This window comes from Trematomus bernacchii, unplaced genomic scaffold (genome assembly GCF_902827165.1).
Source record: "Trematomus bernacchii unplaced genomic scaffold, fTreBer1.1, whole genome shotgun sequence".
NCBI lineage: Eukaryota > Metazoa > Chordata > Actinopteri > Perciformes > Nototheniidae > Trematomus > Trematomus bernacchii.
Window position 1 is genome coordinate 1,502,233 of NW_022987851.1, and position 488,670 is coordinate 1,990,902.

At 40.1% G+C, this 488,670-nt stretch overlaps 5 protein-coding genes and 1 long non-coding RNA gene across 9 annotated transcripts in view; 3 read left to right on the top strand and 3 right to left on the bottom strand.

Annotated features, from left to right (window-relative positions):
* Positions 1 to 42,449: 42,449 nt before the first annotated feature.
* Positions 42,450 to 367,838, top strand: bcas3 (BCAS3 microtubule associated cell migration factor). 2 transcript variants are annotated; one of them, XM_034113221.1, is made up of 24 exons: positions 42,450 to 42,529; positions 43,525 to 43,617; positions 43,962 to 44,016; positions 45,468 to 45,543; positions 47,956 to 48,062; positions 54,703 to 54,784; positions 60,110 to 60,182; positions 74,451 to 74,558; positions 74,648 to 74,724; positions 76,598 to 76,674; positions 77,327 to 77,410; positions 80,790 to 80,960; positions 84,579 to 84,672; positions 104,936 to 105,069; positions 109,462 to 109,801; positions 129,010 to 129,160; positions 143,873 to 143,997; positions 144,614 to 144,779; positions 144,859 to 144,956; positions 153,191 to 153,291; positions 156,582 to 156,778; positions 157,259 to 157,356; positions 336,552 to 336,728; positions 366,461 to 367,838. In XM_034113221.1, the coding sequence occupies exons 2-24, from the start codon at positions 43,547 to 43,549 to the stop codon at positions 366,607 to 366,609; spliced, it is 2,811 nt and encodes a 936-aa protein (XP_033969112.1). In that variant the 5' UTR covers positions 42,450 to 42,529; positions 43,525 to 43,546; the 3' UTR covers positions 366,610 to 367,838. The 2 variants fall into 2 exon arrangements, with proteins under 2 accessions (XP_033969112.1, XP_033969113.1); XM_034113222.1 differs by lacking the exons at positions 336,552 to 336,728; positions 366,461 to 367,838 and adding an exon at positions 289,277 to 289,326.
* A 643-nt stretch (positions 367,839 to 368,481) lies between these two features.
* LOC117468821 lies at positions 368,482 to 376,010 on the bottom strand. The gene is made up of 3 exons (XR_004554521.1): positions 375,928 to 376,010; positions 371,376 to 371,469; positions 368,482 to 370,696 (listed from the first exon to the last, which is right to left on the bottom strand). It is a non-coding gene; the product is annotated as an uncharacterized LOC117468821 (long non-coding RNA).
* Positions 376,011 to 376,251: 241 nt separating this feature from the next.
* Positions 376,252 to 384,803, top strand: tbx2b (T-box transcription factor 2b). Of its 3 annotated transcripts, XM_034113128.1 has the most exons (8): positions 376,252 to 376,339; positions 376,578 to 377,407; positions 378,203 to 378,470; positions 380,065 to 380,217; positions 381,297 to 381,373; positions 381,492 to 381,631; positions 382,579 to 383,150; positions 383,501 to 383,935. In XM_034113128.1, the coding sequence occupies exons 2-8, from the start codon at positions 377,049 to 377,051 to the stop codon at positions 383,933 to 383,935; spliced, it is 2,004 nt and encodes a 667-aa protein (XP_033969019.1). In that variant the 5' UTR covers positions 376,252 to 376,339; positions 376,578 to 377,048. The 3 variants fall into 3 exon arrangements, with proteins under 3 accessions (XP_033969019.1, XP_033969017.1, XP_033969018.1); XM_034113126.1 differs by lacking the exon at positions 376,252 to 376,339 and having other exon boundaries at positions 377,049 to 377,407; positions 381,465 to 381,631; positions 383,501 to 384,803; XM_034113127.1 differs by lacking the exon at positions 376,252 to 376,339 and having other exon boundaries at positions 377,049 to 377,407; positions 380,071 to 380,217; positions 381,465 to 381,631.
* Positions 384,804 to 404,302: 19,499 nt separating this feature from the next.
* Positions 404,303 to 428,981, top strand: tbx4 (T-box transcription factor 4). Its single transcript, XM_034113318.1, has 9 exons — positions 404,303 to 404,385; positions 412,162 to 412,304; positions 412,827 to 412,921; positions 421,261 to 421,380; positions 423,488 to 423,635; positions 427,234 to 427,386; positions 427,686 to 427,774; positions 427,983 to 428,218; positions 428,326 to 428,981. Exons 2-9 carry the CDS (start codon positions 412,164 to 412,166, stop codon positions 428,979 to 428,981), a joined length of 1,638 nt encoding a protein of 545 aa, XP_033969209.1. The 5' UTR covers positions 404,303 to 404,385; positions 412,162 to 412,163.
* Positions 428,982 to 433,518: 4,537 nt separating this feature from the next.
* LOC117468984 lies at positions 433,519 to 466,419 on the bottom strand. Its single transcript, XM_034113373.1, has 7 exons — positions 466,404 to 466,419; positions 464,433 to 464,876; positions 464,003 to 464,070; positions 463,610 to 463,688; positions 463,281 to 463,487; positions 462,614 to 462,756; positions 433,519 to 433,754 (listed from the first exon to the last, which is right to left on the bottom strand). Exons 1-7 carry the CDS (start codon positions 466,417 to 466,419, stop codon positions 433,698 to 433,700), a joined length of 1,014 nt encoding a protein of 337 aa, XP_033969264.1. The 3' UTR covers positions 433,519 to 433,697.
* A 2,003-nt stretch (positions 466,420 to 468,422) lies between these two features.
* Positions 468,423 to 488,670, bottom strand: part of brip1 (BRCA1 interacting protein C-terminal helicase 1) — a 47,549-nt gene continuing 27,301 nt past the window's right edge. Inside the window, exons 15-20 of the mRNA XM_034113366.1 lie at positions 481,296 to 481,455; positions 481,002 to 481,123; positions 472,141 to 472,253; positions 471,966 to 472,048; positions 471,509 to 471,826; positions 468,423 to 469,797 (exon numbers count right to left, since the gene is read on the bottom strand). Of these exons, the coding sequence (XP_033969257.1) occupies positions 469,088 to 469,797; positions 471,509 to 471,826; positions 471,966 to 472,048; positions 472,141 to 472,253; positions 481,002 to 481,123; positions 481,296 to 481,455 (1,506 nt within the window). The 3' untranslated portion in view covers positions 468,423 to 469,087. The remainder of the gene's footprint in view (positions 469,798 to 471,508; positions 471,827 to 471,965; positions 472,049 to 472,140; positions 472,254 to 481,001; positions 481,124 to 481,295; positions 481,456 to 488,670) is intronic.

The window sequence follows — 488,670 nt, forward strand, 5'->3', positions numbered from 1 at the left end:
TTACAGGTTCATTGTTGAGAACTTCTAGGCTGGTTCTGTTGGGGAACATTGAGAAGTCCATTAGAGCCTTACACCTCCATACAAGCCATTCAATACGTTGTCTCTTTTTCCCAGGTATGGTGACACTAATACTGTTCACAATCACATACATTATCTTTGGTGATGTCCATTGGTGGAACATAATCATTTACTCAAATATCATACTCACATAATGGGTAATGTATGTGGATGTTTGAACTGTATGTATAAACCATCTCTGACAGCCAATTAGTTAAATCTGTTTTTTTATTTAGAGTAAATGTTAAAGTTATGTGTCTATCAATGAAGTCCATGAGACTCCCTAACATGATTCGAGATAGTAAATTATCATGGACAAAACTTAAAAATTAGGTAATTTCCAAGATGGGACATGGTATTTATTTAATTTAAAGATAATACATTTATTATTTACCTTTAGTTACTTTGCAGATTTTGTTTAATGATGTGAAATATAAACAACACTTAAATAAGACTTTAGTTACACCTGGAGAACAATTCCAAAGCTACCCTGCAGTGTCAATGTAACATTTTGATTGCAGGTCTATTACTTGTAATAAAGTATTCACTCTGGTACTTCTACTTTTACTGAAGTACAAGATCTGAGTACTTCTTCCACCTCTGACGGTTGGATTGCAATGCGAACTCAATGCATCTTGCGTGCATTCACACCTGAGCTGTCCACTTGTGATCGTATCATCCGAGATGCATATTAAGTCCAAGTTTGAACATGAAAACGCTTTGACCCCCATCACTCAAAGTGCTGTCAACAGCTTGAAGGATGTGGGAGTTTATTGAGATGGAAAATGGCTGCTGGTTACAGCAGCTAAGTACATGATATAAAAGCCAATCCCAGTTTCTTAATGGCCTCCATTGTTCTCTGAGGGGGTGGAGGTAATTATAAAGTTCATTACTGTAATGAGATAGGCAGCAGTTGAGAGAGAGCCATCAGTAACCGGGCCGAGAAACAGCGATACAACTGTTGATCAAGTCACTGGAACCGGACGCCAATGATGTGAGGACAAGTTCTGATAATGTAATTAGTTCCTAAGATGGGGTTCTTTCTGACACGATGGGTGAACCTTTGATCTGACAAGTGGCTTTGTTTGAAAATGTTTTGTGGAATTGTTTGCTTTCTATGCTGGTTTATGATACTTGCTAATTTGGAGAGTATCTTCATTATTACTGTTTGAAACATGCCTTATGTGTTGTATATATTCCACAAAAACACAGCTGTCTGCATTATAAACAGTAACAAATGTGCCTTGTGTGTAGAGTGAGAAGGCTTACGTCCCACCTTAAGGCGTTAAATAATTTATTCATTGCGCATATTCCAAGACAGGTGGATGTTGTTTTTTTGTTATCTTCTCCATTTTTAATGCCAATATTTGCTGCTGTAACAGATTAAAATATGGCGTCCTCACACATTAAAGGCGTGTTCACACATGACTTTTCACAACATCTTTTTGTAACATGATTTTCTAGTGTGACTTTATGTGTACTATTATTATTATAAAAGGCAATTTCAGCACTGTATTACTGGGTCAGGTTTTATGATGTGGGTTGAATAGTTCAGTAGTGAATAAAAACATGAATCAAAGAAGTGCATAATGTTATATTGAAGTTTTCAGCCTACAGGGATGCTTGAAGAAGTTGCAATAACAAATCCCTTAACTTGAAAGATCTGTTGATACAATGTAGTTTCACATGTCAATAAAACAATTGCATCAGCGTTGAAATGCACTTCATAGCATTCATCAGGAACCTCGTAGCGCTACAATAGTTCAGTAGAACGTTCTATCTGCTGCTTTAAGCTGTTACCCTCAGTCCAGAAAAAAAACCAGGCTATACAAGCAGTGTTTGAAACTGTAATCACTTAGCAACCAACTATTTGGGATTGTCGCATCATCACAGCCACACACAGTATTTTAAAGATAAGATCAAATCAGAATCAAAATCAGATTAAATGAGATAAGATAAGAGATGAAAAAAGTAGATAAAATAAAATAACAATATCCTCCTTTTTTGATCCCCTGAGGGGTAATGGCAGAAAGTGACATAGTATGATAGTTATCAGTGAATCCATTTAAGTAATGTAAACCAGAATAATTCCTAATGCAATTATACTTTAAGATTCCGGTAGACTTTCTAAAGATAAGGAGAAAGAGGTTCTTCTCACCCTAGTGTTTATCGACAGCGAGATTCTGGAAAGACTCTCAGGCTTTAAATATACATTCATCTGAAATGTTAGTGATGCACAGTGAAACGTATCCTGATGTACTGCATCTCGGTGTGGACTCCATCTGCACCAAAAAGAGGCAAATAGCCCGGCAGAGGCCAACATGAACACACCTAAACATATTTAACATATCATTGTTCTAGTTTCCCATAGTTATCGATAAGATGAATTGCATGTGTTTATTCTCAGCCGTTGAAGTAAGTCTGTCATGATCCTTGTTTTGGTTGATGTGTTTCCTGTTTCATTTTGAAAAGTATTTACACTTGTGTCCTGTCTGTTTTTACTTACTGCCATTATTTTTGTTCTGTTTTCAGTCTCATTGGTCTTCGAAGCCAATCAACTACTTTACCTGTTCCTCGCGTTTTCCCGCCTTATTGCCCTGCAGCCAGCTGACCTTCTGACCACCTGGACTCTATCCCCTCATCAGATCAGTTTGTATTTAATCCTGCTTTTATGTTCAATCATTTTCGGATCCTTGTTTTGTAATGTGAAGATCTGTAGTAGCTTAGCCTGAATTAAGCCTGGAATTGAAGTATTTTCTTTTGAATGTTCCTGTTGCCTGTAGTCTCTTGCATTTGGGTTAAAAGTTAAAGTTCCACTTCCATTTCTTGTGATGATGAAATTATGAAGTATCAATACATGCCTACAGTATATGCAGATGCTCAGAAACCCGGACTGTTTATTATAAATTATGTTGGACAGGAGTATGTTAACAGACCATTTTCACAGTTGTCAATTAGGTTTAACATCACTATTTCTTTACACGCAATGTGTCTGAATTCTCCACTGGTATTTCCGACTGGATTGGCCTTACAAGGACAACTTCCTGCTGAGAGCTCCAACTTTGAGAAATGAATTGAGAATGCTGAGATGCATCATTACTTTTCAAACTCATTGCATGTAATGAGATCTATTCAGCTTTTACCTAAACCACATTTACTCGCAGGATAAATATATAAAAAGGGTTTTCCTTTGACAAGTTAGAACTTGTGAAATGTGAATTATGTATTACCTTTAAAACTAACAATTTACTCAAGATCATGCAGTTAAAGTCCCATTGTTGTGCTTTGAGGCACTTACCACCAGTGTCCTTCAAAATCCTTACCTTTTTATTATTTTAATAGCCATAAATGGGTTCTAATCTGCTTCCTGTGTGAACTATGTCAAAGCTTTCAGCAAAGTTTCTTTTTAAAGTTAAATAGAAAAAAGAACACTGCAGTACGAGGACAGACTCAAGTGGCTCTCTCTACACAGAAAGAACATAAAGCTGAAATAATGGTTCATTATCAGTGTGACTCAGACAGTATAAAATATGCCTGATTTCCACTGTGAATTATACCAGCTTCTGGCGGCTGATTTATCGACTAGGTAGGCTACATTCGTAATAAAGCAGAAGGAATTATTGCTTGGTGTTAATATTGGAGATTTGATTGAAACGGAAACAGGGGCCGTTGTAAATTAGACAGTATATCACTGTGTTCCAGCCAGGCTGCTGTTCTGAGAGGCTTGCACTGATATTAACAGATAATGAGGTTTACTCCTTTTAGCATTGATTGGTCATTAGAGAAACCTTATTTTCATTAGCATTCCTTTAACCATGATGTTGAACCAGTCTACCTTATTTTGACTTGTATTAGGCATGGCCTGATGTGAAAAACCCAATTCACATTGACAAAATAGTTATTGTTAATAATAATTCCTTATATTTATTATAGCGCTTTTTCCATGACCCAAAGCGCTTTACAAATACACATTACACAGACATATCAGACATACATGTAATGGTCATGTACTGTGGACAATACCCACAGGAGCAAAATCAGGTGAAGTGTCTTGCCCAAGGACACAATGGCTTTACAGACGCAGCGGCGGGTTTCGCCCTGTTGATCAATGCACAGCCCACTGCGCCACACCGCCCATCTTCACACCTCAAAGTCATCGAGGCGCTTTACAAGTACACATTAATATCATACATGTACTGTGGACAATACCCACGGGAGCAAATTCGGGTGAAGGACACAACGGCCTGACGCAGTGGCGGCGGAAGCGGGTTTCGAACTGGAGATCCCCAACACCCCCTTGATCTGTTGATCAAACGCACAGCCCACTGCACCACTCCGCCCCATATTGTTAGAGCCGTTCTGCTATGAGTTTAGGTGAAAAGGAATACACTATTTCTGTATCTCAATCTGAATACTTAGCTAGCAACAATTATTTCAGGTAGCTAAGTGTCTGGACTAAAAAACGGTTAGAAAGAGCTAGCTTAGGGCAAAATGGCAAGCAACTAAAGCAGACTAATAAATACTGTATGTCGTAATTTGTTTAATCAGAGCAAAAACCAAAGAGCAAAATAAAAGGTTGTAGTTATATTGCTATCATATTGGTCACAGTGAGGCCAAGAAACAGTCCAACGTTGCAAGTTCCACCGATGAACCAATGGGTGTTACCTTAGGACAGAGCCAGGACCTGTTAACCACTCATCTAAGTCTTGGCGAAAAATCCAGGTTCTTGAAGTATTAGAAAGCAGTTGCTTCCTGAAAGTGAGAAAACCCCAAGTAAATAGATTATATTTTATCTAAATTCAACAACCCTGCAAAATGTAAACAAAAATGCTAGCTTGACAATCAAGCATTTTAAAGGTCCCCTATTATACTGTTTTTCATCAATATATGAATGGTCTCAGATATATACAAAACATGTCTCTGAAGTGTTTGGCTCCAGATACCAAACAGATCATTGCAGCATCCCATAATCCCCTCTGTTTCAGCCCTGTTTCAAAAGTGCTGATTCTCTGTCTGTTACTTTAGATGAAAATAAGGAGCCCCTCCCCACGCCCCTCTGAGAGATATTTGGTTAAAAAGAACACAATGGTGCTCTAGGAGGAGATTCAGGTGATAAGGGGGGGGGTTACCTTGGTTGGTTATTGGCTAATGGTTAAACAAGCCAAACAATTGTTATGACATAAAGTGGCCAAAATCTGATCAGCTCATTTTCAGACAGGTTTTTATATAAATGGATCAGGACGAAAAGAGAGCAAATCTTTGTTCCTGAAACTTTCAGAATCTCTTTCCACAGAGGGGACACATGTTGATGTATAAAAGACATGAAGAAGTGGATTTTGCATAATAGGTGACCTTTAACTTTCTAAAGGGGAAAAACCTTAAAATGTTTCAATTTCTTATATTTTTTTAAGCTTGATGGATAACACTAACTCAGGTTAGAGTCTACAAAAATTCTACAATATATATGCATTGTGTTTGCACATTTGCTACTGTAATATATCGCTCATTTATAGTGACAGTTTTAACAGTCTAACTTATCTAAAACATTTAATGTTGAGTATTATTTGTGGTTCATGTCCTTTCTACTGTAAATATGTATACTTATATGTATATATATATTTTTTCTTTTCAAAGATTTTAAGATTTTAAGATTTTTTTGGATCAATAAAGTATCTATCTATCTATCTATCTATCTATCTATCTATCTATCTATCTATCTGCCATCTTAGGGCTGTAACAAAAAGCTGGGAGTCGAGACGAGGGGTATGAAAATATAACAATAATTTATTTAGTGGACACAAACATAAACAGCTGCGGCGCGAGGCTCACACAGGGAGTGTGCGAGAGGAATGAGAGAGAGCCTCCCGAAACGCGATGGGTTGTATTATAGCAGCTGCCCAGGTGCAGCTCGTCAGTCCATGAACACCCACAGCACTGGAACCTGCAAACAAGAGAGAGAGACCACGAAACACCTAGTGGTGTGGAGGGGTCGTCACAGTGTCTTTAGAAAAATCCCCTTCTGCAATGTGAATTTGCTAATATGACTGCCTCCTTCAAGTATTCAGATGCATATTTATCGTGTCAATAAACCCATTTCAATAAATTGTAATTGCCTGACGGAGAGAGAGTGGAAGGCTAGGAGGGGAGAGAGGACTTGTCACTGTGGCATGGAGAACATTAATTGCCCATGACTCTGACTGTGTCCTCCCTTTAGGCGACTCGCTTGACACTGGCCAATCAATACACAGTGTTGGCTGATTATAGCGGGAACACCTCTCGTTTTACAGAGGGCTGTGCCTTATCCTGATCAATAGCTTCAGTGAGGAGCAGCTGTCTTTGTGTCTGGCTTTATAGAACTCAAAGGGATCATAACAAGTCCTTATGATCACGATTACAAGAAAAATAGAGCGTCCAAGTAGAAATCTAGTCAAATACATTAATTCGACAATTAAATGCATTTACATTTCTGACTTTTATGAGTGGTGCTGTACTGAATGCATCAGTAAGTATGATGTATTCACAGATAAATGGTGCAAGATAATCAATCAGCACCATAGCATTCATAGGAGAAATGTAAGGTTTAATAAGGAATGTGTTAGGATGTCAATATGGGTTGAAACATTACAAATAAAACCTTGAGGTGCTTTTCTGAATGACCCAAGATTCTTCACTTCCTGCTTTTAAATAATGAAGGCACTTTGGGTAAGAAAAAAGCAACTTTAGAAGTATATATCCTCTATTTTTACACTTCACCAAAAGAGATGCAGTCCAATTTCCCCCCATTTTCAAATTAAGTCTGTTTTGTGAGTTTGAATGCGTTCACTGTTTTTAGAAGGCGATGTTCTTTGGGCTCAATTCAACAACAAGCATTGATGGAAAGATGATGACGACATGGGGCAGACCAAGAGTCATCAACATTTGTCAAATTAACCAAAAATATAAAAGAGGAGGAAAATAAGTTTGACCATTTGAGAATTCGGACAGCAAGCAATTTCAGGTTCTCAAATCATCAAAGTAAAAGCAAAGTAAATCAAAGACAATAAAGTGTGTTCTCTCTATACCAGGGGTATTCAACTAAAATTCAACGAGGTCCAGTAAGAGAAAATGTCCCCATGCAAAGGTCCGGAACATCAAAATGTCTAACTTGCTTTATGAATTAGTGTGATATATATTGAAGTAGCCTGTAGCTTTATCAACGTCTGCATGTCATCAACAACTGACTGCCAATCAAATAAAGAAAGTGCAATTAAAAAACAACAATATTTATTGTCAATTAACATTGAACTATACAGATATACAGTAAATACTGTGGATATGTGTAATGTTCCTCTCGGGCAGCATTTAAAAATAAAATAGAGAAAATAAATAAAATAGCTTTTGAAAATATGTGCATCTTAAAAGTGCTTAATTTTAGATAAATAAAATAAAGTGTAGCAGCAGCTTGAGTTTCCCTTTTTCTTTGTTAACCGTTTCACATCATGACTTAACTGTTACGGTTTTGTATTTATGTTTTCATTTTCCACCTTTGTTTTGAAATGTTTTCCTCCTTGTGTCTTCTCTGTTCCTTCTTCCTGTGTTTGCCTTCCTGTCGTTAGTTTCCCTGGTGTGTCTGATTGTGTTCACCTGTTGCCCTTGTGTTTCTGCCTCCCTTACCCCAGCTGTGTCTTGTCTTGTGATTACCCCTCTCTGTATTTAGTCTTGTCTTCCCCTGTGTGCCTTGTCGGTTCATTGTTGGTTTTTCCTGTCTCCCTCCATGTCAGTCACGGTCAGTCTTTCGGTAAATGTTTTTTCCTTGTGCTTTCGTTTTGTTTCAAGTCATGTTTTTTGTCATAAGCTTTTGTAATAAAGCTCGTTTTTGTTTATAGACCTTTTTCCTTTTTGTAGTCTGCATTTGGGTCCTACCTTTTTCCACGCTACCTAACAGAATGAACCGACCAGAATTGGACTCGGCAGACTCTGATTTTTTGTTGCTACAGGCGGAACGTCTTGGGTACTCTCTAGAGCAGTGGTTCTCAACTGGTTAGGCCTCGGGACCCACTTTTTACTTGGTCAATACATCGCGACCCAACATTTTGAAGCACTCAAATCTATTCAACAAAAAATCGTGCTGTAATATATATACGCTTTTGAGAATACAATATTAATAAAAGTGAAGTACAGTGCATATATCCCTTATATCCCTTCACAGAACTAAAGTATGCTTTTAAACAAGGTTTAATGAGATGATGGAATCAAAGCTGAACTATATAAAAAGGCACACATGCTGAAAACCCAACCCCAGCAGGGGGGTCTGGGGGGATTCTCCCCCAGGAGATTTTTAGAAATACTAACATAAACTACGCATTCTGGTACACTCTGAGAAGAAAATAAATAAATCTATTACTACCCGACATATTAATAATATTTTATGCCATTGTTTGTTTTTCACTGAGTTCTGACATCTTGCTGCGAGAAGAGGAGATAGTCTGTGTGATTTACTTTATTTCCTCCCATTGTTCTGTGACCTGTCAATCATCAAACCGGGGGTCATATTTCATTATGTGTTCATTTTTATCTGAAGTTGTACCCATGGATGTATAAAGAAGAGTTCTACCGCAGTTATTCTCCGTGGGGACTTCTGGCAACAATCTTGAATCTGATTGGCCAGAAGACTCGAAAAAACATCAGCAGAGATGTTTTATTGAGAAGATGATCACTACGTGACAGACGTTTTCAAAACCATTTATGGTCTCCGGTACTTCCAGTCCAACGCCTACTGCATGCACAGCGTTAGAAAATCGGTCCTTCAAAATAAAAGTTTGCATTTTTTCCCCCCCAAAAAAAAAAAAAAATTGCAATTTTTTTTTTCAACTTTTTTTTCTTCACTCACACATCCGCGACCCACTTGAAACGGGTCCGCGACCCACTTTTGGGTCGCGACCCACCAGTTGAGAACCACTGCTCTAGAGTACCTTTTTTATACCTGGTATGACGCCACATCTATACGGGGTAGAGTGGCTGCTTTGAAGGAGGCACGCCAGGAGGTTGCTCGCAAGCCCTGGCTCAGGGGTTTGTTGCCTGAGTGGCTACAACATTTTACATGTAGTCCTGGAAGCTTTTCTCAAGCCTCTAACCCTTTCCTGGGATCCGACTACTGTCCTGTTGGAGGTCCACGGCGTCTCCAAAAGGCCTCTAAGAGACGCAGGGCCAGCATTCCAGCCCGTGCCCCAGCAGCCATGGTTTCAGCCCCAGTTCTGGTCCCAGAAGCCATGGTTCCAGCCCCAGTTCTGGCCCCAGCAGCCATGGTTCCAGCTCCAGATCTGACCCCAGCAGCCATTGTTCCAGCCCCAGCAGCCATGGTTCCGGCCCCAGTTCTGGCCCCAGCAGCCATGGTTCCGGCCCCAGTTCCGGCCCCAGCAGCCATGGTTCCGGCTTCAGTTTCTGCTCCAGTACTGGCTCCCCGGCCGACGCCAGCCCCCCGTGTTTTGTCAGTGGTTCGGCCCACTCCAGCCCCTCGTGTCCTGTCGGTGGTCCGGCCGACTCCAGCCCCCCGTGTCCTGTTGGCTCTACGGCCGACTCCTACCCCATGTCCTGTACCGTTGGAGGTCCCGCCGACTACTCTTCTGCCGGGGGTCCTGCCAACCCTATGTCCTGTGCCGTTGGAGGTCCCGCCGACTACTCTCCTGCCGGGGGTCTTGCCAACTCCATGTCCTGTCCCATTGGGGGTCCCGCCGACTACTCTTCTGCCGGGGGTCCTGCCAACCCTATGTCCTGTGCCGTTGGAGGTGCCGCCGACTACTCTTCTGCCGGGGGTCTTGCCAATCCTATGTCCTGTCCCGTTGGGGGTCCCGCCGACTACTCTTCTGCCGGGGGTCCTGCCAATCCTATGTCCTGTGCTGTTGGAGGTCCCGCCCACTACTCTCCTGCCGGGGGTCTTGCCAACTCCATGTCCTGTCCCATTGGGGGTCCCGCCAACTACTCTTCTGCCGGGGGTCCTGCCAACCCTATGTCCTGTGCTGTTGGAGGTTCCGCCGACTACTCTCCTGCCGGGGGTCTTGCCAACTCCATGTCCTGTCCCATTGGGGGTCCCGCCGACTACTCTTCTGCCGGGGGTCTTGCCAACCCTTTGTCCTGTGCCGTTGGGGGTTCCGCTGAGGGTCCTGCCAACTCCACGTCCAGTATCGTTGGGGGTCCTGCCAACCCCATGTCCTGTCCCGTTGGGGGTCCCGCCGACTACTGCTCCGCCGGGTTTCCTGCCAACACCAGATCCTGTCCTGTTGGGGGTCCCGCCGACACCTGCTCCGCCAGATTTCCTGCCTACACCATATCCTGTCCTGTTGGGGGTCCCGCCGACACCTGTCCCGCCGGGGTTCCTGCCAACTCTGTGTCCTGTCCTGTTGGAGGTCCCGCCGACACCTGTTCCACCGGGGGTCCTGCCAACTCTGTGTCCTGTTCGGTTGGGGGTCCAGTCGACACCAGCCCTTGCTCCATCCGGGGTCCCATTGACACCAGCCCATGTCATGTTCAGGATCCCGTCTACGCCTGTCCCGGCGGCTCCGGTTCCTGTCCGGCCGATACTGGGTCCTGCCCATCCTCCGGAGTTGTCCCGTCAGCACCTTCGAGCCCGGCCTCCGGAGCTGTCCCGTCAGCGCCTTCGAGCCCGGCCTCCGGAGCTGTCCCATCAGCGCCTTCCTGCCTGGCCTCCGGTGCTGTCCCGTCGGCGCCTTCCTGCCCGTCCTCCGGAGCTGTCCCGTCATGGCCTTCCTGCCCGTCCTCCGGAGTTGTCCCGTCAGCACCTTCCTGCCCGGCCTCCGGAGCTGTCCCGTCAGCGCCTTCCTGCCCGTCCTCCGGAGCTGTCCCGTCGCCGCCTTCTTGTTCGCCCTCGAGCCCGGCCCCCTGAGTGCCGCGGTCTTCGCCCTCGAGCCCGGCCTCCTGAGTTCCCCGGCCGCGGTCTTCGCCCTCGAGCCCGGCCCCTTGAATTCCCCAGCCGTGGTCTTCGCCCTGGAGCCCGGCCTCCTGACTCTTCCAGCCACTGCCTTCGCTCTCATGCCCGGGCCCCTGAGTTCGCCCGCTGTGGCCTTCGCCCCTTTTTGGACTCTGCCTTGCCCCCGGGCCGTCCGCCTGGGACCCCTTCCGGGCCCGTCCTCCGGACCCCCTCCACCCACCCTTTTGGTCCTGGTTGTGCGTCCCTCCTCCGGGCCCCCTCCGCCCACCCTACTAGAGGTTTTGGACTTTTTGGGGTTTTCTTGGGACGTCTGGAATCCGTCCCTTGAGGGGGGGGGTTCTGTTACGGTTTTGTATTTATGTTTTCATTTTCCACCTTTGTTTTGAAATGTTTTCCTCCTTGTGTCTTCTCTGTTCCTTCTTCCTGTGTTTGCCTTCCTGTCGTTAGTTTCCCTGGTGTGTCTGATTGTGTTCACCTGTTGCCCTTGTGTTTCTGCCTCCCTTACCCCAGCTGTGTCTTGTCTTGTGATTACCCCTCTCTGTATTTAGTCTTGTCTTCCCCTGTGTGCCTTGTCGGTTCATTGTTGGTTTTTCCTGTCTCCCTCCATGTCAGTCACGGTCAGTCTTTCGGTAAATGTTTTTTCCTTGTGCTTTCGTTTTGTTTCAAGTCATGTTTTTTGTCATAAGCTTTTGTAATAAAGCTCGTTTTTGTTTATAGACCTTTTTCCTTTTTGTAGTCTGCATTTGGGTCCTACCTTTTTCCACGCTACCTAACATTAACAGTTTCAGACGATTATAGAACAATATCAGTCTTTACACATCATGACAATTGAACAGTTTTAAAGTTTCTCTTTCTTTCCCTCTTATATTGCAGTCCCTCACTCACTTTTTTTTTAATTCAGTGCGAGAATTGAGCTTGAGCTTGTCCTGCCAGGAGTTTGTAAATCTGGGCTGAAATGGTGTCAGGGCCATTCTCATACATACATGCAGGTGCTCATTGGTTAGCCTCGGTTAGCCTGCCCTGGAACGATATTTAGTTTTAATTTTGATCCTGGTGGACTGATCATATTGGGCTCTGAGACTGCTTATTTTTTGTGACCTCAGTTCTGACTTGAGAGGGAATGTTTGGTCAAACACTTTGTGTTTTGTCTCATAGTGGCGTTTTGGCACTTTTAATGAGCGCCACGGTCTCTGAACACATGAGACACACTGGCTCTGTGCTCCCAGTGGGCAGGATGAACATGAATGAGTCCGTCCACTCAGGGTTAAAAGCTCTGTTCTCACTGTCCACTTTCCTCTTCTTGGAGAGCGCCATGTGTCATTATTTGTCTCTCCGTGTCTGCCGCTAACACGCCTGTTCACTCTCCTCTCCGCTTCTCTCCCTGTATCGCTAATTATTCTCTGCCGGGCCGGCTAAAATAATTGGTCGTGCTTTTAACAGCGCTACGGCTTCCACAGATGAAAATTGTTTATGTATTTATTGTCAAAGCATTTCATGTATTCATTGCTAACGGGATGTTAAGAGCATTCCATGGAATATAACAAAAAGTGTTTCTGAAGTGAATTACCTACCCCACCTTTAAAAGGTCCTTGACACATAATTTTAAGGTTAAGGTCTCCCACTCCCTTTGTGTGCTTGCGGTTTTCTCCTACCGGTGTGATTTAAGTGCTTGTCCTGTGTAGTCTGTCCTCCTAGGGCTCCATGGAGGAGAGGAGGTTGTGTGGCTTAGGTCCTAGCGGTTTGGCAACAATTGAAAATGTCTCTATGTATTGTATTTGCATTTACAATCTACATATAATGTTGTTATCCTGAAGGTCTTTACAACAATTTGACATTGGCCTATTCCTGACATAAATTATTAATTGGATTCCATTCGGTATCGTGACATACAGTAATAGAATGCATTTTTAAATAAAAGAACTGGAAACTAGAGTGTAAGAAACACCTGGCTCACGTGTACTTCACGTGCGCACAAAGTGCCCTACTGTACGCTCAAGTAACATTTGAGAGTAGATTAAGAAAACAACTTTATGCAAAATGCAGTGCCCAAACTTTGATGCTAGCAGTACTGCTGCATGAACATAGCCAAGGTCAGGTTTGTACTGTATATGTTGACTGTATCCAATGTTCTGTCACTCACACAGAGTGTGCACCTCCTTTTGGACTCAATTTCCCATGATCCATCACTCCTGGTCAGCTTAACACCGAATTGTGAAAGTCAAGTCAGTAAAAGTTGACAGCTCCCTTTGTTTGACTCTTTCCTCTCCCTAAGACCTTTTCGTCTCTGGCCTTCGCTTCAACGGATCCCAACCATAAGACGGCATAGTTGGAAAAGATGGCTGCCGCATGGGATGGCTCTTTAAAGCTGATATCTCTTTGTCTTCCAAAAATGTTTGTGTAGGCCTGCGCACACACAGAGCTTGTGGAGACACAGGACTGCACACTTTTTATTTTCGCCCCGCTTTGTTTCGTATTGGAATATTGTATGTTTTCCATCGCTTTTCGGACAAATTGAGGCTTAAAAATATGAGATAATCCATAATCTTCAGTGTGGTTAGCTATGAATCTTCCAAAACTTCCAAATACCTTGTCCTGGACATAGTTTTCTACAGTATAAACTGTGCAACAGTACAGTAGGCCCACACAAACTGCAGAACGCCGGTGCTTTGGGAACACTCAAATGATTTAATTCCCATTTAAAATCAGGAGACTAAATACTGTGTGTGTGTGTGTGTGTGTGTGTGTGTGTGTGTGTGTGTGTGTGTGTGTGTGTGTGTGTGTGTGTGTGTGTGTGTGTGTGTGTGTGTGTGTGTGTGTGTGTGTGTGTGTGTGTGTGTGTGTGTGTGTGTGTGTGTGCGTGCGTGCCATACTTGCCAACCCTCCCGATTTCATTGCCCTCTCCCGGTTTCCTCCCGGGGTCATATTTCTCCCGATTTCTGACAAAATCAGATTTACTCACGACTGTTTCCACTCGGACTTTAATACACCATTGTTTGGTTTCCATGGTAGCATGGTCTCTTTAGCAGCGCGTGCAACTCAAAGTCTGACGGTACGTCCACACAGCAGCGTTAAAAAAATCTTGGAGGTGGGCGTATCTGAAGCTTGGGGATTTTTTGCGAGCAACGCGACCAACAACCAATCACATGAATCTCCCGCCCCCGACATACAAAGCAAAAAAGCCTGAAGTAAACTGGATATAAACTCCCCAAACAGGCGAAAACATACCACTGTCTCTGCCACCTCCCTCCATGCCTGGCTCCTCCGGTTTGTATCCCGGTAGGTAAATAGGGACTGGTCATAAAGCACCGGGTGATTCCCTACCGCTATAATTAATTTCTCCTCCATTTTTTGGAATATGAGGAAATGATCTGCGGTATGTCTCTCCCAGCATACACGCGGTTTGATTGGCTAGCGCTTGTACTGGCAGATTGGCATAAACGGGATTTGATTGGCTGATGCTTCTGCCGAGGCTTCAAAAGTTGAACATTGCTCAATTTTGAATCCTGAGATGCCTGGAAATCTCCGCTTTGCTTCCCACAATGCAGTTAGGCGAAAAGTGAGGCAAAGTGACGTCACCCCATTCAAAGTGAATGGGCAGAAGCGTTGGAAGATTTTTTTTAACGCTGCTGTGTGGACGGGCCGTGAGAGGGTGAGGAAGATAGTCACAGAAAACTGAACAAGAATCGACAACTCGACCCTCTGGTCACTCCTTTCCTGTAAAATACAGGTCCAGCCCACACATATGCTCCATGGTGCTACAGGCATTGCCCTTACAACTACAATAAGCATGTAAATGTTAATCTACAGCTCCGGCAATCCACTAGCACCCGGAGTCTCCACCTGCAGACGCAGCCATCCTCGACAACTACTGTAGCGTCACCTTGGATACGAGTCCAAACAACTCACAGACACACAGGGCGCTGACAGGGCGCCCTATGACCATCAGATCTGACGACGCTGATTGGCTGAAATTATGTTTCGGCGGCATAGTTTACAGATAGCAACAGTCAGCAATGTGTTGGCTGCTGCTGCACTGGCTGAGGGCTCCTTTCTTAGCGCCCAGACGAGAGAGGGTAATGATACACGCTGCGGCCAGGCAGGAAACATGTGACTTATCAGTAACTTTAGACATCGTAACACCATTTTAAACGAGATTTTATTGTAGATTATACATTTTACTGATACCAACTATATAATATTTACCTTGTTCATTAAAAAAAAATATTAAAAAGAAATATTTCTTTTTTATATTTCTTTTTATTTTTTTAAAATTTTTAATGACAATCAAACATGTGGGAAGAGGCAACCCTGTCTCCTAGAAATTACGTTCCCACAAAACTAAACTGCATTCTCAATTTATTAATATCATTTTAGAGCACACATTTGAAATTGACGATCGGGCTTGATATCCTATGGTTAAATTAAAATCAGTAGGCGAGGCTGTAATTTCGCCAGCTGGAGGCAGAAAATAATAGTTTTAACATGCCAAAAAGCTGCTGTGTCGTTTATTGCACCTCAAACATTAAAACAAATCCAGAGTTACGTGTTTCTGTACTTCCTCTAAGAAGAAAGGACAGTATACAACAGAAGAGCTCTGTGGCTTCAGGCTTGCTCGCCGTTCAAATGACAGCTGGTTTCCCCAAAAGTGGGCAGGGCTGTAAAGTGACGTAGGAAAGATCATCAGCTCGCTGATTGGATGTTTTAGCCGCAATGCACGTCGGGATATGGTGTTAATGCGATATGAAATCCGAAAAAAAAAATCAGAGTTTAGGATGGCCGAAGACACTACACTACCCATAATCCCCAGCTATCGTTTGGGACTACAGTCCCGTTGACAAACCCCGTGATTAATCTTCAAGCTCTGGGATTGGATGTTGGAGTGGCAGTGCGCCAAGGTTACGCCGAGCGCCAAACAGCTCTTTGAAATGGAACGAAACCACGGCAGACTTTCCAAAACTGGACTCGAACGCCCCCCCCAGAACTACACATGCTGGCTATTGTGTTTCGCAACATGTTCTATGGCACGTCTCTACTGGGAATTGTAGTTTTAAAAGACGTTTTCGTTTTTCCCAAAATTAGAAGTTGACAGTATTAAACTGTGTACAGCCCTGGAGGTTTAGGGGATAGGAAACAAATTGGTGTGTACAAATGTAAAACATGTAATTAATAAATGGGTGAAAATCGCTTGTGTCCATAATGGGAAGCATTAATATATACCCACATGCCAGCTCATTGTTACTTTGTAATTCTACTCCACTACAATTCAGAGGTTAACCTGGTATTTTTACTCCACTACATTTATTTTAGTTACTTTGCAGATTCTGATTAATGATGTGAAATATAAACAACCCTTAAAGCAGACTTTAGTTACACCTGAGTAAAATTCAGGGAAAGGTGATTGTCAAGTGCCAACAATCAGGAGAGATATTAGTTGGTGCTTGAGAAGACTAAACATTTATCTGCAGATCTCTATAAAGTATATTCATTACTCGTTATTCTCTACTAATAGTTAATTAAAAACTGTATATAATAGCTATTTTGCACATCCCTTTCAAGATTTTCTAAGGTTTATTGACATATCATATACACCACTATGTTGAAGTTATGCAATTAATGAAAAACTTGGTTCACAGGTTCCTCAACAGTGCATTACAAGACATCTATCAATATGTGTGTATTCCTCCACCATTAAACTCAAATTCTGCACATGTCTTATACTATCTACATACATAAGAGTATAATTAATATATATATAATATCAGTTAAAATAAGTGCTTCAACACAGTTAACATGGCAGGAAAGCAATATATTAGACGTTAAGTACTTTGTCAGGCTTAATATTTATCTGTAGATAGATACCCCCAAAGCTTTTTTCTTATTTGAAAGAAAACCTAAAGTATTCTTTAATGTGTTAATAAAGGTTAATTAGTTTGTCTGTTTTGCACATCCTCATATTAATATCTTTGTACATCAGGCACTAAACTGTTTTATTGTAGAGATCACTTACAGTATCTTCTTGATTTTTTATATTCTATATTTCTATCATTGACCTTCTACTTTCCCCCTATGAAAGTATGTACTCTTAATATTTTATTCATCAAATAACATTATTGAACAAAAATAACATTATTCAACAAAAATAATTAAATAACGTGCTTTAACCACTAGGCGGTGCACACAAGGTACACACAGTATACTAATAATAACTTTGTATTATTAGTGTAGGACACTTATGTATGTATAACATCTGAAGATGTGTAGTTGTATTCATGTTTTTACATAATTGTACAGGATATTGCTATATTATTTCTCATGTTTACTTCTACACATTAATATCTGATTTGTAAAACATCACAGACAGAAAGGTATATCCGTCATTTAATGGTAAGCTATTGAAATTGTGATTCCATAGATGTGTCTCCCATCACCCAAATCCCCTGACTATTCTCTCAACTCAGTATTTACATTCTTATATTCAAAGAAAATCAGTAATATCTTTAAAAACTACAAGTCCTTTTCTATCAGCTGTGCACCGTTATGGTGTAAATATAACCTATCTACCAATTGGATCAAATATAAAAGTCAGCCGAATTAGTATTGATACTGCAAGGAGACGTATTTTGTGAAAAGAAATGTAAGATGTTGTTTAATTGTTGATATATTTATGATCCACGTCACGTATTCAGTTTCGGCGGCAGTTCTTCCTGTTTGTCCAGAAGTCTTCTCATCAGGGCTCTATAAATAAAGAACTACGGCAGATGTGTAATATTTAATGCAGCCGAACCGTGTATTACAATGCCGTTATGTGATGACTTTCAAGAAAAGCAAGAACACTCGGAATAAAGTATTATTATTATTTTTTTTAATGTTTTCGGATTTCACATCGCATAAACACCATATCCCAACGTGCATTGCGGCTAAAACATCCAATCAGCGAGCTGAGGATCTTTCCTACGTCTGTTTCCGGTATTGTTCCTGTAATGAGAGTTCACATTTATGCTACATTGAAGGGTGGAATTGACTACACATCTTCAGAAACATAATTTGCTTCAGATATACTGTAACTCATAGCAATATTGTAACCATTAAGAAAAGCCAACTGCATTAAAAACCCAGTTAACAAACACTAGGTAAAGTATTTTTCCTTCAGTAATGAAGATGTAATTCCAATGTAGACACACCTGGGGTCGCTGTTCAGTCTGTTACGCTGAGCCATGCATTGTCTGGAACGTAAAAGGGACGAAGAAGACAAAGTGAAGTGACGTACTACCGGTTCAATGTGAAAACATTCCCAGTTAAACCATAGATATATATAAAAACATATGTTTATATATATCTATGAGTTAAACAACAGAAACAAATCGCTTAATAAAAAGATAAAACACTGGCATGTAATTTACGTTAGAATAAATAGAATGGTTTTGAATAATAGATGAGAGTAAAATCTACGTCACTTTACAGCCCCACCCACTTTTGGGGAAACCAACGCTGTCATTTGAACGGCGATCAAGCCTTAAGCCACAGAGCTCTTCTGCTGTCCTTAGAGGAAGTTTGAGGTGTTTGAGGTGCAATAAACGACACAGCAGCTTTTTGGGATGTTAAAACTCTGCCTCCAGCTGGCGAAATTACAGCCTCGCCTACTGATTTTAATTTAACCATAGGATATCAAGCCCGATCGTCGATTTCAAATGTGTGCTCTAAAATGATATTAATAAATTACTATTATCATTATTATAAGCTAGAAAAGAAATGTCAAAGATAGGTAGAAAGCAAACCTATTTAAGATATGTTCAGAACAAACGTAACGTGGGACAAAATACGTTTCTTGTTAAACGTAATTGAGAATGCTGTATGAAACGACTACAAACAATATTGTGATTATTAACCATTAACCAGCATAATAACGGATTTGGTAAACTGAACAGTGAGCCGCCAGCCAGCGCGAAAATAAGTTTGCTCTAAAATGATATTAATAAATTACTATTATCATTATTATAAGCTAGAAAAGAAATGGCAAATATAGGTAGAAAGCAAACGTATTTGAGATACGTTCATAACAAACGTCATGTGGGAGAAAATAGGTTTCTAGAAGATATGTAGAAAATAAACGTATTTAAGATATGTTCATAACAAACGTAACGTGGAAGGAAATACGTTTCTTGCGAAACGTATTTGAGAATGCAGTTTAGTTTTGTGGGAACGTAATTTCTAGGAGACAGGGTTGGAAGAGGGGGGGCGGCGCCCCTAGCGCCCCTATGGGCCGGCCGCCACTGCTAACTCCCACTAATGATTGTATGAATATGAACAGTTTTATTACTATTTCTGCATGTTTAACTCTAAAGATGGCTACACGCATTATATATATTGTCTCGACCTTCATGTTTATGTATGATATACGTTCCAGCTTGCCACATACGCTTATTTCCTTCATGCAGACTTTACCTCCAGGCTCAGTTTGTGACATGAACAGCCTCTTTTGTCAACTTCAGAAGGCAGGAGGACTGCAAGACAGGCAGCAGGAGGGTAAGACACACACACACACACACACACCATGCCTGAGCATGTGTGTGTATTTTCCGCATGGCAAAGGGTTAGGGTTCCAAACTGTAAGAGGATTAGTGACTTGAAAAAGGTAGCCGTCATTTAATTGAAGGCTTACCAGCATCCGTAAAAAGGCTAGCAGTCAAAGTGAAGGTATAACCCGGCCCAGAACATCCTGTTGAGACCACATTTGCCAAAGTCTATGTGTTTCCTTCCGTCTGCCTTCCCCGCCTTCTTCTCAACCTCAGAGGCACGCATCACGTTTTATCACTGAGCCTCAGCTTCTTAAAGACGTTTACACGTTTTGCAATTTTTAATCTCTTCAGCTTGCTAAGAAAGGTGCCTTCAACTCATATTATTGAAATGCTGTGATCTTTGGGAAACTGCTCGGGCCCCGAATCCCTCTTCCTTTTTCCTGGGAGGAAGCTGGGGCCATGTCAAGAGTTTATGATACATGAGGAGCTGAACACTTTAGCTTGGATTGTCACTATTCAGCCATACAAGCACAGGCTGCTCGTAGGGTCAGTCGCTATTGTTTGGACATTCATTCTTACAGTATGTATGTTGGGTAGTTGACAACATTATTAGAATGACCTTAATCAGGATTACTTCCTTTGATAGGAAATATAAAGTTAATTGAAGACTGTCATTACTATGATTCCTACTGTGTGAGGCTAAGGTATGTTTTATTGAGGGTGCTCTGATTAATACATGATATGAATATTCTTTGATTATGATCAGTAACCTTTTTTTTATACAGGATGCAATGTGAAGTGGCTGGACATTTCATTCCTCTATTAATTAATTAATTAATTAATTGTTGAATGTAAACTGTAGCATCTACCAAGTCTACAAATATGTGGTGCACAATAATATAGAAAACAATCATTTAAGGAAGGATTAAGTTTACGTAGCATACATTACCCACCAGCCTCTGTTTACTACCACAACAAACTGCTACAATACTACTACTGCCACTGTTTTGGATCCAATACAGTTGGCATAATTACTTATTGGGAATCTTCTATGCAAGTCTTTGAGTATATAAAAACAGGCAAATCTGTTCTTAGCGGATTGACATCATCATCAGTACACTTTGTTACAGTCCCCTTTCTAAAGAGGACATATTATGCTCATTTTTGGCATGTCTCCATGCTTTAATGTTCAAAAATCTCTTTATTGTTCTCATACTGCCTGTGCTGCAGCACCTCTTTTCACCCTCTGTCTGAAACCAGAGCCAAGTCTGCTCTGATTGGTTAGCTGGCCAGCTCTGTTGAGATTGTTCAACCGCTTATACATGTCCCGCCACTTAGCCTATCACGACGCACAATGTGTTGGAGCGCTAGCTAATATAAGCGCAAGTTTTACAAAGTGGTGTCACTATGTTACGGAAGTAAACAAAGGAGTCCAAATGGAGGTGTTTCAGGCAGGGGGGAGGGAGTGTGTGGGAGAGAAACTCCCTCTGAAGGGTATACAGGGATTTTAGCCTTTGTAGACCATTTATTTTCACATAATGTTAGCTATGTATTCATGCATAAACTTTGTAAATCATAAACAAAGTGTTTTACGTTTGTCTTCACAAGTACTTTGTGAGAAACAATAAAAGATACAACAATTGTGCAAAATGTGTTCACACAGTTTCTGTTTGACCCAAACCTATACCCATCAGCACATACACACATAGAATCACAGAAGCATTTGGCTAAATCCTACGGACAAATAGCTGGCTGCAGTACAACCCACAGCCAGGCTCTTCAGTTATGAAAATTGCAGTGTAGCTGTCTTTATTTATGGCTTGACCAAATCACACAGCTCGAGATGCTCTGCCAAATGCTCATTGACAGCCTATTGAATGCAAGGCTGCGCAATCTCCAAACCTGTAATTGTCACCATGATACCAGCGCTGCTTGCTATTGGTATTGATCACACACCGATTGCTTGTGAGAGTACATTCAGCCAATAGGAGTGGACGTTAGCCTGTGACCTTTAACATCTGATCTGACCTACCATCACTTGTGTCTTGTACGATTAGAGACAATGTTTTATTCATACACATTGTAAAGGAGTGATTGAGTTGGGCAGATGAATGCCATGATTTACTGTTATTAACTCTTAAACACAGACAATCTTGTGTGGGTTTGTAGAGTGCCGTGTTTATAGCCGAGCAGATGGTGTGATTGCAGATAGTTTCATGGTAAAAATCAGGCACAAGTGTCTTGTTTCGAAACAAGAGGTGCATCAAGTTGTGATACTGAAATGATACTGAAATGATAGAGTAATACAACCACCTGTCTCAGTGATTAAGACATGTATTTTGGGATTATGATGAATATAATATATTGCATGGGAGTTTACTCCGATATTAAAAAGGAGCAAATAATCAGCTTACTGTTAAGTATTTCAGCAACTACATAAATGGCATTAATTTGAAGAACAACCACATTACTTAAAATATGTTACACATTGTCTCGCAGCATTAGTGATGTGAAGTTCGCGAACGATCCGATTATTTTGAGGGGCTCTTTGGTACGAACGAAAGGAACCGAGTCCTACTTGGTGAGAGCCGTTCTTTTTATCGTTGGTTTACTGCCTGCCATAAATCCACTTGCCTAGGAACTTGCTTTCCTGAATGCAAATTTGCTATAGATGATGGCATAACGCATGCTGCTTGAGTAGTAGTTTGGCTGGCTGAGAGATGCCCCGCCCCCTTAAAAAAAAACGGCTCTTTTGAACGGCTCTTTTGAACAGCTCTTTTGAACGGCTCTCGGAAAGGAACGGAGCCACAAGATCCGGCTCCCTTCAAAGAGCCGTAATTCCCATCACTACGCAGCATAGCTTAGTGTACTGCTAATGTCAATTTTCAGGATAAATAGCCAGTTAGCATGTGAAAGTACCCGCAAATATCACATAAATAAGTAATAAAGTAAGTAAGTTAGTCAGGTATTTAGAACTTTGAAATGTTAATGAAGACCAGCTCCCTAAGTTTCAGCTCATATTGCAGCTTGTTCCAAGCAAATGGAGCACCATAACTAGACACCTTTTCCCCAGCTCATTATGGAACAGACCTCGGAGCAAAGCCTACAGTATGAGGTCCTGTATTTTTCCAGATGATAGAAATCCATAGATAAGGTGGAAGAACACCAAGAATAGCTTTATAATTCAGTATAGATAAGGATAAGTAAAATGTACAGTCTTTTACTGTAGATAATTAGTTCACAATACCTTCAATATTAAGAAAATGAAGAAGATTATGAACCTTTATTGATCCCATTAGGGGGACATTTGTTCCACTCTGTTTACACACACACAGTACAAATACATTCAGGTATAGGTGCACACATGCACATGTATTGGGAGAGGTGCCAGAGGAAAGAGGCTGCCTGCCGGTCGGGGTACGGTGCCTTGCTCAAAGGCACCTCGGCAGTGGACGTGAACTGGCACCTCTCCAGCTACCAGTCCACGCACTTTTTTTTCTGGTCCAATCAGGAAGTGAACCGGCGACCAATTAGTTCCAAGGCCCAGTCCATACAGACTGAGCTACTGCCGCCCAAGCAGAGTTAATTTTCCAGCTGATTTCAGTTGGAGCCATGCCTGTGTGCCACCTTGTCTTAATTCTGCAGCATTATCAGAATTGTTTTCAAAACACTGATCAGATCATAGCTCAGTGATGCCCCTTACAGCATGGTACAAACAACTTAGTCATCTGGGTGGATTTCATATTTACTTGTTGAGTTTGGACTGCACGCTTCCACCATTTTTCCCTCAAAAAGTCCATTCATTGCTCCACTGCTGGCAAATTCTCTTTTGTCAAAACTCCCTAAAATCACACAAATTTACCAAAGTGCAGCCTGCAGCGCTACATTTTAAATTACAATGCAGGTAGCGGTTGGTCGTGACAACCACATGATAAAATAGAGTGTATTGTTTGGGGTCCATTGTATTGTTGCGTTCCCATAATAAAGACAGTATTATAATTTAATGTATTTGTGAAATGAGGATTAAGATTGGAGAGATTATATGCCTTCATAGCTATAGCTACTAACCTACTGCCACCTGAAAATGGCAGAGAAAAGGGCAAAAAACATGGAAGAGATGGAAACAGCTGTAAAGGTATAGGAACATTTATTAAAGTAGCAGCTTCTAGAAACTTTTTCCACAGAAAATAATATTATAATGAGTACATAATTAACCACAAGAAACAAAACAGTATAATAGCATAAGCATATTATATGAAGATAATGATTTTCAGACAATATGAGTTGAATTAAGAGAGTGGGTTATTTGCTTTTTGATTGCGTACACATTGAGGTCATAGTGTATTTACTATATTTCTCATTTAAGGAACATTAAATAAAATGTGACCTCTATTGACTTGACAGCAGTGGGAGAGTTTTCCTTCCAAAAAGGAAAATGGCCAAGAAAGCCTGGGTTCTCGGCACCTGGCCAAGTAATCATTAGGTCATCAGTATTGATCAACAAACCTGTCAAGCCCCTGCAGATATATTAGGGTCATCGTGTGCTATGGGGCAGCAAAAATCATATTCATTGCACTTTTAGGCTTCAGCTCTGACAGCAGGAGTCTGGATCGAGCCCACTGCCTTCACCTGGTCCCACACATCTCTGATAGTTTCTCCACATTTGTTATCATACTTTATTACTTGACAGAGCATAAAGGCGTTATCATGGCATATAATGTCTTGTGATGTCATATAACAATGTCATCTTTTTTTTTTGTAATACAACTGTTATATATGGGATAAAGATGGGAAAACTTTTCTGGTGTATATTTAATGTGTGGTCACATGATGTAGAGGTTTTTGCCAACATAACTGGGTGTTATTTTCATCGTTCATCAGTAAAAATATACTTTACAATAAAAGCTATACACACTGGTGTAGTTTTATCAGCATTGTCCCACTGTGTTATATCAATAAATTGTCTTTTTCGAACATTTTGTTGAATGATGAAACTGTATTTTGGTTAGGATTAGGGTTAGGTTTTTTTTTTCTTTTTTTTTTTTTCTTTTTGTCAATTTATTGAACATGTCAGAAACAAAACATACAACAATAATAATAATATATATATATATTCTTTTTTTTTTTTTTTTCTCACAAAAAAATAATAATACAAAATAATTAATAATAATAATTCTCAAATAGTCTCTTTCATGTTCAACAGGGGCAAGAAGAAGCTTAAAAAAAACTTTTCTGGTCCTAGCATACATTTTCCTTATAAATAAAATATTAGGTCATCGTCATCAGCGACATGTTTGTCTTGTTAATTTGTTTGTTTTTTGTTTTTTACAAAACAATCAGAAAGAAATTACTTTTACAATTACAAGAAATAACAACCCTCCACCACCCCGGATCATCGACGGGGGCCCGGTATACACGGTCAGGAAGCTACTAGCGATCCGCAAACGGGGCCAAGGACATCAATACCTGGTCGAATGGGAGGGATACGGTCCTGAGAAGCGCTTATGGGTAGCTCCCGCACATATCATTGATAAAACTCTGATCAGGGACTTCCACGATTGTCGTCCTGATCAGCCTGGGCCGTCAGGAGTCGTCCCTAGAGGGGGGGGGTACTGTTGTGTCTCGTCAAATGTGTTAGTTATGTTTATGTATTTTGTCTGTCATTTCCTGTTTTATTTTGTACTAACCTCTTGCCTTTCATTTCAGGCCCTGTTTCTTCCTCCCCTTGTGTGTTTTTCCCGCCATCATCAGTGTCTGTCCCGCCCCTGATTGTTTCCACCTGTTCCCACTCATCTCATGTTTAAATAGTCCTGTCTCTCCCCTGTCCTGTGTCAGTTCGTCTTGTTTGTTTCCCCGAATGGTCGTGCTGTGCCTCAGCTCAGAAAGGATCGCTTTCACTTAAGTGGACCTATCATGCTATATTTGAATAATATATTGTAGGGCCATACCTATATAAGGTATATTTATACGTTTTCTTTTTCAAAATACCAAACAGATCATGCATTTTAGCCATGCCTCATTTCGCTCTATTTTGCTCTCCTCCACCCTGTCTTTGCATGCGCTGCAGCTGACCACGCCCCCCTGCAAAGGAGGGGGCCGAGTTACGAGCGTCGTGTTACCATGCTGTTACCATGCCACGGCAACCTCTCATTCCCCTGATAGGTCAGCTCCTCCGTCCTGACGTCAGAGAAATGTTCAAATCTGGATCAGTTTTTATCAGATCCGTTGCAGCCCCGTTTTTAGAGATTTGGGTATGGTGGAAAATAGAGAGGGTTGTGTTTTCTGACACTTGGTGAGTTCCCTGGAACACCGGGGACACATATTCATGTATAAAAGACGTACAAAAGTGCATTTTGCATGATAGGTCCCCTTGAAGTTTTGAAGGCTTAAGTTTTTCTTAAGTTCTCTTTTTGTTATGCCTAGTTTTTTCCTCCTTGTGAGCACCTTTTGTTATTTCCAGTACCTACTCTGTTAAGAGGGATTACCTGATCTGTGAAATTAAAATTACATTTTCTTTTACATTCAAGACTTTGTCTCTGGGTCGTGCATTTGGGTTCATCAGTTTGTGTCGAGATCCTGACAGCCTGTAATGCTTGGCAAAAAAACGTAGACTCAAAGATGAAAAACCACTGTCATCGCTATACCTGCCTATGTAGAATGCATACAGATAAGATCAATTACAGTTTAGTATTACAGTACCTTTAGTTGAATAATTCCACTCACTATCAAGACTTACATTTCAGCATGTAACAAATTGTATTAAAAGACAGTGACAAAAATATATCGAGCTTTGAAAAGGAGCTAAAAACCTGAATCAATGCCTTCTGATAATAACAATCACATTAAATTATCTGTAATAACATTAAAGTATTATTTCATTATCTTTAAAAGGGTTTGCATTATATGTTGAATCTTATTTTGATACTTACCTTTTCATCCAAGGTAATTTTTACTCACTCCCAGTAACAGCTTTTAAGGCCTTCTTTGTCAGAATATTACTTATTATAGTGATCTAAAGGAAAGATTTGTGACCTAAACACAGAGAATCTTAATTAAATGTGTAGCACCAGATTGGGATTGTGTGACATAATTCTGTGGATGCTACTGTAGATATTTTGGCGAGCCAGCCATGAGTGTAATCAAAAGACAAACCTAGATCAGACATCAGGAAAGTAGGAACATTTTTTACAGTTACAGGGCAAAGTAAGCAGAACGCTGCTGATGTTTGAGAAGTCAGAGCTCATCTTTGTGTGCGTTCACCTAGAGTGTAGTGATGACCTCATGAATTGGACCCTGATTCGTTTCAGTTGTTTTTTAACAACTGAAACAGCAGCATACAGCAGCATACGACTCAAGCTTCAGTGGCATAAGCCCTTTTTTTTAAACCAATAATCAGGTGTTATTAATAAATACACAAGTTTTCATTTCAGAGTGTCAGAGAATAGATCATAGTGAAAAATATCCCTTCATTCAATATGCCGCAAAACATGGCTTATGCCACAATGAATTGTCATTCATTAGTCAGAATAGCTAGGTGGCTGTGCTAACATCATCTATTTAATAAGAAAGTAAGATCACAATATACCGCATCCTTTATATTGTCAATTAAAACTGAAATGCAACAACCAATTACAACTTCAACATGTATATGGCATGACTATGAGCCTTAATCGTTTAATTTAGATGTTTCCTATATTATGCAGGTTCATCACAGTGGATCAGTGGTGCAGACCTTCAAGACTAAATCAGGATTTCTACCTCAAAATCTTTTCAATTGCTGACTGAACTCCTTTCTTTACAAGTCAGTATTCTCCACCACACTTCTCAAACCTCCCCACCTTTCTTGCTCTTGCTTTATATGAGCTTCTCTCGCCTCCACGAGCTGCCTGTCTTTCTAGTGTCTCCTTCAGACTGCTGCTTTGCATTCTCAGCGACAGCCGATCGATATGCCGCCCTCTGTGTCTGGTGAGCCGGGCGTCACCACTGAAATAACAACCACTCAGCCTGTTTGTATAGAGCAGTCTCTCAATTCGTCCATGGTACTCAGGAAACTCAATGCAAAACAATCATTTACAACAACATGGCCGGCCGAGAGCACTGAGGTGGTGGAACTCATTCATGTAAGAGCAGAGGAATAGAGAATAGATGTTTGACTGATGTGTAGGTGGCCTTTAAAGCAAGCGAGGTATGTTAAATGATTTGAATTGATGGGTTTGGCATGACATTTTTTATGATACAAGAAAACACTTCAGCTGGAAAAGAGACACACTGAGACCCTCCTGGGACAGACAATAGCCCAGCGGGATGGCGTCAGTGTTTCAGCACTTATTATGATAATACAACAACATACTTCTGATAATGCAACCCAGATGCCAGAGCTCCAAACGCAGGTGCTCAGTGGGCTGGTGTTAATTGCTGCTAATTGATGTAGCAACACGTCAAGTCATATGTGGTCTCTGTGTTACCGTGAGAACAGAGGGGATTGAACGCTAGGACTGTGTACGATTATTCAGGAGTTCTGTTGTTATGTTTTATTATTTATTTAGTTCACAGACAATTAGGATGTTTGTTAAAATAGACAAAAATGGACAGATTTGGTTTTCTATGTCATAGACAATTGTTATTTGGTAACTGTTCAGTATATAACTGAATCAACAAAGCATTAAAACTGTAAGACGGTCAGAGTGAACTGCTTGCATGAACATTGGGATCTGCATAAATAACTGGCCTTTCAGCATGTGTAAGCTATTTGTGTACAATTCAGAAAAGGTCTTCATATGATGTATATATTAATTGCTTGTCATATTATTGAGATAGTAATTCTGGCATTGTTTTCTTTCCTTGACGTTGTCTACCCGTGCTTGTATGGCAAAGTGACAGAACAGCTGCATCAAATAATTTTTTTGCAATTAATCAACGATAAAAAGCTATATAAATTCACAGGTTGATATGAAAAGAATCCTAGGCTGAAAATAAGAATGAGTAGGGCAGTGCTTGGAAAAATGCACCCATCTTTAAAAGCACGGTTTTGTTTGATCTCAATGACAGCCATTGTATCGGCAACTTTCACATTTATTTCCTCTTCCTGCAACATGCTCCAGCTCACCTGGCTGCTGGCCTGGGTGCCTTGCTGCAACTTCTTTAAAGAGCTTTAAGGGGTCTTGGAGATGGAGCAGAGCAACAGATGAATAGACTAGCAGAGAGTAGAGGAAGGGATAGACGAGTGGGAGGAGGAGGAGTGGAGCTGGACAAGATGAAAGAAACAGCTGTATACAAATGACAGGCTTCCGTACCCCACCACTACCGCCATGCACCAGTCTCCCCCCCACCTGCGGTGATGTTGCCCTGTGCGGTCATCGAACAGCTTCAAAGAGCCAGGCAGGCGAGACGAGGCGAGCGGGCAGAATCCTCAAAGCGGCAGCCTCCCTCTCCTCCTCCGCTAACACCACGGCCTTACACACACAAGCACAATCTGCCTCGTCCATGACGCGCACCCTCCGCACCCCCCGCCGTGTAAAGAGTAGGGGGAAGAAATATAGAAGGAGGAGGGGAATGGAGTGACTTTATCACAGCCATATACTCGGTAGGATTGAAAAGCTTGGCTCTGATGTAAGACCAACAAGTGTGTACTGTGTATGCTATTTCTCCATGTATTTCTTATATTTCATGAAAATCCAACATACACTAGACAGATAAAATCAATATGATGCCATTTGGCAGCCATTGACTTCCATTGATATTGCTACTCTTAGATCTTTTCTTTTTGTTGCAATTTTGGGTAGCATAACAAACTGAAAAGTAAAAAGGGCTACATGCTAGCAAACAGGAAATTGTGTTTGTGAGCACCTGATGGAAGAAAATTCAATGTTCTTTTTGTTTTGGTCGCCCGAGAAAGATATCTTGATGTATAGCTTCTAAATGCTCCACTTTTTTTATTAGCTTTTGGCGTTAGCTTTATTGCTGACAGTGTCTTTCTGCTGTTGGCTTCTCGGCAGGAAGCTTAGCATTGGTTTTGTAGAGCTTGGATGCCGCCTTGCTGCTGCACCCGGAAACAAGGTTGGTAACATGACGTTTTCTGGTTGAAAAATACACACCAATAGGCAAAGATAGACTATGCTAAAAGCTCTGTTGTTTTAACACCACACTGTAGGCCTAGTCAGTTGATCAACTGCTCAAATGAAAACATTTTTAATTAGTTCAGTTTTACGTTAGGTAATCTCACATCGATCAACATATTTTGTTACTTTCAGAACACATACAATATTACATCATGAAACACATACATGATGTTTCATGATGTTACTGTATACTGTACATAAATTAATGGAAACAAATACCTGCCTGAAAGACAAGGAAACACCATGTTTCCAAATGTCAAGAAGTAACGTTCAAAGCCAATATGGATGGTAAGTGGAGATTTAAACATCTACAGGAGGATATTAGGACTGCTCAGATGGACTTAAAATGTGATTTGAGCTACAAGACAGCTAAAAAACGTGGATGTTGTGAGATGAATTTAGCAAATTGGAAAGGTACACTCATTATAAACTTGAAATGGTATGATTTTGATGATTTCAAATACAGATGCATAAAATATACCAGTGTCAGCTACGAATATTAAACAGTGTCTCAGGGGATCCTAAATAAAACCTTTTAGCTAAAAACCTCAATCTTAAAAAAATTCCAACTATAAATATCTGTGTTGAATAATATGGCAGTTTCAGTCAAAAACTCAATATTTGGATCCCTTTTGTCTAGAATGCCTGGCGTTGGTATTTGTGACAGAAAATAGAGAGACTAACGAGGAACAAATGGCAATTTTGCTGTGAAACACCCCCCCCCCCACCCTTCTCCTCCACCATACCTAACTATCATGATCAAGAATGACAGTTCTTGGGTGAAGGCCAGGGCGTTTTTACCACAGACATGTGATGGATATGGACACACACATACAAAGAAAAACAGCAAGGCAACCAATAAAAGCCATGTTGTTGTTTCTTTATTTGATTGTAATTATTAATTACAGGACGTCAAGATCCCATCCTCTTCTCTGCTATACATTTTCTCAGACTGGATGATGAAGGAGCAGAAGAAGGTGTTTTGATTTGCGGCTGTCAAACACACAAACTCTGCACACATGCATGAACACGCGTGAACACCAACCTCTCACTCGCTCAGTCCCGCCCTTCATTGGCCTGGGCTGGTAAAAAAGAGCGGGTGTGTGAGAATCTCATTACTGCAACACAAAGCAGAATTTCCTTTGAGGATTGGTGTGTGTTTGAGGGAGAGAGAAAGAGTGAGACAGTTATTGTGTATGCAAAAGTGAAATAGAGCAAAAGTCTGCTAGTGCGGGCATGGCTATCTCAGTGTGTGTGTTTGTGTATATATATGTGTGTGTGTAAGGCAAGCTCAATCAGCAGCAGACTGATGGGGAGGGAGACTGAGGCAGCTGGGGCCTCCTGCCCAGGCCTTCAATTTCCCTCCCAGTCCAGCCACTGGAGTGTGTAATTACTATGGGGCCGGCCTGGGGGCTGGCATGGAAGTGCAAAAGCACACACACACAAACATACACACACATCATCCCTCAGTATCCACCCTACCGCATCCACTACTACCCCCCAAGTCACACACCTCCCACTAATAGCCCCGACACACGCATGATCTCCACTCTCTCTCTCTCTCTCTCTCTCTCTCTCTCTCTCTCTCTCTCTCTCTCTCTCTCTCTCTCACACACACACACACACACACACACACACACACACACACACACACACACACACACACACACACACACACACACACGCACACACACATACACACACACACACTCACACACACACACACACACACACACCACACACACACACACACACACACAGACACACACACAGTTAAGAAACATGTCAGCCTCCCTCCCCTGGACTGTAGTTCATCCTGATACCCTGTGTTGCCCTGGGGTGGCTGAGCATCTATGATCCACGACTGAGAGCACACTATGAAATCCCTCTCAGCTCTCACTTCACAGGAAGTATCCACTCTGCCACCATGACACAAAGTATAGATTTCTAAAAGTTATAATCTTAAAAAAAAGTTATGTTTTAATATTTTGTATTTTATTGTATATTTTATTGTAAATGTTTTCTTTGTTTCTTATGTTATTACATACATATTATAATATCTTATTTTATCTTTTTATTATACATTTTACTTCTTGTGTATACACAAATATTTAGTTTTTATTTTATTCTAAAACTGTCACAAAACCCTTTGACAAACTGTTCCCCCGGGATAAATAAAGTGTTCTGATTCTGATCAAATAATATAATGCTTTACCCAAATTATTATTAATATATTATTAAGTTAATACTAATGAAAAATCATCATTCAAACATTTAACGGGCAAATCACAGGTTTACTTTTATCATGACTGCTATTGTTCATCAAAAGGTCTACAAGACATTTTTAAATATTGCAGGGCGTGCTGGAAGAGTCAGGAACCTGTACAGTGAGCTGTTAGATGAAGCCACACCTCCAACTTCTCAGTGAGGTAACCGACCAATTTCAATTATTTATCTCAAAATTAAAGCACAATTATTCACAGAAAGGTAAAAAAAAGGCCACATTATTGACCCGAAAGTACATAAAAAGCAGACTCAGACGCTCATCAGGGTCCTGAGACGCTTCACGCGTTGACATTTCACCGATATCTGCTACGGTTCTTCAACAAAACGTTCACATTCAGATCAATGGAAAGGCTCTCCTCTCACTGATTACTGCACATCACCATGGAAACCTTTGATCTCTGGGCTCAAGCACAGGTGTTTGATAACAACGTTACCTCAAACACAAACACCTGTGTCATGGAACACGATCATGTCATAACTCCAACTGACATGCTCAGAACGCCACCAAACATCACATGATGGTTAACACTGTGGCCCTGAACAGCTCTACGTCAAATCTGATGTTACATAATGTGGTGTTACCATGGCAACGCATCCCTTGCCATAAAACACGATGTCGCTGTAACTCCAATGGACACGATCCGATCGTTCCCCAATCTTCACCTGTATATCACCTCTCCATGCCTCAACAGCTCTACGTCAAATCTGACATCTCACCCTAAGCCATTTCCATGGAAACGCATCGCTCGCCAAAAAACACGATGTTGTCGCAACGCCTATGAAATGGGCCAAAACAGCACCAGACTTCAGATAATGGTTAATGGTCCAGCCTTCAACATGTCTATGTGCCAATAGTGAGTTTTCCTCAAAAGCTGTTGCCATGGCAACGCATCCCTCGCCATAAAACACGATATTGCTATAACTCCTATGAAAATGGTCAAAAAGTGCTCAAACTTCACATGTGTGCTAACAGTCCAGCCGTGAAGACATCTACATGACAGTTTTGAGATTTCTTCAAATGCCGTTGCCATGGCAACACAATGCTCACCATGAAACACGGTTTTCTAATAACTTCAGTGAAAATGCTCCAAACGGCCCAAAAGTTCACAGGTTTGGTAACGATGCAGCCATCAACACATCTAAGCATATTATGGGTTTCATCAAATGCCGTTGCCATGGTGACAGATCACTCACCATCAAGTTAGTTCAAAAGTTTGCAGTTAAAATATTCTGCTGCTTTTCAAAGCCTTTTTACTTTCTTTTCTCTTCTTAATACACATCCATTCACTACTACTTACATTTAATATCTAACTCCTTCAGCCTACTTTCAGCTACAGAAACCATTCAACTATTACATTATTCAGCTATTTCAGGACATTGAGACTATATATTTTGTTGTTTATACCTTTTTTAAACCTTTTCTTTTAAATATTAAAGGGCCCATGACATGCTTTTCCGGTTATTACCCGTCCCCTTGTGTGTTATGAAGGTTTTTATGCATGTAAACGGTCTGCAGAGTCAAAAACCCTCAAAGTACACCCTGTAGCGAGTAAAACTCTAACACAGAAAAGACCTGTCTATGCTGCCCCAAAACGCCTCGTTGGAGATTTCTCATTTTCCATTGTTTACTTCCTGGGTACTGTGACGTGTGAACACCCAGAGGCCACACCCTCTGCCAGCAAAACATACTGTTGGAAGCTCAGGTTCAGTTCAAAACTGTATCCAGTCATGCCAACGAGGGTCTGTGTCCTGTATTGTGAGGGGAAATCTTCAATGCATGCCTTACAGAACGTGGCAGAACCACGACGAAGTCAGTGGTTGAAATGTATTTTGAACACTGTTCCTTCAGATGTTCGAGCCGGTATTGTACTGTGTGCGCGGCATTTCACGAAACAAAGCTTCACAAACCTTTCAGCGATTCATGCCGGATATGTACAGCGATGGGCACTGAAGAACGATGCTGTTCCTACTTTGTTTGGACCAGCGGGAGATTCGGGTACACAACCTGTAAGTATTCATTGTTGTTTGTGTATTTATGATGTTTAAAACAAACAAGGTATCTACCACGACTGGTCAATGTTTTTCGGGCTGCTAAGCCATTGACACAGTGCAAACTGGGCTAATTAAGTTGCTAGCGTTTCCATATATCAACTCCAATGTCAGCAGATGGCATTACATGTATCTCATAGCAGAAGAATGTCTGCATTCACACACGAAATACTCATAGACAGTATACTCCGGGTGATTTACCGTACGGTCAGTCGCGAAACTTAATTACATTATAGTTGGCGTTCCTAGCGTGTATGCTACCGAGCTAAAAAAGAAGGCTACCAAGTGCTAGACATGAGTTTGCTAGGGAAAACATTGTTTTTATGCCAGCTACAATGAATGACCGAACGTAGCAGACTACCCGTATAAGATTGCAATTGTAAACATGTTCTTGCTAGCCTAATATGAACCACTAGCTGTTGTTCATAGTAGGTTGGCATATTACACTGAACAACTAGCAAACGTAGGTTAGCATATTAATCTAGCTGGCAAGCTAACGAACATAAAACAACTAAGTTTCTCTAATATTTTGTGATTTGCATTTGATTTCGTCCAGCCAGATCAGGAAACTCCTGGCGTATCCGGCGGACAACACATGACAGGATGACCACTCTGATGCCTCGTCCTAAAAAGCCCCAGCACCAGCTTACATAGCTGCGATAGGCAAGATGCCGAAAACGCCTATAAGGGGAGGATGATATACAGTGTATATATGTATATTTACACATGTTCATTTTGTACATTTCTAAAAATAAAGTTTGATGGAAATACTTAGTAGCCTTTCTTCCCTGAATTATTTGCTCCTATAACATATCATTCATATATAGCAAACCATGATTTGATTTTTCATCAAACACAGTAGTAGTTTATTACAGGTAAGAATAACTTACTCTTCTTCCGTTCTACGCCTCAAAGGTCCATAATCGAATCTGTACATGTTATGGAGGTTCTGCAGGGTGTATGGGTTGAGACAGTTTGGCTCTAGTCCTGGGTGGTGTACCATGCACATAATAGGTGCTGGGACTTGGTTAATTCATGTTACAACCTATAGGAAGGTAAGATATTTGTAACATAACACGTTTAGCAATTAAACCAACTATGGCAAGGTTTACAAAATAAACATTCAAATACTAAGGAAGAAATAAAAGGGCATATAATAGTCTATTGACTTGACAAATATGTATGGTGTATATCTTGGCATATAATGTTGTGTGCTACTGTTAGTGTTTTCAGCTAGCTGGCTACATAATGTTGTAACTGTCAGCTAGGCTACCTTTCTAATTTCTTTGCAACAGACGTTTTCCACTTCGGTAGGCATCATGGCACAGTTTCCAAAAGTGCACCTAAATAACAACAGTTGTAGGTACAGTTTGGTTAGTTAGCGGACAAACTTGTTACTGTGATGTAGATAAATTATGCAGTTCTAACATCTGAAATGTAAGAGCGATACCAAATAAAAACTGTCCACTGTGAAACCGTCTGCTCTAGTCTAGTTTGGGATGGTGGATCAGGTCTATCACGTTGGTCTGTCTCACTTTCAGGATCGGACTCTGGTTCAAACATATACGGCTGTACCGACGCCATTGTCAAACTGATATTCCGCTCAGAGCCGAAAAATGCACTGTGTTAGACATGGGCGGAGCCTCTCTGGTGGTTGACTAATCAGAACAGAGTGGCCGAGCTGACCAATCGGAGCAAACTGGGCTCACAGGGAGGGGGGAGCAGGAGCTCCAACAAGCCATTTAGGACAGAGAGTGAATACCGGTGAATACACATACTTGCTGTATGAGAAACCAATGTGAGTTTGGAAAATTGCACAGTATAAATCTATTTTAGTATACCTCAACAATGGAATTATAATCAGTAGAAATGGCCATGACATGGGCCCTTTAAGCTTCTTCACTATTTGTCCTACTCTTCCAGTTTAACATTTCACTTTCAAGTTTTCAACAAAGTCATTGCAATGCATTTGAGCTGTAACAATTTTGATTCAAATCATTTCACTTTTCTGCATTTCTCCGCTAAGTTCAGCAACACAATTACTTGGTTTTTGTAGCTAAAAGCAGCTACAGAGACCATTCAACTAATAAAATATTCAGCTTTTTCTGCATTTTCAGCTAAATTCAGCAACAAATGTACACAGTTTACAGCATTCACACGCATTTTCAGCAGGAAATGTCTTTAATTCCTGTCCGTCTTCTTCATTTTGCCACTTATGTCATCTTGCTTTTTGTGTCTTTTAACCTCTTTTACTTTTTATGCACTGTTTTCTTCTTCTTCTTCTTCTCCTTTTGTTTTTATGAAAGTTCATAATGAATTTCCAAAGTGGTATGCTCTCCTAATATATAAAAATCAATATTCAAAAAATATTCCAAGGCATTTTGAGTAATAGGAAGCAAACATGGCCTTGTTGATTATCTACCAAACTACTTTTTGTGGATTGAATGTGGTCCTATGATCAGAACATCCTTAGCAACGGTCTGTTATACCTAGCAGCGGTCTCCTATACAGAAATGGACTGTAGAATGTTGAAAATTGACCAATCAGAATCAAGTATTCAACTGTGCTGTGAAATGGGTCCTTGCAATGTCTGAGAATTTACAGCAAGCAGTGGAGTTTGACTCATTTTAAATGTTGCAGATTTTTCCTATTTCGAAACGGGATTTGGAAATTCAGTGTATCTGTATAATTAAATGTTCCTTTGATGTTAATAATCCAGATACAGAGAAAAAAATGGTTCCTATCATTAGGATACCATATTGAGAGCATTGTGCTGTCTTGGCTCTCTGAGTTGTTTCTCTAGCTGCTTGTGTGAAGCTACAGTTTCTAAACCTGTGGGTGGGATGTGTGCACTTGTTTTAGCTGCTCTAGCAACAGGCAGACTTGAGAGAAGCTCCTTGATTTAAGCACGTTTTAATGGGACACACACTTCTGCCTGACAGCATCTAACAGAGGCCCTGCGAGGTTTGGTTCATCTTTCTATGCTCTTACCCCTTGTGTGCGTGCGTGTGTCGTCCATGTCCTCCTCAGCGCAGCGGCAACACACGCACACACACTCATCGGTGGGCCCTAGGACAGGCAGACAATTAAACAGGTCAGCATGGGGTAACCTCTGCCAGCCTGTGGGGGGCGTTAGACAAGCAGCTGGAGGTAGCAGGACAGGCGAGAACAGCAACACCTCAGACCGACTTGCTCTCTGTTTCACATGCACTGAGGGACACACACACTCACACATACCACACACCCATACAACCCCATGCATTTACCCAGCAGGAGAGAAAGATGATAAAGAAGTTACAGAGTGGAGGATAAGGACCAATTTCTGGACACTGACCTCAACTCTGAACCTCTGAAATTACACAAAGACATTATGAAATGACAGGAAAGTTAAGAAATGTCCTCTCATTTTGCCATTTTTTCCCCACAAGGTTAAAACTCCATTTCTTAATAAGGCAATAGGGACATGAAATATAAATCTAATTATATGTCACGGTACTCTTCTGTTCTCTTGCAGAATATTACATATTCATTCTCTTAATTTCTTCAACTGAGTGTATTATTCCTCTGCAGAGATGTTACAACAATTCAAAAAAACAGGTGCCTCAGTGTCTGAACAAACTTCATTCTTGGATCTTGTGTGATAGAAGCAGATTAAAGCCTTTCTGTTTGTGTGGTAACTGATTGCTGAGGCAATGCTATTTTTGTTTGTTATTGCAGCTGAGGCGGAATTACCTCGATTTTGTACATAATAGTCAATTAAATTAACTGTGAAAGGCTATTTATTTTAACCCGGGGATACTTTTTTCTTCTCCTTTTCTCTCCTCTCATAGATGTTGTAAGGAAAAAAAAGGCATCAGGAGAAGAGAAATTGGCAGGAGAACAAAGAGGGAGGATTTAGTGGAAGCTTCATAGCTAGAGTCATACTGCCATCAGGTGGACGAAGAAAACCATGCAGGGTCTGAATACATGTGTTAAAGCTGGACCATGCACAGTCTCACTGTAACATTTTATCCCAAAATATTATCAATGTATTGATCAGAGCCATCACATGTTGAGTTAACTAGCTTTAATTTGTTAACTTCCGCATTTCAATAGTCTGATTCTGCTTTTGCAGCACTGTCTTTTCTCTGACACATGTAAGACAACATGTCTATTTTGTTTAACCCTTGTGTTGTGTGCGAAAGCTGTCACCGTTCATGGTGTTCACGGGTACATTTTTACCCATGATTTATCTCAGTCCAAAACACTCGGGTTGATGATAGACCAGGTGCGTGTTGCGAAAAAAATTATTGTTACAGTGGATGAAGGGGGTGGGGGTGGGAGTGGGGTGTCTTTTGTCAAAGATGAATCTTAATTGGGCCCGAATACCATTATAACAATTTTTTAGAGACCTTCAGACTTGGCTAAAATTTACAAAATCAGTTTTGCAGTGTTTATATAGCTGTTGTGGAGGATATCATGAAGCTTTGTTCCGATAACAAAAAACTAGAGCGTAGTTATTATATTATTTTAACTTGAAACGGGTCACGGGAGAGCCGAACACAACACAAGGGTTAAAGGGGCCCTATTATGCTCAATTTAAGGTTCATATTAGTATGTTTTGCCTCTAACCTGACATGTTTAAATGCTTTAATGTTCAAAAAGGTATTTTCTCATACTGCCTGTGCTGCAGCACCTCTTTTCACCCTCTGTCTGTGACCAGAGCCTGCAGTTTGCTCTGATTAGTTAGCTAGCCGGCTCTGTTTCGATTGGCTCTAAGCCAATCACGTACAATGTGTATAGAAGCGCAAGTGTTACATAGTGATGTCACTATGAAAGTCCCTGTGGCACGTACTTTGTTATTTAAGCCTTTGCAGACCATTTACATGCACAAAAATCTATATAACACACTATGGGAAAGGGAAAAATAGGCCCATTTAAAGCTGATAGCCGAACAGTTCCAGATAAAGATTAGGCATGACTAATTAATACTAATTGGCCTAATTATACTATTAGTAAATTCCAGTGGTGGGATTAGTTTTGATCATTAACATTTCCAATAACTCAAGAGCAATGAAAAGTCAACACCAAAGTCATATTTGGTATTCGAATACAACATTTATTTAATTCTCAACAACATTAAGGTTAACCTTAAATGTATATCTGCATGCTGCGATTTAAACGCTTAAATGTGTTTTTATTCCTATCACATGGTAGTAAGGTGTAAATGGGGTATAAAATAATACACAACACAATAATGTTTGTTGATACGGCTCAGTACAAAGGAGATTCATCATATTACAGATGCATTTGAACACCGACTGGCATCCAAATGGAAACAAATAGACAGAAAACACAATGTAGAACAAGAAATGGATTGCACGCACACACACATGCACACAATGCAGTCAGTTGAAATGTGTATGACGGTAAGACAGAGTATCATTGTAAATGCGAGTTAGAGCAAATGATGTGTTGGGGGAAGTAAACAAAGCCAGTTCTTGTGATCGACTGCAGAACACTTTCCGTCTCATTGACTCTGAATAATTTTTCACATCAAGTGAAAAGTAATTACATCACAAGAACTCATGTTGAATGGTTTGATGTGTATAAGTGTGTAGAGCAAGATGAGCGTTCATATTGGTCAGTGATTTCATCCCCAACTGTGAGGAGTGGTGTCATGGAATTAAGTGTATTTGATTGTCTTCTGTTGCCTCTAGCGTTTTTCATTCATGTACTGTAGCTTTCATTGACTCCAAATATAAAATGTAATTAAAATGTCTCAAAGTGTGGCTATTTTTTACATCTTTAACCTTAGCCCTTACCCTTGGGTTGGGGTTGGGGTTGGGGTTAAGGCACCGTAGCGTGTCTGTGGGTTTGCCGTGCATGCTCTCCACTTCAAGTAAAATGCCCATTCTGGTCCCTGCGTAAAATACAATTAAATTGTTGTGTGGGATTACCTATACGATATAGAAGTGTGTCCTGGTAGGCCTTAAGGAACCCGTTCAATTGGTATTTTGTGTGTGGTTGATGAATTGCTAATTACTAAGGATACCATTTGATGGGCCTATTTCTTTATTATATGGACTGTTGATATAAATTGTGAAGCGGTAGGAGTGAGTCGAAACAGTATGGGTCTGATTAGGTCCAAATAGTGGCATATTTGATGAAGCATGCTTGGTGGATAGTTGGCCATAATAACATTTGCAGTCTGATACTCTAGGTCTAATGTGAAGAATCACATGGTGGGGCAAGGGTTATCTGGTATCGGTGTAGATGCCTACGAAGTTACTCCCAGTCATACTCAGAAGGGCATGGAACAAAGGTCAGGCCCCTCTGCAATAGCCGCTGCTGTACTGCAGAGAGGAAACATAATCTAGACTGATAACTGTGGATGATGAACTCCACCCCAGGTCAGGTTCGGGGTTGGGTTTAGAGGGGATGTGGGTCCCGTCAGATTGTAGGTTACGTGTAGGTGTATATGTACTGTATGCTGGATTGCGTTTATAAGCGTTATACATTTATCTGTAACTGTTGGAGTCATTTTTCCAGTATGAGTTGAGCTGTGGGTGTCATCCAATGGATCTTGACTGGTCTGGTTGTGATCATGTTGTGTAGGATACCAGTCAGGGGTTTGGCGTTTAGAACCTAGATTCATTGATCGGTTATAGATTTGTTTTTGTGTGGGTGAGGTTGTTTTGGCAAGTTTGTGAAGAGCCCTGAGCCGTGCTATAGTTTGTCTGGCGTTCTGGTTCATTGATACCACTATACAGGATAAGAGTTTAGACCCTAGGGGGTGGGTTGGGTTTAAGTAGTTCTAATAAGTTGTAGGCTTTGGCCCTGGGAAGCTGTCAATTTGGATGTTTTGGTTCCTGGGATGGGTGGGATTCTGGAAAGGTTGGAGTCTCCCAATATCCGGATTGGTTTAGTACCTGTCATGCACCAGTCCTGTAAATTGGATTTGACCAGATGGCACTTGGCTCTATATGTAGCTGGAGGGAAGGAGATGTTAAGGTTTGGGGAAGGGAAGTGTAAGGATTAGGGTTTATATGATGGTTTTGTAATGTTGTTGTATAATCATGTATATGTATGCAGTTGATGGTGTTGCTATGTATTTTGGTGAGTGTATGTTCTGTTGGTGTGGATGCTATAATGAATTATGTATGTCTGTTGACTTGCCAGGTCATGCCTGGTGAATATGTGTTAGCTGCAAGGGCCTTTCTATTTTGTGTTGGTGGTGTATTGCTTGAATTAGCTGAAAGTATTGCTTACTGAGGTGTCTAGTTTATTGATCTAGTGGGTGAGTCAATGGACCATAAAGATGTGTACAGTATCAGTGGATGTAGTTCCATTCGTGGTGTGTCTATGCTGTATTGTAGTGGATGAGTGTGTTAAGTGACAAGAGAGACTGTGTAGTGTTTTTGAGCTTGGTGGTGTCCCTATGTGTGAGTTGTGCCTGTTTCCCTCCTTCACTCGATTTCACAGTCAGATTTTTATATAAATACAGTATTCATAGTTTAGGGGCCCTAACCTGTCTCACATGGACGTTGTTCCCTCCTTGTTTGGTCTGTGGATGGTGGTTCTGGTGTCTCTCAGGTGACTGTTGTTTCAGGTTAGGGTGTTCTTATGTGTCGCAATGAGCCTGTGTGAGAAACTCAAGCAGAGGTCCAGATGGTAAAACGTAGGCCCTTCAGGTAGAGAGAAAGGCTTTGTTAAAGTTACAAATACATTGGTAAAAAAGTGAAAGAAGGCATTGGTTAAAAACAAAAATAGTTCCAAGAAATACAAATATAATAATTTGTATAAACTGAAAATCCCTGACGTTTCGTAAAATGTGCTGTTTTTTCAGAAAGAGAGGTGTGATGGTACCGGGTTTTTTCTATCTTGTTTTTTGTATACACTGGGGTAAAGGTTTTGGGGTTAGTTTTAGGGTTAGATACCGTATTGGAATGAATATAAGTTGGGAAACTCCTCATGAGAAAATTCATTACCATATCACCTTGCTATTAGTCAAGAATAATGGTTATGGTTACCCATTAATAAATGAAGTTATTATTTTTGAGAGCTATGAGATGGATTTTGTGAGAGCTTTTTCTTTCTTCTTTTACAAAAAAAGCACTACAGTACAGTCGCATTTCTGTTTGCTGGTTTAGGAAAAAAGGAATTGCAAATGTAATAAAGTAAAAAAATCTAATTCAATTAAGAAAAAAGTTTAAAAGAAAAATACAACTAGTAATATTATTAAAATAGTTATTATAATAAAGTAAAATAATCAAAAAATATAAAATAAGAATGATTTTGGAGACCGACTTTTTCAGACAAGTAGTTGTAGTAGTTGTAATTATTGTATTGCCTATTTGTAAGACATGTAAGAGACTTGTGATGTTTCATTTGTCAAATGATAAGACAATGTGACGAAGGCACTAGTCCCGCCCTAACTGTCTGCTGATTGGGTAGACAAAAACGTTTCTGCGATCGGATTGGCTTCCCATAACAACACAGTTCCGCAAATCCAGTCTGTTTTTGTTTTGACACCGTTATTGTGAAGAGCTCTTCACACAAGTCCATAAGAAAGGACACAGTCGTCATTCTACACTACGGTTCGTAACTATATCTACTTGACAATACAGTCTTACATTACTCGACACATGCATGTCCTCTTGTAAGGCTCCGGTTGTGTCGTTTTATCACTACACGAGAGTTTCTTAAGCTAATGCTAATGCTAGCTAAGTTAGCTTCAGGGTCCTTATCAGACGACATCACTCTACCGTTGGTTAGACAATAGCCATAATGAGTCGATTTGACAGTTGGCAAGCTTTGCAGGTATTAGCCTTTTCTTTGCACGTGTGTGAGGCATACATTCAATGAAAACATGCTTACGATAATATAGGTTAAAATAGCTAAGCTTAACAGTATGGCAGGCTATACAAGAGAAGCCATATGTCGTATATCTTAGCTCTTTATTTTAAAGTATGCTCTCTCAAGTAAAGACACAGTATAGGATGAGACAACAACATAACATATGCTTCTTATTCTGGCTGCACTTGATGTTGAAATCCTCAATATGATAATGATGGGACTAATTTTTCTGTAACATTAATGGTGTTAAAGCATCCCTATCAACATGTATTTTTCTTAAAGTCAGTACAGTGCGCTTCTGAAACTATTAATGGATTAGATGGTCAACAGTACATTGCTTGACAAGTTTAATTCATTAAGTGTTAGTCATTTATCAGCAAACATGTGAACATCCTCTGGTTCCAGCTGTTGAATCGTTTGCTTTTCTTAGATCACTAACATGGAACATCTTTTGACTAAAGCAAAGACTTTGAAGATATTTCATTGAAATGTATGACATTTTGCTGGGGATTTTTTTTGTCTAAACAAATATTTTAAACATTTCAAATTAAGAAGCTGAATCTGAGATGTAAAGAGTCAGGCAAAAATTACTTCTACCTGTCTTTCACATGTTCTTCTATTTGCATGCTACAGGGAAACATTCGGTGCTCTACAAGTTAGTTCCAGGGCAAATAAATGATTAGTTTTATTTCTATGCTGCTGTCATAATAATATGTGATTTTTGTACCTTTTTCAGGTTAAAAAATACAGGTGACGAAATGGCATCGGACTCCCCATGCCGACCTAGTCGCTGTGCTGGAGGGGTTCTGGTGCGGGCACAAGCTGCTACGTAAGGACAGACATCAGCAATATTTATTTTATTAGAAATCACTATTATGATTCTGTCTTTCCATCCGTCTGTCTGTTTCCCCTTTAAAAAATCATGTTCCTGGGCACCAAGGACAAGTCACACTCTGCTTGAAGAAGATTGATGTTGCATATTTTCATGTCATCTTTAGAATATGTTTTTAAATTGCACCACTTTAAATGTTTCCCCAAATGATATTTACTTTTTTCAATATCATTTAAATCCACTACATTAAGTATCTACATGCAGATAAATACATCTATACAGCTTTAGAAAATTGACATTTTGCTGGGCTGTCAATCTAAACAGGCTGTTTTTTGTCACAGGGAGCAGTCTTACATGGAAAGTGTGGTGACCTTCCTGCAGGATGTGGTACCCCAGGTAACTTTTTGTCGGCTGTTTCAAGTTTCTTTTATCCCAATTTATTTATTCTCAACAAAGTCAGTATGCATACTGAGAAACACTTCTAGTCTGCTGTTTGTGAACACTTTTGTCCCAAATTTCGAGCAATGGTGCTAGAAAACTCACTCTTAAAACGTATGCATTATTACAAAAATGATAGACAATAAAAAAACGCACTCTAGAGTAAAGAGTTTAAACATATAAATTAATTTGTAAGTATAGTTCAGTAAAGTTTAAGTTAAGATCATCACAACAATGTTTTTTTATGAACAACAGAGGCCTGTACTACGAAGCTGGATTTTGGCTTAGCGAGCTAACTTCAGGGAAATCTCTGGCTTTCCGGTCCTACGACGCTGGTTCTCTTTTTAGCAGGCTAGATTTCCATGGTAACTTATGCTGAGCGGCAAACCTGCTCCGGAGCAGGTTAGGTGGCAGGCTAAGAGATCAACTCAGTGAAAGCACCGCCTGCTGACCAATCAGAGCTCCGTGTGCGGAGTTTAAAGCGATCAATTCATATTACAGGATAGAGGAAATACAGAAAAACTGCCGTTGCAGGAAAGACGGCCGGCAAAAATCAACTGACTGTGTGAACGTGAAAATTAATAGAATATCCCCTCCCATCTTCAGAGCAATCTGACTATTATAACATTAGCGTTAAGAAAGCTTACTTAAATATCTGCCACAACATAAGTAACCGGATCAGAGTAACATTAAGTACAGTCCGCGGCACTGTGAGTGCAGACGTCGATGTGTGCCATTATCATTCATATCATATCACATCATAATGTATCATATATTTCCTTATTTGAGTCAGCTTCTTGAGCCGTATCTGGCCGTGCAACACTCAGTGTCACATACTGTATGCAGAAGTATTATTTTAAGCAACACATTAAGTTGATGAAACACTCGAGTCAAATTCTCCTAATTAAAGTCAGATCCACTCGTGTCTTGGACGGGGCAGTGATATCATAAACCTGTTAATGTACGCATTCAAACACTTTTTCTTTTACCAGCTGTATTCACCTTGCAGGTGCAGCTATGTGGCTTTTATCCTGGATAAAGTGTTTAAGTCATGGATGTTTAAAGTTCAACTTCTTCATATTTGACTAATATTAAAGTTCACTTTTCATTCAGGAAGTATGACGCTGCGCTGTCAGTACGCTTCTCCGTGTTTGAGATTGGTCGAATGCTCCAAATACCACCCCTTTCATGTGAACGCGCACCTAACTAGATAGGACACTGCTGGCTTGAGCGATCCACTTGATAACCAGCGTCGTAGTACAGCTTAGCGAGAGCGCGTATGTTTTGGATTGGGCCAACCGGCTAACTCAAACATATCCAGGTTAGGTTGAACCAGCTTCGTAGTACAGGCCTCTGGTTATGGGAATTGAGTTTGTTTGTTTGTATCTTATCTGTCTTCCGAACAACAGGCATACACTGGAGCTCCGCCCACTGATGAAAAAGAGAAAATCATTTGGGTTCGATTTGAGAAAGCTGACATCAACGGTAAGTTTGTAACTCTCTGACAACATCAAGTTAGTTTAGTTTAGTATTTAAAAAAAAAGAGAGTTCTAACGGCATGGTGTTCTTTATTTAAAGTTACTGCAGGGAATCTTAAACTGGTTAGGAAACAGTTGCAATGTCATTTCTTTATTTTGTTCTACTGTAGTATTTGCTTTTGCTTTTGCAAACATAACATGGTCCAAAACACCCCAAACCCTTTTTGGTTTGAAAGAGTTTGGTGCTGACAGCAACTCAAAGCGAACCGTCCATGTTTCCTGGGAACTAAAAGGGATGCACTAAATCTATAAACCATATTATTTTCATGTCGACGCCACTTGCTCATCAGAAGAGAAAAACATTAACAGGCCCTCACACACACATCAGGAGCAATTTGGGGTTCACTATCTTGCCCAAGACATTGAGGTAGCATCTGGGGAGATGACTCCTTATCATGTCTACACACCAAATCATACATCAAAACATTACATTTTATGGGTAAACAAGGCATTAACTGTCATACCCTCTGCTGCTCTTAATCATCAAAACTCATCATATAGAAAAGGAAAAGAAAGGACGTAGAAAAGAAAAAGGGAAAGGACAGGGCTGTAAAGGTCAGTGTTGGGTGTAACGCGTTACAAAAGTAACGGAGTTACAGTAATGTATTACTTTTTGCTGTAACGAAGTAATGTAACGCATTACTAATGCAATTTGGGTAATATATTACCCGTTACAATTCTCATTAACGCAGTTACAACTAATTTTAACCCGAAATGAAATGGTGTTTTGTTTTTTAAGAATTTACCAACATCGCGAGACATTCCGACACCAGAGAAATTGTGCGGGTAGATTAGTAAGCCTGGTGTTTACCCTTCAGGCTCATCAAGATCCCTCCGCTTCGCGTCGGGTTCCCTGATCAGCCTCTCGGGGGTTCTTTTCCCCATAATGACCGCCTCGCTGCACATTATCCCGCTTATTACACGACCATATACTAAACAAACTGCAGAGCCCATTCCGTGTTCCTGTGATTGTTTACTTCCTCTCTGCCTTCTTCTGGTGATTTATCTGACGTCCAGCGCTCCGTCTTTTAATCTCTTTTCCTTTCTCTTTCTTGATCCTCCTTAGCAACCTTCATTATAGTCCTTGACAGTGGTCTGTACTACTGTATTAACAACGTGTCACATGTTAAGAATTTACAATCAGAATCGAGTATTCAACTAAGCCGTGTAATAAAAGTTGTTAGTAGCCTTAATGGCCTACACAGTTGTTACACCACATTGCCCTTCACTGGATGTATAATGAGCTGCACTAAACTACATTTTAGCATTTAAAAGACCTAGCCATTCTTTTGCGGTTATTTTGGTAAAGTAACTCAAAAGTAATATAAAAGTAGTGTAACTCATTACATTTCAGAGACAGTAATATTGTAATGTAACTTATTACTTAAAGGTCCCATGTCATGGCCATTTCTACTGATCATAATTCCATTGTTGAGGTATACTAAAATAGATTTACATTGTGCAATTTTCCAAACTCACATTGGTTTCTCATACAGCATCTCTGTAAACTATGTGTATTCACTCTCTGTCCTACACAGCTTGTTGGATGCATTCCATTTCTAAGTTCTTATGATATACAGAAATTAGGATTTTACTGCCACAGATATACTGTATTAGGTGCTGCTCAACAAGGTTCAGACTCAGACTGTTACTTCTCTGCTTTGTTCTCTTATATGGTCCTGCTTTAATTCTCTATGTGTAGTCTTCTAATAAGAAGTGTGAGGGTCAGGTACTACGTTTCTTTCAAACCTCTACTCTACTGCTCCAGTAGTGCTGTATGTCCTTTGAGAGGGACTTGATCTGAAGAGTTATGCAGGTATCGTGGTGGAACTTGGTCATCAGACTCAAGTGAAACTCCATAGTCACTCAGGTTTCCATAAAGATGAAGGCTGCTTCTTTCCCTTCGCGGTGATGATGGAGTTTTATCACAGTGTGGAAGCGAGCTGCTCCATGTGTGCCACCCGTGTTCAGGCGCCGGTGCTTGGAGCTCACCCATCTACGATCTCAGCCTTTTTTTTCCTTTCCCGACTGCACAACTATGATGTTTTCTGACAGCATCTTGCACAGTCGGGATCCAATTGTTATATCCAAATCTGCCATCAGTCAAAAAATACACGCCTGTCAGAGAACTCAAAATGGCATCTGGGTTAATTGCTTTTACAGTAGGTTGCTCAAGGAACACATTTTGCCATGATAACACACAATAAGACTTACAGTGTGCAAACAATACGAACGTCACTCGTACACTGGTAATGAAGATAATTAAAACATAACTTTTTAAAATATTAAACCATTTGTTTGTTTATTATAGTACTGGATGATTCAAGCATCTGCTAATTACACCTTTCTTTCTGCACAGACACCGCCCGCAATCCAGAATTCATGGAGATGCACAGTGGAACTACTGACCCTCCTCTTTGCCTCATGATTGGCTACACTGACGGGATGCAGCTCTGGAGCGTATCTGTAAGTCACTCACCTCATTTGCCTGTAATGCTTCAACCTTTTTACATTTTCAAACAGGAGTCTTTGTGCCATAACGTTTCATGTCAAGCACAAATTCAGATGGATATGTGTAACAGTCAGTCATTTGGCTTTCTATATAACGATATTTGGCCATAGCTATATTGTACCCTACTAAAAAGTTGATAAAGATTTTAAAAGTGAATGCAAAATCACTATGACAAAAACAGTAGATATAGTTCCAGAAATAGTTTTCATTGTGCCATCAATAAAATATGTCAAAAACAGGCCTGTTTAGGACTGGTGAAGCTTAACTCTACTCCTCTTCAATGTTACCAAACTGAAAAACTAACCTCAATGAAGACTTTACTTTATGTCTCGAGAGACAGTCTTTAAAATGGATTTGGTAATGGAACATTGTGTATACATAATGTCCATACTGAGGTCAGTCAAACCCAAGTCAAATAATATCCACTGTCCGGACACGTAGCTTAAGAAAAAAGCAAACAGGAAAATATGTACTTCTTTGTGTAGTGGAATGAATCAGTCAGAACAACCCTACTGACTGATCTACAAATTGGGCTACTCTGATTTACTGGATGTCACCTGCCATTGATCAAGTTTATTATTATTTTGATCCCACATATCTAGGATGTGTGCTACTGTATAAGTTAACCATGTCACTAGTTTTACACATGACAAATATTAACTTTCCATGCTGTAGTCAAAGCATTTTCTTGAGATGCTCTCAAATGAAACACAAACCCAAATGCTAAAGCTAAACAATGAAATATGCTGATAAGGGGTATCTAGAACAAATTAAATAGTTGTTTTTATCATTTCATATTAACCAGTTATCAATGCTTGATCTCTGCTTGGTTTGGCTCTTTTCCCCGTTTAAATTCAACACTGTGTTGTAGTACATACCTTGTCCACTAGGTAGCGACGTTGACCATGTAACAGACAGTATTTGGTTCCAACAGTAGCACTAGCTTCGACTCAGAGCTGCAAAATGTTCCAAGATCTAAAGGTTGTAGAGAAAACAAACGATGAGTAAAGATGCACATAAAGAAGATTTGGTGTGTAGTGGGCAGCGATTGATAGGTCATACATCTATCATTGGCAGCCAGATGCAGCCAATCAAAACGTTTATTTTTAGTTAAGCTTAATGGGAATTAAAAATAAATAAGTGAGTCTGACGTTTTAGCAACTCTCTCTCTCTCTTTATATATATATATATATATATACTGTACATATATAGTGTAACCAAATCAACGCATTAAATGAACGCAAATCAAGGCATAGAAAAGTATTTAATGTTTATGTTATTCATCAATGTACCAATGTTACTAAGTTGCTGCATGTTAAATAATACTATGTAGACAAAAAGAAAACATTTCTGTGATACAGTTAAATGAGTATATCAGGAAAATTGTCATGAAGCATTGTTGTAAAGATGAATAATAACTGCTCATTCAAGTGATGCTTGTTACAGAGAAGGACTCAGGTCAGAGATAATCAGGACAAATTGGGGGATGACCTCGCCATTGTGTATCTGAGCGCCCCATGGGTTGGAATATAGATAGTTCTCATCCTTTCAGAGGAAAAATATAAACTACCTCTGAAGTGTATATCAAAAATGCTACCCAATAAACACAACACAAAAGGAGAAAAGTAGTCATAAGGCCAGAGAAGGGTCGAGTGTGTCAATTTATCAACGGGGAATAATTGCTCAGGGAAATGTCCGTCCCCTGCCTTGAGCAATACAGCTGAATAGTCCTGGTCTTTGTGAAACTCAAGAAGCAGTGCCATGAGCACACCACGCTGCACTGTAGTACTTCCTAACACACTGTAAGTGTTCTGTTTGGTTACTATTTATTTTTGGGAGTTGCATTTTAATATATATATTTGTTATTCAAGAAGGGTATCGCGACTGGGTGATTGTAAAACCTCAAAACTCTTCCCAAGCTAAATATTTCATTCAGAAAATGAACTTCTTTGAAGTCAGTCTTGGAAAATCATCAGAAGATTCTCTGCTCTGTGACTTAATAAAGTTACGCACACACCGAGTTTTGCCTGGCATATAGAAATGCAAACTCTACATATATCCTTTCAACAACATAGTCCCTTATCAGTGTAACCTTAACCGCGTGATCATCCACAGTCTGTGTGTAAAAGGACACACTCTTACTTTACCTTTGAACATACACTTTGACGTGAGCTCCTGTGTTACTCACTCTCACTGTGTTGTTAGAGTGGTGCATGAATGAGTCCTAAACCCGGGAATGAGTTGGCATTTTAGATCTTCTCATTTCCCAAGTCAAGAAGTCAATGGTTTTTTGAACAGGTTTTTTCTTAGAAGCCTGAAATAAATTCTATTGTTAGCACCAGCTTATGACATTTTTACGTTTAGTTTCAGGTGAATTTCTGAAGCTTTTACGTGTCTTTGAAACTGCGGTTGATAACAAGTGGCTGAATGAAACTATTAAATGTCATCGAGCCGAACGCAAGTCCGCCTTTAGCTTAGCGGTGTTGACGTGTAGTTTGTTTATAGAAATACGCTAGCTTTTTTCACTTTTGCATTTACGCTTTTATAAAAGTGGTGTTCATTTTTGGAGATTATCCCGCTGAACAAAAGCTTTGAGTGTCAGAAGTTGCCACAGATTTTAATTTCTGCAATTTTCTCAAATCCAATGAAACAAACGTATTGCTTTTTGTCGAGGAATCCCCTGCAAAGCTAACTTTCAGGTCGGCCTTCAAAATGACGTCATCCTTGCACAGCTCTATATTGGTCGAGCAAAGGATTACAGCTGTTTTAGCCACACTACTCACACCCAGTGAAAATATAAGCTTGGTAAGGCTCTTCTGCCTTTCACTTTAATTAGAATACCAATTCTGATTCACACAGTGCAGAAAAGCATGTTATCACACGCTGTCTTCCGTCATTGTTTTTCTTTCAGTTTTGAAAGTTTATGGGATGTTCCTGGGTTGTGTTTTTTTGCAGGGTTTTAAGTAAGCACTGAAGGTGCCTCGGTCTCTAGCTCTTGAGTGGTTGTGAAGTGTTTGTGACATCTGCTAAACCAACACCCTCTGTAATGGCCTGGCAGGCTATGAACATACACGTGTACACACACTTTCACACACTTGTGAGAGAGCGACTTCAGACTAGTTGTATGGATGTTGACAGAGCTGTTAAGGCGATGAAGATTACTGCCGCCTAACACTAAAGAGGTGTCATCCAGATACTGATAAAAGGCAGACTGTGGTGGACTAGTTGTCTGTCTGCATACGTGTTGAGATAATATACCTGCTTGGAAGAAAAAGTGTCCGCAGTTTTTGTAATACAGCTACCAAACTGCAAGTTTTTTTGCTAGCAATGCATTAATGGGATCACCTGCTACCTCCCAAACAAAGTTCTTCACTCTTTTCTTCAGGAATTTCAACACAACTATTTAAAAAAATGGACAGAACCTCATAACAAAATGGGTAACTTCAGGGAACTTTACGCCAACAGATTGCTATCTTTATTTTCTTGAAGGATTGTAAAAATGCTGGGATTCTGATGTTATAATGGGAAGTAACTCACGGCTAAGACTTTCTCACAGTGATGATATCAACATTTTAATATTTTCCTAAATTATACCTTCCATTTGTTTGTTGCTCATACTTGCCTTACATCTTTTCTTTAGTTACACACATGTTGGCTTTTTCAGAATGTTGTGGTGATAACAGTTGGACAGAAAAGAAGGAATAATTGACGTTGGTTATGAAATTCTGAAAAGTATTTCAAATCTGCATCTTGCCCTCATCAGCGGGACAGTATTTTTAAATGTTGCAACAGTTACAGTGTTACATTAAAACCCAATTTAAATGTAATGATAAATAATACTGGTTGGACCTGTAACCCGCTTTCCTTTAATTCAATTTATTTCCAGATTTTAGTTAAGTTCTGTGAACATTTAATTATAACAATAGACCAATCCAACATACCTAATTCAAAATCACATGGAGGATACAACATTACATGACATGTAATTGAGCTGACCTTTTAATCCGAAGCGACGTCCATATACTTTTAGAACCATGCCTACAGTAGCAATTTGTTGGTGCCCAAGAAAACGTTAACATTTTGACTGCAGGGGATTGAACCATCAAGCCTCTGATTGGTAGACGCTTATTCACCCCTATATGTAACTATTGCCTCAAATATGCAAACATGGCCACATTCGCTATATTTAGACAACTAGCAAATCATTTGACAATATATAAAGAGACAAGTTGCAACATCCTCACGTCGCTTCAGCTGTACCTTTTATCAGGTCAGCTGACAGTGAGTGCGATCCTGAGATGCGTCACATAAAAAGTAAAATATAGTTATTTTTTGGAGCAACATTATAAGTGGTGTTGCATTGTTCTAGCTTCATGTACTCTTAACGTTTTAGTGCAGCGTTTTATTAAAGCCCATAAACGAGCACCTGTTACCGTCCGATCCCCGAAGCACCTGCTGCCTCCAGACCTCCAATATGTTCAGCACTGTGTCAGTGAGCACACTCACTTGTGAATATGCCCTAGATATCTGTTCACAGCTTATGGTATTACATTTGAGAGATTAAAACAGAAGAGCAGACACTGTGTTTCCACAAAAAACATCCAAGCCACAAATGAAATGAATATAATGAATAACCGTGGGCAGGGAAAACAACTTTGAAAAAGCAATTTGGCATATTGCATACGCCGTGCCACTAATGTAATGGTGGGAATGTTGTTGATGGCAGTGGATGTCACACAGAGCCATGTAAGGCGAGGATGAGCAGTGGGGTAATGCACAATAACCCGGCGCATTAACCTCTGGCCCTCCCCTCTTCCTTTTTAATCCAGCAAATTCCATTATTCTCCCTCCCAGATCCATTTGCCTTCACAGGAATCCTCCCCTTCTGCCAACCGCCTTGTATTCCTGCTATCCGTGCTGGTAAAACCTGCCCGTGTCTCCAGTGTTAATCTACCACTACTGGGTTTCAAGCACTTTGAATAAAACACAGCTGCAAATCCGCCACTTTGGAAAGGCTACTAATTGCACAAAAAGAGCGATCATCCCCTCGGATGGGCTAAAAGACTTCAAACAACTAGATTAAAGCACAAGTAAAGTGATAATGCATGTTTCGCTGTAATTTAACGCATAAAAGAATAACAGTAAGTGGGACATTCTGCGCTCAAACAATGTGCCAGTACACACGCTAGACACAGGCCACTGACCTCATATATCTGCGTCATCGCATATGAACACATGAAGCTTAAACCAGATTGGGCAGACACAAGCAGATATCAATTTAAATGCACATCCATTTAAATGATTTAAACAGAAATGCTTTCAAATCCTCTTTAATATGACAACCTTTAGTGTTTATCCTTAAATGTCTATACTAAGCTTGTGCACATGTGCTGGAATGCACTTGTTACACTTGATCTGTAAAGTGGGTTGATGAAGAGAAGTTATAGGGAAAAAAACACTCAAAGCACTTGCGATGATCATTAACTGTAAAAGCATTAACACTTGAACAAACAGCTTTTGTGTTTTATTTCTTTCCTTGTGTAATTGAGTCATTTTGGAGTAGTGCAGTGATGATGTATCTTTGTAGGCAGACCCAGAATTGAACTATTAGATTTCAGTATTTTGCAATAAAGTAAACTTTTTCGCCAATACAAGTTAATGTTACTTGTCACGTTTAGCAGGATAATCTCGACACATTAACACTACTTCGTGATTTTTGAAGCCTAATGCAATCATCATCAGAAATGAAAAGCTAACGTAATACTATAAACAAACTACATCATGTTCACATGGCTGTACATCACCGCCGCTATGCTAAAGGTAGACTTGTGTCGGCTAATAATGTTAATTAGTTTCATTTTTTCACTTGTTAGCAACCATCGTTTTGATGACACATAGAAGTTTGGACATTCACAAGTGGGATATTTTTGCTGACACATTTTATGTCATTTAACACAACGGGAAAATCTCGTAAGCTTGTGTTAACTAACAGACCATATGTCATGCTTCTAACAACAAACGCGTTCAAAGAAACCATTGACTCAAAGACAACGGAACGGGAAGTGATAAAATGTCATTTCCGAATTTTAGGACTCATTACTGAACCAATATTGAGTAGCTGTTGATACATTCGGATATTAAGAATTGTACTTATGGGTACCAACCACATTTTGTTGTTAGTAATAGTAGACGAAGAACAGTAATAGGTAGCTGCTATAGTTAGCATCCTATCTGACCAAAATGAGTAAACACCGAGACGTCAACTGCCGGGCTCTGCTGCCCAGTTTGTCTTGCAACGTTATATATCATTTTACTTTACTGTCTGTTTTTAACACACAGTTACAGGGACATTCCAATTTTCGGCTGTCAGTGTTGTCTTTGGAAATGCACAAGTAGGTCTAAGAATTAAAAAGTACTCTTTTAGAATCGTAAAACTATCCTGTATATATTTTTTGGTTTGTTATTTCTTTCATTAGTGAAAGACTTCTTTTGACTTGTACTGTTGAACTGTAATATCAGTCTGTACTTTTATATGTCAAATGTATAATTTATCTGTATATGTTTAATATATTTTCTTTATTTCATTTCTTTCAGTTGGCAGGCGAGGCCCAGGAGCTGTTCTCAGTACGCCACGGTCCTGTTCGAGCGGCGCGCATCTTGCCAGCTCCTCATATCAGTGAGTATCTTCAGTATTATACCCTTGCTGTAATATGAAACAACAAACTTTAAAGCACACACTGTTTATTTAAACTCTGATCAGCTTATCTAAATTGATTTGAGTTTGTACAATGCTCGACCTAATATTATTTAGATGTAATGTACCATGAGGCTACACATGCTGCTACCTCAATGCATTTACAACATGGTACACATGGTGTTTTAGTTTGTTTTGGTATTTTAACTAATTTAATGCAATATGTTTATCATAATAACACCCTTTTCAATTGATATACCAAATATTTTTTCAGATAGGAAGATTGACTGTACTGTAAAGACAGATAGAAACATAAAGACACATAAAGAAACATAAAGAAACCACTAGCAGGTTTCTCTCCAACAAATAATCAGTCTCTGTGCAGCCTAACCCTAACACTAAACCAAAAGGGAACATCACAGGATTTGGTTTGCATAACTTGCAGGTAAAACACAAAATAACACAAAGTCTATCTTTTCAAATCTTCAAAAACGAAATTTTCAGAAGTACCTGTCTGTATTTTCAATATGTTTTCTTAAGTCCTTGGAAGAGTATTTTCAAAATACATTTCAAATATCTGTCCCGTATTGGTTAACTTGAATTTCAAGGTCTATTATTAAATGCATTTTTTATGGCACAATCTAATACAGTTTTGGTTTTTGGGCTTTTAACTGGTGCTATATCATTACAATTAAACGGTGCTCCACCCTGCTACATCCTAAAGTCAATCAACGCTTAGTGTTGGTCTGTGGCAGCAAGCCTCTGCAGTCAGCTGCAGCTCTCCTGCTGCCAAAGCTGCTGTGGCTTCACTGTATACAGAAGTGCCCCCTTGCTGAAACTGCTATAAAATACATTATATTTGATGCGTGGGTGTGTGTCTGTGAAGACGTGTGTGTGTATGTGAAGACATTTATTTTTGTGTACCTGTTTTTTCAATATAAGGGCATGTAGAGAAGAAAAGATTAATTGTATACATCCATGTCTCTCGTCTCCACACACACACACACACACACACACACACACACACACACACATTACATTACATAGTACATAATTATTGATCTTGTTGTATTTCTTGGATATAAATACATATTTGATTTAACAGGTGGTGTAGAAAAAGTCATGCTAATAGAATGGGTAAAAAAACCTGGTCCGGAAAGTAATATTGTTTAAATGTACACAAATACTTACATTTATTGCCATCATGAGAAGCCATTGTTGCTTCCCATCAGAAGCAGTAATGTTTTGCCATCTTAACCACATGTTCAGTAATAATGACCAAATACAAGAAACGATGCACATCAAGTTGTGTGAAGTTATACATTCAAATCAATTTATATTTTACAACTGCTATATTCAATGTGCTTTTTTCCTATAATTTTAATTAGTGTTTTTGACACAAAAATACTTAATTGATATTGCATAAATGTTCATATGCTGATAAACAATTGCACGTTTTACTCTTTTTCATTGTTGAACTCTTAAAGGCTAGCAGGCAAATTGTTTAGTGGATCCACTGATTAGATACATTCCAGACATGAAGTTTACATTTTATCTCTGCAGGTGTCAATCAGTGCCTAGAATGCTGCCTAGAAAGCAGCTCTTTGGTTTGTGCCATTGTTTGTGAGAAAATCGCCTTTCTGTTCTACGTCCTGGTTCCGGTCTTTTGGCAGATTTCAACAACACACAATGGCGGCATTTGAAGAGCACTGGAAGTGGATGAAAGAAAACCACAGTAATCAGAAGCAGCAGATAGCCCCAATACATGAGGGGAGCAATTCTCTCCGCAGAAAATAAATATGAATTGTACGACTGGAGGGAAGGACACTGATTGCAATCTGCTAGGGCGAGAACAGTGGTGCACTGTGGTGAGACATTAAAAGGCCGATTGTCTGCCATGCAAGGCCGTGGGCGGGCGGACTTAGAAATACCCGAAAATAGGTGTTGATTATAATAAGACAAGGTTACCCTTTCCTAGAATAGAGAGGGAAGGAATGGTTTTCCAAAGGGAGTAAATGCGTTTATCCACATCCGCTCCGGAGTTTACGACCTGTGATCTTCTGTTCCCTTGTGAAATGAGGCACAGAACGGTTGTATGTCTTCAAAATAGAGCTACAGTTGGGATGCTCCAACACTATAAAGTAGGGCTGTCAACGTTAATGCGTAAACGCTCGAGGTTAATCTTATTGCGTTAATAAGCAAAACTTGCTCTCACAATTCCAGCGTGGATATTCACCATGGCAATGAAAAGGGAAAAAAAAAACAGAGGAATTGGCACAAGCTACATGTATTGCACTGACTGGAGACCACTGGACTTCAGTTAGCAACATAACTACCTCGGTGTACGGCACATCTAATCCGTGACAAATGTTGTGCACTTGTTCACTTGAGGTTTGGTTTCTTGCTGAAACAAGAGCTAGCCAGTTTATTGAAGTTGAACATGAGTGCGAGATAGCGAGCAAGATCCCCACTGTAGGAACAGATAGTGCTCGCAATAACGTATCGGCAGCAACAATACAAGAATAGGCTCTGTGCACATTATACAGAGGGCGATCACATAGTATTGGCAAAAGTAAGCTAAGATGTTATAATATAGTTTTAAAAAATGGTTCCCTTACCAGCTTTTTTATAGCACCACACATGTATTTGTTTGATCTCCTCCCAAAATACATTAATGCTATTTTTAAAAAAAAAAAAAAAAAAAAAAAAAAATGTTAATCGATTGACAGCAGTTCTAAAAATACTTAAACGTTTAACAATAACCAAGTTGTCTGAAAGGTTTTAATCCATGTTACGGTATTATCTCAACATACAGCACGTCCCTCTGTTACATTGAAACATGCAAACGTCTGCATGGAAGTCAGTAGTGCTTGCTTCAATCAAATAAAAGTATCTTTTATCATCAAATGTTGTGACTTTTTCACTAATCCTCTTAAAGGGATATTTATGTTATGGCTCAAAATGTTGACTCTGATGACAGACACATGAAAGAAGGAAGGACCCTGTGTGGAGTGTTAAAGGCTGCTAGGGAAGTCACATTTGCTCTCATGCTACGATACAGGAACTGGGCCTGATTACTGTCAAGCCTGAAATTACAGAACCCCAAAGGCTAACGTCTTCCTCGAACTAAGCGTCCCCATGCCCACAATCCCCTGATCCTCTGTCCGTCTTCATGAATGAGACAATCAGGGAAAATACAGGATCAGCCTGCTTAACGCAACATATTTTCTCTAAATGTCTTTGTTGTGTGCCTGCTGGGTTTTACAGTGCTGTAATTCCACCCTGAATCCCCAAAACAAACAAGGACATAGACAAAACATTTGTAATTCCTATTTTTTTTTACCATTCAGCGCATTTATCTTCAATTTTTTTAATAGTTTTTCCGTCCTTAGCTCTTTTTTGGGTAAAGTTTCCTTAAAAACCTCACACAGTGAAGGATCAGAAAAATGTCAGCAATCCAAAGTCGATACCAACTGTGCTTTCCACTTTTCTTTAAAGGTCACCTATTATGCAAAATCCACTTTTTCATATCTTTTATACATAAACATGTAAAGAGATTCTGAAAGTTTCAGGTGAAAACAATTCGCTCCCTTGTGTAACTATTAGCCAATAACCAACCAAGGTAACCTTATCACCTGAATCTCCTCCTAGAGCACCATTGTGTTCTTTTTAACCTGTTATGCACCGCCCCCCCGGTACCGGGCAGATAAACGCGTCATTTGCAGGAAACAACGTCTAAGGAATCTTAATATTTAATAAACTATGAATGTTTTATATCCATGTAACGGGAAGAAACTCAGCTAACTGATATTTTAAAAAAAAAAATCAAAAAAAAAACCACAATGCTAACACTCAGCCTCTGAATTAGCCACGAGCGAAAAGATGTAACCTATCTCTGCACCTAAACTCACTCCTAACTCCCTTATTACTTATCCTAGATGCACAGCCAACCCATCGATTAGCATCAGCTGGAGACACAGAATCTGGGGGTGCCCACCTCAACACTCAGTGATAAACATTTACGACGCTATAAACGAAAGCGTACATCATAACATGTGGAGCTAGGTAGCTAGAAACGCTAACATGGCTTACCTTGGTCAAAACTGGTCTTCAATGGCATTCAAACGATAAAAAAACGATGCTGCAGTTAATCCATAGGTTCATCCAATGTGTCTGTGTCCTCTTTGAAATGATTTCTGATAATCCATAAGCAATAAAACTGCTTTTTCGTTTCCAAATGTCAGAGCGAGAGATCGGTCCACTCTGATGCAAAATTACATGCGCGAAGCCTCCACCTCTTCTCTTCACAACGTGTGTGTGTGGGGGACTCCCCCTTCGATTCTATTGGCTCTAACGGTCAGAAAGAGGTGTCAACCATCCAAATCGACCAAGGGGGGCCAGAGATATGAAAAAAAAAACATTTTCACCCAAATCACCTCAGAGGTGGGGTGGTTTTGGCTAAACCTCTCTAAAAAGGTCAAATGTCACTTGTTTTGCATCAATCTTGATACAGGGTACTTATTATATGTTGTACTTTGGATTCCTATAGCTTTTAGTCTACTAACCCATCATCCAAGAGTAGTTTTCACTATCTGTAAAAAATAATATTTGGACGGACACTATAATTTACAGTTTTTTACTATGTAAAATCTGAATTTTCTTTAAAATAAAAAACATCTATATTGATTCTGACACTTCTACATCCAACTCACAGATGTAACCTTGCTTTGATAAAAGAAATTATTCATATAACCCTTTTAGAAGTTAAGTTGTAGTCATTTGTTTTGGGCATGTCATTTTCGAGCCTGAAACATGAAAAACAGGCTTGGTGCTTAACAGGTTAACCAAATATCTCTCAGAGGGGCGTGGGGATTGGCTCCTTATTTTCATCTCAAGTAACAGACAGAGAATCAGCACTTTGGAAACAGGGCTAAAACAGAGGGGTTTATGGGATGCTGCAATGATCTGTTTGGTGTTTGGAGCCAAACACTTCAGAGACATGTTTTGTATATATCTGAGACCTATAATATATCGATGAAAAACAGTATAATAAGGGACCTTTAAAGGATAGTGGTCGGCTGACTTGGCCCAATCTTGGGAAAAATGTCTTCTTTTCTTGAAAATGTTTTGTGACCGTAATTGAATTACAGTGCAACAGTAATGATTTACATATTTCCTGTCATTGCAAGGCTTCCGGCATTGGTAACACTAGAGGCCTCACTTGTTAGATTAAAGAATGTCCCTCTTTGTTGTTGAGATTATTCAGTTTTTCTCAACCATCTTCCTTTGACTTCTCTTCCTCTTCAGGTCCTCTGAAGATGGACAGTTTTGCTGACAAGAGACCTCTGCTGGGGGTGTGCAAGAGCACGGGTTCCTCTGGGTAAGTTCCAGCATCATAGTAAAAGATGACATCACTACCTTACCCAACAGGGTGTTTTAACTTTACACTTACAATACAACCATTGTAGTCACTGTTGCAGACTCCATCAGCCAAATATGAGTTACTATTCATTCAATTATATTCAGCTGGGATAAATATCTCAATTATCTTCATACCACTGCTATACGTTATTTTCGCCTTTTATACCCCTGGAAATAATTACTGCACTTATTCTTCTTTTAAAAGGGAGAAGCTTTTCTTTCTTTCATTGTACATGTATAATGACATTAAATTATTCTATTCTATTCTATTCTAATAATTGCCTTACGTAATATGTGATGGATAACAATAGTTTCCTATGTTGATAGAATTAGTAGTTTTTAAGTTAACTTTCTAGTAGCTTCATACGTCAGGCACTAGTAACTGGTTAGGCCAAAATCAAGTTCTCCCCCCACAAAGAAAAACTGTCCAGACAGCTAAATGTGCCTTGTTTTTGGGCAGTGGGTTTATCAGAGTCTATTTTTCTTAAAACAGTTGAGTTTCTAAACCAAACCTCTAGAGCTGAACTAAGTTAGGGATAAATCACTTTCCCATTGTTCTAATTTATTTATTAGTGCAGTTTTAATTATATTGTGTTTTGTTTTTTTAAATACATGCTTACCATATGTTACCATATGTTACCATATGTTACCCAGGACATGTTTTCTAATGTGATGTGAACATCATTTGACAAATGTTAAACATATATCATGGCCAAGATTTAATATTCTTTACAATCCTCTCCATTTATCACCCATCCAACTTCTTGTTATAAACACTTCATACGCAGCCAACTGGAGCTTAGCCAGTGACGTGGGCTGCTAAGTGATTCATGGATTTGTAATACCCCTATGGTTGGCATGCAAGCAGTACCTGGACACCCCATTGGCAGACAGAAAGGAGATCTAAAGAGGACATATTATTCTTATTATCAGGTTCATATTTGTATTTTGTGCCTCTACAGTGACATGTCTCCATGCTTTAATGTTCAAAAAGCTCTTTATTTTTCTCATACTGCCTGTGCTGCAGCACCTCTTTTCACCCTCTGTCTGAAACCAGAGCCCAGTCTGCTCTGATTGGTTGGATGGCCGCCTCTGTTGTGATTTGTCAAACGCTTAGAGCTGTGTCGGAAAAGTCCCGCCCCTTAGCCTATCATGTTCAATGTGTAGAAGTGTTGGCCAATAGAAGCTTGAGTGTTACATATTGATGTCACTGTGTAACAGAAGTAAACGAAGTCCAATGGAAGCGATTCAGGTAGAGGGGGAGTGTGTGGGAGAGAAACGCCCTCTGGAGGGAATACAGGGGTTATTTTGCCTTTGTTGACCATTTAAATGCACAAAAACCTATATAATTCACTACAGTCCCCTAACTCCAGTTGGGACTGGTATTGTCATTTAATTGTTTAATAAAAGAAAGTTAATTTAAAAAGCGACAAACTCAAGGTATCTTGTACTCTCTTCTCCAGTTTATTCACTGCTCTTCCCCATTTCCAAACGCCTATTTCAGAGAATCAAAACATCTAACTCAATCTACCCTTCAATGGAAATGAAATGAGGAAGGCTGTCTTAAGCTGTGCCTTGATGGAGACCACCTTCTCGATGTTTTCCAGGGACTACCGCCCCTGTCTGTGTGACCCTGTTGCCATTGCTTCTGCTTTTCCTATGTCCTCAGTGACACCGAGACAGGCAGCGTTTTAACGGTTTGGCGAATCACCCAGGCGTCGCTTGACACTAATGTTGAAAACATGCACTGTGTTGAAAAGCAGAAACCCTGACCTCCGGCTAAATGGCACATCGTGGTTCTTCTCCCTACAGAAGTGCTTGGTAAATAACACTCTGGTCGAAGACGAAAAGGAAAAAGGCTTCCGGGTGCGGCGCAGTACTTTCCATTGGGCCTGTTCATAAACTTCCTCACACAATTTTTAGCATATAATCATTTTCAAATAACAGCTTTTGTTAACCACTAAAAAGGATGCCGTCTTGACACTTAAATGAAAAACAGATTGAAGCCTTGGCCGCTATAGCCGTGATGGTTAAGAAGTTGGTTCAGTCAGCTCTAGGCTTAGATTACAAGATTTGCAAATTAAAGGAAAACCAGAAAAGGGAAAAAGCATGTGTGTGATGAAGCCCTGAACTTGTGGATTTCCAGCCAGGCACACTCAACATAATTTTATCAATGGAAAGGATTATGCGTTAGGTCCAAACAATGTATGGATCTAGTAATTTTCTTGACAGTAAAGCTACATATGCTTCCCTTTCAGTCCATGCAACAGTGCCAGTGGGCTTTAGGAATTAGTAAAGAATGCTGGTGCCATTGCAAACCTTGGTATGTCTGCTCACATGTCTGGAAAGGATTTGTGTTTCCTTTCCCTGTTTGATGCTGTTATTATTTGAGTTCTAAAATGAATAAACATCCACAGGTATAAAACTTCTTGGAGACCTACAGTATGGTTGCTCAATGAATATACATGTTATGGGCAAGACAAAGGCTACTCAACTGATTGTGGGTGTTTTGAGAGCACACACTTCTGGGGCAAAAGTTCAGGGATGAATAAGTATGCTTTGTTCCTACAGAGTTTGGGTACTGTCAGTGACATTTCCAACCTCCAGCTACTCCTTCACAACTTCTCCAGATGCTTAGAGGATGTGGTCCATTATTTTGACCAATATAGTCCTCTTTCACTGCAGTAGTAGTACTGTAAGTGCAATTTCTTTGGTTCTGGTTATACAGACGGATATTCTGAGCCGATCTCATGGTCACTGTTGATTTCGTAGATACTCTTTTTGTTTTTTCTTCGAAGATTGGGACATTCACTGTGATTTGTATTTGTTCCATCACCACCGCCATCCCTGTCTCGTACTCTTTGGCAGGAGTCACGCACTCCACCACATGTAAGGGATCATTTGCAGTCATGATTGAAAAAAGAACACCAACAGGGTGTCTCTTGCGCTGTTCTTGTTCTTGTTTTCTTTTCCTTTCCTTTACTTGGATCAGTCTAGCCATGATGAATCCAATGTTTTGTGCTCTCTCAACCAATATACAAATAAATATTCAAAAAGTATTCCATTGTGCTTTCTGATGGAGGTTTGTCAACAACTGAAGTTAAATTGACCAGACTTTCCTGTGGATTGCTATGACTGCACATAGTCCTTTGATCAGAGCGTCCTGAGCAACGGTCTGCTATTCTTAGCAGCATTCTGCTAGCAAAAAATAGCAGACTGCTTGATGTTCAAATTGACCAATAAGTATCCAGCATTCAGCTAAACCACATACTAATCTTTTTTAAGGTGCAAGGCTTTAAATTAAGAAACCACCAATAGTATTCATATGGCCTGTATTGGATACGTATGCACTATAAATCAGTGGGTTACAACCTGCAACCCAAAACATCTTATGGACAGACAGAGACACTTTTCCTAAGAAATTGACACTGGACATGTCAACACAATGCAATCAAAAAGGATGACCTACCCCAAAGGAAAAATGCCACCTAATAGGGGAACTCCAGACTAGCTTTGCCCAATAGCCTTTCTTCAGAAATTGGCAACTTTACTCCAAACAGTTACGGAAAAGCTCTGATCATCAGGTCATGTGTACCTTCATGATCCAGTACTCCAGGCAGATATATTTCTACATTATTTCTGTTCACTATAATTGTTTATAGTGTAAATGACATGTAAATCAAATATACATGTGCGAAAAAACATCACTTTATCTTTTTGAACACCTAAATTCCCGCTTAGTCCTGATATGAAATACACAGACTATTAATTACATGGTTGCAAGCAGAAAATGACTCGTATACACAGACACACAAACACACAGACACACACACACACACACACACACACACACACACACACACACACACACACACACACACACACACACACACACACACACACACACACAAACACTTTTGATGGCTAAAGCCCATTATGGCACTAAGCTCTTTTGTTTCAGTGCATTTTCATGACAGGATGTGTCCGTCTTCTGTTTATTAAATGGAAATCATGAAGCCTTTGTAAAAAAACGAGCCACCAGATTAAGGGGATCTGGGGAAGTGATGCTTTTTATCCTCTTCATCCTTTTATCCACTCTGATTTTATGATGTTCTTCGCTGTCACATTATGACCACACAATGCACGCAGACACACACACTCATACACACACAAACACACACACACAGTCATGTTATCCAAGCCAACTGTGTTTGTAGGGTAGATGCTACCATTTATTTATTGCACACCAACACTTTTTTTAGACCTGCAAAATATGTTTTACTGCACTATTTTGTATTAATTTGAAATAAAAAGTAATGTTCTTTGATTTTAGTGAGAAAATGAATATATGAATGAACAGACAAAACGTTTTTAATGAATTTGTTCCTGGACTATTAAGTCATGCTCCTGCATGGAAGTGAGAGTGACTGTAATCTGGCCTTCCACTTCCCCCTTTTTTCATTGCCCCACACATGCACACATGCATACACACTTGTTCAGGGCATAGGCAGAACTTAAAGTCTCAGGCTTCACTCCGGAGCGTTTATTTTCACTTCCATGTCTGTTTAATGTCTGTCGAAAATACGTTCCGCCCTGCCAGTTTTCCCTCTTCAAATCGGAAGTCAGATTAAACTCCGTATTGCTGGAAGCAGTTTATGTAAACACACCTTTCAAGCTGAATGATTAGTAGCGACTTTTCAAACCTTTACCAAAACCCTGTTCCCTAAACTAGGCCTCTGCGGTCAAAGCAATTAATATGTAATTTTAGTTTAAACTTTCCCTTTAAATATATAGAAGTACCCGGGTAGTTTCTTTGAATGATGAAAGATGAAGGAGCATTGGCTTGGTGAAGAAACACTGGTGGTTCTTTGAACGGCTAATATTTATCTAGCGTCCAAGAGTAGAAATCCGTCCTAAAATGCCAAAGATCGTTTTAGGTCCTTCTTTTGGGTGCTGGGGTAAAAATTAGGAAATCACTTCGAGGAGAGTTCCAGAGTTGACCAAACAGTTTGGAGTTGCCACAAAATGATGTTCAGGCAGATGTATTTTTTGGGAGGAGCAATACTTTGATGGCTATGAGCTTATAACTGGTTGCATTTCTTTGGCCCATTGACTGTGGAGAGACCGCACCCTTTTCTCTTCAGCCTCCAGCAAACATTGTTGGTTTGGAATTAAATGTTTTAAGAACTATAGGATGAATTACACATGTAATTGCAGATGTTAATGGGGCATAGACTTACTGACTTGGCCTCACACTGCGGCTAGCATGGCTGCACAATCAGTTTTTTACTAATCATTTTAGTATGCAAATGAAAACCCATGCCCTCACTGCAAAAATCAAGCACCTTGCTGCCTAATACGTTCCAGGGAAGCAACCATTTTTTGGGTCAGTCAAAGATGCCCGAGAAAATGCTCATATTCATTCATTTCCCCAACACTCAATGTGAAATCATGGAAAACAACCTCCATTAATGGGGAAACTACAAAAAGTCATCCTAAATTGTACTTTAATCGGTGAAAGTAAAGCAATATGAATCAATCGTCCGCTGGTAGAAGTCAATTGAGGAAGTCTTCCTCTGAGGCACGAGGGTTTCCAATCCCCATGTTAAGTAAGATGATTCATTGAAGGTATTCTGAGGCTTTCCATAGATATGTTCCCTGATTCGGCTTAGTTTTTACCTTGCTCCCTGCCAATCATCTGAGCCAGTAAACTATGATAGTGTGTACATTTAAATGGTTTTATCAAAGCAAACAGCCTCCGCCTTAATAATGTAAAGGTAATTTGCATTATTACACATACATATTGTATCGGGGCTTAAAGCTGTCATCAAGCCTTTATCCTCATGCACAAACTTTTATAGATACAGTTTAAAGATATCAAAGCAGAATAAATAAATCAATTTTGAGCAGATGTTTCTTCAGCCAAGTGCTTCCACTTACTGTCATTTAAACAGCAATTGGCACACAAGGCAAAACTTGATAACATTGGTTCCGATACAAGCTATGGTTTGGGTTATGAATATTAATATCCACTTCTCTGCTGACACAGAAAGAAGGACTAAGATGGATTTAATGACTGAATATACATCAATCCTAATGTTGAATTTGTTCTTTGGTTATACTATTTATTGTTGGGTAGTCACTAAAGTTGTACTTTTTTGTACTTCTTGTCTTTCCTGTTTTTCAGCCAGTACAGTCAGATTTAATGGTTTTGTTTGCATTTTCTTTACTTTTATATAGAGTGTAATGCTTTTATTCATAAACACAAACGCAAGGCATTCACACAAGCAAAATCACACATAAACACTCCCAAATTCACACATGCAGGATGCCGTGTAGTGGCCATTAGACTGTGTGTTCAGTAATAAACGGCAGGGAAATGTCTTTCTTCCAGCGCTGCAGACTTGGAGCTGAACTTTTTACCCCTAATTACTTTCGTATTAATGCCTGCAGCTTGCCAAAATTACTATGGCTTCCTCCAGGCTCCATCAGGCTCAGGCTCTGAAGTGGCCAGTGTTTGTTTTGTAATGGGGGGGCTGCGTTTGAAGTGAGAAGAAAACAAAATAAATACCAAGAAGAAGCAAATTAATATTACAATACCGTTTTTCTTTCCCAGTTGCCATGGAATTATAGATGCAGAAGTACTAAATGGCAGGTCCTTAAAACGCAAAGGAAACATCCAAATGGGAAGATAATACATGATGCCATGACAACGGAGACAACTCCATGTTCTGATAAAGTTAATGGTATAAAATAGAACATTTAAAGAATTAAAAGAACGGGTTCAGATTCTACAAAGTTTGATGGCCCTGCAGGCTTAATTTGTTAATACAGTGTTTTTTATTTCTCCCATGAATACGATTTCTAGGGAGAACTGAGAAGAAGAACTGCAGGCCTATAAAATGTAAATTTGAGTAGTCTTAAATGTCTGGCTTCAGTATTTAAAAGCTCCCATCAGTTGAACCTAAGTTGAAATACCATTCCTCAGCAGTGTCCAGAGCTAGCGTATATCTTCCAAACCAACTTGTATCTTTTAAGCATTTTCACAGCGTGTAATTGTCATTCATATTAGGGAAGATTGTAAAACTTTGCAGTCGGAAATGTGATGACGTCCATAACTTGTAAATTAATTTATTTGCTTGCTTTTTAGTTCCTCCTCAGGCTTCCATCTACCCTTTCCTCAGCCACATGAAATATTGTGGTTTTGATCCCTTGGTTAAGTTCACATTCATAAAATGATGTTTGCAGGTTCTCCAGAGGGAAAGTACTCCGGAATAAGTACAGCATTGATGTGGAAATTAAAATAACAGATGTCAACATGTTGTATCTAGGAAGAAATACACAGACTAGATTCATGATAATGGCATAATAATAAGACATTTGCCCTCCATAATGGTCCTTAATGGACATTTTAAACAGCTGCATATCTAAAATTAAGACTTACACATGGTTGTAAAACTCACATTAAACTTTGTGTTGTTTGGAGTTTGTCCAAATCTGGTACAGGGCCAAAAGACCGGGTTTACTGTAAGGCCAATCCAAATGTAAATGGATTCAGCAGTTGTTCCTTCTGGTAGCTTTATACTGAGGAATTTAAAATCCCTTTTTGACGCCATACTACATACTATGGCATATCGGTTGGTCAGTCCACCACTTTTGTTCATACTGAATATCTCTACAAACATTAGATTGCCACATATTTTTATCTAATCCATGTCTAATCGATATTTACATTTTTGGGACAAAATCACTTATTATCTGTTGGATGGATTGGCTTAAATTAAGTATTGATCTTCATGGTCTCCCGAAGATGCATTTAAAAAAAAATGTTTTACTTGCTCAGAAGAATGATGCTGAAATGGTGGTGAAAATGGTAATCATTGTTTGACAGAAAAACAGATACAAAAGACATACCCAATACTAGAGTTGCAAGTGATAACATATAGGGATGCGCAGTATTGTGTAGTTTAGTAGTAGCCGATATCGATATCTATATATTATATATTATACTATATACTAAATTGATATAGTTTGATGTTGTTTCTCATAACCAATTTCTCCTGTAAAGCAATGGTGGTTTCTGTATTGCCCACACTCACCATTGCATGCAACCTTGGCCCTACTCGCTAATTTTCCCTGGAGGGCAGAAGAGTGGGGGCCAGCCCTATAAATGTAAAAGTCTGTCACTGAGTGATGAAGTTATGTTACATCATCGGCTGTTGCTCTTTTAAAAAAGAATAGGCACAACTGTGTTTTTGCTGTCAACATCGCCTCCGCAATCTATCAGCTGATCCTGTTCCTCAAAACATACCCAGTTTTTGTTTCTGTTTCTAGGCATACAAAATGTTAAGTTTCTTGTTTAGGTGGTTTGAATTAAAAAAAAAAGGAGCTCAGTCTGTGGGGACTTAACTTGGGAATTGAAAGGTTGCCGGTTCAAGTACCAATCGGACAGAAAGTACGGTGTGGACTTGTTCCCTAGTGAAGTGCCAGTTCAAATAGTGGGCCCTGCTGAGGTGTCTTAAAGCCGTTAAACAAGGCAACCTCTTCTGACTCCATGTGTTTGTGCATTTGTGTATTCAGACGTAATGTGTATAGGTCCTGTGCATGGACAGATGGAGCAATCTATAGACTCTACCTCCCTTGGTGGGTCCTCAGCAGGTCCTTAAGGGATCCCTTCTAGGTTTAGGTACCACTGATCATTGCTAATGAGTCAAAGCCAATACCCCTCAAAGTGTTAAGTCAGTTCTGACCCGGCGTTCTACCATCAGCCTAAATCCCATCTGTGTTTAACAGCCGTTTATATTTCAAAAAGACATATCACAACAAAGAGCCAGGTGTTCGAATTGTTACACAGTATTTAAAACATTCTAATAGGAGTATTAAACACTATCATTATGAGGACATTACTATGTCTTCTGTCCATTTAACAAAAGCACAGCTGAACCTGAAGAATCTTTTTTTTTTCTCTGGGACAATGTTCTTCTATCATTTTAGCTTTTTGTGTATCTGGCGGGGACAATCCATTACTTCCTTAATTTCTAGAGTAGCTGCTTGTCCTATCAGAGGAAGTAAATGAGCCAAGCCTCCTTTCCACCAACTCCCTAATTTTGTATCCTTTCAGATCCAAGGGCCAATTTGAGCAATAGTAATTGACACATTGATCTAATAGGGCCATCATAATAGGGCTGTTACTGAGCTGGGAAATGGTGCTCGGCGTCACCTTAACATGTGCAAGGACTGACATCCCTCCATGATCCATAATGATAATTGTGATTTAGCCTTGCTTTCAACCTACGCCCCAACGTCTCCGGCATCAGGAAATCCTATTACATCTGACCTTGTATTGCCTCCATTAGAACTGGGTCATTTTTTAAAATACTGCAAAAGCAAAACAATTGAACCCTGTGCCATTTTGATTCTATAATAGTGCGTTATCATGGTCGCTTTGAATCAATTCCGGAGGCCCATTTTTCGGGATAGAGCTTAGAATTAGATTGATCGGACACTGATAATGCGGAAATCGATGATACAGCCTCCTGAAAGTAAATTATCGTCGGCTGAAATGTTTGTATTAATCTTAATGTCTGTACTCCTGATTGATAATGGTAGCTGTGCTCGCAGCTCGGGGACCTCTGCAATGTTGACAGAGACGTTAAGCATGAGGACGAAAAATTCATCAAAACTTTTTTCTGTGGAACCTATTTTATATTATCCAGTTAACATTCGAAGAAATAAAGGGAGACACACACACACACACACACACAAAAACATACACATTCACATTCCTAGCGTTTTGAGGGCTCACTCAGTTATGCTGCTGTCCAATATGACTTTTGTTGGTAAAGTCGATGCCAACAACAGAACAAGAGGCGTACTTTGCTTGGGATGTGTTAATGGTGAGGAACAACATGGTGGGCAGGAGTGATCCAGCAGCTTCTCTCAGGGACATCATCTAGCTGGAGGTGTTTCTACTGATATCTGGAACCTGAATATGACATACAAATAATTTGTTCAGGTCAGAAGGGGAGACAAATCTGGTTCCCTCTTTTCTGATACTCCGGGGACTCATATTTATGTTTAAAAGCCATGAAAAAGAGCATTTTTGATAATATGGGGCTTTAGTAAATTAGTAAACTCTCATTAAAAAAAGACTGGAAGACAGTGGATGATAAATTACAGACCACGTAGAAACATCATGGAAACGTTTGGAAGAATTTAGGGGTGGAAGGAAGAGGAAAAAAACGTTGGAAAGGCTGGTTAATCTATCACATGGGTCCTCAACAGGGGTCCCGTGACCCCTAGGGGTCTTCAGAGTTACTGCACAAAGGCTGCAAAAATACTGTTTGTGAACGTTAGGAAAATGTTAGCTTTTTGCAAGACAAATTTATGATGGAGCTACTCTTAAAACATTTCTATTTTAGCTAAAGAGTCATTATTCAGAGCTTTTCCCATTGGAACACTTCCGTCTGACAAAGGCATTATGTCAAACAAAAATGCAACCTCCCTGTTCTATTCAATACGATTATTGCATTGGTGCCGTGGGTTGGGGGTGTTGCACTTTAGGCATCTGGTGAAAAAATGAAGAAGCTGCTGTCATAATGAGTTGTAAGACACGAGAAATGTGAAATGAGAAAAAGTGTTTTATTGGTCCGTATAGATCAGGGGTCTCCAACCTTTCTTCATCTGAGAGCTACTTTGAAAAAATGAAAGTGGCCAAGAGCTACTTGCATCACATCGCTTACATTTATTCACATAGCGCTCATCAGTTGAATTAAGCTATACTTTTGTACACGTGTGAAATTGCAATACCTAAAGCTTATCAAAAATCTTAACTTCACATCAAGTTCCAAGAAAACGAACATTTCTCACATATTATTATGGCCCACGTAAGTACATCACTGAACATTCACATAAGTGTCCTTAATCACCACCTTACAAGCATTTTATGGCACATGTGTAAAATAAGTGCATTCACTCTTTTTCACAGTTAGTGAGATGAATGGCGCTGCATGGAGTCCACCATAGAGGTGTATGCTGGAGTGTACCCACTTAGGTTCACTCTAATAGAGTCATTTATATGTTCTTCAGTCATTCTTGTTCTGTATTTAGATTTCATGACATTCATGTCAGAAAAAGCTGCTTCACAAAGTAGAGCCAAATAAAGCAGACATTTTCAGTGCTGCTTGGTAAATGTTCTATAGTTTTCGGGGTCTACAAGGCTCCATAAATGTTGTGAGTTTTGCTGAGACTTAAGCTGAACATTATTTTGGAGATCTCCACAGGATTGACACTGAACAGTTGTTCAGCCATCTTTTTCTTCTTCTTCTTCGTCTTGACATTAAATTATAAACCATAATAAATTAATTGTATAGGTCTAGCCTCCCTATATCTGTGTGTGAAAATGGTTCCATCCTCAAAAACAAAAAACTAATACTTCTGCAGTCTAGCTGCAGCTTCTAGCTACGGTCTTCTGTTAAAAAAAAGACACTGAATGTCCTGAATGTGGCATCACACACAGGACTTGAGTCTGAACACAGCAGACAACAGGAGTATTTACAACATCATTATAAAAACTAAAATAGTGCATGTGGGTGCACACTTACATTCTCTGTCTTACGGGTCGTCTCCACGGCAGCGTTAAAAAATCTTGAAACGCTTCTGCCCATTCACTTTGAATGGGGTGACGTCACTTTTTTTCGCTTTCGCCAAAATGCATTGTGGGCAGGCGAGCGGAGATTCTCAGGATTTTCAAGATCCAAAGTTGAACAATGTTCAACTTTTGAAGCTGAGGAGGAAGCGTCAGCCAATCAAATCCCGTGTACGCAAATCTGACAGTTCAAGCTCTAGCCAATCAAACGGCGTGTATGCTGGGAGAGCCAGACCGCAGGTCATTTCCTCATATTCCAAAAAATGGAGGAGAAATTAGCGGTAGCGAATCAATCACTCGGTGCTTTATGACCAGACCTACCGGGATATAAACCGGAGGAGCCAGGCATGGAGGGAGGTGGCAGAGACAGTGGTATGTTTTCGCCTGTTTTGGGGAGTTTATATCCAGTTTACTTCGGGCTTTTTGGCTTCGTATGTCGCGGGCGGGAGATTCATGTGATTGGTTGATCGCAAAAAAATCCCCAAGCTTCAGATACGCCCACCTCCAAGATTTTTTTAACGCTGCCGTGGAGACGGCCCGTTACTGTTACATAAATCCCATGAATGTATGAGATTAAGTTAGCTTCATTATATCTCAATCAGTGATTAAGTGAATAATAAAGTTTCTATCGGGTCACTATCAGCTTGTCACTCATTATTTTCAGGGAGGGGGCCTGACATGACGATAACGAGTGTTTTTCAAAAAACACAAATCCCTCGTGTGTCTCTGAGCCGCAGCGACAGTGCCTGATTCAGAGCGGAGCGGGTCATTCTGCTGTTAGTTCTGGACTGGTGTTGGTGGAGAAAGCAGACTGCTCCGTGTGTGGTGTCGCTGTGCCGCTGTCACGTCTGTTCCTTGATCTCTTCGTCACCGACCAATTTGATATTCGTGTGACAGAACAAATTCTAAAATAAAAAAACGTTATTGTCCAGCCACGGCCGAAAAATGCTATAATCGATAATCGAGCGGCGAGCAACTGAAAAGCTGCCCGCGAGCTACTGGTAGCTCGCGTGATCGACGTGTTGGAGAGCCCTGGTATAGATCTACTTTGGAGGCTTTCATTGTCTTGAACTTGGTTTTTGTGTAAAAAATGATTAAAGTGAGCTTAAGAGCGCCGTTTTAATAGAATTTACTTTCACACTTCTTCCACCTGGCCAATCCTGTTGCAAACATTTTTGTTAATATAACACTTTCTCATGAACTTAAAGGTAACCTATTATGCAAAATCCACTTTTTCCTGTCTTTTCTACGTCCCCTCTGTGTAAAGAGATTCTGAAAGTTTCAGGAAAAAAAATTAGCTCACTTTTTGTCCTGATCCATTTATATAAAAACCTGTCTGAGCTGATCAGATTTTGGCCACTTTATGATGTCATAACGATTTTCTGGCTTGTGTAACCATTAGCCAATCACCAATCAAGGTAACCCCCCCCACCTTATCACCTGAATCTCCTCCTCGAGCACCATTGTGTTCTTTTTAACCAAATATCTCTCAGAGGGGCGTGGGGAGGGGCTCCTTATTTACTTATGTATTTTTTCTTTTAATGTTTCTTTTATTATCTTTTCTTTTTAATGACTGAATTTAAATGCCATTTTCTTAATGTCTTTCATTTTTTTGTAAAGCACTTTGAATTGCCTTGTGTTGAAAGGTGCTATATAAATAAACTTGCCTTGCCTTGCCTTGCCTTGCCTTGCCTTGCTTTGCCTTGCCTTATTTTCATCTAAAGTAACAGACAGAGAATCAGCACTTTTGTAACAGGGCTGAAACAGAGGGGATTATGGGATGCTGCAATGATATGTTGGGTATTTGGAGCCAAACACTTCAGAGACATGTTTTGTATATATCTAAGACCTATTATATATTGATGAAAAACAGTATAATAGGGGACCTTTAAATTAAAATGCAAAAGCAGCTCTGTTATACTCTGATATTTATTCTCAAACTGCCCTTTCGCGCCACTTTTTTCCTTTGGTTTTAACCATTGTTTGAAGGTGTTGACATTTTTGAATGGTAGAGGCAGATCTCTGTCTCACCATAAAGAGGAAAGGCTTTAAATCATATTTTAACAATACATTTCTATTGTTTTTTCATTTCATTTGTAGATCAACATTCTCTTATTTACACAATACAATTATTGTTGTCCCAGAGATTACACAGTATTGCCTTTGTATCTAACAATATAGTAGTATTCTATGCAAACAACAATTCAAATGTCAATTTCCAGAATCGAAAATAGGTGATTTTTTCTCCTTAAACTACAAGGCTCTGATCTGAGCATATATAACCCTATATGAAAACAAACAGACATTTATATAAAAATTCAAGTCAAGCTTGCAGTGATGGGGGTTCTATTTGAATCTGATGTGTCGCCAGATATGGTAGAAATGTATTATTAATAGAAAGATTGTCACATATGTCATTTTTGTTTGGAAGTGTATGGTACGATGAAAAGAAAATGAGGGTCATTGTGTGCCGGTTATCTTTCATCACTAGTGTATTTATCCTGCCTTGTAACCCTTTATTAACGAGACAAAGTTAATTATTCCGAGACCGACTTAAGCATTTATTTATTTTTTTTTCAGGACAAGCCCTCCCTACTGTTGCGTTGACCTGTATTCTCTACGGACGGGGGAAATGGTCAAATCAATTCAGTTCAAGACGCCCATCTATGATCTCAACTGCAACAAACAGTACGTCTGATTGTTAAATCAATACCATGACATTTTAAATCAGCTTGTTTTTTTCTTTGTACTAATTGAATATTTTCTTCTATTTTAAGTATTCTTGTTGTGAGCCTACAAGAGAAGATTGCTGCCTTTGACAGCTGCACCTTCACGAAGAAGTTCTTTGTAACAAGTAAGACATTCTTTTTAACTTCAAGTGTGTTTATATCCAACTATATAGAAGTGTTCTATGCTAACCAAAGTTTAGAAGCATCATTTAAAAAATTTGTTTTAGTTTTTGAGGAACGTTTTTGTGTCTGCGGATGTTCAACTACACCCCAATGGTGAATTATAAACCCAGGAACCATCACAATGTCATCACATGTAAAATATTATTGTAGTGCCAAAATAAATGTATGTTTGTCGAATGTTGGTCCACATTGAACCCCAGTGTCCTGTACTGTATGAAGTAGCGAAAAGCAAACAACGCCAATCAATACCAGCATTACTCAACATGATCTGTGATTTGGCTTGAACTTGCTTATAATGTAACCAGCCCACTGCAGTGTGGTTCTTTTAAACTTTTCCTGGTGACTCAACTGCTTTTATCAAAACAAGATGTGAGGTCCTCCATTGAAACTAGAAACAGCTTACAACACAGCTCTTGCATCTTCCTGGCTGTTCCTGCCATGTCCGCTCGAGGAGGCTGCGAAGGAAAGGCCAGACTGTATTACAAGGCCATTGCCGTCCACTTAAGTCATTGACTGTAGTAAACTGACCTTACTGGCTGCCTTTAATGTGTCTCCTCTTTGTCTGCCTGCCTTCCTTATCAGTGTCTGAGCCACAGGAAACCAAACATGCTCAATAGTTATTAATCGCTTCTGAATGCAGGGGCCTCCTCTCCATAACGTTGTTTGGTCTGTTTGACCCGTAAAAGCAGTACACAAAAGGTACTTTGATCAGCCATTCCTGTCTGTTTTTTCTCCAGGGATTTGATGGTGGACAAGTTATGTTGTTCCGAGCACACAAGGCTTATCCTGTGGTGTGTGTGAGCTGTCCCTTTCTTTTTCTTTTGAGTCCACCCATCATGTCTGTTTCTTCTTCCCGCTTTCCCCCCTGCTCTCCTTCCAGGATGTGAAACACGTTATCTCACCGCCTGTGCTCCCCTCGGCCTTGGAGAGGCACAAAAGGCTTCTTTAGCGTTAGCAGCAGTCCTTGTGGCTAACCTCAACACACTTTTCCCCAACCGAACCCTTTCCCAACACAGCGCGCTAAATTGCTGACTCTACCTCATCTGCTCCCAGAGCACAGTAATTACCAGCAAACCATTTTCCCCACACCTCCACGCACTCACATTAGATATTCATGTCTGTGTGCTTTCGTCACAGTGGGAGCAATCAACATTTTTGGCCCTGTCTGTATCTGCTTGCATTGAAATAAGATATTTTATTTTAAACAATAATGTTTTCAGTTGTTAAGAAGCAGATGTTTGCCTTCTTTTGGTTGATTCTATAATGCAGCAGAAGTGATAGATATCTTGATAGTTTGAGCTCAGCAATCCACACTATTGCGCTTTTTCAAAATTGTTTGAGTGGTAAAAAAAACAAGAAAGAAATATAAAGTTCTTATAACGTCCAATACATTTAAATGTTAGGATTATTTGTTGCTATTTATTATTATGTTGGCACACACACACGCACACACACACCCGTGTTATCTGTGTGTGTGTGTCCACAGGGATTATTGTGTTAGTCTTTTAGCAGAGGAGCCATCCTCAATTTATTGGGTACCACAGTCTCCATTAGGTCATGCTGTTCAAAGACACAAGCCCACTGACACGTCACCCCTCCACACACACACACACACACACACACACACACACACACACACACACACACACACACACACACACACACACACACACACACACACACACACACACACACACAACATTAATGTGTTCTTCCAAACTTCATGCGTTTATTTACTAAAATGTAATTTTTTATGATGTATTAAGCATTGGTACCCCTTGCAGTATGACAATGTCAATATTTGTGTCTTTTCAGGCTGCTACCCCTGTCCAGGCCCCAGCATAAATCCAATAGCTTTGGGAAGCCGCTGGCTAGCCTACGCTGAGAATAAGGTAATCCACACACACACACACACACACACACACACACACACACACACACACACACACACACACACACACACACAGGCACACAGGCACACAGGCACACATGCACTGTGGAAGTGCCTTATCAGAAAAGCGACATATTTACAATCCAAAAAATGCATTTTATCTGCCTCTCTAATCTGTGTGGATAAACAACTCATTCCAAAAAGAGTCCATGAGAGATGATAACATTTTGAAAATCAACAGATGCAAAGGAGTCCTGATCTCTTCCTCGTAATGGGATTGTTAAGTACTTACAAAAACTAGAATGCCTTAGTGCACAGTCTGTAATACAGAGAATGTATAATAGTGTTTTGGTGCTGGCCCACTCAAGTAATTGACAGCAGGGGCCACTGTTTGTGTGACTGCCTAAGGATTTCCAGAAATGACAAATCTAGTTTTTGGAGCAGTCAGAGTAATACTGGTATGGAGCCACTTCAGTGATATTGTATTTTAAATTAAATCAGTTCAGATTGGGTTTTTTGGTTGGGTAATGTTTCTTTTAAAGCAAAACCAATTTCCTTAGTTAATTTCCCCACATTTTTTATTTTCCTACATTTTTGGTAGACTTATTCTATTTATCTTGTATTAGTCTGTAAATTGTTCGATTCTTTTGCAGTTGATCCGGTGTCACCAGTCCCGTGGAGGAGCGTGCGGTGACAATGCACAGTCCTATACAGCTACAGTTATCAATGCTGCTAAAGTGAGTAACAATACCTACAGAGACCTGTTTCATTTCAGCACACAGGTACACAAGTCTTACAAAATAAATAAAATATTTTATATTATTTTGTAATGGATTCTTATTCAATTAATGTATTCTAATTAAATTACATATTTTAAAATGTATTCTTATATTTTAACTTCAGGGCAGTTTCATGTTTATGTCTTGGATTTTCTTTTCTTTTTTATTAGCATTTTAGTATTTGGTAACAGTGTATACATAACACAATGAGATACAGTAAAAACTAAAATACATGAAATAACTAATTAACAATCCATGAATCAGAAAAAGAGAATAAAAGACAGAAACAGAAAAAAAAGAAAACTGATTAAAAATATATTTAATGTTATACCTTACAAATAACGGATTTAATTAACGGTCATTAATAACGTTTTGTGTTTTATATCTCACTAATTGTTCCCATCTTTCTTAAAAGATATGAACTTGATTTCTTTTTCTCTCTCATTTTTGCCATTCCCTACATTTGATCTACTAGATTCTCATTTTACTACGTTTTTTGATAATTTTTTAAAGAGCATTATTGGAAACAAGGATTTCACTTCCAACGCATGCTTCAATATAATTGTTCTGCATATGGAAATAAAAAAAACTGAAGGAACCGCAACATGTTCCCAACCCTTGTCATCGCCATTTACATTAAAAATGTTGGCATTTTCCCTGGATATCGTATACAATTTCAGGGCAAACATGGAGTTGGAAGCAAAACAGTCTGACACACACTTGTTATACTAAAATTCGACACTAAAAGAAACCTACAATATTTTTTACTGCTAATCCATCTTCATTGAATTGTATCCTTAAGAAAGTCAGAACAACTGTCTTCTAACTGGTTTGCTTTCATCTTAAAAGTTTGAAAATAAGTGTATATGTTCAGACTTTGGCTATAATCTGTCTACAGGTCCTTTGGTCCGTCTTAAAAGCCTTTGAGCAGATAAAACAGCACATAATACAGTATTTCTAGCTCCGCCTACGCCATCTGTAAATGTGCTGAGATTGGATCCACCTGGCCCGCCTGGCTGACTAGTGCCGAGCTTATGAGACACTTCATCAACCTGCCTATCTGTGTTTCCCAGTGGAATCTGTTTCCCTCCAATGGTCTTGTTTCACTCATCTCAACACGAGAGTGACTCTTATGCCGCATTCCCATTGCATGGTTTCGGCTCGAATCAACTCACTTTTAGTACCGGGCCCTGTTCTCAGTTTCATTTTCCACAATGGATATAGGCATGATTCTCAGCTAATGGCCCTAGTGACGCCTGGGTATAACTTTGGTTACAGCATTTTCAACGCTACATTGGCTGAATATTGGCAACCAATCTGGGAACAGTCTGGACTTTGTTAATTGTATGGCTAAGCATACAACTTAGTTTTACAGATTGACATTTTCAAAAGTGTGTGGTTAGTGAATAGTCGGCTATGGCTATTGACAGTAGCTTGGCTATTGAAACATGGTGGGTTTGAGCAAGATATGTTACGCTGATGTTGATTCTCTCTAGCCAATCAGCGGTCTACAGTTAGTCAACTTCACCTTCTAATATCAGCTTGGAACTGCTACCAAAAGAGCAAGTCATGCAGTGAAAATGTGGCGCAATGGGGCTCCCTTACTTCCAACAACACCCTTTAAAACCAGGTGAAAATAATTCCTTGTAGATATTCGCTGCTTGCAAAGACATGCTAAGTAGCTAGCTTTATCATTTACCCTTAGCTAAATGAGTGCTAGTAGCTAATGTGAGTGAAATTTGATAATTAGCTAATACTAGTATACATCGAAAAGCAGTCCAACTATGGCACAGTGGGTATATATACGTCTACCAATTAGAGTACTAATTAGAGGGTCAGCGGTTTGATCCCTAGCCCCTGAAGTCAACATGTCGTAGTGTCCTTCGGCAAGATATTTAACCCCAAATAACTCCCGTACGCAAACTACAGTATTAAAGTGTATGTAAATTGCTTGGATAAAGACGTCAGCTGAATACCGTGATATAATAATGTAATAAAGAAGACCACTGTGTTGCTAACAGGTTAGTCTAATTGTTAGCGGTAGACAATGGTTGGGGGGTATTTATATTCAGACAGTAAGTCTGCTTGCCCACCCTCTCCTCATTTAGGACCATATATCTCAATAAGGATGACAAGGTATCTCCTTCTGGCTTGTGGCGCGACACGCTGGCTCTGAGTGCTGACGTACAGAGACAGGAAAACACGGGGGGTGGGTAGCATTAAAGAGTAATGGCTTTTGTTTATAGGAAAGATACAATTGAGAGTGCGGCCAGTTGGACTGCTTGTTCTAAATTTGCTCTCTTTAATTTGTGTATCACATCAATGCTGTTGCCTGGCTCTCCTGGGTGTATGAGAGAGAAAGACCTTTCACATAAATTGGATTGTAATTTGTTTAGATGGCGACTTCAGGCCGTAGCTGTGTGTGTGATTGTTCATGTGTTTTTGTCAGCCATCAAATAAGAAATGCCTCCAGACCCTTCCCCCCCTCCACTGGAAGATCAATAGCCCCTGTTTGGACTACCACTAAGAACTCCTCAACTGCAGTGATTAGAAAACACATTAGTGTTGATCAATTAGGAGCCAAACGTCTCACTTAATAATTGATGGCTCCTCTTGCATTTTACACACACACACACACACACACACACACACACACACACACACACACACACACACACACACACACACACACACACACACACACACACACACACACACACACACACACACACACACACACACACACACACACACACACACACACACACACACACACACACACACACACAGAGAGAAAAGGCCCGGCCAAGTGGCAAAGACAGACAGTGGGTGATCCTCAGACCCAACAAAAGCAAGGCGCCATGCTGTATTGACAGGGCCGCCTGGTCTGAATGCCTGATTAGGCTCTCCGGGGCCCCTTTGGCGCTTACACACACACAGACACACGGTCACACACATTGGACTCCATTAGACAAGACAGTGTAGTAGGTGAGATAGACTCCACTTAAGCAGCACTATCCATTTCCCTCAATCGAGCCACAGAGGTGTGTTTGAGCCAGACACCCTGGCTGGGCCTTAAGCGGACACAGAGGAGCCTTACTAACACACGCACACGCACACACACACGAACACGCACACGCACACACACACACACACACACACACACACACACACACACGGGATTGCACATTCACTTGGCAGCTCATTTTTTATTGCACCCAAAGCTTTCAAACTAAGTGACCTCAAAATGCAATTTATAACATGTGTTCCGAATATTTAATATTTGACATTAGGTGTTAGATTTTTAAGCCTCTATACTTTCTTTTTTTTCTTTCAGACTTTAAAGACAGGCCTGACAATGGTGGGTAAAGTTGTCACGCAGTTGGCAGGCACCATTCCAGCAGGTACTCCGGATGAGGAGGGCACACCTCACAGTGTGATCCGCCGCAGCCCCCACAACCCAGGGGTGGTCACCATCATCGACACACATAGTGTTGGCGAAGGACAGGTCAGTCAAGTGTTTCTGCTTTCCTTTGGTATTGTATAATTTAATAATACTGGTACTGTTCACCGTGATTTTGTTGGTTGAATTGTCATTGACACTTTATAATTTCGTACTGTCAAAAATACAACATTTTTATCACGATATTGATATGAACAATATCAAAGGTCTCTTCCACATCAGGTAAAACTGCCAGATTTGGTATTTCATCTTGTCTCTGTGATGTCAACAGTGATGTCCAGAGGCCTAATGTAATCAGGTTTTCCGTCAGTCTGTCCCATTCTCTTGAATACGATATTTCAGGAACGCCTTCAGGGAATTTGTCAATATTCCGCACAGACATCAACTTAGAATCATGGACCAGGTGTTTAGATTTTGGTGTTCAAAGGTCCAGGACTGTGACCTGACATCTGTCCCAGTCTTATGAACCATATTTTAGAAACACCTTAAGAGAACATATTCAAACAAAATCTGTGTTAAGAAGACAGATTAGCCAGTATTGATGATTCATATACATATACATATAGATAAAGATACACCAAAACACACATAACATAAACAAAAGCTATGATTGTAATATATTGATTTCTAAACCAATCCTGAGTAACAAATTACTGTTGTTTAAAAAATGAAAATTATCTTGGGTTCTGTGCATTATTCAATGTTATTTTGACCATATTCCAAAAAGAAAAATGCAAAACAAATCTTTAAATTACAATCTTTTCATTCAAAATGTGTGAAGAATTGTAACAGAGGTTTAGAGTATAAAACACAAATGTTTATATTATATTAAACTGACATTTTTTTTGTTGGTTTCCGTTTTTTTCCGGAACTAACACACACATAACCAAAACTAAATTGGCACCAATTTCGTATTGGCTATTTGCCTCTTGGATGTTGTAATGTGTGACCCAGGTAAACATGACTTTGGCCGCTGCGGGTTTATTTGAAACAGGAAATCCAAGGTTTGGCTTTTTTTTGTGGCTTGGACCCTTAGGTTTAGGTGAATGGGTCCATTCACCTAAACCCGCACAACTTGATGAAAGGCGTGACTTATATTTGCTGCATGTAAACACTCTGTTGGTCTGTATATATACTTTTCACCTCAAAATTGCAAGTAGTGAATAGAGGAGGGTTAAATTACCTAAAAGGATGTTATATACAGGGTCCAGTCTTTTAATTTGTTCTTTGAAATCAAAATGTTCAACTCTTTGGATTAACATTATATATTAATGCCATTGACATTTGACCAATTTGGCAAAAAGCTACCAACATTTTAAGAACATAATAGTTATAATATAAACTTAATACTATTTTTTTTTTTTATTAAAAAAGTATTTTCTCTCGGCATAATGTTTGATAAAAGTATCAAATATTTAATGACACATTTTTCTCAGATTGGTTGATGCTGGTTATTTCTCAATTTTTTTTGCAAAGTGGTAAGCTGCATTAGCTCCATTTGGATGTATGGCCCTTAAACATCCTTCTGCACAGACCCAACGAGGTACATATACCAGGATACAGAAAGTTTACACACTAAAATATAGATCCAACCCATGTTATGGTTAGAACCAGTCCAGTTACCTTTAACAGGATCTCGTTTTGACATCTAAAGACATGCTAAAAGCTTGTATCCACTTTACCGTGATTAATCACACTGCAGTAGCTGTCATGTTTTAATGAGGTGTGTAAGCATACACAGTACAGTTTGTCAGTGATGTGGTCACCACACACACATTTACTGCTTATTCCTTCTCTCTTACACATCGACTGTGGCCCCGCTGTAGTCATGGAGTGTGTTGTCTTATAAGCTGAACCTAAGCCTTCAGAAGCAGGCCTGCACTTTGTCAGCAGCCGACACACTGTAACCGTACACTGGCCATAAACACTGACTGGGCCTGGCTAGCACGGAGGGAAAAGCTTCAAGCGGAAGAGAAATGTACAGTAGAGGGAGAGGAATCAGAGGGTGGGCTGGCAATGGAGAGTGAATGAAGATTGGGGTTGGGGTGTGATAGTTGGAGAAATGGTAAAAGGCAGGAATATAATAGAGATTGTTTGCTGTCAGTGTGGCAGTCCAGGCTATTCTCATGTCTTTCAGGCTTTAAAATGCCACTTTTGTAACAGCAGAATCATAACCCGTTTTCAATGAAGGTGGTTCCAGGGCCGGTTCTGATTTTTTTTTTGTGCTTCCACTTGAGTAGCCCTGGTTATCAGCCCCACAAATTAGATCAACTCCGGCCTAAACTATCTTCTTGGCCAACACCAAGAACCAAGAGCAGCGTATGTCGGAAGCTCACGTCCAAGGCTTGGGCAAGGTTAGCCTAACAGATCAAATGTCATGGCGAGTACTGCAAAGAGTAGAAAGTTGTTACAGTAGCCAATTGCGAGAAAAAAAATGTGCATTTCCACTTCAGTAGCCCTGGTTCACCGTCCCCTGAAATTGGTTCAACTCGGGGCCCCAACTATCTTTTATGCCAACACCAAGAACCAAGAGTATGTCGGAGGCTCACGTACGAGGCTAGGGCAAGATTAGACTGACAAATAATAGTTCATGGAGAGTACCTCAAAGAGTAGAAAGTGTTACAGTAGCAGTAGCACAGAGAACGCAAAGAGGTCAAAACGCATCCACACACACATATATAGAAACATCATGAGACATTAACCAGGCATATGTACGACATAATCATTATTTTTCACCATACTTTTAATCACCACCTGTTTTCTGTCATTGGCCTTTTTGAACAGCAACATACCACCCTGCTTATATATAATATAATATAATATATAATCTGTATATATAAGCCATTTTTCAGTTTTTTTAATATACCAGCTGTCGGCTGTAATCAATTCATACACAGGTTGTTTTGTGGAAAATCAAACTGGTTTGCAGTTGGTTCAACCAAATTAGCACCAGCACAGAACAAGAACAAAACTCAGTTCAGTGAGAAATTGCTGAAACAGGCACAAACACTCTCCGATTCGTAATGTTTCTCTGGTGGACCCTCTTGTTTCAAAGATCTCCAGCAGGACTCCCTCACAGAACACTATTGTCTACCTGAATTGTTATAAAAGTGTCCTGTTCTTTCTTCCTTTCTTTCTTACTTCCTTTTTTATCTTGCTTGCTTGTCTGAGATCAAGCCCTAAAGAGGCTCATTCTTGTTTGGTCCAGTTTCCTATTTAAACACATGAGAAAATCGAATTTGTACAAACTCTTGTCTCTGTTTTACCCGGTTCACACTGGTTTTAGTACAGCCTCTTAATGAAGCATTAATAATCAAAAAAATAGCTCAGCTTTTGATGATTCCTAATTCCTTTCATGCAGCACAAAGAAAAATATTTGGAAAAAGTGCGTATTTGTCTTGCCTTTGTTTCTTACAAAGGTAATATGCTAATTATTTTCTATCCACAAGAGGGCAATGACTCATTCAGAAAGGAGTTTAACTTTCCGCTATTTCACCAAAGGGTGATGTCAAAGAACACTGCTGAGTGTGGTGGTGATATCAGAATAAACTAAAATGTGAAGATAAATCCTTGGGTAGGGGAAAGTCCCATTTTGGGTTGAATGTTCTTATTGTTTGAAAAAGAGTTTCAGTGTGTTTTTGCGTGTGTGTGTATTTACTTCAGGTCTTGGTGAGTGAGGAGTCGGACGGAGAGGGAGTGGTGGCTCACTTCCCAGCTCATGACAAACCCATATCCTGCATGCAATTCAACCCCAGCGGTAAGACACACTCACACACGCGCACACATTTATTTCTGAGTAAGGACTCTTTACAAGTTTAGAGGAGGCAGGAGAGGAATTACGCTTCCATTCAAGTGTAAAATGATGTGTGCTTGATTCACATGAGTCTTTATCTAGTCTCCTAAGTGGTCCTGAACTAGCCAACTCACACACATGTATTCATCTGGGTGTATTCATACTCTATTATTCACAATGAACATGCATTTAGCCTGAGTTTCCCAAACGTATCCCTTTGCACAAACCTTAAAGGGGCCCTTTGATCATGTTCAGGTTCCTATTTGTACTTAGTGCATCTACTGTGACATGTTTACATGTTTTACAGTGCTTAATTTTTGTTCACCCTCCGTCTGAAACCAGAGCCCAGTCTGCTCTGATTGGTTAGCTGGCCGGCTCTGTTGTGATTGGTCAACCGCTTAGAGATGTCCGCTCTCTTAGCATATCACATACAATGTGTTGGAGCGCTAGCCAATAGAAGTGGCACTTTTACATAGTTATGTCACTATGTTACGGAAGTAAACAAAGGAGTCTAATGGAGGCGTTTCAGGAACGGGGGGAGAGTGTGGAAGAGGAACTTTTAGATTTTTTGCCTTTGTAGACCATTTACATGCACACAAAAACATATATAACACACCACAGGAAAGGGTAAACCCCAAAAAGCCTAATAGGGACTCTTTAAGGTTAGGTTTCTTAATTCAGCACAACACACAAGTAAGATGACTTTTTTTTTTTTTACTTTATGCCTTTGGAATCTACAAGTTCATGAATCAGTGTCTGAAGGCAGCTTTAATGTTTACATTTTAGACTCACCTCTCATAGTATTTTACTCTGACATTTCCCTTAATAAAAGCTATCTTGTAAAACTATAAATGAGCTTGTGAATGTTCCTGTTACTCCTTTGGTGTGTATGCTTTTGTGCGTGTGTGTGCGTGTGCGTGCGTGTTTGTGTGTTCATGTATTTTATGCTCTGTGCTCTGTGTGTGTATGTGCTGTTAATAATGGAGCTGATGAGAGATGGCTCTCACTCCTTGACCTCCAAGCCCCAAAAATCCTTCGAGACTTATGGCTAAACTCTGCAGCTCTTTATGAAAAGGAACAGGATGATACTGCAGACAAATGAAGACAGGACATGGTAGTCCTTTCAGCAGGAAGTAAACATGATATCTACAAAAAAGCCAAACATTGCTTAATAAAAAAGAAAAAACCTAGTGCTAAACATTTAAAAAACTGGTTGTGATATGAACAGCTGTGGAATGTGCCACTCAACCTTTCATAGCTGTCACTAAAATAAAGGCACTTAAAACATATATATATAAAAAAAGAAGAAACGTGCAAAAAAAATTTAAACCAAAAAGTCGTAGGAAACATTTAAAAAGAAAACAGTGCCAGTAGAAACCATCAAAACAGCATACAATTATTAAACATTTTAAGTAAATCATTCTTGATTCCAATCTTTTATCAGTGAGTTAGTGTATTTACACATGTTCTCTATATCAGTGGTTCTCAACTGGTCAGGCCTCGGGACCCACTTTTTACTTGGTCAATACATCGCGACCCAACATTTTGAAGCACTCAAATCTATTCAACAAAAAATCATGCTGTAATATATACGCTTTTCAGCATACAATATTAATTAAAGTTTAGTACAGTGAATATATCCCTTATATCCCTTCACAGAACTAAAGTATGATTTAAAAAAAGGTTTAATGAGATTTTGGAATCAAAGCTGAACTATATAAAAAGGCACACATGCTGAACACCCAACCCCAGAAGGGGGGTCTGGGGGGTTTCTCCCCCCAGGAGATTTTTAGAAATACTAACATAAACTACGCATTCTGGTACACTCTGAGAAGAAAATAACTAAATCTATTACTACCCGACATGTTAATAATATTGTATGCCATTGTTTGTTTTTCACTTTGTTCCGACAGCTGAACTTGCTGCTCCACACAGAGAGAAGAGCAAAGAGGAGATAGTCTGTGTGAATTACTTTAAATTGTGGGTAAGGGTAGATAGCTCCCATTGTTCTGTGACCTGTCAGTCATCAAACCGGGGGTCATATTTCATCATGTGTTCATTTCTATCTGAAGTTGTACCCATGGATGTATAAAGAAGAGTTCTACCGCAAAGTTATTCTCCGTGGGGACTTCCGGCAACAATCTTGATTCTGATTGGCCAGAAGACTCGAAAAAACATCAGCAAAGATGTTTTATTGAGAAGATGATCACTACGTGACAGAAGTTTTCAAAACCGTTTATGGTCTCCGGTACTTCCAGTCCAACGCCTACTGCATGCACAGCGTTAGAGAATCGGGCCTTCAAAATAAAAGTTTGACTTTTTTCCCAAAAAAAAAAAAAAGAAAATTCCAAATTTTTATTTCAACTTTTTTTTCTTCACTCACACATCCGGGACCCACTCGAAACGGGTTCGCGACCCACTTTTGGGTCGCGACCCACCAGTTGAGAACCACTGCTCTATATGGTATTACAAGCTCTACTGAACATGACTCTGTCTTTTCTGGTTGCAAGGCCAGCATCAATAGCAACTGCAATTTTGTCCACAATATGAATATGTAACCACAAAACTAGGGTTAGGTTTAGTCCATTTAAAAAGGCTGTTTAATTGTCGGTGAAAGTATTTAGGGAGTGTGCCGTCGAAGATGATGTCATGGCAGTTTCATGCAGCATCGTTACACTGATCAGCTGAGAATCCGGCAAAAAAAAAAAAGCACCTATTACCAAAAGTGTTGAGTTAAGCAGAGGCGTAACATGCATTAGTAACTTGCTTAATGTGTGTGTTTGGAATCAGCAATATTTGAATCTGTAGGTCCTTGTCCTTTCTTTATGTGGTTGCCATTGGGGTCCAGTGTGTCCCCTTTTAGTTTCTAACTTTTGCTGTAGTTGAGGTTTTTAATGAGAGATATGAGCTTCCAATTCATCAATTTTTCTAGTCACTATGCTATGCCAGGTTTTGGAAGTGTCTTAAGTCAGCTTTCATTAAATGTTCCCAGAAATATTGCTGTCTTTTCTTCAACTTTTTTTCCTTTATGTCCAAGCTAGTTGTCAACAGAAGTGTACTTTTAAGATCGCACATGTGGCAGTTAGTTTCCATGTACTTGTTAAAGCTGACAGTTCCCCCATGACCCTTTCTACAAGGCAACTTAAACTTAAAACTCTATACACTTATCATCTTTCTGACTCATTGTACTGAGCTAAATCTAAACGGCTACATAACTACTGAAAACAGAACCAAAAATGAAGCCAAAAAACACAACATTTCCCCTGAATTTATATGTATTTTTGGCGTGTAATAAGATTAGGAAAGGCTACTCTTTTCACTCTTCAAATGGCAGGACTTCTTCAATCAGTATTTATTCTTCTATTCATTTTCATCTCTGAGCTGCCAGCTTGCGATTGTCCCATAATTAGAGGCCTCTTGATTTGATCCGAGCCCAAATCCTGAGCGACGGGTTCATTGGTCTGGCTCCTAGTGAAATCTTTCCAAGAAGTTTGGGGAAGTTGCTTTTACAGTGGTCAAGCAAAACATGGCAGAAACAAGAAAGATAGACTTAGCAGGAAACAATGATATGACTCAAACTGCGCCTGGAAAGCCCTGGAGCTCTGGCCGGGAAGAGTTATGTATAAAACCCCAGTGGCTTCTGTGTGTTGGAAGCTCTACAGAGGGCGGACTGGAGGCCGCCAGCTCTTGGTGTGGCGGCTGGCGCTATGCGGCACTTCGGTGGATCTGTGGATCTATTCCTAGTGGTTTAATTAGAGGGAAGCAGATGAAGTGCAGTGGCGAAGCGCTCTCTTTAACGGCTGCAATATGTGTGCGCTTGTTTTCTTTCACATCTCGTCCTCTTCACCCGTCTTTAACGATCCTTGACTTGATTATTAGGTACGATGCCAAGGTCAAAATACACTCATGTTTTGATGGCAGAGTTATTGTCCAACAACGTGTGCATTACTTTTGAGTAGGACTGGCACTAGATGGAGTGATTGATCCAGCAACCGTGCAAGTCACCTACCCCTTTATTCTCTCTTTGTTTGTAGTCATACTCAGTTGGATCAAGTGCAGTTTCAAAATTAAAAATATTTATTATTGAGTCACAATTTTCAATTATCTTATTTAAGAGGGTTGAAATATTTTTACAAGAAGAAGACCCTTGTAAATTCAGTTGACTCAGTTGTTATTACACACAGTACTATACACACACAAAGGACCTATACACAGTAGGTCTGAATACATATACATAAATAAGTACATGTTATATTCTGTTATATTGAGAGAAGTCGGAGCAAACAGGCTGCCAGTTTGTCCGCCTCTCCCGTTGCCAGTCCACACTCCATATTATTTTGGTCCGATCAGGACTTGAACCAGCGACCCTTTGGGTTCCTAAGCCAAGTCCCTACAGCCTGAGCTACGTCTGCCCAAATAAAATTACATACAATTCTATATAATGGTCATTGTACATAGTACAGAGACAACAAAATGCATCAAATCAGATGTGCAAAAAGCAGTAAAGTTTATATAAAAGCCATTTTAAGTCAGAATAAGAGCGACAGTTCAATTGTCACATTTACGTAAACATATGCATATTTGAGAAGGATTTAACAGGCAAAGTAACTTGGAGTTCTCTGGTAAACTCCAATAGATTTTGAATAAGTGAATTGAAGTAAATAGTACAATGTAGAAGTATAAAATATTACATTTTCCCAAATAATGAGAGCTCTATTTTGTGTAGCCTTGCAAATATTATGAATATGGAAGTTTTCTGAATACCAATCAAATTGATGGCAGATGTATCAAGACCGAATGTCTCCCCACACAGAACTGTCCCCTTAACCATATCCCTGGTTTAGTAACAGGACGGTCTAATGAATAGCCTGGCCTGCAGAGGCTGACCATTGAGGCAGCTGTGCCGTGAAGCCAGCTCTCCACGGTGTAATAACTCTCTCTCTCCATTCTACTGATGTGTGAAAGAAACCAGGCCGTTGCCGAAAAACCCCGTACCCACACGCACATGTTGAACACAAGGGGAATTCCCGCACACAAGCAGCTCCCCTCGGCCACACGTTTATAGCCACACGTTGAGCATGGATTGAGTTGTGTCTCCAAACCAATGTAGTAATTAGCAATCACAGCCTGCTCTGATGTGATTTACAACAGCCACTCTGCACGGCTCTGTGTCGTGCGTCTTTCACTATTTGAAGTTGGAGTAAGTGTAAACATTGTAATGTTTGTGAATATTTTTAAGAGTGATCCTAATGTCTACCCTTGTGTGTCAAAGCTAGGTTTGTTGGGACCTCAGTTATGTTTTCAGATTTCAAATTTAGTCAGAACTATTCTGTCCTGTTTATGCTAGCAGAGGCAGAAGGTCCAAGAATTTACTTAAAAAACATGTATTGAAACCATCACCACATGCACCCTAACATAAGACGTAATTAACGTACGCAGATCATCGTTTGCTCTATGGCTGTCAGACTGAGCGCTTTTAACTAACTAACATGTTTATACAAAGTATGAGAGGAAGAATCTTTAGGCTGGTGTTCATGGTGAAAAAACAATGTCAAACAAATATGAAGTAGCCCAAATAGATCGCTGTAAGAAGGTGATCCAGTGCCTTTCTGCCACAAAAAGACGCTATGTGGACACAGGGCTTTACACGGTCAAAACTAAATATGTACGCCAATGACCGTGACTCCTGTGGAAAGCTTGGCCGAAAAAGATTCACCCCAGCCACCCCCTTGCCAGACACCCACTAACACCCCAGACACCTCAGCAGTGTGGAGTCATCGGCAGCCCACGCGATGTGGTAACACACAAGTCATGTAGTTATGTAGGTGGGTGGCTTGGAGATGGGGTGAGTTTTTTTCCTCAAGAATTGAGTCCTTGTTTGTCTGTTCTGACAACAGTGTCCAAGGAATTACAGTGATGAGTGACCCGGATGGAAAATCAGTAAATGTAACTTTATTTTTTTTATTTCATGTATTAGCTCATTAAGAAAGCAACTTGTAAAGACCGATCTTGCAATGTTTATTACGCCCCACAACAAAACTATTTGATGGAATGAATAACTTGATGCCATGCCATTCTTTAACAGAAGTAGTTACTGGCAGCACCTTTGTCTACATTTGAAGGGCTGCATTTATTTGTCCGTCCCAACCAAAGCCCTGACTTTTATTAGAAAATCAACTTTTCTTTGATTTCTTTTTACACTTTATTTTAGCTGACACTTTTATCCAAAGCAACTTTGCTTCAATCCATCAATACCTTAGATTAGTTTACGGGAGTGATTTAGGGTTACGTGTCCGGACACTTAAACGCGTAGTGCGGTCGTTTTTCAATCGAAGGTTCTGGGTTCTATCCCATCCCTTTTTTTATATATGATTTATTTTTGAGATTTTCAATACACAAAGACAGCAGCAATACAATGCATTACATTTACCCTGCGATTGCTAACAAAACAACCACAAGAAACAATAAATCAGTTACAATTAGACAATAATGTAATAATGAAAAAAAAAAAAAACATTTAAAAAACAAAAAAAACTAAAAAACCTGCAAGTAATTTTGTGAGCATTCCTGTGAACTGTTGCGGTACAGGGGGGCGACTCAGCCAATGGGGACAGGCTCCAACTGGAGGGACTTAACATGTTCTAAGAAGGGTAGCCACATTTTTGTGAAGTCTGAGCCCCTAATATAGTGTTTAATTTTTTCCAATTTCACATCCAATGTGTATGAGAGGGGGGACGAGGACACTTCCAATGCATCAAAATAACGCGCCTAGCCAGCAATGTGAGGAAAGCTACAAGTTCAGCGAAATAGGATGGCAGTAAATGATCAACGGGCAAGACACCAAACAGGCCAATTAGGGGTGAGGGATGGATGGTAACAGACGTGATAGCTGAGAGTGAGTCAAAGACAGACTTCCAAAACTGAGATAGGGTGGGGCAAGTCCAAAACATGTGGGCAAGATTAGCTGGTCCTAGGTGACATTTATCACAGTTAGGATCAGTGCCAGGCTAGATGTGAGCTAGTTTAGTTTTGGACCAGTGCACTCTGTGGACCACTTTACATTGTAAAACCCCGTGGCGGGCACAAATGGATGATGTGTGGACACGTTTCAAAATAGACTGCCAAACCTCAGTCCCTATCTCTATATTGAGGTCCTCTGACCAATTAGTGCGAAAGTTATCAGAGGGCAGAGGGTGGCATGTGAAAAGAGTATTGTATAGCTTTGAAATTGTACCCTTGAGGTTAGGGTTAATACTTAACCCAGAGAGTGTCAACCCAGGTAGAAGGAGGAATAGCGGGGAAACTTGGAAAACGATTACGAATAAAATCTCGGACTTGTGAATATCTAAAGAAGTGGGACTTAGGTAGATTGAATTTACGGGCTAGCTGATCAAAAGATGCAAATGTTCCATCAATGTAAAGTTGTTTTACAGACACAATCCCATTGATCTCCCATATTGAAAAGGCAGCATCAGTGATAGAGGGAGTGAACAGCGGATTGGAATGCACAGGGGACAGTAGAGGTATTCCCTGGAACCCAAAGTGCCGTTTAAGTTGAGTTCAGATCTTGAGACAGTTTTTAACCTGTTAAGCCCGAGAAACCCCGGTACCGACGCCCTCCCGCAACATCTTGCAGGAAACAGTGTCTGAGGGCATGTTCATTTAATAAACTATGAATGTTTTATATCCATGTAACGGGAAGAAACTCATCTAACTGATCGTTTTAATTTTTTTTTCAAAATAAAACCCACAATGCTAACGCTGAGCCTCTGAATTAGCAACGAGCGAAAAATGCTAACAGATTACTGCACCGAAATTCACTCACAAAACGTTATTATTTATCTTTTCTGCACATCCATGACATCGTTTCACATCGTGAGGTGACACAGAATCGAAGGGTACCCTCATTATCACTGAATTATACGAAATCGCGACTTTATAAACAAAAACAGACATCAAAACATGTGGCGCTCGGTAGCTAAAAATGCTAACATGATTACCTTGTCTCTGTAGTCTCTCCAAAGTGGTCTTCAATGGCATTAAAACGATAAAAACGCTGCTGAAGTTCATCCATAGGTTAATCCAATGTGTCTCTGTCCCTTTGAAATGATTTCTGATCATCCATGAGCATTGAGACTGCTTTTCCGTTTCTAGATGTCAGAGCGAGAGATAGCTTCACTCTCATGCAAAACTACATGCGCAAAGCCCCCACCTTTTTGTTTTACAACGTGTGTGTGTGAGGGAATCCCACTTCTATTCTATTGGCTCTAACGGTCAGAAAGAGGTGTCAACCATCAAAATCGACAAAGGGGGGCCAGAGATATGGAAAAAAAAACATTTCCACCCAAATCAACTCAGAGGTGGAGTTTTTTTGGCTAAACCTCTCTAAAAAGGTCAAATGTCACTTGTTTTGCATCAATCTTGATACAGGGTACTTATTATATGTTGTACTTTGGATTCCTAAAGCTTTTAGTCTACCTTACCATCATCCAAGGGTATTTTTCACTATAAGTAAAAAATAATTTTTGGACGGACACTATAATTTACAGTTTTTTACTATGTAAAATCTGAATTTTTTTTAAAATAAAAAACATCTATATTGTTCTGACTTTTCTACATCCAACTCACAGGTTTATCATTACTTTGAGAAAAAAGATTATTAATGTAACCCTTTTAGAAGGGAAGATATGGTCATTTGTTCTGGGAATGTCATTTTTGAGCCTGAGACCTGAAAAACAGGCTCAGGGCTAAACAGGTTAACTACAATATTTTTGGAGTATGTTGAGGATGGTAACGCCAGAGGGAGGCACAAGAGGGACAACAGAGAAGAAGAGCCACATGAGGCATCCTCAATCTGCAGCCACGGTGGAGGTTGTTTGTTAATACAACGACAGGACAATAAAGTTTGAATGTTCGAGGCCCAATAGTAAAATAAAAAGTTAGGCAATGCTAAGCCACCCATTTCCTTGGTTTTTTGAAGAATGTTTTTTCGAATTCTGGGTGTTTTCTTGTTCCATATAAACTGAGAAATTGAGCGATCAAGTGAATGGAAGAAATGTCTCGGAATGAAAACTGGTATACACTGAAAAAGATATAGAAATGTGGGGAGCACATTCATTTTAATGTAATTTATTCTGCCAGCCAGAGATAGAGGTAGGAGAGACCGACGTTGGAGGTCTTGAGTCAGTCGAACCAACAGAGTGGAGAAATTGCACCTAAACACATCTGAGAAGCTCTTGGTCACGCAAACGCCCAGATATTTAAAACTTGCCAGAGATGTCTTAAACGGTAACTTTTAAAGGGGGTAGGCTGTAGCTGAAGCGTTAATGGGGAAGCAGTTCACTTTTGTTAAAATCTTTACTTATAACCCGAAATCTGCCCAAACTCCCTCAGCACAGCCGATACTGGAGGAATAGATTTGTCTGTGTCCGAGATGAATAGCAGAAGGTCGTCAGCATACAAGGAAAGTTTATGCTCAACTCCCCCCCTTGAGATGCCCTGCATCTGACTGGACTTGAGGGACACCGCCAGCGGCTCAATGGCAATGGCAAACAAAAGAGGAGAAAGTGGACAACCCTGCCGAGTTCCACGTTTGAGGGGAAAATAATCAGAATAATCATTATTTGTGCGGACGCAAGCTAGGGGGGATGTATAGAGAAGCCTAATCCATGAAATAAATGTGTCGCCAAATCCAAATCTTCTCAATGTGTGAAATAAATAAGGCCATTCTACCCGGTCAAAAGCTTTCTCAGCGTCCATTGAAATAATAATTTCCGGGGAATCAGGAGAAGAGGGTGAATATAATATGTCAAATAACCGTCTGACATTGTGAAAAGAGTGTCTGTCTTTAACAAACCCTGTTTGATCTGTGGAGATAATAGTAGTCGGAACAGATTCTAAACGTTTTGCTAGCACCTTAGCTAAAAGCTTGACGTCAGCACAAAGCAAAGATATAGGGGTGGAAATTACCACAAAGAAGAGGATCCTTGTCCTTTTTCAGTATAAGAGAAACAGTAGCCTGACGTAGCGTAGGGGGAAGTGTGCCAGATTGAAACGATTCATTAAACATGTTTAGCAATAGAGGGGTTCATTTATTTTTAAAAATTCAGCAGGGAAGCCATCAGGGCCCGGACACTTCCCACTCTGCATCAACATTAGAGCAGCTTTTAATTCATTAACTGTGAAGGGTTCATCTAACCCAGATGATATTTCAGGATCAATGGAGGGGATGTTTAGGGACCTAAAGAAGTTGTCATATTGTGTCTCATCAGATGAGCCCTCAGAAGTATATAATGAACTATAAAAGTCCTTGAATTGGTCATTAATGGTTTGAGGATTAATAGATATTCCATCAGCAGTATTAATTTGAGTGATGTGCTGAGAGGAAGAGGATTGTCGAATTTGGTGGGCGAGTATTTTGCTCAGTTTATCTCCGAATTCATAGTAATTATGGCGTGTTTTTAAAAGTGATTGTGTTGCCTCTTCTGAGGCCAAAATGTCAAATTCAGCCTTTTTTGTCAGTAATTCTTTGAGAAGATTCTATCCCATCCCTAACATGTCGATGTCTCCTTAGGCAACCCCAAGTTGTATGTGTGAGAATGTTAGTTACCTTGAGCCAGTGGCATGTTACGGAATGGATAATGTAAAGCGCTTTGAGGGGTTCAACATATTGACTGGGGATGGAAGCACTGACCCTCTCATTGGGTGGTGTTGCCCATTTTACCCCCTGAGCAACAGCTACCCTATAAACATATTTCTGCAACAAAAAATATTGCATGCTTTTGAGGATTCCAATTTATTTCAAAACAAACCAAAAAAAAGGGTGTTTTGCACAACTCTAAATTAGTCCAACTTAACATCCATGTTGTCCCACACTTGTTGTATTGCTGTCACACACACAGCTCTCCAGTAAATCAATGGACAATCCAAGCATTGTGACATCTTACCTAAGAGTAGTGGTTGTACATTTTTAAAGGGATTTGATTCGTTAACAGAGCAGAACAGAACCCTGAAAATGTTTAAAAAGAGACTGTGTTAATGCAAGGGGCTTACCTCTCAAGCCTCACTGTCTGCCTGTTTGCTCAGAAGAGGGATTAAGGGCTGATCACAGGCCCTAATTCTTTATCAGTAGATTGTGGACAGGAGCAATTTGTTTTGGGGCTTTTTAAACATGACATCAAAAGAGCCCTGGTTTCAAAGGTCTGTATAAGCTCCTGTGAGAACATGTTTGTTCCATGGTGAAAAACTACAGGAATAAAAAACAAAGAAAAGGTAGTAGGATTTACTGGGAATTTAGATTAGATGCAGTAAATTGGGTTTGTGGCTTTGTCGGATGAACTTTGTCAGGTGAGGTAGAAACAGAGGCTTCCTGAACACAGAGGTGTCCCTTTTATGTATGATTAACTTTAAAGCCATAGAAGTATTGCCCTGTCAAAAAAAAACGGCATTCTGGTCTATTCCAGTGACATCAAACTCTTTTCCTAGAAAGAATGGATGAGGTTTGGGTAAAGGAGAGTTTAGAGAAACCTGTAAAACCAAGACAGTTGGGAGTTTGCAATTTTCGGGGCATAATGACGGACACCTACCCTCTTCTCTGAGTGGAGTGTGCCAGTGTTCATTTTTTTTATACATGAATAGATTTAAAGGCCAGGTAGAAAAAGCCTCAGGGTGGTTCAGCAGGTTTTTAAGTTGCTCTTTAAGGGGCACAGGTTTGACTTTTCTGTTGTCCAGAACTCTTGCCTCCCACTTTGCTTGGCCCGCCGCTCGGCCTCTTCTAGTCAGCTATTTCTCTGCAGCTCGCCGGACCCATGCGACCACTCCACATAGCCTAGCCAGACTGCTGAACCTCTCTGGTTTCACCAGGTTCACAACAGCAATGCTCCGAAACTTTCCTTCCGGTCTTCTCTCTGTCAAGACTGAAGCTTCTTCCCTTTCGGAGGTTTCTGGGGATCCGCCAACCTTAACTAGGGACTCCTCAGCCTCTGCGTCCTTTCCACTGGTGTCGTCATGGATAGGGGTTTTGTTTGACTGGGCTCTGGTGAGTATTGCCGAGAATGCCTTTCTTTGAAGCTTGCCCACACTCTCTCTGGCACCAGTTGCCACCTCCGCGGCCGACTTCATTTGCCATTCTTCTAGCGGCCTCACCAGGAACTCTGGTCCCCTCTGCCACTCTGAGCCCTCTCCCAGGTCTTCAGGAGTTGCTCCTCTTGTTACGATGTCGGCAATGTTAAATGGCCCTGGGATCCACCACCAGTCAGTTACTGGTCCGGCCTTCTGGATCTCGCCGACCCTGTTTGCGAAGAAAGTCTGATACCCGTAGCTCTCTCGCTGGATGGCTCCCAGGACCGTTTGACTGTCAACAAAGTGGAACCAGCGCTCCACCTCCAACCGTACATGCTTCTGCAAATACCCTTTTAATCGAGCTGCAAAGACCGCACCGCACATCTCAGCTTTGACTACGTCTCCCTTTTGGTCGAGAGGTGTTAGGCCTTTGACTCCACCAACCTGACCCCTGGCTCTGCTACTGCTCCAGCTTGGACCTGCTCCGCAGTCCTCTGCAGTCCTCTGCCTCCCACTTTGGCCTGACCTGACCCATGGTTTGAGGGAGGAGCCTCCGGCGCTCAGGATCTCTTCTACCCCCTCTGTGATTTCCTCCAGTCTCTTTTGGTCATTGTGGGACGTTAAGATATCGTCCACATAACTGTCCTCCTCCAGGACCCTGCGATCTTCCACCATGTGCGCAAAACTGGGAAGCCGAGCAGTCTCCCTTATCGCCAACTGTGCAATGCACCCAGCGGGTCGGTCACCAATATTTACCCTGGTGATGGCGTACTCACCGATGTCCTCTTCTGGGGTGTCTATCCAGAGGAACCTGTGCAGGTGGACTTCACACTCTTTTAGCCAGACTGAGTAGTACATCTTTCGGATGTCTCCTAGGACTGCATGCTCTCCGGCCCTGTATCGGAGTAAGACCGATCTGATAGGGTTCAGCACATCTGGCCCCTTAAGTAGAAGGTCGTTCATGCTGACCCTCCTGAACTGTTGACTGCTGTTCCAGACCAGTCTCACTGGTGTCGTCACTGAGTGGGGCTTCGGCGTGACCATGTGGCTCACGTACCACACTGGTCCTCTCCAGCCGTCTATCATCTCTGTGGTGAGTTTTACTGCCGCGCCTCTCTCCACCATCTCGTGAATCGGACCTTTGTAGGCGGACTGCCACTCAGTTTCCTTCCTGAGCTGCTTCTCTGTTTTCAGGAAGGTGGCCTCCACTCCTCTTCTGTTGTTTGGAAGTGAGGCTGGGTCCTCGGTCCATGGGTAAGATGCGTCCCAGTGCGGAGTCAGGCAGTGTTCATCTTTGGCCATGTAGGACAGCCCCTCTTTAATCACTTCCAGCTCCCTTTCTTCTGCCAGGGTAATTTCCTTTCCTCCTGGCTGGCATGTCCCGCAGCGACACCCACCACACCTGGGTTCACAGGCTGCACCGATGCTGTCCCACTTCCACCACTCGAGAACTTCTCTCCTTGTTGCAGTTGTATCCCTGGTCTCCGCCTTTACTTCCCGAGTCAGACTCTTGGTCTCTTCTTCCCTCAGGATCTCAGGACTCTCGACTACTTCTCTGTACTCCACAGCAGCTGTCCTCATCGAGCGAGCGAAGTGCGTCTCGGACTGGTGCATAGTCACTTTTACATTCTCGAACAGACTGGGATGTGCTCCGCCCACGGTTTTACCCAGTGGGCCCTCCCATAAGACGAGGTCTCCAACTATCCTCAGTCTTTGTGGAGCGAGTCTCCCCTCTCTGTGACTGATGAGAAGTTCGACATGGTCTGGTCTCTTAAGTTCGTCCGTTGCAACCTCTGGAAAGAACCTCTTTAGCTGTTCAGGTCTGACGCTCCGATGCACTTTAGCGATCTCCTCTAGGCCATAACAAACCAGCTTGTGAGCCCTCACAGTACCTTTGGGGGTCTTGACTCTTACTCGCAGGAGGTACCTCTTCGTCTTGACTGTTGCGGTCATTCCTCCAACTCCATGCACGACCAGAGTGACTTCTTCTCTGCTCAGACCGAGCCTGTCAGCCGCTACATGAGTGATGTAGTTGGTGTCTGATGCGAGGTCAATCAGAGCTCCGATCTTCTGCCCCGCGTTGGCAGTGACTTCCAACAGCATCATGATGACAGGGTGCTCCGTCAGTCTATTCTTCTCCAGAAGTCCACCTTCATCCTTCCTAGCGCTCCTTGTCACTGAAGTCTTGTTGCTGTTACTGAAAGCTTTCTTGATCTCCACCGCCGCCTCTGGGGAACATTTGGACAAGGCTAGCTTTTGTTGTTCTGTTAGCTCCCTTACCCTCTCGCTGCCTGGTCCAGGTTTCCCCTTTGGTAGCTGTTCTCATTTTGGACAGAGGAGGTAGTGGTGGTCCGAGGAGGTCCCCTCTTGGCAGTCTTCCCTGTTGCAGAGGAACCTGTCTGTGCACTCTTCTACCACATCGTGACATCCAAGACAAACACGGCATGCTCCTACCTTCTTCACAGCAGTCTTTCTCTCAGCCAAGCCAAACCCCTTGAACTTCTTGCAGAAGAATAACTTGTTATTGTGTTTCTCCTCTCCACACACGACGCACTCACCTTCTGGAGTGTCCCTTCTGGTGGCTTTTGTTTAGGCATACTTTCACTCGAACCTGTTTTGCGGCTTTTCCATTTTTTCAGATGTCTCTGTTATTTTCAGTTGTTCCAAGCTCTCTAGAATTTCTTCTTGCTCCTTCAGGAACTTCAGAAGCGCATTGAAATGGTTGACTGGGGTTACACCGTTTTCGGGCTTAGCCTTGAAGATGACCCACTCTCGCTTCACCTGGTCGGGCAGCTTGTTTTCTATAGACCTAATCATCAGCGGGTGGTTGATGGCTCCAGGGTTCCCGTGGTCTGTGAGGTCTGCCAAAGCCTTTTCCACAGCTTGGATGAGGTCTATCACCTTCCTCAGAATCCAGGCTGAAGACTTTTCTTTTTGTCGCCGCTTTTAATTGAACTATTCACATCTTAAACTGCACTGTAACTTTTATCCATGTATTTTTTCTTTTAATGTTTATTTTATTATCTTTTCTTTTTAATGACTGATTTTAAATGCCATTTTCTTAATGTCTTTCATTTTTTTGTAAAGCACTTTGAATTGCCTTGTGTTGAAAGGTGCTATATAAATAAACTTGCCTTGCCTTGCCTTGCCTTGCCTTCCTCGGCTGGTCTCCTTTCACAGCTGGTATCTTCTCCAGTTCTGCAAAGATCTGCAGTGCAATCGTGGACCTGTTTCCGTAACGGTTCTCCAGTACTCCGAACATGTCTTCGACTGTACTGTAGCTGGCCAACTTGACATAATTTTTTACCTTCTCTTCCATGCTGTCTAGAAGCTGGCTCTCCTCCACTACTGTTAGCTCCGTTAGCAGCTAGCTCTCCTCCACTTCTGTAAGCTCCGTTAGCAAATGGCTTGCTCTATAATGATCCAATACAAATGCAATACCAACAACAACTCAACAGCAACAACACAAACTACGACAACAACCCACACATTGCGCATTGTTTAGAGCGGTTATAAAGTGTTGAAGCGCTCAAATTCAAAACCGTTTCAACCTGTCACCTGTCAGAATCGAGACGAGGCAGTGCATTGAATCACCTGATTGGACGGCGAACCAGTGAGTTGATTCATTCAGGAAATGAAGCAGTTGCTGCTTCGGACGTCATATGTCACGTGATTTGAAGCAAGCTTCGAAGCACTGCTTCTATGGAATAGGAAAACCAGGGTTTGAAGCACGTATCGAAGCTTCAGTGTCAAACTGCCATCACTAGTTGTCTGGGTTTGCTTCCCCTGCCGCAAGTTTTGATCGCACAGTGATGATACTTATACCTATAGAATCTGTGGAATCTAGCTGATATCTTGTTTGTGCAGATCCGATAAGTAATAAAGTATTTCTACGGTGAGTTCTGTGCTAAGTGCGTTAGCCTTTTTTCGCTCAGGGCTAATTCAGAGGCTTGTTATTCCCTTGTGTTTCGTTTAGTTAAAAATTGTTAATATTCTCTGATAGCTGAGTTTCTTCCCATTAAGTGGGTATGACACATTCATAGTTTGTTAAATGTTAAGAAGCCCTCAGACGCTGTTTCTTGCAAGATGTTGCGTTTTGCCCCCGGCATGGGAGCAAACTGCATGGGGCTTAACTGGATAACAAATACATTGGTATCAGCATTTATGCCTGCAGAAAAGTTACAAACATATACATTTGAGTTAAATAAGTAACATTAATAGAGGTACATACTATAATGACCATAGAGCACAAACAAGTTTTTTCAAGCGTCAGATAGCTCAATCTTTGCCAACATTGTATAACAACCATATCAATAATAGTTCTGGTTTATATTTGCTATTTGTTGTTTCTTCAACAACAAATACATTGCTTTTGACTAGGAAATTTGGCAATTATTTAAAAAAGAACTAATTTAGGTTCAGCAATAGTAACTTACATATACAGAGCTATTCCAGAGGCGAGGGCCTGGAAACTTCCTCCTTATACGTCTTTGTCCTCACCTTTGAAATCAATGAAAGAATCAGTGTCAGAGGACCTGAGTGATCTATAGTGAGCATAAATCTGAAAATAATTCAGGTGCTGGTATGTGAAGTGATTTAAAGACGAATAAAAGGATGCTAATATCAAATAAAAAAAATGAACAGGCATCCCATGATGGGAATTTAGGACAGGCATGATGTTTGCTGTCTTTCTGATCTTTGTCACTACAGATGCTGCTTCATTCTACAGGATCTTTTTTTTTTGTATAGTGATCAAAGAAAATTAGAAAGTAAAGCATTGTAGTAGAGAGTTGTTGGTAAGTGGATGGACGTCGGGAGAAACATTGTATAATGACTGATTGTTAACTGTTAGTTGATCGAAGTAAAACTTTGGTTATTTGTGTTCTTAGAATATAACATTATTCTGTATTGTATATGCCCAGCATATGTGTAAATACATACAGCCACAAAAAGTCCTGTCTTTCCCCCAAACCTGGCAGCTCTGAAGACAAAGCTTCGTCTTACGATGGATACTCTTTCATTTGTGCATTGGGCTCATTTGCTCTGAAGTTTATTCCTCCCGGTAACAGTAAGTCCCACAAGTACTTCATCGTTTGAGCTTCATGCCTTCCACATGGTTATAGTTTTTGATTTTTTTCAGATTTTCAAAGGTTTTTTTGGGCCTAGTGTTGTTAATTAAAAAGTGGACTAGTTTTGTTGTGGCCTTTTGTGTTGCCAAGTAGGGAAATCATGGCCCTCTTTGTTGCTCTCTCCACTTATTCCTCTGCTTTGCTCGCACTCTCTCTCTCTCTCTCTTTCTCTCTCCCACTCCCACTCCCTGGTCCCATCTGCCTTTGTCGAGAATAAAGCTATCCCAACCACTTTGTAAATGAAACATCCTCCCACTATTAATGGGATTGAGCAGATGTTTTCTGTTTGGATGGTCAGAGATGGGACAGCAAAGCCTGCAGCAAAAGAAAATATTTTTTGGGGGAAAAAAAAACAGAAAGCAGATATTTATGGAAATGATTATATCACTTCCCTCATGTCCCATTCAAATGCATGTCTCGCACACATGGCAAATTAGAGGTCATCCCTTCCAGTTTAGCGCATGTCTAAGTGCTTGTGCCAGCAATTTTTGTACTAAAACATCGTAAATAACACTGTAACCCCTGGGACAAGGTGTTATAAATAGGACGTGTCAAACCCTGCTCCAGCCAGCCTCTGGTTTTCCTGAAACCCTCTCTTTTCACCCGCCGGGCGGCTCAGCTACTTTTTAATTTGGCCATCCTGCGGGCTAACCGACTGACGCCTCTCGGCGAGGGCCTCTGTATTTCAACAAGGCCACAAAAGCCCCAGTCCTCAGGCAATCGCACACACAAAGCTCTCCAGCTTTTCTGAGCTGTTACTTTTTTGGAGCCGAGACTCCACCACCATCAGCAGAAGAAGAGAAAAGCCGGCCCCTGCCAGGACACAGCGGCCATGTCTCATCCGTCAGAAACCAAGGGGCCAGACTCTCCAGCCACTGGGTGGGCAGGGCCCGACCAAAACACAGAAAGAAGGAAGAAAGAGAAAGAAAGAGTGGAGTGTGGGGGATAGAGGGTTCGAGAGATAAACAGACCACAGCGCCTCAACTCCTAATCACCCTGCGCTTCCGTTTCCAGACTCTATAATTAGAAGGGCCCCGTCCCTTTTTTCTCTGTATTCCCAGTTGACGCAAATGCTTCTTGTGGCTTGGCACCTCGTTTGGGGCGTGGGTTTTCAAGAGTTTACAGGCCCTGGGCCATAGCTCTCTGGCTTTCTGGTCGCTCTGATACAGCATGAATAGCTAACCACTGTCTTAATGCACACTTCACTTGGCTTCTCTTCTTCTCTCCTCCTTCAACCTACCGTACGACAATCTGCATGACCCCATCGCTCAGCCACCTCCCTCATTCCACCTCTTCATCATCTTTAAATATAACTCTTCCTCAGTACAAAACTTTGAAAACTCTTAATTCTGAATGAATGTGCAAAACTTTTAGGCTTTTTCTTTCCAGAGAGGGAGTGTTTCCATCTCCCTCGCATGTGTTGCTAAATCTTTTAATCTCATGCCATGTCAGCCTCCTCTTTTCACATTTGACATGCCACCCAATAAAGCCCGGCCACTAATTAAAACCTACTGTAGCCTTCGCATAAAAAATTCCATGGGGGAAAAACTTGGAGGAAAAGTACTAATTACTTTAATATCATTTATGTCAGGGAGTTGTCAAAAAGACTTATGTTTGCATATTTTTTCTTACAAGTCTTACACTCTATAAGTGATGTATTTCCAACGGTTTGAGTTACTGCCCCAATCTAAGGTTGTTACATCTCAAAGCTTCTGCTAAAGGTTTCGGGATGCGCTTGAAAAGCTGTACTGTGTTTTTCCTAACTGAGCTAGTTTGGATCTGGGTTTGTTGTGGTGTGGTTTGTTGAGCATGTTGTTTATGGTGGAGGCCTATAATTTCTGCAGTTTGATGACCTTAAATAAAATTAGACCAAATGAATGGGCCTGTCAGTGGGGGTTACACTGTGGGGGTGAATCTAAGTGTGTACACACACACCCATGACCATACGCGGATGTCTGAATACATGGATGTTCTCTTTTACTGACAATCATCGTCGTGTCCGTCCTCGAGGAAGCACACGACTCAAACCCTCCTTTTAACCACACCAAGCTATCATGCAATGAAGGCTGCATTTTATGACATCGACAAATGATGGCTGGCTTTGTTTTAATGGGTTGGTTTGTTTGTTTTAAATGCACAGTATTTCTGTCATGCTGTCTAGCCTTTGCTCTGCGCAGTTGGTAGTGTTTGCTCTCTTTGTGAGAGCCGCTGGAGCTAAATACAGTTTAAATATTTTGGTTGGCCTGACTGTGTATCGGTTTACTAGTGTCAACACCCTGGCATGATTTAGAGTATTTTGGTCAACTTTGCCAGGAAAAAAAGTAGATGTTTTAGTTTTCTCTAAATTTTAGATTATAAAAAAAACCTAATTATTATTCTATAAATGTTTGGATTAGTTATGTTAACTATTTATCAATTACAATGTACTTGGGAATTAAAGTGTGTAAGTGTGTGTTAGTCACCCTAACCGTTCAATTTTCAAATGATTGTATTACACTGTATCACCTTTGTAAGATGAAACTAGTTAAAGACTTGGCAAGGATATTGATATTTAAAGGGGCCCTATTATGGTATTTTTCAGGTTCATATTTGTATTTTGTACCTCTACTGTGACATGTTTAAAAAAGTGATTTATTTTTCTCACACTGCACCTCTTTTCACCCTCTGTCTGAAACCAGAGCCCGGTCTGCTCTGATTGGTTAGCGGCCCGGTTCTGTTTAGATTGGTCAACCTCTTAGAGATGTCCCGCCATTAGCCTATCACGTAGAATGTGTTGAAGCGCTAGCCAATTGAAGCGTGAGTGTTACATAGTGATGTCACTATGTTACCGAAGTAAACACATATTCCAATGGAGGCGTTTCAGGCGTGGGGGGGAGTGTGTGGAAGAGAAACTCCCTCCTGAGGGGAGTTTGGGGTTTTAGCCTTTACAGACTATTTGCATGCAAAAAAACTGTAAAAGTGACGATATAACAATTAATGTTGAAGCCAGCTGTCGGAGTGATTCCTAATGTTGATGACTGTTTGCTTGTTTATTGTAGGAATGCTGCTGGTGACTGCAGATACTCTGGGCCATGATTTTCACGTCTTTCACATTCTGACCCACCCATGGGCGTCATCACAGAGCGCTGTGCACCATCTTTACACCTTGCATCGAGGGGAAACTGAAGCCAAGGTATGGGATACACACACATCTGCACATCATCGTGTTGAAACAGCCCTGAAAATCATAATCGTTTACATTGTTAAACTATTTAAACTCTCTCCTTTATTTTCATTTCCAAATAAGTTGTTTGTGTCAAATGTTGCATCCACAAACACTTCCACATTGAAATAAAAATTCAACAAGATCTATGTAAAAAAAACCTGAAGAAATACTAGCTTGGGAGGCGGTCAAACGGTTTTTGATGTTGGTCCCTTGTCATAAAACGAAAAAGTCTCAAGAGACAAGAGAAATTATAAATATATTAAAGAGTTATGAAACCTAGCAACATTTTTAGAATCTAGCTGAAAATAAGGAGGATTCAGGCCAGCACTGGAGACACATTGAGACACAATTTTGTAGAGCAAATATGAAGCAGTAATCAAGTTCCAGTTCCAGAAGTGTTTTTTTTTTAAAAAAGAAACGCAGAGGAAGTATGCAGAATAACCTATTTACGTTTCCTGTATGCAATGTACCCACAGTAAACTATCACTAGACTATTTGTGTACTATAGAAGGCTGTAATACTGTACTACTGCTGCAACTATAGACCATGACGATGAACGGTTGAAACTACAATCCTATTGTTAGTAGTAAATGATATGCACCTGTGCCAGTAGAAGCTGTCAGGGGCACACATATACTTCACACTACATCCACATTGTGTTTATTAGGGGACTAGCAGGAACATAATGAGTTAACAGAAATCACAAATTAAACATATTATTAATATCTCCTATTTTGAATATTCCTCACCCGTGACACACTTGCATTGCAAGTGCTTACTCAACAAAACTACTTCAGGCCTTGTTCGGTTCAGGGTTATTGACTGGTAAAACATACTATCACACACACACACACACACACACACACACACACATTCTCACAGCCTGGTTAATGTATGACCAAACGGCAGGTCCGCTGACCGGCTGCACACTGAGCCTGCTTTGATCCTGCCTGTTGTAAACACTGAAAGCTGGCCTAGCCTAACGCTTTGGCCAGGGGTTATCACCTTCACAGGCACACACACACAGGCACACACACACAGAGTGATAAAGTCTTCAGTTAGGTGGGTTGAGAGACGCCTTATCTGTCTTTAGCGGCCAAACATGCGGCTGGCTGTCAGTGACCCGAGGCCAGGTAAACAGACCTTAGCTGATAACACATGTAAGGGACTGAAGGAGGACCAGAATGTAGATCAGAGCGGAGCCACGGGGCAAACTGGAAAGTGCTAGTCACTGAGGTTACAGGGGTGAAACTCCAGCACTGCTTTACTCTGCAGCCCTGCACGATCAGCTGTGATTGCAGTGATTTGTGTTTTGAAGGCTGATGTGTTTACATGCACATTGGTTTTGAAAGCTGAACATAAGAAACTCTGGATAATGCATCAAATGAGCTTTAGTTTAAAATAAATTCTTCAAGGAAAGTTAGACATCTGCATATTAGATTATAAGATTTTATATTAACCCGGTTACTCAATCCAAACACATTGCAAATACGCTCTTTCTCTATATGTATCAATTCCAATATGTTTAACTAAACCACACAGGCCACAGATAGCACTTGAATCTGTGAAAACTGATATTAGGAAAACGTTTTTTAATGGTTTTTAAACATATACGTCGGGAGTAATTGAGTAGCAATGTTAGGGATTTTTGTATTAGTTCAACTATTAATATGTTAATAGTAATAAATATGGTTGATAATAATAAGCTTATTGAAAATATTAGGAAATTACATGTTTTTGAGCTTTTGGCAGTCAGGCTCTTCACTCGGATGATGTGTTCTACTTTCGGCTTTAGTGAGAATGTGGGCAGAAGTGTTCTGAAAAGGTAGATTTAGAATACAGCAGGACCAAGTAGAGACCCTTGGTGGACTCCACGTGTCATGGCTGTTTGTTCAGATTGATATATCAACCAACAGACCCAAAAAGATGAGGGATATTCCAATCACAACCCCCCTGTTTGCTTATTTTTCTGATATTTACAGCTTCCTTGTATTCACTTTCTAATGCTCTCACACTTGAGTTCTATCCAAGCGCATTCTTGTTGTGTCTATTCCATTTTATCTGTCGGTCCATCTTTGTCACATGCTTTTCATTTCTTCCGAGTTTCACTCAGGTGAACATAGCTGCCTAATCTACTTCACTGATTAAGAAAATAAGAATCACAAGCATTAACCATGTCTTGTTGGTATCTCTCTGGCTGCCTAGGATGTCAATATTCCTTGAATGAAAACATGACGTAGCTGCTTTGGAATGTGAAACCTCCACACCAGCACATGCATGAGACTTTATTAAGATACCAATTGGCAAATGTTTGGTATATGCATGTTTGGCACGCTATGACTGTACAATAACAGCCACCCTCAAGGTTACCCGCTGTCTGATAAAATAGATTTGACAGTACGGTCCAGTCGCCAATATACAGTTGAAGCTCTGACAGGTCTATTATGACCAATTACAGTGTGCACAAAGTAGCCCTTTCTCATCGCCAAGCTTTCCATAATCAGCCTAAGAAGAGGTCATGCCTCTTCTTTCACTCATCTTTGTGAAGTAAAGTAACTGTCTGGTATTCGGAGGATGCCCCATTAACTGTCATTGCTTGGTGCAATTACCTAGTTCGACTTGGCGAAAGATAAGAGAGGCCTACAGGTACACAAATGTCTTTCTGATTGGCTGGCTAGCTTGCTGGCTAAAGGGTTAGACATTCTTCACAGCAACTTTCCTTTTTTTTCTACCGCAGTCAAGTCTACTGGGTCTAATTTTTTTATGGAATGTGGAATAATAGATGAGCACACTTTCACCTTATTACATGTCATTTGTTCGACGCTTTTATCCAAAGCGACTTACATACATTCAGTACTGTGGACAATCCCCACAGGAACAATTTGGGGTGAAGTGTCTTGCCCAGGGACACAAAGACATGCTGACTGCAGTGGGACTCGAACTTGCTACCCCCAGATTTGAAGTCCAGCACTCTATCCACTGAGCCACAGCCGCCCAACCTTATCAGTTGGTCACATCACTCCTTTGCTTGTTTTGTCATCTGGCTGGTTTCCTGCATGGCTGATGCTCAGGGAGATCCTTCTTCTGAAGGGTCTTCTGCCTGAGATTAGGTCTATGTTTGAGGAATAAAACTAACAAAGATCGCCATCAAACTATTTATTTGTAATGCTAACAAGCATGTATCTAAGGAAGAGGATTAGGGCCACATGTGATTTTTTTGGGGAGATCTGACCACAAGAGTTCTGAGGTTATCAAAATTCTGAGATTACAGACAGAATTCTGCCTTTTTATTCACAATTCTGACTTTTTCTATATTTCCATATCTCCTCATTTATTGTCTAATCTTCTCATCCTGGTCGAATTTTGTCAAGCACTCCAAAAAGGTAGAATTATCTGTGTTGACAATGTTTTGGCTGACGTTTATCCCCGTTTTGAAGAAAATAATACAGAACAGAGGATTTAGCCTTTGTTCAAAATATCCATCCATCCGGGTTAATGGCAGTCTAGAGAAGTAGCTTGGAGCTGCTGAAACCAAATATCTGGGAGTTAGTGAGCCGACTGTATGTAAATGTTTGTTCAAGGATGGTTACAAGTTCACCGCCAGTTAAAACAGTAATCATATATATTAAAATCCAAAGATGAAACATAACCAACAAGTTGTCATTCATTCAATTGTTGTTGTTTCATACTGACAATTTACATATTTTACTTTAAATCACATGTCATTTGCTAAGGCACTTACAATGTCTTTAAATAATCACTGTTTCTCTATTTCTTACACTCTGTCACCCGAGTTCAGAACAACGTCACGTTTTACAGACATTTAAAACATGTCTACGTTTTCTACATGTAAATTCAGTCAACAAGGCACATAATGAAAACATCAACACAGTAAAAGCATAACAAAAACATCAAGTTTTTGGGAGTATGTCAGAGTGTTTTTGGTAGCCTTGCTAATAGGGAACACTTTTCTTTTTTTTTAAAGGTTTCTAAGCAGCCGTAGCTCTTTTTTAGTCTTTTGTTTTTACTGGGGCACATATGGCGTTAGAAAAGGAAGTATGGGGATTTTATAAAGTGCAGCAGACCTTGAAATGATGGCTTCCCGAGACTCATAAGGCAGACCAGCTGGACCAAGGTACCAATGGTGGACTGACCGCTCAGATACAGAATACGCTAACATAGCTAGGACCTAAGGCTAGCCCACCAGCTTGAGTGAAAATTATGTGTAGTTCGAGGAATTTAAAACGTAATCATGTGCATAGTGAGTGGAACTACAGTGACTTTATTTCATCATTTTGCTGTCCCAAGACCCCCCTCTAACATCTGTCCTCTCTCTGTTCCTGCCCTGTCTCTGTCCAGGTCCAAGACATGTGTTTTAGTCAGGACAGTCGCTGGGTTACCATCAGCACCCTTCGAGGCACAACCCATGTATTTCCCATCAACCCCTATGGCGGTGCACCCTGTGCCCGCACCCACATGTCACCTCGGGTGGTAAATCGGATGTCTCGCTTCCAAAAGAGTGCCGGCTTGGAGGACATTGAACAGGAGCTGAACAGGGTAGCTGCGTTTGGAGGAGGAGCAGGAGTTGGAGGCATCGGAGGAGGTGGCTGCATCCTGGGAGGAGGAGGAGGAGGCATCGGGGGCCGCTGTAGCCCCATACCTGGCATGTCCAGCAGCCCCTCGGGGTCTCCACTGCATGGTAAGGAGCTTTGGAGGGAGGAGAACTGAAAGGTTTGCTGTTTTTGTTACCTATGCGTGTTGAGGTTGGCATCTAATGCGCATTTGGTGCAAGGCAGCATGGAGGAGGTTATCTAGATTTCTCAGATTCATATCATTGAAGGTTAAAAATATGATAGAAAGCTTGATTAACTACATTCACATATTTTTGCAATAGGGAATAAGAATGTGACATTATCAACAAGTCGACCATCTTTGAAGGATACCTGTTTACCGACAAACTAGCGTTAGCCTCTTAAACTTCTAAAACATGATTGGTAGCCAATCCCAAGACCATCAAACAAAACAAAAAAGGAACAATTGATAATGTTTCATTTGTATCGGTAGATTAATAGTGCATGATAATCAATGATGATTGCAAAGTTGTCATTGTCCCTGTAGATTTAAAGGTGCTGTACCCACCAGTTTGTGAATTAGACATGGGCCTCAAAAGATACAACTGTTCTAATCTAACGACAGGTCCAGGCACTGACTCCAGTTGTGTGTGTGTTTCCAGTGAGTGGTCACCGAGTAGCTCTATTCCTGGGATTCTGATCTGTCTGCCAAAACCTTGTTCACCTTGTTTGTCAAACAACACCGATGGCTGCTCCCACTGGCTGTGTCCCTATTTGACATTGATAAACTCTGAAAAACACACACTTTGTGTAAGCAGCACTGCTTGACCCCATAGGTGTTACTTAGTATGACATAAAACAGTTCTCATAAGTCATTTCTTTCCAAGAACACCCCTGAGCTTTAACTAATGTGTCAGGGTGATGTCAAGACCTTGATAAACACTTCAGCGAACCAGATGACTGGGAATTGACAGTTTGGTCATTGGAAATCATGTAACAAGGTTTAAGGTTCATTTATTGTCATTGTAAAAAGCATGGCTTTGAAGAAACAACATGAGTCGAACAACCTACAGTAAGTAGTCTAGTGGTATGGAAGCATTTTCTTCTTAGTAAACTGCCAAGGATGTTGTATTATACATATTTTATACACCCATTGCACCACATGCTTTTTAGCTTAAAGGGGTGGAAAACGTTAGCCTTCAAAAAACTGTAACATTTTAAGAGGGAATGGCATTTTTCGATAATCGGTGACATAGAGTGGTGCAATGGTGACATATTTTTGTAGGCAGACCCAGAAGTTAGCATCACAAGGGCTCCTGCAACTAAAAGCAAATAGATTTCTGCATTGGATTAAGGAGTATAGCAGAAAATAAAGATCTTTGGCAGACACGTGTATGATAATAACACATTTAGTTTGGCAGGATAATCTCATATTATCATATTGACATACTAAAACAACTTCATGATAGTTAAAGTGTGAATACAACCACCAGGAGTAAAAAGCTAACCATTAACAAACTACATGAAACATCTTCAGCACGTCTAAGCTAAAGGTAGACTTGTGATTGGCCTGATGACGTTTAGTAGTCTCATTGTGTTTCATGTTGTTAACATGAAACACAATTCAGGACGGGGAAACTGTAAGTGATAAAAAGCTGACCCATCTACACGTTATAGTACTCATTCCTGCACCACTACTACTATCTGTAGTTGTAGCAGGAAAATGTGCTGTTGCAAACTCAACAGGTCTAATTTAGGATAATATTGTTTACAATACATTTGCATTAATGTGCTGAAACATCCAGAGGGATTATCCTCTGTTTTCTTTTATATTAACATTTACCAATATGACAAAATATATAAATATTGCAATTTTTGTACTCTTGGTTGAAAAATGACGCCCTTGCCTTCTTTCTCCGTCCTGTCTTCCTTGTCTGGACCCAGACTCCTTTGTAACCTCTAGACTCAAATATAGACACACACTCATACACATACACACATACACACACACACACATACACATACACACAGACACACAGACACACAGACACACACATTCCTTCACTCTGTGAAAAATAGGCCATCAAACATTAAAAGGATGTCTTACTTTGGAGAGTCACCGCTCTGCTGCGATGAGAGACAGAAACATCAAAGTGGGGTATGAGGTGAAAGTGAGGGAGCAAAGTAATGAGGTACGATTGAGAAAAGTGAAGGAGAGATGGTACAGGGGGAACGAAGGAGGAAGAGCGACAGACAGAGGGGGAGAAAGATAGGGTTTGTAGTAGAAGCAGCACTGAAAGCCGGGGTCTCGGGGAGCATGCTCGTAAATCACACTTGTGTTTCAAAGAAAAGCATTAGGGCCACCTGTCAACAATTAGTCCTCCAAGTGATACCTTACTGAGTGTGTGCACAAGCGTGTGTGTGTGTGTACATTTGAAGAAGATAAACTATGTACACAACTAATCTTTATTTAAATAGAAAAAATGAAAGAATACTAATATTTGCTTGACTCAGAACATTTAAACATAACTTTTATATCTAAGTGTATTAGACAGTCCACAGGAAGTTTTAACACCCCTTTTGTCAAGGTTGTAATCTGTACCATATAGACAGTAGCTAACCGAATAAAAAAGACTACTTTCAACAATTCCAAACTAGCCCCTACACCCGCCTCCTTTGTCATTTAATTTGTGCACGTTTGCTCGGCGGGTCCGCAAATTCCGTGCCGTTCCAAGCCAGCAGGGAATACAAATAACACCAAATCTACATCGATTCTGACCATCTGCCTTACCTGACCAGGTGCAACGCTGTTAGTACCCGTCATGACTGATGACACTGTAGACATGTAGTTGCCTGCTCTTCCTTAGATTTCCTTTCTTTTTCTCAAATGAGACCAGATATTCCATTATCTATCCACAAGTTGGCAGGTAGGCCTAGATTAGCTCTCCAGAAAATCAATGACCTGAGAAGAGGAGAGACTCTTTGGGTTGATTCCAATCGAACCCTAACACCCTTTCCCTACCATCTACACTTCGCTATGAGGGTCCGCCACATTTAGTTTCAAACCAACTAGTGGGGATTGGGAGGTATTAAACCCTCCAACAGCGAGTCTGCATGGGTCCAGAACTAACAAATAGTTCCTTGCAAAAATGTACTAGTAAAGTATAACATTTTATTTTGTTATACAGATTGTAACAACTTGAATTGTTGTATTGTATTTTAATGTACACCCATGTCTAGTCTAAAAAATGGTAGACATGTGCATTTCATTTTAAAGTTGTATATATATACAGGTACGGTTGCTAAAGCAGCTAATAATCCTCAGATTTAAAGCAAGAAAAGGTTTGCAAAAAAAGCCACTAAAGATTTTTGGTTATGACAGTTTATGCCGGAGAGAGAGTTTGTCTCGAAGCTTGCTGCTGTATTTACATCCTACACCTTAAAGAAGGACCCTCATTCAGCTCAGAGTGTGACCACAGATGGAGTTCCCTATGTCACAGAGTGGTAGGGTGTAGGGGTCGGTTTGGAATGGAATGAGTGAGATACAATTTAGTGGACTTCATGAAGTATCACTTTTTAAATTGTATATGTGACATTTACCTTCCATTATTTCGTAACTTAGAATTGTCTGCGTGTGGAGACTGTGACTTATTTTGGGGGGGGTTTCGCAGAGAATTGAGTCAATGTTTAATTACACTTTTCACCCAAGCTGTTGCACCAATACAAGTTGATCCTCACTCTCAGAAGCACATGGTGCAAACCAAGATCACAAATCACAGATCACAAATCACAGGTCATTATCAGTTCACCAGTCACATATGTCTGGTGCAAGGTCGTGTAGGTCTCTGTGTGTCTGTCATTTTAAACAAATTGGCTCCGAAACATCCTGCCTTATGTACATTTAGAAACCAGCCCCCTCTCAATCACTACCGCTGCCACCAGCGTTGATAAAACCTCCATAATTTGCGGAAATTTCACCGGATGAAAACACATTAGGTCACACACGCTTTTCTGTCTGTTTTTGTGGCCCGGGTGTGAGTTTTGGGCATTGAATGCACTTTTCAAAAGCTGGCAGAGAGCAACAGGGTGAGGCACGCCGGGGCCAGGCCACCTAGCCACAACAGCTGCTCTGTGATTGTCGCCAGTGAGGACAGCGTTGATTTTTGGAAAGGAACTGAAGAAAAGTACACATCCTCCCCAAAGCTGCCAGCCCAGGCCACCGGCGAGCCTAAAAATAGAGGCTGCAATTGCCGTCTTCTTGTCACTGTTAAAATCTAGGATGGCTATTTACGTCCCTGTGTACAGTTCAATTTCCACCCCCATCCCTTCTTTTTCAAAGGTTATTTTTATCTTTTGTGATCAGTGTTTTGTGATTCAAAGTGATGACTTGTATTGTGACAGTTCCACGTTGTAAAGCGCGGCTGGTCTGTGGCCCGGCACACACAAGTCTTGATTAGTAAGTGCAGTTCCTCTACAAAGGGCAGAGGTTATTGAGGCCGAGCCCGGCATATGGTAGCCACTGTACAGTTGTATTATTAAAATGTTTTCGGATCCAGCCACAGAGTTCTGCTGTATACAGAGGTGGAAGAAGTACTCAGATCCTTTACTTAATCAAAAGGAGAAATATTACAAGTCAAATCCCTGAATTCAAAATGCTACTTAAAGAAACCCTGTTATGCTTTTTGGGGTTTTCCCTTCCCTGAAGTGAGTTATAGTTTAAAGTTATAGCTTTGTTTGCATGTAAATGGTTTGCAAAGCCAAAATTCCCAACGTTTCCTCCAGAGGGATTTGGTCTCCCACACACTCCCCCCTGCTTGAAACACCTCTATTGGAATCTTTTTTTTTCTTCGGGAACATAGTGACATCACTATGAGACACTCACGCTAATATTGGATAGCGCTCCAAAACCTTCTATGTGATAGGCTAAGAGGCGGGACATCTATAAGTAGGGATGTCCCGATCACCTTTTTTTGCTCCCGATCCGATTCCGATCATTTGATTTTGACAATCTGCCGATACCGATTTTTCCCGATCCGATCTTTATGCAATGCATTAAGAGGAAAAAAAGGAGAAAAGCATTCAAGTTGTCCCTTAAACCCCACGTTCTCCACCACAGATAACGGCTGGTCATCCAACGCGATGAATTCAGCTATCTTGGCTATTATTTCTTTGGCCTTTTCACTGTTCTGGGGCAGTTTCTCTTTCCTTTTAAAAGTCTCTGAAAGTGTCGGTTGTTTCAGTGCCGTTACCTGAGTGGCCGCTGTGTACTCGTTGTGTTGTTGTTGGTGTTTGTTTCTCAGGTGGTGTATTAGATTAGTCGTGTTGAACGTAGCTCTGTTCTTTCCACCACGCGGAACCTCCGCCTTGCAAACATTGCATCTGGCTGTTACACTGCCTTCGCTTTCAATTTTATAGTACTTCCAAACTCCTGACATTTTCTCTGTCCCGACTCCCGAGTCACCAGCTGAACGTAGCCTCTCGTTAGCTTACTGCTACTATTAGACACTGCGCCCACTCTGTTGCCAGATTTGAGAGAAATAAGCAACCAGGTCTATGAAAACAAGCCCAAAAGAAGCAACACATACATGACGTTGTGTAATTTTAAACCAAAACTTAGGCCTCAGGATGACTTTAAGACGTGAACATGGTCATTTTTGTTTTGTAACATTAAATAAAATAATACAAATATTTTATAAAAAAAAAAAAAAAAAAATCCCGATCCCCGATTTTTTTCTCCCGATTCCGATCTTTTGAAAATCACGTGATCGGCTCCGATCCCCGATCACGTGATCGGATCGGGACATCTCTATCTATAAGCAGACTGGGCCCTGGTTTCAGACAGAGGGTGAAATGAGGTGCTGCAGAACAGGCCGTATCAGAATAATGAAGACCTTTTTTTAACTTAAAAGGCATTTAAACATGTCAGAGAAGAAACACAAAATACCAATATGAACCTGAACATTTGCATAATATGTCATCTTTAATAAAACACTGGTATTATCAGCAAAATGGACTGTAGCTAAATTATGCAGATTAGCTTTTCACAGCATTATATTTTCATAGAATATTGTATTATGTTGTTTTTATCACAAAAAGTGATAGTGCAGTAGTACTGCATCATATCAGCATTTTCTATATAACTATGAGTGTCAAATAAATAAAGCGGAGGGAAAAAAAGTTAAATATTTATTTCGGAAATCTAATAGAGAAGTACAATATCACTTTAAATAATTATGTTCTAGTGGAGTAGAAAAGTATGGCAAAATAGTGCTTTAATACAGTACTTGAGTACATTTCACCACTTACTGTGAAAAGCACTGTGCTCTACTGTGCAATGGCTGGAAGACTCACATTGTCTCTCTTTTTTCCCTTAAAGCAGTACCAAACATACTTTATATTATTTAAAAAAAGATACTTAACATTTATTAGGATTTTAGACTTATTGCTGACCCAATCGTTAGGCTGTATTAATCAAGCAATGCTTTAAAAATGTTTGAATCAGAGTCTCTGAGGTTAGGATTTTTTTAAATATGTAATTAATCTGTTCTTAATTCAAAATTCAAACAAACCCCTTTCACTGTGGAGGAGGATCGTGAAAAGTAAAATCTCCAAACACTGCATATTAATCTATTATCATATGAGCCATTGGGTGAGTTTGAGAGATGCTTTTTATCAGTATAATGCATTATTTTTCAATTTAAGAACTTATTTTTGGGCTAGCTGTATATATTGATAGAACTGGCAGCCCATCTACTTGTCTTGGTCCCCATGAGGAGGACCCGGGTTTGATATCCACCATCGGACCATTTGCCGCTTGTTATCCCCTCTGTCTCCCTCTTTCAACACTGTCGCTTCAATAAAGGTTATGGTCCCAAAATAAATATTCTCAGCTATAATCCTTTCATGGTTCTTTGTCTAATAATGTCTGTTCATAATTCTTTATGAAAGACCTCTCTCTATTGTAAAGTAGATTGAGATGAGGCTTTCATCTGCCACTTAGAGGTCTACATCCAGGATGAAATACATGTTTTTTTAACGTGTTTACGCACAACTCCGGTCCAACACATCAGTGCGAGGCTATTAGTCAGAGCAACAGATTTGTTTCCTCACCCCGCAGAAGCCCTGGTGGTCCGATCACTGAGCCATCTGGGCTTTGGCGCTGGTTCAGAGAGAACAGGGGCGGCAAAAAACAAGGTGTGACGGGAAACAGTTAATTCACTTGTTGATAAAGGGACACTTCCTTTCTGCTATTAGAGGCTGACGGCTTGCTTATTTGGGTTTGGACTTTGGTGTTATCTCGCCTCCCTCCTCCCCCCCGTCAGTCATCGGCCCTTGGTGAAAAACACCAACTCTTCACCGAGGTCGATGCCAAGGAAACATGACCTAATAACTGCCGGTGTGTGACACTTTAGTACATGACCCTGGTGCGACCCTGTTTTTACAGTATACTCTAGTAAGTTGAAGACAGTACAGTTGAGTATGTTGAAATCTCGGTCTCACACAGATAGGAGATGGGTTTAACAGAGCAAGTTAGCATGCTCATTTCAAAAACGTGTAGCAGTATGAAACAGTGAGATAGATGACTTGTCCAGATTTCATCATGTCATCATGATGAGCTGTCTTGGATCAGCGTCCAGACTGAGCTAACCGGCGTTCGTAAAGTCACCACAGGCCCACATGTTCATCATATTTATTGTATTTAATTTTCCGCACTTTCTTTTAAACACCCTATTCTGCCTTCTACATCCCCATTGTATTGTTATAGCATCCCCAGCCTTGCCTAGATAGCCACAACATGGTGAGCACTTACCATGCCTGCAGTGGTGTTCTGTATCAAAGTACATTTTCTGTGCTTAAGTACGGATTTGGGGTACTTGTACTTTCCTTAAGTATTTTCATTTTGTGCTACTTCATACTTACTATACTTTTTGGAAGCCAATATTGTACTTTTTACTCCCCTACATATATTTACGAAAATTCGTTTCTAGTTACTTTACATATTCATATTATAATCTAATACAAAATATACACAAACTCATACATAAACTATGATATATTATTATAGGTTAAGATATCGAGCAGCAGTATATACATTTATTTAATTAGCTCCATCTTTACCAGCAGCGATGAACACCTTAATGCATTAATAACAATAATCCAGTACATTAAAATAGATTATTCTAAATTAGGACATTATGCACAATAAGTACTTTTTTGATACTTTAAGTATATTTGTATGCCAATAATTTAGTATTTTTACACTGTAGTATTTCTACTTTTACCTAAGTCAAGTATCCTTAACCTGTGCATGCCTATAACTGACGCAACCCCTAACCAAAAATAGGAGTAGGCACAAAAGCAAAATATCTAATTTAGGGATTGAGTAATAAAGTTGTAATCTATACATTTAAATGAGTGAAAATACAGAAGACATTATCATTAATCCAATATGATTCTAGCAAAGATAAATCTGCTTGTTTAACAGACTTTTTTTTTAAATAACACAACATGTAAATCCTCATGCAATCAACTGCCGAGCTAGTTTACCAATCACCGCGTGTAACCATGACAGCAACATTGTGTTGAGTATCATTACTAAGTTCTTAGGGTGACCATGACACAGGGGGTAAATAGGCATCAACCAATCAGAGGGTCATTGGTTCGATTCCCACCCCCAGCAGTCAAATTTCAAATTGTCCTGGGCAAGATACTTAACCCCCAAATTGCTTCCATAGTCATAAGTATGTCGCTTTAGATCAATTTATCAGATACATAACATGTAATGTTTTGTACGCGCCATAACAAAAGTATGTTATAATCTAATGGAATTTATTAGTAAAAATAAGGATGTAGGAATACTCGTTAATGGTTCACTTTGGTATAATTACCCCAAATGGTAGACATTAAAGCTTGGTGGTATCCCTGTGTTTTAGTACCGGAGTTGTCCTCCGAGTGGCGCTGTGAGGTCAGGATTCAGCGGTTTGCAGAGGGAGGAGCAGAGCAGAACAGACAGGAAAAGACTTGAAAAGCTTGAGTTGTGCTGCAAGGGTTTTGCTTTGATACAAATCTAACAGCAGTAGAGGAGCGGAGACATTTCTCTGGCTTTTTTAATGAATGGTCCCTTCCTTCAACCAAAACAACTTGCAGCCGTTCTTTAAAACGTTTTTTTTCTCTTTTAAAGAGGCAGTCGAAACATAGTACTGTTGCATATAAAATAAACCTTACCTGAATTTGTCATTTTTGCATTTACTTGCCTCTCTTGGTTGTTTTCTTAAGAAGGCCATAGATAGGAATGATTTTAATTAGATCTTTATAATTTCTTAAACCTATGAAAAAATAGTTCTTTTTTCTGAGTAGAGTTTATTACCCTTGTATTATAAATATTTTTGATGCATAAAATCCAGAATCACATTTGGACCACACTTTATATATCTTAATAATCTACCCTACAAATGGTTGCAGAGGAAACACACAATTAGGAATAGCTTTTCTAAAAGGAGCAGATGTTCTTTTAAAAGCATTTTTCCCCTCAACCTGCCATATCGTCAAGAGGATTAGGGCTTTGTACATTACTCAGTACATTTGATTCAACCGTGTTTGTTACAGTGTGTGTGCCATCAAAGGTAAGAGACTTGTGTTTGTTGCAGGCTCCACCGGCAGGCTTCTTCTCCCCTGCGGTCGGCCAGAGCCCCGCTCGGCTTGAGTCAATAAACGGAGAGCTCAGCGCAAAACCACACTGCAATCGAACAAGCTGTTTACTCTGAAAATTAGCCTTCCCCTGTACTTTTAGGGCTTTTAAAGCCACCACAAATACACAGTGCGAGGAATATGTATCTTGGCCCGCTTTCGGGGCCCCGCCAAAGACCATCCTTTTTGTACAAACCCTAATAACTCAATCTCCACAACCACTAAGCTCTCTTATCACTGGGTGCCCGCCACTGCACTCATCATTATTTAATTTGCAAAATTGCGATAAAAGAAATAATAAAGCAGGCTTGCAATTACACACAGAAGGCACTTGTGGCTTCCAGCTTATTGCCATGTGAATAGTTCACGCTCTGAGAAAGACAAAGCCTTTCAATGTCGCAGGATCAATAGATTTGACATCCCACCTTTGTTCCGCTGCAGTGTGAGGATAATGGGTTTGTTTTCTCTCTTATTTGAGTTTATCTGTGTTTCTGAAGCTTAAAGCCAATACAAGTGTTGGTTTTACACCAATGCATAACAGGTTGTTAATAACACCATCCTTTGTAAGTGTACAATATATCATTCACTTGGGTCAAAAAAAACAACATATTGTTGATAGAAATTCAAGATTTCCTCAACTATAACGGAAATCATTTTTGTTAATTAATGGATTGATTACAAATTCAAATGCTTTATTTGTCATATCCACAATAGGTTCAGCATAGTTTTGGCAATACAAATGTTAAGTTCCTCCAGCAATGCAATATAGAAAGAGGAAATTAAAATGAAAATTGCAAGGGAATGGTTAATGATATATGTTATATTATAAAAGTAAATATAGTAATCCATATACACAACTCACTAGTAATATTCCAGCTTGATAGGCAAAGTAAACCTATTATATTCACATTACACGCCATTCATTTAGACTGCCAAAACCCTCAATTGATATCATATCTTGTTTTTTACCCGCTATTCAAACAGAGCTACTGTCACAGCTGCAGTGCCAATCACTATTCATTACAACAACAGTGAGCTCTGCATCGGCTGCAGTATAATCACCTATAACATAGAATGTTTATGTAGGAAATGTTGAATTATTTTGCCCATATGTGTTTGTTATCATATACTGTTTAATACCAAAGGTCATTTTGATTGAGTTCAAACAAATAGAAATACCAAAATTGTCTGATTTGAAGAAAATATTTTATACAAGCAATATGCAATAAATTCCTTGTGCTGAAGATGTAAATTATGATTTTCTTTTTGTTTAACCTTGTCTGGTTGATGATTGTCACTGGACTCCTTTATCTCCTTTTTAAGTCCTGCCAAATCCAATCAAAATAAACGTAAGCAACATTCTAGAAAGTTCTGATACCTAAACGGCAAAATTAAGTTTAGCATCTAACCAGAGATTCATAAAAGTGCAGTTTATACAACACAATGTAGAATACTGGCGCAATGAATATACCATATTTATGCAGTATGGACAGCAAGCAGTGTGTATTGATTAAGTTAATGCTGTTTGTAGAATATTGAAATACTTTAAAAAATAGTATTCAAACATATATGTAAACTAAACAGCTTGAAACAAGTTATTTTCACTTTTTATAAAATCAAGAAGATGTTTCAATCGATAACATATATATTGGGAGTTTCAACATTATCACTTACATTAGGAGAAAAAACGAAAAACACATTTCATTTAGCCTTTTCTCACAATTACTGTAAGTTAAACGAGTTAGAAGGGAGAACAAATAGTATCGTTTTTGATAGTATTAACTCATTAAAAAACGCATTCATCTCTTAATGATCAGAGATGATCTTCTTTTATCACAAATCTAAATATCTTTAAAATATGAAAGTGTCCCATGTCTCACCTTGTAGTTTTTGTTTTGTTTTTTAGTTTTTGTTACATTGCCATTTTGAAAAAAAGAGCAAAACAGGAACCATGTAATGAACTCTTTCGTTCTCAAACTGTCTCTGCCTCTCCTATTTACTCTCCTCTGGTTTGTAAGTATGTATGATGTGTGTGTGTGTGTGTGTGTGTGTGTGGTTGTGTGTCTGTGTATTTGCACCCCCTCTTGCCAAAATGCACACATACACCTCCTGCTTTCCCAACAACCCTCTTTACTGTGAGCTGCTAGCTCCTTGACACAAATCAGATGATACACACACACACACACACACACACACACACACACACACACACACACACACACACACACACACACACACACACACACACACACACACACACACACACACACACACACACACACACACACACACACACACACACACACACACACACACACACACACACATACATACATAATGTTGGGTTGTGGATGTCATCTGATCCAGTGGAGATGTCTGACCCCCCTCCAGCTCCTCTTGCTGGTTACTCAGTCATGTCTGATGAAGCCGGATAAATACAGACATGCTGTAAACTTAGATATCTGATTTCAGGGTGCTGTTTGTGTGTGTTTTGAAGTTAGCGCGTGTTCCATTCACTGAATTGTTTTCTTATGATTATGATGGGCTGTGAATCAGGAAGTGTGAATCAGTGTTTTTGGATGTAGTGTATATGAGTTTTCCCTCACTGCTAGTGTATCTTCCTCCTTATTACAACACAAACTGCTCTCATAGCCCCTTCTTCCCTTTTTCACATTTCAGATATTATGAAGGAATACCAAAAAAGATCACGTCTTGACATTTTTTTCATTTTGTCCGCTGAGTGTTTGGTTTTTTATTAGCTCCCTGACATGAGAAATGTCAATGAAATATAAAACAAAAACGTTAGCTTGCCGTTTGGGAGCGGAGGACTGGGCAGGAAGCCATTTTCACACAGGCCAGCCTGACCCTAGCTTCGACTGCAAATAGTAAACAAGCAATGTCGTCGTCCGTGCAGAGAGAAAAGACAGGCGGGAAAGTGAAAACTGAGAAGATAGATCCCTCTGCCGCGAGGTTACCTGAGAGACAAGGGAAAAGAAGATGACATGATGGCTTTTCCACCCGTGTTCCGATTCCTTTGCAAAACAGTAAATCCTGTGAAGTTTATTTTCTTTGCAGCATCTGTGTTTTATAAGGGCTCTTTTAATTTGTTTTTACTCTGTCCAGTGGGGATCCCAGCTCCTTCTTCTTCTTTTTTTCCTTCCCCCTTTATGTTCGACCTTTTTTTAGCCCTCCCTGCATTCATCTCTGTCTCCCTCTTTCCTCCCCCTGTGGAAGTTAGTGTTTTAATAATAATACTTTGGGGAACTGGGATAGTAGAACCGCTTTCTTCTTCGGCACACAAAGAGTCCAACCCCTCTTTTTTCAATCCCCTGCTTTAATCCCTCCCTCCTTTAGGACTATCAAGGTATGAATGGTGGAATGTGGGTATAGACCAGGGGTGTCAAAACTAGGGCCCGGGGGCCAACTGAGGCCCATTGTCTATTTTGAATTGGCCCTCAGCAATTTCAAAAAGTATAATGGACAATGGCCCACTCCTGAAACTTGTGCTATTCCTTTATTGTACTTCTTAAATATATATGTAAACATATATTACACAGTAGTATTCATGTGTTAAAAAGCCCACTCTTCAAATGGATTCAGTCAATTCAAGTTTAAAAATGTTTTCTTACAAATCCTAGTTGATAAAAAAAAGCCAAATAACTGATTTGCATAACCAGCTTGAAATATACCCTTCCTATTTCCCCTTTGTTATAAGCGATCTCAGGCTTCTGTTTTAAGGAATGAGCAGCAAACCGTTTTTGTAACAAGAATAAATGAAACCCTATAGAAGCTGTTATGGCTGTTATTTTTCTTAAAGCATATTCAAGTGTCAAGCATAATTGACCTACATTTGATTGATTTTGCTAACTTATAACTGAACTTATGAGGCAATATACCTCACCTGTAGTGAGTGTCCCAGCCCTTCGTATGATTCTCGGTATGTGGCCCTCAGTGAACAAAGACTGACACATTTTTGCTGATATAGGCCAATTTGAATTGAACTGCACTTAGAAGGGGTGGTAACAACTTAAAATGTTGGTGCATATATAGTACTTGTGTTTTATTACCAATGTAAAAACAATATATTTTATCCTATTAAAACAATATGTTAAATGGTAAGTGGACTGCATTTATATAGCACTTCTTGGCGACCTCTCAAAGTGCTTTTACATATACAGTACAAGCCGGCATTCACACACATTCATACAGAGGCAGCGTCTGCCATACAAGGTCATCTGCTCTGGAGCCTAACATTCACACACCATTGGCCACTCCATTGGGAGCCATTGTGTTTAGGGTTAGTAAGTAGTATCTTGCCCTGATTCAAATCAAGGAATTGTTGGAAATACCTGATCAAAGAATAATCACTTTTCTGACTTCTTTTATCTTTTTAAATGAAAATGTATTTTGGAATTCAAACATAAGTGTCCATTGCGATTTTTCCAATGAACACTGATTGGGAGCACGCTTGTGAACTGTCAACGGGGGGGTGGGGGGGGGTGGACGCCTCGTGAACTGTAGCGCCGTGTTATGCATGCCCACTGCACCTCGCGGGAGCGCGCACAGCGTAAAGCAAATACTCCCAGACATTTCAATGATTTGTTCGGCAAAGTTAGGTTTGGAAACGGTATCATTTCCTTTTGGGCGGGCATGCATAACACGGCATAACACCGGAGCCCCGCTGCGGGGAAACTTTGGCGCTGTTCTGAGTTTGTTCTAATCTGTCAAAATGACGGACAACTTGCAGATTTTTCCATCATTGTTAAAAAAAATCCGTCATAGACGAAAAATATTCGGTTAACGCAAACTCTGCCACAGACATATATTGGTCAGTATATCCTAAGTATTGAGGAAAGAGAGCCAACCCTTATTTTAGGTAGGCAGTATTAGAGGTTGCACCAAACAGCCCATATTTTAATATAACATAATTGCTATACATGAAATAATTGCTATACTTGTAATGACGGTCTGGCTAAGATTCATGATCTAAAAGCTGTAGCAGAGATATTATTCTCTGACAAGAGTCCAATTCTGTTGAACAAATTAACCAACTGGTGTAAAGTTGTTATTACACACTACAACTGTTGCCTTTTGCATGCAAAGAGCGGTTTCATCTTGTTGGCCAGGAAGTAAGCGAAATATATCAACTGTCCAAAAGCATAAAGTCTAGTGAAAACCATAAAAAGTATTCCCTTGCTGAGACTTCATAGTTTGTTTGTTCTCTTCCTTACTCTGCCTCTTAACCCAAATCCTCTTCTGACCTGCTAGAGTTTTCTTTTCCCTTGACTGAAATATTCTCTTCTGGCAGAACAATTCAAATAAGACAAAGTGTCCGTGGATACACACAGTCTTCAGAGCTTGTCCTTTTGCACGTTGGCTCCTCGTCGGCAGCTTGTATTGGATGCAAATTGGGTATTAAAAGAGGGGAGAGAAACATGAGATAGCGTGTGACGGACTGGCTGAGAAGAGGGAAAGAGTGCGAAGGTTAGAGTGAGAGGCTTAATGCGAGGAGAGAATGCAAATGCTGTTGAGACAGGGATGGATGGATGGAGGGGAGCTGGATGGATGGTTGGATTAAAAGGAGAAAAGGAGACGAGGGTCAGGTGACAGTGTGACTTTTTGGCAGGGTCAGAGTTTTTCTCCGGACGACACGACGGAGCTGGATTTGCATTGATGGATCTTTTTTCCATGGGAATGTCATGTATCAGTGCTTGGGCACATCACGCCCCGGTCATTAATCAAATCATGGCCTCCGTCGAGGGCTATCTGTCTGTCTGACGGACTCTTTTCATCTGTCTACCTCTCTCTCTTTGTAGTATCCTTGGTCAGCCCTTTTCCTTTCTGACTTACTTTTTACTTTTTTTATTTATTGAAACTAATGCCTTTGCACTGGCTTAGAACAAATCTGTACAGTTACATTTCAACAGGCATTTGAAAAAGAGGATTTCTGTACCATAAACACTTGTTGTAGAACTAGGAAAAGTAGTTTCTGCAGTAATGTAGTATCATTGATGGGCACAGGTAGTAATTATGGTACAGGCCAAATATAGACTGGTGATACACTTGGCAGAAATGTCTTACATTTCAGAATGATTTTAAATCACAACTTAATTAAAAAATCCTTAAACTATTTCTAAGTGTAAAAGTATGTAAGGCAAGGCACATTCATTCATATAGCACAAACTAAAACAATCTAAACAAGAAAGGTCAACATACAAGAATGAAACAGCATTTTCGAATAATTTCTTTTTTTGATTTAATAAAAAGCAATAATGTAAACACACATTTACAAAAAGCATATGTAGTCTTTATTCTGATATTTGTTTTAATCTTTCTAAAATGATGGACATGATTTCCACTCCCAATCTTTGACATTAGTAGAGGTAAACACTCCCTTTATCATTTGTTAGCATACCTTTACTCATTTTGTCTACAAGCCACCACATCCACAGACACACACACTTCACTGCTGCCTGTCGCTCAGACATCCAAGCTGTCTTCCCATGTATCATCGTCTGGCCGTCCGTGATCTCCAACACGTTCCACATTAAGTCGTCTTCCCCGTCTTCACTGGGGGGGTTATGACAGTTGAGGAGCACTTGGCCTTGAGTGACAGCACGCCATGATCATCAACTCCCGCATCTGTTCTAGGACCCACAGTGAGGCTTATTTTTTAAGGGTGGGGGATTACCGTGTATAAAGCATTGAAGCTCCTTTTTTGAATGACGATGTTTGATTCGTCAACACCCCCACCCCCAAATCTCAACCCTCCACCCCCTTCTTTGCTGAAGCACCATTATGGCTATTCAGGCTGCTTCCTGTACTGATTTCCCCCCCCTCCCCTCCCCTCAACACAAAAGGTGGCTGCCCAAGCTCTCGGGGTGTAGCTTTTTGAAATCTGGAGGACTTTCAGGATCGGCCCCCGGTACAGACCTCTGTTGGTCTTACCAATAGAGGAGCAGAAGGAAATGAAGGACAAGTTTGTGTAATGGTCTCCTCTCCAACTCTGAAGGTCATGCGGCATTGTGGGCCAGCGGAGGTCTGAAGGACGGCCCTTTAGAGGCCCACAACGCGGAGGTTTGGCAGGACTAATGAATCTCAGAGCTACACGTTAATGATCTAAAAGACTGGTCCAAAACACTCAGCAGTCCCTTTCCGCTCGCATTCAGCCTCCTCTTGATCGCTCCTTTCCAAATAATGACAAGGCACTCTCCTCCTCTACCTTTATTGTAACCTTTGATGTCCGCCTTGTTTTCTTTGTCTTCGCGTCCCCCCCCCCCCTTCCTCCTTTTCATTCCTTTATATTGCGTGGCTGTCACTCATCTATTAAGGCAACAAATGGAACAAGGAAAACATTCAGAGAGCGTATTGTGGTTTGCTCTTTATTTCTTTTGAAAGCTCTTGAATTTGGATTTATTTTTGTACCCGGGCCGCACATTGGATCAGCAGGGTCTCTTGTATTTGTCGTGGCTTTGTCACAGGATTACAGGGGCATATTTGTTTTATTATCCACATTTATTTTCCCCCTATAGTGTAATGTTCCTTTCTTACTGTTTCTATGTGACTGTTTCTTTTCCCATTGTACCAACGTGACAATACAAACCCATAGTGTTGTACTTGGCCCTGGTGGTATGTTGCCATGCAGTTTGTTTTTTCTCAAGGTTTAGAAATAAGCTTTAGAGATTTGTGCCTGTGTCCCTTTACAATGGAGGTAAATGGAACTGAGCTTATAGAAATGATGTATATAAATAACAGCAACATGAGAAACTGAGTCCGATCAAAACATTTTTAAAGGGATTGTTTTCAGAAAGAAGTTCCATTCAAAAATATGAACCATATTTCAACTTAATAATTTGCATTTTCCAGACAAAATGTATCATAAAGCGGAATTCATTTGTCATAAAACCTGGCTACAATTCAGATGTGACCAGGATTTTGCCCACAGTAATATATTTCTTAATTCGACTGCTTTAGAACTCTTTTAATGGATTTATAAAATAATATTGGTTATTGTACAATAGAAAAATGTCTTGCCACATGTTATCTTACGCAATGAGATATATGCTTTGGCTTTTTTGTTTGAAATAAAAAACAAATCATGTGTTTATTTTACATGCACAAAATTGCATGACATACTTTTCGTACCAGAGATGATCTCAGCCTGCCTTACTAACAAATGTGAAAAGAGTGTTACCCAGTAAGATGGAGGCTAACAGTATGTGTTTGGTTACATAGTGAGTGTCACAAGCTAGCAGCCTCTCTCTCCTGGTATACCTGGTTACATTCATTAGACCTTCGACATGGTCTGATTATGTTTAGCTTGAGCTGCATTTGATTTGAGATGTGTTTCTTTGTATCCTACGTGCGTGTGTGCGTGTGCGTGTGTGTGTGTGTGTGTGTGCGGTGTGTGTGTGTGTGCGGTGTGTGCGGTGTGTGTGTGTGTGTGTGTGTGTGTGTGTTGATTGGCCTTGATTAACAGACTGCCAGGCACTAAAAGCCGAGCTACAGCCTTTGTAATGTAGCATCTTGAGCTGGTTATTTCCAATCATTCCACAGGAGGCCTTGAACCTGGGGTTGTGTGTGTGTGTGTGTGTGTGTGTGTGTGTGTGTGTGTGTGTGTGTGTGTGTGTGTGTGTGTGTGTGTGTGTGTGTGTGTGTGTGTGTGTGTGTGTGTGTGTGTGTGTGTGTGTGTGTGTGTGTGTGTGTGTGTGTGTGTGTGTGTGTGTGTGTGTGTGTGTGTGTGTGTGTGTGTGTGTGTGTGTGTGTGTGTGTGTGTGTGTGTGTGTGTGTGTGTGTGTGTTAGAGAGAAAGAGAGTTTAAGCAAAAAGCTTTAATATAAGAGTGCTCAGTATATTCAAACAAGATTTTTTTATGTAACAGTAGGTGTTTCAGTTTTGTAAACAACGTGATTGCGAGTATTTTGACTGCAATTGCAATATCATTCGATATATTCAAGGTAACTATATATATATATATTTATTTTTTTGAGATAGAGGGGATGATATCCGTGGGTTCATCTTGGCAACAGACACCGCATTGGGGCCACTAACTCTAACCACTGAGCTGTCACCTGGCCCGAATTATCATTTTGAAAACATACTAACACTACAGTATCTTTGAAAAACATATTTTAAATTACATTTGTGTAATCTTTTTTTTAAAGGGTTGTACCAAAAAATAAGCTATTATTAAGTATTTTTAAAAAGTTTTACAAAGTATCGTTTGTAGACCGAGACTTTTCTGCTTCATTCAGAATTATATTTTCACACATTTTGCCTTAACCAAGAAATGTGGATATTGCGATTTTGATAAAATGTTGAAAATGTGTGCAGCCCTATAAACAAGGTCACCTGGTTATCTGCAATTCAAAGTGAGCGATGGATAAAAGTGAATGAGGGAATTTTTAATACAACTCAAACTTAGAACTTAGGATTCATCTGTAACGATAAACAAGGAACCACTTTTCACCAAAACATATTATCACGTGTGAAAGGTTTGACCAGATACCACACAGTATGATTCTCAGTACAACTACTTGGAAGGCTCTCGATTGAAATATTTCCCTTCAAATCTATTAAAAAGCTTTCCCGACCTGGAGAAAATCCAATGTTTTTCACACTTTTAATACTGTATATCTGTGTGTTTCCAGCCAAGCTGAGCAGCCAGGATTCATACAACAACTTCACCAACAACAACATGGGGAACCCGCGGCTGGCCCCGCTGCCGAGCCTCACCGTGGTGCTGCCTCTGGCTCAGATCAAACAGCCCATGACCCTGGGCACCATCACCAAGCGCTCCGGGTAGGAAGCACACTCATGCACATCTTAACCCTTCACTTTAACCCCATATTGTGCATTTATAAGCCATCCAAACACACTTAAAGGATTGTAACCCACTGTAATATAGCTGTAAGCAAGGATTCATCGTATCAGTGTTGGTTTCATAGCAATCATCGGATCGCTACACATTATCCCTTACTTGTCAATCATTCGTAATCTCTTTATACGCTAGTTACATGAGTTATGACATGACTGGTTGCTTCCAGATCATTGGTGGATCATAGTCTGTATAACTAAAGAGCCACAGACATTATTCATCCGTCAAGAATAAATAAGACAAATGTTTGAGTTCAAGACAATCAAATAATATACAAACATCTTGCCTCGGAATGCAGGAAATTATTTACACTATTTTTATTTGGATGTGTTGTAGTTTTATTTTGTTGTTGTTGGGTTGTTGATTGCATGTAACAGCAGGAGTTGTTGAAGAAACGTCAATACATCTACATACAACATCATTCAGGGTTATAGACTGTTGAATGACTTCTAGTACATTGAAGGATTCTTTATATATTTTGTTTGAAAATACATTTAGACTTAACAAAATCGAACAAATCAAAGTTAAGGAGTTGCCTCATGTTGAACTATTATTGCCAAATCATGGCACTTTCTTTTTTTAATAACTTAGTTTAATTTCACTTTTTCATAGTTTATACATCGAAAGAAATAAACTATATAATAACAATTTAAAAGTAAACAAACATATTCACACTTTGGCCTACTTTTATTTCCATTTTCATTCAGCTGTATCCACAAAGTACATCGGATGGATATTACATTGATATTGCACATCCACATTATACATAGAAAGGACATTTGGATGAAAACAAATTGTAACAATAACAATGTCAAAGAATACAAGAGAAAATAAATAAATAGTAAAATGTAAATGTGAAGAATAAAAAAAAGGGAAAATTAATAAATAAAATGTTTAAATATATAGGTATAAATTAGACTTATCTTTTTGTCATTGTAGTTGTTTTAAATAAAAACTCTCTTTTGTAAAAGTCTCCCAGGTGCAATGCACTGAGTATACAAATGAATCCTTTAAATGGTGACGTCTCCAGAGTGTAAAGGTGTTATTGGCAGCCTATCAAACTCATTTACAGTTTGGCTGCCGTTGAAGAAAATGTAAATCACACTGTATTTCATCCTTAACTTCAGTCCTTTGATTTGCTGTCTTTTTCTATCAATCACACTGTAAAAACACTGTATTGTGTCAACAAAGGCCGGAGCTTTTTCTCTCGCATCCATCCGATGCTCATGGATTTCTTGTCTCAGGCCACCACTTTTTTGCATAGGCTAATGAAGCAGAACAGACATGCGAACTTAGTCTGAGGGCTGTTTGGAAAGCAGATAAAACACATAATTCAACGAGAATAGAAATAAAAACCCTTACAATAATTTAAAATAATATTCAAGATACGCCAGATGCAGTTTAACCCTGCTAGCTTCCAGTATTATAAGAAAAAATGAAAAGTACCTTCGTCCTCGGTTATTTTTTCTTCTTCTTTTAGAGCTGGATCGTCGCCATGCATTGAAATCATGTAGTTTTAAGACCATGAGCAACAACAGGCCTTTTCTAAGTGCATTTACATACAGTACAGGTGGCTCCACAAATATGGGCGGATTTCAATATTTTTATTTAAATGTAATTTTCATGCCGTGTTTGAATATGAAATGCTATAATGATGTGAACGGACAGTGATGGATTTATTTCTCGTGTGATATTTGATAAGTGAGCTTAAGAGACGTGATCCTGCGGTGGAAGTGACCGACATTAAGCCTTTCTTTCAAAGCATTAAGATGACTTGCAAAGTGCGTTCGGTTTGCAACACGTATTATTGCTTTCGGTGTCCCGCTTTGGAGTATTTATTATGATGTCCTGACACTGGTGGTTTGCATTTGGTTTTGGCATTGTAATGTTTAACGTCATGCAATGCAGGGTTCTCTGAGTCGAATCAAATTCCCTTTCAATGAGAGCTTTTGTGTTGTTTGTGTTCATTTTAAAGTTATTTGTTGCTATTCTAAGTACAACTTTTTTTTTAGATGTTTATTTTCATCTTTATGTCATCTGTAATAATGTTTATATTCTATTTGTATTATGCCTGTACTTGCTGTAGTCCTATTTCTATTTTTACATTCACTTGACACTAATTTCTCTTATTTATGTTTGCCTCTATCCTAATCACTCATTATTATTGCTATTATTTTTTATTCATTTTTCACTGGCCGATGGATGTTTAAATGAGTTATTTGTCCATTATTATGCCTCCAACTTTCTGTGTAAGCAGTAATAACTACATTTATTTATGTATTTATTTTTATTTATTTCCCTGCTGCAAAGTGCTTCTTTGTCTGGTGTTGCTCTTTCCAAATTCCACAAGTTTGTCATGGTCATACCTTTGAAATATACCGCAGTATATTATTTTAAACCTTCCGATACTAGGCGCAATATGTGTGTTTAGATATAAGTCTTTATTTTTGTTCTTAATTTTATTAAAATATATAACCAAATCCTTTGCCTAAATAAAATGTAATCAGGAACGTTTCAAATCAAAAACAATCTCATCAAACCTTAAGAATCTGACCAGATATTTAATACTGACTTTCATTTATTTATACTTTTCAATACTTTGTGTTACAAATACATGTTCGCTCGGTGGCAGGAAATAGTGCAATTGTAGGGGGAAATGTTCAACACACATTTTAAAACACATTTTTTACTCTAGTGAATATTTCAGGCAGTAGGACTTTGAATATGGGACTTGGTAGTAATAGATTACAGTGTGGGAATGAATGTTAATGAGGAAGCATGTCACTGTGTGCAATAGGGCGGCTCTTCAACTAACTTTTCACGCATACAGAACATTTTACAGGTACAATCAAAAGACATAATGGCAATATTTGAAATGGGACCCCCATTATCTACCCAAAGCTATAGAATAAGGGCCCAGACACTTTACAGAAAGTATTTAAAACATATATTACTAACACTTTTAATATTTGAGAAAGTTGATGTAATATAAAGCCTCATTGACAAGCTAAAAAATGCCTTAACACCATCAAAATACCCTAAAAATAAACGAATCTAACCATATACTAAATGGTCACTAAACGTATATGTCATCAGTATAAACATTGGTCTAAAATAGGTCAAATATAATAAACACTGACATTAAAGTAAGCTCAATGGCTCAGGGGAATGAGTTAGTATAAGCATAACATGTATCATCACACACACACACTTTTTAAAAACAATAAATGAATAGCCACAATTATCTTTAACCCTAAAACCATCTAATTATGTACACATTTGACTAATATTTCACATTTAAGACCCATTTCACTTATTTAAAAATGTGAAATATTGGCTGTGTAGGACAGTACCAGACTGCCTCCTTCTTACCTCCATCCAGGCCGGAGGAGGTGTCAGTATTAATGCATCAGGACATGCAGCTGTGCGGCCTGCTCCTGCATGCACACGGCTGCACCAGTACCCCTAACACACACACACACACACACGCACACACACACACACACACACACACACACACACACACACACACACACACACACACACACACACACACACACACATACACACATACACACATACACACATACACACATACACACATACACACACACACACACACACACACACACACACACTCTCTGAGTGGAGCAACATGTTTGGCCCCTAGAGTGGGGGCTGATATCATATGCTTTCACGCTATACTTGCACAGGAGTGCCCAGGCACCATCTGTCTGTGCAGCCAGTCCCCTCTATCTTTGTGTGTGTGTGTGTGTGTGTGTGTGTGTGTGTGTGTGTGTGTGTGTGTGTGTGTGTGTGTGTGTGTGTGTGTGTGTGTGTGTGTGTGTGTGTGTGTGTGTGTGTGTGTGTGTGTGTGTGTGTGTGTGTGTGTGTGTGTGTGTGTGTGTGTGTGTGTGTGTGTGTGTGTGTGTGTGTGTGTGTGTCAGCTGTATTTACACCTGTATGGGCAGATCACTGTTGGCAGGGCTGCAGAGGAACACACCAGCTGCTTAACCTACATTCCCTACTAGGCTGTCTTTGTGTGCACTCTGCCGTGACACAGACACATGCACAAATAGACACTTTGATGAAGCTTTTTCACCCTTTGTGTGACCAGGCTCATTTAATGGATACCTTCATGGACTCTAGAATGTGTACCAATATGCACATTCTGTAGTTGCCTCGCATTTTGTTTTAGTTTTTTGGGCAATTTTTTGCCTTTATTAGAGATATAGATTTGAAATGGGACGATAGAAGGGATGACATGACAGCAGCCATGATTCGAACCGGTTTCCTCCTCAGCGTTGACACAACCCCAGTACCGGCCAACAGCTCTACCAAAAAGGCAATGCAACAGCCAGTCTGTTTTAAAGGAAGCTTTCAAGCCTCCTTCCCTCTTATTTTACATTTTGGTGTTGTCCTCCTGTCAAAGGGAGGTACACTCGGATGTAGCTTAGCATCCGCCTGATAACCCCCCTCCAAAAGGGCAGGTCATGGAGTGGAGGAGCACAGCCAAGCTTCTGCTAGTCCTCAAACTCTTCTAAGTCCCGAACAAGGAGAGGGTTGTCAGTGTCTGGTTTCCTGACATTTGGTAGAAAGTTGGCCCGAAATGAATGAAATCTCTATAAAGAACAAGTCAAAAGACTCTTTTGGGCGAACTGTCACTGTAGACTCTGTCAAAAGATTAAGAGAAAAAAAAGACCAGAGTTGTGTGAGGGTTTAACCCAGAAAATCTGAGAGTGACACATTTTAAATTTACAAGCAGACAAACGATTGCACACTTATCCCATCTACACACTTTAATACCAACGAATGAAAATCCAAATAGAAAGATTGTCGCGCGCAAAACAAAACACCACCCTCGACCAAATCCCGCTGATGACAAATGCAAATGCAAATAGAGTGCAGGCAACGTAACAATAAAGACAACAGAGAAGAGAGAATTAATGAGACCCTGTGACCTGGTGCAGATGTGCCTTCAGATTACTCTAATACGTCCAGCCCAGTGCTAGAGCCATTGTTGTACAGAGCCTCGCTCAGGCCGGATGGGCTTTAAAGATGCAGTGTGCGACATCACATGGCAGCAAGACTAAACCATTTGCACAAATCACCTTACCTCCCTCCCGTTTTAATGACCCAGGCGGAGCTGCTATTAAAGCCAAAAGGTTAAGAGATGAATGTGAAAACTATTATTCTCCGGGAGTGGGGCCGTCACCCTCGTAGGTCGATAATGCTCAGCTCTTTTCCACTCCTGCCTCATCTCTGTAACACTCCCACTTGCTTCCCTGCTCCGCTTTTACTCAACTGACCCATGTTTTACTTGTGTTTCCAAACATGCCACTGACCTGGGACTTTTCTTCACCAAAACGGCTGGCTTGGGCATTGCGTCACAAAACATGCCATCCTTTATCTTTGCTAAGGTCATAACTGCAAGCTCCAACATTCTTTTCTCAAAATTACCTTTTTTTTAAGCAGTGTGCACATTTTTTTTATAAATACTAAAGCTATATTACATTACACAAACCAACATTTACACTTTAACACAACCACATTCATACACATTCACACATTTAATCCAGCTCATAAGGTGTGACAAACATTCACTCCCACGCTCAATAATGGATGACCTGAGCGTCAGCCACACGGAATGCAATCCAAAGTAGTCAATTCAGAATGTGCACCAAACATTATTGCACGTCTACAGTATAGCCTCAGTCGTCACATACATCTGTGACACATATTTTTCGTTTTGTAAATATTTTTGGGACATGTTTGCCTTTTAATGGACAGTAGAGACAGACAGGAAATGTAGGTAGAGAACAAAAAAGATAACATGCAACGAAGGTCGCCAGCTGAAGTCAAATGAGGGGTTTGACTACTGTAAAGTTTTATCTTTGAGGATACTGTACTTTATTATACGTACTAAGTCTTACAAGACTATTTTTTTTAGCTTTTCTTTCCCAAATTGTCTCCAAATGATAGTATACAAGTTACTCAAATATGTTCAATTACTGGTAAGCAACTATGGTTATAAACCTTTTATTAATAGCCTTTACGTATGCGTGTATATGTGGCCACAGTGAACCCTTACTTAAAAGGATCAACGTGAAGGGACTTTGTAAGAATGTTCTCAGTATTGTTTTTAACTGGACAGTTGTTCTTTAACTTCTACTGCCATTAACTCCCATCAATGTGTAAGCCACCAACAGTGTATTTCACAAACAATAACTTCCAAGAGAGTAATGGGGAGAAATGTAAGTGCCATCTTGTAAACCCCAAAGCCTACTTAGCCTTTGCTACCCCCAATGAGATTTCACCCCATTCGTCCATCACTCTCCCATTGGAGTCCATCCATTTACCCAGCTGGAGGCTGAGTGGGGGGCTCAGCAGGTTCGATAGGCTCAGCAGAGGGTAGACGCTAACTTTGTGATAAGTGGCAGTTCACCAGGGGCCTCCATTACATCAACCAGCATGGTCATTTCTCAAATTGCATCCAAGGAATAAGAAATTCCAAGGCAAATCGTTGCTTCCTTTCTCCCACCGGAACATTTTTCTACACATCCATGTACCAAGACTAATTGAAGACTGTGTGCTATCATTGGGAGGGCCCGGACGGATGCAGCGATAAAATAAAGAAGTGCTGCAGAGTGCTTTGGTTGGCCAGGGATTCTTGTTTTTTTTCCTGACTTGGGTACGTTGGCTGGCGGGGACATAGTTCAGTCTCATCAGACCTTTATTGCTGTAGGGAAAAAGCTTATTTACTGTAAACTGTTTACGAAGCTCTGTCACTATCTCTGGAAATGCAGAGTAAACACAGGAACACACTCCCACTCCTAATGTCTTGTAAACATCAGAAACATGCACTGTTGCAAAGACACTACACTCTGGATGACACAAACACACACAGACTGTGTTAACATAACACATTTGCCCACACGCACATTCAAAAGACAATACACAACTATGAAAATACGAAAAAAAGTTGCATGCAAACAACGAGTGCGGTTGGTTTTATCCGTGTCTCCAGTTTGTATACACATCGGGAAAACACCTCTTAATCTCAAACACAGTTTCCCATCGTTAGATTCAGACCTACATGTTTCCACACATGTACGGAACCCCTTTTGAAGTAAAGGGAGAAATGAAACATGACAGATGTCTGAAGAGAAAGAAAAAAACAAAGTATGTGGACATGCTGCATCTGCCAAATATATGGTATCACACTTTACGGAGCAGCTTGAGCAGATGAATCATCAAGTCATCCCCGCAGGTTTTCAAATCCATCTTAGCGCACAGACATTCTGTTTCCTGCCTCATATGTGTTGTGCACTTAAACAGACATGTCAAAAAGTATGTAATGTGAAAAGTATGTTTGCTCAAGTGTGCTAGTTTAATAATGGTTTTTCCGTCTATGTCTATATCCACCCGCCCCCTTCACCCTCCCCCCACCCCCCTCACATGAAGACCCTACCTCTTTGGGGCGGGATGTTTTTCCATTAAAACTCCATGGTGAGTTTTCCTTATTCCCTCCTTGGCTCTTTTGGAATAATGCAACTGTTTACTACGCTGCAGCACACCGCCTCCTCTCATTTGTCTCCTGTTATATTTTCAACACATTCCTCAAAGGGGGGGGAATCCCAAAGAGGATTGTTGTTTTGTTCCCATATTGTTTTTATTTATTTTTCAAACCCTTACATTTACTTTTTGTGATTTTGAAGTGGGAGGTTGTGTTAAAGCCACTTTGTGTGTTTAAAATGTGCACATGGTTAGCATATATTGTGTTTATATTCATTTGACCAGCTATGGTTTCATATTTAATTATTGCTTGATCTTTGAATAAAAAAAAGGTTTATGCATCAGAAAAACGGATTGTATAGGGAATGGGAACGTGACATCATTAACAGAAAGTCGGCCATATTTGGAAGATACCAGCAAACCTGTTGATTGAACCTGTACAGCAAGGGAACTAGCGTATCGTTTTCACTTAAAACCTCTGAAACATGGTCAGGCACTGCTGTAACAGCCAATCCCATTACTGACAAACAAAACATACAAAATGACTGTGGCATTAGATTTTATTATTTTCCAACAGAGTTATGATGGTGAACATCATCAGGGGACAACAAATGGGTTGGTTGGAAGCCATCTGCTGACTGTTAAGTATCAAAAAGGATTACTGAACTACAGTAACACAAACCACTACACAAGGATTTGGATTTAAAACATGAAATATTGCAGTAAACATAAATATACAGGTTTATTAATTATCCATAATAATCCAACATTTTGTTCGTATTCAGTTAGCATAACATTAGCTACTTTATCTTACTTCTGTCCGCATGATTGCATCGTTGTCATTGGGCCTATAGATCTGTTGATTCTGCACCCCAAGTTTTCTAGATTTGACATGGTATGGTGCCGTCAGGTTTAGGCACTAACTCAAAACAACAGATAGGTGCTGACATCAGTAAAAGAGATTGGTGCATTCTCTTAATTAATAAGTACAAATGTTTTTAATTAACTTACATTTAGTAAAATAACATTGGGGAATTTACCTTTCGCGCAATATTCATTTTGGATGCAAAACAGCTGAAAGATACATCATATTGATTACTCCTGCCTTTGCTTGGACGCTATCCTCCAAGACGGCCACCCCGAAATGCAATGCAGTTCCCATTCTTTATAAATTGAATGTCCAGGGGACATATTGTATGGACAAATGCACTTCTTGTCTGGTTGATTTATGGTTTCTTTGAAACTAGATAATGAAATCTCCATCGTCTTGTCTTTAGTTTTTTTCTGTTTAGACACTTGACCCTTTCAAGAATAACGCCTTTTTGTTGTCAATAGTTTTTTAATCTGGCTGTTAGTTTGTTTGCACACAGTTATTGTGCCGTTTCATTTCCCAATAATATTTTGATTGTCTTTTGTGGGTATTGAAATGTGAGTCATGTGTCCTTCTTTTCACAATGTATTTAGTAAAGGACTAGAGCTGAACCAAATAATGTAAAGCGTTCTGTTTACTAATTTATAACCAAATAACTTTGTTTAAAGTGTATAGTTTATGGGCGCTTATGGCTCTCATCCATAGGGTTTCATGCCATGTTTGGCATTAGATTAAATATGTTTGAGCCTACTGAGGGGTCATCCAGAAAAGTCAATACAGGCCTATCTGAAAAGTTTGTGTATTCTCCATTCAGATCCTATTTGAAATTGTAACAGCAACCAGTTTTAACTCATTAGGTTGAACCCTTTCCCTAACCCTGAAGACTATATTATAAATGTAATCCCTACATAAGTTTATGCCATTCTTAACCCATTAAAACAACGTTTGAACACCTTTCGCTAGTAAGGGAAGGAAATAAAATGTACATAAAGTAGAATAATACATAATATTCAATAAAGAGGAGACAAGGAAATATTACATTAAAAAGCAAAAAAATGAAATAAAAGTAAAAGTTAACTTAAACAACCTGCAATAAAGAAGACAGCCTGAATAATGAAGTACACGTTAAAGCGTGGGACTTCATTCTGATTTGAAAGATGTTATTCTAATGATAAAATATACTAACTTTAGATTTTGTGATGCTCTATCTGAGTTTCAAATGTTAAAAGGGCAAATCATACAAGGAACTTTTTATTGAAGGGTATGAAGCAGCATTGGATGTCTTTTCCATGCCTGATTTTTGTTAAAGGTCCCATGACATGGCCATTTCTACCGATCATAATTCCATGGTTGAGGTATACGAGAATATATTTACATTGTGCAATTTTCCAAACTCACATTGGTTTTCTCATACAGCATCTCTGTATAGTATGTGTATTCACTGAATTTCACTCTCCTAAAACTGTCCTAAACGCCTTGTTGGAGCTCCTGCCCCCCCCTCCCTGTGAGCCCAGTGTGCTCTGATTGGTCAGCTCGCCCACTGGCTCGCTGCTGTGAGCTGGCTTACTGGTGTGGTTTCCTGACATCGCGAATGGACGTGGGAAGGGTGCTGAGGGTGAGCTGCGAGGCTCCACTGGCACCCGCATCCCCCCCCCCCGCACCCCCAAACGCGGCGCACCTACAGTGTAAGCGCGCCACAGTTTCCGCCACGCTGCGAGGCTCCACTATCATGTCTTCATGAGAGAGTCACTTATGGAGAGACGATTGAGTGGCTCAGTGGAGTGAACTTTTCCCTTCACTGCTCCCTAACTCCTCCCTGTTGACTCCATTCACTTTGGGAAAATGAATAGCATGTGGTGCCTTTTCTAAGTCTTGGGTTTCGTCTTTTGTTGTGGTCAGTCACTCGTACTTTTTAATTGAAGCTTTTTTTCTTTCCGTCTTCATCCATCTCCTGCTTAATCCAGGCCCTTAGTGATTTCAGAGCGTATACTTTTCAAAGGTACACATCATTAGCATGGGAATCTTGACCCTCAAAATAACTGCCTCACATTTGAGCTACTTAAATCTATATTGTTTCTCTAATAGTGTATGTCCTGAGACATGAGCAAATTTATGCTCGGCCTTAATTTAGCCCCCATTTGTAAAACATTTAGTATAACAGGAACTCCATTGTGGCCTCCCACATTTCCATTACAATTTGCACAAATTCTGTCGTGTGAGACTCAATCTTCTTCGCAAATAAATGGTTTTACACCAATATATATGACAGTATTTGCTAAATCAGACTGTGTAGACTATTAAACTTCCATGTCTAGTGAAGCACTTGTGGAGCAAACGGAATAGGAAAAGGTAAAAACAGGCCTAGTTTCCACGGTGATGGCCACTCTCAAATGTTCACTGAGTTCCCCAAGTGGTTGTCATTAGTGATGTGGGTTCGACAGAGCCCCAAGGCTGCCTCTTTTCCAAGGGCTGTTGTAAAATAATAAATGTGACGTTGAAGGATGTGTCCTCCACATGATTGCCCTTCCTCTCTTCCTCTCTCTGCCTTTCTTTTTTCCCCTTCCTGGTTTCAGTCTTAATAGAGGCTGCTTTTCTGATTTGAATTAACCATATGGCCCAGAATCAGTTCAGCGACAGTCGTACAGCTCTTTGTCACTGGATGGCCAGCTCAAGTGAGCTTTATCATATTTGTTTACTTCGAGGGCCCTGAAAATAAATGGAAGCTGCCACCAGACTTCCTTCCCCCCCCTTGGAGGCGCCTCGCGTTAGCCCCGGGCAAAGTCATGCAAAGCGACTTTGATGGTTGATGTTACAGATTGAATTATGCCCTTGAAGAAAAGCTATTAGCTCAGTCAAGAGTCCTTATTTGTTAAATTAAAAGTGGAAATGACAAGAGTAGTCTTTAGTGAATTAAAGTTGCCAAGAAAATGGAATCAAAGGCAATCGTACAAAACAAAATCATGTGAAGGGAGAATTAATTTAGCTGTTTCTGTAGTGACCCCCTTTCAATTCTCTGTAGTACGTTTTTATGCTTCATAATGTATCTAACTATTTCATGTTTGTGGAACTTGGTCTTTATTCCAAGAACTGGTTGCTGTCCTCCATATGGAGAGCAGAATTAGCCCACTTTCAGCTGGAGCTTTGCCTCTCTGGTGTAAGGGTAGAAACCTCAACACTTTTAAGCCCACTGAAGTGAGATCAAAAGAAAAAGGATGATTTAAAACACAGATGAATACAATTTCAATGCATCCTTAGGAGGAGCTGTGATCTTTTGGACTGTTGGCAGGCTCTTCATTGGCTGAATCCTCTTCAGAGAAAACATGCAGTCATAGAAATCCCTCATAGAGGAAAGCTAACTGTACACTTTTGTTAAATGACTTATCTTCTGGACGCGCTGTAAAACACATAAGCCAAGATGAGTTCATTGGTGTTAGCAATATCCTTAGCACGACTTTATCTTGCCCTCCATCTCTCTTTCAAAGACTGGGCTTTCTGTGAATATTTGGCTATTCAGCTTTCTCTCCTTGACCCATTATACACTTGTATAGAGGCCTTTCTTATAGCTACCTTCACCACTTCCTATTTCCTGATCACTCTCTTGAATAGTGTTGGCCAAACAAGACATCAACATCTCCTTGCATCCAGGGAGTAATTTATGAGGTGCTGACAGGCTGAAGGGAGGCAACAGAAAGAGAGTTTTATTTTTTTTTGATCAGGCTATGAGAGCCAAGAACTCATACTCCACACTTTACCACACAAAAATATCTTTGAGAGTTTTTTTATACAAAACAGTTCCTTGTATCATTGAGAGTTTAAACCTGCAACATCTTTCAGCACCTAGTATTGTCAAAGTGAATTACTGGACACCCTCCCCCTACAAGATGTACTGGTAAACTACAGTATTCACTTTCTTAACCCTACCCTGCATTGGGTTTTTTATTCAGCGTCCTTTGAGAAGGACATATCAGTAAGATACAGCTATTTTGTTCAGTTGCAACCAACTTCAACAGGTTGCACACCATTCATATTGGAGCGATGTTGATGGATGTGTCCATCCTAGAACCAAAAATGAACAGTGTAGTATTATTTTTACTTTTCTTTATGATAGGGGCCAATAAAGTGATGATGAAAAATGTGATGTTGTTGGATGGGCAACTGTGAAATCTCTTGCATTTCATGCATTAACAGTGTGTAGAAAAATGTATTAATTGATAACAAAAGCCTAGTACCCTCAATTTGTGTGATGACTATCGGCTAATCAGTGCTTATTTAAGCGATTTCGTAAACAACCAGTTCCAATGTAATTGGATGATAAGATTATTCGCTATCAATGGCGACTGTTTTCTAATGTAAGACTTTTTAGTCAACAAATGTATTGCCCATTAATTGAGAATTGAACCATTTTACCAGTGCCAACAATGATTGGTTAAAGTCAACTGGCTGTCAAGTTAAACCAAGTGTGTACTGTACTGGCAGGTAAAATAAACTCATGTTCTTAATGTTCCCAACCCTAGTCCAGATGCTGTTCACATTGTATTTATATTCTCACTTGTTACTGTGCCTAAGATGTATAATGGCAGGGAAAATGCTCCACCAAATGGAAATGAGTTTTTCATCAATTTTCTTTTTTAAGTAAGGAAAGACAGTGTGTAGCGTTCTCACCAGTGTGGTTTCCAAAGGTTAAGGTTAAGCATCCCTCTGGGAGTGTGTGACACTACCATGAGTTTGTGACCCCTACGACAACCTCATGCCTGATCTGCTGTGACCGTGTTTTACTGTCCTGGTCAGTTATAAGGCCGGACAATAATACCAGACCTAGCTACTGTTCTTTGATCATTACCACATGAGCAGCCCTACAGCAGCTGAAAACCCTTTTTGTGTCCGTTTCCTCTCAAACGGTCCTGACATGCTCAATAATCCAATAAATACCATACGTTTTTCTCCTGTTGCCAATACAAGGGAAGCAGCTGGGACACTGCTGTTGTGCGATGCATGTTCCTTTGAGTGATACATATTGTAATTCTCTATAAAAAGTATCCTTTACACCTTGTATATTCAGTCTAATTTAAAGAAGTTTACATGACTTGCAAATTCATCCTAATAAGCAATACACTTGGTGTTATACTGAATATCAGGAACACTTTATATACAGTACTATATATGTAATATCAAGCCCATTACCTATCACATTTTGTCAAATTGTTCATTAAGTGGCAGTCTGTCAACCAATTGTGACTTCTGTATCTCTCACAAACGCTTACGATGGAAGCTAAATCTTGAAAAAATTATATTGAATTGAGTATAGGGTTAAATTGAGAATGTGGACATTCTTTATTGCATACATAAGCTTTTAAGTTTGCCTGATTTTTGTTATTATATTCATACGAATTACGTAAGCACTTATTTTAGAGCTTAAAGGTGGGGTATGTAATTTATTTCAGAAACACTTTTTGTTATATTCCATGGAATGCTCTTAACATCCCGAGAGCAATGAATATATTAAATGCTTTGACAATAAATACATAAAAAAATGTCATCTGTGGAAGCCGTAGTACTGTAAAAAGCACGACCAATCATTTTAGCCGGCCTGGCTAAAATAACTGGATGGCCTACCTGCCTGTCAGCCTTCCATCTGTGCACAAACTTATCTCGTGCCCTCATTGGTCATGTGCGCGTTCGTGTGTGTTGGAGGAGGGGCTCTGTAAGGAAGTGGCAGATTTTTTACCTACCCCACCTTTAATTCATTTTTTCCTTGACTGCTAATAAGGTGGATGCTTAATGTATTTAAAATCTCCCTTGCTTGCCTTCTTGCATGCAAAACACTTTTATAAGTTAATGTTATTCATTGAGCAATGTCACTGTGTAACTTTCATATACTTGCCTCCAATGTGTTACATTGTTGTTTTGTAATGTTGAAAATCATCATGTGTTCTGAATCAGATTCTGATTATATAATTCATTAAACAAACGCATATTTAAATAGTGTCTCAAATATGCCACATATTTATTGTACTTCACCATATGTGCCTCAAAGTCAGTTTAAGAGGGAACATTCTTGTTTGCTGCTCTTTAACAACAATATGTATGGGGCAAATCAAGTTTCTAATTATCGTTTTTGCTCCATGGTCTGTTGGTTACAAACATCATTTAATTTTGACATGTTCAAACACCACACAGAGCAACTTTGAGACCAGTCTCTGCATTCTTCTTCATACGTTGTCTAATCTTCGTACACTTTCCCCTCCTTTAGCAAAGCCAAGCCGCCCCCTCAGATGTCCCCGAGCAAGTCCAGTGGAGGAGAGTTCTGCGTGGCCGCCATCTTCGCCTCATCTCGCTCCTGGTTCATCACCAACCCCAACATGAAAAGAGAGAAAGGTAAGACCATAGCCACAGGTGCTTTTTGAATTAAGATCCTGGCAATGTTCCAACAAGTCTTCCAAAAATGCATTACCAAAATAGACTGTTGCAGGAATGAGTCCTAAAACCCGGAAGTGACGTAGCATTTTACAACTTCCGGTTCCCTCTTCTCAAACAAAAGGGTTTTGTAAGGTATGTGGTTAACATAAGTTTGAGAGATTTTCACGTTTTGTTTACGACATAAAATATGTGCATCACAACTTAACTTAAGTTTCTTTATAGCCTTATTTTAGCTTTTTACTTCTGGCGACTGCATTTTGCAATTCAAAAATCTTAAATCAAGTGTGTTTGCTATAGATGTTTTATTAATCCAAAATCCAATGGACAAATCTATTGTCTCATTGTTTTATCAAATCGTTTTCTTATCCAGGGAGCCCTTGAGATACTTACTTCCTGGTCGGCCACCAAAAATACATCTTCACTGCACCACTCTATTGAAAAAAAAAATATATATATCTGGACAAATGACAACATGCTGGCAGTTCCTCCCTCATTATTGTTATCGCACCTTTTAATTACCATTTTAAGTAGCAGATATAACAGTATTCTTATCACTGCCTTTTCCCCTTCATAGATCCATCCAAGCAGTCAGTCATTGAGTCGTTGTACATCATCAGCTGCTACGGAACAATGGTGGAACATGTCTTGGAGCCTCGGCCAATCAGCACTGCTCAAAAGATTAGTGATGACACACCACTGGAGCTCAACACCTGCCCAAGGGCCTGCTGGAATCTAGCCAGGTAAAACTATGCTGACCACTTTATCCTAGAAAGAGTGCCTCTAATACAGTCAGTGATACAGTTATTTCTTTTGGAGCAGGACTCCACAATGGAATGAGTTGCAGCCACCCTTCAACTCCAACCATCCCTTGGTGTTGGCCTCAGATCTGGTGCAGTACTATCAGTATCTTCTGGCTGGTGAGTGCTGATAAAATCTTTCTATGTTCATTGGTTTGATTGTGTTCAACCATATTCACATATATTATAGCATTTCAGCAACGTTTAATGCATATGAAGTCAATGTAAACAATATATTCCATTACAAGTCAATGCATGCTTGCCTCAGGCAAATTGAAGTGAATATGTGTTCCAGGCGTCAACTTATTAATATACTTTTAAAGAAGGAAACATTGACAGTGCTTTATATATACATTAATGTTTTGTTTTTTTAAGAACCATGCTCGCTGTACTTTATCAGTTCCCAAATATATTGTCTGTAAAAAATTGCTGTTCAAATAATTACTCTAAACCTCATACTGTATGTTCATATGGCATGTCTTTTTCATGTTTTTGTGACAAAAATAATGTACGGTCCGGATAGAAAAGAAATACAAGCTCTGGGCGCTGAACACATTTAAAGCCTTTTATGTGCTGAACTTTGTGGTAATATAATAAATGACAGTGTGGCAGACAGCAACGTGCACTGTACATGCAGTGTACTGTACCAGATGAATCTGCAGCTCATGTTTAATATGCTCCGGCAAATGCGTCTGGTTCCCCTCCGCTCAGCAGCCTGTGATGTGACAAGCCAATCACAACCGTTTATCCAATATGGGAAGTATGCAGAGCCCAGTTGAGGCATTTTTGAACACTACCAAGATGGCTGCAGCTGATCTGGAAACTTCTGTCGTTGGCCCGCTATTGGGAAGCCTGACAACAAATTGCAAAGTCATCTGCCAAATCCAATAAAACAGAATCTTGCTAATTTAGAGAGTAAAAACACCTTTATTCTTTCATTTCTAATGGCAAAAATGGCAACATTCATTTACAAATATGAATCATGCTACTCACTCATAGCGCATGTAGAATATACTGATATAAAATAAAAAAGGTATGTTTTTGGAAATGAATCAACTATTTCAGCTGAAATGTAGTTTAGGTAAATATTTATTTCCTCTTTGCTTTTCCCTTTGTGGTCAATTTTTGACACCATTATTTACCAAAATATTGATTTGCTATAAAAGTGAGTTTAAATTCAAAGTGCCATTATACCATTGCGTATCTGCCTGTACTGTATGTACTATTTAATGTTATACATGTAGGTATTGACATATAGGAAAATGTATATTTTGGTTGAACTTGGTTGAAAATACATGCTGTGTAGGCATGTATTTTCTCTGTATTTACGATACGCATCATTAGTCAAGGTGGTGACCCCTATTCCCTGGTTTTCCATGTTGACTGTGTTGAAAGCCAGTCCTTTGCGTCGTATTGGTGCCACATGCTGAGATGAGACCTCTCCAGTCAACAGCCATAACATGTCCTTTCTCAAAGAGTTCCGTGAAAGATACTTCAGCCAGTTATACTATTTCACATCTCATGAGCGATATCGGAAAGTATCTCCATTCCTTTGTTCGGTACTCAAGTCCGTTCTTTGGCGGCCACGCTAAATGCCAGCTCCGGGACACGCTAGCATAATGCTATAAGATGCCGCTCTCAAACCAATTAGCTGACACCCTAAACTCTCTAATTCAATAACAAGTACAGAGCAGTGAGCACTTTAGGTTGCCCTCTGAAAGGCCAATTCGCAAAAAGCACCGAGTGCACTCGGATGGCCACACACGGTATCAATCCACCCCCTGGAATCGGCTGGCGTTTTGAGCTCACTCCATAATTATAAACACACGGAATCTGTAATTAGCTCTCGCGGCTGCTCCGGGGCAAGTGGTAGCTGTTTTACCCTAATTTCTCCACTCGTCTCTGTTGACTTCTGCACTGCTCCAGGTCTAACTGGTAGGATATTTTTCTCAAATTAGTGCTAATGGTCTCTCCTAGTGTCACAGCAATGAGGACACGTTGGAGTGACGGACATGCGCGTCAACTTATTCTACCATTCTCTCTGCCAACATGGGCAGATGAACTGGCTGCATAATGAGAGGGATTCATTGCATTAACATTTACATCCAATTAACAATAGCCAGATAACACCGCCCTGTCTCTTTATTCCCCCAACCATCCAAGTGTGAACAATGCGGGGTCACAACGCTATAAACATAATTGTTCAGCCCTCTACCCATTTCGTGTGCTCCTGCCATTTTCCCTCAGGGTCGGTGTCCCAGACACTGCCACCACCGGTCCAGTGTCTTGCACGGCAACCTCCAATTTTTGTGTGCATTGCAACCGAGCTCAAGCTTTCGACATCCCTTTTCTCAGCATGCTTCCCCTTGCCAGCCCTCTCCTCTGCCGTTCCCTCCAGGGCTTGGCAGCGCAAAGGAGTAGTGATCCAGGAGAAAGAGTCGATTTGACCCTAGGATGAATTACAGCACAGCCATACGCCTCTTGTCCAGTTGCCTCCTGCTGAACATAACGATCCTGCCACTGCAGATGAAACTGAAAAAGGCACACAAATCTTACTTGCAGAACAAACTGTGCTATTTAGGTCTTATTTGTGTGGCGAGGCGGACAGGGAAGATAGTGGCTGACCCACTCCCACCCTGGACACAAACTGTTCACCCCCCTCCCCTCTGGCAGGAGGCTCGCTCCATCAGGACCAAAACCTCTCGCCACTTCAACCGTTTCTTCCCTTAACGGCCTAATTAAACAGTATGCATACAATTAATGCACACTTTGCGTACAATATTTTGTTTTTTTTTATTTTATTTAAGTAATGTCAGTCAGTAATGTCCGAAAATGTTGCACGTTTGTTCCATCTGTATCTGCACAGCTTTCAACTTTTCGTAACAATACTACAGATATTTTTATTTTATTATTCAGACTATTTTGTTATACAGTATTGTACTGTATGTAGTACTTTGGTATATCTATATATCATGTTAGAATTGCGCTATATTCCGTAGGTATCAGGTTTTAAAGATTTTTATGTATGCACCATATACAACAAGACAAATTCCTTTTATGTGTACATTTCCTTGGCAATAAACGTGTTTCTGATTCTGATACAACCATTACAAGAGAGAGGAAGACCAAAAGAGGAAACAAGACAGAAAGGATTTTACCATTAAAAAACTATAACAAACAGAAGTACTGGACGAACCATACTAAGAAATCTATGGACATTCCCTTCTTCTAATCATCTAACAAAACAGGCTGTGTCTCGAAAAAGGTGACACGACAGCACAAAGCTGGCAGTGCTTGAGTGACAGGCCGTGTTCTCTGGTCTCGTGGCTCAATATTGGATGACCAAGGCTGATTAAAAATGCAGTATGCAGGGAAAGGAGTAGGAAGGGGAGAGGAAGGGCCGGGGTCATGCAAGACCGGAGCCTCCAGGACGGGATGATAAAAGGCAGCAGTGGCGCCACTTCATGGTCACTATCTCCACCTGTCCATCTGTAGCAGCTACTCGCAGCACTCAGCCTCGCAGAGGACAGCAACGTGCTGCACTGCCTCGGAGAGATAAGGAAGAAAGAGACACACATTATACAGTACACTCACAAATAGAGGAGATGCTGTAGAGCGATACAGCTTAATAAAAGCAGTCTTGAGCCAATTGTTTAGTGTTTGGAGATCCCCTATTTGTAGATAATGTGGAATCACAGGATTGTTGTCTCCAAAAGTATTAGGCAAGTGTGTGAATGGATCAATTCTCTCTTGGCCAGAGGTGTTTGAGCTGGGTAATAAGGTGACTCCTATAATCCCTATCAAAACACCCTAATTTATTATAATTCGATTTTGTATTCCGATTTTCTTCTCACTGATTGTTTTCCTGGGGTGATATTTACTTAGCTGTCCACACCATGCTTTCCAACATCTTCTCCCCTCGCCGCAAAGTTGTTTGAAGTAAACAACCTGGTGAATAATTTACCACCTATATCTGGCTGGCTCCTTTGAGCCTGGCGATGAAGGCGGCAACAGAGGCTATGCTTTTTGGCCGCGGCCCTCCCCTCCCTACCTGTCATATAATGTGCTAATTGTGGAGACTGACTGACTGGCTCGCTCGGCTGCTCTCTTGGGACTTTGAGGCCCATGACAGGCCAGCCTCAGTTGCCTTGTCAATAGATCTAATTGCTCCGAGAGAGGGGCTGGAGTGATGGCCTTGGAGCATCATCAGGCATTTGGTAAAGAGAAACCATGGCGCCATGACTGGGTCAGTAATCAAAGAGAGGGAGAGAAAGGAAGGGGTAAGTGTAGCACTGGCTGAATGAAGGTACTGTCAGTCAAATCCGCCTTGAATGATATATAATGACTAAGCTATCCCAATCTGTCAGTATGCCAGCACCTATCTGCCAGAGTACTACTCCAAAGAGGAAAGCGAGAAGAGAGGAACGTGAGAAGAGAGATAGGCGGAGGGAACCTAGCAGGTGAAATGTCTGGCAGCCAAGTGTGGCAGGTCAAAGCAGAGATAGGAAGAATACAAAAAGACTAAATTAATCTTTAAAAAAATGAATAAGATAAAGGTGAACAGAGGGGCCAGACTAGACAAGACGGCTATCCTCTGTCCACCGAGCAGCCAGATCTATCAGATTGTTGTCCCTTATCTGGCCCTGGAGATCGGCCTGTCCGACCGCTGGCCCAAGGCCTCGGGAGGTCGGGCTACATCAATACCTGGGCAGCCTTTGTTCTTGTTCTGACTCCCTGCTTCACTGCTTTGGCCAACAGGCCACTGGCTTCCAGCCTTCAGCACAGAAAAAAAAAAACACTCTCTCTGCATTCAAGACAAATCTGTTCCTCTGCGATGTAGATTGTTTTTCTTTCCTATGTCGATATGCAAGCACATACAGTGTGGTTGCTGAAGAAACTGACCAAAGCAAAGTATTACACTATTAAACCAACCTTTATATTTAGGAAAATACGTTGTCTAACACCGGACAACAGGATAAGTATATTAGCCACATAATAAAACCCCAGACTTTTCATGCATTTCTTCACAAGTTAGCGATGGTACAGAATGTTTGGCTGACAGATGGTTAAGAGGGACTAATGTGCCAAAAATGTTCAGGGTCATTGTCAATTTACTTATGCAGCAACACAATGTGGCAAACTGTGCAAGCATACATTTATTGTAGTACCAAGTATGATTCCAATGAAAGTTCCTCAAATTCAGCACATATTATACATTGATGAGATGTGTTTTGGCATTAATTGAAAAAAAATTATTTACTCAAATGGCTCGAGTCACCTTTTGACCTCTTTGTCATAAGCATGAGTTCTTTGGGAAATTGTTCAACAATGCTTGATTGATGCGACAAAGGCATTATTATTGCACAAAAAAACCATTACAAAAATGTTTTCTAAAAGGTCTGAATTTACATTTATTTTAAAATACGACTGAATATGAGTATGCTATATAAAATAAAGCAGTCACTTAAGCAGTTAAACATTAACAAGGAGAACAATTGAAGAAATCTCAAGTAGACTGATGAGAAGGAATTCCTCTGAAGTGTATTATCCCTATTTAATTATCCTGTTTTTAAAATGAGTTTTAGTAATTACATTATGCTATGCCGACTCGGATGTTTCTATAAATATGTCAATGAAAAAACAAGATCATTTCACACACACTTAAACTCCTTTCTTCAGTACAGTGCAATAAGTTTAAACTTAAAAATGTCCCGTCTGTGAAATTGCATTGACGTTCTGTCTCTTAAAAGCCAGTAATGAGCGTTGTAAAAGCAGAAGGCCAAGTGGCGGGCTAGCCGGACGCTAAGATGGGTAGATATGACTGTAACAGCCGGGTTCAGTCTGGCTCCTGACGTGCACGCACACACACACACACACACACACACACACACACACACACACACACACACACACACACACACACACACACACACACACACACACACACACACACACCACACACACACACACACACACACACACACACACACTAACACACACGAACACACACACACACACACACACACACACACACACACACACACACACACACACACACCCACACACACACACACCCACACACTAACACACACACACACACACACACACACACACACACACACACACACACACACACACACACACACACACACACACACACCCACACACACACACTAACACACACTAACACACACACACACACACATAAGGAGGGTTGTGTATTGGCCTGACCCATGGGTATGACCACTAGCTCCCCACGCCGGAGCCTGGCTGTGACTCTGGCCATTGAAAGCCCCCTCCCCACTGGAAACATGATCCAGCCAGTCCACCAACTGCTTCAGAACATCAATAATTAATTAGGGAACAGTTATTGGCCCCTATGGTCAGGGGAAGAGAGAAAGAGGGCAGGGGTAAGATACATATATGCTCAGGCTGGGGGGAGTGGGGATTACATGTAACAAGATTACTAACCAGCATACAAAAAAAGGTAACTGTATTCCCTTACAGTCTACAGATTACTGTTACAGGTCTTATAATTATGGATTACTAGCAGGATTGCAATGTTAGTAAAAGAACTAAAAACAGCATATTGTGTAATGTAAGCTGTTCTGTTCTGTAGGCTAATACTTTAAGTGTGACTTTATACGCTGCCTGAATCTGCTTTATGGTTTTTTAAATCAGTAGGTCAACCTTTATGTTCATACAATAGTGTGTGTGAGGTATGTATTAACTGTATGTATGTATGTATTGAACTAAACGGAGCATTTGACGTCAGCTTAGATTGTATGTCTGCTTTTTTAAGATGTAGTATGTGCTAATGTGTTTCAGTGTTGGTGTATAGGCTACAGCCTGAATATGCTTTAAATAAAAACACTTTTCTAAGGTCACATTGTGTTGACTAACATAATATACATTTGTTAATTATTTTCTTTATTTATCTGCATTGCATAGTGAGGTAATCCAAAAGTAACAGAAAGTAATCAGATAACATTACTTTTATATTTTGATACTCAGATTAGGTTACTGATTATAGATTTGTTTTACAGGCAACTAGTAATTGTAACGGAATACATTTTTAAAGTAACCCTCCCAACCCTGGATATACTGTATATACAGTATATACATATATATAAAGGCCTAGGAAATACATGTAACGGCATAATTAGGATAGAACAAAAATAACCGCATTCCATTACAGTTGCATACAAAAATACGTAATCAGATTACTGAAACGTTTAAACAATTTGAAATATATATTAAAAAAGATAAAAATGGGGATCTGTTACTAGCAGGATAACAGGGGGCGTGTGGGAGAGAAACTCCCTCTGGAAGGCACTTTGAGATTTTGATGTAAAATATACATATAACACACAAGAAAGGAACAACTCCAGAAAGCATAATAATAAGACCTGTTTAGATTAAGTCACTGATTACATTTCTATAGGTAATTGTAATGGAATACATTCTTAAAGTTACCCTCCCAACCCTGTTTAAATATAAATGATTACAAAACATTTCAACAAATTGTGCGTGTGTGTGTGTCAGTGTTTTATAAAGAGTCAGTGAGAGAGAGGAGAACATGACAGAGACCAAGAGACAGATGGAGTTCTCATGGCTTGAGTTAGCAGGCATGCGGAATAAGTCCTAATGTACAGAATCAGTCCGCTCTCTGTCTCCCACCTCAGGTATGGGGTTTGTTTAACACAGGAATAGCTAATAAACTTGTCAAGTCCACATCTGGAGAACAGGAGGCGCTGCTGTATTTAACCACACACACACTCACACTCTTCATACACACATGATGAAGGTTTTGCTTTTTGAAACCTCTGTAACACCATGTCACACACTTCACCACTCCACCTTCAAATGCATTCCCCTTCCCCAGTCCTCATTTTTTTTACATATTTATTTTTCTTTTACATATTGGTTTTTGATCTTACAAAAAAACATGATGTCTGCACAGAATTAAACATTTGAACCATTAAGTCATAACTGCCTACATATTAGTATTGGTATAGAAAAAGACCATATCAGACTCTAAACACACTTTAATAAACTAGTTCTCAATTATCATTTTCCTTTACAGGCTCATTCATTACTCCCCTAGTCAGCTTTGACCTGCTGTTCCTCTCTTTAAGCACTATCAGTGTCATGTTTTATGAAGCTGAAGCCCTTTACACTTTTTAATACAATCATTCTGTATAAACCATTGAAAACTTAAATATTACAGATCATCTCTGCTTAAAAAACGTAATGAAATTGGATATTGGCACGCAATATAGGCAGCTAAAAATATATAACATTTCATCGATGGGTAAAACATTATAGAATGGTGTGTTTGTGTGTTTTCCTAGCGATGCCCCCAGGAAGCCCCGGCCCGATCACCCGCCACGAGTCGTCGGACAGCCTGGCGTCAGACCACAGCGTTCCTGAGGACGAGGAGTGGCTCTCTCAGGTCAGAACCTTATCTCTACCAACATTACAGTTACCTGACTACAACATTTTGGTTGCTGTGTTTTAACATTTACACTGTTGCTTTGGACAAAAAGAACAGTTTGATTGTGACTGATTGGCTTAATGTGATTCTTAAATATCCCGCTTCAAGATTGACTTTACTGCAACACAGGGTGTGTCCAAAGAGAAATTATCACATTTGAATGTTTGACTTAATTTTGCATGATTCTCTCAAATTCAAAACTTAAGTTCAGGAAAACAAAATATGATTGCGGTTGCAAAAAGGCTTTTTCCTATACTAAATGAAAAGACCATCTGGATCTTAATTTTTTGGATCCACATTTACTGACCTTGAACATTAAAATAGGATAACTTCCTAATCACTAAAGTCATCCTACAATACACTGAAATGTTCACAGTATTTGTCAAGGCATGTTAGAAATATCCAGTACACAAACCCTTGTCTTTTCAGCTTAACCCTCAAAGCACTCATCCTACGTGTCGGCAGGTAACCCACTACATTTTCACCATCAATTATTCCACTGCATGTATAATTGATCGGTTAAAATGCACCCCACTTAGCTTGCTGAGGCACTGGTCCATATCTGCCATGATAGTTTGCCAGGAGCAAAACTATCCATTGCACTAACCTAGATTTTTAGGAAAGTCCTGTTAAAGCATTGGTAGGGATGTATTCTTCAGTGGTTGGATATGTAACGGTACAGCTCTACATACCTTAGCATGTACCTACGATGGAACTCTTTTGGATCGTTCCAGACTATTAAGGAATTTAGGCTAAAAGGACCAAAATGAAATAAACACAGGGATGTGGATAAGACATAAAGGGCAGAATTCCAGTACCTCCGATTTATCACGCAGTATCTTGGTGGATTGAGAAATGCTTTTTGAATTACAGTCTAAGTAATTGCCCGGTGGATTCCATCATATCATATCAGTTGCCTTCATTAGATTATAAGCAGGCGTTTTGGCTTTGCGTTGGGATTTAGGATTGATCGGCTCTCCACTAATGAAATGTGAGGTTTGTGACCCTCCATGTCAGTGCTCCAGCCGCTGTAACATCAGGCCGTTTGCTGCTTATCAGCCAGAGTAACTCTTCAGCTGGCTGTCCGTCGACAACAAATGCTCCTGTCCTTACACCTCCGCTCCACCGCAGGTCTCTACATCTCATCTGTCAAGCTTGATGTGATGGGAAATAATGACATAGCTCATAGCAGTTGATAGATGGTTAAACTGATCTAGTCATTCCTAGTACATGAATAAATATGTTCTAAGACATTGTGCGTTACAACATCTCACCACAAGTCAGCAAATGTTGGGCCTAGATGAGCCTTTGTTGCTTTAATTCTTGCCTCACATATGGCACTTTTTGGCCCTGGCATTGGTGAAAGACATACATTTAATTTATTGTTCAGCTAAAGAAGAAGAGAAAACAAACCGGTGTAACGAAAAACAAGCAAATGGCTCTTTCAATTTGCATCTTCATCTCATCTGATCTTTCCAATACTCGGAAACGTTGACATGACCATTTGGAATAAAGCTAACTGGTGATCAAGAGTCGTTTGAAATTCATCAGCAAATTCTGCTTTGTTTAATGTATGTATCATGACAACAACTTGCATATCTGTTTGAAGAGTTGTTTTCCTCTTGCAAAGGACCAGAAGGCGTGCTAGTTGGTCGTTAGCTTTAGTCTTTTGGTGTGTTCACTTCACATGCACGTTTTTGTCAAGAAACGGACGATGTAAGCTAATCAACATTGACCCCATTGCCATTAGTTATTTGATGTCTGTTTGGTGTGTCTGGGCCTTTAGTGTTTACAGTATATGCATACATATGTGTATGAACACTGATACACAGAGGACCCTAGAAAGTGTAAGCTCCCACTCTTGTCTTAGATGTTGGCCCCTAGCAGCCAGAGTGGAGTTCTACCACGAGCTGAGAGCTGGGCTGAGGTGAGAGATGAACATGTAGGAAGTAAAGATAATTACATGTGAACAGTGAGACACCAAGATCCATGTTAAGTGTTGCAGGGAGTTGAAAAGTCAGAGTTAGCGTGGGAGAGCATTGAAAAAGTGGGAGTTGCAGCCAGAAGATTGTTACATTAAAGTCGAAGAGGAGATGGAGAACGGAGGAGGCATTAATAGTCTGATGTTTGTGAGTCATCCACTCCTATCCTACATTCAGCAGGCATTAGTGCCACTCCGCTCAGGTGCCCATGGACCGCCTGCCATTCCAGTGCCATCTTTTTTCTCCCAGGAGGCCACACTTCAGCCTCGATGCCATGATGTTGCTCGAGTCACACTTCCATTAACCCTCTGGGAATGCTTCCCATCGTACCACCGGCTCTCCCAACACACAAGACCTAGATGAGTTCTGACAACATTCTCAGACTTTTAGTAGTGCAGGGGTACAGCAAGCTTTTTGTTGGATGTCATGTATTCATTCATATGAGTAGTCTATGGGGTGAGTATTGGCATATAGCCAACCCCCTGTCAAATCCACTGATGACGACTCTTAAGGAAAATTGCCAGGACTCTGTCATTGACTAACTGGCGATAGAGGAGAACCACACAGATGTTTTTTCTAATAGAATGGAATGACAGAAAAGTCATCGTTTCATTTGGTTGGTGTTTCCACTTTGGTTGAAATAGGAATATCTGGAGAACAATGGGATGCTTTTCTGTTTTTCTGTGTTATTGTGTTGCACTGTTGGAGGAGCCTGTGACCTAAGATTTTCATCGTCATAACTACACTGTAGCTATGTTCGTATGACCAATACAAGCCTTGAAACCTTGAAACCTTGATGCTGTGCATTTTCTTACACATATTAATTTAATCCGCAGAACAAAGTGGAAACAATTATGTTATTCTAAGGAAAAAATGTAATTCCCACACAGTTTTATCACCATGTTTTTGTGCTTTACCAGAAAGACAGATGAAATAGATGTTAGCTCAAATTAATTTGAGTTACAGAAGCCGGCCCGTAAAAGACTGTTTGACTTTTTCTCTCTTTAGCATTCTCATTAATGACCAAATACCTACAAATCTAACTGAAAATATACAAATTCCCAACAGTCTTAAATGTACTCCCTGTTAAGTGCTATTTGGCATTTGTTAACGAGCCTAATTGTACATGCCACAAGCTGAACTGGAACAGTAAACAAGTTCAACGTTAGCTGCTAAACTTAAGATAGTTGATGTGTGAGCATCTGAACATTATGAGCGTTACTCAATCATATTCTTGCCTCACTAATCTTTTCTCTTAAATCTCAGGTGGAAATTGTGACCCACACAGGGCCCCACCGACGCCTTTGGATGGGCCCACAGTTTCAGTTCAAGACCATTCACCCTTCAGGCCAGACCACCGTCATTTCCTCCTCATCCTCCGTCCTTCAGTCCCAGGGTCCCTCTGATGTCCAACAGCCCCTGTTGGATTTTGACACAGATGACCTGGACCTTCACAGTTTGAGGTACAAGTTGTTCAAATAAATGAAGTCTATATGCCAATATATGGCATTTTCGCCCAATATCGACAAGAACAAACTGCCTGCCCCGGCTGTAATCACTCGTTTAAAAAAAAGAAGCAAAGCATCTGAGGCCCGTGGATAATACTGCATGTGTGTAGTAATAAGGGGCTGCTGAATTAATCAAACTGTTATTGAAATTGCAGTATTGGCTGGTGCAATATTCAAATCGTAGGAAGTACAATATGTCTTGCAGCCAAAACATGTGTAAATGCAATCTCAAATGAAGGATTGCGGTACTGCATACATGTCCAGGCCTACTCCTTCTATCCTACTGACCTAATACAATCTTTTTGCTTGGTACAGAAATCAATCCTTCCAATATCCTGATTCATAGTGCAGTTCCAATATCAGTCGGATTAATCACAATAAGTTTTGTTTTACACATTCTTCAGTAAGTAATGTCCAGATATGTTATGTGTGCAGGATCCAACCGGTACGTTCAGAGCCAGTCAGCATGCCCGGCTCCTCCAGGCTGCTAGCTGATCGCAGAGGGCAGGCCAACATCATGGACTCAGGATCAGGTAGGAAACTTTCTTTGTTTACCTCTTCTTTATTGTAATACCTCGTCTTTTGCACTTCTGATACCATCTTGGTTCTTTATATTGGCTTGTCCTCCTAATGGTTTCATTCATATGATGTTCTTTTCCATCAACCTTACTGCAGTCTCTCATTATTTCATATTGGTCAATCCCATCAACCTCATCATTTGAACAGTCAGACTATGTTTTGGTGCTGTCTGTGTGGTCCATGCTTGTCTTGTGTTTTGGTATACTTACAATAACACTCAACCAACATGATACATTTCCACAAAAAAATATATTGCAATAGAATGATCCAATAGTAAAATAATGGATATTATTATTATTATTGTATTATTATCTGCCATTATTTTCCTACTTGAAATACAATTCCCAACCAATTGAAAATTGAGGTATTTTGCAGTAATTATTATTGTGGCAAGGTTATAGAAAACTGAATCATCTTCAATTGTCTAAATTGTCCATCTTACCTGATCCATATTCTACATCCTTCCCTGATTGGATGTATTGAAGTTATGGTGGGAAAGGGTGAAAGTTTAGACTCAGGTGTCCATTTTTAAATGAATACTTGAAGATTTTGTGTGGTTTTACCAACTAAGCCTTACATATAAAAACATATAGAGGCCAAAGTCATTCATATAATGACTTCTTTATAATTTTAGGTGTGTTTTCATGTAATCATTTGGTTTTCCATACCGTACATTATCAAAGATATAATTACCTGAAAACAAAATGTTTTAGCTGATCTAAAGTTATAGATCAACAGCAGTTTAATAGCATAATGCCAATATTTTCTCAAACTGTAAAAGCTCTTGTCTGTTTTGGAAAATACCCCAAAAATAATCTTAAAAGAACATCATAAAAAGATGACCTAATTGTACCTGCAAATGCTTTCCATGTTGAGAAGCCATTAACCTGTTAAGCCCTGAGCCTGTTTTTCAGGTCTCAGGCTCGAAAATGACATTCCCAGAACAATTGACTATAACTTTACTTCTAAAAGGGGTAAATTAATAATATTTTTTCTCAAAGCAATGACAAACCTGTGAGTTGGATGTTGAAAAGTCAGAATCAATAAATATTTTTTTTATTTTAAAGTCAATTCAGATTGAACATAGTAAAACAAATTAAATGATAGTGTCCGTCCAAAGAAAAAACATTACTTATAGTGAAAACCACCCTTGAATGATGGGTTAGTAGACTAAAAGCTTTAGGAATCCAAACTATAACATATAATAAGTACCCTGTATCAAGATTGATGCAAAACAAGTGAAATGTTACCTTTTTAGAGAGGTTTAGCAAAATGGTGGTGTATTTGCCATATCTCTGGCCCCCCTCGGTCAATTTTGATGATTGACACCTCTTTTGAACCGTTAGAGCCAATAGAATCGAGAGGGAAGTTCCTAAATCGATCCAAACATTACCATTGGTGAATGAGTGATGCGCAGCCAGAATGCCCAAAACCGGAAGCTGGGTTGTAGCTCTCACACACTCTATATGAAATCTCCGTTTTTTGACAAAAATTTTATGATGGATTATCAGTAATAATTTCAAAGTGGCACAGACACATTGGATTAACCTTCAGCAGCATTTTGATGCGTTTTAATGCCATTGAACACAACTTTTGATCAGAAAACAGCAAAGGTAAGACTTATTTGCCGTGTTGGCTCCGTAAAGCTACGTTGTGTGTTGTCTGGTTTTGCCTTCGCTGCCCTGAGAGTAGAATCTGTGGAATCTCAGCTTTCATTTGATATCTTGTTTTTGCAGATCCGATAAGTAATACAATATTTCTACCGTGAGTTCTGTGCTAAGTGCGTTAGCATTATTTCGCTTAGTGCTAATTCAGAGGCTTGGTATTACCCTTGTGTTTCGTTTAGCAAAAAATTGTTCATATCGTCAGTTAGCTGAGTTTCTTCCCGTTAAGTGGGTATGACACATTAATAGGTTGTTAAATGTTAAGAAGCCCTGAGACATTGTTTTGTGAAAAAAAACAGGTTAATACACTAAGCATATTGCTGGTTGTATCTTAAGGGAGACTGCTGAAATCGGTTTGAATGAGTTTAATGTTAAAGAGATTTCCGTTGACGTTGTGTAACACAAGTACAATCGCATCCAAGTGGATTAGAAGTAGTCCGACATTTACACCAGCCATTCTTCAGCTTTCCTACGCGAGTTGCTGCTCCTGTTGTTCTCCCTTCCTATTGTTATGTGCACTTTGCCCTTTTTTCTGTAATTAAATAGACTGCAATTGTTTGAAAAGGCCTGTAAAGTCTATCAGCCATTGAACAGGATTGATTTATTTTCAAGTGGTTTTGATGTCCCTCTACATGTCTCCTTTAATCTGGTTACGATGTTAGCCTAATCCAATCACACAGAGATGAGAGGATTTCCCCTTTAAAATATGTCTTTTACTCTCAAATGATAATGCTGTTACATGGGTCTTGTGAATGTGTGTGTGTGGATTATGCCTGGTATTTACTGCCAGTGTGGCTATGGGAACCATCACTTATTGTGTGAAATTATATCCTGTTGCCTTTTGTCTGATAAAGGAGATAAAGGAGCGACACAATGTCTGTGACATCGGCTGTGTCTTGTGACAGAGACTTCAGCCAGATCCGCCCACACACTGACATACTGTAGAGCCACTGCTGGGCTTTTCATACAGGTGCCAAGAAACATTTACGTCATGTGTCTCAAAAAGGTGTTTCAAATATTTAGGAATATCTGATTTGATCTTTGTCTTCTCTGCCTGTTGCTGCAACACATACCGGGTAATAAGCACCACACCACACACAATTATGATAAGCAGATCAACAAAATGTTGGAATGTAACTAAGTATATTTACTGTACTTAAGTATAATTATACGGTACTTTACTTGAGTATTACCATCCACTAGATGAGGGAAATGTGGTGCGTTTCTAATGCACTACATTTGTTTGACATTTAACATTCACTCAGTAGTACACAAAATATCCAAAATGTGCTTCACATTGACAAATTAAAACATAAAAACAACTCCTATATGCATTTCCTGGATATACATGTAAAAATTGAATAATATTAACTTATATTATAACGATTAAAAAAAACATTCTGCACAATGAGTGAGAGATGATTCATATTAGATGTTAAATTCAGAAATGTTACTTAAAATGGAGTATTGTAAACCTTACTATTAGTACTTTTACTTAAGTAAAGTATCAGAGTACTTCGTAGATATGGTTTTTGACCAATAATCAACTTTTTTTTTTAGTGTAACCCAGCTTCCGGTTTGGGGGATGCTGGCTGCGCATCACTCTCATTCCTCAATGGGTAATGTTTAGATGGATTTAGGAACTCCCCCTCAATTCTATTGGCTCTAACAGTTCAAAAGAGATGTCAATCACCAATGGGTTCCAGAGATATGGCAAATACACCCAAATGGGTTTTCTTCTAAACCTCTCAAATGTCACTTGTTTTGCATCAATCTTGATACAGGGTACTTATTATATGTTATAGTTTGGATTCCTAAAGCTTTTAGTCTACTATCCCATCATTCAAGGGTGGTTTTCACTATAAGTAATGGGTTTTTTTTGGACCGGAACTATAATTTACACTGTTCTACTATGTTCAATCTGAATTTACTTTAAAATAAATACATCTATATTGATTCTGACTTTTCTACATCCAACTCACAGGTTTATCATTGCTTTGAGAAAAAAGATTATTAATTGACCCCTTTTAGAAGTGAAGTTATAGTCATTTGTTCTGGGCATGTCATTTTCGAGCCTGAGACCTGAAAAACAGGCTTGGGGTTTAACAGGTTAAGAGTTTTCCAAATTCTAATTTCTGTTTTAAAAGTGTGTCACTCAAATAACTATATACTCATTTAGATCAGTCGATGAAGTCTTATTCAAATGTGCCTTTATGACTCATTCATAATAACATAAAAGGGAGGAAGATGAAGAACAGTCGCTGGTTAAACCACAGACCTACGCTTTATATTTCCTCCATCCCTGTCTGTATCGTTCTGTCTGCCAAATTGGTATCTGTGGTTGTTCTGACTCCAGCCGGAGCTCTCTTTTTTTCAGTTATCAACTTTTGGTTTCAGAGCAGAGAGGCAGGAGGAAAAAGCCAGACGGAGGGATGGAGGTGATGCTTATCAGTGTGCGTGTGTGTTCGTAAGGAGGGTTCATTGTTGTGTCCTGCCACTGCCATGGCGCCGTTCCTTATCACACACACACACATCACTTTTGTCTCACCCTCTGAGGAACATGCCTGTGTGTGGCAGAACTTACCAATATCAGTTTGAGGGCCTTTAGCATCTCTCGTTTGATTAAAGGTGCAGACATGTCATACAGCTTTACATTTGAACAGGCTAAGAAAATATAATACAAATCAAGTATTTTCATTTCATTCTTGTTGTGATAAAAATAATAAAGAATTTGATAAATGACACCAAGTTGTTGAATTGAACACTGTCCCGGATCAATCCAAGCAAAAAAATGATGCTAATTTTGAAGGATCTTAAAAGCATAATTTATTTAGTTTAAAGGGATCCTAGGCGGTGATCAATTTATGAATTTAATATTTAATGCTAACAAATGTGTCAAAATTTATTCCAAAACTTGGTGTCATTTAGCTAACCCTGTATTCTTTTTAGCACAACAAAAACACTTAACTTTCATTATGTTTCACTATATTTCACTATATTTTCTCTTGTTTGACCTTCTCGTCACTTCAACTTCAAGTCAAAGCATCTTATGATGATATTAACATGTCATCACTGAATCTGCAGTTGTATATTTATTATTAAATCATATACATATAATATATCAATCCCCAACATGCCCTTGGGCAAGATACTGAATCCCAAATTGCTCCCATAGACACGGCCAATGGTGGGTCGTGATTTGCTTCTATAGTATGTAACTCTGAATAAAAGCGTCAGCTAAAACAAAATGTTATTTAATGTAAATACACCATTTATCGTCTCACTAAGTCTAATGTATTTTTGGTCAACCCTTATTACAAATTGCTCATGAATGAACTATCCGAAACCACATAAACTTTACTTACTGGATTTTTTTCACATGAAGCAGTTCCAGTCCCAAAATCCTTCATCCCTCTCAGCCGTCTTCCAGCCGTTTTCATCAAAAAACAAAAGTGTTTCCCTCAGAGTCCTCAGGCTCAGAGAGGCCATAAAGCTGCAGTTTCCCCTACAGTGAGTCACTTACAGTCAGTCAGTCTCCCCAGTGTCTCCGATCTTATCTCAGCCTATAGACTCTGCTTATCTGTGCCTTCCCCGAGGTGATGGGAGACCATGTGCATTGGAGACACGCTCTCACACACAGACACAATGTATGTTTTACAGTGGTTCCAGTCATGGCTCCTTGACTCAGCATATCTGTCTGTATGGAGGGGCAGAGGAACACCAATCCTTCAGTCTCACTTTCCACCTGCTGCAATATACAGGATCAATGCATAGCTGTTCTCAATACCCCCATCTGCACCCCCAGGTGTGTGTGTGTTCGTGTAGAGGTGGCTCTAATCTAGACTACACAGTGGTCCAGGAGGTCATATCAAGAAAGAAAGAAAAGGAGACAGACCTGAAAAGAGATAACACTGCATGATTGGAAAGAAGTATTTAATCGTGTGTGTGTGTGTGTGTGTGTGTGTGTGTGTGTGTGTGTGTGCGCGTGTGTGTGTGTGTGTGTGTGTGTGTGTGTGTGTGTGTGTGTGTGTGTGTGTGTGTGTGTGTGTGTGTGTGTGTGTGTGTGTGTGTGTGTGTGTGTGTGTGTGTGTGTGTGTGTGTGTGTGTGTGTGTGTGTGTGTGTGTGTGTGTGTGTGTGTGTGTGTGTGTGTGTTGATAAGTCTCCCAGCCGCCCTCCACACCACTGTAAGTTGTGTTATGACTCTGCAAAGAAAGCCACCCTGCTCCAAAACAGGAAATAACAACAAACCTCCTCCATCTGTAGCATCAGCCATCTTGTTGTTTATGTTTTTGTCATCCTCAGTGTGTGCGTACCTCCGTCCCCGTCTTTGTCGCCACGTCTGACTGTTTGCATGTGTGTGAGTGATTTATCTGCGACTTTGAATCAGTGATAGTGTGTGTTAGCTGGCGGCAGAGCAGACAGAAAGAGAAGGAGCAGGCTTATCACAAAAAGGAGAAGAAGACACTTTAGAGAGCTACTCAGCTTTGGCACAGGTCTTTGGGTGTTGAGTGTGTGTGTGTGTGTGTGTTCGATAGACTGGTTGACATGTATGACCATGAAAGGGCTGGGCAGTATACCAACTTTTTATTGTTGGTATATTGATTTATTTTACGATGACAACAATGCACAATCCCAGCCTTGATTGTATACAGAAAATAATACCTAGGTCTACCCTAGATGTCCCCTTTATATTCCCTAGACCTTCCTTAGATCTGTTTGGTGATCTTCTGGCAAACTTCCGAATCCATTGCGCAATTGCATCTTCCTCAAGCCCCGCTTCTAATCTGTTGCATCATTTCCGGTCTCGTTTCAGTCAAATGAATGGAAAAGGAAAATAACACTGGATTTGGCTTTTAGAGTTTTTTTAAAACTCTTAGGCCCTAATAGGATCTATATTTAAGTGTTCGTCCTGGAAAGTTCATTTATATAAAACATATATACTGATTTAAAGATGGCTCTTTCGCAATTTTAGACGATGGGAAACAGTATTTTTGGCCCAAATCACAGGCTGACATGAAGGTTGTAGTACCAGCATTTGGCCTTAACAAAAATGTGATTGACCAACCGGCTCATGTTCAGGACGTGACCCAGCCCCACTCATTCAGAAATGGGGCCAGCAGTTTAATATACTTTCACACACCAGCCTGGATAATGACGTTAAACCATGAGCCTTTGCTCCCTCTAAATAGTGATTTCAAAACATTGGGAAAGTTCATGATTGTCAAAGCAGACCCGGTCTTTTTTGATCAATCTACTATTATTTACACAATAACACTTTAGGAGGAGATATCCAGAACAACTAACTGTTGCTAATAGTATGATTGAATTGTCAAATGTATTGAATTAAAGCACTCAATTATGTGTTTCAAAAATGGTTTCACCATGTCATATGATATATCTGTTGTCTGTAATATCTGTAATGAAAGAGCTTTAGAAATATCCCATGTGGCTTTGACTTACAACTAAACATTTAGCCAGATCCATCCCCTAGCTGACTTACCCTTCACTCACTCTGTGTTTGAGAATGTGTGTGTTAATACAAAGTAATTATCCTTATTTGGTTTGATCGTTTTTCGTGAAAAACACTGAATGTACGAATGTGAAAGAAATGGGTTCGGTTGGGTTAAGATGAGATCTGGTAACAATCAACTTTACACTTTTATTAAGACCAATTAGTCATTAAGGTGTCTTTAAGATGCAATTTCCCTCTTTGTGTGTGTATGAAGTGAATGTTGTACTGTGTACAGTATGGTGAGTGTTATGTTATGGTATTGTGCCAAGTCTCATCATGTGTGAATGTAATGGACAATACAGTATTCTGAATGCTGATTCTAGTCTATGAAACATAAATGACATTATTTTCATCAAACCATTCAGTTCCCAGATGTGATTCATGGTGTAAACGAGTGTCAGTATCAGAGAGACAGTGGTTTGATTCCCAGTACCTGCATTCAACTTTGTGATGTGTCCTTGGGCAAGATATGAACCCTAACCCCAAATGTCCACAGGGTGTCATTATGTGAAAAGCATCTGCACTTGGTATTTTCCTACACACTGTTATTTAAGTCTTTCCTGTGTATCATTTGGAAAAGTAGAAGTTTCCTCATTACGTGTGTTTTTTTCTTCATGCTATGAGGTGTCTGCTAAGAGCAAAAGTGGGTACTTATAATTCATTGATCATCGCTACACATCGCAGAATACATGCAAGATATTGGGTCTGGGATCAAATAATTTTAACAAGAATAAACTGAAACATTATTTGGATTAACCCCCCCTATTTAAGTGGGCATGAAGTCTCTCCATATAAGTTTTACCACCATTGTTAAATGAAAGGAAAACCAATAGCTGCTCTATAACACTACAACACACACTAGTCATATATTGGTGGAATTGCATACATAAAAGATAGGTTGAAACATTCAAGTGTTGGTGCATGATTAAGTTATTGACTACCTGTATGCATGCATGCACCTGTTAGCATCACCAACACAATGTCCCCTTGTCTCGGTGACCCACCACCTGTCTACCACCATCAGCACCGTGAGGCGAGAAGGGGTTTTCCCTGCATTATTGTCCCTACAAAGGCTAGAAAATAATCTAAGAGAGGGCTTTGAATGACTGAATAGGAAGACAAGGATGGATAGCCCCAACGCACACCCACACACATCTACACACACTCATTTACTCACTCAGACACGCACTTTGCCTACCATCTTGCCCTCCCTATTCGCTCTTCCCCTTTATACTTGAGCTGCCATTTAAAAGACTAGGCACCTGTGCTGTGGTATTCTGTCTCCCATTCTTTTTTTAATACACACATACCCCCAGTAACCTATACCCCACAATTACCTGCCAGGCTCATAAAGGGCCCTTGTATTTTTGCGCTATAGTGGACACACTGACAACAGTGATCGCGCCGGGCAGAAAGATGCCTGGCCATATGATCTCTTCCTTTTAAGACAAATACCCCAAATTTCCCGTGACCCCCTCTCCCCACCTTTCCATTCCACCTCTCCTGATTTTATTTTCATCAATAGGCACCTTTGTCACCTCGCCGCCACTTTGCCCCCCCACCCATCCTGTCCATTGCCTCAGGTTGCGTTCGTTGACCCATTGGTTGGTGACAGGACATAACAACAGATCTCTACCGTCATCACTGCTCCTTTTTGTTTTCTTATCACCAGCAATCAGGCCAGGGTGGTTATCAGTAGGAGTACAACGATCTGCTAGAGAATCTGAAAGAAACGGAAGCAAAGTGTCAACACAAATGGCACATTTAAATATGGTTTTCCTGGAATTCCTGGAATAGCTCCCGTTGGTTTGGTTTCTGTTTTTCAGACAGATACATTTCTCTATAGAATGCACAGGGTGCTAAATGTCAGGTGCCCTTATAGTTGATACACTTAGATTCCTCTGGAACTAATTGAATTCTGAGGCAAATGCATGAATAAATTGTAACTTTTCAAAGCTGAAAATTGTTATAAAGTATCATTACTCCTGCCTGAACACAACACAACCAATACCAACACACAGCCCCTCCCCCCTACACACACTCCAGTACACACACACAAAAGCAAGTTGTTAATTAACCGTTTGAATATCAGCTAATAGAAGCTGTTTGGTAAGCTAGGGATTTACTTTAAGTCACAGTATCATCTACCTGATCTACAACACATCTGAGCTGACACATTGTGTAAAAAGAGGTGTTTCATTCCACCTGTAGCGTTACAATCCTTTGAATCCAATGAGCAGCATCCTTATTAATAGTATAGGTAAGTGTTGATTTGACAAATTATGCATAATAAAAATACAGACCCTGAAATGTGCTTAAATGAAGCCAAATAATATGAAAGTGACTTTTACCAAAATGTAAATTATATAATTTAAAGGAATGAGAAACATTAAGATCCTGATCCTTAGTTTTACATAAAAGCATAGAAAAAGTTTACATGCTTGGGTAATTAGAAATGGATGGACTATCTAACATAGGAAGATTGTCCAGGTACTGCTGGATAAACAAACACACACACATACACACACACACACACACACACACACACACACACACACACACACACACACACACACACACACACACACACATCCACACACACATCCACACACACATCCACACACATCCACACACACACACACACACACACACACACACACACACACACACACACACACACACACACACACACACACACACACACACACACAGACTACCAATTAAAACACTGAAATCTGGATTCTTAGTTCATGAATATTGTTGGTAGCAGAGCACTTTTTTGTTAGTTCATCGTTTATACAAACTTCCTGTCATCGGTCAGGTTCGAGCAAAGCAGGGTGGACCCCAATGCACCAAAAGAAAACCAGAACTTAAACAAATCTGAACAAATCTCAAGGTCAAGACACAGCTGGGCAGGGCAGGAAAAACACAAGGGCACCAGGTGAACAGAATCAAACAGGCGGAACAACACAGGGGCCATTTCTCAATGTCGAGTATACCTGCTGCAGAGCCACTCTTTCAAGTATACTACGCCATTGAGAAACGGCCAGAGACAGGAAGTGAAAACAGACCTAACACAGGGGTGAACACTTTTTCTAAATTAAATAGGAAACACTCACGGATTTTAACATCATCATGCGCGCACTGTTAATTCAGGTCGCAACAATGTCATTTTAGGTTGCAACTACAGACTCACTAATACAACTAATGAATAAATGGTCACCACAAGTTCCGAGAACCCTTCCACATCACTAAGCTTTAGAGTTGGTATTCATTCCACACAGTCTGACACTACTATATACTGTGTGTTGTGCTTGTTCCATCTCTTTATTGAAGTTATTTAATGTTTGCATTGAGCAACAATCCTTGACTCCTTGATGTTAATGGCTGCATCATTCAATCATATAGAAATATTTAGCATGGCAGATTTGGCACCATTGCTTAAGATAAGATAAGATAATATGTACTTTATTGATCCCAATTTGGGATTTATTTGCATTGCAGCAGAATAAAAAGACAAAAACAAGTACTGGAATTGATTGTATTGTGTGGACAATCCCGAAACCGAGACCAAACCAAAACAGGTGGGAGATTGACTCCTGAGCTTGATAAATGACTGTTATTTGATTTACAAGTAACTATCTGCACTACTGGTAACACACTCATAAAGGAGACAGGGTTATATCTTGTGAAACTCATCTTAAATGTCGACATATTTTTCATTTTTTTCCATTTTCTGTCCACACTCCTTTTGACATCTCGCTCACTTTTAGACCCGAGGGTGTTGGCTGGCATGTGTGTATGCGAGCGTGTGAGGGTCGGTTTAGCCACATGTAGGGATTTATGTCAAGTGTGTGCGTGACAGAGAGATCAGGGAGTGACATGGATTGATATGGGTGAGTGCTGATCAGGTTTTAGTGCTGTTGTTATCTCTCGCTGGCTCTTTTTGTCGACGTGTGTGTATATTTTTGTGTCGAGCACTTATAATCTGTGAGAGATGGAATGCCCTCCAGCATGTTATACTGTGTGTGTGTGTGTGTGTGTGTGTGTGTGTGTGTGTGTGTGTGTGTGTGTGTGTGTGTGTGTGTGTGTGTGTGTGTGTGTGTGTGTGTGTGTGTGTGTGTGTGTGTGTGTGTGTGTGTGTGTGTGTGTGTGTGTGTGTGTGTGTGTGTGTGTGTGTGTGTGTGTGTGTGTGTGTGTGTGTGTGTGTGTGTGTGTGTGTGTGTGTGTGTGTGTGTGTACAATGCCAAAGGGGCAGTGTAGACTGAGCAGCTGCTCTTTATAGTGACTGAGCGGACACCAATGTGTCGGGCATCTGCCATGCGTTCACTCTACCGCCTACCCACTGGAGTGTGTGTGTATGAGTGTGTGGCCTAAGAGTGAGAGAAGCTGTGTTTGTGATTGTCATAATTTATTTTCCAGTAGTTTATTCATTTTGTAGCAATTGTAATTTGTATAGAAATATACATGTTGGTATTTTTAATAACAATTTAAAGGACAATGTGGTTGTAAATTCATTTTAAGTGTGTGTGTGTGTGCGCTTGTGTTTGTGTGTCTCCACCAGCTGCTTAGACAGTGGACCATGTTGATTTTTCATGTTCAAGTCCAGTGTGAAAACTGTTTAATTCACACATGAACACATGCACACATGTGCACACAAAACATGTGCGTGTTACAGAACAGCGGTGTGTCCCAGTGTGAGGGGGGGGGGTTGCTGTTGGTGCCACCTTTTCATTCCCATGACCTCAATCTGTGGCGGGCGCCCTGCCAGGCTGGCCGTCCCTCTGTCTGCTGGGCCTGCCACAACTTCCAGAATGTGAAGAGGAAGCAATGGAACAGCAGTAACCTAACCTCACACACACTCTGACACACACATGTGCTAAACTCATCGTTATGCACTCATCTGAGGAAGAGTTATACTTTGTATCATGGATGTAATAAGAGAATTTGATCAAGCTTTGGAATGGGGCCCAGTATATTCCTATGAAAGTTGCTCAATGGCGCATGAAACCACAATGGGCCCAAAGAGCATGCGCACTTGCATTTGACTTAAGCCCCACCTCCAATCCACTATGTCAGCATAATATCCAGTTTGGCTCCGTCAAATTATTTGAGAGGAAAATAATGCAACGGCTATTTGTACATCATACACATTTGAATTTGAATTAAAGTGTTTTTACTTGGTAGTTGATTTAGCTAAAGATAAATGATATGCTGTGTAGACGTCTCTTTCCCAATGTAAGTCAATAGGAAAAAGTATTTTTGGGCCCAATGACGTCACACACTAACAAATAAGTTGTAGTACCACAGTTTGGCCACTAAGAACGTTTGCTGTCACCCTATCTCTGGGGGCTTTCTTAGAATACACCCAGGGAGCCATATATAAAACATACAAAGCAGACTCTTGAAAAATAATTCCAAAACTAGTTCTTTGTTTTCTTGTTTGATATTTTAATTGTTGATTAAATATAATTAGATATTCGACTGACAAAACAAAACGTTGTGATCTTAGTATTTGGGAATCTGTAATGGTAATTTTCACTTTTATTTCTCACATAAATAAACATTTATTATATTAACAAAAAAGATAAATAACAATTCAAAACAATGTTACACATCACATGACGTCAACCATGGTGATGAGCAGACAGCAGAATTGGATCCTTCAAGTCGATATATACAATTATGAATAGTCTATTTTTTTTGTTGCAAAAAACTTTATTTCCTCCATGATAGAAACATGTTTGACAGCCGGGGTCCCTTTAAAAAAAAAGTTATCCAAAGCATTACCAGTCATAATGCAGTTTACATTATCAAATGTAAAATATGCATTAGTTTGAATTGATCCAGGTTCCCACTGGAATGCAGGTAGACTATGTAAGCTTAATGCAATGTTAACGACATATCACTGACCAACAATCTAAAGGGCATTTGTGATGCATTCATGGATAGTTGAAATAATAAGAAAAAGTTGTAACCTTTAATACTTCATGGCTCACCTGTTCTGTTTACTTTGTTGCCACCAGGACATTGATTACCCTTTTTAATGTGTTTGAACACGGATCAATATAAAGCTTATGATCCAACCTAACGCTCATGCACACAGAGAAGATGGATTACTAACTTACCATTTCCCAACTCTTAAACCTCCCATTAACCTGCCGTGATGCCTTTCTTGTCTCGGGACAGTCTTTGTACGTTTTTAAAAGTTAGGTTTTTTTGCACATCTCTATACAAGGAGCAATATCAGATAGGAGCCAAAAAAGCATCTAAATTGTGCTTCTCTGTCTTCATAATACAATTATGAACAGCTGACTCAGTCCCCAAGTACATAAATGAAAGACCTTTCACATCATTTACACGCACACACACACACACACACACACACACACACACACACACACACACACACACACACACACACACACACACACACACACACACACACACACACACTCAGGTGATTTGAAGTATTTCACCTGTTCAGATCAGGACTTTGGGGGCGTGTACCCTCTTACAGCTTTTTTCCCCTCCATCTCCTCCTCTTTACTTCTCTCCAGCTCTCTCTACACTTTCCCTCTCCCTCTGACACTAACCCTCTCTGACAGTGTCTCCAAGCTGTCGCACCCTAATCCACCTCTGAGAGGTGTTAAAGCACTTACACACACACACACAGGCACACACACATACACACACACAGCGTTTCTCTGGATCCCGTAAGGTATCGATCTGCCGTCCCGCTCACTCTAATGGGATTCTTTACACCTAGGCATCAGCAACGCCTAATGCATCACATAACATCTGATGCAGCAGACACACACACACAAACACTTACATAAACAAAAATGAATAGATGCTAGAAGAGGAGAACAGCACTAAACAGCTTATGATGCATATGCTGTTCAGTGCATTCTCTTCTAGACTACACTCCATATCTCTAAATCTAACAGTGATTAATGACTCTATTCAGCCTTCTAAAGTAAGATGAGCCCTGTTTCTCTAAACTTAAGATTCTTTAATGTATTCAAAAACGATTGACTAAAGTTATTATGTTACAAACTTTTACTTGGTATGGTCTTATTATTTTTCTGTTCGGTAATGTTTATCCCACAGAGCAGTGGGTTTCTCAAAATGCAATATGCCATTTTGCTCAAGTAAGCTAACATTCACACACTGTTGGCCATGCCATCTGGAGCAACTCGGGGTTAAATATCTTGCCCAAGTATGCTTCGACATGTCGACTGCTGGGATCGAACCCACAAGGCAGCCACATTAGCACACGAAAACGGTTTGTACCGTAATGGTTGTATTACTTCTGGTCAATTAAATGGCCTGTCATTAGACATACAAACCTAAAGCAAAGTCCCTACTGTTAAATGGACTATACATATAGTACTACCTTCTCCACCTATTTAATATGAGCTCCTTCAGCTGGACAACACATTCCCTGTTACCCTTCAAACAACTTTTCCGTAACCTTTCTTTATCTTCATTGCCTCCTTCCTTCCCTTTGTTTTTCTCGGTGTCACCTCGGGGCTGACCAGGTGGTGGGCTACTGCAGGCCCATTTCCTCAGCAGGTGTGTGTGTGTGTGCCTCTTTGTCGTTGTCTGTGTGTGCATGCATGCGTGTATAGAGAAATGTGTGTATGTGTGCACATTTACGTAGATATTATCTGTTCACCTGCTCCTTGTGAGCCACATAAGCAGTCATTGTGTGTCGAAGCTAGGACCAACCCCCTCCAGGTGACAACAGGTGTGTGTGTGTGTGTGTGTGTGTGTGTGTGTGTGTGTGTGTGTGTGTGTGTGTGTGTGTGTGTGTGTGTGTGTGTGTGTGTGTGTGTGTGTGTGTGTGTGTGTGTGTGTGTGTGTGTGTGTGTGTGTGTGTGTGTGTGTGTGTGTGTGTGTGTGTGTGTGTGTGTGTGTGTGTGTGTGTGTGTGTGTGTGTGTGTGTGTGTGTGTGTGTGCGTGCGCAAGGATAATATCAAGGAGGATATTGTTTGTGCCGGGGTGGGGGGAGATAAAGGCAGAGGGGAAGAGGTTACAGCCTCAATCTTTCCTCACCTGGAAATTATGTCCGCCGCCATTTTAGTGGAGTGTGTTTTCAATCACTGCAGGAACGTGAGAAATGTCCGCTTGGGAATTCCTCCCCAACTTCCTGTCTGTCTTCCAGTGTGTGTGTGTGTGTGTGTGTGCAAAATGTGTTTGTGCTGCTACAGGCAACATCTCTTTCACAGAAAGTGTCCTTTTTACGCCAAAAAATCCTCAGACCTTTGTGTGAGCAGTTTCAACTCTTAATAATTGTTATATCTCTCACAGGCTCCGCCCTCTACTGGACTCTATGGGTACTACCTTATCATGCAAGCATTCACCTACTGAGACTTCTATAGACGTAGCCGGCCCTGGGGCGGGCCTACCTGAATGCGCGCGCATCTCACCGTATAAAAGGAGGCCTCGCCTCCTGACTGTCATCCCTTTCTCTTCAGCGAGCGGAAGTGATACACTGAGAATAGACGCGAATAAGAGAAAGAGAAAGAAAAGCATGGACTCACCACTCCTTGAGCACCGGACCTGCCCGACATGCCCTGGCCTGATCGCGGGGGCTGATCCGCATCGCCTGTGTGAGAAGTCTCAGTAGGTGAATGCTTGCATGATAAGGTAGTACCCATAGAGTCCAGTAGAGGGCTCCGTCTGTGCTTATATAACAAGGGTTACCATATGTAACCCCTCGTTTTATCTAACGTAAGAAAAATACTCATGTAATTTGTTTCATACAGTGAGTGTGTTAACTGCTCTTAGAAAACACATTTTCCCTTAAACAAAAACTGACTATGTTACACAAATACATTTTAAAGGTGTTTAAAGTCAAAATAATTTTAAATGTGTTTCATTCATGTATTTAAGGGACAGGTCACCAAATGTACGTCACCCTTAATTCACCTATTAGAGGGATTGCTACAGATCCTGCGAAAATAGCTGTCTTTTGGCTCAAATGACATAGTGATCATGATTTAGGCTTGGAATCTACAGATCAAAGCCTGCAACGAAATGGGGAATGGACTTTCAAAAACATAGGCATATCTTCCTCAAATCCATAACATTTATGAAGTGCAAGGTTTTATTGATTGTTTGTGTATTACTTTAGCTTCAGTCTGATATTTCAAAGCTGAACTAGAGCTATATATTTGCTAAATATGCAACTATATACAGTATTAATTATTTCAAGCCATGTTTGCCTTGTACTTTCATTATGATATGTTCACCTTTCAAAATGGTCATTTTCGGGGTGTGGCTTAAACGGGCAGCCTGTCAGTTTTTCCACCTCTATGACTTTTTTCTAGTGCTGCTAGCGCACCCACATTTGGGCTAATTTGGGCCAGAACATCTGTGAAATATACTCTAGTTCGACTTTGCTTTCACCAAGCTATCTGCTCGTGATGACTCCAGGGTAGTGAAAACGATTTTGGTTTTAACATTAGTTATCCAGCATTTGGCAGCAAAACTGAAGGCCAGTCAATAAGCCATGGTTAGCCTGCTTAAGACAAGAGCCCTGAAGCCCTATCCCACTTCTATAAAGAGCCAGCTGGCTAGTTCATTTAAAGTTAATGAATATTGAATGGGTCCAAATTGCACCAAATGTATTACCACACGCTGTTGGGGCCCCAGCAATACAGCAGCCAAGTATACTGTAGATTTGGTAAATGGTTCTCGAGGATTGCGGAGGATATACATACCAACATACACACAGGATTGCTTTATACTGTAGATGCTTCTTTATTCATTTGCGAGTACTGTCCAAAGATATTGCAGATGTGTATTCTGACTCACCAGTTTTTAATAGAGACAGAAACTAAAAAACTAAAACAGGAAGGAGGAGAAACGGTACATCAGCAAAAGAACCATCATCTGCAAAGAATGACACTTTCAGAAACAGATAGATTCAGTTGCTTGGACAGAAAAAGCACACCTTTGTCTTTCTGAAACAAACACACACATTTTGTCTCAGGCTTGGACTCACTGATGGATAGCAGTTGTGGCAGCACTAGCACACGTTAGCATGTTGCGGCTGCAGAGCCTTGTATCTTTTGCTGAAGATCATAGCAGAGGCAAAGTGACAGCTTTCTTAGACAGATCTGCTTCCCTTTGTCCTTTTCTTGCCATTCCTCTAGTTTGTTGTGCATGTTGAGACAGTAGTGGTGTGCGTCTGGAGGTTTTGCGTTGTTGCCAGACTGAGCAGGTACATTCAATAGACTGTTGGACATTTTGTCGGTGCTGCAACTTTTAAGTGCTTTAGCTGATACCTTCCAAACTTTCCGTCACATCCAATTATTCTCTCCCACTTTTTTTTCCAATTTTTAAAAGATCCCTGTTGTCGTCAGCAGTCCTGTGTTCCTGTTCCACAACATATACTCCCTTTTATTATTTGAAAACTAAGAATGTCCTCTTTCAAAAAAGCGTACAACTGAAATGTGTTTTTGGTCAATGTGACTGATTTTGATAGAGCACGTCAAATATTGCACAACAGCAACAGTAATTATTCTAATTGAAGTTTCTCAGGTACGTTTTGTAAGGGTGCTGCCTTTAAGGGCTCAAATAGCATGTGGGTTGGATTTCCTCTTTGGCAGAACCAGCTTACATTGGGCCAAATTCCAACCAAACAACTAGCATAAAAATATTTGATTCTTCTTTATTGTTGTTAGACGTAATAGGTTGAATTATTTTGCTCACTAGACATACTGAGATGATGGCCAAAGCTGTGAAGATAAGAACCAGCTCTTTTTTTGGCATTATCCTGTGTGAGTGAGTGTTTTTTTTTTTTTAAAGGGTCCCTACCTATTTGTGTGCATGTAAATGGTCTGCAAAGGCTAAAATCCCCCCCCCCCCCTGCCTGAAAAGCATCCATTGGACTTCTTTGTTTACTTTGACGACATAATGGGATCACTATAGGCGCTTTCACACCGGAGTACTTTTCCCAGGAATAGTTCCGATAGTTCTTGGGATTTTGCTTTCACACCAAAAAGATCTGGAACTAAAACCTAGTTCATGCGAACCTTTTCACCCCTTTTCAGTCCCTGCTAGAGAGGTGGTACTTTCCTGGGGAGGAAAAGGTTCCAATTTCTGATTGGCTGGGCGAATTGCAAACCACGCCCCGTAAAACTCCGAAAGGTTTTGTGAAGCCGCCATTTTATTTGCTCGCATTAGCATTATTAGCATTAGCATTAGCCCAGCGCACCAACGGAGAGAGACTAACTTATGGCAACACAAAATAAAACGTGGGAGCGGTGGAGTGATGAGGAGGTGTCGGCGCTTCTGGCGATTTACCCGGGACTTCGGGTGGAGATGACTCCGGGACTTCGGGTTGCAGTATACGCCATGAAGTTGTTTGCGGCCTGCCAGTAAACCCAAAGCAGAAGAAGAAGAAGTGACGTCAGCGGCTTCATTTGCGTAATCCTCCCTCAGGGACTTATTCTGGTGTGAACGCGATCTACTAGGACAGTTCCGGGACTAAAGAGTTCGGCGGGACTAAGTACTGGGAACTAAGTACGGCAAAGTACTTGGTGTGAAAGCGGCTTATGTAACACTTGCGCTGCTAAGGTGTAAGACATTTTTAAGCTATTGACCAATCACAACAGATCTGGCCAGCTAACCAATCAGAGCAGACTGGGCTCTGGTTTCAGACAGAGGGTAAAAAGAGGTGCTGCAGACCCTTTAAACATAAAAGCATTTAAACATGTCCCAGTAGGGGCACAAAATACAAATATGAACCTTCAAATGAACATAATATTTCCTCTTTAACTTGACATTTGAAAATAATTATATTGATTTGCACTGCCTGTGTGTATTTGGTAAGGGGTTGGTGTAGCCCCATGTGGATGTAATAAGTACAGCATTATAGATACATCTTAGATATCTTTAGACCTTGATCTTACTTCACCAGGCTGCATAACTGTACCTGTCGTCACAATGATGAGTTAGAATCTAAAAGGCATGCTGGAGACCTGATTTCTGTGTGTATATGTGTGCGAGTGTGCACGGATGCAGTTCCTAGGATTGAGTTAGTGCGGTACTTGGTGGAGACCGGAAATGTATTCAGAAGCATGACACGTACTTGAAGAGCCTCCTGCACACTAAATACACATGCACACACCAAACATGTGTTTCTAATGAAACTGGTGTATCGGAGTGCTGGTCAGCCATACTGTATGAGATCATCCTGTGTGTGTGTGTGTGTGTGTGTGTGTGTGTGTGTGTGTGTGTGTGTGTGTGTGTGTGTGTGTGTGTGTGTGTGTGTGTGTGTGTGTGTGTGTGTGTGTGTGTGTGTGTGTGTGTGTGTGTGTGTGTGTGTGTGTGTGTGTGTGTGTGTGTGTGTGTGTGTGTGTGTGTGTGTGTGTGTGTGTGTGTGTGTGTGTGTGTGTGTGGTAAACGCATGCTTTTGTGAGTAGTTCTCTGAACAAACAAAGCACTCACACTTATAGGCTGCATTTAAAGCCTTCAGATGGTGTGTTTGTGTTCAAGTGTGTGTATGTGCATGTTTCTGGTTCTTACCATCGACAGCAGCTTTACCCCATTTTGCTAAGACTCTATTAAAGCTCCAGTAGCCTTTCATCTAACGGCTATGCTTATATATGCTCCACCTGGCTTTATGTTTGTATATTTGACTCTGTGGCTGTGTGTGTGTGTATGCCGTCAGCCACTGGGCTAACAAACACACTTAATACAATTATCCCTCTGGAAAGACGAGAATGGGTGACAGGCGGCACCTCAGAAGGTACGCTGTCTGGTGTGTGTATTTCTGTGTGTGTGTGTGTGTTTGATGGGGATATTGTCACTGGCTGCTAGTCATGGCATTTCCATCCTTCCCTCCAGTACCCCTCCAATCCCTGTCTTCCTCCTCTTGTAATCGGGGGTTTTCCCTTATAATTAGTCCAAGCACCCTCTCCCCTCCAGGAGACGCCTGCTCGCATGGCACCTTGGCCCCAGTAACAAGCACCCTTTCCCCCCTATGGCAGTGGCGCTTCCCCCCTAAAGCGTCAGGAGTGGGAGTTTAGCTTAGCATAAGAGCTAACTAGGCTGCGAAGCCTCAGAGCGGGCCCTGGCGCCGGCCAGCCACATCCCCACTGGTCAGTCTCGCTCTAATCCAATAAATGAGCTGTGCGGGAGGGCAAGTGTCACACACTCTGCACACACATACACACACACACACACTCTACATACACAGTTGTAGGAACAAAGTTGTGACAAGTTGCTACTAATTGTGTTCTGTCTGTCTCCGTCTCCTCCTCCTTAGGGCTCAGAGAAATTCCTCAATCATTGTGCTGAACTCAAGTGTGTGTGTTTGTGTATTGGGTTGTGTAGAGTGTGTATGTTTTCTCATTTGCTTCTACTGAGCTCTCTATTCTTTTGTCTTCCAACATATCTTTAGGTTTTTTACTTAATTTTGTAATTGCATGAAACAAAGGGGGAAAACATAGAATAATTTGTAAATGAACAATTTCCTAGGCAAATATTAATTTCCCACAGCTTTTTTTTTACCCAGTCCTGATGTTGTGTCTGCTTAGAATAAATGGTCTCTTTTTGGCCCTCTTTTGGGCTTCAGTGGTCTGTCAAAATGTAGTTATTTGCAGGAATACATCCTTCAGTCTATGATAATGGACAGGTCTTCTTTAACCCTAACCTGAACCCTAAGCTTCCTAAAACATTAAACCATCCAGGCTATCAAACCTCATTTAGAAATGACTAAATCAACTTAGGTTTAATGCAGTTTTATCTGGTCCATCACATTTACTGCACTAATGCCTCACCCCTACAGGATGCATGTCAATGTTTTAGACACTTACAGATGTTGTTAAGAGCTTGAACTACCTGTTCTCTGTTGTTTATCCAGGTCAAATGTATCAACATGCTAAAAAACTGGTGATTACAAAAAAAAATGCAACATATTTAAACCCTTAAAGAGGAAACCTTTGACCGAAGAATCAACATCCTCTTTACCGCAGGAAGCAGCAGGCTTTATGGGAAATGTGGACTTAATTTAGTGAAATACAGGGAGTAACAATATCACTGGCTCGAGCTAGAAGTTGCCAGTCTTTGCAAACACACCATATTTGTTTACTGAAATTAAGGAGCACACAATGAACTGGTCAGTAACGTATTCATGTTTTATGTGGCACATACCACCTTTTAAAAGAGCCATTGAACACACACAAAATAACATCACTCCTATTAACTTAGATGTGTTTGAAGACAGTCTAGAACAGAATCTGAACCAGAGCTGCACAATTATTGAGAAAAACAATTGATACAAATATCAGGCATTTTAAATGCTGTTTGGGTTGCTGCATTAACGTGTATGTTAAAGGAGCCCAAGGAAAACTACGGAATACTAAGGTCCCCAGCACCAACATTAGCAATTTTACATAAATCCTCAGTCCTAATTTTATTAATGCTCAGTAAATCAAGCATTTTTGTCGAACATCAGCTGCCTTGTACACTGTCTGATAAACAAATATGACCTAATGAAGCAGCAAGCAGTTCCAGTCTTTTTCTGCAAATCAGGAACACATGGTAGACACACAAACACATGCGCTCACAAACACACACCCATGTAAGAACGCAGCAATGGCACACAAGCTAGCAAGAACACATATTCTCAGGCATTTTATCATGTGTACGGATACAGCTGAGTGAACACAGAGGCGCCTGAGGAAGTGGGAACTTCTCACTTAAGTTTCACGCTCATTTTGTTTTATTTCATTTTCTCGTGTGTCCATTTCTTTTGTCTTCATCTTCCCTTTCCAATGCTTGCTTCACTGACTAAGGTATTGTCATCTTAGGCCAACTGCCTTTTAAGTTTTGAAAGCCACAATTCATAACACACTTAAATCCGTACCAGTATCCACACACGCAAAACACATGACACAATCCCACCACAGGAAAAGCCCTGAGCCAGAACAGGCAGGAAAACTCTGGAAAACCAGGATACAATTTGGCACTTATGGAGCCTAAACGATTTCCTCCTGGGCGTTGGGCACCGTCCTACTGGGAAAAGCCAAAAGACCGGCAGAGAAAATTACATCCGGGAAAATGTTTATGCAGCACACTCAGCTCCCTCGCTTTTTGCCTCGCAAATGAGTGATTATTCATCTACTCTTAACCTCTGAGAAAGAGGGGGGCCGATGCAGAGAGGGAGATTATTTCCATCATTAGCTTTTGGAAATGGCAGCTGCTGGCATAGTTTAGCTTTTTTGTCACAATGTGAGCTTCCTATTTGGCAGAGCTGAAGGTAGTTGGAGAGCTCACACACATTGTTTAGCTCATTGTAGTGAATACCAATGGTTTATTTGGGCAAGGTGGGTAATTGGAGAAAGTGTCCGCACAAATAGTAACACACCTCATGCAATGTTCATTGTAAAAACATTATGTTCTTTGCCATAATTGCCAAAACAGTACATAATGTATCCATGTATAACCCTAACCCTAAACATTATAACAATACTATATCATGAATGGACATATACATGGATATCTTAAAATGTGTTGATTACAAAAAGATATTGGCTTGTACATCATGACAAAAATATCATAAATAAAAAATGATCACCATCATGATTCACTATGTTTTGAAGTGGAATTCCACTAACTGTACACATACAAGTTGGTACACGTGGTTATTCCCATTCTTATGCAACAGTTCTATTGGTCTTTTGAAGCTCTGGAGGAGCATTGTCTAATCTGGAGAAACAACCTTGATGATGTCATCTAGAGATGGTGTTATTGTAGCACAGCTGCAGTCACATTAAAAAGCTTACAGGCTTAAAGATGCACCTCCTCTTTTTGTTTTCCCAATGACTAGCACCCTCACATTAACTTCAAGTCAGCTGTTGGCAAACTGGTGTTCTGAAACGTCCGATCTGCTTCACAATTTTGTTTGCATTGCCCAAGATCACGCTGCTATTGAATTTGGTGCAATTACACAGTACCCTATTGTTGGGACTCACATCCTGGAAACTGAGCCATGGATTCCCATTTCCCATGATAAGGGTGTGAAAACCCAAAACCACTTCCTGTGTGTTCTGTAATGTATTACAACATAATTCTACCAATCTCGTCCTCCTTCTACATACCTCAGCTATCCAAGAATTCCAAAATCCGTCAACCTTTACTAGATTTTGTTATGGAATTTATTTGTAGGTAATGATTCAACTATTAATGTCCTCATTCAAAGTTTAGCATATTTGATGAGACTGATCAACTGGTCAACATTTGAAGCCCTAAGTGTAATACTCCCACACCATTAAATCTCTTCCTACCCCACTGCCTTTATCTACACTCTACATGTCATCCATACTTCCTTTTTCCCACCATGTTAGCCTTTTGAACCTCGAAGAAAGTTACATAATCCATCCTAGTAGTTACAAAATACAATATTTTACAAAATCGGACATATGGGATATTTTGAAATAACATTAAACATTAGAACTTAGTGAATGATGTTGCTTTATGCTTCAGCTTTTCTTGAATCAAGACACATGGTCTGGTAGAATTCCCCGGGCATTACAAAAGCAGTTACCATCGAAGTTGTCAGTCAGCCAGCTTCACTATTAGTTTTACTCTTAGTACGCAGTGTGAACACAGCATAAACCAGCACCTTCCCTCTTCCTCCCTGTCCACTCATCCACACTGTAATTAATCCCAGGAGTCCCTAGGTGTTGGGTCACTTACTGTTAGGAGGGGGAAGAGAATGAATGATGGATGGACGCAGCGGCCGATGAAGGGATGGAGCGGTGGGCTGGAGTCGTGGGAACTGGCAGGCGTAACTTTGCTTTTGTTTTCTTTTAACAGCTCGTTCGCACATCACGTCTTCAAATGCAGGCAAAAGCAATTTGTCCTCTCCGTCCTCCCCTCTCCGTCCTCCCCTCTTCCTCCCTCAGCCTTTGAATCATTCTCCAGCTGGGCCCAGTTTAGCCCATGCCGTGTCAGGGTGTCTGTTTGCATGGTTATGTCTACGTCGATTCTGTGTGTACCACCAACACACATGCAGCAGCCCCAGGACCTTGACCAATTCCCAGTGGAAAAGCGTGGCGTCTCTCTCCGTCAGAACATCTGGAAGTGGGCATTCTGCAGTCGGCAGTCACTGCACTCTGACTTGATTATATTATCTTGTTGGGGCATGTGTGTTTGTGCTTTCCTGGGGTGTGTGCATGCAAACACACAAATCACACATTTTGGATTCATATAAACACCTACTAGATGATAAACTAATAACCTGTGTGTGACAAGCTTTATGAGTGTAGGTGAGTAATGCCTCTTTGAACGTGTACGTGTGGGTCAGTGTGTGTATGTATGTGTGTGTGTGTGTGTGTGTGTGTGTGTGTACGTGTGTGTGAAGGGGTCAAGTGGTGATGGCTGATGTTGTCTACTTTAAACATATGTTTAGCCAGGGCCCACTCAAACGTTTGGCAACCATTAGACAACTTCCTCTCCATCTTCCGGAGTCAGCTCTGTGTGTGTGTGTGAGACTGTGTGTGTGTGTGTGAGACTGTGTGTGAGACTGTGTGTGTGTGTGACTGTGTGTGTGAGAGACTGTGTGTGTGAGAGACTGTGTGTGTGTGAGACTGTGTGACTGTGTGAATGATTTTTAACATGCTATGAAAATAAAGTTTAATTTATATGATCTCTTCCACACACACACACACACACACACACACACACACACACACACACACAAATACACTTATGAAGCTCAGCTCCAGACATCTTTCTCAGAGCTTTGTTTTGCTACAGGATCAGCACAACTGTGAACTGTAGATGCAACCGTGGCCTCAGAGCTGCTCACACATTCCCGAACACACACACACAAACACATACCCATGCACAGACACCTAAGGGCCTTGGTCGGTCATCAGGAAATGAAAGGATCATTTAGCTTAGAGGGAGATGAGAGGATTGAGGTGGAGAAAGACATTGAGTGTCTGTAGTTTCATGCAGATTCCTGCAACAGAGACAGTGTGATTCACCAAAAACAAAACGCAACAGATGAGAAAACCTTCGCTCCGATCCTTGTTTTTTTCTCAGGCTTAACACTTAGCATATGCAGACGCATCATCCAACACCTTGCAGATGGTTACTGCTGGTCATGGAATTTCCAGAACAGTATGACTTTTAGATACCATTTTCCAGTAAAGGAACATCAGGAAATGTAATAATTTCACCGGGAAATTAGAACATTTTGGGGAATTTAGCAAATTGGAATTTAGCACACTGACCGAGAGGTCGCGTTAACCGAATATTTTCCGTCTATGACGGATTTTTTTTAACAATGACGGAAAAATCTGAAAGCAGTCCGTCATTTTGAGGGATTAGAACAAACTCGGAACAGCGCCAAAGTTTCCCCGCAGCGAGGCTCCGGTGTTATGCTGTGTTATGCATGCCCGCCAAAAAGGAAATGATATCATTTCCAAACCTAACTTTGCCGAACAAATCATTGAAATGTCTGGGGGTTTTGGCTTTATGCTGTGCGCGCTCCTGCGAGGTGCAGTGGGCATGCATAACACGGCGCTAACAGTTCACGAGCGTGCTCTTCCCCCCCTTGTCAGAGTTGTGTAAAGGCCGACGGGTAATATTGGATTTTGACGGAAATGTTACAATCCTCTCCGTCAAAATGACGAACAGCGAAAAAGTCTAGCGCAACCTCTGCACTGACCTGTAGTATATTTAATGTAAGTCATTCAGAAGGCATTTCATTCAAAATTGTATACCATACCTGATGCAAACTAAGTGTAGGTTACTTTAAAGAGGAAGTTGAAAAGAGGTTATTTTTGGATTAAGAATTATACCTTTTGGAAGTTGAGGGATTTGCGACAAAGAAATGTGGGTAAAATGTGCAGAAACATGTGATTGCCAACTATAATAATAATAATAATAATAATAACAACAATTCATTACATTTTTATTAGAGCACTTTATCAAAGCGCTCAAACTATGGGACCAATGACAGATTATTCCTGTCTGGTTAATGCCAATGTTTTTCAAAAGCAACATTTGTCATGTTTGTCCCTATAAATGTTATACATGTATAGCCAGTAAGCGCACTTCTCTTCAGATCTATTTTTTGGGCACATGTCTTCCTTAACCTGTTAAGCCCCGACCCTGTTTTTCAGGTTTCAGGCTCGAAAATGACATGCCCAAAACAAATGACTACAACTTCACTTCTAAAAGGGTTATATGAATAATTTCTTTTATCAAAGCAAGGTTACATCTGTGAGTTGGATGTAGAAGTGTCAGAATCAATATAGATTTTTCTCAGTCAGAGTAAATTCAGATGGAACATAGCAAAAAAAGGTAAATTCTTACCTCCGCCTAAAGAAAAAACATTACTTATAGGACAAACCACCCTTGGATGATGGTAAGGTAAACTAAAAGCTTTAGGAATCCAAATTATAACATATAATAAGTACCCTGTATCAAGATTGAGGCAAAACAAGTGAAATTTGACCTTTTTAGAGAGGTTTAGCAAAACAAAGTCCAGGGCGGAATAAGCTTTGGGCACATTTGGGTACATCTGGTTCCATCAGTGCCATTTGACCTTTTTCAGGTACCAGACTATACAAATGGTGTATTACATTGAATTATCACCATAGGTATTCATTCCATCCAAAGAAAAACATTTTAAATTAAAAGATTAAATAAAAAAAAGAATTATTAAAAAAAGGACCCGCCGACGGGGTCTTTGGGGCTTAACAGGTTAAGTAACACTCTTTTTTATTGCCAAAAGAGTGAGGGTAGCATCATGTTTAGAGATGAATATCCTTATTAAGTTTTGTAAAACCATGATTTATACATATATATATATACACTGTATACAGTATACAGTGTGTGTATATATATATATATATATATATATATATATATATATATATATATATTATCATAGTAATAATAGAATTGCATGAATGAGTCGTAAATCCTGGAATGGAGTTTTTACCACTTCCGGGTTCCCTCATCTCAAAGTCCACCTTTATTTGAACCTGATTTTGGATAGATGCCTGACATTTTGTTCTATGACATTACGTCAGTAAACACCCCACTGGTTAACATCTGAAGCTTTTATGTCCGAAAAATGGCACTTGCTAACAAGGATACTGCTAAATGTCAAAGCGCTGTTGGTTTAGCGATGGTGATGAAGCTTGTTTAAAGTGGAACGTTAGCTTGAATAATTCTGGCGATTGCATTTATGCTTCAGCTATTATAAAAGTAGTATTGTATGTGGAGATAATCCTGCCAAACAAAACGTAGTTAGTATCATAAACATGCCAAAAATCTTATTATCTGCAAGGTTCAGAATTCCAATGGATAACTCCCATTGATTCTGTTGAGGGAGCCCTTGTGGTGCAATATTGCGGGTTAACCTACAAAAAAACAAAACAATTCCTTAACCAATTTAATCGATCACCACAAAAACACAAAACAATTATGTTATATATATTTGACCAAATGTTACCCTTGCAAAATGCTAATATCAGCTCTAAATATAATTGCAGTTGTAGTGTCATTCTGTTATTGAGTGTGTGAGCGCAGTCACAGTCAGGCAGCACTTTGCTGTGCCTTGGCAGAGGGCACAGAGAGGACATGGACAGATCCCTACAGGCATCAGAGCCACATGTGTCTCTGCTAACATTCACCTCACACACCTGGTGTTGAGCTTGCCTGCCTGTGTGTGCGTGTGTGTGTTTGTATCTTTTCATGCCCTATTTAGCCAAACACTGTGTGAAGCAGCGCCAAGTGTAAGCAAGTTTATTTGTCACACTAGCAGTGGCCTGGTATGAAGCAGAGGAAGGCTGCACACATTATTTACGTGTGTGACTGCGGAAACAGGGCTGGAGGTGTGTGTGTGTTCATGTACGTCCATCTATTAACATGAAGTACATACTTGAGTGTTTGCTCTTCCATGATTATGTTTCTCTATGTGTGTGTTTACACATCGACCTACATGTTTGCACTTCACACATGTGCGGAAGAAGTGTGTGTGCATATTTAGCTATGTGTGATTGCGTGTTTGCAGCCACAGACGTGCATCTATCGGACATTTTTATGTCTACATGACATGTTTATGCATGCGTGTGATTACACTTCTCCTGATGTATGAATATGTGTGTATCTTTGCACAAGATATGAGTATAAATGTGTGTGTGTGTGAGACGCAGGTGCGCCAGTCTAGCAGCTCCATATTAGCTCTATAACCAAGCTAGTTTGACACCTTCATATCCAGACTAGCGTTCAGCTGCTGGCTCTGGCACATCCAGGACCAGCTCGACCCCGTGTGAACGCTCTGTCGCCTCCACTCATGCTCACTTAGGTAGGTGGGTGTGTGTGTGTGTGTGTGTGTGTGTGTGTGTGTGTGTGTGTGTGTGTGTGTGTGTGTGTGTGTGTGTGTGTGTGTGTGTGTGTGTGTGTGTGTGTGTGTGTGTGTGTGTGTGTGTGTGTGTGTGTGTGTGTGTGTGTGTGTGTGTGTGTGTGTGTGTGTGTGTGTGTGTGTGTGTGTGTGTGTGTGTGTGTGTGTGTGTGTGTGTGTGTGTTGGGGACCCACCTTTTTTCATGCAATTTTTATGCAATTTATTTGAATCCTGCCGTCCCTGTGCATCCATTCGCGTTGTTTTTCAAATGTGTTAGGTTCTTTGCGCCCTGTTCATCTGTGTCTGTGTGGGAGAGAAAAAGCATGTGCAAATATACTTGTTTGTAAATTTGTGTTGTTTTATGTGTGTGTGTGTGCGCAACAACTCGCCATGCAGTGTACACTGTGTTGGCATGTTGATGTGATGGCGTGTCACCTCCATAGACATCTAGTTAGCAGTGCCTGCTAATCCGCCTCTACAGCACTGTGTGAGTGTGTGTCAGCATGTCTGTGAAAAACACTGCTTAAGTGCTAGCATAAAGATTTCTGAAGTGTGTGTGCACTTTTGTGTCAATAGCACATTTGACAGCAAAGATTAAATCACACACAGACTGAACACACACTCACGTAAAAAGCATACACAAGAGCTAACAGCGCTCCTTCTCTTTACACTTTGATTAAAGGTTATTTGTCAAGACTCAGACATACACATACAAACACACACATGCTGATGGCGATCATTAGAGTGTATGGAGTGCCTCCAGGCTGCAGGGGCCTTTTAGCTGGAACCATCTTTTTTTCTCCCTCTCTCTTTCTCATTGTTTTCCAAATTTCCTTTTTTTTCCATTCCATCTTCCCCACAGGCCCGGCCAGAGGCTGTCGGAGTGCCATTTAGCCAACGCCGCCAAACATATAGCACAGGATAGCCATGTGTGTTCTAATTCAACTGAAATGATCCCCTTATTGAGGTGATATTAAACAAAGAGATGTGATAAACACATTTGTCTTAGATCCAGTGAATTTTGTATGTATTAGAAATATGATATAGACAAGGTATACATTGTGTTATTGAGAACATTATTTCTTTATGTTGCATCTTTGATATCAGATGTGTTAATGCCCTAAATGTGTATGCACACATACAGGTCTAATTGTATTTAATTATTTTTGACACTTTTCTTTTAAACATATCATTTTGTATTCTCTGCCAACACTGTAATCGTTTTAGTTTATGGAGACGACACAAGTTGGAAAAATGCAAACATCTTAGATGACCTAATATAATCCACAGTATTTACAGAATGAACTTTAAATGTATCTAATTATATAAAAACAGTTACAGTTTGGTAAATAGAGTTGTGTGGGTATAGGGTACAGCCATGCGACCGCAATGAGGTTCAGTTAAAGCATTATGTAAGCTTTTTACTTCAGCTAAGTGCATTCACAAAAATCAGTATATATATATGCGGACATGATCCTACTGAACAAAACTTGTAAGTATCATAAATGCGTTTTGCCTACAATTTTCCAAAATCCAATGGAAAAATCACGCTGCTTTTTGTCGAGTGAGTCCTTGCGACGCTTACTTCAGGTCGGCCTATACAAAAAGTATTCGTCACTGCACTACTGTATACACAATCAAACTTGTAAAAAACATGGGAACTATCCTCTTAAACAAAGTGAGTAAGGTAGTCTCAGGTAAGAGGTGGACAAAGACACACAGGCTGATCTCAGTTTTAGATAGCGCCAATACACCAATGCTGTTCAGTCTATCTGTCCAACTCCAGGTGTGTTGTGTGTGTGTGTGTGTGTATGTGTGTGTGTGTGTGTATGTGTGTGTGTGTGTATGTGTGTGTGTGTGTGTGTGTGTGTGTGTGTGTGTGTGTGTGTGTGTGTGTGTGTGTGTGTGTGTGTGTGTGTGTGTGTGTGTGTGTGTGTGTGTGTGTGTGTGTGTGTGTGTGTGTGTGTGTGTGTGTGTGTGTGTGTGTGTGTGTGTGTGTGTGTGTGTGTGTGTGTGGCTCTCAACAGCTCATTGGACGCTCGCCTGCCTTGTTAACACCTTTTAACACGCAACACCAATTAACCCTTACCCCCCTGGCTACCAACACACACTCACATATACAGCACATTTTCAGTCACACCTCTCACCCCTATATTTATAACAAGAACCGAATGGAGTCCAGCAAGTCATAGGCCTGCCAGTACACTCATAGTCATGCTGCCTGCTGCACACTGTGGCTAACTTTTACCTCAGTTCATATCACGATTCAAAAAGTACATTTGAGTCTGAATAATATTAAAGTTCGAGAGAAGATGGGACACTGCCTTTCTAGACAGTACTCGGGATTTGTTTTGAATACCATAAATAGTGGCTGCCTTCAGGTTTTTGATCCAGTTCCTTCAGGATCAAGATATGTTACTGTTCATTTTGTGTCCAAATAGGGACATGCATTTCCGTTTCGTTTTGCAACCGGTCATGGTAATTTAAAAAACAAAAAATGACAAGGCCAAAGGGAAAACTTTTTTCGTCCAAGTTTGTTGGAGTTGTGTCTGAACATCCTTGGAGTAAACACTACCTCCAATGAGCACTTTAAGGGTAATGAATCTCCAGTGTTGATGTTATTTCACAATATTGATCTGGATTTTATGATTTCATCTGGTAAAAAGGCATCATTTGAAAATGTGTTCTTAAAAGAATGTGTGTAGTGAGCAATTTTAGGTTCTTGTGAAGGTTTTTTGAAATGGTTATTATTATCGTTACAATTTCTGATTAGAGTTCATTTGATGAGCTTTATTTAGGATAATATAATTCTCTAAATATTTTTGTTCCTCTGCCTCTATGGTATGTGGACAGTAATGTATGTCAGTGGGTCTTATAAACAGAAAAGGCTATACAAATATGGTTAACATATTCATGATCCTCAGAAGATAAGTCCTGATGAGTTTTGTTAAACGTACCTCTCGTGCTAACATCAGGTCACAATTTCCGATTTTTATAAGATACCTAAATATAACAGATAGCAATGACATTCACACTTCCAGAGGATGAACCCTACACAAACACAGTGGTCTCATTGAAATGAATGATTGGGCTGTGTCAATCAAAACACAGCTTTAGATAGATAAATAGATTTATTTTGCACATTGATGAAACACTTAAACAATTATTGTACCGATATTTAGTACCTGAAAATTATTATTTTCCTGGTGGAATTGGTCTTTTCCGGGTCTTTAGTGAACCGGCCATGAGGCAAACTGACCTTTTGGTAGCCAAACGGTATTGTTCATGTGACCCTGCTTTTGTGAATAGACTGCTCACTCTCTTGGCTGCGTCTGGTCTTTGTCGATCCACAATCATATCTGCCATTATTCTGTGTGTTTGTGTGTGTGCATGTCAGTCACATTTTAGAGGCATTAAAAGCCAGTCGGTGGGGTCAGTCGGTCGCTCCACCTCACACCCTAAGTAGACATTGGTTCTGACACATCGTACACATCATACACACAGACACACACACACCACCCTTTCACTGTCCCTCACTAGAAGACATATGGAGCATGACTAATGGCTTCATAAAGACACACATAGAAACACTGTGGATACATTTTTGTCCAGCAGCCACCATTGTGTTAATGGTGTTAGCCCAAAAAGCCAACAGATGTGTCTCCATGTTACCATCCTTTGACCCACATACAGGTCAAATCACACCCAACGCATACACACTGTCTCATGTCTGTGGCAATGCACTGCTCTCAAACGAACCCAGGTCAAATTAAAAGATATTTATTCGATATTTATCAGATTTGATATGTTTGTATTGATTCCTTTTTGGTATCTAATGTCTATTATTTTATATTGCACATTTTGTGCGTTTGTATGCAACATGCGTGTGTGTGTGCGTGTGTGAATGCCCCATCAGGGCACCAGTCCAGGAGCCAGGCGTCTGGGCTCTCGTCAGCCCACATCACTGTCAGAGAGACATTAATGAGGGGCACATTTACTGCTACATTAGGGAAATGTCACTACGCACACACACAAAAACACACACACACACACACACACAGACACACACTCCTTTTGGCTGAATTGTCAATGCAGACCTAACAATGGATTAAAATGTAATGACATTTCCAATTTAAGGACTAATTTCTCCAGAAGTTTGATGTAACAACTAATAACAATGTTAACCCTTTTTTTTCATTGGTGATCATATCATGTTCATTTAGGGTGGGCCGATTGTACAATGTTCTAATTACACATATCAACCTAAAAGCTACCACAATCTGATTGGCTGGCGATTGAGCAGTTTGGGTTCAGGGTGTTGCTCAAGAGCTCCCCAGTGGTGGTAATTATGCAGAATCAGAATACCTTTTTTCCTCCCACAGAGGGGAGATTTACAAATGTTGCTTTTCACTTTCCAAACGCCAATATGCATTGGTGACAATGTTTGTTTCTTCTTACCAACTCTCTGGAGCCCACAGGTAATCAATTTACTATCAGAAAACACTCATGGTGAGTTCACGTATAAAGTCAATGCAATCGACACAAATTTGTGCCACGCAGACAAGTTATGCAAATCCTGGCGAGTAAATGAAACAAGGGACATGAAATCCGTACTTTTGTAAAACGGTTTTGAAATGGTCAATATTTTCATAAATCTTCAATCGAAGAAGAACACAACACTCATCAGGCATCCAATGCTTTTTGGTTGTATTGTAAAGACAACAATGCACATACTAATCCTTCATACATGTTCTGCATTACGCCTTATTTTGTTTTAAACACCTTCAGTTGATAGACAGGATGAGCCTCCGAGTGCTGGACACTCCCGCAGTTTTCATATCTCTTTTTTTTAGTATGGCTCTTTGTGTTTGAAAGCGAGAAAGAGAGCTGATGTGAAAGGATTGGCTGAAAAGAGACAAGGGTCAGTGCTGAGGTCCCAGACTTAAGTCCACTCCACTCATCTAATTGTTCGTGTGTGTGTGTGTGTACGCACTTGACAGATTACTAACCCAAACGCTGTCAAAGCGCTGTGTTACTCTCACGCCTCTGTCACTGTGACTCATGCTGTGTGTGAGGACGTGTCTGTGTGAGGATATGTCTGTTTGTGTGGTTTACTCATTGACTGGTGAGAGCCCTGGGTACATTGACATGACATTAGTCTCTGCCTCTCTCTCCAGTGTGATTTTCTTCACTGCCATCTAAACACTTGCTCCATTTTTCGGTTCTTTTATATTTTCCTAGAAAAAGATAATTAAACCTGGAATCAGAGTTAATAGATGATACATTCTAAGTAAAGCTTTTACTGCTTTTTTAACCCCTTTTACCCACCAGAATCAGCGGTGAGTCTATTAAAGAGGGCATATTATGTCATTTCCAGGTTCATATTTGTATTTTGTGTCATTGTGACATATTTACATTCTTTAATGTTTAAAAAAGGTTTTATTTTTCTCATACTGCCTGTTCTGCAGCACCGCTTTTCACCCTCTGTCTGAAACCAGAGCCCATCTGTTCTGATTGATTAGCTGCCCTGCTCTGTTGTGATTGGTCAACCACTTAGATATTTTTCCAAAATATCCCAGCACTAGCCAATAGAAGCACGAGTGTGACATACTGATGTTATTTTGTTACGGAAGTAAACAAAGGAGTCCAGTGGAGGCGTTTCGGGGGGGAGTGTGTGAGGGTGTGTGGGAGAGAAGTTTTGTGATGTTTGCTTTCATCATGTGGCTGAGACATGTTTTTCTCCATGATATAGATTGAATGCAACACAGATTAGAAAACCAATGCTAATATTCATTTTTGGTTAGCATTACCTTAGGACAGTGCCTCGTAGCGAAATGCTAATCAGGAAGTGGCTAACTGCCCAAGTGGGTAGTGTTACCGAAGCATAGTATAATCTGCACTCCTCACTTTGTGTAGTAAGTGGGTTGTGGTGGCAATTATTTCATGCTTATGAGTAAATTCATTGTGATGAGTGAGTCAATGTAGCATGTGGTAGCCAGCTAGCATGGTGGGCTAACGCTGGATCACTGGCACAGTCATTAGTATTCTACTCATGTTAGCCCTTTTATACTGTACTTACCAGTGTTGTCCTTACTCTCACACACACACACACACACACACACACACACACACACACACACACACACACACACACACACACACACACACACAGGCAAGATAGAAAAGCATTGGCTCAGCCTGCTGTGTCTGCTCACTTGGCCAAATTGAAAATCTGTGTTGCATGCAAAGGCCTTTTGAAATCTGCCTCATGCACTGTAGCATTAAATAAGTAGTAGCAGCACTGGAGATTGGTCGGAATATGTGTATGTAAACAAACAAGCATTCACAAATACGGACATGCATGAAAACACAGCTCCCAGGTAACTATTCTGAAAATAAAGGGTTTTTTTCCCAGCCTCCGTCAGTCATGTAACCCAGTGCTGACATGAGTTCCTGTTGTACGCTCCCCTCTCTCCCCTCCATCTTGAGGATAGTGAGTAATTAGAAGCAGATGGAGCTGAAACTAGTGTAGCTAGACTGTTATTTTAGCCCTCTGCACAGCCACTTGTATGCCCTCTCTTTTCCTCTCAGGCCTGTATTCCATATTCAGACACTAATTCCTGACCTTAACACAACACGGCAGCCTCAATATTTTAATATGTTCCAGTGATCGCTACAAGTTGAGGCACTTTGTGTTGTCTAAACACGCTGAAAGAGATATTACGGGGCTGCAGTATGTAGTGATCATCATAAGAAAGAGAATTACATCATGGGAAATATTAATAGCTGCAATAATTAGGTCAAGCCTTGTGTTCAGACATACATCCACTTGACTTCAAAGGATAGGCAAGGCAAGTTTATTTATATAGCACCTTTCAACACAAGGCAATTCAAAGTGCTTTACAAAAATGAAAGACATTAAGAGCATTAAGAAACATATTATAAAATGATATCTAGAAACACTCATCTAAAAGCAATGATATAAAATGACATTTAAAAACTGAACCTGGAGATTTGTTTTTCGCCACCTGCGTTCAGCTTTACGACACTCTCTTTTTTCAGTTTTCACGGTTATGGCCTTTCTCCATGGAGATATTTTCTTGCCAGTCTCTTCCTTTACCTTAGTTGGAGCAATGGCATCTATAACATTTGTAATCTTTGAATTAAAATGATCTACTAGCTCATTTACTGAGATGTTAGCAGGGGGAAGTGTAGAAGAAAAATGATGAGTAAACATTTCCCTAGTGTTTTCAGTTAAATATCACTTTGTGGTTACCTCTTTTTGAACATTTTTGTGAACAGAAATAGAGCTCTCAAAGAAAACAGGTGAAAGCCACGTGTTCAGTGCAAACAGTCTGCTGAATCTCTCCACTCCTCTTCTGACTGGCGGTAGAGGGCCACTGATGAACACCTCCGCATTTAGAGAGCTGACAGTTGTTTCACAACATCATTTGTTCCAATGTGCAGTACCACATTTTTCTCAGCCAAGTCAGAGACCATATCCTTGGGAAAACAGAGTACTTTGGTGTTGTTCTTACTACACAGACTTTTTACATCTCTTACAGCAGAGTCACCCACAATCAGAGTTTCAGGCCCAGTCGTTAGCTTTCCCTCTAGCCTTTTACTTTTGGAGTAGCTATTGGTCCTTACCCTGCTCTTTGAAGAGGAGGTTATCAAGGTCATCAGAAAGAGATCTCCGGTTCATCAAAAAGTAAGCAGAGGCAAGAGCAAGCAGAAAAGCGTCTGCACTGTAAGAAAGCAGGAACAATTTTACCCCAAAACTCTCCGACACTGGATCAGGTTTAACAAATTTCCTTTAGTATAAAGAATGAGATCAAAAGGTTTTTCTAATCTGATTCAACGTCAGCACTTAATAGCAACGTGTTCTTTATCTTCCTCAGTCTCACAGTAACATTCGGCTCTTCTGCAGCAGTAGATTTGGTCATCCTGTGTCCTCCAAGATGAATTAGAAAGCTAGCAAACGTTAGCAACTTCCACATCAACCTTAGGGGCGGAAATATTGATGTTCTAGATTGGGATCACACATAGCTGCTAAATGTTTAAATGAAGTACAATGCAATATAATGTCACTTCTTAGCAACCCCTAAAAGAAGCCATTTCGAAATTAGAAAATAGATAGCATACATTAATACAGACAGAGAATGGAATAATATTAAAAAGTATCTATTCATCTCATGAAATGTGATCTTGTTATTTCAACCAAACCTTGAATATAGCCAGTTTAATACCGTAGATCCACTTAGCTGACTAAGCAGATTAATAAAGCAACTCTGCACTGAATCTTATTTTTCATGAATGTTTTAATGTTCAATTTTTGTTCAAACTTTTAAAAGGTGTCCATTTTTTTTTACTAGCAATGTGTTGTGTTATGCAACACATTTTATCTTCCCAAATTATACAAATGTATGTCAAAATTGCTCCATTGCATGGCTGATGTATAAGGCTGCACCTGTGATAGTTAGGGGACCCTAGTTGTTTTATAATTAAATATTGAGCACTATTGCTATTGAGATTGTCTTACTTTAAACACCGCATATGCAGTTGAGACAAATGTAAAAATGTCTGCCCAATGGGAATAAATACCATTGTACTGGTCAGCAACACCTACTGTCAAAGTGTTAAATTGCATTTCACTTTTTCAGATGAATTCCTCTATGGCTAATACGTTAAAAGGTTGCTAGGAGCAACTTTGTTTCTAGCAACTACATTTTGGATGTGTACTCATCCAATCACAGTCCTCCACTGGCACGCAATGCCTCCTTGCCCCGTGCACAGCGTGAACAGTGAACAGCACCTTAGTCATGTTTCTTTTTCCAATAAGCTGGATGTGAAAGAAGTGCCCAGTCCCAAGATAATCACATGTATTGTGGTGGTTTAAATGCTGGATGAAAGGGCCAGCTGCTTCACGACATTTCAGTTGGTGATAAAAAAAATAAACAGACTGGCTTATTACCCAGTGAGCAAAGCGAGGGATGACTACCTCCACCACCCTCTCGACACCCAGTATCCAACCCCACATTGTAGGGTAAAAGGGCAACGGCAGGAAAACAAACCAGCCTCGTTTAGTGTGTGAGTGTGCACGGTGCTCCTTGCGTTTCCACTCTAGGTTATAGTACTTCCAGCTCATCTCCTTTTACAAGGCGAGGCCATTACCCACTGTCAATTAGATCACATCCTGTGCGGCACTGCCGGCTGAAGCCATGTTAATTAATCATTGGTCCCCAGAGGTAACTTGCTCTTGCTGATGTCATGGCTTCAGCAACCATGATTGGCTGGAACCATGGAAAACGCGTGTCTGTCACCACAGGAAACGGAGGGAATTCCTCACACTGTCTTGGATATAAGAGGAGTTTGAATAGTGTGTGTGAAAGTGCTTCTATGTTTAATTGTTCTCAGTTTTAATAGGCTTATTGTCTCGTTATGTGACGTCAAGGCAAAATGTGGTCCTTGAGACACTTACTGTGCTGTATCCGGAACTACCACAGAGTTTTAGAGTACTTGGCCAGGTGATTTAATGTAAGCAGATATTGTCACTATGATAGATCCCAAGTAAAAATGCCAAACTTCATACCAGATAAAAATATGTTTACAGCCTGGTCGGTGCCTTCCCACGCCCCCGGCCGAATTTGGCATTGCAAGTGGTATAATCCAATCGCTAGATGGTCTCTAGCTAATTTGAAAGCAGTCGTTGAATTTTTCTTCTCTGATTTATGTATCTTTGGGAATCCAATTCCTTGGTGTCCCAATTATGAACTAATTCATTGATAAAATCAGTTATCTACCTAAAGGGGATCTCCAATGTTACAGTCCTTATTATAAGTGTTTGGGTGTTATATATTCTGCCGTCTTTATATATACTTCTGTAGTCTATATAGATGGATGGGTAGGTAGCTAGATAGATGGATGGATGGATGGATGGATGGATGGATGGATGGATGGATGGATGGATAGATGGATAGATAGATAGATAGATAGATAGATAGATAGATACTTCATTTATCCCAAGTTGGTAAATTATTTTGTTCCAGCAGCAGTGTCAAGCATTACACAAGTTACAAATGTTTAAAAGATACAAAAATAATAATAAATTAAATTGACACGAGCAGCAAGTTTATACATATGAGTGTATAAAGTTGTATACATATCAGATAAATATCAGATAAATTCCCTCACTTGATGTCACTTGAGTCAGTGTTGGTTTCTGCTGAATAATGAGCCTACAGTCTTTGAAGCGTAACGGAGTCGGAATCAGGCAAAGAAACAACTACTGTGCTACTTCCAAAATCTTACAGCATGCTCTTATTGCGGGTACATTTTCCACCAGTTTTTGACATATTCAAGAATACAATAAATAATAATCTCAGGTTATACTGTATCGACTCAGGTCCTTTTTTCAAACTGTCCATCGTGAGTCTTACAATGTAAGATGTGTTGTTTGTTAATAGGGTTAGGCTTAGCTCCCTAGGTGATGTTTTCACAAGACTCTTAAACTTTGTTCAACAGTTAACACGTTTATTATTAAGCTATTAAATCCACAATGGGTCAAACACTTGCCCCTCCTAGTGGAAATGAATTAAATATCATTCAAATGTAAGTGAATACAATTACAATACCACAATGATCTGTCAGTCTTATCTCAGTGTGCATGTGTCCAAACAGTCATTGCACGGATGCAGACATGGTGCTGCACATAGCTTTGATAAATCTCTAGTGTGTATGTGTGTGTTTGTGTGTGTGTAGTCTTGATCTCCCAGTGCCATGATCAAAGCAGGTAGGCCTGTGGTCACACACTCACTCATACACACACGACAGACAAACATTCCTCCAAACGGTTGTTACATGCCAGAGTCAAATTAGTCCATGGGCTTTTTAAGTGGCACAAAAGGTTCAAATTAGAGACAGGACTTTGAAGCCGTACAGTTTGCAGGGATAGTCTATAGCCCCTCGCGGTTTTGGCCTCCATATCATTCCCTCAGAAAAGAACATGTTCACATCAAAGGTTAACTTGGGCATGTGTACTGTAACTTGTCACCAACATAGCCCTGATTTCCAAACAGCAGGGAATTGGGACAGAGCGGTATGTGGAATGGGAAGAAGCATAGTGTGTAATTTCATCGGGATCTGCGGGTTGCTCTCAAGCCCCCTGACTGCATATTATAGATGGATGTTGGTAATTTGATGAAAACACATAGATTATTGTAGATTATGTTCATATAGTAAGAGCTCACCTACAGAATATCCATATAATGGTGCATGATAAGAGCCCGGACCACTGCATTAGTAGTCGCTCTGTGGTATTAGTTAAGGAGTTTATCCCACAGTCGGGTTATACGTACAGTCTTTATTCTGCATTCCCATGTTATGTTGTAGCATGAAGCCAGCCGTCACAATAAATTGATTAGGAACTGAATCCAACTGCGCTTTTCACTTTTTATTTGTCTGCTTATTATTGTAATGAAACATGTCAGAAAGTATTGAACAATTACAATTTCACAGATCATAAGTTGACGTCTTAAATTTGATTGTTTTGCCAGACCAACAGTCCCAAGAGAAATGAAGATGAGAATAAATCGACAAACTGTTTGAGAACTCAAATAATTATCATAATTAGATTTAATGAATGTACTCATTTCCCAGGGTTCCCCTCTTCAGACAACTCTGATTAAGAAACAAAGGTATTTGTATATACATGCACAATATATGGTCACCAGTAACACAAAAAGTATCTTTTCAAAAGTGTTTTTCACCAAAATCAAACTAAGAAAATCCATTGGTCATATGTATGTCTTTACCAACATGTGTCCTCTGGGGGGGTGTTTGTTTTCCCGGTGGTGTCCTTGCTATATGGGGTTGCTCGGCAGCATATGGAGCCTTTGGGTGCTGCAGGGAGCTAAAGGGCACTACCACTGCATCGGCCAATCGTATGGCAAATAGTGGTTGTTCATTGGAATAAGAGAAGACAGAATAATAGAGAGGGATCACTATAACTGATTGTGAATGTTAGATTGTATTTGTTGTTTATCTGCTTAGGAATGCAAAAAAAAGGAAAATATTTGTATAACATTGTGGTTGAGTGTAAATGAGATGCTACTTCCCCTGTTGCAAATTATGTCTGGTTTTGTAATGATATTGAATGAAATAATTCAGGAATCGATGATAGACATTTGTGCCTCCTGTCTTTTGACTCCACCCGCTATAGAGTAATGCAGGGATCATGTGTTTTTGTAGGCCGACCCAAAAGGAATTGGATTTTTCTGTTGGATTTTGAAGATTCCAGAAAATAAAATCTTTCGCAAACACATTATTTTACTTACACGTTTTGTTTGGCATATGATCTCCACATATAAACACCACTTTTATGATTTTTGAAGAATAAATGCAATATGACTGGAGCCATACCTAGATTGATGATATCCAAACATCTAAGAAATTCTTTCCTTTTTTTCCCCTTTCTCAGCTGAGTCATATTTCTGTTCGATATGCGGTGCAATTTCCCAAACCCTTTTCATGAGAATTACTACATGCAGGCAGCACAGTCCAGCTACTGTGTGTGTGTGTGTGTGTGTGTGTGTGTGTGTGTGTGTGTGTGTGTGTGTGTGTGTGTGTGTGTGTGTGTGTGTGTGTGTGTGTGTGTGTGTGTGTGTGTGTGTGTGTGTGTGTGTGTGTGTGTGTGTGTGTGTGTGTGTGTGTGTGTGTGTGTGTGTGTGTGTGTGTGTGTGTGTGTGTGTGTGTATTTGATAGTGTTATCTCCATCTTCACCTTTCCTGACACTTGTGTGGCTCATCAGCGGCTATGTGAAGTGACAGGCCACATCCTGGGGCAGCTGGCAGGAGCTGGCGCGCCGCAAAAGAGCAGCACAACTCCATAAAGAAACACACACAGACACACAGACACACACACCTCGGGCCATTCCCCAGTCTTAATTCCTAAACGCATTTGCTCCAGTTCCTGCTGAGGCGCTGCAGGGGAGACTGTCGGGGAAAGAGGAGGGGTAGGATGCTCTTCACACACTATTACTCCTATCATACAGACACACAGAGAGTAATCTACCGCCACTGACATACATACAGTTAACGTTGACATATCTGTGGAGATTTGGCTGGAACAGGCTGGTAGAGTCCAGTACAGTCAACATGCACCCACTGGCGAGGAGGTGGGTAAGGTGGCAGAGCCCACTTACAGCGTATGGGACATAGGAAGTGTCAAAAGACTGACTTGGAGACTAATAGAGACGGATTGTCTAGTATAAACCCAAAGATCCTCCTGCTTCTAAAGTATGTGTGTTAATTGAACAATTATGTTTTTTGGTTCTTTAATGAAAATATACCAGTATGCGCACAGAATCAAGTGAGTTGTGTTAACAACAAAAATCTACATTATTGTTTTTTTCCCTTTAATAATCCAATCAGAGTTTAAAATTAAGATTATGTTGTAGTCAATTTAATGTAGTTTTAAATGTAGGATTTATGTTTTTTTTTTTTTTTATGAATTTAGCGACTGTGGCACCACATTTTGTCCAACTCTTCCAATGACTTAACCCTTGCCTCTTCTTTGATATGGCAACAAAGCAGAGGCTTGTCATCATTGTAGTTTTAAGGTCTACCCACTTTACAAAATAATGGAAAAAATATAACAGATTTGTTTTGTTGAGGAGCATTGGCTGTACAGTATCATTAAAAGAGAAACAGTGAATTGCAGTGGTGGCATTATCCAGAATGTGTCCATATAACTATCAGTACGGAAAATGTACCTTAAAGTCCAATTTATTTTCAAATGATCTTCTATAGTTTGACCCTCTCTTATTGAAGTTCCTGAATAAAAATAATATGTATTTTCTGAATTGTTAAGCTGTAATTATAGGCAGAGTTGTTGTAAAGCTCCTTACATTTTGAATTTGAAAGCTTTTGGTTATTTTGGGATTTGCCACTGCTTCTTGAGTTTCGTATAGACCAGGGCTTTTCAAAGTTGATCAGGAGGCCACCTTTTCAGAAAGCTAAGGGCCCGGTGATGGACATTTCCCTGAGCTGCTTTTCTGGGGGGGGGGGTAAATGGACCCACTGAACACATCTCTCTGGCCTCATAAGCACCTTTCCCTTTGCTAATTTGTGTTTATTGCATAGCATTTTTCATACACATTCAAGATACAGCACATATTTTCCATATTTGAACTCCCAACTATGGGGTCCCTGGTTAAGTTTTAGGAGACTTGGAAGAACAAAATAAATGTTTGTCAAGGTCCAAAGATTTCATATGAAAATGGATTGAAATGGCACGGCAATGTATTCCCCGGGTGAGATATCGAAACTCAGCAATATATGCATTTACACAAACACACAAGCGTTTGTTATTTTAGCATGATTTGTATCGTATTTTGAAGAAAACATGCTCATGTTTCTTTAAGTTATGTGTTTGTGTTGGTACCGAGGATCAGGTATTCTAGCCTATTTTCTCCAGTGTCTGAAAAACCAGCCTTATCATTGCTGCATGTTTTGAATACAGGTCAGTAATAAGGAAAAACAGTTTGCAAACTCTTCACAGACTTACATGTGTTACCTTGATTTAGTTTAGATCAGATTGGCTCTAAAACCCGCGCTAACATGCACCTTTTGTTTTAAAACTCCAGACTAGCAATATCAGCTCGTTGCCTTCATGTTTAAACTATGAGAAACATGTGTTAACCACTTCACACTCAGATTTCCTCTCATAATATTTTCAACCTTTTAATGTTTGCTCTGTGACGCCATATATCTGATGACATTTACACTTATGTTTGTATTGATAACCTTGTGGGAACTAAAAAATTAGCTTTCAAATATCACACTGAATTTGCCAAAATTAGCTGCACCTCCCTCTGCCCGCCGGCTAGACCCTTTGGGATTTAGTGAGGAAGAAGGAGTAAGGGCCAAAGATGAAAGTGTCTGGGGATCTCAGCAAACTAAAAACAAATCTCTGGGAGCGTCGGGGTTAACCCCTTTGGCCGTCGAGGGCTTTGAAGTGCTCGGCCATACAGTTAATTGTTAGAGTCGGGATTAGAGAAAGGTGGTAACAATTTAACCCGGGCAACGAGAGGTTCGAAGGCCACTGCTCGAGCCTATCAGGTGTTTGCAGATGATGTGTGCGCCTCAGGAAAGCGACAGCACACTCCTGGAGATGAGAGGAAGGCTTAACCGACCGATAATGCTTTGTTTGCTCAAGCCCCATCAAATTGTAATTGGCTGGGAGGGGGAACAGAAGCCAGCTGATTGGACAGCTGGTGCTCTTAACTGTTGCTACTTTGGATAGTAGGCTGCCCCGTGCTGATAATGACCTAAATATTTCCTGTTCAAGATTTAAAAAGAAGGATGTTATTTTTCCAGATCTGAAGACACTATATAACATAAGAAAGTAATATACAGCCTTCATCAATCAATGTCACTGCCATCTAATTGTATTTATTTATTTTGTATTAGGAAGTGTTTGGGGTCATTGTAGCACGTTTGCACCTGTCGGCCACCGTCATTTTCTAAGACAACCGAACAATGTAACCTTAGAAAAGAAGAAACCAAGATATTTATTATCAAAAATGTATCAGTAATTTTATTGTTGTATTATTGTATCCTGATTACGTAATCCTGTGTAAGCCTGGTTTACATAATACCTGCAACAATAAAAAACTGACACCTCAGTAAATGTCAATGTCGCTATCAGTAGCATATCACACAAAAAAGAAGAAATTAAGCACACGCTATTCAACCATCAATATAAAATAATTTCAATTAAATACTTTATTTTATATTTGTATCAATCTGCACTTGGAAAAACTACACTACAAATGTCACTGTCTTTAGAATCAGAAAAACTGAAAATATCAGAAATGTAACAGACATAAATGCTTTTCAGTCAGATCCATGGAGGAGCAGAAATACAACTGCATACCTTCACTAGCAGTGTGATTCTGTCTTCTGTTGTTGCATCTCTCTTGTGAAGAATCTTACTTTGGTAACGTTATCGAGTATTTTCATTACCTGCTCGATGCTGCCTCTGAACATCACCATCGAACTTGCAAACACACTCATTACTGTCAAGTCGTTGTACCTTCCTTGTCTCTTTCCTTGATCTTTATTCCGATGGTCGTGACATTTGATGTCTTTTTTCTGCTGGTACTGATCCCAGCTGCCACCTTTGCTTTCTGTTGGCCCTCTTCAGCTAAAGCAGACCATATTTGACCCAGAGCTGAGTTTACATTCAAATACACTTGAAAATGTTTGCTCAGTATTTTCTTTATTCTACCTGGCTTGTGGTTTTCTGATAAATCCTTGTCATTTGTTATGCATCACAATCTGTCTTATCGTCTTGGCTCCAGATTGCTGGCAACAGTCAATGTGTTTGCCATAGCTGGGTGACCAGGAATAAATGGCCACATTATTGAAATGTAAAAATATATTTACACACTTGTGAACTGAGAAAAGTTGAAATCCATCCATTCTGTGTCTATAACGAGTGTGTTTCATTTCCAGTGTCTCTAAGAGTTTACTTAGTTTTTTGCATTTTAGCTTTAAAAAAATAAATATTATTGAAAAATTACACTTATTGCTGCAATAAAATGTTTATCCCAATGACTTTACCATCAGATATTACATTTGACCAACTGGTACCAAATAATGGTTGAACTTGAACGTTTGTTTGAAAGAAACAACTGAACAGAAATAGTAATCAAAAGTCTTGTCAAACCTTTTTCTAGTGATTGACTAATCTTTTAATAGAGTGGTGCAGTGATGACATATTTTTGTAGGCCTACCAGGAAGTTAGCATCGCATGAGTTTTGGATAAAAAAATATGATCTTTGGCAACCATGCATCTTTGATGCTTCCATGTTTTGTTCAGCAGGATAATCCCCACATATTAACATCACTTCTATAAGCATAATGCAATGGCCAGAAGTTAATAACTAACATATTACTATCAACAAACTACATCACGGTCACAGTAAGTTGAAGCGGGACTGATGTTCGACGTGATGTTCAGTAGTCTTATTTAGCCACTTTTTAGCAACCTCCGTAATAAAGACATTAAAGCCGTATCTTGTGTCATTAAAAAAAACTTGAAAATCACGTAAGCTTGTGTTAACCACAGACCTTATTCGGGCATAATACCAAAACTCATTCATACAATCATTGACTTTGAGACGAGGGAACCCGGGCGTGTTGAAAAGTCATTTATTGGTTGAGGAATTATTCCTCCACCAATCTACTCATATTTGAAGGAATATATAATATAATATAATATATATAATACCATGAAACATAGATATCAGCATTTAGACACACTTACGCTTTTAGTGATCTTAGGAGTAATGACACCCACGATCATTGACTTCTCATACCTTGCCCATTGCTCTTGAGATGCCTGGCTGGCACCATGTTAAGTAAGGGATCATTTGCAGCAAGGTGGTCATCAATCATCTCTCCATGGATGTAAAGATATATTATATATATTCAAAGAGTATTCAATGGTGTTTTGTGATGGAGAAAACTGATGCTTGTTGTCGACAGCTGACGTTAAGTGGAACCGGACTCCTTTATGCGTATTGATATGACTGCACAGAGTCCCTTGATCCTCCTTAGCAACGGTCTTGTTCTCGTTAGCAGCAGTCCGTTAGCAAGTATTAACAATCTTTGAAAATCAGAATGGAGAATTCGGCACAGTCGTATAATAACAAGGTTATATCTATACACTTTAGAACAACTATATCTGCTCTCCGTCTCACAGCTCTCCCTGGTTATATGGTGCCAGTCACCACAAGGTCCATTTAGCGGTGGCTTTCATTACCCCCTCACCCACCCAACAGAGTCAGACTCTTATTTACTTTTTATCTTCTCCACACACATCCCTTCAATATCTGTCTCTCATCCTGTTTATTTAATTGGCTTTTTATTTTCCTTCTTCTTTATTAGCATATTTTTAAAGTTTGTTATATAAATGTAAGGCTGGTTAATTGAGTGATTAACAAAGTCTTGGGTTTAAGTGAATTTCTGTGTATTTCCTAACCGTTCTATTTTATTGTTTAGCTGTGTTTAATAGCATTAAAAGCCACACTTGCCAGCTGCGTTTTATTACACTTAGGTCTTAAATATTCAATTTTGTAAACATTAAAAAGCCATTGTTTTTTTTCTTCTTCATTTTTTTCCCCCCTTGTTTTATTTGCACATGTTTTTTTACTCCTTCCACTTCCAATGCCTCTTTCCCTAACACCATTCTCTCTCCTTACAGTCTACCCCCGCGTTGTTTGTAAAGCATTATAATTTATAACGGAGTAGAGTGGATTTAATTTCAGTGCACGGGGGCTCGCCAGCAGGGCGCCAGCCTGCAATCAGGGGAATCAGCAGCTCACACAAGGCCTTCAAACACACACACACACACACACACACACACACACACACCCACACACACACACACACACACACACACACACACACACACACACACACACACACACACACACACACACACAGACCCCACATAGAGCCCACATAGAGCCAGCTAGAATGGAAAGTATTATCAGTGGCCACAAACGGACAGTGTTTCTCGTCACCCAACTCCCTGGATGCTCCCTCTGCAGCCCGGCACCTTCTCAGCTTCACTTTAAGCCCCGCTGCAGCTGCTCCCTCTCTCTCTGTCTCCCCCTCTCCCCCCTTTAACCACCCCCCCCTCTCTCTCTCTCTCTCTCTCTGTTCCTCTGTAATTTCTCTGTTTGCGTCTGGCTTACATTATCTGCGTCTTCCTCCCCTTCCCCTCCCCTTTCTCTCCCTCTCTTACTCATTGTCTCTCATTACCACTCATTACCTATTTGTTCGGGGGGGGGGGGGGTAAGAAGCGTTCTCATCATAGACTCCGCTGCCTTCCAAAGACAATAAAGGTTCACCAGAAGGTCAAATCCAACTATTATTCCTCCGCTGTCCTTGTCAAATATTTGCCTCCCCTCCCTCCCTGCATCCCTCCGTTTCTGCCCCAGGGAGCCTTTTTTTTTTCACCCTACCCATTTGCCAGTTGCAATTTCCCCTTGATAAATCCCGCTTCTGTGGCAAACTGTGCCAGACGGTGGGATGATCCTGCCTTGGAGAAGGTCAGAGACCGAACAAGAGGAGGAGGAGGAAAAGATAATGTTTCTCTTCAGCCATAGTGATTTTGTTTTGCGTTCGACACTAATGTCAATTGGGCATCAAGCTTTGAAGCTAACATGGCAGATTATCTGACGTTACGCACAGAAGAACTGGAGTTCGATTAACAGTACTTTTGGTTTCAAACTGTCCCGTGAAATGATATCAAAATCAAAAATGTCCCTAGTTAATACAAACTTTAGTATGATATATAACCAATCAGTGTCAAACAGTTGTAATGTGGCGCTACAGGGCAGTTGGGTAGACCAGTGTTTGTGAAGATACAAATATATATGTGTTCAGAGAATACCCTTACAACCCCCTGATTAATCAAAAGCATGTTTTAGACTGGAATGGTTCCAGCTTCATTCATAACAGTGTAGTCTAATGTTATTATTTCTAGGTTTAAAATGAACAATGTACATGTTCAGTACAATAGTAAAAGATAAAAGTGAGTTAATATATTCTGAAAAACCTCAACATCCAACATATAATACATTGAGCAAAAAGGCACTTAAATATGTCTATTTAAGTGTTCAAAACAATGCATGTGAAGATTGCTCAGGGGCATACTTGGTCGTTCTGGGACTTGAAATACACGATACATTTGGCAACCAAATTTGTGTCCACACTTGAATACATTTTATTTCTACCTTTACCATATTTTTTTGTTGCCAGAGTAGTTGATTAATATTCTCAGAATCAAAACGTGTTGTTTTGAAAGGACACTCTGATTCGTCCTCGGTTGGCCTAAAAAATCTAGTGGTAAATAAATCAATAGTACAAATTGGGTGCTTTTACCAATACTATCACATGCTTCTTGTTGTAAGGACCAGCTGTACAAGTTGATTTCGCCTCATCTTGCTCATATTAGTTTGTTTTGTTGCTGCTGTGTTTTATCCTCTGGGATGCAAATAGTTTTAATCTGAAGCCACTGTGTTGTTATGTTCCTGCTGTTATATTAGAATGATTGGACATCTGTTGTGGGAGTGCTAAGCTGGGAAGACTGTTCCAATCTCTAATAAGTTCCTGTTTTATATTGAAGCATTATTCTATGTGTGTATGCTGCAGTTGGTGTGATAGTTATACACACAGGGTTGGTTTATGATCAGAAAGTTGGAATAGTAATATGCAATCAAATACTTTTTTTGTTTGATTGAGCATTTCATGTATGGTGCATGTGTATTGTTTCTGTTCCCTTTTTAGGGGGAAAAGCACATCTTTCTCCATTTATTATAATTAATACCCTGCCTTTCCACTCTTCCTGGATTAGCTCACCTTTATCTAACCCCAACTAACGACTACAAGAAATGCTTTATGAGCTCAGAAGAATAACATACAAGCAAAACACACGCACACTTGCAAAAGGCTCGGCATCAAAAAGCCACAATTAGCTCATTTATATGTGCTGGACATTTCTGAACCACATGAATTGGACAGGAAGCAGGTCATTTCTCTCCCTGTTACATGCGCCAGCAGCAAAAGTTCAGAGGAAGGCCTCATCTCATAAAGGCTCCAACACGAGCTGTTTTATTTGTAGACACCCGACCCCCAACCCCACTCCACCCTGTTACAAAAATGAAATGGTGTGCCGTGGATTAGTCATTTGATGTCAGCTAGGTAGACATGTAGGGGGAATTCTGGGATTATTAACAGTGTTTTGTGTTAGAGCTGATGTATAACGGGTACAGACTGAAATATTTAGAATAAGAATCAGATTGCACAAACCTCCACCAAAGTGCAGTCACATGCTCCTCTAATGGCGCATTTCCACTACAGCGCGGAGCTCGCTTTAAGCGTGCCGTGCCCGGCCAGTTTTTGGTTGCGTTTCCACTTGGCGTAGTTGCGGCTAGCGGGTACTATTTCACAGTCTTTCTGGCCCCATAAAATTGAGGTTCTTTCCGGGCCAACAACCAGGCTGAGTCGGGCTGAGTATGCTAAACTAGAGAGAGAATCGCTGGCAAGGGGGCTACAACTACAACAAAATGAACATATTTGACCGTGATTTAATTGTAATACACGTTTCAAAATGATGCCGAAGTAACAACATACTGATACTGGTTAGTAAAAACCATGAATTAATGCTTTGACAAGTCTGCAGACAGACGGCAGGCGAAAAACCTTTTAAAATGCGTGTTTTCTGAATGGAGATTGGCTAAGCTAACGCAATATATGCTCCGACCGTCCACACTCACAACAACGGCCTATACAGACATAAATAAACCAGCGACTGTATTCGCCATGACACAGGCAGTCTGTGGTTTGTACTTTTGTCTAGTTTCTGAACAGATATGAGGAGCTGTGAGCTTGAGTGCTAACAGCTAACGGCTTGATGTTGTTTTTCTGTGGTTCTCATTGAAGATGACGTCACAGCTCCGCCTACACTGCGTTACCATAGTTACTGCCCCAGCTACTAAACTGTAATGGAAACGCAGCATAAAGTGAGCCAGTCCTAACAAGGCCTAACGAGGCCTAGCCATACCGAGCGAGGCCGAGCGAGGCCCTGTAGTGGAAACGCGCCATAATATTCCCATTTGCCAAGTTAGGTATTTGTTCGACCAACTTGGGTGTGTTTTTTAGCTTTGGGTCTTAACTTGGAGACAACATAGACGTTTCAAAGAATATTTGTTGAGATTGTTTAAGCGACACATTGATAGCTGTTTTCCAGGATGTCATACCGACTCGAGTGGGCATTCATGCTCATTTTCCTAGTGTGCGTTTTCCAATTATTTTGACAACACATGAATGCAGAACAATTGCGCTATCTAGCTATGTTAACAGAGGTGCAAGATCATTTCTGCGATAGTCCCATCAAGGATCTGCAAGTGAATGGATTTGTTCTTGGCCTATGCTACACCTTTTCTAAAAGATGGACAAACCAACAAACAAATTGAAATGCATGACCTCCTTGGTGAAGGTAATACATATTTTAAAAGATAAAATATCACATAGTGGAGATTACAAACATTTCAGGAGTACGTTTTTTGAAGGGCTAGTTCTCCCGATTACAAAATAAAACTAAAACACACATTATTTGGTGTCCTGGTGAAAAAGGACCTTTGTGGCTAGTCATAAAGCAATTAATTTGTTACCAAAATAATGGCGAATAATGTTCTGTTGACTGTTGACCAATTGTTTAAGAAATCCAAGTCATCTCTTATTGTTTTGTCTGGAAATCCCAGTAAGAAGAACTTTCCAATACTCCATTTCCTGGTAAATAAACCAAAAGGATATCTTAAAAACAATACATTCGTGGAATGATTGTTTTCTCTATACATCTTGATCAACTAGGCTTTACATCTCCAATCCCAAAACCCACCTCGTAGTACGACATAATATTCTTTATGTTTTGTGCATCACATATGCGTTGCTTATATTGAGTTGACCCTATGTATTAAGAGATCAGGGATCTCACTATGGATAATCCTAGTGATTATGGCTATACAGTGATTACATCTAGTGTAGAACAAGTGATGATTGTTTTTTTAAGAATTAAACAGTAGTCCTTTTCAAAAAAAATTAAACATGACATAGTGGGAGTTCCCCAGGTGTAATTCATTTCATAAATAAGGGCTTAGTTTCAGTTAGTGTATTATGCATGCAGCCTCACTGGCATACATACCTAAATGGAATTAAATAAACACTGATCATATCATCCTGTGCTTCTCCTGCCACGACAAGTCAAAATGTCTGCACTGTGTTTTTACTTTACACTTATGTCGTTACATAGTTGATGTTGTTTTACAGAACAATTACATATGTTTTGGTTTTAGTTGCTTCATCTATCTCTGTCTCTGTCTCCTTTGATTACTGGAGTGATTCGTTAATATGGGAGAACTTCTCCTCCAATCATATTTGTTTACTCCGCCAGAGTGTCGGCGGGCAGATTGTGGCTGCCGATGGAAATAAACCTAATGACCTTGGTTGCCTTGCCAACTTCTAAAGACTGTGTGTGTGTGTGTGTGTGTGTGTGTGTGTGTGTGTGTGTGTGTGTGTGTGTGTGTGTGTGTGTGTGTGTGTGTGTGTGTGTGTGTGTGTGTGTGTGTGTGTGTGTGTGTGTGTGTGTGTGTGTGTGTGTGTGTGTGTGTGTGTGTGTGTGTGTGTGTCATTAATGGCTATAGAGTTGAAGTTGTTTCATTTAAGTCAGAGTTATGAAGTGTTATGGAGCCCTTTTAGTTTTTAACCTTGCTTGGCAGCAGTTAGGATCTATATCACAAAGGTTAGGAGGCTTTACAGTCATTTTTTTCTTTATTTGCACACACACACACATGTGATCGTGCACACACACACACAAGCACACACTTGAATGAAGCTGCACTAGCCATGGCCTTTATACATGAGCTATACTCAAATTTAATCAAAAGTCCTAATGGGTTGTGTGTGTGTGTGTGTGTGTGTGTGTGTGTGTGTGTGTGTGTGTGTGTGTGTGTGTGTGTGTGTGTGTGTGTGTGTGTGTGTGTGTGTGTGTGTGTGTGTGTGTGTGTGTGTGTGTGTGTGTGTGTGTGTGTGTGTGTGTGTGTGTGTGTGTGTGTGTGTGTGTGTGTGTGTGTGTGTGTGTGTGTGTGTGTGTGTGTGTGTGTGTGTGTAGGCCGGCCAAAGGGGGCCTTAGAGGCAGCAGCGGTTGATTGGAGGGCACATGTGTGATGTGGCTGAGAGATCAAACACACACTCTTGATGAATGTGTGGGGGGGGGCATGTCCTTTTCTCCGCTTCTGATCAAGGTTGGGGTGTTCTCGGTTCACTACACACACACAAGCACACACAATCTCACACACACAGACACACATTCCTTTTTATAGAGTGACTCATTCACAGTAAATATACTGGTCAACCCTATCTATATTTTTCCATTTACATCTGTGCTGAGTTTGTGAGTGTGCATGTGTGTGTCTGTCTGTTGAGCTTGTTGCCAGTAATGAGGTCAATCTCCTGTGTGGAGCTAAAACCTCTGTGTGTCTTTATCTCTGTTACATGGCTGAGGATTATTCTCATCACTCTCAACACCACTTTCACTTTCACTCTCAATCCTCCATTACTCTACACATTCACACACTGCCTCTTCTGTTCCTATTCACTTACATCTGACAGTTAATGAACTCTGTCTGATTCCACGTATGTGGTATAATATCCGAGTGTATCAGCCATTGTAATGTATTGCATTTTATGACCAATTATGTTATTACTGAGAAGCTTTAACATTTTCTCAAAAATAAACTTGCTTAGAAAATAAACAAAACCATTTGTTTTTCCACATTGAAATGAATGGTCAATTCAATTGTAATACAACGTTGGCTCAAATATCTTTAAGGTGTGTCCAATACATGGGACCCTTGATTTAAACAAGGAAACAATTGTGTTTACTTTATTGTATATTGACTTGTAATCAGACAGCTGTTACTTTTTGTAAATTAGTTATACTTTGATTATGCTCTCAAACCTAGCCTCATAAACAACATCTTTATTTTGGAGGGTTTTACCAGCTGATTATTTCTCTTTTAAAATGGCTTTAAATGTTACAATAATGGGTATTTTTGTAATCTTTTCAATACTTTTGCTGCAATGGTACACATTTTATTAACAGTCGTTCTTAACACATCTGGGTGGATATCTATTAACGTTTTGGAAGATTAGTACCCAGCCATAAACATATTTGTACCACTAAATCTGTCCATGATGTGAATGGTGATGTTTTAAGAACTCATTAATTTATAAATGAATAGTCACATTTCTGAACTTTCTTATAAATAAGTTTTGGAAAACTTCATAAAAATACTTTTGTCAACGCCACGGTCATGCCACGCACTCAAACGACAATACCGCGGTGTGAGACTTCCGATTCTGCGGAAGCTGTACATGTGCCTGCTTCTGAACTACTTCAAATCATCTAAAACAAGTAAGCAATACCACCTGAGTTATTAATTACTGTGTTATTTACTTTTCTTGTATTCACTGTTTCCAACAGAACATCGACATTTTAATGCATGCCAGCGCCAATACTGCTGTTAAAGTTAGACTCAGCCCTTTCATGCTCATGTATTCTATTTTTTCGCACAAATGGTGTTAGGCAAAGTTTGCATCAAGTGCTTACCGACACAATTCTGTTAAAAGTGGTTAAGTTAAGAGTACGTATTAAGAATCAACTCCGCAAACTGTTCCCCTGTGCCGCTCTAAGCGTTGGCCGGGCACCGTCATGGAGAAGCCCCTCAATGCAGTGCGCAATGCCTCAATGAGCTCAATGTGGGCGGGAGCTCAACGTGGGCGGAGCTTCACAGATGACGCGTTGCATCCTGTTCCCGGTAGCAGTTCTCTTCCCTCCCTTCAATCTAACCCTTCCCTTCCCCCCATCCTAACCCTAACCACTCCCTACCTTTTACCTAATCCTAATCTTCCTTCCTCCCTCCCAAACCTAAACCCCAAAACCTCTCCTACTGTAAGAAATTAAAGTCAATGTTGATATGATGTAATTTAAATTAAATACAGGGTTTTAATTTAAAGCAGTTTTATTCTGAAAAAGCCGGAAGTTCACACTAACTATTAACTTAACACGTTTATTCTGAAAGGTCTTCATTTCCGGTTAGCATTAGCATGTGGCTAACGTTGTGAAAACCGTGAATTGAAGGTGAAATGACATGTGATGTTGTACACTAAACACACTGGGATTAACACTCATTTATTGACGCTGAAATAATGTTTATCAAGGAATGTTTAAATAACCACAGACATCAGAATTATATATATATTAATAATATAAGATATAATATGTTACTTTTGTGACTGGGTAAGTACACAACACGGGAGTCGGGACGTCACGTGCCTCAAAGGTTGAGAAAGGTTGAGCTCCGCCCACGTTGAGCTCCCGCCCACGTTGAGGCATTGTACACTGCATTGAGGGGTACTTCCCGTCATGCGGCCGCGGGGCTCAAAGGCTCTGGTGCCGAGCATGTTGTGCAGTAAAATACCTCCGCTAAAACTATTCCCTACTACTTTATAACCCAGCGGTTAAGTAAAAGTAAGCTACTAATGCGCCTATTTGATATTAATTCCTCTGTATGTATTTCACCGTTTGTTTTACTGTGAGCAATTTATTATATTTCTACAATCTAGATGTGTACCCAATTTAAACTCATAGTCTGCAGTTAGAGCATCGAGTTGTTATTATACAATATGAAGTGCAAAATATATTTTTCATGGTTATGCAACGCTATAGATGCAAATCCATGTTTGAATCTGCAGGAGAGTTAGCTCTCAGTAGCCAGTGACGGAGAGGTGACGTCAGTTAAGGTGCATTCAAGTGCAATTCAGTAAAAGTGTGTATTGGGCAAAGATGCATTTATAACGTCAGCAAGATGTGTTCAATGTAGTCCAGTAAAATGCATTCTTTAGCGAGAAATATCAATAAATACAGTTGTATTAAGGAGATGTTTTACTACAACATAAAGTAAATATTAGACGGTATGCAAACGAGATAAAGGAGTGTATATTGAAGTAATTAGGATCTGCTGTGTAGAGAATCATGGAATTGTACTGGTATCTACCAATACCATCCTTAATAAATGCCATCCTTATAAATTTATATAAATATAATACTGTTTTAAATGATACTTATGTTTTAATTATGTTTGATTCCATTAAAGGTGGGGTAGGTAAGTTTGAGAAACCGGCTCGAGATACACTTTTTGTTATATTCCATGGAATGCTCTTAACATCCCGATAGCAATGAATATCTTAAGTGCTTTGACCTAAAATCCATAAAAAAATGTCTTCTGTGGAAGCCGTAATACTGTAAAAAGCACGACCAATCATTTTAGCCGGCCTGGCTAAAATAACTGGATGGCCTACCTGCCTGTCAGCTTTCCATCTGTGCACAAACTTATCTCGTGCCCTCATTGGTCATGTGCGCGTTCGTGTGTGTTGGAGGAGGGGCTCTGTAAGGAAGTGGTAGATTTTTTCCGGCTGTGTATTTTCAAATTCTAGCGATCTCGAGCTGGTTTCTCCAAAATTACCTACCCCACCTTTAATTGAATTAAAGATGTTTTAATTAATTCTACTGAAATGATTGTTACATTTTCATCATGTAACTTAATTTTGTTCTTTTATTTGCCTCACCAGAAAACAGTCACACCTCCTCTTGAAGACATTTTGCCTCCTGCTATCGACTTCAGGTTCACATCAGGTAAGCCCTTGAGTGTGTCAGACTAAAGTTGTTGTTTCAGAGGTTCATTCAAGACGTGTTATGTTTACATTCTAATATAATGAGCATCAAACGTACCCATTTCTAATTTTTTAATCACAGATGGGATGGAGATTTAAACTATGCAGCACTAGTGTCACCACTCAAAGTGATATTTTAAAACATTATCGACTCCATCATGGAACCTTTGGACAGAAACGTGCCTTGCCCTGCATTCATGTAGACTGGCCTGCGCTCTCACTTATCAAGATAAAAGTTGAAATAATCGTCTGTTCTTATTTATTCTAGGACCCATGTGCCACTTTATATAAATCTCTGAGCATGAGGTGGGGTTAAAAATAAGTAGTTGGACATTTTATGAACTATATCAATATCATGACTATGTGGTTCATTTTCTTGCAAACCAGCCTTTTTTTTGATGGCTTAAACCCCTTGTAATGCATGTGAATAGCACCTCTGTTGCCGTCTGTTAACAGCTAATGTAAACTGGCTCGTTATGATTTCAAGACGGATTTGATTTTTGTTGTTGTGGAAAACACATGGTTTGTCCTGATTTGTACTCAATTTAGTGTTTCGTTTGTATATACAGGAAACAGCAGAGGTCGAAGTGCAACAGAGGCTCGTGATGCAGAGCATGAAGTGATACGTTGCCCACGAGCCAGATGCAGTTGGAATAACCATCAAGTAATAACCATGTGTCTCCATGTATGTTAATGTGTTGTGCTTTTAAACAAACTTGTTACTGTTTTATGGAAAGTAATCACATTTTAATCAAATGTATTAACATGCAGGGCTCAACGCTAACTTTTAAAAGTGGTTGCCAGGCTGGCAACCAGGCATCAGCTTTTGGTTGCAAAAACTGAAAATACGGTTGCCATTTTTAGTTACGTTATATTTTAAATAATTAAGATACTATACAGTTATACATCAACTTAATAATGAAAATGTGACACAAAAGAATGTTCAAATGCTTTACAATAAGTAATTAACACAATGATTTGAAACTTAAGTGGTAGTAAACTTGTCCACCCTCAATTGCTGGTATAAAAAATACCAGTAGTGCAGCTGTTGTCATGTTCTTCACAGATCCCTCACAAATGAATTGAGCAAGTCACTAGTTTCTTGGTCATCCATTGTCTCCCTTTAAAATGTGGGTTTTCTTGACCTTTGTGCTGACCCCCACCATAGATCCATTGGCTCTTCAGCATTGAAGTCTTGGATTGGCCAGACTAATACATTTCTAATGTTAAATAAATGAAAACCATTCACAGTTAAGAATTAGATAATAATTATTAATGCTGTAAATTACCTTTAATATGTCTAACTATATTTAAAATGTGTTACCTTTTTATAGAAGTGATTATATTTGTATGCCAATATTTTCCTATGGTAAAGTTTCGTTTTGCACTTTTATTTTGGTAGTAATAAGATCGGGACTCTTATTTTGAAGGAACTTTTACCGGAAGTCAATGGACAACGGAGCAGAATGTACATATATATTTCGCCTCCCAAGACTTTACACATTTCCTCTTTGCTTTTCGTTCGGGTTCATCTTGCGCTTTATCAGTTAAATCACTTTGAACATTTGTTTGAGATGTTGACGGGTTGGCCAAACTTTTTACCCCACAGTCAAACAACTTAATTTGCTTCGCCATTTTTTGTAAAACAAACACACGGCACACCGCGCACGCGAGTAAACGTGCATCGCTTTCTGGCTCCTTAATCACACCAATGCACGTGCAACTTAAGTATCAGGTTCCGACTGGTCACAACAATAATTAAATATCACTCTTAATACAACAAATAATTAACATTTATCTATTTTGGGGTGCACATTTTGCTGTTTGCTGTCCTTATTTCTTTACGTTAAAAACTGGTTGCCACTGATGGCAACCAAAGGCCAAGAAGTGGTTGACATTTTTTCTGAATGGTTGCCAATGGCAACCTGGCAACCGTTACTGTCGAGCCCTGACATGTCTATAACGTTCCCTTTTTTAAATCTGTTTAATCTGCAATGTTTCAATGCTATCAAATATTTAAAGGTTTGGATTGGAATCAGGAAGAGTTTGTTGTATATAGGTTCCGGCAACTCAATTGTGTTTTATAATTTACTTTATTTATTCTTGTCTTATGTGGTTCTTAGCAGATTGTTATTTGCATTGGTTACACTTAATATCTTGGCTTTTAATTGTAGGCTCAACTCATCTTTTCACTTGCAGAAATCACATTAGTAAGTTTACCCAACTCCTAAAATTGCTTGGAAACTGTTGACACATTGTTTTTAAGTTTTAGCAAAGTAACACGTTCTTGAGTAAAGGAAAACTAAAAAAGTAAGTTTCACCAACTCAAAAAATGCAAAGGTTGACTAAACTCTTAAAATTGCCTGGAAACTGTTGACACATTCATAGATAGAGGCTGCCGTACAAGGTTGGCCAAAGCATTGGGAGAAAGCTGGGGTCAGTATCTTGCCCAAGAACACATCATCATGTTGACTGTGGAGGCTGGGAATCAGACCACTTTCCTTCTGATTGGTGGACACACTGCTTAATAACCTGATGAGGGACCCTACATTTTCAAACTCTGTTAATTTTGTATCAAGAAAGTTTTAACAAAAAACAAATATTATATGTATAACATATTGACAGACACCAATGGTTACTGGCAATAATACCCACCTCAAAAGCACGTCGTTGGTTGTCCCCTTCTTGAATTAAAGCAACTCTCTCTCTATCTTTGCGTCATACGTTATACATAATGTTCATGCTCTAGAAACTACTCAGAATAATTGTCAACCTGTGGGGGAAACTTCTGTGTAGCAATGCAGGAGGAGTCACCGACTCAAATGAGCTGGAGCTTTGATGTCAAACACTGATGGGTTTATTTGGAGCTTCGGCCGGAGAATTCACAAAACAAGTCAAAGAGTCAGAGGTTCTGACTTCACGGTAGAGTTGCCACGTCAATTCAGAAGAACTCTACCCCAGACCCATGTATTTAGCTAGTTCAGAGAGAATAATCAACATTGTGCATAACAACATAGAATCATAACACCTTTATCAGCTGACGCCAACAGGCAGGAACAGGGAGACAAAACACCGAGAGCACAGCAGCCAAGGTTACAGGTGCGTGTGCTCAGTCAGGACAGTATGAACTGATAAACTGGGTCAAAGTTATGGGCCTTGGAAAATATTTCCCCAACACAACCAATGTATTTTTTTTTTGTATGTTTGGTTGAGACATATTTATCAGTTCTAACAAATATAAAGGTGTTTTTCTACCCTTTTGCCACTTTACCAAAACACAGTAGAAGGGGAATGCAACAGCCTATCAAGTCAACATTTGTATCTTACACATATGTTGCGTGTCTATTAGAAAATATATAGAAAGATTATAAGGCACGGATCCATACACACTTATGGTTACTCCATTAAAGCTGCCTTTAATATCGGCTGGTTGTCTAAATGGCTCTTCAATCCTGAGTGCAGGGTTGCTTTGGAAGTATTCCTGTCCAAGCCCATGTGCACCTTTTTTGTTGTACGGACACACACAAACACACACACACACACACACACACACACACACACACACACACACACGTGTCTGTCTCTCTTTTCAGTCTGTTTCACCATAATTGCTAACACCCCCATGCCCTCTGTTCACTTAACACATGACATGGCCCACCTTTTCACCCATCTGTCGGAACTACTGTGTTGAGTGTGTGTGTATACGTACGCGTTGTGAGCTGTCATGCGAGACTGGAGCGGTGTTAATCAACGGGCCAAGCCAATGGCATATGGCCATGTCCTGGGGTGCTGTGGCATGTAGGAATGCAGGATAGCGAACTGAACGGACAGGAGCTTGTGCACATGGCTGTGCGGATACTGATGTGCCAACATGGCATATGCAACTCATCAAGTGGGCTTTTGAGCATCCATTTCTCTTTTATTCTGCCTCCTGTTTCTCCCCCTACCAACTTCCATCATCAGTTCCAACACCAAGATTAAATCTTCAAACAAAGTGTGGGAGGAACTGTCAATAAACAGGATTTCTTTGTCTGCCCATATTCTGAGCTCCCAAACACAACTTGTTCCATCAGGCAGGCTTGTGCAGACACAAAAGCCGCCATATTATGCTTTTGGGGGTTCTCCCTTTCCAGTAGTGTGTTATATAGGTTGTTGTGCATGTAAATGGTCTGCAAAGGGTAAAATCCCCAAATTCCCTCCAGAGGGAGTTTCTTTTCCACACACTCTACCTGACTACCTGAATTGCCTCCATTGGAATCCTTTCAATGGTTGAGATGTGTTGGACATTTCCAACACATCTCTAAGCAGTTGACCAATCACAAGAGAGCTGGCCAGCTAACCAATCAGAGCAGACTGGGCTCTGGTTTCAGACAGAGGGTGAAAAGAGGTGCTGCAGCACAGGCAGTACGAGAAAAATAAAGAGCTTTTGAACATCAAAGCAATATGTCACAGTAGAGGCAAAAAAAACACTTTTTTTAACACTCTCTTGAGTAAGTATACAATATAACAATAAAGTAAAATAAAGTTCTTATAACAGAAGAAAAATTTCATATTTTTTTCAGATCTCTCCTGATCAAACACCTAAGAGTTTCAGCATGCTTAAATTAAGAGCTTTTGGGGTAACAATAACCATAATTTAAAACCCACCACCCAAGCCACATTTTCAGGTTTGAATCTGACAATCTTTGCACCCTTCCAAGACAGCCAATCCAATAAGCAAAGCCACTACAGCATGGGTACTCAAATACAAATCTTAAAGGTCCAAAGAAAATGTTCAATAAGACAAAGGTCCGTTTATTACGGTCATTCAAACTGTTAAACAATTGCAACAAGATTCTTAACACGAGGTTGCAAAAACAAAAATAATCTGTATGCAGCAGTTTTCATTGTTATTGTGTCTGTGCTTGATCCCTCAGAGTCGTAGTAAGAGCTGCACAGTTATGAATAAAGGCAGCTGCACCCTCTTTCATTCAGCATTCCCATTATTGCTTTATAAATGTCTTGCCCCCTTGTGTGTCCACTGAGGTTCGTCAGGCCCAACACATCTTCAACAAACTCCCCCTTTGCCTCATCATACAAACTCACAAACACCAGCAACTGAGCATTGTCAGTGGTGTCAGTGGACTCATCCACAGCTAAGGAAATGCACTGTGCATTTTTTATTCCATCACAAAGCTGATTAATCAAATCACCAGCCAGTATTTATGTTCTTCTGGTTGCTGTGGAATCTGAGTGGGGGATTTGCTTGATTTGACCTGTTATTTCCTCTTTTTGTTTGCCTTCAAACATGGTCTCCATCCCTTCAGTCATGCATTCTTTTATTATTTCTGCATCAGAGAATTGCTTAAACACCCATGCCACTCTGAGTGAGAACTCAGTTGCCTTTTCTCGTTGTGACATAGATGTAACAAGGATCCTGCTTGCAGCTTGATAGGATGATTTCATCCCATTTATTTGTATGGTTCTTACCGCTGAATTTTGAGGAAAGGTCGCTTCAAAATAATTGTGTTTTGTTTCATAGTTCCGTTTCAAATTGCCACTCTTCACAAGAGCTACCGTTTCTTGGCATATTAGGCACATTGGTTTGGTGCTCGCTGGAGGGAGGATGAACGCATATTTTTCAGTCCATTCATCTTTGAATTGCCGATTTTCACTGTCGACTTTTCTTTTACTGGTCATCTTTGAACATGCTTCTACTAGCTGCCTGCTGGTGAAACTAGGCTACTAGCTACAGTACAGGTGAAACTAGGCTACTAGCTACAGTACAGGTGAAACTAGGCTACTAGCTACAGTACAGATGCAACTAGATGAGCTGTCAACTCTCGCTCTGACCTTTTTGTTTTTAAACTCTTGCTCTGACTCAGACAGGTTTAAAGAGACGACACAGGCATTTTTCCCACCCACATTCCGCGAAGACCCGCCCTACTGTGCCTCTGATTCGCAGACTGTTGGTGGGGGGCAAAAACGCTGACGGGATGCTGAATGTGATTGGACCAAAGCGTTGACAGACACACACAGACAGTGAAACAGTCTGACATGCAGAGCGCTGTATGCAGCGGACATAGCGGAGAATTTTGACTCGTTGCGTTGTGGCGATGTCTCGCAGATAACACAGATAACACAGATAATACAGATAATACATATGAAAAGTATAATTTGCTCAGAGTCCAGAGACAGTTGTGGTTCGGTCCGAATCCGGACCGGAGTCCGGACTTTGAGGATGCCTGCCCTACAGCATTGATTGGTCAGCTGTGTGGAGGTGTAAAAGTGGGCAGGGCCTTTTGCCGACATTCTCTCTCAAGCTCATCTCACCTTTTTGTGTGTACAACAATAAGTGACTTTGAAGAGTGATTAAATAAAAACGGGTGCCCGTTTTCCTTTTTGTACAATTAATCTTGTTGAGTCTACAAAGTGACACAACTCTTGGAAAAAGATCCGGGAAGCAGCGGTACGCCGCCAGCAGGAAACAGAAAGCTATGACAGACTTAAAGTACACAAGTGGAAACACTTTTGTCTGTATGGATAGCAGGAGATACTACTGCATACTGCCAATTCCCATTGGTATCTATTAAGTGCTCCTTATATATATATATATATATATATATATATATATATATATATATAAGTCTGCATAGCAACTTTGAAGTGGTTTGATGCAGACACTTTATCTCAGACTATAGTGTGTAGGTTTATTCAAATCTCCTTGTGTGTTCTATCTATGTGATGAACATTTGCCGTAGAATCCAAAGACTTACATTGTGGGAACAAACAGGTCATAGTGCAACCGAAGGTCTAAGGCCTTTTCAAATTGTAAGGCTAAAACAAAGCTATAAATACAATCTGTGAAATGAATGATGTTTCATGAAGATTCAATAGGTAACACCAAGTTTGAGTTATCTTACTGCTGATCCAACAAGCCCAAAAGGGTGAATGGGAATGTTTCTACAATGCTTTTGCCAGCAGTGGTAAAACCTATGGGCAATGGTCCGCCACTGACTGTTAATTACATAAAAGCAGACAAACCTTCACAGTTTGTCACTATTAGGTAATTGAGATTTCAAAAGAGATATATATGACCATGAAGTCATAAACCATTACGGCTGTTAAGGCCGCTACACACCCACCTGAGACCAAAGAACGCGTACTGAAGGCGTCCCGACTTTTACGTCAGCTTCGTCGCCTGCGTCGGCTACGCCGCCCGCTACGCCGCCCACCTACGAACACACCGCAAATACTTCAGTCGACAAGTGGCAATAACTGTCCTTACCAGCAGGCAGCGGTAGTGTGAACAGCCAATCAGAGTGATTGCTTGGGCCGACTTTCTCTGACCTCCCGCGGCCGATTCAACATGTTGAATCGGCCACGGGAGGCATCGGGAGGTGTGAAAAGGTGCCGTAAAGACACGACGGTGCGGGACACACCAACCTGAGTAGGGCGCCGCAAATGCCCGACTGCCTCTGACGGCCTCTGACTCCCAAAATCGGGTTGGTGTGTAGCCAGCTTTAGTTTCTAAACAGTTTAACTCTAGGCTTGTTTTATGGGGGCTGGGACCTGCTTTAAATGAGTATTCTGTTATTTCCTGACATCTTTACCTGCTTCTGTTGACTGTTTGAAAGTTAGAAATGAAAATAAATCAATTTTTCCATTGGAAGAAGTGAAGTTTTTTTCCTGCTTTCCAGGCTATTGGACAGAGACTCAGAAAAAAATCTGTAAAATCTCCATAGCATTTACATGCATTTTTTATTTATTTTTAAATAAATAACATGAACACCTTTTCTCCATTGCATGCTAGACATATTTGATTTTGCATCTGTTTAATAGTTTTCTGGTATGGTATCGTCTGCCATAGCAGCGGCAGTGATTCATTTCCACTAACCTAATGCAGATTGCTGGTCCAGATTTTAATCCAGTGATTTTACAATAGCAGTATTATAATAACGCTTAAAAAGGGATAGAATGTGAGCGTGAGTAAAAGGGAGAACATTGGCATGGCAAGCGATAAAGTCTTAACCCTTACTCCACTGTGTTGTGGATTAAATGTAGCCTGTTTATTATGAGCTGGGTTTGGGATGGAGGATTAAGTGTTCCCTCACCTCTACAAGAACAGCTCTGGGATTGTCATGGGATAGAGCCGATGCATTAGGACTTGGTACTTATCATGCTTCACAGTGGGAGCGAGAGAGTGTGATCGCTGGACATGACTTGATTTAAGGAAGGTTAATATTAGTCAATGGCCTGACAAAGAAGTCCTCTTATGATGAAAAGATATCCTGTGTCACGGCGTGTCTAGCCACTAGCTTCTACAGATTTGTGACAGCAGGTGGTTTGTGACTCATAAAGTCTTAGGGCAGACTTGGACAAGACATTTCTTCAGTGCCTCGGGTGACATCCAAGTCGCTTTATTTTGGAAGATCTGGTGTAAAATATAACTTTTTCTTGTGTCATTCTTATGACATTTCTTTATTGTTTTTATTTGATGTTAAAAGGCAATTTTCTATAAATAAAAACAAATCACTAACCCTTACCCTAATCCCAATAATGTAATACTGAGTCAAGATTAACATTTATCTTTATTTAAGGTGTATTTTGAATGAACTGTAGATATATCAATAGTTTTCATCCCCTAAATAAATATTGTACTTTACATTTGTGCTGTATTTGTCTTTTTGGTGCATAACTAAATTATCAGAGAATACATCAAAACAAATTATGACCTGGATTCAAACCATGTGATATTATAGTGTCAAAAGTATGATTCTAAATAAAGAATATATAGAATAGCAGAATAATTATTTGACGTATTATATATTTTTATTTACATACAATTGTCAGTTAAATTAGAGATGCTGGGTCAAAATCATTATGTATTAAACTCAAAAGAAAAGACCCTATATGTTTTATTTTATTTTATAGTTTACTAAGTACATTTTCATTGTATGTATTGTTTTTTTCCATAGAAAAGCTAACTTTGAAATGCGAACTATTTCTAATTAAAAGTTGGTTTTCATTATTTTTTCCAATGTTTTTTTATTTTTATTTTATTTTTTTGAAAGACATCTACAATAATACAGGTTCACAATTGAAACAAATATGTTGTAATATAACTAACCAACAGTAAAAGGTAATGAAAAATAAATAAAATGTAGTCATTTTCTGCAGCAGTTTGTATTAAGGTAAAATAGTTCCATTACGGTGTATTATATACAGCAGACATGTGACTGGTGGTGTTGTGTCTGTAGGAAAAACATTTGATTTAGCTTTCCTCTCCAGAAACAAAAGTAATGTGTACATGTGTGCCTGGTGTTGTATTTAACAGTTCCCTTCTGAAGATTTTTCAGACATGCCATACTAAACACAACCCCCCACACACACACACGCACACATATACACACACACACACTCTTACGGAACCTCAGAGCCATTGTTTCTCACACAGCAGGGCACAGGGTCGATTGCCGGTTGTGAAGCATTATCAGCCTGTGTGTGTGTGTGTGTGTGTGTGTGTGTGTGTGTGTGTGTGTGTGTGTGTGTGTGTGTGTGTGTGTGTGTGTGTGTGTGTGTGTGTGTGTGTGTGTGTGTGTGTGTGTGTGTGTGTGTGTGTGTGTGTGTGTGTGTGTGTGTGTGTGGTGTGTGTGTGTGTGTGTGTGTGTGTGTGTGTGTGTGTGTGTGTGTGTGTGTGTGTGTGTGTGTGTGTGTGTGTGTGTGTGTGTTGTGCAGACATGCTCTCAGCTGAGGGAGCTGGTTCACGGGCCGGTCAGAGCCGCCTTATTTCCTTTTAATTGACTTAAGATGGGCAAACAAGACCTCAGCAAGCACACGGTAGCCATTACACTCACACACAAGGAACACACAACAGCGAGATGCACACTTATAAAGCACACCTCCCGACACACACACAGCCACAATTGCTCCTGCGTGTGTTAGCTGCTTTTACAGTTGCATCAGACCAAACGGGGGGGTTGTGTTTTCCCAGTCTACAGCTGGATGCAGCTCTGCCAGCACTCATGCATGATTACTAATATTTTAGTCACCTGATGGTATAAACGCCTCCTGGATATAGTTACTTGTATTCCAAATGAGGGTTATGATCAGAGAGGAGACTGTCAATCTTGTTTACAAAACTGATATTGAATGGCAGCTTTTCAACATTTCTGAAGACCTTTTTTACAGGGATGATGAAATGTTGCCTCTTGATGTCAATAATGATAATAACACTTTACCTGTTGCTGAATATCTCCATGTGAAATCCTTTTTACACATTACTGTCAGCAAAACACCAAGTTGGAAAATAATGACACTTTGAAAGAAAACAATTTATTGGTTTTCAAAGGTGCTTCAATAGTGAATTAAAAACACTTTTGATTAACTTGTATCTCCTTTTATTTCCATGGCCTGACAGAAAATCATTCCTAAATTACTTTTACAGAAGAACATGATGCCAACATGTTAAATTGACTGAATATGCACTTGTGATTTAAAAAAAAAATGCCAGACAAGGGACCACCTATCCTTTTTTTTTTTGTAATCACGTTTACATAATTTGTATCTGTATTTGTATATTACTAGAAAACAATAAAAGTTGGTCAGTCTTTTAGTGGTCTGCTACCAGCAAGTTCAGTTTTTGAACAAAATTGGTCAAATAAAGATATTTTAATGGTGGGAAATGTTGATCTAATTATGTTTCAGGTGAAGGGGACTTTCCTCAGCTTAACAATGGTTTCATTCACACCCCAGGCTAACTTTGTAATTTTGTATTTATCGATGTGAGCAGTACATGAACAGAAAATCACTTTTTTAAACCACTAGCATCTTCATGGCTTCCTTTGCCTCTTGCACAGCCAAACCGCTCTGATAAACGGCATGCCTCACTCGCTCATCTGCCCTCTCCAAATATGGATGTGCATGCTGAGGAAAAACAATTTTTCTAAGAAAAGAACACAGTCATGAATTACCGGCACAGATTTGAAATCAAACTTTTTCTTTTTTATTTGTCTCCTGCAGGTTATTCCTAAAAAGGAAGCTCCTCGCTCTCCAAATTACCATTTCAATTGATTTGAATTTTTTCCTAACCAGCATGTCTATCATTTTTATTGCCCCTTCATCCATCCATCCATCCATCCTTCTCTTCTCCCTCACTACCCAATCATTGTTTTGTCATTGGTGTGTGAGAGAGAAGAGGACAGGCGAGAGGAGGAGGAGGAAGAGAAGGCGGAAGAGAGGAAGATGGCCAGCTTTCTACTTGTCTGTCTTTCTGTCTTGTGTTTGTCCAGGTATGGCCTTATGAAAAATGACTGACCTGAGTCATATCCATTTGATGTAAATACTTCTATCTTACTCAATTCCTAAAAAGATATTGTCAAGAAGCTGGATGTCATAACAGTAACTGTGACAGAAGTCGCAATTGGTCAATGGTAAAACCGATCAGAACGAAACAGATTTGATTATCACGTTCTAAGGCTCATCCTCTTACTGTTAGTGTACCTACAGTAGGATTGATCAAAGTGTTTTAGCTGCTTTTCAGCTTATTTCACTCTAATAAGAATTAAACCAAAAAGTACATAAACACTTTAAGTGGGCCAGGATGGGTATTTTGTTTCTCTGTTTATGTTATTTTTGTGCATCATTATAGGTGCACAATAGACAATAGAGTGGTGCAGTTATGACGTATTTCTGTAGGACGACCAGGACGTTAGCATCGCAAGGACTCCCTCGACAAATTCAGTGGTATTTTTCCATTGGATTTCGGAAATAAGATCTTTGGCAAACACAGATTAATGATAATCACATGTTTTGTATATACATATTAAGACCATTAGGTTTTATTTTTAATGTGTAAATACAATGGCCAGAAGTAAAAAGTTAAAGGCAGTTTGTGTTTGGACTAATCTTTATTGGTCTCATTTAGTCGCTCGTTAGCAACCGCTCTTTTTATGACACAACATTTGAAATGCTAACTCATTTCTGGGTTTTAGGACTCATTCCAGCACCACTCTATACCGGTGTTTCACTCAAGCTGGATGGTATCATCTGGACTAACATTAACAAAGACAGAAACTACCACTGTTCCACAGGCACTGCCAACTTTCTAGTGTTGGTGTTTCCTTCCTCTTCTGTTTGGCATCTGTCTCCGACAATTATCATTATGTGACTGAGACAACTGAGATATATGTATTTGAAATGTATTAGGGTTATTGCGGTTAGTCTTGTTATTCTAATGCTGTCGTCAAAAAATGTTTTAAAGAGAGGACAATCATTATTTGTGTAATTATGTTAAATCACTATATAACACACAAAAGACTTAGAGATGACAAAACAGAGGTTAAATCTGCTTACACCAAGTGGGATATCATGCCTGATACATGATACAATAAAACATTTAGTAATGCTAGTAATGTACTTGTCTTTTTTGTTTGCCTTAAAATAGCGGCATGAAAAAAAAGAGATCTAGCCATTTTAATTGTTTTGAAATTTCAGTGTGAAGGTGAATAAAAATACTTCTGGATTACTAAGGCTGCAATATTACTCTTATTTACATTTGCTTTTTTTGCTTATAACAAAAAACACCTTTTTTGATTCATTTTATTTTGAGCTTACTCGGACAATGTTTTCTGGTAGTTGGATACATTTTTTTTGTGATTTTACAAGAGACAGGTTTCAAAGGATGACACAAGAGCAATCTATTCACATAACTCACCATAACCTTAAAGAAATTGTAGTAAGATACCTAATAACCTGTTGGAATGAGGTTTCTCTTTGTAACAGCAAGCAGGTGCAGTTAACTGTACTGGTGGAATGTAGTGGCCACTGAATAAGGTAATTGATAATCCATTTATGTGATTAAAATGACGCTCAACATATGTTATGCTACCAAAAAGTAACATTGAAGAACAAGAGAAAGATGTTGAAACATTTTAAATGCAAAACTTAGCGTGTCGAAATATGTATCTTAAAGAAGCACAATATGTTGTTATGAGCCAAAATGGATGCTTCATAAAAAGCAGTTACATGGTCCTTTCAACCTTCAGTTGAAAAGAGAGATTGAAGTCCTGGGCTCAGCTGTCTCTTGTATCATGGTTCAGTTTTTCTATGGAGCAACTTGCACTAACATGAACACAATACACACTCAGCTGCATTTGCCCTTAGGTACAGAATACCTAAAGGATGAGATAGCAAGAAGGTTAACATTATGAGGGAGCACTTGTGTATGTAGAGGACAAGGCTATGCGTTTGTATGGGGCTCTTACAGTGTTCCGTTGTTGTTTTCTTCAAACTGCTCATATCAATATGCATACAGTGGTACCACTATGCATAAATGCCCGAGTAAATATACAAGTTATAGTTCAGTTTTCCTGCTGTTAAGTTAGTCTAAAGTTGCTAGGACTGTAAACTATGACCAGCACACCAAAGAGGAGTGCTTACTCTTTGCGTTATTTGTATGCTTACATGACATGTTGTTTATGTAGTGCTAGTGTTGTAGTCAAGACCACCTTAACTGAGACCAAGTCATGAAAAAAAGGTCGGAGTGTACCAGTACCAAGACAAGACCAAGACTTTAAGAGGTTGAGACCAAGTGAAGACCAAGACCAGGGCTGGGCAAGACTGAGTCAAGATCGTAACCAGACTAGTATGAATGCACCACTACATAATACACTTACAATAAAATGTAGAAGATACCATAGTCAATTTGATCTGAAAGATCCACATTATCATAAAAAGACCCACGCACAAACAGTAAGATATCAATTCACCTGCATCATATTTATTCAAAAAGTGATTATTTTCATTTAAAACAGTACATTTGTAAATTTGTGAAATCAACCCAGCAGAAGTTTTGGCCTAAAAATGAACTTGCACTGTAACTCCAGAAATGTTTATATTGCCCCAAGAGGCTGAATTGTCTTCAGATAGCTGCTTTGTTCTGAGATCTACTGTAACTCACCTAATCATTTTCTGTAAGTCCTTTGTATAGTTCTCACTCAAAATGTTTCCTTGTTTTACTAAACGGTCAATCAGAATCAGAAACAGGTTTATTGCCAGGTAGGTTCACACATACGAGGAATTTGACTTGATGTCATGGTGCAGACATCAAATATAAAACAAGAAATCTTTAAGCACACCGTAATAAAATATAGTTAAATAGCAATAAAATAAAGCAGTAATTTACATGGAAATAGGATGCTATGAATGAATTATAGGATATAAAATATGTCTTATCTTGAGAGTTTTTAAGTATCCGCCTGGGTTCACACGCATACAGCCACCCACGCTACACCATCTTTTCTCAATTCCAGCTCATTTCAGCATAACACCATAATTGTGTGTTTTGTGTGAGGACAAAGGACAACCTCACATCATGTAGGCCCCCACGGCAGTGTGTTTGTGTGACAGCGTCCACACGATGACTGCCAAGAATGGTGTTTGTGTGCATGTGTGTTTTGTATTATTTATACATATGGACGAAGGAGGGTTTGAAGGCGGTCTTTGTTTAAACTAAATAAATAACTGGTTGTTGGATGTATAGACACGTACACACCTGGCAAACTCTGGGGCAGAGCCGGGAGGCCAATAAGGAAGTGCCTCAAACTGCAGTTCATCTAGTGGCCAGTAGGAGCAGTCTGCAGAAGGGAGCAATTTCCATAGACCCCCATGTTAAAATGCCCAACTTTACAGCAGAAATAAACATGTTTACATCGTGGTTGAAAAAACCATATTCTCTGTATAGTTAGATTCCCCCTTCATGACTACTGTGTGGGGGGTGAATTGTTTTATAACGCAACCCTTTTAGTTATATTAGGTCTTAACCTGTTAAGACCTGAGCCTATTTTTCAGGTCTCAGGCTCGAAAATGACATTCCCAGAACAAATGACCATATCTTCCCTTCTAAAAGGGTTAAATTAATAATCTTTATTCTCAAAGTAATAATAAACCTGTGAGTTGGATGTAGAAAAGTCAGAATCAATATAGATGTTTTTTATTTTAAAGAAAATTCAGATTGAACATATTAGTAAAATTCTTTTTTACTTATAGTGAAAACTACCCTTGGATGATGGGTTAGTAGAGTAAAAGCTTTAGGAATCCAAAGTACAACATATAATAAGTACCCTGTATCAAGATTGATACAAATCAAGTGAAATTTGACCTTTTTAGAGAGATTTAGCCAAAAAAAAACACTTCTGGGGTCATTTGAGTGGATTTTCCATATCTCTGGCCCCCCTTGGTCGATTTTGATGAATGAAATCTCTTTATAACCGCTAGAGCCAATGGAATCGAGGGGAAGTTCTACACACATCAACACGTTAACAAATAAGGAGTGAGAGTGACGCGTGGCCAAAACCGGAAGCTGCATACACTCTGGTGGCTACCATTAGCAGCTAACTTATTTGCTCCGAATTTTACATAAAAATGGAAATTATGGATTATAAATAATTTTTTCAAACCGACAGTCACATTATCAACCCATGGATCAACCTATACAGCCTCGTTTTTTCTCGTTTTAATGCCATTGAACACGTCTTTTGATCTAATTGTCAGCTACGGTGAGACGATCTGACGTAAAAGCTCCGTAAAGGTACGTGTTGTGATGTCTGTGTTTGCTTCCCCTGTCGCGAGTTCGGATCGCTCAGTGATGATAGTATACCTAAATAACCTGTGGAGTCTCAGCTTTAATCAGATATATTGTATGTGCAGTTACGATAAGTAATAAGGGTATCTTTATCTTGAGTTCTGTGCCGCAGTGCGTTAGAATCTTTTCGCTCAGGGGTCATTTAGACGCTTCTTATGAGACTTCTGTTTTGTTTTGGTAAAAATGGTTCGTATCTTCAGTTAGCTGAGATTCTTCCCATTAATCTGGTGCTACACATTAATAGTTTCATAAATGTTAAGAAGCCCTAAGACACAGTCTCGAAAAAAAAACGTTGGGGGGCCCTTCCTGTGGGAAGAGGTTAAAGTGTTTGCATAAATTAGGGCGTGGTCACCTTGAGTGACAAGTCTCTGCAGTTAGTGCTGCTTCTAGCTTTCTGTCTCTCTGCTAGCAGCTCCGTTAGCTCAGTAAGCTCCAGGATGCTACAGGGGCTCAACTGCTTGGCTGATCCCGGGAACACAACTTGAACCTGGACGTGTTTGTTGTGTTGGTGCCTGGTGGAGTAAGTGAAATTCAAGCACTTTATTTCTTACTGGTCTTTTTATTCAGCTAACGAGCGAGAGGAAGCTACATCTGTGCTAACGATGCTATCCGTAGCATACAAGTTAAAACATAATAGAGAAGTGTAAAACATTGAGAAGGATTATACTGTAGAACAAACGGCTTCTGTGTGAGGTTGGTAAAATAAGGTCATCCTCGTACATTAGTTAGTTTGCTAGTTAGATAACTGTTTGCATTGTTATGATTTAAATTCGCTATGCTCGACGATGCAGACGGCTAACGTCACATTAGTGTTGAAGAGCAGCGTACTGTACTCTACTGTACTCATTCCTTCAGTACTTGGGGCCGAATGCTTCTCGTTTTGCGCCGTCCCGTTCAAATGAAATCGCCGCCAATCATATTTCCACGCTCGCACCAGGGCCGGGGGAGGGGTTACAAGACGTGCGTCTTGTGCTGCATTCACTTGCACTCGGACATTAGAGACTTTCTCTCATAAATGTCCGATGAGCTACAACTTTTCTTTCAAAACAAAGCTGCCAACTGGGGTGGCAGCTGGGGTGGCAGTTGCCACCCCGGTAGGTTAAACTAGGCTACTACTAGTCTACAGTACAGATGCAACTAGATGAGCTGTTAACTCTCGCTCTGACTTTTTTTTTTTTAAACACACACGCATTTTTTTTATTGGACCAATGCGTTGACAGACACACACACAGACAGTGGAACAGTCGCACATGCAGAGCGCTGTTTGCAGTGGACATAGCGGAGAATTTGTACTCGTTGCGTTAACACAGATAATACAGATAATACATATGAAAAGTATCATTTGCTCAGAGTCCAGAGACAGTTGTGGTTCGGTCCGGATCCGGACCGGAGTCCTGACTTTGAGGATGCCTGCCCTAGAGTATATATCCCTTTATTTCAGTGTTTTGTATTTTAATAATATATTAGTTTTAACACTCAAGTGAGCTTGGAAAAATGAGGACGCTAAAAATGTCTTAATTTTTCAGCGCGCCCTGACAGCGTTGGTGTGTTATCGTTACATGGTCCTTGTTTGTCATGTTAACAAGTGCACACACACACTTCTTGCTTATTTTTTGTTACTATTTTACTTTCCTGTTACATCATTTGCAAGTGTCACTCTGACATAACCTTACTGATAACGAAGAACAATTAGACTTAGCTCCAGCTGATAGCACAAGCTATGAAACTAAAACTATATGAAATGCATTTACTTATTTGTTTTAAGTTAGTATCCTAGATGCCTTAAAACATGAACCATGTGACTCTGGGTTCATATTTGTTGGCTTGCACTCCTCTCCCAATTTGAACCATTACTCTCTACTTTGTTCTCCAACAATTATAACCTCACAGTGTGCCTCTGATTACTGTCCTGGTGTATTTTAGACTGTTCTGGGAATCCAGAAAAAAAACTGATACTGGTCCCAGCAGAACTCTTGGTTACACACATTTACAGTAACCCTGTCTGTGTGTGTTTGTGTGTGGGTTGCTGTTTCGTTTGAAGTGCTCATTCCCCCTAAATTACAGTGCTGCCATAATGAAGTATTACCATGCGATTCCAAGGCAGACCAATACAAAGAGTGTGTGTGTGTGTGTGTGTGTGTGTGTGTGTGTGTGTGTGTGTGTGTGTGTGTGTGTGTGTGTGTGTGTGTGTGTGTGTGTGTGTGTGTGTGTGTGTGTGTGTGTGTGTGTGTGTGTGTGTGTGTGTGTGTGTGTGTGTGTGTGTGTGTGTGTGTGTGTGTGTGTGTGTGTGTGTGTGTGTGTGTGTGTGTGTGTGTGTGTGTGTGTGTGTGTGTGTGTGTGTGTGTTGGACAATTGAGGCGAAAGTTCAAATGGGACGCCGGGGCACAAAGTATCTGCTCGTCCAAAGTGTGTGTTTATATGAGTGCATTTGTTTTAGAATGCAAGTACAGAAATAGCTGTGTGTGTGATGCAGTCCCACTGTGCCGAGGCGAGTGTTTGTGCGTGTAACAATGCGTATGACTCTATCTTTAACAAAGGCATTTGCATGAGTGTCCTCCCAGTTGTGTTTCTAAATGTGTGGATATACCAGCCAGCTGTGACAAAGCAGTGTGAGCCCTCTCTCTCACACACACACACACACACACACATGGAGGTTCAGGCATTTTTGGCTGCAGGCTGTGCTGGCCTCACCTACGGCCTCTCCGGCCTGCTGAATGTTGCATGAGGCCCAGCCGCCTCATACATAGTGCATCAGCACAAACATGCCACCAGATGATATACATACTGCATTGGCACCTGCACCCGCCTTCCCTAACAAGCATTCAATCCATTTTTAATCAACACACATGCATTGGGAACACCGTTTGAGGACAGGAAAGTGAAAGGCGCTTGGTAAACACAGGTGTGCGTTGTTGTTTTTTTGCAACTGCTGTGTTTGTTGTTCTTTTTTATCTCCCTTTTGGCGCTCTACACTTTGGAGTTTGATGGATTTCTTTGTTATGTTACTACTAGGGATAACTTATTTTTAGGGACTGAGCTTGTATTTACTAAGTAATATTTGTTTTTATATTTAGAATAGATCAAATGATTCAAAGATTTGAAGTCTGTATTGTCATATGCACAACAGCTAGTTTTTGGCAATGAAGTCCCAGGCTCCTCAACCAGTGCAACATACAATATACATAAGACATAAAAAGGAAAAATACATAAATGAGTAATATGAGAGTTGGTTATGGTGACCAACCTAGAGATAGCACGAGAGAGTAACGCCAATTTTCGCTGCTTTACACAGCTTTTTTGCTTCTTTTTGCTACAATTTTCGTTTTTTTAGTATCCTACTCTATACTAACCATTCAGCACCAAACCGCAGACAGCAACTTGAATCAAACATCATAGACGCTTTGCTACATGCAGAACAGGAGTTAAGTGTTTGCCTCGACTAAGTTGTGCAGTGACAACTAAATTAGCCTTCGCTTGCAGAAGGGTTCCCACTGCATGCCCTTCTCAACCAGAACCATGTTGAGCTTGTCTAAGGTACCACGGCTTCCTCCCCAGTGGCTATCTTGTTTGGATTTGTATGTAGGCTTCACCACAGGTTTGTTTACATTGTGTCTCGTTCCCTACGGTGTAACACCGGCGCTCAGCCTGCCAGCTGCTGTCAATCAAACACAGTCACGCCCGTCCAGGCAGCTGAAACAAAAAGTAGCATTTCTGATATTCCTCTAAAATACCTTTTTTCTTCATTTAATAAGAACCAAAAACAATAAATATATACAGAATATTTAAAAGGTTTGTGTGGTCAACATTATTGACCACAAAAGACTAATACATTTGATTTTAGGACTTTAAGATATAACTTAAATGTTACTCTGTATACATTGAGTTCTGCCAGAAGGTTATAGTTATTGACAGATTTTACCCCTTTGACATTTACAATGACACTGACAAGCATGTTCTGTGTTGTTCTTTTAGTTTTTACAAGTTGATTGTTGAGTAATAATTCCACTTTTAAATAATGAGATGATTTTTGACTGACAGAATTTTGATCATGATAAACAAAGCTAAGTGGTGTAATAAGTTACACATTTTGTTTGAAAATGATGTTCTTTTAACTTTAAGCAGTTAATGTTGGCTTTTCACTCAAACTAAGGATGTACCGTTTTTGCAGCTAGGAAACCAGTGTCCCTGATATCTATTTGTCTCCCTCAGATTTCTGATTGCTCCCAGCCTCCAGCTCCATCCCATAGTGCACAGGGTGCTGATGTCAACCAGCCGTGCTGACACTATTGCTGCTATCAGCTAACATCTCTTGCTCTCAGACAGTGACCTATCTAGCTTCCGCTTCATAGCCAGCCTGCTAACGGCAGTGGGGCCTTGCAAGTCTCCCCTGAACACAGAATCTCCTAAATGAAAACCATTCCCCTCCGCCTGTTTCCTGAGCTTTGCTCGGGGACAGGAGCCGTGGGGTCAGCAGCTGGTGGAGGATATGGCAATTGTTTATGAAAAAAAAATGCTTTCTCAAGCCCACCAAAAACACACACTTGGGGGGAAAAAAGCCTCTGCCCCTGAACAGCCAACAGCTGGGAAGGGTTGGGAGTAGCCTGGAGGCTGGCAAGTCACCCCCTCCCCAGTCCAGATGGGGGAGGTTAGGCTGAGGCTAGTTGCGGCCCACGCCACCCCTTCCCTCTCTCCCCTCCACTTCCCAAACTTCCCATTCCCATTAAGGGGAGGCTGAAGATTGCGGAGGAAGGGAGAGAGGAAGAAAAGCAAAAGAGCATGACTGCTCTGTTTTTCACCCCCAACCCTCCCTCCGTCTTTAGCCTAATCAAATAAAGCAGGAAGCTTCCGAGACGGAAGAGGAGTGTTTATTGATATTTGCGTGAGCTCCTTCACCCCCTGTCCTGTCCCTGCTGTTTATTTTCTGTCCACCACTTCTGAAATGTATGATATTGTAAAGGTTTTCGCCTCATAAATCTTACCTAACTTAATGTTTGAAAACTACTGACGCAAAAAGGTTATGTTTCTTCCATCTTCTACAAGTATATCTTAAATCGAGCCACTGGGAAATTACACCCCAACTCAGCATCCGTTTCCAAAAAGTTATGACCGGTCAATTTAATGTACTGAGAGGGTGTCATATGAAATGAAATGGCCCTCAATATGAATTGATGACCCTCTCCATCTAAACACACTGGAGCCAAGAAAGCCTGTTGAGAGTATTGGGTTACCTTTCTATTGCATCTTTAAGACCCAATCCAAAAGTTGCATTTAAATGGAAAACTGTTTTGAGAACCATGAAGATACCTTAATGCAGACCTGCTATGGAAACTTGTAGATTGTAAAGGTGAGACAAATCTGGGGTTTAAAATCTGGTTAAAACTTGTTTTTAAAGTTTTGTCAGGCTAAGGCAGTATACTGAGCTGAATGGCAGTAAGTGTCCCCAATTGGACTTGAACATTTCTCAAGGATGTGACCCTGTTTCTTTGACCAATATTGAAATAATAAACATTGTGGTAAGGGTATCAAGCCAAGCCCCTGTCACTTCCTATGTAAGAACATAAGCACAGAATCTAGAAAGTCTTAAACTTTTATAAGATCATAAAAAACCCAAGAATAACCACTGGGTATTTTTACTGATGTATAAATCAGTCGTCTAGTCATATTTAAAGGAAACCATTTCCATTTCAAAGCATCATATTCTTTTACGAACTTTATTGTCGTAAAATGTAGTGTCAAAACAGATTGTAGGTTATGATGCCAAAGTGGGATGTCAGTTTTCCAACACCAGTACCCTGTAGTGGTCTCTTCAGAGTGCAGTGAACCCTTGCAAGGCACTGCTGAGAGGATTCCGTGTTTGAATGGCGTGGTGCTGAGAAGTTGCCTTGAGTAACAAAGGGAAGCTTTTTTCTTGAACTGCCACTGTGAGAGCATGTCTTGTTATTTTCAATGGTCCTTTTGTTAGAGGTCATCGAGAGGCGACAGCTTGATTTCCCCTCGAGCCGTCCATGTGTGCGCGAGTGTGTGCGCACATGCTGCCGCTTTTCTGACATATCACTCGTTATACCATTGTGCGTCTGTGTGCGTAGACAGAGTGCAGTAATCCAAGCCTACCTGCAACCCTAAGGCTCACTGCTGACTGCTCACTAAAGGTCACAACTGATGACCTGCGGGGTCCGGGCCACATCAGGGTCCTGGGGTGCTGTTGTCTCTGAAGCATCCCTACAAACACACACCAGACAACTTCCTATTTACACCAGTCATGTAGTACAGGCCATTAGGGAAGGAAACCATGTGTAAACACACCCTATAAGCACATACAGACACTCAAAGAGTTGGATTTGTGTATATGGATGAACACATTTAGATTTCTTGAAATATTTTAGATAGTGGTGTCGGAAGAAACACCCAGATCTAAACTCACTTTTTATTTAAAATGGCATCTGGTGATTTATGTTTGCTATGTAAAAGCGTACATTTTCATTGTTAAAGTGACAAATAATACACGTGAACTAATGGCGTGTCACCCCATCTACATTTTTAAAAATGTGGATTACATTGGTGTTACAGTAGGAGTGAGGTATGGAAAATGCAGAAAGAGCAGATGGGTTATTACAAAAAAGAAAACAAGAAAGATAGGAATAAGGAAAAAGAAAAGAAGAGAAACAAATAAAATAAAGTTTGAATCAAAGAGGGGGTGAAAGACATGAAAGAGGGCTGAATGAAAGAAAGGAAGGAAGGTAGGATGGAGGGAGGGAGGACAAAATAAAGGGAAGTAAAGAGGGATTATAAAAGTAAAAATGAAAGGAGGGACGGGTAATAGAACAAATTAAAAGAAGGAAATAGTGATCTAAGAAAGACTAAATAATAGGTGGTGAATAAGGACAGAAATAAAGAATGAAAGGAATTATGGAAGATTACAACTTATTTAGAGAAAGAAAGAAAGAACGAAGCAAATGATAGAATCAAGCATTACGTTAAAAGTTGGGGAATAAAATATGACGGGGAAATCATGGGAAAAAGGAAATTCAGAAATAAAAACTGAGGAAAAAGGTATGGAAGCTTAAATGTCATTATACATAAATGCATATGACACACGTGCACACACACATTATAGTGAAAGACGTTTTCTAGGATGTAATTGAAGGGAGGGTGCGCTGAAAGGTCAGGAGTGTGTTGTTGGAGAGGCCTCAGCCAGCAGTCATCCAGCAGGGTCATCTGTGTGTTTATACCAGTGTGTGTCCAAAATAATCATGCCAATGCCATTCAGACCTTCGTTAAAAACACAAGCGTCAAAGTTTGATTAGATAACAAATATTGTATTGATTCCGAATCGGGGAATTGTTACAGCAGCCTGTATCTAAGGCAAATAATTGAATAATTTTTTTTTTTTAAACAACATTAAATATATACATATTAACAGGGATAAATACCCATAAACAATTGTAGTATTATTAAAACCATAATAGCAAAAATATAGTTTAAAACATAACCAGTAAATACTGTATACAAACATAACCAGTAAATACTGTATATATATATATACAACAATATGAACTGTTTTACACTTTTATGAAAATGTTGATAGCAATGCTATTAAATCATTTGTTAAATCAAATTGTCAATATTTGATAAGATTAAATATAATTTGCTGATGATCCCATTTTGATTAACAAATGTTTAGAAAAATGAACAGTAAATATATACAGTGGAAAGAATCTGTAAAAAATACGATATAAAATGTTGTTTATTATTAAAATGATAATAGCAATGGCATTCAGCCCTTTGTTGTGTCAATGTTTGATTAGAGTAGATTAAATATACTTTATTGATCCTAAATTGGGAAATAGTTTTAGTAACTAAAAAGGCATTACACATTAAAAATGAAATATATACAAATGATCTATAAAATAAACAAGTGTCAATGTTCGTCCTAGAAATATATTGAGTGAAACCATACACAAAATCTGCTTTAACAAACACACAACACACACACACACACACACACACACACACACACACACACACACACACACACACACACGCAGGTGTAACTCTAGCCCTCCAGGTCCCCCTCTAAGCTGTGCTACCATCCCCTCAGCTATTAACATATGTCAGAGCGACAAGGTCTCACCTTTAATGAGAAAAGCCAGGCAGCCATGCGAGTTAATTATCCTGCAGACATACACAGCCCTGCGCTGTCTCACACACTGCCATCCAACACACTGCACACCGCTCACTAACCTGCAGAGATGGCTGCTACTGTCTTAACCAGTGATACCGTCCTTTTTATACTGTAGTTTGACAGAAAATTATATTGAATTTAGCATCAAACTGAAAAAAAATCATCAATGAGACCCGAGATACTAATTAAATATAAAGGGAGTAATAAAGTGTTCCAGGGCTGGCAATAAGAGACTGGTAACACAAATCCTAAGTAATGCCCATCATCACCTCAGGTCAGAAAAGAAGCAATGATCACGAACTGCCCCTAACTCCGGTAAAGAGCTATATCATCATTATCAGTTTGAACGTTAGGGCATACAGCTTGTTACCTGTATTTAGGCTGCATTCAAAGAAAACAATGTAGAAAAGCTTGAAACTTGATATGCATGTTAAGCAACCTATTTTATGTCACTTGAATTTGAAAAATTATATTTATAATCATGCAGAAAGGCCCTTTAAAATGTGTTATATAATACAATATGTGTCTAGGAAATAATTTAAGAAATATTGCTGATTATACTAATAGTTTTTATTTAAGTAGGATTTTTAAATAGTACCTTTACACTGCAGAATGTGTACTTTTACTGAAGTTGAAGGGTCTGTGTACTTCTCCCACCTCTAGTGCTGAGAAGATTTTCTTGCCGGTCAGAGTTGTTCACAATGACACGTTATTCTGAGTAATTGAACAAACCATTTAAATACTTACCCAGTCCTAATTGGTCAAGCAGGTAACTCCTGAAATCACTATAATCCAGCCAGTCTACGTCGGTAATTGTTTCAGGTGATATAATTATGTTGTTAAAAACCAAATGTTCCTAGTGTGCTAACAAACGAAGCAAATTAAATTACTTCACAAGCTGTTAAGGCGAACCTTACACGATGCTTGTTTAGTGGGAATTCTTGTGGAGTGATGCAAGGCGTGTGTGTGTTTGTGTGTGTGAATCAGCCTGTAAACAGACACCTATGAGCAGCTGGACACTTGGCTCCAGCACAACTCCCTTGCAGAGCGGAGAGGAACTGTAGACCCACACACACACACACACAGACACACACACATGCATACCGTGTGTGCATGCACCGACAAGCAGTACATCACCGCACACAAACATTCGTAAACACACAGATCCACACGACAACACACACACTCTCACACAAACACATTTCCCTGGGCTCCCACAGGAGACAGACACTGCCGTGTTTACTGCCTCGCCGGAAACCTTCACAGGAAGAAGCGAGAGACATATCATTCTCCCTCTTTTTATAAACTTTTTTTTCTCTGTGTCTTCGGGACATCTCTACATCAACACTTGGGTCAGTTTATTTGTCCAAGGCAACGACTCAGCAGGCTTTATTGCTCTCCGAATCTAAATCAGGAGGGGGCGCAGGGGACACATTTCCGGAAGAACACGCCAGTGGACACACTCAGGAGAATGTAAACCGGGCCTGGAGCATAAGTGATAACAAATAAGAGATGTGCGCTAGCTGTGAGCCCTTGCACTCCAAATGTTTTTGTTTTTTAACTCTGAAGGACACCGAGGAGTCTGGCTCGAGCTTCGGCCAGAAAAACACTCCAGAAGCTTCCGTCGTCCACTCTGTCTCTCCCTCAAGTGCCGACTTGTCCCGGCCTTCACACACTCTCGAGTTCTTTATATTTTCGAGGAGAAGTTGCATCAGTGGATTTGATTATTCTCTTGGAACGGAGGAAGGATTGGGTTTTACCCTGGGGCCAAGAAACAATAACTTTAACTTTTGCCAATTGCACAAATAAAATCAAGTGTAGTTTTATGAATTAGGTCATTTAAACATTTATAATTGAAATATTACAAGAAAAATAATAAATAGTTTTGACATAAAAAAAAGAATGTGGCAAGATAAGCCCCACTACATATAATATTCACAGTCTGTCAGTTATGGAATTTAATAATGCTTAATGGCTCATATTAGGCCAATGTGTGTCACTTTATTCTAAGTATTTAATAAAAAACAAATATTTTGAGTTACACGTTTCTTTTGGAGGATGGCTCAGGATTTTAAAAAAATACGCATTTTATTTTTAAACTGATAATTAATTGCTTTGATCAGTCTTACCAACTGCATGCATACATGTTTTTGTCAAAAATCAATGTTTATCCATTGATAAATGTTTCCAATAAAGTGTCCTTACGATCACATCTGAATATTTTATATCCAGTGTCAAATTTATATGTATTACAGTAGTTATTTCATAATATTCCTAAAATGTAATTTTTTCAAAGTTGCATTTGATATTCTTCTGACAATAAACAAAAAAAAGAACAAAAATGCAAATATTTTACTTTTTCACTTTTGTTCGATCCTAAAAGGTTAGCACTTTATACAGAAATCACACTGGCATCATGTAACCAAAACATATATTTTAAACTAACCCTAACCCTTATGATGTCCAACAGTCATCAATGGAAACTACATTCCAAACATTAAGAGGATCTGAACATTATTGTGAACACATAAATGAATTCTAATAAATAAATCAAACTTCTTCCAAACTCCTCCCCTACAGTTTTTAACAGAGATAATATCACTAGTTTTCACATGTTTACCTTGTGTTTAATGGGTGGAATACCTCTTTAAACACTATACACTATGTTCAACTCTTGTATTGTGTTAAAGTCAAAGCTTTACCTTTAAACAGTTCTGGGTTAATTATACAATGTCGCACTTACAGTTATCATTCAATCTTAATATTTTCACATTCCTCTTTTAATTTCTCATAATGCATGTTATCTGTCACATTTCACAATGCCAATGGCCTTAGCCAATATTTAATAGACAGACAACAGCTCTTCTCGGTAGTCTCCAGTCTGGACTAGCAGGACAGTAAATGTATCGTCAAATTTATTTTCTATTTTGCAAAAACACTTTTTCTTGTAATAACATGTTTATTAATAGCAACATTTCAACAATAAAGGAATACACAGTCCTATCAGGTTAAGTAGTGCAGGAATAAGTCCAAAACCCAGAAATGAGTTTGCAACAGTCAATGGTTTTTCTATGAGTTTTTGGTTAGATTCCTGAAATAAGGTCGGTGGTTAACACAAGCTTATGAAATGTGTAAGTTTCATTCTAAGAGATAAAATACTTCAGTAAATACCTCACAGGTGAGTGTCTGAATCTTTAATGTCTAAATACTACTAAAGTTCTTCACACTGAACATTAGCCACTTTTAGCTTAGCAGCGGTGATGGGAAGTCATGTGACAATAGGCGCTTTCACACCGGAGTACTTTTCCCAGGAGTAGTTCCGATAGTTCCTGGGATTTTACGTTCACACCAAAAGGATCTGGAACTAGAACTTTTATTTGCGGACCTTTTCACCCCTTTTTTGTCCCTGCTAGAGAGCAGGGACTTTCCTGGGAAGAAAAAGGTTCCAATTTCTGATTGGCTGGGCGAATTGCAAACCACGCCCCGTAAAACTCTAAAACGGATGTTTTCCCTGGCAGGCAACACTGTCACCCGACAGCGGTCAAGCCTCCTTCCCTCACATGTTGATGCTTTGGTCTTCCTTAACGCAAACCAAAAAACCTGGAAGGGTGGACATCGTTATCGAGGAGGACAGTGACAGCGAGTAAAGTGTTGCGCATTGCGCACTGGATTTACGTTGCATTTATGTTCTTAAGAGAGTTTTTGCAGTAGATTTGGTGAGTCCAGTTACTGTTTTTTATTTAATCAGCCATGTAACAGCATGTAACCCAAATTAAAATGCTGCTTTGTTACAGTGTTTAACGTAACTGTATGCATTGCAATACAAAATACAGTTTTACACCTCTCTTTGTGTGTCTTTATTATAACAACTAGTCGACTAGTCGACTACTATTTTGAAAAACTTGTCGACTAGTAAATATTGGTAGTTGTGAAACCCCTAGCGTATACTGCCACCCGAAGTCCCGGAGTCCCCCGAAGTCCCGGGTAAATCGCCAGAAGCGCCGACACCTCCTCATCACTCCACCGCTCCCACGTTTTATTTTGTGTTGCCATAAGTTATTCTCTCTCCGTTGGTGCGCTGGGCTAATGCTAATGCTAATAATGCTAATGCGAGCAAATAAAATGGCGGCTTTACAACACTTTTCAGAGTTTTACGGGGCGTGGTTGGCAATTCGCCCAGCCAATCAGAAATTGGAACCTTTTCCTCCCCAGGAAAGTACCACCTCTCTAGCAGGGACTGAAAAGGGGTGAAACGGTTCCCCAAAAACATCTAGTTCCAGATCTTTTTGGTGTGAACGCAAAATCCCAGGAACTATCGGAACTATTCCTGGGAAAAGTACTCCGGTGTGAAAGCGCCTTATGATGTCATTTGTTTATAGCATTACATTAGATATTACATTCAGTTTTATTTATGTTTTGGGTGTGAAAAACCTTTAAAACTATTATATGTACATATAGAGACAAACAGTAAATAATACCAAGAATATCAATAAACGTGTGTAAAATATAGTGAAGATGCTGCATTCACGTGAATATCTCTCGATTGACAGACATTGTGTACTAACCAGAGTTCTGAAAAGGGACCACATTACTCCAGTTTTGGCTGCCTTACACTGGCTCCCTATAGAACACAGGATAGAATTTAAAATTCTTCGAGAAGAAGAAGAAGAAAATAATTATTCTCGCCTACAAAGCCCTTAATGGGCAGGCGCCATCTTACCTTAAATAACTCATTATACCCTACTGTCCAACTAGGGCATTGCGTTCCAAGAATGCACGTTTGTTGGTTGTTCCTAGAGTCTCTAAAAGTACAATGGGAGCCAGAGCCTTTTCTTATCAAGCTCCACTTTTGTGGAATCAGCTTCCAGTTTGTGTTCGGGCGGCAGACAGCCTATCCGTTTTTTAAGAGTACGCTTAAGACCTTCCTTTTTGATAAAGCTTATAGTTGATGAAAGAATATAATAAGAGTGCATTGACGTAGACACGTTGTGCCTCTTCACCTATACATCTTAGTTCTTACTCTTTTTCCTTACTGATGGTATGTAATTTGGTTGTGTGTGTGGACGGTGGAAGCAGGGAGAGGCATATACGTGCCTTGATCCCTGCCGAGTCGACGCACAACTGTTGATTGGTGTCAGTGCCAAAAAAACTTTTTAGGAGCAATGCGCTCATGGTATAGATGTAGTGCATACATCATACATACTTTCCTACTCTTTTCCCTCACCCTATCCTAAGGGAGTGCATGTACGTAGACACGTTGTGCCTCTCCACCTCTGTTCCTTACTTCTTACTTGCTACCCCTTTCCCTCAACCTATCCTAAGGGAGTGCATGTACGTAGACACGTTGTGCCTCTCCACCTCTGTTCCTTACTTCTTACTTGCTACCCCTTTCCCTCAACCTATCCTAAGGGAGTGCATGTACGTAGACACGCTGTGCCTCTCCACCTCTGTTCCTTACTTCTTACTTGCTACCCCTTTCCCTCAACCTATCCTAAGGGAGTCCATGTACGTAGACACGTTGTGCCTCTCCACCTCTGTTCCTTACTTCTTACTTGCTACCCCTTTCCCTCAACCTATCCTAAGGGAGTCCATGTACGTAGACACGTTAGTTTAGCTGCTATAGGCTTAGACTGTCGGGGGACACCTTACTTCTTCCTTCTGTCTCTCTGTACCTGTGTACTCTCATGTTCCGAATAACCCAGCTTCCCCCAAATGTCTTTTTGGTGTCTATCTACGCCGGGATCCTGAGTCGTGGCTGATCCTGTTGCTGCGGTCCTGTGTCCTGGATCCTTAATCATGTGTCCTGGATCCTGCATCCTGAGGCCTGGATCCGGACGGCCCGTCCACACGGCGGCGTGTGTTGAAGCTTCAACGCTTCTGCCCATTCACTTTGAATGGGGTGACGTCACACTTTGCTGAACTGCATTGTGAGAGCGTCGCTTCGCTTTGCTCGCGTTGCTCGCTTCAAAGGTTGAGCAATGTTCAACTTTTGAAGCTTCGACGGAAGCGTCAGCCAATCAAATCATATGCCAGTACAAGCTCTAGCCAATCAAACCGCGTGCTTGTGTGTCCTGCGCGGGAGATTCATGTGATTGGTTGTTGGTCGAGCTTCAGACACGCCCGCCGGCAAGCTTCAACACACGCCACCGTGTGGACGCTGCGTTAGTCCTGAGTCCTGGATCCTGAGTCCTGAGTCCTGGATCCTGTGTCCTGGATCCTCTATCCTGAGTTCTGGATTTGAGTCCTGGACTTCGAGTCGTGGCTGAACCTATCACTGTGGTCCTGCCTGACTCTCATCATACTACTTCCCTGGTGGCTCCCACAGGATTGTTGACATCCTCGTGGATTCATCTTCTTATTATAGACACATGCATTTCCAAACATTTGGTCTGCCTATGCTGTAAAATGTATTATCTCTTCGATTTACACACGGCATCTATTGCACTGTCCTGGGAGACGTACTGATATTCTGTACAAACTGTGAAGTTCACTGAGACAAATGTAACATTTGTGATATTGGGCTATATAAATAAACATTGATTGATCGATTGACATCATGATTGAATAACCAGTTATTATATATTATGTACATCATATCAGCATTTCGGCCCTTCACCCTTGCTCTCCATTTAGTAATAAAATGACCTTACGATATCTGAACAGCAGTGTTTTTCTATAAAACACGGACAACATGACCTCGTAGGCTCATTGACATCTCTGTGACCCTTAATGCACAACACGCTTACTGCCTCTCCTTTTGTGTGAACGGGGGGGGGGGGGGGGGTCATGCTCCAGGGCCTGGCTGAACTTCCTGTGAAGGTGTAACGGATGAACGAAGAGAGGGATGCTGGGAAAGGGCGAGGCCATGTGAGGAGATGAGAGTCTGAGCCTGGCTTAGACATCCTCCTTTCAGAATCTCCTGACATCCCTACCGGCTATCATATTGCTGTGGCCTTAACATATACACACACTCTCACAAAACACACTTTTCCTTGCTCTTTTCTTCTCCGTGTCTCTGTTTCGACCCTGAGCGTTCCTTTCTCTGAGAGCAGAGACACTTAGTGCTGTCAGACCACTTGCAAAAGCTAGGGTCCTTTTCATTCTTTTTGGCTCTGGCGCGCATCAAAAGGAGAGGTTAACACATCGCCGCTGGCCTCTGTGGGTTATGGCAAAGGACAGAATGGCCTGTATTTGAGTTCACTGGCTGAGAACAGTTTGAGGTTTGAAATAGAGAGATGAAAACATTGGTTGGTCAAACAGAACATAAGGCAATTGATGATTCAGACAGCAATTTAGCATGGAATTGTACCATTCCAAATGGCAGAGGAACGAGGTCAGGATGGATTACCAGGTAACTATGTGGCTTTGACGCCCAATCCCCCAGGAGATAAACTGCGTCTTGAAGCACATTTTCACAGTGGCAAATGGTGGTACAACAACTTTCCTTCAACTTTTCTCCAAAATACTTTTTTGCTTTTTACTTACATTGGGAAAGAGACGTCTGTACATCAGCAGATCGTTTTTTGTGGTAAACTAACTACCCAGTCTGAAGACTTGAGTAGCCCTTATTCAAAATATGAAGTCCTAAGAGTTGAAAAATGTGCCTCGAGTCGAGAGTTATTGTCCCTCTCAATTCATTTAACTGAGCCAAGACCGGCCTTGACGGAGCAAATTGGAGGCAGGGCTTAAGGAAAACAAAAGTGCGCATGGGTCGGGTCAAAAGTGTGCATGGGTCGGGTCTGCTCTCTGTTCCGAGAATAACCACTAAACATGGAAAAGCAGCTTTTACTTATTATGCCCCAACAATTTGGAACAAACTGCCTTAATCGTGCACGTCCGCCGAAACACTTCCTATTTTTAAATCCCGACTAAAAACGCACCTATTTGCCGCTGCTTTTAATTGAGCTGCCCATACTCACACTACAGTATGCCTTTTTAGTCATGTATTCTGTACCAGCTGTGTTTATTTATTTATTTTATTTTCATTATCTTTGCTTTTTATGCCTGTTTTTAAATGCCTTTTTAATAATGTATTTTTGCTGTATTTGTTCTTAAATGTCTTTTGCTTTTAATGTGTAAAGCACTTTGAATCGCCACGTGCTGAAAAGTGCTATATAAATAAAATTGCCTTGCCTTGCATGCTCTTCGGGCCGTGCGTCCCCAAAAATCTGAGTATTTTTGGCCTCATGCGCCGCTGAGCAGCTTTCATAAGAACGATTGGGGCCCTCCAACGCAGTTTAAAGTTTACAGCAAGTCTCAAACCAACATGTATTGTATAGCAACCCAATAGTTTTGTTTTTTTAAACTCAATCAAACCTAAACCATAGACATAATGGTCTTTTTTCCTACCCATTTCGGGAATGTGTAACAGGATTGTCATCTTTCATTTCTCACTGGTCGATAATTATTGATCACTGTAACCATGTAATCTGCACAAGCCTCAATAATATCTTAACAAGAGAAAGCAACAGGTTAAGCGGAAATGTTGTTATGAGATACACACAATGAAACTATTTAAAACGTATTCGCCAGTCTGTTTCTCTTAACCTCTGATGACATTCATAGCTTTAAAGTTACAATCTCTAAGAAATGTCAACATTTATGTTGTCAGCGACCCTTGACCAGAGCCAATAAAAAAAACGATGAATATGTGGTGAAATGCCAGTTTGAGGAACTTCTTGCACCCTTTCAGGAATACAATATTGCTCAAAATGTCTTCTCCATGGCAATTGTTTGCATATATATACCAAATATCAAAACTGGTTTGGTCCTCAAAGGTCAAAACTGAATCAGAACTTGGTTAATGCTATTTTACTACTGCAAAAAAGAAAAAAATACATATGATGGAGCACTATATATCAAACTTTTAAGGTTTTCAAAATAGTGACTGCTATTCTTTCATCTTTATTTTCAATAATTTTCCTTTACTGATGCCTGGGATTGAATCCTGCTCATGCATATTTGGCACGGGTCATCCCCTCTGTAAAAATATATATAAAAAGGGAACTGTTCATAACTAACTATTTCATGTTTTTATTCCTTTTTTCCATGTGGTGCTGACCTCCTGCCCTGATCTCATGATAACAGGTGAGTGCTACACTTTAGGCTTTTTGACAATGAACCACACTGTGCTCTCCCTCTGTCACACGCTCTCTCTCGGCCCCCTCCTCAGTTTCGGTGTCAGGCCCTCAACACTCCCACCAAGGGGCCCTCCATTCTCTCCCGACACCCTGTCATTATTTTAATCAAATGCAATTACCACCACTCTGAGGACAATTGAGTTTTGTTGACTGTCCTTTTTCTGTTGCCCCTTGTCCCTGCCTTGAGCCTGCCCCCTTCCAGCCCACCACAACAACACACAAACACACACATAGACAAGGACTGTCCCGAACAAGAGTTTAAAGTCTAAAAGTCAGGCAGGCGTGAGAGCAAGAGAGGGAGGGGGGGTCGGGGATTGAAAACACACATTGTACTGTCCCGAATTCACCAACTTCATTTCAATATTAAGGAGGGAGGGGTGTATCGCTGCAGGAGGTGGAGAATCTGATTGAAGTGTTAAAGGAGACTTGTGTTAGAAGTGTGTTTCAGAGTGTGTGGTTTTGGCGTATCATCTAGGCGTTCTTTTGGTCGGGAGGTGGGCGAAGCTTGGGGGGGGTTGGGGGTTAAAAGACCGTGTGACGCTGTTGTGGGACGAGGCGTTGAACTGACCGCTTTTGTGTCGGGCAGAAAACAGATGCTCGTGCCAAAGGCATGCCTGCCTTTGTCTCTCCCGTCCCATTATGTTTGCACCACTGCAAAATATGATTTCGGATCACCCCAGAAGAAAGGGGAAGATGCATTGAGCGGTTGATGGTTGTATCTGTGTGTGCGTGTGAAGGGAGGGAGGTGAGGAGGAGGGACAGCTGCTGAATAGCCTCCTGTGTAGTAATCAGCAGGCTGAGCCCCCCAGGATGGGGGAAGAAGAGCGGGATAAAGACTGTAAGTGTTCTGAAGATGTGACCGCCACACCACCGCTTCTTTTGCCTTGTGGGCACTAGGAAAGAATTCACAGATCTGTCATCTGCCAGACATTACCCCAACTTCCCCTACCCCCACCTCCAACCTTATTCTTTCACACACACACACACACACACACACACACACACACACACACACACACACACACACACACACACACACACACACACACACACACACATATATCCCCGTTCCCTAGCCATCCTCAAGCTTCCTTCCTGTAACTTTGGGTGACCTCCACCCCAGACCAGACACACAATAACCTAGCGGATCCTTCAGTGGCCCCCCTCATGGTGTGAGAGGACTTAGCCTGTATCTCTTAAACTTATGACTCGCCTCAGGTGGACTGCACGTTTGTGTAAAAGAGAACAAGGTCAGGTTAGAAGCAACTGAGGATGCTCACCCCGCACAATGCACTCCAACAAGAACGCAATATAAACATGACACACCAACTGGGTGGGGGAATTTCTCATGCATGGTTACTAACCAAACATGAAATGTTTATGTTGTCTGTGGATGGGAGGGTGTGTGGATATGGGCGCTCACGAAACACAAGGAACAAGGTTGACTCTGATCTGCATGTCGGTCCCCCGAAAATGTCATTTATTCTAGCATCACAGCAGGGCATCTTTAAAAATTAAGCAAACTAAAAATGTTCAGCATTTATTTGGTAGAAGAGACAAGAGTAGTTTGCTTACACCCCTAGAACACTTGCCTCTCTGACAGCTTTTAAATGGGCCCTATTGTGCTAATTTTCAGGTTTCATATTGTGTGTCTCTACTTTGACATGTTTACATACTTTAATGTTCAAAAAGGTCTTTATTTTTTCTCATACTGCCTGTGCTGCAGCACCTCTTTTCACCCTCTGTCTGAAACCAGAGCCCAGTCTGCTTTGATTGGCTAGCTGGCCGACTTTGTTGTGATTGGTCAACCGCTTAGAGATGTCCTGCCCATTCATGTACAATTTGATATTTGTACTTAGTTGTGTAGGGCTTATCAATGTTGAGGTAAGTATGGATATTTACACAACGTTTGGCTCCAACTATCTGTATTGTTGGTTTTGGGTTCATTTACACGTGATGATGAAAGGAAAAAAAGCGTAGGTGGAATTTGAATGAATGTCAGACCCCAAACATCTCTTTTTGGGATATTTTCCTTTCTCAGAGACCGAGTTTTAGCATTGCTCCATTGGCCGATAAATGACAAGATCTAGGGAGCCTTTGTTGGTCTTACTTCATTTAATTTGGTTTCTTAATAAAAGACTAGAGGTAGTTCAGGCCAGAAATAGAGTGCGCACTGCCCAGCCCAGACCATCCCACTGTTTACTTTGAGCCTGACATTAACACCCAGCATACATATGTTAAGAGCCCTCTCAGAAAGTACAGTGTGTGGTCGAGGCAGGGGATTTGTTCAAATTAGGATCTTAAAGATCATGTAACATAAGTGGAAACAAATGTGGAAGCCTCTGCCATGTTATTCTTCCGTTGCTCCGCCAAAGCCCTGGGCTTCGTGACAGCTTGTGTCTCAACTACCGAGGAAAACTGGGGCAGAAAAAGTCAGAACTTTTTTTTGTCCAAAGCTCTGAGTTACACTCCAAGCTTGTTTTATAGGACACCTAGGAGAAGTCTGGCTCTCAGGCCTCCACATTACAGCATCTGAGAGTGTGTAGGAGGGCCAAGTTATGCCTAATGCGCAATGTCCATTGAGTCGTCTGTTATGCATGGTAATGAATGGTGGTCAGAGAAACAGTGTCCTGTATCAAAGAGCTGAACTAACATGCCTTTCTCACGGAGCCGGAGAAGTGGCCTTTTGTCACGGCAGACGCCTGCTATCGACTCCCAGCATCTTGCAAAATATGCCCCATTGTTGGAGAAGGCCAACTCCGTTTACAACTCTGAACAGACAGCATTCCTGAAGTCAGCAACACAAACCCCTCCTCCTATGACTGTCAACAGTGACGACAATGAATTACATTTACCATTGTCAATGAGTAACCTTTTTGTGTAACTGTACTCATTTAAAAAATAGATTTTAAGGTAATTTCTTTTGAATGTTTAACTCATTTTTAGAGAAGATATTAAACATATATGCCAACTCTCCAAAAGCATTTCTGAAGAGAAATGAAATGAAATTGATGGTGCCTTAGACTGAGACTAGGAGAACAATGGGAGATAAAATCATCATCATCAGATCCAAATAATGTTAGTGTACCAAGCAAGCAGCAACCACCAACCATTTCTAAATGGCCACCCTTACTCACAGTCGAAAAACATTAGCTAGGTTGATCAGAACTACTTCTTGAGAAAAACTGTTGTTTTCATCAGAGTTCTCAGTAAACCTTTTCAGACCCAGCATCCATTAGTCACAGGAGAGACTAAATCCTAAAGGTCCTCCTAATTGGCTAATGTTTTAGCCATAGTCGTTGCTATTAGGTAACAGACTTTGAGTTAGTTACTTCATCTTAATTAGCTAAAACTTTAGCTTGTGTCCTAAAGGTTGCTGTATTTGGTATCTCATCCATTGAAGTCCTCTCTTATGAATACAAATATAGTCTTGTAGATTATCTCCCTTTGCCAGTACCATCCAGCAGAGAAAACAAGGGGTTGGGGGGGTTCAATTTCAATCCTCTTCCCAGTCTGGAACATGCAGTGCTCAAGAAAAGACTTAGCTCATATCTGTCCACAACCAAGATCCATAAACCCTTAGAGAACCGAGAGCTTCTTTCGCCGCGAAAATGGTGGCAGTGAGAACAGGGCTTGGGGAAAACCGTTAGTTGAATCCATTTTAAAAGCCCTACCACCACCAACCCATCTACCATCCACTCCACTTTCACAGCGTTGGTAGTGTTGGAATGTTTTTCATCAGAAGGCTCCAGCCCATGCATGAGGGTGTGTCTGTGAGTGTAAGAGACAGAAGTAAAGCTCAGGAAAGCATTTATTTATAGGTATCTGAAAGCTGTGGGGGCTTTAACACTCTGGGATGTATTATGACGTGACTTTTTTTCTAAAAACAAAACCCTTTACAGCCAGATCCAGTTATTTCTGTCACTTAGGTTATCTCCCAATTGCACTCCATAAAATATGCGCTCTGACCATACCCATTGACTACATTGTTAGTCACAATACTTTGTTTTTAAGGTGTCCAAAACGTATGCAGATGTCCAGTGAAAGTATATGCCAAGAATCTCTGCCCTACTGGCAACTGTTAAAACACTAACTGTATTAGGGTTAGGGTTAAGGTTACATTGCTGCTTGTCTTGTCATCAGAAATGTGCGGCACTTGTTTAGTGACTATGCTTTAGTGCAGAAGCACGCAGTTGTTAGGTCCATTTCTGTCGTAGAATATTTTCTGAATCGGATCACTACCCCTGGCGCTAACAACTCCGATGATGAAGTCAGCACCTCTCAACATCTCGCCCCTTAATGGAGTCTTCACTGCCTTTGTCCTTAACCATCCATTTTCATTAATAATTCAGGGAGAGAAAGGAAAACCGTTTGAGTGGGTAACACTGATCCAGTGTACTCAACCAATCTATGCAGTGTAAGTAATAAAATACCACGCACTCAGACGACACAATAAAAGAGATGGAGACAGAGGAGACGCTTGTTAAAAATGTAAGTAGACGGAAGCTAGCCGAAGACAACAAAGGGAGGAGGAGGCGGCGGCGGCTCAGGAGTCAAAAGACACAGCGACGACATCTTAGTGTCTGGGTTAATCAGCTAAACAGGCCAATAGCAGCTGGTGTTTCACTGTATCCTCCTGGTCCACGGAGGGCGCCTGTCTGAGCAGAGGCTGAGTCGATGTGATGCGTCCTCAGTGCAGCTGAGTGATGTTAATTGGGATTAGCGCCCGTTGCACTAAAGTGACACAAGACATTCCAGGGCCAGCCTTTCCAGACTCCACTGGCTGCACTGTCAAACTCTGCCGTATGTTTTCTTCCTACCCTCAGGGCTCTGGTAAGATGCAAGGCACATAAAATCAAAAAGCCAAGTAAAAGTACAACCAAGAAGGAGAAGAGTAAGAGTGTTGTTGTTTTTTTCTGAAAGAAAAATGGAGGACAAGAAGACATTAGACATTAAAAGAGTTATGTCACCAGCACCGAGGCTGAAAAGGTCATGATGCACTTTTGAACTTTCACTCTGAATAGGGCTTCTGCCAGAAATAGCAAAAAGGTGGTGTCATCATGCAAGTGCATTCCACCTCTGCCACTAGACTCTTCATTGACGAGAGGCTTTGTCACCCTTTGATAAACCCTCCCAGCTGGCTGGTGTGAAGAGAAGAGCTTGGAGAGAAGAGCATTTTTCTCCCTTTGGATTTTGGAAGGGGGGACTTTTCAGAGGTATTAGATCCATGAACTGGGAGTGCTATATTGAATATTTTATCGACTGTCTGCTTGCCCCGTGCTGACCTGCCTGACATGCTAAGTTCCTGGCTCGCTGGAGACGCCACGTCTCTTTGCATCAGCCCAGCCACCCGTGAGGCTCTCCTGCATTTCCTGTGAATAAACTCGCACACAGTGGGGGAGGAAGAGAGGCCAGGGCACAGGGGCACTGGGGCTGAGATGAGGAGCAAACATGCACACACACTCACATTCTTTCTCTGAAGAACAACACACACAACCTTGGCTACAGTATGAACTCCCTTGGTCAGAGCCCGATGAATCCTCTGAAAGCACCCAGTGAATTGAAACGACCTGAAACCTCTATTTTAATTACGGCTTCACTCTCCATAAAGTTTGCTGCACCAAGGCCGGTCGGAGCCTTGTTCAGTGTGCAATTAGGTATTAACATTATGAATACAGTAATCCAACAAGTCCTTGTAACTACAGTAAATTACAAAATATGATTTATATATATTTTGTCCATAGCTTTCCAAAATGCGTAGTACATTCATTTTCTGATCAAATACGCAATTGGCAGTACTTCGTACCCAACAAGTACTCATCTCTATTTACAATTATCATCATTATTTGCATGACCACAAGAGGTCACTTGTCTAGAAAACTTTGACATATGTCATTTTTATTTAATTAATTAATTAATTAATTTCAACACCTTACTTGAAGTGCTCCATTTTTGGTATTAGATGGCCCCATAACTTACTTCTGTATTGAAAACATCCAATGTAACTGAGCAAGCATTGATATTGGTGTTAATTGATTGACTGCTTATAAGCTAGGTATAAGTTACAAGCTATAAACTAGTTATATCTGCATGTAAGGGCGTAGCGACCAAATCATTACAACAGATATGGTAATATGCATAAAAGCACTCTTTAGTATGTCATTTATGAATGCTTGTGTGGGGATAATATTGCAATCAAAGTGTTTTTATTCTGGCCTTGCTCTAGTCATGATGCATACTCTACCAGTGCACTTTAAGTAAAAGGTTACCAATCAGGAGAGCCATCCTTTTCACATGCAATGTGACTAACATTTGCACAACAATAACAGGTTGAGGCTAACATAGCCTAGTGTGCTTTGGGAGTTATGCTCTGAGGATGTGAGTACACACTCTCTCACCCCTCAACACCCCCCCATCCGCATCCCTCTGTCTCTTGCTCATTACTGGCAGTGGGGCTTCCTAATGTGTTAAAACTCAGTGGGGTGGAAACGTCAGCCAACGGACTTTGGTCCCCCAACGGTCTTTACTTATTCATGCAAGCGCTGGCCTCTCCCCAGGACAGCGTAGCCCTGACCCAGGAGGACAGTAGGGCCTAGAAAAAAATGACCCTGCATCAGGTCACTCAGCATTTTAGGCCAATGATTCAAAAAACAGCAGCGTCAGAGGAGCATTATGCTCACTTCTGTTGATGAGGAAAAATGGGCCACGCTCCAGTCCCGCGTGTTATTTGGCTCCCTCTCCAACCTACTTTTAATTTACCCTTTAGCATGTACTGTATGATGCCCTAATTACCACACCACTCTATGGGGCGACACGTATTGAAGCATATAGTTTCAAATGAGAATTACCCGGTGGCATAGGGCAGCTAGAAGAAGTAACTGATATATTATCCTAAACTTTTTGGGTTTTTAAATTCCCATAGTACATGCTTTTAAATTATTATGTATATTTTTGGCTGAAATTGTATCAGGAACATTTGTGGCTAATGACTCATGATTATTAGGCTGCACATATTGCACAATCAATTCAATGCTATTACACCATGTTGAACCACGATATCATAATCAGATTATAGAATGAGAAAGAATGTGAACATTACGCTCAGATGTTTTCCGGGTCTTTTTTAGATTAGGAACTTTCTTTATTGTTTTCCGTGTTTGGAACTACAATCTGTACTGTTTTTTTTATTATATTTAAATATTATAATGGTATTTTTGGGAATGTGGTTATTGAGGATCTTAGGTAAGCTTTTATTAGAGATGTATAAAAAAAAGGCAAATTAGTTTTACTGCCAACAATTGTACATTACTTGGCCTTCCAGTGGAATAAGACTTGACGCTGTGTTATGCTTGAAATAAGATAGTTTGTATTAAGAATTGCCTAACCACCATTACGTCATAGGAACAGGATAGGGTGAATCATCAGATTGGGAATAATTGTTCACACTTTTGGACAGGATTTCCCTGAAAGCATTCTGATGGTTTATTTTGCTGTGTGAAGAAGAGGCATGCATGGCAGAGTGTTGGTTTTCATGAATTTACAGAACTCTTGATGTAGTGTCCCTGATTCCAACATTGGCAATGTATTGGGGACCGGTTTTCCAAAGCTGTTCAATAAACTAAATTAAAAGGATAACAATTGTAAAGGACTAATGGACAGTAGGAGACTTAAGTTCTAAAGTATTTTGAGCCAGTATCATAATGTAGATAGAAGTGAGAAATAACAGCAAATGAGAAAAACAGAAGCAATTTCGAAGTTCGCTGTTGGGTTTCATGATTTGCGTCTTAACCATTAAGCCACAGATGCACCCCAAATTGTTAAATCAAATAGCCTGACTATCTTGATAAGAAAATACTGTTGAAAAGTTACTAAATAAGACTAATGTTATCACGCCAAACATGAGTCCACCTTTAGCTAAGCGGTGCTGGCGTGAAGTTATGCAATGATAAAGTAGTTTGTATATAGGATAGCATTAGCTATTTACTTTTTGCGATTACATACTTATTATACAACTAGTGTGATTATTTGGAGATTATCTTGCTGAACAAAACATGTAAATGTCATAAACTTTTGTTTACCACAGAGCTTATTTTTTGGATATTTTTTAAAAGCTTCTGGATAAACCCCATTGCAAGGGAGCCATTGCAATGTAGCATCTGGGTGGGCCTAAAAAAATATGCCATCACTGCACCACTCTATTACATGACCCACCTCAGAGTTTACCAACATTAGCCACTAACTGCTAGAGATACCAGACACAGTGACAATGAAGCTGCAAAATGTCAGAGTGCATTAAATTAAGTCAATTGCTAATGAATTTTACTTTTCATTTGTAGGAAGAATATTTTGTGGTTTCCTTCTTCCAAGTACTCCTTAGTTTGGCATTCAAAAATACCTTATATTGTAATTTTGGCATTAAAATGTATGTGTATAACACTAGCAGAGGATATCAGCTGTCAACTGCCTCTGTCCAAAAATAGTCCTGGTGTTGCCCTACAAAATCCATCACTGGTCAAACCTAGCCCTGACACTTCCCCTCCTATTTACTCTTTAAGCTGTGTCCTCTTTTCATCCTTTCATCTTTCTACCTCACACTTTCTAAGCCATCCATCTCTTCTTTCAACACTCCCAGGCTTTCCTCCTATGTTGTTCCTCCCTGTCCTCCTCAATCCTTCTCCCTCTTCTCTGCTCTCCCACCCTGCCCATTACACAGCTGGGAGAGAACATTCGGAGAAACCCTCGAAACTTGTTTGTTTTCCTTGCCGTCATCGTCATTTGCCAAAAACCTCAACCGCCGAGCCTTGACGAGATATTTTACTGTTGGCCCTTCAAAGTAAAGTGCAACATTTAAGATGGAGTTGGCTGTCAGCTCTTTCCCGCACATTTGCAACCACAGCGAAAGTGATTTACCAACCAGGGTGTGATCCTCTCTTTTGAAATGTGACGCTTTTGACAGTGTTGTTGCAGCTGAGTTGTCTGCGCATGGTTATGTGGAAGTGGGAAGAGCTTGACTTCCATAAATCAGAATTAAGCATCACTCAACTTCACACATGTAAAAGGTTTAGAGCAATCCAAAAGTTTTTAGAGGCCAAGTGGGTAGTTGTGGGATGGAGTGACCAGCAACTTGTTTTTTATTTGCACAAATATGCAATATATAATGGTTTCCCTCAGAAATGTATATTTTTCTAAAATAAACAAAGCGTAAAACAGCATTCAATCCATTATAAATCCAGACTAATACCATTTCAATTTGCCATTCTACTGTAGTCAGGTTTAGTTTCATTATTTTCTTATCTGTTTTCAACCCTAACCCTAATCCATCTCTTCAGTTTGTTCAAATCTTGCACCATACTACAATGGTCAGACATGTTGAATGATCATAACTACAATAACAAACATTCAATAGCTAGTTTCAAGAACCTCCATTACATAAATAGTGAATGAGACTGCCTGGCACTGACTGACACTGACTCAATGTAATCCTGTTTCAGACCAGCAACAATGAAATGGGGCTCGAAGATATTTTTACGTGATCATAAATAATTGAAGTCCCTACTTAACCTCAGCTCTTTTTCTTTGTATTATCACACTTCTGCATGTACATATACAGTAGTATGTGTGGGGTGTGATTAATGTACCTCATTGGTTATTTAGAATTTTGTATTTTTTATGCAGTTTCTCCCTTCATTTCTGAAAAGAGAGCAGCGTTGTCAAAAAAATAGATCCAAACGAAAGTTACAAGTTAAATGTAACATTGTCAGAAAAGCACATTTTGTATTAAAAAGGTGTGCTTTTGATAACCATGCATTTTTACAATAGTAATATAAGCTTTGATTAATGAGTGTACACAGTATGTTGATGATTAATGAGTATATACAGTATTGAGAAATAATTATACAAATCTTACACAAGGGCGTAATGCCCATTGACCAGCAGAAATCATTCCATCTGTCAGTCAAGTGCACCACTGAACATCATCATATTTATCATTACACATATTAATACATCTTTTAATTCACTTAAGGTAGAATTATTCATCAACCCAAATGGTGTTACTTGTGAGGTTTTAAAGAGGCCCTATTCTAATTTGTGTGGTTTTCCATTTCCTGTAGTGTGTTTTATAGGTTTTTGTGCATGTAAATGTTCTGCAAAGGCTTAAAGTTCCCTCCAGAGGGAGTTTCTCTTCCACACACTCCCCCCCTGCCTGAAACTCCTCCATTTGACTCCATTTGTTTACTTCTGTAACATAGTGACATGACTATGCAGCACTTACTCTTATATTGGCTAATTCTCAAACACATTGAATGTGATTAAGGCCACGTTTACACTGAGACGAAACGGGTTGTATCCGCTACAGTTCTCTATCGTATGGACGGTTCGTCCACACAAGGCCGTAACGGAACCGCGGAAACGGAGCCCTCAAACGATAATGGCTCCCAAGGTGGGTAGATCTGCGGACGAACGGGGGGCCACACGGCTCCGTGTGTACTTCCTAAACGATCATTTCCTGATGACGTCATAGCCCTGCCTCTCCCCACCTCTGCTGCTCACCCCCGCGTCACCCGCGTCATTGCTGATGTGTTTCGCCAACAACAACAACAATGGCGGATCGCTGGGTTGCTTTCGTGCTCCACTACTGACCATGCTACAGATGTAGCACACGGACACGTTTCTTGAGCCGATTCCGTGTGGACGGAATACTTTTTTGATATCGACTAAGGTTCGTTTTCGTTTTCGTAAACGTGTAAACGTGGCCTAAGTCTAAGCTGTTGACCAATCACAACAGAGACGGCCAGCTAACCAATCAGAGCAGACTTGGCTCTGGTTTCAGACAGAGGGTGAAAAGAGGAGCTGCAGCACAGGCAGTATGAGAAAAATAAAGACCTTTTTGAACATTAAAGCATGGAAACATTTAACAGTAGAGACACACAATACAAATATGAACCTGAAAATGAGCGTAGGCTTTGTCTCTAGTGTCACATGGCTTGGATACATTTTACAAGTTATTCCTAATTATTGTTCAAAATATCAGACTGGCGCTTCCACATGTGTGTCACTTCCTTCTTTCTGCCCACTGGCATCTCTTTATGTCTGTATTATTTTGTATCTCTCACAAGTCTTCTCCCTAACCATGCTTATGGCAATCTTGGCAGGTCAGTCTGTCTGTCTATTTACTTATCACTGTCCAGCCTCACCCTTCGCCCTTCCATGCCACATATGAAGCCCTCTCACAATTGCAACCCCCAGAGCCCCCAGTGCACAGACCTGTCACCAGCAGCAGCACCCCTAGGGCTTGAGCCACATTAGAATGACAATGCTGCCCTGATGTTTGTGTCAGTGAGAGATGCCATCACAGTTTACTGTCTTCAACTCTAGATATCTGTATGTCCTAGACAGAGACATACAGTAAAATCATATTCATACTGTAAGCATTTATTTAAACATTTGTATTTAGGATCAATTTAATAAATTATTGGAACATTTATTTCCACCAGTGGTAAAGTATAATATTTGTGTTTTGATGTGTTAACTCAGGGGTTCCCAAACTTTTCAGCCCGCGACCCCCAAAATAACGGTGCCAGAGACTGGCGACCCCCGTCAACGGGGGGGGGCTGCTAGTGAATTACTTTTAAGTTTTCCGCACTCTCGCGGGAATATCTCCGCAATGGAGCGCGCTTAAGTTTCACCTTCGTCAAACATGTTGCCACTTTCGCCATTTTCAGGCGATTTGTAATCTGTTCTAGAAAAACTATGTGTTTTTTAGGATTAGGATTTCAAGTAGCGTATAAAACAAACAATGGATGTATTTCATGAACATTTATCCATGCTGAAAGTAGATTTAGATGTGTTAGGAGTGAGATAGAGATTATTATCTAATATATGCATCCGATGAAGCATTGCATGAAGTCTGTTGATGATCAGAGGCTGTTGTTGGGGCTGCATAAACGTTTTTTTATTTTTGTTTTGTAGGCAGACCATGCAGGCCTCAGAGAGTTAAACTTGGGCCTGCGACCATAGTTTTACTGTATTTTGTTTTGAAAACAGCGGAGGTTTGTGTCATACTACATGCGGTGTGTTTTGCATATCTCTCAGTAGTCTGTTGTCTCTGACATAAACTCCGTAATAAATGTAGTCTACATTTCATAAGAGGTGTAAAACCTGAGAGCATTTTAAATCGCATTTGAACAAAATGCTTATGATCTGTAGTTGTATTTGTATTGTTGATTTATTGTGTGAACGAGGCGATACAGAGAAGGTTAAGCTGTCATTATTAGGCTGCTATGTACTGTTGGAGTGGTAAGCAGGCCTATTGTTTTGGGATATTTGTGGAGTTAGGTGGTCCGTGAGTGTTTTTTTATTGGTTAAGTGTCCTTGGTATGAAAAAGTTTGAGAAACACTGCGCTAGTGGATTGTCACCGGGTGGAGCCTCGCTGCGGGGACATTATACAGATGGCCAGTCCGCCCCTGAAAAATGTCTATGTACATGTTATTATTAATAATAATCTTTCAAAAGATTGATTAAAAAAATATATATATTTTTTTTTTATTTACAATTTTTATTTTGTAATCATCTCGCGACCCCCACTCGGGGTCTCGCGACTCCTACTTTGGGAACCCCTGTGTTAACTGATCTGATGTCACTATGAGCAGAGCAAACTAATTTGTCTCTGTCTCTCTCAAAAAATGTTGACTGACCATTCAAAAATAAATTAGTTTTACGGTAACCATACTGGTAAAACTTTGGTTATACTTGTAGCCTTAAAACCGGCTTAGTAATGTTAAGAGAAATTTTTTTATTTGATCAATGCGGTTTGCATAATTTTTGAAAGTGCAATGCTTGATACCAGCCGAATATTTACTAATAATTTGTATTTTATATTTATTTTTTTATGTAACAAACAAAAAACTCAACTTCCTTAGATTAACCACCTTTGCAATTTATGAGTAGCATAAAAGGTTTTTTTGGGCAGGTATTTATGCTGTTAAATGCTGTGAATAATAGGTTTCTCAGTTCCTTCCTGACATAACATTGAAAAAAGAAGTATAATCCAACTAGAGTTACAATATTAGCGTAGGTTTTCTAGTTTTCCTTTTTGCTAATTGCATTGACAGACACTGCATAACTTGGTTGTTTACTTTATGATCCCATCCTTCCCATGACCGCAACACATTTCTACACACTTTTGGAAAACAACCATGAGCAAACACCACTGGGCACTCAAGATGTGTCCCCCTTTGAGTCGCCTCGGAACCACTACCATCCCAGCGTGTCAAAAAAACATTAAAAGGCAGTCTCTTAAAACGGTTTCTCAGCTTGCCCATGTAGCTTCTTCTCTCAGGCCATATTTAATAAATAAAGCCGTCGGCACTCTGCGTCTGGGCTAGAGAGCTTCTGCAAAGTGTGGGGGGGCAGCCAGAGAGAGTGAGAGGGTCACTATAATATCTTGCTAAAATGCTCCAAATGTAATTCAACCGCAGGTCAGAACTTTAAAAGTGCAACCGTGTGTGTGTTCCTGGTGGCGCTGCGTGTGTTAGAGGGGTTTTTAAAGGGTTTTTAAAAGGCTGGAAGGAGGGAAGGTCAGGTGATGGAGAAAGCGTTAACAGCAAACCTCTCTCGCCACATCTCTCCATCCTGCTCTTCCCCTCTGCTGCCCATGAAAGTTTGATGTTGGAATTAGGTTGTTGACTCATCTAGCACCTCTGTGCTCATAGTATTGACAGGCTGCCAGCGGACTGCTGGGGGGGGGCCGAGATAGCCACTGAGTGTGTACTCACTGTCTCACTTCCTCTCTTTTTTTTTCACTCTCCTTTTGCTTCAGCATCAGCCAACAGCATCAGAAGTGTTTTAACAGAGCTTTAATGGCCTCTGCCCCAAACCTCACCTCCAGCACACACACACTCAAACACACACATGTACGCGCACGTTGGAAATAGCTTGCTGGTGGTGGAAAAAACTGTTGAACAGAAAAAAAAGTGAGAGAGCTCGGTCTGATAGAGGGTGATATGCCCTCCTTTTCTCACCCCCTGCTCCCCCATCTCTAATCTTCCTTCCTTATGCCTACTTCTTCATACAACCAGCCTCCTTGGATGTTATCCTTTTTGTTGTCTTTCTTTTCCTTTCGCTTTTTAAATTGGTCCACTTTGTTTCTATGTTCTACTGTCTTTTTCTACGGCACTGAACAGCATCGCCATGTAATTAAAGTAACATAAAGTGTGTTTGATTACTTATAGATTCCTGTAGCATTTGGTGACAATATGTTCTATTATATATATATATTTATTACACAGCTTGATTGAATACTCGATTCGGTTTAGTCAATTTGGACATTCAGATGTCTGCTGTTTCTCGATAGCATTTTAAGTCACGTTGCTATCACCGCAGTTAAACTTTTTCAAGGCAGATGAATACATTTTCTTTTGTGAAAGCAGAACGATCAATTTCAAATGATTTTTTAGTCAAATCATGGCTTTATTTGGTAAGTAGCCGCAGGATAATGTGTAGTCATTGATAGAAAAATAACCTCCACAGAGTGAGCAGGATCCTGTTCCGAAGAAATGTTATCCGCTGGTCGTGTCCTGCTGGAAACCTTAACTAACCTATCATCACACAACATTAACCTTGAGGGATTGTGCGTTTCTGCAAGCGTGATATGAGGCAGGGCTCTTTTAATTTTCATGGTCTTGCCATCTAATCCATTACCTATTTATTTAGTTCCTTTTTAAACACTTTTTATTCCCCCTCATTTCTCTGAGCTCTCTGTTGATTTTCCATTATTGATTAGTGCTAAATTATCATTCAGCCAATTTCATGTGCTGCAGCTACGCGTTTTATTGTATTCAGATATGTATATCCTTCCCTCTTTGTTCTTAATTAGATGGTACCCAATAGGCGCTTTCACAACGGAGTACTTTTCCCAGGAATAGTCCCGATAGTTCCTGGGATTTTGCGTTCACACCCAAAAGATCTGGAACTAGAACTTTTTTTCGGTAACCTTTTCACCCCTTTTCAGTCCCTGCTAGAGAGGTGGTACTTTCCTGGGGAGGAAAAGGTTCCAATTTCTGATGTGAATTGCAAACCACGCCCCGTAAAACAAAACAAAAAATGTGTGAAGCTCCCATTTTATTTGATCGCATTAGCATTATTAGCATTAGCATTAGCCCAGCGCACCAACGGAGAGAGACTAATTTATGGCAACACAAAATAAAATGTGGGAGCGATGGAGTGATGAGGAGGTGTTGGCGCTTCTGGCGATTTACCCGGGACTTCGGGTGGCAGTATACGAAGTGAAGTTGTTTGCGGCCTGCCAGTAAACCCAAAGCAGAAGAAGAAGAAGTGGCGTCAGCGGCTTCATTTGCGTAATCCTCCCTCAGCTCAGGGACTTATTCCGGTGTGAACGCGATCCACTAGATCAGTGGTTCTCAACTGGTCAGGCCTCGGGACCCACTTTTTACTTGGTCAATACATCGCGACCCAACATTTTGAAGCACTCAAATCTATTCAACAAAAAATCGTGCTGTAATATATACGCTTTTGAGCATACAATATTAATAAAAGTGAAGTACAGTGCATATATCCCTTATATCCCTTCACAGAACTAAAGTATGCTTTTAAAAAAGGTTTAAGATGATGGAATCAAAGCTGAACTATATAAAAAGGCACACATGCTGAAACCCAACCCAAGCAGGGGGGTCTGGGGGGATTCTCCCCCAGGAGATTTTTAGAAATACTAACATAAACTACGCATTCTGGTACACTCTGAGAAGAAAATCGGGCCTTCAAAATAAAAGTTTGACTTTTTCCCCCCAAAAAAAAAAAAAAAAATTCCAATTTTTTTTTTTCAACTTTTTTTTCTTCACTCACACATCCGCGACCCACTCGAAACGGGTCCGCGACCCACTTTTGGGTCGCGACCCACCAGTTGAGAACCACTGCACTAGATAGTTCCGGGGAATTATGTTCCGGGAACTATTCCTGGGAAAAGTACTTGGTGTGAAAGCGCCTTATGTTATATAAGATGATGTTACAGCTTGTTAACGGTAAAAACATTTTTTTTTCTGAATTACGTACCCCAGAAACGTTGAAAATGGAAATTATTGAATATTGTTTGCTTGGTTAGTTCTTGCTCCGCACTTTACAATAATGAGAACTGTCTGGTAGCCTTTGATAGGATTTTTAGGAAGAGCCCTAGTTTTCGAGCCATGTTTGGGATTTTTTTAAATGCTTTGTGCCAATCTTCTTCCAAAATTGGTCAGCTATTTGTTTTTTTCCACTCTGATATGAGCAGCATACCAACTTGAACTCCAGAAGTCTTGTGTTTTTTTACGTTTGGCCGTGAAAATGTACCGTAGCTACAATTTGTCATCTTCTGATGAGGTTGCACCCTGACTCATTCTTTCCTTTTCTTTCTGCTTTTCTCTCTACACCCTTCCACCTTCCTGTCTTTACAATGACCCCCACCAACACCCACCCAGTCCTTTGGTTCAGGGTTAGAGTGTATGTTTGTGTGTGTGTGTTGAAGTGTTTAGCTGTGATGAGCGCTGTGTTAGCTAGGCCCAGCCAGAGGCAACGCTCATTAGCAGAGTTTAGCCACACAGGCGCTGAATGGGACGGCTTGTTGACACACACAATGGGATCAACCCCCTCACACACACGCAACACACACACACACACACACACACCGCCGAGCCATGGCTCCAGCTTGACGCGTCGTGCCCCCCTCTCTTACCCTCTTCAAACTGGGCTTGTGTGTGCGCCAGAACAACCCACCCCGATGGATGCCCCCTTTCCCTCACCTAACACTGTCACAAAGACACACAGTCACACACTTCCTCTGTCATGCCCCATGACCAAATGATGTAGATTCTGAATGTAGACACATTATACACTTTATCACCTATCGCAGATTACACACACATATTTCTGGGAACCTAACACATACATACACAAACACACACTTTTACGAGAACAATACATCTATTGTCTCTACTTAGTGGCAACAACCACAACTGTCACAGATTTTAGTATCTACAGTGCCGATGTCTCCTCAGGGGCTATATCATCCTCAAACCCCCCCATTCCAACCGCACACACACACACACACACACACACACACACACACACACACACACACACACACACACACACACACATACACACACAGACACACACACGTGCTTGGTAATGGAATTAGCCACCCTAATACACAGTAAACTGACCAGTTAGTACTAATAGGTTTTTTCACTTTGGCCTGGTTTTGCTGTCACATGGCGGTAGGACAAGGCTCTGTCTTATGGCCCATCCACCCCGCCGGATGGGACATATCAGCTCCAATTTGGCCCATCACCGCCTTTAAGAAAATTCATCAGGCCCTCGTTAGGAATGAAAGCAGTCTGTGTACCAGGAGCCGGGGCAGATGGGAGATTAGTTCAGGCTTCCCACGGACAGGGAATATAAGGAGGAGTGATGTGTTTGTGTGAGCTGAGTTGGAGAAAATGAGGACACATAAGGAAACGTACGTTCTGTGTGTATGTGTGTTTGTGTACTGTATGTGTTGTATTTTCAAGGTACATTCTTTTGTAAAGGATGTCAACTTTATAAAAATAATAATAAAGCATTGAGGGAACAAAATGCTTTTCAGGCCAGGGGTGTAAAGTGAGAAATAAAATCATTACACATTGCTGATTAAATCCAATCAATTTACAAACTCAGTACATCAGATCTATATTTTGGTAAGTGAAAGAGGAATCATATTTTCTTTTTCTTTTCTCGTGAACATGTTTAACATAAACAGACTTAAGGCACTGTCAATTCTCAGAACATGGACATTCACACATTTAATTGTCATGTTTCTGACAATAAAGTGTATATTGCCAAAAAAAAGAACCACAAGAGTTATTCATGAGTTTGCTAGTCAAGGATAAACAGAAAACCTCTCATCACTTGACACATCAAAGTGACTAACTTTCCAAATTCTGACATGTTACTTCTCAGAATTTCGGGTTTAATCTCGGAATATTGTTTTTCCACTTGGCCGTTACGATCGTCTTTGTGAAATACAACACCAAAGCAGCAAAGAAAAACACAATCTGCTGGTTAAAACTATGTGCGCAAGACCACTATGTAATCAGGGCCTCTGGCATCCCACAGTCGCCTTTTTCACTTCGACCACAGATGTTATTTTTGCTTTTCTGAGTTTTTGATCACCATGGTTTCTCATCAGATTTGTCTAGGTTCAGTTACCTCTGTAACCTTTCTATGCACTCGCTAGACGGGAGTGTCAGTAAAAGAATATAGAGCAACGCTTCAGTAGATTTAAACACTGATTCCATATCAAGCTTTAATTAAGGGTGAGCAGATGCGGTCAAGGTACTCAAACATCTCAAATCCTGCCTACCACCCTCACTGGACCCATTTCAATGTGCCTACCGCCAGAACAGGAGCACAGAGGATACAATCTCCATAGTGCTCCACTCTGCTCTCTCCCACCTGGACAATAACAACACCTATGTGAGAATGCTGTTTGTTGACTTCAGTTCAGCATTTAAAGCCTCTTACACACCAAACTGACACCAAAGAACACCAAAGAACACGTCCCGACGGAACGTCGCCTCACGTCTCCTGCGTCTTGGCCATGTTTCGCACTGGAACACACCGCAAAGACTTCAGCCGACGGCTAAGTTGCACGTACGAACTGCGCATGCGTGAGTGTAAATAACTCTCCATACCAGCAGGCGGCGGTAATGTGTATTCATCATTCAAAAGAGGCAACAACCGGAAGACAGACTGCGTGATACACCGAGAGAAGAAGAACAGACTGCGTGATATAAACAAACAACAAATAGCGTGCGCGTTCCATTTTCACTCTACAGCGAGAAGCTCATGGGGCTTTCCCGAACCTGTGTCGAGAGCTGGAGTTAAATGAAATCAAAAAATTGTTTGGGTCCCTCACTTCCGTTTCGCTTCTCATGCACTGATTCGCTAAACTGAACAGCCAATCAGAGTGATTTCTTTCAACATGTCGAATCGGGGGCGGAAGGTGTCGGCACGGCCGAAAAGACACAACGTTGCAGTACACACCAATCTGAGTAGGGCGACACGACGCTCATCGACGGCCCGACATCTATCGACATCTATCGAAGCCGAAAATTGGCTCGGTGTGTAAGGACCTTAAGACCAACATCCCCTCCAAACTGATCAACAGACTCTGTGACCTCGGCATCAACCCGTCCCTCTGTAACTGCATACTGGACTTCCTAACCAACAGACCCCAGTATGTTAGAGAACCTCACCTCCTCAACTCTCATCCTGAACACCGGTGTTCCACAAGGCTGTGTGCTGAGTCCTCTTCTATACTCCCTCTTCACCCACGACTGCACTCCTTTACATGGCTCTAACACCATTGTAAAGTTTGCAGATGACACAACGGTGGTCAGCCTTATCTCCAACAACGATGAGACGAACTACAGGGAGGAGGTCCAGCACTTGGTGGCGTGGTGTGCTGACAATAACCTGGACCTCAACACCAAGAAGACCAAGGAGCTGATTGTGGACTTCAGAAGGTCCAAGGGCATCAAACACACACAGCAGCATCAACGGGATAGAGGTTGAACGTGAAGGAAATTATGGGCTGAATTTATCACACCATTTTTAAAAAGCACAATTAAAACTACACATTACAAGACTTTTTAATTACAAACACAATAGTTGATTTCACAATAATTTGTGTTTTATGCAAATAACCACTATAGATGACAATAACAAAGTAAAAGGATTACATCTTACTTTGGGACAGTTAAAAGAAATTGCAGGACGGTTCCAGGAAGGTGGAGAGCTATTCTAATTGATTTTGAGTTTAATTGAATTTCAGTCCTAATTTTCATTCAAATGTTGACATGACATATACCAGCCTCATTGTTTAAGAGCATGATATATTCCATAATGTACATAGACATTGGATGCACACTGGATTTTGTATTTGAACAAAAATGCATCAATTGCTTGGGACTCTAAAAATCCCTTCTAATTTCGATACACGCTAAAAGAAAACAACAGGTACAGCTGTCCAGAAATAGGAATATGTGTAGGGTTGTGATTATGTTTAGTGTACCTCGATTAATACCCACTCTTCAAGGACTACATGATGACGTTATAATTGCGTAAACTGGAACAGTGTCACAGTCTTATCTTTGCTTTTTGCACACAGCAGCCTGACTACTGAAGTCAACAACCACCTATTCTCTCACTCTTCCTGTCTCTCTCCCACTCTCTCTTTCTTATCTCCCCTCTATCTATCACATTCCTCCCTTTGATCAATGCCAGGGGCATGTGTGGTCGGAGCCAGTGTGTTTGGATGTGTGTTTGGGAGTGTGCGAATGAGATTATGGAAGCGTTATCATGTGTACTGTGTGTTTGTGCAGTGAGCGCGTGTGTTTGTGTGTGTGCATACCAGATTGGCCGTACTTTGATCTCCCATGCAGTGCTGTCTTTGAACTGAAGAGCTGTGTATGACAGGGGCTGGTGTTAAAGCAGTGAGGGCCTTCGGTTGATAAGGCGGGAGTTCTTAGGGCCACATGTCGCTCAGTAAAGTTATACAGCTCTACAGTAACAGTTATGGGCCTATTACCTTACATCCAGACCAAACTATTTAACTAGCCCCTTCAACCAGCGTGCTCAAGGTGGGACTGTTAAGCCATTTTCAGTACCATAAAGGAGTGTGAAAATTAGATGTGATGTCACTGGGTTTAATAAATCATATATGCACATTTTGTGGGAATGAGAGTGTATCCCCTCTTGAAACAATTGTGAACCTAGCATTGGCAAATTTCTTGTAGGATGTCTCATTGAATAGTTTCTCAGGGCTTTTTAGAAAAACATGTTTGGATAATTGTTTTTAGCATGGACATGTGTATAAAATACAAATCCGCAAAGCCTTCCCTTGAATGAAGAAAAGGGTTGCCATCTCTCTATATAAAGTGTATAATGTATCACAGGACTCCATTACTCTTTGCTGAATTAAGACAAAATGAAATGGGGTTGAACAGCATTGGTACTCAAACATTGTATTCATATACCAAAAAGTATACCCAGCCTTAGCCAACTTGGAATTCAGTGATTGCCCATATGTTTCTTTTTAAAACACTGATTAGGTTTTGACACACTGGCAAACTTTTCTAAACAAATTGACCAATGTGTAAAAAAGGCAAATTGGCAATACTGGAAACACTGTAGTTGTAGTAGTGAAATTGATCAAATAACAACAATCTGCACCCCCCATTGGAAGTGTTGGATATGCATGGGAGCACCCCCACCCCACATTTTTCTCATTTAGGGCATCAGGCATCTAGGCTACAGCCCTGACCTTTTTCCTCAGAGTTTTATGAGGCAACCATTAACTCCCTGCTGGCCCTCCATGGCCTGCTGACCAGATTTACAGCACCAATGAAGTGTGTGTGTGTGTGTGTGTGTGTGTGTGTGTGTGTGTGTGTGTGTGTGTGTGTGTGTGTGTGTGTGTGTGTGTGTGTGTGTGTGTGTGTGTGTGTGTGTGTGTGTGTGTGTGTGTGTGTGTGTGTGTGTGTGTGTGTGTGTGTGTGTGTGTGTGTGTGTGTGTGTGTGTGTGTGTGTGTGTGTGTGTGTGTGTGTGTGTGTGTGTGTGTGTGTGTGTGTGTGTGTGTGTGTGTGTGTGTGTGTGTGTGTGTCACGAGGGGTGGGTGCTAGCGGGAGAAGGTGTTTGTAGGTTGCCTGGCTCTCGGTTACCCTGTGACTCTGATCCTCCATTAATCTGCAGCATTAATGCTAGTGGGCTAATGGATCCAGCCACAGCATTAGCGGTGGGGGAGAAAGAAGTCTAGGATTGTGGGGCGGAAGAATGCCGCATTAACATGGGTGGCTGTAAGCTATGTAGGTGTTTGGATAAATTGATAAGCTATTGGGCAAGAAATCTCAGAACTCTACAATGCAGTTCCTTTCCTTTCAACCCCCTGTTTGGACTTTAAGGCTGCAATAAAGAGGGGAATGGTGCCCGTCATTGTTAATTGAACCTCATGATTCCATAATCTGGCCAGCGGGGCTCAAAAACTCAAAAGGCGCTCCATTGGGTTGTTGAGAAACTTTGCAAATGCATATTGATGCACAGCAATGGCAACCAATATGGCTGTGTTGTATTCCCTCAGGGAATAGAACCACATGAACCAGAAACATATGCACAACACCATCTATTTTACCTTGTGAATTAAATTGCAATTCTACCAATCGACACTATTTTCGGCCAACAAAATCCTAATTTGGTCTAAGGTGGTAGAGCTAAAGTAAGATAAGCAATTCTCAATGAACATAACTAAGCACGACGATTTATAAAACACAGCACGAAGAATAACAAATATATAAACTGTAAAGCTAGATTTATTTTTGTGAAAGGAAACAACGATGGCTGAGCTTTTTCACTCTAAAAGTGTAGTGGCATTCTGAGACTATGGTGTCCATTTTGTGTCAGATACACTTGGGAGTAGGAGTCCCAGAATCCCAGAGTGCTACTTGATGTCTTCGGGCAGATAGCTAACATGTTAGACTCTTAGCTCTATGGCATCTTTCCCACCTTCTTTCGCACTCTTTACCCAAGTGGCAACACACTAGAAGAAGAGGCGGGATCACAGTCTCAGAGGTGTTGCTGGACCTGTCCACAGACTCAGAATGTGTGTGTGTGTGTAAGTGTGTGTGCTTCCACTGTGCATGTGTCTCTTGTTTTCTGTAGTGCCTTTAAAAAATGCACTGGCCTAATATGTTATGGTAATGATTTTTGCCTGTATTTGGTATCATAAAATCGACAATTAATCATGCAAATCATTTCCAGAGAAAATCGATTAACCGTGCCACAGGATAGCCCAGTTAAAAAACAAATATATATATATATACTTTACTTGACACTCAACATTGAGACTCCTATTCATGAAGTAAAGGGTAACAATTTCATACTCTGACTACTTGTCTTCCCGGCAGAAGTTTGTGTTTCCTTGAAAGGTTTGTTTCCTTTAACCGATCTTGAATGAGTTCAGAAGTTCAAGTTCAGATGTTGGTTGTGTCAAAAAGGCTCCACTCTTTTTTATGGCAAACACAGGCATACAGCTGAGCTGGTTCACTGGTAAGCAGGGGCTGTAAAAGCACTTTTAAACAGACTCTAGCAAACACACACACGAGTTTGCACGCGAAGCTGAGAATGAGCTAATGGCTTTCACAGGATGAGCCGCACTCAGGTGGCATGTCTTCTCCATTATGCCTTGCTCCCTGCTTAAGTTCCAAATCTGCATTTATGTATTTGTTCTTCTCTTTGGATAGCCAACTTGGCTACACATACTGTATACATGTATTTTATAACATTAGATTATTTTTTTCTTATTTCCCATGACCAGAAAAAGAGACATAATCTTAGACGGTGTATAAAGATGGATGGCATGTCTCCACTTTCTCTAACAAAAAATGAAGAGAACATTTACCAAACACAGTTGCTGCCATCTAGAAATGTTGACATCAATGTGAAGTCTGTAAAATTGTTATCGGAATGAAGCCATGGAATTGAGGTCTTACCCTTCAACCTCTTTTATGTTTGAAACGGAAAGTAACAGTTATAGAAAGTTGAAGTAAAATCTCAATGTTCTGTTTATACAACTCTAAAGCCTCTGCATCCAATCTGTAACTTCACTGCTGTCAATCAGGACATCAGATGCACTTTGTTCGCATCAAATACTTAGTTAAAACCAATTAATCTGAAAATGAACACTTGAACATCCAAGTAACTAAGAAATACTTAAACAACAGAAACCATTTTTGTACATCTTAGATGTATTTATTGTGGCCCATGTCTATATCCCTAACATAAAAAAGCTTTGGGTTTAGATGCTGCAGCCACCAGGGGGCAATTAAACACTTTTGGTAAACCTTAAATAATAACAAACCTGCTATGATGATATATGATCTGCGTGTATAGGTCCTATAGGAAAGTGTGTGGTTAATATGCTCATGTTGCTGACATTTCAGACTCATGTGACTACTTTGTACTGTAATACATCAACAAACCTCTCACTATAGATTGTTTCTGGAAAGGTTAGAGTTTAAAATGTATTTGTTTGTGCTCTGGGGTGAGAATTGTTTCACTTGTCTTATACCTTTTTGACCTAAAACTCAAGCAAATGTTATATTTACAACTACACTTACCATCAAGTGTGCTTCTGTTGACAAATTGATTAGGTAAATGACCTTTATCTTCTATATCTCATCCACCAAGAAATGTTTTGCAAATAACTGGCACAAGAGACCTTCGGAATTGTGCTTTGCTCAGAAAACTAGGCAATTCTTTTTGCTTTTATTTCAGAGTAACACCAAAGCACCTGGGACAAAGACACTAATCCTAACCAAAGTATGTTCCCTTAGTGCAGCGGTTTTTTTTTAAATACATTTTTCGGACCTCGGGCCGGAATCGAACCTGGGTCCTTGCGGGCGGTAGTGGACTGTTACAGTTGTTGGAGACTCGCAACGGCGGGTGTTTGCGGCGGCGGATGCGGTACCGGCGCTGTGAAAGTCCACGGCCCACCTATGCCAGAGGCAACGGACCCGATGGCAGCAGCCCACCAACGGCAGCAGCCCACCAACGGCAGCAGCCCACCAACGGCAGCAGCCCACCAACGGCAGCAGCCCACCGGGAAAAGTCCCGAATCTCCCGATGGCCAATCCGAGCCTGCTCACACACACACAACTGGAACCAAAATCATTTACAGACATGTGTAAAAATCTCTCATACTGTACACACATGTGAAACGCTCTCACACACACACACAACAGCATTGCAGTCGGGAAGAAAAGCAATGTGGAGCGGCACCTCACCATTTCATAAGGAGTTTAACCGTGACACTTTTCGAAATCCCGTTTGTGTCCCCCCACTTTACAAATAGGCCTATGTTTATTATTATTTTTTATTTGGGGGGGCTCTTGGGAAAAAAGGTTGGGAACCCCTGCCCTAGAGGATGTGAGGTCCACCCCCAAATAAAGCAGGTTAAAATAATTAAATTGCATACATTTTATTTGAGTAAACACTGAAAACGGGTCCCACAGACCCAAATAGCACACAAAGGTTAAAGGTAAGCATATAATAATGTTAAAATGTGCTAATTATATACACTGCAAAAAACAAAAAAAAGAGGAGTAAAAGTAGCTCACGACTTGTTTTATTTTTTGAAAGTAGCTCTCATCCTAACAAAGGTTGGAGACCCCTGTTATAGAACGATACATTTGACAATTTTAAGCTTTGCCTACCATTTTATTGGAGCGATGAGGAACAGGTGGGGCTTGAAAAGGCCCACCTGTTCAAAGTGGGGAATGACAGAAAAAGGTTGAGAACCACTGCCTTAGTGGCAATCAGGTGGAAAGCTTGTTGCCTTTAGTGCCTATTAGCAGGGCCTAGTTTTGCCAGGAAAGGGCTGTGTGATGTGGAAGCACTCCTGGACCACCAGCTCTAGACAGACTGATGATGGTTAAAAACACAGAGCCTTCTCTGAGTCAAAGCAGCATCTGTCTCCGTGTGTGAGTGTGCCTGGGTCTATGTGTCTGTATGTACGAGGGCTGATGCCTAGACGGCTTTGATCCCAAGGCCTTGTCATGTTTATGGCAGTGTTGAGAAGGGTAAGCCAGGCCAAAGAAACAGGTCACAGACTATCAAGGCAATATGTCCGTGTTAGGTTAATAGTATGCGTATGTGCATGCATCCTCCGTCGTCTTTATTGCCTCTTGTACATGCTTGTGCTCACGAACGCAATCATTTATCAAAATAGTTTCAGAATACTTCAAAAGGCTTTCAAAGCTTTTGAATCTCACGCAAATTATTTTAGGTTATCTTCAGAACCAACCGAAGACATAACAAATTAGCACTAGGTTATCGTTCTTTATCATATTGTAAAGGCAGATTTTGATAAAAAAAAAACACAATTAAAAGTCCTTTAGTATATACTTCAAAAATATAATTAAGTAATAAAATGTAGAGTTTTGTGACTTTCTTAGAACTCAGGAGAACTTTTGTTCGAATTTCTTTGGTGGGTGTCAGTAAAACTATAGTAAAATGTGGCCATGGCCTTGGTTGCAAACTTCCTGAAAAAATTAAAATATAAACAAATACTTTCATCAATATGGCATGTATTTTACATGTAGATGAATGTTTCAATGGCCTTTTAAAATATCTCACCACAGCCGCATTACAATAACTTACAATCTAAAGATCAGGCCTCGACACAGCCACCCAAAGCCCTTTTAATTTTCAACTGGATTTGCCCTGTTCAGTGTGTCACCTTCAACACCTTCAGTGAGCAATGTCAGTAATGAAAGCTGTACTGTACACACACGGCTGAAGGCTATAGGAGGTAATAAGCTTACATGTCAGGCTGTCAGCATTTACTACTTGGACTGGTTTCAAATGGTTAATCTGGTATCGGTTATGCAACACAAATTGCACTACATTTGAACCATTGTACACCTTGTTTATCAGTGTTAATGAAACAACATTTAAACCTCTTGCTTGATGTTCCAAAGAAGAACCATCTGAAAGACAGAAAGGATAACATATGCTTTTGCAGTTTAGTCAGTAAACTCAGAAATGACATAATTCACTTCAAACCCTAGTAGAGGTACAGTATATGTAATATCACTAACATATCCCCATTTATTTATTTTAAGTACTTAAATTAGGACATTTACTCATATGATTATTTAAAAAGCTTGTGTGTATGTGTCTCTGAAGGCAGAGTTCAACAATGCTGTCATGTGATGACTTCATGTCATCAGGCCAGAGGGTCTAATGTCCAGCCTGTCTCCATCTGCTACTCACACACACACACACACACACACACACACACACACACACACACACACACACACACACATGAATGAACACTCACATTTTCCTCTGATGTGTCACTGTCAACTATGACTGTTAACTTTATATTGTGTGAGTGTCCTTTTGCTTCATAAACTAGCTGTATAGCATGTAATATGAAGAGCAAATACATGAATATGTGTATCTATCAATATACTTATATTGAGTATTACGTACGTTTACGCTACATTCACACTGTGGTGAACACGCACAGGTTGTGATGTTCTTGACAATATCTGGTCGGTGGCGCTACAGAAAAGGGTAAAAAGAGGAAGAAGAGCCTCCCTCTGTCTCTTTCTTTCTGTCTCTCTCCTATTGGCTTAAGAGTCTGGAAATGAAATGTGATCCTCAGAGTGAAACATCAAACAGCTAGCAGCTGCTGGGTTGTCAGGTCAACGACCGGTCAGAGGATGGACCACGGCCGTGTGTGTGTGTGTGTGTGTGTGTGTGTGTGTGTGTGTGTGTGTGTGTGTGTGTGTGTGTGTGTGTGTGTGTGTGTGTGTGTGTGTGTGTGTGTGTGTGTGTGTGTGTGTGTGTGTGTGTGTGTGTGTGTGTGTGTGTGTGTGTGTGTGTGTGTGTGTGTGTGTGTGTGTGTGTGTGTGTGTGTGTGTCTTTCCTTCTTTCTGCGGCTGTACGCACGAGTGGGCATGGGTTTATGTCTATGTTTAAGGGTTTTTTGTAATGATTTGCTTGTGTGTGTAATGTTATATAAATTTAGCATTTTATGTTTTTTTTCATAGAGACTATATACTGGCATTTATGTGTGTGTTTGTCTGTGTGTGCAAAAGCACATGCTTACATACAGTATGCACAACACCTGTCTGTGGCACAATGATATATCCCTGCCGTCATCACGTAGCATATGTCTCCTCGCGGGCTAACTGCTAGCCTAGCCGCTGTGGAAGATGTGAGAGGTCAGGGCGTCTGGTCTGGACGACAGGGATAGGCGCTGAAATGCTGTCAGGAGTTGGGGGGCAGGGTGAATGGGGTATCAGGGGCATCTGTCTTGTTTTTGGCATGTGGAATGGGTCTATAGCCGTGTAGACAGGCGAGCTGAGTGGCTTGCGTAGCCCGGCTAAAGCAGATGGTAAGAGGGGTCACTGCGGGGTCATTCCTGTGTTATCCATGCCACATGTACGTGACATTCTGACAGCGAAAACACATCTATACGTGTTCATCTCCCACAGACGCGGGACTGAACACGTCTTTTTTTCCTTTTTGACATTTGTCTCGATCTTTGGTGCTTACCATTGAAGTTAATTTATTGGTTTTACGCTTCTGTAGTGATTTTCAAGTAAAGAGATAGGTGTGTGATGGTGTTGTCAATGTTTTCGAAACCGTTGCAAAAGCATATTGGCAACCGTACATAGCAACCTTATTGCCAGACACAATATTGATATTGGATAGTTTTGCAAAAACCCTATATTACCGTCAATCAGTTCCCCAATAATATCTACAATCTGCAATTATGCACTTACTGTATAGACAGACTTATTTTTCTCATGAGCATTTAACATTCAACTTTATTCCAAGATACTTCCTGGAGATACAGGAAGTACAGTAGGAATATATCAAACCCGATGACAAAACCTTAAAGCATAAGGCCAGTCGATGTCTTTTACTCTATAGTTTGATCAAAGTGAGATAATTTCAAAGAGGAAGAAAAATGACCAATGAAGGACTTTCTGTCCACAGCCTTGTGTTAGGGATATGTTCATTTCAAACATCTATGCAGAGTTTGGCTACTTGGTACTAATCTCAAGTGTAAAATGAAATGTGTTTTGACAGCTTTATTACTCTTATTAGCATAATCTGTGTGGAAAATATGGAAACACAAGTTGCATGCTGGGATCAAATAGCAGCCATAAACGTGGCATTGACGCTGTGTGACTGTGGCAGGAGGCCCTTCCGGTGTGGCCAATAAGCTTTCCTCTGGGCTTTCCTGTAGGGTTTCCTGTTAGCGCCTCCTGCTAAGCTAACACCACTCCTCATTAACCCTGCTGTTAGTGCTACAGGCTATAACCTCCAGGGTGGAGGGAAAGCTGATCAACCCCCCGGACTGGCTCTGAAACTTGCTTTCCAGGTTACATATCCACCCTCTGCCTTCCCAACACCTCTAACCCTAATCCTACATAGCATCAGCGGTTTTTATTTTATTATATCAGTTTGCAGATAACTGTTGAGAGGCTTGTATGGTTGTACATTCACATTCATTATTGCCTACCTCCCCCGTTCTAATCAGGATTAAAATCTTGGCAGCCTCTCATTTGTTTTGTCTTTTTTGTTGTCTTTTTCTGCGGGTAATCTGTTGCCCCCCGGTAATAATCTGCTCTACAGTCACAGATAGAAAAAGAATCACACAGGGGGGAGAGAAACAAGGCCGAAACTGAATGTGAAAACAGCTGGACAGGCAGCCACATGGCGACCTTGGAAAGTGGGTCTGTATAAAGCATTACAAAAGCCCTGGGAGACACTCAGCCTATACATAAAGGACACTGTCTGCTCATCTTCTCTCCTCCTCTTCCTCCTTCCTTCCTCTCAGTGCCTTTCTCCAGACTACTCTCTTTTTATATTCCTCCCGAGGTTATTTTCTTCCTCTGCTACACGTCTGCTGTCTGTTTCTTCATTCATTCTTTTGTTCAGGTTACTTTTCCTTTTTTCTCTCGAACCTTTCAAGTAACCCAAGCTAGTTCTTTTTGCTAAAACCCACAGTGTTTACGCTAAAGGCTAAAAGTGCCATCAAATGTTGGTGAACAGGTGAATATATCATTTATTCTGTAACAAAGGTTCTTTTGTCCACATTTACTTTGTATTGGACTTATATGCATAACTGAACTTGAAAGCACATCATTTAATACAACAAAACTTGTATTCACTGTTATGTTACAATCCGCTATCTTTGACCATCATTTTTTATTTATTTTTGATATTATTTTATATTTTTACATTCCAACTGGCGCATGCATTTTGTGTTTTCCTAAATTAAATAAATGCTGTGTTTGATACTCATCATTTCTTGGGCAACCACCCCAAGAACTCCCCACTTAATATTTTTTGGGGGGAATTTGTAGGTATAGCTCAAACAAAAAATGTTTTATCAATAATAATAATGCACATAATTAGAGTTTTTTTGTTATATAAAATGTCATTAATAATTAATAATGTTCATTATAATATTCCTCAGACTTTGAGATGTTTTCAAATGTCTCTTAATTGAATTAACATGGGAAAACCTTTAGATATTAAGTCAACTATCATATATGACAAAGGAAATCTCGCAATTTGAGACGGAAGGAAAGCGTTTGGAAAAATTACTTTTCCACCCATTATGAATCAATTGTCCAAATAGCAGCCCATTCATTTTCATGTCAATCGACCAACGGACTTCTTTTGACTTCCTTTTACATTAGCAGTTATTGTTCAGCTGTTCTAAAGTGGAAAGTGATTGTCACTCACAGAAAATGCTAATACTTTGGTACTCTTTGTACTTAAATACGTACAACTAAATTACATAATGCCACCCCATGCAGAGTATCAGAGTTTCATTTATGTTTTAAGATATCTGCTACAGTCCTATCCTTACAATTGCTTTCTGAAAACAACCCGGGCGGCAGTCAGCCAACTTTGAAGTCGACGGCATTCCTTTCTCAGGCGAGCACTCAGACGCTAGCGGCCTCCTCGAGACACACTCTCATCCCCTTAGACAAACTTTAATTAACTTGTGTGTGCAAGACTGAATCTCCCAGCTTAACCTTTGACACACTGCCTTACCTGAGCACTGCCTCTACAAGTGCCCCCGCATCCTAGACAAAGACTGCATAAAGACAAGATTAGCCGCTTGCCATTGTCTTCCCTGCTCGTCTTATTGGAAGGGTCTTCAAGGCTCCAAGCCCAAAAGGCCATTCAGCGTGGCCAGAATCAAGCACTTTCAGACAGGAGGCCAAGGGCCAGCTGGTAGTCCGCTTGTTGTTAGCAGTGTCTTCAAAATGTTGGACCTAAACTTGTAAAACCTCTCATGGTGAATAGAAGTGGAATTATCCTGGGCAAATCCCTAGGTTGAAGTTGGTTTCTGTGTGTGTGTGTGTGTGTGTGTGTGCAAGTGTGTGCGTGTTGGCTCTGTCTGGCTCCACCGTGGCTGCCTGAAAGAGGTTTGGACACTTGGATAATTGCTTGGACCTGACGCCGACCGTACACCCTTCTCCCCCTCACAAAACCATATCCGCTATATCAGCTTTGTGTGAGTTTTTTTTATGTCTGCCTATGTGTAAAGGTCTGTGTGTGTGTGTGAGTGTGTGTGTGTGTTTGTGGTCAGGGAAACTATAGAGAAGACTTCTAAACCCTAGAAGGAAAGTCTCTCTGTGAGCTGTGCGTGTGTTTTCAAACTACTCCTGACCTCACTTAGGATCCGCTCAGCTGACCACAGTTTTGTGTGTGTGTGTGTGTGTGTGTGTGTGTGTGTGTGTGTGTGTGTGTGTGTGTGTGTGTGTGTGTGTGTGTGTGTGTGTGTGTGTGTGTGTGTGTGTGTGTGTGTGTGTGTGTGTGTGTGTGTGTGTGTGTGTGTGAGGAAGTGGCTTTAGGGGGAGGCAGCTTTACAACTGACACTGACAAGTCGTTTGGCACTCCGAACCTCTCAGTCTCGCCACTGTCCTTGAAACTGGATCAACACGACAGGATATGTCTGACTCCTCGGATGCGTGTGCGCGAGCGTCTCCTTTATGGTTTTTCATGTCTCCTGGATGACTTGTGCTTTTTAAAACCAGTATTTCACTCTGCAGTCTGCTCTATTTTCTACCGTTTCCTTACTCTACAAATACCCTAAAACTTGAATTATTCATCTGAGGTCAGTTTTGTATTTCCTCTGAGAGGAACTCTTTGTTTTTGTGTGTGTTACATGAGTGTGTGTAACACAGACCCCATAAAACCAGGCCGCTCTTTTTCAAGCACTTACAGATAATCCCCACAATTAGCCACAAAGGCTGCAGAGCACTTTGATCAGCACGGTGCAATGTGGAACTCCTCAAAGATACGCTCGTCCTCCGCCGCTATCTGTCTCTCCTCCCAGTCGCACTTTAGCAAACTGATAGTACACACCACATCTGTTAAGAGGAGGAGGCTCATACATACGAGCTCTCTTGCTTTTCTTTTTTCACCCTGCTCTGTCTCTTTTTGTAGCAGGATGAAACGTGGCCCTTTTAATGTCTGGCAGTTTGGGGTTTGTGATTACAGCATGTAAGGCAGTTTGTTTATGGGTTGAGTTACTGTTGAGAGGCGAAGCCAGGCCACACAGATATTTAGGAAGACGGGAGAGGAGGAGAAGGCGAAGAGATGAAAGGAAACAAGGCTGAGAAAGAGAGGACCGGGATGTGATGGGGACGATAGCGAGTAGAGCAATCTAGGAAAGGCAGTAAAAGAGGGATGTTTTTAACCGCACAGCCACTTGGGTATAGCATACCTTATCTCTCCGACTTCATATACAACTCATTTGGATTTGTATGGGTATCGTGGATTGTATTTAATTTACCAAAAAAACGAAATAAAATGTTGTTTTTTCAAAGGGAATGTTCCGTCTCTATATGTTATATTCAACGTTGACTTGTTTTCATTTTTTTTGGTCACCTCGGAACTAATGTAGGGTCCACATATTAAAAAGTAAATCCCAATTCGGAAATGTTTTATCGGATGCGTTGACTGTTTGTAACATTTACCAAAATGTACCAACATTTTCCAAAGCCTAAAGTGTCTCAGTAGCTTAAACCATGACCACATTTGGAACCCAGGATATAAACCCCAGTTAAAGGTTTGCTTTTTTTATGTCCAACCTCGAGCCTCAACATGTCTCTATGACATCTGAGCAGCATAAACCTGCCAATCATCCTTCGTGGATTGGATAAAACATTGCTTGTGAACATAATCCAGGCAGAAAATGTGTTGTATTTGAACATAAAGTAGAATGACGAGTTAGAGTAAGATTCAAGCAGGAGTTAAGTAAATAGAAGACATTTTTTGTTATGTTGTAGACATTGGAGAAAAGTGTTTAGGATGTACTAATTACACACTTGAAAGCACACCAACCCCCCCCCACACACACACACACATGGACAGTGCAGCCAGTTATACCAGGGAATATGATGACTCAGCGATGACCCCCAACAACATCTCTCTCGTCTTTCACACTCCTCTGGATTTTTTTCTCAGCCCTCCTCCCTGGCCCTTCACATAACCCCCCCAGACTCCAGAGAGGAAAGGAAAGGGGGAATGAGAGAGGGTGGGAGAGGCGGGATGAGAAATTACAAGCAGCGGGTACGATAGGGCAAACTGTGTGTATGTGTGAGTGTGCAGAAATAGCCTAGGGTAAACACAAGCTAGCATGGGAACTAATTCCTCGCACCGTGCCACTGTCAGAAAGCCCCGCCACCTCTCGACTCCACGTCCCTCCTCAGCTCTCTCATTGGACCGTGTAAATGGTTCCAAAAGTATCATAACGTTTTTTTTCTCCAGATGTTGCATGGTTTTCACCTTGGTATAAATATGGTCAAACACATGTACAATGGTCAAGGGAACATTTTTGGTATAAAGGCAAAAAAGCATGACATTTTTATATTTGAGGTGTTCTGGTTTACATTTTTAGTCACAGTAGAATTGAACACACTGATCACATTTCAGCAGGCTTTGGGTGAATAAAGGTAAATGTTCCATGCAAAAGAGTAAAAGAGGCACATAACAACACATTGGCTGAAATGCAATATAGAGAACCAATTAGCTATCGTTTGACAAATATTTAGGTTTTTTAATAGCTTAGAATTTGCTTGGCTACTTTCAAATGATCGATCCGTAGGTCTTGTCTCTGAACTCCAACTCCATTATTGCGTCAAATTCCACCAATGTAAACAAAGTTATTTCGGTCAGTGATCCACTAGTATTGGTTATTGCTGGTTAAAATATAACTAAGAAATGCAGCAGTTGTATATCAGGGAATGAAGTGACACAACTGCATAGCTTCTCAAATTGAACATGGTAGCTTCAACACAGGACACTCAACAGAGCCAAACCCACACTGTTTATGATTCCAAATGTGTTTGTGTTTGCCATGATTTCTTTTAACTTTACTAGTCATTTCATATAATACACTCACTGACACATTTCTGACATCTTTCAGAGCTCATTTGGTACAGTCATAACAATAAAGGCTATAGTTAACAAGCGTATTAACCCAAACACTAAAAACACACAAATAAATATACATCTCGTCTTCTTATTTATACAAAATGAAGTACAGTGCGGTATAAAGACCAATCCTGCTATCATTTAGATATGATTTTCTGGTTCATTATTAAAAAGCAAATACAACCCTTAGATTTGCTCTCTCAGGCTATAGTGTGTGAACATGTTTACATTAATAGTGATGTCTAACATAAACACTGTGTCCTAAAATGCAGAAGCATGTACTGTTGCTAATTTCAGTGAGGCAGGTCATCATTATTCTGATCCCTAAGATGTAGAGACCACTGTATATCGGACGACAGTGACGGGGGACAGTGATAGAGTACCACAGCCCTGGGAAAGGACAGATAAGGGAAACAAGTGGCCGAATTTTGGGTCATTTGGCAAAGAGAGAGAGTCGGGGCTAGCTGGGCACAGCCTTGGGAAAAAGTGAGAATCCCCCGGAGAAAGGCAGCATTGACCCAGCAGGGAGACTTATGGAGCCTGAGCAGGAGAGCACTGCTGGGAACCGATTCCCTAATGTCCTGCCAGGATGCTGCCTTCTCCCCTGACCCCCTCTGGACACACTATCACACAAACTGGAGCCCTCATTCTGCTTCAGGTCAGGGGCTTCTGGGCAGCTTCCCACCGATTAGGTTCCCTTGCTTCCCTCCTTCCATCAGAGGGCAAATAAAAGAGAATGATAGAGATGGACAGATTTTAAAATGAGTCTGGGGTTAAACTCTGGCTTTCACTTTCCATCCCACATCTCTTCATTCTTGTTCCATCCATCTTTATCTTGTTGAGAAAAACCATGACACTAAACACAAGGCTATAATCACAATCGCTGGTGTGAGGCATCCTTTTAGCACTTTTCAGTCACCAAAATTGGAAATTTGGTTCCATGCATTTGGTTCCATGCATATTATGTTGTTCTGTCAATAGATGAATGATATGGATGATAGTGATGGTGGGACATAGACTATATTCTTCCAAAAAATATTGCCCATTTGATGTTTTTTTGTGTTTGAAGTTGGTTGAGAGCACTCTCCAACACATTTCTCTAAAATGTTAGTTTGTTTGAGATCTGGTGACTGAGGTCAAAGCATTTGATCCAATGTTTCATGCTCATCAAATCATCCAGTCATCTACAGTATGTGGTCATGTTTATGGGCATGGTGAGGTTTGACAATATAATTGTTATTACATTTACATTACATATCATTTATCCAAAGTGACTTACTTAATATCTGTATTTTGTATTTCTTTAATCTTCCGTTATATTTGATGCTACACTTGTACATTTTCTCCACTGGGATTCTAGCAGTTTTAGGCCGTCTAATCTTATCTTGCGTGTTTGCACTTTTGAATGGTACAGCCTGTTATATCTGTGTGTTTACTGTCCTTGGGCCTGAACTGTGGATGAACCTGGTCCAATCTGCTTTTATGATGTGGCCCGTTTTCATTAAAAAGTCTCCCCCCACCTCCACTCGTACTTAAAAGGCAGTGGGAGACTGGTGGTACCACCTTATATACCAGACTAGACAGTACCTGGCCTGAGGGTTACCACAATGTTTACACACCCACACACTTCGCACACAGGCGGGGGTTCAAAGAATATGACTTTGAGAAGATTGAAATTAATATTCTTGGACATAAAGTGTCCATGGACAAAACTTTAATGCAATTTTTGATTGTTAAAGATGTCTTTGCCAAATGATTTCATTTTTGAGACAATGGATCAATGCCACAGTTAGTTGATGTCAGCTTGTTTGTATTTGAAAGTAGAACTTCATCAGGATATCTAATTGGTGTTAATGCATGATTCCAGACTCCAGTGCAGACCATGTTTACACTACCAGCCCAACTGGGGCAATTGCACATTGGCAATATGGACAATGTGGGACTTTGCAACAATGGTGGTTTGGAAATCTTGCAGCTCAGCAATAGAAAACTCTTTAAATTGTAAAAAAGCAGTGATTGATGATATTTGCATATCTGGCAACATTGCGATTTTTGGGCCGTAACTTTTTCTTATTTTTCTGGACTACTGTCTAAGTGAGTGAAACATAGTGAGATAAACATTAAATCTCCAATAGATATGTGAGAAGTCAACCACTTGTTGGGTTATTAAGCTGCCCAAACTGGGAAAAGATTAGACACACCAAGTAGTCTGAAAGTTCAAAGAACAAGAGCAGCCTGAAGTGCTTCTTTGGTAACATCCACCCACCATGAATAATCAAAAGAGGAGACATCACATTATCTTTATTCATGGTTGAACTTAAGATGCCAATTTAGACCGATTTCTCAGAACTGATTAAACAAGACTTGACAGCGGGACCACCAAGAATCATTAAATATCTTATCTTTGAAAAGTTTGAATGAAGACCCAATTCCTTTTTGTTTTGCCAACATTGCTTTTGCATCACTCCAAATGCAAAACCAATATATAATTCTGCACCTAATTGAGACGGTTAGTTGTGTGCTTGTAACGGTAGTGGACTGAGGGTTTTGAATGAATGCACTGTAAAAGCAAGGTTTTCAGAAAGCTTTGTGTCAACTGAAGGGCATATATTCAATGAGTAAAGCAGAGGCATATAACACAGGTGGAAGAAATGTGAAAAAACTGCAATCCTCTTTCAAGACTAAAGTAATGGAATCAATTGATGATCTCAATGAGATCATATCTCGAAGTGTTGAAGTATCTGTGGGTGGGTTTCCTGTGCTGCAATCAGGAAGGGGTTCCATGACTAGTTCCTAATGGTTCATATGCAAACAAACAGTAACTGCTTGTGAACTGGATCATACATCTAGCATAAGCACACATGTATACTATCTGATCTTACTCAGAGCCCGTGTCACAAAGGATTAACCAGATTTCAGCAGAACATTGTTTGCAAAAACTGATAAGGAACTAGTTCACTGTGCTTCATCGCAACATCTGACCGTCGCAAGAGGATGTTAAATTAACCTTAGGTCAGATTGTGGCTGTGTTCAAAACAATGGCCACAACAGCAGTCAATATTAGCTAGAACAAAGTGAATCTGTATGTTATGATGAACATCTAGATCAGAATGTGTGTTAAAGTTAGCACCCATTAAAGAAAGGCATTCGTTTAAAGGATTGGTGCTCTTTGTGGGTCTTCTCTGTTTGGGTTTTGGATTGCGTCAAGAGCCCACAGACTCCAGTGTGGCCCATTATGGGCTCACACCATGGCCTTTGTGTAAAGGGTCTTGCCTTCAGCATGTGGGGTTTCCTGTCTCTGGGTGTGTGTGTTTAGGCAGGTCTGAGTAGATAATGGTCCTGGGAGGCTGAGCTGTGGTGGTGTAATGGAGACAGATAACCCAACTTCACTGTAAACACCTGTCTGTACACTTTGATTCATAGTATACACACATGTAGACACACACACACATATGAAGGTGTTGGAGTCTGCTTGCCTAATGCATGTGAATATTGTGTCTCAGTCATGTCTCTCTTTTATCATTTATTGTATGGCTCCAATATGTTTTCTGTCCTGCCGGGGTTTTGGCCTGTGGCTCAGACAACATGGTATAAACAATTTGAATGATTTCTTTTCCACCAATCAAGGCACTCTAAATACTGTTGAGTGAGTGCAGAGTAACAAAAACCCAATAAATGAATGCCAAAGTACAGTACTACAAAACTAGTGTGTTCAAACTGTTGAATGGGATATCTGTGTTGCTATTTAATGTAATACCTGTACTGGTGTTGGGTATACCATTAACATGTTCAGTTGCATAAGTATTATAACGTTTCTTAACCAATACACGTACAGCGTAGAGCAGGGCTATTCAATTAGTTTGGAATGGGGGCCGGTTGATGAAAATGATCCAAAGCAAGGGGCCGGGAAAAAGATGGCTTGAAATATGAGCAATCATATTTAAGAGCTTCAGATACAGTAAATACTACAACAGCATAGTGGAGTGCATATATTGTGTTTAATTCAATCAAACAACATAGCCCCAAGGCCTTTATAGATCTAAATGGCAAGTTCAGAACTCAGTAGGCCTACATGTTTCATTTGATTTCATTTAGGTGAAATGATCTAATCATTCACGCAGAGATGCAATCAATGACAGGAGTTGTCACTACAGTATAGTAGGTGGGTTCGAAACCCGAGCCCGTCGAAGTTTTCAGGCATTGTCTACCCCTCTATCTCTCAATGTAACACCCTCTCTGGAATAAAGGCACTATGGCACAAAAAAAAAAAATTGATTACTTTTTAACATTATACTCAAAGGGCCAGTAAATATCACCCCGGGGCCGGATTTTTTTTTTTTAAATCTCCAAACTGAAAGTCTGGTATACTTCATTGGCCATTTTTCATCAAGAAAACACGTACTGTGTAAAAAAAGACTTGGACAACTCCACAACTCAAAGTTGACATCTACTGCCAACGAGTAGAACCAATGCAGGAATATGTTCCTTTATGGAGCAAGGCAGAAAGTCAGAAAGTAAAGCTGTAGATGGGCATGTAGAAAAGACTTTAATGCAGTTGACCAGAGTTTGAATCCTGTCAAAGACAAACAAACACATTTTTGCATTTTATTAAAAGAAACATTGATGTGTCCCTAACCATAACGAAGTGTTAAAGTTGTCTGCCCAAAATCAAGCTTTTACCATAGTTTATTCATCAAAATGGCCGTTTTTTGTCTAATCTAGGGCATGCTATAGTTGCTATAATGTGCAGGTATTGTACAAATTAGATTTTTTTTTTTTAAATGTTGTCAATAATAAACAACATGTCAGAGGGAGTCAGCAGAATCATCCATTATTACTTTATAATTTATGTTTTTAGATAATTTACATGAAACATAGTCTTATTATAAATGATTGATTATTGGTGTAAGTCTTTTCTCTTCTACTCTTCTCTAAAAGCATGTAGACATTTAAGTGCCTACATGGTTTCTGGGCATGGTGTTCATTTGGTTAAGCAACAGGCCCTTGTGGTTTGGTTGCGTGCACTACTGTGCAACTGAGACGACCCTGCCTGGATCTGTTCATGTGTCTATACGCATGGCTGTTTCTGTGTTTATTGTGTGTGTGCGTGCATGTGTGTGTGTGTGTGTGTGTGGACGCCAGGCTGTCTCCAGCGGAGGAGGCCCAGTGTGTCAGTGTGGAGGTGGAAGGGGAGAGCAGGGCTAGCCTCTATAAATCAGGCCAGATTACAGAGAGGCCTGCAACTCCCTTCCAATACCCAGCCTCCTCTGCTTTATGTCACCCGACACACACACCATTAACACTGTATGGTTTGGTAGACACGATCTTAGGCCTTCAATATGGAGTACAGTAGGCACTTTCCTATTGCAGCCGACAACTTCTAAAACGTTCTTAGCAAGCCCTACTTATATCAGGTTAATATGTACGTGCCAGGGTTACATTTCAGTTTGATAGAAGACTATCTGGATTGATTTTACATTGAAAAAGGGAGGGAGAAACTCAGCGCATAAGAGACTTACCAATATAATTCCTTCACTGATAATCACTAGCAGAGCAGAAGACATGTAGCCAGGTTAAGTTTTGATTTAGAACAAAAGCCACAATCACATGCAGTTTTCCAAGTAACTGTATACGGCATATTTGTATGCCCATACTTCCAGCTTTGATCATAGAAACACGTTTCTAATAGCAACTTTAGGTAGTATTTGTAATCACTAAGAGACAAATATATACATATGAAGGGATTGGGTACTAAAAAAAAGTATTATAACACATCATATTATAAAATACTCTATATAATGAAATACATTTTGCAGAACATATCAGATAGCTTAACTGTGACTGTATTTAAAGGTAAAGCAAACAAACACAAAATAACTCCTAGGGTTGGGCTCAAACGGGTTTTGACACTCAGTATGAATTGTATGTATTCATGCACTAATCATGACCTATCTTAACTAATGGCTAAAGCTTCAGACTACAGCATGTTGACCAGGTTTTGTTATTCCATACACCAGATGTATTTATTTATGACATCAGAGGAACAACTTGTATGAAGTTTTTTTTTCTAGAAATGGTTTGTCTTGCCATAAGTATATTATAATTTTTTAGCCATATTATACTGTAGCTTGAGATGTTCTGGTAATGTTACTGATAATGTAAAATGATTGCCTTCTGTGGCTAATATATTGAAGACAGTAGTAGTTCATGATGTAGCTGGTAACCAGAAAGCCTTTTCAGTTTTCAAAACTGAGTGTAGGACCAATTTGTTATAAGAAACAGACTTTAAAATGAGGAAATCTTGTTGATTTCAGCAGTACGCCTTAGAATTATGGTTGGCTGTCTCAAAGCCATTTGAGTTTGTTCCACATGTAAATAATTTCACCTTGATTTTGAATCGCATTGGTTGATGAAAGCAATGTTATGCATTTTTACGCATGAAAATTGATAGAATTTGAAATACAAATGGAAAAACTGAATGTATTTTAACTAAATAGTCTTACCTAAGGCTATTTTACTCTCAGGCACATATAACATAGCAAGTAGGCCTTGAGTAATGTGAAGTGGCAGCATACCACATATCCATTGCCAAAACTTTAACAATAACATATTGGTGATGGTTCAAAATGTCAAACTCTGTCAAACTCATTCCATCAGCTCATGCAAGATCCTAAACAGTTTATTCATCATAGATATCTTTATTGTATCTGTATCTTTGTAGAAATGTTACGGTCATAACCGTTTTAGATTTGTTTCTTTCAAAATCAAGGCTCTCTCAACATCTTGGCTTTTGATCTGTGGATAGGGCTTTTAATGTGTCCATTTTTCATCTCTGACACTGAGAGTGATTATTTGTTGTGTTTTCAGTAGCCCTATCGTTTGTGCAGCTCACATCACCCGTCTATATAATCCTTCCAATATAAAATAACGGTGTTCGTGTTTTTCTTTCCTATTTTTGGGCAATGAAAGCCGGCAATAGGATGTTAGGTCCATCCAGCACTTTCTCTCTGTTCTCTCTCACCATGGTTTGGAATTTAATTGTGTTTTGACAACTCTTTTCCATGGCGGGCCCAATTATAGCCTCCAGTTGGGCTGGTAATGATAGTTGTTAATGGGGTGAAAAATGGACGTGCATCTCTGACAGAAACCATAAGCAGATCCTTTGAAAGGAGAGGTGGAAGCCAAGGAAAGCACCGACAGGAATGACCTCGCTGTGCTCCCGTCCTCTAAAGGCCTTTATATAGCAGACATCGCTCCCAGCGTGTCCTCCAAGGCATTTACTGTCCTATTATGTGTATATGTCCACCATGTTGTCACTGTTAAACTGCAGTTGGTAGCAGCGCCAGGGCGACTGTATGAGGCCATGGGAATGACTCTGAGCGACCCATCACACACACAGACACATTTCTATATGTCGTCAAATTTCTCACGCTTTTTTGTCTCCTTTCCGCTTGCTTCTCTTCCTCCTCCACAACCGCCTTTTTCCCCCTTGTTTTTCTAGTTGCAGGGAAAGTATTGATCGGCCTCTTCCCAAAGTTATTTTTAATCAAACATAAACAAGGACTCCACATTTCCTTGGGAGATGTGGGGTTGCCCGAAGTGTCTTGCTCTTTCTTACAGTTTTTTTAAGCTCGAGGGAGGCGTTGAATGAAGAAAGAGATGTGAGCGCGAGGGCTGAATTGCATAAGGGGGGTGGGGGGGTGGGGTGCGGCGGGTGTTTAGAGAATAACACAAGTGCCACCAGTGAGTGGGAGACGTGGGAAGTCCGGCTTTAGTCTCAGTCAGTAGTAGCACATCCTATTATTATCCCAAACTGTGCGACAACGCTGACCAGAAGAGACCCTAAACACACACACACACAGTCAGAGTTCTCCCCTCTCTCACACAGGCTCAGGCCAAGCCATTCCCAAGTCTTATTTCTTCTGGACTTTATGGGAACACTTAAATTTAGCCCTGGCAGGGAGTGCAGGCATAATAATCAAAGCTCTTGTCACCAGGCTCCCAGTGCTAGGTGGTCTGGCTGCTCCGGAGGGAAACTCTCACCCAGTGAAAGACGTTTCCTTTTTTGCACGTTGGCACATTAAGGACCTATCATCCTTTTTTCCTAATGTCTTCAGCCCATGCCCATACTAGTATAATTGACACCTCTGAAACACACTAATAAAAACACAGAAATGGAAATGGCTTAACTAGTGCTGGGTTGAGTTGGGATAGTTTTAGAATGCGGCCACATTTCTCCATTTGTAGTGTGAAGAACTTCAAGGGAATTAGTTATTTATTTTATTTAATGTTTGAACTAATCAACTGTAGTAAGATCAAGCTTTTGATTTCCAAACAATACCAATGTCTTTCTATTCAGTGACAGCTTCTTCAACATAAAGCTAAAACTAAAATGAACACAACATGAAAAGTGGTTGGGGTTAAGGCCTATATTAATTACACCTGATATTGGTATTGAGGACTCTTCATTTGTTAAATCAAAAACAATCCTATTTGATGGATTAATGATCCAATCAGTGTGAAAATCTCACTGCCAAATTCTACTCAAATGACACCAACTTTTAAAATCTCCACCAAGAGATACCCTAAACTGGTGCATGTGTGAGTTTATATGAGTTCATCCAATGCAATTTCAATGTTATTCACAGCATGAAAGCCCCCATGAGGTCAAAGGTGATTAGGCGCTAAGGAGGTCTTTGACACTTGACACACACGGGGGCTCCCCACAGAGAGAAACTGTCACCACCTGGAGTGGACGACTAATGTGCCTATGATTTGTGTAATACACTCATCTTGTGTTTTGCTAGTGTGTTCATGAGTATTCTATGTGATGCAATTTGTTTGGCAAGCCCATCTCTAATGTCTGCTCTCTCTTTCTCTTTTCCATGCTCTTCATTTGGTGCCATCCAATGGATCCTAACAGGTCAGTTTTTTGTTATGTCTTCCTGTGCTAAGTAGCTTTTTATGTGTTACCAATGTTTGATCTAGCCCATTTTAATAGAGTGCAATTTAGGCTTAAAAAGTACATAAAAGGCTTGATCAGCCAAACTACAAAACACAGAATAATTTGCAGAATTACGAATTCTGCTGCCACTTAACCTCAATGAACAATTGTATTGTGCTCAAACCACTGAAAACAGTTTTGGAACCATCTCTTTGTTCCTAAGGATGATCCGCCAAAATCCTTGGTGTCAGTTTTCACTCTTTTTCTTCTTTTATTTTACAACTCTTCTAAATAAAAATCACTGGCAAAGAGGTCTGGTTAAAATCCCCATGAAATGGAGAGGTGAAGAGGTTGCCATTTAAGTGTATCTTTATAAGTGACCTCCTTCTTCACGAGTGTAAATAAAAATGTACAGCCAATAAAACATCACACACATTTGCGATCAGTCCTGTCCCTGCACCACTATTTTCAGATCAAACTTAAAGCATTTCTCACCATAACTCATTAGCTGACATTCTAGAATGGCCCTTAACTGTGCTTTGCCATGCCCCGACATCACGTTTAGGAAGAAAATACTCCAATATTATTTTATATTTGATCTCCATTCCATTTAACTTCAACATGCCGGAAAGTATATATTGTGGAAATAAGATAGCGTTGGAACTTTTGGAAAGCTAGGCTAGTTTTCGAAGAAACTAAATTCCAAGAAAAAAATACAGTGGACTTGACCTCACCAACCTTAACACTTTATTGAAAAGCCATGTTCTTTATGAGGATCGCCATTAGCAATATCATTGGCTATTCTTCCTGGGGTCCAAACACAAACGAGTTAACACACATTACATACTATATTCACATAAACACAACAAACACCATATTTTGTTTGCAACTTTATTGGAGAGACAAACTGTAGTTGAAAGGGGGAGGGAGTGGGGAAGACATGGCAAATGGTCCCGAGGTCGGATTCGAACCCGGTTTTCTCCGCAGTTCTAGCTCTACCAAGTGAGCTATACGGCATACCAGACATCCAGATATGTAATTGTTGCCACAGACAGCTTTGGTCAAACACAGAGTTGTATAAATCATGTTAGTAAGTCACCACGTCCCTGTGCTGGTGATGTCATTCCTGAATAACTTCCCACAACATGAGCAGGGTTGCGTGTTCTTGGCCAAGCTTTATTGCTCTATCTGTCACTGCCAGCATTTCAGGTTTCACACTCCCAAGGTGAAGAGGAATGAATGATGGCCGACAGACTCAGCTTTCCTTATTCCCTCTATTTGGTCAGAAAGTCGGGAGGATAAGGGGAAGTTAGGCTGCTCATCAATCCTTCCACAGAGAGAGAGAATTCTGAGGAAGTGAAGGTGTAGGAGGCTTGGTCTAGCCAAGGGGAGTCCCAGCAGGAATACACACACACACACACACATATATGCACAGAGGAAGAATAACACTCATATATCTGGCATGTCAACAATTGGCCTCTGTTTGCTCAGCGCTGACACCAGCACAGCGGAACTGCTACTGGAGTTTCTCATCACGCTTGTTTTTCCATTTGTGTGTCTGTCAGTAGTTGCAGAAATGATTGCTTGAATAGTATGTGTGTTGGCCTTCTTTTACAATTGGTATTTGTTTTGCATGAGTGCACCCTTTTAATGTATGTTTGAATGTGTGTTGTTTGCTATTAGCCAGACTGACCAACACAACTGCAACAAAACTCCTGAGATACTGTTAAATGTTAGAGTCGTGATGACGTATTTTTGTAGTACAAATTCAAATTAGCATTGCATGGGCTCCTTGCATGGGCTCCTTGCATGGGCTCCTTGCATGGGCTCCTTGCATGGGCGCGATGGGATCTTTCCATTGGATTTTTGAATATTGCAGAAAATAAGCTTGTTGGCCAAAAAACCCTTGGGAATGATTCCCCCTTTGTTCAGCAGGATAATCTCCAGATGTTAACCTTACTTTTAGGATCTTGGAAGCATGAATGCAACAGAAGTAAAAAGCTAAGGTTAGGCTAAAGACAAAATGACACATGACTGCCATGTCAACGCAAAGCCAAATGTGGACTGTTTGATTAACACTTAGAAACTTCGGACATTCACCAGTGGGGTATTTACTGACATGTTTTATGTTGTAGAACAAAACTTGAAAATCTTTTCATTTTAAAAATATATATATATTTTTGTACTTTTAGTTTGAGGCAAGGGAACCAGAAGTGAACTTATTTCTGGGGAAGGGACTCGAGCTCTCTGTGTAGGTTGTTTTGTCTAACGTTTAAATACACTTCAATATTCAACAACTTTTTCAAGAATTGTATTTTAATGATTAGCTACAGTTTTACGTTTGAGAATTGGAAATCAATATTGTTATGTTATGAACTACCACACTAAAAAAATATGATTTAGTCCTGTTATAATACTTAAGATATGTATGCAATAAGAGTAAGAATAGCAGGGGGAAATAACGTAAAACCTTTATTTGCAAAGGTGCTTTTTATGTGCAATAGGGAGTCCAATGTACTTTCAAAGTCAATTGAAGAACATTTGCACTAAAGTTCCTTTAGTTAGAAACCCTTTTAACTCTAGAGTCTGCTGAAAAATATACTCGAAATAAATCGTATCTGAACCTTTAGGATGGATTGTTTTTTAATTTGATACAGAAATGTGTGTTGTCACCAAGATGAATTTGAACTTGTTATCCTTTGTTGAATCTTACTTACTGTCAGGTCAAAAAATGTAAATCCAATAATAGTTCATGACTTAATTTCCATCAATTCATCAGCATTTGTCAGATAGTAAGCAGGGTAAAAAAACGACTTGTTTAACATCGGCAAGTTACCACTACCTTTTTTACATTTACCTCACCACAACTGTAAATGATTCAAGTTCAACTTTTAGCCTTAACTTTTATCCATCTTTCAATTTGGTTTCCTTTCATAAAGATCATAACAACCTTACAGAACTGTCTAGGCTTTAGACTGTAGTCGTCTCTCCTCTGTGTGGAGAGATCACCTCCGTGAGTAATGCTCCTCTTCTGGCTCTTTTTTTCTGACTGGACTTTTGCCCACTTCTCCTCTGTAGGGATTTCCTAAACTAAAGATCCAAAGATTGGATTTAAATGTACTTAAGGGAGTCGAGATCGCCTTTTTTGACGGATGAGGTGGAAAAGGCCTGCATATTTTTTTATTCCTGAGAAGTATCAAGTATTTTACACTATCACGTTTTTTGCATGAAAAATCTGTGTCTGTAGTTTGTGGAGGGCCTTTTTTCTGCGCAGTGCAATGAATACTTTAGTTTGAAGTCTTGCAACGTCATCCCCACAAAGGCTGTGAAGAGGGGCTCCACTAAAAGTTATTGCCCTCAGAAAAAGAAATCACTTAGCTTCATGTTTGATCTTCCTTATGAAATATGCCGTCGGACAGCGTTTCATATAATCCCTTACTGTTCGTGGCCGACGGCGGGCCTTTTGACAGCCGTAAATTACAAAATGGCCGACCGAAGCAGAGGAGCCATAAAAAAAAGGAAGAAAAAGGAAAGGAAAGGATGGCAAAAACACACTTTGGTAACCTAGCATCGCCCCCACTCCTGCTCCAGCTCCCCATGGGATCAAACAAGAGGGAGGATCTGGACGTAAATCATTTCCTTCAAGTGGTGAACTCTCAGGGCCGGCAGAATGAGTCAGACGTGTGTGTGTTCATATCAAGTGGAGGCATCGCAGCAACACTTTGCCAGAAAGCCTGGCTGCTTTTCTCTCACACTCTTCCTCAAACGCTGGAAAATGTTGGACTTTGAAGTCCTGATAAGGCAAATTCATCACATTCTCCCTGCTGCTGCTGAGGCTGAATGAAGTTAAGTCTGCTGATATTTATTGAGAGGTACCACAAGTCCAAAGGGGGCGAAAACCCTTTCATCCTATCAAAGAAAAAGTTAGTTACACTTTTACCACATTTCATCAAATGCTTCTATTGGTTTACATTAATAGATTATCTAATGTTGTATATAACATAAATCTACTTCTGTAACAATAGATTTTTTTCTCACTTTTACTCAAATGACAGCTCATGGTTTGAGAGACATTTTTAATAATGTAATTATTTAATGTAATTACTGTTGCAACTTTTTAAACTAATTATATATAATAAATAATTAATACAAAACTCAACTTTGTTTAAATGATTAATTACAAACCATTTTACTAATATTTCACCATAACTAACTGAAACGAAGGACCTCAGCTTAAACTCCAAATTTCATACAATATTTAACATGCAACATTTTCTTTTTTTTAAGCTTGCAACAGTAATATTCAGAGTAAATCAGCACAGTTTATTTGTCTTTAAAAAAACGTTTCTAAGACCTTGAGTCAAGATATTCATTTCTTTATAAAGATACCCTTTCGAGGTAAAGAGAATAAGATTATTCAAGAGGCAATTCCCACTCCTAAAACCCCCATGTCACCTGTGGCTTTAAAACTCTGTCAGTGAAACATCTTGATCAAAGAGTTGATTTATAAATCCGCTTCAGGATGTTACAGAGATCCCCCCCCATGTCTGCGTTTCACTACACCTAATATCACCGCCTGCCACCATGTTCTTTTCTCAGGGTGAGAATTGAACTTGTGACAGTTATAGCCATGCTCTGATATTATTTATTTAGTGTGTTCACCCTCCTTTGACAAAGCCCCTGTTTTCCTTTGACATATTCTCCCAGCTCTCCTGCCGGTCTTATGAAATTCCTTTGTGTGGGTGTGTGTATATGTGTGTTTAGCGTGAGTAAGACTATAGCCTGTCCTTGCATGTGATTGAACCGATGTGTGTGTGTGTGTGTGTGTTTGTGTGTGTGTGTGTGTGTGTGTGTGTGTGTGTGTGTGTGTGTGTGTGTGTGTGTGTGTGTGTGTGTGTGTGTGTGTGTGTGTGTGTGTGTGTGTGTGTGTGTGTGTGTGTGTGTGTGTGTGTGTGTGTGTGTGTGTGTGTGTGTGTGAATTGCATTGTGTTTTCTTGCTTACTTGCATGTGTGTACGTGTTTCTGGTTTGAGGATGTTGTGAGCACTGGGTGAGAAGAAGCAGAGCCTTGATCTGCTTTGCATCACACTGAGCTGCCCAGACCTGACTTCACACACACACACACACACACACACACACACAGGCACCTATCCACACGGTGGATTAAAGCAGCCAATAGCTAAACAGCAGCACTCTTCACAAAAAGGCCGAAACATGACTAAACCTCACGTGGTGCACATGTAGAACACAGACACGGCACCTCACTACAAATAGACTTCATATAATGATGTTTTGTAATCTGTGATAATCCTAAAAACAAATTCATATCTGCAACATTGTCACGCTGCAGGGTTTTGCATTTACTGTCCTGTACACATAGCAGCTTTGAAGTTTCCCAGTTCCATACACAGTGTTCCAAGAAATAAGTTACTTATTTACTGTAAGTAGGAGTAGCCATTCTTAAGTGTAAAAAATGCTCTGTTACCATAAAGGTCCTGATTTTAAAAACAAGTGAAATTAAAAGAATATTAATCAGTAAAATATACTCAAAGTAGGAAAAGTACTAAGTATGCTCTGTAGACCATTTCAGAATCATATATTACTGGATTATTGATGCATTAATGCGTCCATCACGGCTGGTAAAGGTAATTACTTTGTAAACTGCTGCTTGATATCTTAACCTATGATTAAATGTCAATGCTAATAATTAGTTGATTTATATTTTGTATTAGCTATAATCTGAGTCTGTTGTCAGATAAATGTAGTGGAGTAAAAAGTACAATATTGACTTCTAAAATGTAGTTGAGTAGAAGTATAAAGAAGCATACAATGAAAATACTCAAGTAAAGTCTTGTACAAATCTTGTAATTGAATGTAGGTACAATCATTAGAAAATGTAGTGGAGCATAAAAGATAAAGGAGCTACTTACAGCTATGTAAAACAAGGACGAAGTAGCAGATGTTACAAGAGAAGTTTGATAGGCAGTGGTATTTCAAAGCCATAGTTTTATTCACATTATTAACTTTACAAATGACAAACGTTTACATAATGAGAAAGTAGGTATATCTATTTGATTAATTTCATCATGTCATATGGCACTGCTAGCGTTTTAGTGGTTCATCCTATGGGAACTCTCCAGGTACACAGGAACTGATGCTCGCTTTCTTACAACTTGCACTCCGTTTTGATCTCGAACACAGAATTACAGTCGATGGAAATAAAACCGAATTGTCTCTGAAAATCACCCTAAAACATTTTCTCAAGAACAAACCACAAACGCATAGAACACATCAACTATTTTGCATTTGTTGTTGAAAGAAGAAGTAGAAGATGACCCTTTGATGAAATTCAGTTTTTCACTCTGTAGAATTACACAGTACAGTACAAACACACACCTGCATAGGAATACAGAAATGCACAAACACATGCATTTTCTTATATAGGGTTGCAAGAGGCTGCCAGGTTTATCCGGTATCCTTTAAAACAAATACAAATAATAATTTGAACAGTCTCTTTTTAACTGTTGATTACCCTGAATGTATAATTCAACTGAAAAACCAATACAAAAATGAATAAAATAAATGATACATTTATATTTACATTTAAATAAATAATGTAAAAATAATAAATACCAATAAACAAGATCAACAAATATTTTGGAGCGCACTTCAACAAGCTACTAAACATATATAAATATGATAAATACAAATAAATTAGACTAAAATAAATTAGACCTAGCAAAGCAAAATAATCATTTTTTTAGATTATGTTGTTTTCGTAAATGTGGCAGGCCAAAATCGTAATTGGGATTAAAATACGATGAATTGCACAGCCCTAGTTTAGTGCCTTACTCAATGACTCCTTGGCCCTGTAGGTGAATTGGACTGAACACCTCTCCAGCTACTAGTCCACACTCACTCGTATGTGTTCTGGTCCGATCAAGACTTGAACCAGCAACCCTTCAGTTCCTAAGCCAAGCCCCTACTGCCGCCCCTGGATTCCGCATCTGACCCATCCTCGTACAAGGACCAGTGGGCCGCTATTATGTTCAGAGGCTGGGGAGCGGTTTAGGGGTCGGTGCCTTGCTGCCTGGCACCTGGGCAGTACTTGTCGTTGCATTACTTGAACCAAAGACCCTCCAGTTCCAAAGCCAAATCCCTTTGAACTGAGTCACTTCAGCCCTGAAAGAGAGATATACCCTCCACAAACAGGTTGCTATAGTGGGAGATTCCATACCTATTATAAAAACAGTTTCATAGTAAGAAAGTATGTAAAATTAAGATTAAGTTACATCCAAATTGTGTTGAATGAAAGAGGTTTCAAATAATTAAGGACTTAAATACGGTACTGTATGTTTGATTGGATTTTCAACACTGTCATACTCTTTTTGTGTTCAGAACATCTCATTAAATACATATTTTAACACTTTTTGTATACATTAGCAAACAGTAGAAACTACATAATAAGGGTTGTAAGGACTTTATGTCTGTGGTCGAAAGCTTAATGAAGTCACATGTGATACAGCGCCGCTCAACACTACACATCAATGTCATTACAACAGCCAGGGTGACATCCTGTAATAAACATGTCATTGCAAGCGTTATATACTGCTCCACATGCCACTGACTGTATTTGGAGTAGTAAGACTAGCTGTAATACTCAAACACTTGTTAAATCTTAAAGCCATGATCACATAATGAGCAGTTTTCTTTTGCTCCAATTTACATGTGAGCAAGACATATAAATGCCACTTGCATACGACTGTTTGTTCATCCTAAATAAAAGTGTGTAGCTACACAGTAGGGCAAACAACTCATATAAAAAGGGTCCTTATCGGTGGTGTCAGAGCAAGTATTCTTCATTTAATCCAATACGGTTTTAGTGACGTCAACAATTACGGTTTGAACGATTTTACCAATAGAAAGCAGCAATACTTAGTTTCTATTTTTGTTTTTTTAACACTCTAAATCAGCAATAATGAAATACTCATAAGTCCTCATAAATATCTTTATGCAACTCACCAAGAGGCACACTTACTATTAACCTTGTTTATATTTTGTGCATTATGTGGATTTTGTATACATGGTAAATACGTTTTTCAATATTTTATGTTGGCACTTTTATATTTGCTACCTTATACTGCAACTGCTGCACAACAAGTTCCCTCTGGTTATATAAAGTTCTAGCTTATCTTACCTTAAAAGTGAAAAATCTTTTAAAATAACATTTATATTAAAACAATCTTAACCTATAACTTTTTGAATCATGAAATATTATTATATTATGGTCTAGACCTTTTTGATATGAAGTGCCATTCTAAAAAAAAAAATGTATCAGCGTGCCGACGATCGTGAATTATCAACGGGGGGGGGGGGGGAGGGTGTTGAAGAGCTCGACGAAAACACTCGTGAAAAGTGATGTTTAAAACTCAGTTAATGGGGCTCATTCACTGGCGCTTCCACAAACAACAACCAACATAATTGTTACATTAAAATGAAGTAGCCTATATTATTCAAGTTTACATTAACTTTGGATAATAACACGGGAGAAATGAGCGGAAGCGCTCTCTTTTCCTCTCTCCCCCTCTCTCTCTCTGACAGCCTGTCAGTATCTCATGCAGCTCACTGATCCAGTAATGAGTGACAGTGAAGAATAAATATATTTATAACTAGTTCCAAAGGTAGATCAAATAGCTAAGTGTGTTAGGTCTAACTCTTAATGTGTGTTCTGCTCCGCTCACCGGTCCGTCACAGCGGGTGGAGCTGCAGGATTTCTGCTTCACACACGTTGCATACCGCTATTTTATTGTCTTTTTCGGACACCTTAAAATACTGCCAGACTGGTGAAGCGATTTTGGCGAGCTTGTTTTGCCGCACACAGAGAAAAGTGTCATGTATGTTACGTCTCGCGATCGGCCTTTTTGAGTGGGGCTGCGTTGCGCGCATGGCTTCCTTCTGCAGGTAACGGGGAGACGCGCTCTGGCGGCGGTCTCGTTCAGGATCCGAAAATAAAATAAATATTTTGTACACTTATTCCACTTATTCCTAGTGTGCCACTGGTTACGGTGCCGCGTGCCATTGGTGGCACGCGTGCCAGGGGTTGCCGACCCCTGGTCTAGACTTATCAAATTCTTCCACTTCTGTTGAGTTTCGCCTGAAAAATAACGTGGCGATGATGGTCAAATACATGCATGAACATGGTTCCGGTGTCAACTCGGTCTATAGAAGCTGATGAAGATGCATGGAGTGTGTGTGGGAAATAGAGTCATCAAACTATAGAAAGGCAGGGTGCTGAGAGCTGAGGCCCGCCCTCTCTCAGCAGAATGAGACTGATGTGTGTTCCCGTGCCAGTATTTCAGTATATGTGCTCACGCTTGTTTGCAGATGAGGGGCGTTAAATTGTCAGACCCTTTTCACCCTCACGTGTCATAAGTCCCGTTTATAGCGCACTGATCCACTCAAGCTGTTTCGCCTCACCCTGTTCTTCACAAAAGGGTGCTAGCGGCAGTGGTGGAAAGTTACTAAGTACATTTACTCAATACTGTACTTTAGTACACATTTGAGGTTCTTTTAATTCAATATTTAAATGTGTTGTACTTCTACTACAATTAAAAAATAAATTGTGTGCTCATACTCCACTAGATGTATTTAATACCTTTAGTTACTTTGCAGATTTGGATTAATGGTTTGAAATATAATCAAGTGTTAAATCAGACTTTAGTTCCACCTGGAGTAAATTCACAAGCTACCCTGCAGTATACAAAGTCATTCAAACTCACTGCACCTTTACCAACTTTGAGAACACTTTAATGATCAATCATTATAATCAAAACATATGATGTATTTTATTCTGAAATTGACCAATCTACAGAATGAGCACTTTTACTTTTGGTACTTTAAATACATTTTGATGCTAACACTTTTGTACTTTTACTTGAGTAACATTTTGAATACAGGACTTTTACTTGTAACAGAGTATTCCTACACTCTGGTACTTCAACTTTTACTGAAGTACAAGATCTGAGTACTTCTCCCACCTCTGGCTAGCGATGTCACTAGCATAGCAGTCCCGCATTTGTTTTAGCTTTATTTAGTCTATTGTTAGCTTGTTACGCCTTTTTAGTGTGTTTACAGAGCGTGGATATCCCCACATCTGTTTGCACCCCCCCCTCCCATCCACCCCGACACTCTTATTCCCACCGCTAGTTGCCCCCAGCATGCCCCCAGCATGCCCCCCGCTTCACCGCTGAACTCATCAGCCTGGCGAGCCCAGGAGTGCAGGGTCCCAGAGGAGGTGCGGGCTCTGCTCATCCAACCAGCTTAGGAGGGTAAGGATTGGGTTCAGGCGACAGGTGCCAGAGGGACCGGCCAGTCCCCTCGCAACACACAGACACACAGACACACACATTCACACAGAAATACATACACACTGAATCTGGCCGTGCCTTAATCCCCAGCCAGCTGTTGCAGTTGCTGGCCCAATCAGTCTAAAGTGTCGAGTGCTGGGGAAGCTCGTGTGTGTGTGTGTGTGTGTGTGTGTGTGTGTGTGTGTGTGTGTGTGTGTGTGTGTGTGTGTGTGTGTGTGTGTGTGTGTTGTGTGTGTGTGTGTGTGTGTGTGTGTGTGTGTGTGTGTGTGTGTGTGTGTGTGTGTGTGTGTGTGTGTGTGTGTGTGTGTGTGTGTGTGTGTGTGTGTGTGTGTGTGACAGACATAGGGAGGTGTCGGGGGGTGGGGGGGGATGGTGGGTCAGGTAGCCGCCACGCATGCCAGTCATCCTCACAGTCCGGGAACCAGACCCCCGTCCCCCCCGATGATGGCCCGGGCGCCCCGGCCTGATATATTTGTAACACATGTTCCCCAGGCACTGTCAGCATGCACTCACACACACACACACCAATAATACACTCTCATTCATTATCTTCATGGTCTCAGATAGGCCCAATCCTATCACAGTCCACCCCAAAGGCCAGAAGAGGTGAGATGGGGCAGACACTCGCTGTCCTCACCCGCCCCCCTCCCCTCTTGCAGTTTCAGCCGGCCCATCCCTGTGTGTGACCCTATGGACACGGGCTAATCCATCAGGAGCAGGGGCGGGGGTGTTTTGGTAAGGGTTATGGAGGGCGCTGCGTCTGCTGTCAGGGTGTATCGCTGCCAGTTCATGGCTCATGTCATCGCTGGGCTTTTTCAACATCCAGCAGATTATTGCTGGACGGTGCTGAGGTTATCCCCAAACACTCACAAAGCCAGAAGCAAAAAATGCCCGGGCATGTGTGTGACACGCAGGCTAATATTGCTGAAATATAATAAAATCCTTTAAATGGTTATCATATGAGTTTTAATTCCTAATTGCCCTTCTTTAATTGTAGTTGTACCAAAGAAGTTGAAGAAGTCAACAAGTAAAAGTTGAATTACTTTGTTTGTTAGTTTCCAAGGGCGACATAAGAGACAGCTTCAGGCCATGTCAGCTGATTTGTCTTTATTAGATTAATAGAAAATGTGTTTCGAATTTGTATTAATTGCCACAAACCAATTGCCAGGGAGTGTTTCCGAACAGAAGCACAATTCATACCGAAGTCTGAGCACAAGAATATCATTAAAATGACACTCAACTTTGTCCATTAGGGAATAAAAGTCACACTGACATTGTTCATCCCAAAAGTTGTGATTAATATATATTTTGGGATATATATTTATATCTTGATATAAGTTGGGAGTCACAGTCTACTGTACATCACATTAGCTGAACAATTGAATCATGAGATGCCTAATAACTAATTTACCAAATGTAAGGATTGGAAATTAATTAAATGAGGATTATTGTGTCAAAATACAGGCTTTTTTTTCATATATCTTTTCAATTTCCAAATAAGGATAACGGTTTGGCAAAAGTTTCACAGCTTTCACAGTATTTCTCCAATTATTCCAAGTATGTCTATGTTGGCAAGTTGCTTAACATATAACCCGCACGCACACTCATTGGAACAAAAAATAATTATATATCATGGTATCAGACACTCCATTTGACTGACAGAATGAGTTTAACGTGCAGTTTAAAACACCACATTAATGAGCTCTTAACAGAACAGATGGAGACAAACACCGCAGCCCCAAAGATGGAGATGATAAACACAAAATCAAGGATCTAGCAGATTACCAGAAGAAGCTGATAACCCACCCAAACTAATTTCATCAGCCTGGCTCTCAGGGGAGTGTAATTAAAGTGTTGTTTTGGAGGCTTTACTTCCTTCCTTCGTGACAGAAATACAGCCTCTTTCCTTTAGCGTACACTACCGCTGTAATATATATAATGTGTGTGTCAGGAAGGCAAATGCAAGTCTTATGATGAATCATACAGTATAACGCGTATACATGTCATGTCAAACATGATCACAAGATGAAAAGCTGTGACACTCGAAAACATTTACACGGACCATATCGAAACCATTTTTCCAATAAGTGCAGTTCAGTGTATAAAGTGTAGAAAAAGTGAGTAGTTAGAGGTAAATCCCTTTGATTTGTTTTATTTCCCAGGAAAAGCAGAGTGCCAGTTGAATGGTCCTTTCTGTACGGGTGTCAGTGAAAAGCAAATGCAAGTCTTATGAGGATGATTCACATAATTTGATGATTCCATAATGTCGTTAGTCTATTATGTGATCACAAGATGAAACTCCGCGCTACATCACCAGTTCATATGGACCATTTCCACACATCATGCTGCGTATGAATATGCTGTTAAAAGCCACATCAATAAGATGTGTTAATATGATCCGGTCTGCAGTCACAGTCTATGCATTACCCACAGACTCCTTTCTCCCCTGATAGTGTTTACTATAAAAGAAGTATGCAAAGTAAGCTCATATCAATATTGGAAGTTGTTCAAATTTCACATTGACTTTTTTCTGGATGTAGCCAGGGGAATGGTGATGACTTAACTAGCCCCCTTACAGAAGCAGGAGTAGATCCAGTATCATTGCTTTTAGCCCATATGGCCAGTTTCCATATAATCAATGCAGCTTGACAATCAGAAGCAATTAGCCAAAGAAAATGTTGAAAGATGAGTACAATATGTTTCTCCCAGGAGTGAATTATTGTCTTGGTGGAAAAGCCTCTGGAACAATGATGTTGACCATCATAAAGCAAGAACAGCTTATTAAAGGGGCCCTTTTATGCTCATTTTCTGCTTCCATATTTGTTTTTTTGCTACTGTCACATGTCTCCATGCTTTAATGTTCATAAAGCTCTGTATTTTTCTCATACTGCCTGTGCTGCAGCCCCTCTTTTCACCCTCTGTCTGAAACCAGAGCCCATTCTGCTCTGATTGGTTAGCTGGCCGGCTCTGATGTGATTGGTCAACCGCTTAGAGATGTTCCGCACCTTAGCCTATCACGTACAATGTGTTGGAGAGCTAGCCAATAGAAGCACAAGTGTTAAATAGTCATGTCACTATTTTGCGGAAGCAAACAAAGGAGTCCAGTTGAGGCGATACAGGCAGGGGAGGGTGGGTGGTGTGGGAGAAAACCCCCCCCTGGAGGGAACTTACAGACTTTAGCCTTTGCAGACCATTTACAGGCACAAAAACCCATATAATACTCTTCAGGGAAGGGAAAACCCCAAAAGCATATTCGGACCCCTTTAAGTTAAACCCCACGGCCCCACGGGCGGGGGCAAAACGCAACATCTTGCAAGAAACAGCGTCTGAGAGCTTCTTAACATTTAATAAATTATGAATGTGTCATACTCACTTAACAGGAAGCTTTCAGACAATATTAACCATGTTTAGCTAAACGAAACACAAGGGTCATAACAAAGGCTCTGAATTAGCCCTGAGCGAAAAAATGCTAACGCAATTAGCACAGAACTCAAGTTAAAATACCCGTTTTACTTATCGTATCTGCACAACAAGATATCGATTAGCAAGCTGAGATTCCACAGACATATAAGTATCATCACTGAGCGATCAGAACTCGCGACAGTGGAAGCGAAAACAGACATCACAACACGTAGCTTCACGGAGGAAACACGGGAGAAATTCTTACCTTAGCTGTTGTTCTGATAAAAAGTTGTGTTCAATGGCATTAAAACGATAAAAACGCTGCTGAAGGTTAATCCATAGGTTAATCCAATGTGTCTGTGTCACTTTGAAACGATTACTGATAATCCATCTTCATATTTATGTCAATAACGGAGATTTCATATTAGCTGCTACGAGACAGCTTCCGGTTTTTGGGCATTCTGGCTACGCATCACTCATTCACCAATGGGTAATGTTTAGATGGATTTTAGGAACTTCCCCTCGATTCTATTGGCTCTAACGGTTCAAAAGAGGTGTCAATCATCAAAATCGACCAAGGGGGGCCATAGATATGGAAAATGCACCCAAATGACCCCAGAAGTGGGTTTTTTTTCCTAAATCTCTCTACAAAGGTCAAATGTCACTTTTTTGCATCAATCTTGATACAGGGTACTTGTTATATGTTATAGTTTGGATTCCTAAAGCTTTAATCTACTATCCTATCATTCAAGGGTGGTTTTCACTATAAGTAATGTTTTTTTTTTTGGACGGGCACTATCATTTACATTATCTTAGTATGTTCAATCTGAATATACTTTAAAATAAAAAAAATCTGTATTGATTCTGACTTTTCTACATCCAACTCACAGGTTTATCATTGCTTTGAGAAAAAAGATTATTAATTTACCCCTTTTAGAAGGGAAGATATAGTCAATTGTTCTGGGAATGTCATTTTCGAGCCTGAGGCCTGAAAAACAGGCTCAGGGCTCAACTGGTTTTAAGGCTGGTTTAATTTTTGTAACAATATTACATTTTTTATATATTTCTGAAACATCAATATTGGCCGGTTATCATTTTAAATGAATATATTGGTTCAAACCCAAGGTTGTGTCCTTTGTATTATGTTAAAGGCAAAGAAAATTAACACAAGGACAATTTCAAGTGGTTCAAAAGATCCATGAAATGTGGTGCTAAATCACGTTAGGGTTAGGGTAAATTACTCAATAACTGGATCCTTTTCACTCATTAAAGAAATGTTGACGTCCTTTGATATGGCTGGCAGCAAGCTAGCTGCCTGTTTACAGTTTAGGATTAGAGCCCTTTGGCCCTGTATCCACATACTGGTTTTTTTTGGCAAAAAGGTGCCGGTCAGGCACTGGGGTGAACCTCGTCCTAGTGTTTTTTTTTATCCTTATCTTATGTTGACAACTTATCACCGCTGTTGTTTTTGTCAGGCAATCCCCTATATTGGCGTTATGAGTCTACGATGTTACGGTTGAAGACCCTTGGTCACTCTTTATACGTTAAAGTATATCCATTCATTTTTGTTTTTGATCACTTGTGGCTTAAGTCTTTAATGTTCAGTGTATACTGTTAATAATATAATCATCTTGTAAAAAAAGACAAAAAGTTGACTATGCCATGACCAAACCCAATCCCAATTGCTTACAAACCAATCCCTTGGTGACAATAATTTGACATGATTTACATAATCTGAAATATCAAAATGGACACACTTCACTATAGTCATTTTTTTATTTAATACTTATATAGTATAAGAAAATACACTCAAGTTAACTATATGGAGTGGAAGAAGATATTAAGTTGACCTTGAACAAAGATAATTTTGGCAAACTACCACTTGCACCAATAATTACTTTGTATTTGCAATACTTCTTAGCTTTTATATTCAGCTGTACATCATCAGCTGAATATCCCAAGAAGGGGTCTAGTTGCAGAGCTCTAGGCGCGGGCTCACTTCCTCTGTAGGTCCCTTTCCAGTCCTAGCTTGGAACTCCGCAGCTTATCCTTGCATTTCACATTAGTTGTTGTAAAACAGTGATAGTTACACTGCACCTATAGCCTTCAATCCACTCTAAGTTCAATATCTGCCACTTTCAGTGTTCTTGCCATTCAGAATAAGTGTTTTGATTCAACTGTGGGAGGAAGTTTGAAAGTATAAAATCAGGAAATTGATCCCCAATAGACTTTGATTGATACCAAATGGCGGCACTGCCTGATTGTGATCTCCAAATGAAAGCTGTTGCTTGTATTTTACAGTACATCACACTCTCTATATGCATTTGTAGTCTATAAAGCCTGCTGTGGTTATTGGACTGTACACACAAGGGCATGTGTATATGTGTGTATGTGTGTGTGTGTGCGAACTGGAGAGCCCCTGAGTGCTCTTTGTGCTAATAAAACAGCAGCTCTGTGGGACACTGGACACCGTGGATCAAACTCCATCACATTACTGAAATATTACACTTCCCCGAGCCGCGGCCTGCACCCAGTTGATGCGTCTGTATGTCAAAGATGTGTGTGAGTGCATGCATTAATGTGCGCCCTCATATGAACACGTAGGTGTGTGATGATGCCGTGAATAGTCCTATGTGTGTTTACCCACGGTGTTGTCCGTGGCTTGACAGTCCCTTCACAATACTCTGTCTGAGTCTGCTCTCTAAGTGCCAGCGTTCCCATCGATCCGCGTCCTGTAGGGAGGATATTGGAATATGTGAAGGCTTGATGTCTCTGTACCACCACAGAGCACACCCAGACACTACCAAATCACATAGTTCATCTCCTTCCAAGGTAAAGGAAGGAACATTAGGACCAGTTTCTTGTGAATTATTTCATACCTAAGAAGGTTGTCTCCTGATATCATCGACTGTAATGGGTTTGACAAATCCCAAGGTTTATTTCAAGGTTTTCTAAAAAGTGTTTGATAAATACATCTAAATTGAATGTAGACATGCCTAAAAATATTATCAAATAATAACCTGGAACAATTTTAAAAGGCCATACTTAATGTACACGATGGTAAATGCTTCTTCTTTTTTTTTTAAAGTGTTCCAAAAATATGCCCACCTTACGGCCCGTCCACACGGCGGCGTGCGTTGAAGCTTCAACGCTTCTGCCCATTCACTTTGAATGGGGTGATGTCACACTTTGCCGAACTGCGTTGTGGTTCCGTCGCTTCGCTTTGCTCGCGTTGCTCGCTTCAAAAGTTGAGCAATGTTCAACTTTTGAAGCTACGACGGAAGCATCAGCCAATCAAATCATATGCCAGTACAAGCTCTAGCCAATCAAACCGCGTGCTTGTGTGTCCGGGGCGGTGGATTCATGCGATTGGTTGTTGGTCGAGTTTCAGACACGCCTACCGGCAAGCTTCAACGCACGCCGCCGTGTGGATGCTGCGTTACACAAACTTATGACTACAAAAACGAATAATAAAAAAAAAAAAACGCTTACATAGCAACACATATAAATGAATATGCAACAAAAATGTAATATGTACATTTGTATGCATCTTGCCTCTGGTTATTTATCAGCACTGTAATGACTTAGCTTTCCACAAAATATAATTCACATCTTATGTATCATGTAATATCTTTAAGATATTATGTATGAGATAAACAGGCAAAACATGAAAAAGGGATCAAAAACATGATTTTCCAATTAAAAAGTATTGGATTCTTATCATCACAATAACTCAATGTTATCTTACGAAATGTAGCTTAATTTTGCCACCAGCTGACATTTGATTGCACCAATGAAAGTACACAGAGGCCAACATAAGCAGCAGAAATGTTATAACATGGTCTTTGATCTATTTTCACAACTAACTTTTTTACTACATTACATACTTTATTTTTGTTAGCTGGCATCACTTTCAACCCATTCTAATCAGTGCCAAGAGACATTCATTCTGAAAGAGTTTCTAAAGTGTACCTGTGTGTGGGTCTGTGTGTATCATCAGAGAGCAGGGAGTGGGAGCAAGGGTTTATGGGAAGCAGGAGATTTAAGGCTCGTCTCCCAGCACCTCCTTTCAGGGTCAGGACCTCAGCGCTTTGATCTCTTATTAGGGGGCAACCAAAACACATAAGCCACATCAACCACTACTATATCACCCACATAAAGAGAGGGAATGGCATGCTTAAAGCTTGAATGAACTTCTGTAATTAATCAGCATCAAAATAGAGGGGGTCAGTAGGAAAAAACAACAATGACTGTTTCCATGAGAGATACGGAAAAGTTGCCGGAAAGTTGGAATGGACAAAGAAAGAGATAAATGTTATTCAACATTGCAAGCATGTACTCTATGTCTGTTATTTGTGTACATCATTGAGTTTGATTCCATAGTTGTTAGATTATAAAGTAAGATTTGTCTTTAGAAATATATTTTGAATATATATTTGACTTGCCACCACTATATCCACAGCAATAAAGTTTGCAAGTAGTAATTCTAGAAAAACTATTATTCATTTATGTATTGCTTAAGAAGTCATGAATTTACTTTTGTTTGTTTATTCATAAATGTCAGAGTAAATGTTTAATATCAGGTCACATTTATTAGTCATCGCTTTCACACTCTTACTGTATTGCCTCGTATTAACGTGTACCGCAAAACAAAATAGAGTATATTTGATATATCGCACAACCCTAAGGACAGGTAAATATTGCCTTTGATTCTATACTCCATTGAGTCTTAAGCAGAGGGCAGGTTCAGACTTCAGAATAAAATAAATCCTCCGTGAGAAGTTGTCTTTTCTAAGCAAAGAATCAAATACAACATTTTATAAATCACATTGCTCATATTAGGCACCAAAGCAACAGTTCTCCTTTGGCCCCTTTGGCCTGTTCTGTATAATAACTAAGAAATAAGGATAAAAATGGCAAAATATATTTTGACAAACCAATCCATCAAAAATGAAGTGCAAATAATAACCTTTAAATGGTCCATGTGATTACCTTAGTTGGTCATGACTTTCATATGAATGGTTTGTCAATGACTGAACACAAGATCTAAGTCTTTAATATTTAGTGAAATCATTATGAGCCAAGGGTACAAAAAACATCCGCTAGTGTATCAGCTAGCAATTGTAACAAGTTCTAATCTGGTTAGTGGTTTTGGGCTATTTTCGGAAAATAATGACTTTCTTTGTTTAAAAATGGCAAAACGTTACTATATATGCAGACAACAGCATCATCAGCATTAATATTAACTAGTTTGAGCTGCAGTCAGAAACTTTGCTGTGGCAAACAAGATCTGATTACATCCAGGCAACTAGAGCATGAATGACTTGTTTTGTTAAAGCTTGTGGTCAAGGTGAAAATAAACCAATGGTGAGTGTTGGTAGGAGATTCTGGTGTAGTTAAAATGTCATGCTACCTCTGCCTTTGATTCTTCGAAAATGCATTCTGTAAATCTCACAAACACAGGAAGTCACTTGCTTTCTCTTCTCCTGAGATGTGTCTACTCTTAAAGGCTTTTTAAGGTTTATCTTTATTGAACATTTCAGAGACACCAGAAAAAGGCACTTCACATCAATGTTCATATACTGAAATCAAAGGCATTATGCACAGAAAAAAGAAACAAGAATAAATAACGTAAAAAACATACAAAAAGAACAAAACTCGTTACATTGCTTTAGTTTTGCTACATTTCATAGATTTTTTTAAATAGTTTTGTCATTAAGAAAAGCTATACATTTTCCAGAAAATGTCGACGAAGGGACGGTTTTCCAAATTCTGCTTTTTTGTTATCCAATTGAAAGTGGAGAAAACAATGGTAATGTATTGTCACACTACGGAAACATGGAGTTTACAACATATATGCAAAAAACCTCCAACTCTGTTTACAATCCAAAATGGGCGTGAACAACTATATCCCATTTGAAAAAGAATTTGTGGTAATAATATATGTTTTGGGAAATGTGTAAACTGTATGCAGTAGATTGTGTACATCTTTACAAAATATACTGCATACAATTTGTTTTGTTTGACTGAACTGCATTTTAAGTTGTGTTTTTTCAAGCACTACTACCCAAACTCAAAAGTAAAACAAATCCACACGGTCTGATTGATTCTGCACTGGAAAATTAAACTTGTGAGAGTGTTTTTGTGTTGACATTCAGGGACATTTTGGATTCCGGGTGGCGCCAGGGGAGGTTAGGCGGGTTAAGAATCTTAGCGGTTCCAGCTAAAGCCTTTTGGAGCTTGTCCTTATTAATCTTTCCCACACCCCCACCAAGACATTAGCTCCAGGTTTAGGCCGATTTACCTCGCCTGATAACGGCCCCGCCAGAACTGTCAAATCACTCACACACATGCAACATACTCACAGAAAAGCAGGCGTTTCTCCCCTCTTCTTTGCTTCCCTTTACTCTTTGTATGAATGTATATTCCTCATTCATTCCATCCCTAGAATGAAACCACCTTTTTCCTCTCCCATATTCCTTCTTCCATAACCACAGATTTTTTTCAGTCAAACATTCCTATCTTTCATTGTCCTCTTACATGCTTCCTCTTTTTTTCCCTTTCTTATGACTTCCTAATTCCTTCATTTGATGATTAACCATTATTCAAATGTTTTTCCTTGATATTATAATACTGGGAATCAACTGCAAAACAAATTAGCTTGTTTTACGTGCTTGGATAGTTACAACTTGTGTGTAACTTACTTTATTACCTGTACCACAGCTATATATCAACACAACTACAACACAATTACAAATAGTCCCCACCCGTCTCTATTTTGACACCACTAATCTGTTAAAGAATGGTGCAATGATGAAGTATTTTTGTCGGCCAAAACGGAAGTGAGCCGCTAAAGGGCTTCCCTTTCAAAAACAATGGTAATTTTTCCATTGGATTTTGTATTTATTCCGAAATAAGCTCTGTGGCTCGCAAACATGTATGGTACATTCTACCGTAATGCTATGAACTAAAGAACATGATGGTCGCACAACTTCATGTCACTATCGCTAAGGTAAAGGCGGTTCATTTTGGCGTGATGCATTTATTAATCTCATTTAGCCACTTGATAACTGCTGTTTTTAAGACAAGTAAAAGCTTCAGCCATTCACTTGTCGGGTTTTTAACTTTATTATTTTATGTCAGAACAAAAAAAGGGTAATCTTCTCCAAAAGCTCATACAAAAAAACATTGACATTAAGATGAGGGAACCGAGCTAAAATGCTAGCTTGTTTCCAGCTCTAGGACTCTTTCCTGCAGCAGTACTCTATTGACACTGATATATCTTTGTTGAGTCCTGCAGGGTTATGTGGGAACATCGGTGAGTAAAGATAGGATCAAGATAGGCTGACAGAGAGAGAGAGAGAGAGAGATTTTAGACTCCCTTTCACACCTCCGTCTGCCCCCCCCCCCCCCTCTCCCTCCAACCCACTGACACCCTATGTGTTAGAGGGGTGAGTTAAACCCCCCCTGGCTATCCTGGATTATCCTCCATATAAGAGCCTTATCCCTGGCCAGCACTACAGGACTACTGTATGCATCCAGATCAACACACATATACTCTCACACACACACACACACACACACATACAGAATGCAATCATATGCTGACCTCAGAGGAAGGGGCAGGGTCTCAAGCACAAGCTCATGGTAAGAAACAGAAAATAAAAAGCATACTTGTGTGTGGCTTCTGATCATACAAGAAGTGTTAAACATGTGAGAATCTACTGATAATCACTGATTGGAGTAATTTAAAGGTGTTGGTTTGATTCAACATTGTACTTTGTGTTTAATACTACACGTGAGATCATTTAGAGTTGGTTACAACACTTAAAACCAATTAAAGAGAGCAAAAGGGAACTTTATTTACTGTTCCAATAGTAAGACCTACGGTGGTCGACAGATACAAATGCATTACAACTGCCCTAAAAAAATTCATGAGGAGTAACGCGCTGCAAATTTGGAAACAATGCAAATATAACAACACAAATGTGCCAAAACACATGCAAATGAAAAAAAGGCTTCACTTACTTGACAACACATGTTCAGCATTTAGAAAACATTCACCAACTTGACAATATTACATAAACCTAATGCTGCAAATAAAATCACTGCAAATAAAAAATGCTGCTAGAAGCTCAAAACACAATGGAAACACTTTCCAGGGGACACCAACAAGTCATGCACACAGCTCGGGCTGGAGCGCTTGCTGATGTTCGGGGATTCAAAAGTTGGCCAACTGTCACTGCTGTTGGAAAGTTACCTAAAATATTTTACTGGCTTATTTTAACAATGAGATCCTATGATTCTTTCCAATATTACTAGGTTAGCTAGCTAGCTTATTGCAGATCCGCAATAATATTTAGGTAACCACAGTGACAGTCGGCCACTGTAAAGAACGACTCATAATCGAAGCTTGAAACTATAATACAACAAAGTTCTCAGCATCGTGTGTGTGTGTGGCTCTCTTCAGGGTGGTACTTATATATTTTAATTTTAAATAACAAGAAACTATGTATGCTAAAAGATTTAGGACTTTAATTCCTTATCTAAGTGTTATAATGAAGGTTTATGTTTCAGAATATTGAGTTTGTTATCAACTGTTGGTGTGTTAGCAACTGGCCCTGATAATCTGCTGGCAGAGGAAAGTATACAATTTAATTTGGGAAAACATCTTGGTCAATCCAGAGTCGCAGGGAAGGCCGTTGATTGATTCAAGCTTTCTCTCTCTCAGTGTGTGGATTGATGGTGTGTGTGTGTGTGTGTGTGTGCGTGCTCTACTGTGCTTGAGTAGAGAAGGCAGAGATTAAGGGGCGGGTTGAATGCAGTGTTTTGGCCTGAGCTCTATGGAGGCCGGGCCTATTAAGCACTGCGGCCGTGAAATGCATTTTATTGTCGTATAATCCTCACACTGTGGCAGAGCCCCATTTCACACTGGATTCTGGGGACGTGTGTGTGTGTGTGTGTGTGTGTGTGTGTGTGTGTGTGTGTGTGTGTGTGTGTGTGTGTGTGTGTGTGTGTGTGTGTGTGTGTGTGTGTGTGTGTTGTGTGTGTGTGTGTGTGTGTGTGTGTGTGTGTGTGTGTGTGTGTGTGTGTGTGTGTGTGTGTGTGTGTGTGTGTGTGTTTGCGTGCGTGCGCTAACACTCCTCGGGGGCCGTGGCTAATTGAACAAATTTGCACAGCAGGGGAGGAGGCACATGCACGGCAGGAGATTTGATTTATGGGCAAATGCTGTAGACACACACATACACTGACAAAGATGGCACCAGATAGATAGAAATATCCGGTACGTTTTGTCATCATTTCTTATGGAAGAATATTATATATAATAATTGTAACTTTGAATACATTCTTAAACATTATTTGTTATGTACCGGGTATAATTAGGGTAGTAAATTAGTACTAGCCTGACGTTTTAATCAGTGTCTTTGTCAGTGTGGCAGAGTCAGATGCCAGATGAATCCGGAACCAAATACTCAATCATTCTTATTAAAAGTTATTTCCCTGTGTTTACTACACTTTTATCCAGTCACAATTTTTTAACAGAATCAGATATCCTTCTTTCGTTCTAGTTAAAAAAAGAGGCAAGCAACGGTTGATAAAATAAGGAACATTATTAAAAATGTGTAAACATATATAAGTATTGAAGTAGCGGATAGAATAACATTAATTCATTGTGAAAGTGTTTTGTTGGACATCATTTATGGCACAGAAGTTTTTCATAGTCATGAGCAGTGTTATTGTACAACAGTGTTACAGTGTGTATTGGTGTCGTTTGGTGGTCTACCACTACTATTAGTAGCAGTGTTTAAGATTTTAAGAGGTGCTTTCCCACCTGACCAAAGAGACCGCCTGAACTTCTCCAAAGAGACGTCTGGCACTGAAAAATATGGTGTGAAAGTCCACTAACCTCAAGAATCTGTGATAGTAGACATTTTCCACATGGTTATTTAAGATAGGGGCCCCATCCCAAGGTAAACACTCACAGACTCACAGACTTTGAAACATTTTATTCAAGTTCTTGAAGAAATAACCTGCAGACCTGTAGAGCTCTTCATGCACAATTACCATAAGTCTTATAATAATAATAATAATGATTCATGGCATTTATTTTAGCGCTTTTCCAAGTGTTCAAAGTGCTTTACATTACATATTACATATGTTAGACATGTAATACATCAATACTGTGGACAATACCCACTTGAATGGGAATAGTAAGGGAATAACCCACCAGTCATTGCATTGGTTACCAGGGAAGGTCTGGAAGGGTTAAAAAAGGGTTTGGGTTAAACAAGGACGCCGGAGAGGGGTTGTTCAGACTGCTATATTTTACTATTCATACAGAAACACAAAATGAATATAAACATATTAACAAACATAGGCTATATTAAACATCCAGTTTATGTATCAATCACTTCTTTCATTGATTCTCTGAATCCCTAGTATTATCTTTCATAGCACGGCGGGCCTTTTGACACTTTGCACACGGACAGAAGGGATTTTAATTAACAAAACTTGGGATCCTATTACCATTTTGCTATTCAACAAAACATTTCAATAGGTGTTTCCCTTTGGCCCTGCTCAAACATTTAGATGAAGTTAATGGTTTCCAAGGGAAATAGTTTGGGGACCCAGAATTTGATTCTTCATCAAATAAGAAGGGATTATCAGAATTATTGAGGTAAAAAAAGTTTTTTTCTTAAAATGTCTTGGCTTTTAAACTGAAGTTAGAAGTGATGATCTAATAGTTGTAATTCCTAATTAGTAGTTGGTAGCCAACCGGGGGCAGCTGTGGCTCAGAAGGGACATGTATATGTCGTCTTTTGGCAAGATGCCTGACCCAAATTTCTCCTGTTGTCATGGCTAACGGTGTGTGTATGTTAGTCTCTAGAGTGGGTTCACCTTGTCTGGCAGCCGCTGCCTCTGTATGAATGTGTGTGAATGGGTGAACGATGACTTGTATATAAAAAAGTGCTTCGAGGGGTCACAGAGGCTGGTATCTAAATTCATTCCATTTACCATTTTGGTCTGAAAAAAGGGATTCTCCAATACAAACTTGATGGGAAGACACAACACAATCATCTAATGTCTTCACCTCATCTTTCCCACCTAAACGCACACATATGATGCCGTACACTCCCACCCATTGACCCCCCAGTGCAGTTTACTGCTAGTGGAGTGTATTTCTGTGTTTTGGACTGGTGTGAGCTGCCTTGTTGACTGGTTTATCTCTGCTCTCTCATTACGCTGCTTTGATGCTTCCACTGACACGTTGGTCAGAGTTTCCAACACCACAGCCATGTTGTTTAAGGACAATACTCATGCACGTATCTGTGTGTCTGATCTGAGTGTGTGTGTGTGTGGACGCCAATGGTAGGTCAGGACGGTGAACCAAACAACAGCCACACCAGCATCTGGGGCCCCAGCCTGTAGAGTCATGATGTCAGGGCGGTAAACACACACAACACACACTCGTACACACATGCACACTACAGAAAATCAGTGTCACATTTAGATTGGCTCTCCCCCAGTCCTTCCCTGTCATTTACTGTATTAGCTGTGGTCTGGGTGCTGAAATGGCCCATTATGTGGGCTGTGTGAGTGTGTATGTAAATGTGTGTGTGAGAATGTGTATTTTTGTATGTATGAATGTGACTGATTATACTGTATATGTGTGTTAGCGTGTTGGTCTGCGAGAGTGAGTCAGAAGATCGTGTGTGTATGTCTGAGTGTGTGTTAGTATGTGTGTGTGGCGCTGTTGTTTGTTTCCCCACACTGCCATAGTGCTGGAACAGTACTGGCCACACACTCTTTGATGTGTATGCGCGCGTGAGTGTGTCTTGATGTTGTGGCCACAGTGGATGACAAGACGTCCTGCTCTTTCTCAGCGGGATCCTTCCTGCAGCTGCCTGCACACACACACAAATGCGCGCACACACACACACACACACACACACACACACACACACACACACACACACACAGGGTCCATCTGCACATAGTTACCTCACCCTGTTGGCCTTTTTTATCGTCTCGTGTCTCCATTCTCTCTTTCTGTCCAGAGCTTCCTGTGAAGAAGTCACATCACTCTAAATGGTTTATTTTTGTAAACCTGACAGTGCAAGTGTCAACTAAATCATTTTATATTAGACATACACAAACGAGTACCACAAGTAAACTGATATGTATGATAAAGTTAAATGGAATTAAAATGTACATGGAGTATAATTGATATTTAAATGCATGTAAAACAGAAGGAAAAACAGAGGACATAACAATCATGCATCATGCATCATTCAGATGTTATTGCTTAATTTTATTTATTGTAATACTTTTTGTTCCTGCTGGTTACCATGTTGGATAGAGGTTTTTTTAGAAAAGGTATTTTAGTTTTAAAATAATCAGACATCATCTAAACTGTCAAAATGCATTTTTGTTAAACCAGGCTTAAATCTTTGGTCTGAACCCAATAGTTTTACAAATTAGCATAATTTATATCTCAAAATAGCTCATTTTAGTCAAGCACTTTTCATGGACAAACAATCTACTACAATATGTATTACTTATATATTACTAAACTTAATTATTTAAGATGCAAGGTCCATGATATCATGATGATATATGTCAACACTTTTTATCAGTTTGATTTTGTATTTGTCTTTATTTTTTTTTAAATGAATAAAGTTAAGCCCCGGTATAATTTTTGCATGATACTGTATACTGAGGCTTGATCTAATTTTCCCCCCAAAATAAGGGGGTTTCTTTGGGGAGATTTTCCTTGTGTGCTGCAATGGTCCAAGGAGAAACACACACACACACACACACACACACACGCAGTACGTTTCCACTCTATGAAGTGTCTATGAAGGGAAGTGAATATCATGAATGTGCGTTAACTGATGGTGTTTGCAGGCAGCTCTGTCACAGCCACTGGCTTTCACTTTGATGCTGCCAGTGATAGCATTGGTGTGTGTCTTTTTGTTATAGTGTGCATGTGTGTGTGCTTCAGTCTCAGGAGAGGCACAGCTCGTTGGTTTTCTCAATGGAGGCTGTCTCCTGCACTTGGCAGGCGTGTGTGTGTGTGTGTGTGTGTGTGTGTGTGTGTGTGTGTGTGTGTGTGTGTGTGTGGGTGTGGGTGGGTGGGTGGGTGGGTGGGTGTGTGTGTGTGTGTGCACTGTGAAAACAACCTGTTTTTGGGTTGCATTATGTCTTGGCTTTCCACTATATGCAATTTCCTATCAGTTCAATCTATCTAGTTTCCTTTTCCAGATCACTAAACATGCACATGAACAAACACACTTACTTTGGTGTGTGTGTGTGTGTGTGTGTGTGTGTGTGTGTGCGTGTGCGTGTGCGTGTGCATGTGCATGCTGCCCTTCCAGGATGTATTGTTGTTCTGGGTCCCAAAGTAAATGGATGACGTATCAGTCTTGTTTCTCTCCTTCCATTGTCTGAGGATCATCTGGAAGTGTTTTAGGCGCCGATGGCTCCTCGGTGCGGGACACTCTGAATCATTCAGAGACTCACCATAACAATATTTCCATTGTTTATTTGTTTGTATCTCTGTGTTTTCCCCCTGTCTGCTCGGGGAAATAAAGGGAAATCTAGACAAGCAGAGGATACACTCGCACAAAAAAGAAAGAGTTGGAAAAACTCTTCTGATCATTGGAATATATTGACAGATCTGGTTTTTCGTTTTTGAAAAAGAAATCTGTGAACGTTTATATTTTTTCATATAAAAAACTATCATCACATTTGGTTATTTTTCTGTTAATTCTTTTGTTGATTTTAATTTGGCCCTGACAGCTGAACATGCGCCATATGAACGTTTGTGCGTGCGTGTGTGTGAGGGAATGAAACCAGGAGCACCTCTCTGCACACACTGGTTCTACTTCTAGAACATATCAACCTAGCCATCTAGCCATTCTTCTTGTAATTTGTGTCTGTGTGTGCATACGACCGGTCCTCCCACTGTGTGTGTGTGTGTGTTTGTGTTTGTGTTGGCTGTGGCCAGCGGAGATCGATGGTCTGTAAAGTGGATTCCTTATTTGCCTGTTTGCTTTGGCAGCTCTTAAAAGAAGCCCACTGATTACACTCCCAGATGTGTCACACACACACACACACACACACACACACACACACACACACACACACACACACACACACACACACCAAGTTGAAATGCTGCTTGCTTTCATGTCTGTGTATGTGTATGTTGAGAAGGAGGAGGGGGCATACATAGTAGTTACCGTCCTTTAACCTTTTGTGCTTTGGCAGGTTACATTTTTACAAAGACAAAAACTCTCTCTGTCTCCCTCACACACACACGCACATACACACACACACATACACACACAAAGCAAGTAACTTTATAACTTACTGGTATATATTGTGACACTTTTTGGTTCATCTTAGTTTTTTATATTTTTGTTCGGGTGAAAATCGGATTTCTAAAAGAGAATGTATATTTCGTTTTTCTCTCTTTATCTTTTCACTCTCTACAGTCAGTTTGATTGAATGATGCATCATTGGCAGGATAAACGGTCTAAAGATACAAAAAATGGGAAGGATACTGCCATTTCTTAATCTTAATGAATAGTGCACACTGTGTGGAAAACCCTGGGAAATAGTGTGGTTTTAGCACAAGCTGTCATAAACACACAAAATATTCCTACTTTTATTTAACCAAATCTATTCCTAACCGAAATAAGCAATCATTTCAGGAAGAGGGCGTTCTACAAATAATGAAGAGCGTGCACATACAGTACTTTTAGATGGTGAAAGACAAATGTATTAGTTTAGCCGTATGCAAACTGTAAACAAATGCTAATTGATAAGTTTAGCAGAAAGCTAACTAAATATATTGTCAGGAAATATCCCTCTGAGAAAGCAATTTTTTGAGACATTAAATTAGTAATTTTGTTTCCAATTATGTCATTTCATTTCAGAATGTCTGTATGTCAGAGGGTGGGGGTTGTATGGCAGGTGACAAAGTGGCTGTGACAGGATCTATTTGGCTAATGTCATTAGCATGGAGTCCCTGCGTACCACCAGCCTGTCAATATCAATGTAAAGCTACTAGACAACTATGGGACATGGCTAGATAGACAGGCAGTAAAAGGCTTTGGTGTGTGTGTTTAGGAGAGTGAGGGTGGGTGTATTCAGTGACTTCTAAGCGGGATCAGCGTGTGTGTGTGTGTGTGTGTGTGTGTGTGTGTGTGTGTGTGTGTGTGTGTGTGTGTGTGTGTGTGTGTGTGTGTGTGTGTGTGTGTGTGTGTGTGTGTGTGTGTGGTGTGTGTGTGTGTGTGTGTGTGTGTGTGTGTGTGTGTGTGTGGCCCAATAAAAGCCTTCATCCTGACATTTTTACTGCAGGTAAGTGGAGGGTGAATTTATGGTGCTTGTTTAGAGGTCTGAGGAGGCTTGGCCGGCCACAAGTTGGACACATGCACACTTATTCACACACATTTATTTGTCCTTAGTTTACTTTTCCAGCTCGATTCGCATTCATCTTAATTCAGTCTGACAAGTTCTTACACATAGCTGAAACCACACACTCCTACTAGGGGACTCACTTCATTTCTGCTCATCAGTGTCCAAGCTAGGCCACTGGTTCCATCTGATGACTCACCAACCACACACAGACTGAGCTTGTGGATCCAAGCAACTTGTAAACAATATGGTAACACGTTTAGTCAGAACCTTGTCTCACATAAAGAAAGACCTTGGATGTGTGTCGATGAAACACAACAAAGAGATGTCTGAACAGACAGAAGAGGAGACAGGCCTGTCTTGCGGCGTAACAGACAGACAAATGGTTTTGGAGAGGCACAAACAAGGAGATGAGAGCAAAGAGGAGAGGAGGCCATTCCCAGGTGGCTGTTTGGCTTCCAATACAATTCTCCCCAAACTTGACGAGGAAATGAAATGGGCTCTCCCCTCCCCTCGCTACAATACAATTAATTCCCTGTAAGTTGCTTGCTTTTAGACCCAAGAGGGATTCACGATAATGGAGGATTTATTTGCTTAGAATGAACAGACTAGTGGAGTAGGGTTGGCTCGTAATGCTTTTCTTTCCACCTCAGCTGGTTGCTTGTTTCTCTCTCTCTCTGTCTCCATCTCTGTCCTCCCTGGATTTCCTACCACTTGGTCATTATGTTCTTCTTACCTGTGGATGTCATGCAGGATTTAGCATGTGAAACATCTGACGTCTATCGTACAACTTGTTTTGTGAAGGTGTCTGATGCAAAAGCATACCCAAACCTTCCACCAATGCAACTGTAAATATCTGTAGTCTATCCCCTCTCTGTGGTGTGATAAGGGCAGCTTAGGGACACATTAGGCGAGGCAGAGCGTTAAGATCAAATGGGATTGTGGAGGATTTTCAGCAACACAAGGCTTTGGCTTTTGGAATCCTCTTCATCTGCCCCCCTGAGGAGAGGACAGGCACGGTACAATATTCATTACCAGTGTTCGCACAGCACCATGCATGTTTTCAGCCTGGCAGTCGGGAAATGAGTAAGTTAGGGTTAGCGTTATAGAAGTTATAGATCAAGGCATCAGTATACTTCAGTTTCAGATCTGCTTGACCAATGGCCGATTAGCTAGGTGAAACCCCTCTCCTCAAAACACCTTTCCAATGTTGTAATGGGGCAATTCAACTTTTAAACCCACCTTGCCAGCTACAAGGACGGACTGTAAAAATGTGTTTTGTTGTCCCCATACTCAAATGATGTATGTATTTAATGATGTTGTGTTTTGCCCCTCTACTTGATTACTAGCTTTTCATTCCATCTTCGAGTGTGGCCGTTTGGAACAGTTATACTTTTGGTTTCTGACATGGTAGGATAACACTTCGTACGAAGCAGTTATTCTCTAGTGTAACCTGAATGTCAGTTTTAAAGATACTGTGTTGACTTGACCTATCCTTCTACTCCGACCCTTACCAAAAAAAAAATGTAACAGTCACAGTATTTTTACATTTGCTCCATTGACAAAATGAATATGGCCACAAGAGGTCCTAGTCAGGTAAGGCCATGTTCAGACAGAAAACAGCTCTGCTTGATTAAACGCAGCCTTCTCATTTATATGAATAGGACAGCTTTGTTGGCTCAGGGAGGAACACAAAGGACTTAAAACTCAGGTTTGTCTTGCAAAAATGTAACCTGGCTAAAATGTACCTGAGCATAATTCTGCCTCATCTAGCAAGGAACTGCATTGGCCTATCAAATATGCACAAGTACAATTTCCAGAGTTTGTTAAGGTCTCCAGTCTTTTAGTGACAAAAACTGCTGTGCAGTATTTGGCTGTCTGATAACGCTTCAAGTTCTTCGATTTTCGTCTAAATCTTGCTTTCCTGGATCCTCTATTATTGTTTTGCATGTACCTTAAACAATTTTCCACCAACACCGTCCTTGATATTGTTATAATGCTGGGCCATTTCCTGTCTAAGTGCCTGCTAAACGTCATCATAATTTATTTAAGGCATTTAGATGAAATACTATTGCTCTGTTTGCTTTTTGGGATAAGTTATGTGACATCACAGGATGCAATGCCACATCTTGCCACAAGTTGTTTAGTAGCACCAACTGTACTGATACCGCAACATCCCTCCACCACCCAGACTGGCTTTTACAGGGGATGGGGTTTCTGGGGCAGCATTGTATATGAATAAGTCTGTTTGGTAGAAAGCATTTAGGTATTTATTTGTGCTGTGTCAGAACTCCAGTAAACAGTGGACAGCCCCAGTTTAGATTTGGACTGGACTACTTCCCAGAGAAAATAAGAAGTTAAGTAGTGTGGGGGTTAGATTGTGGCGAGAGACTGAGAGGAAGGAAGGAAGCAAATTCTGTGTGATTGATAAAGGCCTGTGACCCTTTCAAACACAGCCTGTAATGCACGTATGACTAGGTATGCACACACTCCGTCTTTCTCACACACGCGTTTATTCATAGGCGGTGACACACACACCCTGTAATTGAATATCGTGCAGAAAGCAAACATTCTCCTGTAAACATATCATCTGTCACCTCTATAGCTTAATCCATATCCTTTATGCCAAATGGGAGAAACACACGTGCACACACACACCCCTGCAGTCTGTCAAACAAACAAATGAGGTTGGAGTCCTGTGAAAGTCATCACCATGACCATCCCAGCTTCATCATCACGTTAGCCTGCTCCATTACACAGCAACACGATCTGGCCTGAAATCAATTAGCTGGTCATGCTAGCACCATGAAGTGTACACTCCCCAATCTTTGTTTTGGTTTGATGAAAAACAATGTCTAGCGGCCCGAAGGGAGTTTTAGTTGTGTGGGCGCCACATCTCTGACCTGATGAGAGATGCTTTGTATCAGCACTGTAGGGAAATTATTCAGGATTCAAGAATGTATTGTCATGATACAATACAGGATTGCACAGAAGTAAAGCAGCAGATTCTTCTAGATTCCTTGCTTTATAAAATACTTTTTTCTTGGTGCAAAGACAGCACCTCACCTATCCAGCTGACTCCTCGTGGATGGGTACCAACGATGTTCTGGGTTCTGGTTTGAATCCCCCAATGTAGAGCCCTCCTGTCCTGGACTGAGCACATCTCATGCCCCGAACGGTTCCAGTTTCAGGATGCTTTCTAATGCTTCTCTGTAAAAGTTGATGCAAACCTGGCTGGTGAATTTCCCCTTCTAACGTTTTTTTAAAGAAATACAGACATTTCTCAGTTCCGTTCTCTGTGATGACGATTCCCAGGAACCTAACAGTGTTCAACCAATGATCATCTACTTATGACACTGACTTCCTCTCTTGTTTTATCTGATTTATAGTTTTAGAAATTGAATTCATTCAAACCATTGTTTAACTAATTACTTTTGTAGTTTGATGTAATTTCATCCACAGTTTTACATTTCGAACCTTGTAGATGTTGGTTTCTGCATTACCTTTCTTTGTGTGTTTCAATAGTGTAGTAATGTTGTAAAACTGTTAGTCATAAGTTAGAGAAGATACAGGCAGATAAGTGGGACAACTCTCTAGTTATCCAGTAATTATCAGTAACCAGCATGCAACAAGTTAGGAGGCTGAATGTCTTTGAGGACATAGTTGGTTTAGGTTTGGTTCAGCCATAACATATTGGGGTTCAGGAGCAGATTTTTTTCGGGAATCAATATACTACAAGTATTATGTAAATGCAAGTCCATCCAACTAATTGTGATTGGTTCACAATTATTTAGCAAGAAAATGATACCTCCTGGACGATTCAAAGAATGAAACCTTTTCACTTTTAAATGCCCGTATTTTTACGGTGAAATCTGACTTTTCATTTGCACCAAAACCCACCACTTTCATAAGAACCATACATACGCTACACTTGTACAAATGTAGGTTATACTTATAGGCTGTCAAAGCATGCCTCCTCATTTGTCAGTAAACACACCCTTTAACAGGTCTGCTTAGTGTTAAATATATGGCCGCCTTCTAATCAGTGTCCCCTTCAGGCCATTATTAATGGTCTCTGGAAAACCAACAACAGGACCAGGGAGAGATCTTTTTCAAAGCAACTTTTACTCCTTTTTTTTCAACTCCACACCCTTTTTTTCCTACGACACTCATTACTGAGGCAAAAGCATCAAAAGTCAACCAGAGCTGGGGTCAAACCATGCCAGAATGACTGGATTCCTGTTGATTTGGGTGCAAACGATTTTAGACTAAATGGTTAAGGAGAACCAGTGCTTGGTTTACTCAACAGTATATGTTCCATTGTCAAAACAAGCTTGTCCATACAGTAACTTCCCTAATTACTCTCAGCTGTTTTCTATCAGCATATTGAATTACTATCCCCGTCTGCAACTGTGTCAATTTGCAGCCAGCCTGAATAAGTGATAGTCTGACCCTTACATAGTGTACACTTGACATTTATCCAGATACAAAAAGCATGTTGTTTGCTTCAAATGTACTCCCTGTCTTTTAATCTCTTTATTTTTCACAAGTTGGACATAGCAAACTGACCATTGCTGCCATTTGTTTCTATCTTAAAACCCATAATACACCCTTATGTGTTTCTCAGTTATTACTGTCTTGTAGTACGCCTAGGATTCCTTTTTCTAGATGAAGACCATCTAGATGCAACTTTCTGAATACATGTCTTAAACAATCTGTAGCCTATTCATTGCTGACGATGATACTTTATGATTGATCTGTTTGACCAAACTTTTGCTGCTGTCCATATTTTGGACGCTGTCTGTCTTACTTATTGCCTTTCTATTGACTTTCCAGAATAACAGAACCATTTACTGAAGTGATATTGCTGCATACAGTCCCTTGTTGAGTAAGACTTCGAGAAAGGACGATATGTTGCCTTACTCATTCTCTCATAAAGTCATATGTTGCTATTTTGCGCACTGTTTTTGACGAATTTTTGTTACTCATACAGAAATGCTACAAAATACATTGTAATCCTTAATATAGTTTATCATTTTTGCTACCATTACCCGCTTTGCACACAATGCTGAGGCCGCCAATAGGTGTTGAAAATGTGCCTGGTAAACTGTTGTATTAGAGGATATGTAAAGCAAACTTCTAAAGAATGCATTGTTTCTTTAAAATGTCTCAAAAAGCTATATTTAATCCCTCTGGAATATGTTTATTAGGAATAAAATAATTTGTGACTGGGGTTTGAGGTAAATGACTGTCCCTCTCTACTTTGACACACCTTAGTTTGTCTTAAGGTGAGGTGTTTGTGTCTCTCACCCTGCAATTTACAAATGGCTGGTATGGGTTTATTTGTTATTGCATAATCGTTAAAGCCCTCTCAGCGGTTGTCTTCTCTTAGGTGCCCACATCACTGTGTTTGCACACCACTTGATCTAACAAACCAACATAATCAGCCCCCAAGGAAACACATGCACTCACACAGTCCATGTGTGTTTACCTGATCTCTGTGCAAACATGAGCATGTATGTGCCGTTCCATCAACACTCAAGTCTGTGGCACGCAAGCATATGGCACAAGTATCACTACATGACAGTAAACTGCAATGAGTGTGTATGCATGTATGTATGTGCCACTCATCGTCTTCCACACCAAGCTGGGAAAACCATTTGTTTATGGATCTGTTCGAAGCAGATTATTATAATTATCACTGTTTGCTGTAGGATTGAGATTTCCCTTACTTGGAATTAACTAACCCATGGAATATAACTATTTTAGAATAATAATAATAATAAAAAAACATTGCATAAGAGACAGATACAAAAAATAGAAAGGTCAAAATTGATGCAGCATGGTCCAAGACCGACTTTTCAGCGACACTTGATCATTCCTCTCCAAAAGTACAACTTTTCCAGAGGTCCTGGTAAAGGTCCAATGAGTATAGAGCTACATTAATAATAGATTATGACAGAGTTTTTGTCAAAATTACCCCAAGAAGCAAGTCTATAGCAACCCCTGATCTTAAATGCACCATTTGTTAGACACTCTCTGCCAGGTTAATGACCACGGCTTTCAAACTTGACACTTCCACTTTGTACCATTCACTTTTTGATACATGTATAAGTCCATGATGAGATAACCCTGATGATATCTTTACACATCATCAATTATTATCTCTGAATTACAGAGAGCTACATTTCACTGTCTAAGTCAATATGATGAGTAATCTGAAGTTGTGTGTAAGCGGCCCCTTTAATAGACACACAGAACAAGGTAAAGCTATCTTCATGTTTTAGTGAAATAGTAACTATTTCTTTCCATGTTTTTTTTAAAAAGTCCTCATATCAGTTTGTGAGACCATCGCCATTATTCCATAAATGGTCCAACACTTACTACATTTAAAAGAAATACAGATTCTGGTCTCCAGCTTAGGGTTTGAACATAAATATTAACATTAGGCTTAGGCTTCAAGGAAATCTCTGTTTGTATATGTGTCTGTGAGAGTGTATGTGTGTGTGAATGTGAAAATACATGGTAGTGAGGCAGACACATACAAGCCGTAGCTTGCCGTTAGAGCGTTAAGCCTAATAGTTAGCAAAGCACTGCTGATGTGTCATTTGACATGCCTCGAATTAGCTTAGTGGGTGGTAAGTGTGTGTGTGCTGGGTTAGTCTGTGGACATGACTGCAATTAACTGCGTTAAGGTTAATGCGTCGTAATATCTGAACGCCATGTGTTTTGGTGTGTGAGTATGTGTTCACGTGTTAGTGTGTGAGTGGTAGTGAGTAAAGTGCCTTGAGGCAGACCCCGGTATTGATGGGGATTACTAACACTTTACCGACACCACTGAGACTGCAAAGGGAGTAAATGATTTAGAGGCATTGCCCTTAATGTAATGAAAGAAAGGCTGTGCCTGTCAAGAATACACACACACTTGCACACACACGCGCGCACACATACCTACCTATGGGTGCTAATCCTGTGAGCTTACATCTCCATTAACACGGCACCACAAACCTACTCCGCCAGCTAGCTAGCACTCTCAGTGTTTCCCTGAGGATATCAGAGACACTCTCTCCCGCTCACTGTCTCCCTGACACACACACACACAGACACACGCAGCCTGAGGGGATGTCAGTGAGGGTTCACGGCACAGTCAAGGAAGTATGTGTGAAAGAGAAAGTCTATTAAAGTGTGTTTCTGTGAAGAAATCTATATCACATGTGAATGGTGTCATTTTACTTGAGTATGAAAACATGAATGTACTCTGCATTTACACCATGCTAGGTGCAATACAGAATGTTGCTGATGTACTGATATACGCTGACCTCTCAGTGCCATCTCACTCTCATATGATCAATGTCTTCACCTTTCCACTAAAAACAGACTGATTGAAAAATTAGATTTTTTCAGATCAAGTTTTAAGATACATGTATCTTAGGGTTGTTAATGATTGGGCTTGCAATCAATCTGGATAACTTGACACATTAAAATAAATGTACGCAAATCACATTACCTAGTTTGACTTAACATTCCAAAAGAAATGCATTGAATTGACTTGAGACGACTTAATATGAGTAATAACAATAACTACCTCGATTTAATGGCGCATTCGTTCACTAGCATTTTTGTAGGCATATTGTCGAACCATGCTCAAGTTTCTTGAAGGTGCACAGTAGTGTGAGATAGTGGAAACAGTCACCACTGTAGGAACAGATAGTGCTCGCCATATGTTACTGGCAGAGATGATATGCATTGTACAGTATAGCACACATTATACAGAGGGTGATCACAGCAGCTCTAAGTGACACAAGTCATGTTATAATAGTATTATTATTATTGTGGTTAACCAGATTGACATAATAATTAATCTAAAACGTATTTACCACAGCAAATCCACAAGGTAACAATGCAACACAGTCTCACGGCATTTCGTGTTATAGTCACGAAATTAATCTATTGATTCGTGTTCACCAACACGATTTCGCCATTTTTTTCGTGTCACACAGAACGATTTTAAAAGCAATGTAAACAATAACAAATTAGAAGGAAAAACAGATTTAAAAAAAATCTGATTTCAGTATTCTGACTCAGAACGATTTTAGAAGCAATGTATTTCTATTGGTAGTATGTTTCGTGCCTGCACCAAATAATAACAAATTAGAAGGAAAAAAAGATGACAAAAAATACAGATTTCAGTATTCTGAGGCTCTGAGCCCCCATTTCTTTTCCGACGACAAAAAAACTCCGACATTATACAATTTTAAATAAAAGGGATAGGGTTAGGCTTAGGGTAAGATATTGAGTAAGAACATGTTTTTATGAACCACACAGCTTCTGGTATTCCAAGACCCGACCGGATAAAAAGACGTGTTGCAGACACGAAACATACTACCAATAGAAGTACATTGCTTTTAAAATCGTTGTGTGTGACACGAAAGAAATGCAAAAATCGTGTTGGTGAACACGAATCAATAGATTAAATTAATTTCGTGACTATAACACGAAATGTCGTGAGACTGTGTTGAACAATGTAATGGCAAAGCTGTTGTATTGGATCACATTCGATTTTAGAGGTGTGCCTAATAAACTCCCATCTGAACCCCCACCTGATTTACGATCTGTTTGTCAGTAACAGACTGTTCCTGTTTTCCCATTGCCTTACTTTCCAGTAACACCACTCAAGTACACTCTCTTTCCTTCTCACACACATAGGCACTAACACATACGTACACGCACCATTACATATTATAAAACACCCATAATAAAGGTATTAGTTCGATCAGGCCCCTCGCACTTAAGCCTAATTGAATTAGCATTAACCGGGCATTAGCATTTTAACTGCTCTGGTAACCCAGAAACAGCGGCATGAGGCCCCAGAACATTATACCTTCACCTGTGTGTGTGTGTAGTGTGTATGCTAGGGTCAGGTTAAGACTTACTCTTAGACTACTCTGGAAATTAGTTGAATATGTGATTTTCCTGAAGTGACATTTTTTGTAGAGTGGAACTAAAGTGGCGCTCTTCTGTAAGGTAGTCACTATGGGTGTAGCATTTCTTTAAGACATTTAACAGTCTCTGCACTGTAAACCCGCAGCCACCAGCTGAGATGTGATGGAAATATTTGAGGGTCAATTCAACTAAAAGAAAAAAACATTTTCCAACATCTGAGATACAGGTGGCTGATAATTTTAAGGAACGAAATCAAGCCTTGCTTAAAGTGTTTGTCCACCAGGAGCCTTAAGAAATACCTTGAGGGCTCAGGTCTCTCATAAAAGAGTACCTTGTAGTGCCGAGAGATAGGAGTCGGAGGCGGTGCATCGAAGGTGCAAATGGGTACTTTAATGAGCGACAGAAATAGACATGTTGTTGGGTCGCAGCCCAGGAAGAGAAGAGAAAGCGAAAGGGAGGGCACGCAGTAAGTACCAACCAAGTATGTCCGTGTGGAAACAGTACCCCCAACAGTGTATGAATCAGTGATCACTACACAAGCGAGGGCATCCCCACCGGGGGGTGGGGGGCGGGCCGGAACGGGCCGTCGTCAGGGGGCCGCGGTAGGCGTCGTGGCGAATGAAGAAAACCTCCGCCAGCCATAGAAAACAGGGCCGCTGTGCTGCGACGTGGGGACGGGCGTGAATATCCCGGTGGTCCCCAGCAGGGAGGAGCGCTGCGCGGCCGCAGGCGAAGGCACAGCGGCGGCTGGTACGAAGTCCTCGGGAGGAAGGAGCCGTGTCCCCGGGAGGAGGGAGCCGTGGACAGGGGAGAGGCCAGACGGGGCGCCATCCGAAGCCGCCGTCGAGGCGAACCGTGAGCCGCGGTTAGAGGTGAGGCCAGGCAGGGTCCCGAAGCGCGCCACCCACGGGCCGATGAAGGCATGGGCGACGTCCGAAACCACCGAGGCGAGGGAAGAGGCCAGACAGGGTCCCGAAGCGCGCCACCCACAGGCCGATGAAGGCATGGGCGACGTCCGAAACCGTAGAGTTGAGGCGAGACGGGGTCCAGAAGCGCGCCACCCACGGGCCGAAGAAGGCATGGGCGACGTCCGAAGCCGCCGTCGAGGTGGTGAAAAAGCGAGAGGGTCCACACGAGGCCGACCAGACATGGTCGAACCTCCTCTCAGGCACCAGAAAAAACTCAAAAGGGTCGTCCTGTCCACGATCAAAAACAGATGGGCGAAGTTGCGAGAGGATCCACACGAGGCTGACCAGACTTGATCGAACCTCCTCTCCGGCACCACAAAAAAAAACAGTCGGATGTCGATAGCCGCTAGCTGCTAGTCGTTAGCTGTCGTCGTCAGCCGTTGCTAGCTGTCGACGTTAGCCGTTGGTAACTGCTAGCCGTCAGCTGTCGTGGCTAGCTGTCGTTAGCCGTTGGTAGCTGCTAGCTGTTAGCAGTCGTGGCTAGCCGTTCTCGACGGCCGTTAGTCGCTGTCGGCGGCGGCGGCGGCCCCGGAGCCTCTGCTAGGCGGCGTGCCCCCACCAGGGAAGGTGCCGCAGCGTATAGTGGCCAGCACCTCAGGGGTAAATCGCCGGGCGGCCAGGAAGAACCGGCTAGCTTCTTCGGCTAAAGAGCGGGGCTCAACACTAGCCGCGTGAGCTAGCGCAGCCTGGACATGCAGCCGCATGTCCCGAAGAAACAGCTCCAAGAGGTAGAAGTCGGGTTCCTCCATACCTAGCAGGTCGCAGGAATGGCGAGCGACGTCCTCAGCCATACCGTGGGGCGCACCGAGCCTCAGTCTGTGTGCACGTGGCAGCCACGGACGTCTCCAAAAATCTCCGGCATTCCGAGAAAAACAGCGTTTGTTTTTTGCCGTGTTCGGTTCAGTCTCGGATACTTCGCGAGACTTATGTCGGGGTCACCAATGTAGTGCCGAGAGATAGGAGTCGGAGGCGGTGCATCGAAGGTGCAAATGGGTACTTTAATGAGCGACAGAAATAGACATGTTGTCGGGTCGCAGCCCAGGAAGAGAAGAGAAAGCGAAAGGGAGGGCACGCAGTAAGTACCAACCAAGTATGTCCGTGTGGAAACAGTACCCCCAACCTGTAGTTCCATGATTGGATTATGTAACCCCAGTTTATGAATCAGTGACCACTACAACCTCAACGATTTCCTATTCGACTTTCATTACCTTGTTGGATTCACAATGGACTTAAAAATAAATGGTATAGATATCAATGCAGCAGAACCAGAGATAATGTTTTTTTCCCTTCTTAAAAACTTCAAGTATGTGGTGCTAGTGGCGGCTAATGTAGCCTTGAGCAGAAATTAATTTGTCAGATCCAGTGGTCGCGTTAACCGAATATTTTCCGTCTAGAATGATTTTTCCATCATTAACAATGATGGAAAAATCTGAAACCAGTCAGCATTTTGACAGATTAGAACAAACTCGGAACAGTGCCAAAGTTTCCCCGCAGCGAGGCTCCGGTGTTATGCCGTGTTATGCATGCCCGTCAAAAAGGAAATGATATAGTTTCCAAACCGTACTTTGCCATACAGATCATTGAAATGTCTGGGAGTTTTTGTGCGCTCCCGCGAGGTGCATGCATGTCTCGGTGGGCATGCATAACACGGCATAACACCGGCGCTAATAGTTCACGAGCGTGCTCTCTCCGACACGTTAGTGACGAGTTGTGTTCAGACCCGACGGGTAATAATGGATTATGATGGAAATGTTACGATCCTGTCCGTCAAAATGACGGGCAACGAAAAACTCTAACGCCACCTCTGGTCAGATCTTACATAGCTCACTTTAGAGTACATGCTTGAGTACTGGGACACACCTGGAAATACACTTTGATGTATAGTACCCCTGTTACTACATAACATAGTTAATTGCTTGATTCAACTTGCCAATTCAGGAATATAATTTATGAACTGCATATAATGTTTTAAAAAGAAAATAAATCCCGCTTAAAGGCCTGTCAATGATGGGTTATAACGACAGTGATCAGCCTAGATACAAAAACACATCTTGCTGGAGTGAAGTGGTGACTTGGAGGGATGATGGAAAAATCGAGATGGAAAAAATAATATCAAATAGTAGTTGATATATTACTTTCTTTTCCGAAAATGATAACCTGGCAAACTTATTTTAAGGCCCCAAGGTAGCTCTTTGATTGAGACAATATTCTCAACCGGTATTGAACTGTATAAATGTATATACGCCACGGCCTAAAATCTAAAGAATAAATGCTGTTGAACTTAGTTAATTGACAAGTTATGATATGGTAAACAGAATTTGAAGAGAGCAATAAGTTAAATGTTTGTTTTTTTGTTTTGTATTTGTTTGCTGTTTTTTTGTATTTAAAACGTAATAATGTAAGCCCACTGAATCAGCATGCTGAATGGCCACAGTATTACACAGGGTGTCCGCGGGGTCTTAAAAAGTATTAAAAGTTGATAAATCAATTTAGCGAAAATTAAGGCTATTAAAAAGTATTAAACTGCATTTTCCAAGGTATTGCATGTTGTAGCTTGTTTTCAATAAGTATATGAATTGTCCAAAGAGGGTGTATTCTAAAGTGTGCCTGAATGTAATCATTGCGTAGGTGTGTGATTCTGTGTAATTTATTTATGGCATCCCGTTGGATTTGACGTCATCTGAACGGACATCGCGCGCTCACTGCTTGATAGCGCGCAAAGGTCCGTTTACGCCGGTTGTTAAACAACATCGTTATGGGGAAACGCAAGTTTGCGTCCAAATGGTTGGAAGATAAGGAGGAAGGACAATCAACACTGTATATAGTCAATGTGAGGTAAAGTGTGTCGCCAATGTAACCGGTTAAAACTCAAAGTGGCGATGAGGTCTTAAAATGTATGGACAGGGTCTTAAAGAAGGTCTTAGAAGGTATTACATTTGACTTCAGGATTCCTGCATACCCTGTTACAGTAAAGCACTCATTCCTGCTTGGCCATTGTGAGGTGCACATGTGATGTGTGTTCATATCCAACTGTGCCATCCTTTGCCCCAGTTGTAAAGGTACAAACAAACTCACACACACAGACACACAGAGACACACAGAGACACACACACACACACACACACACACACACACACACACACACACACACACACACACACAAACATCCGGCCGCAGTGTGATTAAATCTTTAAGGAAAGTAGCACTGGCTGAAGGGATAAGTAGGGCCAGTATGTGGGGGCTAACAGCTGGGCGGAGAGTGGCTTTTAATCCTGCCGGGTTTTAACATGATGGAGGGAAAAACAGCAATCCAGGGCGTGGGTTCTGAATCCTCCTCCTGCTAACATTGCATCCCTGCATTTCCAAAGATTTAAAGGGGAAAATTAAATACAAATAAATTCCGCATCACATGTGGATGTTTATATTAAGTACATGCCCCTTTGTATCAATTGTAACATTTCCAAAATGTTCATAAATTAAGCATGCTTGTTACTTTTTGTTTTTGTCAATGGTTGCAGGTAACTAAGTACGTATATTAAAGTACCTAAGTAGAATACTGAAGTACTTGTACTTGGCTCCACTAAATTAAAAAAGGCAATGTATTATTTGTACTCCATTCAATGTATCTGACAGCTTAAAGGCGCCCTATTATGCTCGTTTTCAGGTCATATTCGTATTTTCTTTCTCTACTGTGACATGTTTACATGCTTTAATGTTCAAAAAGTGATCATTGTTGTGATTGTTCAACCGCTTAGATATGTCCCGCCCCTTAGTCTATCACCTGTAATGTGTTGAAGCGCTAGCCAATAGGAGTGTGAGTGTTAAATAGTGATGTCACTATCATACAGAAATGAATGGAGGAGTCCAATGGAGGCGTTTCAGGCAGGGTTGTTTGGTAGAGAAACTCCCTCTGGGGGAACTTTTGGATTTGAGCATTTGCAAACCATTACATGCACAAAACCCTATATTATACACTACAGGAAAGGGAAAACCCCAAAAAAACATAAAAGGGCTTGTTTACAATTACTTTTCAGATTAAAAATGTTGCATTAAAGTATCACTATCTATAATATTACGAATCATTTATGAAAGAAAGTCCTATAAATGATTAATTTCTGTATCAGAACTTTGTTTGTTTTCAACATTAAAATGCTGCTTTATGCAAGGTAGCCAAGTTTCACGACTGAGCTACTACCGCCCCATTTGTTGTCCAAAGTACAGTTCGTTTTGCAAAATCTAGAAGTAAGAAGGGATTAGAGTACGTTATTAAAAGGATATTTATTTTTAGCCTAACAATAATTATGGGGGTAATTTAGGTCTCACTATCACTCAGCAAACAGCACAACAATCATCCTCACACCTCTCTAAAACTGTTTTTAGTCAGGTCAGGATTTCTCTTTCGAAAGGTGATCCTGGATGGGAAGGAGAAATGTTTTCAGACTAATAACGCAATGTAAATGAGTGCATGTGTAAGTAAGTAACATCTGAACAGTGATGGGTATTTTCAGTGTGAAGCTATCAGTAACGGCCTTCAGATACCCGTATTGGTCAAAGCCTGGTCTGATAAACCTAAAGCTCTTCCTAACCTTCTTCCAAGCTCTTATCATCCACAAAAGCCACCACTGTCAAAACCTTTGATCTGACTGCAGACTACTGTGTGTGTGTGTGTGTGTGTGTGTGTGTGTGTGTGTGTGTGTGTGTGTGTGTGTGTGTGTGTGTGTGTGTGTGTGTGTGTGTGTGTGTGTGTGTGTGTGTGTGTGTGTGTGTGTGTGTGTGTGTGTGTGTGTGTGTGTGTGTGTGTGTGTGTGTGTGTGTGTGTGTGTGTGTGTGTGTGTGTGTGTGTGTGTGTGTGTGTGTGTGTGCACCCGCACCCGCACCCGCACCCGGAGGCCTGGCCAATCTCAGCTGTGATGCAGGCCGGTGACAGGTTCTAATGCTGGGGCGAGAGGCTGCACGGGCCTCCATGCTCACTCCTGCGATAATACTGACCGACCTCCAGAAGCATACAAACACACGCACTCACTCTCACACACACACTGGCTTAGCCTCCTGATAACTTTTCTGCACTTCAGAAGCAGCCTGTGTGTGTGTTGGATTGATTTTTCAAAGGATTCCCCTTTAGTGCCAGCAGCAGGCCCTCCATCAAAGCCGGCCACGAGAGCCTGTTAGATGTGTGTGTCTGTGTGTGTATGTGTGTCAACCAGCCCTGTGTTTTGCCATAGAGGTGATATGATGTTATTATGTCCCGCAAGGTTGATTTAGTGCTGAATAACTGGGATGTGTGTGTATATGTGTGTAAAGGCTGAATTTAATTTTGTAGCTCATCTGGACCACACAGCTTAGTGTGGATCATTGCTTATAAACACGCTTAAACCTCTAGCTAACCATTTGGCGGAGGTTTTACATGCCTAGGTATTTTAAAACATTATTAAATCATCCATTCAAAGCACCCCAGTCTTAGTGTGCAGGTAGACTTGTAGAATGGTGGGATGTAAGCGCATTCACCTCTGCCCCTCATGGCATTCAACGCAATAATGCTTTTTCAATCATTGTTCTGCTGTATCTTAAAGCTCACCTATTATGCTATATTTAAACAATATATTATGGGGCCATATCTATACAAAACATGTCTCAAGTGTTTTGCTCAAAATACCAAACAGATCACCAGTGTAGCATGCCTCATACCCCTCTATTTCAGCCCTTTTCCAAAAGTGCTGATTCTGGGTCTGGACCTTTAAATGTAACCGAGCTGCTGCTGGCCACGCCCCTTTGGAGTCTGCATGCAGAGAAGAGAAGGCTGTCTAACGGCAGAAACTCAGCTAAACGCTGTCGTGATTAAAGGCCATATTATGTTCCAAAACACATCAAGCATTATTTCTGAAACAGTATGGAGTACAAACGCTTTCTCTCTCACGGGTTTACCACAAGGTGAGTAACATACACACATACTCTCTCCAGTACAGCGTTAGCTCTGAGTGTTAGCGATGCTTGCCAATGTAAACACAGACCATATTACTTCCAAAATACGTTGCGCATTGTTTCTGAAACAGCGACGTTTCTGATAGGGAATGATAGGGCCTTGGGCGGGACGTTTCCAGGAGTACAACGTAAAGCCAGCCCACATTTTAGTAATGTCGTCATGACCGCAGCAAATCTGGATCAGCTCCGTTGTACCCCCGCTTTTAGAGATGTGGTTAAGGAGGAAAAGAGAGAGGGTTGGAATATTGGAACTTTGCAGGATTAGAGGATCTCTTCTGTCCTTGTCTTCACTTTAGTCTTTTTCCACTTTCCTTGTCTTCTTTGTACTGTTCTGTGTTTTGTCATGAGAAAAAAAAAGGGACTTCTTAATTTCCTATGAAAAACATGTGTATTGCACATTATGAGGGTATTGATAATACTTGTATCACTAATAACACAGATAATGATTTTGTATAAAATATATTATATATGTGACTTGAATGAATCATAATGGTCTCATGGATTCTCTTCACTAGTTGACTGAGTTGGACTAATGGACTAATAAAACATTTTAGCAGTCAACATTTCAAATGCATGGTTGAAAATGCCGTTTTGTTGTATAGATAGAAACACCTTTTTTTAGCAGACCTGGTCTGTTTCACCTTTATACTGGTGTCACTGAATGGTCTGTGTTTGACTCTTCCTCTTGGATTTGATTTGCCACTTGGGCAGGTTTTCCCACCAGATAACAGTTTAAATCAAGTTGATATTGAGAAGCGTGTGTGCTTGTTGGAGTCGTTTCCTGTGCCTCACCGTCTGTCACATAGAGATATAATTGACCTGATGATGATAATCATGATGATAAAGATAAAGCAGAAAAGGAAGCCTAGAGGTCACGTGTTTGTATCGTTGCTTTTTAGCATGCTGAGTCACGGGAGCATTTTATTGACATCACCTCTAAATCGTCCCTTTCAGCCTTTATCACCTCTCAGTGCTGGCAGCCACAGTGACCAATTCAAATGAACACACTGATAGAATAATCCAGTTGTTTTAGTGTCTGCATGGCGGCGTGCCTGGCTGCCTTATCACACACACAAACACACACACACACACACACACACACACACACACACACACACACAGAGAAACAGGTTGCAGACTCTCTGGCTCCAAAGCACAAGATCTCTCTGATTGCAGAAATTACGGCAGACAGAAAGGAGAAAAGATTAAGGTGCAGTGTAGGTCTGTGTGGATTTGGTTTGACAGGCATGAAGATTGTGGTGTGCTCACAAGTTGTTTGTAATGTGTGTGTTTGTGACTTTAAACCAGCTGAACCGGTGGACCTCAGTGGAGCTGGTGTGTAGTTCATTTACGTTCAAGCAGAAATGTTTGGCTTTTGTATTTAATACTGAAACAAAGAGTCATACTTTGAAATGTAAATTCAATTTGTTTTTGTTAAGAAAAGAGATCTGGTGTCAAAACATGTGGCATTAAATTCAGTGTGGGAAAGTGTTTACTTTCCAAAAAAAGGTTACAGTTAACACACACTACTGAGGTAGTCAGATAAATCCATTCATTAAGCAAAAACAAGATGCTGTATCAGTCAGATGTTTAGCAATGGCCCAATAAATATTTTCGCCATACGTTGCAAGTGTACCTAATCTTTTTTCAGCTCTGTTTTCCAGCCTGAGTCTATTTACTTTATTGTTTTGGTTGTGTGTGATTTAATACATTTTTTATAATTTAATGAATTTGTTTTATTTATTATATATAATTTATGTATTTGAATATTATTTCACATTTCATTTGCAATCTTGAATGTTCAATAAAAAGTTCTGTTTGAAAGGATCTACTTGAATTATTATTATATATTATCATTATGTCAGTGGTCTAAAATGGTCTTACAACGGTGCCGACAATATTATCGTTTATCGCAATAATTTTCCGGGAAAATGTATCGTCCAACAAAATTAATTATCGTGACAGGCCTAGGTTTGATCCCCATGCTCTGCAGTCAACATGTCCAAATGTCATGGGCAAGATATTGTAATCAAGTAATAAATTGCCTCGATCCTGATCCTGCAATTCAGCTCATTATTGGATAGTTGGTAGAGCTGCAAATATTGCTGCATTCCTCAATCTATCTGGTCATCAAAAGAGTCCTAACCAGGTGTTTGTTTTTTACATGCAGGTCAGTTTGAGGGGCGCGGCGTGACCCTGCTGGAGGTGTGTGGCAGCTGGCCGGAGAGCTTCGGCGTGCCGCGTCACAACTATGGCTCCGTGGACGCCAGCGACGAAGGCCTCCGGGAGAGACTGGCCGACGCCATGTCCGAGTCCCCCTCCAGGGATATAGTGGGATCTGCTACGGGTAATTAGAGATTGTTCAACACACAAATGCATGCACATACAAACATGTTGAATGTCCTCTTCCGTTGCTATTTCTAGGTCTGTCACTCAGGGATTACTTGAGATGCAAATGGAATACAGGGAAGTTAATCCTGCTACATTTATTCTGATCCCTTTTTGGTACCACTTTACAATAAGACTACCCTTATAAAGGATTCATAAAGGGTTTATAATTAGGTTATTAATTAGGTTGTAAACACTTTATTAATCATTAAGAACCATTTATAAACCAGCTCTAACATAGAAGGCATCGACACAGGCTCACTATTTGGCAAGATGACTAAGCCTTATATTGGATACCTAGCTTACTTCGTCTTCTTCATCAGCCACCATCCTTGGTATCTGTTGTTCACTGAGGTGATTCCCCCCTTCCATCTTGATGTTTCTTGGCACCTCTTTATGACCATTTATTTATGAGTTTACTAACATTTATAACTGCCAAAAGGGAGCCTTGTAAAGTGTAAAACACATTCCCATTTATTAATGAGTTACTACCATTTATAATTAGTTTAAGTTATATTAAGCCTCAAAGTTATGCATAAATTAGGGCGTGATCACATTGAGTGACAGATCTGTCCAGTGACTGCTGCTGTTAGCTTTCTGTTCTGCTAGCAGCTCCGTGATGCTACAGGGGCTCTGCCTGCTCAGATCATCCGGGGAACATAACTTGAACTCTGCCGTGTTTGTTGTGCTGGTGCCTTGTGGACTATTCTTCATGCTTAGATCGGACTATTGTGACTCGCTCCGCGTTTAAAACAGACGGTGCATGAATGCAGTTTTACGGTGAGTGAAATTCGAGTACTTTATTTATGTGTTGCTTATGTTTTGAGTCAGCTAACGTTAATGAATGTTAAGGCTTGGGTTAGATCTGTTACATCTGTGCTAACGATGCTAATCGTAGCCTCCAAGTTCAAACGTAATAGAGAAGCGTTAAGCATTAAGTGGGATAATACTGTAGAACAAACGGCTTCTGTTTGAGGTTGGTAAAATAAGGTCATCCTTGTAAGTTAGAGAGATATTTTATTAGGTAGGTAACTTTATGCATTGATAAGGTTCATTTAAATGTGCTATGATCGATTATGTAGACAAGCTAACGTCAAAGCAGTGTTGAAGAGCGGCGTAGTGTATGTGCAATCAACCTCACAATAAGATGTGTGTATATTACAAATATTAATGTCATATTTCAAGATGATTACTTAGATATTACAATATGGTTGGTTGAGCTGGAGTTCATTATTGAGCTTACACGTTAACGTCACAGTCATCTGAAGAACGAACCCAAACCTTGTTCTTTTTATTAATTGTATTACCAAATTGGTATCAAATAAATAGTAAGCATTGGTAACACCAATGCTGATAAAGAAAACTATTTTATTTGAGTATTCTAGGGATGCTCCGATCGCCAATTTTGGGGCCGATCGCCGGAATCAGTATCGGCCAATACCGATCGCCGATCCGATCGAGTGGGCGGGGCCTATGGGGATCTTCCATTTAAAGTGATGTTTAAAACTCAGTTAATGGGGCTCAGTTAATGGGGCTCATTCACTGGCGCTTCCACAAACAACAACCAACATAATTATTACATTCAAATGAAGTACATTATTCAAGTGTACATTAAAGGGGACCTATCATGCAAAATGCACTTTTGTACGTCTTTTATACATGAATATGTGTCCCCGGTGTTCCAGGGAACTCACCAAGTGTCAGAAAACACAACCCTCTCTATTTTCCTCCATACCCAAATCTCTAAAAAAGGGGCTGCAACAGATCTGATACAGACTGATCCAGATTTGAACACTTCTATGTCGTCACAGAAGTGGCGCTACGGCTATTGGGCCAACTCTCCACCTATCAGGGGAATGTGGGGTTGGGCCACGGCCGGCCATTGCCGCTCGACAGCACTGGAGACGCTGTAGTACATATGCCAGGCCTGTAAGTGGCGCTGTAGTCTGCCACAAAAGCAGCGAAGAAGACTTCCCGCCCATAGTTACCATGGTTACCCTTCTGTTTATTCTCTGCTGTGGCTTTTTTTCTCCCTCCCCGAGGCAAGCGTTTGCTCCCGCTGCTTTAATTCAATGCAATCCCTCCCCATCGAGGCAAGCACTGTAATTCTCTCCGGTTAGTCCACCAGCAGATGACAAACACCCACCTCTCCGCCTCTTCCAAGGAACGAGGGGACCGTGCGACAGAGTTTCAGTTTCTTTCGCCGGTCAAGATGTCCGTTAAAGTTTAAATCTTCCGGACAAAATTAGAAAAGTGCCGGTCAAAGGTCTTCTTTGTTATTTATTGAGCTTTAAAACAAATGAATAACGACTCTATATAATAAAACACGGAGGACGGAGATCTCTTTTTCTCCCCCTCTTCTGACAGCCCAGCAGCTGATCAGAGCACGGCTCACCTCTCCTGCAGGGGGGCGTGGTCAGCAGAATCAGACCCGTAGACAGCAAACAGCACAGAGAGCGAAATGAGGCATGGCTAAAATGCATGATCTGTTTGGTATTTTGAAAACAGAAACGTATAAATATACCTTGTATAGGTATGGCCCTACAATATATCATTTAAATATAGTATGATAGGTCCACTTTAACTTTGGATAATAGCACGGGAGCCTCTCTCTTTCCCTCACCCTCTCTCTCTCTCTCTCTCTCTCTCTCTCCTGACAGCCGGTCCCTATCCGTCTCATTCAGCTCACTGATCCAGTAATGAGTGATCCGACAGTGAAGAATAAACATATTTATAACTAGTTTAGCTTATTCCAGAGGTAGATAAAAGTGTGTTAGGTCTAACTCTTAGTGTGTGTTCTGCTCCGCTCACCGGTCCGTCACAGCGGGTGGAGCTGCAGGATTTCTGCTTCACACACGTTGCATATCGCTATTTTATTGTCTTTTTTGGACACCTTAAAATACTGCCAGACTGGTGAAGCCATTTTGGCGAGCTTGTTTTGCCGCGCACAGAGAAAAGTGTCATGTATTTTACGTCATCATTTTACGTCATGCGATCGGCTCTCGCGATCGGCATTTATAGAGAGCACCGATCGATCGGCCGAGAGTGAATATCGTCCGATATCGATCGACGGCCGATCGATCGGAACATCCCTAGAGTATTCCTATGTTCGGCAGTTAGAGATGGGTTTTCTTGTACAAGAGAAAAAAGAAAAAAAGCGGAGACTAGTGTTGAAACTAGTGGAGAAAGGATCAAGATGCCACCTTGTCCCTCTGATTAGGCGGCATATTAAGTCAGGAATTAGCATTATTAGTGATGAGTGGAGGGCATACAGGAAAGTGCTGAGTAACATGGGGTACAACCACTGCACCATAAACCACAGCAGGTGGTTTGTGAACCCCCAGACGGCAGTCATACCCAACATATAGAAAGAGCTTGGTCGACCGTCAAAGGAGATGTCCGTAGACTGAGAGGAAACCCTACAGAGAGTTTGTTGGAGGAACACCTCAAGGTTCTTGAATGGTCATCTTGGCTTGGCTCTGCTCACCCTGATGGACTGCTTGGATGCTTGTTCAAGAATATACACAAAGCCTTTCCAGTCTGAGTACCAGTATGTCTTACCAAGTCTTTCATTTATGTCTGAGAAAAGCTTTTATGTTTAAATATGTGTATCAGTCATACTAAACAGTCATTACTTTGAGTCCTAATTTTCTTCATGTGTGAATAAAATGTTTTGCTTGGCTCTTTTGCATCTTACTTTGCATTTCATGTGAAAAATGTGTATGAGGTCAGCGTGAATGTTATAACTCATTCATAAATGGACATGTGTATTAAACTTAAAAACAACGCACCCTTTCAGTAGTTATAAATGTTAGTGACTCATCAATAGATGGTGATGTCTTTCACACTTTACAATAAGGCTCCCTTTTACCAATTATAAATGGTAGTAACTCATTCATACATGGTCATAAGAGATGCCAAGAAACATCAAGATGGAAGGGGGGAATCAACTCAGTGAACAACAGATACCAAGGATGCTGGCTGATGAAGAAGATGAAGTAAGCTAAGTAGCCAATATAAGACTTAGCAGTACAGATAAATGTGGGCTCACTATTTGGCAAGCAACCGGTCACAGTTGCCCTGTTTATCTCATGTCTTATAAAAGCTTATTAAGGATTTATAAAGTGTTTACAACCTAATTAATTAATTAATTACAAACTATTCGTAAACCCTTTATAAGGGTAGTCTTATTGTAAAGTGGTACCCAATTTTTTTATATAAACTTTTTAGGGTGTGGTTACTGATAAAGGGAGCTTAAAGACAATGATTTGGTAATGAAAAGAAGATATACTTATTGATACATAAGTGACAAATATACCGCAGAGTAAATCCGTTTTTTAGATATAGAATCTACAGTTTCAAATGTCTTCTAATACTTTTCGACCTCATCTCTTGTCAAAATAATGACTCAGATGAGTGCCTCTCCCTTTTTATCATATTTCTTTTTAAATAACTTTTTTACCTTGTAAATTTAAAGAATATCTTTAACATTTGGCTTACAGTGATACAATAATTCTACCTCAAACCAAAATATGTTCTTAAAGTGCATAAATGCCCTTGAGCAAAGTGATTTAACATCTTTTAGCAGTATAAGTATTTTCACACACGAAAAAACTATTTGTTGTGGTCCAGTGCAGCTAAATTACTTTTTAGGTAGCCTGACTTCCTCACTGTAGCATTACCCAGAATACAGTGCTGCCAGGTCAAGGTCCAGTGATGGATACATGTGTGTGTGCATATGTTTGCTTGCTAGGTTTTGGTATATCTGCACATGCCTTGCTTTACTTTGACACTTCCTGCCTGTGTGTGTGTGTGTGTGTGTGTGTGTGTGTGTGTGTGTGTGTGTGTGTGTGTGTGTGTGTGTGTGTGTGTGTGTGTGTGTGTGTGTGTGTGTGTGTGTGTGTGTGTGTGTGTGTGTGTGTGTGTGTGTGTGTGTGTGTGTGTGTGTGTGTGTGTGTGTGTGTGTGTGTGTGTGCAGCAGACATGCCGTTGGCCCTGACAGTCCAAATGGTTAACTCGTTTAGGAAGTGGCAGTGCTCTCTCTTTCTCTTTCCCCCCTCCTTAAGTGAACAAGAGTTCCTTTGATTTGAATATGTGTGTGTGGGGGGGGGTTCGTGTAACTCCATAGCGGCAGCAGCCACAGGGGTGGGGTGTGTTGGGGAGGGGATAGGGGAGTGGGTAGGGTCACAAGGCCCTAATGGATTTAGCATCGACTATCACCCCCCCCCAAAAAACCATCCTTAGCCATATCCAGTCCCCTTCTCTCAACTTCCCTCTGTTAGGACTTAACCTCATTTGTAGCCTCTCTCTCTCGCCCTCTCTCTCTCTCACTTCTCATCGCTCTTTTTTACAGCCGACCCCACCCCCCCTGTCCCCCCACTCCGTGTTTCTTCATTAGATTAGACTTTAGAGACTCCCGGACACTACTAGTCAGTCGCCTCTCGGTCTTGTCCCCCCCATCGCATTGCATCCTGACCCCACAAAATTCATTACTGATCAAATTACATCAAAATTCTGCCTTCTACACACACACACACACACTTTTTCGGGCGCCTTGAGCTGTGCTGAAGACATCATCCACAGGGAATGTGATGGACTTGTTGGTCGCTCATTCGCATTCATGCTGGCGGAGAGGCTTTAGTCTCTGCAGCTAATCTAATAGCACAGCACTTCTGCGCTGTGACATAGGAAATGTCCCCGTGTCTGCTGTAAGGAGGAGAGTGCCGTAGATGGTCAAGAGTTGGGATTTTATGGAAGAGGATCTGGTGGGATCGGTGCCATTTAGCTTAAAGTAGGCAAATCGATACAGATTACCTGTTTGAAGTTATCAATATTACAAACAAAACATTTCCAGCTATGCAGAATCAGTAGTTCTTATTTAGTTTTTCCCTATACAAAGAAATGGTCCCTGTAAAATTGTTGTTGTCAGATTTTTCTACAAATTATTAAATACGTCATAGGCTAAGGGACGGGACATCTCTTAGTGGTTGACCAATCACAACAGAGCCAGCCAGCTAACCAATCAGAGCAGACTGGGCTCTGGTTTCAGACAGAGTGTGAAAAGAGGCAGTATGAGAAAAATAAAAAGCTTTTTGAACATTAAAGCATGTAAAGATGTCACAGTAGAGGCACAAAATACAATTAAGAATCTTAAAAATGAGTTTTATAGGGTCCCTTTTAGCAGAACTTTAGTTATCGTCTTGTTGGACTTCAGTCTGAAGATTTGGTTGAATGTAACATTTTATTGGAATAAGGCGATGGTCAACATGTAATTACGTACTGTGATCCACATATGAGTAATTTTGTCACAGTTGTGGCATCCAAAGAGTTATTTATAGTTGCTGTACTTGCAATTAAAATGTTACTATTGTATAAGATGCCCATTAATATGTGTATTTGATAGTAGTTGAATGAAATGTGTGTTTTAAAATGAGTCTGAATCAGCTGTTATGGATTATATTAATGTGAAATAATAGTTTGTTGCCTTGAAATGCTATTCTTTTATCAGTGAAAGTACATCTAAGGTTCCAATATGCACGTGTTTGAAAAAATGTGTGTGTGAGAGACATAGATTTAGATGGGTAAAGGCAGATGGTATCTCTTCACTCCTTTTGGTGTTAGCTGTGGCCCCCGCGCTTAGACACACACAGCAAAGTGGCGCTTACCCTTACAGACCTTGAACATGATTACAAAAACGCTCATGCACACACACACACACACACACACACACACACACACACACACACACACACACACACACACACACACACACACACTCTTACCTCACCTATACACACATTTCCCTCATCTATTTCTCTGTCATGTGTTGCCATGCAACTGTTGAGTGACTTCTCTGCAAACCTTTCAAACTTTTATAAACAATCAGTCTCAACTGACTCTATGTCATTATTTATTCAATTCCACGGCGATTTATCATCCCAAAAACAATTTGCATTATAATAATTCACAGAAAATAGATTTGGACGGAAACATAGAATGTAAACAAGAGATTTTTTTCACTCTTTATTTGTCTACTGTTGAGTATCTCGGAGCTGGAATGCTCACTGATGTAACAAATCACCGTCTCTCTGACATTCTCTTCCAACACACAGACACACACAGACACACACACACACACACACACACACACACACACACACACACACACAGACACACTCTCTCGCAGATTCACAGGGAAAACAAAGCCTCCAGTCAGGGTAATGGGGCTCTCACGCTAAGGCCGAGACCCAGCGTCGCCAGCTCGGAGGGCAGGTGACACTCACATAGAGAGATGGACGGATGGACGGAGGGAGAGAAGAGAACTGAACATGTTGCAGGGGAGGAAGGGGAGAGTGAGGGAGCCACTGACGACTAAAACACACTGGGGCTGAAATTAGATTTGGCTCCGATGATATAATGTTGCTAACTAGATTTGTCTTATTGGTGCCTGTCCAACATAAATTCCATTGAAGCCATATGGAGAGCGGACTACTGCTCAACACGACCCGGTGTCCCATCTGAGAGCCTGTCCAGCTGAGGAACAAAGGCGCTGTCTATATCTCTATATCATCTGTTTACTCATTGGTGGAGGAAGTACTCAGATTTTATACTTAGAGTGGCCATATTATGCTAATTTTCAGGTTCATATTTGTATTTTGTTCCTCTACTGTGACATGTTTCCATGCTTTAATGTTCAAAAAGCTCTTTATTTTTTCTTTATTTTTGCCTGTGCCGCAGCACCTCTTTTCACCCTCTGTCTGAAACCAGAGCCCAGTCTGCTCTGATTGGTTAGCTGGCTGGCTCTGTTGTGATTGGTCAGCCACTTAGAGATGTCCCAACCCTTAGCATATCACGTACAATATGTTGGAGCGCTAGCCATTAGAATCTTGATTGTTTCACACTTAATTACCAAAACTAAAACTACTATATAATAAATTATGATTAATGATGCATTAATGTGTCCACATCAACTGGTTAAGGTGGAGCTGATTTGAATACTTACTAATAATTACTTTGTAAACTGCTGCGATGTTTATTTATTAGTTGATTAAGATTTTGTATAAGATAAAGTAACACACACCGCATTTATTACTGAGACTTATTTGAATGCGGGATCTTGAAACAGTTCCCTTGACGAAATCGCACCCCGGGTCCTCCACTGAGGGTCTAAGACAGGGGTGCCCAATACGTCGATCGCGAAGGTAGTGTGGGTAGATCGCATGGCATTGAAAAAAAAAAATAATAATAATAATTTTTTATTACTTAACTTTTTTTTTTATCTTGATTGACGTACAGGTAAGCCAGTCTGAGATCTCATCTTTTCTAACACGCAGTTCACCACGCATGGGCTGCAAATCACAGACGAGCTGCTACCTAGTTAGCCAATTTATACAATTCTACTAAAGAAAGGGTATAAAATGTACTGAGTTGTATTGTGCCAAACGGGTTCATGCAGTTATGAGAGGGCCTCACCTCCTCATCTGAGACGTATATGCGGCGCAATTGGTGTAAGCGCACAGTTTATCTGCTGTTTAGTTTTTTGAGCAAACCTATACTTTTTCCGGTATTAAAATGTCTCAGAAATGTAATAGCATGACTTAGAGTTTTGTCAGGATTCTCTTGATACGAGCCGACATTCTATGAGTCACAGTATCATCACAACTCATGTAACTGTATAATGGTTTGGGTTAAATATCCGGTACTCAGGGTGCCAACAGTGCTCCGTTTGTTTTTCGTGTTGCTGTACTGAGCACTGTATGTGTCGGGATAAATTTGGTTGATTGATGAGTTAAGGGTGCTGGGGACCACCCAAACCCTCTGGGTCATAACCAGCTTTGTTTGTCCGAATCCGGCACAAAGAAACTGGGAGTAATAATAATAGTAATAATAGTAAGACTGTCTGAACAGCACAGGACTCAGCTGGCTCTCTCAACGCTCGACTCAAGACAAATATTTAGGGGAGCCTTATCAGCACCCAAAGGTTGAGAGCATTTATATGAGTGTGTGTGTGTGTGTGTGTGTGTGTGTGTGTGTGTGTGTGTGTGTGTGTGTGTGTGTGTGTGTGTGTGTGTGTGTGTGTGTGTGTGTGTGTGTGTGTGTGTGTGTGTGTGTGTGTGTGTGTGTGTGTGTGTGTGTGTGTGTGTGTGTTGGTGCCTTCAACATGTGTGAGAGTGTGTGTTTGCAAGACTGTTGATGTGTGTTTTGATTCCAGCTAATTATTTTATATTTTTGTACAGTATGTGTGTGTGTATGAATCTTGAAGCTTTCAGAGAATGTGAGTATGTTTTTTTGTGTGTTCATGTGTGTGTCTGTCTGTCTGTCTGTCTGTCTGTCTGTGTGTGTATGTTTATGTGTGTTTGTGTGTCCCGCACTCACTCTTAAAATAGTCGTATTATTTATGAGCTAGCAGGCGGTGGTCCAAACATGCGCACTGACTTAATAATTGGTCATTTGATGTTGAAACATTGACTGTGGGCTTTTGGCTCGGTGACCTACTGTATGTCGACTTTGGGAGAGTTCCACTGCACTTCTGATGTTATCACATCAGAGAAAATATTAGCTCAGTTGTCCATATGCTGCTCTGTGGGCGTATGTATTTGGGGGAATGCATAAAGGTTCAAGGGAATTCGTCCATTGATGGAGTTTCTTGAGTGTTTCCTCTAAAGGTTATAGAGATGGCAAATTGTTGCTTATTTCTCTCACCCCATTTACTAATCAATATTACACTAGACGGCCTTGTGCTTTAGTAGCATGCTGCTTTTCCATTTGGACCAAGAGTTCTTTTTGCCATTTGATGAATGTGCTCTGTATATTACAATGACCTATCAAATATAGTGCTCCAATGTTTCAATGCCAGTGGACTGCTAAGAGCCTGTAATCTATCGTATGCATCTAACCAGTGTTTAGCACTTGACTGGAAAAATGAAATACATTACTCATTACTGTTACTCATTTCTAAAACACCATAACTGCTTAAGTTATTAATCCCTCTGGGCAGTAATTGCTTCATCTACTAATTTTTGTCTTTATGTTGATCGTCTAGTTTGGGGATTCCCTTTAAAACAACATGGACTTATTTAAACCTGCTACGTTCATATTTTTCACTTAATATGCTGAGCTTTCCCATGCTAGGGAGTACAAATGTTTTAATCAATATCAGTAAAACACCCATTTTTGGAAGTTGTCTTTCTACCCATACACAAAAGGTTTGCTTTGGAGAGTTATGGAAAAAGCATCTTTTGGCATATGACCAAGACTTTGAATTTTAGATGATACCCAAAGCTTGTTTTTGGTGTGTAAAAAGGTATAGCCAAACAGTTCCTCATACCACAAAGGGCCCGCACCATCCATTTACATCCATCATAAATGAATGTAATGCTGTTTAGGCTGTGCGTCATACTCTAATCGGCTGTTGATATGCCATTTTATTTCTCACACAAACATATGATTTGAGGGTTCAACTGTATTTGTATCAAATAGTGCTTTACAATCTTTGCTAGAATAGCTATTCCCAGAATACTAAGATTCAAGCCAATGCATAACAGGGCCTCAGACCTACCAAGACTCAAGTCCGGCTTTGGAAAAGATATGTATCACAAAGTTTATTCATACCCTAAAGTTATAATACGTATAACTGTCAGACTGAAATATCCCAGTTGTACAGTACCACTGCCACTAACTAGCCAAAATCTGAACATTCTGTATTTTTTGGGGAATAAATATTTTAAATATAGACTTTATGTTGGCCACATCTCTCTTTGAAATGACCATTAGTACTGCTTAGTGGAAAACCAAAGTCCAATTGTCTTCCAGCAATGATTATTGATGTAGATTGTTGGAGCTACATGAACCATATGGAAAATAATGCACACCCTTTAGCCAATCCAAATGACATACATTCAGCTACATACATATACAGTGCATTTTTATCACAGTTAAAAGCATCCAGTTTCCTACATTCAAAAATGTGGCAATCACTAACAGAGGTTGGTTGGACTTGGAGTCCATAGTCCTTAGATCAAAATCAATCCATTTGTGATTAACAATGCTTGGTTACTGAAAGCCACTGTTCAAATTAACATGGCTAAACTTTGGCCGGTAGATAATGTCCTTTTTTATATGAAATATTTTATATTGAGGTGAGCAGATGTAGACAGATCGTAGATAACACAACCATCCAGACAATCTTTTAATAGCTTGAAGTATGCTTTGATCATACCATCAATATGCGTCTCTTGTCACTTTACAATAAAGTATATAATTTGTGTCTTCCAATGAAGCATGAAGCAGTGCAAACGAGCTGCACAGAAACGTAATTTGTTATGATTATATAAAAATGAATCGCCTCTTTAAGTTTTGCTATTATATCAATCTTTCCATAGAAAACCTCATTAATTGGTCTATTAAGGAAACATGGAAACTAGACTGCACGCCTGTTCCGACAGCTGTGTAATTTAATGGTTGTACAATACATCCTGTATTTGAATTGGCCGCGTACTCCATTCACACAAAGCCAAGCTATTATCCATCCTGCCGACTGACTGGTTTCTCTGCTATTCAGACTTGTTTTTAATACGCTGATACCCATCATAAGAGCAACAACGCACAGGGATGGGTTGGGGGGTTGGGGGGGGGGGGGGGGGGTGCGCAGGCTTGGAGGTCCTTCTCTTTCTTTAAATCAGTGCAGACGTCCGCTGGCTTAATTTGTACACATGGACAAATAATCATACAGTCACATACACCAACAAGAGTAACATGCATGCAAGCTTTATACACTTCTTCCAGTGTAATGCTGGCTGGCTAGCATACTCTCTTGCTGGAGTTCATGACATGCTGTAAGCAAATCACTGACAGTTTACGTGATAAAAGTCACTGAGAAAAAGCACATTTGGTAAAACTTTTTTTTGGGAAGGGTGTTGTTGAAGTTTAGTTTCCAATCAAGTGTCTTTAATGTGGCAGTAAATAGTCTTGGAATTCAAGTATAGCTAAAAATGAAGTATGTAAACTTTTTTTGTGTAGTCGAATGTTACCTCAGTTTTGGTACGGATAGAGAACAGAACATGGTTAAGCAAAGTTCAGTTCTAGCGTAAAATACTCTTGTAAATGTCTACTATGTTCCCCAACAACAGAATATTAACTTTATGGTCCAATCACATAAGAACTTTTAACGGCTAATATTATTTTGTTACAGCGGCCCTACAAAGTGTGAATCTTTCGCATTGAGTTCAGCTTGGGTGACACATGAGACACATGAGTTGTTCATTGTTAACATTAGCAAGTTTCTTGACTGGCTTGTGTTTTAGAGATAAACTATCTAGAAAAACTACAGTACCCACTAGCCCCGGGAATATTCACTTCATCATCAAGCATCCAGTGCAGATGAACATTGCTGTGACACTGGAGCTAATAAGCCTATTGCCAAAAGCAAATATTATAAGAAAGTAAATGACTATGAATGTGTCACAGATACAGTCAAAATCAACTAATAGGTTCTCCAAGTGTGTGGAACTCAACTGTAGGGATGAATAGTTCTTATGTCCTTATATTTCCTCATTTGGTGTTTGGATGTTTTAACATGTTGGTGCTTTGTGTAGTAGAAATGAATTGTGCCTGCCCCACACATACACATGATTGTTATGAAACTGGCTCCATTCTAAGCTCACTGACCTGCTGTGGTCTAGCGGTGACAGGTAGAGATTCATTTACAGGACATCAGTGAAAAAAAATGTTGGCCAGTGGAAGACAAGGAAAAGAGATTGGAGAGTCAATGTGTCTGCTTTTGGTTTCCTCTTGCAAAATGAACTTAGTTTAGGTTTTCAACATACCAGTCTGATTTGTCATGAACTCCAAGTCCTTTCAATCTGTCCACAGAAAGCTGAATGGATAAATAATGAATCAAACATGCCTTCTCAAAATTCAACTTCAACCATCCATTGAAGTCTTTCAGCGTCTGACGTTGGCGTAAATATGGCCCGTCTTTAGCTACCGGCTCTCTCGCGGCTTCCATGTATGTACCGCTGCATGTATATTGTACATAGCATAATTGTGACTATGATCTCAATAGCAGGCCTAATGTACAGACTGAAGAACTCACGCAATGGACCACACACGCGCACACCATTTGGATACTTGACTAACTCAAAACTATTAGTTAATCATTTTGTGACATGCCCAGAGGGCCATGTTGTCCCCTTTGCTTTAACCAAAGAGAGGGAAGAAAGCGCGAGAGAGAGCAAATGAGTACACTCTCTCCCTGAAAGCTACTCAGCGCTGGCGTGACAGACAGAAAGAACAAACGCAGGGAGGAAGAGAAGGGAGGGGGGGAAGACGTCAGGGACTGAGTGAAAGAACAGAAAAGGGAATGCGGGGCTGGCTGAGGCCGGAGAGTATGGTGCTGAGAGAGGAGACAACGAGTGTGAAAGCAGAGTGTGGTCATTATATCTGCCCTTCAGTGCCCCCCCTCCATCATTCCTCCCAACCTCTTTCTCTCTTCTCCTCTTCCTCCCCTCTCTCTCTCCATCTTGCCAGGAGAGAGTTTGAGGGTAATCCGCGGTGACAGTGTGAGACGATGAAGAATAATTCCTGTATTCAGAGCCGCCACTGCTGGCCCCTCCCCCTCTCTTCATCCTCCTCATCCTCATCCTCTCTCTTAGCTCCACTGACAAGTCAGGCCTGGATATCATTGTATCATTTATCCCAGCCTCGCCTCTGTCGCTCGGCCTCATTTGCCCAGAGGGAAGTGTGAAAAGTGTGCGTGTGCGTGTCTACATGTGTGAGGCTCTCAGTGTGAATGTACTTGTGTGTATGTGTGTCCCTGCGTGTTACTGTCACGGCGCACTTGTGTCGGCGTTGTGTGTGCGGCGCTCGAGCTGACTGCAAATGGGCTTTTGTGGACTTTTTTGGAGACTGCACTTAACAGCTCGCTCAAGGGAAACACACACACAGACGAGGGGCTGTAAGGGTTCACAGAAAAGGAGGGCAAGTGAGAGCAGAGTGAGGGGAAGAATTATAGCAGGAAAGAAAAAGAGGGAGATGGTGAGAGTGGTGGGAAGCGCTTTTTAAAACCATGTTCATGCATCTGTTTTGGCTCGGTCAGACAACAAGAGAGCCGGGGATACACTTTGTACAGAGCATCAGAAATGCAGTTGTGGCTGAGGGCGATCCACTTCACCCAATCTGCTCCACCACCGGCAGCACGCAGTGAAAACACTTGTCGCTGCCGTCTCTGTTGCTCTGCTGACCGGAGCAAATAACTCGCTGTGATCTGTGACCTGTCACTCAAACTGCACCCAGGCCATTCTCTGCAAACTGCCACTCCAGCTGACACTTCCTCTGTGTGAGACTGGAGTGGTTTGGGGTTCAGACTGCAAGGTGTAAAGTTACAGAACACACACGATGATCTTGTCGTATGTTGTTAATTAACAATTGAAATAAAATTCTTAGATCACGTTACAATTATGATCTTTTTACAATTAAGTACAAGTCCTTTGTCTTTTTTTTTTCTCAAATGACATTCTGTGCACTAGTGTGATGCTAACTTACGGATATTAATCGTGAATAGCAAGCATGATATTTGACCCCAGAGTAGTTGGTGAACATGAGTAAGTTATAATACATCTATCGCTCGGCCGTTATGGACACACTAAGTTGGATAACCGACATTGAATACTCTTTACTTCTGAATGATCCTGTGGTTTCACTTTTGACATAGACTAGTGTTTTTTGGTGTACATTTCATGTAAATGAAAGGTAATATTGTATCTTGGTCCAGGAAATTGTCAGAAATTGGAGTGCAATATAGTCCACTTCTGCTGGTACTCTCTGCAATTAGACAGGGTGTAAACATATGTTGAGGTCCATCCTTTAATATAACTCAGAAGAATCTACTTCATGTAAATCATTTATAAATCTTACTAGCTCTTGCAAAAAAGAACCCACATTTAAAATGGATGAAACAGTATTTTTACTATTATTGGGCATTAAGCCTCCTCCTCCATGATTATTGGCTGACCAATCATGGCAGAGCTGGCCAGCTAACCAATCAGAGCAGATTGGACTCTGGTTTCTGACGGAGGGTGAAAAGAGGTGCTGCAGCACAGGCAGTATGAGAAAAATAAATACATTTTTGCACATTAAAGCATGTAAATGTCACAAGTAGAGGGACAAAATACTATTAGAGCTGCTTTAACTTTTTAATCCAGCAATCTGTATCAAATTCATCATTATCAGAGACTGAATGCATTTGATTTGAAACCAGCAAACTAAGGCAACACCTACAGTGGAGGCAGAGTGTTTATATGCACACGCAAAGTCACACTTTGAACAGATAATGTGTTCTGGAGAGTGCGTTCACTCAGCCCACATGTATACACACATTCTGCTCACACCCTGTCATATTGACTCATGTATACACATAAAGTACACACACACAATCTCTCCTAACATGACCCTGCATGTGGGTGTGTGTGTATCAATAAAATATGGTTACATGAATAAGTGATAAGATACATAATGGAGAGGCAGCTGAGCTGAGCTGAGCCAGGCCAGCTTTCCAAAACACTGGAACTTCCTGTCAATACAATGTCCAACCAAAGACACACAGACAAACCTGAAACCTTCCAATTACCCAATGACCGCTCTACCTCCGGAGCCCAGCCCCTATATACACAGTCTGGTTTGATCCCTGGACCCTTCAGAGAGAGTGTCGAAGTGTCCTTGATCTAGACAGTGCCCCAATTCCAAAACCCAACCATACACCCTTCCAACACCCTGACAGAGTAAAATATTTGTGTAGTGACCTCTCAGCTGCATGAGGCTCCTTCTCTAAGGTGTAGCTTGTTAAGAACCATTAGGCGCTTTCACACACCAAATACTTAGCCGATACTTGTCCCCGGTAACTGTCCTAGTAGATCGTGTTCTCACCGGAATAAGTCCCTGAGGGAGGATTTGGCAAATTAGAGCCGCTGACGTCACTTTCTTCTTCTTCTTCTTCTTCTTCTTCTTCTTCTTCTTTTCTTCTTCTTCTTCTTCTTCTTCTTTCTTCTCTTTCTTCTTCTTCTTTCTTCGACGTCTGGTCGAGGTCGCGTATGAGTAAATCGCCAGAAGCGCCGACACCTCCTCATCACTCCACCGCTCCCATGTTTTCTTTTGTGTTGCCATAAGTTATGCCCCTTTCACACCAACACGGTTCCAGAGCCGGTTCGGAGCTAGAGCCTGATAAGCACCGGTTCTTCCTGTTCACACTGCAGCGGAAACCGAAAAAATAGTCGGTCTAGAAGCAAGAACCGCATACGTCACGTTTACGTCGGAGGGGGGCGAGATTAACCTGAGCTAACAGTTCATGGCGATTACGGCAAATACAAGTTGTAACAAGCCGTATGAATGCGAACAAAAAAAATGGTGGCCTCACAAAACTTTTCTGAGTTTTTTTTGCAATTCGCCCAGCCAATCAGAAATTGTTAGTGTGGCCGACACACCCACAAACCATTTCCTCATCAGGAAAGTACCACCTCGCTAGCAGGGACTATCTGGGGGTGAAAAGGTTCCCGCGAACTAGGGACTAGTTCCAGATCCTTTTTGGTGGGAAACCAAATCTCCCCCCCCCCCTATCGGCCTAGTTCGGGGGGAAAAGTACTCCAGTGTGAAAGCGCCTATTGAAAAGCTTTGGGACAAACTCCCCTCTCCGGCAGAAACAGGAACTGGAACTTTTCACAACAAAGTTTATTTGCTGCTTCCCTGTAAATATACAAAACTGTACACTAATATGCAAACTACTACCATTTATTATATTAGATGCAGTTACAGTAGGATCTTAAGGAAAAGAATAATATACAATGTAACTTTTAAGTTGTTAACATCTGTATGTCATTATAACATTTCCATTTTATCATCTTAGTTTAGATGTTTTCACAGAAGTATTTGTACACAGAATGTTCCATGAGGGACACTTAAACCATAAACCAGAGTTTTATAACTCCCACTTCTCTCTAGTTGGTTTGAAATGGCACTTAATTTGGCAGACCCTCCACACAAACACACAGACAGAGTGGAGGTAGGTAGGGAGAGGGTATTGATTGGAATTGGCGCCAAAGAACCTTAACTGCCCCTGATCAGCAGGTTGGCACCTTACTTCGCAGCCACTGTCATCAGTTTATAAGTGTTTGTGTGAATCATGGGCGTAGTCTCTATAACGTCATGGACAATATGTAAAGTTTGGCATTTCAAAATGCATGAGAGCTAACTCGCCTTTAAGAAAAGCCTTAAATGCCCAATCAAGGAACGGACATTTTGAGCTCTTCCGCATTGGCACTGGAGGTTGCAGCTTGGTGTGAAGGGGTGGATATTGTCATGTGTTGTTAAGGGCCTTGAGTGGATGATATATTTCATCTTATCCGGCTGCACACCACATGTTCACTGTACAAAGCATGATAGACAGAAAAGATTCCTTGCTGGAGTCGACTGGAAATGTCAGGGTCACATGTTGCGTCTTAATTACTAGACCATTAGGAAACCCATGTTGATAAACCCCATCCTAGAGTAGTGTTTGGCTTTGATATCATGGTTTGGTATTGGTTTTGCCTTCCAGAGTGAAGCAAGATGAGACATACATTAGCACGTTTTACAGGCTGCTACCTCTCTGAGGCTTTTGAATAGGATAATATCCTCTCCCTCATATCCTCTACTTTATGAAAGGAAGGTGGAGAGCATTGATTTCAAGTTAAAGCCCAACACTGGCAATCAAAGTGTATCAATCAAGTCAGACCTAGACTGAGTGAACCACAGGCAGATAATACAAATGAAGCAATGTTATTATTTTCTGTGTTTTTACACAGATATGATAATAAGACATCATTGAGAATCTTTGAAGCCACATGTCCAAGATGAAAGCCGAGCCATGATTATAACACATTAAAACACTTAGAGCTGACATATGAAAAGCTTCATGTTGATGCTATACAGATAATGGTATCTCTCTTTTCCACTCCAGGTCACTTAAATGCAAACAAAAGCAATACAAGGATGTGTAATTTGGTAATTAGGAAATGAGCTGAAATCATCCCTAATGATGAGCACTATAATCTTCTGCCGCAGACTGACAGTAATTTGAGAGGAAGGTCCAGATAGCAAGAGCTTTCTACACGTACATTGGCGCTATTTCAAGACTCTAATTGGTTTGTGTATGTTGTGTTTTCCTATTAAGAGGTAATACAAGTTTTGAAAAACAGAAATTACAGAAATTAGCATTTGGATTGGTCTATGAAGTGGATTATATTTGGAAATGTAAAAGGATTATTTTCATTAGGTCATTAACCCAATTATGGATACACGTCAAAGCCTTCTAGTTTTAAGCTATCAAGGCATACATATCTGCTATAGATATAATAAATTAATAATAATATATTGCCATTTCACAGTACAGGTACTATGTAACGAAATTGTTCCTCTGCATTTGACCCATCCTAGTGTTAGGAGCAGTGTGCTGCCGTGGACGGCAGTGTAGGGAACGGTGCCTTGCTCAGGGACACCTCGGTAGCACTTGGTCTTGTCGGGACTCGAACTGGTGACCTTCCAGTTGCCAAGCCAAGTCCCTATCGACTTCGCCACCACCACCCATATAATCATTTATCTAAGCTCTCATTGTAGTGTGAGCGGAAATACATCTCATATATATCAGTAAAAGTAAAGGAATATATGTATCAAATGTAATTTCAATGATATAGTGAAATTGCCCTTCATAGCCTTCATTATCCTAACTATGCATAATATCTAATTACAATTTGGACATCTTGCATTTATGCAGGTTGAATTATTGTGCACCTAAATGTAGATATACTCATATCTAAGTAACTATAAGACAACATCACACAATTACAAATGATATATGCTCGAAAAATAAGTATATAACATTTGAACATCCGTTTCGAATTAGGTTTACAGAGGGTCCTGGCTGTTAATTAGGAATGGGACCCCTTCCTCCCACTGCTTGACTTTCTTCTATCGCTGAAAACAAACATCGCCCTTATGCAGGAAATGTCCTTCATTTTGTTTGTGTCACTAATCCAGAATCTGTAATGGCACAGATCAGAATTGGTCTTTTAATATCTCTATGGAACCACTCACAGCAATTCAAACTTAGAAGCATTTGGTGGGTTGGTCAGTTTTGAAATCAATCGGTGTTTCTTTGGCTGATTGGCTGTGCATCAGGTTATTCTCATCTTCTGTTGTTTTCTAATGTAAACATTCGGACCTCTGCTATCTTGAACCGAATCTAAACTATTCAAAGAAATGATGTGTGCTTCACATGACAGCAGTTAAAGGAAATCAACGATCAAACCCCCTTTATACATGCCATGAACTTTGTCCCTTTGACCCTCTGCTGACTGCTTCCCTGATAGTGTGTCTGTGTGTGTGCAGTATGTGTTGGTGTGTCTCTCAGGGTTAACCTGTACACAAGTACCTATGGTACATTGGTGTTGTGCCTAATGGAGCCTTGTTTTTCCTCTTACCAGCTCTGTAGTTTTACACAAGTTTGCTTTCATTTACCGTTGTTCCAATTTCACACATGCTCTGAGAAAAGCATCGCAGAGAACCTGATATGTGGGTGTTTGTGAGTATATGTGCGGGTTTGATTTCAGTATGACTACTTTGCGTGAAAAGAATCATGCAATATTAGGTAGGTACATCAACATCATGGTTAGGGTCAGAAAGCCTCCTGGCCTTCAGTTTAACACACACCATTGAAATTGTACCATTTGAGGTTTTTAGCAGATAAAGTCCAGTTCAGAAGCTGGGATGTGAAATTGGGGAAGAAACACTAAAGTGTATTGCCTCAGGAAAATAGGACAGTAGCGTTACCTGCATTAAGACAATTGCTGTCTCAAAAATAGCATACTTCTGTACATTTGCTGGAAGCCCCGATTATGGCTGCTCAGCACTACAAATACAGTTACACATTTGGGGTTTTTGTAAATTTGTAGGAATGTACAACTTGACCGGTGTCAATAATAGGCCACAAATAGGGTTAATTGAAAAGCCTACAATGATTTGGTACGGCGAACGATCGTTGGCTAACATCAGCAACATCACTCTTGGTTAGGGCACAGCCATGTGCGATTAGAGACAACACTACCCAGTCAAAACGCATGCACTTCATTCACAGCGCACAATATGTTGTAACATTTGATGGTATTCCAAGGCTTCATGTATCAATTCATTCAGGTGACACAACATCATACATTCACACAGATTACCGCTGCTTATTTCCTGTTTAATACTTTACTCCTTTCCTTATTGGTCCAACATCACAATGAATCTTTAACATAAAGAGAGATCATTGTTCCAACAGTTTTGGACAATAACTTTTACAAAAAGCATGAATATATGGCATATAACTGGATAAGGATCATAAGTTTGGTAGCCAAGACAGAAACAAAAAAATATATACACAAGGAGGGAAGAAATAGGCAAAGTGTCTTACATTAAGAATAACGCTTTATTTTCAGTCAAAGCACATCTAAAGGTAGGTTTCCATATTTATCTCTAAACCATGTGTTCAAAGTGTGACGCACTTTCCCCCTCTCTTTCTCACACACACACACACACACACACACACACACACACACACACACACACACACACACACACACACACACACACACACACACACACACACACACACACACACACACACACACACACACACACACTGTTAAGCAGCAGCTTTATCTTGCCCCCACCTTGGCGTAGTTGTAGGGTGGGTCAGCTACATGATGTGATGATGAGCGACAGTTTCCTGACACTGTACTGTCCATCAGTTTCCTCAGCGGACACTTACACCAGCAGCCTCTTTCAGCTGAGACCAGCCCTCCTGTCCAAAACCATTGACAGGGGTCTCCTAAGATGCTTGTCAAAGGACATCAAACCTTATGTGTGGGAGTGTGCATATGTATTTGTGTGCTTGTGTGTTCAATAGTCTTCAGTGTGATTTGTTTTCTACCATAGGCAGTTTGCTCGTAAAGTGCATACACATGTAAAACTTCTTGAATGTGCTTACAGTCTTTTTTGAAGTGTGTGTGTGAGCCTCAAGCACTTTTTTGATACATAAAGAAAAGAGATTGAGTTTCCGCTAACCCCGCCTTGCATCAACTGAGATACGGAGGTAGCTTCTTCTTGGAAATCCAACATAGAAAGTCTTACTAAGGGTCTTCATTGTTTCTTGGCATTCTCTTTCCAAGTCTCTTTGCTCTACTGGAGGGATAAATACCAAAAGATATTCCGTCATTTGGTATTTCAGTTATGATGATTACAATCCAGAATCTCCCATTTTTGTGCGACACAGTTTGGTTGAGATTTGGTGACTGTAAAAGCCATAGCATGTGATTCATATCATTATTTTAAAAGCATTCACTGGGCCCAGTGACCTGTATGGAAGCATCCTCATGTAGTTAGTCAAATGTTTCGTTTTGATTAGCTACCAGTATGTACATAATGTTTCATCCAGAACAGGTGGACCTTGAGTCTCAGATGTATTGACATGCATCATTGTAAAAGTTTGATCTGAACACTACTTTTTATTTCTGTCAATTTCATTTATGCTTAAACTATTATAAAAGTTGCCTTAATATCCTGCTGAAAAAAAAGTGTAAGTATCATAAACATGTCTTTAACGGTAGGCCTTATAATTAATAAATAAATCTCAAGTTTAATTTAACTGTTCAGAACATCCTTATATGATCAAATCTGACTTGTTTCTATTTAATGGTACAGTATGTGTTTTTTTGCTGACAAATACAAATTTGAAAAGAGTCAATACATTATTTTCCATATTTTCTGTTTTTGTTACTCATTCGATCGCCCAGTCTCAGACTGCTGTTGCTCTCTTTTGGCTCAGGACCAGCAGCCTGCCTATAAAAGCACTTCCATACAGTGTCCAGTGGTGAGGCGGCCGTCAGTCTGCTTTGGGTAAATAGCCAGTCAAATCCTGGGTCAGCACTAGGTTTTCATTAGAGGCCTAATTCAAAGCGGCCCACATAGAGTGTCAGGAGTGTCCCGGCCTGATGTTGGCACCCCTTATAGCACACTCTAATGAGCAGCCGCTGGGAAAGTTGTGGTCAGCTGTGTATTCAGAGCGGGTGTTGCTCAGAATATACGGTCAGAGAAGACGCAGAGAAAGTCCCTGCTCAAGGGCCTGAATTAGCTCCATGAATCACTTTCTTCTTTTTCATTTGTTTCTTAATCACGCAACCTGTTGAGTGTCATGATGAATGGGGCTCGCTGCTCGCTGTGGTTTGCCCCGTGGAGTTCAAGCAAGAGGCCGGCATTCTCTGTGGATTTGACAGAATGTGAGCTGGCTGTGTTTTTGAAGATGTGTAAAACTTTTATTATGAAAAAACATTTATTTAAGTACTGGACTTAAATATTATTTTGAGCTACTACTACTTTACTTGAGTATTTCCATTTGATGCTACTTTATACTTCTATTCTGCTATATTTCAGAGGCAAATGTCATATTTTTGACTCCACTACAATTATTTTAACACTCATACTTAATTTTGATACTTGAAGTACATTTAGCTTTTAATTCTTCTATACTTATTATTATGCATAGTATTATGAAATGGGCCATTGTGCAGAATAAGTATTTTTACCATTTGTACTTTGAATTCAGTTTGAAGCCAAAACTTGTATACTTTTACTTGAGTAAAACTTTGAAATCAGGACTTGTACTTGTAGTGGAGTATTTTAAGACCGTAGTACTTGTACTTTCACTTAAGTAAAGGATCTGAGGACTACTTCAAACACTTGAATGAATGTGAGGTTTTGTTTTTTCTAGGTGTGCACATTTCCTTACTGTGAGTCTTAGAAAGGATGTCTTGTTCTGATAATCCAAACTTAACACCAGTGCATTTCGTCGTGATGTTTGCTGTTGGCTTGCAAAACAAATTCAAATGAGTTTTTTATTGAGCTTGATCCCAGCAAGTCCAGAGTGTTTGAGCAGTGCATTAAAAGGAAAGCGCTTTCACCATCCAGCTAGGGCTCCATTTAAACTCTTGTATCTCTCCTGATGTAATGTATGTGGTGTGTGTGTCTCCAGCCGCATTATAGTGTGCTGTCCTTTACACAGGAGGGTGTGTTAAGCCAGGCTTTTCACAGTCCATCAGGATGATCTCCGGTAGATGTTAATGAGCTTTCCCACTAATGTGGACTCATTCGTTCAACTGGCCGGCTTTCTAAGGATTGTGCAGAGCAAGGGCTCACGTAGCATGCCGACATGCTTTCATGTGTAACACATCGACAGTATTAATGGAATTTTACATAAATGATTGGTGCAGTATCTTTGAGTAAGTTATAGTAGGCATGTGCTATTGCTTTATGGACATTGGTGAAAACCAGTTAAGTGACATTGTTGGTGGTGGTGAATGCTCTAGCCTTTTAGAAAAGACATTTGAGAATTGGTTCTTGCAGTTTATTCCCAGAATACCAATTCAGTTTATCATTAGCTCCCGCTGAGGTAGAACTCTGTCGTGATTTCCTCGTGTTCTGCCTCCCTGGGAGCTAAGATTGGCAACATCCGGGGAAAAGGCAGCAGTTGAAAAGCACATGTAAATACAGAAGGTACTATTTGTTTATGATAATAAGTGTCCACAAACATAGTCAAATCATCCGTAGAGACACTTAAGTCATGACATTGGACATATCATTTCGGAAATGTGTAATTCTCCTGGATGAGAGGAATAGAAGTTAGTCAATGGGAAAGTGCAAACATCATCTCTCAAGTTTGAACATTATTTCAACAGGTATGTCATAGCTGAGTGAAAACCATCACCACTTAAGGAAACAAACCCATGTCACTCTGCACTTTCAATATCATTCATAAAAAAGATGCCTAAGATTGAAATGTTATAAGATATGTGATCAAAAAGTATTATGGTAGAAGGTCAGAGAGGGGGCCAATCCAGGGCAGGATAAAGGGAAGTTCCTGCTGTTCACACACAACACCGGGAACTCTCCCAATAAATGTCTGGTAAAAAAAATGACAATTGAATGTCATAATCTTCAACATGATAGCATTGACTTAACCTACCTCAGTGTCTTGGGTGACCTAAGAACTACTGTTACCTGCCAGAAGGAACCCACACTTTCACATTGGCAAGTGAGTGTATGCACTTCTGTGTAAGTGTAAGAGTGTGTATGAGACTGTTGGGGGTTGGAATGTGACGTGAGAGCACTAATCAGAGCCAGCTGGGGCCAACGGTGAGATTAAAGTTAAAACACAAAAACAATCAGCTGGGATAAGTATCGCTATGGGTTACTGCCCCCATCCCAGCCTCTCAGGGGAAGAGAGGGACAGAGAGATGGACGGATGGATGGAACTGGACTGGCAGACCCTCCCCTGATTAAGAGCTCCTTTTATTCTCTTTGATCCTGTGTGTGTGTGTGTGTGTGTGTGTGTGTGTGTGTGTGTGTGTGTGTGTGTGTGTGTGTGTGTGTGTGTGTGTGTGTGTGTGTGTGTGTGTGTGTGTGTGTGTGTGTGTGTGTGTGTGTGTGTGTGTGTGTGTGTGTGTGTGTGTGTGTGTGTGTGTGAATCTGCCCTTATAGGAGGCAAATTTCCTCACAGATTTTTTTCAAATGTGATGGTGTTGGTTGAGGGTTAGGTTAAAGCATATTAACCTAAGTTGAAGTTTACGGCATACATACAATACATGGTCATCCCCAGTGGACTGACTCAGCTTAGTTTGTATGGAAAGAACTCATTTGTCACATAAATGATGGAACTTTAGTCAAAATGTCAGGTGAAGATAACAGGTGGTAAAGTGTGGGGGTTTTTAAACCTGTGATTTCAAGGTAATAATGAAACAAAAATTATATTAAAAAAAAGAAAAGATTTACAAAACATGAAGGACACATAAAAACATTAAACAATTATACAAAGGCAATCCAAATGACGATAAACGATGTGAACGTATGTAAAATTAGAATCTTGGAGAATGTTCATGGCCAGCCTGATCCGGCCCTAACTATAACCTTTATCAAAACGAAAGCCCGCCTCCCAAACAAACTGCTAGCTGAAATGTAAAGATTATTATATTCTTTCTTAATTGGATAGTTTGTCAATTATTAGACCATATTGGACTAGGTTGGGCTTAGGATTGGGTGGGATCGTAAGAATTCCAAAGGCAAAAAAAAACATTTTGAATTAATAATTTGCCCAAAAATATTATTTATAGTTATCATGTTACAGGATCTTTCTTTAGTATGTTAGTTATTAAACAATCTCATAGGAATAATCCATTTAAGCAACTAAATGTTGTAAAAGGGAATTGTGAAAGTGATAGAAATTGAATTTCCCTTCAATATTAGGAGTATGTTTGGAAATCAAATCATAATGTGACAGTGTGTTCCATGTTGCAAGTTTTTTTTTACAACTATTTCTTGTACTTTGCATTTCATGCTAGATTTAGCCTTCGTGTTTGTATGAAATTGAAAGTGTGTATGCTGGTGTGTGTTTGTGTGAGAGTATAAGAGGATTAAGGCCTGTTCACAGCCGAGGGTGCAGACTACCCCGTTCCTGATCATTTCCTCTGTATGTCCGATTGGCTGATGAGGTATTAACTTGCCTCTGGGTTGTTATTTGTGTCTCTGTCGGATTGTGCAAAGACGTGTCTCCAAAAACAGCTTAAATGTCCTCCTTGTCCAACACTGCCAAGAACCAGCCCCCCTTCCTCCAGTCGACTCGAGTCTGAAAAACCTCCGCTGTTATCTCCAGCTGTGGCATCCGGTGCTGTTTTACTGATAGCTTTTTCAACTCTGTATCTAAGGTTGACTTGCACTTTCTTTTGAAGTCTGGCCACTGGTGTTTCCCCAGAACACAGCTCTCGTCCCAGCGAGCGTACAGAGTCAAAACCAACAACAGAATGACTTCCAAGATTAGGCCATTGTTGTTTTCCTTGACAAAAAGCAAAAAACTCAGAAATAGCATTGTCTCAAAAGCATACGTTATCTGAATAGTCACATTTGGAAGCTGCTATCAACTTTCAATTTTCAAAAACACTAAATTGTCAACATTTAAAAAGGTCAACCACTACATATTAGCTCAAAATATTTATCATTCAGCTCAGATCCGCCATCCATTAAAAGCCCACATGTGACAAACCCAACAGTAGTTTCCATTTCTTCATTGGCTTCCCTCCAGAGCAGCATTATCTACATATCACGTCGGACAAAACCACCTTGTAAATAACCATATTACTTTACCCAGTGACATCAGCCCCAGAGATCCCCAACATTAGAGTGCTGGGGGATTGTGTCGGGGGCGTGAGAGGTTAAGACTTGTTGAATAGCTGGTGGGCGTCACACAATGAGGAGGATTAGGCAGCACTAGAAAAGGCCTTTAGGGCTTTACTGGGGTGTTCAGCAGCTTATAGCGCCTACAATAACACAGCAACAGTGCAGATCTATGGGGTTGGCAAAAGGGCTAGCTGGGAGGGCAAGTGTCTGGCAGTTACAGTCAGTGTGGTAGGAAGCGAGGAAGCTGTAATGTAAGAATGGGAAGAATAAAACAAAGTTACTTGTGGGTAAAACGAAGCATTGAAGCATTTTCCCTTGAGGTCCCGTGGGTCCTTCTGAAGGACCCTTAGGTGTCACATTGGCATTTAGACAAGGAGTTAGCGGTGCAGGGCTGAGAGGTGAGGCTCCGTCTCAGTGGCTCCAGCACTTGTCTCTGCTCGCAAGGAGCCGTGGCTGGAAAAGTGATATCACTACAGATGACCCATATTCTGACGAGTAGACCATGGCACTGCGGGAATGCTGTTATACTCAGGAATCTTGTACAATAACTGTGTTTTAAAGTGCATGTTTTTCGTTCAGTAGATTCTAGTTATATGTCAGGACATATGAAGATGATATATGATTTCAGACACTATTATAATAGTTGCTCTTTTGTTGTTTGTTGTAACAAAAGGATGATCCTGGGTTTCACTTGAGACATATGAGTCGTAGAGAGATTTGAATCGTGACGCATTAAACAATTTATTTTCTGATTATTATTATTGTTACATGTTATTTAGCTGACCTTTTTCCCTAGTGACTACATACATTTAAGTACTGTAGAAAGGCCTTTGGGAGCAAGTATTTTGCCCAAGGACACTTCGACATGTTGTCTGCCGGTATGGGAATCGAACCATGACCCTGCTATTGGTCGACACCTTTTTGCCCCATGTGCCCGAGTCACCCCTCACATATGATAGCAGTAGAGTCAAAGTGTAAATGCTCTCTTATCTTGTTATAAAAGGATTTTCTGGTCAAAAGATTAGCTAGCAACCTGTTAGCAATCTCATCAAATAAAGTACCAGTGCAAGTGGCCTTGTAAATAAACACATTATCTGAGCCCAGAGCAGTGTGAAGCAGCAGTCCTCACCCCTGCCTGGGATTACTGCAGCATATCTGCCCTGTGTAGTGCTGGGAAATTAAAGTGGGAGGGGACGGGACGGGGGGGGGGGGGGGTGGGTAGTTTGGCAGCGGGCTGGGATAACACCGCAGCGTGGCACATTGCGTGTTAGCTGGATAATAACTGTGTGGTTTGTATTAGGGTTTCCTGGGCTAAAGTAAGAAGCTCCCACTTCCTGCATGCCCCGCTCCACGGAGACAGTATCCGAGTTGGCTCGTCATCTGAACATCTGCAGGACGTATCAAAACACACGCTGTGGTTTTATGTCGGTACACTTTGTGAATTTGAAAAGACTCTTAAGCTAATTAGAGCTCCTGTTCATCTCAAGGTCACTGATTTGTTCTGCCGTTAGTTTTTGACAGACAGCAGTGTGCAGTTCACCGTCACATAAAACAGCAGAAAGAATTCATAGCATGATTCTCTGGCACAGTAAAAACTCCAGCAGTGGAAACCGTTTTGAACTGATACAAGAAAGATACTTACTTACAGTGAGCACGTCTGCTTTCATGATTTTAGATTTCTGTTCAGTATTCACACTGGTTTTAATTGTATTGCAGTTTTTTGTCATTTGTATCAGCCAAAAAGCATTTATATGTTATTTAAACTCACTATCTTAAATATACGAGCAAAGATCTTGAAACGTGACAAGATCCCCACTCCCAATTCTTTTGCTAAATGCTAATTGGAATTTCTCAGTGGCATTAAACTCTAGAAATGTGTGAGTGTGTGATGCACATTCAGCTGGAAGTATGTCTCTATGTGATGTGTAACCATAAGACACATTCTCTTAGAGGAGCTGACATCACTCAGCTTTCAGAAGTCAACACATGTAGACGTCTAACAAGCCGACAGGAGACATGTTCAAAACAGGAAGAATCCAAAACCCTTTATTCAACCCACAGCGCAGTAATTCACATTGTCGCAGCAAAGGTATAGCTCGGATAAAAGGCAAATCAAATGAGTAGACTATCATATGAATATAGCACAAGATAGTAAAACAAGGTATAAAAGCATTTCAAGTTAATGAACATTCATAAATTAGTTGCCTAGCAGCCAGTAATAACATTTATAAATTGTAAAAGTAGACATTGCGAAATATTATTTCACAAGCAAATAAAAAAATGGGTTTGTACACAATACATGCGTTACAGTCCTAATACTGTTGCTCAGGGGGTAATTGGGTCTACCAATCAGAGTGTCGGTGGTTTGATCCCCGTCCCCTGCAGTCAACATGTGAAAGGGTTCCAGGCCAGGCATGTTTACATTCATTGTATGTAAATCACTTTGGGTTAAAGCGTCAGATAAATGGCATGCACGTCATCTTGTGAATATACAGTATATCAATAAGATGGTTTACAGCATGTTATAAAAGTAATAGGTACCTAATGGGTCGGTCCACCGGTGATGAAGAGTACCAGGAAGAAGAGTTAAGGGGATGTTGAGCAGAGAATGTTGGAATAACAGAATAACGCTTAATGTCCACTATGACATGTGTTAATCCCACATTATGCCAAAGATATCCCTCATTGAAAGTGCCATTAGAAATAAGCTCATTCTCACATAGTATTCACAGGTCAACAAAACATTTGTATTATCCAGACCAACACCATCTCCAATCTGTTGATTGCACACAGAATATGAATACAAAAGGAAACATCATTAATGATCTAACATCTTTAGGATAGTGCGATTAAAAGTAACTTCTTGCTGAGTCAGCAGTTATTAATGCAACTCATAGTGGCAACAGATTGGATAGATTTTACAGAGTAAACAGATGTTCTCATTTTCAAGACAACTTAGAAATGTTCTTATTCCATCCAACACCATTTCATATCTGCTAAGTGTACATGGAATATTCAAATAAGGCCCGCCAATGTTCATGGTTTTAAATATTGGAAGTAATATTTAGGTTTGCTACCCTGCCCTTATACTGAGAACATACAGAATGTCAGTACTTGTAGTAGCAACCGATCAGATCGGTTTCATGGCACAGAATAAACTAATATTATCATCTGGTTTTTTTATATTTGATGCTACTGACACATTACATTTTTTCCTGAAATATGATGTATATATAATAGGATATTATGTTTGTTACCCAGCCCTTACACTGAGGGCATATGTCAGGAGACAAATTGTGCATTTGGACTTTGACCATCATGTTTTCAGATTAGTTCATCTCACCTGATGTCTCCGACTCCACCCTCTCTCTCTCTCCTCTCTCCTCGCTCTCTCTCCCCCTGCAGAGCTGCAGAGAGAGGGCAGCATCGAGACCCTCAGTAACAGCTCGGGCTCCACCAGCGGCAGCATCCCCCGCAACTTCGAGGGCTACCGTTCCCCTCTGCCGACCAACGAGGGCCAGCCGCTCAGCCTCTTCCCCACCAACTTCCCCTAAGAGTCCCACCTCTCCCTCGGGAAGAAGCACCACCGTCCCCCCCACCTGCCTGCCTCCCCCCCCTGTCCCTCCACACAGCATCACACTGAGTGCAGAAACCAAAACGACGTGTGTTTCTCAGTAAAGTGTGTTCTTCTCATACAGTTCGCCACACATTAGTTAAATGCAGTTCTTTAATGATTGGGTTGGCTGCCATTGCTTCTGTAGTTTGTACATACTTCCATTCATCTTACATTTGAAGATGTATTCAAAATGTTCATGTCTTGGCGAAAACACTGACATTAATGTATTATACACACTTGAAAACTTATTTGAAGCTTAACGGCCATCGTTCGGGAGCTAATCTAAAGTGCAGGAAAATTGAAAGTGCCAATTTACAATGTGCTTTCATCTCAGAGTATTAAGTGGCATCTGTGTTCAGGGAGGATTTTCCTTTATTTTTAACTGAGCAGTTTAATCTAACCATCAGGAGCCGTCCTGTGTTTGTGCAGCTGATGTTTCCTCGTCATTCTTCGTGTGTTTGAAGTTTTACGGTGTGCCTATTGTCTGAAGGAGCCATGAGAAAGGCTGCGCCGCCGGCAGAGGAGGAGTGTTTATTCCAGGCAGTGACGTGTAGCAGCTCCTCTCCTCTCTGCTGCCGCTCCTCTCATGGCCACTCACTACATGTTGCTGATTACATTTGTTTTCCTCTCAGGCCTTTGATTATCATGAAATCACATTTGACAAAAGATGCAGTAATTAGATGACACTGTTACTACATTTCTGAAGTCATTTAGATATTTACAGTGTTGAGATATCTTTTTGACATCATTCAGCCTTTCCACATTTTAATTGAGCAGTTTAAACGTCATGCTGTATTTTGTACATTAGCAACTTTTGACCAAAATATTTTCTTGCTTATAGATAAAGATCGCTAAGAAAGTGTATTTTCATTAAATGTTTTAGCTTCGCCCATAGATTTGATAATCAGAAATGACTTTATAAAAATGAGTTTGTCCTGAGCAGATATGAAAAGTATTTACAGTCCAATTTTAAAATATATTAAATAATAGTTTACAATCACATGTCAGTGAGTGTTGTGAGGCGGCTGCATGTCATGTTGGCATGCATCTACTTGTTTTAATTCATGCTTGTTGTTGACGATATGTCAAATACTTACTTTGTTTCCCAGCATTCATGCAAGAAAAAGCATAATAAAACTCAAGGAAATGGAACTGTCTGTCTTTTTTTTTTTCTCCGTCTGATTGCTTCTAATTGTGCCGTTCAGATTTCTACCTCGGCGGTGACCATCAGCACATAGTAACCCTGTAATTAGTACCATATTTCTTTACAGGCAGTAAAGTGCTGTTAAAGGATCTTTTTATGGGCGACTGGCTCTTTGTTCTGAGAGAAGAAACAAGAGGCCATGTTAGTATCTTTGCTAATCAGGAAAGAACAGCCCAAACTCAGGGATAAAAGAACAAGTCATTTCAAATGGAATTAAATTAGCGGTGAATTCTTCCTTGTATGCTTTATTTCCTCCCATCGATGTGTTCATAGGCTACTAACCATAAAATGAAAAAGGGTCCTTGCCAAGCGACAGTAGATAAATGCCAAACTTAAAAAGAAACAGAAAAACTAAATGAAACAACTTAAATGCCTAAAACATTTAATAACTAAACACATGATATCTTTAACCTGTTTACAAATACAAGTAATAGTTGCACAGAACCTAAAACAACTGATTTAATGAAGATCTGAACCCATTTCATGTTTGTACGCAAACTCCCTTATGAATAATGTCGAAATAAGTTCCAGCTGGCAGGATGTGCTCCGCCACTTGGTCCAGAGGGAAGCTCAGCGTTATGCAACAAGAACAAGAGAAAACCACAGTTTCACCTTGAAGCTTTTTATTTGTTTCCAACAAAACATTTTACAAGGTTTAAATACTCACAATATATTACACATTATAAATGCTGGGGATATCCTATTGGTGATAAATAACAATATCGCATTTAAAAACGCACTAAAAGCCTGAAAACGTACATATGGAAGTTTAAAATGAATGTTTATATTTGGATATTTTGAACAAGCAGACATAGGCAAAGACATACAGTATTGATTTTGAGAAGAAATGCTCAAATAGTGAACCTTATAGTGAAGTCTAGCAGTAACTCAGAAAGCCATGTCCTGCCAGAGTCATGGAGCGTTACATTAAATCCTTACTCACTGATTCAAGACCATTTGGATAAGAGAGTCCATTTTCTGAAGAGTTAATGGAGCGAATTTTAAAGTCTCCAATCCAACATCCTGCGTCCAAACCTATGTTGAGTCCAAACTTGGTAACTTTCAGTAACATGGCAGAAAACTGTAGGCTTGCCAGCAGTCACAACTCTTCTGCTGAATGAACCCTAACCCTAACCCTACAAACATTAGCATTAGCTTGGTAAGCAAGAACTGATCCACAGGTAAGACTTTTTAACTGGAACAAACTCTCATATCTGACTGGGACAAAGCATGCTAACACTTATTGCTTACTCTGGGATGTGTTTGGTGGAACCCCATTAGCATTAGCATTAGTTTTGGCCATTCTTCCTGGGGTCCACACACAAGCAGTCAAACACATTATGCACACTCCAAGTGCATGAACACAACAAAAGTATCTCATGTAATTAAAAATCAAGGATGCAAGTGAAACTAAAATAATAATCTTTTCAACCATCATTCCCTAAATAAATAATAGTAATTCATTTCAAATATACTGTAGCACCTGTCTTGAAATAACTTTAAATGTTATATATGCTTCCAAGCATATTAAATACCCGTTTAAAAAAAGGGTTCAAATAATGAATGATGTGATGCCAATGTTAATGGATTATGTTTGTATAGGGAAGTCTCTATTCACATGCATCTACTGAGCGTTAGGGCTCTGTTTACAGTTTAGCTTTAGCTATGTCATGTCTGTCTGGTACTTGTATTATAATAAACATTGGGTTTTAAGTTTTTATCATTAACTTAATATAATATTACCGCAAACTTTTGTTTATAATCTTTAGTTTCAAATTGTTATAGCCTTGCTATATTGTTTCTAATTTAGAGGCTTTACTAGGTAGAAAACCCTTTACACTTGCTTCGTTTATCAAAAGCAACGAGCAGAAATATCTCCCAGTGCTTTGGGACCTAAGGGAAAACACTCACTTGTTGTTTTTCAAGCAAGCGCCAACATTTGAAGCTGATGCATAAAATTGTGCCGCTTGCTAATCTTATCCAAACTTTTAGATCTCATGGCCCTCGTTCACAATGTGACCGCTCCTGTTTCCACTCTCACTAAAGTAAATACAAATGCAGATCAGCAGGAACATCACTTGTAGCAATTAGTTTTTTACAGATAAAAATTGGGTTGAGACAGGTGACACTGGGCTGTGGTCCTTTATGTCAAAAACGTAAGTTAATAAAAAGAATTCTACCATATATGCCAAAGTCGACCCTGTGACTATTGATTTGTTTGCTATTTAGATGTGAACATTAAAATCCTGTTAGAGGCGAGCTATCAGAAATCATGTTATCATCTTAGTTTGATCCAATTTTAAGAATAGTTGGCAATTTGACCATATAGGCAATGTATCATTGTATCATTTACAAAAGGGTTTTCATCTCATAGACCTCAGATACAGTTCATCAAAATGAGTCTCTTTAAATGATCAGAATGCTGTATGCTGACTTGTAAGAGAGGAAGGCGTTATTACGCGTTTTTCTAAGTTTATTCTGAGTTAAAGAAATACATTTCAGGTCCATGTCATTGAATAACATGCAGATAAATACATGTATAAGAAGAGTTAACTATTTTAATGATTTGTACATTTTGTAAACATTTAAAATCTAAAAGTATGAAATCCCTTTCCAGTAGTTCCTTTAACAATATGTTGGGAGCCACTGACCCAGGGACAGCATTGTTAAACTCACCATCAGTGTGTTCAGACCTGTACAGTCCAGGTTCTCCCTGATCTGAGATCAGTGTTGCTGCTGGATCGGAAGAAGATAAGATTTGAATCAGTTTCTTGAGCATAATTTTTCTGGATCAGCTTCCCTTTTATCAAACATATTTATCCTGCAGGAAACAAAGAAATAAGAGTTCAGGTTCTGTGATGTTGAACGTTTGCATGATTTACAAATACATTTACCTTTCAATATACCTGAACAGAAGAGAAAGCTGGGATCCACATACCCACACTCCATTTACAATATTTGCTCCCTTTCATTTGATTAAGCCCAAATTAATTAATAGTCTGCACCCAAATCTGATAGAGGATATTTGACAGTCTAATTTTTTAAGGGGGCCGAGGTTCTTTGCATGAGATGCAGTCTGACTCATCATTCAACTCACTTACTGCGGCATTATATGACATTAATATAACACATCTGCAGATGTTTTATCGGTTTTTTATTGTGTCTTGAAGCTGTGAATAATTACAGAAAATGTAATCCAAGATGTTGTTATCATCTTTAATGGCAACATAATTCGAAACTTGAGTAGATTTAGGTTTTTATATCCTTCCAAATAAGGTTAACTCACTGTTGAATCGAAAGTAAGACTTGTACTCTTTCTTGTTTTTTTTAATGAGGTTGTGTGTGTGTGTGTGTGTGGTGTGTGTGTGTGTGTGTGTGTGTGTGTGTGTGCGCGTGTGTGTGTGTGCGTGTGTGTGTGTGTGTGCGTGTGCGTGTGCGTGTGGGCGTGTGCGTGTGTGTTGTGTGTTGTGTGTGTGTTGTAACTTGTGTGTGTGTCTCACCTGCAGGTAGCTGCTCCTCTGCTGCGCTCCTAATAAGATCCAATGTTCCCGGTGCTGCAGCTGCTAATTCAATTTCTCCTCGCTGTCAACACATCTGCAAACACACAACATATTATTATGCTGGTTTGAAAAAACCAGCCTCAACGAACTTTAAAAGTAATGGATAATATTAACAAGCCGATGTTCAAACGTTTCCTGATTAAGAATACGCTTCTTCTGAACGGAAAACAAACAGGAAGTGAAATTATTCTTTATTTGCTTGGCACCGTTACAAGCTGGTCTATACTTCAAAGTGTTACATCAAACTTACATGGATATACATATTGTTACAGAGAAATGCGATTTAATCATTTGATTTTTTAAGGGTTAGTTTGATTACATTAAATAAACTATATTCAGAATAAAAGCATTTCCGCGAATCCGTAAAAAAAAATAGTTGTATAAATGAGGTTGTATACCGAGAGGTGCTTGGATAAAAAAAAATCAAACTATCTGTTTTTAAAAATCAGCAAGTATGAAATAGATGTTTAACGTGTTGGTGGATTTTTTGTTTTGTTTTGGAAGGATTAAAGGTTATTCTCAGCGACAGTTTCTCAGTTTCGGGGACCCAGCATTTATAACATATATTTATGTGATTTTAAGATGTTTCCATGGGATCAAATGCCCCCTTCTTTTTTTACATGTTGATCCACATACACAAACGCAAAATAATAGCCCTACTTTTATATCTCTAAAGTTGAAATAAAATACAAAGTCATTCTGTGGATGCAGGGGCCCTATCGGCACTGTGGGGCCTCACCTTCAACCAGCCACCGACTACAGAGATGTTGTTTTATTACGGAACATTAAGACAGTAATGACAGGAGGTAATGTCATTGTGATATATTGGGAAGCACGCGTCACACCCAGTGATGTGTTTATAACTGGGTAAACACACCACGTGGGTGCGCGCATTTCTGCAGTGCGTCATGAATTTATAGACCTTTGATTGGACATACTGATAGGGAAGTGATAGGGAGTCTCCTTAGTACAATAACCTACGGCATTATTAGACCACATTTAGAATAACTGAAATCAGACATGTAGAAATTATTATAATGTAAAGAGATGAGCATAAATCAAAGCTATGTGTTTTTTGTAAAGGACTAAACCTCTGTGTGTGTGTGTGTGTGTGTGTGTGTGTGTGTGTGTGTGTGTGTGTGTGTGTGTGTGTGTGTGTGTGTGTGTGTGTGTGTGTGTGCGTGTGTGTGTGTGTGTGTGTGTGTGTGTGTGTGTGTGTGTGTGCGCGTGCGTGCGTGCGTGTGCATGTGTGTGTGTTTCTGAAGTATCAAAGTCTGGGCTGATGTGCGCCTTTGGGTGTGACACAGTGTCACTCTCCTGTGGCTCCCCAGGGTCCCTATAGCGCCCCCACCTGGCCCCCACAGCCTCCAAACAACACTGTAACTGCACTTCATGATACTCCTGTAAAATCTGCTTTAGGGCAGCAATGATATGATTGGATGTGATTAAGTTTGTCATGAAGTCATGTCCAGTAAAAATGTTTGTTTTATGGAAGAGCTGGGGTGCATCAGGTATTCCCAAAAAGCTTCTCCCATAGTGTATTGTTGAGCGTGTGTGTGTGTGTGCGTGTGTGTGTGTGGGGGGAACATACCGCTTTTCCTACAAGTGAGAACTGATATGTTTCGTTTAGCAGAGTGTACTGGAGAGGAGGAAGTGGAGGAGATGAAGGGGAGGAAGAGGAGGAGGAGGGCTGCTGGTAGATGTACGATGGGGATGAGGGAGGAGAAGGAGAAGGAGAAGAAAAGGAGGGAGGGAGGGAGAGAGGGAGAGAGGGAGAGAGGGAGGAGGAGAGGGCCGCTGGTCGCCGGGTTTCCATGTGACAAGGGGAAATATGAGGGACTTTGACAGGTCTTAAACGGTCTGGCGCCAAGGCCTCAGTCTAGCCGCTAAATATAGCCGGAGAGATGATGCAGGGAGATGGGAGGAGAAGATGGAGAGATAAAAAGGAAGAAAGGAACAATGTCGAGGAGAGGAAGAAAATAACAATACTCGATTATGGGCCAATATGGCGCAAAACTGTCCCGTTATGTTGTAATTAGAGCAGTCTTTGGCCGGGGATCGCTGGCATGTGGGCCGAATCACCGGTAGGCTACGGAAGACGCTTTTTAGCACATGTTCACATCTGCAGCTGGAGTGTATTGTATTTAGCGGACGGATCAAGTACATAGAAAACCCTTAGTCAACTTCCTACTGTATGAAACGCGTCATGCCAGCATTTAATTCACAACTCCAGAGAAAAGGTGACTGACAACTCTCAAATATAAACATCCAAACCTGCTTGTTTTGACTATTTCCGGGTATAGGCTACAACAATTAAAAAAGTAAATCAATGCATAATTTAAACTAGTATTACTTTTGCAATTTATTCTCCGTTCAAAGTGATCCTAATCCAGTGGTGTAAAGTAACTATACGTATACATTTACTCAAGTACTGGTAAATAGTGTCGGCTACTTTTACTCCACTACATTTATGCAATGCCTTTAGTTACTTTGCAGATTGTCATTAATAATATTAAATGAAATTAACATGCACATTACCCTTTAGTTACACCTGGAGTAAATGCACAAGCTACCCTGCAGTATACAAAGTCATTACAACTGCATTTTACCAGCTTTGATAACACTTTAATGCATAAATTATTATAATCATAAAATATATTATATATATAGACAATCTGCATAATGAGTAGCCTACTTCTACTTTTGGTACTTTAAGTATATGTTGATGCTAATACTGTCCTTTTACTTGAGTTACATTTTGCAGGACTTGTAACAGAGTATTCTTACTTAGCTCTACTTTTACTCAAGTACAAGATCTGTACCTCACCCCCAGCTGACAGGACACACACAGCTTCCCAAAGAACAAGTCTGAGGAGCAGATTTACTGTCTGCTTTCATTTATCCTCAACACAGAGAATATGTTAATCCACCGGCCCTGTGCCCCTTCTATGTAGATGTACCAGCAGCCCGGAGCTTCCTCCACTTAATGACTTTTAAATCGCGCGTAATGGAGATTTCTGTACCGTTGACGGCACAGAACAAATAAATGGTGACTAATTTGCACAAGCATTGTTGATACAATTATCCAGTTGAGTATTCCGGCAGAAAACCGTTATCCACCTCCATATGTTGCTAATCTTTTTCTTTCCCCAGTCCGTGCATGCAGCTTCAAACCCCTGACAAACTGCCGCCGCTCCCACGGCACTCCTACCTCTCCGTCATTTCATAAATCTGAAGGTGCAGCATTCCAAACAAGTCAGCTGTCCGGCCCAATTACTGCAGATACACACCGCAATGTAGCTGTGCAGAAACTGTGAGTCATGTGCAGGACATGCCTGATGACTTTACATGTGAAGTTGATGCTCGCTGGCATTTATTTCCAACACCTGGCTGGAGTGAAAATACACTTATTTTTTTTCACATGCGTCCACTTTGTGAAACTTGGTGTTTGATGTAATGTGTTTCCTGGTCTTATACACACTGTTTCTGTTCATGCAGGTACAGTGGCTGCTCCTGTTTGGCCTTCTGTGTGTCTGCATCAATGTGATGGAAGCCGAGCAACAAGTGTGCAACATAGCGGAGATGTGCACCCACTGCATTCCCCTAAAACACACAGCATGATGTATCTGACACACAGTGGCTGATACTTTCTGGAGTTGCGTATTAAGGATATTCTATAATTACAAAATACAATTATTTTGGTTTTGCACCTTTTGTCTGTTAATTTTATTGTTACTGTTTAATGTAGCGACAGGTAGGCCTAATGAACGACGTGTGGTCTGAGTTTTAATTATAAGGGATTTCAAATATTATTCAACACATTTGTATGTGTATTTGCCTGTCAGCGGAAGCCGCAGAGGCGCTAAATTGCAGGGGTTAATAGGAAATGCGCAGTTGTCTCTGACAGTCTCATTCAGAGGGATTATCACTTTTTGTTTCAGTTTTTGTCGAAGTGACGCCTGGCTCTCAACACTGCCCGGAGATAGCAGCTGTTTATCCAAAAAAGAAAAGAAAACACACATCACATCTGACATGGAGTCATGAGCGAGGCAGGAGAGTGGAGCCGCAGGGGCGCACATGCACGACTTGAGGGTAAATATAAAGAGAAAAGAGATTGTTCTTATTGTGGCGCATCGGCCGACTGGCGCCGAGCGGCTCTTCAAACTGAGTCCAAGTTAATCAGGAGCTGGGTGTTTAAAGGCGCTCAGCAGAGCGGAGGGCAGGGAGGCGGGGGGGTGGGGGCCGTGGCTCCCGGAGTCCCGCACTCACTGTCCTTGGTTTTGACAAAATACAACCTGTCGAAGATTACACGCTACCACCGCCTGCCCTGTGCGCACTAAATCATCTCATCACTGCGACAATACAAATCCCCGCAAACAGGAATAATAATAACACGAGGATATAAATAAATAAATAAATAAAGAACTTGAATTCTGAACTTATTAAACTTTATTTGGAACGAGGAAGAGTTTGTATCGAAGTGAGCACTCACCGCTTTTTTCCTTCTCTTTGATTTTTCTGTCAACATTCACTCATCATCATTCATCTGGTTTCCTCTTTTCCTCCACGCAGCATCTGGGTTTGTCTTTTCCAGGCTCGTCTCTTTATTGCGCTGCGGCTGCCTTCCCGTCAGCTCGATCAGGAAACACGCACAGATAAACGGCTCTCGCCTGGGGAAGCCGGGTCTGAATGAAGCTGAAGTCAGTGCAAGCAGCTAACATTTATAGCCTGGGCTAGTGATTCCAGCCTGAGCGTGAAAAAACAGCCGATAACATGGAATAATTATGGCTGTAATGTTTGGAGAACGACCGAGAAATGAGATAAATCTCTCCGGAATCGTCGTGGATTTACTGTAGTGAGTTGTTCTAAAAGACAGTGGAGAACTGCTGTTCCTCTGTGTTAAGGTGAGCATTAAAACAGTGACTCTGTGAACTGCTTTCTCCGGAGGCGACATTGTAAAAACGCAAGCCGAGAGAGGTGATGCCTCGACCGGCCAACAACTGAGGACTGACCCGGTGTTTGGCTTGGAAATGGGGGTGGGATTTCCCGATCTCTCCTGTCATTGGTTAATATTTTATTCTGTTGACATGTTTTCTTACTGCTAATGCTTCCGACACCTTCTTGTCCCCCCTCCTTTTCTAGAGTCTGACCGGAGCTGTCAGAACCACGCCTATAGGGGCCCACAATTGGTCCACAAAGCGTAAAATCAGCAATCAAAGGGGCTTGGTTCATTAGTGTTGGGGATGGAGGCAGGAAGGACATGTGAGATAGTCACAGATCTGCAGTGAACGGGGCCACATCTCTCCAGTCAGTGTGGGATGACTAAAGCAGAGAAACAGCTTACTTCTCTGAGAGGCACACAGCGCAGCCGGGCTTTGGCTTCACCGCGCCGCTTTTACTGAAGGAGTTGGCGGAGGAACCAAAGGAAAATCACATCCACAGGAACTCTTCGCTGTTTTCTTCAGCCTGATAACGCACTGTTTGTTTAACTGTGCAGTTTTGTACCGCTTTACAGAAATTCTCGCGAGTCGCGGACCTATACGCTCGCTCCGGGTTGCGGGGAAATACCAATAAACTATCCATTATTTCACTTCGGTTTTTGTGGATGCACCGATGAGAGATCCAGTTTTCACGGGGACTGCAATGGCTTATCACCCTTTCCACGCTCACCGGCCGACCGACTTCCCCATGTCCGCTTTTCTAGCGGCAGCGCAGCCTTCGTTCTTCCCGGCGCTTAGCCTCCCTCCTGGGATTCTCACCAAGCCCATGACGGACCACGGCCTCTCCGGGGCGGCGGAAGCTGCGCTCCACCCGGCCCTCAGCCACCACCAGGCCGCTCATCTCCGTAGCATGAAGAGCCTGGAGCCCGAGGAGGAGGTGGACGACGACCCCAAAGTTACACTGGAAGCCAAGGATCTTTGGGACCAGTTTCATAAAGTCGGGACGGAGATGGTTATTACCAAGTCCGGGAGGTAAGAATCTCTCAGACATTATTTTAAATAAAAAATCAGTTCATCTGTAGCCTATATGGGATATGCTGAGAATGAACCAGCACTGAACATGTTAGAGCAACTTAAACCCATTTAGTTACGTTGTTAAATGGCGTGTGTAAGGCCTTGGCTATTCAGTTTTTATTTATTAACATGTTTCGAGATTCATATTAAAAATAGGCAGAAAGTCCAGAGAATAGTCTACGGCAAGAATGTGCTATATTACCCTCGCAGATCACACTCAATATGTAGGTTTTAAATGGAGTTACTGTCCCATAACATTTGTAAAACTATCTTCAAAGTAAGTGAATTAATAAAAGGTCAATTTATTGTTTTCAATATTTATGATATTTTTCCAGGTAGCTACTAATTTAGGACATTTTTGGGGGAAATCATAACTGGGCTTTAATTCGTTTTTTCTCTCCCGAGCTGCATGTTGTCGAGGCAGCAGAGCTTCTGGATTTCATAAACAGACTGTCACTTCAAAAAGCAGAGACGTGAAGTGCTGTGGTCATAAATATAGGCTACTGCTCAGATTTGTAGTGTAGGGCATGAACAAAAAACACACACACAGACGGACAGACAGACACACACTAACACACACCACTGTCGCCTAACTGCGTGAGGATATTATCTGACAATAACAATATTCCCTCTAGTTTTACTTCATCCGCGTCGCCTGCAGTGCGTCTTTTTGTACAATTTGTTCAAGATCATTTGGTGTTGTGTTTTGGTTGAATCACGGTGTGTTAACTCCATGCGTGTTTCTCTGTGCAGGAGGATGTTCCCTCCATTCAAAGTGCGAATGAACGGACTCGATAAAAAAGCCAAATACATCTTGCTGATGGACATCGTGGCGGCGGACGACTGCCGCTACAAGTTCCACAACTCCCGCTGGATGGTGGCGGGCAAGGCCGATCCGGAGATGCCCAAGAGGATGTACATTCACCCGGACAGCCCGGCCACCGGCGAGCAGTGGATGGCCAAGCCTGTTGCTTTCCATAAACTCAAGCTGACCAACAACATTTCAGACAAGCACGGATTTGTAAGTATCTGGAGTTTTTAATCTCGCTTGAGAACAGACATTTTGAGTCTACATGTTAGAACAGGCAGGACAGTGTTTAGGTGATTTTAAAAACCAAATAAAACTTATGAAACAAATTGGGAAAGTGAGTCGCTGCAGCAGCAAAACAAATAATAATAATAATAATAATAATAGCAAAAGAAGAAACAGCCAAAGGTAAATAAATGAAATCCAACACATAGGCTATGTGCAAAATCAAAACAATATTGCAGGGAGATTTTAAATGGTGGTAAATAAAGAGTAACGATGTTGATACACAAATTAGAATGTAGTGCTTTAATCTAACATAGCCTACTATGCATTTAAAGATAAGAAGGCCTACATTTATCTTGTTGACACTTTTTCGCCACTTGACTTCCACCGGCCGCTGCACAGTTTATGTTTTGGTCCAGAATAGGACCAGCCTGAGTTTTCTCCTCTGCGTCCGAATATTTAAACCCAAAGCCGGCTGTGTGCAGCAGCTCAGGGACTGGAGTAAACCTCGGTTGCATTTGTCACCTTGCCCTTTTATTCTGTATTATTATTTTTATCTGAACTGAGTGTTTGCAAGCTTGCTTGGCATATCATCAACCTCAGAGTAGTATAGTATAGTATAGTATAGCATAGTATAGTATAGTAGGCTATAGTATAGTAGTATAGTAGGCTATAGTATAGTATAGTATAGTATAGTATAGTATAGTATAGTATAGTATAGTATAGTATAGTATAGTATAGTATAGTAGGCTATAGTATGGTAGGCCTACTGGTGTTATTTTGCATTCCAAACATTACCCCATAGTTTACTACTTATTGCTATTTAACCTGAATATATGTATTAGGGTTTGTAATATGGGTTATTAAATATGCAACAACCCCCTACAAATAATCGGCTTAATCTGGCAGGCAGACTGAGCTTCCCCCTGGAAACAAATGTAACATTTACATGTCTAAATTATTTGCAATCGGTTGGTAGGATTTCTATTAATGTAGCTACTGGTATTATTTGCACAAGTAGATATGCAAGTAGTCCTTATGCTGCTAATGTCTTGTTTTTGAGGTGTAGCCATAATGAATAAACTCATTTTATATTGAATTACCAATGTATTATAGTCCATTTTCAATTGTTCACCGATTTGTGAGGCTTAGTTTGGGGGGAATTTCTAAAATATAAGCTATATTATGGTAAAATTCATGGTGCTCCTCTTTTCTTTTCTTTTTTCTTTAAACCGGATCGAATCATTTTAGCTGTAATTCTGAACACTACATGACAGCATGTGTGGCCTGCTGAGGATTTTCCCTTTACCCCGCACTAATTACAGACAAGTCTGCTCACACAGTAATTATATTGTTCCATGCTCACTGCTTGTAGCACTTCGGGATTTTAAGTCAAATATGAAGTGCTTTATAAATGAAACCCATTATTATTATTATTATTATTATTATTATTATTATTATTATTATTATTATTATTAACGACATTAATAACAATGGATGGATCCGCGTCAACATATTCTGTCTATAGTGTCATATGGACGCCAAATATTCACTCCGCAGCTGTGTGTTTTTGTGTGTGTTGGTCCAGACCATCTTGAACTCCATGCACAAGTACCAGCCGCGGTTCCACATAGTGCGGGCCAACGACATCCTGAAGCTCCCCTACAGCACCTTCAGGACCTACGTGTTCCCGGAGACGGAGTTCGTGGCAGTGACAGCGTATCAGAACGACAAGGTGAGTCCCTGTTCACACTCAACCGACTGCCTCTAATATGGCTGCTATACTTTGCATAATAAATGTCCTACATGCATCCCCTCCCCCCACCTCCAACTCCCGAAGACTTAATCTGATTTTGTAGGTCGCCTAATTTCCCTGCAGAGGACTCCCATGTCCCACTTGTTTTTTATTTTTTTTATTTTTTTTTGCTTAGACTCGTGGGTGTATCGGATTTTTCTCACCATGAATTCAAATGTTCAATGCTATCTGCTATGAATTGATTATAAATGGATTATTACACTGACCACAAGTAAATAAATCATGCTTTTCCATGTGGAGTGTGTTTTGTGATTCAGGAGCAAAGATGGCAGACATGTGTTCCCATTTTTTTTGTCTTGTCAAAATCTGTTTTTTAGATTTAATAATAACAAATGTTTGACCTTTCAAAAAAACAGCATATTTAAATAGAGATGTTGTAAAGGCCTGTATTTGCTTATCATTATTGGCCCCTAGGCTGACACTTTATCCTCCTCCGTGAGGCTAATTGGAGCTTGTGTCCAGAGGGTAGGGTGCCTTGTAAAAGTTTATGGCAAAGAGTCACCATCGATTAGAGGGCCTTTAAAGGGCTGGTCAGCCCGCCGCCACAGTGGACAGATGCTGTAAGACACTCTCTCTGTCCAAATGGCAAACGCCTGAAGCTCTTGTCCAAGGGCCACAGGGCCTCGAAGCTCCTACAGGAGCCACCCAGTCGTGTGCCGGCTCCGTGGAGCCACACCAGCCTCTTCCACATCAGGACATACCGTGAAAAAGCAGTGATCCAAACCACATTATTAATTATTGATATGATAGTCATCTGTTGTGTTCCCTCTGTCTTTTTTTTCTGGAGGCTTGTGTGGCCCCATAGAGGAATATTTCGTGGCACATTTTCTCTCTAGGGGCCTATGAGAATAACGCCCCATACGCTTTTATTAATAATGCAGATCCGAGGCCTGTCGTGGCTTCTTTCCAACACGCTGGTTTCTGCGTGTTTATCCAAACGCGTTGTTGTCCCAAATATTGGGAACAATTGGCTTAACAATATTATCATGTTTTGACAGATAACGCAGCTGAAGATTGACAACAACCCTTTCGCCAAAGGATTCAGAGACACGGGGAACGGAAGGAGAGAGAAAAGGTATGAAATGCGTCCTTACACCTGTGCGTCATGCGTATGTCATGCATATCGCACATCACCATTCATTATTGTCTATATTATAAATGAACAGGAAACAGCTAACCATGCCGTCGCTCAGGATGTATGAAGACCAGTGCAAGGCGGACCGGGATGGTGCAGATTCGGACGCCTCGTCCAGTGACCCCCCCGGCCGGGACCCCGCGCACTCCCCGCTGGGAGCCGACAGCAGCCCGCTGAGGTTCAGCAGGCCCAGCCGAGGTAAGAAACCTTATCGTTTATCTATTTCAGTTTTAACGATGCTGTTTGATAATGGCTATGATGTGTTGTTGTTGTTGTCATCCATTTTTAAAATAATAATTCAAATAGTGTTAATCGGTTAAAATATTGAGTTTACATTGTATGAAATAATCAGCAGAAAATAAATTAGCTTATTTTCGTGTAGATAAAAACAAATGTTTCGCAGGTCTATGTGTTTTACGCGAATTTAGATGCATTCACGAAACAAATGATAATTTAAAAAAATGTAGGATATATGCACAGGTCATAGTGGATTTTGTACATGGTTATGTATTCCACAGCTGTCTGCGAATCATTGTGCCGCTTTATTTTATGAAATTCCAATTAATACATTTTATTAAATTGTTTAATTTGTAATAAATGTATGATACAGAAACTGTTTGGCAAATGATTATGTATTATTATCTAATAAGAACTGTGAACTCAAACAGTAAAGTCAACTTGATTTTTAACTGAATGTTAAAACATTTTTTAGAATAAACAGCAGTCGTCTATTAGGGTTATTGGCAATCGAGATCCTATTTTTTATTAATATTCTTTTAATGATTTTTTTTTTTTTTTTTTGTATCCATTATTTTTCAAATCCTAATTCAAATGACAAAAGACGTTTCAACCAGCATTAGTAAGTGGATGTTTTCATGTAAAATATTTAAACATGTGAAAAATAAAGCAGAAAATGATGCAAAGGCAGTAGCATCTTGCTATTATAGGCTATATGTGAATTTTCTAATTTGGAAATTAAATGTGAAGGGTGGATTTTGAGAGTGTAAGGCTCCCAATAGACTTATAGGGCCAACCTAGTGTGTGCATACTGGTTATTTGTGTGTTTTTTGCAATACCTGATAAAGTGTTATTTAAATCTGCTTACACCTCTTTTTTCCTATTCAATTTCTCATCTCATTTTATAGATGATAAAACATGCACTGACAGCGAGCAGGAGCTGGATCCTCACGACGAGCGCTGCACTGGCTCCAACAGCCCGGGCCCTGAACCTGTGTCCCCCTACAGCTCCAGGTGTGAGGAGCGCATCAGGGACAGGCCGAGCACAGAAAAGAAGGACGACTCCCTATTCAGGATAAGGAACCTTGAGAAGGACAAAGCGGAGAGCAGGCACAAGAAGGACACCACAGACGTGTTGACAAAGGACTCAGAGTCCGGAGGCATTAGTGCCACTAAGGAGTCCTTCTCTCCTCTCATGGTCCAGACCGAGAGCCCCTCGCACTTCAGCCCGGCCCACTTACAAAGCCTGGCTATGTCTGGCCTGCACAGTCAGCAGTTTTTTAACCCTCTGGGCGCCGGATCACCGTTGTTTTTCCACCCCGGGCAGTTCGCCATGGCCCCCGGAGCCTTTTCTGCCATGGGCATGGGGCATCTATTGGCCTCTGTATCCGGAGCAAGTGGTTTGGAAAACGTCCAGGGTTCAGGAGGAACCCCCAACCCCTTCCCCTTCCATCTGTCCCAGCACATGCTCGCCTCTCAGGTAAGGAAGTTCAACCTGTTAGAATACTTAGTTTGCCTGTACACCTGTTTGGATTGGGAGTACTTAGCTTTGTTTTAGCTGGTGGTCTGTGATGACCAGTGAAGTTAAATATAATGTATATGCTGCATGAGGTCAGGATTTTATTTTCTTTCTTTTTTGTAGTGGATCTATTTGTAAAAATAATTGTACACTCAAAATTAGGAAACACATTTTCAGACTTTCAAAATTCTGTTTGAAATTGTAAAAAAACTGAATCATTTGGGTGTGTGTTTGGAAAATGTATCACTTGATTATTTGACTGGAAAAGGGTGTACAGCTCTAACTCCAAGTTGTTTTCCTTTATATTACAGGGTATCCCCATGCCTCCGTTTGGCGGTCTGTTCCCGTACCCCTACACCTACATGGCGGCAGCTGCAGCAGCGGCCTCTGCCTCCGCCACCAGCACCTCCCTCTCCAGGAACCCCTTCCTGACTGCGTCACGTCCCCGACTCCGCTTCAACCCTTACCAGCTCCCAGTGTCGCTGCCTCAGAGCTCCAGTTTGCTCACCACCAGCCTGCAGGGCTGCCTCAACCCAGGGTCCGAATCCTCCAAACCGGGCAGCAGGGAGACCAGCCCGGCCCCGGAGCTCCACAGCAACCACAAGAAAGGAGGGTCCAGTGTGAGGGCCGCATCTCCTAAAACTTCAGTGAAGGACTCAGTGAATGAGCTGCAAAGCATCCAGAGACTGGTGAGCGGCCTGGAGGGCCAGCGGGAGCCCTCCCCCAGGGCAGACTCTCCCAAGTGATGAAGACTCTGTTCAGGATGAAGACTTGGCTTGAATACTAGAGGACTATAAGTGCAAATGTCCTGTACAGCACATTAAGGAGACTGGGATGAGGCTCGATCGATATGGGTTGCTGAAGGCCGATAACTGTTATTTCATGGAACAAAGCTGAGGATCGACAGAAACTTAGTCCATATTATTCAATTTAACTTAAAATCCTATACAAGTATTAACCCCGAGCCAGATAACCTTTCATCTATCATTAAGGTGTAATGATTATAGTTTAAAAACTATAAAACCAAACATTTAAAAGCTCCCCCCTGAAGCCCAGTGTTTGTAGATTAGTCCTTCTTGGAGGCAGGTATACTGGCAAACATTCCTAAATTGATATCTTTAAAATATAAAAAAAACTAACATTGAAGATGAATGTGAAACTGAAGAAATATACACTTAAATTATGGTTAATTTTAAATAACTGACCATTCAGCTCATGGACATGCCATCGATGAGTTCCACTAAGTTCCAACTCTATCATATCCATAATATCAGACCAGTATCGGCCCCATATATCGGTCTCCACACACGGATCGACGCACAGGGAGAGTGTGTGTTGGATTAGGCAACTTGAAGCGTTGAGCATCCAGGCTTGGTTTTTTTCAAATACCGAGCCGAGCCCTGAACGCCTCATCCCGCCGACAGGCAGGTCTCAAGCTGCATCCAAAAACTTATCTTTTTTTTCCAGGCCTGATATTTCAAAAGGCTTGGAAGGTGAACTGCGAGAGGGAGAAAGAGAGAACCGCTTATCATTTCATGCCCGAAAAATTGCTTCTGAACTATTTATGTAATTAAAGATAAAAGATTCTGTAAATAAAGCTAAGATCCAAGAATATGCAATTGGTATTAATTTATTCAAGGCTGTATATTAGCGTGTATATATTTCGAATTTAACTTGTTGCTTCTTTTTTTTCTTCTCCTCCTCCCCCTCTACCCCATTTTTGAACATATACTGTAAATGAAAGCTATTTAGCGCTTGTTGGTTTGAAAAACTGTGTATGAAGCATCGCAGATTTTAGGGTGACGTGTGTGCCATGTTAGTCTGTATCCACCGACAGAGACAGAGAGCTCCACATGGATTCAAAAACACCTCAGGTTACTTCACTCCAGCCAGGAGACATTCAAAGCAATTCCTCCTATGCGCATCATTCATATCTATTCAAAAATATATTTAAAGATGAAAGTAGGCCTATCTTGTTTTGTTTATGTTGGTTGTCCGGGTTTTTATTTTTTTTGATTGTCTCACAATTTCAATAAAAAAATCGTTGTGCTGAAATCTTGCAGGTGTATGATTATCTTTATTATATTATGACTTTGTATTGCTGTTAGATTCATCTCATTAGAGCGAAACAGATGTAAGCTATAATTATGGAGCATATTTTAAATGAAGTCATCTCTGGTTTTACACACTGTAGAGTGCACACGCATAAACACACGTGACAGGAGCGCCCCCTGTTGGCCAAATGTTTAACAGGAAACAATGCATGTGGTTTGTTAAATCACAATGCTATGGGTTTGATCCATAAATCATAAATACAAATATTAAAATCAGATGCTGAATTAATCGGTGAGGAAATTTTGCATTAAAGCTACACATGTGAATATTAAATGATATCTTATAATCTACCTGAGCAATAGAAAAAGGGACTTCTTATGTTTTACTGTTTCTAGGTTGTTTAGCAGTAGTCAGTCTTATAATGCTAAATCGGGCCTGTCTCCTGCATGCAGGCCTATTTAGAGCAGGTCCTCAGTCACCGTCAATAAGCATTTCCTTTAGTATTGTGTGGCCCTCTGTATTTTTAGAAAGAGTCGAGTAATGTAAGTATTTATAGGAAAGGCTTTCTCTGCTGCACTCATACACATCCTCTGCAGCCTGAGAGCAAATTGAACTGTTTATCAGGAAATATATTCTGGAAAACAAACTCCACATGAAATATGTTTTCACTTATATGGCATGCATCGCTTATTAAATGGGCTTAATATGTCACGATGTTTAAATAAACATAAAGTAAGCGTCTGTAGACGATGAACAGTAGGCTATTGTTTTTATTTAACTTTTCTAGCGTTTTAAAGCATTGGTCTTGCATGTTTGGTACCAAAGTCAACGTGAGTGTGAGTGTGTGCGTGTGTGTGTGTGTGTGTGTGTGTGTGTGTGTGTGTGTGTGTGTGTGTGTGTGTGTGTGTGTGTGTGTGTGTGGTGTGTGTGTGTGTGTGTGTGTGTGTGTGTGTGTGTGTGTCTCGGTTTAAAGGGTTAAGCAGGGGGAGTTTAGGGCAGCAGACAGCCTTTTGTCCGGGACCCGGCGCCTGTCGCCTGCCTGCCGGCCACAGCCTCCTCACCGCCCCGCTTCCTAATTAGAGAGCCTCCCCCTCCTCCTCCCCCCTTATCCCCCTGCTTCTTCATTTTCTTTTCTTTCTGCAGCGATAATCACAAAACTCTCATTCTATTACGGGGGCCATTGTTGCCACTCTGTTATCTTCAATTAACAGCGAGAGCGACTCGACCTCGCACTCTGGGAGAAAAAAGTATTTGTCTAAATCAATCAGTCAATGAGTGATCAATAGGCTCCTGTGGAGGCCCCGTGGATCATAACTATAATGACTGCTGACGGCGTGGGGTAAAAAGGCCAAGATTATTCACAACTTTGTTAAATGATCAGTGTAGGCCTATGTTGTTATTTAAGCTTTTGTAGGCCAACAGGAGAAGTTACACCGTTCATTTCCACACTGAAGACAAACGGCACATTTCCTGCTTTTTCTGTGTGAACCTGAACATCACAGAGGCTTGCCCTTCACTTTCTATCCTGCAGGATAAGGGTCTGTTGGAACAAATATTATTTTCATATATACAATTTGTATTCGTTTTCTTAGCATTTCTACAATAATGAATGTGATCAAATAGACAACATTGCAATATATCCTGTTTTAAATGCATTTTTCTATTGTTTTAATATATCCACTACCATTATTCAACATATTCATATTTTACATTTAGTACATGAATAAAATAATACGTTGTATACCAGCTGCATGCATGTGCATGCAAAATAAATATTTTTACTATAACATTTAGCTAATAAAACTTCTATTTATAATGAGGTTTTTGTACTTTAAGCTCCTTTTTACCAAATCAAATATTTGAATACTTCCTCCCACTAAAGATAATATATTGATATTTAAACAAATATATTTATATATTATTTTTATAATTGTAATAAGATTAATTAAAGTGTGAAGTGAACCGGTCTGACTATATTTTCTAACATCCCATTTCTTGTACAGTTGCTCTTGTGATCTGCCTTATGAGATGATCATGATGATATGGAAGCTAAAGGTGAACAATTTGCATATTTGAAGGTTGAGACTGACGGCTGGAGGCCAATATTTTACACCTGTTGACCATTAAATTATAATTTGTGCAAGCCCTATTGAGCTGCAAAATAAACCAGCATTGAAACTGTTTGAATTATTGTTTGAAATGTCAGAATATCAAAGCTGTCCTGTATTTGTGAATGAAAGGCTGTATCGGTGCAGTACTTGGTGTGATGGTGCTGGGAAGAGTCTACAGAGTGTGTATTGTTATGCTGCAGCTCTGCAGGCTTTTATTTCCGCAGGCTTCTCTCTGATTCGCTGCAGGGCTCAGGTGCAGCCATCACATTGGTCCACAGCAGAGCAGGAGAGGGCCAATCCAAGGCCTCTGTTCTTTAAGGACAGGCAGGGGGGAGGAAACACACCACCTCTAACCTCTAACTGTAACACTTATACAAGCCAGTACCACACACACACACAACACACACACACACACACACACACACACACACACACACACACACACACACACACACACACACACACACACACACACACACACACACACACACACACACACACACACACACACACAATCCAAATGTTTGACTTCAGGTCTAAAGGGGAGAGCACAGATTGCTTTGAGTTAACTCCAATCATCAGTGCAAGAGATGCATTAAAACACCTAATAAACACACCTATAAAATGCACTTGCTTTCAAAGCAGGCAAGACGAGGCACACAAGTCATGAATGAGTGTGTGTGTGTGTGTGTGTGTGTGTGTGTGTGTGTGTGTGTGTGTGTGTGTGTGTGTGTGTGTGTGTGTGTGTGTGTGTGTGTGTGTGTTGTGGGTAGTTTAGAGGTACAGTGTCACAGCATGCAAGCCTGTCGCCCCCTCCTGGACACTGAGGAAGGACTTCTGCCTAAAAGTGGGGTCTTCATTCAGGTATCAATAATACCAGGGTGCAATGATTTCACGTGTGTTGGACCTCATTCAGTCCAGAAGTACTTGGGTTCGGTTGGTGTTTTTTGTATTCTTTTGCAGACAAGGGGACCACTATCTTATAAAAATGTCAAAACTAAGCCTCAAACTACAACATGATGGTACTGTCTGTAGATGGACACTGGGACAGAGACATATTATATTACAAATATTAGTCCAAAATGTGTGTAGTTTTGCTAAAAGTATTTTTATGTAGCTGTCACTTTAGTAAGTGTTTCTCCATAAATGTGAACTGTTTGGATTACCTTTTTACAAATGCATGTGCCTATTGTTACAGTATGATTAATATTCCTCCTTCTAATCTCATAATACATACCATGGTCACTGCTCAACAAGGGCCGCTTGCTAAACAAACAACCACTAGGTGGCACACTCACTTACTTTGCAAGTTACATTATTGCATCCTCAAATACTTCATGACTTTTTTTTACCTGGATAAATAAAGGCTACAAACAAATACAAACAATGAGTCAATCGTTACTGTATTCAGAGAACAGAATCTTACATCATCACCATTAATCAGAGCAATTGATAATATTGTTGGTAATATTTCAAAAATCAAACTTATATGCATTAAGGAAACAAACAAATTGACAATAATCCATTCATCACATTTTTAAGTGTGAATTTCTGTAACAAATGACAGTCAGAAATAGACATTGCAAATATTTAAATAAGCGGATGAAAATGATTTGAAAAATAAATCTGTAATAATAATACTAAACATAATAATAATGGGTAAATGTTATGAATCTATTAAATGAGAAGTCAAATCAATAGTGACAATGATGTTAATATAAATTAAAGTCAATCAAAAAGTAAAATGATACAGTCAAATACAATAATCTGGAAGGGCATTAGGGTGAGATTTTGTATGTTGAGAGATCAGAAGTCCACTACCAAGATCTATTTTTGTTACTTTTATGGCATCCTACAGCCATTTCATATTTTTTATTTCTAATTTATACAAATATTTAAAAACAAATGTTGATATGAAACTAAAATATCAACCATATATGTTTGTATTCACACCTCATACCACCGTTGCACTACAGTATACAGTTCAATCCATTTACCCCTGACTCAAACACACATTGTGAATTTTATAAACCGATGATTAATTTGAATTATGTTCTGCTCCTATAAGTCCTTTACTCACAAATCACGACATTTGCAGACTGTTTACGGTTGCAAACAAGTCTTTTTGCAATGTGAGAGCCACATAACAGATTAAGGCAATAGTGCATGAAAGAGGTTGATGCAATTGTGCATAAAACCTTCAGTCAAACATGGTGGTGAAAACATTGAGGTGTGGGGATGTTTTGCCTATTGTGGGTTGGTGATTTTCCCAGGATGAACCTGAACAAAGGAAAGTAATTGTCATCTCTTGTAGCTAAGAGTTGTGAGGAAATCCATGCACTTGCTCCGAACACATTCTGTGACAAAGGTAGTACTCATATTTTGTGCCTGTACTATGTAAAAGTACAAATCCCTGAAAGTAAAATTATTACTTTTAAAATATGATGAGAAAGAGTTTTATAAGTAAAATTGATTTCAGAATCAGTAAAACGAGTCATTATGAAGAAGCACCTGTCAGTGTTTTCCCATGTTTAATTAGGTAGTTTGATCTACAGCAATATAAGATCGCTGTGAGAACCATAACTTTTAAAAGTTAAGTTTTTATGAGTTTTAAAAAAAGGCCCTGTTTTGACATTTTTCCAAGTGTGCTAAAAGGGTTTATATTGTTTGATTATCTTAAGAAGAACTTTCTCACATAATTGAACACTTCACTTTAGTACCAAGAACATTTTGAATTCCAAACCCCTAATTTGTAGTTCCATAGTTTTCACTGGACTCTGGAAAAATACAATCGGACTAGCTATTAAATCTCTCAGATAAATATATTGGTGTACAAAGTACAATATTGTAGAATAAAGTTACTAAAAATGGAAATACTCCAGTAATTGACCTTAAATGTTCTACATTCAACCCTTGAACACGCCAACGCTCTGCCATGTTCGTTCAATTCCAAGAGCAACGAGCGCTGAGCTGCATTGCTTTTCATTCCAGATGAACGTCTTTCGAAGGGATGAAAAGGGAAAAGGTGAATCACACATTTTTCAGAGATAGCTCTGGAATCTTTTGAAATTGATGCCAAGTATGGTGCAAGTATACGTACAGTAGGAGGCCGTTCAGTGAATACTAAGACACTTTCTTGTCATACAACTACTGTATAGTAATCCTGTTATTGGAAAACCATTTGATTTAAATTATTTGAGTTTTTCTTAGAGTTAGAGTTTCCAACCCGCAAATGCTTATTTTTATGCATTCTGGGTTTTCACCAGCGTACACTATAGCAGGATTTTGAATAAATATAACATGTAAGAGCTCTATGCAGTAATGGTACATCCTACTATGACCTGCTGTCTGGAGACAAATTACAAACTGAAAGATGTCAAGCGGAAAAGCCATAAATCAGAGCAAAGCCAAACACTGTGGGGCAGCTAATGAAGTGGCCATGCTGGGACGTTCTCCATCTTGTCACTCATTACTGCTAAAGAAAACAGTAAAGGCCAATCTGGAAATGCACGCTTTTCACTGTCCTAGATCAAACAGCAGCGAGCGCATGTACTGCAGCTCTTCAAGCCCAAACCACAAACACAGAGCCTGTTGGACATCCAGGTCTTTGCAAAAGTGGGCTTTTGATCATGGCAGAAACCTCAAGGACGTGTTTAAAAAGGACAGCAAGAGGAACTATGTGGGATCCATGCGTCTGACCCCGGAGAAATCATTTGCTCTGATGGCACTAAGAGGCCTGGCCTCAACACACTGGGCCAGCACAGAAGATGAACACAGGAGATTAGCAAAGACTAACAGTCTCTGTCATGATGAACGGACGCCGGGGCCAAGTCAAGATATTGAGACTAAACTCACCAGCTCTTCTAAAAACATACAATCCCCCCAACACTTGTCCAAGCTCAGACGCATGTAAAAATACACCCACGCCTGCTTAGATAAACTCCACAGACATGCAGTATACTCAGACTCGAGTTTGACTAATGCTGCTTGGTCCTAAGAAACAAAGACAGTATACAGTATTTATAACTGTTGTTTATTACTAAATGACAAGTTTAGCAATTACCTAGAGATTTAGTGTGTGATGCATGTGCCAAGCCATGTTCTTTCTCTGCTTTATCATTGTTTTACCAGCCTGGATTTTGGGTTGAAAATATGGTTACAAACTAGAATATCATGGTACTGAATGTTGTACCCGAGGTAGTAGGAATCTTCACTGAAACTGACTGACTTACAGATAATGTTAGGTTAACCATCAGAAAGCCTTCAAAGTTCAAATAAATAGACAAACATTAGTAAATAAAATAATTAAATTAAAGGAGTGCAATTTAAGGTTTTACCAACCTCTTCGATAATAGATTTTCAACAAGATGGTCCCAGGTGATGATGACGACAATGTTGGCTGAGTGGAGTTGAGATTTGGACAGTGCACTGCTGCCACTGCCTGCAGATAGATACCAGGCTTGATAGAGATCAACATTAAACTTAAAATTCTAAGATAAAAAAAACAGAAAAAAAGGTTACACCTGGACTAACAGCGTTGCTAGCGCCGGCGGACAGCATGTTAGCAGAATTAATGGTTTAACTAAGCTTGAGTTTGAGCTGCAACTGAAGATTAAACCAAACATTAGTTTTACCCCAGAGTTGGATAAAAGAGAGCCAAGCGTGGGTTAGGACATTTTGTGATGAATGTTATGCCAGAATTGAATGGTTTGCGGGAAACGGAAAGCTAAACAGGTTCAAACAGGGATCCCTTCAAAGTTGCTGTCCTTGTACATTTTGCTCCTTGAGAAAGCAACAGTGAAAGGATCCATTTTGTCCCATGCTAATTTTGTGGTTAGGGTTAGAGTTGTTCCTGCAAGGGTCTTAGAATAAAGGGTTTATATTAAAGCCCCCTGGGACAAATTTGTAATTTCTGATATATAATAATACTTAAAAACTACATTTGATGGATGGCTGGTTGATTGATTGATTGACAACGCCAATTTTGACCTGCGGCTGGGGCAAGAAGTGTGTTAGAAAGCTGCACAAAGATACATTGGGTATGTGTAAGTATAACATTTTGCACTCTGGACTATCAAAATGTTAGCTGAAGCATTCACTGACAGTGATGTAAGAAGGTTTTCGTGTACCTCAAATTGTGTGCCAGTTTCCATAAAGAGTGTTAAATCTAAAGAACATAAATGTCAATAAAAAACTGAGATGTTTTCCCATCTCGCTGTATTTTGCTGTAACAGTGCTATATTTCATTATGAAAGGATACATACTTGCTTGTTGTAATGGTAAATAGCGTAATTTATGCTCACTATCAGTTTTGATGTTGCTGAATAACACTTACAATACATGTAAATCTACCACAGTGAGAAACACATTCCGGATTGTCTTTGGAAGAAAAATAAATGTAAATACCAAATTATCTGACGTCTTTTTGTTGTTGTTCATAGAATTGGTTTCTTATACATTGAAAAGTGATTTAATGGCAGGGTGTTAATGTTAAGATATAACAAAGCAGGAAACAGTCATTGTTTGGAAGGTCTTTCCTTTCAGGCAACACTTGGAGTAGAACCCCAGCCAAAAAGACTTGAAATTGAAAAACCAAATAAATAATACTTAATTAAAAAAAATCAAGTTGTACTTTATTGACCTTTTGCATATATTTGCAATGGGTCTATAGGAGCATAACATTTAGCAATTCAATTACAATACTACATTGACTCTCGCTTCATCTTCACCTGAATGTAATTAAACATACACACATGCATATGATTCACATTGTGGGAAGTTTCTCTCTTCTATTTCCATCTCACAGAGTACCTATCCTTCATGAGAACAAAGGCTAAACACAAGGGGGAACAAGTATTTTGAAACGCATTTTAGACGACCGCTGACAAGTCACTCACACCCAATAAAAACAGAGATATAGTGAAGTGCGGGAAGACAAATGGCTGCCTGGCTTTTACTGCCGGCAAAGCACAGCCGAGAGGACAGGGACAAAAACTAGTCCCTAAAATCCCTGAGTTCCATTTATCTTTAATGACCCGGACCAAACAATGAATTCAGATGAGCTTGTCCTTGTCACAAGTATTTTATTAGTTTGTCACAGACGAAAATACACTGCTGTTTTACATTTAGCAAAGAGCCGTTACAGTGACAAGGTTCCAACAACAGGGGGAGTTTAAGGAACGCAAGAACGTGAACATCTCAGAGAGACAAAAAGATGCATGCGCAGATAGAACTGTATTGGTTCACGATTCATAGTCTTTTATTGACCACATGCTTATCGACACCTGTTGATCAGAAGTGATGAACACTTTAGAGTCTCAGGTTAATACATTCAGTTCATTTCCAACTGGTTCCATTTCCTCCTGACTGAAGTATTTGGTTTAATAAGTGAGAGTCAAATAGGAGCCAGGATCACATCTGCTATTTGAAAACCACATAAAAGGCAGCAGGGCTAGTCCAAATGTATCACATCCACATTCTGTGCACATGGCAAAGTCATTTCTTTACTGAGGCACCACTAAAGCACTGTGAAGTTTGCTGTATTGATGATATGTGAAGAGAGAAGAAGAAGACGACGAGGGATTTTGGAGGTTCCATTATGGGAGGTCTGAGCAACAACTTACACTGCTGAGCTCCGGGCTGTGAAGTCGGCAGGATAACCAGGTCCCATGTCTGCCGTGTCACATGTTCGGGGATCAGAGGAACCGGAGGAGCTGGAGTGTGTATGTGAGTGTAAGTAAGACTATGAGTTTGACCAAATCTTGAACCAAGCAGCACATGATGCCTACATACCGCCAGCGAGGCAGCTACTAAAGTCCAACTGGAATCAGCAATTGACCCTGACACTAATATCATCAAGCTGGGCTCCGAATTAAATGGTCACAGTGCAAACATGGCGCCCACTTCAAAGAGTCCAGGGGCTTACCTCTGAAAAACAAAGGGCATGACACTGTTTAAATACGAGCACTGCAGAACCGGTTAGACGCCAGAGCCTATGACAGAGACCAGAGAGACAGAGAGGCCAGATAAACAGGAGCCGTTTTATAGAAGCTGAAACTCTGCGATCATTCATCATACTGTAGTTTAATGCTTAACAAACAGTCTTTATTTAATAAAACTTACTTCATTTGTAGCTATAAAATGATGCCACAAAATGTTTGTGGCATAACATGTTGTGGCATACGATAAATGCATCTGGTGGTTACCAGTCTGTATATGCCTTTTTTTTCAATTTATAATAAGAAAATTAAAACAGGTTTATGGCGTATTTCTCAATTGTCTGTGAAATACTTCTAATAAATATGCTTCATTATGCAGAAGGACATAATTCTGAAGATAACATTTGAACTTTTCAAAACAACCCAAGACCCCACAACACATACGTTTTCCCCCTGATACAAAACAATGTAATTAGGCATAATATAACCAATCTAATTATAAAGACTGTATCTATCCTATGACTGAACCGAAATGTTAATATAAAACTGTACATTTGAGAGAATAAGTTGCTGGGTGAAATTGCAGTCAAGCAGAATAATATTTTTGGTTGATCAAAACTGCAGATTACAGAAGAGGATAAGGGTCACGTGTGTTGTTTTTAAAGAAAAAAAAACAGTTTTGGTCAGATCTCAAAACATGTTCACATTTGGCCCTAATCCTCTTCCGTAGGAGATATTGCAAGAAGGAAAAACACATTTTTTGTATCAAATTGAACCTTTTAAGGAGCAGAAATATAAACGTTAACAGCAGCTTCATCAGTGCTCTTGTGTTAACAACATTTGGAAAGTGCAGCAATGTGTTGTTCATAAGAAGCTGTAGTACATTGTCTTAACGATTCTCTCTCTCATGGGTGATGGAGTTTGTTGGCTTCAATCATCACTGGTTGCTCTGAGCTGTTGGTTACTACTCTGCGGTAAATACTGACACCCATTAATGTTTTGTGGCTGAGCTGATGCCAACACTGAGGATAAATGGCTTGATCTTGTTTCTGAATGTGGCGGGGTGGTCGTTTTTAAAGGCAAATCCATCCAAATACCAAAATGCCTGACAATGCCACCTGGGGAATTTTGCCCCAGGAAATATTTAATTCACACCTCAGAAATAAGAAGACTCTACAAGTTTGTGACTGACACAAGACAGAGACGTGGTTCAATTATAATGAAAACGTTTAATAGTTTATTTCAAAATGTCAATCACATTTATTTGTTTATTCTTGGTAAAACACTTTATATAGAAAATTACTAAAAATCAATGAGGGGAAAAGGGGAGTGGGCAGATGCCAGCCAGGGGGAGGCAGTCTAACAGGGCTGTGTCCCACTTACCCACCACCGGTGCTCACTGCAAACCAAAACTCAAAAACCTAACTCAAGCAAAACCTAACTATAGCAAAACCTAACTCAAGCAAAACCTAACTCAAGCAAAACCTAACTATAGCAAAACCTAACTCAAGCAAAACCTAACTATAGCAAAACCTAACTCAAGCAAAACCTAACTGTAGCAAAACCTAACTCAAGCAAAACCTAACTATAGCAAAACCTAACTCAAGCAAAACCTAACTATAGCAAAACCTAACTCAAGCAAAACCTAACTATAGCAAAACCTAACTGTAGCAAAACCTAACTGTAGCAAAACCTAACTCAAGCAAAACCTAACTATAGCAAAACCTAACTCAAGCAAAACCTAACTATAGCAAAACCTAACTGTAGCAAAACCTAACTGTAGCAAAACAGCAGCTGATACCACTTAGTAGTAAAACACATTGTACATTAGATTACAATACAGAATTTAAATATTTGAACTTAGGTAATTATAAACTTACCACTACTCAGTATGATTAATACTAAAGTACTAAGCAGGGCCAGGGGGGAACAACACACATCCCTCCATGTTAACAGGAACTTCAGGCATCACACTTGGCCACAGAAACACCAGGTGGACCAGGAAAACAAGCTGACAGTAGGCTAATCAAAATGAATGTAACTCAGTGATAATATAAGATGCACATGAGGAATATTGAGTTGCTGATCAAACATGTAGTGATGTTACGTATTGCGCCGAGGCTTCGGAGCGTGTGTCGAGTAATCCCCGAAGCTTTTTGTGAAGCTTGTATCGAGGCTTGTATCGTTTTGGGCCAGTGACGTCACGATGACAAACGAAGCCTCGCTGCCTGTCAATACCACGTGACTGCTTCAGAAAGCGATTCAGATCGGTTGAACCACAACGCTCATATTACCCATGGATGTATAATAAGAACGATATTACCCCTCCTGCCCGGCGGTGACACGATGGAATTAAGAGAGCTCAGACCCTCACTTATATAGAGGTCGGAACATGTCATAAGTATAAATAAATAAAAGCATAAATAAATGTAGGAATAAAAACATGAATAAAGTTTTTTGTTTTGTTTATAAAAGCTACAGCTAAATGAGATAATGTAGTTAATAAATGTATTCTTTGATATGGTTTAGCCTTTCTCAGGCTACAACATGGTTAAGTTTACGAATATTATTAAGGAATACAAATCCCTCTTTGCAATGTTTACCAGCCTCCTTAGGCTTTTCATTCACAATCATTCAACTGGAATAAATACAAAATTGTTAAGATGAAAATATGATTTTATGTTCGTTGTTTAGAGTTATTCTAAGGCTTTACTCATTGGGAACTCGGTATGAGATAGAGCACACTGTTGAGATGTCAAATCTGCCTGTTTTACACACATTGACCAACAGGGGGGTTTGTGTTCAAATCGGTTCAAATGAAGCCTCATGAGATGAACCCTTTTGCGAACCAATTGGCTGGAAAGCTTCAAAGCTTCATAAGGCTTCATCTCGCCATCACTACAAACATGACATCCAGTATCTGACAATTTACCTGCCCTTAAGGTGGCCATGTGGCAACAGGCAGGCAGCAAACGAACCAAAGGCTGCCATGATGCCACAGGTGCCTTAAATACCCCTGAGTTAATTAGGGGTTGGCTCTGGGGGAGGAGTTGACCTACTTTAGGTGATGGTGAGTTCAGGGCCTAGAGATGAGTGTGGGACAGTTACCTGAACCCAGGGTTCCTGCTACATAAGGTAGTATCAGTAGATTTGTAGCTTTTATAAGAAATAAAAACATGAAACTATGTGTGTCAATAAACTAAGAATATGTTTAGAACATTTTAGAGAAAGTAGGATTGTGTTGAATGTAGTTGACCAAGGGAAGTGATTTTCACATAGCTGCCACTTGAGGCACACCAGATTGCATTTCCCAAACTGGAAGATGACACAAAGCCAACTTCCAAATGTGTCAAACCAATGTTTGTGACTAAATTTAAAAGTCAAAACCCAAACCGCCACTTTTCCATTAATTGGCCACAGAGGATTTAGGGCAGCTCAATTCCTCCACATAATGAAGATGTACTCATATTCAAAACAACACTATAACACATCACATGACGCTAAGGTCCAAACTAATAAAACATAACAAGCATCACTTTAAGGGAGGTAATTGTTTCCTACAATTTAAGGCCTTTCCCAGTTGAACTGAATCACCCTTCACATTCAGCAACTTCTGTATGTGTGGACTGCAGAAAAGCTTTTGAGAAAATGTTCCAGAGCCAAACAGTGCATTTTCTATTAATACAAAGTCTACAGAATTTCCAACACTTTTGTGTTGAGTTTGAATCCAAGAAAAAAAATGATTATAAACCAAGGTCCGCATGCTAATCGTCTTGTTTATTTTTTTGAGAATTCTTTTAAGATTTTAATACTATCACCACATTTTCTAAAGAGATCTGTTACTTCAAAGTCAGAAAACTGTTTGTGTCTTACAATGATATTAATTATTCCTTTTGTTATATTACCTGTGGAGTACCTCAAGGATCAGTCTTATGCCCACATTTCTTTTTAATTGTAAAGTATTTACTAAATCTTTTGAAGGTATTCTTTGCTGATGACACAACTCTTTTCATTTTTATAAATACCCCAATAAATTGCCTAAATAATAAATCAAGAACCAACTAAGAAAAGGCTGATAGGGTCAACTGTAACATAATAGGAATATATTAATAAAATATGTTTTGTTTTCTTTGGTATTTGGCCAGGGAATGATGAAAAGTTAAAAATAATATCATAGAAAAAGTTCAATCTTACCAATTCCTGGGTTTACAGCGTTATGAGTTCTACCTTGAAAAGAACTGAAGAATAGAAGACAAAATTTGGTTTATCCATACATGAACAGCATTCCCACAATCATCAATACCCTATGATTTTACTCGATATAACTACACACTTACTTAACATTTATAAGACAGTTTGGTTTGATTTACAGATGTTCAATAATTTTGAATACTCTGCCTTCTCATTTTTAAAAGTAAGTGCCTGCACAGTTCAAGAAAGCGGTAAAAGGTTGTTTTTATCTCAACAATGTTATCCTTATATCTGTGTGTACTACCAACTTGTAATTATTCATTTTAATCTTATTATTGTTTTCTGTTTATATGTATGTGGATTTCTGAAAGTGTTTGCAATCTTTTTTTTCTCTCTGTTCCATCCCCCTTTCTCCTTGAATAAGGTAAACCCCTATGCCCTAATCAAATTGCCCCTTTGTACCTCTCCATTACAAGTCCTTTATTTATTTATTTAAGAACAAACAATTTTGGAGAGGAAAATATTAAACAAGCATGGAAGAGAAGCTTTTTCAATTATAAAAATGAAATTATAAAGCATTAAATTATAAATAATAATGTTGAATAACTGCCCAAATTCCATCCGATGATGAAATCGGTATGTTACAGTTTTAAACCAGGAAAAAATATAGGGAGTGGAACTTGAGTTGGGATATTTTTTTTCAGATGTGGCCAAAGTTTGTAATCCAACAACACAAAAGTGATATATTTTCACCTTATAAAGTTGTTATGAAGAACTTCAATATTTGCTCTCCTTGAGGCTCTCTTTTGGTCCCCACCAACTCCGGAAGGATAATTCAGTTTTTTTGGCTGCTAAACTCAACCATGTTCAAAAGCTACAGTGGAGTAATAATTGAGGATTTTTCTTACTGAAAATAACTCCCTGTTGCTGATGGAAACAAGATTAATGAGAGCAGTGAGACTGAACCAAAACAGTAAAATGCTGAGCTGCAGCTCCATCTATAAACTGAAAAAGGTTGGAATGACAAGTCAGATATTGAATCCAAATGCAAAAAAATATATATCTGCGCTTGTGCAATGTATTTTAGGTCAGTCACGAACGGTATTACACTGGAGGTCTGAGGAGGGAGCAGAGACAGAAATCTCCACCTTGTCTGTGACGGGATGAGGCCATTTAAGGCTCAACATTGGCCAGGAGTGAAAATGGCCAATCAGTGACCTGAAATGAAGCAGTGTGGAGAATGGGGAGGAGGCAGGGGGCTGACACTTTATCCAGCTAATAAGAAAGGAGACTCCAGCCTCCGCCATTTTGAATGTACAAGAATCAAGGAGGCCTAGGACAGATGGAGTAGGAAATGTGGCGGCAGGCTTTAGCCAGATCCCACCTCCTGCCAATCACATAAAGAGAGAGAAGGCCAGATTCCCACCACTTTAAATCTGACATCCCCAAGGCTTACTCATTCAAACACATTCAAATGAGGAATATCGAAGAAATTGAACCACTGCTCCACTTTGAAGATGAACCATGTTTTCAGCATTACAATCTTTGCTGCCCAAGACGTTATGAAAATTGAAGGAATACTCTGATACCAACGTTTCTAACTGGACCAAATGACTGAATTGGCAGTCAAATGTAAGAGCACCAAATCAGAATGAATGTCTGAATCATTCATTTAGATATGCGGAAGATTTGTTTTCAGCAATGCAAGAATCAGATTCAGAATTTGAAAACAGTCAGAAACCAATGCCCTCAAGCAGGAACATGACCTGATTTTCAACTGTGGATGATATAATACCAACAGCACTTGTAAATGTGCTTGTAAAGTCCCGTTTTTCGTAAGCTGCTTATGCTGTGGGGTCTTATAATTTCCCATGTAATACTTTCACATAATTAGCTACCTTACAAATACCATAATTTGCAAAAGAGAAATAAAATCTCCCTATTGCTAAAAAAACACACTATGAAAAAAGTGGAAAACTTCACACTTGTTGGGTTAAGGATTTTCTTGCATTTATTTTTTATCAGCTACAACATACACATTTTTTTCTCGAGCTAAGAGTATTTTGAGAAAATTGTTTAAAAATGGGTTTTTTAGCTTCAGAAATATTGCAGTGGCTTTTCACACTCAATTAAAGAAGTTAGGACTAAAAGAAAATCAGAATAAACACATTTTTTACTGGATACCAACAGTTTGCATTGTGATATAAAGATATTAACATGGAAGGAGATTGTTGACTTGAAAATACAAAACATTTCTTATAATGTAATACATAAGAGGAAGTTTAAATGGGCAACCATATACACACAAATGTATTAATATTTAATTAAGAATGCACTGCAGATTGGGATTCAGTGGAGGATACATATGGAGTTAATTCTGATTGTAGCATTAACTATTTGACTGAAATACCACTTTAGCAAATTAGGATCTATCAGACTGATATAGGGTTATACAAATATATATAGGGTATAAAAGAAAGTTCTTTCACATGAATATCGTTTAAATTGACTCATATTCAAAGTGTCCGTCTCCCTTCCAGTGATCACCAAATGGGAGTCATATCTCAAACACTGGTGTCAGAGTGACTGCAGCTGCAACCTCCTCCTGTTTCGACCACGTGACGGGGGGAGTGTGTCTAGGTTCAATTCCCCTCCAGAAACTCAGCTAAATTCTGCTGCTATAAAAAAAAATCTAACTTTTTGATTGCAGCAGATACTTGCTGAGGTGCTGCATGAGTCTGGCACAGTGAGGACTGACATTCCCCCGTGGAGAGGACACTGAAGGATCACTGAGGTCAGCCTGAGGCGAGAGCAAAGCCGGAGGTAAGAACGCAATGAGATCCCAAATACTGATCAAAAATAGGTTTTAACCTATGATTAAAAGTGTTTATTTCTATGTATCTATTAGGCCTAGTGCATTTCTGCCATGCTAAAGCCTTTTAAAAAGGAAAAATAAAAGTTAAATATTGAGATTTATTTAAAATTGCATGAATCAACTTTTTCTGTCTCAGTACTGCCATTTTGCCACTTTAATTATTTCCATACACTTTGGCCTAATGACCCAGAGGGAACACAACGTTTGTAACATATATGTACATACAAATTGAAAAAATGAATTGGTATTTAGTAAAAATATATTATATTATTATATATTCTATTCTGTCTTTGTTTTAATTTACTAATATTATTAAATCTGGGCGATAAAAAGATTCAAAGGTTTTATTTTCAAATGCACAATAGCTACAGCGTCTAAGGCTCCTCTTATGATACTACATACAATATACTTAAGACATGAAAAGTGCAAGAAAATAGTGCAAGGACAACAATGTGGCATGTTAAATAGAATAAAAAGATGATCAGAAAGTAAAATGAAATAGTGTACATTGGATAAAATACTGCTTAGGCCTATATATAAACATGTGGACAGTAAACTGATGAATGTGGCCCAAGTGCTCCTTTATGTACAAAATGCTGAATCTATGAGACTTTACAGGCTCTGAATGAATTCAGGCTTTACTATAATTGTGTTCAGGGCAATTTGACTGATTGTCTAATTGACTGTGACAGAATAAGGGGGTTTACTGAGATAAATGCAGCCACATCATTCTGTCTGTGGTGTGGAGAGACACCAGGAGCTACACCCACCTGAACACACCACTAAACAAGCAAAAGTGAAAAATACTGGAATGACAATAAATGTAATGATATATCTAAATTAGATTAAGGTAAATTGAGCAGAAGATGGTAGTTTAGAGTGTAGGGTGGAAACGTGTTACTGAGGTTGGACAATTAAAGCAGCAGCTCCATCTCAACAGTTGGGAGTTGAGTGTCTGTCAGCGCGAACACACACACGGCCGCATGACTAACGGTGGCCGTTCATTCGCTCATGTCACCAACAGATATATAAGTCACACTGGCACCTGATTTATACACGAGCCGCAGACTATATGCTCCATTTACCGCAAAACCACAAGCGCATATTTCATCTGCAAACACAGCGAGGCCTGAGTCAGACATCCACCAACCGCCATGATGGCTGGTGGCGGGTTATTACACACACACACACACACACACACACACACACACACACACACACACACACACACACACACACACACACACACACACACACGCACTAAGGTTTTCTTGAATTTTATTATCGAGTGGTTTTTAATTCAAGCGGTTATAAAGCTTTAAATTAGGGTACACTGATTAAAACGCATGGAGTGATCCAAATGAGCCTTTACTGCGTGAAAACTTGTTTTTTTTAAAAATATATGTAACAATCCAGCAATTTACCAGAGTAAAATCTATAAATCAAACTTGAGTAGGCTAATTATGATCCATAAACCTACCTTTATTTTGAAAAACTAAAGTGATACTTCAAGAGACATCTGTGGTTCCAAATAACCTAAAGACCAGCAAGTTAAATCGGAACAAATAATCCAGAATTGTTAATATGAAGTCAATACATTTGGGAAGCTTCTACGCTATCAATAACATAAAGTATTTAAAGAGTGTAATCAATGTTGTGTCACAGACAACTCTGGAGAACTGTAAAGATGTTAATACTTTCTTTATTGTACCAAATCGGGCAGTTTCAACACAAACAAAAAAAAACTAAAATGTTGATAACGTTATTTTATTCTACGAGCCTCTTCTAAAGACATTGGCCTTCATGAATACATTTTTAAAGACCTAATCATCAGTCATTGTTTAGCATAATAAAATACTGCATTTTATTTTGGAAATTGACCGATTATTTTACACGTAATTTTTTGGCTGAAGGAAGAATATCTCTTCGGACAGATTTCGAAGAATAAACCCTGCTACTGTTCATATTAGCTGCCATTGTTTTGCAAATGAATGTGTTGAAATATGTTGTTGATCGGATGTAATATTGGTGGATAACAGAGGGTTTTGGAGTAAATTATTCTTACAAATAATATACATAGGCCTAGGCCTCATTCTTTAAGTGGATTGTCGAAGAATCAACATTTCTTGGAAGTTGTGGGATGCAGTTAAGTTTTTGAGTGGAGTAGTTTTCTGCACTAGAAGTGACATTTTATTTCGGATATATTAGCTGTGGATGCATCTGTGCATTTGGACCATGCCTGTGCCACAGTTACACGGTAAGCCATGTGTCAAGTAAACATGAGTTTGTCCAGAAGTAACGAAGTGAAGACGGTTCACTGCATATCTTGATGGTAGGCTAGTATCAAATATAGACCATGCAGGCAATTAAAATAACAATGACCAATAGATATTGGCCCGCAAAACAAGATCATTGGAGAAATAATTGTACAGTAAACGTATTGTAAGTTTTGGCTGATTGTAAATTAATAAAACAAATAAATTGTGAAGTTGGACTGGATGTCACTGAGGCCCAGAGGAGTCACAGTCCGCCTGTGAGGCAATGCTCCCCGGCTGCAGCGTCAGGGCCAGCCCGGTGAGAGAACCAGGGCGACAAATCACTTTTTCTCCCTGCTGCTTTCACACTCATGTGAGCTAGGGAACCGTGTGTGTGCGTGTGTCACTGTGTGTGTGTGTGCGTGTGTGTGCGTGTGTGTGTGTGTGTGTGTGTGTGTGTGTGTGTGTGTGTGTGTGTGTGTGTGTGTGTTTCCAAGAAGAAAACACCACAGTCAGTGAGTCCCCCCCCACTCAGAACTCAGAGAGAGCGCAGGCGCAGAACGCATCTCTGTGCAGGAGAAGCTGAAAGGCACTAAGGCAGTGGACACTTCCCAGCAGACAGCCGCTTCTGCAGCCTCCATACTCCCGCTTCAGAACAGACGTTTTAAAAGCCACGTGTAGCCGCGGAGGGAAGGGGACTCCCCGCTGAGAGCAGGCTGAAGCCGCGGTGCACAGGGATGGATTTAAGCAGATGATAGCTGACCGCATGAGGTACAGTATAGAGACTCGGCTCCTGATAATCTGCACTGTAAAGTCATTATCTGATCATTATCCGCTTGCTTGTAAACAGCGCTGTCGGTTCTATAGACAGGGGGTGTATTACGGTATTAGGGGCTTTGAAATACAGTGTCATCCCCTGTGAGGGAAATCAGCTGCGATATTTAGACCCACTGAGCTCCCACGGTACGACAATCTGATGATGAAGATTTTAATCTGACAGTTATGCAGCCACGGAGGAGGATGAGAGAAGGAGTGTGAGATGGGCTGGAGGGGTCCAGCAAACAACTAAGGCTGCCTTTTGTATTTTTTTCTGTGCATTTCTTATTGCTCATTTTTAGTTTTAAATACGAGTTTTTTCCACAATATTTCATAGTAGAATTACAATATTATCAAGTTAATTAATGCAAAAAATAATTGGTGTTATTTACAAAACAATACGGTCTTTATATTAAGCTAAACAATTGTATTATTATTATTATTATATAGGCTACATTGTATTGCTAAACTATTTGAGTATTATCAGATGGCCATTTGAATATATAGGCTAGGATTATTTTTAAATGTATTTCTTTATTGATATTATTTTCAAAAGAATATGGTTCTCGTGTTCGTTTCGTAATTAGGCCTATTTATACATAATCCTGGACATGACATTTGGTGTTATTATTATTAGTATGTTCTCTATGGAGCAGGATTGGGAAGTCAGCGTGGGAGTTTCTGTGACAGTGGCCTTTGCATTTTGAATAAATATATATATATGTTGTTTATTAAATGCCAGATCCCGGCTTTAATCCTAAACAAGTTTCCAATATTCATTTAGTTTCATTATTGCAGTTGCACTGACGTGTCATGAAACACAATATATCCTACAGTTGAAAGAGATGTTGGAAAATGTAGCCTACTTTTTTTTTTAAACCTAATTTCTGATCCATCATCTCGTATTAGGTATTCGTCGTACAGACCATAAAACTCCCCCCTGTTTATACTATGGCCTTTATGAATCAGAGCTGCAGACACAAAATGGCGGTAGTTGAATGTATTGCAGCTGTTACCACTTCTCACGTCCCATAACGCATATCTTTCCCCGCCCTTTAGTCCTTGTAAGCATTTTTCATGTTTAAGTATGCACTGTGATTTCTGTAGACTCCTTTAAAAAGGATGTGAATAATGTGGACAGTGCATAATGTGATGTAAGGCTACTGGTGGTGGCCAATAAGATAACAGTGGAGCTTTACATAACAATTGTAGTCAAACATATTTTAAGAGTGTTAAAACAGAACTTCTGTTTTCATATTTTTTCCAGTGCTGACATAATAAAATGGCATCGAGTGTGTGTGCCTTGAAGACATTTCAGATTGAGAGTGACAGAAAGAGAAAGAGGCTCCATGCTGCTCTGTTAAACAGCACCAGTGAAAGGCCCAGTTTCACACTGTAAAAAATGCTCTGTGGTCATTTCCCTGTCAGCCCTTATCTTTATTAGCATTCACAAATGTCTCCATCAGTTTACACTAGTTGTGCCTTTCCACTTTCATGGCTGAGAGAGCGGCCGCTCTGTGTTTACAGGCCCACATGCCCTGTGTGCAACCCTGAGGAAAGAACAGCAGGGGAAAAGGGAACAGAGCAACAGGTTTGACACTGACGCAGAGTGGCCTATTTGGTTAGTTTTTCCTAGTTTCTTCAGAGAGATTGGCAGTAATTGCGTTTAAGAAGACTGATGAGAAGTTGTGGTGAGAGTAAAAGTAAAATGATAGCCAGAATATGAAATATGACAGGGTGAAGTGTTTACATGCCTTGAAATGTAGGCCAAAAAATAACGCATTTTTAGTTTTTCAAGCAAAAATAACTCAGCAGTTTGGAGGCAGTCGTGAAGCCCGGTGCAGCAGAGGGATGAGACACAGACACAGATGTTGGGTTATGAAGCAGTGTGAGAGACAATCTGCAGTGCTCCTATAGGTGTGTGAGACAGAAGATCTTATGAGTGTCAACCATGATGACAAGGATTCATAATAACCTCCATTTTAAGGTACTATTTTTTTTCATTGGTTTTGGTCCTTTCCTGTTCGAACTAATTTAACCCATTTAGTTTGAAACTGCTTTCATTTGTGTTTCACAATTAAATTATAAACGAGGTTCACAGACAGTACTTCTCATACCAAACCGCACTCTCAATGGCATTTATACATTATTATTACAGTATGTCAGTCTGATATGCTGCTAAGGCTTCGTGCCAGGATTCTCTAGATACTGGAAAGTATAGCTCAGTAAAATGTGTGCGGGATATCGTGACCTTTTTCCAGGTGCAGATTAGTTAAGTGAAATGCTGAACTGATGTGTAAAGTTTGCCCCATTGCAATAAAGGCTGTCCACAATGAAAACATGTTAGCCTTTTGACTTAAGCTGAATGACTAAAGACTATTTATGCTTAAAAGACAAATGGCTGCAGACCCTCAAATGGACATAATCTTAGTGGCGATTTAGAATTGTAAAGCTTATATAATTTGGTAGGTTTTTTTGTATTGCGTATATTTATATATTTACTGTTTCTATAAAAGTTTAAATGAAAGACTGTCCATATTGAATCTAACTATTTAACAGTGGCGAGCCGTGAGCTTTATACCTAGGCCCTCTGACCCCCACCCCTTCCCTCGAAAAAAAGAAAAAAAAAGAGTTATTACGTCACAGCGTATACTTCAGCGGAATATCAAAACAACGGCCCAAGGTGCAAAACGCATCAATGACAGCGACCCTCTACCACACAAAACAACACCTGTGAAGCCAATTTGTGTTCTTTGACATTGAAAGTGATATTGCATTGTGTTTGTTACTTTTGTTGCAGTTGTATGTCTTAAGTGTAATTTGGCATGCTTTTATTTTGAAGGCGAGTTCACGCTGTTGACAGGAAGTTGTTGTTGCTATGGAAACAAGAAAAGTTTCACAGCGGGCGGAACTTGTCATAAAGTCCGCGATAATAAAACCCACCCATTTAGAGGGAAGATATGATTGGTCAATTGTACTGTCATTTGACATTACTCTCTCGTTCAGTTACTATAGATTGGCGAAGTCCCTCCCCTTCCGGTTGAGCCCCATGGGACCTTATTTCGGAAAAGTTATGCATTGAAGTCAATGGAGAGAGAAAGATTATCTTTCGATCCCGTTTGAATTGTGCCACGAATTACACATATGATGTTTGTCAATTTAAAAGATAATTTTGCAAGTCAAAAAAATTAAAATGTGTCGTAAAACTGTGAAGTAACACATTTGTTTGTGTGAAAGGCTCAATGAACTACATCTCTGGTCAACCACACACGTCACCAAGATGGCCGTTACTACTGTCTTGTCAACAAACGATTGACTATCACCACAATGAAACACGTCCTGAAGAATGTCATGCAAAGCCTGCCTTCCTTTGATTCTCTCTGAACTGCCTGGTCGTTTTAATGTTTAATGTCAACCATTTGTGCAGATAGCATGAAGTAGAAAAGATCGCCGATGCTAACGTTAGCGTTAGCATTTCTCCCCCGGAATTAAATGGTGTATTATAGAATGATCACACTGGTGACAGTACTATTCAAAGGGTTCACGAAATATGACTACTACTCTTACTGTTTAACATTTTGGGTTACTTAATGTTACTTCATGTTAAGGCTAATAAAAATGACAAGGCTGTAATGCTAACTAACGTGCTAGCTACTAGCTAGGTAGCTAACTTGATCAAGCCACTCCTGGTCGTTTCATCAGACGGGAAGCAAAAGAACGAGCAAGACCCATTGCTGGTATAATAACAACCTGGTACTAAGCACACAGGCATCTTGTTAAAGTTATCTTATCTTAGCCAGCGCCATATAGATAGATTATATCTATATTGCGCTGATCTTAGGTATCTGAATGGTGGAGGTAAACAATTGTGACATCACTTACGCGACTCTGGGATTTGTAGTCTTTCTAGTTACGTATTTTTCATAGTCTTATATTTCAACAGTTTTACGACAAACTGTGACTTTTTTGACATGGAAATGATTTTTTAAGATTGACAAACATCATATGTGTAATTCATGGCACAATTCAAACGGGATCGAAAGATAAGTTTTCTCTCCCCATTGACTTCAATACATAACTTTTCCGGAATAAGGTCCCATACCCCGGAAGTAAGTGGGAGGGACTTCGCCACTCTATAGCGGGCCCTCTGTGAATCGCAGAGAGGGCCAGACGAGCTTCTTTCATGTAACCCTTCACATTCAAACAGAGACTGAACAGGCAGATTCGAAGGATTTATTTCTTTGGAAATGTTATTTTAAATACAATTAAATCAAGTTTTTTTTCGGTAAAACTAATGAAAAATATAACAAAAATAATATTAAAAAAATATATATTTAAAAAAAATCTTTTTTTTTTAATGTTTTTAAATATTATTTTTTGGAATATCTTAGGCCCTCACAGAGGGCCTAGAGGGCCCTGACGGCTCGCCACTGCTATTTAAATTATCATGAGAGTGGTTAAAAGAACTGTGTACAGAGCAATATTTCAAAACACTTCAATTGTGGTAGCTGAACATGTTAGCTTAATATGCGGTTTCCCTTTATGGAAGTGGTATTTTTTCAACCTTGTGAGTGTGTTTGCGTGTATGTTTGCGTTTATATTAGGGCTGTCAAGTTAACGCGTTACTAACGCGTTAACGCAAAAAAAAAAATATTATTTTAACGCGATTAACGCATGTGTATTTTTTGTCCTCGGCCGCCCCGTAGTTTCAGAGCGCATCGAGTTTAAAATACCATCTACAAGCTGATGCTGACAGCCCCGCTCCTGCCGCCCGCTTGTGGCAGACCACACTTCCACGCTCACCGGCAGGCCCGGACTGGCCATCGGGAGGACCGGGAGGGTGTGTGTATGTGTGGCGCGACTCGAGCGAGGCACACCTTACGTGTTGTTGTTGTTGTTAGCATCTGGTGCTAGCTAGCTGCGCTAACGGATATAAGGAGCTGTTTCAATGAAAACAGAGGAGCGACAATTCGCCGACAACTGCGCCGAGCACTTGACTTTGCAGGTAGCCAGACAGTGGGACATTGTACGAAAAGTCAGCACACTCACCACGGATAGTTTGATAGTTGATTGCAGCGTCCAGACAGCTCCCGTTCGAGCATATATGCCTTGAGCTGCACATAGCTCCAATGATCCATTACAGTGTCTCCACATACACACACACACACACACACACACACACACACACACACACACACACACACACACACACACACACACACACACACACACACACACACACACACACACACACACACACACACACACACACACACACACACACACACACACACACACACACACACACACACACACACTTGTATTATTGTATGAGAGAGGTTCCAGGTTGAATTGAGGTGAATATTTGTAATGTTCAGAGGTTGTTAATATTCATGAGAATATTTGTCATTGTTCAAATGATAATAAACAAACATATAAAGCATATTTGTCCACTCATATGTTGATAAGAGTATTAAAAACTTGAAAAATATCCCTCTAAGGTACATTTAGAACAGATAAAAAATGTGCGATTAATTTGCGATTAATCGCGATTAACTACGGACATTCATGCGATTAATCGCGATTCAATATTTTAATCGACTGACAGCCCTACTTTATATGTCTGTGTGCATTGAGATCAAAATAAAGGTATAAAGTTAAAAGGTGGGTCTGAGCAAGGTCAGCAGAAGTAAGGGGGGGGCCGGGTTAAGAAGTTGGGAAGGGCCCCCAGACACACACTTTACGCCCCTGGTCCAATTTGGCATCGGCTAGTGTGTTAAAAACTGAAATTAATTAAAAAGATTGGAGCTTTAAACATTGTGTCTTTTGTTTTATTTTTGCTTTTTTCGATCTAGAACCTGTGAAAGATTTTAAGGATGTGCGAGTCCTAAAATGTAAACCACAAATACCCAAGTTAGTGAATCTTCCACCTCCAAGTGACTTTTCTTTACAAACAACAGCATCTGGTATCTGGAAACTTAGTCCATTAAACAGATGTCCTTGTTTTTTTGCTGAATAGTGTACAATATTGTATTTCAAACGGCTGAGATGAGAAAAATAATTATGATTTGACATTTACAGTATTTCCAATTTGTCAGGTTAGCTTAGCTTAATTTAGGAAATTCTGATTACACCTTTCAACCAAAAACACATGTGGCTTGCAGTGTAAATGGGATTTATTTAGTTTTTTGGCCTTTTTGCTTTTATTGAAAACTGAGAGACAGACAGGGCGCTGTAGGCCTATATGGAGAAGCTGCCCACTGCTCCTAAATCTATGATTTGTCAAATGCACAGTGTACATTTCACTTTGTGTGTTCTGTGCTGTGTACATGCGTGACGATAAAAAGAGGAGTCAAAATCCTCCTTTAAAAAAGTTAACGGCTCTACACGGTGAACTAGCAGAGAGTCCGCTGGGAAATGGGATTTATATTAGAAAAACCTCAGCAGACATTTCCAGAGCAAGACATGTGATAGTATTACAGAAGACAGGGAGTCTATGCTCTAAATTAAATATTTGATATTTCAATTAATTTAACAGTGTGGTGAAAAAGTGTGAGATGATAGCTCCACTGCAACATCAACACTCTACTTCAGTTTACATTAAAGGTAGGGTAGGTAAGTTTGAGAAACCAGCTCGAGATCGCTAGAATTTGAAAATACACAGCCGGAAAAAATCTGCCACTTCCTTACAGAGCCCCTCCTCCAACACACACGAACGTGCACATGACCAATGAGGGCACGAGATAAGTTTGTGCACAGATGGAAGGCTGACAGGCAGGTAGGCCATCCAGTTATTTCAGCCGGGCTGGCTAAAATGATTGGTCGTGCTTTTTACAGTATTACGGCTTCCACAGATGACATTTTTTTATGGAATTTTTGTCAAAGCACTTAAGATATTCATTGCTATCGGGAGCATTCCATGGAATATAACAAAAAGTGTTTCTGAAATAAATTACATACCCCACCTTTAAGCAGAGGATATATTGTTACTCTCTTGCATACAAAAAAGAAACAATTAAATATGTCTGGGAAAAGGCATATCATCACCGAGCAATAGGGAAATGTATTAACACAATGATGAATTAAGTTAAATGTTGATGACAAATTTAGATTTTGAGCATTGTAACTACAGTATGAATTATAATTATAATAATGCTAATAATATTTGTTGTCTAATTGCAATATGAGGGACTTAAGAATAAATAATAATAATAATAATAACAACCACATCAACAAGAACAATATTTCTCATCATCGTTAAAATAATAATATTTCCTATGATTGATCTAATTACAATATGAGTAATTTTTACAATTAATATAATAATGATAATACAACAAACTACTTAGTAAAGTGTTTATAAATTATTTAAAAAAAGGTTGAGACTGAGATCCAGAGAGTAAAATGGAACATGGAATATTAAATAAATACATTTAATAAACCCTCCAAATAAATGTTGTCACATAAGCAAGTCTACATCACACGAGGTTGATAGAATGCTTGTTTGACTAAGGTATTATGTTATATTTAGCATTGTATTGACAGCTAACAGATTAATGTAAAACTTGGCAGCCTGCAGGTTTATATTTACAGTCTCGATACACGGCTAACAGCAACGTCAAATTCTTTGAGAAGGCCAGTGTAAAGACACAGAGTATATAACACATATACACTTTTTGTTTGAGCTGTATGTACTATGATAGTAATTCAAGTCTTTTTTAAATCCTGCAGAGATGCTGCAGGAGAAGCTTTCTGCTGTGACGGATGAATCTATGAGGGTGCAGACTGGTGGGGACAGGGACCCCCTTACAGACCAGTCCCGACTGGCCCTGTCCACAGCTCCCAGCATTCCCAGCTCCAGTGAGCCTGACCAGGTATGCAAGGAGACCCTCAAGTCCACACGGCAAAACAAACTGATGCATCTAATGGCTGCAGTTTGTACACTTATTGAAATAAAGATGAATAATTATCTATATTTAATTCAAATGGAATGACATGTTGATTTTTGATTGACCTGAAAAAAGAATCAAAATATTTTCCGAAGCGAGATTCAGATGAGAAATAAACAGCGGAAACATCTGTTTACACTAAAATGTTTTATAATACCAACAGTACATAAAGCCAGATGTCCATTAAGTGTGAATCAATAAAGTGCGTTAAAAAGATAGAGTGTATTTTTTTATTTGACATGTTTGTTTGTATGCAGAACTTCTTAATGAAATTGTGTTTTTCTCGATGCCATATTTCTAATAGCCATGGGATGGTGTGTGTCAGTCTGTGTGTGTGTGTGTGTGTGTGTGTGTGTGTGTGTGTGTGTGTGTGTGTGTGTGTGTGTGTGTGTGTGTGTGTGTGTGTGTGTGTGTGTTTGTTTAACAGTGATTTGTGTCTTCTTTCAGAACATTGAGAACATTAAGGTTGTTCTGCACGAGAGGGAGCTGTGGAAGAACTTCCACGAGGCCGGCACGGAAATGATCATTACTAAAGCAGGCAGGTTAGTAATGCAAACCATGTTTTGCATGTACTAGGTTTGTGGACTTATGTGTATGCTTACTTCCATGTAAGCATAGCTCATCTATATATTTTATTATTAGAAGTAAGCTTAGTAAATCATTTCTGAAACAAGTATTCAGATATTTTACCTTAGTTAAAAGCTTGTTAGGAGTAAAAGTCCTGAATTTTAAATAAAACTGCAGAAGTATGAGGAATATTTAATTACTTCAACATTATGGTTAGTACATCATTAGGTATTTTACACACCATTTTTTTTTACAAGTAGCATTCCACCATTAACACTAGAGTTCAGTCATCATAAATAGTTCTGATTATTTTAAATAAGCCATTGCCTAAACAAATATCTGTGAATTTTAACTAAGACATCTATAGAAACCTGTAAAAAGTTGCATATGTTATTATTCAAATTGCATATGAAATGATGCTCCTGTTTCTTTTACATTTGTGGAAAAATACGGAGATATTCAAGGGATGGATTTAGTACGTCAAATGAGTACCATGCCTTTCTGTGAGCATCTGTTTTAAAGAGCTAATAGTAACATATAGCAGTTATAAGTTTGTTTTTCAGGAAGAGACAGAAAGTTCCTGCAGCTACATAATTGAAAACACAAATGACTGCTCGACTTGTTGGATTTAATGCGACCCGAGGATTAGATAGTGAGGCCTTTGGACATTTACCAGAGAATGAGTACACTCTCAGAGCGACCTCCACCTATCATTCCTCATGGGATGTTTTTTTTTCTAGTACAAAATGTAAAAGGTCACCACATTTTTTCCTTAATGCTGCATAACTGTAAGAGATGGGCTTTCCCTTGTCCAGCTGATAAAGTGGGCTCTGAATCCTTAAAGCCCTTTGAAGGGCGGTGCGCTAGTTTAGCTGTGCAGCTGCTCTGGGAAAACCTGTCTGGGTTTACCTACTGTCAGTCTGCTGTAGACATGCTGAAGGTCACACTGACATGGCTTCAACCTCCTAAAGCAACTTCTTAGATAATGAACTCACACCAGACTGAAATATAAAAGCAAGTTTTCCATTGTGCACGTAGAACCTTAGGTCAGAACCTTTATGGTCATGTTTGAATCTGGATGTTGTACAAAAGTAAAATACTGACATTTGGGAAGAACATAAGGTCAATCACAGCATTGTGTACGTTTTCAGTAATGTGAGTCATTTCCAGTGCTTCTCGAACGAATATTCTAATTATGAAGACAATAAATTATGACACATTAATAACGGAAACCATGTAAAGATTATCCTTAATTGTTTTCAGTTGTAGTGAAGTAATCGTCAATAGCTTCTGAGAGTCTCATCTGCACTGGATTGTTAAAATCTGTCAAATATGGCATCAACAAGTGACAATGTCTCTCAGTGTCTATCAGAGTCAGAAGTTAAATCATGAAGCAGAAACCACATTTGGAATAAGATATTTGATTAGTTCTCTTTAACCGATCCTAGTATTAGGAGTAAAAGTACCAGTGCACACTCCATACTTGGTCCGATCGGCACTTGAACTGGCAACTATTCGGTTCCCAAGCCAAGTCCCTACAGACTGGCTGATTAAAGTAACAATGGCAGTACATGACTAGGAACAATATAAAGTTATGAACCGCTTAACAATGGAGGTAAATATGTAGGAAAATAAGAGTCAGCTAGGCAATTTAAGGGGGTGTCTTTATAACTATTTTGACATCTAATCAATAATAATTATAAGCCAAATCAAATCTATAAAACAACAACAATCTATTCTAGCCCCATGTTGATTTCAAGGAAATTGTATTTACCCAAGAAATCAGCCCTGGGGAATGCCACACAAACAAGAGAACTCTTCAGACCAAATCATTTTACAAAACAAAACACTTCATACTGGTTTTAGATAAAAGTGCAGAGAATTACATCACTGAAAAGTCAGGGAATAGTGAGGTCAACTGTTGCCATTTGTATATGGCTTTAGGTTGGATTGTCATGTCCGATGAGGGACTTTTTTCCACCAACACATTAATCTGATGTGGGACTTTTCTGCGTGCTGGCAGAAAGGATGATTGGTATAAAGCAGGGGTCTCCAACCTTTTTTAGGATGAGAGCTACTTTCAAAAAATAAAACAAGTCGTGAGCTACTTTTACTCCTCTTTTTTTTGTTTTTTGCAGTGTATATATTTAGCACATTTTAACATTATTATATGCTTACCTTTAACCTTTGTGGGCTGTTTGGGTCTGTGGGACCCGTTTTCAGTGTTTACTAAAAGAACATGTATTACATTTAATTATTTTAACCTGCTTTATTTGGGGGTGGACCTCACATCCTCTAGGGGAGTCCTCACCTCCTCTAGGGGGGTCCGGGGGCATGCACCCCCGGGAAGATGTTTTTTTAAATGTTGAAGTGAAATGCATCAATCTGGTGCACTTTGAGCACAGAATGAATTCATGGATACAGCTCTCAACACTCAGATGAAAGGGAGCTGTATACTTTTCAATAATCCAAACGTCTTTAGAATATGATCACCAATAACAAATCATTTAAACTGGTTTATTCTTATCTTATGTTACTTAGTTAGCATTTGTTCTTTCTATTTATGCATATTTGACTAATCACTCCCCTTTTAAATACAATATAGTACACATTGGAATGATTTCTTACTTTATTTGTTACAACTATATTAAATAGATAAAGGTGTGCTCTGTCTCTCTCTCTCTCTGTCTCGCTCGCTCACAGAGGCTGTGTGGTCCTCCGTGGCGATGACGGCTTGCGTTAAAAAAATAAAATAAACATATTTGTAAACAAACGGGATTTCGAAAAGTGGGGGGGACTGTCCCCAGTGGAAATTACGCCATGCGTGTGTGTGCGTCAAGTGCAATAAATATGCAAGTTGCAACACACACACAGTAAAACTCTGCCCCTCATGTGTTGTATAGGCTGGCATGACTAGGCTGATGTGTTGTGTAGAATCTGCCAGAAGGAAAGGTTAAACTCCTTATGAAGCGGTGAGCTGCCGCTCCACATTGCTTTTCTTCCAGACTGCAACGCTGGTCCCGCAAATCAAGCAAGAACGTGATTGGTCGATATTCATTGTGGGGGGTGGGGGGAGGAGGGGTGTTAGATAGATATAGAGTTGTAGTAAGTAGATAGAGTTTGCTATGATTGAGGTTTCGTTTATGCATAGGGTAGATTCTTTTAATTACATTTCCTTTATTTTTGGTGTATTTTTTACATTTTGGATTTGCTTGGCGAGCTACTTATTGAGGGCTTGCGATCAACGTGTTGGAAACCCCTGGTATAAAGGAACTGTGTCAAGAAATGTGGGCAGTCTACAGTCTTGCACCTTTATCAACAGTATTTAAAACACTTCATACTAAGCATTAATGTAATGTATCAGCAAGCAAGTGTAAGTCAGATGTTAAAACGTTTTCTGACAACAGCGCAATCATTTCTTGGAACATATCAATCTTTCAACATGTCCCAAATAATCTACATAATTGAAGAGACAGGCTTCAGCTTTCATAGGTTGGGCGATTTAAAGTTACTTGTCAGCAGGGTGAGGGGCCTTTATTTTACATTTCTTTGCAGGGTTACCATGCATCCCACTGCTTAGATTTACGTCCTTTTGTCTCACATCACATCCCACAATATTCTACATTTTGTTATGGCCTCGGTCAGTTTAAAACAGCCTTCAATGAAAACAATGCCCATGACAAATTGCAGCTCAGAGCCAACAAGCAACAGCCCAAAAGTATGGGTAAAACAGAGAACATGTTTTACATTGTTATAATCTCTGGGGTTCTGGTCTTGTAGATTCCCCTGTACACCTGTGGCTAGCAATGACTATGTGTTACATTCACTTTCTTAGTAAATTACAATGAGACCCAGATTGTAAAAATAACCAAGAAAGGGAGAAGTTCATACAGGATATTTTTTAAAGAGTCAGTCTTCAGCATATGATGCAGTAGAAGATGGTGAGCAATGTTCAATTCTATGAGAAAAATTCAAAGGTCAAGGAGAAAGAGTGAAAAAACAAAAGATCAATGGCCAAGAGTCAGTGTGTGCCATGGTCACCCTAATACAATGTGTATTTGAGTTTTGAGGGAAAAGAAAAAATAGCTTATTTGAAGAATTATGGACACAGATACATAACACATTAACACAAGATTGCTTTGGAACTCAAAATGTTAACTGTAACTATCTATCACATGATTAGTAACAATAAGTGTAAAATAAGTCCAAAGTATTTTTTAAATGCAATTCCTGAAAGGTTAAACAACATTCTGAGCATTAAGCAAACAACATTTAAATAAATGAAGTTATTTTGAAATTATATCTACCTGAGCAGAGAAGACAGTCACTCTCCATCTGTGTTATAATTATAACAATATATTTATTTGACTCCCTCTGTGTTATAAACCAAGTTTCCCTGTGCTTTGTTACATAGGTGACCCATGCATTTAGTGCATGATAATCCCTGTGTGGCTAGCTAATGGCCGCTGTCTGCAATGCACTCATACTGCGGCTATCGTTGTTTGCACTGTTAGCTGCTAGCTACCTTAACAATGTTGGGCACAACAGAGACTCTCAATCATAGAAATGCCGAGTATTCTGTAAAGAAAATCTTTAACGCTCATATTGATATAGTATTTGTAGTAGTAGTCGGATTCCTGAATTTTCTTTTGGTTGTAGTGTGCCCACCCAAGATTTTCAGTTGCCCGCTCTAGCCACACCTATAAACATTTCTGGAGGTTCAACTGAGTGTGTGGTCCATGCAATGTGGATCTGAAGGGTGTTGAGCTTTAAGTCTGAGAGTGAAGGTTGAAATGCACTTTTCAGGTCTCCCTTGAAAAAGAGATCTATGATCTCAATGGGACCAATCTGGTTAAATAAAGGTTTGAAATGAAATGAAATGAAGTCAAAATGTTAAGTGTTAGGGGTATCATTCCAAACATTATATGATAAATTGACTGTCAGATTCAACTGCTAAGAGTCATGATTCCTTTGTTTTCATCACATTTTTTAGCCATGTCTGAAAACAGCTTCTAATATGGATGAAAATGGATGAAGTCAAAATGGATGAAGCTAATAACTCATCAATTAAAGAGGATTCTACCTTATCATAAACCTAATAGTATCTAAATCACCATATTAAAACCATGTTAAATATGTGTTTATGAGAAAGATATAATTTGTGAAATATTATCCACGCTTGCCTGTTGTTATAGGTACACAACACTTGTTCATGCTTGTGAGTTTCCCACGAGCAGAGTGGCCAGAACTAGCAGGCTTTAGAACAAGAAATGGAAATATTTGCATAAAAAATCATCCACAAATGTAAAAGTATATATGTGATCAATATTATGAAACAATGTAAAACACTGGGCACTGTATGTGCAAAAATGAATAAAAATGTAAAATACTCAAACTGTCAATCTGCTTTATCAAAAATATTTGGGAAACGGGGAAAAGTGAATCTTAGTAATGGGGTGTGCTGGTTTGAAAAAGGGTTTGAGACCCATAGTTGTAACGTGTAAGGGTCAGTGCAGAGGTGGCAGGGGAGGAGTTACAGATGCAGAGCAGCTAGCTACATTTTCCCAACACTCTGGGATGAAATTTGCCCCGTCGTCTTCCATGCAGCACCTACAGAGACCAGTAGACTTGTTATTGTGAGTGTCATTGTGCAGGCATAATCCTCCCTCTTCAAAGCACCCAGTGCAGCTCTTCCCTCACTCTCCCTTTTTGTACACAGCCCGTCAAGAAAGCAGCGGCTGGTTGATAAGAGGAATCCGGCGCCCACAATAGGCCGAGTCTACTAGGTTGTAGCGCTTCATCATCCCCCCCAACACTCCTTTTGATCTTGCCGTGGTACTGGAGATTCCCAGAGAGGGAATGGATCACTGGAGGGCCTAAACATGTGGGATTGTTAAGAGAAACAGCTGGCTGGGCACAGAAACACACACACACACCCTGACACTGATATCATACACACACTCTCCAACTTCCATTTATCATGCTCCTCTTAAACGCACTCACTTAGTCACACCACCGTATGTATATGTATGCCTTCATGATGTCTGCCTTTGGAAATCAGTTGTCTAGATTCCCAATACCTAAGATTTTTTGTTGATGTAGCAGATATGCAATTCCAGAATAAAGTATGTATGATGTATTGTAGAATTCAAAAATAAATGTTTCATCTCGTTAATCCAAATTGCAACATTGGCCTAATTTGACCAGAGATGTTAAAGACATAGCTCTCGTATTGTAAATGTTATAGCAAATATGCAACATGTTTGACTATCAACAGTGTTTCATCAACATTTTTGAAAAGAAAATATAATTTTACAACATGGTATACGCATTCCAATCAATGAAAATTAGATTCATGTTATGGATTATTCTTTTTAAAGTGACAGTACTATTATTTAATCAAAGCTTTTAACAATAAATGGTTGAGATGTATTGGTTCCAATACAAATCAAAGTTCAACTGGGTTATTTAAACTCGTCATACACTTGGTTGAGTAAGCCTAAGTAACTAAGAGCGTGTTGGATCACTTAACTGTGTCTGCAACCCACTCTCTGACCCACCTTTTTTGTAACTTCCTGAATCATAATCCCAAAACCCTCCCCCTGTACTCTGCAAATAGCCCGGTGTGCAGAGTTGTAAAAGTAAGCATGTTACAATTTATTGCCTCTCCCGCTAACTATGAGTTCAAGTGTTGCTGTTCTGAAAAGGTAAAATCACTTTGGCCGAAGACGTGGTCAACTGACATGTAGTACGACCTAGTTTGTTTCTAGCCCAAAGAACAAAGAAACCTTTTTATTCAACGTTTATTTGTGTTGAAGATTGTGTTGCATTCAGTTCCTCTGTCTGGCTCAACAGCCAGTCGAGTGAGCGGCAAAGCCCTTTACTAGGTAGTCATGGCCATATTACACAAAGCCAATGGCCACATCTGTTGACACAGGCCTTCATCTGCTCTGTCTGTAGGGTGTATGCGGAGCCAGAGATGAGAAGAGGTCTGTTTTGAATGTTCCTCTAAGATTAACCCGTCTTTCAGTGAGGATGATACTGGGACTGATCTCTCTTACTGATTGGATTTGAGGCCAGGGAGAGAGATTTAAATTACCTTGCCTCAATCCCCCCTCCTCTCTCTCTCTCTATCTTACGCGACAGAGTATTTACAGTAACATGATCAGATGGTGTTAGGCACTATGAGCCTTTGAAGAAGGGCATTTGCACCAATCGGAACAGTTAATATGTAGACTGGGGTTTTGATGCCACGCCATTTTCCAAGAAAGTATGCAAGGCTTTCTAGAGTGTCCTCCAATGTTTGAACACGTTGCCATGGGTAGCATTCTCAGATAAACTGCAGGCCTTTTTGAACCGTACCCTCTTAAGCAATGAGGAGTCGGCTATCTAAACTGTTGTCCGATCTCGGGTGCCATTAAAAACCACTTAGGGCTTTATAAGGGGTGCAGAGCCCTTTGCGAAATATCCTTTAGGGCAGATGGGATGAAAACGTTTTTGGTTTCCCAGAAGAGGTCAGGAAAGGTAGCTCCCTTCATGTGTTTTATGGCTTTGAGTGCTATATTAACATATTCTTTATTTTAGTCTGGAGGCATTTAAAAGATGAAAGATACAGCGTGTTCCCATACTTTGTATGGCCTCTCAGTATCACAAGTATGAGAGGATTTCAATTTCCTCGTATATAAATGCCTGCAAGGAGACAAATCACTACAAGGCCAGAGATGTTGACACCAAGGACAACATCAAGAAACATGATGATGGAATTTTTAGCAAGTTGGGTTAATTCTATAATGTGCTTATGAAGGGTTATTTGTATACAAGTAGGTTTCGTCCACTGTATGTTAAGGTCAAGGTGATTTCAGGCTTAAGAGAAAGCAGTGCCTCACTCATCACACTGTGACACAACATCTATGATTCTTTCCTGGTCCCAATCCCTTAGTAACATCACTGAGCTACAGTGAGCTAATGGGATCTTCACCTGCACTATCAGTGACAAAACTACACTTATCCTTCATACATAATTGTTTTTATGGGCACATTGGATCCTCCCTTTAAAAGACGATTATTGCAGTATGTTAAAAAATACAGACCTTTGGGTTTCAAAGTCCCTGAAGTTGGTTGCCTGCGCAAATGCAGTTTTTTTTCTAAATCCTTCTGAAAGGTTCCAACCACAATAATAGCTATTAAGAAATGTGTGTTGGTGCTAAACATTTTTGAATCCGATCCTATTTGTTACTCAATTGTTAAATCAATTACTGCCTCGCTTTTACGTAGAAGCCATAAATTAACACATTTCCTTCATATTTTTCAACAGGAGGATGTTTCCCAGCTACAAGGTTAAAGTGTCTGGGATGAACCCCAAAACGAAATACATCCTACTTATTGACATTGTTCCAGCTGATGACCATCGCTACAAGTTCTGTGATAACAAGTGGTAAGTTTGCAATTGCAAAGCCATACATGACCTTTGTTGAAGGTTACCTCATGGCCTTCTTTTAAAGCCTTAGTTGTCCTGCAAACCAGTAGATTAGCTTATGTTAGACATCGCTGTGTATCTGGCATTAAGAAGTGTGCTGACTTTACTTCTCTAGACCATGTTTCAGCATGTCCCAATTTAACATTTCATTGGGTTTATTTAATTGATTTATGTCTTTTAAGCAACTGACACTAGACATTTAAAATTGGCTTCTGTCCTGTTAGGGTTGAATCATTATGCCTTAGCAATGGAGGACTAAGAGCTAGAGCAGGGGTGTCCAAAGTTTTTTTTTCCACCGAGGGCCACATACAGAAAAATAATCGAAGGGCTGGGCCGCTCACTAGAGATGAGGTATACTGCCTCATAAGTTAAGTTATAAGTCAGCTAAATCAATCAAAAGTAGGTAAATTATGCTTGATACTTGAATCTGCTTTAAGAAAAATAAACAGCCTACATCCCAGCTCTACAGAGAGTTTCATTGAATTGGTTAACAGCTCATCCCTTACAACAGGAGCCCCAGATTGATTATCATGAGAGGAAATAGGAAGGGTATATTTCAAGTTTGTTATGTATATAAGTTATTGGGCTTTTTTCTTATCGACTTAGATTTGTTAGAACATAATTTCAAATGTAATTGACTGAATTTATTGTAAATTGGTCTTATTAACACATGAACACTACTGTGTAATATATGTTTACAGATATATTTAATAAGTACAATACAAGAAAAGCTCAAGTTTCATTTGTGGGCCGTATTCCATTATACTTTTTTAATTTGCTGAGGGCCGATTCAAAATGTCCCGTGGGCCGCATTTGGCCCCTGGGCCGTAGTTTGGACACCCCTGGGCTAGAGTAATACCAGTCCCATGTTGCGTCCCAACCCTTATTGCCAGGCAAGAACATCATATGCAAATTATGAATATTCTTCAAACCACGGAATTAATAAAAAAGTATATATTTTTGTGTGTAACAAGTAACATGTAATGTGTGTCCAATGCAAGAATACAAATAAAATAAAAACACCCTTTCGTATGGTAACAACTTTATGATTAACATTAGAAATAGGTTGTGCTGATGGTTAGTAACAATGCTCAAGGCATTTTTTGACAAGGCATTGTGCATCAGTATGATAAATATAACAACAACTTTACATGTATTGTTTGAAAAACATTCTCACAGAAATGGATTGCGGTGTCAAACCATGACACTACATTCCCTATCTCCATGAAAAGAAGGGAGTAAGATACATTATGTTTACTTGCTGCTTTAATCATGCCTATATTAGGTAAATGATATCCTTTTATTAAAGAAGAACTTGGCTCCTCAGATAACCATCATTCCCGTTATTCACCAAAGATGCACAACATTTACTAAAATCTCTTGAAAACCACACATAATCACAAAAGAAAACAAAATCGACTCGTCTGGAAAGGACAAAAAGGCATAGTGAACCTAGCCTTCCAATGTCATTCTTAAATGCAGTTAATTATTTCAATTGTGGTTTACAAACAATAAACTAAGCCTTGGTTGGGGCTAGAGTTCCTTACTGCATTCAGGGTAGAGATAAGACATTGACAAAGAAAAAGAAGACTGAACTCAGTAATTTTGCAGTTGCACTTGTATATGGAGGCATTGCAATTGCTGTTCTTAATCCACCAGTTTGACATCAGAACTAGCACTGCCGTTTGTCCATGGGTGGAAAAAAACAACAACGTTTTGCCAAGAAAAGCTGAAAAGAACATAAAATAAATAAATTAACAGCCATTTGCTTCTGATCTTTTGGCATGGCCTGGCCATGGTGGGTTCTGGTGTTTCTCAGCGACACCTTGGAGAAGCATAATAAGTAATGATGTCTTAACAGAGCCCCCCCCCCCCCCACCAGTCTAAGGGATTTAATACTGTGAGGGTTAAGATCAATGGTAATATACGCCTATATATTGCTCCATTATTGTAAATAAGATTTGGTTCATGTTAACCTCTTGACAATGGCTATAGAATACATTACATTAGTTTGTCTTTTACTTATCAAACTTTGCTTCTGCACGTCTCTCAATCTGTTTTTCAGGATGGTGGCTGGCAAGGCCGAACCAGCAATGCCAGGCAGACTCTATGTGCACCCTGATTCCCCCGCCACAGGAGCTCACTGGATGAGGCAATTGGTGTCGTTTCAGAAGCTCAAGTTAACCAACAATCACCTAGATCCTTTTGGGCATGTGAGTACATGCAGAGATTATAAGTACTTTTCATAACTCAACAAAATGGTTAATGTTATTAGAAAATGTATTGGATTATTGATCTTGATATTATTCTAACAATGAATGATGACATTTTACTCAACAATTTGATTGCTAAGATACAGTATGAGAAAATGGAAACATTTCCTAACATAGCTTTAGAATGGTGTCGTCACTTAGTAATTAGTGGTACAAAATTTGGTTATATTGCAGACTTAAACTGTCTAACACATGTGTCCTGAACACAATTTGTGGAAATGTCATGACTAGTGGGAACTGTCGGACCAAATTTAGGAAATATTGCAGTGAGTAGAAACCAACAGCCAAAATGTTGTTGATACATGTACAAAACAGCAAAAGGTGAAGGTGTTTTCACAGGAAGATTTTTTAAGAAAGGATAAAAGAAACTGAGGAGGCAGAGGCTGCAGAGGGAGGTGAAGAGTGTGACTGTGGCAGCGCTCCCCAGGGGGACTCGGGGTTAGCTTGTCTAAAGCCATCTCATCAATGGGCGGGCTCATTAGGTTCATAACCTCTCAGATCAGTGGTGGGGCCTGCTGTCAGATTAAGTTCAGTGCCTGGCCAGTGATAAGGGTGAGTAATGAGGACAAAGCCAGTTTGAGGCCAGGCAGAGCCCCGATGACGCCCAGACTTGGAGGTGTGTAGTAGGGCAGGGCTTCTCACAGTGGAGTGAAGGAACTCTCATTCAGTACTAATTATGCAATTTGCAGAATGTGTACAAATTAATAATTCAATGGTGCTATTCACTCATCTCCTTCTCTAGGACTACCATTTGAGTTAGACAATCACAATTGTAGAGTTCAGTGCAAATAGAAAATGTACCATATTGGTAATTTCTTACATAAACATTTTTAAAACGCACTTCTGTGCCCTGTCGAGTCTATTTTCGGGTCAACGCCATATACATAATTGAAAATCTCTGATCCGCACAATCTAGTCCTTTAGTAGAACACTAGGATCTGATGCTATAGAAATCGTCTTTTATGGTCTATAATACAGGACTAGAGACTATTCCCAAGTTCCTTCATTCTTGCATCAAACTTCTCACCCATTATTTTCCTGTCTTGACAATGGACCTGCCCAGCATCAGCAATACAAATTATCTTTTGTTTTCTGTGATTTAGAATATTGATGTACTAGTTAGCCTGAAGATGTCAAGAGGAATCCAACTCGTTTCAGACACTGGTGACTGGGTCGTACAATCAAAAAGAACAGACAAGAGTCTTGTATGTCGACCATTAAACCTGTCCAAATGCAGAATAATCAAGTGCCTTGATTTATTCAGACTGTTATCAAAAGAATATATTGGAAAATACAGCAAATTATGTTAATTGCTGACAATCTAGTACCAATGCACCCTGTTAAAGTTGGGGTGGTGGTTCCCATCAAAGACAGTCACTTTTTTAATAACCTTAACAAAATATTTTCTTGGCCGTTATATACTTTGATTATTTGTATATACATAAATAGATATTTGTGTTTATTATTGAGATAGGAAGGGGGAAATACATGCTGCAAAGGGCCACTTATCACATTTAAACCCCCAGTTTTAGTTGCATAACCCTAGCCTTACCTTTACTATTTATTAACCAAAATGTAACCAAGGTGTTGCCGAATCATCCAATATTGACATTCTTGTGTAGTTATATGGTTGGGTCATTACATGCTATGGTAAATTAATTATTCATGTCCCTCAACAACTAATTGCAGGCACATAACATATCAGTTAAAGCAAATAATTATGCCTGAATGTTTTTATAAGGGGTAGATGAAAGCAAATACCTTCCTTAGCCCTTCACGGTTCTGAGGAAGGCTACCCTGATCGTCCCTGTACATTCTGACCGTCACCCAAGAGTCTCCAGTATCACCCTCAAACAGCAGCCAGACAGCAGAGCAGACAAAGGTCAACAGAGAGCCTCCGGTGAATGAGCCAATAGCTTATCTGTGTGTCTCTAGCCTGCCTCAGCAGGCGGTGGTGGCGAAGTCCATAGGGACTTGGCTTGGCAACTGGAAGGTCACCAGTTCAAGTCCCGGAAAGACCAAGTGCTACCGAGGTGTCCCTGAGCAAGGCACCGTTCCCTACACTACTCCCCGGGCGCCGTACATAATGGCAGCCCACTGCTCCTAAAGGCCCTGACACACCAAGCAGTCACCAGAGAACTCGCCGACGCCGACTGTTGCGTCGCCGTGTTCTCCTGCGTCTTGGCCATGTGTCGCACTGGAACACAAGACAAGACTTCAGCCGAGCACGTACGAACTGCGCATGCGTGAGTGGCAATAACTCTCCTTACCAGCAGGCGGCGGTAGTGTGTATTCGTCATTCAAAAGAGGCAACAACCGGAAGACAGAGAAGAAGAACAGACTGCGTGATCTAAACAAACAACAAATAGCGTGTTCGTTCCATTTTCACTCTCGTCCATCGAAAACACGTTTCGTGCGGTACTGGAGCTATCAGCCATTGGAGTGTTGCTTGTGGAAGACATTCCCAAGCAACCGTTTCGCTTCTCATGCACTGATTCGCTAGCTGAACAGCCAATCAGAGTGGTTTCTTGGTCCGACTGCCTGTGTCCAACACATGGCCGATTCAACATGTTGAATCGGCCATGCGTCGGCCGTGAAAGGCCAAATAAGGCGTGTCACGGCTGACGGTTCGGGACACACCAAATTGAGTTTGGGCGACAGGGCACGCTTCGTCGTCCGACTAACGAAGACGGCCGATTTCGGCCTGGTGTGTCTGGGCCTTTACACTAGGATGGGTCAAATGCAGAGAAACCGTTTCGTTACATAGTACCTGTACTACGTAATGACAATAAGTTGAATCTTCTTCAACAGGAGCATGTGAGCAAGGGTCCTTTCTTATTTCAACCTGAGCCTAGACCCTCCATGCCCTGTTCAACCTTTGTGTCTCTTTGAGAGCCCCCTAGAGTCTAAGTCTCCTTAGGAGAATGTCTGGCAAATGAGGAGGGGAACCGAAGTGCAGAGCTTGATGCTTATCACGACTGACAGAGCTGGACTAGTGATGACCCTGCCCTACTGTTGCTAACGCTTCGCTTGGCTCAGCACTCGGCTGCAGTGAACAGGCTGGTATTAGTGAGCTGACCTGCAGCAACCCAAACAACCTAACGAAGCACGCTCATCGAATGTTACCTGCTCTAATAATTCACAATATTTAGGTTCCAGATCAAGTCTGACTGTGATCAGAAAAGGCATGTTATCTAATCCAACAATGCTGCACTTGAAAGGCTCAATTCCAATGAGGAACTAAACAGGGAATGGGTCGTAAAATACATGGTTTAACATGCATGTAAGCTAACAGTTAAAAGACAATGTATCCTATCAAGCTAACCTCTTGCCTCAGAATAATATCAAATAAAGGCGTAAACACAATCATTACAAATATTTTGAACCTTCGGCATGATATTAGGAATGTCAAATGGGGGGGGTAAACATGGGTAATTTGGTGAGAGTGTTAAAAATAAAGTGTACCGCATAATAGTGGCTGTTCATAGACCGCTGCTTTCAGAAGTTAAAAATGAAATGTCTTATATCCTCTTCCTAGATCATCCTGAACTCTATGCACAAGTATCAGCCCAGACTACATATAGTTAAAGCTGATGAAAACAACGCCTTTGGATCCAAGAACACTGCCTACTGTACTCATGTCTTTCATGAGACAGCCTTCATCTCTGTAACCTCTTATCAAAACCATAAGGTACAGCAACTAAAACACTTCATAAAAAAGATATCAATATAAAATTATGCATTATTCCTAGTTTTACACACTTAAAAGTAAAACTAGTTTGTGGTACCTGTTTTTATACAGATGAACAGGGGTTACACTCAAAACCTTTTTCTATCTGAAGCTATATCATGTTTAACTAAAATGGAGATTTGAAAGTATAGTGAATGTTTTTAGGTGTAGATTGATCACATTTAATGATAACAGTTTGTATAGAGGTGCATTACTTTAACTGTTAATATAAAAAATTGAATAAAATCATTTTTTTCTAGATCACTCAGCTTAAGATAGAAAACAATCCGTTTGCCAAAGGATTCCGGGGTAGTGAAGAAGGAGATCTGCGCGTCTCAAGACTACAAGGGTATGTTTACACAAAAAGGAACCAGTAAAGTAAAACTGATCCTGTAGGACCATTTAGCACACTGAAAGTCTCTCGTAAACATCAGCTGTTCAGAAGCCTTTGTGTATGGATATAAAAAACAAAGCTCGCCTCCTTGAAAGACTGTGTTGAGTGGTAATGCAAGCATGGTAGATTGATTACTTTTCTCCTCTGTTGCTGCTATGTATAGGAAAGAATATCCAGTGATTTCAAAGAACATAGTCCGACAGAGGCTCATCTCCTCGCATAGTCACCTAGCAGGAAAGCTTGGAGCAGGAGTTCTCACAGGGCACCCTCAAGTACTGTCTCCTTATCAGTATGAGACTGGGGTTCCTTTGTCTAACTCAGACTCCCAAGATCCTATCTCGAACCACTTTCCTCAGAGTAGAGATCCCAGCCTTCTGTATCACTGCTTCAAACACAGAGGTAAGTTCTTAGCCCCTTTGCTTTCAGCCATTGAACAGAATCAGATGTGCATATGAAGTACTTCCTGTTTTAAAAGAAACTATGCCATTAATCATATCCCTTTGCAGATAACGCCCGACACCTAGAGCTTGGATGTAAGCGGCCATATCTGGAGACATCATCTGCAGTTTCAGAGGAGCATTACTTTCGTTCAGCAACCTCTTATGAGTCGCCGTTACTGTCCCATCCTTACTGCACTGAGGCAATCACCTCTAGAGAAGCTTGTATGTATGGCAGTATGGAAACAGAGTCTGGATCTGGGGCAGGGGATACAGATGACCTGACTAACCCCTCTTCAATAAATTGCAACATGTGGGCGACAATGCAGCCCTACCCTCGCTATGGTGTGGAGGGTGTGCCATACCAGCCCTTCACAGCTCACTTCACCAATACTGCCACAGTCACGCCGGTTGTACCACAACCAACATCATCAATGGCATCTCGACCACCTTCTGACTTGGGGGTCTACAACCCGGCTACGGTCCAGCGAGGTTTGCCCGTTATACCTCCTTCATCCTCCTCTTCATCCTGCTCTCCAGCTGTTCTGGGATCCAGAGATAGGTCAGGGCATCCACCTTTGTACCACAAGAAGCCAGGGTCACCGCTCCGGCCTCACAGAGATTTCTCAGCCTATCCCACACAGGGTACAATATCAATCCGGGATCCATCCTATCAGTACCAAGTGGGGCTAAGTAGCGCAGGAACTCACTGGACTGACAGCTAACATGGACAACTGTAGAAACCATTTTTTTATACATAAAAATCTGAAATAATCTAGGTTAAAAACCCCACTTTGGGCTGCTGATGCCAATCAACAATAATGAACTACAGCCATAATCAATGCACTCCAAAACCATTCACATCCATTTGTTCTCACTGAAGCAAATTGACATAAAACATTGTATGTGGAGTGGTGAACACTGGCTGACCTTGTTACTTATGCAGATGTCTAGCATATGAACATCACAAAGTCTATCAGAGGCAAAAGTAAGCTCAAGGGAACAAGACGTGTTGATGCGATCGCAGAGTCTGACAACATCCAAAAAGTGTTTGCTACCTAGCCTAAAGTAAAAGAGGATAGGTTTCCAGAAAATAAAAAAGATGAGGTACAATTGCTGTGCTTGCCCTTGAAGAGAAAGAGAGGTTTGTAAAAGATGTGTACATGATGGTCTTTGAGTGAAAACTGAGCATTCCATTACTTATTATAGAGCGCCACCTTGATAGAGCAAGATTGCAGTTATTCTAAATGTTTCTTATTGTCCAATAAGAAGACATAAACCAACTACTTTGTTAGCCTACCCTGCCTGTATTACAAATATGCAAGCCGATTGCGGTGAAAATGTATATCTTTAAAAAAGTGGTCACAAATATACAGTAAGTACAGTCACAGCATTTTACCAAAACAGCTGGCAATTGTAGTTTTGTACAAAATCTAATTTGTTGAAAAATGTTTTCATCTGTAATTTTAGTTGTTTCAGACCGTCAACTCAAGTCCACATACTTGACTCAATGCAAAATAAATCTAACAAGCCCTCTAAGTCATTGTGGTGTACTTAACAGAGATTGGCTCAAAATAATTTACTGTGGCTTTGATTGTAGTACTAAGGAACACGTAAACGTATGCAACAGTGCAACGTTAAGCTACGTTTTTTCATGGGACTTGAAAATGTAAGAAAATAAACAAAACCCACAACTTTGAGAAGGGCCTGGGGTTTGGTGTCAAAAAGGTTTTAGAGATTTCAAAAGTTATCACAGCCAACATACCTTGAATCCTAATTATTTATCTGTGCCTACTGAGATTTGCTACAGTGTAATGTATAGGGTAAAAGTGCATTGAGTTCACTGCAAAGTGAGATTGATCATATCAGATAATCATATCCACAAATATATTAAACTAGCCAACTATTTATGACAGTTTATTTCCCACAATGTACATACAGATTATTTAAATGAAGGAATATGTGCGCCAAAAATCATCAATTAAAAAGTTGTTAGTGAATGGGTCTTTTCAAATGTTGTATTGTTGCATACTAGCACTCAGAAGAAATGTTGTGAGTCAAGACTAAGCAATACTACTGTGGTTGTTCGTCAAAGCTTGGCTCAAAAACACTATAATAGTGAAACGGCACAGCAACCAGATGCGGGCTTAAGGAAAAAAATGTTTAAGCAATGGTGAGTACTGGAAAAGAGAGCTGCACACAAATCCCACTCCCAAATGATTTACTTGGAAAAAATCCTTGCAAGACTACAAATAGAAAACAGGATAAGCACGCAGAACGCTGAAAGAAAAAAGGCTCTTTGTAGCATTGCATCCAAGGGAGTTTAAACTTGCAATGACAAGGAAAGATTTTCTGTATGGTATGAAGATGATCCTTCATGCATTAGTGCATTGTCCAGATTTTAAATGTTGTAAAATGTGATATTGCATTTTTAAATATATGGACATTTTTGCACTCCTGATGAATAAACATTTTCTTGCTTCTAATTGTTGCTTTATTTAATTAAAGATCAACATTGTTCTTCTAAAAAGTTTAACCCCACTTTATGAAGAGATTACCATTTTCGCTCTTTTTCGTTATGGATAATATGGACATTTTTGATTGTTTGCTTTTATGGATTTACAAGAAAATTTCACAAAAAATGTTTTTCTTGCTCAATTACATAACCTCCAAAACACAAGAGTTCAAAAAAATATATATAATAGTAAAGATGTTTTACCAAAAATAAATACAATAGTCAAAATGTTTGATACCAGATAGCCAGTTATCCAAGTGTTCTGTCGACAAAAAACTGTTTGTATATTACGAAATTACAAAAAACTTTATTAGGAACTTTTTAGGATACAGTATAGGTTTGCCTGCAGTCATAAGCTGAGCATTTTTGCAACCTTCTCTCCTTAATAAACGTATTAATGCTTAATGTGTTTGACGTTGCCCCTAAATATGCACGTGTCTTTAAAAATGTATGTTTTTCAGAAGCCATGTTCCAGTAAACTATTTCAAGTTCTCCATGACTGAACTAGTTTTACTGTTCAAAACACAATTTATAATATATAAAGACCATATGGTGTTGTCCAATATAATTAATAAGATGCAGTATCTACTTGAGTTACAATCAGTAAATGTCGAATAGGAATCAAAAGTCAAGGTAAAGCAGATTTGTTAAAAGTATGTAGACAGCAGGGTGAGTACATCAGGATATAGGGCACTGCTTTCTCTCACACATTGCTCTCATTTGATCATGAGTTATGCTGATGGCTAGGTTCTGGTTCATGTCTGCACCTAATTTTCTATCTCTTTCTTAGCTGATTATGCATTTCACATGAAGGGAGGCTCTTCACAGAGGGCTACCATTCAAATCAACAAATCATCAGACAGTTATCTTGAAATACTGAAATATAACTTGCCTGATGAAAATGTTCAGACATTAATTTAACTGTCAGAGTACAGAGTACAGTTGCTGTCATTAGGGTGATTTGCTTAGGGCCATACAAGTCTTTTTGCTAATTGTATTTGTAAAGTATTGTTTTTTCTTACCGTTTCCAATCATTTTAATATGCATATGAAAATTAATTGGCAGACTTTTGAAACTAGTTTGAGTTCCCTTTCAGTGAACATCAAGCCTGCAAACATTGTTGGTTGAATTTCAAGATAGAGAGGGATAGAATAAAGTGCAATTCAATGGTAGCCTGAAATGATGACTTTATCCAAGAACTCTTAAACAAGTCAGCATGTTTTGCAAAATGGTCTAAATAAATAATATAAATAAAAGGAGGGATGAAACCCTCTTTAATGGTCACACATGCAGAGCACACAGCAAACACAGTGACATGTGTTCTCTGCATTTAACCCATCCTAGTACCAGGAGTCTAGTACTAGGAGCAGTGGGCAGCTATTGTACAGCGCCCAGGGAGCAATGGGAGTGGGGGGGGTGGTGGGGAGTTGTCCGGTGCCTTGCTCAAGGGCACCACGGCAGGGCAGGAAGTGAACTGGGACCTCTCCAAGTAGCAGTCCAAACTCCATATTTACACTGTCGGACATCTGTAATATAAAGTATGTGATTTGCAGTAAATAGGATCAAACATGCAAAACCACTAGTATGGAAACACAGTGTCCTTGGAATGATGTTCATATACTACTAATATGTCTGAGGGAAATATAATTGCTGCCTGGATTATATTCACTCGCAATGTTTATTCCAGGGAAGGAACTGCAACGTTCTTGTACAACACACAAGACTCATGGAGATGGTCAGAGTTTATGAGTGGATGTACAAAGAGCAGGACTTTAATAGCAGAGTCAAGTGTTAGGGTAGGGCAGCTTTTCTCAAAGTGTGGGGCGCGCCCCACTGGTGGGGCGCAGAGATGTGATAGGTGGGTCGCGAATGGACGCGATGAACGGGAGATTCTTTAAAAAAAATAAAGAATGCTAACTAGGTAACATAAGATAAGAATAAACAAGTTTAAATGTTATGTTATTGGTTGTGATCATATTCTAAAGACGTTTGGATTATTGAAAAGTATACAGCTCCCTTTCATCTGAGTGTTGAGAGCTGTATCCATGAATTCATTCTGTGCTCAAAGTGCACCAGATTGATGCATTTAACTTCAACATTTAAAAAAACATCTTCCCGGGGGTGCATGCCCTCGGACCCGCCTAGAGGATGTGAGGTCCCCAAATAAAGCAGGTTAAAATAATTAAATTGCATACGGGTCCCACAGACCCAAACAGCACACAAAGGTTAAAGGTAAGCATATAATAATGTTAAAATGTGCTAAATATATACACTGCAAAAAAAGAAAGAAAAGAGGAGTAAAAGTAGCTCACAACTTGTTTTATTTTTTGAAAGTAGCTCTCGTCCTAAAAAAGGTTGGAGACCCCTAGGATAGAACGATACCTTTGACAATTTTAAGCTTGGCCTACCATTTTATTGGAGCGATGAGGAACAGGTGGGGTTAGGGTAAGCATCAAAAAGTGCTTTGGATAAGGAAAGATTTTGGTTTGGTCAAATGTTAGGAAAGAATAACCCATCATCATCATCATCATCATCATCAACATCATGTATTTTGCTTGAAAAAAAAACTGCATTTGCTGTTGCAAATTAGTGGACTATAAACACAAATTCAAAAAAGAAAGGATTGAGTATGGTTTGAATACAGCATTCTGTGATGGCCACTTGGCATTGGCAATGTCTCTACATTGAAATAATATAACATTGTGTAGTGCACATAATTGCTAAATAATGTAAAGGGTACCATAACATTGTTTCATGAGATGCTATTTATTTGAACATTAATACTGACAAGGCAACAGTGCACAGATTTACACAGATCATTTTCTTAATTAGGCGGTAACCCAATCATTTCACCAGAAAACTCAAATGTACAGTATACACAATTCTACCACCATTAGTGATCTCTTCATTCTGGACTGTTGAATCTTCAGCTTTGAATATGGATGAGAGAGCAGAACTGGACCGCTGCTGGCGCCAACCATATCTGTAAATAACACAAAACAAAGTTTGATACTTTTCGCAAAAGTATAATGTGTTGATATAGGTATTCAAATATATCTAACTATTACTTTAAATGCAATGTTCTTGGGTCATTTTGAAATGCTGTACCCTTAGCAAGGTTACAGTAAGTTACTCTTGACGTTAAAAAGAAAGGTAGCATAAGTTTACACCAAAGATCTCTGTGTTCCGTTTAATAGTCCAAGTTTTTTAGCCAAGCCTTAATGGCGCATTAAAGGGCCAGGCAGGCGTATTGAAATTTATGCCATCTTACTTTTCACATAAAACCGAAGTCAATCTCATTATAAAGAAGCCAACTTTAAGCCCCTTATGGAGCACAAGTTAACCAAGCTGAGTATGTATCTGCAGTGAGAGAACCTCGGTCTGCAGACCATCTGGAAGTCGTTGAGTGGAGATCTGGCCATTCTCTTCTCCCCTGCGTCGCATTGCCCTTCCCTACTGTCGTCCCATAATCCCGTCTAACAGCCGCCTGGGCTTGGCTGGCCCATTCCGACACACTGACTGGCTTAACTTGGCCTTCTTGTAAAAAAGAGAAAGCCTGGTTTTTCGACAAGGCACTCCAAAAAGACACTTTAAATATCTGAGGGGGATTTAATATCAAGTCCATTAGGGATTTTCTCAAGCCCTGTAAATGGTCAATTAGTGCATAATTCTGATTTGATCCACATGCAGAGAGATCTGCAATGGAAAAGACGAGAAGAGGTTGGGGGTTCTACATCAGATTACTATACAGGGTGACATTGTGCATTAGTAGAAGAGAAGGATAATGAACATGCTAAGGGGTTCCAAGTTTTCCTTCGTAAAAATGATTGATTGTGTACAGGAGGCAAGAACAACACAACCTTTACAGATGGATTACCAACAGTGGGCACTGTTTAGAAGAGTGGGAGGCTTGAGGACTGGGCCAAAAGGGCAAGATGTGGGTTCAAAGCTTTAGAGGAGGGACATTAAACAGTTTTTGTGTCCCTTGATCAAACATACAGCTGGTTGGCAGCAGTATAAACCAAAGCTAAATCTGCTGTATAAAACAGTATCCCTACATTTCAAAATGGCTTTGGATAAAAGCATCTGTAAAAACTAATAATCAAAACAATACATTCCCGGATTAGACAACTAGAGAGGAAAAGGCAAAGACTATTTACTTTGGATGAAAACATTTTATATTGGAATAAACTCGCATTCTTCGCAAGTGACATACAATGTCAGCTTAGCAGACACAGAAAAACAAACAATACACAATGTTGTCTTTGGTCTCGTTGCTTTAAAGCCAATTTAAAATAAGGAAAGCACAAAGATAAATCAAAGCCAGAGAACTATCAAGGTCAACATCAAAGTAATGAATGCAGATACACACTACTGTGGAGAAACACAGTGAAATATTGCAGATTGCAAAACAAAGAGTCATGCTCTGCCTCTTCCAACAGGGTCATCAATTTGTTTTTCAGTTTTCGAGGAACAATGTTAGCAAACGTTTAACGTCCAAAAATAAAAATATGTTTTCTAACCAGCAACATTGATTAAATGTAATTGCGAGTGTAAGCTATGTTTCTGCTAAAGCAATGTATAATGTAAGATAAAACGAATTAACATAAAGTTAATTAACATAAAGCAATCTGAATACATTAAGATCTGATTGATCACTTCAACCTGTATGAAAATGTAATGAATACATTGAATAAACCAACAAATTCAGTGAAGATGAACTGACCGTTGACAGAAAATTAGTGTCTGCATAATCCTTCTGTGTTGGGCTTGCCATTAGCTTCAACAGCGAGAACAAACATAGGAAGTGCAGAGTATTACGAGGCCCATTCACATTTGTAATGACATCTGTAAAAAAAGCTATCCCATATTTTAACCATAAAGGTGAGAAAAACAGATAACCACAACACATTTTTACTTTTCAGTTTAATCTTTGACAGCTTGAGCATTAATGTGTTGGTAAGAATGAGGTTAATTTACAGACATATAATGTTTCCATCGTGGTAGAAATAGGTATTTGCTAATATAAAATATGCTTTATATTTTATGACTGAGTTTAAAGGGTCAAAGTACCCATACAAGTTGTTGTGGGATTTATTTTCGATTCTAAAGCAAGGCTCTGAGTAGGAAAGCATAAAGAAACGTCAATAAAGTTGTGCAGTGATGATGTATGTATTTAGCATTGCAAGGGGTCCCTCGACAAAGGGGCAGTGGGATTTTTACCTTTAGATTTTTGGAACATTGCAGGTACTAAGATCTTTGGCAAGCACACGTTTATGATGCTTACACGTTTTGTTTAGCTGGATAATCCACACATATTCAAACAACTTTTATAAAAGTTGAAGCGTAACTGCAACTAAATGAAGGTTGCATGACTTTAAGTCAACACCACTAGGCTAAAGATGTTCTCATTTTCGGCGCGATGACGTATAGTAGATTTATTTAGTCACTTGTTTTTTGAGACAAATTTAAGCTTCAAACAGTGGGTAATTTACTGACGTAATTTATGTCATAGAACAACACGAAAATATATCTTCTGCTTAACCTGAGACCTTATTACAGGCATCTAACCACAAACTCGAACAATTTTTTAATTCTAGAGGAGCAAACTCTAGAATATAATAGCTACCCCCTTAAACTAGAATGGGTTTAATAAAGAGCCTATGTTACACTGTCAGTGGGTGGTGGGATGAATAAAAAAATGACATGGAAGCACAAATGTGTCACTGTCAACTGTCCAAATTATATTCTGACTAATCTGGACCAAGAATAGTCTCATGGCTTGGAGTAATGGTATTCATCTATGTTTACCTATTTATCATGCACCTACTGTATATGTTAATACGCAGTTTATATATCTTTTTTTTTTATCATTTAAGCGCTTTGAGCACCAGGAAAAGCGCTATATAAATAACATGTATTATTATTTGTAGTATTATTATTATTATTATTTGTAGTAGTATTATTATTATTATCATCCTCATAACATTATTCTCATAATGTTCACAGTATTTATGTTCAAGCTTTATTAAATATGATCTTATTTTTCCATTATTGTATTATATAGTATCAAAATTTGTTTGTGTATTTGTATGTATTTCAATACTCTAAGTGCCTCCAGGTTTTTAATTAAATTGAATCATTTTATTGCAGCAGGTTTTGGGTCTGTATGCCACCATATCTGAGACCGGAGTGGATACAAGAAGAGACACTTTTAGCTCTGATTATTTGTTGTCCCATAATTTTTGAAAGAGAGAAACATTTCCCTCAAGTTCCTTCTGGATCAGGAGTCTTTACATAATATTAATTAATGCATGTCAGTTTGATTTAAGTTCTCCATTTTGAATGAGGTCCAGATATCTACTTTTCACAACTGTCTTTTGTGCATCGTTAGCAATTTATCAGCCATGATGTATTATGCAGGAACTGTACTTGGGTTGAATTTACACTAAGGAATCGTAAGGAAACTGTTAGCCTTGCCTAGCTTTGTTATTTATACGCCTAGTTTATTTAACATGCAGAAATAGAAAACACACAGTGGTTGAAGAAGTAGGACTTTTTTTGTGCCAAGCTTCTTTAGCTTCCTTTTGAAAGGAATGAAGGAGAGTTCCAGTACATTTGTATTCACTTTGGAATTGTACATTCTGAATAAATTGTCCATCGTGCTTCGCCTCACCATACAATAAATATCTGACTTTCTTTCAATTAATAGTTGGTCAATTTTCCCAAAAATCTGCTTTTCCACCTGGGATTTTATGGTGTTCTACAATTTCATCTTACTAACCACTTAAGTGAGAGTCTGTGTGACATGTACAGTGGAGGAAATAAGTATTTGATCCCCTGCAGATTTTGTAAGTTTACCCACTTACAAAGAAATTAACAGTCTGTATTTTTAATGGTCGGTTTATATAAACAGAGAGTAAGAATATCAAAAAGAAAATCCAGAAATTGACATTATATAAAAGATAAAAATGTATTTGCATTTGTGGGAAATAAGTATTTGATCCCCTTTCAACCAACAAGAATTCTGGCTCCCACAGGCTGGTTACATAAGTCCTCTTTTTTCTTTTTTAAAGTACTCCTAATATCAACTTGTTACCTGTATAAAAGACACCTGTCCACCGAATCAATCAATCAGATTCCAACTCTCCACCATGTGCAAGACTAAAGAGCTGTCTAAAGACCTCAGGGGCAAGATTGTAGACCTGCACAAGGCTGGGATTGGCTACAAAACATTACATTATTACATTACATGTTAGACGCTTTTATCCAAAGCGACTTACATACTCAATACTGTGGGCAATCCCCACAGGAGCAATTTGGGGTGAAGTGTCTTGCCCAGGGACACAACGACATGCTGACTGCAGTGGGGTTTGAACCTGTGACCCCTTGATCCGAACACCTACGGACAACCCACTACGCCACACGCCCCCGCACCATCAGAAAAAAACATCAGCAAGCAGCTTGGGGAGAAGGAGACAACTGTTGGTGCGATTATTCAGAAGAAGAATGTGTGTGTTTCTAAAGAAACACAAAATGAGCATCAATCGCCCTCGGTCTGGGGTTCCACATAAGATCTCGCCCTGTATTGGTGATCATGAGAAAGGTGAGGTATCAGCCAAAAACTACACGGGAGGAACTTGTTAATGATCTCAAGGCAGCTGGGACCACAGTCACCAAGAAAAATATTGGTAACACACTACACCATAATGGAAGAAATCCTGCAGTGCCCGCAAAGTCCCCCCTGCTCAAGAAGAACATGAAAGGCCCGTCTGAAGTTTGACAATGAACATCTGAATGACTCAGAGAAGGCTTGGGAGAAGATGATGTGGTCAGATGAAACAAAAATGTTGATCTTTGGCATCAACTCGACCCACCGTGTTTGGAGGAAGAGAGATGCTGACTATAACCCCAGAACACCATCCCCACCGTCAAGCATGGAGGTGGAAAAATAATGCTTTGGGGGTGTTTCTCGGCTAAGGGGACAGGACCACTTCCCTGCATCCAGGGGAGGATGTACGGGCCATGTACCGTAAAATCTCGGAAGACAGCATCCTTCCCTCAGTCAGGACTCTGAAAATGGGTCATGGATGGGTCTTCCAGCAGGAAAGAAAACCTGAACATATGGCCAAGGCAACACAGGAGTGGCTAAAGTAGAAGCACATTTAGGTGATGGAGTGGCCTAGCCAGTCTCCGGACTTTAATCCCATAGAAAATCTGTGGAGGGAGCTGAAGCTTCGAGCCTCAAAAGCTCAAGGATTTGGAGAGGATCTTCAGAGAGGAGTGGACCACAATCCTTCCTGAGATGTGCACAGACCTTCTCCACCAAGTACTAAGACATGTTTTGCAAGGGGATCAAATACTTATTTCCCACATTTTTATCTTTTATATTACGTCAATTTCTGGATTTTCCTTTTGATATTCTTACTCTCACTTTATATAAACCTACCATTAAAATTACAGACTGTTAATTTATTTGTAAGTGGGTAAACTTAAAAAATCTGCAAGGGATCAAATACTTATTTCCTCCACTGTATATATAACATTAATATATAATGTTTGTAGCAATAGGGTATGTCATACTAAAGGGTTAGAATAAATTATAGTGCCTCCAGTGATTATGTTGGAGATATAACTGCACTTTTGACCCTGACCTAATGGGGAGTAATAATGCAGACAACTGATCCATGTACAGGAAATGTGCTGTTTTAGCACCAGGGAATCAAGAACAGTAGACCAAAAGGACATTTATTTGTATGTCTATATGCCAGCTGATTGCTCGTGAATAATGTGATACTTTTCCATTTTGTAATACTTAGATATGAATTAAATTAACGTTTTTCCTCTCTGACTGTCTTATCTGGTAATTGTTTGTCTTTGGCTTCACTTTTTATTAGATTACATTACATTACATTTCATTTAGCTGACGGTTTTATCCAAAGCGACTTACAATTACCAATTACAGGGACATTCTCCCTGGAGTAATCAAGGGCTAAGTGCCTTACTCAAGGGCACACTAGTGGTGGTTTTCCGGGATTTGAACTCACAACCTTCCGATCATCAGCCCACCTCACTATCCATTAGACCACCCTAACCCCATTGATGAAACATTGTCAATGGATCCTGTTTATTACTGTTTTGCTATTACTTTTTTTTACTGTAATTGATATCACTGTTGGAGGTAAGAAGTTATAAAAAAAACTGCCTTAGTTTAGACTAAGTAAATGTATCTGGTCTTATACCTCGCTGTTTTATTTACTAATTCCATACAAATTGCATTTGCAAATAAACTACAAATTGTGTTACATTTCAGTAGATGGTTATTGTAATTTCTCCTTCCTGGTCAGTAACTTCTAATGTTGCTATCTAAATCTTGAGGTTGTAAAGTTGAGCCTTACAATTAATAAATAACAGTCTACTTCACAGATTGAATCAAGGACATGGATAGCTGATTTGCAACTACATCTAAACCATGTATTTATTTTAAAAACAACAGCTGTTGTAATTGTCCATTAAAGCAAGGTAGCGAAGCAAAATGTTTATTTCCTATAATGTCATGGGCAAATGGTAATTGCTACAGGGACACTCATGATTACAGTGTAATACATTAAATGCTTGTTTCATATGAGAATACATTGTTGGCCAATCTGACACTGAATTCAGTCAGTAAGACTTCAATAATCAAGCACCTGGATCCTGTCTCTACCTTCTGGTCTTAATTACAATTTTAAATTAGACACAACAAGGTGTAGCATAGGAGCTATCTTGCTACATGCTAATGATGGAAAAATTAAAAAAATTAAATTTACCATGACCAAAATGTTTCCCAAAAACACGCCTGCGTCGCCATGAACCAAGTAAGCTCTTAGATGCACCCTATGGATCCCTAATTATTTCCTTTAACCCGCTCAGCCCTCTTTCACCTCTGGCTGGAGTCTATTTGATGTCTGGCTTTATAGGCAAGCACACACAAAGACCCCAACCCCTCCACCCCACCCTAAACCACATTCATCGCGGCTAAGTGGGTCCTTTCAAAGTACATGCCTCTTTTTTACTCAACAGGGTAAAGGAAACTTCCTCAGATTTGCTCGACCTGAAAGCCATTATAATTGCTTTATCAAGATCTTGTGTTGATGTTTACCCAGATAGGAAAAGGATCTCATACTTGCCAAGCTTGGTTATTTCAAAACTATAACAAATAATGAAGATAGAATAAAAATGGACAGGTGAACAAAGTGTGACAGTGACTCCTGATGTTCTCTTGTGAAAGTGGCATGACATCAGTGCAAAGCCAGTTTACAAATAGGTTTGAGGAGATGTGGAATTGCATAGTTATGGTATCCAATGAGACAATGAGGCTTATGAAAACCTCCTCTTGGAGTACCTATACCCTCTACTGGCTAAAACGTGTTATGTCGAACAGTGATGAATGTCAATCTCTGAGGAGGAGCATCTGCGTGTTTTGTGTTATGATGTCAAAATGTCACATTATCTTTATTTATAATGCATTATCGGAATTGTAAACATGGGTTTAATAACATAGTGGAAAATGAAAAAATAATGGTTTTAATAATTGTATAACTGTAGTTATCATTTAAAATAAATAAAATGATAACTACAGTTATCATTTTATTGATAACTGTAGTTATACAATTACAGTTATCAATAACTGTAATTAATTTTAAATAAATAAGTGATTATCTAACCAACAATAGGTTAACAACCACATTTTTTGCATCCACCCACTGAACTTAAGCTCCTTTTTTAGAAAGAATACTTTAAGAAGAGCCAGTTTAGCAATGATCCAGCCTGGTCAAGTAAAGGTGTACAGGGCAAAGCGGTCACATATATCCTCTTAAGATGTTTGTCCCCTACAGTCCTCTAAGTCTGTAATCACAATGCTCCTTAGAGGTTCATCTTTAGCTGCCGGCCTGGTCCAGATCAAGTATTTAGTTTGATAAATACGGTTTACCGGGGATCACACGCTGCTGGCGGGCAGGTTAGCCAAAGGAAGAAATATCCTCTTGAAGGTGATTAAGTACCTAAAGAAAGGCTGGGTGAGAGGCATAAGACAGCTACGTTTGTCATTGTGCACGCTCTACACAGGTAGGCTCCTGATGGGATGAAACAAAACAAGATCAAGATGTGTTCAACCTGTTTCCTCTGTTCACACAACTTAACTTAACTGTGTTAAATACCCTGTAGTCAAGTAAAACATAAAGTGAGACTGAATACATTATTTCTGTTTCATTTAAATGTGTAGTTTTCTTGACTGTTTAGTCAAATTAAAAAACAGAACAGACTGCGAGCAGGCCAAGATACATTTTGATGGATTAATTCATAAATAAATGTATTTTTTATGAATTAATCCATAAAAAATGCACTGCTCCCCGGGCGCTGTACAATAGCTGCCCACTGCTCCTAGTACTAGACTCCTGGAGGATGGGTTAAATGCAGAGAACAAATGTCACTGTGTGCTCTGCATGTGTGACCATTAAAGAGGGTTTCATCCCTCCCAATTCTATTTCAACACAAGCAAGAGTAGCTCTAAGGTCAAAGTCTCTATACCAAGACGACATATATATTTATCCTCAGTGATTGTAGTTAAAAAACATAGTAAGGCAATATTTCAATGAAATTGATTCTTTGGCCGATGCTGCTTCAACTCCAGTTACACATTCAAGGTTTTAGATTGGACAAAATATATAAACAAGCACATTCCTACAAAAAAGGGCAGGTTCTGAGCTAAATGTGAGAAATGTTACTTGACATTACAGCAATCAAATTCGTACTTATTGATTCCACCTAGTTGACGTTACAAGCACAAGAGGCTTCATATTAGACCAATAGGCCCTGCAGTTTGACTGGGTGATAAGTTCATGTTGTTCCGTTAAAGAATTTGTAAAGTCAAAGTCACAAGGCGAAAACTATAAATTAAATGGCAGTGCTGGTTGCTGCATCGGTTCATTTGTTATGATCATTCATTATAAATATAAGCATAGCAAAGAAATAAACCTCACAAGACTGGTCTTTGAAAAGATTACCAACATAGCAGCATTTGTATTTCCAGTAACAGATGAGAATCCTGGACAGATTCACAGTATACTGTACCTTGTAGTGAAATGCAATTCACTTAAATTGGCTATTAATGTTATATATAAATGTTTTGTGAAAACATGTAAAGCCATATCACAGTCTCCAATCCACTACTAGCAACTGAGGTGTAATAAAAAAAGGCATTGACCTTTCAATTCTATCTCAGTCAATCTGGACGCCAGGTGTCCTTATAGCAGGTGTTGGTTTACAGGTATGCCTTTTTAGGACACGGCTCTGTGTCATGCTAAGTGAGCACACAGTAAGAGGACTAAGAACAGGTAAGAAATTTAAATTTGGGGATTAAGGTCCTCAGCTCTGACTCCAAATAGTCTTAGCAGGTGATTTGTGGCTCATCCTCTTGGGGCTTAGGCTGTGACGATCTGACCATCAAATCAGGTGTCTACTTAACAGTGCAGCCAGGTTAATCGGGGAGATGGCTGAAGAAATGGTTCCACATCCTGTTAGTAAAGCTGTTTGAAAGGGTATTTAAAGAATGATCCAATTATGTTGGATCAAAATCGTTATAATGTGTTCCAAAACAGGTCCAGGAAGGATTCTGACAGGAGTTACTGGCAGGAAGCATTTACAGAACACATGCTAACATCATGAGGCCTGTTTCCATCATTTAGGAAGGAGAAAATGACGATTCACCGATCTTGTTCAACACAACTGCTACGGGATTAAAAAAATTGCTGAATTTCTTTACTGCTCACAATTGAAGACAACTTTGCTTCCCTCATGTTGACATAAGGGCACACAAACAGCTTGAATCACCTAAGAATAGGTTTATTGATTACAATTAAAGTCCTGCAAAAGTCCCAAAGACTCTTTGATGTGTACAATGTTATCTGCTCAGGTGTCTAAACTTGTTTGCTTACAGAAAAGGTCTAACAGCATGTCTTCCGAGCAAAGTCAAAGTATTTTCAGAATTGAAAAAAGACTGGTGTCACAGAGAGGGATGCCACGCAATTAATTGATCATATGGGGACACATTTAGACAGTTTCTCAGTAATGATATCCATGGTGTCACTCACACAAGAAAGTGGGGGAAGTAGCTGCGGGAAAAATTAAAAATATCATTATTGTGAAATCATTCAAGTTCCAAACATTTATTGAAGAAGCCCCTTCACCATGTGGCTTTATACTGTTGGACAGCGACAGGCAATGCGAGTCCAACATAGTTGGAGTCTTCATAACCTTACATAGAGGTTATGTTTCTATCAAGTAGTTTTCACTGTAGATGAACAGGATTATTTAAGTGTTCAATTATTTTCAGAAAAGCTATGAAGAAAGAATGTAGGCTAATGCAGGAAAGGCCACAATCTCAGTGTGTCAAGTGTTAAAGCCTGTTTAGAGGAGGACTAGTCTTACTTGGTTGAATCAGCCGTCTGTCCTTTATTATCTCAAGTGTTTGTTTAAACTCTTGTCATGTAGCCCTTGGCTTCTATCCTGAGGTAGGGAAGGCAAAACAAGCGGAGTGATTATCATCATCAGGGCCAGGAAGGGTGGGCAACCGCAGTGGAACTTATCACATCCATCTTGCAGTCCTTGTCGTTGTGAACTAAACTTGTTTGCACCTTCTCTCCCCGGAGCCTCATGTGAGAGGATGACACCTCCCCTTCCGTTGCCTACTTCCTCCAGGCCCTAATCCTCTGCAAATGAACTCTAAACAAGCTCAATTATAGTTAGTAGACTTGATAGGATCTATGTTCTCTTTCTGCGTTGAAAAACAACCTGCTTACACACCTTCTGCTGGGGTTACTGCACAACAAATGCAAAGATGTATCAGATTGTAACCGCCTTACCGCCTACCTGTTCGTGACACCACATATCTAAATCTTTTTAAACAAGGATTTGTCATGTGAATAGTGTAAGAACTTTGATGGCTTTCATAGCAAAAGCATGGAGCCAAGGTTTCCTATCACTGGGACTCATCTCACATAAACAGGCACAGCCCAAACAATGACTAGCAACATTTCTGATAGCACAAACAGCTTCCTGATATAATTACACAATCAGGAAATTAACAAGACAGTGTGTCTGCTGCAGCAGGACCATGTTCTCTAAGCTGTATGTAAGACAGGAAGTGTGGGTGAGAGTAGGAGGGGTTAAACACCCCTTTGAGTGCAGTTTCCCTGAGGTGCAGGCTGCCCTGTACATCCACACAGATAAGTGTCTGAGTCTGGAGATGGGAACAGGCATAGCCACTATTGGTGGAAAAAAAATTCAGATCCATTACTGAAGTATAAAATAAAAAGGAAAAGCACAGGAACAGTTGAGTTAAATAAATTCATATATTAAAATATTAGTGATCCATTCATTATTTAACTGTCATAGCTGGCTGAGATTTAACTACATATTCTATATTCTGTTAGGAAGATTAATATAAGACTACAAAAAATGTTTTTGGATGTTGGGACGATGGATGAGTCAACAGAAAATTATGTCCTGATTTTAATCCAACTCATGATATATCCAATACAACCCAATAGCACATTTAAAAACAACAGAGTTGACCAAAGTGCTATATGCCTAAACCTAACCAAATCTGAACCAAAGCATTGTTACGTCATGAAACAGAACTATTTTTAATTATGAGAAAACTATTTTGTTATATTCTAAAGGGAATTTACAAACAACGTATTTTGTCGAGGACTTGCTGATTGGGACCTATAGTATGTCACTTGATTTGAGGTGCAGTGTATGATAATTGATGCCTGGATATTATAGAACTCCACTGTAATCAAGCGGACAAATGATTGTACTGAAAAAGTATTCATGAAATAACCTTAGTTACATGAAAATTAAGTAAGTATTGAGTAGGTGGAACACAATTATTACGACATTGATCCATGACAGTCAATCTTTTCAAAGTCAGTTAATACAAAGGGGACCTGACAACATATTAATTACTTTTCTCAGATTTTTCCTCCTAACAAAGCTTATTTTTCCATTAGTACTACGGGCTGCTGAAAGGCCAAACCTGGAAAGGGCTTTAGCTCAGAGAGAGAGCTGTCAAGCTGGCTAAGAGAGCGAACAGTACACCTTTATCCATACCTAAATGTAAATATACACAGGCAGACAAGCAAGCAAACACATGTGTGTGCAAACACAATTCATAAGGTGAGAGGTAGAGCTCTCCCTGACACCCACAGGCCCTGCTGCATGAGAATGTTTTTAATCACCACTCCCTTGTTTGCTCTGCAGCTTATTCTCGTCTTTTCTACATGTTTTTTTGTCTGGCTGCTGTATGTGAGTGCTTATTAGATGAGTGTGCTGGGATGTTCTTGTTCCAATGACATGAGTGTTTATTTTGGAAAGTCCCTGTTTGGTTTGTACACTTTAGTAGTTGGCACCCTTATACCCCTTTCCCACCAAACCAGTCCCAGTTTAGGCTCCGGGCTTGTGCTTTTCAGGTTACGAGCCGGTTCTTATTTTGAGCCCTAGTTGTGTTTCAACCGCCCAGATCCGGACTGGTGCTGCTTCATGACATCACCATTTACGTCGATGATTTTCTTAGCAAAGCCAGTCACAAAAAAAACAATGGCGTGCTGCGTCGGGTCGTGCTCGTGTCTCTATTAATCATACAAAGCCAGATCAAATTAAATAATTACTTCTCCAACGTTATTGCATTGGTTCATTGTTTGTTATTAATGTGGTAATTCACTGTGTGATTGTCACACTACTGCATGTCCCCCATCCCCATAAGTGAATGTGTTTTATTCTGAATTGACGCATTTTGGTATCACAATGCCGTTATTAATATGTATCTGGTATTAGACAGGTGATGTTAGCATAGCAACTGAAGCTCACCTGACTATCATGACTGTTTTTTGTTATCATATGTACTGATTCCACCCGATAGCTGCTATAATAAAAAACAATAGGAAAACATATGAAGCAGTGTGCTGGTTAAAACGGGAAATAACAGCGAACGGATGGTCTTTAAAAGTAAGGCAAAAACAAACAGCATCACACTATGCCTGGTTAGTGTTGCCTCACTTTATATAAGTGTGTTTTTTATAAGTGTGTGGTGGCGTTTTAGTCACGGCCAGTCGAGTGGGGCCAGATAAGAACCCGTTTTCGTGGCCAAGAGCTAACCAATAGCTGACCAATAGCTGGCCAATAGCTGGCCCTGCTGCGGTGGAAACAGGAAGAACCGGTGCTTAATCGGGCAATAGGTCAGAAATGGCCCTGGAAGTGCTTTGGTGGGAAGGGGACATTAGTGACATTACTTTTTTTTTTATCAGTTTACAGTCACTGTCAGTATGTTCTTAGTTTATTATTCAAAAAGGAGCTTTTCAGTAGCTATAATTTATGTAAATAGCTATATAATGGAATTTGACTTTGGTAGGAAGCTATACATCATAAGAGAATAAAATAAAGCTAACGAATAATGCACTAGTCTAAAGGTCTCAATATATTACAATTAATTGTAAGAGGTTAAACGTTTCTTTTACATGCTTCTTATAGCCCACACCTACACGCATTTAGTGTTGACTCAATTTATCGTAAAAATGTAGATAATGGCTAACACTTTGAAACACATCCTTAAAATGTATTGTGTTGTAGTTGGTTGTAGACCAAAAAAAGTGTTAAAGATAGTTTTATGAAGAATGAAACTCGAAACTTGCCATTGGATTTCAAATTAGGTCAGGGTTGTTGAGTCATAAAGTGTGTGTCAGTATTATGGGGGGGAGGGGGGGGAGGGGTGGGGTCAATTGACTATTTTTGCATCACAAATGTGCAAGATATAGTAGCTGATCTAGGTAGTGAATGCTTTCTGAAGCATTGATGAGCATTGATCATAAAAAACAGGACAGTGGTGTATAACCAGTTACACATAATGGGCATCAAGAGGCTAGTTACACATAATGTCATCTCTGTTGGCATTTTTCAAAATAAACTCCTCATGGCAACTCTTCACCCAGTGGCACCAAGACCAAAACACACTAGTCTGGTAACAATCTATCTCCACATGTTTATATGGCTAAAGCAGAGCCGTTATAGTAAATGGTTTTAGAACAAACCCCCCGCTTACTGATGTTGTTAATGGTTCATCCCAAGGGACACCGGTGTTGGTTTAAGCTCAGCTCTGCACTGCTCTTCTATTACAAATGGTGTCTCTGTCCTGGGACCATTGGTTGTCTCATTAACTTGTTTGAACATTCTTTCATTAACTTTATTTCAGGAACAGTAAATCTGTTTGGACAGATTGGCAAAACAAAAGTGACAAGATCAACTGAACGATGACAGTGTCTTGGGTAGGCTATGTCTTGTTGTCTCTGGGTAGGCAACTCATTTTAGAGAGCTTTGTTCTGATAGCAAATTAGCATAACTTGCTTAAGAAACAGATGTCTCTTTATTGTGGCTGACACATTTGGCATCACAGTAAAACCTAGTAACATGCCCAATGGTGAGCCCTTAAAGGCTGGAAAACTATTCAGTGTTTAATAATATGAGGTGCTTTGGGCAAAGTAGGGAAACAGTGCCCCACCCTGTCCACAATAAGTAAGACAAAAGGGATGACTTAATTCTTTGCAGTGCAGTGTGTCAAGGGCAATAAGGCTAAAAGACTCAAGCAGGAGGTGGACAAAGGCAAAGACAGCATGTCTGCAACACCTTTGTGTCACGGATAAAGGATTATTAGGTTGCCCCTTGATCAGTATACACAGATGCATGCACACAAAAATACAGGCTGCCCTATTAATTGGAGACATAGCTATTATAAACACAACAGGGGTGCGAGGAGCTTTGTCCCACCAAATCTGGGTCATGATAGAAAACCACAAGAATAGAGAATAAAGAAAACTGCATACAAAATGGTTATGGGGTGGGTCCTCGTGTTCTCAGACACTGTCACCTGCTCACCCTCTTTGCACATGGCTGTGTTTGGCTGCAATTTCACACAGCTGGGATGACACTACCTTAAACCTCCTTTTGTGTTTCTGTCAATAATCGTGTTTGCACTCTCATGATCCTATGGCTTTAGCTGTGGTCAATTATTTGATGCTGCACCTCTTCCACCTACATGTCTGATGTATGACTTTTCTGGTACACAGGGATCAACAGAGCAGTTTCTGACATGTCTTATTTCCATTGCTCTCTTTGATCTCTTCATTCTGCGTTCCCATTTTACAATATTTAAGCAAACATATGTCTAGAAAATGGCATTACACAACCACAGTATGTGCAGAGAAGAAATGCTTGGGAGTTCATATTAGGATAATACTGACAACATGCAGTGCATTTATACGATAGTCACACGAGGAGTAACTGCTGATGAAATAAGAATGATACATGTATTTGGTTTAACTTGTCCCCACTAAGTTCTATCCTTTATTCAAGGGTTGAACAAAAACAATGTATTAAATATTTAAAGATTGCAACCATTTTTTTTACAGTCCCTTATTTTAAGGGGCTAAATTGTAACGGGACAAAATAACCTAATCACAAATATAATGTTTATTGTTAAACCTTTTTAGATAGTCCCTTACAAGCAATGAGCCGGAAGTCTAGAACCCATGGACATCAGTAAATTCCTTTGTGATGCTTTGTCAGGGTTTTACTGCAGCCGTATTCAGCTGTTTTTTGTGTGGTTCTTTCTGCCACTAGCTTTGTGTTCAGCAGCAAGTATGATCAAACAGGTTGAGATTAGGTGATTGACTGGGCCAATGCATAACATTCAACCTATTTCACTTGAAAACTTATTGGGTGCCTTCGAAGTATGTTTTGGGTCATTGTAAATTGTTCAATGGTTGGGTATCGGTAGATTAGGGTTAGGGTTAGCTTAAATCTCAGGTATGTTTTGCTTGAATATTCCAGTTCATAAAAGTTCTTGATATAGATTATTTCCAGGGGAAAAACAGGTCACAAGCTTAAAGCACAGCAAAAATGTGACTCGCAGAGATATTTACATAAAAGTTGAGCTAGAGGTTATCCAGGATACTACTATGAGTTCATAGCAAAAGTCAATATTGGCAGATTAACAACTATCATCCAGTCAGTTGTTATATTAGGGTGAACACCAGACCAGTGTGGAGAGTTTCTGGTTTTGATACAAGCAATTCGTGTTTACAAAAACACAAATTGAACGCAAAGTCCATGCCCTTTTTTCTTCCAGAACTTTAAATCTGCATTTTAATTGGTCTCATCAATGGAGTTTTCTCCATTGTGATGGGCAAGTGCTAAGTTAGATGTTGATAGGTCTGAATCTGGCTGGTTAGTGGATCTCAATGTGTTACTACTTCCAATGACAGGAATTACATTTACCCTCAATTAAAATTATTTCGGAGACATCTCATTACATTTTTGTCAAACCAGTATCACAGTAGGGAACTGATGGCAAAGATAGAGCAGTGTCATTTCTCACAGGAATAACCTGTGTCCTTTCATAGAAGTAGCTGCACAAACACAAGCACACACGCAAATGCACATTTACTAAGCCAGGCTTTCATTGCACCATACAAAATAAAAGGCTGTAGGTTTGTTGAGTACATTCAGAGAACATCACCTACAAAGTCAGCTAGGAGGGCAAACATTAAAAGAGATGGGGTTTTGGAACTGAAGAAACAATGCATCAGAAAAGCAACTTCAAGTGGCACCTGTTATGAAGCAGGAGGTCCAGGGTGGAGGATTGGAAAGGACAAAGGCTAAGCATTATGCTGCTATTATAAAGAGCACCGTGAGTTTGTTTGCTTTAGAGGTGTTGTCCGGTTGCCCCAGCGGCTATGTACTGCGGGGGCGCCTGAGGCCTTTGTTTTCTGACACGAACAGGGAGTGTTGAGAGTGAGCTGTTGACACTGAAGCGTGACTGAATTCCTACTACACAGGTAGCACTGGGAGAGACTCAAGAGGACACCTGCAACATCAGCTCTATGGCTTATAGGATGAATAGTTGTAATAGATAGAAATTCTACTGAAAATGACTTGTGATACAAAATGTTTGTCATGAATATATAATATATAATATTTAGCCTCAAATTTAAAAGAACTTGGTGTTAGTGGCAGCATTTTATTCTTGTTAGACTGGATGGGCTCCAACAATATCGAGCTGAAACGCTCCTACCATTGTTCTACCAATTAAATGTTGATTACAGTATCTCAACAAACTAAAAGTTTATATTTTAAGTAAATGGTTTTGTTGTGCTGTGAGGCATATCTGCCAATACAATTGATTTATTGACAAAAGTAATATTTAAGGATCTACTTTTTAAATCTGAACCTATATGTACCATCATTTATGCATTTCTAAGAACTTATTATTTACAGCAAAGTTTTGTTTCATATGTGAAGAATTGCAGCAGGTATTGCATTTACTAATAGTTATTTTCATCAGTGATATATATATTTTTGACTATCTAATTAATTTCTCTATAAAATATCAGAACACAGTGTAACAAATGTATTTTATTTTCTCAAACAACAATTTCAATTTCTATTAGAAATGCCATGCCTGGTATTTGTCTTGACAAAAATGTTACAGATATTTTCTGTTAATTCACAACCAGTTAAACAACTTCTTATAGCAGATCCTAATCAATATATATATATATATTTTAGTTCTTTCAACATTAAAGCGTTAAAGTTTGTGATTAATCTGAATAGCGCTACATTTTGTTTGAATGAAAATGTATCACATTACAAAGTTTGACCCAAAGTTCCTCCCGTAAATCCAGCATGGATATTTACATGGGTTATAAGCACAAGCAACATGTATTTTACTTACTGTAGACCCAAGTACATCAGTAAGCAGTCATTACTACCATGGTGTTATGGCACACCTAATCGATAACAAAGGACCACTGCAGTTGTTCGCTTTATGTGTGGTGAAGCAAAAGGAAAGGCATTCTGCCGAAGCATGAGCCTGCCAGCTTTTTAAGTCGCACAGGAGTGGGAGCTAGTGGACAAGGTAGGCACAGATAGCGCTGGCAATATGATTAAGGGGGGAGAATGGGATAGTTTTTTCTTGATGCTTTAGCTAAGTGTCGAAATGTGTCGGACTTCATGTCAATAATTCAGAAATCATGTTATAATAAAGTTTAAAATAAACTCTGATTTCTCTTACCAGCTTGTCATGCATTTCTGTATTACATCTCCACATATCTCCAACACAAAATACAAGTTAATACTAGTATTCTAAACTTGTGATTAATCATAATTAATCCAAGATTATTATTTTTGATAAACGATTAAATATGTGCATTCATTTAACCAATAATTTATTTAAATGCATTATATTAAACAAAATGCATGTCACATGTGAGTTGTTAAACCCTTATGGTATACTGTACATTTGTTTTCCAGCGTTCCTCTATATTTATTACCATAATCAGTACAGACGTAATCTAGCAACATTTTAGTCCCAAGGTGACTAATTTAACTGGAATCATTCAATCTAAATCTGTGTTGACAGTGCTAAATTGAGCGTGAGCAGCACGCCACCCAAGTCTACATGAGGATGGATGGGAAAGTCATAGAGCTCAGCAGCAAGTTGTATTGATGCCTATCGGTCCACACCTTAATGTTAACCTGCCAGGTTGTCAACAATAAAACGGGATTCATTCAAACTTCAAAAGAAGGGGTAGGCACATTTGTGTGCACACTTAGGACTTTTTTTTCAACACATTTTAACCCTTTTTGAAGTTGGAGCTTTGCATTCAACCAGCGTGCATACATCGGAAAAGTTACTGAATGCCCTACGCAGAGCACAGAGAAAGTGAAATGAACTTGTTCAAACATAGATGGTTTGGGAAGTGTCATTCCCACGATGAGGTGTGCCAGCGAGCTTTGAAAGAGTGATGAGTCAGGGCAAGCTCTCGATTATGTTGCCACAGAATTAAACACTGAGTGTGTCCTGTTTGATTTCAGGAGCTCCAGTTCTTAAATAGTCTTGTCTGTCAGCACTTACACATTCCACTAAGAGGCAAGGACAAAGAACTTTCCAGTCACTGCTCTGTTGGGATTTTCCTCAATGCTTCGAAAGACTGTGTGTGGTGAGAATAGGTGTTAGATCATTGGAATGGGAAATGTATAATGTGTTCTAAGAGTTACAACCATAGAGGGTCACTTCTGTGTCCATCCCAACTTGTCAGGGCTGTTTTATTTTGTATTATAAAATGAAAAAAGTTACATTTAGGAGGGGTTTTGCATTCATTAGCAAACCTCTTGGAACTGCGGCATGTTTTGACTCACAATGTCCCAACACTTACAATATTTACACAAGTCTGGACCACCAACATCACTGTGCTTTCACCCCTCCCATTTCTCAACACATTACCTTGGATATTTGTAGGGCCTAAACTCAAACTGAGCTTTCTGACAGCTTTTAATACTTCACCTTTCTCTCTCACTTTGTCAAAAGAAAAGGCAATCAATCATTTCAAGCAGAGAAAAGCAAAGCATTAAGCGGGAGATGAGTGAGAAGTAACATGTTTGATGTGCTGAAATATTTGCAGAAGGATTCCCAAAAGTAGGACTGCTAAAGCATTTCAATGGGAGTTTCCCCACATTTGCCAAATGTAAGCAAAAACTCCACCCTGGGATCATAAATGTAATACAAACATTTGTATTACTCATCTTTATCCAGATTTAATGGAACCCTACTGATAGACACTTTATTATGTTTTTTTTTCCCCATGCATTTTTCGTCAGTGCAAATGTCATTTATTTCTAAAATGTGATGTATTTATTGACCTGCAGGATCCTGTATTGTATGTCCTAAATTCACACATACTGTACCCTTCAGAAACTTGCGTTCCCAGCTATCTCAGAATATTCACAACTTTTTGTAGAACAATTTGAACCTGGCTGGTGCAAATTCTATCTGTTAGCAGTGTTGGCATCATCACAAATGAGAGAGACCTTTAGGGACCTGGTAATTTACTATCCAATGGCAGGTGGAAGAAGCCTAAAAGTGTTTTCAATTGACCACACCATTCTGTGCTCAACATCATGAAAACTACATAAAGCCTTTGTGTTCTAATAATTCAGTATGTCTTGGAAGAGACAGTTCCTTTTCTTTTTGCAGCATAACAGGCTAATGAAGCGCAAATGAGAAGCAAATGTTTCCCAGGACATATTTACGAGACACCATCCTTTAAGGTAAAGCAAACTACAGTATGCAGTTCAGTAAAACATATGGCAACTTAGAGAAGGTAGGCAATTAAAAAAGGTTTCATGCAAAGGTCTACTAATCAAACTGTCAGGTCGAAGAGCTGTCCGGCTGTAGTATGATTATATTGCGAGGATCTCATGTAATTTAGAAATCGTATGAACTAAAAAGGAAGATGGATTGTCTAGTTGAAATACAACTTCTTTATTTTCAAAACAAATGAGCATCTGATCCTCTTTATCCTTTTGTGAATTACTCACATGTTGAAATCTAAGAACCCTTTAATCTAACGACATACCATCTTAATGTTATGTAAAGAATGTATTTTGTAGCTGACACTTTTTGCTAAACTTTGTTATAGAAAATAGCAAAGTCATGCACTGTTTTTTTAAATAAATATTTTAGACAGAATTTTCCTCCCCTACGGTTATTAGGGTCTTACCCCTTTGGCAAGCGCACCATCGCTCAATACTGAGCTTACTCCACTCCAAGATGTTTGGGTCTTAGAAATACAACAAATGTATAACTTATTTTCCTATTAGTGTGGACGTTTTTCAGCCAGACTTTTCTCCAGTGCTTGCTCAGCGCTAAAACAATATATGGAGATAGGTCAGGCTATGCAAGATGAGCTTGTTAATGTGCTGATATTAATGTTATTATGTTAGTTATACAATTCTAGCCTGGTTAACTTTTAGGTTTGAGAATGGCTTTTCATCCCTGTCTTTGCCAATATACTAATTGCTGCAGAATGTCACAATCACAACAACAGCTAACATAACAGCCAATAACCAAGAACCACAGAAATAGGAACTATCACAGCTACAGCCTTGGTAATGGCCACAGAAGTATTCCTAACCAAAGCAAGGTGTGTGACCATTTGCGCTGTTGTTGCAGCCACACATAGTGCCTGGTCTTCTTTATGAAAAAGGACAGCAGTTAGGGTTTGCTCAAATGTCTACCATAAGATGCCTACATTAATCTAGCAGGGACATTTCATGTTCTTGCTGTCAGGAGCAACAGCAAAAGTAGCTTGACATTGTTGACAGTGCTACCAAATCTTTTCAGGAAGAGGCCCCTGTGGCATAATTGGTCTCCACATCTTGTGAATTTGATACTGTAGATTGCTGTACCTTTCCTGTTACCGAGCAGTATATTTTTTCTCTTTGTTTGGAGGATTTTTTTAGACAAACAAGAGCCAATAGCCATGCTAGCTGATCTGTGAGGATGTCCTACGGCACAGTGTTGTGCTAAATACAAACCTGATAATTAACATCCTAATTTCACATGTCAGTATGTAAAACATTGCTAGTAAACACAAAACACAAAGCTGAAGCTGATGTGAATATTATACTTTTTGGAGGGGTATTTGTGTGCCATAAACCAAAGTATTGGTCAAATTTAAAAAAATGTGCATTTCATAGCAATGCATACAATATATTGGTCATAGGATAAAGTACAGTTTTTTCCTCTAAAGATCATTAATGTCTGACAATCTATCCAATAGTTTTACATGTCAACTACATTTGATTGATCAACCAACCATCTGATACACATTGGGTGACATTGCCACTAGAGGCTTGTGGTGCAGTGGATTGTGTGTTGGTTTTCGGATCAGGGGGTCACAGGTTCAAACCCCACTGCAATCAGCATGTCGTTGTGTCCCTGGGCAAGACACTTCACCCAAAATTGCTCCTGTGGGGATTGCCCACAGTATTGAGTATGTAAGTCGCTTTGGATAAAAGCGTCTAACAAGTGACATGTAATGTAATGTAATGTAGAGCCATGACAAGACAAAGCAAGTCTTAGAAAATTGGTAAATTATAATAGGGTCAAAAGTAATGCTCTTAGCCTAAGTCAACTCTTACTGTTGTCTAGAGCAGGGGTTCCCAAAGTGGGGGTCGCGAGATGATTACAAAATTTAAATTTAAAATTTAAAAAAAATTAATAAAATATTGTTATCAATTTTTTTATTATTATTAATAATGACGTGTGCATAGACATTTTTCAGGGGCGGATTAGCCATCTGTATAATTTCCCCGCAACGAGGCTCCCCCTTTGACAATCCACTAGCGCAGTGTTTCTCAAACTTTTTCATACCAAGGACCACCTAACAAATAAAAAAACACTCATGGACCACCTAACCTAATAATGACATCTTAACCTTCTCTATATCGCCTCGTTCACACATTAAATCACCAATACAAATACAACTACAGATTATATAAACATTTAGTTCAAATGCGATTTAAAATGCTCTCAGGTTTTACCCCTCTTATGAAATGTAGACTACATTTATTACGGAGTTTATGTCCGAGCCAACAGACTCACAGATCGTTGGCTACTGAGAGATATGCAAAATACACCGCATGTAGTACGACACAAACCTCCGCTGTTTTCAAAAACAAAATACAGTAAAACTATGGTCGCAGGCCCAAGTTTAACTCTCTGAGGCCTGCATGGTCTGCCTACAAAACAAAAATAAAAAAACGTTTATGCAGCCCCAACAACAGCCTCTGATCATCAACAGACTTCATGCAATGCTTCATCGGATGCATTAGATAATAATCTCTATCTCACTCCTAACACATCTAAATCTACTTTCAGCATGGATAAATGTTCATAAAACACATCCATTGTTTGTTTTATACGCTTCTTGATATCCTAAAAAACACATCGTTTTTCTAGAACAGATTACAAATCGCCTGAAAATGGTACAAACAAGTGGCAACATGTTTGACGAAGGTGTTGCGCTGGGCTACATCATGCAATCGAAAGTGAAACTTAAGCTCGCTCCATTGCGGAGATATTCCCGGAAAACTTAAATTAATTCAGTTAGCCCCGGCGATCCGTGAGGAGATTCCTTTGGATTATGTCGGAAGACTTTAATGTCTAAACTATGAATTAAGGTTTCAGATTAGAAAATGACCACCGCATGATAGGTTTTATATTATTGTCATGTTGTAACGAGAGAAGGTAGAAACCCTGTATAAGTGTGGACCAATTTTTCTTCAAATAAACTGATCCCACCTTTTGGATTGGGACAATTTAAAAGACATCTGCGCTATCCTCTCCTTCTTGAAAGGTAAGAAATGCACACTGCCACACTCACACTTAGGTAGGGCCACACCTCATTACTGATATCAAAATCCTTCAGGATCGCTTAAACAGATTTAGCGGGTCATCTGAATTGAAACAGCAGTTAATTGAACCTGGTTCTTCAGGAGTTAATAGAGGTGAGATCTTGCTGACGTTGGTGGATCTGAGCCAAGCAGTAAACTTACATAGACTCAATAACTTCTGTTAGGTCAATTAGTTGGTCTGAGTAATTTGCCGGAATAAATTATCAGGCCTCCCGATCCCAATACTACATACATACTAGATACATCCTATTAGAAGTTCAAATGTATTGATTGCGAAAGCTACTCCAAAATCAATGAGGAGTAACAGAAAACAAAATGGAGCTGAATAACTATTTTAGGCATATGCTATGCCAAACAAAACGAGCAAAATAAATATTGAAATATTGACAAATTGCCAAAAACTGAAGCATAGATTCATACATGAAAGCATACTCTCCTAACAAACACTTAACTTTAGAAAAATATGAGCAAACTCATAAATGTACAAAAATATGTACAACTAGACAAAAGCTACTGCAAAACTTTAAAATAATACTACACAAAGAAGTTAGTAGTTTAATGGATCAAAGTTTCTTATCTCTGTCAATGTTCGACCACACACAGGGTGAGGCTGAATACATGGCTGACTGCCAGTACTTAATGATCTCCTGCTGAGATCTTACTACTACATGCACAACTAAAAAGGCTGACAAATGGTTGCCACAATCACACTTATAGCATTAACCAGCTTATGGTGTAAGCACACTAAGATGAGCCCAAACAACGGATGTCTATACCAAGATAAATCAACTTATAAAACCACATAGGCAGATTAGGTGTCTAATTCCACTGACCCTCTGAAATAAATCTGGGTTTATTACCCAAAGAGCCTCCAAACCTATGACTCAAGCCAAGTTTTAACAGCTGCTCAATCAGACAGATTGCTAAAGACCCTCAACCACCAGATGATCCGGTCAAGCAATCCTTATCAGGCTACAGACGCTTAAAGAAATCTATTTCATTAGCTATTCACCAAATGCACTACATTGGCCAAATCTGTTTATTTCCACTTACAGTATAGTGATTTGCCATTAAAGAACATTCTAATGTAAGACAAAAAGTGTATGGTTCATTTAACAAAAAGTTGAATTGAACATTTTAAATTCTAATCTAATTACACATCTCCACACAACATCCACTTGCTTGTCTCATATGTAATTACATATACAGCAGACATGCTTTTTTTCTTTTAAACAATGCCTAAAGTCTTTTACCTTCATTTTACACCTAATGGTTTTTCATCATTGATACTTAGCAGTCAAACTAAAGATCCATGTTAAATATGATATCTACAAACTACAAGAGGCTAAAGAAAACAAACAAACATGAATATGTTAACTAGCACCGTGGGCAAGGAGAGAAACGCTAGAATGTGGAAAGTAAAGGATAGTAAATTAGATAAAATGTGTACGTGTATATATAGTGTATATTTAATATGCATTTGTTTTATTTTACTGTATACATTTGTTAGTTAGTTATCTGATACAAAACTGGCATATTCATATAAATATAATTTCACATCAGAGGATAAGATAAACATGTTTCTGTTCAAATGTAACTACTGAATAGTATTCAATTTGTGCTACAAATAAATCACTCAGATGAAAATAATTACCTTTAATGGCCACTGTGGCATGAAGATTGCCTTTTATTAAAGGTCACTATATCAGAGCGTGCAAGCCTCAAACATGTGCTGCAACAAAGCATTTTAAAACATAAGGTGACTGTGTGTCATCCTCATCTGAACAGTTCATACATGTTAGGTCTTAAAGCAGTAACTGCATATAGATATGCAATAAAGTAATTTAAATTTGAAAGCAGGTGGTAGGAGGATGAGAAGTGATATGTTTTGGCACAGATGACAAAAGTAATAAGTGGTTGTGGGCGCTGGTTTGTCATTGTTGTTACAACAATGACAAATTGAGATTAACAGGTCAAAAAGACAGTGGTCGACAGTTAAGTTGTTTCATGCCCCAGGGCAAGAGTGTTGGAGTGTTGCAGACTGGAGTTTGGGTGTCTGGTGATTGCACCCAGACAGACTCCAAAGCTTTACATGCAATATGGTGTCTGTCATATTTTTTGGTTGAACAGCAGGAACTCAAAATGCATCATGCGAGTGTCCGAAGAACTGTGAAGGGTGGACCAAAGTGAGTCCTAAAGCCCTTTCGGCATAGGGGGGGCAGAGAGGGTGGGCTTAGTCAGATTCAAACTGTGATCCAGATGGCCAAAATGTTGGGGCTATTTCAAAAACAAGTCTATCATCTAAACTTAATGTCAGATGGGAGTACTTAATAGTAAGTCATTCCTGCCTGTGGCCAACAAACTCCTGCCAGGCAGTCTGAGTCAATAGACATGTACTGGACATTTCACCATCAGAAGCCAAACCCTTTTAAAGTGGGCAATTCAGCATTAATATGGTATTAACACTAATACCCCACTGTATATATTGTAGTATACAAGTTATATTTTGTAGAACGATGTGCACATCTTTACTTTAACTTCTTATGTTTGTATACATTTTTTTCAACATTTTTTATTCAATTTTATTGGACATTTTACTTTGACTTCTTATGTTACATAGATATATTTATTGAATTGTATTTAATATTTTTTTATTTATCCTCTATTTTATTACAAAAAAAAACCTATTCCCCTGTGAAAATTACATTATGCAGATTATGATTTACTGACATTTTAAATTGCAACACAACAAAATGCAGAAAATCTGGCCTTGGGCAATGTTTAAGTAAGATGCTTCATCTGACTAAAGTGCCTAATGATGAATTATACTGGGACTGTAACCTCTGTAGCTCTAATTTTTCAATGTTTCTTGTGACTCATGTCACTAAATCTGAGCACTATCCTAGTCTTCAAGTGATTTTGCTTATTTTAAATCAATGGTCTTCAATCCTTAATTTAAGTTTTAATTGGCAATATTTTGCTTTGTATTTGTAACAGATGCTTGTCACAGTTGCTGGGTACATCATTTGAATAATTGTCAAAGTGTGACATATGACAGTATATACGCTATAATCTGTCAACAATTCACGTACCTGTCAATCACTGCAGATTACTGTAAATTAAATGGATGGAAATGAATGACATTGAAACTATATAAAACAAATGACTTGCATTATTTTAAATGTTTTCTTTGTATGTATTTTACAGCAAATCCCACTAATCAACAAAAAAGCTAATCTTGGTTTAAAGATTAGTTCTATAATCATTTTGTAAAAAAATATGGATTTATTTGTATTTGTTTATTTGAGGAAAAATACAATAAAAAATAACTACAATTCTGGATGTTCTTAAGTTAGCCACTTAGTATATCTATCTTCATTTAGTCAAATGGATAACAACAAACTGCATTTGTGGTAATCTGGTTCATAAAATCGACCAGGAAATGTTTTATTTCTTTCATCCAAAAGCAAAAAGATTAGACCAAGATGAACTCAGATTTGAAAGTACATAAAGTTTGGAAAGTTACAGTTTTATCAGTCAAACGAGGTTAATCTTTTTAATCCGACAGTTAACAGTGATAAGCTCAACAGTCTTTGACATTTAAACATCTGCTGGAGCAAAATGACAATATAGTTACTACTGGATAGTCCTGGCAACTGTAACAGTTGCCTTTTGTGCAGACATTAGTAACAGTTAAACAGTCATAGAGAAAATAAATTAACCAACAACCTCAATGATAAGGTATTCAATAGCAAATCAATTATTAAACAAGTAAACTCAATTTAAAAACAACAATTATATATACAAAATATATAGCAGCATGTCAAAATGAAATAGAAAGATTTTCATTATATATAAATCTTTGTGAAAAAGCATCAATAACAGACTGCACCTCTACTATACTACCATCTTATTAAATGAACTCTGATAGTGTGAACATAATCCCTCCTGTTTATTTATAAGCAGACACAAACTTCAATTGATGTTTTTGAACATTTAATGAGAAAATAATCCAATGCTCAATCATATTGATTAAATCAAAAACGTTCATAAAACTGACTAACGATTGCCACGTGCCTTTATGAATACACTAGCAAAGAATCCTCTCCTGTCTGTAAAACACATTTTTAAAAAAAAATGCAGCTTAAAGATCTACAAATCAATGGAGCTATAACACTTTGCAGAGGCAATTAAAGAAGCTGTGACATTTTGTACTCTGCCTTTGTTTGATACTAAGTCGGATTATGGAGGGGTGGGAGTGGTTATTGATTGAAATATGCCTCCTGGCACAGCATGTTCTAGGTACAAGTGACAAACAACAAATCAGGCGCTAATTCTGCCATGATAAAAGTTGCTGCAGGATATTGTTACAGTAAAATACTGTACAAGGCTGGGCTTTTGCAATTTCTTAGCAATCATCATCTGTCATGTTAGCAACACATTCAAATGTGAGTCTTGCTGTGACTACTTGCTTAGTATCAACTGTCATTTATTTGGAAAAAACCTTGTGTACTTAGTAGGGCCTCGTTTTAGACATTTTAAAATCCTTTTCAGAAATCTACGCAAACTACAACTGGGAAAAGTTGAACTATCGAACCTCACTGTAAGACTTTTCATTTTAAAGAACAAAGCTGGTGATACTTTATATTTTTCTTACAGTCCTGAAAATCCCCAAACCGTCAATGAATGTAAGCCAGGCCACGGTGAAAGGTTTAACAATGAACAAATGTTTCCAGGAGGTTGTGGGAATTTTCTTTTACTCGATTAACATTTATTTTAGCCAACTAGCTAAGATTTAGGAGTTCCAGAAAGCCAGACAAACAAGGTCAGCAATCACACAGAAGTGAGTAAAAAATAAAAAATAAATAATATTTAAAAATAATCTGATTTAATTATGTGGTTTGTTGATTTCTAATTAACGTCAGATACAGACTCAAGTCTCTGTAACAGTCTGACCAAATATCCACCTCAGTCTTCCATGAATACGTCAAATAATTCACATGCGGGCCGCAGTATAGCCTTTCCGATAAAGGCCCAAAAAAGTAAAAAAGATAATGTTTCACACTCAAACACACCCGTCCGGACATAAAAAACCCAATAGTGATTGTTTGAACATTTTGTGTTGAGCAATGTCTTAATGTTGCTTCCTTAAATCCACTCCCAAGTTTGAATTAAAATGCAAAAAGATATGGCTGAATAAAATATGTAGTTACAATCATTACAAAATTATTGTTTAGAGATTAAGCACAATTGGGATTATAATAATCCCAGGCAGTATTTACTGATATACTCAGTAATTCTTAAAATGTTTCATTCACAACTCACTCACACAGGGTAAACCTAATTGTCGCCTAGTGGCTGTTTGCCAGAATAAATTGTCCGCAAACACACATAGCTAGGATTAATCCTCCTGGGCATACATATAATAGTTTTTCTGGTGTTTTTATGTGCACATTGGGCATTTTAACATTTATTCACATTCATTCAATGTACCTGATCTTGAGCCATGTCACGAGGGCAGTGGATATCTGCTGCGATTAAAGCTCCTGACAGCACTAGGCTTTGGGACAAACAGCCTTTGCACTGAAGAAATCTGGTTACAGAGCCCTTCTCAGTATTCCAGATGGCATTATACGCTGCAGGAATGAGAAGCAGGGCGAAAGCATGTCACTTTATTGACTTGAGAGAGAAAATGTGCCATAAAAGGATCAAAGTTAAAGGTTAACATGTTAATAATATGAATGTTAAATTCTGTTTAATTCCCAATCTACTGCTAATCATTTAAATAATCATAATTTAGCATGAGATGATACAATACAAAGACCTACATTTTAAAAAAGCAGTCACCACCTTGTGCATTTACCAAATGCGAGTATTTTATCAAAGTTACCCCCATAGTAAAAACATTTAAAAATTCATTTTGTATGTATAATGCTATTGAGGACCAGTCCCTAACAAACTCATCAAGAGTTCCTCTTAATATATATGATAATCTATAAATAGTAAATTGGACATCAAGCTTTTTAAACCATGCTAAAATAATGTGTAATAATTTGTAATCATCATTTACTTTTAGCAATGAATACTCAGATATATACTGCGTAGAACCCTATTTACTTCTTCAATAATGTCTATTACACCATACAGTATGTCAACCCACCAGTTAAAGTGTTATCACAGTAGGGTTGGAGAGCAGTCCTTAGGGCCTTCAATGATGTGACACTTTGGACTACTAGCAGTGAGTTGTCTGAAAGTGATTGCTGATTTGTTGCACACTGGCAGCGACGGGTTGTTTTTCCAGAACTAAATCTGTCGTTTCTCAGAAAACCTAAATGTTCAGATTCACAAACAGCACGTCGTAGTGCACCTGAAAAATAAAGTCATAACTGTGAAGATTAAATCAATGCCAAATAACATTGGAGAAATAGTTTGACTTGATTTAGCTGTAGTAAACACATTGAAACATTACAGGGTTTTCTCAGGAACTACCATGTGCCACTGGAAGTAGTTCCTTCTCACATATAGAACAGTAGAGTCCCAGAGAGCAGGGCTTGTGGTCTTTGGCTCTCTGAAAGTAGAATAAAAAAAGTATTATCAGGCTTCTTTAATGTTTCAATTATTATGTCCACACCTCTAAATATACTTCATATACTGTATTGTTTTTCATTTTCATCTGTATGTCTGGTAAACCGTTTAATTCTGACACTGTGTTGACCGAGGTTGTGGAACATTACCATCGTCCGTGTTATCTACAAATGCTTCTTAGTGCAGCACATTGATAAACAGAATCCAACACTACATGACATGTACAGCAGCACTGTACACTGATAGGAAATAGTATATCCATTCACTATGAAATGCTGAACAAAAAGCCATACTTACATGTATTTTTGGAAAGGTCTTTGTAAATCTCCTGCTCTTCTGCTTGCAAGATCTCTGTACTTTTATAGCTTGGTTGAAAAAAATTAAGGTAAAATAAGTATCTGGTACACCATGTGATGTTTGTGGATAAAGTAGTAGCTTTTAAAAAAAATGTACATGTTCCTGTTTTCATGAAGGAGATTTCATGTTAAAAATCACTATGGAGCACTTTGAACCTTCACTAATCTTTCTAATACTTTGGGTCAATATGTATTGCCTTTCTTTAGCTTTTATTTGACCTACCTTGCAAACCCAAATTGGTCACTTTTGTAAACAATTTTGATAATGCATCCTAACACACTGTGTTCAACCTTCTTGATCAATATTGACATGTTTATGCATAGGTTGTTCAAAATGTACATCCTTTGATTTAAAGAGATTAGGACCATACCTTTTGGTTTGGTTGGCTCACTTCCTGTGCATTGCTCTGCTGGACGAGTAGCACTACATCCAGCTGCTTTCGCTTCTTTTATAATCTTTATGTCTTCTTTTTTGGGGGTCACAATGTCAAACTCAGTCCATGTGGAACTACCAGGTGTAATAGGTACTTTTTTGAGAGTTGTGTTCTCCCTAACACCCAGAAAGGACTTTCCTGACTCGGAATTGCAGCAATCATCCTGAGCCTCTGGCAAAAAATGATCCTGATAAGCGCTCTCTTTAACCTTCTCTTTCTTTGAGCGGTACCCTCTGACGGGTTTGGCTCTGGATGGTCTGCTCTTCAAACCCCCAATCACCACCTTTACCTCCTGATCTGTCCTGACCTTGTTAGTCCTCCTCTGGCTGCTTCTGGTCCCAATCTGCTGAAGACTGGCACTCCCTACACTCTTGGCTCCACCTGTCAATTAACATTAAGTCACATTTTTAGCTATGGACTGGGAAATGATCGAAAATAGATAAGATTAACCTTTCAATATTCTTTCAATCTACATTGAGGGACATAACTTTATCCTTAGCTGCCTCTCCCTCTGTTAGTCTCTCCCGAAACACATCCATTACTGCAACAATGTGTCTACTGTACATTCAAATCACAAATCAAAACTCAGAGATGCTTTATATTTTAAGTGTGTTTTTTTTTGGATGATTTTTAAACAAATGTTAAAGGTGGGGTATGTAATTTATTTCAGAAACACTTTTTGTTATATTCCATGGAATGCTCTTAACATCCCGATAGCAATGAATACATTAAATGCTTTGACAATAAATCCATAAAAAAATGTCCTCTGTGGAAGCCGTAGTACTGTAAAAAGCACGACCAATTATTTTAGCCAGCCCGGCTAAAATAACTGGATGGCCTACCTGCCTGTCAGCTTTCCATCTGTGCACAAACTTATCTCGTGCCCTCATTGGTCATGTGCACGTTCGTGTGTGTTGGAGGAGGGGCTCTGTAAGGAAGTGGCGGATTTTGTCCGGTTGTGTATTTTCAAATTCTAGCGCACTCGAGCTGGTTTCTCCAAATTGACCTACCCCACCTTTAACATATGTGTGTTGTTTTTCTATTATTGTTGTTGTTAATATTGAATTATTACGCAGCATCACATAATCAGCAGCAGCTTCGTGACCACAGAGCGTGTGAACGTTGTGATCAGCTGTATTAGCACAGGGCTGCTGTACAGACCGACGTTAACAGCAGCCTTGTCTGTGCACACGGAGACCGACTCTGTCGTCCGGTGATCTAACCGCCTTCTGGAAAAGCTTCACAAGTACGTCGGTACGCAAATGCGCTTTGTGACACAAGTGACGGTATGCATTTCAGATTGTTGCCGCGCATGCGTATCTGCGTAACAGTTATGTGCACCCCTGGACATTTGGATATTATCATAACACAGAGGCCATGACAGAGTGGAGTGAATTTTGTTGTAACACTATCAATTGTAGAAAGGTGTATATTATTTCAACACGTCATAATAGTGACCTTGGAATTAACAATTTTAGGTCTCAGCGTCTTTAACTTTTTTAGTCAGTATAAGGGCCGAAAACGCGACTTCGCAACCCAGCAATTTGAATAATGAATTTAATTACATCTGTGCTGAATTGCTAAATAGTAGTCAGATACTCGCAATTCTAGCAGGGGGTGGTCACATGTGATAGCAGACTCCAGTAGGTGTTGGTGTATCTTAGCATTGTAAATTGTAGTTTATTTATTATTGTAAGAAATATACTAAAGGTTGGCCTCAGACTATTAGAAATGCTGTTTGTGTTTTAGTTGGCCTCTTTTTTTTCCTAGTAGCTCAGTGTAGCCACTACACCAGGGGTGCCCAATACGTTGATCGCGATCGACCGGTCGATCGCAAAGGTAGTGTGGGTAGATCGCATAGCATTTAAAAAAAGATTCTTTTAAAAAAAAAATTGTTTGTTAAGTTACGTAGCCTATCATCCATCCTTACTATGGCATTTGCCACTTGATTGACGTACAGGTAAGCCAGTCTGAGATCTCATATTTTCTAACACGCAGTTCACCACGCATGGGCTGCAAATCACCGACGAGCTGATTACCTAGTTAGCCTTCCAATTTATACAATTCTACTAAAGAAAGGGTATAACAATTACCAAAAATGTACTGAGTTGTATTGTGCCATACGGGTTCATGCAGTTATGAGGGGGCCCTCCTCCTCATCTGAAGCTATAATGCACTAATGCGGTGCAATTAGTGTAAGCGCGCCAGTTTACCTGCCGCTGCGAGCGACACAGATTGGGCAGGGGCGGTAGGTAGATCATGTGGACTTGGTTATATTAAAAGTAGCTCCCAAGCTGAAAAAGTGTGGGCACCCCTGCACTACACTATATTTCCAAAACCATTGTTATGGTTTACCAATGAGGTAGGACTACAACTACAAAGATGGGAAAGTTTGCACGTAACATTTAATGATGTAGACGGTGTTGACCATTCATAATGGCAGGATTTAATTTGGGCAAACGGCACAAATCTGTGCGGATGGAGAGCTTTTTCTGTTGAATGTCCTGTATTTTCAACTAAAAATGTTGTTTTACTTTTACCTTCAGTGATTTCGGGTGCATTAGACTAATGGGGGAAAACACAGTCATTCACAGCCATTACTGAGTCTTTCAGTAATGCGGGGCTTCCTATTAAGTGCTTTTAACACACATTTGCTGGCCTCTCCACGCTCTGTTTTGATGATCTTAACGAGAGGCCATGCACGATTACATATACAAGGGTCTTGGGGAGGCAGTTGATGAGCGAAGAAAGGCTTTAATGGAACACTTGTCTACTCTGCTCGTCTGCGCAAATCACACATTGGTGAAGTTTGCGCTGTAATGAGACAAATCACATCAGTGTAATCATGTTTAATCTCGGGGGGGTTTTCTGTGTCCCTTCAATTTAGCCTGTGACCTCAGGTTCTCAGACTAAAACAATCAAATATGGTCATTCAATTACTGATTACACAAACATACTGTTTTAGGTAGGTCACCGTTAATCCGTGTTTTACTCCATAAATACAATTCTAACATTAAGTAAGAGCTTAATGTCAGTGAATTATACAGGACTACAAAAATCACTGTAAATGACTTGTGGGAAATTCGTTGGCTTATTTTTATATTAATTTATTGTGTAAACATGTTTTAACATTACTGTAGTCGAGGTGGAGCTTTCCTTTGCAACAATATGCATCAAGTTGCCAGTTTGTTAAGTCTATTTTTGTTAAGACTCTTACAGTGTTGTTTTGACTTCATGGTCTCCTTTGAATCTGAAGGTTGCCTGTTGTTGTTATTGTGTTGCTGGGCAGAGAGGTGCTTATAGACAAAAACTCAGCTTTTTAGACTGGCTTTTAATGTGTGATTAATGTTGTGTCCAATGTTAGCGAGCTCGATTCTATTTAGATTTATTGACTTTTTTTTATCATTGTTAAGAGTCTTTGAGCACTTATAAAAGTGCTTGACAAATAAAATGTATTATTATTATCATCATTATGATTATTTAAGTCTACTCTCATTGCTATAAATAAATAACAAAATATTAGAACACAATATATTGTCATCAAATTAGGAAGTGTGTTAAGTAACTAGCAAGTGTATATACATAGGTAATGTAATTGATGTATGTATATATATATATATATTTCTCATGTTTTACAGGAAAATATTACATTTTTTGTTATTGTATTTATTAGAAATCTGTTTTTATAATTCAGATAACAGATTTACATATTAAACACATGATCAGTTTATAAAATATGGTGAATTCTTTTAGGATTTTACTAGTAAGCAGTATAAAACTAGCTAAACTGATCCAAGCTATAAGTACTTCCTTAAGCGTTCATTTATCAGTAATAATTATCTATAATAGCATAATACTTTACTTTGGATACTTTGGATTCAGAATCATGTCTATGTGGATACAGAAAAGAAAACAGGAAAAAGGATGATGAAAAATTAAAGTAACGCTAACATTTTTATTTTATTTTGAATAAACAGAGTTTATACAAATGCTTGTAAAGTAAGTCCTGTAAGTAAAACCATACTGAGTTCATAACACATGGAATTTAAATCGATGAAATAAAGGTCTGTAGGTTAAATCAGGCATGTCTAAAGCCTCCACGCATGTCGGCCATAATCTACGAAACACATCATTAAAACACAACGACATGATTACCTACTTTGTAGGAAAACAAATTAGTTTAGGCTTTTTGTATTTTAATGATTTGTTAAAAGGCACATTCAATCAGCGCTGCAATTTTCACTGCTGTTGGTTAGTTATGTGATTTTTTAAGTGAGAACCGGGCTTTTTGGCCTTAATAAGATGTGCTGTCACACCGCATTACAAGCTGATATGAGAAAGCTGAAGCCTCATCATACTGCAGGCAGAGTGTGTGGGCGAGTTGCCCGAGGCCGCTCTAACATGAGCAGATACTTTCCAGCATAGCGTTTAGAAAATGGTGTAAGATTGAATGTAAAACCTATGCAGAAATATAATAGCATGAATGTTTCAATATGTGTTTTAAATCAAAATCTACTGTGTGTATTGTTTTTGCGATGTATTTTCATATAAGACTTTCTGCTTCGTTCACAATATCTCTTGGTTCCAGCTAGCTAGTTACCTGTTGTAGTGGGGGGAGCTTTCTGCTTGGACCTGGACAACCTGCGAAGCTTACTTCCTGTCTGCCTGCTCTGGGTGTCCACCTGCTCTGCTTCTTCACCTTGGTTCTGTCCTATAATTTCTCCTTCCTGTCCCTGTGACAGCTCTGTGCTGTCCATACTGACTGAAATAGAACTCTGTCTATCAAAAGCAGAGGGTCGACCTTGCCCTCGGGCTTGCTCAGAGCCAAAAACTTCTTCTGACAGGGGGGCAGGACTCTCCGCCACTCCAGCCATCCTGGGAGGTGACTTGCCGTTCGCCTCTTCCTGTGGGCTGCCTTCACCCTCGAAAAGTTCTGGAGTGAAGAACACAGTTTGGTCCTCTTCCTTTTCATCTGTACCGTCTACTGAGGGCACTTCACTTTTACAGGTGGAAGGCTCCAAAGGCTGATTGTGTGCTTCCAATTTGATTCCACCGGAACCATCTCCACTCTCTTGCTTAAGACAAGTCGGCTTTTGTGGAGACGAGATCGGCTGCTTCTCCTTGTGCTCTGAATCCGTAGATGTTTCAAAGAGCTGGCTGGAATTACATACAGCTTTTTCTTTGAAGATTGGCTTCCTGAAGCAGGTGCTGGCCGGGCTGAAAATGTTGTACAGAGGCAGACCTGTGTTTCTTTTTTGATGTAAGGGCTCCGCTGGGGTACTGTGCATCGTATTCAACCGTTCTGCATCAAGGAAACAAAACAAAACATTTACAGTGGATATTTATTGACCTTATGCCAGCATATTAAACCTGCACATCTTGGAAAATATATCTGATCATATTTTATATTAATTTATATTGCAATTGCGATTTGATAAATAATATTGGAGGTAATGATCATTATGATGGGAATTTACAGTGATTCAATATATATGTAGGTTTCCTCTAGAATACCTAATTGAGAATGGTATTTTCACATATTTTGCTTGCGATCTGGATAACATTTGAATATATTGTGCAGCCAAATAACAAAAGAAGAGAGCACTTGTATGTACAAAAAAATGTAAGACCTTTTTTGAGGCTCACCATAAAGTGTGACTGGTATGCAGAGCACCGCGGCTGCCGAGGCTATCTTATAAAGAAAGATATAAATACGGGCTTACGCTCAATATAACCCAAACAAAGGTCAAGGGGATTTAATTAAAAGCAACAGTCCAACATCTGCTCATCAGCTCGCTCCAGCGCCACTCAGGCACGCAAAAGACCTTACAGTAATGAGGCGAGCCACTCAACTGATAGCATGGCCCCCACCCCCAACATCCACCCCAAATTATAAAGGGAGGGGCGGGGTGGGGGTCTGCTACAGCTCTGCACGGGATTCAACGGGGCTAACAGCTCAACCTTGTCATGACCCCAAAGACAATGGATGCTAGCCGAGGCGATGTGCAAACACGTCACCTAAGAATATTTTCTGTGGTGATGTCATACATCCTTTAGCACAAAAAATGACATGCACCTTTTGAGAGCTGCCTTCCGAAAGCTGCACACTTTAAAATGTCATAATTTATGGGGGGGGAACGAGATAAACTAGATCGGAGATTCTACTAGCTACATTATGTGATTGTTTTTTATTTAAAATGTTTTAACACATAAGAGGACAATTATTTCTTATGTGCATTCCTATCATGACTAGATTAGATTGAAAGCAGATCCATATATTTACATTATAAGGCATTATACAAATAAGGCAGAACTTTTGAATTACTTGGTAATGTATTTGGTTTCAATCCAGAGTGAAACATTGTTTCTACGCAAGCTTTTTAGTTGAGGGGGATTTGTTGCCCGTTTTGGTATCACTTTGGGTTCCATGACGAAACATTACTTTTTTTTTCAAAGGGGGTAGGACTTGAACCAATTGTGTGTCAATCTGCTGCAGAAAATAGTCCCCAACAAATATACTACAGTGACCAGCCAGTTTAGAAAATTGGTAAAAATGACTATATACAACTGAGACTAGATTTACATCTTCAGTCAAATACAGGGGCTTTAGGCAACTAGGGTTACAGCTAAGAGCCAACGGGGGTAGAGAAGTAGCAGTGAAGAGTAACATATTTCTGTCCTTGCTAAGGCAGCACTTGTGAAATTGTACACATTTTACAACACATTGTAATTGTTTTTGTGGGATTTGTTTTGTGTATTTTATTTAATCTCTTGTTTAAGTATCCAGGTTCCAATTAGCCTGAGACTGTCCCAATTTTTCCTTCTACCTTTCTGACACTGCACCATCCACTCATCATTAATTAAACAGTGAAGTTATTAGATAGGCCTTAAAAGAACTGAGACCAGTCTCACAGAAACAAATCATGAATTGTGATATTGGGAAGGGCTTTGAATAAGACTTGAGACAGATATTAACCTTGCAGTACCGAAACCTGTCTTTCAATTTTGCTCACCTGCTTTTTCTTGTTGTTCAGCTTTTAACTGTGTACGAGAAAAGAAATGGACGCTTGTTGGGCTTGTGTCAAGCTTGGGTACAGGTGGTTTGACACATGAGCTTGGTGTCTGATGTTCTGTGGCTTTTGGTGGACTCTCGTCCTCAAGAGTTACTGACAAGAGACTTTTTGGAGATGAGGCAGTAGAGCTGAGACTCTGACTGGCTGCCAGAGCCACCGACGCTTTCTGTTGAACCTCAGAGAACGCTACCAGAGACTGCATGGCATTGCCGAAGTTGTCGTGATGCTGGACAAGCTGGCGAACCCATTTAGACAGACCTGAGATTAAACAAACACACACATCAAAGACAAACACTACCACAAACCTTACAGTGGATAACTATTGCCATCTAGTGTTCAAGTTGAGAGGCTGTGCAGTTATTACATTCAGCCATTGTTCACACACTGTATCGAGTACCTGTGATGTACTTATTGGGATTATTCCGGAAACGGTCATCCACTAGAATTAAGGCACCCCAGTCATTCTTGTGGCGGATACACCTGTTAAAAGAAGTTTGAGGGTTAGAGTGTAAAAGATTAACAGTACAAAAGAAAATCTTTAATACCACTCTAGCTGTAGAGGGTGGATTTACCTTCCCAGGGCCTGGTTCAAAGCTCTGTAGGCCTGAATCTCGTACCAGCGAGAGCCTGGGAGAAGACCTCTGGATTTGCAGTGTTGGTCATTGTACTTCATCTTCAATTCCACCTGAAACCACAGGCCAGGATATTCAAAGCAGATTCAAATAAATAGGGAAGACTGAAGTGCTTCTACCGTTGCCACAGCGCCCTGAACTAGTAATGGAAATGCAAATCAATGTTGCATGCTTTGCTGGGCGCACCCAACAGAGTGTGTGTGTGTGTGTGTGTGTGTGTGTGTGTGTGTGTGTGTGTGTGTGTGTGTGTGTGTGTGTGTGTGTGTGTGTGTGTGTGTGTGTGTGTGTGTGTGTGTGAGAAACACTGGCACGACAGTAAAAGACAACAACGAAAATGTGCTTGTGAAATTAAGCTATTACAACATTTTGTTTCTTCCTTTGAGGGGAAACACTATGTAATAATAATGTATAGATCCCAAATGTTCCATGCAATTAGAAATAGTAATCCAACATTACCAATTATAGGCCTACATCATCAGCATTTTAATTTTTTCTCAGAGCGATTGTGTCGTTTGTGGTGATGGAAGGTGTTTTTGTGTACAGAAGGTGTGGCACACAAAGGATGAGAGCAGCAGTTAGAAATCTGTTTCAGCAACTTACTATATTGTGAGGTTTAGTGGCTGATCTGCAGAAAACATTATCAGATCTAAAGTAATTTAAAACTTTCAGGTACCATAAAGAAGGGGTTTGAGGTATCAAAATTCATCACAGAGCATCTTGGTGCAATTTCAGTTGAGAAATGCAGTTGTCATTACTCTCCTTCTATTCAGTCTGTTTCTATTGCTTGCTATATGAAGGTGAAATGCCCAAAAATATTTTGAAGAAAAGTTGCTGGCTACCTAACGAATGCTGACATGTATAACAACAAATATGCTCTCAAAAACAATTGCGAGTTCCATTTATGTCAAATGAGAAATAATCAGATTAATTAATTAATGGGAAACCAAGTTGGCATTTGATCCAGGGCAAGCTAAACACCATACTAAGAACCTGAAGGGATTGTGTCTCACCTACTACAGATTTGTTCTGAAAGGGGGACAAAGGGGCTAAAGAGAGGCCATGACAGAGTGGAGTGAAGGTATGAGGGGAGCAGACAAGGTGGCCTAGGTGACATGAAGCATCCCTGCACAAAAATGCCAGGAAAGCATCCATCCATTTGCATCTGTCGCTGCTGATTTTAGCGCTAACCTTTCAGAATTGACAAGTGAAAAGTTCAGTTGGCGTCTGACGGTATGCCATGCGGGGCAGGCTGCTGAACAGGGCTTTAACTGCTTTTGACAGGTACCGTGTGTTCGCCCTGAGCCCCCAAACACGGGGCCATGCCAGGTACAGCCTGTTCCCTGGCGCACATCACGCAATGCCACTGTGGCCTGTCAGGGCTTCGGTAGGTAAACAAACAAGAAGAGTCACAGGATTTCCTAAATGTCGCCCCTAAAGTTGGACTATGACTAATAACACCTCACCTCAGAAGCATTGTCACAACTGAGCAACACCTGCCACCATGGAAAACCTGAATTGGAAAACTTGTATAGTCTTTAAGAGATTAAAAATCATATATGTATATGTATTTGCATGAAAACAGTAGTGTCAGCAAGAGGAGACTCAACAACTCATATAGGCATGTCGAAGGAGTTAATGCTGCTGGCTTCATGGTGAGATGTTCATGAATGTATGAGACACCGGAGCAGTTAAAGAATCCACTTCTAAACCCACAGCTGGAACAGAAAGGCCATTAGCCTCAAGCCGGAAGTGTCATCTAAATCCAATCACAGTCCACTTCAGCGTTCGAGCCATCACATCCCTGGTCTCTACCATGTCACCGTCCAATCTAACATGACAGGTTGCATATGTGAAAAAGCCAATTCTGGCTGCTAGCAAGTCTCGCAAATGTGCAAGAAACCACAAGCTGGAAGGGATTAGTTAAAATGTCAAGGGATCACTCGCTTGCTTTGGCCTTGTCCTCTACAGCAACCTGTTCATCCCTAAAAACATATATTTGACCACTAGGCATGATTCGCACCTGAGCGCATCTGTTTGAGCTATATTTTACGCGGGGTGTGTGTATGTGCGCATTAGTGTGCATGCCTCTGGCAGTCCAGGACATCTTGTGCTTGTCACTGAGATTGCTGAGCGCCTGATCTGCCACATAAGGCTGAACTGACAGCTGAGTGGCTCATCTTGAAGACAGTGTCCATGTGTGTGTGCGCACACGCTCACAAGAGCAACAAACTATCACACTCTTTTCCAACAAGCTCATGGATCCGCTCACAGTAAGGCTATACACAAAATCCTACTTATTATTTGATTGTTTTATTCTTGTTCCACTAAAAAGTTGACTTTTAGAGCAACGTGAATGATATACCGATATGATTGTTTGTTTATTAGAGAAAGTGGCAGAACCAAGGAAACGACCCCATCCAGGCCTCATCCATCTTGTCCGAGGGAGCAACTTTGCCTTGAGTAGAGTGTGAGGGGCTCTGGGAAACGATACCGAGTTAGTAGTTAGCTTAACTTCATCCTGAAAAACACAAGCACCAAGAATATGACCCGACTGCAAACTTTCCGTTTCTGCCGTTAAACAGGTTAAATACAATGCTCCTTCAGCCCAATTATTGGCAACAGGGTTTATACTTGGACGCTGATGGGGCTTGGTTTTTTGTTGAGGTTGTATTATCGTTTCTGCCACTTTAGCTTTAGTCAAACAAACAGTCTATTAAAGCAAAGTGTCAATCTTATGGCTGCTCTGACTCAGACTGGTGTCTAATCTGTATTCTTTTTATTCAAACCTGTCTAGGCCTCACCCAGCGGTCTCTCATATTGTCTTCCTCCACCAAGTCCAGTTTACTAAGCAATAAGCATACATAGTACTTGATTTGAACAAAATAAACTAAAATAATCTCACATGGAAAATACATTTTTATCCACATTGAATGGAATGGTTTTGACTGTCTTTGTTCTTATCCAACCCCCCCTTTTGCTTGGATTCACCTTAAGTGGTGTACAGACTGGGAATCTTAACTTTTTTTTGCACCAACCAACTTATATACAGAGCAACAAGTACTGAAAACTAAGAAAATAAAAATATATGGTAAAATAGGTTTGATTTATTTTCATGTAAGGTTTCTTGTGCTTGAGCAGTGTTTAACATTGTTTATATTTGTTAAACTAAGGTAAGTTTTGGTATTAGTATTTCAACTTTTATTGTATTGGAATTGGAATTGAAATGATCTTTAACAAAAATCATTGTGTAGGAATAGGTCTGCATTTTGTTAATGGTAAAAAAAATGGGTTCAACGAACTTTAACAAAAAAGACTGTCTTTAAAAAGAATCGGCCTTTGGTGCTGACAAGGACAGCACAAGGGCTGATTGTGTATTATATAGCTTTTCTTCCGTTGCTGATAATAAAGCCACATGTAGAGTCTTGAGTGTGCCTGGAGCATCTATCATTCCGTCCGCTGGATGATTTCCATGAACTCTTCAACATTCCTCCAAAATCTCCTTTATCCATCCGTTTTACATGCTTGCAGGCTTTAAAATTAAAACGCTCCTGTGTCTGTCTTTAATAAAGGGCAATGGCAAAAGGTTGACTGAGCCCTTCATTAAAATAAAAGAGATGCCTTATCAGTTGTAAGTGTCTTTTTATTGCTTGTTAAAGCCACTTATTGTTTGACTCACTCACGCACGACGTGACTGTTCACTGTAAAACATGCCATTGGAAAAACTCAACATAAATGTAATACCACCTTTGGCAGGGCTTTCTCTGCAGAGGACTTTTCAAGTTCAACCTTTGATCTTTGTCACAATAACACAACAGGCCAGTAAAAGGCCATGCTATGTGCTTAGGCTGAAGCTTCTAAGAGTTATGCCTGTCTGGGAATGCAGGCCATGCAGGCATCTAAAGTGCTGGAGTAGTTTAAATGAAGAGAAGCTGGGCTTACACCTCTTATCCTAGCAATGGGGTGCTGCCGTGTGAGTGTGGCAGTGAATGACTGAATTAATATGTCTGGGTCCACGTGTGCTCTTACGAGAATGTGCACATGTTACCACTAGTGCATGAAGTGACAATGTAAGAACATGTCACGCATGTGTTTGTGTGTACTAAGGGAACTTCTAGTGCGAAACATAAGGTGTAAATATAATAGTGTGTTAATACAACGCATTCATGAAGGTGAACATTTGTTTAAAGACAACCCAATAACTCGGTTTGAATAATAAGCTAATAATAAGCTAAGCTACTTGTATTTTGAAAAAGAAAACTTGGGATGCATCATGAAGCAGAGGCCCACCGCCTTATCCGGATTAAGACTGCCGCTGTTAAAGCCAAATTAAAATACATACACTTAGTAGTCCTGCAAAATAGCAGAGGTGCTTCAACATACTGGCTATAACTTATAAGCTGTTTAAGCAACAATATAACAGTGTATTTCAGAAAGCAAAATGAACAGAGCTGCATTGTGGTAAAAAAAGGTTGAACTTCAGCTATTTGGCAACACTTGCTTGGAACAACATGAGTATCGATCACCACGTTTCTATATACAACCAAGCATCATTGCTCAGAGTACACTGAATCTCTCCTCCAGTGGAATTGAACATAACATGTAATATCGACTATCCATACTAGACACTATGTCTGTGTGTGTATGTTTGTCTGTATGTGTGTCCTTATAGGGCCTATTATCTCTCAGACTCAAGAGAGATAATAGACTCCTCCTTTAACATGAGGGCTACGAGGGCTAGCTGCATGGCTTTGAAAGTCATTAGTGTCAGTGTCCCCATCCTCTCAGCGGTGTAATGGGGTTAGCTCAAAGACCTTTACAGCCCCTTCAGGGCTTCTCTAGGGGCCACAATGCCTCTGCCCCTGGAAGAGGAGATAACAGGAGGAGGAAAAGACATCTAGAGAGAAGACAAAGGAGAACTGAGCAAAGCTGAGGCTAAAGATGCAAAGATAGACTCTACGATCTAGAATGTTACAAGCATGGTCTCTTGGTTCTCATCAGAGATGACACAATAACATATATAGTATACCTCTTAAATAATACAATTCAACACCGTGCCTTAAAAAAGGCATAATGACTGAATCTCCACTGAAAGCCAGGCAAACCTTGCCTGATTTTACGCACAACTGTCAACTTGTCTCTCCATTTCCATCTTCGGGGGAAGAGCTGAATACAGAAAATGTTGAGCGATACAGGTGGCTATGGCTCACAGCTTGACAAAGGTGTTAGTCCTGCCCATTCCTCCAATTGGCTTATTATTGGCTCCCCTCCAACACTCAATTTGATTGCTCTCTTTTTTTTTTTTTTTTTTTTGGACCAGTGCCTGTATTGGAAAGACACAGTTTAAAGGGGCAGACAGACCAGATGACATCGTAAGTCTTCCTTGGGTCGGATTGGAAGCCAGGACCTCTGCCAGCGCTGCCAAATAAGCTATATGCGTCCGGCTTCATTGATTTTAACTGAAAAAACAACATCAAAATTCAAGACAAATCAATCAACTCTTTTAGAAGTTTTAAAGACTCGAGGGCTGATATTTTGACTAGCTGGAGCTTGACAGGAGCCAACATCATAAGATACAGTATAGACAACAGTTGTCGTCAATAACTGCTTCTTATATGTAAAGACAAATATAAAAACACAGAGTAATACTGCAGATGTAAAATGTGTGCCTTGCTCTGGGTTACTGATTCTACGTCGTAGAGATGACACATTGTCAATCTGTGGTTAAACGTATATAAAGTGTCCTCCCTATACTTAAAAGTGCAATCTCAAGCAGTAGCTCAACACACATCACCACAAGTCAAAATAATTAAAAAGCATTAGAGGACTATAATGATTTCCTTGAGTACAAATGAAATGAAAGCACTGAAGATCTCTCTCTCATGCCTGCACTCTTTATGTTGCCCACTGTTGCCCACTGCCTGTCACTTTTTTAAACATCATGACATTTTATACATTGCCCTGGTTAGGTTGGGCTCGTTGTGGTTATTATTGTTTACAATCTATAAACAACGCAGTACGTTAAGGGTGATCAAGGATTGAGCATGACAAAAATGAAATGTCAGATTTTGTTGTGACTAAAAAATGCAATAAGAAGTCAAAGTGTCAGCAGTAACCATAATCAGCCTTGCCTACCCGATCTTACAGCCGCCAACATTATGACAAGATGTGGCAGGAGTTATCAAACTCTCCAAGGAGCTGAGCACATACACAAAGGTTGTTGATGTGGAGCACAGATTACGTCATTAGAAAAGCAAGTCTCCTCACGCTTGGTCAGTTCCACCTATGAAGCAATGTTTTGTCAATCCTGGTCATCTGCTCCACCCATGTATATCCAGTTTTTAACTCGTTTAGGAACATTACCGTTGGTTCCTATTAAACATTTAAATATTCAAACAGGGTAACAAATATAGCTTCTTTTTTTTCCTTTTTTTTAATGCTCATGGTTTACTTAAACTAAACTAAACAGGACAACGTAGTTCTACAGGGTATATGCAGGAATCCTGAAGTCAAATGTAATACCTTCTAAGACCTTTTTTAAGACCCTTTCCATACATTTTAAGACCTCATCGCCACTTTGAGTTTTAACCGGTTACATTGGCGCAACATTTACTGTATACAGTATTGATTGTCCTTCCTCCTTATCTTCCAACCATTTGGACGCAAACTTGCATTTCCCCATAACGATGTTGTTAAACAACCGGCGTAAACGGACCTTCGCGCGCTATCAAGCAGTGAGCGCGCGATGTCCTGTTCAGATGACGTCAAATCCAACAGGATGCCATAAATAAACTACACAGAATCACACTACACACCTACGCAATGATTACATTCAGGCAGACTGTAGAATACAACCTCTTTGGACAATTCATATACTTATTGAAAACAAGCTACAACATGTAATACCTTGGGAAATGCCGTTTAATACTTTTTAATACTTTTAATAGCCTTAATTTTCGCTAAATTGATTTATCAACTTTTAATACTTTTTAAGACCCCGCGGACACCCTGTTCTAAGAAACTTTCCTCAAACAATGGAGCTCTATGGCAAAAAGAAAACAAATATATATGGCACACAAAAATCCCCAAATTACGTTGATATCTGACAATGACACACTTGGGTGAATATGAGATAGGATGTTGCTTTGCCTTCAATTGTCCCCCAAGTGGATATTGATTGGGTAACAATTTTTATAAGGACTTTGCACGGTGAAGCAATAAAACAAACATATATAAATGGTTTAATTATACAATTCTCATTTAGTGCCACCATCAAGCGCAAAATAGCACCTAGCTCTGTCTGAATGCGCAAAATAGATACATTTCAGACAAGGTTGGTTGATCATTTTTCTTTCACTTCTCTCCTCTATTGTTAACTACATGAGATGAGTTGTTTTGTCTTTTATATTTTAGTTTTTACGTGGATGAAGTGTGTAAATGTGTGTGTGAGTGCTTATGTTTGACCCTAACCCTAGGAAGAGTAGCCAATGCTCATGCTAGTGCTAATTGGGATCCTAATAAAGACATTTCTTATGGTCAAACTATACGGGGTAATAACTCTTATATGACATCTATGTACCTAAACACCAGTACTATGACAAAATACAACGTTTAAAAAAAAATCTCATAAAAGGAAGAAGAAATGCCCCGAGAACTGACAGTGGTGAGACTGACAGCTTTGGCTAAGGTGAAAGGGTCTGGGAAGCTTCAATCACCCCCACGTCTGGCCACACTGACAGAACAGGTTAGTGAAAGCTTCGTCGTGTCCTGACAGCAGGATGTGGAGGAGTAAAGGGGAGGAGAGGTGGGAGGCGGGGAGACGGGGAAACTTAAAGGTCAACTTTATCTGCTAAGGACAGGGCACACACAGCAACATCGCTTTGGGATTTTATTTTACGGATCACCAAAAGGCGATGCTCTTATTTGGTGTGGTTTTGTGCGTGTGCATCGATGTCTGTGAGATATATTTTTGTGTTCATGGTATTCAAAATGTTTGATGTTGACCAAAAAAGTGAAGTAGCGGACATATACTGCAATTTCTTTTCCAAACTCAGTACTCTTTGCAAACATGAGTGGTCTTCACCACATTGGTCGAGAGTAGTTGATCAAGTGTGAATCATATATATAAATTGATGCAGACATTGTTGAGCTGAGGCTTTGTCCTGATTAAAGCACTCTTACACAAGTATTTAAGTGTAGAATGACCTCGTAAAATGACCTTTATGTCATATGGAGCAATTCTTTTTTTACAATTTACTTATAAAACTATTGGATACAGAGTAAAAATCGTACTTACCATGTCATGGTCTAGGCCAAAACGTACTGAATGTAATATTCACGCCACGTCTGTATAATATTCAATGTTGTAAATGTGTGCTTTTTCAAATTTAATTTCCCTTGCATACATAATACGCTAGCAAGAAAGCATCTTATGAAGGGTAAAATAATTCAACTAGGTTTGCAAAGGTCATCGTCTACAGAATTAGTTTCAATATTATTTATCTTTTTTTCCACCCATGTAAAAAAAATTCTCCCCAACCTTTTTTTAATTAGATTTTACAATGCATCATTAACAAATGCATTCATAAGATCTTGCTACTCGCATCTTTGCAAATTTCTGACTTTTGCATCATTGGTTTAAGTCTTTTAGAACCAATTAAGGCCTTATTTTTAGATTTCTTAATTCAATACTTTTTAAAAGGAACTGCAGGAATGCTGTTTTATCTTTGCTTGGACCAAAGACCACTGTTTCACCTGTTTCCCCCCTGTGCAGAATATCTGCATCCTGCTGTGATTTTACTTACTTGGAGATCTTTGATGTTTGGGAAGGGAATTCCAATGGTGACCACAGCCCTGGCATTGTCATCAGTGAAGTCTAGTCCTTCACTCACTTTACCTCTACAGACCGCGATTAGCAGTGCACCATCTATTACAAAGAAACCACAGTATATAAAACACTATAAATTACAAGTTATATAGAGTTGAACTGTGAAATTACTATTCTATTTTAAATTATGATCAGATTTACTATGTATGCACTAAAATAGATCATCACCATGAGCTGGTCTAAAAGTCAGTATGATGTTTAATGGTCTCACTTCTTTCCACGCAGTACTTGATGGCATCGTAGTACGTCTGCAGCAGTTCATCAAAATCCCCCTTGCCACCTCCGCGGGGCTCTGTGATCACAGCTTTACATTGTTCGAGCTTCTCCCAGATACCTGTGTTGATCCATCGGTCTCGCAGCTTGTCGAGCATCTGAACAAATCACAGGAGGTATCGTGTAAATATAGATGCTGGAATAGGCTTCAGCCCCAAACATTTTTTGATTTTCAAGTTGAACCAACTGCAAACCAGACTAGAACCAGCACTAAACTAGAACAGAACTCTAATTAGTGAAAAGGGGTAATCAATGATAATATAGTGAAGCAGTTGCCTATGTATTATAGTGCATATCTTCAATAATCAGAGTAAACGTGTTAGGTAATGTCAGTTGGTCCATCACTTTGGTCCTCCTGTAATATATCCTACTGGATGGATTGCCTTGAAATAGTGAACACATATTCAAGGGACCTAGCCTGGCTAGCAGCTTTGTGCCGCTAAACTGAAGCTGTAATGCGAACATCAAGTTAGCAGAGCAGCAGCAGTATGAGACCTCCATCTGTGTCTGGGGCAGCATTAGCTCAGTTTGTACAGTATACAAAAATACCAAAGTATATTATACATATATACACATACATACTGTATATACTTTTTTTGGTTCTCCTGGGTCCTACCAATGTGTCCCTGAGCAAGGCACTAACAAACCAACTGACAGCCCTCCATAAATAGCATGCATTTGAGTATGTGTATTTGGAGCCTTATGTGTATAGTTAAAGTGAAAACTTCCCTTGAGTGATTAATAAACTATGTCTTCTACTACACAGGATGCACTAAGGCACCGTATCAAGTGTATAAGTGTAAGTCACCCGTATTTTATCAGCACTTAAAACAGCCCAACAAACAATCGCTATTGTTCCCCCCATGAAAAGACATTGCAGCATAACATAATGCTGTAACATACCCTAAGTAGATACCAGGTTGTTCGAATAAGAGCATTTCTGTTCCATCATATACATCATGACACTAAGTCTGAAAACTTGTAGCAAATAACAGGAAGCATTTAGCTACCCATGTTTGCTCCCATGTCCCCACACAGCTTTTAGACCCCCTTAGTAATAAAATCACTGTTCCCGTACTATTGTTAGTGCAAAAAGTCAGCCGCTCTCGAGGGAGGCACATTGATCTAAAAGCCCTCATCCTAGCCTGGCCCCACTCATGTCTGTGCTGCGCAGATCATATCCTTGAATAAGCATGGCTTCATAATCAAAGAGCAGCTTCACTGGCTCGGAAATGTGTTGGAAGGGTCAAGGAGAAGTTCTTCTTGTAGTCAGCAGAAAACTTCTCAACAGGCAAATAGTGTCAAGCTGTAAAGCCTGAGCCTAATGCAGTCAACAGATGGGAGGAAGGTGGAGAGTATTCACTGAGGTCTTGTCCCCAACAGAACACTGATTCTGTTTACCTGCATCAGCCAACTCCAGTGTTCCTTAAAAACACCGCACAAAGCAGAACCGGCATTTACTCTGCTGCTTGTGTGCGGTACAGAGGACAACAAGAATGGCGGCCAGGGAAATGAGACCGTATGAGAGCGTTGATCATTTCTTGCATGCCAGTGTGATTGCCACATAGTGGTGAAATGAAGCATGGGGAAGATTTCGTCAGGTTGGTGCCTCCTAAAGCAAGTGAGCCCGGGACGTTTCCATCAATAAAACATGGCACATTCACTAAATATGCAGTGTTACATCGACAAGGACCCCCCTTACGTGCGTCTTCAACTCAGTAAACTGTTTGTACTCGAATAGCTTTCCAGTGCAATCTTGAGCAGCAGATGAATAATTCATCTTATGTACTTTAGGCAGATCTACTACTAAACAAAACAGCCATTATCTGCCAGGCTGCACTTGGAAAGGAGCCGATTCCAGGAGGCGAAGAGTATAAAGGAAAAATGCTCTTGCTGATAAAATGCAACAGGGTTGGTAAAGACAGAACAAAGGGAAGTGTCCTGCAGCCAAGATTATCATATCTCTACTTTATTTGACTGTACTACCCATATCGTGTTTTCACTCGTTTATTCTTTTTAAAAGTGAAGCTAAAGGTTACTTCTTGGATTTTTAACATTAAAGGGGCACTATTAAGCTCATGTTCAGGTTCATATTTCTATTGTGTGCCTCTACTCCTGTGACATGTCTCCATGCTTTAATGTTCAAAAAGCTCTTTATTTTTCTCATACTGTCTGTGCTGCAGCACCTTTTTTCACCCTCTGTCTGAAACCAGAGCCCAGTCTGCTCTGATTGGTTAGCTGGCCAGCTCGGTTGTGATTGGTCAACCGCTTAGAGATGCCCCCCCCTTTAGCCTATCACGTGCAATGTCTTGGAGAGCTAGCCAATAGAAGCGCACATGTAACATAGTGATGTCATTATATTACAGAAGTAAAAAGGAGTCCAAAAAGGAGAGAGAAACTCCCTCTGAAGAGATCCTTGGGAGTTTAGCCTTTGACTATTTACATTCACAAAAACCTATAGAACCCACTACAGGAAAGGGAAAACCCCCAAAGGATAAACAGTGAACCTCTAAATAATGAAAATAGACATTCTAAGGTCATTGCGGATGAGTAAATGCCATCATGGAGGAGCCCTTTGAGTGACTTTAAATAAGATCGTATTTCAACCTCACAGTATTCTACCAATTTATGAAGCCACAAAACTTGGTCCAAAATTAAATTGAATATCTAAAGAACATGGAAATATCCAAATAATAATACAAATAAATAAAATAATGGTATCATTTATTCAGAGAATGCTTTTAAAAGGAAAACAAAAACACTATACATATACAGATAAAAACGAATTAAAACAAAATCACACGTAATAGTAATTTACACCCTGGAGTCAAGTCCTTGGAACAGGGAATGTTCCAAATCTAATTCTCATATTAAATTCATAAAGGAAATATATGTACAAAAGCTGGTTCCAAGTGGGTTTAAACCATTCACCCATTCATATTAGACTATGTTCAACCAAGGTGTTACTTTACCGCCCCAGTCAGCATTAATATAGGCCATGTACATCACGAGACTGGTCTGATAACTCGAACTGCATGGGTGTGAACTAGAGCGTTTTACTGTGCAGTCATACGCATTTTCAGCACCTTCAGCAAAGGCTTTCAGCCATGCAAGTGTTAGACACTCAACACTGAAATTACAGACACCAAAATTATAGACATGAGCACCTTCATCAATATTTTAGGGACAACATCTGACACAGACCGGGTGTTTAGCTGACAGGCTGGGCTATAAAATGTCACTCTGCAGGCTCAACTACACACCTCTTTGTATAACTTCAAGACAAAAAAAACAAAGGAAGCTGGTATTCAAACGGAAGGGCTTTTTTGAAGTGGGGTTGTATGAGGTTCGTATCCTTAGTCGGTGTATTACGGGGCAGCATGGGAGCAAGCCAATTTACTGGTTTGGTTGGAAGAGCAAGTAAAAACGTTTTTTAGCCACCGAAAAAAATAACTATTATTATAAAAAAAAATGTTTCACCACCTTACCTTGTCGTCGGAAAGCACAAAAAGAATCTCAATCTACACTCAGGTGCAAGTTCAACGTTCGCTGGTTTGTGTTATTGTGCAGCTTTGATGAATACAAACTCGCTCTAAAACAACAAAGTCACACAATATAAGTTTGTTTAAGCGAGAAATAACAGTTTTATAACTATACATTTATTTATTCTATTTCTTTTATTGAATAAAAAAAAGCGGTCATTAAAACCCAATTTGCCCCAAGATAAATAAAGTATACTGACTTTGGTTATGTAGATACAGGGTTTGAGATCATTTTAGTGCATCGGAAGGTTTTAACAACTTAGAACAACCTTTACTTACCAAGATTAATAGACATTGCCTTTTTCAGAAAACATAATCTATTGTTCTGATTGTCTCAAAAGATATTGAAGTGGTCATTTAAAAAGGGAATGTATTCTATACTCTCCAGTTCTTAAAAAGAAGCACAGCTAGGCAACATAAATGGGAATGAGCAGTATTTAGCACATAAGAAGCCACAACAAGGTTTGAATAATTCAACGCCTTTTCCAGGCATGGTAGGTGCTATGCTCAGCCCTTGCCAATGACACGGTTAAGTGGGGAAGATCTTTCTGCCAATTGAGACAATGTGGCGAAACAATCAGAGAGAAGCAGTGAACTGTAGTCTTCCTTGCACTTTTACACGTCCCCTCTCATCCCTGGTAACTATCTCCCCATCTTTCACCTCCTCTGCATCCGGCCTCTCCTTCCCCGTGTCCCCGGTGTCAGTGAGCTGTGTGGCGACACATCGCAGCTCCTCTAGTGCCTGCTGAATTATGGAGGGGCTTTGGAGGCGACGGCATTAATGAAACATGCAGCCAGGAGCCACATTTCGTGGTGGCGAGGGGAGACGTGTTGTTGCACCTTAAATTATTTAGCCCCAAAATATCACAGTAACCATCACGCCAAGACTAGTGGCAAAAAGCCACCTGCCACCTCTGGCCTGCCACTCTCCTCCTGTCGTCTGCTGCTCACATCCCCGCCACACAGGTGGGAGCACAACCCAGCAGTAACTCCACCTACTGCCTACAGAAGAAGATACTCTTATAGGCCTTCCTATTCCTTAAAAACTAAACTGATTGGGTTATAAGGTGTATTTTTTGGACATTTGTCTCATCCCTATTTGATAATATATCAAGCATATAAATACAGTGTTATTATTTGTGTATAAAATGATCTTTCCTTAAAGGAGAGGTGTCATGGCCATTTCCACTGATCATAATTCCATTGTTGAGGTCTACTAGAATAGATTTATACTGTGCATTTTTCCGAACTCACATTGGTTTCTCATACAGCATCTCTGTAAACTACTTGTATTCACTGAATTTCACTCTCTGCCTTTAACGGCTCGTTGTAGCTCCAATAGCTCCAGCCCCCACCCTCCCTGTGAGCACAGTGTGCTCTGATTGGTCGGGATGTTGTGAATCGCGCTGAGCTCCGTGGAGGTGTTGTTTCCTTGTTTAGCAAACATAGCGAAACACAGCCAAACTCATCCTGAGCACACACAAACTCACAGCCGAAGTAAAAACAATAAGTGTGGCTTGATATTGAGTAAGAAAAAGGTTGATAAACGCTGTGAGAATGGGTCTGCAGAGAGAATTTTGCCACGATCCCAACTGTCTGTTATCAGCCTGCAGCCAGGGAGGAGAAATCAGCTGAGCTGCCTGCTCCCTGCACACAGATGTGTGAGGAAGTCCGTGGATTGGTCAATTTGGACCAATCAGCGGGGGCTTAACGTAACGGCTCCGCAGACGTAACGTAACGGCTCTTCGGGATTGGTCCATTTCGTTCCAGGTACCGCTTGACATCATGCCGTACCCGGAACGAAATGGAAGACTCAAATGGGCAGTGACGTATCTCCAACGAGGCGTTTTGGGGAGGTCTTTTCTGTGTTAGAGTTTTACTCGCTACAGGGTGTATTTTGAGGGTTTTGACTCTGCACACCGTTTACATGCATAAAAACCTTCATAACACACAAGGGGACGGGTAATAACCGGAAAAGCATGACACCTCTCCTTTAATAAAACATTGTGTAGAATGTAGGGGTGTAACGGTATCCGTATTCGTCGTGTGACTGCATGTCCCGAACCGTCGCGGTTCGGCACATGCAGTCACACGACGAATACGCCTTTTTTTATCAGTGGGAAAAAAGTCTGTCACTCAGGGCAGTATCCATTACACTATATATATTCCAGGGGGCAGTATTGCGCCTAAAAGCTGTTTGCCAGCCGCCCTTAAACAACAAATGAAGAACAAGAAGAAAACACAACAAAACGAAGAAGACAAGTTAGTATGGCGATTTCAGATAACACACAGGAGCTAGAAGACCCACCTGCTTCTTTTAAATCAGCTGTGTGGGAACATTTTGGGTTCCCTGTGGACTACAATAACGATTGAGTGCGAGTGGTGGATCGGACAAGGACGGTGTGTCGGCGTTGTTCGACAGCGGTGCGGTATGCTAATGGTAACACACAGGGCCGGCCCTAGACATTGTGGTGCCCTAGGCGAGATTATGATTTGGTGCCCCCCCCCCCCTCCAAGCAATACACAATAGAATATATAAAGAATAAATGAAAAATCTCTACAAAAGACCAATACACTACAAAAACTGAAACGTATTGACATGTTGGTTATATACATAAAGAAAGTTTAAAATGTATTCATTATTATATGAACATGTTTTAATTGGGGGGTGGACTTCACATCCTCTAAGGGGGTCCGGGGGTATGCCCCCCCAGAAAGATTTTGTTTAACATTTTAAAGTAAAATGCTTCAATCTGGTGCACTTTGAGCAGAATTACTAGAGACTAGATCTAGGGGGTACAACTCAAACACCCATATGAAAAAGATCGGTTTACATTTTAATAATCAAATAAGTATGTGAACATAACCAATAACCTACCATAGCCAATAACAAATAAATGTAACGTATTTTATTTTTTGTTCTTCATTCATATCTTATTTGACCTAGTTAACATTTATTTATTCATGCATTTTTTTTATATCTCCAGTTTTAAACGATATTTTTGGTTACTGTCCTATAGTATACATTGGAATGATTTCAAACCTGTTGTTATTTATCCTAATAATTATAAAGGTGTGCCTTGGAAATATTTGTTTACATAAATGGTGACCAAACCATTTGAGACCCACTGAGATAACTTATGGCGCATTTCCACTACAGCGCGGAGCTCGCTTTGAGCGTGCCGTGCCCGGCCCGTTTTTGGTTGCGTTTCCACTTGGCGTAGTTCCGGCTAGCGGGTACTATTTCACAGTGAAAAATGAATATATTTGACCGTGATTTAATTGTAATACACGTTTCTAAATGATGCCGAAGTAACAACATACTGATACCGGTTAGTAAAAACCATGAATTAATGCTTTGACAAGTCTGCAGACAGACGGCAGGCGAAAAACCTTTTAAAATGCGTGTTTTCTAAATGGAGATTGGCTAAGCTAACGTTGTATATGCTCCGACCGTCCACACTCACAACAATGGCCTATACAGACATAAATAAACCAGCGACTGTATTCGCCATGACACAGACAGTCTGTGGTTTGTACTTGTTTAACTTTTGTCTAGTTTCTGAACAGATATGAGGAGCTGTGAGCTTGAGTGCTAACAGCTGATGTTTTTCTGTGGTTCTCATTGAAGATGACGTCACGGCTCCGCCTACACTGCGTTACTATAGTTACTGCCCCAGCTACTAAACTGTAATGGAAACGCAGCATAAAGTGAGCCAGTCCTAGCCATACCGAGCGAGGCCCTGTAGTGGAAATGCGCCATTAGACTAT

Excerpts from the sequence above, each read along its gene's own strand:
- bcas3 (XM_034113221.1), top strand. The coding sequence starts at position 43,547 with ATGGCATCGGACTCCCCATGCCGACCTAGTCGCTGTGCTGGAGGGGTT. Across the intron at positions 129,161-143,872 it reads ACCATCACCAAGCGCTCCGG|CAAAGCCAAGCCGCCCCCTC; the intron begins GTAGGAAGCACA and ends CCCCTCCTTTAG. Across the intron at positions 157,357-336,551 it reads CATCATGGACTCAGGATCAG|GTCAGTTTGAGGGGCGCGGC; the intron begins GTAGGAAACTTT and ends TTTTACATGCAG.
- tbx2b (XM_034113126.1), top strand. The coding sequence starts at position 377,049 with ATGAGAGATCCAGTTTTCACGGGGACTGCAATGGCTTATCACCCTTTC. Across the intron at positions 377,408-378,202 it reads GTTATTACCAAGTCCGGGAG|GAGGATGTTCCCTCCATTCA; the intron begins GTAAGAATCTCT and ends TTCTCTGTGCAG. Across the intron at positions 378,471-380,064 it reads TTTCAGACAAGCACGGATTT|GTCCAGACCATCTTGAACTC; the intron begins GTAAGTATCTGG and ends TTGTGTGTGTTG.
- tbx4 (XM_034113318.1), top strand. The coding sequence starts at position 412,164 with ATGCTGCAGGAGAAGCTTTCTGCTGTGACGGATGAATCTATGAGGGTG. Across the intron at positions 412,305-412,826 it reads GCTCCAGTGAGCCTGACCAG|AACATTGAGAACATTAAGGT; the intron begins GTATGCAAGGAG and ends GTCTTCTTTCAG. Across the intron at positions 427,387-427,685 it reads CCTCTTATCAAAACCATAAG|ATCACTCAGCTTAAGATAGA; the intron begins GTACAGCAACTA and ends ATTTTTTTCTAG.
- LOC117468984 (XM_034113373.1), bottom strand. Across the intron at positions 463,689-464,002 it reads AGACCTTTCCAAAAATACAT|AGAGCCAAAGACCACAAGCC; the intron begins GTAAGTATGGCT and ends TTCTACTTTCAG. Across the intron at positions 462,757-463,280 it reads CTGTGATAACACTTTAACTG|CGTATAATGCCATCTGGAAT; the intron begins GTGGGTTGACAT and ends TCATTCCTGCAG.